The 494,797-nt window shown below is 40.2% G+C and overlaps 15 protein-coding genes and 6 long non-coding RNA genes across 66 annotated transcripts; 9 read left to right on the top strand and 12 right to left on the bottom strand.

The window, feature by feature from the left end:
• Positions 1-12,316: 12,316 nt before the first annotated feature.
• LOC110119538 lies at positions 12,317-17,615 on the bottom strand. The gene has a single exon (XM_020864373.2). The coding sequence runs from the start codon at positions 16,556-16,558 to the stop codon at positions 13,505-13,507; it is 3,054 nt and encodes a 1,017-aa protein (XP_020720032.2). The 5' UTR covers positions 16,559-17,615; the 3' UTR covers positions 12,317-13,504.
• A 27,429-nt stretch (positions 17,616-45,044) lies between these two features.
• LOC100651474 (neuroligin-1) lies at positions 45,045-195,012 on the top strand. 3 transcript variants are annotated; one of them, XM_048406213.1, is made up of 11 exons: positions 45,045-45,855; positions 68,333-68,479; positions 79,092-79,280; positions 81,035-81,291; positions 82,139-82,285; positions 83,704-84,128; positions 137,652-138,026; positions 159,765-160,029; positions 165,965-166,165; positions 180,225-180,389; positions 192,345-195,012. In XM_048406213.1, the coding sequence occupies exons 1-11, from the start codon at positions 45,045-45,047 to the stop codon at positions 192,870-192,872; spliced, it is 3,510 nt and encodes a 1,169-aa protein (XP_048262170.1). In that variant the 3' UTR covers positions 192,873-195,012. The 3 variants fall into 3 exon arrangements, with proteins under 3 accessions (XP_048262170.1, XP_048262172.1, XP_020720014.1); XM_048406215.1 differs by lacking the exon at positions 192,345-195,012 and adding an exon at positions 187,415-188,362; XM_020864355.2 differs by lacking the exons at positions 137,652-138,026; positions 159,765-160,029; positions 165,965-166,165; positions 180,225-180,389; positions 192,345-195,012 and adding an exon at positions 86,685-91,733.
• Positions 140,827-151,197, bottom strand: LOC105667172. The gene is made up of 5 exons (XR_001099793.3): positions 150,750-151,197; positions 148,136-148,269; positions 147,915-148,076; positions 144,895-145,085; positions 140,827-144,810 (listed from the first exon to the last, which is right to left on the bottom strand). It is a non-coding gene; the product is annotated as an uncharacterized LOC105667172 (long non-coding RNA).
• A 2,928-nt stretch (positions 195,013-197,940) lies between the features above and the next one.
• Positions 197,941-217,788, bottom strand: LOC100651235 (G-protein coupled receptor Mth2). 4 transcript variants are annotated; one of them, XM_020864378.2, is made up of 10 exons: positions 214,494-217,788; positions 213,891-214,268; positions 205,810-206,089; positions 204,628-204,838; positions 202,289-202,497; positions 201,518-201,596; positions 199,838-200,010; positions 199,139-199,313; positions 198,607-198,871; positions 197,941-198,416 (listed from the first exon to the last, which is right to left on the bottom strand). In XM_020864378.2, exons 1-10 carry the CDS (start codon positions 214,824-214,826, stop codon positions 198,219-198,221), a joined length of 2,301 nt encoding a protein of 766 aa, XP_020720037.1. In that variant the 5' UTR covers positions 214,827-217,788; the 3' UTR covers positions 197,941-198,218. The 4 variants fall into 4 exon arrangements, with proteins under 4 accessions (XP_020720037.1, XP_020720039.1, XP_048262157.1 ...); XM_020864380.2 differs by lacking the exon at positions 213,891-214,268; XM_048406200.1 differs by lacking the exons at positions 213,891-214,268; positions 214,494-217,788 and adding an exon at positions 207,455-207,854.
• An 8,771-nt stretch (positions 217,789-226,559) lies between these two features.
• Positions 226,560-229,469, bottom strand: LOC125385192. Of its 3 annotated transcripts, XR_007224205.1 has the most exons (4): positions 229,018-229,469; positions 228,746-228,908; positions 228,579-228,636; positions 226,560-228,263 (listed from the first exon to the last, which is right to left on the bottom strand). It is a non-coding gene; the product is annotated as an uncharacterized LOC125385192 (long non-coding RNA). The 3 variants fall into 3 exon arrangements; XR_007224203.1 differs by having other exon boundaries at positions 228,579-228,908; XR_007224204.1 differs by having other exon boundaries at positions 228,579-228,872.
• Positions 229,470-232,925: 3,456 nt separating this feature from the next.
• LOC125384793 lies at positions 232,926-234,686 on the bottom strand. The gene is made up of 4 exons (XR_007223564.1): positions 234,418-234,686; positions 233,972-234,043; positions 233,599-233,666; positions 232,926-233,405 (listed from the first exon to the last, which is right to left on the bottom strand). It is a non-coding gene; the product is annotated as an uncharacterized LOC125384793 (long non-coding RNA).
• A 2,087-nt stretch (positions 234,687-236,773) lies between these two features.
• Positions 236,774-247,606, top strand: LOC100648385 (TBC1 domain family member 25). Its single transcript, XM_048404288.1, has 9 exons — positions 236,774-237,553; positions 240,359-240,468; positions 242,351-242,446; positions 242,534-242,696; positions 243,473-244,130; positions 244,540-244,927; positions 244,999-245,310; positions 245,464-245,880; positions 245,968-247,606. The coding sequence occupies exons 1-9, from the start codon at positions 237,512-237,514 to the stop codon at positions 246,386-246,388; spliced, it is 2,607 nt and encodes an 868-aa protein (XP_048260245.1). The 5' UTR covers positions 236,774-237,511; the 3' UTR covers positions 246,389-247,606.
• Positions 247,607-247,661: 55 nt separating this feature from the next.
• Positions 247,662-249,838, bottom strand: LOC100651113 (growth hormone-inducible transmembrane protein). Of its 2 annotated transcripts, none has more exons than XM_003392880.4 (5): positions 249,679-249,838; positions 249,268-249,485; positions 248,746-248,857; positions 248,032-248,649; positions 247,662-247,959 (listed from the first exon to the last, which is right to left on the bottom strand). In XM_003392880.4, the coding sequence occupies exons 2-5, from the start codon at positions 249,467-249,469 to the stop codon at positions 247,872-247,874; spliced, it is 1,020 nt and encodes a 339-aa protein (XP_003392928.1). In that variant the 5' UTR covers positions 249,470-249,485; positions 249,679-249,838; the 3' UTR covers positions 247,662-247,871. The 2 variants fall into 2 exon arrangements, with proteins under 2 accessions (XP_003392928.1, XP_012176282.1); XM_012320892.3 differs by having other exon boundaries at positions 249,567-249,727.
• Positions 249,839-250,449: 611 nt separating this feature from the next.
• On the top strand, positions 250,450-266,882 carry LOC100650872 (hrp65 protein). 5 transcript variants are annotated; one of them, XR_007223417.1, is made up of 13 exons: positions 250,450-250,776; positions 252,527-252,715; positions 253,117-253,188; positions 253,419-253,637; positions 253,845-254,158; positions 254,410-254,705; positions 254,841-255,031; positions 255,641-255,737; positions 255,991-256,010; positions 259,087-259,315; positions 266,145-266,201; positions 266,433-266,538; positions 266,756-266,882. XR_007223417.1 is itself a non-coding variant. In XM_048404316.1 (11 exons), the coding sequence occupies exons 1-10, from the start codon at positions 250,582-250,584 to the stop codon at positions 259,303-259,305; spliced, it is 1,812 nt and encodes a 603-aa protein (XP_048260273.1). In that variant the 5' UTR covers positions 250,450-250,581; the 3' UTR covers positions 259,306-259,315; positions 259,399-262,967. The 5 variants fall into 5 exon arrangements, 3 of the variants coding, with proteins under 3 accessions (XP_048260273.1, XP_048260271.1, XP_020721018.1); XR_007223418.1 differs by lacking the exon at positions 259,087-259,315; XM_048404316.1 differs by lacking the exons at positions 266,145-266,201; positions 266,433-266,538; positions 266,756-266,882 and adding an exon at positions 259,399-262,967.
• A 140-nt stretch (positions 266,883-267,022) lies between these two features.
• Positions 267,023-269,561, top strand: LOC125384641. The gene is made up of 2 exons (XR_007223425.1): positions 267,023-267,333; positions 267,692-269,561. It is a non-coding gene; the product is annotated as an uncharacterized LOC125384641 (long non-coding RNA).
• A 239-nt stretch (positions 269,562-269,800) lies between these two features.
• LOC100650754 (WD repeat-containing protein 7) lies at positions 269,801-287,105 on the bottom strand. Of its 17 annotated transcripts, none has more exons than XM_012311348.3 (26): positions 286,979-287,105; positions 285,632-285,810; positions 285,308-285,540; positions 285,076-285,218; positions 282,949-283,139; positions 282,730-282,875; positions 282,511-282,531; positions 281,310-281,336; positions 280,060-280,150; positions 279,557-279,968; positions 279,194-279,414; positions 278,847-279,066; positions 278,559-278,673; positions 278,252-278,457; positions 278,014-278,151; positions 277,832-277,900; positions 277,076-277,177; positions 275,934-276,146; positions 275,596-275,860; positions 275,283-275,502; positions 274,985-275,210; positions 274,568-274,908; positions 274,162-274,485; positions 273,984-274,076; positions 273,709-273,906; positions 269,801-273,611 (listed from the first exon to the last, which is right to left on the bottom strand). In XM_012311348.3, exons 2-26 carry the CDS (start codon positions 285,794-285,796, stop codon positions 273,426-273,428), a joined length of 4,566 nt encoding a protein of 1,521 aa, XP_012166738.1. In that variant the 5' UTR covers positions 285,797-285,810; positions 286,979-287,105; the 3' UTR covers positions 269,801-273,425. The 17 variants fall into 17 exon arrangements, with proteins under 17 accessions (XP_012166738.1, XP_012167885.1, XP_048260194.1 ...); XM_012312495.3 differs by having other exon boundaries at positions 274,568-274,905; XM_048404237.1 differs by having other exon boundaries at positions 274,568-274,893.
• Positions 287,106-287,497: 392 nt separating this feature from the next.
• Positions 287,498-291,725, top strand: LOC105666912 (methyltransferase-like 26). Of its 3 annotated transcripts, none has more exons than XM_048404368.1 (3): positions 287,498-287,615; positions 290,386-290,452; positions 290,672-291,725. In XM_048404368.1, the coding sequence occupies exons 2-3, from the start codon at positions 290,418-290,420 to the stop codon at positions 291,303-291,305; spliced, it is 669 nt and encodes a 222-aa protein (XP_048260325.1). In that variant the 5' UTR covers positions 287,498-287,615; positions 290,386-290,417; the 3' UTR covers positions 291,306-291,725. The 3 variants fall into 3 exon arrangements, with proteins under 3 accessions (XP_048260325.1, XP_020721038.2, XP_048260327.1); XM_020865379.2 differs by lacking the exon at positions 287,498-287,615 and adding an exon at positions 287,669-287,798; XM_048404370.1 differs by lacking the exon at positions 287,498-287,615 and adding an exon at positions 290,069-290,195.
• Positions 287,664-290,084, top strand: LOC100650629 (dnaJ homolog subfamily C member 21). Its single transcript, XM_012318962.3, has 2 exons — positions 287,664-287,798; positions 287,962-290,084. The coding sequence occupies exon 2, from the start codon at positions 288,041-288,043 to the stop codon at positions 289,976-289,978; it is 1,938 nt and encodes a 645-aa protein (XP_012174352.1). The 5' UTR covers positions 287,664-287,798; positions 287,962-288,040; the 3' UTR covers positions 289,979-290,084.
• Positions 291,517-294,372, bottom strand: LOC100650511 (ATPase WRNIP1). 3 transcript variants are annotated; one of them, XM_012320415.3, is made up of 6 exons: positions 294,234-294,372; positions 293,534-293,817; positions 293,270-293,458; positions 292,279-293,089; positions 291,970-292,191; positions 291,517-291,857 (listed from the first exon to the last, which is right to left on the bottom strand). In XM_012320415.3, exons 2-6 carry the CDS (start codon positions 293,807-293,809, stop codon positions 291,745-291,747), a joined length of 1,611 nt encoding a protein of 536 aa, XP_012175805.1. In that variant the 5' UTR covers positions 293,810-293,817; positions 294,234-294,372; the 3' UTR covers positions 291,517-291,744. The 3 variants fall into 3 exon arrangements, with proteins under 3 accessions (XP_012175805.1, XP_012175704.1, XP_012175582.1); XM_012320314.3 differs by having other exon boundaries at positions 294,134-294,276; XM_012320192.3 differs by lacking the exon at positions 294,234-294,372 and adding an exon at positions 293,979-294,120.
• Positions 294,373-294,409: 37 nt separating this feature from the next.
• On the top strand, positions 294,410-298,238 carry LOC100650388 (protein O-mannosyltransferase 1). 2 transcript variants are annotated; one of them, XM_012320538.3, is made up of 7 exons: positions 294,410-294,552; positions 294,824-294,987; positions 295,261-295,562; positions 295,656-295,830; positions 295,908-296,994; positions 297,143-297,444; positions 297,814-298,238. In XM_012320538.3, exons 1-7 carry the CDS (start codon positions 294,433-294,435, stop codon positions 297,998-298,000), a joined length of 2,337 nt encoding a protein of 778 aa, XP_012175928.1. In that variant the 5' UTR covers positions 294,410-294,432; the 3' UTR covers positions 298,001-298,238. The 2 variants fall into 2 exon arrangements, with proteins under 2 accessions (XP_012175928.1, XP_048260253.1); XM_048404296.1 differs by lacking the exon at positions 294,824-294,987 and having other exon boundaries at positions 294,420-294,552.
• A 134-nt stretch (positions 298,239-298,372) lies between these two features.
• LOC100650265 (BTB/POZ domain-containing protein 1) lies at positions 298,373-301,962 on the bottom strand. The gene is made up of 5 exons (XM_012309634.2): positions 301,705-301,962; positions 300,635-301,588; positions 300,221-300,565; positions 299,972-300,145; positions 298,373-299,884 (listed from the first exon to the last, which is right to left on the bottom strand). Exons 2-5 carry the CDS (start codon positions 301,526-301,528, stop codon positions 299,711-299,713), a joined length of 1,587 nt encoding a protein of 528 aa, XP_012165024.1. The 5' UTR covers positions 301,529-301,588; positions 301,705-301,962; the 3' UTR covers positions 298,373-299,710.
• Positions 301,963-302,382: 420 nt separating this feature from the next.
• On the top strand, positions 302,383-312,613 carry LOC100650139 (rho-associated protein kinase 2). Of its 5 annotated transcripts, XR_007223406.1 has the most exons (13): positions 302,383-302,519; positions 303,395-303,720; positions 304,049-304,209; positions 304,282-304,620; positions 304,709-305,842; positions 305,931-306,231; positions 306,672-307,087; positions 307,176-307,817; positions 307,894-308,304; positions 308,382-308,598; positions 308,907-309,129; positions 310,670-310,988; positions 311,074-312,613. XR_007223406.1 is itself a non-coding variant. In XM_048404271.1 (12 exons), exons 2-12 carry the CDS (start codon positions 303,540-303,542, stop codon positions 310,755-310,757), a joined length of 4,104 nt encoding a protein of 1,367 aa, XP_048260228.1. In that variant the 5' UTR covers positions 302,383-302,519; positions 303,395-303,539; the 3' UTR covers positions 310,758-312,613. The 5 variants fall into 5 exon arrangements, 2 of the variants coding, with proteins under 2 accessions (XP_048260228.1, XP_048260225.1); XR_007223408.1 differs by having other exon boundaries at positions 308,907-309,211; positions 310,670-312,613; XR_007223409.1 differs by having other exon boundaries at positions 308,907-309,311; positions 310,670-311,620.
• LOC125384718 lies at positions 308,863-310,670 on the bottom strand. Its single transcript, XR_007223430.1, has 2 exons — positions 310,076-310,670; positions 308,863-309,246 (listed from the first exon to the last, which is right to left on the bottom strand). It is a non-coding gene; the product is annotated as an uncharacterized LOC125384718 (long non-coding RNA).
• A 4,973-nt stretch (positions 312,614-317,586) lies between the features above and the next one.
• LOC100650023 lies at positions 317,587-352,668 on the bottom strand. 8 transcript variants are annotated; one of them, XM_048404167.1, is made up of 13 exons: positions 352,366-352,668; positions 352,119-352,283; positions 346,478-346,549; positions 342,996-343,297; positions 341,149-341,486; positions 338,595-338,951; positions 336,096-336,639; positions 335,469-335,566; positions 328,589-328,741; positions 327,350-327,461; positions 325,869-326,227; positions 324,882-325,093; positions 317,587-323,601 (listed from the first exon to the last, which is right to left on the bottom strand). In XM_048404167.1, exons 2-13 carry the CDS (start codon positions 352,136-352,138, stop codon positions 323,424-323,426), a joined length of 2,745 nt encoding a protein of 914 aa, XP_048260124.1. In that variant the 5' UTR covers positions 352,139-352,283; positions 352,366-352,668; the 3' UTR covers positions 317,587-323,423. The 8 variants fall into 8 exon arrangements, with proteins under 8 accessions (XP_048260124.1, XP_048260128.1, XP_048260144.1 ...); XM_048404171.1 differs by having other exon boundaries at positions 317,587-323,577; positions 352,366-352,666; XM_048404187.1 differs by lacking the exon at positions 352,119-352,283 and having other exon boundaries at positions 346,478-346,563; positions 352,366-352,667.
• Positions 344,265-345,512, bottom strand: LOC125384698. Its single transcript, XR_007223373.1, has 2 exons — positions 344,440-345,512; positions 344,265-344,367 (listed from the first exon to the last, which is right to left on the bottom strand). It is a non-coding gene; the product is annotated as an uncharacterized LOC125384698 (long non-coding RNA).
• A 142-nt stretch (positions 352,669-352,810) lies between the features above and the next one.
• Positions 352,811-359,768, top strand: LOC100648268. Of its 2 annotated transcripts, none has more exons than XM_048404212.1 (5): positions 352,811-353,048; positions 356,985-357,107; positions 357,174-357,291; positions 357,365-357,626; positions 357,689-359,768. In XM_048404212.1, the coding sequence occupies exons 1-5, from the start codon at positions 353,043-353,045 to the stop codon at positions 357,936-357,938; spliced, it is 759 nt and encodes a 252-aa protein (XP_048260169.1). In that variant the 5' UTR covers positions 352,811-353,042; the 3' UTR covers positions 357,939-359,768. The 2 variants fall into 2 exon arrangements, with proteins under 2 accessions (XP_048260169.1, XP_048260178.1); XM_048404221.1 differs by having other exon boundaries at positions 352,821-352,885.
• Positions 359,769-494,797: the final 135,029 nt, after the last annotated feature.

Here is a 494,797-nt window from a genome sequence, read left to right as displayed (position 1 = left end):
TTCCAAACGAAACGAAGCGAGTCTTTCAACCGTTGGAAATCGAGCATCGTGGAAGATACGAGATCGCTGGCGACAATAACGCGCGGATGAAACCGTCGTTGAATAATTCGTGCCGGTCGGTAGGAACCCGCGCCGTTGTCGGCGGTGGTGCAGTCGCTGCCGCTGTTGCTACCGGTGCTATCAAGTTATCGTTCGTCTTCGCCTCTTACGTCGTCGTCGTCGTCGTCGTCGTCGTCGTCCTCGTCGTCTCCTTCCAGACACATAGCTGTTTCTCGAGCTTCTCGTCGTCGAGGAAAATCGCATTCCTCGTGTCGCGTGGTATTAACCGTATCAGCGAGCTCTATCGTATAAGGCTCCCTCCAACTCCCACGCTTTCTGTCTCGATTTTGCTCGGAATATTACGCTTCGTCGTGCGCTCGTCACCCCATTTACCGAGAAACATCGCCTTTGTTCCGAGACACGTTCCACGTAGAGAGAAGAGCCACTCCACCTTGACGAGCCGCTCGCCTCGTGCTCCGTGGCTGTTCCATATCTACGGAATGCTCGATAACCATATTATTTTCCGCCATTCTTCATCGATGCCCGAGAGAAAGAGAGAGAGAGGAGGATTCTCATATCCGCCGCTGCCGCTTTTGATCTTCTCACTCCGTTTCCATCATCGCGTCGCACGGACCACGTCGGTATTAAATTCCGCAAGCTCCGGCCGGTTAATCGAGATACGCGAGTCGAACGGGAACCGAACTTTTCAATTTATCTCGCGTCCATGCGGACGGATTTAACGATAGGCTTCTTCGCTCGGAGGTGATTTGATCCGGTCAGCCGATAACTCGATTCCTGTTCCTCGTCGCTTTTCTACGCTGCGGCTGCTTAATAAGACGTACATCGTCGTTTTCTCGTTATAACGTAGAATACGCGACGAAAAGAACACGGCCTAATTTTCTTTCGTCGTAGCGATGCGAATCTCGCCGGTTTTTTGGCGCGGAAACGGAATTACGCGTCGAAAAAGGTAGTATCGAAAGGTTACATCGTCGACAAAGAGTCGTTGGTTTATGCAAAGCACGAGTATATAATGCAAGTTCCGAGCGCAAATTGGAAATTTAAGAATATAGAATTTCAGATCCAACGGAACATTACATATTCATAGGACATTAAAAGTAGAATGTGAAATTTTCTGGTTAAGATTGCGCTATTTCACTAAGTTTAATAGGCTTTATTCGATCTGAATATGTATAGGCTATGAAACTATCCAAACTATATAAGGTATACTACCGCGCGAAACGATCTAGGTAAAAGTTGGCATACACAAACAGCCGACGATATCGGCGGAATTAACGAAAACCAACCGTAATAATTAAAATAAAACTTTTCGCTATGGGACTACGTTTTCTGTTTCGTTATTACATCACTTTTGGCCGACAGACGTATCGTATCTACAAGCGATGATACAGCGACGCGTATATTGATAATAAAGTTCGAGGCAGACTTTTTGTCAACCGTTCTACGCGCAATACGAATGCAGGGAATACAATGGGAAGAATTTCCATACGTTCGTGGCTGCAAATGGTACGCCTTTAAATTACTGCCGATTTTTCATTTTCCGAATATGCATAAAAATAAAGCGCACGAATAAAAATCTGCTGCTAGCAAGCACGTTTTCGTATTCGGGTTGCTGGGAATTATTTCGTTTTTAAAACGCGCGTAAATCGATGGTTCCTCCGTGTTGTTTTTAAAACTTCCTTTGTATCATGGCGAGTAAATAACATTTGCCTTAAAGAATCTTCGCTTTAGCCGAATCGTTATCGTTGTTTCCGGCGAAATCCAAATTCCACTAGCCAAACCTAGTTCCAATGAAATCGAGTTTTACGATCGAGAGTTACGTACCTTCTATCGTGAAAGCTAAACTACGCGCTGTCTATACTATGTCGAGGTTTGCTATATGTACGCGTATACCGCTGCTTACCTACGACGCAATTTTTCCATTTGAAACTTAATAGAAAATTGATCAACGAGAAGCGGCGAATCTCCTGCTTTTATCCCCTGCTTTTGGTCGTATATCGATACGACCAGCCATTGCCGAGCTACTCTCGTTTAAAGCTTTAGCGCGAAGCGTAATTTCATTGCACCGGCATTGTCTTATTCGCACGCGTGCACCACGATCTACCGCATGCTCGACATCTGTGCGCTGGCCAGCGACGAGAGCCGAGTCAGGGTCTTTTTATTGTTGCTAAATAGCGCCGACGTATTTCCGTACGTATTTCCAGGAAGCAAACTGGGTCACGTCGTTTCCAGCAATTCGGCCGCGCCATTCAGAATCTCGTGCATTTTAGTCCGTGTTTTGCGGTCTTCTATCTTGGGACGCGGACGTACGTAGGTGTCAAGGTAGGATAAAACGAGAATCCGATAGCCTGACTTTTTCGATCTTCCCGGAAAGTTTCCAAGAAAACGCGTACATTCCTTGTGGCTTCTATTTTCTATCAAATTCGTTCGGAATTTACTTTGGAATACGTTAAGCAAAAGTTTGAATAGTTTCGACGATATCAAAGTGATACTGGACGATCGTAGAAAAGAATTTCTGTAGCTTTACAAGTAACGAATGTAACTGATAATTTCAGATTTACAAGAAACACGTGGTATTTTTCCTAGAAAAGCGACACAACTCCATCGACATATTTCTGCGAGAGAAAAAAGAAAAAAAGAAAAAAAGAAGAAGAAAATGTCGTTCGACCTTGTTTCACGAGTTACACCTGTTACCTCGTTTTTGCTGATAAGTTCAATTACCAAAATGATACGTTATCGCATAAGCGATGGAGCTTTTTACATTTTTAACTAATACTTAATGTTGTCTTAGATTGAACTTTGAAGGTAAAGATGCGATTGATCGAAAGAAGGTATCGAGTGCCTTTGACGGTATGTACATAGAAATAATCGATAATAATTTGTAATCGACGAATCAACGTTATCTGTAGTTTGGCCTTTTTTTACATTTTCATTTGATTTTTTTTTTTAATTTCGTTTAATCTTCTGGAGGCCGTTTGCCCAGAAAACTTCGTATCTTTCTGGAAATTTGTTAGAAGAGGAAATTTCAGGGTAGTCAACGTCATCTTCGTCATATTCGTTCAAGAAAGTTTTATCGGCTTTCGCATCGTCGAGCAGTTTGCCGTTTAGACGATTAAATCGGATAATGCGTATCGAATTAATCGAATCGATCGTTTCAACGAAATATGCGACTGCAACGGTGTATAAGTAGAGAAAATTCCACTTTTTTCCCTTATCTTTTCGCGGCAAGAGTAAAATGTACGAACGAATTAATGCAATTTAATTAAATCTTTTGAAAGAGCTTTTTAAAGTTTCTCATAAAGATAAAAGAGTAATACGTATCGCGCGTAAAATTTGTATTTCATACAATTTCCTACGTTCGATTAAATGGATCGTTCTCTAATATTCATGAACTTTTATCGAATTAACTATTAAATCGAATTATCGAAGGTACATCCGTTTGAACGGGAACGCGTATTTTTTATATTTTAAGAAAAATTTCCTTAATGGGATCTTTTTTGTACGGCGTCCAAAAAATTAAACTACGATGGCAAATCTAATTATTATTTAATATTTTGCTGGCGATAATTACATCACGTACAGGATTACCGGATAAGTATCGAGTTACGCTCGTTCCGTTAACAACCACGCAAATGTGAAACGTAATAACGTAAGCTGTACTTGTTACACCTGTGCAAAGTACGATATAAATTTGCGTGAATTTTAGCTAGCTTTGATACGACTTTCAACGAAAGAAGAATTATACGCGAACGAATCGAAATAAAAAATTTTTCATCAAGAAAAATCTTCCCATTCTTATTTACACGTACACGAAGGAGATATCGAATATACTTTCTTGCTCTAACAAACAAATTCATTCTTATTACGCCGTGCCATAAGAAAAAATCTATATTTCCAATCTACACGGTTACTTTGTATTCGTTTGATAATTTATCACGTAGAATATCTCAAGTAATTCTTGTTAGCGATAATAATAATAATGTTTATTATAAAATGTATCTTTACGAGTAAAATGGACACGTCGTCGGCATCTCAACGTCAAACAGCAGGAACGTTTAATAATTTCCACGTAAACGTAACAATTTCCTCGACCATCCAAAATCATAGGTAAGAAATAATTAGTGAAATTTTACCGAATAATTTTTATATAAATAGCTAGATAGCTGTTAGAACGGGAGAAATAAAGTCAAGTACCAGCTAGCCCTTCTTCTCAGCTTTCAAGAGTTATTTTATCGCGCAAAATACAGCGGCGAAATTTTCATCGAGTTTTCGGTATAATCTACCACCAGTCTCGCCTCCTTTAAACATCGAACAAAGAGTTTGATATTCAAACAATGATACATTTGGCGGCAAAGCCGAACAAACTCTCTACCGCGGATGATAAATCGCGTGTCATAATCTATACGTTCCTATACGTAAGCAACGAAACTTTTGCCACACATCCATCTTTCGGACGCTCGTCCGACCAAACGAACTCGTAATTATTCCTACAAACACCGTTATTCGCGAAATAACGAATTCCTCCGAGATACGAGACATTGCGGTTCTTTGAAAATTACATCAATAGCAAGCCTAATTTTGCGCGCGACGACAAGAGTCGGAGACAGCGAGCGAACAATATGGTTAATATAACGCGCAAATATTACGCGAAAACGAACAGATCTTCGACTCTGCGAAACTATCAATTGGAACGCGATATCGGTAACGTGGACTACCGCGAATCGAGTGACGCTTCTCCGAATCGATACCGAGGAATACACGCGGTACCAATTAAGCGAATTTAAAGTACGCGTACCGAGAGTACCAATGCCCTTTCCAACAAAGTTCCGACACTCCGTTTCGATTACCAGATCAAATCGCGAAACGATAGACGGAGTACGCAAACGATAGGTATACGTCATAACGAACAGACATAGGACGTTAAATATCGGATAGGAAGAATCGGCGAATTTATTTCACCCCCGAGGGAGTAATTCTCTTGATTATTTGATTCCAGCGTCGTAATTTTGGGTCAAAGTCGCGGAGGAGAGAGTGGAACGAGGGAAAGAAATCTTGATTCTTTACTAGAAAAATTAAGAGACTTCAACGTTAAATCTTTATTGGTCGGAATCATCGCAGACATTACAGTTGCAAACATCCGGTGATTTAAGCAATCGGCTTAAAATTCGACCGCGTTTTCCCTTTGATTTCGCGTATTCACGTTGCTCCTCGCGAAATTTCTCAATTGGCTAGCGCGTGCAACAGCTTACGATTGCAACGCGAATCGTGCGAGTAATTATTCGAATTTTAATTGCCTCGCTTTAGCTACCGGAAAAATTGCTTTAGCTCCTACGTTCGGTACCTTTAACGACCATGTGAATTGGAATTATAAAGTTTTCTCTACTAATAATATTCTCTATCTAACGTTCTCTATTTAAACAGCCATTAAAAGCTTGTAACTGGACCGTTGGACTGTTCGGTTGAATAGCTACGTGTATCGCGAAAGATCGTACAAATTTTGTTACATCAAATCGTTAGCGATATAGATAAATTTTTACATTTTTTTTATAGATAAATGCTTTACGGTATTCGTCGGACACCCGATAGCGATATAAAGAGATGCTAAAAATATTTGTACGCGCTAAACGTATTTTACGAGGTGTTTAAAACGACGATCATGCCATTCTTGACTATAAGTGAATATTTCATGGCGCACGTAATCTCGATTTACACAAGAATCCTATTTCCTAGGCATAGGCGTTTAATCTTCGCTCGTGTTACCGAATGTTCGAAGAATAGTTGACGAAAGAATGACCAAATGTTTAGAGAAGTTTTACCAGAAATTTTACGTTCTCTTCTTTCTTGTTCCTTAATGTTGTTGCTTTTGTTCCAAGCACGAACGATCCTATGACGTTTTATATCTGAAAAGCATTTTATATCTACTTGCGAAATACCGCAGGTTACCGTTAGGTTAGATGAAAATTCCAGTCTGTTTGCACAGATCGGTTAACGCATTAACGCGTATGCCTTTAGAGAGATTTTTTATTTAAACTCGTTTTCCGCACTTTGTCATTGAAAGCACGCGTTTCCATCGATTAAAAATCGTGCGAGTTCGCGACGAATTTATTCGTTTCGTGCTTTTTTGCACGCGTTTCAAAGCATTCGATCGCGCGAAAAGCGAACCAGCGAATCACACAACAAGAATTTCAGGGGAAATGCGAGAGGTGAGACAAAGGTGGTCGATTTTTTAGAATCGACGTATCGATGTTGCGCTTTGAATACCTATATTCTATAAAATTTCAACGATTTTAATTTCGTGATTTTTAATTTTTATCGAGTTCTATCAAGGTACAAAAGACGAGGCTTTATAAAAATTTTTATCTAATTTTTTGAAAATGGATTGAAAATACCATGTAAGTAAAGTTGTCGAACCATCCGGAGGATTACATCTCTCGAATATGTAAAGTACGTCTTGAGACCTGACGTCTTGTATTCGAATCGCGTATGTTTTTTTTTTTTTTTTGATAATTCTTTTATAAATGGGACGTTTATAAATGGAACGAGAGTTAGAAATTTTCGGCTAATAATATATATATGTATGTATATGCGTGTGTATATAATAGCAAGGTTAACTGGTTCCGTGCGTTCTATCGAAACCGTGTTACAGGGATATCGCGTTATAGGAGGGCTGTCGCATTTCTTGTACCGTTGTATATCGAAACCATGTTCTCGGAATTACCGTGTTATAAAAGGGTCGAGCGTATATATCTTTAATACGATACGTCTTTTTAATATTTGAAAGCGTTAATACATTATCGTAGATAAATTTGTTTAGAAAATAGCTTCTGACAATTTGAACGCGATAAAACTAGTTACATAATTATAAAGCTATTAACAGAAGTGACTAAAATTGACCGACTTCGGTATCTACTAGAAATAGCTTCTTATACCCAGCGACCTATGTCTGACCTAACTCAAATCTATACTACTTGCGCCTGTTTCAACAGTCCCTTAAAATAGATTTCAAGCGAACTACGATATACAGGGATAATGGCATTTCTCTTTCTCTTATCGTAACTGTTCAAATAAATTATTTTCCAATGTTACTACCACTTTTCAACAATATTATTCGTATTACTTTCCATATATTTCGATACGACAGTCTTTCGCAGATTCCTTTACATATTTTAAGCAGTTTCGAATAGAACGAAATGATACGAAATACCAGATATGAAACGAAATAAGAGTTTTGTCGTTCCCTAATTTTGTCGAATCAATGAATATCGTACATACGAATAGCGTCGATAGTAATTTCAAAGGTGCAGGAAACTAGTCGTTGAAAAAGCGAGTTTAACTCAGGATTTAATATATATACATCATATATATACACACATATATATATATATATATATCAACAAAACGCAAACAATCCGCTCGCAATTCTTTCAATGCCATTCGTCGGGACACGATTTTCTAGCTGCGTCGCAGAGCTGGCAGGATCAAAAGAGATATAGGCTAGGGTAGGATTAATTACCCCGTGGTTCAAAAGAATCCCGGAGGCTGTCGCGTCGGTTAGTCAAGAAGACCATTCAACCGACGTGAGTTGGCTGTACATAATACACGAAAGGAGACAAATGGAGATAGCGAGGGTTCTATAAAGTTGGGAAAAGAGGCCTGGAATAATCGTGGCAACGTGCATGGCATACCGGACAAGAACGAACAGGAAACCGCGAACCCTATTCCGTTTTTCCATTCGACGTCGTTCGACGATGTCTGTGTACACGGGTCGCGTGATTAAGAATTAAATATTTACGAGTCCGACGATGGTAGGAATTCGAGTCGGTCTGATGACGTTGCGACAGGTTGAATAGGGGCATCTGTGAAAAACAGAGAATTGAAAGGGGCCGGAAATAGGCGCGCGCTTCCTCGAGGAGACACGAAAGAGTCGGTATCCCTTTCGTCTTTCTTTCTATAGATCGCCACGGGGGTCGCACGAGTCCGCCTTTCGTAAGACGATCCCTAACAGCCCCTTAATAACGAATTCCCCTCTGAATGCTGGCCCATGGTGGCATCCTCTCTTCCGTTCACCAACCCTTTCTCCTCTGTATTTACGCGGCCCTTTTTCTTTAGCGGCTCGGTCTACCGAATGTGTGTCGGTGACTGCGAATACGAGCGTGGATGATTACCGGTGAATGATGGACTTCCGGGGCCGCGAGCTAACTTCTGCTTTCTGGCTTCTGCAGTTTCGTCTTCCTTTCTTCTTCTTCTTCTTTCCTTTCTTTTCTTCTTTTTTTTTTTTTTTGCTAGTTTGCTAGAGAAGGAAAATGAGATGGACGGTTAGTTTATACGTAGATGCGGTTGTTGTTTGAGTTTCTTTTTCTTCCTTCTTTTTTTTTCAAATAGCTATAAATGATTTAAGCGGAGAAGGTACTTGCCTCGTAACGATCAAAGTAAGATTTATCAATACGTTCGCCGATTGTTCGTTCCGATTGGACACCTTTTCATCTCTATAAAAACTTTGTTACATCGCTTGTACATACGCGTTAATAAAACTATAGATAAATTTATACCGGATGAAATATAAAGCTAGGCTTTCTTTTCTAATCCAAGATGCGTTTATTTTTTGTAATTATAGACACGCGTAAGAAGCGTCGCTGATTTTACCAAGGATCCGCGAAACATCTCCGATTCCTTCTCTAGCCTGCGACGCGTTCACCACCCAGAAAGACCCAATTTATAGCTTCGTACATAATTTATAAAGCTTGTTTTAAGCTTCTCCTAAGTTTACTACGATAGACTATATGCACAGCGTATTTCTGTATCAACGCGCGTAAAAACTCGAGTTATCTTTACGCGTTTTATCTTTAGCCGTGCTCTTCCATAGAGGGAAAGATATTCGGCCGATCGGGTTTTGCTGGACCAAGATTCGAAATTCCTCCGCTCGTCGGCCGAGTACTTTCCCAATTAAGCTAAAGCCGTCTACATTTCGTACATGATAATACACGTATCTGGAATTACTTAGAATCAGTCGGAGAGGTAAACGACGTATCCCTCGTTCTTGTTATATCCAATTCGTTCGTACACATCCACGTACGATCTCCCCTGAAGAATATCCTCCCCCTTTCCGAGCTACTCGTCGGTCGGTGTGACAGCCGGATATACATATAAATGCGAACGTGTAAACGAAAATCTTTAAGACGAAGAATGAACGAGAAGGCGGATGAGCGAAATAAACGCGTTCCTTGTGTATCATGGTCGTTCATACAGGGCATAGTTTTCGCCGCGTTTAATCAACATCCTGCTCGTGCTATACGCGAGACAATGTCAACAAGTCGTTTGAGGGAAAGTAGAGAGAGAGAGAGAGAGGGAAAACAAGAAGGTTTCCGTTCCACGCGAGTTCCAAGCATACTACATAAATGATCGCTCCTATCTCTCTGTCGCTTATCATTTTGCCTTTCATCGTCCTTCTTGTCTCTTTGACGGGTCTTGGATCCTCTCTCCCTCCCTCTCTGTTTGATCTTCATCGTACTCTTCGTTCACGAGCCCATTCAGGACTTTCAATCCTTTCACGAACACCCGACCATTTTCTTGTTCGCGGGTTATTCAAGCCTTGGTAAGGAGGGCGTCGACGTCGGATCGTCGAGTTTAACGAATCAAAGGAATACGATTAATATCGAATAGGTGTTTATTTGTCGCTCGAGTGATATACTCAAATTAAAGTATATCTTTATATCAGTTACTACGATTGGAAATTATATCGTTTAATGGATCTACGGGCTCGTTATTTAGAAATAGAAACGCCATAGCGAATAAAAAAGAAACTTTTAACATTGTCCTTTATTTTTGTAGTTTTTATCATCAGTGACACCCTACGATGATCTCCTACCGCGAACCTGTTGTCCTATTTGAATAAATTTTCACGCTCGCCGTATCATCCCCATGCATGGTTACATTTCGAACGTAAATATCGCCGAGATCTATTTTATTAGCATAATGCGAAGATAGCGACGCAACTTTCAACGGCTTAAATGTCTGCATTATACGAACGGCATAAACGTACCTGATATCTTTCGCAGATATTCAAATTCTTCTTTTTCAACTTTATGAATAAAGAGCGTTGCAACAGACTTGTCGATAATCCGTTAAATTTCGATCTTCGATTCTGGCGTAAGCAGCGATTCTTAAATTTCATTCTTCTTTTATTCTTACGAATCCTCTACGAAAAATGCGTAAATAAAATTGATTTTCAGAGTCTCAGATATTTACTTGAAAACAGTTTCATCGGCTATATGAAAACGTTAAAGATACTTGTATCGTCTCTCTTGGCAATAGGTTCTATCGTAATCTTTAAATCGTAACGCAACTATGCTTATAATTTCACAGGATTAGCTTTAGACGCTAATACCGTTATGAAATCCATCGCGTCAAGTAAATTAAAAGTTAAAAACGAATTACGGAAAATAACGTTTACGTGTCCTATCACGGTGTACCAGATTCGTACCAGGTTCCACCGGAAATAACGCGTTATCGCGAGGATTTGATGGCCACAGTCTGCGACGTCGAAGCTTACGTGCATCGCGGTAGAAAACGAAGAAAACGGTCGATCGATATCCATTAAACATTGGAGGACGGAGAATCGTTTCCGGAATTTCCTACCGAATGCACGTTCGTCGAATCGTGCTTCCCTATATCGTGCATTGTAAATAAATCGCGATTATCGCGAATAAACAATTATTACGCAGGGAAACGACCAGCGACCGCGCAACCACGTCTATAGTCGAATGCGATACAATCGCGTCGTGCTCCACTCTCACCGTCGTTCGTCTGTGTTTTCGCGAAAAATATATTAAAATATTCGTCGCGCAACCAACGCAAATGCAAGTTAGCTATACCTTTCGACACAGGGGTGTACTTACCGTTAGAAAGAAGCATCGATAGAGTCACAGGGAAATGTATGGCGATTCGCAATTATACTTTCAATACGTTGAAACGTAATTTCATGTCAGCGCGAGAACATCCAGCGTCGAATACAACAAAAATTCTACGAGATCGAAAATACTCGTCGTACGATCTGATATTGGGAAATAGCTTGGGCCGTTGTTCGCAAGCGAGCGATCGTAGTCTTAGTTGGTGGTTAATCGACACTTTGATCTATACGATCTACCTTCGATTCTAGCGGAATTGTTGGAATAGCTGAATGCTCAGCTCGAAACCATCGCGTCCTTACCTCAAACTCTCGGACTATGCATCGACAACGTCTACTTAACTATCAACTATCAACGAAGACCTAGTTACGGCCTATATAACAAGAAAAAAACGATCGTAGAAACGTGGCTATGTTGGCGAACTTCGATACCTGGCTGATTTCGCGAGATATCTACGGAATTCGTCAAAGAATGCGAACAATGTCGTCAAAGTCGATCCACTCGTGAACCACAGCGCACATCCACGTTGCTTCGCTGTGTCGATACTGCGAGGAGAGGAGAGATCAAGGCGCGACGTAACAAAGAAAGGAAAGAGACAAGGAGAAACAGAGGGAAAGAGGAAGCTCGTAGCAGCAACAGGTGGCATCAAAAATTCATTCGCGATGCCCGTTATCGACTACGACGGACAGCTGTTTCTGGGGATCGATCGCCGCTCTTAATTGTAACACCGAACGGTCCACGGCACTCGCGTTATCGTCCACCTGTTAATCGAGCCCTGTCTCGCAGAACGGGCTTCTCCTTCGATCGTGTCTGATATCTCGGCCGATCGATAACGCCCGACCATGGTCGCGTTGGATCGCTGAAAACGAACAGCAGGGATTAACGATTACGATCGACGAGACGCATTTACCACTCTTTTATAACATTATCGACGCGGTTTGCCTATAAAACGCAATCGTACAACGAACGTTGGAACGCGAGCATCTTCCATTTCATACGGACGCTATAGTTTGAATTTAGGACTAGGACGAGGAGAAAATGTCGCGCAAAAGCAAATTGTTGGTTAAGCGTTTGGCAACGGTTCTCTGCTACGTGGAGTTTTATCCTTGTCACGTGCAAAATGGTCTATCCAAGCTACGATCGAGCAGAATTACGATTAGGGGTAAAAATAAAAGTGGGCCAAGTCTCGTTCGTCATGTCGTTAAAGTCATCTTCTTCTTTGTATATCGATTTCTTTTTTTTCATAGGATAAGTACAGCCATCGGATTCTTTTACAGGGACTTTTACGATCGATCTCGGACCCTCTGTATTTTCAGATTTCAGGAGCTGGTTGATGCGACTACCGAGTCTTATCGCCGGATAAGAAGACCGAAGGTGGTCCCTCTAGCGAGGCTAGCAGGCGTGGTTTTTGCGTTTGCAGGTAACGACCGCTCTAGGGGTAGCATTTCGACGGTAATCGCAAAGTCTTTGATGGCGTCCCTTCGAGAAAGTTTGTCCGTCAAATCGCGCGTTCGTTCGCGCCTGGTTTTATCGAATAATCTTGTCTCGTGATATTACCAAGTACAACGAAGATATATGAATCGAACTTATTTGAAATATAAGTGTAAGAGTAAGATATACGTAGATAAAACGATATATATGTAAAGAAATATAGAAATATTTAATAAATATAGAAATCTTAGTCTCCTATGTTACAAGTTATCTTTCGATTACACACTTATTGGTTAAATCAAAGAAATATGTCTAACATTGCGTAACAAATAACACGTTTGATGACGACACGTTTGAAAGATAAAGACGCTTGGCTACTAATAAGTAGACGTAGAAACGAGCAGCAAAGAGTTCGATATCTAATTATTTTAGCCTTCCAACGAGCTATCTTCTTTAGATTATCGATGATCCGTACTAAGAATCAAGAGCTTGATCGAATAATCGTCAAAGTTTCCAACGATAAGCGGAGAGAAATAATTCGGCCAATTTTCAAATAAATACAACCCATCCCAGTAACAGGTTATTTTACGAAGCTATATTTGTACGAGTCGGTACATTTTCGTCGCATATACGAAATACGAAATCTAAACAAACGCTAAATATAATCGAGAAACGCAACGATCACACGCAGCAATCGTACGTGCTACGATAAAAGCTACTACATCCGTTGTTTTAACCTTTATAAAGAAGCACCTGGTAAATAAAACGCCGTAACTAAGATGAGTCATAAAATGTATGCGCAAAGTACTCGGGTATTTCGTTCTTCGAAGGAAAATCTATCGAATTCGGTATGCTCGTTCCATCTTGCCGCGAGTACGACGAAGCTTGATTCGCGCGAATAACATTACCCAAGTAAGACGGTCGATCTATAAAATACAATTCAAATTAAGCGAACAATCGTGACTCACCTTAGTAAATCCATTTACCGACCTCGTATCTAACGTCTAAAGCCGTATTCGCTTGGCCATTTGCACCCGTTCTACTTTCCAGTAGTCCGGCGAAAGAAACGATCTCTCTTTCTCTCTTTCGCTTCGAATCGCTATTCTCGCGATTCACGAATCTATCCAATGAACAGCCTTGCCCAGTAAATAGTCCTTGGTGCAAGCAAGCACGCTGTTCGAGTCCACGTAATCCATCAGCTGTCTACCCACGTTCAAGAAGAATCCCAAGGTCCTTAAAAAACCCATAAACACTTGGCGAAAATAGAAAAGCGTGTCGCGAGCTCTATTCGTTTCACGTGTCTCGACTTTTGCCATCGAGAATCGTCGACCTTGATCCTTAGTCCTCGACGATCGACTGCCGTAATCCCCCATAAATCGTTGGTAGGTGACGGGAAGTAACGAGGGACCTCCCTCGGGACGTCGAGTAGCTGACTTTTTTCCCGTTCGTTCGGTAACCGACGTCTCAACGATGTAACCGTGATCGTTCCTTCGATACCGATTATCATCGTTCGTGGTCGACGATCGTTTCGAGGCGTTCCATTCCTTTCGACTTTGCAGCCATTTCCGAATTTTCCTCTCCGATTTTAGGCGAAAGAGACCGCTTTCGGCTTCTTCGACGACAATGGGTGGTGATTCGCGGCTCGTCGCTAGACCGCTATCTTGGTATCGCTTCGAACGATATACCGTTTCCTTCGGATCGTCGAATCTAGTTCCCTCCGACGATCCTTCCTCGCTTCTCGATAGATTTTTGATGCCGTTCGTCCAAATATCGTAGTCGGACGTGGCGTACCTCGCGCCGAATCTCGCAATTTCACGCAGAGTCATCGCGTTGTAGAAAGTGACGGGTTTGCTCTTCGACGGAGACCGAACGAACCGGCTTCTTGTACGATCGTTTGCGTCACGTTTACGACGTAAATTTTGCCGGTAATTGTCCCACCAAGTCGCCGGACGTTGTTCCGTATTTTGAAACGCGAGCATCGACGGGCCGAACTTTCTCAGGTGGAAAACATCGCTCGGTTTCCTACTATTATCGACTCGATTGCTCGTCTCGGTGTTCTTAAATCTCCGATTCAACGAGGCGATCTCTCCGAGAGGCAACGAACGAGATCGTTTCGATGGCTCTAGTCGCGAGACCGTACCGGAAGTAACGCGATTCGTCTTCGAGAATAGAAGTTTACGACGCCTATCCACTCGGAGATTCTCCGACTTTCCGCTAAGATCGCCTTCTGCTCGAGTTCTTTTAAATTCCGCGTCCATCCGCGCCATCTTCTCCGTTTTCTCCCTCGGGGACGAGCGATCCTGCCGATTCTCCGGTTGTTCTTTCGTCGACGAAGATGGAACGAGCAACGAGACTCCTTCGACGTCGTCGACGATCGCGAGCCAAATACCTTTCTGACAGACACAGTTTATCGATCTCGAATCAGAGCCAACAGCGTTTCTCCGCTCGTTCGACCAAACTTTCACTTTGCTGGTTTTTGAGCGTACGTCGGAAGTTGCCTCTTCGACGGCCACTTTTCTACCCTTTCTTCTTTCAAAAATACTACTCTTCGAAGTATTTGAAAATTTGTCCACGTTCGAGTTTCGAGGCAGGTACGACGGTTCGATGAAACGTTTGTCGGCGAGGGCAGAGTAATCGTGCCGCGTATCTTTGGGAAATGCCCGTTCGATCCGATCGGTTACAGGATCGATATCCTTCCATCTGGAACTCGAGCATAACTCGTTCGATTTAAACTTCGTCTTGCTAGTTTTCGAGCGTGTGCTCCAACTTGCGAGTTCTCGAGCAAAGGCATCGCTAGCGATCTTCGACGTTTCCTCGATATTCGCGTCTACGGAGTTCGATATTTCAGAGGAACGTCTACTACGACGCGGTGCATTCCTAGGAAATCTTTCGTACTTTACGGGATCGTCGTTCCCCGGATTCCGAGTTTTCACGTTTGCTTCTAGTTTTGCTTCGTCGGTTCCCGAATGCGTATCGAAAGTCGCGGGCTTTTTAACGGAAGCGTTCCATTCGGTAGTCTTTGAATTCTTCGGTGAAACCTTGGAAATTAGTTTCGAAGCTACCGATTTCATAAAGTTGGCAGGATCGTTGATCGCGTTAGATCTAGAAATCGAATTTTTTCTATTCCACTCGAACTCTGTCACGCTAGATCCTAGACTCGCGTTCGAAGCTATGTGCACAGATTTCTCGATAGGAGTCGCGTCCCTCCCACCGATATTCTCCGAAATCTCCTTTTCCTTCGTTGAATTCAGCGTTCCGCGAGAACTCTCGCTATAGCTGTATTCTCGCGTATCGATAGGAAATTCGATCGAAGATCGAAAATTCACATTCGTTGGCGTCCAATTTTTTGACGATGCACGAACATGCTTGTTTAAGATTTTCGAAATTTCATCTTTCTTCTTAAAATTGTGCGCTCTATAGGATCGTTTATTACGATTTGCCAAATTACTCGACACCTCGGCGAATCTCCAATTCGATCTCAATTCCGATAAGTTACTCGATTCGGACGCTACGTTTTCTATGTTTTTCGAGCACGGGCTAAAATTCTTCTCCCGAGTCTTTGAAATTTCTCTTTCCTTCGTAGATTTTAGCGTTTCTTTGCCGCTGTCCGCCGTTAAAACGGCAAGTTTCCTTTCCGTATTCCTGGGAAAGTTCGCGCAACTCGTAGAACGATTGTTCTTATTACGCGTGAAATTCGACTCGAGTCCGTTCCCTCTCCACTTATACCTTTGCTTTGTGCGCCAGTACATTGTCTTAGAATTTCTCGATGCGTCAAACATTTCTTCTTTCCTCGTCGAACTCTGTATCGCATAAGATCGTTTGCCGCGATAACGCGTCCCGCGGTTTTCTATCGCAATAATCCCCCAATGGTTCCAGTGGTGTTTTCCAAAACCGTCGTTTTCCACTGGCAGAAAATTCGATGGGTCGATCGACTGGGACGACGGGATCGTGGCGTTCGTCGCGTCTTCCTCGTGATGCAGAAAGTACTCCGCCCAACAATAGCCGAGAGCCACTTCCTCCTCGTACATCTGGTAGATTCTACGCCAATATTTAAGCGTTCCCCGTATCAGAGCAAAGAGATCCATCATTTCGCCGGCTTGCGCCGGCGGCAGCGGCAGCGACACCAGCAGAAGCCACAGCATCAGAACCGGAGGAATAGGCGACATTGATCCTTATGTAAATCCACCGACGGGTAGATATAGAAATAAACGGTCGGAACGAGCCTTGTCAGCGTCTCTTTTTTCGCCACTCGAATCACGGATCGCTCGACTTTCAACCAGCCTGTCCTCTCCCCCTTTCGTGTCCCCTCTCGTGTCCCCTTTTCCTCTGCCTCTCATCGTGCTTTCGTCCGGTTCCCCGATGACTCATCATTCCAACCTTCTTCGACGTGGCGCTCTCAACGTAACTTTAGGCGCTCTCTTTCCAGTCTTTCCAGTTTTTCCGGTCTTTCTGTGCCAACGTTCGTCCTTTAATTGCCCGTCGATTATTTACGTTAATCGTTTATTTTTTGCAGATCGTTGCCTAATCGATATCATTTGCGTTCGTCGATTTCGAGAAGCAGTTCGAGGATGAATTTTTCTCATGTTCGCACGTCATCGTCGTTTTAGCCTCGAAAAGAACGTTTCTCATCTAATATACTCTGGTCGTTCGTATTGTACCTTGTTATATCGAAATTATGATCGTTAACGTTACAAATATAGTTTCCAAATGGATATCTGTGTCGGTGGTAAATTAATATTTTATGGTTCTTGACTTTGACGAGAAATTTTTCAGCTCACTTGACAGTAGCGATCGTTTCGTAGAAATAATTGAACGAATACGTTCTCCTTCGTGATTTCTCCGTTGTATCGTGCGAAAGAGAGTAGACCAGTATACGATGTGTAACAACCAGAGAATTTCGAATGTTAGATAAATTGGCTCGAGCGTTGCATCCTATTGTTTCTAATTTGAAGTTTATCGGGTTTTAAACGTCTCGAATAAAAGTTCCGATCGATGGAGAGAGAATCACGTCGAGAGGTGGAATCTCGCTGCTTTTTTTTACGGGTCAATCGTTATACTTTATCTCCGAGGATATCGACTCACCGTTTGCGGCTTCCATATTTCTACGTTTCTTCGTTCGTTCGTCTCTACGGTTCACGTTGCTCGTTGCTGTAAAGTATCAAACAACGATGAAACTCATTAGCCAGTAGTTTGACGAAGAGAATCTCTAAATCCACACGCCGCAATATCTTTTTCAAAAAAAAAAAAAAAAAAAAAAAAAAAGGTAATGGATGCAGAAATTAAATTAATAACGTTCAAATTCGATTGATAAATATAAAATGGAAAAACTATCGGATAGATAATTTCTGTTCCACTTTCGTGGAAATACCGTTGTTATTTCCTTTCTGTTTATTCGATGCGAAAGATTTGCGATACGGTAGGAATTTTCAACGAAACATCTTTCGTTGCACGATGATATATCGCTCTGTTTCCAAACAAGTTCATTTAGAAAATTCCAATCTAAAAATTTATACTAAAATATATCGACATACTTCCCACTGCACTGCATCTGCGAATCGATACGCACGAATTTATCTGTAGGAATTTATCTTAGCGAACAAGCATCCTAAATTAATCGACACTTTTCACTAGAAATTTCAGCACACTTCTCATCACGATCCTTTCCATGTCCGTTTCGGTACGATCACACCGAATCGTTGATCCACCGCTAAATTCACCGGTAAACGATACTCGCGAAGATTTGTCGAAAATCGAGCGATTCGTTGATACGCTGTACGGTAAAGAAACACCAACTAGCGGCTTACACGAAATTTAAAGTATCTATCTTTAGGATTCGAAGATAATCGGACGGTATCGAGCTCGTCGAAGCGTCGATTTTTCCGAGCATTCGGGCGAGAAGAGGGTGCGTTTCCAGCGGAGTTTACTCTCCCAAGGCCGAACGACCGACTGACTAGCTTTTACTATACGACCAGCCTCGTACGCACCTTGATAATTAACGTCCGCGCCAAAAGTGTGGAAAGTGCGTAACCTGCCCCGTAGGATTCCACCGGTCTTTCCGCTGTCTTTTCAGCATCTGTTGGTTTAAACACGTGCACAGGTTGGGCGCAGAGGCACAGATAACGGGACACGTTCGGCAGAAGGACAACGCGTAACCTGCATTCCTCTCGAACGGCGCGGCGCTCCATTCGATTTCGGGATCGATGAAACGAAGGTAACTCGTTTTACGACGATTCCCTTGCTTCTAAAGCCACGATCTTTGTCTTACTTTTCAATTTCTGATAAAAAGAGAGAAATTCGTGCCAAGGAGAGGAAACGGAAGAGGCGTGTCCGCCGCTACGTTTCTAAATTGATATATTTAACGCTCGAATTAATCAATTACGCCGATTTTAAATTCACGCACGTTTGTCAATGGCAACGATCGTTTGTAATCCGTTTGGTTGCGAAATTTCACGCGTGAATTAATTAACCGGATATCTTCGCATTTACATGGAGGCGTGTCAGCAGTGGACCTATAAATCGAATAATTGATATTAATTTTTATGCATGAAATACGAGATATGTAAATTAATTAATTAAATCTCCCTAGAGTCACACAGAGGCGTACGTCGGCGATAGATAGCTGCGTAGTATCGCGTAAATCGAAAAATTGATTGGCTACGCGAATTTATTACCTGTTTTCAAACTATCGCGCAAGTATGCCGATGGAACTAATCTCTACTATTATTTTAACGACCGACTTTACATTATCCGATTCGTTCGATCAACATATTTAGTGGCCGAAGATAGGGCTAGTTTTAAATTTAGAAACAACAAGCGATTAGCTCTGTATTAGCTCTGGATTAATTTTAATGCTAACTTTGTCATTAACTGGTCTTCTACGATCATTTTGCTTTAACCTGATCCGGATTTGAATTTGCTCGACAAAAATCCTCCTTCGATACATAAAAATCCACGTAAATATCTATATTTTTAGTTTGTCTATTTGCAAATGTTTTTTCTTCTTAACTCGGTCTTAGTATTTTTTATACAGCCGTTTTTAACAAGCGCGCGGCGTTGCGACTCTCCGTAGTTTAATCATTTCGTATCTAGCGCTTTTAATCGTCAAGGAACAAAATTAGGAAAAGTTCGAACTTACCTTTGACGCTCAACATTTCTCTTCCGAATCGTTTAAGAAACGATACGAGACCTAAGAAGCGATCGAGAACGCGTTAAACGTTACCATATGTAAATTAAACGTTCGATGAGCGCGCACTACCGCCTATTATACACCGAATATTTCATTCCTACCACCTAACATCGTCCTCATTTACATCTAATACTCCATTAGAGAAATTAAAAATCACGAAACGCTACGAAATTCGAAACGCGTTATGCTAATTCTACGTTTATCGGGAAATATTGCCTCTTCAAACGCGATGTATCTTCTTCGATATTCTTTCGCGTGTTTCATCAAGAATGCTTGCTTACTACGCTAATCATCGATTTGTACGATCATCTCGTTGCATTCTAACTTCGTACGCCGACTCTTCTTTCCTCTATTACGAAAAAAGTACTGCTACGTTCATCAGAGTTGAAGCTATCCTACACGTCCTTTCCTTTTCTTATTTTATCGTGTACCATATAATGCTAGACAATCGAACGTAACCTGGCAAATAAAATTTTATTATTTAATGACAGTAAATTGTACGCAATCTGGCAAATAGAAAACACCAGGTGTGATAAGCGAGTAGAGGACGTGGTAAAAAACGCACGAATATGTCGAGTAAGGAGAAAGATTGCATGTTTGCGGGAGGAAAAAGAAAAGCGGAAACAAGTACATTGACGGAATGCATGTAAAAATTATATAGCATCGTTACGAGGAAGTTGTGTACTACCGACTGGCAATACCGAGTTCTATTAGTCGGAATACATTTATTATTCCATTAAGATTCCTTTCGTCGTTCGAGGTCGTTTGCCGATTACTTTGCTTATCCTCCATTCCTGCGTAATAATAATTTTCCTCCAGTTGGCTGTAAACGTTCGTATCTGTTTTTATTATTTTTCTCGTTTCAATAATAATGCATCGTAATATTTTTAGCGTCGATAACCTTCGTATCTCTTATTGCTATATAATAATATATAATAATTCGCATGCACGTGTATTTTTTTTCTATCTACATCTTCTTTCGATCGTTTTATCGCCGAGATATTATCGTAATATTAATATTTATTAATCAAGTTAAACTCTTATCTCCTGTTAATTCGAATATCGTTGACTACGTTGCCACCAGTTGCTTCCATCCTTCGAAACTGTGCGTTCCAATTTCTCTTTTTTCTTTCAATTTATTAATTAACAGTCTCGTTAAACCCTGTTATTACGGGTCAATGGATCCACTTTTATCGTCGTCCTGGCTTTCTTATGTCCTTTACCGTCCATTTTATTCGCTTGCACTTCGTATCTCGTTAATTAATCGATAGGGAAGAACGACGATCTAGTACTCGTTTAAATTAAAGATTCTACACCTTTCATCGGTAGCTACGTACGGAGTTGTAGAATCGTAAAAAGTGGTACTTTGTTTCTTATTTTATGCATTTTTATCTCTATTTTATTTTTACGTTAACTCGTCAATTCCTGATATCTTGCATCATATATTTTCAACATATCGGTGTCGTAGCTCTTGTTCAAGTACCGTATATACATTCGAGATAACAACTACTCGACTTTCCAACCTAATAATATAATAACATATATTAATATAATAAATTAGAATAACAGAAACGAACAGTATAATCTTGCTATAGATAGTTATTATCAAAACGTCTTCCTTAGATCTGAGAATCCAATTTCTTAAATCACAAGCTACGAGTCTCGTCCTTAGATCCACGTAACAGAGAATCTACAAGTCATTGGTAAGCGTTACTACACTCGGATCAAGTAATATCTCAACGCGGAACAGTGTAGTATAAGCGTTTGTAAGGCAGATAGGTTAAACGTCGAAGACCGTTATTTTTCGATTCGCCATCTGTCTCGATTTTTTCATCGACCTTCTTTCGCGGTTCCCTCGAATTAATCCACGGGAATGTCCTTAAAGTCATCGAGCTTGGGAATCCCATTTCGCCCCTTTCCGAGAATCACAGCTGCTTCGTGATTCATCGTTCTGGACTCGATGTCAAGAGGCTGCCCGCCCTTTCCCGGCGAGTTTACGACGGCCAATCTACAGCTCGGAAAGATCTTTTTTTCCCCTTTTCTCGTCGGCGCGTCGGCAGACGGAACAGAGAGGTCGATGGAGAACGTAACCACATTTAACCCCTTATGAAATACCGGTGAAAATGATAGCTCTTCTGCCCTTTCTCTCCATTCTCTTCTTCTTTAACGACCTTTTTCTCCTATCTCTTACGCTTTTTTTTCTGGCGGAACTGCTCTTTCTTTTTACATAGTGCCTTTTTTCTTTTCCAACCTTTCCCTTCTTACTCTTATTTTCTATTAAAACGTACGTAGATGTGCACGCTGTTCCAGGTTTTTCTGACCAAATTCTACCACCACGTAGAATGCGAGTACGAGTAGGCCGTTCGAAGCTCCGTAAAAAGTCGTAACAGAAGTAAGAAACACGAAGAGAACAGTAACGTAATTACCGTTACCGCTGCCATACACGGGAATAGGTCTACGATCGATGTGATCAATAGGCGTTTCTGGTACCCCATTTTAAACCGTTTACCGTTTCTGCGAGTAGAAAATTGGCAGCGATGAAAAAATTGAATTTATCATCCCAAGAAGTTTTGTTACTTTGCTTTTACCTTGATAAATCGATCGACCCTCGGTTTAATTCGATATTTCGTAATATCTGTTTGATATATTTCTTATCCATGCAAGAGGGTCTAGTTATTCGTTTCGTATTTTCCGTTCGTCGCTATAAAAAATTTAGAAAATTGCTTTTCTCGGAAATCAATCGAAAGATACATTATTCAGCCTCGTTACTTTGCAACGCTGTTCGAGCACGCGGAATCACCAGGATCGTCGGACGATAAGAAAGAAAGTTACAAAATTGAAGATGGCGATAATATCGTTCCATTTGTTGAGAATTGTCATTCACCATCCGTATTGATCCATATTAATCCACGTTGATCTGTAGCAGCAACTTGCCTTCGATGTCTTTGCCTTTATTCCTCTTTCTTGAGAAACTCGTTCCGCTTCGTCTTCCATCAGGGCAGTTACAGCGTCGTCCACTCGTCGGGAACGGCAGGCGAATCGAGCGATAAGGGTGGTTTCCAGCAGCGATCCGGGACTTTTAAACATAGCGATACTTTGCTCGGTTTCCACGCGTCGAGTTAGCCAGTCTCGGTCGACAAAGCGATTCCAGGTTCGCGTTATTATCGCGAATAAAGTTGCAACGCGCCGGTCCAACGCGAAAAGGTGGATGCGAGATGTGCTCCAACTTCGAACACACCGGTGTCTCGTCTTCTCTCGAAATCGATCGGCCCCGAATCGACGATTACGAGTGCTATTATTGCTGGCGGGATTGGCTGCCAGGATTAGTCGCCGGGATTAGCCGCCGGCACACGTTTCACACGTACGTGATGACTTTCTTAGATAAGCGATAATAGCGTTCCAGATAGAGCACCGAACGGCAAGATTTGGCGTTTAGCTAGGAGATTTCTGGTCGATTACAACGGAGATACGTAATTGCTTAATCGTTTTGAATATTTTCTTCGGCAATTTTGCGGATAGACTGATTTCGTGAGTTGACGAGTAATCGGTAGAGCATTGGCATATGCGAATCATATTGTTTTTTTTACGGTTATTTGGAGCTTATTTCGAACGTTAAGGAATATTAAGTCGATTAAGCGTAAGTACTTGATTGCTATGGAATTGCAACTAATTACCAACTAATACAGTACGTGTAAATACGTAATACGTATTACGTATAAAGTATCGCAAGATATTACTTTCCGTTTAATAATTTTTATTTCCAAGCGTATTATTACGTTGTATTTTAATCTTATATTTAAAGGTTTAACTCGTTTATAATCGCGCAGAGAGCGTAATAGATATAAATTGTGATTTTTAAATGTTTGTTCTGATAATTTAACGCTATTAGCATCGTCAATTTTTATTTATTACGTTTCGTTTGTTTTATATGAAACTCTGGGAAGAGATAATAATCGCGCGTAAAAGGCCGTGAATAGTAGAACGGATGCGGCATAATCCTAAAATGTAATTCTTCATTTTCTCGTCAACGTTATTTTCCCTACATAATCGTCGGCATGCAGTAAAACCTGTTTCCTTCGGATCTGTTTATTTTTTTACCGATTTCTGGTTTAGTTGATAACACACGACGGTCAACTGACAACATCAAATGGCTAAATAAGTATCTTGTACTACATTTCAAGTTTGACGATATAACAGATAGATATAAAACAAAAGCATCGTGTACAATTGTTTCATCGTTCATTATGCGTGACAAATAATTAAATCATAGTTGGGATAAATAATCGAAATATGATCAAAATATTCGAATAACGCGTATCTTTTCGCGATATTAATATTTTTTTCCATTCGATTTTACATCTATTTATATATATAAATTTCACGTTCTTCCTCTCGTTCAAAGCGCGCACTTTGGATAAATCGATCGGATATTTAGGTAATGCGTTTTTGCGACAAATGGAACGAAATACATTAATTATATAACGCGAAATACGCGTTAAATTGTTTTATCGGATACTCATTCGGAACTACAACGAAAACCGAACGAGGTCAATTACTTTTTGATACAGATGATTAACGTTGTGGCTAAAAATTGCGAATGTTACGAAATATTAATCATCCGACGAGAAGACGAGGGAAGGGTACCTCTCTTCACTTTGTAATATATTAACCCTCCGTAGGTAAGCATAATTTTTCAAATTAAATTTGGTTAATTCTTGCGTGCAGGTTACTCGTGTCTAAGCAAATTTTTATACTTTTAAAAAACGAAAAAAAAGAAAAATAAGAAAGAAATGCTTATATTTACGATCGTTGGTTAAGTCGGACGTTTCGGTAAAAGTAAAAGTCCGATGTTGAGAAATTTAAACGTAAAATTTCTGTGAACGGTAATTTCTAGTTCGAGTAATTTCGAACTAGAATTCGAAAATGTGTACGAATTAAACAAATAAGACAACGAAGCATCGTTTCTCGAGAAAATAAGAAAAAGTTCCTAAAGATCTTTGTAAGATGAGCTAAAAACAGGAAATAGCGAGCTGTGTACGTTATTGTTTGTTCGCATCTCTACGTAGAATTTATCTGACCTGTTTTAATAAAATGATTACGAGTCGTTTCGACGATAACACGTATACACCGAGGGAGAAGAAGGAAATTGCGGCAGCTAGGTGGTAAAGAAGAAGAAAAAAACAAGGTAGAGAGGATAATGAGCATAGTTGCCGTTTGTATTTTACAGAGGGACGCCACAATAATGCACTTAACAGTTTCAGGACGGCTGGATGAACGTCCCGAGATTTCTTCCGCTTATTTCCTTCGTATTGTGCTTCTTGTTTCGACAGCTATATCGACGTTCGCTTATCCAGGACGAGTTTAACCGGCTTCGCGAGCCTTCGAATCCACCAAAGATAGATTCGGCTTGTTTCTCATATTTCTGCTTAGCAACTGCGCCATGGTACGGAACGTTCCCTAAGGATAGTCGTCCTGGCAGCTGTTCTAAAAAATTGAAATTTGCGTTCTCGCAGAATTGGCATGCGATCGATCTTCTCCCATCTATAGCTTCGCGAGTCCGTTTCCGACAAATTTCTTTAACGAATCTCTATATAAATTTCATACGATCGTAAGAAATCAAGATGGCATTACGACGTTGCATATACGCTAGGCGAATAGACGTTGTAATAACATTTCGGTTAAGTTTCGACGATTTTTGCCTTTTTTTTTTTTTGACGATAGATACACTGATAAAAATGTAACTCTGTCTTATTGAAAAGCGAAGCTTTTTATCGATTTTTATTCTCTTGATTCTTCGCAACGTCCAACTATAAGCAGTATTTATTCGAGCTTGGTATTTCGTTATTTGGCGGAAATGAAACGCTCTATCGAGCTCGTCGAGTCTAATACGGAATATATCGAACGATAAAGATGCTATGAATTTCCGAATTCGATTTAACACGTCGTACAACGCGTTCTTAACAGTCGTAGAACGGCTTGTTAAACGTTCCGCGTGTACGAATGAAATATTCTGTTTGTACGCATATGAAATGAACGATAAATTACCAACAACGGTTTGTAATGGTTCACTGTAACGTTGCTAAATATGTACGTAATATGTAACAAATGTAATTGTGCTGTAAATAAACTGCACTGTAGTCGTTAGGGGCGCGTAAAATAGTAACTTATTTGGGAGAAAATTCACTAGAGATTGATTTTTGCGATTGCTTTTCGTAAATCGAATCTCTCTATTCACGGATATTCCGTTCACGAATTCGTCCACCAAACTAGTACGTACGTTGATACACGTACGACCGAGAAATGGCTATAACGTTCACAACACGCGCACGCACGCGTACAAAATGAACAATAAGAAAACCAGAAACTCGCGCTATACATATCGATTATTTTTCGGGGATTTGTGCGTATTGGATGCGTTATGCGCGTAGTATAAGAACGTTGTCCAGATTATTTACAGCATCGAATGTCATAATCTTCTTGCTCTCTTCTTACGGCATTCTCACGCAATTATAGCATATTCTCTCGTCTCGTTGAAATCACGCCAGTTATCTTCCTCTCGAGATCCAAGAAACCACGCTCTACTATTTGCACGTAACCGATTGTTCGTTAAATAAATATCGAATATGTTTCTTTCTTTGAAAAATGAATCAGACCTAAAACGATGGTCCAACGTACGCGATACGGCCTATCGCCGTTGCAAGAATTACTCCAATTAGGTTTATTTAGACGAACGATTCTCTATCGCAGACGAGCAAGGCTTTTTCGAGATTGGCGCCGCGGCGAACGTGACGCTTTAGAAAAATGAAACAAAAGCCTGAATCGAGTCGAACGTTTCGAGCGATGGAAATACCAAGTATACGATCCCTTTGCCTATCGAGAAACAACGGACGCTGAGAATAAAAACAGCTTCGTTATTTACAAGCACACGATAGAATTGCTTCGAATATTCCAAAGTTGTCTCGAAATACCTGCTTTAGCCTGCTTTATTCGAACGCGCGAGTCACAAAATTGCTTACGAAAATCCTCGTGTTTTGTTTCTTTGAACGGTACGTGTACCTTTTTACGATTTATACGAAGAAAGCTGCCAGATATACTGTCTCTTCCGTCGCTTAGGCTACCTCGTATTCCTTCGTGTACGGAACTTTGCCGCGCTTCAGGGATATTTTAACTGATTTTGTGATTTAACTGATTCGACAAACAATCAAGCCGATATCTTCGTTTTCCTCTTATTTGTATTATTATTATCCGTTGTCGAATACCCTGCATACTCGTAGCTTTCGTTCGTATCCACGGTTTACACTTTCTATCAACGAAGCATCGTTCGTTTAAAGTAACGAGTAACGAGATTCTTGCATAGATGCACCTAAGGCATCTAAACCGTCCCGAGGCGTTAATCGACGTAAACTTGCACGATCACGGGAGATGTAGGAAAAGAAGTAGAAGAGGGAAAGTAAATGGAATGGACTGGTACGCAAGGACGGAGGGAATAGGTATTTCGACGAGTTAAACGGTAGGCAATTTCAAGAAATTGTGGCTTCGTTCTCGAATCGATGAGTGCTTTCCTTCTTCACCTGCAGGTGGCTTCGTAGATAAGAACAGTCAGCAATGCGTCAATAGAGAAGAGACGTTCCTTCGAGTCGTTTCTAAAGCGATCCGCATCGATCCCGCTGCTATCATTGCGCGGTTTCTCCGCTGTGCTTGCTCAACCCTTGCTCACTCGGATAAACGTTCGACCAAGAGACCTTACGATCTACTTTCGATACTAAATTCGAAAACCGCGAAAACAGTTGTCGCAGTTATTAATCGACAAGGGGACAATTCTTAGACATCGTAATTTTGTCCGGAATTTACCGCTAGTTTCAAATACTTGTGATTCCACTACCGCGCTTGCGGTACCACGTACGTTTTAGCAAAGTGGCACGTAACACGATCCCGACGACTTTCTTCCTTCCACTTATACCGTATTTCATTCCAGAACCAGCGACGGAAGGCACGTTTATCGCGCTTGGCGAACTTACCATATACCCCGTTACTAATTTTCGATCTTTTTCTTTCTATTTTGACCAAAACCAACAAGCACTCGCGCTGTACATCACATCGTAGAAAGGGAAAATTACCGCGGGGTTCAAAATATTAGACGCAACTGCTTGCGACGATCTGCTTAGAAACAGCATCCTGTGCTTCGCACATAGCTCGCGATAAGCTTATCGATCGCGACCAAGATCTTCGATCGCATCGTCTTTTTAGCGAACAGCGTTTATCGATCGCTAAAGTATTCGCACTTTTCCGGGAGCCGGTAAACGGTAAACGTAACACGCGAGCAGCTGGATTTCGAAAAAGTAGAAGCCAAAATCATCTCTGTATATCTAGTACACTTACCCATAATAATAAAATTACTTTAATACAAATAATCTTTGTTCGTCTCGAGCGAAGAAACAAATATACAAATAATCGTTCCTTTTTGTTCATTTCCAAAATGGGACCGAGCATCGACCGAGCATTTCACGTCACCGTCATTAATTTCACTTTAAGTCCCAGTTACGTTACACGTTACAAGTTACACGTTACAAGTTACACGTTACAAGTTACACGTTACACGTTACACGTTACACGATACACGATACAGATGCGGCGAAAAGGGAAGCACCTTCCTCCAGTAACCTGACCCATGCTAGCGCGACATTTAGCCACTGTCCTGATGAATATGTACCATTTCCGGTCGAAGCGACACAGTCCATTCTCCAGGGAGGGATCTTGATTCGCGCTGCTATCATGAATTTTAATACGCCACCGCAAAATCTCGCGAAATCGTGAAATCTTGTTCAGCTTGAATCGATTATCTCGCTATTGACGAGGAGATTTCACGCTAAACGATGGATAATATCGAAATCTATTCGAGCGAAAGACCGACGTGCAAGCTTTTATCAGCGAATCATCTGTCAAGCCCGTGACATGTAATTTTTATAAACATTCTATATAAAAAGCAGAATTGTTTCTTGAATATGTATCAACGTATCTCTCGTAATCCTAATGCTACACTTTACGTTTTTAATACGATAAGGAAAACACGAGGTGGTAGGAAATGAAAGAAAGCGAACGTCCTTATAAATACCAAACGGTGTTCGTATCTCGCGCGAGTACAAAACCAAATTTTCATCTTTTTACTTTGCACGGTCGTCGCGGACGATTCGCTGAAAGATACTGTTTTCATCCGCGTATCATCCAAAGTGACCGCTGAACAAAATGGAGTCAAACTCCACTTCCGATCGATCGAACCGGTACAAATACGCTCCGGATTTTATTTTTCACATTGCCCGTGGACGAATCGTTCACGATGATCGTCCAAAGTGAAAAGGCGTAAGCAAGGAAGAATTGTTCAAGTGGTTGCTTGAACTTTTGCATCCTCTTTTCTCAATACGATATAATAGAATAGATTTTGTTATTGGTATAAAATAAAATTCCCAGGTATAGGTCATCTGATAATGGAATTTGTAGATTTGATGTTATTAATCAAAGATACGACGAGATAGACATTCGCGGTATATTTATTTCATAATTATTCAATATTCAGTACGCGTCAAACGTTTGGTAGACGATGAATACGCATCGATCGTTCTTTTATGGAATGATATGTCACTTTCACGATTCAGGAGAAACATTGGTTTCATTAAATATTCCATAAGAATCGAAAGATAAAAGGATCGAATGATCGAAAGGTCGTAGTATGTTAATGGCACGCGATGCAACGATGTTGGAAACATTAGAAAATATTATCTTATTTAGAAGAAGTTATATTGTTTTACGGAAAATGAAATTAGTTGCACGCGAAGAATTAATCCACCGGTTTCAGCTTACGATAATAAGAAATAATATATTGACATTTATAATCAGTTTGTTCTACCATTCTTTACTATTAACTTCAACTATTTACTACTCACTTTTATATAAAAATTTGAAATTCTAACGTTTATAATCGACTACTAGATCTTCGAATTCGACTCGTTTCACAAGGATGACCAATTTAGCAATGATCGATAGCAATGACCGATTAAATAAAAGTTAGAGATCATAGATGGAACGAAAAATTGATTTAGTACATACCTAAGAAAGAGTTAATTTTTCGACGAATTTGTTAGTAAAATTGGCGATAAATTAAAATGCACTATCGATACGTAACTTAATTACTACGTAATCGCTAGAACAGATAATAACTTATCGCCTCATCGAAGGTAATAGAGCATGTGATTAATTAGCTATTGCGCTTTTTATGTAGCCAATGATCGTTAGATCTTTCGATAATTGGAAGTAACGTTTGCTTCCTTTACGATGTTATTTATAGCGGTAAAAGAAATACTATTATCACACAGTGTGAATTTTATTATTTTTTGTTATTTTTTATTAGTTTTTATTAGGTTACGAAAATAACTAGTGTCAGGAGGATATATTTTTATTCTTTTCCATATTCGTAACGGTGAAAATTATTTTTTCCGACGTCATTTTTCTCCATGAATGCGAAGTTACTACCATAGAAAATTATTATTCGAAAACATAAAACATTCGTCTTAGTTACGCGAAAGTAGCGAATTGGAAGTATGCGTGTAATTACATAATTAACAACCGGAACAAAAAATTGCAAAATACCAGCAAGTACTACAGATTAATTAAATTAATGGTTCTATATATATTTTATACACTCGCATCGCATTTATATCGCTACGTCCGTAATTTCCTGTGCTTGTTATATTTACTAATTGTAGGACGCGTTCTCGACTCTCTGCCACACTCTGGTTGAGTTATCCAATTCTGGATAGATCGACTGTTTCATTTCGCTTTGAGACCTTTCCATATAACGGTGAATTAACTTGCATCGCTCGTTATTCGATCGTAAATAGGGAACTTTCTGAAAATAAATTTTAATAGAAATCTCGTTGATAAGGATGTTACCGTCCCCATCTCGGGTTTGATCGCAACTCGGTTATTATTTACATTGGAATTTTAATAATTGTACTCGCACATTCTGTTTGCAAAAGAAGAAAAAAAGAAAAAAAAGAAAAAGAGATGTTTACCGATAGGAATAGCGTTAAAAGAGGAGAAAATTTGGTGGTTGGTCGAAGGAAGGACGAAACATATCGAACGAGTTGTATCGAAAAATCATTTTACAGTTGAATATTTCAATTGGGAATACTTTGAATTATTCCAGAAATAACGAAATATACGTTTGTCGAGAATAAATGTAAATTTTGGGATTTTAGTTATCATTCGGATCATTGTTGCCTCTCATTTGAATTGCATTGGATAATATGGCTGAATGAATATTATTACGGTTATATGCTATATTAAGATAAGCTTTTGAAATGCGTGCAGTTAGATTTCATTGCTGTGAACCTTAATTTAACATGGTTGTTAAAGAAATAATTAGTTCAGTTATATATGATTTAATTCGTATGCGAATACGTTTGAAGCGTCTAAGTAATAACAAGAAGCAGCAGTTGCGGTAAATGAAAGATCAGGGGTAAATGTAAATGAAAAAGGAGACGCGAGATCAAGGCTCTGGATTTACAGAAATTTTTTTCTTTCAACGAAATCACAATTAAAGAAAGAGATAACAGAAAATAAACACGAAAAGCGATAATTGTACAGCACAGATGTATGGAACATTAAGGAAAACTTCTTTTTTTACTATCGAAAAGTAGTGTCGCAAGTTAATAATTTTTAATCAATTTAGTTAAAAATGAAAATGTAACATATACAATATATAAATATAAGTTTTAACATTGCGATCCTTGCGTTTCTTTCTTCTTTTTTCTTTTTTTTTTTTTTTTTATTACTCACGTTGCATTCAACAACTTCCTTATCTGTAAATAGTATGGGAAATAAGTTTTATCATCTTTCAAGAGCGCGAAGACGAAGATGAATATTAAGATATTTATACAAGGGCTCTTTCGCAAACCTAAAATCTGCACGGTTAAGGAGCAGGAACGATTATGCATTTTGCTCTTCTCGTCACAAGAGCTCGAACTTCACGTTGCATAGGGTGATTTAAAGGAGCACTGGACCCGCTAGATATTGATTTTACGCTCACCGTGTTTTCCGTTCAAACACGGGCTTGTCGAAGAGAAAGGAGAATAGATCGCGATTTCGTTAAATCGGATCCTGCCAACTCTCGTCCACTTTCTCGAGATCTAGTCGCCATTGCCACCTTTCTATCTGATTAAATTTATCGATCTTTCTTCAAATTCTTAGCATCGTAAAAATTTCAAAGAATTCTATATTCTTAATTCTATACCCGATTTCATCGAGTTTATCGATGAATCGTTTAGAAGCCGAAAGTTTTGAAAATTTTCAATTAATACTAACTTTGCATAGTTGACATAATGTACAAAATCGTCTTTGTTTCGTTAACAACGCGCTTAACAAAATTGTAACTTTAGACGATATTGAAACGATATTAATAGATAAGGTAAACAGGGACAAGAAGATTAATCGTTTTAATTATAGCGATTTAATGATTATATAATAGTTGCAAATAGTTCCTAATGATCGATCGAGTTTGGATATTGGCGACGATTAAATATCCTTGGAAGGAACGAGCCATCTACGAAATTACAAAACCGTCAGTACTTTATTACGTATTAAGATACAAAATAATAATTTTACCAGACATTGGACAGCTTTATTCCTATCATTTCGTTCGTTCATTTATATTTTCAGCGTTGGAACACGTACCTGTCGTTATTTCGAAGAAAACGACCGATCGTTTGTCAAAATCGAATGTCAATGAGGTGATTTACTATAGATAAATAAAGGAATTCGATCAAGTGCACCATACCGATGAGAGTGCACGAGAACACCGTTAACGACGGTCAACTGAAACCATCACGATCGACAGTATATTGAAAAATAATCGAAATCGCTGGGTTGGCTCTTCCTGTTTGCGAACGCTTACCAAATATTGTATCGTATTGTAATTCGTAATCAATTGCCTTCGGCAAACTGATAAAGAACGTTCTCGTATGAACCGATAAAGAGTAATAAATTTCATAGAGCAAACTTTATGACATTAATGTCGTTACCGTGCACGGTTCGGTTTTATCACGTAAATGAATCTTCACTCTTCCAATAGCGACGAAAATATTACATTGCGCGGATACGTCGTTTTACCGTTCGTATCGCCACCTTCCTTTTGGCGCCAAATGTGCGCGCATGTTTCTCCCAGAGTTCCTCGAAAGTCTCGATTAATCACAGTATGAAACGCGACAAACGCAAACGTAAACAGTTTTTATTTTTTGGCTTCGTGCGTCATTTTTACGATTTAACGTACGACTGTAACAACATAGCGATATGCTGCGACCAGCATTAACATAACTTTGCAACATCTTTGACATTAAGAACCAAACTTTTACTTTTTTCTTCGTTATTCCGACCAATCGCGCTTTGTTCGATAAGCTTTTATTTGTTTTACTTGTTACGCTGTTTAACCTTTTAAAAAAAGTCGAATCGTTTGGGCCAATATTCAAAAAATGATTCCGTCTTTAGATTCGTATATATATTTTATTATATAATGCGCACATATATATGCATATTATATATATTGCATATTATGCGTAATACCGGCCTCTGTATTTTCTCTAGGAGAATATTCCATTACCTAGCTTACTTATAATTACTTATAACTAATTAAAAGATTATGCGACTCTCGTTGTATCGATCGATTTAAAAGCGTCGAAACAGATTAAATATTGCTCGTTTCTCAAATTGCTTGTGTCTATTCAAAGACACTGGCGATCATATGGATACTCGATCTACTCGTAGTAACGTAATTTTCCGAGACTAGTTGGCGTATCGAAATTCTCAGTTTCCCAATGCTGATGACGTATGGATGTTATCAGTTGTGTTTCGTTCGTTATTTCGAGGACACCGTTGCACGCGAGGTTAACGTATTGCGTAAAATTCGACGACAGTGAATTATCGGTCTTTTGTTTTTGTCGCGCTTTTTAGACCCTCCGAAAGAAGATCTACGCGCGGCACGATGAATTTGCCCGTATTCCTCGTCCGCATAAAATATTAACTAGCGTTATCGCGATGCATTATAAGGACGTTGATAATGCTATTAAATCTTACAACGAATGCTCAACAACATTTAGTATTTACATTTTCATCGTTTCTTCGAATTTCATAATATAATTTTGTCCTATTTTGACGTTTTATCGCTTATTTTGACTTATTTATGGCTCGGTAAAATTAGACAATATTTCTGATCGATTCATCAACGTATCGCGGAATATATTTGTATCGATTGTATTTTGTAGATATTACGTTAAACGTTGAAATGTGGTATTAAAAGTTTTTTCTCGTATGATATACGATAAAATACGCCAGAAAGCGTATAAAATATCGTAGTTTTCTCTAAATTAAATATCGATAACATAATTAACGTCAAAGTAGATGAAAGGAGGAATTATTTGAGCACAGTAAACGCATCTGGCTGAATATTTAAAAAAATAGATCATACGCGATGAGAGGTATTCAACAGGTGTTTAAAAGCCTCTAAATATTTAACAATCGTATCGTTGTATTTTATTTCGCGGTATTTTATTTCGTCGAACTATCTATCTACGTATATTTTCATGAGTTAACAAAGTATCATTTGGCAAATGATTATGATAACGGAAATAAAATTATCCATAAAAAGATATTATAAGGTTACACGCTGAATAAAATTGGCAAAAAAGGTCAGTCCGAAAATTCCGCGACCAAATCTCATTATCTCTTTATCTCTTTATCCCTTTATCTCTTTATCTCTTTATAATTTTGTTATATTCTCTTTTCAAGCACAACGCTATAAAGTATTTCGTTGATAAATACCATAAATAGAATTGGAATAGAATATTTCGATCAATAATGCGCTTTAAAAATTCCGTCTTTTTCCAACTTGAAAAAAGTAGACACGTCGGAGCGTAAAATCCTCTCGAAGAGAAATACTCAGGGCAAACACGGCATTAACGTCGAACCAATGAAATAAAAATTAAACGATATTGCCTGGCGATTTATTACAGCCTTCCTCCTACCTTTTGCGATAGTTGCGCACTCGCGGATACAACCGTTTTTAATCGAGACGATTTTCTTAGCGAGCAAACAAGGAACGGTCGATCTCCGCGTTATCCTCGTCGTTCTTCCTTTCCGTTACCGTCTTACCGATTTCTTTATACGTTAGAGTTACAGTTTTGCGTGGGGCGAAGGAAGGGCGAAGTACGATCTACTTGTCAACGAACGAAAGAATCGAAGGAATCTGATTAATCCGCGACGAGAATCGATCAAACACCTCGAAAGTCGATATTCGAAAATAATGGGAAATTTTGTTTAAATTTCCCATTTCTCGACACGGTCTCGAACGTTCCGTTCGGTCGCCTCGATAGAGACGAATCGCCTAACGAAAAAAAGATTCGACGGTCCCGGTTCCTCTTTATTTCTAGTTTAGGCGTTTTTGCTCCTATGTTTCGAAAAAGTGGTCTGTTGGCTTCGTCCCGACATCATACGAAGGATCGTTGTCGGATTCGGAATCGATTTCCGCTTGATGTATGTATATTGTTAAGTAGTTGGGTCTAGAAGAAAACGAGAGACTTTACTCTTTGTCCCTGGTGCGAGATTTAACGAAATTGGATGTTGGAGATTGAAAACAGCGTAATCTGGTTAAATTTGAAAGAATGATTTATAAATTGATAAAACTGCATGTACTGGAAAGTAGATTCTATCGTTCAGGCACACGTATTTATTATGGCGAGAAACGAAGAAATATCACGCGGCATCGAATTACTGATTTTTATTCCCTTTTCGATTACTTTATTTATCGGCTTTATTTGTAAGTAAAAATATATATATACAGGATCGCCACGATCTTTCAGGCTTTTTCGCTCATCTGACGAAAAAATGTTTCCAACGTAATCTAATCTGTGCTCGGTCAGCGACAAATTCCAAAAATAACAATTTTAAAGCTACCGTGCGTAAGTTTTTAGATACGCCTAAATTGTTGCACAACACAGGTAGCCTCGAAGCTTAACATTGGAAACTGAACAGGATTGAAATGAAGAAAGAAAGGGGGAAACGTGACGGTTTAAAGGGACAATCGGTGAAAATCGAAACTGACTTTAATGGGAAAGCTGGAAATTAAATGCAGGTAAATAGAAACGTAATTCGAATTCGGCTTTTGTTTTCGGATGCGCGTGAAATTTGAGCAAGGTTGTGAGTAAATTGGGAGCACGGTGAGTTTTTTTTCTCCTACCGTGAAAGTAAATTGCTTCTAGTTTTTCAGATAAAACGTGGATAAAAAGCGGCGTTAGTTGTAGTTAAAATGGAAGAAAAAGTATAGTTGATCGTTAGAATAGCTGTCGGAATACTCTCGTGAAAAGTTTATTCGTAGTATTGATTTTTAGTCGGATTTCGAATTTCCTGATGTTCGATAAGGTTGATTCGTTGCCGCGGTTACTATGTACGTATATTATTGATTCATTAATACCATATTAGCCAAAAGTTGACGAGTACGATAAAAATTCTTACGGCATCTTATTCCCGTCTATACTCATCAGCCAGCGGAGGCAATTCGACGTTTTATAGAGCGGAATATCTTTACGTGCTCGTTCGGCTGCATTTGCATTCCATGTTCTCGCTTATCGATCCAGAATGGCTATATAGTTTTGATCGGTTGAAAACCCGTTCTTTCTCGTTTTCTTTTTTTTTTTTTTTTTTTTTTTTTTTTTTTTTTTTTGAGGGGGCGAACTAAAAAAACCGGGGAGGAAAGAAAGAGTCGCGTCGAAAACGAAAAATGGGGTTGCTCGTAACCGAGTCCTCCCGCCTGACCTGACGCGAGGAGAAAGCGTAAGCTTTCGCTCGTTAAAATTCCTAATAACGTAAATAACGGTGACGCGATGTCGAGGATAACGAGGCAATTTCCGGCTACGTTCGACCGCGTTCGAATTCTGCAATTCTCTCTCGTCGTTCTCCACCAACGAGAGGCCGTTTGTAAGATACGAACTTGATAAAGCTTTGCTTGCCCTGAATTTTCCTACCTTATTTCACGCTGATTGGAGTTTAAGCTGTATCGTCCAACGTCGATGCGGATTTAACACGTATATCGAGCCTCGTGCTCTTACTTCGCGTTACTTAGCGGAACAGAATTCTCGCGGGAGTTTTAGTTTACGAGCGATCGGATGCATCACCGATCGGTTCAAATATTTATATTCGGTCTTGCTGCCTTGATCTCTCGTTAATCCATAGATTGTCGAACGCTTTTCTCCAATCGACCAATTACTTATATCGCGTCGATACGCGGTCGAAATAAAAAGGCAAAAGGGTTCGACAGCTTTCGGTCGATGCGGCTGAATAAATAAAGATAATTACCTACACGTATAAAATATATCTAGAAAAATCTTTGTCGATGCTATAGTAATTGGTCATCCTATCCTCTTAGAAGATATCGTGTTTCACGAGTAGACAAAGGTCAGCATCACAGAGCGGATAAAGGCGAATTAAGCTTTTATTTCCCAAAATTATCCTTGACTGTCGTTGGAAATTTATTCCATACGTGAAACATTAACAAAGTATTGCACGCAATGAAATTAATTACGCTGATATTCGATGTTAAATTTGATATTAGAATATCGAATTCCCTTTTCCAATAATCTAAACCGAAATTAATCGATATTCTATTTTTTCAACGCGTTATTTCCACTCGTATCGATACACTCGTACATACAGAAAATGCAGATTGTCGATGTAATTGCTTCTAGGAAAACTCTACATCTTTCTCTTGTATACCCGTCGCCACCTGGACACCGTCGCTACGAAGGAAATACAATTCAGTGAAGTAAAAAAAATGAAAAAGAAAAAGGGGTGATACGATACGAATGTCGTTTGGGTCACGAGGTCTAGAAACAAAGAGCTATAAGAAGATTTTCATCGCTGTCTCTTGTACAGTTTCTCGTTTCGGTCAAAGTTTACGCATCGAGCTTAATTTTTTTTGCTAATAAATAATTTTTTCGGTCCTTCGCTGTAAATGTACGCCGTCCATCACCTTCTATTCTAACGTAACACTGCCACAGTGCGAATCTGGAGCAGCATACACTCTACTTATACCTATTTCGATATATTCCTATCACACATTCATCCACGCGTTCCTCTATCAGATAACCTCGACACAGATAATATCGCGTTAAAGCAATACGATAACGTTACATCGGTACTTCATATAAATAGCGATAATTTTCTCTTAAACAATCCTGCAATCCGTAAAATACTCGAAAGACGCCGCACCGGAACGCTCCCATAAACATCCAGGGAAAATTGTTAGCCTTCCTCGGAACCATCCATTCGATGGCACGATAAGAACTATTCCCTTTTTTCTACCATCCTGCAAGTCATTTTGTCCCTTTAATAAACACGTAATTCCTCCTCGAAGATCGATGTCAGAGTTCCGACATGCTCATCCGCCTTTCCACTATTAGGAAAACCGCAAGTCAGGCTAGCTCGATTCTGTTTAACTTATCCGGACGGTTTCTGTCGTGTTTACGAATCCCAGCCGCGAATTATTTACCTCGGAGACGGAGTCGGAAAGGATCGTGGCCTGCGTGCGAAGATCGTCGTCGGTGGTGATTCTCTTCGAAAGTGCAATTGATCGCGCAGGCCAAGTATCAAAGAATGCAGCTGTACGGACTCGAGGCGTACGTGGTGGACCGTTCCACGGTTTCCAGTCGGAGAGAGGGCTGTCCGTTGCTGCCAACTTAGACAAAGAGAACATCTTTACCGTCTCTATTTTGACCCTGGTTTCTATACGCGAACCGTCTCTGTATTTCGTCTGGTTCGGCTCGCACTCGACTGGTATGCGAAAGAGGCGAAGACGCAAGGGTGGCGGCAACAACAGCCAGCAACGTCGAGGGACGGACGGACGAGGGTGGAAAACACGAGCCTCTTCTCTGGAACAGGGAGATGTCGTCGGACGAAAAGGAATCGTGGCTTAGGTAGGAGAAGGCGAAAGTAGCAGAAGAGTATGAAGGAGATGGAAGAGAATCAACGAGGACGCGAAGATGGTGTCGAGAAGAATCGAGGGAGGCAAGTGTGATGGTGCAGTTCGAAGAGGAGGAAGAGGAAGAGAGAGAAAAGAGAAGGAGGAGAATAGGGAGCAGTCGAAGAGAAGCGAACGGAGAAGATGAAAGAGGGAGAAAATTGAGCAGAAGAGCAACAGAGAAGGTGAAAGAGGGAGGAAAGTGGAAAGAGGAGGAGGAGGAGGAGGAGAACCGGAACGACCCGGGGGTTGCCGTGGCGTTATCGACCGGACTGGTGGTCGGTACGAAACCAGGCGTCGGCGCCGTGGATGCCCCGGCTTCCTCAAGTGCCGGACCATCCTCCACCTCCACCGTTACCACCACCACCATCGCCTCCACCACCACCGACTGACAGCAGCAGCAGCAGCAGCAGCAGCAGCAGCACCAGCAGCAGCAGCACCAGCACCAGCAGCCAGCAGCAGCAGCAGCACCAGCACCGCCACCTCCATGGAGGTCGCGCGGTTGGCCATCAGTAGAGCCCGGGACAGACTGCCGATCGCGCACACGGAGGGTGCGGGTCGTCCCTGGGATTGGTCGTCGGATCGGGTTTGGTCGGTCGGTTGTTCGGTTATAGCGCGGTTGTTCTCGGTGTATACGCACGCGATCGGTTCACGAGGCCAAGTTTCGATTCTTTTTTTCTTTTCTCCGTTCTCTCCCGTTGTTTCCTGTTTTCCCGATGTCGCTGCAAATTTCACCAACGTACGAAGCAATCGTCGGCGACGCGATTCGTAACGCGACGTTGTGAGCAACATCTTCCGTGAGAAATAGCAGTGACAGCCGGAGAGCAGCGATCACGGGATGAAAACACCTCGTGGGTGGTGGTGCTGAGAGAGGGTGCAGGTGGTGGAGTGGCGGACGAGTTTGTTCGCGAGCCGAGCGAACCAAATTGACCTGCACTAGTGCGGTGTGAACTAGACGTGGATTTGATACCGGATCGTCCGATCATGTTCCTTCGATCCTTCATCGCCCGCCATGTGTGCTGTTTGCCATTGTCCGATATATCAGACTGGGCCAGTTCGTGGCAAGACGACTACCGTCGTGTTATCGGATTTGCATCGCAGTTCGTTGACTGAACAAAGCTGACTCTCGTTGCATTGACTGTGTACCGACGAGAGATATCCGTGGAGCTTTGTACGAAATTCGAAAACGGTACGTCGATATAAGCGGTGTAACAGCGAAAGGCCGAGTAACAGCTGGCGAGATTGGCGTTCGTTCGGTTGTTCCTCGTTTTACGATGCCAATGAACGGATCCGTGCGCAGCCCTATCCTTGTCTAATCATACAGATTGCGAACGAGCTGCTCGCTCGGGCTTATAGTTTAATAGTAAACTACTTAGTAAATTGTTAACTTCGTTCCCCCTCTCCTACTTCGAGCCGTTTAAGTTCCAAGGTATGCAGATACACGGCGGATGAAGAACTTTTAGTTAGCTTACGGTTTAATCATGGTTGAAAAGATCTCGTAACTTTGCCGACGTTTCCTTCTCTACCTTTTTGGCACGTTGAATAACAGCCGACGATTTTCGCATTTTCCACGATGGTCTGATTTTCCTCCTTCACCGCCGTCCGTTCTCTTCTCTTCCGTCTCGTAGCCGTTTGCGAAACAATTTGCGAACTACCACGACGCTGATAAACGAACTTCTCAACTTCTTTTCTTATCACCTTCTTCTCTAACTCGACTATTTATAGAGCATCCAAGGTCAATTTTTCCATCTGATCGTACACGATGTCTAAATTCATTTTTAGCTTTCCTCGTAATCTTTTCCTCGAAATTATTCGCAAAAGTGTAATATTTCTAACCGGACGGTTAATCTAAATTTCAAACTCTAATAACTACTATTGTCAACTTCCAAGCATCGTGATTACTCGTAAAACATAGAATCGAATGGAATCGAGTCGAGGCTTACGGTTCGTAGAGACAAGGCGTCGACATCTCGATCGGAAAGTTTGCAGGTCCATCATTCCGGGTCTCTCTGTAATTCCTCGAGAATCGATTGCGCTAGCTTGGCAGTTCGAACGGACAGAGGCTGGCTCCGACGTATTATTAATCGTCTCGCTTGTCCCCTGCAATTAGCGCGAGCTAGGAATTTAATTTCAACTGCGAACAACTCTCCACGGTTTCCCGTGTTCCACCGTCTCGATAATGGACCGGGTTATCGATATCTCGGTCAGCGATGACAGCGGAGCGAAGATAAGGACGAATCGCGTCGAATTCGACGCGTAATCCGCCTATACTTTGATCCTCTTTCCAAGTTGTAAAGTATAGTCTACAGTCGCAACGATAGAAGTCTGTACTTGACACGCAATTCGATTCGACCGTGGAATTTCGCACGTCCGAGGAGTTTCAGCTAAACGCATTCGTCACGCTGGATAGAATATAAAGTAGAAAGGAAACGGAGCGTCGTTTATCGTAGTGTATAAATTTTCGACGAGGGCGGTAACTTAAACGCTTCTTAAACTTTATGTACCCCGGAGACACAGCGTCGAGTATTAGCGGTATAAATTTTTATGACAGTGGACGTCCGTAATTTTCACGATTCTGCCGCTCGTTCCAACTCTTTGCGCGCTCTTTACGAACACGGTTTATTGTTTTTTCTCGTTCTTCTGGAAACGATACGTCCTTCTTTGTTATTGAAATTTTACGATTCTTTCGTGGTTCTCCTAAGGTGATACGTTTGTTTCGTTCGAACGCTCTTAACATTAATTCCTTATTTTTTAATCGAAGCCTTTTAATTCTTTAATTCGCATTTTAACGTTTCACGTTGACGAGTCGCGATATCGCGATATCGCGATAGCGAATAAAAGTGAAACCTTCGATGAGCGAACACGTATATGTATATTTGACTTTAGTTAGTTAGTTAATTACTTCAGCGATGCGACTATAAGAAAGGAATCTAATACGTATCGTAGTCCACAAATTACACGCATTAACGGGGCTTTTGCCAGATTTGCTTCGAAATTTTCATACGATCTTTTTGGAAACTACGCTTTCTTCAAGCTGTGGCTTTTCTACTATCACCAACTCTGGCATTACGACGTATTAAAGAACGTATACCACTACTAGTACGCTACGACAAACGGACAAAAGACGAAAATATGCTAGCGTTAGTTTTATCTTGCTACTTGATTCTACCCCACCTGCTTTCTGTCTCTACCTATACGTTGTAAGATCTTTTAAAACTTTACTTTGACGTAGATCCTTCTTTATTTCGATGTATCGTGACATTTAAATTCCGAATTACAAACCTCGACACAATCTGGCCAACAGAGAGTTTCGAAAAATGTTTGTACGTTTTCTTTGATCTGGCTAGTTCGCAGTTACCTGTCCTTTCTCAGCGCTCGATATTTTTCGCAAAGATTTACGCAAAATACGAATAATCTATGATAGATACAAGTAGGTACACAGAATCTGTTTCAAACTTTTAGTCTATGTAACTAAGTAACAGGGATATGATTTTCGAATCTTTATTATATTTTTCCACCATTTCTCTATTCCATTGACCCTCCTTTTAGTATTTTTTGCTATATGATACAAGTTGAAAATCGTGTACATTCAACTATTCTTCTTTGCAAATTTCTTTAAACATCGCGCTATTTTATGATCGACATTGTTTAATAACGTTTCATTTATATTTAGCGGCAATCCTACCATTCCTCCCACCATCGTTTCGATTAAACGTGCTAATATTTTAATCGTATTTCAAGAATTTTTCAAACCGATAGCTCAGATATTAAACAACTCGAAGACAAAGCATTTTTCAGTGACAAAATAGTTTTCATTCACCAAATTTTATCATTAATCCGTAGCATATCGATTGTCGATGTCTGCTATAAGCTGTAACGAGCATAAGGGATAAAATCAGTGGGTATTGCTACAATTTTAATAAATATCGATTTCGTAACTAAGGTGCATCCTATCCGAAAAAGAAACAAACTGTGCGTACTTTTGCGTGATTCGCGAATGCCTGACTCGTCAATCCCTTAACCTACGATTTACGTTCGAGAATTTTCGAGGTCGAAAACGTAAACAAGCTCGCGCAGCCTTCGAGCCATTCGCGCGACTTGTGTAGTACGTATTACGGACTATGTCCCCTATATATTTACGTTTCGTCCGATCATCTACTACGGGATATGCCCGTAGTTGTAATTGTAGGTTAAGGGGTTAATGACTCCAAGGCCGGATCAACAATTAAACATTTGACGTCAAATCCCTTGGTAATCCACTTACTAGATCAAGTTCCGCAGCTTCGTCAAATTTAATACGTCGCTTGAAATATGTTTACGTACATACATACATATTGTAATTGGTTTCGATTCCCTATGGAGAAGCGAGTTTGTCGATGTCAACTTACTTATTAGACAGAGATGTAGAGGAGAGTGCAGAGGAGGAGGAGAAGGGGAGGAGGGGGGCGGGGGAGTGGACACAAGTTACACCGGACGAAGCAAAGGATCGTGTTTAAAGCAGGCGTACAACTTGGAAATTGGAAATTCTCGCATTGCCGCAGAACCGGTATTATTGGGTTTTCGTGTCATTTGCGGCAACTCGAAACCGGCCGTGTTACAAATTGAGTTGTCCGATGTAATTCCCGGCAGACTGAAAAAGCCCGTTGAACGTCTACAGAAACGCGAAACAAAAGCAACCCTGTTGGTTTTCGGTACCAGATTGTAACGTTATTATTCCATTAGTTTCTGACGAAGTCGCACTTCGTTTCTATGCGATGCAATTTCAGTTCGAGACTAATTTATTTAGGCGTCTTTGCGTTTCCATCGTGGATTTTCCAATTTCTCCTTAATGTAGGTACTTTAAACTCGTCGTATTAAAGTTGGTATAGCATTTCGCGAAAGATTCCAAAAACGAATCGTTACATTTTTGTATTTTGTATATTTGATAATCTCAGTGGATCCACTTTTTCTCTTCCGACGGCATTCTTCTCTTCTTTCTGACGTATATCACATTGTAAATTTATCAGATTTCATACGAATTATAACATATGAAAATTATTAGAAAGAAAAATATTTTTTTCAAGAAATATCTCGACGTGGATTTGTGACCGCACTTTGACAGAGTCACACATTCGGGTGGAACATATCTCTTCGTTCGCAGTAATTGGACACAGTGTATGTGTAATATCTCGCATTTGATATATTTCATATAGTCTGTCCTACGAAATAGCGTCCACGCATTTCGCACTGCTTACACCATGAAGATATAAAATACGTTTTGTTAGAGCGTATTAACCACAAATACTTGGTTCTTCGATCTCGTAAATTTTAAGTAAATTTGACTGATTCGATCGTAAGACACAAAGATATTCTTCTCGTCTCGTGAATTCCCTTACGATTCGACGTTATGATCTGTCGATCGAAACAATTATAGAATACAGCCATCCTTGTTATTTCTGTTACAGAAAATCACGGTTGAACCGTCTACGCGAAAAGAAGTCAGCGAAGAAACTATCAGCGTACGAATAGAATCAAGGAATTGATTAATAGAGTTACGATATACCGTAGTAAACAAGCCGAGACAAGTGTACATACTCTGAGAACTGCCAAATCGTCCCCGATATCCTGCTCTGTGTCGCCATAAAGTCTTCGAAGCTTTTGCTCGTCGAAGCTATACAGGGAACAGTCGGTAATAGTCGAGGCTAGATTTCCGGAAGCTTCTCGTGTTCCAGGGGTGGCCATAGGTATAGTCATACCCTAGCCGCCGATGCTTTCCTCAAAATCATTCGACGACGTCGACTCGAGCTCGTCGCTCATTGCACGAACGACGACGACGACGACGACGACGACGAGCGTGATACTATCGAGAACCGACGGCTTCCGGGCATCGCGGAAGTTCGTTGCCGGCCACGCACGTCCTCGAGGATGGAATTGAGAGCCTTGCAGCCGATAAGCGCGCTAGTACCGATCTTTTTCGAGTTCACGACGAATCGTTGGACAATCGAGACGAAACAACAGAGGGTGAATAGCGGGTTATACTGGGAGTTGGGTGTGGATAAAGAAGGTGGAAAGACTGAGAGCAGATATAGCAAGGAGGAGAAATCTTGGAGATCGAAGGAAAAAGAAGACAGAAGCAGCAAGGAAGACGCGCAAGAGGGCTTTCTCGACGCGAAAGAAGAAGTCGCTAGATCGACAACGACGATAAACGAAAGTCCGAAGAAGCGAGAAAATCGCAGAGAGGGTAGGGCGATAGAAGACACAGAGGAGAGGAAGGATACGAGAGACGGAGAAGAGAAGAACAAGGAAAATAAAGATATAAAGCGAGAGGGAAGGGAAGAAAAAGAAGAAGAAGAAGAAGAAGAGGGACGTCCCCTGGCAGGAGGGCCCCACAGATGCGGGGCCCGGAGGGGCCAGTCCGCGGCGGCGTGACGCGATGCGGACGTCCTCCTCCTCGTCTCCGAGGAAGAGGAAGAGGAAATACCTCTCGCCTCTCGATCCTATCGAAAAGCTGCCTCCCTTGGACAATAGTTTCGGCCTGTCGTTTATCTTCCACGATGTTTACGACGAGCGTGTCGACACTGTCTTCCACTGTGCTCCGGTGTACCAGCGGTGCCTTTGGCCGGAAGCTGTTGCCGAGAAGCGTCGGCCGTCTACCGAGCTCGCAATTCGTTCATCGGTTGATCAAATTTTCGGCAACGAGCCGGGATCTTGGCTTTATCGCTACGACGACGGCGACTCGAGGAAAAACGGTATCGTCGGCAAAGGAGGGGAGTGGAGGGAAGGATTTGTACAGACTCGTTGCGAGAATAGAGCAGACAGATCGAAAAAGTGTTTGGCAACGATCGTCGTGTTCCTCGGACTGTTGTGCGGACATTGGTGCTCTGGTGGAGCGGAGGCACTCGCTGGTAGCCAGAAATACAGCACGAGAACAGTCAGGACCAGGTACGGCACGTTGCGCGGTGTCGAGGACAGATCATCCACGTCTGTCGAGACTTATTACGGCGTGCCATACGCCACGCCGCCAATCGGAGCGTTGCGATACATGCCACCGGTTACGCCGACACCGTGGCGCGGCATCAAGCTGGCGGATACCATGCCACCCGCGTGTCCTCAGAAGCCACCGGAACCGGACTCGAGTCTGCCGCGGTCCAAACGGGCTTACCTCGAGAGGCTAGCACCGTTGCTGGCCAACCAGAGCGAAGACTGCCTATACTTAAACCTCTATGTGCCCAAATCTCCTCACGGTGAGTGCAACTCGTTACCCGTTTCTTATGTTTTTCGCGCCGGGCAGTTTCTCTCGGAATTGGTATCGACCGATTAGTTGGAAAAGAAACACCGTGATTAGGTACAAAGCGATTCGTGATTCGCCAACGGATTTGGGAAAGCAAAAAAAAAATAAAAAATAGGCATTTTCAACAAGTTTCTTCCTCTTCCTCTTCCTCTTCCCCTTCCTCTTCCTCTCTTCTTCTTAATTTAACAGTCTGCAAAGTATCACGGAAGTAATCGTCCGATCAACGTCATAATTTTAAGGGTTGAAATATCGCTTAAACAAGAGAATTCATCTCGTTATCAGCTGTGAACTTGAACGTTGAACAAACCACGCGTACTACACGATAGCCAAAGTGGCTGTTTGCACGCGAAACGTCGAGTGAAATTTTATAGCTAATACATTCGTCCTTAGAAATGTGCGGTTATGGTCGCGTCTAGTTTTATCGCTCACGCTTCTGGAACGTCATTTATCGTTTAATGACTGTAATCGTGAGTTCGTAACATGGTTACGTAACATCGAACGTGATAAGACATAGTTTCATTCGTATTTTGTCGTTGAATCCGGAAAATAATTTCGATGCAAACAAATGACAAATAGCCGAATTTGCAATTTCGTAGTTGGCAATTTCGTTGTTGGCGTTCTATTTCAACGTATCGACGAATCGCTAAGACTAAGATCATACGCCGATCAACGTAGAAATTGAAAAGAAATGGAAGACAATGGTCTTACAAATATCTATTTTGAAATTTCTCGCCTAAATTTTTTATGATCAGTCGTGACATTTTTCACGAAGAAATTTACGAAAATCGGATTAAGCAAAATTCTGATTCGAAATCTTGAAAGAGTTGTAAATAGTTTTAGAAAGATTGTCGCATCGTGACGCGACATCATCCTATAGAAGTACTTCTACTTGGAATTTTCGATCGACAAATCGTAAAGCGAATTTCGTTTCTTCTTATCGTATCTATCGTGATTCGGCTGATACGATCGAGTTGGCACGATGGAACGAGATTATTTTGAACAACGGAACAGAGTTAATCGGATCACGTTCTTTTCGGTATATCGATGATAATAAGGCGGGTGCGGTAAGCAAATGTGTACGAGTCGCCGAATCTTTGTGCATAGTGGAGGAAAAGTGCCACCGAACCAGGATGCAGTGCTTTTCGGCAACGGATCATCGCGTCGCTCGTAGATCGATGATTCCGTTCTTTCCTCCGATTTCTCTATGCCCGGGTAATATCTAGAACGAAAGAGGAGTTGTACGTGCTTTCTAGATTTATCGGACAATCTATCGTAGTAACGTGAAAATTTCTCCTCGTTTCTGCTTCGTTCGACGATACTTCTCGTAAAAGCGTATTTTCTGTCCTATCGAAGTAGCAGGATACGTTACAGGGAATTTGTTGCTTTGATCGTTCGTATTAATCCGAGGACGCTTCGATAGACGGCAAACAAACGATAACATTTTAATACAAACAACGATTACAAATATTTTCGAGCTTCGAGATATACGACGTTGTTAATGCGAGAAATAGTAAAGAAAAAGATAATCCATAATAATACCGTATAGTACGCTATTCCTAGTGTTGTAAACGTTTTTTGCGTACGAATTTTGTATTTAGTTAATAATTCTGTTGCAAATTGCAGCAAGTTTTCAGTCGACTTATCGCTTTACGTTATATTTCACTCTGCAGTATTTTACGCTATAGGCATTGGCCAATTTATAGCGATGCGCTAACGCTAAAACGGTCGTGATCCATATGAGATCACCTTTATTGTTACATTCTATAACGGTGTAATAGATAGGCAAGGATTAAACTTGCTTCTGCCTGTGTTCGCAAGTGACTAATAACTCTTTTATGATGGTAGATTAATATCATAGCTGCTATATTACGTAGGTATGACTACACGATCACGTACTCTTAATTACTCGTCCCTTGTCTCAGTTAATTCTCGTTAACGCGTAAAGAATAATTTCTGTACAACGAAGGTAGAATGAAAATTCGCTTTTATATCTTTTCAACATTTGGTTAACTTAATTATACAGCCAAGGTATCGCGTTTACTTCGTTGTAAGAAATTTCCTCTAATTTAACGTAGTTACGTAGATTCGAAATTACTGTCCGCGCAATTAAAGTTTTATCGCATTATCGGACTTTACAGCGTTGGAAACGTAGATAAAAATATTTGCGAGTTGACGATATCGATCGACAGAAAGTTTTTGCATGTTATTATACAACGGATCATCTATCATCGCTGGATAGGTACGAGAGCATTTTTCAAATATCTATGCATTATCGACTGAAAAATTTATGTTTTTTTTTTTATTTATCGTATCGTACTTACGTTTATTTGGTAATAGGGGAAGGAGAAGACGGTGACTTGATCGAAAGTTATGGGACACGTATGTAGATAAAACGTTTTGCACGCTAAAGAAAAAACGAATGGATCGTCGAATGTCGGGAGTGCGTTTTGTAACAAGGTCTGGGGAGGGGGGGGGGGTGCCGATTACCGAGCTCTCGATATCCGTGGTGTTCCCTTTTCTCTTCTCGTTTCATCCTCGTTTCTTCCTTCTTTTCGTTTTGACTTGCTCGGATTTCGGGAAGAAGCGGATAAACCGGAGTCGTATGCTGGAAAAAGAGCGGCAGAAGACGGAGGAAAGAAAGCGAAAGAAAGCGGAGGAAAGGAGAAGAGCGTCTACACAAAAGAACGTCATCGATCGGTCTCCCGCGTCGTGACGGTTTTCCGATTGCGAGCCCAGCGACGAGACGACGCGAAAATCTAGACTACCGTATCCATCGTTAGCTTCCAAGCTGTTTCTTAAGCGTCTTAAGGATAGCTGCCTCTATCCTCGAGGTAGGCATTTCCCTCATATACGTATGAAATTGTTTCGACTTTGTCTTTGATCGAACGTTACCACGCGTTGGTCGTCGTGTTTCCTGTAACGTCAGTTTTAATAGATTATTTAGGTTTCGTATATTTCCTGCGAAAGTAGATTGTCAAGTACCGTTCCTATCCGCATCTATTACCGACAATCTTCTCGCGACGGAAAGAGTAGATATTTATAATTTTGTTTTTCATTGCAATTATTGACGACATTTATTTACCCAACGATAGCATGGAAAAACGTAATAACGGAGATTGGCGTTAAAAGGCGAATATAGACGTATAAAGCGTAATTTAGTCGAAGAAAGGAAGAAAGCATATTTTTAACGGATTTGTACGTTACTCGTGCCGATGATCGTGATAGTCGATAGTCGACTAACGATAAGTCATATTTTCCTTTTCAAGTATTTCGATCTTTAAATTTCTACGTTGCAAAGTATTTTACCGCAGGAAATATTTTATTTCGTTCAAAACGTATTCCTTCCGCGGCGATACAAGGATTTCCACGGCTAACAAAAATGCATCGAACGGCCGTTCTCGTCACTGCCTTTTGCACGTTGAAACGTCGTGACATAACGCTTTTCTTCCGTCCTTAATTCGAACCGTGGAAACAAAGAGTAATAGCACGGTGTTAAATTTGGCGACTACGGTGCAACGTTGTAACTTGTTTTTGTGCAAAAAGGCAGTCACAACCGCCGCATAATGAACCGATGCATTATCGTGCAACAAAACCCAACTGTCCGGCTCACGACCCACGAACAAACGGTGCTTTGACGTTGAGTATTATAACTCGGCTTCTAACGATCCAACTGACACGAAACTTTGACATAACGTTAGCGAGGGCTGTACTTCTAAATGGTAAAAAGTTTCGTATAGATGTACCGATATTTCTTCTACTCTTGGGAATTTTCGTTATTTTTGCGACAGACCCTGTATCACATTCGTATTACGCGAAACGCATGTACGATTTTTCCGAACCTTTCGCTTATTGTCGCGTTACGTGTCTCTCAAACTCACACTTTGCGACGCAAAGCGGGCAAATATCTCTATATTTTGATCTGCGTCGATTTCAGAACTCAAGTCGAAACAATAATTTTCTATCCCCAAAAATACCGAATACGTGGAACGGAATATAGCCGCGGCAAAAGTATAAAACATCTTTGAGACGCCGATGACGGCCAACGAAAAAACAAAAGACGATGTTCGATTGGCGTTTAAGAAGATCGAGCCTGTGTCGAAATGTCCTTTGCTATAATAATGATAATTATTATTATTTTAAAATTTTCTCTGCTCGTTTCTTTCTCGCGAAATCCCGACCGTTCCCACATGTACTCGAGTACCACACACCGAATAATACAGCGTTGCATAATTTTCAGCTATTGTTTCGGTTTTTTTCCAAGAGAGAAATATAACTGTAACGTATTATAAACAGGAGTATTTTTATCATCGTCGGTGAGGAGAAAGTCGTTGGACACGATAGACGGGAGCAACTCGCTCCGAGTTAACGTCGTGTCTGATATTAATAGCTGGTGCGGTGTTAATGAAGACAGAAGCGCGTGGGTGTGTGATTAGATTCGTTTCGTAAGTAGGGAAGATAGGCAGATAAGCGTGGCAAGTTCGTAAGATTGATTTCGTTTCTGAAATTTTCATGCTCTCTAGGAGATCTATTAATCTTGCTCGTCAGCGTACAATGTGTACGGTTCACCATTGAATAAGACTTACCACCGGCATCCTATCCTATTCGTGTATACGGTACATGATATAAAGGATGAATTCAATGCTACGAAGATCAATCTCTACTTTGTCTTCGATGCAAAGAACAGCGTGCTTATTTTAGTTACGTAAAACCATATTATCGAGCAAAGAGGCTTTCGAACGAAGGAACAATGAAATATGTTTCCGATATTTTTAACGGACCCAAAAGTACGTCGTCTTCTGAACGCCATTTACATCTAATAAAGTGCGAGTAATCGAGAGCTTTTTCCTTTAGGTAACCCAGATCTAAGCCAGACCTAGTCTAAGCTCGTTTCTGATTAACGTGAAATTAGACTTCGGTTAGGCGAGGTTAGATTTTTTTCGGGGCGGAGTACTAGTGATCTTAGAATGAAATAGAAAAAGGAAAAAAGCAAACGTCGTGCCTGATCATTGCAGTACTATACTACTTGCGGTCTCGTCACAAATGCTAACATTCGAATCGAAATAAATTTTTTCACGGTATTTTTACGATAATTCCATCGACTCTAATGATAAAAAAAATGATTGTTTTCATGGCACATGCTATATCGGTAATTTAGTCAGCATGATCATGCGAGTAACACAGTACGCGAGGTTTCGACGCATTTTGCTCGCGCGACAAACTTCTCCATGTTTTAGTTTCAATCCTGTCGAAAACGGGGACACGCGTATAAATCTGTATTTTATTAGTATTCGAAAATCGAAACAGCAGATCGTTCGCGCGAGATGAAATTGGCCACGATCCAATATTCGATTCTTCCTGAACGGTAAAAAGAAGCAAGCGCGCAAGAACGAAAATAATGCATATTTCATGGCTTTTTGAAAATCGAAATAACATATTACCGGTGACCATTGAAGTAAGAATCAAGGCGACGAAGCTTGATAGAGAAAATTTATTTGTATAACGCGCGAGTGGTTAAATTCACCGTGTCATTTGCAGCGATCCGGATGATTTAACGTTTTACAACACATGGATTTTGAATGCGATGAAAAAATACATAACTTTGCTATTTAATATCCCGTTTTTGTATTTTGACAATTTTATATTATTTAACGTTTCGAATAAATTTGTAAACTATTCGATATATTTCTTCCAGATTTCTATCGGAAGAAATTAAGGGTATAGGTCAACTTTCATTTTAAGAACCATCGATAGAAAGTACGCTTCCTAAATTATCGATACCCAAGCCAAGGCATTATGTATAAGGTATCTTATATTTTCAATATTATATAGCATCTATAATTAACGGTATTTTTAGACGTTTTGTCGGGCGAAGAAGCAATCGGTGCATTAAGCGAAACTCGAAAACATCGTACGAGACTAAAGGGACGTTAAACGTTGCATCAAAGAAAAACATTCGCGGAACACGGACGCGTACAACGATTTTCCGTTACATATAACACACTGCAATTAAGGATAACGATGGCGTGTTTCTCTTTTTCTTTGCTTTCTGTCGTTGCTCTTTCGTTTTTCTATCAGACGGGCAGATCTTCTGCAAAAAATATTTATCGGCGGAGATTTTAACGTTTAAAAACACGAAATAAACTAAATCAAACGAGAGAAAGCAACATTCTCTTGTCGGACGAAGTCTCGAGTCCGACTAGTCGATGTTCGATTAGTCAATTAGTTCGCTTAAAAACCAAAAACATCACAGAATATCGAAGGAAACTGATCTTAACGAATCAAAGAAATTTCACTGATAATAAAATTGCTTCTGGTAATTAATAACGGAAGTAAAAGCGCGACGAATATTTACAGAACGACTAGTAAAATTAGTACACAAACTCTTGAAATAATCCCTGCTAACACCGAATCGCGATACAATTTGTTTACGCTTTATGCCTTAGGTGGATACCGAAGCGTACCGAGATGCGCGAATTAATTCGATATAACGTTAAGAACCGTCCAACAGCCAGCGAAAGCGTTAGCTGTGTCGCAACGAAAATAGAAGAATGGAACGAAATTTCTGGCAAAATCGTATTAACAAATTCTAAACACAGATAGAATAGAATAACAAAAACCAGAAGATTGTTCGAATTGCTTGATAAAGAATAGCTCATAAAACGAGCGTCGAGCAGCCGCAAATTTTCACGATCGACAGGATTGTCTCCCCGAACGAACGAGCTTAACCACCCTTAGGATGCCCGCGTCATCGGCATAAACAAGAATCTCCGCCGGTCGGAATTCGCTTACGCAAAGTAGATAAGCGTAGAGTACGCTTTATCCAAGGAGATTCTGCTTCGCGGAGCGAAGCGAAACTTTTTTCCACGTGATATTCCAGCCTCGTCGTCTTAGGTGCGCATGGGTGCACGTCGCGTTTCGAAACGGCCGCCGTTGTTGCAAGCTTCGGGTCGTCTGCGCGTAAGAAGCTTAGCTGAGCTTCGCGATATGGCCGCGGGAAAACCAGTCAGCCATATAGAAACGAGCAAAATAAGAGAGGGAGAGAAGGGCGAGGGGGCGAGGTAGGAGGAGGGTAGGATTCCGGACTACGCTTCCACCACCAGCGTAGTTTCCTTCTCTCGTTTTGCTAACATTCGAGCGAGCCAGACGGGGTATTTAAATGAGATTCCCCGGGCGAAACGTATTTGACTTAACGCTCAGGAAATCCTTTTTCTTGCCCGACCGAAGCGTAACGCTCTTGTAAATGAGTTTACGGGAGCGATTTAATGACGACAATTAACGTGGTTGTGGCCGGGACGCGCGCATCGGGCACCACGCCCGGAATCTGCAGCTTTTTTCCTCCGCTATATTCTAATTACGTTGTAATCGCGATTGAGGTTTCGGTTCTGAACGCGGCATAAACGCAACTGGCGATTCTTCTATCGGAAACAGATGCTCGTTTATCGAGGTTCATTGGCTGTCCAGCGTAATTCGATAATATTGGAATAAGAATTTAGATAAATATCAAGTTAATTTATGTTTTCCTTTCGATTCGCGAATTGGGGGTTATTCTTCGATAGAAAACTCCCGATATTTCTTTGCTCGCGACACGAATTTCGTACTGAATATTATTCGAAGGTTACTCATCCTCGACAATTTTTTTTTTTTAAATAAAAATCGAGCATTGGTTAAGCAATAAATAATAAAACTTTAATTACTTCTGAAATATAAATAACGTAGGACGTACGCTTGAAAGATGAATTTTTTATTATAAATGTCGGAACTGTGTTTCGCGCGAATATTTAATTGTATCGGTTTAACCGTCGATGTGAATCCGATCGGTGGAATAATTTTGCTGCCTTTAGTTCGGTAAGACCAGCTTCCCTTGGTCCGTTCAGGATGAATATTAATTGGTTAGTGTCAGAAACGTTAACTTCCAATTAACAGGTTCCTCGATATCGCCACCTCCCGTTCACGTTCCTTCGCTATGCCTTTGAAGATGGAACGATACTCGAACGCGAGCTATTTCTTCAGGTGGAAATTTTAGCAACCAATACCTTTGCAAGATATTTCTAAACAAATATCTTCGTAAATGCGTCCAGCCGAATTTATAACACGTCTACGAATACCCAGCGCGAAAGAAACTAACAATCCTAAAGAGAATATGTGAATTAATGTTCTAAAATTTCAACTTGTAAATAGCTTTTCTTCGCGATCGTATCATAAGCCTTGCCAACGAGAAATTCACTTTGGTCATTACATTAATACGCGAAAAGAAATTAATATTAATAAAGACCCATGGAAATATTTAGTCCAGTATGGTGTCTCGGTAGAATAAAATATTTGAGAAAGAGTTAACAGATACCGCGTATGAATTGTGAATCGTTTCAATATCCATTAAAATAACGTATTTCCAACGGTTATTTGACGATATTGGAATTGATTATTCGATCGGTGGTGGCGATCGATTTATATCTCGTTACGGATGAACGATTTTTCAGTCGAATCTGTGGGAATTTGTAAAGTTTACAAGTTTGACCGAAAAGCTATACTTGCATCGGTGGGACTAATTAATTTTTAAAAGATCTCGAACCTGAATCGACCGAGTTTCCTATCGTAGCATCTTTTAAAGGCAATGTTGTACGCGTTTGCTGCCGCTCCGAGGGAACAATTTGCGTTACGTAATCTTTTCTACCTTGCGAGAGAACGTATGTGGGAAGCCGTTTCAAGCCGGGCAAAACCAAGCTTGTACCTACTTGTCGATTATCGTTATCGTCTCTTTTTCTGCTCAAAAAACTGAAACCGTTTATTTCGCACATTCAGGCATATTATATATTAAATATACACGCCGTGGGTGTAAATTCAAGGTACAAGCGAAGAGGAGAGATTGTATGGGTCGAAATAGAACGAAAATCAAGAATAACAAAATTACAGTGAAAGCTCTGTGTTGGTGGAAATCAAGCTTGAAAATTTGTCGCGTATATAACAAATTCTCGGTCAGATAAGAGCGGACAATTGGCAGCAGGTTGTTCTACGTGTGAAAATAAGCCGGAAAACGCAGAATCAAATTTTTGCGCTTGAAGTCTCGTTCTCGAGCAAGCTGGGATTTAAATGCGTTTACTTGGGAATTAACCCGATACGGTATACTCGACAAATTTTCAAACTCAATTCTCTTGAAAACTCGTTTTCAAGTTTGATTCTCGCGAGAATGAAATTTCCAACGCAATTTTGTTATTCTTGATTTTCGTTTTATTCTCAGCCATAGAATTATAATTATCGAAATCGAAAAATTTGAATTCTTTAGACACTTTTATAAATGTTTACACCTAGAGGATATTTTAGTATATGAACGATAATAAATATTTCAAAGACTATAAAAAAATGAAGAAAATTTCATCATTTTCTGGATTATCGTCTACGCGAACAACAATCAGTCAACTACGATATCTTAATGCTTGAAACAAATTGTCTCAACAACGCACTGGGTGACGTATAAATCACATTAAAAAAAAAAAAAAAAAAGAAAAAATAATCTTCGAGATTGAGAAACTTCTATGAGCGAAAGTAGTTCAAGTATTCGCCAATTAGATAACGATTCGCAGAAACCGCAGTAACGAGTTGAAAAGCACGCGTGCAAGGGCGTTAATCGACACGGTCGAACACATTATCGCTAATGTCGGGGATTATGTAATTTTCCGTGTACCAGTTACAACCGCTTTAGCGAATCAGATATTCAATATTTCACGAAAATCACTGTCGCTACGCGATACGTTACGCTTCAGTTTTCGGCGCGATTGCGGATACGTATACTGTATACACACATATACACGTACATATATACAAAAAGCTACATCGGTGTATCGTTCGATATAGCTGTTCGAAATACGATCGGATAAGACTTTGTTAGTTTCTTCCGTTTCTTCCAAGCAGTTTTTCATGTCATCGGATAACACACTTATCGTTCCATTATCCCGTCCCATAATTATCAGTCGTATTATTACATCGTTTGTTCTTGATCTCTAATCGTGGTAATCCTAACAGATTTAAAATCAGCGATATAATTTTTATCCGATCGATGTCGTCACACGGTGGTTCGACGAAAAATTCAAAAGTCTCGCTATTCCATTTTGCATCATTTTCTATTTTCACGACTGTTTCGTCATTTTGTTAGCAGAATATCGGAATATGTGCAAAAAGTGTTAGCTAATCAGTTTTTTTTTAACAGAAAGCGATCTGCTATCTATCTCTATTTCTTTAAAGCGTGAATTTTTACTTCGTTATTTATGAAACAATTTCCAAGATACATACGATTATCACCGCGTAGCGCTACGATATATAGCGTTAATATTGCTATTGCTAATATTGCGCAAAATTGCAACCATTGCGAAATAACGATATTTATCGAAGTAGCTCGTGTTTCTAAAATTTTGTCAAAGGATAAGAGTGAAATTCTATTGGCGGTTCACCGAAATCTTTCATCGTTTACGAAACACACGATTGTTCGCGTTCTGTGAAACGGAAAAGCGAGACGGAAGTAAGGAAGGGTTGGTGGGCTTTGAGTGGCTTGGTAATCTCGAAGGGCAACCGCTGATGCGTTCTAATTGAACGTCCTAATTAAATCATCCTCGTGGATTGGGCTCACGGACCGTGTTTCACGGAATTAGGCAAAGAGAATTTCGACGCGTAAATCCAAGTGACGGTATTGAAGCGTCGTTAATTTATCGTGGATATTGAAAATTCGCGATCGAATATCAGGCTAGTTAAAAAGAGAGAGCTAGATGTTTGCAAAGTTTAGCTTCTTAAAGCGAAACGGGCGAACGAAACACGACAAAGGTATATTTTTATTCAAATCGAATACCAAAATATATCAAATACCATAATGTACGAAATTAAAAAGATGTCGAAAACGATACGGTATCTTTTTTCAGCGTCCACCGTCGCCAATCTGGACTATGAAAAAAGAAAAATATCGATAGAGGTTGTTGCATCGTCCGCTATGCACTGAATATTTTTATAGCCCTATTTTCCGTTGGCTGCATCGTGTAACGACCATGTAAATTCGTAAATTCCGACCCGTTTGCTCGAATGGCCACTTTAAAACGATGCACTGAAACTATAACGGTCTATCACGAATATCTTTATACGTATAATACATCATACTTGATACAGCTATCTGTAACCTCTCCATTCTTCTACCGCCATCGTCTTCTCGTCGTTTAAGTACACCCCGTTCCTCTCGGTAAGAGTTGTTGGAGATACGAGCACGAGAACGAGGAAATAGCAAAGATTTGGCGTAAATCGATCGGATAAAAGTGTTAATATTAATAAATAATCAGACCATTAGCGGAAGATGTTCCGGATCGAGATTGTCACGGTTCGCGTTTCTTCATCGAAGAAACGAGTCTTGGCCAAGTGGTTGAATTCTTGAAACGTCTATAACGACACACCGATAGATATATCGTTTTAATACACTTTTGCGAGTATTTTCGTCAAGCTAACCTACTCGAAAGTTTCCTAGCAAAATTCAGTTTCACGCTTCCTAACGAAAGTACGATCGCGCGTTTCCTATACGCTTTGACGTCGATAAAATTATATTTTCCGCAATCGTATCTTTCACGCGTCAGAAGTATTACGTCTCACGTTAAACTAAATATCGAAAAATAGCGATACGGATAACTAAAATCTTATATTCCGACCGAGGTCTATCGATATCCAACAGTTATTGAGATTTTGCCCAAACGCTGGTAATAAATAAAGAGCTAATACCTTTTAGCAATTATATCGTTGTAATTATAATCGTTGAAATATATAGACACAACGACGAGTTGAAAATAATTACGTCGATCGGTTCATCTTTACTTTTTCTCTTACTTTTTTTATGCCACAATCGTGTACCGAAACGTAAGAATTTCTTTCCGTTCTGTCTATTATCGTCTTGAATTTCCAAATTACATTCCTCACGCTCGCTGATAATAATCAACCTCGTAACAAATTAACTACAGGTACTGTTTCGTAACGATGAATTCAAAGTACTGTAAAAGGCATCAGCCGTTACAACTATCGCGAACATCGAATTTGACTTAGTACCCCTGGATCCTTCGGGTGTCATTTAGCACGAAGAAGCGCATACTAGTTTCAGTTTCAAAGTTACTGGTAAAGTTTTGGCCACCGGAGGATTAAATTTTCACGCTGTTTGGATTATTGTGCCTTCGCAGAGCGACGAATACGAATATTTGTCGTTGGAAAATGTAATTGGCGCAATTGCTGCAAAAGTGCTTGGGAAAGTCAAAGCGAAGCTGTTTCCGATCAAAAGGAGCGATTCGTCTTTTGTGCCAACTAATGCGTAGTCGCGGAGGAATAAATCGCTTTTTGATACTTTCCATTTTTAAAATATACGATATATGACACACTCTTATATCACGATATAAAAATTATGATATAACGTTCTTTCGGGTTCGTTCAAGATCGTCGTTATCGTCGTTATCGTCGTTATCGTCGTGCAAAACTTACGTTCGTTATATTAATAACGGACCTATGTTGATTAGATATATGTTAGCCTTTTCGGTGAGTGGTACGAGCCTCTCAACTATCGGGCTTATTTTTCTTAACATCTTGCACATCTGTCAAAGGTAACGATAGAGAAGATTATACAGAATGTAATTCGTACGCATATAAACTCAAGTGAATTCAAACTCTAAAATGGAACGAACATCGTACATTGTAATAACTGAAAAGATTCAATCGTAATAAAGCTAATGGGAGATGAAGATATTTTGAAAAATAAAAGGTCGAAAGAAATAAAACTCGATATACTTGATAATTAAAATTACGATTTAAGAGAAAGCCGCATTTTGTAGCGGAATGGGTTAATTGGTAGAAAAGTTGAATAACGAAACAGCACTCGCTATTCATTTAATAACGGCATTTGAGATCGACGAACGTCGACAAATTTAATTAAAAAATTCTACCGTAGACTCGTGGCAGCGAATTTTCTCGGATGAATATCGATTTCGCATGAAAGAACAAATTTTTCATGGAACAAGCAATAAAGATATTCCGCGAATCTTGATAATCTTTTTCTATCGAACTAATTCTACCGAAATATATACACGTATATATACAAGTTTCCTTATACGCATAACATTTTCGTGTTATTTTCGTATTATCTTTACACGACAAAATTTGTAGTAAGGTGGTACAGGCAATACCCTTGAAAATGACGAAAATACATTTTCCACAACTAGATTTGCACGTAAATGGTCGACTTTATAAAAGCCAGGTCAATTTCACCAGGAATTCAATCGTATAGCGAAAACCAAGGAACAAAGTGAATTACAGAAACGTTTTGTTCGAGTGCTTGTTACGATCATCCGTTGGTGTTATTTCGTCGCAACGTGTAGCGACGCGTCGCGCCGAGCTGTGTCGTCTCGTTTTAACGTTGAAGGACCACCCATCGGCAGCGGCATGTTTTAAAGCGTTTCAGCTGGTCGCGAGGAATGGACAGCGCATTTTGCGGACCGGGCGTCTGGTTAAAGGGTCGAGTTATCGCGGCGAGCTGGCTGAAAACGAGTAATTAAAAGTGATAACGCTTTGTGCAGGCCGTTCTCGAAACATAACGTTCTTTTTACTACGAGGGATTAACCCTGGGGAGACGCGAGCGTTAAAACGGACCACTGCTGAAAGCTGAGCGGTAGGGTTTACGCGTTTAACGTGACGTGGGAAAAAGTGGGGATGTCTGAAATTTGGTAAATTAAGGGAGTCGTCGTTGTGACGTTGAATGCCTGCATTAGCGAGACCGAGACAAATGAGCGGGCAAAAACGTGATAAGAATGACCCGATCCATAGTCAAGACTACGAAAATTTAGAACGTAATCGTATCAAAGTCGTAGTAACAACGATCGCGTGATTTACACGTTGAATCGTTCGAAATGTAAGAATGCACGAGATTCCATCGATTTTTCAATTCGATCGAATCTTTGTATTAGATTACATTTTTTTTTTAACGATATACGAATTTCCATTCTAATTATATTCTCTTTTTCTTTCTCTTTTCGTTTACTCGATTCGATGATAATAGCGCCATTACTATAGTACGTTGCAGAGAACGCAATTACTATGTGTAATATATAACAGAAAATAGGTAAAATTCGATGAATAGGTATATAAATAGTCGATTAACGAATTGGCTAATTGATAAAAAGAAAAGCCTGCAAACTAAAGGATTAAAGGTGATTTTTCTGTTATGAAAAAATATCTAAAAGCCAAGTAGAACGTAAAGAGAAATATATGTAAAATCTAAAGAGTATAACGTGCATCTCTGCATAGGGTATCTAGCTGGGTTGCCTAGTTTTACCTTCCGCAAATACGCGTATCAAATTCGCCAGTGTAAAATTCTCGTTTCGCGAACTTTGGCGCTTAACCACTCGCGCTATTCCACTATATTTCCTCTTTTTCCCCCCTCTGTTCCCCATACTCTCACTCCTACACATCGTGCTGCGTGTAATCTCTCCGCGACAATGCATGCATATCCTCTTGCGCACGGGAATATCGTTCCGTGACATCAAAGGGAACGAAGAAGAAGAAAAAAGAATGAAAGCGGATGAGAGGTCGTCGGGCTTATCTGAAAAACCGGTGAAAATTGCCGCCCTCCTCTCTCCATTTGTAACGGCAGAATTGAACGTCACCGAGCAAGAATGCCGGGGGTCACGGACTTGAAAAAGGCACGCTAAACAGAGTGATAAGAAGAGAAATAGGAAGAGAAGAAACGTACGAGGCACCGTTGGTTCAACGACTTTCGCGTTGCTTCTTCAATTCCGTAGTGCATTGCAGATGATTATTCGATTAACGAGAAAGAACCTGCAAGCACCGCGGGAGTGAGGTGGCCTCGCGTCTGATCGACGTTTACTTCGAAGACCGACGACGGACGAATCACACGGAAGATGACGAAGAAATGGAGAGGATCGAAGGAAGAGAAGAATCGATTGGCAAAACAGTTTAGGAGTAGTACTTGCCTCTTGAGAAGAATTCGGCACTGACTTTGCGCGAGATATTAGAGAGAAACGAATCTCTTTATATCGTACGCGTGTAACGGGTAGTGTGTCACTGTAACAAGTTTAGCGAAAAGTTGAGGCGAATATCGCGTGGTTCGAACATTCGATGTCTTCCTATCGTTTATATTTTGCGTTTAAATTTCAATAATTTGACGTGGTTTTTAAAGAAATTCTATCAACTACGTGTTACAAACTTACGCTCCTTGTACGTAATTGTTTGGAAAACTGATACAATAAACAAAAGATAATGTCCGTCTTTTAGTCTTTATCGTGTGTAACGATGTTTCTACGCGCATTACAATTGTAAATACTCGAGAAAGATGCGAATACTACGTGAAATGTTGCGACACTGATCATCGGTAAATAATAATCGCAGATTTAAACCGAAAAGGAGGCAAAATTTTTGTCCACAAAGCAATTTGTTATTTCCATTGGTTGGAAAACGTCACATTTCCTCGAGATTCACTCGCTTCTGAAAGGACGCAGTCGGATAAAATCGAGCGGACGTGCATGGAAGAGGTCAGAAGTCGGGAGAATTAATTCTTCTTGGAAAGCTCTTTTCTTCTCCCATCCCCCATTGCCCGCTCTTCTTCCTTCTTTTTCGCTTTCTATTCCCTTTTCCTGACTGGATTTCTTTTTTTACAATACCGTGAAAGGTAACGAAGAGAGCCCAAGGTGATCTACGTTTCACCCCGAATCGTCTCTCCCTTGGGATATTTTTAAATTCTAGCTGCACCTCCGCTTCTGGTAACGACTTCAAGATCTCTCGTTAAGATCTCAAGACGGTTGGAAATTCCCCGACCGCGACTTTCGTTCGGTTCATGGATGCTAATCGTACGTTCGACTTTTCTACCTTCTGGATTTCGCCTCGCAAACTTTCCAACAAATTCAATGCAAATACCGTTTAATTAGAACTTTTATATAACATAAATAAATATAGTACTATATACTTGTTTTATTGGTTTTTGCGACTTTATCGAGACTCAGGAAAAAAAGATCGTAAAGATTAGCGTAATCCGATTTATAGATAAAAAGGTTCAAGGACACGAATGCAACGAACTACATATACTTTATCAAGTACCAAACGTACTTATTATTAGTTACGCTTTTAAATTATATCTAAATTATATTTCGCTAATGTAATATACGACAGATGCATTGATACGAACGCGTAGTCAGGGTCGCAGCTAATTAGCTCATATTATTTACCATATAATTAACAATTATACCAGTTATACGGTTAATTGCTTTGTTGTATAGTGATACGATTGGTAATTATACTATATAAAATAATACCGATTGGCCGGGTCTCATTGCGAGGAGGTGCTACGAGTGGAGACCCACCCTATTCGCGACCCATCCACCCTCCTTTATGCGCAAAGAAATCTAAAATTTATTCATCGTCGAATGGTTGGTGTGCGTTTACGCATTGCTCAAAACAAACAGCAAAAGGAGCTTTAATTTAAAAAAAAAACCGACGCGAAAACTAGGAACCTGATTAGGATACGTGGAAATCTGAAATCTAAAAATTAAATTAAATCTTAATCTAATCGTAATTCTATATGCGGCATTGTTTTATATATACGTATGTACATTAAAATTTTTAACTCTTTGTATCGCGAAAAAGAAAGCTAATTAATTATAACGCGATTAAAAATTATAACGATTAATTAGAATCAAAAATTGAACTAAAAGAACAAGAGAATAAGATGAAATATGCGTCATATAGAATTAACTACTACATAATATATACGTTGTATGCATACAATGTCATGCTTGTACTGCGACGTCATGCTTTTACTACCATGCCATACTTCTTGCTACTGTGTCAACCTATTTGCTACCTACACCTTACCTACTTACTTAGATTACAAGCTCAAGGTAGCCAACCTAACCATAAATCGCACCCACGTAAAAATCTAAATATCTGTCCATTCTATCTACGTAATAATCTAAATGTGATAAAAGGAAAGGGAGGGGATATTGTATGGAGTATGAGTCCCCTTCGTTCGATGCCTCAAAAGATCTTGAAACAAATTCGATCTGCGAAAGGTTAGTAAAATCCTATAAAATATGTATAATTATCTTCCGATTGGTAAGGCGCAAACATTATTTCGTAACACTTAGCTCTTTTCTTTTGTTTACCTCCTTTATATGTAATATAAATGAATATATTCAATGAAATTTCTGTAAATTGATAAATCTGAAACAAACTCATTTATTGGATTAGCACTAAAAAAAAAAAAGAAAAAAGAAAAATGCGTCTCTGAAGCGAGAACATTTTATACATGAAAAATAAAGTACTAATTAGCAATTATATTAAATTACTATTGATTAAATTTTAGCAAAAATAGAGAATCGTTTGTATCTTTTTAATCGAAACTAGGAAAATTGAAAACGAGAATTCTAAGTAAATGAATTGTAAGTAATTGAATTTAAACTGAATTAAAACTTGAAAATTTCATTTGAAATAACTAAGATAAGAGGAAACCCGATTATCATAAAATTACTTTGTCCTTTAACTTTTAACAGTATCTGTTGTCATTTCCTACAACAACATAGTGACTTGCAACATAGTGAACCGAAAGATATGCGCATAAATCATTTTTTGCAGAATTTTTGCCACAAACGTGGCGATGATCGCGAATCAATTTTTGTTTCACGCAAACAAAGTTCGAATATTTATAGAATTCTACATTACTGTTAAAAGATGAAAAATATCGCGGTCGAAAAGATTTTAAAAAATAATTCAAGCCTTCGTAGCAACATTAAGATGTTTCATTGTAATACTTTGTTACGCATGAAATCGAACACAATTTCATACATGTATATATATATATATTACATTCGTAATAAAGTTCTGTATTTTAGCAGTCGTAGTAACGTTAGCGCTAACAATGGAATGTATCTCATACAGCAGTATTTTCAGTAATAAACGTAGTAATAAGGGGCGCTGAAAGAAAGAACGATATTATTTAAATGGTATTATTTAAAATGAATAGACGACCGAAGAACAATTAAAACAAAAATTTACCCTAATGTTTTAAATTACCCTAATTAAAAAATTACCCTAATGTTCAATGAATCGTTAAATAAATATGTATTAATTAAACGATATTAATAACGAGATATAAACGATAGTAATGATAGTAACGATAGTAACGAAGAACCGACGTCACCAATAAATTAGAATACGTTACAAACCTGACGCAACGCAATTCACGTTGTCGGTACGAATGGAGACGACTGAATGACTGACTCCTTGTATCTTAGTTTCGCTGAGCAACTTCCAAAGTGGTGGGGAGAGGGAGGCCGCACGAACCGGTGGCACGAACAGGTACACGGATTAACGATCTACACACACACACACACACAAAATGTATACATCTAAAACGTAAACAAAGCACGTATACAAGCAATATCTACACAATGATCACATCGATTTTTATAAACATGGTAAAATAATTCGTAACCTTACTGGCAGCATTCGGTATCAAAAACATCGTATTTGTCTAACTTGGAACGAAAGAAAATAAAGCTACCGAGCCTGTATACACAATTTCGTGTCTTGCGAAAGGAACGAGGGACGAGTCGATGTACTAAACTGTTTTAAACATTCTATGTTCGCGACACGAAACTTTTGAAAATATCGAAAACTCGTAAACTCCGAGATGCCTGATATCGATCGTTAGTTTCTCATGTTTTGATTAATGGGAGCACATTGTTACAAATAAATTGCGATAAATGGATGTATATTATAATATTAAGTTTCGTTAATCCGTTGAGTATCCTTGCGCTATAGAAATCTTCAAAGTTAGAAAGCTCCAAAAAAGTGTTGAAAAACAACGTTTAACATCCACACAGCATCGATTCAGATAACATAGCGCATCTGGTAAAATTTCGATTCGCAAACACAGTGGAGGGTAATGCGCGATCAGATGTCCCGAACAGCGATAAGGGTAGATCAGGCGGTGCGGATGTCAGAGGTAATGCAAAATATCGAATCACCCGTAAATTTATCCAAGATACGATCTCTGGTTTATCGGATAGAGGATACGTTGATAGTGGCTCGGTTTAGTCACCTATCTGTCCGGTCTGGCACGATAGTGCAGTGTCATGTCAGATTTTGCAACAGGTGGACGTCTCGTCTTGTTCGCCATCGCTTATAGCGCTACGGTAGGAGCGTTGTGGCTCGTTCATGGACAATTATGTGATTTCATGAATCGTGAACGTGCTGATTCGTCCTCAGGGAGTGGAGCGAGTGTAACTTGGACCGTGGAGTAACGATATAATACAAAGTTCTCCAGCCTATTCCCTCTGCCGTTTATGAAAGTAAATGGTAATCAGCCTTCGTAAAAAATTGATTTTTCTGGCAAACCTGCTTGTTTCAAACGGACCTTTCGTCTTCAAACGTGTACAATATGTTTATACGAGTTGACGATATAATAGCGTTATCCACGTTTTCGCGTTTAGATCGTTGTACAGGAAAAAAGTACGGAACGCCTGGAACGTATCGGCGAAGATCCGTTTTATTAGATTTAAATATTGTCGAGATACTGCGCGGACGACCTTTTATTTTCAAATTTGAAAACAGCCGAAGGATTTTTAATAACAATAGCGTATGTTCGCTACTCGCTTTTGATATTTTATGTACTTTTGTATCTTTGCAGATTTTTATACATTTTTATATATTTATTTATTAATTGTCACGAATGCACGAAAGCCTGCGTTGGATTTATTTTCATGATCTAAACGATAATTCCTCCGATTATGATATACTTTATGACGCAAACAGGGAAGATTCGGAAAGATCATTCGCCAAATACGATGTACATACGCCTTTGCTATGAAAGTGATACGACTGAAAAATTCTAGTTTGTCAAAAGATGGAAAGATCGTTCGAGAAACATGTTTTCCGAGTTGCCTTCTTTATGGTAAAGCGCGATATATCTGTAGTAAAAACGCGTTATTTTTACATGCGAAGATAAAGTTGTACGCACAGAAAGAGATATTACCTTAAGAAAGTGTGCGAAAGTAACGATACGATTATTTGCGTTAACGTTCGCGCGGTGTTTCAGCAGTATGTAGTATTATATTTTCTACAGTTTTCAATCGATGTACGTACAAACGACATGTTCGATAACTCGATCGTACGTAGCACTCCATAATGGTTTTCTAGCGCTATCCATTTATAAATTGGAAAGCCGGACAATATTTGGTTGCTCGTGATTCGTTACGAGAGCGAAGAAACTCTGTACGTTATTCGCAATTGCACCTGAGTGCTTGGCTTGCTTTTAACTTAATTGCTCGACTGTATTTTCGAAATTAAAGTTGTTGTTGCACCTTTACGTTAACCGTTATTAAAGACTTTACAGGAAACTACCACGCGACAAGGTACTTCTTTTCTATGATGCGCTACATGTTTAAATCTTGCTTCGCTCGTCCTCTTTCTCGTCCTTTTACCCCAGAAAGTATATGCAAATTTTGTTGGTCAACACTTATCGCGAAACGTGGAGATTATATTTTAATTTTATAGTAAAGTTTATCGTTTTAAACTGTGTTCACTTTTAAATTGTTTTAAATTATTGCGTTTGCAATTTGCGAAAGTAAATAATTCAGATGACAAACGAAACGTTTGTACGCGTTTTAATTTTTTCTATTCGAAGATGTCCGTTATCCACTTTCGATAATAATAAACAAATAATAATAATAATGATAAATGTAAAATTAAAAGCGTTGAATTTCTGTCGCGAAAATGATTAGTAATATATAGTAGGTAATTACTGCGAATGATTTTTGCTTAATTATGAAAAATCGTGAAAGATTTAGGGAAAATAAACGAAATAAGCGCAACGATGAAAAACTATTTATAAATTGTTTCATTCTTGCTTTCTGCTCTTCGAACAGTGGATTATTTCGAAACTGGGTATGGAATTTTTACATAATTAATAATCGGATGCGTGAAATATTAGTTTGTGGGATTACTAAATTATTCAAAAATCAATATTCCACAGCACCGATAAATATGGATTTCATCGATGAATATTGATTCGATAAATTACAATATTACCATTGAATATTAACGGTATCCGATGAATATCGATGATTTAAATATCCACTGAATGACGAAAATGTACGAAGCTATTTATCGAAAATATCCAATGTACAACACGAGGCTTCTAAAAACTTTTGTCGAGGTGTTTCAGTTCAGAAATCTTTCGGCGATTGTCATATTATATCATTGTTATTTTTCTGCGAAAAAATTCGAACAAATGAAAATAATAACTTTTTTATAATTAATTACACCGAAGTTATTTATATTTTCTACTATAATATTTGCATACTATTTGGGCGCATGCGTATAGAATATCTAACATCGAATATCGAATATCAAATATACGTATACATATACGAATACACGTGGCTGCATTACCACGCGAATATCAATTCTTAGCGCTATCGATGAATATCGATTCCCGCGTCTACGTTGTCCGCTCGTTGAATGCTGCTGTTTCCTAACAAGATCTTACCAGACAGCGTCTGTATGGTACTCTGGCGGCTTCGTAAATTTCATGCAAACTGTAGTGATAATAACGTTGATAATAACACTAACAATAGCGATATTCAAATACTCTATTCCATAGCATGGTATAGTTTTAGTTGTAAGCTGATTACATGGAAGTAATATAACACGGGCAACTATGATTCCGCTATATCGTTTTATTCTAACGTTGGATAATTTTGTGCGAGGTTTAACGAAACGTTTAACGAATGAAATTAAAACGCTATGATTAGGTCAATGTTGCAGATCGATTCTTTTGCCGCGCAACCGCTTGACGTTTATAAATTTTTATCGTCAACGGATGTACGCCTCTCTATCTCCATCGAATTTAACCAGGTTTTATTTCGGACCAGGAAAAGCTAGAAAAAATTTCGTCCGATCGGGCAGTTGCGTTATTTTTATTCCACGTTTAAAACACAGACTTGCCCGTGATAACAGAAAAAATTGCGAAACCAAGAGCACACGAAGAAAATGCTTCTCGTTTTCGAAAGTATTAATCATGGAAAAATTGTACAACAATGGAATTACCGATATTCGTATATACCTACGCACGAATATATATCATTATACGATGATCGCCTTCTTCGTATTTTTAACCAGTTTTAAAACTTACGGTATTTTACGTATTTATTTTATTTTCTCGTAATAATATTCTGGCATAAAGGAAAAGCAACGTGCATGTAAAAAAATTGCGACGTACGGAACAATTACCGTAAGTTTGCAGTATTTTTCATTTTAATCTTTTCTCTCCAATTTTGTTACAGCGTCCAACATTCGACGAATAACCAGAAATTCTTGTAGCCGTAGACAAAGCGATTAACGATAACGATCCAACGTTGCAGGTAGTACCCCAGACTTATTACCAGCCCTTCTTCTAATTCACGGTGATTCCTATTCATGGGGCGCTGGAAATTCCTTCGACGGCACTGCGTTGGCTGCTTATGGTCGTCTTATCGTCGTTTCTATTAATTTTCGTCTTGGTGTACTCGGTAAGTTTCTCTTCACTTTGTTAACTAAAATATTTTTTCTCATTTCATTACATTTTCATGCTCCTAATTCGTTAACCGAATAATTTTCTAATCGTATAATCTCTCAACCGCGTATGTACAAATTTTTACAAAAGTGATATAATTGGATTTAAGTCGGATGGATTTTAATTCTCGCATCTGTAAGAACGATAGAACACATTTTTGGCAACGATCTATTAAGAGACAGAAAATAAAGAGAAATTCCGCGAAAATAAAGCACTTACTGTGTAATTTCGTTTATTGAAACGAAACTGCAGTCAATGCCTGATTAAACGAACTTTTATCGATCGAATTCATTTATCCGAACGTGAACTTGTGTTATTTCAACGAAAAATCATAGGTAGTAGAGAGGAGAATCAACGAACTCCAGTTATGTATATATGTGAACTGTTCACCCTTCGACGAATTCAAATAAGCCAAGTTCTTACCGTATTGAATTGTTCGGCAAATTCGTAAGGAAATTTGAAAACTTTTATAGAATTGGCATTTTATCGAATAAAATATGCATGGTTTGTCGATAGCTTCTTACCGGGTGTATCACCATCTACTGGGTAATCCTACGACTAAGAGACAAAATTGTAAAGACAAAATTGGATCATGGTACATTTGGTCTCTCATCTTGTATCTCATCCGGGGATCCAATACTTTTTACCGGCGAATACCGTTTTCCTCGATAGACGATATTCGATACCGCTTTGTTGGAAAATATTTTCATTGAACATTTCTGAATCGTCCTACCAGAGGCAACATTTGCTATTTCGAATAGGTTCGCAATTAATAGCTCTCGAACGGTTTTCAGTCAGTCGGTGTTGTTGCGAGTATCGATAATCGTAGCGACGATATTGATAAATTCAACCCTGCCTCTTCGCTGATCAGGACACGCGTCGAACAATAAAGTAATCGTTCGCTGTACGATCGTACGCGTTTAATTTTAATTTTGCAAATTTCACGGACGACTTTAAATCATAAAGAGGTTTTCTTTTAGGACGATAATATACGAAAAATGAAAGATAGGTTTTTAATAAACATATAAAGGAACCACGTTACTATGCCTCCGTGATTTAGGCAAACAGATTTTTAATTTCGTGCTTCGCCAAGCATTCTCCCCTATTTTTATTTTTATTACTTTTATGCTTGAATTATTAATGGTAAATAGGAACATGTATACGACCAGATTGATACACGGTAATATTGATATTTTTATTTTTATTTTGTTATACGATGATATTTTACGTCGTTTTAATTTTGATAGTAATATCTTTTTACTGCACGAGTTATTATTTAATCATCGCTAATTGCCAGTCACTCGAAAACAAAGCTTCATTTTTATAAATAATTTCTCGTTTTGTTTCGGTTCTGCCATCAACGATCATTTTTACATCGTGTAACGCCAGCGAACTGAATATTACTTGTCACAACATCGAGGAATTCGAAAATGCATAAAAGCGGGATTACAATCGCGCATACCGTTGCGACGCTCTTCGAATAAAGTCTTGGAAGTTCTCGCTCGTTACGGTTGATTTTGTTCCCTACCTTTTGCTGAAAGTACGGCGTTCTCGTTTGTCTTATTTCCTTCTACTTCGAGTACCAGCAACTGGACTTCTTTCCCAACTTATATTAAATCCGTAACGATGCTTTCAACTTCGAAGTCGGTCAGTGGCCAGTATATGTTTTCGGGCTGAAATTGCTAATCGATGCGAAACAACTTCTTCGTATTCTTCCTCTGGAAAAAATACCGAATAGAGTAAAGAAAAAAAAAAAAAAAAAAGAATTGCCAGTTGGAATAATAGCTTTTTCAAACTTGCTTTTCCAAGTCTCATATCGGACAATAGTAGTTTACTCCGATAGCATGTTCTTTTTTCAACCATGCCATTTTTACATCAGAAATCCACTTATTTGTACAACTGAAAATTTATCCTTAGTCTTAAAAAATCTATAATTCGGTTCGTTTAACTCTTTTGCTCTTATTGGTTATATATAAATATGTTACATATGTATATATTATGTATATATAATGTTAAAAAATGAGTCGATAGCGATGATCCAAGGCTAATTTGTAGCTTGTAGAGGTAGAAATTCTACGATCAGCGATTCTAGGTCTGTTTCAAAGATTATACGTTATTCGGATAACGCTTTAACCAAGATGAGGTAGCTCGCAGATTTTTCACCATGGTTTGAAGGGATCGAAAAGAGAAAGGCGCAATCCGAAGTTCCCTTTGGCCGTTATTCAACGGGAAAATTGCTCGGTGAAATATTCGCAAAATGATCAACCAACGGTTAAACCGACCAGCTTCGAGAACCTGGTCGTCCTGCTTGTTGTTGAGGAACTAGGTTTACACCGCGACTACGCGTCTCAAACTGAGAAATTACACAATAGAATCGCCATCGTGATACGTTGCTCCTTATGCGTGGCTTTTTAACGATCGATGAAAATTCTCTTTGAGACGAGACGAAAGAGATCAAGGCTGAATCTTAACCCGTTCTTAATCTGTACGACGTTAGATGATAATATCTTTGTTGTTCGATGTGGCATTATCTGTTCGGGACAGATTAGATCGAAGTCATTGTAACCGATCAGAATTTATTCCTATATGCTGCAACGAAAAAAAAAATGCAAGCTCGTTTCTTGCTCCGATACATACGCGTACGTCTTTTATGGGCGTTCGACGAACAGCATTTGTTAAAGCTTTCTCGAAGCTATTTATACGCTGGCAAAATGCTATAGCTGGTTGCCATCGAGGACGAAACGCTGAGATAACAGAGATGTGAAAAGAGAAAAGGAAGAAAAAACTGACCTGCTTCGAGGGAGATACTTGAACGGGCTAAACGACAACTTGAATAGTACTTATACGGCCATTCAACGCAGCAAATGAACCCTCGAATACGAAATTAAACGCGAAATGAGACAGAAGGGATGGCGGATGCTCGGTTTCAAAGGGATGACAGAGAGGGAAGGATCTGTTGAACGTTTCAACTCGATTCAATGGTGATCTTATTCGGTAGTGTTTTGGATGCGCGAGTTCGAGTAGCGCGCCAGTTTCCCTGATTGGTCGTTGTTAAGGAGTTCGATAACGAGTTCTCGCTTGTTACAAATCCACAGAAGCGCAGGAAATTGCAAATGTTGCGTGAGATGCGTGAACGTTAAATTTAAAGTTAGCAAGTACGACAGATGACGAAATATTCCAAACGTTGTCAAAAGGATCGATCGATTACCGGATCGAAGGATCCTATTTCGTTTAGAGAATTCGCGAAATAAAGAGGACCGTCGGTAGGAAAACGACGCCCTTGTTGCGAGTGCAAAACCCAAAGGCCGTGGAACAAAGGGGCAAAGAAAACAAAGGAAATATAACGACAATAAAAACACTCTCCGGCGATAAGGCGAGATTCAAACGTGAAACAGCTCCCTCTATAAGCACTCTAAAGCCCTTATCTCTCTGCCTCTCTCTCTCTCTCTCTCTCTCTCTCTCTCTCTCTCTCCTTTTCCTTTTCCCTTTTCCTCTACGATTTTAAAGACCTCTTTGAATTTCGCGGGACACGACAGCAACGATCAAGGATTTCCCAGCTAAATCGACGTCGTAACGTCGAATTGTAAAATGTTCTCTAGCAGGGCATTGGCTCGTATTCACAATTTGTCGATGGAATTTTTAATTAAGCAAGGGCCGAAGAAAAAATTGCGCTTGAAAAGAGTTTAGCACTCGCGAGGAAGGAGACTGCTCGAAAGAGCCGGTAGAATTTAGATTGTTGCGAAAACGATAAAAAAGGGAGAGAGAGAGAGAAGAAAAAAAGAAAACAGAGACAGAAAGGATAGAAAAAGAAGCGTACTTTCATTCGACAATCATAATTCTGGCCCTCCTGCTCGCCTCTTCTTTTATCCGTTGCTGGCGATCGACGTCGGCGGTTTTTGTTTTAAAATACCAAGTTTCCGGAATAAAAGAATAATCAACGAGCGGCAGTTGAATAGGAACGGTGCTGCTATCGGTATCGGATTGCCATAGGACGGAGCGACGGAACACAAGAGAATCGTCACTTCTGTCTCCATTCCGTGGAAGCATTCCGCGCGCGAAATCGCGCCCTCGTTCGATTTCATCCGTGGCTGGAAACCGTAACTTTGATTTCTTGTTTCCCCTACGCTCTTTCTAGTCGGCTGATCGTAACTCGTATCGTAATTCATCGTTCGACCTGATCGGCACGGTTAAAATTTGTTTCGACCTTTTTAAAATCTGAACGTTTAACGATATCGTTACGGATAAATCGACGATAACTTCCGATAGCACGATCAAATGTAGCAAAGATTACGTTGTAATACGAAGTTTTCAAAAGATACGTCGCTTTCTTTCGTTTCTAAGCAATGTTTTATCCGTTATTGGAGCGATCAACGAGAATATCAAAAGCAGGATTTCCAACAACGTACGGTGAATCGAAAGCCCTCGCTCATTGTTACTTTCTACTTTAACTCGTCGCTCGTCGAATGTAATTGACCGATTGCGATGGTGGGATAGCGAGCGTCGACACTTGGCAGATAGGCGTGCTATAAATTCAGGATAAATCGAGCAGAATGTCGCCCATTCGGGACAACTCGTTCCCATGGTACAATAGGTGGTTGTTCGGTGTAGCGGAGTACGGGCCGTGCACGTGCACAATTCGCTACTATCTATTCGCTGACGCGGCCGTGAACGGTCGTAGAAGGAATTTCAAATTTTTGCGTGTTTCCGAGATTTCCTATGCGATAGCGAAATCCAGCAAATCGAACGAATATCTAGAAAATATAGTACCGTCTTCGTTCGCTCTGAAATTTCTCCTACCCTTTTCCCTGGATGAAAGAACGTGGTAATTTTTCTTCGAGATATCTTCAAAATGTGAGAAACCAATCAACGGTTACATCGTCTTCTGCTAGAAATATGTATCACTGATGAAAGTACGACGTATTAATCAACGATCGAATAATAGAGATCGCTCTCATTAAACGATGCAAAGTTCGATCATAATCAAAATATAATTTCCCCGATTCTCGCACGCGATCAACCGCGACTCTCAACTCGCAGCTGTTTCGTTGCTTCCCTTTGTTAGAATTGGAACCGTCTCTCTGTATATTTCGCTTGCTGTTAAACCGAAACAATGCCGCCCACGGCGTTACCCGATATGTCGCCGTCGCGTCGATCGATTCCAACTTCTTCCTGTTTGTTTTCCGACCTGTTTTCCACTCTCGTTTCGGTTACCAAACCCGTTAAATTTCCACCTGCACGCGTATCGCAGCCTGTCTCGCGTCGTCGCGAACAGAGTTCAACCTTTATCGGGCGTTTAGCGTTGTAAGTTTGAGCACCGATAAGGACGACTACGGGGATGCGCGTGCAAGTAAAAGTCAAATAAATAAAGCGCAGGAGAACAAGATCACGGACGATCGTAATTACAAGTTCTCGTTCGATCTAGATATATCGTCCTGTTTTATCGACTAACGGTTTTATCTAAACACGAATGTTCATACATGGCGCGGTTTGATACAACGAACGATAGATAATAAGATAAAGAATCGTTCGTGCGCAAATTTTGATAAAATACGCAAGAGTATATAACGTAATTTTATAGGACATAACGTGGAACGATGTTATCGTAAGCGAGTTTCGAGTGGAGAAAATTGTTGAAAAGTGGAAGATTCTTAAAAAATTTGTTATTTATAAGGAGATATGAAGAAATTGAAACCACGAGTTAATATCGTTCTTCGTTAAAAAGTGGTTTGTACATAATCGTCGGATAAACGGCTTTCCAAACCTAAATTACCATTAAAATAGGTGACTAAAATTCGTCGTTCTTGCGCAAGTCTATCAAAGCTGAGTCAAAAGCGAAACTATTGAAATTGAAATCGACTGGTCGAATTGATCGCACGGTTAAATCGTAAATCACAGCCGGCATTAAATCTTGACGAGAACTTGTTCTCGCTGAAAGCCGAAATCGAGCAAAACCTTGGCTGGTGAAGTCTAGTTTTCTTGTCACGTCGACTCGCGCCGGTATCGAACTCTGCAACACCACTGATAAAATCGTATACAATCGCGCGTGACGCGTTGAATAGCCGCACTCCATGAATTTACTACATAAATGAATCGATAGTCCGGAATTTGGCATTTGATTTCGCTCAGAGAGCAGCTTCGGTTCAAAATGTTTGGTCTACGTAATTTTATTCCGTTTAACGCGTTTAGCATACCGTTTAAGACGTAACAGTGATTTCAATAATAAGCTTTAAAAATATGCGTTATCGTAGCACGTGTTACACGCGAGATCACAAAAGTACTCCGACCAACATAAATTCACGATATCTCGAGTAAAATGTTCGAGCGATTTTCGGGGAAATCGAAAGAGCAAATCGATACTTAGACAGCTCGACAAAATTTTATCTCCTTTCCTTTTCTCGCATATTATATCCAATTAAATAACGGTTCTATCGTCGAGTATAACGACGCAGCCTTTAATATTTTAAGCAAATCGATCAAAGACGTCAGCGACTTTATCGAGGAAACGGAGAAGCAATCGTTGGCCGAATCGCGACGAGGTGAACATTTGCATTTTAATTGGAAAGTTCCCGTACAAGCAATTCGGGATTCGACCACCAAGTACGTGGAGCAATATCCTTCGCGTAGCTTCCCGCCAGCAAGTTTCTGATTACTCTCTGAATAACCTTGAACCGGTGGTTTCGAACTCGAGTCGAACCTAATGAAACGAGCGATAAGCTTTGAGTAATTACGGAAGCGGCGGTGTAACATTGTTAGGGTAAATGCTAAAGGTAATCAGTACTCTGGATCTCCTCCGTCGTGGTCATAATTAAACCAATCGAGCTGCAGTATCGCGTATTTGCGTAAATTAGAAGTTCATCGACTTACTGAGTTTACTTTGAAAACGATTGTTTTATACTTTTATACCTTTAGAACTTTATACCTGAAACAGACGAGTAGCAAACGTTGATCGTATTACTATTTTCTGTTTGAAATTTCAATTTGCTATTTTATATTCTAATTAACCTAAATAATTCGTACGTAGGAGATATAAATTTCCAAGATACTTAAATATTTAAAAGATCACGAGATACGAATTTTTGATTAAACATAAGTACCTGAAATATTCAATTTCGGTAACATTTTTTTTTATCTTTTATGTTTTTTTACGATTTGCATGCGCGAGAATAACGCTCGATAACGACTATCGATCTTCGAGATGCTACGAGCTCGACAAATTCCGAAATATTCCGTGAAATATAGACAATTTTAGAATCGATAGTTACTTTTTCTTCTTTCTTTTTCCTATACACCGTGGTCCTAAATTCGCGGCGAATTCAGAAAAATTCTGTAATTCGAGATAAGACGAAACTCGAGAATAATAAAATTACATGGAAAAATTCATTTTTAAGAAAATCGAATTCGAAAATTTGTCGAATAGATGTTCGAATTCCATTTCCCTAAGAACGAGGCGCTTTAAAGACCGAAACGAAATTTACATTTTCGACTTATCCTTGCACGTGGAGGAACTTTCTGTCAATTTCTGTCAATCCCATCTGTTTGAGAATTGCCTGGAAAATGAAGCCTCCAACGCAATTTCGTTATTCTTTGCTTACGCTTTACTTATACCGCTAATTTTGACCCACATTGTACGCGTTAAATTATATTTACGAATAATTAACAAGCCAAAGTAGCGGATGACATAAGTAACCGAGTTGAAGATTTTGGCACTTGAATAATAAAAAATCCGTTTGTGTAATTATTTACGTTCGTTTACTAGTATCTCCTACTTGTGGTACTTTTTCGTTTGACACTTTGTTATTTAAAAGTTGAGCTCCAAATTTGCGTGATTTTATATAAAAGTATTTGTAAATTATAAAATTAAAGTATACCATTGAAAAACCAACTGTTCCAGCAATTCGCATATTTGACGATTTCGATATCCTATTTAGTCAATGCAGACAGTTAGATTACTCTTTAAGATTTAATTCGATAGGAATACGTAAATAGAAGCTCGAGATGGTTAATAAAAGGGTTTTCAGCCATTTCATAAATTTCATGTTAAATGTGTTTCGTGCGAGATTATCGCAACGTAAAGATATTATACGAGTCCTAATGTAGGCCTTAACGCGAGTGCATTTCGTAATATTAAATTCTAGTCTGGACCCGAGTGTTTTTCCAAGTTTATGACGCGTTAATTGCACTTAAGAAATACGTAGAAGACAACTCTGTGTTTCAGCTTCTAATTACAATTCGCAATTCCCATTTAAACGCGTGAAATAGCAGTAGCAGTTTATTGCCTCCCCTTTGGTGTTACAAGACTTGCTCGTTACATCTCAACTACGCTTTAACGCGGCTCCGTATAAAAGAATCGCGCTTTATAACACGCTTATATATATATTTCTATTTTTATATTATTATATTATATACTTATTATACTTCTTGTAATTTTCAATACGTATTTTTATATTATACAACGTACTTTAGCCTTAATTATAATTGTATTATAAATTAAGTTGAGCATAAACTTTTACGTAATAATAACAATATAAAGTTTAATAATAAAACAGGTGGTACCTCCAACACGTTATTTTCTGTCCAAATGTCATATCCGTCGTATTAATCGCTACGATTATTCTTTTTGAAACACACTCGGCAGATTTAACATACCTATCGGACTACGTGTCACGTAATCATGGTAATTCTGGATTTGAGCACAAAAAAGTAGGAAAAATATTGGCAAAGTGCAAGAGAAGAGAGTTCAGAATTCATTTCCATGGAGATACAGTATCGCGTATACAGTATCGAGGGTATCGTGTCGCTGTAAGTTGGTTAGATTAGTTCCAGTCTATCTATTTGCTAAAGGTTTGCACGTGTGTGGTACAGGAGTACAGAAAGTGCGAGCGAGGAACATCGTAGAATAGAACCCTTAAACCTCTTAGGTAGCGAGAATGCGATATATCTATAGACACTGTATCGTATACACGAACGATCGATCGATATACGCACTGTGTTTTGTCGAGAAGGTGAAGTACGTTTCTTAACCGAAGAACGCCGAAAAAGCTCTGTTACGGCGATAAAATTTATAGTCACGGTACTTCTGACAATTACCTATATTTTATAAAATTACGATCGACGTTTTTAATTAAATTCGATACATTCGGTTTCATGTCCGTTCTGCTCTGTTTCGACCCGATCCAAATCAAATAGTTTTCCATTTAATCATTCGTTTTAATGGAAATGCAAGTTCTTCTTCGTCTTCGCTGTTCTTCAAAATTGCAAATACGTACGCCACCGCTTTTACCGTCGATTTACTATTCGGACAAATTACGACGCTATTTAGTTAGAATTGTTGTATAACACGAACAAACGTTGACGCAGTACAGATTCATTTACCAATTTAATTAGTATTTAATATGAAAATAAGCAATATAGGTATTCGAGTAATTCTTTTAAATTCGACACGCTGGTAGAGGTACTTTCTCGGAATATCAACTTTTATATATTATGGAATTTATACTATAAATCCCATTTTCCATTATAAATTGCCATCGATGATATTACACGTGAAAACGAACCAAATATATTGGAAAAATCAGTAAATGCGGACCGGATACATTCTTTTCTCGTGGTTGTAAATCTCAGATTAATCACGTTGGTCAACAATTACTTTACGATGATTTGCTCGCGAGATTAATACCAGGCAACTGTTCTTCTAGGAGCAATAGAGCGCGGCCTAATTACTCCACTCATCTAGTATATACGTATGTCGGATGCTACGAAGATATTTGTAGTCTTTGCAAATGATTATGGAGATAGAAACACAACGATACGTAAAATCCTGAGTAAATACTCGAATAAATAAGCTACCGAACTAGAGAAAAATGGAATAACGGATTAACGAAATTTACGGACTCGCTCGTCGTGCTGAGTCAACGAAACGAGAACATCGCTACGACAGAGTTAACTATCGCCAACGTTATCGGCGACAGCTTGTCTCAGATCGTTTCGTACTTCCATATACGAAAACATGATATCCGACGAGAAGGAGGGACGACTGGACGAGTTAACGAACTTTAACGGTCGCACTTTAACGGCAATTTCTAGAGCAATGGCGTTGATAAGGAAGCACGCGAGTCTATCTTTCAAGTCTCTCGTAAAACGACGCCGGCTTCGCGACCAACAAGCATACGGAGGACCCACGGATTCATCCGTTCCTTCGGCGTGTTCCAACTCCAATCGAAACGTCAACCGCCGGGTGTTTGTGAAATTTTCAACAATGCTGCGAAGCGACAAAAATATATTGGAAATTGCGAGCAGCTTGCTAAAGTAATTTGCCGAGTAGGATCAAGCTACCTTATTACGTTACAAACGCATCTTGAATAATCCTAAAAGTCACAGTAAATCAGAAGGTTTTACGAAATTGTTACGTTTTACGTTCGACGAAGGTTCGTGTTCGTTTATCGTCCGTTTGTAGCGCGACGGTGTACACGGCGTTTCACAGGTCGAGCACGTAAATATCTGTTTCCGGTTTTAACGATATCGAAAAGCGTTTAAAGGTGTTCGATCAGAGAATTTTTCTTTTCTCGCAGGTTTCCTTAAAACAGGTCCGAAAGGGAGCGCGCAAGGAAATTACGGATTGATGGATCTAGTGGCAGGCCTTCACTGGTTACACGAGAATCTCGGCGCTTTTGGCGGCGACCCGGATCGATTGACGCTCTTTGGCCACGGCACAGGAGCCGCGCTCGCCAACTTTTTAGCCGTCTCACCCATGGCAAGAGGTAATAGTATCCTTCGATTCGTAAATTCTCTAGGAATTATTTTAATACAAATTTGCCGCGTATCTTTGATTCGACTGTTGGACCCTGTTCGGATTTATACGATCCAATTTTGCGTTTGCGTTAACGAGGGAACGACACAATGTAGGAGCGTGAAAGATTCGTATGAATTTTTTGCGAACCGAATGGATTGTTAACAACGACGAAGAGTTAATTGGAAGAATGCACACGCGTGGCAAGAATGTTCGTTGTGCGTGTGTCAAGTGTATGCAGGTACGCGATGACCGAGACGCAACGATAAGAGCAAATAGCAGACGGATGACAGTTAATCGATAGAAAGAACGTTAGTATTCTTCTTTCAGTTGAGATATTTATTTACCGCTTACTAATATTTGCTACGACCGATATTAATTTCTGGCTTGCTTCGTCTACGCGCGTGTAGTATACGCGTATAGAGAAAATTGCCATCTATTCTATAGAGATGGTACGGTACGTAGGAAGCGAGCATCGTTCCGAAATCAGATATCGCACTCGACGCAGCCATCGTTCGTTTCGCGGAAACCATTCCGATTCTAGTTCGCCGCCATTCACCTCGATCCCTCCAGCGTACCGTTTCGTGTTTGGTCGCGCGCCGGTGAAGGCAGAGGTGTCGGGATACTCGCGCGGCAACAGCATAGTCGAGGGGGATATTCCTCGGGGACGACGACAACGGCGACTGTGACACGGTCGTGTTCGTTGTCGACGACCACTAGAGACCTTAACAAGCCTCCTCGAGCGTAGACAGAGAATAAGGGTAGCAGAGTCGGCAAGGGCGGTGGCGAACCTGGACGCGTTTCTAGATTGCACCTCCATTCCGCGCTAACGAACCTATCTCGCGGCCTCCTTTTAATGCCCTTCCGCGATACGTTTTACCGTCCCTCGGTTCCATCGGGGCTTCGCGGACTCGCCCCTAATGCCTCGGCACGCGGCGCTCTTGGTCGCAACGACGAGTCGGCTCAACGGCCCAACGATCGTGCGCACAACGTCGATTCGTTCGATTCGAGGAACTTTACTTTCCGAAATATACTCATTTATTTATCCATAAACGAGAGTCGTTTCTTTGTTACGCGTTTCAGTTTTCTAGTCGGAGATCAAATAAATTCTGCTATGCGTACAACGTTTGCAAGGAGAATAAAAAGAAACACGGCGTCTATATCGATGCGCGATTATTAAACGATAGGCGATTCATTTTTGGCAACTCTGGCCAAAGCGTATATATACACTAGGTAAACGTTTGAATAACGTATCGTAAAGAAGACGCGAGATTCGTCGATCGAGTCAACTTGAAACGAATCCGGCAAACGAGCTTTCTTGGTTATCATCGGGAACGACGAACAAAATACGTACAGTCGACAGTATTATGCGAAACAAATTTAGAAATATTATCCTTCTAAGACCCGTAAAAAACAGTTTCTTCGAACGCATCCCCTTTCTAAATCCATACAAGTCCAGAGTCTATCTTTATTAAATTAGATTTATCTGCTAAACGATTCACGCTCGCGGTTACGCGCATACGCGTTGACGCGTTAACGTACGCAAAACATTGATCTTACCGAAATCAAATTCTACAATTAGGTATAATAAGAAATCTCTATTGGTAAGTAGATTCGTTACAGGCCAAATCATTCGTCACAGATCAAACAAATTTCCATTTCCCTATTTCTCGAGAAATCGCCGTAGCGTCGTATTACGCAGTTTGACGGTCTTTTATATCGCAGAGCTGGTCGAGAGAGTAGTTTTACTCGGCGGTTCTGCCTTGTCACCCTGGGCCATACAGCGTGATCCGTTAACGGCGAAACGTCACGTCGCCAATCAGACCGATTGCTCCGGTGACGTGGAGGCTGACGATATCGCACCGTGCCTTCGTTTGCGAAGTTTGGAAGAGCTTCTCGCCGTGCAGTGGGATACCCCGAGATTCACTTCCGGATTTGCTCCTTTCGTCGATGGGGCGGTCATGCCTGCACCGATCAATCAGGTATCTCTACCAGACGTTCGTAAAACCTTTCCTTCATACGGCTGCTACGTATCGTAACGAGTTTCGTTATTTCGAACAAAGCTCTCCGAGAAACCGCGTCACTTACGAAATAACCTAATACGCTTTGATTAAAATATTCCGATGCGTTCGAATATTTGCGTTCCTTAAACTTACGAATCCATATTCTTGCACGCTCGAAGCATGCTTTTGGAACGCTGGTCATCGGTCGAATCAAACTCGGTCGCGTACTGATCGAAAGCCAAATTATCTAGAATCCTGTCTGAATGGAAACGAGAAATCCTCTTAACCAAGCGTACGAACGAAGCGGGACAGACGCTCGACGATGAAAGCGCACGCTCGCAGTCGCGGCGTTAGACATTTTGGCCGCGCGAAATAACGGACGAGGCGACGTGTAAGCGATGAGTTTGCTAATTGAACCGACAACCGACTGACGGATGTCGAGCGATGAAAGAACAGGGTATTAAGTTCTAACGTCGCGTCGCGTCGCGCCCCTGCCGTTAATCGACCGCTTCCGCGTTGCTCGCTTCTTCTTTCCGTTTTCTTCGTTACTTTCCTTTCCTTTCCTTTTCGAAAATCGATAGAGAGTGTATCGCTAGGCGAGATTGCCCGTCGGCCAACTTTTAATTAAAAGCCATAAAACGTACGGTGTAACTGCAGTTACACAGCGACTGCCGGCAATCGGAAGTCGACCCGAAAATCGATAGTTGGCCGCAACTTGCCTTTCGCGGGCGTCGACTTAATTGCACGGAGAGTTCGCCTCGAGATCGACTTATCGCGACACCACGGCTACGTTCAATATGGTCTTTCTCCTGTTCCCGATGTCAAGAATTTCCAACCGACTGCCTCCTCCTCGGGACTGATGCCTCTGATACCTGGACCAGGCACCGAATTTGCTAATTTCGGCGATCGAGATCTCCTGTTGGGATTGACGTCCGAGGAAGCTTGGATAAACCTCACCGACGACGATCTACAGGTAAGTCGGAAGCGCAAGTGGGTCGATCGAACGCGTGTTTGTGAACGAAGCCTCCGAGTCTCTTCGTTACAGTTTATTCGCTTTGACGAGCTCGGTCGGAAATCGTGATCGATACGTCCTATCCTGAGGTGTTTGAGGTTTCTTGAGCTGGGATTATGATCGTCCAATGCGATTGGAACGGAGAACTCGAACGGAGGTGTTTGAATAATTTTTTTCGTGGAAATTGTCGACGATATCGTTCCATGTTACGCGTAATTTTCAAGATCGATTTAAACGATGTCGTCGTTATTACCGTCCTCGTGTTTCGTTTTGCTCTACAAATGAAAACGAAGATTCTATTTTAATAGAATTATCGTAATATCGCTCCGTACAAAAACTGCTTTTATGATCGCTTTTAGAAGATTTTAAAATGATTTTTCTAATTACCGACAAATTTCACGTTTCTTATATGCATTTTCTGATAAAAAAATGGCTATACTTTTGTTAGACTAGAACGATACTTTTTCGATATATCGTTCCACGTATTTCTTTCTTAATTTGCTCGTCGAATTTGGTCAGGCTGTGGGATCTACGTTGAATTATTTTTAATCGTAATAACGGTTTTGACGAGACGCGAACGGGTTCGCGTGCAGCCGGCACGCACCGATAATTGACACGAACTCGATAAATTACTAATTAGCGAACGCGTATTGTCGCAAAATGCGGCCACCGATTCGCGTCGAATATTATCGACAATTCGACGGTTACGGTCGATGGATACTTCGCTAAAGCGTATTTCCGCGGCTCCTTTGCAATTTGATAACGATCGAATGTTTCACGGTGGCGTTTCGACCGTTCGTTTACGCGTAAAGTCTAGCAGCACAGACTCTGCACCAGTCGGAGCGTTTGTCATTTTGAAAATTCGCTTAATACATATTTCTAATGCCCCTTTTGTATGTATGCGTGTCTGTATAAATATATATATATATCGTACCGTGTCCCTGTCTTTTCGGGTGACCGATCTGATCGTCACGAGGCTCGCGGACGCCGCGGTAACAAAAGGCACGATTAAAGCTCGATTAAAGTCGCCCAATAGCTATCGAAAGAACGATCGAGAAAGGAAAATGCGAACGATAGGAAACAGCGATCGCAGATTACCAGGCAAACTATATCGATCGGTCGATACCGTGTTAATTACAGTCTGCGTAAAGATACCTTTCCAGAAAGGATATGTAACTTGTAGGATAAATTTCGATAAAGCATTTTTCACGTACGAAAGCAGGAGTGAAACAACGAGAAAGACGCGTACTCGCGATAAACCTCGACTGCGAAAAAAGCCAAGCGTACAATAAAGTTTTACGATCGGCCGATGCGAAAGTTTTACGAGCGTCCCTGGAAAAGAGAACTCTCCGTCAACCATCCATCCGATATGATTGCAGAACGGTTTGAACGAGACCAGGAGGGATCGTATTTTGCGCACTTACGTGCGAAACACCTATCGTTACCACCTTCACGAGATCTACTCGACCCTCCGTAACGAGTACACGGACTGGGAGAGAGGCGAGCAGAGTCCGTCAGCGATCTGCGAGGGCCTTCTGTCCCTGCTCGGCGACGGTCAGGTCGCTGCTCCTCTCCTAAGGCTCGCGTTGCTACACTCGGCGTCCGGAGGACGTGGTTACTTTTTGCATTTTCAGCTCGGCGACCGACCAAGTCAAAGGGGCGAGGAGGTGCCCTATCTTTTGGGGATACCTCTTCTTCGCGGAGAGGTCGTGTCCGTTCTCTTCGCCCAAGTCAACTACACTTTGGCCGATGAGAACCTGTCCAAACTGCTGGTCCACTACTTGGCCAACTTCGTAAGACGCGGGTGAGTCTTTCCGTCTTTGTTCCCTGTTTGCCAAGTTGGTTCTCGGCTTTGCATTTTACTCGCACGGTCGTGCAGACGCGATTGTACTCTGCTCCACTCTGTTTCCTTTTGTCGACTGGATTCGTCGGAAAGGTTCGTTTTCAGCGTGATATCGAGCGATCTGTTCGACGCTCGTCGACTTGGTTTCCACGTCAAGTACGTTTTTATTTCTCTCGGTTAGATCCTTATTTTTCAATATTCCATCGCGTATTTACGAAGAATTTAATCAAGACTTGACGATAGATTAAAAATTTGCCAACACGACGCTGAGAAATTGCTTAATCGCGCGCCTTTGTACGAGATTAAAGGAAATATTTTCATTTTAAGAAATTACTTTTTAATTTTCCATTGCTACAGCACTCGAGTAAAACGGCCGAGGTATTTAATTAACTAGAATTATATTTTTTCGAGAGCTCTGAACAATTTTTTAATTAATCAAACGCACGTTCTCCCCGAAAGCTTGCCTTTCTATTTTTATTTCCTGAACGATCGACTAAAAAGTAAGATTCTTTAAGAGCAATCGTAAAATTAAAAGTGCATCCAGCACGGCGTCGAAAGTCGTGAGAAAACAGTCCCGAAAGTTTCGTGAAACGGTGCTATTATCGTTAAAGAAAATTGCTTTGATAAACCTTAGATTTTTCACTTTATTACAACGATGCTCGACGAGGAAACGACGTTCAAGTCGATCCATTTTTCTGTCTTACCGTGGAATCTAATTTTTATGCTCGCAAATCATGAATATCGCGTTTAATTGGCCCAACGGACAAGATGATCACAGTCTCGAGACCAGTGCGCAACGCAATTTTCATGCAAATACGATTTTACCTAGCTCGAGCATCAACGCGAACCGTTCCAAGTTCGATTAAAATTTCTGTTGCGTTTAAAATTTCAGAATCGCAAACTTTTTCCTTTTTCGCGTCCATGGTAGCTGAGATTTCGGTTAAAAATGCAAGTAAAATCTTACTTCTTATCTCCTTTGCAATTCTTTTCTTGTTCTCGCAACGAAATCTCGTTATCGTTTTTCTTCGTAATTTAACAGCTCGAAACTATCCACGATCACGGTCGATCCATCGGTGAATTCTATGGCAACAGATGATAGAAACTCCTTACAATTATTTCTAACTTCGGCAAAAGACAAGTAAAACCGAAGGGGAAACTTTCTGCTTGCAAACTTTTCGTTTTCACCCAAAAGAACGCTTTCTTTCCACTTGCTGCAACTTTGAAAGAAATTAGAACCGTCTCGATATCGCAACGCGCATACGCGATACTCCCATCGATGTCGTTATCGAAATATCAACGTCTTAATCGACATGATCGCAGCGGCTCCGATCGCGAAACTTTAATCAACACGTCCGGCACACTTTTCAAATTACCGACACGCTTAGTTTTCCGATCGGCTTCGAGTCGAAACGATCGAAACCGACGGACGAGAGTCGATCGTTTTTCTTAATTTCGGCGATTTAAAGCGGAAGAAGTTGCGCGTGTTGGGACGACGACTATGGGGAACCGAGGCAGCACCGCCAGCAATTCTGATAACGGAGCAAATGGCAACGTAGTCAGCTGCAAGTTCTAAACTTACAATTACGATGACGCGAGGCTAGTTTCTTGTTACGTGCTGCCGCGTTTCCCGAACCGAATACAATTAGCTAAAGTTACGCGTTTCTCGAGTTAGAGTTGGACTAATAATATAATCATTGGATTAGAGCGCGTTGTGTAATTCGATATCGATATGACATGTCCCTGACTCTCTAATCAGACGGTAGAAGATAATTACATCGAGACAGTATCAGATAATTTCTCGCGAAGATTAGTTTCGAGCAGTAGAAAAATCAATTTTCGAGAAAATCAAATTGACGCGAGAGAAGATCGAAACGCGGCCAACTTTGATTCTACGGATTTTTTGACTTTAAACGGTTAACGTATTTTCAACGATTTAACGATTTCATATAGTTTTTCCCGAATAAAATTTACATCTAAGGGAAAGATGTACATATAACGTTTAAGATTAAGTAACGTTTGAAAGAAACTCGAGAAAATGTGTTTAGATCTATCGTTGAACGCACAAAGAGTATAACACGAAAATCAAACGAGCAAAAAAGAAAAAAAAAGTATCATTATCGTTTAAGATTTGATTCAACGATTCTGCGTCACCACGCACGCATCTCCTCGAATTTCAACCCGTTTCGTTGATTCTTTTATTCTCACGTAAGCGAGAACGCGACATTTTTCTTTTCTCTTTCTTTCTTTCTTTCTTTCTTTTTTGCTCTTTGCTCGAACATATAATAGCACGCAGATCCGAAAGAAAAAAGAAACGCGGATGTGTTTGCCAAATCGTAGGAATCTGTAATCGCTTTTATCTGTGTTAAATGTGCTCTGTAACAAGACGAACGTACCCCATAGTCCCCGGATTTTGAATAGTATAGCGAGATAGCCGATCAAGGTTCAGAGCACGATCTGTATCTATAGCAGAGACCGTTTGATCGAGACGCGTGCGTTGGCGCACACGCGATGTTTCAGGGACCCGAACGGCGTCAGCCCGTTGACATCGGGATCCGACGGGCTTCCGACCAGCCCGCCGTTTTGGGATTCGTACGATTCGATAAATCAGCTGTACCTAGAGGCCGGTCGTAGCACGGAAATGCGGTCGCATTACAGGGGCCATAAGATGTCTCTGTGGTTGAATCTGTTGCCGCAACTACATCGACCCGGATACGAAATCAGCATGCGTCATCATCATCTGGTCGACAGCCCTAGCCTGTACGAAGGTGCGGTGCGCCAGCAGACCGAAGCGCTACCGTTGCCAGCGCCTCCGCTCCCGGTGCCGTCACCCACCGAGCCATCCTCGATCTCGAGCGCGATATCGACCACCGAGTGTACGCCGAACGCTACGGTCGCCACCACCGTGGCGACTACCTCGAGAACTTTCCAGCATCCGAAGCTGGGCCCAGCGCCTAACAATATTCTTAGAAAGCTGGCCTCCACTTATTATCAAAGCTACACCACAGCCCTCACAGTCACCATAGCCATTGGCGTATTTCTCTTGATACTGAACATTCTCATTTTCGCTGGCATCTATCATCAGAGGGACAAGAACGCTTCGAACGCGGCTGGAGGTTTATCTTCGGGCTTTGGAGATAAGAAGAAGGAGGAGCTATTGGAAGCAGGGTGTTCCGGTATCGAGGTGTCCTCGGGAAAGCAGAGACTATCTTCCTTGAATCTGATGGACTCGCCGTCTTCGAGTCCGCCACCGCATAAAGCGAAACTGGTGCAGGAGTTGGAATTACAGTTGCAGGAGTTCCAATGTTCTCCGCCTCCAGGCGGTGGCAAGAGAGCGTTAGAACCACCGTTGTATAGTAGAAGTCCGTGCGTCCAGAGGACGCGCACTCCATCGCCTTGCGTAGACGCGACCACTGCCAGGATGGACGACGACGACGACGACGACGACGACGACGACGGCGGCGACGACGATGGGGATAGCAACAGCGACGATAACGACGACGAGAATCTTCCAGAACCTCCACCGCCTCCGAAAGCTCCAGCGCCCAACGTCAGCCTGTCCTGTCCAGGAATCCTCAGGCAACCCGGTACACCCGGTAGCGCCAAGAAACGTGTTCAGATCCAAGAAATTTCCGTATGAGGAGAGTACCTCTTGCAATCTCCTTTTGCCGAAAACTCGTTCCGACTGGCCCATTCCGACCATTCCTAGTAAACCTGTCGAGCGATCCTCGATCGTCGCTACCGCTGGCGGTAGTCGACCAACAGCTTCGACCAAGAAGAAATTCAGCGTTTCGAGCGTTCCAAGCCAAAGTCCGTTGTTGCAACGCGCCATAACTTTCAGACGTTGCATATTCGCCTCTGTCGAGAGTTTCTTCGCGCTTAAGAATTTTAGATTCTGCATAGGCCTAGTTGCGAGAGGATCGGCAGTTTGGAAAAGTCACGGTTTACGGTTTTAACGTCGCGCTCGGGAGAATATTCGTAGCCAAAGATCGATGCCAGCTTAGTATCTGTCTTCGAAGAATCGATAAACGGATTGACGAAGACGCATAAGACGGCAAATAAAAGCACAAATCGATGGCCTTAAAAGAATTCGTTACTCGAAGCGACATAATAGACGCGACGGGAAGCAACGTCAAAGTCGAATCAGGCAAGCCACGTTCCTACGAGATTCGACGGAGATATTTTCCAATATTTCTTACGACTCGATGAAAAGCGGTGAAAAGGAAGAAGCAACGGAACGGACGGAATGATAACGACGGATAAACAACAACGGAGGAAAACGCAGCGTCTCCCACTGGAGGGAAATTTTCGCAACGATTTTATTGATTGTTGATCGCGTGAATATATTTCGTACGTTCAAATTTGTCATAGATCCATCGAATTTAAATTTAAACGGTGCTCGATTTGTTTGCCCGAGTTTGTTCGAGCACGAGCGATATCGAGAAGTCGTCAAGTTTTACGATATCCTTCCTTCAGGCAAGAAACATCTCGCACAAAAAGCATCGACTCTTTGTCTTCCTCCTTCGAAAGCTATACACACGGTGGACGGTGAAGAATCGGAGAGAAGTTGGATAGAAAAAAACGATGAACGAGAGATGGATACCGACAGCGTCGGCGTCGAGTAGATGTTGAACCGTCGCCGAGAGTCGTCGTCGCGACGCTCGACACTGTGAAACGAGGGGATTGATATAATCTCAGGAACCCAAAAGACAAGGCGCGCGCCGAGGAAGCCCAGCAGGATACCTCGGGCTTCCTTCATCCTGATTTGTCGGAGCACTAAGTGGAATTATTCGAGGAATTGGAAGGTCTGACCTCGGCTTTCCGGATCTCGTTTTGTTTTTCGGTCGAGAGCAGGAAGTCGTACGGGAGCAAATGGACCTGATCAAGCGAAACTCCGCAGGTTCGCCACTAAAGGAGCCTGCTAGCTAATGAATTGACGAATCTGAAGTTCTCGTCGGTATAATCGCGAGTGTTCTTAGTTACATACGTGAAAAAGGGAGAGAGAAAGGGAGAGAGAGAAAGGGAGAGAGAAAGTGAGAGAGAAAAGGAGAGAGATAGACAGACAGACAGACAGACAGATAGATAGATAGATAGATAGATAGATAGAGAGAGAGAGAGAGAGAGAGAGAGAGAGAGTATGTGTGTGTGTGTGTGTGTGTGAGACAGTGAGAGAGCGAGAGAGTGAGAGACAAGAGGAAAAATCGTAGTGCGAGTGTCAGAGTGACAGATGATGAGAATGAAATGGATAACAGTTGGTGAAGTAGGAAATATAAATTGTATATTATATTCGATGCCAGGGAATATGATTGGAACGTTGGAAGAAAAAAGTGGATCCATCCTGAGTGTATTTTTTCGTTTCTCCTTGGAGCGTGCCGACAGGAACGGTTCTTGTCGAATTTGGGATTGCTTGGATGAAATTTTGCTTTCTGCCTCGTTCCATATTTATTTTTTCATCTCCTAGTATGTACGTAAATGCGTATCAATTATATTCGTTTGTAACTTAATTTCGAACGTACGATCCAACTATGTATCTGATGTATTTTTCTTTATAAGAAAATTGCTGTTACAAAATGATTCTTACTACCTTCGAAGGTACGCGAATAATAGTTGCCCTGTTTTCCGACATCCGACCATTTATTTGATAAGGAAACGTATCTGGCGCCAAACCTCACTGGTTATTATCGAACGTTTAATTTTTTTATATATAAACGGTACGAATATTCCTCTCGAAATAAATTATATCGGTTGACGTTGATATAGACGCAAACCGTAAGCACTTTCATCGTCGATGAAGCTGCCGATCGGTAATTTTGAGAATGTCGCGTCCTCTTTTAAGCGTGTACCGTTGACAAATGCTGGTGTTTACGAGCGACGTTCCTCGCTGTTCCCCATTCCCTCCGACAAATTAGCCTTGATTAAGTTTCGCCGAATAGTGGAACAAGATTAGCCGTTTGTCAAGTTGATAACTAAAAACGTTCAGCACCTGACTTGCGCGAAATATATTTATTTTAAATTAAACGTTCCTTGTCGAAAGTATTTACAACGTTCGAGAATTCTAACGATTGACAGATTAAATGGTAAAGGACGATATGGCATTTACCTCTTCGAGCGGAGAAATATGTAAGTTAAAGTACCCGACGCGAAAGTTTCTATTCCATATCAAGTAGTAACAGGCAACGATAGTCAGACGCGAAAGTAGCCACACAATGAGACTTTAACATTACGAAAGGGATGAAATGCCGATTAAAATTCTCGTGTCTTTCCTAGAATATCTACAATTACGTTTAACAAATTTGAATATCCCACTTGTTATAAGCAAATTGTTTCGATTAAAGTTAAAGTTTATGATATTGAACAATTTTCAGCTAAAATTAGACTTTGATCGTCTTCGTGAAGCGAAATAGAAATATTCATTGGGCCGCTATTAAAACGACCGAGGTTAGTTTCCCTTTCGTTACGATGAACGACTTTTTAATTATTTAGTTTCCTTCTTCACGGTTGTTTGAAAGATATTCTTACTTTTTAGAACATTCCCCGAAAAACGCAAAAGGAAAATTCAAATCAAAGAACGCCACGTTCTTGCTAAAATTTCTTCCTTTTCATCGCTAAACTGAAACCACTAGCTCCTTCCTATCGATTCGTCGTTCTACCAACGCACCTACTTCCGGCAAATTTTCTATTGCACCTTTTTCCTAATATCCCTCTAAGAAACATTTTTCATTCTCCGTCTTACTGTCGTTTCTTTCTTTTTTTTTTTTTGTTTCTTTCGTATCGGTGATAGAGGCAACTGCGATCGAGAAACGCAAAGCCAACGATCGATACCGGAAATAAGAGACAGTCGGATCCCGATAACGAAGGAGAAACGAGTCGTTGCGAGTTTTCGTGCGAGTTTGGAACGTAACGAAAGAGCGAAAAAAGAAAAAAGGAAAAAGGAAAAAGAAAAAAGTAAAAAGAAAAAAACTGGAAGGAAAGGGAAAAAAGGAAACCGCGTGTGGGGCCAGCCGTAAGTAAAATCTAACTACTAATTTAGTTTAGGCGGACAACGCCCGTCACCGTGAAAAAATTCGTGTATCTTTGCGCCCGGAAGAAATTGTCGATCTCATCGGAACGACTTTTCGAGCCTCGACGTGGTTTGAATTTTGAACGAAAGAAACGAAGGGAGATTGCGAAAGAAATTTTGCGTGCCCGTGTGTATGCGTGTAAAATTACGAGAGGCAGAGAGAAAGAAGTTGGAATGTCCTGTCGTTGAAAAACTTTCGTCGATGAATCGGCGGATCCTCGATTTCGATCATTTGTTCGCGCGTTTCTTCTTCGACGATCCTTTCGAACGATGGTCGATGTTCGTTGAAACGTAGCTCTGAATTTTCAGAAAGTTTCTCGATGAATTAACGCGCGAAACACCGATGTCTTCAGCGTCATTTACATACGGAATCGAAAGAAGACATACATGTACACTTACACGTACGCGAATGCGAAGGTCACGTGCATACACTGGTACACGTACACGATTATCAATGTTTGGAATGTTGGGATTTGTTTAAATAAATACTTAAAGCATTTAAAACGTAAGCATCGTTGGTACTTTGACTAAAATTCTTGTTACGCACGATCTTTCCCTGTTGTCTTCGTTTTATAAGTCACGTTACTCGTATTTTACTTGTATTTATTTACGTTTCTGTTCCGCGTTACCATGATTCGACGTGCTATATGATACGAGCAACAATTTCAGCCATTTTCTTTTTATCGATCTTATCTTTTATTTATTTTAGATTTTTCGGATTTAGTTTATCGATTTACATAATTTTATGTCGTTTCTGTGCTCTAATTATAGACATTCGTAGATCGATCGAAACTCTTCCTAGCCAGCGAGCGTGGCCACGTCGAATCGTTTGTTCCTGATCCGAATAGGTAAGTGCTAATCTCGTTTTATATTATAATATCGTACACGATCACCGTGTTATTTCACGTGAAAATCAAGCATTTGGCTGCAACGAACATTTCAAATATCTTTGCATAAGTTAAGCAACGTTTCTTATCGATCTTGCAAATTTTTCTCGATAAATATAGGGAAAAACGCCTCGAAAGAGATCGTTGCCACGTTTAAAGAAATGTACTTACGAGTATATCTGACCACCGACAAGTTACTTCATCGAATAATTAGTTTTGTAAATAATAGAATTGTTCTTTCGTTACGTACGAAGAATATCTTCTTCTATCGCAATCGCCAAGTTCCTTCCAATTTCCTCAAGATCCATTGGTTGTGGCGTTTCTCAGAAACTTTGAACGGATTATTTTTCTCATACGCAAACGCGTATGGTAGATAATTTCTTTAATCGATTAATGTAATTACCTTCGTTAAGAGTCTATTAGCTATTACCAGTTTGGTGGGATCGAGCTAAAGCTCTCCTTCGAATCAACGGTTAACCTCTCGGAATCCACGAGTGGGTATAAATTCTGTTTGCCATTACTCGGAAACTCCTCTTACTTGCCGTACCGTCACCGTTCATTTTCGACAAGGGCTTTGAGTTATGCGTTACGCTTTCGGCTACAAGTTCGCGCAACAAACGTTCATTTCCTTTTAACATCGTAAAGCGTACTGCGCGATATTCGGATTACGAATTAAGACGTAGTTCAACGACGAAAACCTCGTAGAAAATTTGACAAAATTTACTTTACGTATCTCTAACCGGTTTATTTCCATTTGCGAGGAAATCGAACCGTTTTCTTTTTTTTTTTTTTTTTTAATTCTTCGCTAAACCATCGTTACGTATCGCTATAAAAAGCGTCACGCCACAGCGAAAATCGTAACGAACCCTAGGCTTGAAAACCATTTAGAATCTCCGTTCTTCATTTTTCTCGCGACGAATTAGCTTACCCGGTCTCGATCTACGATTCAACGAACTACTTTCAACCTGAACGAACCGAATTCCACCTTAGAGAAAGAAAGAAAGAGAGAAGGGAGGAAGGAAAGAAAGAAAGGAAAAAGACGAAACAACAGGCGGTAAAAATGAGAATAAACGATAACTGCGAAAATAAATTCCAAGAGTCCGACTGCTTTGAGCTCAAACAAGCTGCGAAAAAAAAAAAGAAAAAGAAAAACAGCTCAGAGAAGAGATAACAAACGGAATCCAAGGAGGAGACAGGTCGAAAAACGCCGTGCATCTCGCGTGAAAGGTGCGCGAAAGAAGAGGTGGCAGAGAGGACACGCGTCCTCTTTCTTCTACACCTCGTTCTCGTCTTCGTTCTTCTCTCCCGAGGCGGTGCTCCGTTTCCTCGCGAAACGCCCGGGTTCGTTTCGATCACGGTGCAAGCAGGCCGTTCCTCCTCGAGGATCCTCTCGCCACCGTCGGCGACGCCAGCTGCCGTGAAAACCACGGAGACACTCGATGTTTTAGGGTAATGGAAATTCCGGTCCCCTCGCGGCTCCTCGAGAACGAGCAATCTCGAGGATCGTTTCTGGCTCAGCTATATACCGCGCACCTCCTTGGCCTGCCAAAGTGGCACGTGTGACGAACCCGCGTATACGTGTGAGTTCGGTAACTGAAATTGTACCCGGCTACGTGCGTTTGTGTGCTGTCTTTCTTCGTATCCAGAATGTGCCTGGAATATCGAACTTTTCTAACTACGTACGTACATGCAAAACGAATAATCCTACAGAATGAAGGAACTCATTCTACTACTAAGGAAACTTGTACAACTTCTACGAGTAACTTGCTACGATTATTACGATTAAAAGAACGCACGGTATATCCGTAGTAAACACAGTAATACAGCGACAAACGAATGAAAGAAGAGATTTTTAAAATATCAGGTATACAGGACGTTTATTTCGTCCGCTTTAAGATGTACGAAGGAACAGTCCGATGACTAAAAGATGGATCTGAAACATGTAAACATGTACATTGTACTTGAAATGATTTTGAATAGAAAATTCCTGATAATTTTTAGCGACAATTCGAAATAAGAAATTGAACGTTTCATTATGTTTGCTCGAAATTTGTATTATTTTACGTGAGATGGTAAAGTATTTACAACTCCGATCGTAAATATCAAGACGATCGCTAGTCCTGTATAAAACGCGCCGATGTTCACCCACTTCGCATCGATATAAGACAAATGGAAAATTTGCGGATACAGAAATGGAATGGCCTTGTTGAAATATGGTATAAGCTAATGACAAGCGGATAAGCGGTGAACATTTCAAGACTACAAAGATCGTAATTGCGCATCGATTCTTTCCATGCCAAATGCTTCCCGTGACAGTGGCCCGACTCGTGATCGCTCGAAAGTAAATTAAGTAAATTAGATAATCTCGCAACCTCGATTCTACAAAACTATAATTCCCATATCTTTTAAACCAATTGTTTTCAAACATTTGTATCTTAATATTTTATTTACAGAGACTAGACAAATATAGTTCCGTTTTAAAAAGGACAGGGGACTGTGAAAATTCTTCGCACGTTCGGAAGAAGAAGGAAAGATCGTGCCTCGAAATATTCGACCGACCGAAGCATGGCGCCATTAGTCGAAAAGGAACGACCATCGTTCGGTTCTCGTTCGTCCCTTTCCGCCGCGTTTCCTTCGGCACGGCGCACATCCTCTCGCCCTCCCGACGACGACCGCGACGTCGATGAGGCTCGTATCGACGTCTCGCGGTGTTCCTTGCGGAGGGTGGCCGAAGCTCGAGCTTTAATGGGGTGCTTGCCGCCTCTTAAGGGCCGAGCCAACGAGATGTGCCGCGGGCTGAAGTATAATTAGTCATGCCATACAGTCGGAGGCATAGACCGATATATACCGGCCATGTTACGGCTATAACGCCGCTATGGTTCGAAAGCGAATGCGCGTCGTCGTGTGCGCGCCAACAACCTCTGTAACGAAAGGGTTCCAAGTTCCAAGTTCTAGTTAAAAAGTTGATAAATTCTAAAAATCGCGATACAAACAGAAATTTGACTACGAGAAAAATTTCGAAACGCGAATTCTCGGATAATGTTCGAGTTAGTTTTCGGCGAAAGCAGCTTGCTACCTTCTATTCTCTCCCTTGAGGCCTCTGAATGGTCGGTAGCAGTTTGGCGGATCGGATTACCCATATTGCCGCATCCTCGGATTCATCAGCGAGCCGATAATCCAGGATCCTGTAGGGCTTCGAGACGCACGTCACATTTACTCGCAAGTCGTGACTGAGAATAGCAGCACCTGCTTATTCTGATCGATTCGCGATGATTTAAGCGGTCCAGCGCCATTACCCTATGAATATAAATACTCGGCTCTTTTTCCCCTTTCTCTCTATGCTTGGCGACTCGCGGCTTTCGCGATGCGTCTAAGCCTTTCATCTGTCGAAACAAACAACTTTCAAACACGATCCACCTTTCTATGTGGATCGCGTTTTCGATAGCCCAGTGCGCCAAAAACGCCGCGTCGTCACTTTCAAAATCGTCCGAACTTTCGTATCATACGTAGTATTCGCCAATCGCGTAGAAACGCCGCAAGTTCCAGCGATCGAACGAAACAGAATCTTCTCGGGATACAGAGACGGCCTACGTCTCTCGGCATTCGGACAGAATCGTAGAATTCCTCGTTAGTCGATCGATAGTTCGCCATCGAGGCTCCGCTTCTCTTCAACGCGAACAAGTTTAATTCGCCAGGTAATAAAGTGTCTTTGTTGAATCGCGAATACGTAGAATAAGAAATCGAATCGTACGATACGAAGAAGGAAGAAAGAAAGTTATTCGGCATCCCGTAATTCGGTATTGCGTTCATTTCGATCGGTATCGGAGGATGCGGTTGACTTCTTATGATTCTTATTAATTCTTCGGACCTGTATTACAAAGGTCTCGCGATAAATACCGTAATCCGGAAATCACGTAATTTTATTGCGGCAACTACGAACGCGTTGCCGCCAAGCAACCGTACTATAAACCGTACTATAAAGATTATTCGCCGTTTTCTCCTATCAAACTTGTCTTACTTACCACGATGGTCTGTCCTTTGACGAGTCTGCCTTTTCAACAGTTATGGATGCACGACGAATGCCGGTGAATCTTGACTCGAATAGGATACGAACGTCTTACCAAGTTTTAAAATAACGGACATGCCGCAACATTTAAACTTCCTTTTATCCGTCTTTGGAATCGTTACATTGGAATTACCCGACTTCTTCTCTATTCGCTCGTTGTGTCGTATCGTCTGGATAGAGGGACGCTTTCATTTTTAGGCTTTCGATTCGATTCGTTTCGTGAGATGCGCTTCGACGAAGAACAAGGTACAGCGTTTAAGCTTTACTACAAGACTGAGCGATGACCTCGTTTGTACTAATTGATCGCTGACGTACAGCAGCTTTGCGAGATAAACGACAAATAAACGGATCGTATGTCGACTGTAAAGCGCTATCGATCAGGGACGCCTTCTTCCATTATCGACGTACGAGTAATTATGATTATCGGTGAAAAGGCGACAACAGACAGGTAAATATCGTTAAGCACCCAGTATTGAAAATCTTGGACGATATTTAATCAGATTCGTATTGTAAATATTAAAAATATCGAGCTTTGCCATAATTTTATGGATCCGGCATGTACATATTTTCGATTAACTTTACCTTTAGAGGATGTAAAATTATTAACTGCCCTTTTTTTTCGCCTAATAGTTTTCAGCGCGTAGAATCGAAAAACGCTCGACTCTATTATACGTACGCGCATCTTTTGAACCGCTAATTAAATTCTTCAGTTAAGATAGATAGAAGGCAGCGTTGAAACAAAACAAAAAAAAAAAAAAAAAAGAAAGAAAGAAAAAGAAAAAGATAGCACCGGAGGAGAGCTTTCCGACGAAAGTACGATACATAGTATTTGGCTGGCACACGAGCACATGACACGAGTTAAGGCTTAAAGCATTTGACGGTCGTTTACGAGCAACATACTGCGCGTGCAGCGATAACACCTCCGTTATGGATATCACTCCGTTTTATGATCGTATGAAAGACATTTTTGAAATAAAATCCTGACGCCCTTTACCGTCGTTAAAGAGTACATTGTGATTCCTATACTTGCTCGCTTCGTTCCACGATTCTTTGAAACTGGAATTTAGTTTATACCGTAATAAATAGAACGATCGCCTGGTATTACGAATAAAAGTCACGGCCTTCCGTCCAAATCCTCCGACGCTTTATACTATATTTACCAATTACTACAAAATTCTATGTCTTTATCTCGTTTAATTTCAGCAGCAGCTTGACAGATAAATTTCTTAAGGAAACCAAGTTACTCTGCGATATTCGAAACTCGTCGTTTCAATATTAATTCTGTGTTAAAAGTCGACTTTAGCAAGTAGCAATTAAGGTGGTTAGTTAGATGCGTACATATACTCGTATCGGATGATTCGCAGAGATAAACGTCGATGAGTTTGGTTGCTTAAAGTTCGAAAGGCTGAGCAAATATTTTCTCGAAGGTAATGTTCTCTCCTGCTTTATGAAGTGCATAGATACACACACACACACACACACACACACACACACACGCATACAGAGCCAAGGAGCTGTAACACCGGGCTAAGACTGTAAACTCTGTTTACGATGATGTAAAAAACGCTTTTGACGCGAGCTTCTTATACCTCACGAGCTGGATGTAGTATAATATGGAGCTTAGGTCGTAAGTTCGTTTTACTTAGGATTTCAAAGGAACCGGTGTCTGACTTTTCGAAACGAAAATCTTACACGTTTCAAAGAAGTTGGAAAGTTAAATCGATCTTTAACAGACTTACGCGCAATTTGTAAGATAAAGAAATAACCATCGACGAAATAAGACAACGTTAAACAATTCGGAAGGATCGTATATTAAAGTAAGTACGAAATTATTGTATTTAGGGGCTGAAATCCAAGTGAAATTTCTCATAAATATAATTTAGAAAAAATTCTCTGTAGAATGTTTGCGTTTTGTTTATTACTTTATGGTAATTCGTATTACGGTTTATTGTACGTTTAAATTTACGGCGCTTTGAATAATCGCGATATTCTCAGTTCTATTACCAGAAAGCATCGTAGCCGCCTTCTCCATCCTTTCGATACGTCATAGAGACAACGTCTCCATTCTTTGGCGGTGCTCGTCGTTTCGCTTGCCATTTCGAAACTATCTAGCAACGCATCCTCTAAAACTCTAAACGGTCGCGTCATCGACACCTCGTATCCGGCTAGCCGTCTATCGACACTCATAAATTATGCCAAGGCTAGATAGTCGTCGACTATCTACCATAAAATCGTCAAGAAAATGCGTTACATATTAGTTACATATTAGTATCATATTAGTGTCATATTAGCGTCATATTAGTGTTTATCGATGACGATAGCGTGCAGATTTTAAACGCTATCTGATACCAAAGAGAACTGTGCCGATACAATGGAGTTTGTTAATTATGTGACACCGATAACGATAACGCTACATGTATCTATCCGATATTGAGTAATATTTTCGATTCGCGCGGATCTCGTTCTTTGCTACCATTTATCGGTCCATGAAAAAAGATACGAACCATTTTTAAATGAGATCTCGTTTGAAACGTTCGATCAGTCCGTTCGTTCGATCCAATGTTTCTCACGTATCTATATACATAGTATGCGACAACGAAATATTCCAAAATAGCGTGTTGAAATCATTAGCGATAACTCGATCGCTATAAAAGTGAAATATTCCACGAATTTAAGGACAATCTGCTTTCGATTCCTTTTCACGCGCGATATCGTTGAAACCGCATCATAAAAAACCACGCTAAAGTTTCAAACGATATTTTCTACTTTTTTCTTGGAATCATGTCCGTTATCAGGGCGTTACGTGCCAAATAAAATTTCATTTAGCACGATTTCCGTTTTAGCCGTTTTCCTCGACGATTCTAATATTTCCGAAATAAATGATCTTTCTTTCGCACGATACCTTCGCGCAGACAGCCGTAGCAATCTCACGAATGAATTCCGCGTGCAGCAGGTAATTAGATAATCGCAAAGTGGCAGTGGCGAACGCGAAGGAGGCTCATTGCCGGTGCTTGGGCGATTCTATAAAAGCCAAGAGTATAAACCACGCCCGTCGTTACAGCTAACAAAGTGGATTAACGCGGCCGGTGGCGCTCTCGGCGCTCTATCCACCCTACGTTCATCCCCTACGTTCTGCCGAATAAACGAACAAACTTGTCAAGGAAATTGTTTTCAGTTCTGCGTTTTGCCGCGACTAATTCTAGAATTAGCGTGTATTTTTCAAGAAGGTGTATCGGAGAAACGATTCTTCGATCGAATACTCGATACCCGAGTTGATTTTATCGCCTTTTCCCTTCGTTTCGACGATGCAGATAGACTTGTTTCGTATTTCTTACGACGGATATAATTTTCATAATCCAATCGCAAGTGAATATAGCTTGGGGGGACATTGCTGCGATTAAGACGCCTTTCAGACCAAATTAAGATTTTCAAGCGGGATGTTTCGAAGAGGAAATAATACGGATGATAATAATAAGACACACGCGCACATTCTCCTAATCTCCTGTTCATAAAGAGCTTATCAAGATTTATACGACCTATCGAAAAACCGTCTTAGGTAATCGATAAATCGATATGGCCTGATCAAAAGGCAATGAGACCATTTTTCAGAGTTAACGTTCTAATGCAACGTAGCAGGAACAGCGTAAACGTAAAATAATAAAAACGTCGATTATACTTAATGGCAATTGGAAAGCAATGAAACCCGCCGTTGATGGAATTAGTCACTCGCGTTGTACGAGAGGTTTTTCCGTCGATAACGAGTAAAACGACCGGTGGGAAAGGAAATTAAAGAGAAAAGGAGAGAAAAAAAAGACGGTGGGGGAAAAAGCGATCGTAGAGTGAAATAACAGAAGCTTGGCGGATTTATATCGCGCAAAACTGAAAATTCTCTTTCGGTTGCGTTCTTTCGCGGCCCGCCCAACTGGATTCGACGAGGGCCATTTAAATCGTTCAACGAACATCGATTCCATCCGATCTATGGACGCGCGCCTACATACGCAGGCAAATGAGCGATTACTGGGAATATATCAGGTGGAACGCGTGTCCCCGGAATGGAACGTTTCATTCGTCAAACGGGAACAATATCGTTCCGAATCCCAATGACTCGGACGCTCTCCTTTTTTCTCTCAGTTCCTCCGCTTCAAACAATGGAATCTGAAATACGACCGACGGGAAACTCTGTTGGCCTTCTCCCTTCTGTCGCCGTTATTCTTCGAAAACGTCGATAAAGTGGTCGGTAGTGGTTACTAGCTGATATTCCAACATTGCACCGTTTCACATAATTAATAGCGAATATAAGTACTATTCGTCGTTACTATTCCAGTTTGCAAATGTCTGCTTTTTATCGAATTTTTATTCTCGTTTGACGTAAAAACATTGAAACGGTGTCACGTTCCGTTTTGAAATTTTAGCTAACCGGTCAGGTATGTAGGTTTAGAAATTTCTATACAATGATCATAGGCTATCTACGCTTACCGGTCTTGTAACGTTTAGTTTACGCAAATTACGTTACGAATAAAAGTTCAAGGCGTATCGCAACAGATGCGTTTGTCGTTTTCAACGATTTAGTTTAGTAATAGTTTACGTTTTTACCGATTTAGTTTATGAAGTAACTTGTTCGTACGAACGAACGACAGGCGAACGTACCGTGACGTTTCAAATCTTTCTTTTTCTTTTCTTCGGGTAATCTAGGTAAAAATTGAAACTCAAGAAAGGTATATTCTATGATATAAACGTTTATTGGTTAAGATCTTTTTCAAGCGAAAATTAGAATACAACCGAGTACGTTTAATATCTTTTTTCGATATCGTACTGGCAGAATATCATTTATCACACTTTTATTTGTCGGTCTTCTTTCACGGGCACTTCATATATCTATAAAGGAAAGAAAACTGATCGTTCGGTAGTTACGCTTGGCGGAACAAATTTCACACGTACGATTATATCAAACTTTATACGCTTCTTTCTATCTTTTTATCTCTTTATTATCCGCTTCTATCTCCTTGGTTTATCGTTACATGACACGAGAAAGCCAGCATTCACATCGAACTCTCTTCTTTCAGATTCCTTTTTTAAAGTTCGAGTTTAGATGAAAAAGTCTTATTAAAGAGAATGAAGTAGGCACTATCGAGGGTTTAGGCATTACGGAATACCGTTAAACCAAAAAACGTAGTTCATTCAATTTGACTTACAATAGAATCTGCCAAACCTTTATTTTAATATTCGATAAAAGCGTAGACAAAGCGAGCTTTCGGATTAATGCAGCTCTTGCATACACGTATTTTCAACAATTGGAACGATCCCGTTGGCTTTTCCCCTTTACGCTATTTTTAGAGATTTCGTTTAAATATCAATGCCCGTAATTCGAACAATGTATATCCGTTGATTCGATTTGATCAAAACGATCCTATACTTGTACTCCTATATCGGTTTATCTCTTTCGAATCGTGGAAAAAATATTTTTTAGCTCGATTTAGAAGCTTGTAAAACTTTGAGGATTTTGGTGTTCGACGAAGATCAAGGTAAAAGTGTAAGTAAAACGGACTCGCTACGTTTAGAAAATAAATTTTGTTTTCCGAGCAACTTTTAACGAATATACGTCCGGAATTTTTCTCACTGACCCAATTGTAAGAAAGGAGGAACAAATGGACACGGCCGAGTAAAAGAAAAATAAAAAATCTAAAGCTAAAGCTAAAAACGATCGTTGTTCCCTAGATCTTATTCTTGTTGTCAACATCGTGCGTTTAGTAATTAATTTCTTTAAACTTCCAAATAGTTTCCAAATAATTCCACTTGTGCGACTGTTACACGCGTCTGACGTATATTATCGGTCGTATCATCGAACGGAAAGGAGTTTCCTACTATTCCATCGTTACTTTATTACTATTTCTCTTTTAATTGCTCGTGTATTCTACTCCTTTACCGATCTCTGTGTTCAACTCGATCGTAATTCGTCGATCGAGAGAAATATCTAATCTTATCGTTGGACGAGACTTTATTCCTCTTAGAGAACTCCCTCCCTACAAGATGCTACGTGCTAGAAGATAGTTCGTACAATCGATTTTGGTTTACCACGAAATTCACGATTCATCGGTGTCGATAAAACTCCCGACAACTTATCTATTCTACGTGAAATCGCCAAACTCTATCCCGCTCGATTTCCTCTTTTTTTTTCTTTCCTTTTCTTTTCACTGTCCTTTCGTCGAACCTCGGGAAAGCTGTATTTTATTCGCTTATTTAATAGCTTTAACAATATAATACACAACTGACTAACGATGCAACGTATATCTGTAAGGTGTTAAAGACTTTTAAACAAAATATATATACTATTACGCAATAAGGCGATTAACGGAATTCTCGAATTATTACCCGTGTATTTTTTTAAGCTTTTCACCTTATTTCACTTTACTGAAATTGTTGAAACATCGAGGATCAATAAAGAGAAAAATATTCAGTGAAAAACGTAGCCTGATAATATAGGTAAATTTAATTAGCCTCTTCCCCTTTTACCAAGGAAATTGTCATTTTAATATCCCCTCCTTTTCTATTCTTTCCATTTCTTTCTCGGAGTCCTTTCCTTTTCAACGACCGTATATATCGGAACTGCGTGTCCTGGCGAACTAACGGCACCAGAAATCAAGCGAATCGAGGCTAGCGGCGGAATTTCGCGAGCATCGCCGCGAATTTTATTGACCCCGCCGCAACGGTTAACAGCGACGGTGGCATGGTGGCGCGATTTCCGGAAATTCGCTTGGTACGACCCGCATCTTCGGCGGTCCTGCACCTGTTGAATTGGGACATCGATCGAGCGTCTTTACGAGCAGACGAATGCCACAGCCAAGAAGGGAGGAGTCGTTCGTTTCTTCGACTCGAGGCCACTGAATACAGCGATAAATTCAATGGAATACGAACTTCCCGACAGTTTTATCTGCTTCTTTGGGAGTTGGTCCGCGACAGTGGAGTTAATGGTAAGACGATAGGAACTGCGCTATCTCGCGTTTGTTGGAACGATTTAGACAGCCAATTCGTAAGAGTAGCTAATCTGGCGGCCGTTTCGACGTACGATATCTCCTATCGATAGAAAGCGGAATCTAATGTTTTTAAAAAGGACAAAAGTGATTTTGTGTTTGGATGGTTCAAAGGAAAGAGCATGATTTCTATATCGTTATATAAGTTTGTTCGACAAGAAAATTCTGCGATTACATCGATTTTAGATCCGTCGTTTGAACGTACGTTCGGATTTTTATCGCTTTAACGCAAACAATCTATGCATCGCACTACGACGGTTAAAATAATTTCTATTCTTTTTAATTGGTCCGTCTCGATATGAATTTCGCGAGGTGTCTCGTACGCGTTGCTTTCCTCGTTCCTTATTTTTACATTCGACAGCTCGCGTATTCACAACATTTCTAGAAAGTGATCGTTGACAAATATCTTCGATCAACGCGTACGTTAAAAATGGAAATTACCGGATGAAACGGAGAAAGGGGTCACGATGTTTGTAAGAACGTGAATAATTTCATCGTAATTCGTTGACAACTCTGACAGTTGAATGCGATTTTAGATGAAGAACGAAAGAAAATTACATTGTAATTACACTTTATTATTGCAGGATTATCCGATATCCAGGATGATATCAGTTATTAAGAAGAAGAAAGAAAAAAAAGCGTGGCTTGGCAGCATCGTCGAAAACGGGCGAAAACTCGAGGCTCGTTCGTCGTATAAGTCAGGTATAGATTAATAATGGATTAATAACAGATTAATAACAGATTATAGAGCACAGCAATCGTTTCCTGCTTATTCCGACGTTAAATTTAAAGTGCTTCGACGACTTCGATCAAACCGTTCCGTGTTCTCGCCTAATTATGCCTCTGCTATCAGCTCATAGATAGCGCGCGACATGATAGGATTTTAGTTCGTAGTAGTAAGCGTGCATGCGCGCCACTCTCTATGCCTCGCGAGTGCGTGTTCCGAGTTAAGCGGATGACCCTGTACACACGATGACTGTTCCATAATCGGAAATTCGTAAAGATAAAATTGGACATGCAAAACGGTATTGTCGTAATTCGATATGTATGCCCGTAATGGCAACGCGATTCTCTCATCGAGACTGTGATTTTAACAGTCGCTTATGTTTAAGAAAGACACGAAAAACGGTTAATTTTACGGGATTTTAGATCGGAAGCCGTAGATTTGGCCGTAGCTACCGTTTGTTTCGCGTCCAATAGTTGTTAACGCATAGAAATATTTCATTAGACACGAGAATCGATAGACGCGATAGGTCGGAACTTTACATAGTGTGAAAACAACGTTAGTGTAAATCGAGCTAGTATGACGGACGCGTTCCGTCATTCTCTGCTTTGAAAGTCGGTTTACCGATTCGTACGAGATCGAAATAATGCGTTACGTTTCTTGGCTCTCATTTTTATCCGTACCTCTCGGTGAATTTGTCGGAAATTGCCGTAACCTTGGATCCATTGTACGCGCCTCCGAGAGTCAAACAGAAGGGAGGTTATGGTCTTCGTTTGGACGGCGGAACAGTGAGTACTAGCTGTTATTTACTTATAACGCATTTTTTATTTCTATTCGACCGTTAAGACAACCTAAAAAAATTCGAAACCTTAATTAAATTTGATGCAGCCAATATAATATATAAATATAATAAGCGACCGATAAGCGACTGAACACTAGCATTACCATCGCTATTTTGTTTCTTTGCCACTATTACCAGATTCCGAGTATCTACGTAAATTTACATTTTTATGAACACGACAAAATTAGAATAGGACCTAGATAGAAGTTTTGCTTATTAAAAATTATAGCAAACACTCTGAATATTTTACCGTATATTTTCGAACGTTGTGAGCATTCTATATGCACTTGTGCATCTTCAAATTTCGCACAAATGCATGAAAATTTGCAGGTTGCTTATTGATATCGCATTTTTAAACACATTAATCCCTGTTTCTCTCATTAGAATGAGAAGCATCGTCTGTTTTCGGTAATTCGATTTTTCGGCATGGAATAGCGAGATCGGATCGCTATTACCGATCTTGACGATCTTGAAATATCCTGAGTAACTTTTCTCTACGGATTTCGTGGTCACTCGACTTTAGTTTCCGAGATACATATCTTTTTTACGTTAGTGTTACGTTATATTCTAACGTGGACGATCACCTTGTAGTGGCCATATTTTTATATATGAATGTTTTTTGAATTATCGCGATATTACAAGAACATGTATCTGGTAATATTCTGTGATAGTCTGTTGCAACAGTCGACAAAGAACTTGACACCTTTGGATAATTTTTTGTGCGCGTATATAAGAAGCACTATTAAGAGTTGAAACAGCCTTTGCGGTGAATCGATCGTTCCCAAACAGAATACAACGGTATTTAGTAAGCGAAAATGGTAATTTTGTATATACATACATATCTTCTGTATTGCGGTGTTTCTGATTCGAGTAGCGTTTCGAACTCGTATCTCTTTGCTCTTTCATCGTACGGGAACAAACATACGGTATCCCAAACATGTTGAAACTTGGATCGTTGATATTAACATAAAGGATATTCTTATCATCGATCGTTTGCATTTCAGTTTTGTAAAAGGGCAAAAATTTGCAGACGCCGTGTACGATACATTAAACATAAATTACTCTATATCTTGAAAATTAAAGCCGAACGGCGATTACATGCATAGAAAAAAGCTATATTTCAAGCTCAAAGTCGGCGACATGTATCCTAATCGGTAATAATTAATAAGACAAAGTAGATTGTAAGGAAACAGAACGTTTATCGCATGTGCTTCGTCGAGCAAAGTGAATTTCAAGTTAAGTTGGATTCGTGGCATTGAAACTGTTAACGTTAACTTAGTTATCGATCGTATCGCTGAATCTTTAATTGTTCTTTCCGATAAAAGGCCAAGCGAATCGCATCGGATAGAAGTTGCCAATATTTAATACATTCTGTGATTTTACGTCGGGCGTGTACGTCGTCAACTTACATCGCTACGCTTGTCAACATCGATCAAAGAAATAAGGGAGAGAGAGAGTCTATGATTATACATACAGAGATAGGTGATCATATATAAATCATATTTTTAACGATTCTAATGTTTAAGGCGAAACGTAGATCCTAAGAGTAGTAGGCTCGCGGAACGGCTCTGCGTAGCCGTGAATGGCTCGTTAAACGCGCCGCAGATATATCTCGTCCGATACCGATAATCGTCATCCGTATCGAATCGAATATTAAACGACATTTACCGCGCATACAGGGAGGGAGGATTTGGGGTTGCGGGAATTACGCGCGGTTTTGTTCGCAACCGCATAGATGAACATTCGGAAAAATGAACAGCTGAAATCGATGGCCAGGATCGAACTATAATATAACGGTGTGTATACACGAAGAAACACGCAAATAATAATCTTCGTTCGTTAAAGACGATATTTATCACGATAGTATTTGATAGCAAAGCATTGAAATAGCAACGAAATAAGGTATATAATATGTATAGGTTATAACGATAAGCATAGAGCATAGGGCAGGATAAAATAAGATATATAATGAAAGGTGTATAAGTATCGTACCGCTTATTTTCGACAACTGCGTAAAACTAAAGTTCTAAAAGATGCTGAATCGGAGAAACGATGAACCTATCTTGAGTCTACTCGCGTTAGCGTTATCGTTTCAGTTTTATTAGTAAGAAACTTTCTAAGAGACTTTCTTTTCTTGCATTGCGTGTTATTATTATTATCGCAGAGAAAAGAAAGCGATAGATGTAACGCAAAGTTGCCATTTTTCGGAACAAACTTTTAATACAGTGTCAAATGCCAAAGTTGAGACGACAGCTTTCGAACAATTGCCTCCTTAACTTCGTGCAATGTTCCCTCGATAAGACGAACTAGCTGAAAGCTGGTAGAATTCGGTAAATAAATTACTCTCAGACCTAGACTATCGTAAAATCAATATTACGTCGTGCACCGTTGCGCAGTTACTACCAAGTATTTATACGTTGAAGAAAGTTGTCCGAAAATACAGGATGTATTTTCAAATTATCGTATTACCAAGAAGTATATTTCCTAATAACGTTTCATGTTATTCGTCCAACCATTCGTTCGTTCAAAGTGTACATGACAATGTTATTTTTCTATTGTTAGAAAATTTAGTTTCTAAAAAATTAATTTTTTAGGAGAACGCTTTTAATGCTAATTTCTAGAAAAATGAATTCGGAGCCGAGAAGTTTGAAATTTACATATTAAATCCTATGTCACATAGAACCTTCATAGAAATCAAATATGTAGTCGTCGGATTATTAGACTTGTTACATGAATTATTCCCACAAGGAGAACGGTGTGTTTTGTCGCCGTTTTCAAATCACAAAATCAAATCAAACATACAAAATTGCGCAGAAGTTGCCAATGTTTCGATATAAAGCGCAGTTTTTCACTGCGATGTTGCAGGTTAGCGAGAATTAAAAATTCCAAAATCTACATCTGCACGACACGGAGTCAGCGATGCGAGATATTTCGATTTTGATCGCGTTCAAATTCGCGATATCTGCGTCTCGAGCAGAAGTATTTCACCTAGTACGGATGACTGAAACGTTATTTCACGCAATAGTATTCACGCTTGTATTTTTGCTATAACCGCATTTTGCTCGTGACAGGGGCGAAAGGGAAGGGTGGTGCACACTCGTGTAACGGTAAAACGAAAAATTGCTATCTGGTTGAATAAACTTGAAAACACTCTCAACTATGTATTTGAGAATACGCGTTCTATATCGCGAAAAGTATCGCGAAAAATATTTAAACGAGAATTCCGATTCTTGAGACAAATCTTGCTTTCGCTCTCCCTTTCCTCTTCCTCTTTTCCAAATCGATCTATTTTCTGTTCCATTTTGAAGATGTAAATTCAACTCATTCGTCGAGTTGTTCGAAGCAAAGAAAGTTGACAAAATATCGTTCCCGTTTTTTTAGACGATTTATTACAAGTACATGTACAGTATCGTATGGAATAGTTATGGAATTAACGACGAATTATACATATATAAAGAAAAAATACATAGATAATTCAAAAAGATAATATGACGATTTTATTCTTCTACGACGAAGAGAAAAATATTTTATCCGCGAATAAAGTTATTCAGGCCTTGTCATGAAAATTATATAGAAATTATCAATTAAGTTTGCTTCGGGATAAATAGGTCGGTACATTGTACAGCGACAGTAGACACCGGGCCTGATTACTCCGCAAGAGATCGTCAAGATTAATTATAGGGATAATAGGTTATTCAGAGCATTTAGGTGCTTGTAACGTGCAGAAAATATCAGACGAATAAAAATCTACACAAAGTAATATTTATAGAACGAGTCTTTTTCTTGATCCACTGTTAATTTTGTATATACGCAGTTCCCAGTAATATCGTGTATAACGCATAAACCAGGTGGATTAAAAATTCTTTGAGTCGAAATCGAATGATAAATTGCTAAGAATTATGTATCGTTGCACGTGATACCTTATACCGATAATAACGAGGATTAGGGAATTATTTTTGTTCGCAAAGAGCATGGAAATTAAGATTACAAAAATTGTATTACTCCGATATCACGGTACTTGTCTGCAAACGATTAAAAGACAGTATTTTGCCTTATACGATACTTTTCCAATCGTGAACACTTTGGCGAAACTGTAACAACGTCGCGTCCTCTCCGATTTCCATGATTTTTGAATATGTCGTAAAGTTCAACAACTTTTGAACAACTTTTTCCTATACATATGGTGGCCGCGAACGTCCATAGTTGCAAGATACTCGAACGAAAAGTCTATCGATACCGTTACAGTAAATCGTGCCTATAATTGCGCGTGTATGGCGGCGTATGGGTCGGTATTGGTTTCCGATAGTCTCACGGTGACGGCAGAAAAAACGACAACTAACTCAAAAACCGTATAAACTTATATAAACTATAAACAAAAGATAAGAATTAGATTTCGGCTAAATGTTATTTTCTTCGGCCACCGTTGCGGTAGCGGCCGGCTACCGATAGCCACGCAATTTTAGCCAGAATTCATTGCAGATGCATAGGCAGAAATCATGCCACCGATAACGCGTTAAAAAAATCATTGAAATTATTTTATTCTGGTATGCTGTTTATTCTGGTATATGAAAGTAATCAGAAAAAATGTCACTCTGGTAGCGATTCTCATCCATGTGTTAACGATCGATCCAAAAAATATCCAATTCTATCTAATATTTCGTGCTTCGTTTCGAGGACTACCTGTACTATTCTGTATTAACGCGCGTATCTGTATTGATTCTACTTGCCATTTGCTTCGTGTCGAAAACAGAAATGAAACGAGAGATAGGGAGGAAAAAGTAAACAAAAACAACGAAAAAATTAATACCTTTTTTTTTATATAAAATTTCAGTTAGAAAAAGTACGAAATTGTTGGCAAATGGGCTAGAAACGAAAGAAACACGTATCTCGGAATTACGCGAGGTTGCTGCTAACGTAGTATGTATACAAGTCGGGAAACAACGAAGATTTATCGACGCTTATTTTCGTGAAACCGCAGGGAAGCTACCTCCCCTCTGATTTCGGTAGTTTTGAAATATGTTAGAAAATTTACCATCTTCAACGTGTTTTCTCTGTACGTGTAACCAGCGGTCGGCCTTGGCTTCCGAGATATGTATTCTGCGTATAGTCGCGTCTCCGCACGCGGTGTATATCGCCACCTTATCTTACGTTCGTAGCTTCTACCCTATACATATATGTATAAAGGAGGGTTGGACGAGCTTAAACCCTAAAAACAGTTAAGCTAAAAACTAAGCCGAGTAAAAACTGTCCGCGATATATTTCAAACTCGTCGAAATCGGATAACCGGTAGAGTTTCTCCGCGAGTTTATCTAAGTAGAAATTAAGAAATTGTTTAAAAGATCGGAGACAAAAAAGAATTGGTAATATAAAATTGGTCGGTCGCTAACTGGAGAGGGAATGAAAAAAAGCGTGGTTATCAGCTTTAAAACGCAATCATTTCTGTAAGTAAAAATTCGCATCCGAATCAAATAGAGCGAGCTGGTCGGCAAGTTTTAATCCACGATCGTGGTATTGGCTTTTTTCTGGCGCTTGATAAAATGTTTCCGAACCCGCAGCTGTACCATTCGCATACGCTATCAATAATTCGCACGAACTGAAAAAATCGCGATTCCGCGTGATTGATCGCCGCGCGACGATCAGCTTTCGAGCGACAATCAACGGGACGCGTATATGGAAAATAAAACGGAAATCGAATAACGATAGATAAGCACTTTTCTACTTTTGATAGTAAAATGATCATCCTTCGACGTACGACGAGAAGAACATGTACATTATTGCTCTAGCGAGAAATACAGAGCTGAATAAATAACAGCTTCCTAGTATAAGATATTTCGACATTCGGATTAACCGTTTAATTTAAGCGTTTAATTTGTCTGCTTACAAAAAGGCCATTCGTTTATATGGATTTTATTTTTTGGTCTATCTCTCTCTCTCTCTCTCTCCCTCCCTCCCTCTCTCTTTCATCGATCGAAAGTTCAATTTCATTTTCTTCTACTAACGTCATATATAAACGTCAAAGCGATACTTTTGTCGCTAATGCGCCGCGCACAGCCTAAAGCTGCGTCTACACTGTCGTACACTGTCAAATTTTACATATAACGTGTCTCTACTTATTATCACTTATCACTTATTACAGGTGCGGATTCAGTTGCGTCCGCATATAAGAAAACGAGATCGGTCTTATCGTTGTGAAACATCCAGCTTGGACCCAGCTTGACACACACACACACACACACACACACACACGCGCGCGCGCGCGCGCGCGCGCATACATTTAATTTGACGATAGCAATGTATTTTATTAGATATTTTTCAATTAAAATCGATCGTTTTAATCGTTCGTATGTCGCGGTATGCTTGTAATCGAAGAAGAAAACGAAACTTTCGTAATTAGCGAAAGAATGATTAATTTTAGTCGATCGTAATAGGAGTCGGCCTTTTCTAATAAGTAATCACTATCGATCTAAATGCTTTTTTAATTTTTATTAGCTTTATTAATTTTATCCATTGATATTGGCGATAGGCTCGTTAAAATACTTGTGCTAATCGTTATGATTTTTAATTAACTGAAAATTTAAACGAGACCGAGATAAAATTAAAATTACATTCAAATAGTTTGCGATCTTACAATTAGTTTATCGATTGATTACAAATTAAATAAAGTTCGAGCGAACTTTGGGAAAGTGCTGCAGAGCTTCGACCAGCAATTAGTGGTCTTTCGGTTTCAATCGACGATCATCGACTTCAATTATCGAGCTTCGATTTTAATAATTAGTTTTGATGAAAGCGAACTACGCGAGAACGTCGAGTTCGTAATCAACGTCTAGTTTCCGTAAATTGTGTGCGAAGTGAATTTGTTTGATAGGGACTTTCTCCATATTTCCGCATAATTTTCCTATTCGCCATCCCCTTTATTTTTCGAAGGATGAACTCGAGATAAAAGATCGTCTAATTCGTAGCATAATCTTCTTAATGAAAGCACGAGAAATCACCGTTAGTACGTCGTGTAATGGTCGCGTAAACGAAAATATACGGCGAATAAATATTCTTATATAATATATATATATATGTATAAAACGAAATATCGCGTCCAGCCATTATCGTTCGTAAATACATGCGCGTGTACAAGGCGTCAATACGTACACGCACCTATATCGGCATGCCAACCAAATCGATGATTTATCTCTGATCTATTTGAAGTTTATAATCATGCCAACCGATTTGCAAACGACGGGTGTTGCGCTTTAATTCGAAACACGTTATCAGTTGCAACGTCAGCGACGCGAACCATCTCGTACAAATCATCTCGTAATATTGGAATTGCGTACGAACGTAGCCTAGGATCATGGATAGCGAGAAATATAACGGTAGGCTTTTTTAACGCAGTTTCCTATGTTGCATCGCCGCAATCGCTGCAATTCGCCGCCAACTTTTTCTATCGTTACGTTAGAATTTCCAAGACGCAGAGTTTACGGTACTTGTTAAAAGTAATTTTTCACGAGTGTCTTGATTTCGTCGATGTTATTTATATCTTTTGTCCGTTATTCGATCAAATTTGTCGTAGAATTCCGTAAATTATGTAACAATCTATTAATATTTGCTTACGCACGAATGGTAAATGTGGCGTAAAACGATGAATTTTTTCCAGGAATTTGGTCGATCGAAATTCAGAGGCATTAGCGGTGCATTTCGCGAGATGATTATTCGTTGAAGTCTCGCCTCCGTTGCAGCGTAAATCTCAATGAAAGTGCGTAGAAGATTATTCGAAGATTAAAATTAATGGTCTGTATTTGCATTTTCATCGCAACGGCAAAGTTTAACGAACGGATGCCTAATAAAGCTGAGACGGACGCGGAGAAAGAGTTTTCGTAGATTTATCAATCTTTTACCTTCCAGACTTGCATAATTTATAGCGTTTTTTGTTTTTTCTTTTTTTTTTTTTTTTTGCAACGGCGTTCAACGGCACACACAACGCAAAACCATTGTACGCAATAGCAAGGGAAATGAGATAATCTAGCAGTTGATATATAAAAATTTGTTTTCTACGCGAGAAACGACGAACGAAATAACGCAGAAATATGACGTTCGTCGAGTGACTACGCGGCGGTCGAGCGTCGCCGCGCCGTACCACCAAATTATTGAAACTTTATCGTTCTTTTCCAAGAGAACGGTCGAGTTGCACGACTCCTTTCGGAATTTTTATTCTCGCGACAATGTAGAATAGGCGAGTAGAATACGATGGAACGGAGAAAGATTTGACCGTGAATTTCAAGCTACTGCTTTTACAAATCATCACGGATCCGAAAGCGTGTAGGTAGAATCACGTTGCGGTGGTTTTTACAGTTACTTTTTCCCACCCTGTCCACGGTATAACGCGCCTGTATAATTGGATACACGATATGCGAATATAGTTCATATTTTTCACATACTCTTGATAAAATTCGTGGAAAATCTTTATTTTTTTTTCGACGGAACAAATGCGTTAAAAATTGCTTGGGACGAACGCGTCACAGAGATTTTGTACGATTCTCGACTTGGTCCGCGAATAGCCTTCGTCGGTGTCAATTAGTGGTCATTATCGTGGTTTCGACGTAACTCACAGGAAGAAGAGAACTCGAGACGCATTGACGAAAGAAGGGAGGGATAACATTTGTGACAAATGTAACCGAGATTCTCTCCGTCACGAATCTCTTCTTTATTCGGCATTACAAGCACAGCGTCGTGCGAAATCGTCGTTGCCAATCAGCGAACGATAATTGTCCTTCGAACTTGCTAACGCAAAACGTCATCGTATGCTTTTTCTAAATGCTCTCATTGTTGACACGCATAGAAAAATGATGAAATAACTGGAATTATACTCGTACGATGGATTTATACGTATTTTGCATGGTCTGTCGAGTCTGGTAGACAGCTATTTCGAATGGCAGAGATTTATAGACATCCTGTGTAACGATAGATGCGAACAAAGAAATACCTGCACACCGTTTAACTTTCCATTTGGGTTTTAGAGGCAATCGGAAGAATCATTTGCATTTTTTAATTTAACGCCAAGATTCTCTATCTTTTCTCTTTTTCTCTTTTTCCTTTCTCGTCACAGAAAAATGAGAAGAAAGTCGGGGTCCTATAAAATGGCAAGTAGTACGTACAACTGCCAAGCATGCTCCTTCGTTCTTAGTTCGCGAGCAAAATACGAAGGAAGAAAAAAAATGAAACGGGTGTATGCGCGTACCTCTCGCTTCGCGTAATTTCTCGTTTAAACGCGTTAAACGCGTCCCCCGTTTAACGAAGAATTCGTTAATTGCTCCGCTCACTTTTATTTGTCGCTTTACGCGTGTCTTGGAGTAAAGACGTATTTAGGGAAAATTTGTGCTAGCGCATACTCTTATTTATTTCTATTCCGGAAAGGAGAAAGGAAGAGAAGGAAAGAGAAGGAGAGGACGTTAAAGCTGGTTCGTTATATTGTCGTTCGATTTAAATAATACAGGCTTCCTTGGAAAATCCTCCGGATACTGGAAAACGTATATTCTTATTACTACAGATTACGTACGTATAGATTAATCGTAGAATACGCGATTCCTATTATAATAAACAATGTAATTATATCGGTGCTTCGTTAATACGCATGTGTACAGTATACGTACACCTACGTATATGCCTAGAACGTCAGAGTAGACGCTTCGATGCGACAGTGTTCCGATATATGAAATATCGCAATATACCCCGACCTCTTGACCGCTTCGCCGCTTCATCGGATACTCTCCGTTATTCTCTAATATATCTCGTAAATATCTTTTGCAGATAACTACCATATTTTTCACAGTCGTTACTTGCTAATCGGAAAATTGAAACGAAAGTTAGCCATGTTGCTTTTTCTCCGATCTTCCCTAAACGTTTCTAATTTTTTTTTCTAATTGCGATCAAAATTTAATACGGTAAAGTTTAACGTTCCCGCGACCTTTCTTCCAAAGGACGAACGTTTTTTGTCATTTTTCTATCAAGCGGATTTAATCTCCTGGCTCGTAAGGGAAACAATCTCCACTGCAGGTTACGTGTAACGTTTACGAAGAAAATGCTACAAAGAAATTGGAACGCGCAGCAGAATTTCCCGCAAAACTCTCGTTGAAAACCTTGACCCCACGTCCGGTATACGCGTCGATAGGTTAGAAAAAAGATATACGTCGATAAAGCGAGCCCGTATTTGGACGGGCACTGTCCGAATTGCTTCGGTGATTGAATTTACCGCGTTAATCGAAGTTATTGTCACGTATCTAATCGGTGGGTCGCGATATTGACTTAAAATTACTTTTCGCTGTTTCGATCAACGTGTACGTCTAATATCTCTGACGAAACCGTGCTAACAACGTTCCGAAAAAGTAGCATTAAACTTTGTAGCTATTACGTTTAAATTAAAAAAATTTCTTTTTTTTTTTGTAGGTTTTTTTTTACAATGCAGTGCAAAATTTTCTCGAAGAAATTTCCGCCAGATAATGCTTTCGTTTTAATTGAATTTCCAGCTTTAACCTTCTTCCGTTTCCGTTATATTTTTATTCCTTTGCCGTTAAGATAGAAAATGTAAAAATTCGAACATTGAGAAAATTAATTCTTCGAACAGATATGTACAACGATCAAACGTATCGTAATAATGTAAACGTAATACACAGTGGATGTGTAGAATCGAATCGCATATGAAAAGAAAACTGTAAACTTTTAGTCCTGAAAACCGTTAAGCCTTGATCATGGTATATTATGCCAATATTAAAAGAATGCGCTGTAAATGTACTATGAAGTTTATTACGCAAACACAATTTTGTCCAACGCTACAGAGATTATCTTCATTATTGTACTTAATTATTTTGTAATATGTACTATGTAAGAAAAATATAATAGTTTTATCTTACCTTGTTCGTAAAGATGTGTTCGAATGAATACGACGATGAAACGAATACGTTAATAATATTCGAATATATGCAATTTTCATCGAAACAGCGATCGAACGACGTTATCCTTATTTCTATATGACGTTATCGACGAGTAATCGTCCGTTTACGTCGTATATCTGTAAACTGGAGCAATAAACATCTTCGATAGACACCGTACTTTTCCGTCTTTTTTTTTTTCAGCATTCGTACAATTCTATATTCCAGCCACAACTCCATTCCCGAACATTCTTACTAATTATTTAAAAATGTTCCTTTCTGCCTCACGTTGTCACCTGTGTCACGAGTGTACACGTTCGAAATTAAAAGATCAAACTATGCAGGTTTCTAACGCGATCTAAGTAGTCTCGTGACAAGGCCTTCGTAAAACTAGTTTCTTCCAGTACCTAAAACGCTTTTCTTCCTCTCAAAATCTGACGTGCAAATGACATTACGATCTCCTTCAAAACAATATCGTCGTTCCACGTGACCAACGCCAGCTGGTTAGCATAATCAGAAACGTTCCTAACTAACAACTCAAACTGCGATGTTTTCTAATTCGATTTAAAATATCGCACACACGCCATTCAACAACCACTTCTTTCCGGTATTCAAATAATAATTCCGATAATAACCGGTGCTCGAATAGCCACGTGCGACCATTCGTGACAAAGAAACGTGATCTTATTCAAAATTTGAAGCTCCAATCATCCTTCTAACGATCTGAACGATTTCGCGACATCTTCAGGCAATTGGTTGCTCCTACGATATATCATCCTTGGATAGCTTTTTTAACGCAGGATTCTTCGGTCGACCGATAATTCTATTTCTTCGCAAGCTTTTCCTATTATGCAACGTCGCTGTTTCTATTACGTTGTCGCGAACAGAGTTTTCACCTTATGGCTTTACGCGTTAATCTCAGTATGCGTTAATGGCGTTCGTTTCTTCTATTTTCTCCTATCGTTATTCGTAAATCGTTATAGTTCAGCAAATATTCATCGTTCCCGTAGTCTCGTTTCCGGCTGCAGAAAAAGCTTGATCAACGCAACGATTACCGATAAATCTCAAAGTTTCGAGTAGCTCCGTTTCAAACATCTTTTCACGCCGTTTATCACGTACATGGTAATTATACATTTCTCGCGTATATATAATTACGAATGAATCTCCGAAGTACGTAATATTTCCTCGTATACTTTATTCCATCCTTGTTCCTCTCCTCCCCCTTCCCCTTCATCTTCTTTGTCCATTTTTTCTCGTACCCTTATATTTGCCCGCCACTTGGCGCTCGCGCTTCGACAAATAAATTGCAAGCATATTTTTCCGTCGCGTTATCGCCGGAAAAAAATATAGGTTATTAAAGGCAAGGGAAGGAAGAAAAAAATCGGATCCGACCGAGTAAAAAATAATTCTTGCCGGGAAAATTTTCGTGGTCGCGATAATGAGAACTAATAATAATTGGTGGTAGACGTTAGCGGAAGTCCGCGACAAAACGATCGCGAGAGAAGGAATAATTCCCGGGCATGATTATTGGTGGAACGCGTGCGCGACTGTGCCATGTGTATAACGACGTGGCTGGTTAAATCGCTCGCCTCGTCACGAGAACCACGGACGGTCGATTAACGGGATAATACGTTGCATTGGCCTTTCTGTTCTTTCCTCTCTGTCTTCGTCCTTTTCTTCCTTTCCTCTTTTAACGTATCCTGCCGATTTTCATTTTTCATTCGTTCGCGCGTTCATAGAAATTTGAACAGATGGAGGGACTGGCTGGCTCTCTCCGAGCATTTGCTAAGTTAGATATCAGAGGTTTAAACCCGTGGCAGCAAAAATTTCTAATATCCGAATTCTTCGCTTTACTTATTAAGTAAAGGTACCCTAAAGTTGTATACGCGTTAAACGATTGGCCAGCGTAAATCGCTATGACGCTTTGCCTACGAGAAGCGATATACGTATACGTTTGGGATTTAAGTCGCGGTAACGTTTTCCTTTTCAAACTTTTCAAGTTGAAACGTCTAAAACGCATTTATAAATCATATATATATGACGCGCCATGGCGAGAAGAGGTTAACGCGCGAAAACTACTTTTCGAGATAAACGCGTTTAAAGTTATGCACCCAATACCGTAGTCCACAACGTGTTCAAAAGTGACGAAGATTGTACGAACGATCAAAGATGTTTTGTCATTTTTATCGATGTGAAAAGCAATTGTCCGCTTCAATTACCAATACATGATTTCGATCGTGTATCGCGAATTGGGTTTGGTCTAATTGCAAAGAGCGTACTTTGCCGACAGAAGAAGCACGAAGAGTATCAGAATCAACGTTTCCGCAGCTAAATTCGAAATCGTAAGAAATATAATTTTATAAATAAAGGCGTTGATAAGCCGAAACAGTTGTCGTACAGCTGAAATAAAACAGAGACGCGGTAATTTTCGAGTCCGATGGCCGTTAAACTGTTCGAAGTGAAAGAGCAAGAGAATTACGTACGCTCGAACAAAAAGACAAAGCCGAGCCATTTTTCATCGACAAATGTAAAAACAAAATTATCTGCCGTAGGTAAAATATTATAATTGTTTTATTCTCAACGCGAAGAAATAAGAAGCGAAAGAAAGAAAATCCTTTTTTTTTTTTTTTCTTGCAACAAGATACCGCTTTCTCTCCGGACAATTATTTCAAACTTTACTAATTGCGAATGTTCCTCTCTGGCCCGCAACGAAACGGAGGAGAAATTGCAGCTCCATTTTCCACGATCCGTCTTACTGTACTTTCTCCTTTACCGATTCTCCTATCTGCAGAATAATTACAAAGCGCAACAGCTGCAACAGTGAAATATCCAACAGCCACCCTGGTTTAGCACGAACTTACAAAACTACGACGTTTCGAATCAGCGGCCGAACGAATATCGAGAAATTAATTAACGCCAGTGGCTAACAGATTACATAAAATAATATCGACTGTATTTGTTGGAAACTTACTAACCCGAGGCACGAGACGAATCGTGGAAATAGCAAATTGGCCGAGAAGAAATATAAAATTTTGAAGGAAAACTTAATTAACACGGCCGGCTGTGTCGAACCTTCTATCTCTGAAATTCTGGCAAACGACCATGAAACGGTTGCCTGTGTCCACGATGAACACACGTCTGAACAAGTAATTTAAAAATAAATACTTGCAGAATTGCTTTTTCTTTATTTCATACCTACCCGCCTACCTATGTACGAACGAGACTCTGAATTCTTTCTATATTTCACTGTACGATACGTAAATTATCACATGAATTTCTTGTCTCTTGTTCGAAGCAATGATTTATTTAAGTTACGACGTAGATAGAAGCGCGATGGTCGTTACGCCAAGTTTCTATAAAAGTACACTTTTCCTAACTTTCATAATTTCATATCCGTTTAGGATTTTTGTGAAAACGATGTTGTAACGCTACAACGATAATGTGACTTTAATTTATCACATACTAAAGCGTCTCGTCGGTTATCTCACGGATTTCGATCTTTTTTATTTCGCTCTAATTTATTGGGTGTTTTGTGTAAACCTATGTTTATGAAAACGCCTAGTTCACCTGCACCTTGAAATTCAGTGTAAAATTATTTTTATCGCGTCGTATTCTACTCGTGGAACGTCCGAAATGAGCGACCGTGTGTCGCCATTCGACCGCTCTCTCGAAGACAGATATTAAACCGCGGTACTTATTTTCGAACTTATATTTATTTACGCCGTTGGTGGTTATACGTTTCGGTCGGATACGGTACCGTATCGAGTATACTACCAGACTCGATAGGTATAAAGAAACCCGAGAACAATTCCACTCGTTCTGATTCCATTTGTATCGCGATTCGAAAACGTGAAACTTTTTATCGAATCGAAGTTTCTTAATTCGATTATCTAGATATTTTTCGATCCTCGTAATTCACGAGCATTTCCTGAAAAACAAATTACACGCGTTTCTACTCTAAATCCGTCCAAATCTACGAGAGTCATTTCGCTGACAACTCGTTCTCACCGTACGACCCTTTACCGGATCGTACCCGTGGCATAAAGAGGGTCAGCACGAGTACGCGGGCGAGTGTTCCACCGACATCCGTAATATTTCTCCGTTGTCCGTCTTGCGAACGGACCGAACGATACCGTGGTGCGCGGCAGCTGCACACACGAGCTGGTCCGAAGTTCGTCGCCGAAACCGCTATACTTTCCGTCGCTGTCTGGCCAGCCCTTTATCTCTCGGTGATATACGAGGCCGGGCTGTGCTCCCCGCGGGTGTTATCGCGTGCCCGTTGCCCCGGGGCTTTTAGGCTAATTCGAGGCGAACCAGCTGCAACTGCGCTCTGCGCTGACCACCTTCGCCTCTCGTCGCGCTTTTTCCTTCCAATTCGATACTAGGCGTCTTCTGTATTTTCATCTGTAGTTTCAATCTGGATGCTCGAACGGCTGATAACTCGCGTCACGATGTCTCGCAATAAATCGCGAAGCGATATCGAATTTCGAAGACGCGTGAGAGAATCGCGATCGCGTCAAGATCATGGTTATTTCGACGCGAGTTTGTGTACCAATTTTGTCGTGGTTAGAGCACGAGTCCGAGTACAAAATGTTCCTATGACCTGTTCGAGAGAGACGTCGATCTATGTGCTTGGTAGGTCGGTATATCTTCTTGAAAGACAATGCCTCGTGGCATTAGGACTATGACGTTAAGAAAAAGGAAAGCAGAAGCACATACGTACACGTATACGTAGATGATTACAAGATACGCGGTATACTTATCTTTCAAACGCATGTTTGAAAGATCGCGATTATTTCCAATTAACGCTATCGGAACAAGTTTTAGCGCATTGTTCGGTATTCGGATAAACAGCGTTTAAATTTTTGTTTGCGCGCTGGTGTTTGTCAAATAACGCAAACATTCGCACAGTGTAAAGGGCATTGCTGTCTAATTTCGGAAATGTATAAGTACTTGTACGACGGAAAGTAAAAATAGCGACAGCGGATAAAATTTTAGTAGTTTCGATCGTTTTCATTTCTACGGAAACGCGACGAGATACGACATAACGTTTGTAAAATTTGTTAAAAAATTGACAAAAATCTATATTAGTAGACGATTAAATATCAAGATACTCGTGTCTTAATTTTCTTCTCCGTTGACATAAAAGATAAATACACGCGTACATATATACGTATACATTCGTATCGAAGAGTATTTAATTCGGACATTTTTTTAATAGCGGAATATCTAGTCTCGTCGGAATATCGATTATTATGGAAGAGCGAACGAGAGCCAGTTAGTAGACGATTTTGTTGGAAAAAATCTTCGATTGACCGGTACAGCTCTCTCTGTTCCTCGGCTACAGTCTCGCTGCAATTTCAATCTCACAGATGAGTTGCTCGGTGTTAAAACTCGTTAGCAACAACTAGGATGTCGAGGTGCTCACCTCTTAACGAAGTTACCGACCTCGGCAGTATAGTCGTCACTTTTCCAACTCTGTTGCCGAACCTGTTATAAAAGCAATAATTGTACAGTATTTCGTACAACTAATCGCATTGTCTGTCGCTTATCGCGCAAAATCTCCCCTCTTCCGTTTCCTTAGATCGCGCTGTAACTTGCGTCTGTTTGATTTCGTAGAATTGAAATTGAAGATCGTAGTTCGTGAACGTTGGAAGATTAAATTTTAACGCTATTATTAAGAACATTCTTTGCTTTACGAATAAATTGGACAGATGCAGGATTCTACGCTGGAAAAGACACAGTTTCAAAAGTCTTAATGCGCGTAAATAGGTCCAGATGTCTCTTTAAATATCTTTAAATAGCTTTATAGAACTAGCGTATTCGTTCCGAACTCTTGACAATTTAAAAACGCAACGAAGCGAGAACTGAAATTTCGTAGAGAAAAAAATATCGCGTGTCTCGTCCGTAGACGCTAAGAGTTTATACGTCGATATTACTACATGCTCGAGGAAAAGGTCGATACTCAAACTGTAAGAAACGTACCGCATTGTGCAGAAATTTACGATAAAACGGTGCTAGCTCGAAATATAGAGAAATCGATAAGGATCAAGCAGGCATCGATAAAGTTTACAGTAACGAAATAAGATTCAACTACGAGCTTGCTTCCATTTAGAGTGGCACATTTCTCACGTGCCAAGGAATGTTCGTTGCTACGCGCTACATTCCCAACCCTCTTTTACTTTAAAAGTATTTTCAAAAGTAAAAATCGTTCCATTTTCTGTGGTTTTTGATTAGAGCATCGGACCTTTCACGACTATTTCGCAAACATGGAAATTTTCTTTCCGTGTTCGAAGCTATTTGAAATTCCGGAAGAATATTTTGAAAAATAAATCCACGTCTTCGCGCAGTACTAGCAAGAAAGATACGTTTCACCTAAAAGTATTACGAGAGTTTCGTAGTTTCGAAGCCAAAGTTTCCCGACGTTTGATCGCGTTTGTCAAACTAAAGTAAGCATACTTCCTGCGAGGAAATTCGGAAATTTCGATAATTCCCGTCGAACGATACCGAATCGTTTCGATTTGCATCTGCGTTCAATCGTTGCTGACGACTTTCGTGATTCTGCTCGAGACGGGCGCAAGAGAGACGGATAATCCGCTAAAGATATTCATTAAAGGAGATTTTCACCGTTTTCCTTAAGATAAGAACGGATAATCGTCGTATACGCGATTAAAGTACCATCGACGAATGATCGAATGAAAAGAAATTTTCCTTATAAACGGTTTCGTAGCGCGTGTTGGAAAACTACGTACAAGGTCCGAAGGAATAACGGATAGAAGCAGCGGCCACGAGGCGATTATTCGGGAAAACGTAAGAAGGAAACGTAGAATAAGATTTTTTCATCCGAGGCTTCGTTTTCAAGATCAACGCAAGCAACATCGTGAAACTTTGTCAACTCGTATCGGTAATTGTTTCGACCGCGATCATTCGCGATACGAGTCGCATGTGCGTTGAAGGGTCAGTCCGAGCGACCGGACGAGGAGCAAAAAGATAGATCACAGAGATGAGAGAAACGTGGGAGAGGGATATTTGCAATTCCAATGCCATCTTCGACCTCGTCCCTCTCTTTCTCTCTCCTACCCTCGTCTCATCTTCCGTCCACGTTCATCCGTTCATCCGTTCATCCGTTCATCCGTTTGGCCGTGTGTACGACGAACGACGAGCGATTCTCGCGTGACTGCTATCGTCGCGTCGGCTATCGGCGTCGTGACTGTGGACCGATGCCCGACGAAGAACGAAAATTCGCGTGCTCGCGAGCCGAAGCTCAAACGCGGAAGATGACGGACGGCCTGCCAGGAAGCCAGGTTGTACCTCCGAGTGCTTCGAGACGACATCTCGAGTCAACGAAAGCAGCAATATCACTTGACGGAAGTTCTCCCTTTATTCGCGTATGTTGTTTCCAAATTGCAACGATGGAGCGAATTGTATGGAAACAATGTGTTGCCACTTTAGAGACGATCTGCTTTTGAAATTACCGATTTAAAATATTATATGCCGGTTTCGTTTTTTCCAAACGTTCTTGTTTCGAAAGTGACGCAACTTGAGAATAGGATTTTCCAACGAGCACGAAGAATTCTCTCTTTGAGCATAGCGCAACGGATTACTTTGCTATATTATTGATACTCGTGAAACAGAATCCGGTGTTGTTTTTGTCACTTTGTCTTTGTAACCCAAAATAAAAAATATTTCCTTGCACAATCTCATTACGGAACATCCCAATTTTTTATTTTCCTTTCGTCCAAACATCGTGCAAAAAAGTACAGCGACGTAAATTCACGAATATGGCGACTCGTAAATCGAATTCATTTTCTCGAGCATCTTACCATTTTTTTAATAATGCGATAAATGTAATAATGTAAATAAATACCGGCCTCTCGGATAAGTCTCGATAAGTCTTTCTGCAATCAGGTTGCAATCTCAGGAACGATAAAAATATTAGTTGTTCGCGGTGAGTTATCCACTTAAAAAGTTACGTTTCGATCGAACGAACTCTCGAATCGTTAAAATCGTTAAAATATGTTTACCGTTCATATCGCAGCGTAATCCGACCTATAGTTTAATTATTATTAGAAAATACGGTAAAACCGACTCAGGTAAAAGCGATCTATCGTACCTCTAGTCGAATCCGATATAGAGCGACGTATTATATTTTTAAATAAATTAAATATTTATTACTTTATATTTGTACTGTACTCAACTGTACATGGTAAAGCCGAAAATGGAAAAACATCGCGTTGACAGGTAGGAAGCGATCCCTTGTAAAAAAAACTACATCGTAGTAGAATAGAGAATAAAGTACGTGTTTCGTACGTGTACATACACGACTGGCAGCTTTCTCGAGTATATAATAACTTGTAAAAATGTCGCGAACGAAGAGGCAGACCGTCTTAACCGCGTGAAAAAATCACCTCCTCCACGCCGTGTAGCGTTCCCAATTATCATTCAATTGCGCGTATGTCAAGTGGCGGTTCGTTAATTAAAAATCGCTGCTTAACCTCGTGCAGAAAATTCGATTCGCCTTCTGTGAATATCCACGTCAGGATGCACGTAAAATATTCGATCGGCGGATGATACGCGTCAGCGATCGCATGTGTTCATGGCTAATGAAGAATGAAAATTCGAGACTTCCGCGAGCTGCAGTCGCGCGGGTATGCGAAATCATGATTAGGAGAACGACGATTCGCGACGCGTGCACTCGTTGCCCGATGAAATACGTTCGTTCCGTCCGACAGCGATGGAGAAATACGCGTTTGAAAGTGGGATGCGTTTGTCTCGGTCAGGAAATATGGATCGCGGAAAGAACTGGAAAAATGAGAAAGCATAGTTTCGGGAAAATTGGCAAAATTGTTCTTCCGCTTTTCGAACCGGTTATAGGAAACGTCTTTAGTATTTTTTAAGGATGTGTCGATGTTGGTATATGCGCAGAAGCGTTTCTCAGTTTCGTTATCGAATCGAGAAATTGCTCGGATCTCTTTTACACCGTCGTGGAAAAACGACGAGCAGTCGTACGAGTGTCTATTGAGCTTTCGCTACTGTTATTAGTAATCTACGAATATATCAAATTTTTTGCGAAAACAATTTCTATAGAGTCATAGATTTGTTAAATTTCCCGATATCGATAGCACTTGATTGTTTGCACATTGTCAGCTATCGATTCGATGAAAAATGTGTAATTAAGATTTCAATCGTAGTAAGACGTACACCTCCGAATGAACTTTTCCGATCCGATAAAGAAATGATTATTGCGGTCATATGATTCGACTTATCGCGTTTTTATATCGATCCATATCCACCGTTCGATGCAATAAGTTTTTAAATAGAAGCAATACGACCATGATCGTAATTCTCCATTATACATAGTGCTACGACATACATAATGCTCTATTAATTTCTATCTGTATAGAAGTTATCGAACGAATGAAATTGACGCTTTGAAATTAGAAATTCGCCGAAAATAACGAATCAATCGCATATTACGCGTACGCTGTTAATTTTATCGTCCCAACAATAGTTTGTATATTTAGTTTAGTTTGTAAATTTATTTATACTATATTATTATAACCGTTAATTTACGACGCAAGATATTTCATTCGACTCGACGAAATCGTTGGTTCGGTCTTTTTGTCAACGGTTATTTCGTCAGTTATACGTATAAAATTCGTACGAATCGAACAGAGCGATAAAGTTGAAAAATGAAAAAAAGAAAAACGATATTTTGGATAATACAAAAATTCTGCCACTTGAAAATATTGAAAAAAGTTTATTTCCCTGCATATCTATAGTTATAGCAGCTACCCACCTATTTAACGACGTAAAAGAGATATGTACCTGCTCCGTAACGCGACAACGACGAAACGCGTATTATAACGAGCTCCTACAACGTCTGAGCCGCATTTCGGTCGTTTTATCGCCGCCGTAACGTCGATATCGGTAACTATAGGATCAAAAGAAAAATGGAACCAGCCAATTTAACGTGGTCATCGAAAAATTGTTCCGCTATGATAGCTTGGGTTTAACGAAGCAATAAAGCTCGTGATCGTTAATCCGTGAAATCTCGAATCGTATTGCATCCTTCGATCACGTAATCGTAAATACTCTAAACCAGCGATTCCCAAAAATCACGCCCCCTGATAAAACTAGTTGCTTCCAACGGTCGTATCTGTTGTTGTAAATTTTACGCTCTACTCTATTCCAAAGATCGCTGTGATTGAAAAAAAGTTTGAGAACCACTGTTCTCAACGCCTCTAATCCACTACGCCAAGTAAGTAGGTACATTTACTGCTTCGAATCTCGACTCTTTGTTCGATCGACGCGATCCTATCGCGCAGAAGTTGGTATACGTCATATTTGAACCTTCCGTATCAAGACGATTCTATGCGTAACGTGATTATCATCGGATAAGAGACGTATATCGTGTTACGTATTATATAGTATAAACGGTGACTCCAGAAGTCGATGCGACGTTGGAAACGTTATAAAGAAAGAGAAAAAAAAAACAAAAGAAAAAGAAAAGCGATGCTGCGCGCGGGAAAATGAAACTTTGTTAACGAACGACAAGTTTTCGAATCGCGAGCGTTCGCGAATACTTTCGTGACTCGTTGTACGACAGATACGCAGCAAGCGTAAAAGACGAGTAATTAATTTTCAACGCTGACCGTAATATCGTGCGATCGAGCCGTGAACACGCATCGCGTTCCAGTTCGGCGGGAAGATGAATCGCGTCACCGGATTAGGTCGGTCGCGACCGTTTGCCAACACAAACATCGTCGTTTTCCACGCTTCCATTTTTTGTCCCTGGTCTACGGCCTGGTCTGTCGACTAGGTGTCTCCTGCTATCGACCGGAAGCAATTGGACACGGAATTTAGGCAACGACAGCCACTTTAGTCGCGTTAGGATCGCACCGCGAAACGGGCGCGTTTAGCAAGATGATCGACCACGGCCAAACACGCGACGCCTCCGTACTTCCGATTTGCGTTATTCCAAGCAACCGAATTAACGTTTATGAACCACTCACCGATCGGCGCGTCGTACGATCGTTCCAATTTCTCGGTGCTGCTCGCTGCTCGCTGCTCGCTGCTCGCTGCCGAACAAACGAACAAATTCAAGTGGAAGATCGGATCGATCCTTCTCCAGGCTGTTTCGAGTAGTATTCGGTTGTTGAGACTGAAATTTACAAACAAAAAAAAATAGCGCGAATCGATCGGTTAAAAGAGAGGAAACAGAACGAGGAAAGAGAGAGAGAGAGAGAGAGAATCGATACACTTTGATCTAAAACTTAAAGACTATGGAATTTGTTTGTTGTGTGGTAACATGTTCTATAGTTGATAGGAATTCCAAAGGAAGATAAGAGAAAATACATTACCGATTACATACTCTGATAGATAATTGTTTATTTTCGACCGAAGTAACTATACATACGTACTGTTTATACGATGATTTAATAAGAGAAGAAGACGCGAGTCGCTGAACATATCCAAAATGGTTTATTGCGTGATAGGGATAAGAAACGCAGAGAAAGATAAGAAAAGCCAATGGCAGGTAAAAGAAAACGGAAGACATACGGAGAGGATATCGTAACGCTCGTTTTCATACGATCGACGAATCGTTCGAAGAAAGGTTTACGATTTTTTATGTAGATTATATTCCCAGTCGGATTATACGTACATATATTTAGTCTAAAATTAATAAATAACGGATAACTTTGAACGATGTACAAGCTACGAAAAGAGCCTTCCTCGCTGTAATGATATTTTTTCCAACGTTATACGGAACATGCAACGATGCAACTATTTATTTATATTTCCTTGAAACACCATCATCTTGACGATACATACTTGTTGTTGACGATATTCCTGACGCCGATTCTTTAAAATCGTATTCCCTTTTACGCCTTTAGGCTTTTACCGATAGGGACAACAGCTACGAAGAACATAATGGTACTAATACCTAACTCTTCGAATACACGTGTAGTACGCATTACAACCGGATACGACAAAAATCGCACAACTTTTCAAGATGGCCCGATTACAAACTCGAATAATTTAATTCTTATCGTAATATATTAGCGGCACTCGACTATCCGATTCCGAATTTTATCTCTCGAACGATATTGTACGCTTTCTACGTACGCATTCCGATAACGCAATAAACCATAAGCACATGACCGTTTGTCGATCGTGCGAATGAAAACGATTTCGTACTTTAACCTTATTTCGAGCAAAGGCAGTGAAATCAAGATAAAGAAATTCCCCGCTTCGATGTATGCGCTAATCCCGGATAATCGAGACTGAAATTCTTTCATAGATTATCTAGAAAATCCATTCTATCGAAGCGAATAAGAGTAGAAAAGATGAAAAATGAGTGCTAATTATATCTCCATAAGGAATCATTCGTTCATTCGTTGGTCGTTAATTATTTAAAAAATTTCAAACAAAACGGAGAAACAGAGTCGTCTGTTGGATAAATTTTATTTAAATTTGTTCGAGTATTACTCCGTTTCCTGTCAGTCGTGGAATGATAAAACAAAGTCAATGGTAAAATAAAATTCTTGTTAAAATAAAACGGAAATAACAGTTGCCGATACCGATATAAGATAATAATGATGAACAAATTTCTTTTTTGAACAGAATCGAGCGGATGGGAAAGGAAAAATTACAATAACTCCGTTTAACAAAGAATAACGTATAACAAAGAGACGAATAAAAAATTGAAATGAAATTGACGAACGAACGAGTAAAGGATCGGACCAATGGAATGGTACAAATCGATCAGTTTCGTTTTAGATGCTTTAATTTCGATGCTAGCCAGGATACGCGTATCGTTATATTTTCGTAATATATGCGTCGATTTTGCCCGATTTAACACTTTTACGGCCACGGTTTCTCCTGTGGCGCCACGGTGGTAGTTGGTGCACCCAACGGTGCACCGTGTTAAAACACAGCGTGTGGCGTTCCTGAGCGAAACGTGTGATTTCAGCGTGGCCGTCAAAGTGTCGATCGGACGATCGGTTAGTACCGAAGCACACGACGACGTGACGAGCGAATCAGGCATCGTGACTAATTCACACGCGACAGCACGCGTAACATTCCGCTGCTCAATAATTATCCCCCGTAATCGACGCAATTAATCGGAACGACGTGGGAAATACTCGCCTCTGGAGAGACCTAGGTTATCGTTGGCTCGTTACGATACCGATAGAAATCGAGTCGCTGATCATCGATACGATCGAAACGGACTAGAGCGAAACGCGGTTCGAGCTTTCTTCCAGTTCGGTCGAGTTCGAAACGATCGAGCCGTTTATCGCTGGAGAGACAAAGGGTCGAGAGTCGAGTCGGCTCATTACCGATTTCGCATTTACGTTTCCGCATGCTGATTCTCGTCGTCGAATCGTTTCTTCTTAGAGATTCGATTTTACAAACCGTTACAATTCCACGAGTTTGCCAACTTTCTTCTCTCTTCGTTTGCTTCTCTTTTCCATCGACGAAGAACAAACGACGGGACGAATAGCAACGATATTACGAACGCGTCCGTCGAATGATTCTCGTTTGAATCAACGATCGACACGAAATATCTCAATCGGTATCGTCGTTGGCCAGTATGTTATCGATAACGGTGTACGTTCGAATTTCTATTCTATGCGTTTCGTTTATTAATTAAATAAGTGGAAATTAAAATGTTATACGTTAAATTGGTTGGAACCGACTATTACATCGAGTACCTGGGTATCTGGCCTTTAGGTAGCTGTGTTCCTCGATCAGAACCGAGCGACATGTAAACAAATATAAAAGTAACGACACAACCGTATCGTCGACGATGAATTTGAACTTTTGTTCGACGCAAAGTTTTAGTATGCGAACGAGCAGTGGCACGGAGTAGATCGAACCGTTGTCGAAACGACGCGTTTCGCAATATACATACATATCGTGAGTGTGAAACGATACTCGTGTGGTATTTGTGCCGAAGTCCTTGAAAAGGCGTGTGTCCACTACGGTCAGGAAACTGTGAAATTTCAATCGATTTATACAGTTCGTATCGATTTGGAATTGCCGGCTCATTCGCGTTACAATCGTGCTTTTAATCGTCTTAAGATAGAACGCTTAATTACACAGTTTTCTCTCAGTTATTACGTTTCGAGCGTCATTTTCGTCGACGAAGAAAACAGTTGTTGCCGTTCCTTTGCCGTTACAAAATTTCTATACGACCGACTGGCGAAAACCTTATGGCGAAACATTTTAACGAAAAGCAACGACTAACTTACCTCTGAAAGCTGGTACAGCAAACAATTTTCATATTACCAATACCACCGTAACGGCACTAGCGAACTCACGCTGCTCTACCAACGTGCAAACGACTTGTTCTCTCGAAACACGAATTTTCGAATAAATGGATAAGACGTATTATATATCGAAGATAAGTTGACGATAAACTCGACGAAACGATTCTTTCATCCAGCGGAATTTTGAATCGTTCGAAAAGTTCGTTGCGTATATAAAAAATTCTACCGTGTATTTAACGCGATTAAGAAAAATTATGCTGTCCAAAGGTGAAATGCCAGATCCGTATAGAGATCGGATCGAGTTTCGAAATAATTTTCACTTTCAACTAATCTATTAATTTTATCTCAAGATTAACTTAATTTTATATCAAGCCCTGATAGATTACTTTCAAATGATTTTTTATTTTAATTACCAATTAGATTAAACGCGTTTGATCGGTGAACAGAAGTTGCCGATGGATTATCTTGGAACGTTATAACGATAGTTGCCGGAAAATTGTCAAAAATTGTCTCTATCTCGATTACCTTTCTATAACACGTGTACGAAGTGTGGACCGTAAATGAATCGCCCTGAGCAAGCCTGTATTATTTCTAACGCGATTTATTTAAATAAAAAATGAAATAAGGAATTATCTTGTTCGATAGTTAGATAACGAAATATACTTTACAGCACGTCAAACTGCATCGTTATCGGAAAACGAACGTATTTCGTGGATAAACGAATTAACGAAACGAAAGCGACACGCTTAAATGAAAAATAATTTTATAAATCGATTGTAAATCGAACGAATAAAAAAAGAACAAATTTCATTAATATATATATATATATATATATATATATATATATATATATATATATATATATATATATATATATATCTATATATATATATATATAAAATATAGCTTTAGATTCAAATTACGGGAACATGGCATTTGCGATAGTATTTTTCTTTTTTTTCTTTTTTTTCTTACACAGAAAAATCTTTCCTTTTGGATGTATACTATCGGACAAGCGATAACGTATCGGGACGCTTTACGCTTGAGAAAGTATTCCATTGTCTAGTTATAAACTATCTAATAACATCGGATTGCGTTATAATTGATATCTAATAAAAAAAAAAAAAGAAAAAAAAAGAAGAAGAAGAAGAAACCAGAACGAGAAATTACAATTGGAAGGTTTGTCGTTGCAAGGGGGAAAAAAAGAAAGAATATGTATCAGAAACAGTGGTGTACGAGATATTTTAAATAGGACTCGTCTGGATAACCATGTTCCGTTTGAAATATTCCTAGCCGTTCGAAGTGTTAAACGCACGACACCTTTAAACCTTCGAAGAGGAAAACGGATATTATATAGCGCAACCGAAATGAAAATATTCGTATATTTAAATAAATAATTTGTATCGCATCGTAACGACGTTTAACGAGTAAACGAGAATGATATTTGTAAAAGAAAAGAGTACGTATCGCTGTGTTAGAGCGTTACCGAGAGAGACAGTAGCGAGTTGCGTTAACGCGACATTAGTGGTTAAAAGGGACGTTTAAGATGTTCGCCCTTGTACAAGGAAGAGCGTAAAACGCCAAACTATGGCAAAGCCGAATGACTCTGACAATGAACAATTTTATGAAGCTTCCAACGGAGCAGCTCCAGAAGCTCGGTAAATTTATAATCACCGGTCTGCTCTCGTATTCCGAGGCCGTTCGTTCCTCCGTTCCTCCGTTCCTTCGCGATTCTCGCGGATCTTGCTAAATGAACGAGTGGCGCGGCGTGACGCGGCGCGACGCGGCATGGCGTGGCGTAGCGTAGCGTGGAGTAAAGTGGTGTGGCGCGGAGCGGAGCGGAGCGGAGTGGAGTGAAGTGGAGTGGCGTGGCGTCGCGTGGCGTCGCGTGGCGTCGTGTCGCGTCGCGTCGCGTCGCGTCGAGACATCGGTTGCGATCAGGGGCACGATAGGTCGGCTGGGTTAGGCTCGAATAGACTGTCAATGAGGTGTCCAGCTGTGCCCATCCTGTGCAACGCGGTAACAATTATTCCGTCAGCCGTAACGTTGTCCCTCCTTAGCCGTGTTCCAGCACTTTTTACCAGCCCCACCATTCGTATAAACATAGCGTAGCGGTGCACACTTTGCGGCGTTTAGTCGCTAGTTAACCGTGCTCGTTTCACAGTACATATTCGTTTCCACGCTTCGCGTTTCGTACGACGATCGACGTAGATTTTCAACCAAGCTGCCGCGATTCTAACATCAACGAGGCCGATTAGAGTATCCTGTGATATTCGACGATTATCGGTAATGGTCGATTCCATTCTTTGCGGACGAGATTAATCGAAACGCGTGTTCGAAGAGTGTTCAAAGTTTCGTGGAAACGGAAGAATTTGTGCGGTGACACGAGATGAACAAGGCGAGTCCTCTTCGTTCGAGTTTCACCTTTTATCGCGTGTATTTGATATATCGTGTGTTTTGTCGTGTCGACGATCTTTGGTAACAAGCGAGAGAATTATCGGTGAAGTTGAAAGATAATAGTTGGAAAGAGTAGCTGTTGGACACGGTGGAGCAAAAGGCAGAGCGATCGACGAGGAAAGAACAGAGGAAATAGGGAAGCGAGTTAGAACCGGCATCGCGAACCTCGAATCTCGGTCTAACGAGGTGAACGAAGGAAGCTCTCTCGCGTTGTTGAACGTCGTCGGTGGAGAGGATCGTGGCGGTAAAAGCGGGTCAAGGTGTCGAAGACGACAAGCGGTCGTCGAGATATCGGCGCGAGGTGTTGGCGAGTCTCCCTGGAAAAACAAAGCGTCACGCGACTCTGTTAACGATCTGCTGGCTCCCCTATCAGGCGCGTGATCGTTAATCAACGATCGGGGATCATCGTGTTTGGACTTTCTCGGAGTCATCGTCACGCGACTCCGTGAACACTGTCAACGGTCGACAGGGGAACGTCGAGCTGTGATCGCAGACCGCTGTCGTCTCCATCGGCAGTCGATCGAGGAAAGCCGCTTCTTCTACACGATCCTCCGACGATCGTCCGTCGGTTTTTTCCTCGAGTTGACAAACTTTGTTCTATTCTCGATCGCGAATCGAACCAACGCAATTCTAACGTTCGCCTAACGTTCGCTATAACACGGTGCGTTTCGTTCGTTTCTCCTTGCTTGCGATCCAAACTGTGATCCAAGTCGCTCGGCGACTCAAGCCGGTCGAACAATTTCGGTCGCGTTCGGCCAAATAGCAAGGATTTTTTCTTAAACGAAAGCTTTCTCGACGAATCTTAATCGAACTCTACGTTGGGTACATGGATTCGCGTTGCTCCTGTCGAATTCAAGACTTCGTGTATCAAGAATACCCCTGTGTTCCAACGAGAAACGTGAAAGTCAGTTGGATTCCTACGGCCAAACTAGACATTTTCGCCTCTGTCCTACGAAACATAGAGAAGCTCGCATAGCCGCTGTCTATCCTATCGAGAAACAAGGAGAAAGCTTGCCAACGGCGAGTCGATCTTTCGGCCGATGACAACCGATGACAGCCGATACAACCAACTGTCGTTCGATTCGTCTGCATACGATTTAAATCTCCGTTGATAGAGATTGTTCGAAATCGATCGAGCGAAACATCGTGAATCGATAACGACACGACTCCACGTATCGGATAGCTTTTACCGATTTCACCGAATACGTATACACGCACACGCGCGCGCGCGCGCGCGCTCCGATATACATACATATATATATATATATATATAGAAATTGGTTTCTTAAAGGGCACGTTCTCGTTAGTTCTCGAGGGCACCGAGACACGATATGGAAACCGACACGAGTAACAGAACGAACAGGTCGACCGAGGAGTTGGCCAAGCGACGCGTCTCCATTAGCGATCAGATCCTCGGCATGGATAATCCCAACTTTGATCATCATCGGCGCATAAGCGCCAGCTCCGAGTATAATTCCGATCAGGGTCGCGGCAAATCGATACTGCAGCATGGCAGTAGTAACTATGGTAGCGCGGAGAATATTCCGCAGCACAAGTTCGATCTCGAGAACGGCAGGATCAATGGAAACAGGAAGAAGTCGGCGCATAGCTTGACCAGCTCCATTAGGGACAAGCTCGAGTACTCGGAGGAGTTGGAACGGTAAGAATCTTCAGAATCATTCTATCGGAATCAAATCTGCGTCGATTCGCCGTCGTTAGCCGCTCTAAAGCGTTAAACTTCGACTTCCGAAACGAGCAACGGTGGAAGAATTCCTTGTCCTTCATTCCCTCCACCTTTCCTTCGATATTTTTGGTAATAATTTTGGAAAAGTTCATTTTGACACGGCTTCGAAACGCCGACAATGTCGTAGTTTGGTCTGTTTGGGCAAACGCGTGCCATTTCAATGTCGATCTTCGATCGGTTTCTGGCAGAGACGATTTCAGTCGGATTTCTAGCTGTTTTTAACGCGTTTTCACCGCCAATTTCACCGCAACGGTGTTCCCGTTCGATTAGACCAGGTTGAATCGTCGGACACTTTGAACCGAAGCGTTATAGATCGCTCGACCAAATAAATTTTATTCGTGCGAAAGAATCGCGTAGACCGGATTCCCTTGTCTTGCGAAATGTATCGAAATTAGTTAAATACACGTAGATATACAAACAATGAAATTAATGCGAAACGCAGGAAACTCGTTTGCGTCGAGTTTCGTAGCAGGCTTATTAATAAACGTCGATCGATCGTATTTGGTAAAATCGGTATTTTATTATTACATGAAACGCGATAGCATAACTCGCAAGAATCTCGCAAGTATCTCCGAATCTTGATAGCGTATACACAAGTACGATCGATGCTAATTTTTCTAAAACATTTTAAAAACATGTTAAAAACAACAACCCGATGCGATATATATAACGATAGCGTACATATAGAGTAGGCGGGAATCTAGAAAAAATAGATGGCGTTCAGCTTTTAAAAGCAAAGTTCGCGGTAGCGTAATATTTTAATCCGTGCTTTCCAAGGCTCGAGTTATATAAGACTTTTAGTGACATTTTATTAAAATAGGCACTGTCCGATATTGCACGTTGATAACAAGACAGCGTCGTATAGTGCTATCTTTCTCAATAAGATTAGAAGAAATATTTATGATAAATACAAGTATTTCTTTTATTTTTCATATCGCGAAATCGGTTCGAGAGACCGATAAAAGGAGGACGTATGCGCATAAATCTATCTATTTATCTATGAGAAAAATATGTTTAAACGAGAGACGTTTTCCCGAAGAAAACAAACTTGGAATCTTTTTTTCTTTTTTTTTTCTTTTTTTATTATTACTAAACTTTTCTTGCCAAATATCGGACAAAACGTTTTATAGTCTTAATACAACGATAATTTCAACGAACGTAATACCTGAACACTGTTACGCGCGCGTAATGGTAAATGGAGGATAAAAAATATCGTCCCTTTCATGGCACCTCGTGCCTCGCATCCAAGCTTTAAACGCTCTTCGCGCGACTGTTTAAGCTGTCGATTCCTTAACCGCCGTACTTAACACCGTACTCGTTTCTTAACTTTGTAACGTATTGTATTAAAGTCGATGACGTAATTTCGTAGTTACAGCAAAAAATGTACATAATTTTTCACTACCGATACTAAATCACACGATATCGCGTAATATTATATATCAAACGATATCAACAGTAAGAGATACGTATTAACGTAGTAAAAACTCATACCGCAGAGTTATAAGTAAGCGAAAGAAAATAAAAACAGAGTTGGGAACTTGGAAATGCCGATACATCTATCGGCATTCAGTCTATCGGTTTAACGCGCGTACCTGTACATCGTTCGCGCCATCGTCGCGATTCTACTGGTCAATCTTTTTCCCCGAGCGAGATCCGCGTACTATCGATACGAAGACAACGAATGAAAACTATTCGTAGCAGACAATCCTAATCGGGGGGAATTGTAACGGATCGAGGAAGCGTAGTTCGTGATGTAACGGTCGGTTACAAAGCGTGTCATTTCCAATCGCCTTGATAAGATCATAAAGATCATAAAGTCTAATGAGATTGAACGAAGCTCTACGCCAAGTTTCCTATATCGTCTGTTCGCCTGCACTCTACAAGCTATACGCTTCTGTTAACGCTTTCTGAATTCTCGACGAGCTTTTTGCTCCATTTATTTTAGGAGAGTCAGAGTCGGACAGAGTCAAAGTTAATACGAAGAATCGATTGGATCAGCGAAAAGCCGGATTCATCGCGTATAACTTCACGAGCGACCGTATCTTGCAACAGAAAGAGTTAACAGTAAGAGTTCTTGAAATCAACTGCGAAGCAAATTTGTTCGTTTACTTCGGAAATCGATCGTTCGGTGATAAAACTTCAAACTGCACGTACAAATATTTAAGGCCTCGTAACGAAATTCCAATCTCGAGCGAATTAAAATCCTAAAAATGAATGCTGTTTCGATCAAACAAGCGCAGATAATTCTTTAAAGAGGCCTGACTTACAGATGGTGGTATTTTAAGATACCGAATCTCACAGTAAAATATCGACATGGACGTTGACTGTTGACGGTTGACGGTTGAGATACGGTGCACATTTCGCTCTCAAACTTCTCCTACATTGGCCTTATTTCGCTTTCTTCCCTTGCTTCTTCTTCCGTCTCTTTCGATGGCGCGTTTTACTTCCAACTTATAAATCAGCACGAAATACCGAGATCCGTTTGTCCCCTGCTTTGTTTCAATTTTCGCTCTTGTCGCGAAAATGCAATTACCAGATTTTTTCGATAAATACGTAAATATATCGTTCTATAGGCGTACACAGCTCGATATCTGTAATTTTTCGGCGCTCAGCGGCGCTGCTTTAAATAAAACTTACGTTCGAATAAAATTATTGTAAAAGCTGACGTTATTTTAATTGATACAGAGGGCAGATAGATGATCGAGGTAAGGGACACGGTTCGTAGAAACGGCGACGATGAACCGATTAACGCGAGGGATCGTGACTGTGGTATCGTGTATGACAGCTGTACGCATCATCGGATATAAAGGATAAAGGATAAGGGAGTAAGAAAGTCGAGCAAGTTATTAATTTTTTATAATATACGAATATAATATACGGAGGTTCGGTACAGTACGTTGCAAGGATATATATAAGAACAGATTTGGCGTCGGTGTATCGATATTAGTTAGTTAGCGGTTTCATTAGTTGCGGATTAGTATAACGTCTTAATCGGTCAGTAACAACAACGATGTAGGTTTGAACGCGTAGACCGTAACAACGACGCGGATGCTGCATGATATGCAGACGTTCTTAAAAATATGTCAACATCCGATCATAGATTACCAAGTTTTGTCAAACATACTTAGGAATTGCAACGCGTTTCGCAAGCAGAATTCACTCGAAAAATCTATCTGTTGCATCGATAGCAAATCTATCTATATTTTGATAAAAATATGCTCCGATTAGATAAATATATATATTAATTTCGAATTTGAAGCTACTCGATAAAAGTGCGAGTAAAGCTTTTACTTAAAACGAAAACGCTTATCAGATGGTCGTTTCCTTTCTATCAAGATATTCGCCTGCGCTATCTTAAAACAAACGAATAAGAAGGCAAAGAGGAGAAATACGAATTTCTCGTAATTCTCGGTCATAAGCAAACATAACCAAAAGCATAGAAAAAGCAATTCTATTGTAACTTTGTTCGGGCTCGATGCTTCTTTCAGATCATGGTTGTACCTGTTTTGCGCGCGATGTCACGGTCGCGACGATACGCCATCGTGGGAGCCGACGGGTTGGAGGAAAGCCTGTCCACAACCGTTTTGTCCAAGCTACCGAAAATTCGCTCGGCTATTGTGCCTGTTCCTGTTAGGGCTGCTGCTCTGGGGCATCGTGTATACGATGCTGAAAGATGACGCCGCCCCCGGTGGTCAGCTTTTCGGCCTCGCCACCCTTTGCCTAGCGGCGCATTTTGGCGGATGGTTGTTCTCCTTGACCACCCTTCCTGCTCTAATCGGCATGTTGATCACCGGCATTATACTGCAGAATGTCGGCCTTGTCTCCATCGAAGGCAACTACGTCACCGTTGTCTCCAATTTGCGGTGAGTCTTTCTTTGCTTTCTACTTTTATCCGCTTTCTTAGTTTCGAACTAGACCGTACGGATGATTACGTATTTACGGAAATTTCAACGTACGAAAACGTACAATTCGTAAAAGTACGAATTTGCGTAAACACGATTACGATCGTCGCCTCTTGAACCAACTATGCGACGCTAGCACCCCCGATGTAATCTCGACTCTCCTCGTTATTTTCGCTATTAGTCATCGTCACTTTTCGTATTTCTATTAAAATAACGGATATATCTTAAGTATCTTAATCGCGTATCTCCAGTTCTTTCGAGAACTTTCTAAATTTAGGCGACGGAAAGACAAATTATATAAACGTGTAATTGAATAAGATACATTGCCCTTGAAATTATTTCAAATCATTAATTTACCATTTATGCATTTTCTGATAAAACGCGTTAATTATCTCGGGCTTTCGTGGTCGTATATAAAATAATCTCGATTGTTCGCGTCCATCGCATTTACGATTCACGAAGAACGAAAGTTCTTAAACTGTAATTCTCTTGGGTCAGGCTGTTTGCAACCTACCTTCTTACCTACATATACGTCAGATACGCGTATACAAATGCCGATTATAAGATCGAGAAAAGATTGAGAGAGAACGTCTTCGTTTTCTACCTTATTTATCACTGTCTAATCTACCATTTTACGACCAAATGAAAATAGAAACTGAGAAATAAGTAAAATTTGTCTATCCGGAGATATTGGTGAAATATCCGATAGAAAAGGTTTAACGCGATCTGTGACGCCGCACTGTGATAACGCAGGGATAATGGATGATAAGAGAATCGATGCGTGCCATGAAACGTTGCAATTTACAAGTGTGAGCCACCGAGACGGAATGTTTGTACTTGGTTGAACGACATCGTTGACCCATCCGAGCTAAGGGGTTAATTATTACGCTGTTGCGCGTGACTACAGTTAGACTTAACTGAGCACGTGATTAAAATCATGTGCTGTTACGCACACATTACTTCTTTGGCTGAATTTGTAAATGGAACTTCATCATTTCGTAATTGAAATTTATTCCACCGCATCATGTGACAATATTTGTTCCTTCTGCTCGTGTGTGCCTCTCCGGAATCGATTATTAGCACGACTGCCGTGGCGGAAATATATTATCGTATCGGGCTGACGAATGTGCTTATGTCTGTATAAACATACGCGACCGGTAACTTTCAATCATTTTACCCTGGAAGATAAAGAAACCAAGAGATTTAAAAAATATATCGAAAGGAGCGTAAACAAGATTAGAACGTTAAACGTATCGCAATTCGAAATTTTTATTTTCTACGTTAAGGAGTTGAAAAGTTTCGACTCTTTGAAAAATACGGGACAAAATTACATATTTGCTTTATTTATTTTCTAAATTCGTTTTCTTTTCGAATCTCGCGGCTTTCGATTCGCCAGTCGCGTCCGAATCGACATTGGAGTAAAGCAATCTGCCGACTTGGATCCAAAGCCTACATAGTAAGCAACTCTATTAACGATAGGTTACATCGTATCTCAAAGCGGGAAATGTCGTATTTGTCGACAGCGATTCAACGATGAAACTGTCATAAGGAACGATCAATCGTATTACATCGTACGATATTTTATATAGCCATACAGCTATTGGGTTGGCAACTAAGTGATTGCGGATTTTGTCGATAAAATCCACCTAATAGCAAAAGAATAGCAATAGACGTGGAATTGTATCTTTAGATCGATTAAAAATAAGTATAAATTTCCGACTACATAATCTTATACATGTTATACAAGCTACGTTTCTGCGTTATTTATCGTATCGTCGTACGTTGTTATATGGTAAGCTACTTTAACTTTTGTGGCAAAACCACCGTCGATACGTGTTTCGTGTCAAACGATGAGAAGCGTCTCTCTTCTTTTCTTTTCCTGCCAACAGATAAGTATCTTCGATTCGTCGATAACCAATGTAAAGCGTCCATTTGGCGCGATTTTGAGTAATAAAACAAAAAAAAAACTTCCACCTTCTCGATAATCACCGTTCGCGAATAAATATTTCTAATCTAAATTCTGAAGGAACATTTCTAGAAACAAAATACTTCGTTAATCTGTACCGATTAATTTCTTATCACGAGGTATCGTTCGACGCAAAATTCAGTTCCAAAATCGCGGAGAGCGGGCGAAAACTGCTTTCAATTTTGGGCCACTCTTTATCCGATTCACGGCATTTCAAACATCGTGACACTTGACGCGATAACATCTGACAATATTGTCTGAAACTTCCGAGTTTCTCTTTCTCCGTTGATTTTTATTGCTATTTAGACTGGGAACGAGAGGGAACGAGAGGGAACGAGAGGAGTTTGTTCCGATCGAGTTAACGAGTGCGTTTTATAAAGGACAATATGGAATTACGTAGAAAGGCCGTCGAAGCGTACGATCGTACGATCGAACGGATTGATAGACGAGAGACGAGAGACGAGACACGAGACACGAGACACGAGGGACGAGGGACGAGCGAAAAACACGAAGGAAACTGGATGAAATTCTGGCCAGCGCACAACATTTCGCGATAAGATGTAACAGAGAGATTTTCAGTTCGTCGGCTATTTCGTGCGAGAGTGATGATGGATCGATCATCCGAGAACGATATCCAAGTTTTAAATCACAGTTTTCCTGTAAAGAAAAATTGTTACGTTTTATTTTCTTTTTCGTTTTACTCCTTCCTTTTGCCTTGGAAATTTTACAAAATAAGCGTGAAAATATCTGCTAAACTAATTCGAACTAAACTTTCGATTTTAAACTTTTTTTTTATTATTATTATACAGCAGATAGTTTGCCAGTAATTCGCATTTATGCATTGAAATCGAGCGCTCTGCGTAAATAAAAAACAATTTCGCGTCTCCTTATACTCTCGCTATTGTAATTAATAAATTAGCCACTAAAGTGCTTTAACAATTGTAAACTATCAATTTGCTTATGACGTAGAGCAAGCAAAAGATGACACTTGTAGGTGAAAAGTTGCAAGTGGATAGTTAGGATCGCGTAATTTCCTTTCGTCGTGATGTTTGTATGAAAGTTTAGAGCGCGTAACAAAATTTAACAGACAGACAGTAAAAAGATAGACAGGTAACTCTAACTCGAAAGATTTTGCGACGATATATCCTGTCCTCGATAAATCGAAGCAACTATCGTACTCCGCTTTAACTTTGTTCCATGAACGATCAGATTACGATATTTTCTTCGACGATTGCGCGACCGATCGTTATTTTCACTGGCGCGTGTGTCGCATAGAGAGCAGAAAGACAGGAGACTCGACGAAGCAACCATCGACTCATCGCGATCATAAGGTGGCCCCTTTTTAACGTCGAGGCCGACCAATGGCGATTGGTTGCGGTCATACGCGACAATGTCACGCGCGGCATAGTAATCACGGTCTTCGAAGGAGTTCACGGCGGATTCAAGGTGTATTCCCAATTGAAATCGCTTTTAATTCCCAGCTGTTTATCGGACAAATACGTTTTTGTCGCAATTCGCCAGAATCCTCGATACTCTCCTAAGTCCTAAAATCTGCTTTACTTTAGATTTGTGGCTCTCGGAACGTTTGTCGTTGACAAGAAATTTGCATTCAGCCGTTTTCTTCGCTTTTAAACTGACTACAGAGAGAGAGAGAGAGAGAGCCAGTTTTTTACATCAAGAAAACAGTTGCTTTACGCGATAAAAGACAGATTACGTTACTCGATCTATAGTTTCATTATGAATTTAACGGTATGGTTTAAATTATTTTATCTTCGTCTCTCTACTTTTTATCATTGCTTTACCAACGATATGTAAAGCGCATGCTATTATACGGAATGACATAGAGTAACCAGGGATCAGGGGAGCGGATACTCGCACAGGCCGATAAATGTCTAGAAACGAAGATAACGTCTTACGAACATACACCGTTCTACGTATACTTTAGTTTTCGAATCATGGATGTTTAAAGAAAATTACGCTCAACGCAAGCTGTTGCACGCCTTAATAACATCGAGTTTCGTACCGTTCGCTCGAAGGCTATCGTTCGAATCCACTTTATATCCTTTATCGCCGATCGTGCACGTTCGTGTTCGCTAGCGTCGAATCCACGAATAGAATCACTAGATAAAACAGTTTGTCAAATCGCCTAAAGTACTTACTGGCCTCGGTCCTATGTAACGAGCATATCATAGGCGGGTATACGCGAGTATACGCGAGTATACGCGTATATACAAAGTTCCGCACCATTTATGAAAGCGAATGTCATAGTCTTTTTGTCTACAATTTGTACGAGCTAAACTGCCGGACATGCTTCTTTAAGTCTGACAATTACCGTGTCCTACATCGCCTAAGTTGCAAGTATGTTTGTTTGCACAGGGAAAATTTTGCCTAATAAACGAAATCTCCCACGCAATTTATATATTTTTCATTTTTCTCTTACTTTGGCTTGGCAAAAATATCCTTGAAATTCTTGTCCTTGTTGCTTCTGCTAAAAGTATCGAGTAGCGAAACCAAAAGGAAAATACCGTGCTAAAGATCTGTCGGATTTACAAATATCTGCATCTATGCAAAAATTTCTTCGACCATCTCCTATGCTCGTTCGTTTACGCTGCCGCGCGCAGCAATGTTTCGCTATCGATCGAACGTGTCGCGAAATTATCCTCGAAAGAGATCAAACTCCAAGAACGTCCATATCTTTGAACTCGAGCGATTATTACACGGTTTACGGTGTAATACAAATGGTTCGACAAATACCTCGATTGTCCATTACGGCGAAAAATTTTCCAGCGAACGTGCAACCCGACGATAATTCGCGTATCCCCCGGATTCCGGTTTCACAACGATACATCACTGACCAAAATGTCGGCTAGTTCGGTCCGACGATATAATAACAGCGCGTGGAAGCGTGGCGTCATTAAAGGTTCGTCTAATAACGTAGGATATCTTGTCTGACACGCACACACGCGTTCTACGATACGTATTACGTGAACCGAATGTTACGAAATTCGCACGAAATGAGTAGCACGCTACGTCGTTGCCTGTTTCGTCGATGAAAGAAATATATGTACAGCGATATCCCGAATCAACACTAAGAAGACACTTTCGTTGTTGTTGTTGTTCGAATTTTCATCGTTTACTTTACTTTAATTACTTTTTAACGTTTTTCTCACGAGCGAATGGTCTGTGAGACGAACAAAGGAGAAGAAACTTTCGCTATTTTTCGTACGCGATAGGATAGTCTGAATCGGCGTTTAGTCGGTGCTTGTCATTCGCTATTCGTCTCACGTAATAACAAAATCATGAACGTTTTGCATCGTCGCATTGAACACACATTTTAACTAATTGCAAGATACGTAACGCTTTGTCCACACCGACTACAACTATTCGCGAGCTGCTCACGAGCAGAAACAGCGGATCAGCGTCGTGTCCACACCGCGGTTCTCCAACAACTCGCAAACAGCTTCTAAACGGTTATAAACTTATTGCTCGTACACATGGCCAACCCTTTGATACGCCGCCTCTCGAACGAATAGCTACTATTCGCTACTCGCTAAAGTACCCACGCTGATCGCGATGCAACGTAACCAGACTACGAACAACTTATTTCGACAAATACCTCGATAAAATTGTTCGTCGAATTTGCCGATATCGTATACCAGGTTTATCGTATCAATCAAGTTTTCTAAAACGTAATACGTCACAAAACACGATCTCTATGTCTTTCTTCGCGTAATTTTATATTCGTAATCATAAATCATAAATCAATCACAAATCATAAATCATCGTTTACGCACTTCCGGATATTGAATCATATTTGTACGCGTTGTATGTACGCGCGTACAGCTATACTCTGTCCAATCCCACACAGATGCCGCAACATAATCGAGATATCGTAGAACATGCGATTGACAAATTCAGTGGCGGAAAGTCATTGGGCGATCTTTACAATCGATTAAATACATTTGTTAATATGATATATTATCGTGCCCACGGCAAACACGAGAATGAGAAAAAAAGAACGCGGAAACGAGAGAAAATAAAGAAGTAATAGACGTAGCGACGATATATAATCAAGGAGGAAAGAAGAAAAAATATGCGATGTTACGTGTCGTAAGTGATGCCGGTTGTAACTTTAGCAATCGGCTACGCGTCGACCTTAATAGACGAGTTTGTGCGCTAATCGGTCTTCCGTAGAAAAACCGATATCTTCGACGGATGCTCGATTGTAACACTATCGGACGTTCGACGAAAAAGATTAAGAAAAGCTAAACCGCGATTGGGTTTGATCGACAAATTCTCATCGCAAATGCGTCATTTGGCGATAAAACAATTTCAAGCAACGAAATATACATTTTTAGAGAGGAAAGAGCGCAAATAACGGACGTTTTCAAGTACGTATACGACGAGGCTGTTCTAGGTTTTACGATTCGTAAAATATTAACGGTGGAAAACGGGGGCGGCGAGGATTTATACGTTTGACGCATGGCTGATATTCGTATATCGCTTCCCATTGCTGTATCACCGTGTGGCAGAGCTTGGATATGGAAACGCGTTGCATTACGCGTTTCTGTGTACGTACATACCGCAACCTAGCTGCGTATATCCGATTGCATCGCGATGATATTCGCATCGATATTCGAGCCGTGATTCTCAAGCCCCTCTGCCCAAACTTACCACCATTTCAGAACGCAACAAGAATTCGCGAGTGCTGATAATAGCGGTGGGTGTGGTCCGCGAGAGTGGAAAAATCGAAATGGCCCCTGTTGTCCAGTAATATCGCTGCAACAGGATCAACGATGGAAATTCGAACGATCGAGGGTATTCGTAAAAAGAATAATTTTTAAGCGTTTAAAGATTCGATACTTTTAAGTTTCAGCGTGTAGCATACGCGTATAGCGGATGTAACGATGTAACAGAGCGTGTTAAGCGGGGTAAACGATTTTCTCCTTTTCTTCTTCTCTTCCTTTCTTCTTCGAAAGAAACGCGTCCGCCGCACCTGAGTTTCGTCTAGCTTGTTTCAACCTTCTCGTCCGATTCGTTCGTTCGTTTGATATCTGAAGAATACGAAAAGACAATGGTTATATATACATTTTTCTTAAGTGATTTGAAATATTTTTCAACGACATTTGTTCGATTTAATATTGCCGAGTACATATATTTCAAGCGAATGTACGATAGCCGAAGAATAGAAACTAATCGCTTCCGATCTCGATAAATTTCAGCCGGAAGGTAGCAAAAACGTAACTGAATGAAAGATAGGAAATGTAACGGCTCGATGAGCGAATATAAATTTCAAGTAAAGTAGATCTGAAAGATCCTATTAAAGGATAAATAAAAAGACAAAATTTTTACGCGTTTACGATCATAGGAATGTTACGGGCCTTCGTTTCGCTAACATTAGCTACGCGTTTCCATTTTTTTCGTCACGGTAACAATGTTGGCCTTAATGGTAGCAATAATATTTTTATCTTACTTTTAAGAAACAGTCGTTCTCCTTTCTTGTTCCTTTCGTTATTTACAAGCTTAGAAGCTTACGACACGAGTAAGAGATACCTAATATGCGAACGATTGTTAAAAGTGAGAAATAAAATACACTGCAGATTATAAATAATCGGCGGACCTTGTTTTCATCGTTTACGGTGGACGTTTACGATAATGGTCAGGCTACACCTGTGCCACAAGCGACGATATAATATGTAGTTTTATAACGGTCGTTTGCTTTGACGCTACGTTTCCTAAAAAAAAAAAAAAAAAAAAAAAAAAAAAAAAAAAAAATACCAGACTTTTCAGTGTCCAGCAATTTCTTTCGATTTGCTTTCGACATTCTACGTTTTCTTGCAAACAAAGTTACAACTTTGTATCCAAACTTAATTTCTTATCGAGTTTCAAATACGTGATAAAAGTGTATAGGTTAAATAACCTCTTATCTAAAGAACGATATGACACGAAGAAAAACGACGATATCCTTCTTACTTTGAATTAAACTATCAAGAGGTTGCATAATCGCCTTCCGCGTTATTCTAATCCAGCTTTATTATTTAGCGATATAATTAACGATCTAGCGGTCTTAGATTTATATCTGGTCATAAATCCACGATTGGTCGCATTTTCGGTAGTTTAATGAAACGTCGTAACAGCAAAGTGAAACAAAGCAAACGTATAAGCCAAGCACGTGATATGATTCATACGGAAAGAAATTAATAACAGGCCAGACCGGAACACATTATCCAAGGCATAGACGAGGCAAACAGCGCAGGCCGAGACGTTTTCACGAGCTGCAATCTCAGCGAACGACACGGCGTCGCGTCCTCTTGCCAGGAGTTACGAGAAAATTCCGGCCGGTCGTTGCGCTGCACCGCGTCCTCCTGCTTTCCCTTTTTCTTTCGTTCCAATCGCGTTTCGTCTATCTTTCCTCTCTTAATCTCTACGCGAGTATCGAAGAATTCGCGAACGCGAACTAGAAAAGATATTTAACAACGGCATAAACTTGTTCGCATCGCCGTACAGAAAATTGCTGCGTCTTCGATGAGACGGCCACGTTTTATTTACAACAGGACTTTTATCTTATCTATACATTTTTTAAGACGAAGCACGAGTTTCAAACTCAACCACTTTCTCACTGTACGTCAAATTCATCGTAACAATTTCCATCAGAGCGATAATAAACTACGTATCTCTGTATGTATAATTTTCAACCTCGCACCATTCTACAATTTCGTTGATACGAAAAATAGACTCGACTAGAAAACGATATCTCTCCGTATATTTTATCGACGATTTAATGCAAAGTACGTTTATTGGTTTGAACGTTTATCGAAATAGCGCAGCGCCCCACGATTCGCAATATTAATTTTCGAAATTTTCTAAAAACCGAGAGTTTCGATGTATTTCTCCGTATGGTACACGGAACACACCGGTTGGCTCGAAAGGGAAGCCGTGTCGCGCACACGCTCGGAAAACTGTCAGGACGCTCGAGACCCACCGGGAATTTCCGTATGGAACACCCCGGAAAGATGGGACGTGAATTTAAAATATCGCCGTCAGATTGCTTTGAGACGATAAAACGTCACTTTCTTTAAGCGATACATCTTTTCGTGAACAGGTTACGAGCAAATAATGCACTAACTCGTCCTTCGAGCGAGCCATCTTGCGTGAAATTCTCCTACTTTGAGATAGAAAATTGTACGTTTTGTATATAACATGCAGCGGATACTATTGCGAGTGCTATGTACGCGTGTGCGCATTGGTAGCTACAGTTAGTTTCTCCACGTTCTTGGACAAACCGTATCGTAGGCCGATTTTTTCCTACGCAACGTTACGGCCGAGATATTCGACGATCGAACGACCCTTTGCACGGGATATCGCATATCTCACGACCCGCTTTCGTTCGTGTTGCTTGGAGCGCAAGACCTCTCTAGCCACCCGATTGTTAATATTTTATCGCTTCGCTTAAGGAATAAGGGAATAGGAGAATACAGGAATAAGGACATTGGTAGAATATGTAATCGTGGTATACGGATTAATTAATCGTAAAATTAGAATTATATTCAAATATTTGAATTGAAAGAGAAGACAGTATAGAAGCATTTGAAAACTTGTACGAGTCTAAAAGCTCGATCGATGCTTTTGCGTTAAATATCTGAATCGCTGATAAATCGTTGCTTGAAATTAATTTCTTCTTCTTCGAAAAATTATTTTTCATATTTTTGAAATACGCGCAAATTTGAAAACCGATATTATGGTTATTCGGCAACCGTTGACCGGAATTCGTTCTCGCGTAAGGAGTTTGCGAGATCCGTGACGCATAGAGGTTACCGGTAGGTAGCAGAGCGGATAGAACGCGACATCCGGGAGCAGTCTATAAAATTCCTTCGGGAACGTACCCGGCAGACAGCCATCCGCTTCGTTCTATCTCGTGGACTTTTTACAGGAACGTGGTCTGCGAGGACAAGATGTCGCGGCCGACGAAGACATAGAGCCGTCAACCTACGGCTTCCGGTTTGGCTTCTCGCGATTTTATTCCTCCACCGACCAGCCACGTGTCACTGAAACATTTACACCGTGTCGTAGAGCTTGTAGCCTCGTGATTTATGATATTTCTTACCCTTCTTTTTCCTTCGATAGTTGTAAAATTGATCTTTAATTTTTTAACGCGATTGCTTCCGTTCCGTCCTTTCTTTCTCTCGCTTTTTATTCTTAAAACGGCATCTTTCGACACTCGAATAACTTTTAACGTATCTAGAAAGATAGCCGATTAATAAAATCGATTAATAACGTCGAAAGGGAACACCGATAGCAATACCGAATAAAAGGTAAATGCCTTCAAATCGATTTAGATGAACCACATCTTTTTGCAAATACGATAAATTACGGATAGGTTACACGAATTTAAATTAAAGATTACGTTCTTATTATTATTGGCACGAGTTTCCTGGAATTTATTTTAAAAAATTGTACACTGTTGTTTTGTAGAATTCTCGCTTGGAATTATATCGCTTGATAGATCATGTACTGGCAATCTTTTATTTATTTATTTACGCAAAGTTCTTACATTACAAATCTAGCGTTTATCGTAAAGATTAGGAAAACGATATACGCGACGATATGATAATTTTTCTAATCAGATGCGTAAACGAATTACTTCGATATAGTCTTTTGCTCCGTGTTCCGTGTTCGAACGTTTAACCGCGTGTCTTGCAAATTGGCGCAAACATCGGCCTGTATTTGACGTTTAATCGTCGGTAGACGTCTAAACATCGACAAGCGTTCAACTTCGAATCGACAACGACGCTAGGATTGATTTGCACGGACCTGTCAAATTCGACGAGTATATACAGTTGTTTAAGAAGAAAAAACCACCAATCTATCCGATTCGATAAATATCAACTTTTATTTTCGTAAATCACGGAAACTTAATTTTACGTGTAAAAGGTGATCGATACGCGCGTAATTTCTATGGAAAAATTTCTAAAAGAAAACACAGAGATTACTAGACGATCGCTACGACAAAAATGTTTTTCTGCTTAGATAGCTATCGATGCATAGAACGCAGGTACTTTATTTGGAACAATGCCAAATCGAAATTTCAGCTTGCCGCCTAATTTGTTCGTTGCATTCGAATCGTACAAATCCAAAATTTCGTTCGCCCGAAAGGTTCGTCCGAAACTCTATACGGAAGACAAAACTCATCATCGAGATATTCGTCTATCCTTTGCGATACACCCTTTGAAATTCTGTGCTGCCGAAACGAAACATCGACAAAGCGATCCAGTTGATTAGTCGGCGACACAGAGGCTTTCGCGTTCTCATCGAAGAATCCAACTCTATGCATACTTTCACGGTCGTCGCAACAAAGTCGATAAGCGTTCGACTATGGTTCCGACCGCTTTGCCAGATCGACCGATGGATGTTTGCACATTGCACAGGTATAGAACGCGGCTTGGTCTATCTAAGCGAGCGTGCCGGTGAATCGCTTACGTGTTTGGTCAGCTTTACCCGCGTTACCTATCGTCCTCTATCCGGCGTAAACATCCGATCAGAGGGTTTATTATGGCAAAAGAGGAAGCCCAAATGCTTCGATTGCGCGCGATTGATCGGGCGCGGCCCATTTTTCCTAGTCGCCGTACCTTTGCCTCCAAACTGGAAGGAAACGAATTCGTTCGTCACCGTCGTCGTTGACGACGTTTCTGATTCAGCGACGTTTCTCAACTTTCTCTCTACAACTTCAACTTCAACTCAACTTTCGAACAATAACGGCCTAGTATACGCGCGTGATAAATTTTCTTTTCGACAAATTTTATTCTACATTTTCGACTTATTCTCGCACGCAAGAGAACCTGTCGTCGATTATTTACTCCTATTCGATCCGAGCGAAACTGTACAACGACTGGCTACCGTTCGTAAAAGCGTGTCGTAGAAATCGATATTTTGAACAACTTTTAACCGATTATTGGTCAGCACGAATTACGAACGTTATCCTTCTTGCTCGTACGTTTTATGTAATTAGAACTGTGCGATACGTAGATCCGAGCGAATTCCTCGAAATACGAACAAACGATCAACGTTGAAACGATAGAACGTTGAATAGCGCGTCGTATCGAAGCAAGTATTCCGGAAAGATGGCTGAATAACGTATTTCGTAAAATGGCGATATTGCGATCACGCGTATTCCGAATACGTACAGTGTGCGTCTATTTTCAAATTTGTGCGATCGATCAAGCTATCAAGCTATCGCCGTATGAACTGAAGTAAAACGACAGTTAGCATCGATCGAAATATCGAAATTTTACTTGTTTACACTTCTGACACTAGACTCGCGACGCTTATTACGTTGTATAAAATTATTGTTACGTTTACGTCAGCCCTTAATCGCGTATATCTAAGATAAGAAGCAAGAAACTAGAAAAATATCTACGACAGTTCCTTTATCAAAATAAAAGCGTCTAATACACCTGCATACGTATCGGTGTACTTCTTCTTTTATCATTAGGGATTAGCAACGGATAATCTTTTTATTACGCTTGTTAGTTCTTCGGTTTTCTATGAAAATAATAATTTCTAGGTAATTGTAATTTCTTTCTAACGAGCAACGGTAACAAAATCCTTTTATACCCACCTCGTACCTGTTTTCTAACTTTTATTCTGTATACTCGCATTTCTTATTCTACCAATGCGTTACTGTGCAACGTTTTAATCAGGCAATCTCAAAGTATACGTACATATATTAATGTTTCCTTTATAATTCCTATCCTCCTCAAATTCGCCTATGATTTTATCAACGGTTCGATCGAACACCGTTATTTAAAAGCCGTACGAAGAATACCGATAACTTTGTATACACAGGTAGCAACGAATGCTACTTGTATACGTAGCACGATCGAAATTTTGTTCAATCGCTATAGAAGCGCGTAATTGCCTAATTATCGCGCACTCTGATCTTAGGATATTTCCGTGAGGAAATGTTGTCGAGTCGATGATACAAGTAACAGGGTCGAGCAGCCACTAGAACATTGTCGCAATTTTCGTATGAAAAGTTGGTGTCTATCTACCGAACCAGGTTGCACGTATTAGTTGGTTCAACGTGCCGCGAAACACTTGTCCCCGTTTAACTGGCGCGTATTAATCCATTTTAAAATTCAGCTACTTTATCCGTACGTAGCATGTGGAACGTGTATACACACTGACGAGCGATGCACGTACACTCGAGGCTCTCTTTATCTCTTTATCTCTTTATCTCTTGGTCGGCTTCGTCACAAGTCGCTACTCGAAATCATTTCTTTTCGAAAGCTTCGAGCCAGTTAAGTTTAAGGGAGAACATTGGCTACGTTAATGCACATATTACGTCGATGGTCCCGTATGGATGAATTAAACGGTCGAGGATGAGAATTCACGTAATTCGTTCAACGCGTTACTTGGACGCTTAGTGCGCACAAACGTCGCTCGCGGCAAAAGTGCAAATCTTTTTAGCATTCGAGCGCAAATTTTATATTCTCAAAGCTTCCGATGAAAAAGCCATTGGCTGTAATTTGATATTCTTATAGAAAAGGATAACAACGCTATCCTTACCAAATGCCGTACAAGTCGCAAGCCATAGAAAATTGGGTATCGAGAACTCTGTCTCGTTCTTTCGTTAATCCGCTTCGTAATCGTTCATTTATTCCTCTTACAAAAATTTCTCTTCCGATATTCGCAAGTCTTCCGTTATCGCAGCTACTTTGTTATATCAAGCGTATATAACGTCTAGTTACTCGTCGTCCACGAGTTCTTTTAATTAACAACGTTTAAGCTACATCGCCCGGGGCAAAAGGTAGAAAAAACTATACGTACGTACCTTGTACGTAGGTACACCTTGACAGGTAGACGAATAGACAAAGTCGAAAAAGATCGTTGTCTCTATGTTTGTCCAAGCGCGTTAAAAAATAGTTCGTTTTTCAGCGTTGGTTACGCGACGCTAGATTCACGCCTAATAACTACATACTCGTAGAACCTCGAGTAGTCGTCGAAAGAACGACGAAAGAAGGACGAAAGGACGCGTATCGTAAGAATAGCTGTCTCGGTGTTACTCTCGAATATTATTTAGTATAATATGACAAATTTACGTTAAAATCGCACGTGTATGCTATCGGCAGAAAAATGTCTTAGAAAAAGCAACTTTTACATATTTATGACATTTATGATATTTATGATATTACGTACGTAGCGGCGCGCGTCTCGGGTTTGTTTCGTCCAAGCACGGCGACACAGCGTCACAGCTTCTAAGGTGTATTCGACGTGCCGTAAGATCGACCGACCGTGATGAAATCCACGAAAACACCCGATCGCGTGGAAACCGAGCGGCAATTTTCCCTTCCTTCCAGTCGAATTAAACGACAAACGCTTTGGCCAGTTCGTTCGACACGAGTCACGTTTCGTAAATATAGTTTCGTGAACATCCGACGTTTCGCAACTACGGTTCTATATAATAAACGTAATTCTTTCGAAGATCCGAATACGACTTTTACAACGACTTACAACGACATTTCGTTGGACATCGGCGCCGGAGAATTAGAAAGCTTTTGTTTCATCTCGATGGTGCTTTCGTATTGCCAAGCGTGATAGAAATCACGCGTAAAAGTCATTGAAAATAGAAAGACGAGGAAATACGAAGAAAGGAAAAAAGATTCGGTCGTACAAACGCATAGTCGAAAATTATTTTAATCGTTATGTTTTCAACAATGTTAGAAGATACGTGTATAAACGAGGAAAAAGTTTAAGCGAAAGATAACGATAATTGCCACTAGATATTACGTAATACTTTTAAGCCGTTGTTTCTTTACTAATTTGTTCGCTAATTTCGCGAAAATATAATCGATCTGATACTTTCAAAGCCATTTCGATACAGAGGGCAATGCTGTTACGTTAAATAGACGAAACAGTAAAGGTTTAGTTCTTTAAGTACGCTTTCCTGCGCGTAATTAATTCACCATCTACGTGCGTTTCTAAACGCGTTGTCTAAAGCAAAACAGCCAAAAACAACTATCTCGTACAGACTATACGATCTTCTACGGTCCATTGTTAAATTACCATGCAACTGTCAGAATTGAAACTCGTATATCACGACGTTCAACGTGAATCTAGCAGTCCCAAGAGAAGCCGAAAGACAATCGTTCGTGGTTCGATTCGCAACGTGGAGCAATACAGAAGCCGAATCGCGTTGCGCTTCGATATTGCATCGAGGTATCCGCACCGCGTCCGACCCAAGCTATTACGTCTACGCAAATGTTCCCGTGATGTAAATCTGTCGGGGAATGGCCGACCTCGAAATTGCACGGCCTAACCGATACCGCGGCAGCTCATTAGCTGGTCGCTCGTTTCACAAGCCGCATTTTCTATCTCGAGCAAACGATTTCCAATCTTCTTCGTCTTTCTCTCTTTTCTCGACGCGATGCTGAGCCAACCATCTATATTAAAAAATATAAACAACTCGTACAAACTCACCTAAACGAAATATATTATACCTATCGTTAGAGACGTTAGGATCCGAGCGATGCGATGAAAATAAACGAGTGCCCTTTAAAGTGGACGAATTTGAACAAACGCGAGCGTTAATTTTGTTAAACGCGTTTGCGCGATTCAATGACTCGTGGCTGTGCTCCATCGTGTATTATTTCATGGATTCGGTATTCGTGAATGGTCTCGCCGTGTTCCTCTTTTACGAGTCCTCTCTCCTCTCGCAAACGAACAAGATGGATTGGTCGTAGTGGGTGGTAGGCAATCGGCAGGCTTCGTCGATCAGCGATCGGTTATTTTATCGAGATTCGTTTACTATACGCGCGACGAGAAGAGAGAAAAGGGAATCTCACCTGTCCGATGGAGTGTCGCGGTGGAACGATGTTTTCAAATAGCCTCTCGGGGGAATATTAATAAAGGGTGCTCTGAAACACGTGGTAGAACGCGCATGGAGGGTCGGTTGGTGTGAAAAAAGGGAGGGAAATAAATCGAAACGGTGGAATAAAACATCGTGTACGAAGTTTCCGTTGTCGGAAACGTTGATTCACGGAGAGCCAACTCTTTCCCTCGGATGGTTATTTGCAAAGGTATTCTAGTTGTCCTGGCATGTTTACGCCCAGGGTGGAGGGTAGTTGACGTGGTCCGAGCTATTTTTTTTTTTTTTTTTTTTTTTTTATTAAGGGATTGTCGAGAATCTCGTGGAATCAAGAGTGCCGAACTGTCGAACAGCAAAGCTCGATTTTTCGGATATAAACCCGCGTTCTCTCTCGAACGTACCCGTATTTACTCGTTCGTTTCTGATACGATATAATTCAGTTTGTTTAATTTTTCAGCTACCACACCGATGACCAAAGCTCGTACGAAACGATTAAAAGAGATATATGTATGGGTGTGCGTAGATCTGGTAACGCTTAAATATTTTCAGCAATTTGTGTCAGATCGGTAGGCGTTTCGAATCGTCGTGGACGCGTCGCGCTAGTCGATAAATCGAAACGCTGGATTCGCTCGTGCCGTTGCGTTTGCTTGTACACCTTCCCTCGCGACTTTTTTTTACAGTTTACAGGTTCCCAGGGTTCCCGTAACTGGAGACACCGCGTCAAGACTTAATCTCTTGCGTCTTAAAATTCGCTAAAATAACGGCAAAAATACGATATAACGGAGAATACAGAAATTGTGACAAGTTTCTACGAACGGAAGAATCGCCGATCTCGTTTGCACGTTCGTAGCGAGACGATCGAAGCAAGTCGAACTACCAAATCCTAGATCACGTCCTTCCAGATTGCCTTCGATCCCGGCGGCATTCTTTTCAACCTGCGAGACCTAACGACGCGTCGAAAATGCTCGTTAAACGAACTTCTTGGCTCCTCCGCGATGGCCGATTCCGCGAGTCTGCGGTGGTCCAGAGGGGCCGTAAATCGGTAACTATCGATTTTTGTCTCTCCTAAGACAAAAGCGACACAAAAGCGACGTTCGACTTTGAGATTAAAAGTTTCCTCATAAGCTTACTTTTACCGTAAAACACATAGCGGTGTAATTTTATTCCACGTATATTCTATAGTTTTCGAGATTCTCTTTCCCTTTAAAGTCATCTTCTCGCAAATCGATACGTTGGCCGAAGAAAGAAATTTTCGCGTAAACTATCTATTCGTATTTTACCGTAAAAAAATGTTATCTTATCGTAATGACATAACGTTGTGTTGTTATTACAACTCGGTTTGTAAACGTATCGCTGTATATCGACGATAAATTGGCGAAAAATGGCGATGCCTTTCTTTTTTATTAGATCGGTTGCGTACGAACAAAGGTTACAAAAGTTGGTAATCTGGAAGATTATGTTATCGAAGTGATTATTATTATACTAGGAGATGCGAAACATCGTCGTATGCCATGCGCTTCGATCGCATTGTCTATGACACTCGTAGATTTCCCGTATTTTCATCTGCTAACGGATTACGTACTAGATTCGTGTGCTGTAGCAAAAGACTTGAATACACGTAAATAGATATTTTTCCGCGCTCGACCACGCGAATCGTACATTATCATTTACAGGTTCGGTATAGGAAACGTAGCGTGAATTATACAGGGGGTAACTTATCTCGATATACGGTAGATGCGATGTCAGTTGCAAAAATTGTTGAATTACGAGCGCACCGAATACCGAATACCGAACACGAACTTGTCATTTTCTAGCTTTATATTATGGAATAGAGGTGTATTATCGCGTTTGAACGTTCGAAAGTTTTAGAGTTTTAGCGAAGGCAGGAGATGAACGGTGTTCGCGGCCATTGTATAAACGGTAATAAGCTTGTAACGTTACGTAATGGTGGATGGCTTCGTCGTTGGCACGCGTGTATACGCGCATTACAGACACACACCGACTGGTTGCACGTACCGCGTAGCGATTGTTTCCTCTTTAAGTCAAATCTTTAAGTCGATCAAAATATCAACGTTTAGAGAATGTCCTATATTTTTATTACCATTTCAACTCGGCCAGTTTTAATATTAATCGTCTATAAAAAGCCGAAGCAAGTAATTCCGCGTACGCGACTTGGAAAGAAAATGCCGGGCCGTTCGATCCTCCAACGAACGCGAATTAATAACCCGCAGAGAAAAATAGATATAAAGCTAAAAAGAGTCGCCACTATTGCGGACACACGCGGTTTTCGCGTGTAATCGATTCATCGTAATCGTCGATCAAGTGGCACGATCGGGGTCCAAGTCCGCAAGCTCGTTGACGAACAAATCGCAGACGCGGGAAACGTGGGTGGCATCGATCGCGCGGATCGAGATTATCGAGGGCCACGCTGGCATGCCAGGATTCCTGGCGTTTCTGGGTTAGAGGCGTTAAGGCCAATTCGTACGAATGCATGCAGGGTACGCGACCCGTACTTGCTTCGATCGATAACGCCTGCCACGCTCTCCGTACACCTTATCCAAAGCGAATTTAGAGTCCATTGCGGCCGCCGTTGTGGCTTCGATTATTCCATTATCGATTACTATTCGTTGGGGCGTTCGCCGGGAACGACGAACGGACGAACAGCCTATGCTTGTCGGAATCAGATCGTTGCTTCGGTCTAAAAAATACTTTTCAACGTAAAACTGTTTAAACGCGGACTAATTAACTAACTAATTAATTCACGGAGGCTCGTAAATAGAACGCTCGCGATTTAAGAAAAAAGCTCTTTCGTCCAATCGATCCGAAATTCGCTTTCTTCGCGTTTCAACGTTCTAAGCACCATATTTCTAACGAGACTTTCACGCAGCCGCTACAATTATTTTTAATCGCAATCGTACGTAACGTCGCGTTATTTATTTCGTAACGAGTACCGTACGATACGATAAAATGAATTTAAGCTTCGGTAATTTCGGTTATCGAGGTCGATTTAGCGGCAACCTCTTTAAACAGATCTCCACCGATATAGAGGTATATAGAGTGGGAAAAGAAGTCGAAAGACAGAAAGAGAAAGAGGAGCAGAATCGGAAGGAAATGGAAAATACGTTAAATTCGCGTTAATTGATTGATATTGACGCGTCGTACTTAATACATCGTACCTAGCGTACACAGGCGAGCGAAAAGTCGCACCGGTACACGCGCAAAGTCGAAATAACACATATAGGATACGTGGGCCTCTTAGGTGCAGCGTGCGTTCTGTAAGGTTGATGAAATTTTCGGCAAAATGCAGCCGATGGTTGGAATTCGATAAGACCGATGCGACGAGTAGCGAGAACAGATTCGTAAGTCTAGTGTCGGAAAAAGGAGGTCGGGGCCAACCACTGTCGAACAACGAACGATCGGATCTACTGGGGCGTAAAGCTTGGCTGGTGGGTGTTGTTGTTTTCTGCGCATTACAGCCAACCATTAATTCAAATTAGAGCACGTTTCACTGGTTCACCGGTAGCCCGGCATAGATGTAGGTCGAGTGTTCTTCGCGCGACACATTTTGGCCGCGGAACAGCCAACTGGCCAACGAATGCCCGCCAAATAATAGTCGCTGCCAAGCAACGTTTTCTCCACGTGCTATTGTACTCTCGCAACAACTGCTCTTCCTCTTATTCCTCCTCTTTTTCTTCTTTGCTTTTATATACCGCGGTTATCTTCTTTTCTTTCGAGAAAACAGGGACAGGTGGAGAAGAGGCAAGCCAGTAAAGAGCACGAGAGAGAGGCTAAAGTTTTCATCAAGCTTTTGTCGAGCCGATGTTTTCGATTAACTGCACCGGTGATAATAAAAAATATAAATAATATAGCAAAGTATAAATTTTCTCGGAAGCTCCTCCTTTACGCGATGGAAATTTTTCTTTCGCAGCTTCTCTCCTACGCCCTGTTTAACATCTAATCCGTATCGAAGAATGAAATTGTCAAACGACGGTACTCGTTATACTCGGTATTTCAAAGTCGCACGATGCCGCTATAGATGCTATAGAGGATTAATCATAATCATCGTTTACGTAAAACATGGCTACAGGCTTTCCCCAAGGAGTCGGAATTTTGAAATATTTAGATAACCGCGTGGCCGAAGACCGGCAATGGACGTTTTCCAGCGGGGCTCGATATTCGGAGTAAAATAATCGTGAAAAATACGATACATGTACATTACGTGCTACATACGTAGCAAGGCAACAACCGTCTAACGAGCTTTTTGCTGCAAGTAGAAACATCGAAACGTCAAAGCGTTTGCTTCTCATATCGACGTACCATTGGTGTGTACATCCTTGTTCGAGCGAGAAAATATCTTTTTAAATGGAAGATACACACGGAGGAAATCTTTGCTCGCGATAGAAACAACGAGATGCGATATTTATTCGAAGAGTTTATTTAACATCGCCTCTCAAGGGCGACATACGATGCTAAAATCAAAGTTTTAACTATTATCGGACGTTCGACACACCTGCGAATCCATGGTTGACGAATTAAATGACCGATTTTACGATTTTTACATTCTACTCCTCCATTACTAAAAATGTCGAAGCACCGAAGATAACCAGGTTATCCAATACCAAGTACGAAAACCTATTCAACTACTTGAAAACTACTTCTTTTAGCGATAACGTACGGTAACGATCGGTAGACGATTCAATTTCAGTTTGATCTTAATTAATCGTCGTACGATTAACATTTCGCGTTACACGACTATCAAATGTCAAACGTTTACGTACGCGTCACGATAAAACTTAATCCGTAGCTTCTTTTATCGAACTGACGCTGTTGAAAGCCTACTTCGTGATACAAACGTATCTACAAAGAGTCCGTTACGACGGATAATTGCGACTCTATCGAAAAGAGAATGTAACCACGTTAAAAATATCAAAGCCTTATGTCCGCGAATTGCCAACGAAATCGGAAATCCAATCGGAACTGGTCGTCTCGTCGTTATGTAAATGAAAATGCACGAGGCCCAGGGAACGCAAAGTTGTTGGAATTTCGAAAAGCCGGAGAAGGTACTCGACGAGAAGTCGAGTCTCGCGGATAGTTAAAGATGCCACCGACGCTAAAGATGCAAGTTTGCGAAACCGGTTCGCGGAATCGGACCGTCCAAAACTTATCCTATTACGAGTTTCTTCGGCGAAAGAGGAACGGGGACGAGAAAGCTGCGTTTCGCTCTGTGCCTGAACCAGTGCCTCTGCGAGGCATCGGCAATCTCGAGAAAACGCGTCGAATTTTCGACGCGCTATGCAAACGGAGGCGCAAACTCCAACTATAAGCTGCCCCCTCTGCTTCGAGACAGATTCACGAGGGATACGTTGTCAAAGTTGAAACACGAGTGACCTGGCTGAAAAGCGCAACAGCTCCTCTAACTTAGTTGGTTCGCGAGCAAACGATTAGAAAGTAGTTAAGAGGATACGCTTTTAAAGCGCGAAATCCGTTTAACTCGCGTCATCGGTCGAGTTTTCTCAAAAGTTTCGCGACATTCTTTTACCTAAAGTTACCGCTCTGAATTTAGATAACGTTAACAACGAGTGGCCATAATTATCTCGAACGTTTGGAAGTATTATTCGATAAGTTTGTTAAACGAGACTAAGTTTGAGGTCAGGTTGCTTTACTTTAGACGAGATCGAAGATCTGGTTGAATTTAATTAGCAAATTAACAAACCGATAGGTAACGTCGTAAAGACTAACCGTGCTAATTAAACGAGAGACTTTTTCGAAAACTTAAGGACATCGTCGAGACTCTTTTGGAAAAGAATTCGTCGTATTTCACGGTAAATATCTAAAGATCAGTCGCTAATCCTCGTGTTTTCTGTTACAGAAAGGTCGCTCTAGTTATTATCCTTACCAGAGCCGGTTTGGACTTGGATCCAAACGCCTTGAAAAGGTTGAGAGTTACGGTGCCGAAGCTCGGTCTAATACCATGGGTGGTCGAGGCAGTCGTCGTAGCTGTACTAACGAAATATCTTCTTAATTTGCCCTGGATATGGGGTTTCTTGCTTGGAAGCGTAGTAGCTGCTGTTTCGCCAGCCGTCGTAGTACCTTGCCTCTTCAGGTTACGTGCCAAAGGTTACGGAGTTGCCAAGGTGAGATTAAATCATTTTTTTTTGCTTTTTTGTTAACATCTCTATCAGCTCTATCAAGCGAAAATTCTCGCTGCATTATCCATTTTAAAGAGCGACAAAAATCCGCAACGTTCTTTCCGTATTCTTCGAAGCAGCTTCGTTCGAACAAGAGCGAAAATTGCGCGAATTAATCGCGTCGCGATGCGTCGGCCAGACGTATGTGTTCAGAGATAATGCCCGCCAAGTTGCATCCGTTAGTCGGTAGCGCGATACGGTGGGAACACTCGTGCGCCGTAAACTTACCGAATGCACGTCGACGCTAATTAAATTTCTTTAGGACGCCGGTACTGCACCACCGCTGCAATTTCGCGTTTCCTCGCGGTGCAATTGCGCACGACGAGACGCGGGAAAAATTCGCAACCAGCTCGCGGTGGTGATGGGGCTCGATCGAGCGAACGAGTCTTTTCGCGAATCGACGCTACCAACTCTACTTTGTTTCAAAGTAACCGAGAAAGTTTCTTTCGAATCTTTCATTTCAAATGTACGTAGCTAGCTTTCCCATACGATTCCGTGCGACTTACAGTGCCAGCGACATTTTCTTTGGTAGATTGAATTTTCCCGAATCGAGGAATAAAAACGCGTTTTATACGGTTAGCAGGACCTTGTAGTTGCATCCGTGCTATTCAAGAGATTATAAAACCACGTTAATTCAAATTCGTGCAAAATATCGTTGAATATAGGCGACGAATGTAAGAGAGAACGAAAAAGAGACTATACTAAAGAGACTATACTATATTTAACGCAAATTCTTTTTCCAACTATTTAACATTATGATTTCTTTGTAATTTCATAATTGCATTCTAACGTTCTAACAAACAATTGTCTCCCGAGTAACGACATTTTTCTCGTATTCTGTACGTTTCAGCCTGTTTAATCTCAGATATCGTTTACAATATTCTTGTAGCGGACAATGTTTGATAAATACATTTCGTTATCGTCTCTGGAGAGCCCTCGTGCGCAACCAATTAATAGTTAAACGATCAACGCAAACGGCAAACGCGCGTATCTGTTCAACGCCAAGGCGAAAAGCAAGTCGAAGAATAGTCGGCTGCGATCAAGCTACATCTATTTAGTATCGTGATCTGTTCGCGTCGTTGGATTACTTAAACCTTGAAAACCGCGGAGAGTCGGCTTTCCAGGAACAGAAACGTTTCCTGGGAAATTTAATACGCCTATAATCGCCGATTACGATATATTTTCGGGGAAAACCGGCATACCATCGAATTAGACGGAATCATAGATTAAACAGCACCGGCCTGTAATCGTACGGTGATCGTTAGATCCGGTGAAATCTCCATGGTCGAGATCCTCTTCGATGCGTCATTGGAGGAGGACCCAACACACCAGAATAGAATAAAATACGAAATTACAGGTTATTCGCGTTACTTCTTCCCTTCTCCTTTTTCGACCTTTTCGACCTTTTCGACTTTTTCCATCGAAACGTCAAAAATGATGATCATTCTTCTTGTTTATTGTTCGAAAAGGACGATCGAACGATCAAAATCTACAATGTTATACAATTATATGATATGATAAAATGATAAAATCAGTGTTATACAATTAATAAAATTGGCGTAAAATCTGCTCCTATAATGCTTCTGATGCGGGATTAAAGACGTTATTAAATTAATTAGATCAAAACGATGCGGCGGTACTTTTGCACAGATTGAAGCAGGATGGTCTCAAATTCGAAGGATCTCTATTTACCTCGTATCAGATAGGATTACAGGTTCAACAGCGTTCCGTAATTGCGGCAGATTAAACTAGCGGCTGGATTTAGCCGGATCTTTACCGATGCGATTTACCACATAGGTTACGTTTTCCTATCAGTTGTACTTCTGTAACGATCGTTACGTTTTACTGTTGAAGAAAAATATGCGAAATAAAGTTGTTTAATATCGCTAACGTAACAATGAAAATTGAAAATTTAATACCGTGGTATAAAATCCTTATTGCGCGATACGTAACAAACAAAATTACAAGAAACTAATTGCTTTTGTAAAAACTTGGATCAACAATTATTCCATGTTTGTCCATTTACACGCGTTATCTCGTAAACGAATCGAATCAAAATGAAAATTATTCGTTCGAGCAATCTTACAGGCTAGCCCAAATATCTTAAAACAGAGATATATAAAATGCACATCGATGCAGAGACTAATTTTATATCCGATTATTTATTTCCGATTGGATTGGAAAAGGAGGCTGACGATTGAATTATAATAATTTCCTAGTAACATTTTTTCAAAGTAGTAAAAATTTGTCAAAGAATTTATACGAAACGAGTTTCAACTAACCGTAACTACGTACAACATGCTCGTTACTCGACTGAAATAACTATTTCAGACATTACCAATACGTTTTATCGCGTTTCTGTCGGCTAAATTTCATTGTTTCTCTTAATTTATACAGCAATATAAAACCGCCGAAGAAACGCGCCTGAATAATCACGAAAGACAATTTCTGTCGCGGATCGTGCATCCTTGGAACGATGCTACAAAGGTTGTCGAAAATATCGTTTGTGGATGGCCGAGTGATCGATATTCAGACGGTAGTCTTTATTCACAGGGCGTATTCTTGCCTTCGGAACGGCCTGTCAGTAACAGTTCTTATCGACAAATCGACGTATTCGTCAAATCGCCAAGGGGCGCGAGGCAATTTCCATGAATGGCTAATTCCGTACCACAGGCGTCTGACCATAACGCCCCGTCGCTACTTGTCCCACGTTCCAACCTCGCTTTGACAAATTTCGCTTCAGTATGCTTTATCATTGAAAATAATCGAGATGACCGTTGCCCAGACCATCGTACGCGTTCGAAAGACTTTGTACACGAAATCGGACATTTCGAATATCAGGAATCTATAGTAAAGCTCTAATTTACCATTGGAAAATTACGGGGAGCACAAGACTTTTTCTATCCTATCGATATACATATATACTCGAACTGTTTGAATTATAAGCGAAAGTAAATTATTAGATCTCGACAGAGATTGGAAACAGAAGAATACATTTAACGAGAAACGTGCAATTAACGCGGTGAATGAAACGATAAATTATTAAATTTTCACTAAATGCGAATAGCGTATGCAGAACTGATTGAAAGGTTTATCATTGCAAGGCGATTTGTTATGTCAACAAAATTCCATTTATAACGATGTAATATTTCATGGAAGAGAAACGATTTCTTGCGTGTTTAGACATTATACGCTATTACATTTTCTAAAAATATAGATCCATCATTTACAAATATACAAGTCATCGAATTATTTTTCCCCAAGATTGTACATATTACGAGGAAAAATTCAACGAAACGCCATCGCCGTCACCGAACAGCAAACAAACAGAATCATTAAAGACAGCTCGGATGCGAAGTTTACAGTCCAGGGACAAAAGTTGGCACGTCCAGAAGATTTGACGCGTCGCAACGATACGGTCGTGTTTAAAATGATAATGTGAAAAACATTAGCAAGAACGAACTGAACGATGAAGAAGAGCGCAAACGGGGAGAGAAGAAGAGAAAGAGAGAAAGAGATAGGAGAAACAGTGGGAGGACTTAAATAATTCAGTTTAGAAAATGGAGTGGAAGCTGTTTGAAGAGTGCAAAGGCCATTCCTGGCAATGTGATATTCATGAGTCGAAAAATCTAGACGAGACTTTTTGTTTATTCGTCGCTCTTGTGGTGGAAGCAGCCGCGCAAGCGAGAAGAAATTAAACGCTTTGTCAAGAGTGTGCCGAGTAATTCGCATTAACCGCGAGATCAAAAAGGTTCCCGAGGAATCAAAAAGAGGAGGTCGAGACAAAGAAAGGAGAGGGAACCTTTTCTTCGTTCTCTCGTCCCTTTGCCGCGTGCTACGTACATGTTCCTTGTACCGTTAAGTAATCGTGTTTCTGAACGTAATTTCCGTATTAGACTCTGGAAATAAATTTCAAACTTTTTGATCGAAGATGTGGTGTAGATAGAGGTAACTTGGAATTGCGAAGACGTGACGACACGCGTGTTGGATATTTGATAGTCGGTGTACGCGATCGTGTAAATGCTATTTTAGTATCGTTTAGAATATTAGAGGCCGTTGAGTTTTTATTTAAGTCGAAGGTTTATCGTAGATTGGGTTAGTGGGATTTCTTGTTAACCGGTACTCGACCGGTACCGGTGATTTTATACTTTACGCGATACGCGCCACTGACAGCGTATCGTACTACGTGCAAAATATAAAGTATACGTGTACATATAAAATTAAATAATTTAATCAAAATTATGGCCGACCGGTTGCCACACCGACGAAGCCGTCCATCGTTTTAGCCACGTTTCGTGCTATTTTTATTCACGGATTCGGAAATTCGCAATCATCAACGTCTTGAAATAGGATTTGGAACCGAGCCTGGCCATTCGAAAATGTGCCCATTTGCCATCCACGTTTAAACAAACAGCTTTTCAAAGTACCAACTGAAATTTAAAAAGCGGACAACTAATTTTTAAGTATAATTTATCGCTTGCCCTGTTTTTTCACAAAGTGGATCTCCGCTGGGTCAATGGTCCACGCAGGATAGGGCTGCGAAAAAGTCTCGCACCGAGATACCGTTCGATCGGTAATTCGTGAACGCGATAAACGTTTATATACAGACCGTCGAACAAGAAAAAAAGCAACGCGACGAAAGATTTTTCAAATCTAACCAAACTTTCGAAACGATCGCGCAAAAGGAGAACGTACAACGAAACAAATGTTCGCGGAAATGGCTGACGAATCGAAATCCCTTTGTCGACGGAGCAACTCAACGCGATTTAAGAAGTCGTTGGAACGATCGTCGAACTTAAATCCCATACGAGATATGGCTTTTCGAAAGAATCGCGAGAGCGTGATCTCGTTAGATTCTTCTTCCTCCTCTTAATTCTCTTTCGTTTCGTTTTCCCCGATTCCTCCAACTCCGTTTCCTTTCTATCTATCAAACGGCGGATTATTTTCATTGACCTCGAACGTTCCGGCTTAAAGTTCCTTAATGGTTTTCGAAGTTACCGCGATGGAATGTGATTGCAGCCGATAACGAGGTTTCCGCGAGTCGCGGATGTTGTAGTCGTCGTTGGAAAATAAGGAAAGTTACGGCGGTAGGAGATGAAAAATACGGAAACCGTCGATTTCTGTCGGGATGCTGTTCATCTCGTGCCATCAAACTCGGTAAGAAAATTGACCCTCGAGGATGGCTAATAATCCTTTTCTTCGTTATTTCGCCATCTCCTGGCGTGGATATAATTTAAATTTTACTTCTGTAATTTTAATATTTACGATTGGATATCCTTTACCCTGATGTCGATGATGTCGCTGATTGGTGCGGCCGTGTCTATTCAAACGGGCATAAGAGAGCCGAAAAACAAGCGTGACTCTTGAACAATACATCAAGGATGTCATCAATACACGGGCGTCCAGGAATAATTCTAAAGGAACATCCGCTTGAAACGACGCGTTATCGAATGCCGCGTACAGTCTTTTATATTTATTAGACGATAGTCGCTTAAATTCTCTCTCTCTCTCCCCCCCTCTCTCTCTCTCTCTCTCTCGATTGTATATTCGTTCCAGCATATGACAGAGCAAAGGTACCGATTACCGCGATAACGAGATTTAATCGCACTTTGTTTCGCTATTTTTCTTGATTTCTTATGAAACAACGATTCGCTGTTTTGCACTTGAGAATTATTGTTATATACATATATATATTTCTTTTTCTTTTACAACGTAATTATTATTACGTATTAGGTATTAATCGTTGTTTCTGCGTTTCATCAAATCGCTAAAAGCGTTTACAGATTTAAATTTAATCGTTGCTTGATTTATTTTTCGATCAATAGTCTATAATCGCTGCATCGAGGTACTTATTCGATCTTCGTTATTGGTTTCACTTCAGGGCATTCCAACTTTGATCATCGCTGTGTCTGGAATCGATGACGCGGCATCAGTGGCGATCCATGGGATAATAAAGAGCATCATGTTCTCCCACGATGCGCTCTGGTATCAGATCCTCCAGGGTCCTATTGCCATTCTCGGAGGTCTTGGATTTGGAGTCCTATGGGGTTGGCTGGCTAAATATGTTCCGGAAAAGGGAGATGTAAGTACGCTAAATTTTACTCGCTTTTATTACATCGATAATACTACTCGATCGATGATCAGTCGGATCGATCGTCTTTCGCGTTTACCGTATCTTCGAGATCGCTATTCGCGCTCTATATCGACTCTTCTCTGAATCTACGTTCGCGACAAATATGCCGTAACTTCGACACAGGTACTGGTACGTTGCCGGTTTTATACGACACCTACAACGTATGCATAAAAGTTTGGATCTGCGCCTTCGATTTTCATGAAATTTAAACACGTCGTAAACCCATCATTCGGCCACACTCTAGTTTTCTAGAGTTTTGCAAGAAATTCGAGCACGTCGCACGACAGCGCGCGACCGCTTGTCTCTGCCGTATCCGCAAACGTATCACGGTGATCGGTAAAAGTTACGGCGAACGATCCGTTATAACGCGTAATACACGGGTCAAAACGAAGAAACGCGAAACAGCGAGATGGTAAATTAACAGGTTCGACACACGAGGCCATGGTACCGAAGGCCTGACAAACGAACATCGATCCCGCTGTATACGTAAACGATATATCGAACGAAATGTCTGATCGTACGGCCCCCACACCGAAACTGACCTTTACCGAAACGCCTGATTTCGATTTCGCTAGATCGCTGGACCGCTAGATCGCGACGCAGACTGTACGACAATTTCGTTAGGCGCATCCTCGCGTCGCTTTTCCATTCGTACGACAAATTCTACGAATCGTGGACTATTCGCGATGATTCACGATGCCGTAACGCTTGACCCGATCCCTGTGCAATAAAAGATGATGCTTTGGCACGCGGCCCTCGATTCCGCTGTTTAACGGCGACGCCGTGCTCGAAACAAGCTTCGCGAACGATCTCGATAGGATACGGCTGGCGATAGACCGTTGCAAACTGGTTGCGCGGAAACGGGATCAACGAGCCGAGCCGCTTTTCTTTCCAAACGAAAGCGGGTCTAGAGATACGGGGCTCGAGGAAAATTGGGCCGATTCTTTATTTCCCGACTCTTTGATCTCGCGTGGTTTTGACAGTACCGAAAGTGGATGACGATGCGACCGATCTATATAAAGCTTACTCGTAACGCGCGTACCATCTATCCATCGATTAGAAAGTTATCGATGACTAAGATCATCGTGTAACGGCGGTTTCGGCTGTGCCGTTAACGCGTTAAGGTTGAAAGACGCGCATTGATTTCTCAAGCCTGTTTCATTTGTCTAGGCGATAGGCTACGAAAGATACAATTTTCATTCGTATTCTTCGATATAGAAAACAGTGATTTATCGGATAAAATAAGATCGCTTCTGTCCATCTCGTCGGACACGCCTCCTCTCTTTTAATAATAATTTATTATTTATTCTACGGTTCGATTTAGACGAGCGTACGAAACGACGTTACGACAAAGCAAACTGTGGAACGTCGATTGCTTCTACTCGCGTTCGACGATTCAAACGATTCCGGCTGGCCGACGATGGAAGACCGATAGGAAGAACGATAGGAAGAACGGTAGGAAGAACGATAGGACCGATCGGTACGAAGACGACTCGCGCAACTCGACGTGCTTGTTCGACGATTCCAAGGATTCTTCGGGCATTGCTACGTTCGATCGAGTTTCAACGCTTAAAGCGTGGCTGCTGGCGCGAAAAATATGTGTGCCGATCGATTTCCACCGAACGCGACAACGTTCGATCGGCACGCTCGTTAGGTGTATCGTATCGCCGCGACGATTCGCGCGAAATTCTCGTTCGCGCGGTACGATATCGGACGATCGTCGACCTTGCCACAAAGCATTCTCGCGTTTACGCTCGTTAATGCCAGTTCTGGCTCGGTGGTGCCGTTTTTCATCGGATACGTGGCACATTCGCGATTGTTGACGATTCCCTGCAGACCAGCCGCGCTTATATCGCGAGATACCGGGCCGAGCCGGCGAGAAGCAGCCGACAGAATTTATTATTCGCCTCGCGTCCCGACGTAATATACGCTGGTTGTTCGCGCGAACGTACGATCCGACGCGATGTGCACGTTATCCGTCTTGGCCCGCCACGGCGCGGCTGAGTCATCAATTCCGCTTATTACCTTTCCCCTACCGATAATTATTACCGTTTGCCGTTTGGCTAGTAATATCTTCCGCTCTGTTGGTCGTTGCTGTTCAGCGAGATCGTTAGATCTTTGAGGTGAAAGATCGAAACAGATCGTTCAGAAATAACGAGTATCGTCCACAAGCCTGAGATATCAGCGATGTAATTTTGAAGTATTTAATTTAACTTTGAGTCCGAAGCCTAAACGATTCTGTGCCGTTTCTTCCACTGATTTCGACCGCTTTAGTCGTTCGTTTCGCTTTTCTATCATAAACATGCTTTTGATGATCTTTTATTTGCTTGCGAAGCGAATCTTTAGCTTAGATTAGTTTAACAGCCAACAACCGCATCGCTGCTGTGTCTACCAACAGCGATATCGCTAAAATTATCGAACCAAGCGATCTGTCTCTCCTAGGAGTTGAACAAACGGTAACAAACTTTTTCCGCAGCCACGAGCCAAAACGAGAAATAAAGGAAAGAACGAACCGGTGGAAAGAGAAGCAGACAAGGAACAGATCGATTTCCTACGAGTCGTTGAAATTTGCTTCCGGCCTCGTCAAAGTGGTTCGTTCGCCGCGAATTTGAGAGAACCGTGGTGGAGATGATTTAGCAACGCGAGAGGAGAAACGTAAAAGCGGGCCGCCCCGCGGTTGGATGAATCGACCAACAGGCGGCGTTTCACCGACGTTGCCCGTTCTTGCCCCTTTCGCAACCTTGCCAACGTTTCGCCAAGAAATACTCTTCCCACGCGATCTCTATACGGCAAAAGAACCTGCAGAGAGATTTTTCTCCTTTCTTGTTCCTATTTCCAACTTTTGCCAACAAGAACCCAGTCCTTTCGACGTATGATAACCGGAGAGCTGAATCGTCTCGAGAGCTTGATTCCCATTGAAATTTTTGTGCGGATGGAAGATTCGTTAACGGTGGAAAGAGCGCGGTTCGGAGGCTTTTTTTCATCGCGTTTGGATACTTTGTCGAGGGAGGTGGACAGAGCTGGATTCTCGACCAGTTGCTTGAACAACGCTGCCGTTTTCGTGCCGATCGTACGATCGAACAACTTCGTCAAGAGATATATATATATATATATGGTAGCCTGACTTTGGAATTCAGGATGTTTCGCTTTCAGAAATTCGCTGTCTGTTCGGAAATTCGTCTACCACATCCGAATTATCATAGTATTTGATCTCGGTTGAGTTTCAGTATCTTTACCAAAGGAAAGAAGAAGGAACAATTTCACGGAATCTTCGATCTTCTTTTCGTTGCTTCTGTATTTGAAAAACGTAACACGGTTTGTTCTATGTTGGCAAGAAAAATAAATAAAATTTACACATATTGATACGTATAGAGCCGAGAGCATAAGACGAGATATTTTCGATATTAATTCTTTGAAGAAGTAATCAAGGTAAAGTAACGAATGGCCAAAAGGTGCCGATTAACTCGCTCCGAGAACCCTTACCTTAGCCAAATAGCAGCGAATGGCAATTAACGTATCGTAAAGCCAAGTGGGTACAAGACACCGACGAGCGTACTCGAAGATTTATGGGTCAGTTTCTCAGGATTAGGAAGCCGTGTAACCTCCTGTACCATCCTCCGTATAACCTACCTGGCATACCACCTACAACCATTTTGCGATCGTACATCAAATCTGCTTATTCGTCTCAGCCTCCGTGAGACGATACGGCTTAAATCTGAAAAATCGGCTTATCGTTGTATCTCTTACGTATTTATTTTTATAATTAAGTTTATAATTAAACCATCGAGCACGCAAGACCAAGTAATTTCGCACTCGGATCGTCTTTATCCAAGGACCAATGATTCTCTCTCTTACGTATCGTTTCGTTTCTGTTAGCTAACGCGACTAACAACGGATTACGTTTTGTTCTTCTCTTGCCTCTGACAGACTATAATTCAGAGCATGGAATATTGGTTAAAATTCACATGGACTGATGGATCCTTTGAAACGGACAATAATTGGGTAATAATCGGTAATAATTTTCAACGACAAAGCGAAAGCTCGTTTCTATTTTTACGAGTCGAAACAGTTTCGCATATCTGTACTTGTGACAACGTTTTAAACGCATATTGCCGCTGTACTCGATTTATTTTATCGACTAGAGACAAAGATAGAGAAAGACGATCCTTTCAGCATACAGCGTAAATGCTATACAGAAAGAAACGACGTCTTACAGTATCCGCAAATTATACAATTTTTATAATTATACATAACTATTTTACAATTATAATTACAGTAGCGATTCGTAGCGAACGAATTTTGTCGATAATAATTAATTACGCTCGTTAATCGCAAATAGGCACGCTTTAATTCAAAACTGCTGTCAGACATATTTGAAATTGCCACTAATTAAACACTGCCAATTACTATGTCGCAAATTCGTGACATTCGACTTGGTAACGTTGTTGCAAACAGCTGACAGGGTCAGCTTGAAAATAATTAGAGTAACGGAATAATTTTCGTAACGAAAATTCGACTCAACGTTCGATGAACGTCGATACTCTACGATATTTGATCCAACCAAAAGGAAGAAAAAGCGTTTCGATAAATAATGATTTGGACACGACCATAACCACCAAGTTGTTGGAATCGATGAAATGGAAAAAGCGGTTATACGTATACGACCTTGACAACGTATTTCAAGGCCATCGAGGAGGTAGTTGAACGTTACGGATATTAGCAATTACGAATAAATCGACTTTCTCTCGTAGTTTCAAGCGTCGTACTCGCAACTACTTGATATTCGAAATTACGATCGAAGAATTCGTTCGACGATGATGTTGAAAAATGGCAAACTGCTGGTCCCCTTGCCCGGTACGATAAAAGTTCCGTAGCAAAAACCGTTTTAACGAAATCAAAGTGCAACGAGATAAAATTGGCTCGATGGTACAGAACGTAAATTTATAATGACAAAATAGTGGACGCGTGTATCGTAATTCTCACGAGGGTCGAAGCACGCGATACGAGAATTCGCGACAAACGATAAATACGGACGAAGATTCGAATAGATCGAGTGCTGCTATAAATTTCATCTCGGCAAGGCAGGACAAATAGTCTGGTAAGAAATGCGATTTCCAACGGTGTTTTGAGGCAAAGCCAAGAGAAAGCAGTGGAAAATGCGAGAAACGGACCAATAGGTCGATCGGCAGAATCGCACACGATCGTCTCTGTTCGAGTACGTTTCTGCACAGGGAATAGTGGACCTAGTAGTCGTTATCCTTATCGATATCGATATCGATACGATTGTCTATGGAGCTACCGATATATCAGATACGAGCGCGGTACTCGTACAGATTTTCCCTCGAAGTCATTTGGCTTAAATTAACGAATAGAAACGTTCGACTTAAAAATTTAACATCTATAAATATAAAAATCTTCCAAACGATACGAATCGCAAACTCCTTCCAAGAACAAACAGCTACTGCTTAAAATTCGCTAAAATTAAACGCTAAAATAGCGTACGAATAGCGTAACAGGAAGAAAGAAACACGCTTGCATTCGCCATAAAATTAAAATAAACTTTTAATGGAAACTCTTTTAATGCCGCAAACCGGAACGATCGTAACAAAACTCTAGTTGACGGGTATGCTGGCTGCAGCGTGAAATGGATCGTACGTCCAAGGGGTTGGAAGAGGACGAGCTCGCCATCTTGCCGCGTGGCAAGAATCTCAAGCGGCGAGTGTACGTCTTTCGGTGGCGCGTAGGAAGGTGTCGAGGGGCTGGATCGCCGGTCTATCGCGCAACGCGCGACGTCCGTAACAACTCGAGCAACGATCGTACGATTCTCCGATACTCGAAAACGACTCTGTTTGCTACCGCGTTGAATTTTACTCAACGTCGTAGCGGTGAATAACGATTCGATAGGTTTGGCTTTCGTCTATATACATACGTGTGTACAGATAATACGTATGTATCGTAGATAGGAAGAAAGAAAGAAAGAAAGAAAGAAAGAAAGAAAGAAAGAAAGAAAAGCGTGAAAGCGACAGGTGAAATGATTAATGAAAAAATTAATTGGAGGAAATGCGTTGATTTGCGTAACGGTAGCGCGCCAACTTCCGCGTCGTTGAATATCGTTGGATATCGTTGGATATCGTTGGATATCGGATTGGGGCAGAGTTTGTTGCTCTTGTAATCGAAACTTCTCCGAGGACGAAGGCTAGAGCTGCTTATATAACTTTCGGTTTCAGGGGTACCTAGACGTAGCTGGCATTTATCGCGATAGCGGGGAAATAACGAATCGGTACTTTGGCCTGCCATGTCCTACACGTTTAAAACGTGGTAGGAAAAAGCTGTCGAGATTGCTAATTCCTGCGGCATACTTAGACATCGTCGAAATCGGGAACGCGTCAAGATCGAAGGAAGCAAGCGAAAAGCGTCGCTTAAGATGGTTGCCCGACGAGAAACGCGTAGCTTTAACGAAAATCGACACGGTGACGAGGATATTTATCAGGCAAAATTTTCAAGAGTAACATTTGGAGAAAGAAAGAATTTGGCGTCGATAACGCGATTGGTGACAAAGTTTATGAAAACCCGCGTCACCGCCACCTGTCACCGACGAGATTTGATACGAGGCTACGGGATTGCAATCTGTCGCGGCGAATTCCAGATCCGACGACACCTTGAGAAGAAATTAAAAGACCGATACGACGGCGAGACGATTGAAATTTTAACGCGACAGACGCAGCGATTATTTCGATTAGCTGTCCGGATAGATGAATTATACGCGTCTTGCCAACTTGGAAATTTTAATTATATAGGGTAATTATTGGGTAGGGAATTATATTACGACCTTGAAATATGTTTTTCCCATGCACGTAACCGCCCCGTTTCGCCTTCGTTTCCGAGATATTCGCGAAACCTCCAATTAAATTTACGTTACGGTTACACTTGGTTCTGGCATATAGATGAGCGCATTTTTATATAGTCCAGACTTAAGCCCTAGTTATTACTTAAACTCATACCGATACCGATCTATACTACTTTCATATATAAATAAAAAATAGATAAATATAGATATAGATAAGTTGATTGGGTTAAACGACCCATCGGATATTATACGTCTGTTATTAACGCACCACTCGAAGGGCTGCCGTTTATTGCCATCGTTAGCAACTAACATTGCTAACGTTAATTGCCATGCACCGATGTACCAGTGTATCGATACGATCGAATAAAAACAGAAATTGTTGGTCGAAACTTCGCTCATCGAAATTTCAATTGCCTTGGCAAAAGATCGATTGCTCTTCGCGAAGAAAACAATGTTTCCACAATGTCCGATTCGCGATGCTCTCGCTTAGCTTTCATCCGGCCTTAACCACGAACGAAGCTGAATCCGCTCGTAGAAAGCACGTAGAAAAGTACGTAGAAACCAAGCTCGTAGAAAAAGCACACCGTTTCTGCTTGCTATTTCTTTCGCGATCGTATCGCGGAACCATGTCGATCGTATCTCGTCTTTGCACGTGAGTCACGTTGCTTTACGTCTATTTAACCGGCTGGATTCCTCTTCCAACACGACCGATTGTGTCCAGCAGGCTCAACGAACGTCCCAACTACCGTTAGAATCGTAAGCCTGCTTTCGATCGTTACCCCGACTGACTTTCTTCCCTATCTTCGCAGATTTTTCCCACGCTTTTTTCCTTCTTAGAATACGACTCGTTCAACGACGGGAAGAACGAATGCGAATGTCACCTATCGATCGAATTCTCTCTATCGGGCATAAAATAATACAAAATACGTACGCGTACGTTCATCGTGCTGCGCGAACGCGATAGCGCGATAGCTCGTATTATCCGCGAATACCTATTTTCCAACCGTTTTTATCGTTATATAATAATCAGGAAACCGAGTTACGTTTGATCGCACGTTCGAAGAAACTTTGTCGGTCGCGCGAACTAATCGAAAAATTTGCCACGAGTTTAAGAAGATATCTACCCTCTGGAACTTTTAATCGTCATCCCAACTAAAATCACGAACCGAGCAAAAGTAAACGATCCAAGACCCAATTTTAAGTAGGACTTGGCAAAAGTTCGTTTCTCGATGTTGACGAAGGATCCGCTAGCTGTCGCTAGACAAACGTGGCTGGATAAGTCCTTTATTTTGCTCGAATAATTGGAAAACAGGTTCGTTTATCTATGTTTCGTTCTCTTCTCTTCTCCGTTCCTCCCATTGATTTTCATCGTATAAGGTTTTTACAATCGTGAAATAGTTTTAATTTCTTTCCTTGCCTTGTATGTTTATAATAGACAAGCTATCTACCAAACTTGTAACGACCATTTTAAATGGTATGTAACTATATGTATATATATCTACGATAAAGCAACGATACGATTAAGAAAAATGGGAAGAAAAGAAGCAACGATTAAGAAAAGTATTGCACGTCTTCTTGTGTCGATCGAAAACTGCTTACGCATATACACGCGACATTACGTTACACGATCGATTTTTACAAACAGTCATCCTTCGAATATTAAACATCAGCTCGTTAAGGATGCGTACCGCTACCTACGACGTAATTAATCGTTCCAGATTTACGTATCTCTGTCCTGCTAGCTAGACGAATCAATCTGTTTGTACGACGAGGACAACTTGCCTATTGTACAGTTGCGTACATATTATGCCATCTAGAATGTCCATGAACGCGCAGTGTCGCCATTAGAGCGGAAGTAATTTCTGCTCCATTTTTCAAATCTCAATTTCAATCGCATCGTTGCTACTCGCAAGAATGGGATGCAGTTTACGTAGGCGGACAGTTACGCGATTCATACTTAATACGCGCGGTGAATATGGTTTAGATCCCTAAGAGGCTACTCGCCGCAAAGTCCTCGGTCACGACGATCCGGTAGAACGTGCCTATCATAAACCTAAGCAAACTTTCATCCTTCGTTAAATTTCTACGTATTCCGTTCACCGGAATAAATAATTATATTTGCCCCTGCAACCAATGCCGTGCCGTGATTTACGTTTCAGTGGCGAATAAAACGTCTCCCCTTTTCATTTATTATCCAACTAACGGAACAATTTTATTGTCTGCTCGTATCCAACGCTCGTTTCTACTTTTGGTCATTTTCAGATTATACCAGTTAATCGTTAATTACGAGTAGCAACTAATCGACTAGAGATAGAGAAAAGCGTTGGTTCAGTGGGTAGCTTCTAAAGTTCACGAGACATCCTACATTCTACGAATTAGAATCTATCTGAATTAGGATCAAAATTTGACGTGCCGTTTAGTCTTAAATATCCATTTAGTCTTATCGAATCTCAATTGTTTTCTAAAATCGGTGTTACATCGACTCTGCGTGCCCCAAGTTGCGTTTCACATCGAAACACCGACTTGGACAACATCTCGTTGATGTTCCAGAGGAGATACCATCGTTGATGTCGCCACTCGCGGCAAATCGTATTAACGTTTATTACGGTGAGAATCGCTGGGTCTTCCAAAACGAATCGTATCGCGTTCAGATCGGAGCAAGACCGATATTTACTACTTGCTACTGGAACCGTTTCGATCGGCTGAAAGAACAATTATTAACGCTTGCGCGCGAAACGATCAACGTACCAAATATCGAATTCTACGCAGACGTTAAACAAAAATACAACAAGCCAGACATACGTCGAATAAATGGTCATTCGACTAGTAGCGACTAACGAACTGCATGGTGTAAATAGGACGTGCGCGCAAAAAGAAGGAAACGGCGGAGTGCGCAAGAGGCGCGAAACCATACCGTAACCGTACCGACCATTGCGTAGTTACGGATTAAAAGCTACCTTTAAATCCCATTCTTCCCCCGGAAAAAAAAAAAAAGAATAATCAAGGCGAGAGAGAAATTTCCCGCGATACGCGAACGTTGATCCCGTGACAAATCATTTCCGCGACGAGAAGTCGGGTTAGAACGCGACAGGTGCGAACGAACGCGTGCAACGAACCTTTTCCCGTCCACGAATACGATCGTACGCAACAAGATATCCGACCGAGGGTTCGACTCCGGGACAATATTCAATTTGCACGCGTGACGCGTACGCGCCGCTGTCCGCGAGATATCGATCGCAAAAGGTTCGAAATTGAATCGAAGCCGGAGGGTTAGCTAGCGACGCTGCCAACGGCGTTTTATCGATTCGCGCGAATTAAACGTTTGTGTACGGATTCGGTCGGAAAGCCGGCCAGCGCTTGCTTGCCGCATCGCCACCTGCATTGCCTCCCGTGCTCTTCCGCCACCCGTGCGATCAACCTCTTTCTTCCTGCAATTCGCTTTGAATCGCCTACTTGACCGATTCTAGACTCGAAAAAAATCGCTCTCCGATGGCCAATCGTGAAACTGACGGGATCGGCCCTGACGGTAGACGATGGGAAACGCTGCAAGAGGAAAGCAGAACTTCGTAACGAGGCGTTCTCGATAATCGCGAATGACGATCGAATGATAATCGCATCAAAGAGTTGGATTTACATGTATATGTTCGAAATTTCTCTGGATAGATTTGTTTTGCCTCGAGATTCCGAGGTAAGCGCTCTTGCGTGCAAAAAGGACTGTGGTCACCTCGTAATCCGTTTGTCAATCGGCACCGTTACCTTTCCCGCTGCGTGTTTCCTCTTCTTTTTCTTCTCTTTTTCTTTTTCTTTTTCTTCTCCTTTTTTTCTCTTTTCTTTTAAACCGTTTCACTTATCGTCTAAACCGTATAGTTTACGATTACTTGGTCATATCGACACGCTGTTGGCTATACGAGACACTGAGAGCAACTCGAAGAATTACCGCAAATACGCTATGGAAAATGGACTTTCGCGGTAGAGGAAGATCAAACGTTTATCGTACGCAAAGGGAAAACGTAACGGTACTTTCCGGGTGTTACCTCCCAACGGATAAGGTATCCTGGCAGATACCTGCAACGGCTGAGACTCGTTGCTTAGATTTCAGAGAAACGTCTTAAAACAATGACGGTGCTATTTCCGTTCGAAAGAATCGGAAAAGTACGGGCAAAGGCTGCATATAATATACTCCATCCGTAACACGAAGTACATACGTATTTCGCAATGAGCAACCTTGTTGTATACAAAGACGGTTATTCGATTATTCGAAGAGCAGAGGCATGCGAGAACTTGAAATTGGTAGCATTTCGAGGCTGGAGAATATCGCAAGATCCGACAATTTCGTACCGCTGTTGGCGTTGGCGGAAAATATTTTCGCCAGTCGACTAGTCGGCGAAAAAAGTTTTTCGCCTTCTCGTCCGAATCTCTGTCGAACGGCCGTGTCGTATTTTGGTTCGGATAATCAAGGTTTTACCATATCGATAAAAAATGTAATTCCACTCGAATAATCGTTCGATTTAGCGAACACGCTTTTACCGTACTTGAACGTATTCTCAAAGACGTTCGTTACATTCGCGTTTTAAAGGATCTCTCCTTTCTTCTCTTTGTCTGGCGTTCCTATTTGTTCTCGGTTTCTCATCCGTACTTTCGTGGAGTTTCGAAAGCTCTCGATAGATTTGGCCGAGGAGAAATAAAGCGGCACGACGTTGGTTCGCTTTTCTATCCGTTCGGCGTCTCGGAACGCGGCAGCACGGAAACGAAATATCGTTGCGAAGAAACGTAACTCGGCGTACATAGCATCGAAAGCTTACCGAAACACGCAAGAATTAGAATATTTTGCCACAATAGCGTTGAGTATCGAACGAGTACGAAATCCTCGTCCCGTATTTCTCTAGAAAAATAACCTTTTACGTCGCGTCAATATAAATATCGATCCTTAATCGCTCTCTCGGAGAACCAATAAATTCTTTCGGTACTCGCGAAACGAGGTTGGTTAAAATAAAGATAAAAAAACAGAGACAGACAGAAGAATCGTATGCATAGAAAATAGCAGCGAGAAAAATCGTGACGATAGTTGGTAGATATTGGAATCGAATCCTTTTGACTACGTTTCTTGTCAGAGATCGATCGCGAATGGGAAAAACGGAAGGAAAAGGAACAAAAAGAGAGAGAGAGAGTGAGAAAAGAAGGAAGACGACGCGTCGCATCGTATCGTGAAACTCATTCGCACGGTGGCAACGGTAGTAGGACTCTTGGTTCCATCGAATACCAGATACCGAGCTTCCCCGTGGATGCTGGGTGCTTCTAAAAATTTCAGATTGCTTTCGAGCGTTTAAAAGTTCGCCTCGTTTCCTATATATTCTTAAATTTCAGCGCTTCAAATGGGAAGCGAGTTTCGTGCAATTTCTGCGAATTTATTTCAGACTAAGAACGATTACGATTTTACGATTCAAGATTTTTAAACTTAATATAATTTAATATAATTAGGAAAAAGCCACTTGGATAAACATTAACTTTAACGGGAAAAATTGAGATTATAATAAATTATAATACGAAATCGACTTGAACGATTTAAAGAGAGAGATTTTATTAAATACTTGTTAAGCGTCGAGCACTGCGTCGTATTTGAAATATCGTAAAATACCGTTATTCGCGTCGTACAGCGTATAATTGAAAATAATTGGAACCGACAAAAGCGAATCTAACAATATTTTACAGCCATGTAAAAAGTCGATAAGACATCGGTACGTAGCACGAATCGTTCGGGTTTGTTAAATGAAAGAATGTAAAATATCCGTATAAATGGATATTTTAAAACCGTATATATCTGTGTACGTGCGTATACATGTATATCCGTATAGGGTGCTCCAAGCTTCGACGATCAAACTTTGCCAGTAATGTTCCTTGGGTAGAAATAAAAAAAAAAAAAAACGATGCTACAGAAGCATAAATATGCTTTATCATCGCGCCACCAAAATGCCGTCCCCCCTTTTCAATACCGTCGTAGTTCGCCATCGTAGGCAGATGCAGTTTATCACTCTGTGCTCCGATACTCTTTTCAAAATTACGTATCATCGCGCATTTACTCTATGTCTAATATTTCTCTCTATATTTCCATAAATAATCGATGTTTCAAAGGACAACATACGAACAAATCGTATCAACATATCGAGAGTAACGATATTTCATTTTTTCTGACGATAGCTTTATAACGTCTAGCTTCCACAAGGTAAATTAAAAGTGGCATCCCCTAACGCGCGACAAAAATAATATTCGTCGTTCGAAACTCTTAACTTAATTTCGCTTTCTACGTGGAAAAAGAAACGACCTTGGTGAAAGTTTACAACGACGCGAACGGTAGGCAGACAAATCCTTGGCGTTATTGAATTAAATTCCAAACGAAAGTGGATCTTCGATCCGCTCGACGGTTCGTGAAAAAAAAAAAGAAAAACGAACAAAACGAATAAAGGGGGTCGGGAGGTTAGCGTCTTATTCCGTGCAGCTTCACAAACTGTGGCTTACCCTTAACGACTCGCTCGTTAAAAACGGACGGATTTACCGTCGCCGACGAAATTGCCCGGAGATGAAGCGAGAGTGTAACTGGAAAGAATTCAGCAGAGAAAAGAAGCCTGGGTAAGAAGCAGAGTGGAGCACTTTCGAGGAGGTCAAGGTGAATAATCTAATTGTCGACACGAACGGAATCGCGACTCGATCTGTTTGGTAGACGAGATTAATCGGGTTCTGGTTCCAGTAAAACTAATTTTGTACATTCTCTACAAGTTAGTTACGTAGAAGTAATTAACTTGAAAGTTCGTTTATTCGATGAAAATTTACATGATAAATTTCTTAGAAGTCTCCGAAACAATGGCCGTTTCGTTCTGTACGTACCTATGAATCTCTGAATAATCTTACTGGAGCAAAATAATTCCCGAACAAAAGGAACAATATAAATCAGGCAAAAATCTATCGGTCGAGTAAAAAGTACTTACAACATAGAGTATACGGTATACACGGTTACATTTATTCCGATACTTTCTGTAGATTTTTTTTGCGAGCATCGAATTTGCTAGTACGGAAACTTTAGAAATGAATTCTGATTAAGTTAGACAACGTCGAAACGATTATCTTCGAAGGCCGTCCTAATCGATCTGCTCGTTGGGCATGTTTCAGCCTTTCATGGTGCCTATGAGAGTACTGATGTTATTAGGAGGTGGGTTACTGGCGGTATTCGGAAGCGAGGCGATCGAGCTAGGAGGTGCTGGACCTTTAGCGGTAGTCGCAGCGGCCTTCGTCAGTTGCTACTTTTGGCAGACACAAGGCTGGGAAGTCGACGACGTAAGTACATTTACATATTTACAAGGAAAATTCGGTAAATGTTGCGTTCCTTCTAATTGCGCCCTCTTATTTAAATATACGCACAATGTTCTAAAACGCGTCGATCAAAACTTCTTAGTACATTTCGCATATTTAGAGAAACGCAACGAAATTTTATACATATATCGATCGGTTCAACTTGTTTTTATACATGCGTGTATATATGTATATATTATCCATTAATATCATATTGAAAAGTGTTCAGAAATCAACCTCGTAATTAAATACACAGACAGATTTCCATGTCATTTCTGTTCTATCTTCTTATTCTATTCTTCTGTTCTATCCGCCCCCCCCCCCCGCTCCTTGTTTATTCGTGAATTTTAATTATTTTATCTACAACTTGGAAAAGTTTACGAAAATAATTTCCGTATAATTACACATTTATTACGATTTAAAACATAGGATCTTGCTAGGTTTAAACGCAAGTATAGATTTATACGCTACAGATGTTGATGGAAGTGACGCGTAAAATTTATCCCAAATCTTTCTTTTATTTTTTTCGCGTCTCGATACAATACGTGTACGATACGATACGATACGGTACGATATAGTATTTCTCGTTCTATCACATTCCCAATTTATTTTTAGCGTAGAATATTCTCTTACCATAAAAACAGACTATTTTATTTAAAATATGGTTTCTTCCGTATAGCGAACTTTTTACCGTACGTATCCTATACATTAACTTTCGATGTTAGAAAATCAATGTTTCACGCGTGACTGTTATATCGAAATCAGCATTCGAAACCAACTCCTATTTTATAGCTTAATACGTTCGCAAAATATGTTTATTGGTTCTATCAATATTCCGACAAACCTACAAAAATATAAAAATATGTTCTTGTATGGAAGTCTATCGGATGAACTAGTTTCAGTTCCGAAATACATATATACCCAAAGTCTTCATAAATAAAACAATTTCAGTTTGCGCGTGCTATTTGCTTTCAATTTAATCGAATCGTAACGAAACTACAATAGTAAACTCGAATATCACCAATCGCTTCGTTGAATGTCATAGATGTCCCTCTCCTCCTTTAAACGAAAATGAAGCATCGATAGCCCCGATATAGCCATCGTTAAATCAATTACCTTCGACCCAATAATTGCAATAATTAAAACTAAACTACCCACTTTTTCATTACTACTACGGACATTAACCCATTTCGTCGTTTTTCCTAAGAATATCTATTCTTTCCTTTTTTCTTGTTATTTTCTATTCAATTGAATTTCACCACGTATAGAGAGAAAATAGATTCTCTAAAACAATTAAATAAATATGTTGCACAATTGGATCGTTCTAAATGGCCGAAAGTAAAAATGCTAACGATCGATTTCTGTTAAAAATTAGGAAAGAAAAAATCTTTCGTGACGGCGGATCCCAATGCTGTTGCAAACTCGTCAAACTTTTCGATTCATAGCCAGATTCTAAACTAATTTGTTCCAGACAGATTCCAGACAAAGAGAACGATATTTATTTTAAAAGATATATAAAATATCTTGAAGAACATGTTTCTATATCGTATCGTAAATCTTGGTTGCTATTGCTTAAAAATATTGGTTGCTACATTATACGATATACTATATACGATATACGATATACGATATACGATATACGATACGTTTAAAGAGAGTGGAGGCTTTCCAATCTACTCGATTATATTTGTCCTTTCTCATCGACGGGAAAAATTCGTTAGGATGAAAGAACTTTGACGAAAGATGTACCTTTAAATTCTGCTAAACTTCGATTATTACTTTATCGTAACGTTATATTTTCTCCTGACGCGGTCTTGGAATAGAAGAAACGTTTTTTACCGATCCAATGGAAACTCATCAAAATTGAAAGCAACCATTCGACTCTTAGCAAAGGCCAAGCAACCGGCCAGACCTAAAAACGAAAAGAAACGAAAAACCGTCGTAAAATCGCTAAACGATTGGAAAGTCGAGAAGTCGGCGGTCGCGATAATCCCTGGCGTTCGTGAAATATTCAAGTCGGCGTGGCGCGGCGTTCGTTTCGAACGTTGGGGTTGCTGGACACGTAGCCATCGGTATGTCGCGCTCACCAGCTGGCACGTATTCTTCGTGACGCGACTGTGGCCAGATATTGCCAGCGCATTATGACCGATGCTGTCCTCGTCGTTTATTTCGAACGATTAGCGCGACTAAAAATCGACGATGCCAATAACAATTGATCGACCCGATGCGATGCGGAGCGACCGATGCCAGCTGGATAAAAACTGTCGTTCGAACATCGTAATACACGATTTTTCACCGCCATCGACCAGATTAACAACTGTGTAAACAACTGACGATTATTTCTAAACAATTGGAACAATTTCCATTCCTGTCTTCGCAAATTTTTCAATGTAATTACCAAATGTTTACGCACGTTACGAATATTCTGCAATTATATATTACATTTACCTTCATTTTGCCGAAATTTGCTCAAATCGATGATATGTTCGGGGAAGAGATCGTCAATTACATAAACAAGATATTATTATTTTATTTATCTGAGGCAAAATGATTTCAGCACAATTGACAACCTGTAGAGTAGAAAGCTTTCGTTCGATCGTTAAATTGCGTGGAAATGGTTAAAGCATGGAAACTGACTAACATGGGAACAATACCGTGTTAATAACTGCGGATGGAGCAAAAGCTTTTCGAGATCGCCGGTTCGGCTAAATACGTGTAATGGAACGTCGATAATTAGTAGACAAAACAACGACATCCATGTTTTACGTTATTTCAAAATTATGATTCTCGATGCTCGCATCATTTTCGATACATTTTTCGTAAGATATACGACCAACCTATCGGACTCTCGGTATTGCTGATTACTCGTGAAATGTGCAAGAAAATTATATTTTATTTCGTGCAAATAAAACCACCACAATTTCGGAATCCAGACCAAATTCCTTACTAGCTATCCAAATAAGACATTTGACATTAATAAAATAAAGAATCGATAAAGCCCAGGGAAAGCGTTATACGTATATTTATATTTGCGCGAAAAGACTGTGACTCGAAGAAAAACTAAACGTACAGAACGCGAAACAACTTTAAGTTTAAATGTTAATTCTTCTTATAATTCGGATAGCCGAGAGAAAAAGCCAGACTAGAGTAAAAATAACGAAAGGGAATACATCTGTACGGTAAGTATTTAGGTGAGTACTCGACGGTTGTTATTACGTATACTCGAGAAAAATGCAATCGAAAAGGCAAACGAGCTAAGAGTCTAAATAACGTGCGTGAATAAACGGCCTTGAACAAAATGGCAGTATAAATTAAGGAGCGCGAGCGATACGTTTCTTTAAAAATTCTAGAAATTTCAGCAGATTCCGACTGACTTACCTTTGCCAGACGGGTTGGAAAGTTTGAAAGGGGCTGCTACTTAAAAAGGCGAAGAAAACGATTTTGCCGGACTCGGCTTGATTTCGAACAAACCAAACGAGGAAACGCGACAACGATAATTTTGTCAACATAAAATAACAAATATAAATAAAGAAATACATACGTTCGAAATGGTTTACTTGCTAGCGAGTATTACAATTGGCAACTGGCAAACGCGATGAAACGTAATTTGCTCGAAAGTAAAGTGTAGCCATCGCGATTCAAATTCAAAGCGGAAACTCTCAAAACTCTTTCTTAAATATGTATATCGTCCGCTGTATGGGGGATCGGCCATGGTGAATCTTGAAAATCCAAGTCGAAGTTCGTTGTTAGCGGACACCGTTGCTAACCGGTGCGACGATCTTCCACGTCTATCGTCGTTAAGGCAAGATCATTCGGCAGAAAATTCAAAGAACCGCAACGATCAATAAGGAAATATTTCCGATGCGCTTAGCAATCGACACAGTGGTAAAACCTTTATTCCCTCGACGGCACTGAAACAATTATTCTTAACGACAGACAATAACGCGCTAACGATAATTCTCCTTTTTACTTAGTTTTATCGTTACACGGATCGTTTTATTTTCGATAGTACCAACAGTTCAGCACCACGGTTGGACGGTGATGAAAGTACGCTGTCGCTTATCGCCACGTCCCATAACTCGAAGGAAAAATCCGTTTCCGTTGACCGGCGATTCCGTAACGGCGAACCTGTTAATATTTTTCACACTTTGCTCGTAAATGCTTCGACTCGGAGGCTCGGCACGTAGCCAGTGTCGCGGTCCCACGGTCAATATCGAAATACGATTTCGCTTTATGCACAGGTTACGTCTCCGTTCTGTCAACGTTGATCCTCCGATCGCGAAATTGATCAGCCCGAAATGCGATTTCGACTCGACGAATATACCACGATTTCGCTTGCTGCGGACTGTCACGTTTCTTCTGGCACGACGATGACCCGTTCGTCTACATTGTAAAATTCGATGCCGAATCCATCGGTGTTCTCGCGTGGTTCCACTTTTTCCATCTGCTTTCGCGTTTCCATCTACAACCGCGTCTATTCTTTCGTAAAATAAAGCAAATTTACCTCTTTTATATTTACCACGATTCACCTCGTACATTCTCCCGTTTGTTTACAACGTTTTCACGAAAATCGTCAGCCGTTAACTGCGACCGTCGCCTTTATCGCCAAACATCGCTTCTGTTTTATTCCAGTCACACGAATTTTACAATGGTACGAGTGGAAATTGAAATCCATCCAAGTTTCCAACTCGCGGATGCGCGATCCTCGTTCGATCGATACTACTATAGTTATAGTTTCGTGATCCGTTTTACCATTACGCGTAACCGATTCCTCCCGTACTCCTCCCGTACTCCTCCCGTTCTACTCCCGTACTCCTCTCGTACTCCTCCCGTACTCCTCCCGTACTCCTCTCGTACTCCTCTCGTTCCATATCCAAATAATATGGAAATATGTCGATGCACATTCGCAAACGTCACGTGGAATTCGCACGTCGCGCCACCAGTCTCGATATTTACCGTCGCTGTTTACCTGCAATCTAGATTACCTAACGGTAACACAGCCGCATATTGATTTATTTAATTTAATTCCGCACAATCTCGGTATTACGAGCGACGTGATGCTTTTACGACGTTCCGGTAATCACAGTTTTCCCAGATATTCCATGGACATTTCGCGATCGTTAAAGACGCTCCAGTGATTCGTAGAGGCAACGAAGCAACGAGATCGATGAATCTTCTGTCTGAATTAGATAGACGAGCGGTGAAGTAACAACGGTGCTCGACAGTTTTTTTCGACCTGATTTTCGGAAAAATTGAGCAAAGCTTTAAACGACATGTACAGAATCGAGTATCAGATGAAAATGATTCACTCTCTCTCTCTCTCTCGGACAAAATAATTGAATTTTTAGTACTAATGAAATATTTTTGAAAATACGAGATAAATTCATAGTCTTTCGTTGGCAAAGCTTGTAACATGATTACGAATAAGCATCGAGCCCTATCAGGATGAAAATATCGTAATATAAAATATTCTATAATTATGGCGATTCGAAGCGATACGTCGAGAATGACAGGTTGCAAGATGAATATTAATATATGCAGTTGTTCCCTTCTCTAGTTATTAGTTGTGTAAAATACTTTGAAGCCACACCGCTTCTCCTCGGTGTGTGACGGCAAAGTCTCCCTATTTCCAAAAACCGCAGATTCCGACTTTTAACTAAAAAAAGACACGACCGCTAAAATATTTTAACTTTCTTTCGCTAATCTTTCGATAAACGCTCTCGCGTTTCGCGTCTGTTTAATTTTGTACGAGAGACACCGGATGCATTACCATCTTTATCCCATTTCGATACTATCTATCAAGATCTATCGATCGAAACGATCCGATTCGAATAAAAACCTGGACCAATCTAAAATTCTCGTTTCGTTAAGCTACTTCTGACTTTGACCAACTCGATCAAAAAGATTCCAACGTTCGGATCTCGTTCGACGTCCGACGAACATTTTAATAATATTTCCTCGCGTTGATCGCGACAACAAACGCGTGGAAGAGTCCGGTTGAGAACCGCGAAACGCTCTCAGCTTGCGTCGATTCGCTCGCGACAGCTTAAATCCTAATGAAAGGACAAAAACGGTACTGGACGGTTTCGAATCTCTCGATGAAAAGCGACGAGAAAATATTTCTCTTCCCTCGATCGGTGGTACCTCTTTCCGTCGAACGATTCAACGCGTCGATCTCTAAAAGAGTTTCTAAGAGAAACAAAGACACGGATCGCTAACGGACAAATCACCTGTCCGCGTAGGAAAAATATCGCGACCAAACTTACGGAATGACCAACCGGAAGCTCGCGACAAGAAGGAACGTCAGGCGTCGTACAGTTGCCCGTGTACCGCGACCTTTAGCCCTTTCTCCTTCCGTTAGCTCAAACTCAGCGGCAGCTGGCAGCTGGCAGTAACAAAGTTTGTTTCCGTTTAAGGTAAAAGGGGGAGAAACGCACGGGTTTGTGGCGTATCTGTCGTCGAGGAGATGAAATTGCGGATGGGTTTGCTGGTTTCCAAGGTAGTTTACAGAAGGATGGTTTGTCTTTAGAGTTTGACGAAGCCTTTGGATTTAGTTACGTTCTCGGCTCTCGATTTCGCTCCATGTTGGATGGTGGATGGATATTGGAACGGTTCGGTACAAGTGTGTCAAGGTTGTACGCGAAAGCAGTTTCTCGTTCGAGCAACGCGTATATAATACACGGAGAGACATTTTCTCGACAAACCTTGCCATTTTGAAACGATAAATTGAAACGGAGTGTCTTTGAAGCAAAGATAAGAAAGATAAGAAAGATCGCGCAACTAATTTCTCACTACGTTCTAATGCCCGTGTGTATCGGTTTTACGAATACAGAAAGCTATCTCTCCCACGAAGCTGAAGTAAACGAACGACTTTGCGTGTACGAAGAAAAAAGGAACGAAACGGCAAAGCGACGCTGAATCGGCGATGAAAAGAATGCGACGGGTTCGATACAACGACGATCGATTATTTCGTTAATTATGCGAAATACCGAGGGTTGCTCTGGTTACAGGTCGCGCCAAAAGCCTCTCGCCAAAGCGCTGCTAGCCGCTGGTAAGACGACGGAAGCGAGAGAAGAAGGGGAGCAGTGAGGAAGCAGCAACGGGGGAGAAAGTAGAAAAAGAAATACAGTGGGCGAGAAGGGAACAGAGGAGAAAGGCGAAGGGGTAGAAAGAGGGAGTTGGTCGTTTCGGTGGGAAATGAAAAGAATTGGCAACGCACACCCGCTGATTAACTTATTCGATCGGACCGCGTTAATTAACGCATATCGGGCGTACAAGCGATACGATTCAATTACACGAAATCGACTACGGTCGCGACGCGTCGCGTCGGCTTCTGTCGATGACGTACGACAAAATTGATCCTTGGCTGCGGTCGCGTCGTGTCACATCGGTGCATCCAAATTCTCGCCGTTTCTTTTTTTTTTTTTCTTTTCTTTTTTTATTCATTTTCACCGATCGAGAAAAGAAAGGTCAAACGAGTTAACAACGTTTCTCCTAAACTTTGCAATTTTATTATTCGAATACGCGATTAATACGCAACCCTTCAACGGTATCGTTCTCCTCCATTTTACGATAGCTGAATTGAATCGAATACGTTAATACGATATACTTACTTCGATTATATAATACGATAGAAATATTTGTAACCTTACCATCAGCCACGACACGATTGTGCCATGATTGTACTCAAAGTAGCGATCTTTTCTTTCGATCGAAACTTACGCTAAATATTTGCAAGATTACTAGAAACATAAATATAACGTTTAGAAAAGATTGTACAAATTTAAGGACGGTTCGATGTTAGTTGGCGAGCTTTAAGACTGGTTATCTTTGCTTGGAAAACGAATATTACGCGAAATAATTCACGATAAACACTAAGAAAATGATTCGACACTCGACACCAGTGAAAAATTATTTAATTAATATAAAATAATTATTTGAAAATGCCGAATCGCGGATTGCCAATTGTTGTTCTTGTTATTTATTATATCGTACGAATAGGAAGTGAAATGCGAATGTCGCTTACTTCGGGACTTTCGTTAAAACTTGAAACCAGTTATCCCCTCTTACTTTTGCCTTTAGTTAATAAACTACAGAAATAACGACTCACTCCGGTTGTACAAAAGCAATTTCGCTCGAGAAATAAGTAAAACAAAGTATCGATATCTGGTAATATTCATCTGTTTATGCTCGGAGAAGCGATAAATAAACAAATTTCGATATCGCGGTGAAAATCACAAATATCGATACGTACTTGAACGGGGAAACAACCTACGATCGTATGACACGTCGTGCGGCTATTCTACCGGAGCTATTCGATGCAGAGAAATTATTTAGTCGTTCTAATGACTGAAGGTGAGACGATAAAGCCAACAGCGCGTTGGCTGCTGTATTAATGATGTTGATTTACAGCGAGAAAGAGCGAAGCCGTTAAGTCGACGTTATTAAGAGCCGCAATATCCAAGGCGAAATATTAATGATATTGACGATCTATCATGACAGAGAATGGAAGAATTACGACGCCAGCCAGAGCGAGCTAATTGTATCGTGGCGATGCCACGTACCGAGAAGCCGTGATTCATGAGAGATTCGAAGCCTATTTTAGCCGGAGATTTCTCGATGAAAATGCCTGTAACGTGAAACTTTAATTATCAACGGGATCAGCTTTCCAGCGATATATACTTGTCCTTTCCTTTTATCGTGAAAATTTCAAACTCCTGTTAACGATCCATATATAAGACGCGATAAAGAATTTGATCACGATACCGCGTGCTAATTGGTGAAAGTAACAAAATGACTATGAGAAAGACGAGCGAGGAAAGTGAGTTATCATTATGTTTGTTAAAATTGAATTTACGACCATAATAACCAAAGATTTTACTTCGATTAAAGTCTACAACCAAGGAGATATCGGTACTACAACGTGGTAAATTATTCCAACTGTGTCGACTGACTCTAATATTTTAATATTTACAAATTAAATGTACATTTAATATTTAATATTATCCTCTCCACTTGGCTTTACAATGCTTTACGATGCTTTACATTACGGTTGTCACGATTATTTAGCAAATCACGGTCGTATTTGTCGAATGATATAGCTCGACTATAGGATATTAGAAGGTTTCTCTTAGTTCAAGTTAGATGCAACCTCAACGATTTAAACTTGGATAATTAAAATGAGCCAATATTTATACGTGTTATGTGTGTAAAATATGCATAGTAAAATTAGCGTATAAAGATTAGAGAAGAGTAAAGTAGAGAGAGTGAGAGAGAGAGAGAGAAAGATATATATATGTCGGAGATGAAAGAACGCCGGAGCTCCTCCTTGGATTCGCGGGAATACCGCAACTCTGTAACTTGGATTAAACAAATGCCGCTCCGATTGTTCGAGATTTATGATCATGAGCTTGGGCTCGAGGCGACAATCAGTCGCCGAACGTAGCCGCGGTCAAAGGGATGAACGTTTTATCTAACAAAGGCACAGAGTAACTCTATACCTCTCCTTAAAAGAAATAGTCGTAGCGACACGTGGCAGTAAATACTTCAATAGTTTCTATCCCGCGGCCCGCCACACGCAGATTTTGTCCTCCGGGTAAGATGATCGCCGGGTGTCGGCATGCCTTTGTGGCGTATGTTTAGCTAACGTGAGGACCCGCTATAGATCTTAAGATTTAGTCAAGCGAAGTCCGTCAAATAGACTTTGTTGCAACTACGGGAAGATAGGAGAAACCTATCCTCCACGAGCGTTGCCCCCCGTCAACAACCTCCCTTCAAGGGCGGCCAGCATCTCTTTCAAAACGCCGTTATGGAGATCGACCAATTAGCAATAGCGCTAATTTCCCTCACCTTTGGAACGAAAGCTTTCTTTGACGAATCCGAGGATCTCATGTCCTTAGACCCACCCATTATAGTTTTCCTCGACGGCATCGTCGAGACGGAGAGTTACTCTCCGGTACGATCTCGACGACGATTCAAGTAACTCTCGGATACGTAGTGATTGCCCCACGCATTAACATTGAGTACAACTTAGACGCTAAAGAAGCGTAGAGTTCGTCATCCCGTTGACCGTGGATTCGTTATTGAGCCTAGGATCATTGTCATTAGCTTCTCGAGTATCAATTTATCGCGATTACTTGTCCAATTCCAACATGGTCATGTTTGCACTAGTAAATATCTCCTCTATTGCATAGTGATCACGTCTAGTGTCAATAGGAATTCGTTTACGCCCTTAACCCTAACTCTAATCGTAACGCCAACCCGACATATATATATATAAATAAAAAATAAAAGATAAACTAGACTGATAAGTTTCCTCTTTATGCTAATATATATGGACTATTATATCAGTTCTGGCTCGCATAGGTATATATTTCACGTTTATTACGTTCCAAGTTGCATTCACGCGTTACTACTACTCTATCTGTCGTATTAAATTACAGGAAGTAGTATATCGTTTCTTGTAAAAGTTTAATTATCGCGCAAGATCGAAAAGCTGTTCAGCCGGTTGTTGGTTTTATGAAATATTCGTCTCTCGTGACAACGATAATCCAGCTTGAGGGCTGGATCTGGGCTAATGCAAGTTTTAAAGGCGTTGCGAACAAAATTAATGTCCATACGATATAATATAGAAACTGGCGACACACCAAGATCCCGGGGGTCGTTACCAGGTACATAAATCAAATGGTCCGATTACGCCCGAATCACTGCCGTGCTAGTTCATTTTTTCATCAAGGGACTCTCTCGTTGATCGCAGAAAGGGAAATTACCTTTAACGTTAATTTTATCGATTTCGGTAATACGTTATAAGCGTCCACTACATATAAATATAGAAGACCCCCGAACAAACAAACTGTGGCGGATTTTGATAAAAAAAAAGAAAAAATCTGTCCCACGAATATACGCCGAGTTGAAAATGGTTGTTCGGAACAATGGTAGAAAAGTGCAAGGGCCTGACTCGTAAGGACCAACGCAATTCCGTAAAAGGATACTCTCCTATACAAGCTCTTGGCGTTTTCGACACACTTTTGTTTCTCCCATTCGCATTTTCACGATACGATCGGTGAACGCCTAACGAACGTGTCACGGGTTACATAGCGATACCCACCCGTAAGAGGATTAGTTGCTGGCCAACTGTTCGTGTATCGCGTTTGTCTGGAAACAAATGACAGCAAACTATCGCTGATATCGTTTCGAGTAACGAAAAATTCAACAGCGGATATCACGAGTACTTGGACAAACTCGAAACCGTCTAGTCGTTCCCTGAAATTTCCCTCTTCAAAATGATCTACGTTATTTTATTAAAAGGTTTCTCCGACGAGTGTGCTTTTAAACGATTAACGATTGAAAAATTGTTGATTTAATATACGTATATCGCGTATATCGCCTATATCACGTATATCACGTATATCGCGTATATCACGTACGTCATGTATATCACGTACGTCACGTATATCGCGGATATATCACGTATCACGCAATACGTATATTGGTTGAAACGACAACCTACGATATGCGTAGTACGATAACTATACAACTTACGATATATTTTTAAAACCAGGCGTACGGTGGTTGTTACGGTCGGTCGCATCGATATTCGCAGACCGGCCGAAACGTGTCCGGTTTTACGCTGTATCTCTGTCTCTTTGTGCTTCTCTCCTTCCGCGCTCGTCTTTACGCCAACGTCTTTAGCGCAACGTCATAAAGCGCCAAAAACAACTATTTCGTTCGAAACGTTACACAGCCATCGAAATATATCTCAGAAATATCGTGACTCGCCCTACGCGTGCCACTTCGAGAATTATGCTTTACTATAATCAACTTGTTGTTCTTCGCTATAATCTGATCGTAGAAATGCAATTAACAGAATATGATACCGTTAGCTACCGTCGCAGAACCTCGCGTGAACCTCGCTCTAATCGTCGCGCATTCTCTTTGCAGAACCCAGTGGCAACAGCCTTTGAGATCTTCTGGATGATCTGCGAGCCGATTCTGTTCGGTGTAACGGGTGCTCAAATCAAGATCGACGAACTGGAGGGGAAAACGGTGTACTTGGGCGTAAGCTGCCTGCTAGCAGGTATAGTAATTCGCATCGTGGTGACTATTCTTGTCGGAATCGGCTCGAAACTGAACCTCAAGGAGAAAGTATTCATCGCTTTATCCTGGATGGCGAAGGCGACCGTGCAAGCCGCGCTTGCACCCACTACTCTCGATAAGGTGGACCCGAATGACCCGGAACAGGTGTATTATGCCGAGACTATGGTGACCATGTGCGTTCTGTCGATTCTGCTCACCGCTCCAGCCGGTGCGATCATTATCTCGCTGACAGGGCCGAAACTTCTAAAGAAAACCACGGTTCCTACGGCATCCCCCGAGGGCTGGAAAGCACGCAGACCCTCGATTCGAGACATTTCCATCATCAACGAAGACCCAGACCTCGAGGAGACCGCAACCGAGAGGAAGGCTTGAGGCGTTCCCCTTGAACGGGCACGGACGTGACCCCTTTCTCCCTATTCCACTTCTCTCCGTAGATCTTCTAGCAGTCATTTCGCATTTCGTTTGTATTTTACTCGGTTACTTTGTACGTCTTTCCTTGTATATCAAGTTCCAGACTCGGACAAGGAAATAGAAAAAGGTGATTGGGCTCCCTTGACGAGATCATGGAAAACGTACGTGCAGGTATGCGTTCGTGCGCGTAGATCGAAATGAAACGAATCTGCGAAATTGCAACGGTCAAGGTTAGCTCGACGATATACCGTCTCTTATTCGTAGATACACGGTCATCGTTGATACTTTTATTTCCGATATTTTCTGCTCATCCGCGGTATATTCGCCAACTATGTCTATTTAGAGCACGACGCGTTGTTTTTCAGATTAGATCTTTAGTTTGTACATTCACGGTCGGTTGTTTGAAATCCTACATAGGTCGTTTAGCAGAAACAGTGGGCTGTTTCGAATCTTACGTAGATAAATAGATAGACGGGGTTGGATGAAATGTTTTCGACTGGCCACCTTCGACGATTGTTATTATCTTCTGACGAACAAGTCCTTTGTCTTATTATTTTCACTCCCATATCCGAATAAGGTAAACTCGTTAGGCAATAATTTGGATAAAATGGTTGGCGCAACGTCAATCAGAATCGAATATCAATCGTACCAGCTACATTCATAGAGATTAAAAAGCGTATTAATATCACTTTTAGATCATTTTCCCAAACATGCTGATCGTTGTTGCTACAAAATGAACGGAGAAAATGTACAGAGAAAGACTTAGGATAATGCAGAAAATGCTTTATTCCGACAAAATCTGTCCTCGATACAGTAACAATAATAATAAGAATGATAATAATAATAATAATAATAATAATAATAATAATAATAATAATAATAATAATAATAATAATAATAATAATAATAATAATAATAATAATAATAATAATAATAATAATAATAATAATAATAATAATAATAATAATAATGATGATGATGATGATGATGATGATGATGATGATGATATAAGCAGAGAAAGAACGTTCGTTAAATTGAATTCGATCGTTAAAGATAATAACCCTATGGGTCAGGGGTAACAAAAAATTAAGCAAGGAGGAAAGAAACTTTTCTATATTATCTTAATTTTTGTCTTTTCCCGAATCCAACGGTCTAGAATACCGACACAGAATTAAAAAATTTCGTTATCATGAAAACAAAAAGAGAATAACACCGAGATACATTCTCACTCGTCCCCGCTGGTCGCAAATAACGGAATGCAGCGAGAAAGAGTGGAGAGTATCCTCTTTTTTCAAACCAATACATCAAATTAATATTATCTGATATTACTTAACGATCCTTTTTGATTCTTGATCATTCTCTATGCCCAGTCACCGCAAAAAGTTAAATCAACGTTCCCTATTTCTTCTCTTTACCGTCCAACATCACCACAGAAACCGTAACATAACGTATAGATTAAGAAACTTTGAAACGTATCTGAGCATCGATATGTCTTCTGCTTCGAACCGTCAGCTGACATCTTGATTCTAGTTCGAGAAAGATAACTTTGCGTAGTAAAAGCTCCGATAGCAGGTTGGATGGAGCAATTTATCAACGAGCTTCGTTTTCAGCAAGTGAAATCTTGTCACGACCTTACAACACTTGCCGATGCGCTTATACGAAATCATACGAAATCATACGAAATCATACGGAATCATACGGAATCATACGGAATCATACGAAATCATACGAAATCGCACGATATCGCACGATATCGCACGAAATCGCACGAAATCGCACGAAATAGTTGAGAAACGTGGCATCGTTTCTGAAATTCAAGTCTAGATCTGTTTAAACGAAAAGTACCAACTTTCGTTCTTTTTAGCGTTTAATGTGACCAAGGGATTATAATACTTGGATAATTAGCGATAAAAATAAATAATTATAAGATAAATACGATAAAATGATTCGGTTTGATGAAAAGAAATGTTACTGTTGGCAAAAATAATCGACAAACAGTTTCTTACGCGTATGTAATCGACGAATGTTGACATTTATTGCAACACAATCTAAATATGTAAAGGAATGTAAGAGAAAATAAATAAAGACTGTTGTGATTTAATAGGTTTTATCATCGATGAAATTTATCGACGATCTACAGTTTTCTTTCTTTTTCTTTTATTCGATAATCCTGCGATAAAAATCGACGATCGTTCGCGACATTTTTTAGGAGAAATATCAAATTATACGCGTGTCTTTTGCTTTGTTTTCATAAAGTATACTTTACAACGAAATCTACGATCAAAGTGTTTCCTTTTTCTTCTTCTTCTTCTTCTTCTTTTTCTTTTCCTTTTTTTTTTCTCTCTCTCTCTTTCTTCAGGGATCTCCTCGTAAAACGTCTGCCTTCTCACGATAATAAGTATCTTTCGACATACATACGTATATTTTACAAGCGTATGTATAAACATTATTATTGTTATTTTTCATTCGATACAACGATGTTCAATCTTATAAAGTGGGATTTATAAAGAACCAAAATATCAAGGTATCTTCGTTCGGAACAAGTTGTCTCAGATCATATACACGTATTGGACAATTATTTTAGTACTAATTTTGTTTCATATATCAAATTAGACGAAATCTAAGAATTATCGCCAAGAGAAATATCCGTTCGAAGCAAAATATTATTTCTTGTTATTTTACGTACAAGTTAAGATCAAAATAAACTAAAAACTGTTTTGTTTGTTATCTATATGTTAAATATAAATTTAAAAATATTTGACTATATCCCGATTAAATTGCTTAAATCGATCGAAAATTGCTTAAATCGAAACACATCTATAGAGAAATAAATAATGCAAAATTGGACTTCCCATAAGAATGCCGAATGAAAGCTCTTATTTCTCCCACTAAACGAATAACGTTCGTTTAGATCCGAATTCCAATTTCAGTTCAAATTCAATCGAATTAAATTTAATCGTTCGACGGTGTTACGGGTTGCAAAGAAAATGAAGAAATTCGTGCGATCAACGAGAACAGGAAGCATTTGTTAAACTAGTACGTAATATTACTGTAAAACTGTTCGTTATAATTTACAGACGTTTGAGAAACCTATACGTCTCCTTGTGCGCACGTATTTAAGCGTGTAAATATCTGCGAATATTAACCGCCTGTACAATTAACCTTGAATACGAGAGCGAAAGAGGAACGTAGTGGAGAGAGGGGAAATTGATTAATCGATCGACTGAAACTTGAAGTAAACTGTATTTGCGCGTAAATTACTCGATTAATTAATTAGCTCAAGAGCACCTCGGTATTAATCTGCCAGAGGGAAGAGAATAAAACTTTGATTGTGCAGGAGAATAAAATTTTACTATTAAACGCTAAATTCTGAATCCTATTATATCGTTACGTTAATATTAAAGGCAATAATTATAATGTCAATTTTTTCGTGGTTCTCGCATTGCTTCGTGGTCGTTTCTTCGAAATTGTTTCAATCTTTAGGAATTGTTAGGGATTTACCTGCTTCAGTTCTCTTGAAGCAATTTCTTATTGAAATTTTTTTCGAATATATATTCTTTAATCTGCTTATTTTACGGAAACAACGTAAAAATACGTTGCTACGAAGACATCGAACTGTAGATCGTTGTTTCCGTTCGCTTCGTTCTTATTACGCGAATATGTTTAACGCGATAAATGCAAAAAGACAACGTGACTGGGCATCGATGCGATGGACGGGAAAAGAAGCAGGAAAATTAGAGAGGAAAAATCGGCTTTTCGAGACTGGAAATCTTCGAGCCGGAAAGCGAGACGGAAGTGGATAGCGGCGCGAAAGAACGAAGGTAATAAAGAACGATCGATACCTCGTAACGTAAATAAATCCACCATGTTGTTTACTTTTTTTATAGAGCAAATATAGGAAAACAAGAGTACTTTTCGCTTGAATGTTTCGACTAATAAACGACTGTTTTTATCCCGTTTGAAAATGCCGAACCAATTCCCCAAAAAACTCGGAGATATGGTATAAAATATACATGGAACACGCCGACCACTCGCCAAGTACCTTTGTTGGCATAATTTTCTGTCTCGAAGTAAGCTATCTTGTCTCGTATCTAAAGAGCGTCGAAAAATATTTTTCACAGCTATGTCAGGTGATTGTACTTCCGAAGCACAGGCCTCGGATCGGTGGGGAGATCCGTTTTAAAAACATCTAGCGCGAAAGTGAAAGCGTACCGCCTCATCTTTGATTGTTAAACCTATATTTAATAGCTAATATATTAATAAACACTCTTACGCGCGCGATACGTTACAAGAGATACCATAAACCGATATTCGTAGAAAACGTACGAATGCAACACGGAATGTTGCAAAGGTTCGGGCAAGTCGTGTAAGATTCACAGTAATTTCCTGCGGCTGTTTCCAGTTTGTAAAATCTCGAATATAGTCTGGCGCGATTATCTTCCTTCCATGTGCATCGAATAATCGTCGCAACGTTCCCTCGACTCACTTGTCAACAGACAAATTTCGAAAAGAGCCGTGTACGAGCCGTTCGTCCGCGTGATTCAAGGCCGGTTTTAAAACTGCGACCATTTTCCCCAACGGTGCATTTCCCCTTTTCTTCGACGATTATAAAACAAAGTACCATCGCCGTTCTCTATCGTTGAATCATCGGCGCCAATTCCTAAACTTTCTCCTCACCTATGTCGATTTTATACAATATAATAGAAATATAAAGCCGAGAATATAACGTAACGTTGCAAACATGTACATAGTATAACCTATACGTATATAGAAATAATACAGTTACAGTTACAATAGTTATAGTTACAGTTACAGTTACAATAGTTATAGTTACAGTTACAGTTACAGTTACAGTTACAGTTACAGTTACAGTTACAGTTACACACACGGAGAAACATGAACAACGAATAACGAATATCATTACGACGTATTTAAAAATTTCGCTTCGTTAGAATTTTGGCTCCTATTTATTATTCGCTACTATTACGTATTATCTGCCGTACTATCTTGCTTACGTACTATCTTGCTAAGATAGACAAGATGGATCAGACTCTAATAAAGGTTGTGTTATTTTATGTGATTCGTTGAAATTAAAATTAGTTGAAAATCAATTTTATACGGTAGAAAAGCTACTAAAGCCAGAAAAAGGTAGTAAAAGCTTGTTCTGTCAGATTTATGTAAACAGCTCCGCAAACAACGAGTGATATTAATTTTTACCATAAATAAAACGCGATAAATTATTATTCTTACAAAAAGTTGAAACGAGCTTGTTTCCGTTTAAATTTTACCGAAACTCGACGTAACGATTTACAAACGCTTTGCTGCAAAATTTTTCGTTCCCTTTTTCGACGGCAACGAATTTCTTTGAGTGGTTTCGCACGCCCCTACGACATTCCATTTCTCGTCGTTGGAGAAACGTTTGCTAATTACCAAAATGACAACGATAGTAAACGATAGTAAACGATAATAAACGAGACGATTGGGAGAAAGGCGGAGCGACACAACCTGAAACCAAGTACATACGAACCATGAAAACAAGAAACGCAAGGAAGTAAGCTTTGGATCGAGCTTGAAACACGTAGTAACGCGTGATTCTCTGTGGCGGAGAATTTTATATTCTTTGGTCAAGGTGTCAAGGTGTCAAGCTAACTCCAAAGCTGGACGTTAGCGTGCTGTTACTCGCGCTATTTCTTACTCTGTACGGATCTTGTAGCGTCGAACTGGCTTCGCGTTTCTTCTTCGAACCGTAGCCCAGTCGTTTCTTCAATGCTTTATGAACTCGTCGCTTCACCACGAATAAAACGAATATCAAAACACCTTGAAGACTGTTGACCACGTCCATCACATAGAATAATTCATCCTGATACTGGACTCCGGTGTATGTTTTCAGCAACCTAGAGACCACCTCAGCGCCCCAGGATATACCCATGACGACAAATAGCTTCACGTTCATGATGAACCTGAATTGGTAACAATATATAGCGTTACGATCGCAACCTATTGGTGGTTAAGCCAATTATTAAATTAATCTCGTAACAACATCTCGATTAGATGATATTTTCTATAATTACTCGCTATCGTTACAAAATAGAATTCCATTAAATTTTTCGTCGTCTTACTACTAACTTTACTAAACAGAATTTCCACGTACAATTACACGTTTAATCGATGCTTGAAAACCGACATAATACTAGGACGAAAGGCGTTTAAGGGACAAGTAAACTTACTTAGTTTTGTCACTGTGAAATCGTTTGCTCCTAACGTCTAAACACGAAACCCTGCTTATCTCAGCCTTCACCTTGTTGCATTCCTTCGCCGTGAGAATAAAGAACACCATATTCGTTATCAATTGGATGGCGACTGGTGCCGTGAAGAAAACTATTTCCGCGTGTCCCAAAAGCGCTGCAACAACAACGATATTTCCAGTAGTAAGTTGCCAACGTTTCGTTCGAAATGGCAATATAACTATATCTGCGGCTCTACTGGTATCGTACGTTGGCGGCCGAGCCGCGGCAACTCGAAATTCCAGTTGAACCGGATAATTGGTAAATTCGATGGTATTGCATTTTATATATGGTATATCATTTTGTTAATCACGAGCTTTCGTAGACAGATGTGAATGTTCGTGGTTGAAAAGATGCCTATACGAAACGTTTTCGTTTGAATTTGAATTTTCTAAACGCACAGAAAGATAGTAACCTGAAATTATTATAAACAGCGAGCTATTCGAAGCTTTTTTATTTTAATTTATCTCAGCACTGGTCCAAGCACGACGTTATTTTTCCATCCAATTCCATTCGATCCGATAGAATATAACAAGCCCGATAAAAATGACGTTCGTAATTGTCACATCTTGATCCAACCTCGTCTTAAGCGTTTAAAAAGAAACGAGCAGCTTATCGTTTCTACGATAATTGATAACTCACGGTTGAACCAACAGCGTTCTAAACCAAATTCAGGCCTCAAATTCTCTGGCAGAATATGCGTCTGGTCACTCAGGATACAGATGAACATGATGAATATCGACATGCCCCACGCATATAGACCGTATAACAGGAATCTTTTGTTGTGATTTTGACTCCTGATACTGTGTACTTTCCTGGCAAAAGAGATTTTCGAATGTTTGAAATTTCCATCCGTTTTGGTTAAATATCGCGAAATTGCAAACAATATCGCTAAGTTTATATATATATATATATATATATGCTTATATAGGATAGAACGTATAATGTTATTTTATCTGTGCTATTTCGCGTGCCTATAATATTATATCATATATTATAGGGTTATATTAATCCTGGGCTGTGATCGCGCCAAAATAATCTTTAAAATATCAGGCTGAAGTATTTAGAACGTTTGCGGAATTGCGGAAACACCGTTATGTAGAAAAATCGTTATACAATGAATTATAAATGTTCGTTAATCGAAAGAAGAAAAGAAGAACGGAGGAAAGAGAAAATGACAAGCAAGGCGACGAGGGGTAAAACGAGTTAAACGAGTTAAACAGATAATGACAAAGCGGCAGAAAATAAGCATAGAGTACGCGCGTCACACGTTACCGTGTACGTGCGAATTCAAATGAAAAATCAAGTAAAAAGAAAGGCGATTTGGAAATAGAAAGACGAGACTGCATAGAGGCATTTCTTTCTATTTCTACATCGCTTGTTCGGCACGCGTCTCTATCTTTGCGTCTCCGTGAAAAATAAATGAAAGTGATAGATTTATACATGAAATAGGCCATAGTGCGGCAGTAACTAATAATTTAATAGTCGAGGAGCAGCGTAGGCCCATTTTACAACGACACGATCATAAACATCACGGAAATAAATCTATGAGGAATAAAATATAGGAAGAAGTGGCAAGTAGCGGTATGATTTAGCCGGCGCAAATGCGTCTGTATCGCGATCGATATAATTACGGTTTAAGCTTACCGGCAAATATCACGCTTAGCGGAAAATATCGGCCCGATGATTATATTTATATATTTATATACGTGTATATGTATGTAACCAGGCAAAATAACAACTGGAAAACACAAACTTTTACAACGACTTAACGTCGAATGGGAAACTACATGCTAAAATCTTCGATAAACCAACATCGTACGCGAAACAATTTCAAATATTTTACACCTCTATACGTTTTTTAAATGCTGAAACGCATCATCGGTTTCGTAATACGTCAAAGAGTATGAAATACAAATGCCTGATATTTTTCTTGTTCAAATACTTTAGTTTTCAACGAACAAATGTAACAAAATTCTGTATAACCTGCAAATTCGTGATCGCGATAAAGCTTATCATAGCGATCTATTACGCGAAAGATGCTCGAATCTAACGCGTAAAGTATTTTTCGCAATAGTCTCGACAATTTTTGCAGATAAAGATTCCCCTTGATCGAGGGCGCTTCATATTTTCCAACTAATTTTCTTTCTACCATTTCAATTTTGATTTATAATTGACATTTATTCGATTCAGATCGAAAACCTACACGAAAATTCTAACCAAGCAAGAAGGAAGAAAGATGGAAAAGACAGGAGAGAATGTAGAAAGCTTGAGCAACGGGTCCGAAGGAAATAACTTAAACGACTAGTAGTAATGTCTTACCCGAATGTCTGCCATATATCGAAGCACATGACGTTCAACCAGGAAAACGCCGACATCATGGAGAAGAACGTGATGTACCCTAAATACGAAGACAAACGCTGATAAATAAAGCATACGCTCCTGTTACGTCGATCAACGATGTAATTTCTTGACAATCTTTATGCCATAGTTTTCAACATCTTTTTGCATAATTTTAATATGTACAGAGTATGAAAAAAAGAGAATGTAAAAACCACTATAGCGCGAGGCTGTACCCTCCGCCCCCCTCGGATCGGTGAAGATTTGTAAAAAAAAAAGTCCGCAACCTTGAAATTCAAGACGAAATCCTTTTTTATCGTATCGTCGTACGCTACTCGTCGTGAGAATCGAAAGCCAATCGAAAGGGGGAACCACGGGATGCGACTCTACCCTTTTCCGTCGAAAAGAATGTTCAACTTTCGATAATTCTTGAACGATTTTATTCGCAATGTGTTTACATCTGTATAAATAGGTGCGCAAAAGCGCGATACGTTCATGATAGCGCGAAATGCGTTAACCATAATTTTTGGTCGAGATACGAAATTATTTATCCTATTGCGTAAATTTATGGCTCGAAGTCCTTTTGTTTGGACAATTTTACGTGAAAAAATTGGAATTTTATTTATTTTTATTTGCTAAAACTTTGCACGTGCAGTTCTAGACCTTAAACAATTTATATCCGATAACTTGGATATTTCGTACGTGTTGTTTTACTTTTATTTCGAAAACTATACAAAAAATAAACAGCATTACCTACTATACCGCACGGTGTAATATTGTCATTTTCCGCTGTTATCCAAGGTATTATGGTTAGGCAAAGGTAACCTACCAAAAGGCTCGCGATATGGCACATCAGAGTTTTACCATGCAGATTCTGAAGCACCGGTAGAGAAAGGTAGACGATCAGTGTCAAAAATAAAAAGATACAGCTGATTCCCATAAGAATAGAGGAAATTATCAATCTGAAAAGAAAGAACAGAAACGATTATTACGATACTAAGCGATCAGAACGGATATAACTTTATATTTTTATTTCACTTTCATCCAATTCTATCTAATTCTATCTAATTCTATCTAATTCTATCCAATTCTATCTAATTCTATCTATCTCTATCATAGGCGTGGTATATCACATTTTAACGTATTTATTTAAGGATAGTTCCAGTATGAATCTCGTTTATATATATATATATATATGTGTGTGTGTGTGTTTATGGAAAAATACTTACGTCTGTAAAAACGAATGCAAACTGATATTTTTTACTTTGTCGACGTTTATACTATACTCGTAGGTGAAAATGTCGTTTCGTTGCAAGAGTAAAAAAAAAAAAAAAGGAAAAAAAGGAAAAAGATCACGACTTTTGCTATAACGCGCTTCATAGGGAAAATTAACACGCTCTGAATAATTGTGTGCAAAAAGCGCAAAAAGCGCAAAAAGTCGAAAAAGTTGCCTTCCAAAACGGTATCGCTCGTCTATCGAGCGCTTGCGAATCACGGCTGATAGAGGGACGGTCACTCAACATATGTATGTGCATATTTGTATAACACCCGGTGCTTTTTCCACCTTTTCTAACGACACAAAGAGTCGCGTTAAAATTATACGGTGCATAGTAAAACGAAAGGATCGAGCCTACAAAGCGGACCGACGATATTAAACGACGATATTAAATGTGAAATATAATACAATGGAAACGCATCGTAAATAAATAGTCGACGATTTCAAACGTTCGCATAACGAAATGAAAACTTACGCCACTCAAAACGTAAGCTGGGTATACGTACGTATATACATGCGATGAATTTATTTAAAAACCGAATTTACGTCGATAATTTACGTACTTACGTACACAAAGCGAAATACGATCGTAGACGTCAAGTGGCTACATACCTTTAAACGGCAATGTGTTACTTCTATACATACGTACTACGTATATCGTGTATGTTGATATTATATATATCGTATAATATATGTATAAAAATATAACGCAACAAGTATATAGAATTCTATTTCTATTTGAATAATAATGAAAATTAATTCTTCCAGAAACGTGTGTATGGTTTCACCGCGCGCAACGACCAATAATACCGTCCTAATACCGTTCTTTCGACAGATTTAACGGATAGTTCTGTTATTAAACGATCTCTAATGATTAAGCCAGCAAGCTTTACTGGAACATCATCGATCGATGATCGAGACAGCGCTCCAACAAACGATGGTAAACAGCGGAAGAATACAAGAAACAGATATGTACAGGCATATGTACAGGCATATGTATATCATATGTATATCATATGTATATTATAGCGGAAGAAGCGAATGAACAAACACGAATGTATAGCCACTTCGTTGCGACTCGTATGACGACCGGTGAATGGCCGCCGTTCTTCTATTCATCAGGCAAATGGACTTGTAGCATTGTTATTTATTCTTCTGCATCAAGATATATGTACGAGCGTATACATTGTCACAGCATCACTGGCAAACAACCTGGCTATCTGGCATTGATGCAGCGCAGACACAATACGCGCTGCCGCGAAAGATGTGGAATTCCGGTTTCAACGGCTGACCAGCATCCCTCTCGAGAGCAGTCCAATCTTTTATATCGTCAGTTTCTCGAATAATACACGACGACGACGACGACGACGACGACAAGACTTTGAACATTGCGCGCGTATATGTACAGTCATTCGCCTAACACTCGCCAAACACCCCCTTTTAAAACGGATCAACTTTTTTCAAATTCGACCAACCGACTCGACTTTTTCGAAAGAAACTGCAAACACTTGGTTTAGGCGAATGAAACGAAATAAGATCAGACGGACCACGTGTAAAAGGGACTTTGAAGAAATTCCAATCGGTCGGGATGGCGAAGAAGAGAATGGAAATTTAAACAACATACTTCGTATGATTTATATCGGTCGTACGTATCGGTCGTAGATGCGCAATTTGATCGAAATCGGTTGATGCGGAAATAGACGAGCGACAGGCATCGAAATCAGGCATCGATATCGGAAATACTAATAAAGCAAAGCCATAAAACGGAAAATATTTTCTTTATTATTCAAGTCTAGTAGAAAGTAAAAGCCCTCACCTGGCTGCATCGTCGCCATCGTTCAAGAAGCAGATAAAAGCTAATAAACCGTCGGTATTGTCGGTAACCAGACTGTCCACGCAGTACATGTCCGGTGGTAACCAGATTGACGGACTGAGTTTGAGGAATCCGTTTGATGTTACACCGTATGTACCGTTCATGTTTTCTTCGTAAAAGTTAGCACAATCGAGTCCAACCCGCACACCGTATTCTGAGGGATAAAAAATGCAGGTTTAAATAATGCAAGAGAATAACAGAGGAAACAGAGAATTAGTTTTTTTACACAGATCGTTACGTTTAGTATTAATTTACGTTAGTACCAATTCGTTAATACGTTGGTTATTCTTTCCGACGATATACATAAGTAAGATTAGTTGGTTCGGGACAAGCTACTTTCGTCACCTTTCTCTCGCAAGACTCTATTTCTTAGATGAGATATTTTCCTCGATTTCGTCCAACTTGTTCCATAAAAGAGACAAAAAAGACACAAGCGCAACGATACTATTTTACGTCTTTTCTCGTCTTTCCTCCTCTTCCCCCCCCCCTTTCCACCGACAAGTTTTACAAAATTAACATTCAAATATTATTCAAAATGATATCATTTCTATGCAGTACAAGCGTGTAAAACATTTTTTTTATACGTAGAGAAGAATAATTCGCATCGATAGGTGTATAAGAAAATATATACACGGTCTTATTGAAATAAGAAAATATATACAGAGTCTTTTCTTGAAAAAAGAAAAAAAATGCCAATAAGCTAGAAAAGAGAAAAAGATTATCTCAAGGAGAGAAGATCACGATAGAATGGCAATATTCGTCGTTTCGAACCAATCGATTTTATTCCGACAGAATCTTTTGTACCGATGTGTAAGTAACTAATTGCGAAATAATAACAACTTCATATATATACAACTTGGTGTGTTTCGGACGCTGCATCCTCTATGATTTCGGTGCAACACAATTCGTTCGAAAAAAAAATAACCACGTTCACGTTATATACATACATCCATATTACTATTATACATGGATGTATATTAATTATTACGTATCACCATACTATATTGCGTTCTTTTAAAAATGTTACGACCTTTTTGCAACCGACGCTACGCAAACGACGTTAAAGTTCTCTCCAAACGTAACTTAACTTAACAGCCATCGATCGTGCAACATCGCGATACAGACCTGTCATATCCCAAGTTCCTCCGGTAATATTCAAGATTTCCTCGTAGAAATTTTTCTCCGACTTGGCAATGTGCGAGCAAGTGTAACTGCCGCCATCGTCCGCATCCGTCGGACAACATTTTTGTATACATCGGTGGTCCCGACAGTATTCTACCTCCTTGCACACACGAACTACGAGCCGGCGTTTCGATCGCAAGTACGGCATCAATTCCAGACAGGAGTTTCGTTCGGTGATGGAGAAACTCTCCGCGGATTCGTTTTTTCCTGTCGCCAGTGTCACCTAGAAAATTACACGGCAGCACTTTACGTAATCCTAAACGAGAAGCGACTGATTCGTACGAGATTCAAAGATTCGATATCCGCTGTGAGAAAAATGTCCACTGTTTTCACGTTCACGCGAAGAAAGCCGGATACTGTGAATCGCTCGAAAGTCTTGGCAAGTTCCGCCCGGCACAAGCGGACGCGTTTTCAAGGTATCGGCGAGAAAACGCGTAAAAATTCGTCCCTGGTACGCGACAGATCAAATATCACGGCTAGATTAAAGCGGAAGAACGTGAACGTAAGTCGCGATAAGACGCGACGTAAGTCGTAAGCGAAAGCAGCAGACGAGAATCGACCAGAACTTTAGCGATTCTTGTAACGTTCTTGTAACAATTGAAAAATTTAATTTGATCGTCTCGTGTGCGGAGCCTCTCCGTCTAAGATATCGCTGATATCCGCTATATCGAATTAACAGTGTGCCACGACGATATAACATATTCATTCCTATCGATATAACGATATCATCGAATCGACAATGTTATATTTGATATTCATTTACGCAACAAAACGTTGTCTTCGTTTACTCTTTTATTTACTCCTGATCCTGTTTCAGCATTTCAGATCGTTCGAAGAAAATACGATACGCGTCGTTTGCTTTCAACAGAGGTGTTTGTATGTTTCAATGTTCAATGAAATAATTTCGCAACAACGTAAAACAGTTACAGTAACTGGTGCCAATCTGATGCACGTTTAGGTAACACGGACAAGCAGAAAGAATTTCCCCAGCAAAATTTTTACCGCTCTTCTTCACTTTTTCACGTTTCATAAAATAACAGATGATGATCTGTCCGTATAAAGTTTCTCTTAATTTAACTTTTCTTACAATACAACGAACGATATTACGCCAATATAATATGGTATAACCATACTATATTCTGTTCTTTTAAAGATGTTACGACCTTTCTGCAATCGACGCCACGCAAACGACGTTAAAGTAACTTAACTTAACATGCATAACAAGTATTTGTCGCATAATACGTTTCAGTAAAGTAAGATCCGGCTTGTCTATATAAATTTCTAGAAACGCTTAAACTCCAATGCGTTTATGAAAATTATCATTACGTAATTGGAATTTGTTAATTATTGCCAAGATATTAGTAGATTAATTACTATAATAAAACTTGCGATTCTCTACAGGCAACAACAGTGTTTTCCACATTTCAGATTCATCGCAATCTCTCGTTTCTATCATTCCGAATAACGGTTCAGACGCGTTAACGAAAATTTCTACAACAAGTTGCATTCCACTTTTATCTACGAATCGATACATATTCAAATCGTTTCATTTCTAATCGATACAATACGAACCGATACATTATCGTACCATTGTACTATACATCAGCATAGTATAATTAGTGTATTTCAAGAGAAATGTATGGTGTATTTCAAGAGAAAGCAACACTGTTTATTCAACCAGACATATTTACTAGTGTTGTTCATCCGTGCAGTTACCGTAATTCTGTGAATCTTTATCGTAAACAACTGATCGCGTTAAATTAAATGCAAAATTAGAAAAAACATCTAACAACAGCATTCTATGAGAAACGAGTCTTGTTCTCTCACGGTAATGCCGCGTTACGATCTTTTATGCTAAAAAAAAAAAAAGTGTATTATCGTCGTAATCCATCATCGATGTTTCCGATGCCTCTTTAATTTTCTTAAACGGAAAAAAGCATTTAGAGGTAAAAGCAAAATTGAAACTATCGAGCAGCGGCTACAACGGCCGGGCGCACTGTGCATGCAAGGACATGCTCGATTGCAACTAGACAGTTTCGTTCTATCTGATACCGTCCGCAATGCGGTCCTTGGTTTCATCGGCGGCGCATCGCTGCTACGCCACTGCACATCGGCGTGCCGCCGCCGCCGCCGCCGCCGCCGCCGCCGCCGCCACTACAGCTGCTATGTCGCTACCGCTACCGCCACCACGCCCCGTAGATTTATTTACAGCGTTCGTATCCTTTCACCGGTCGGGATAAAGGCTCTGACCATCTGAAACTACATTTGCTACGTCGTGTTGCGCCACGCTACACTATGATAAACAATATTTATCGCCGGACGACTAGAAAAAAATCGTAGCACGAAACGTCGCTATGGATGTCGCTGCTATCGTCGGTGAGTATCGTCCAGGAATTGATCGTAAGGGTACGGATCGTCAAGTACGGATGTTGTATTTGCATTCATACGAACGATGCGATTACAGGCGAAGTGACGGACGAGAAGAATGTTTGGAAACATGGTCGTTGAAAAATCTTAGGAACCATCTTTCTAACAACGATGATTATGCCGTAGAGGCGAACATCCTAAATAACAGAGTTACAATTTGTGATAAAAAGAAAATTCTACTTGTTACGTTACATTTACTCCGACATAAGTCCGACATAAATAAAATTGCATACGCATATATATGTGCATTAGCATAGGATTGCCATCCTAATAGCGACAAGATAGTAATGGGAAAGATTTGTTTAACGGATGTGTTAACTTTAATTTCGTATAACTTTAGTTTCGGTTATCATATAAAAAGAATGAAAACAGAAACGCACATGTTACAGATAGAAAACATCCTAAATCCATCTGCAGCGTACAAATTCCTTGAAAAACACGTAGGAAACAAAAACACCTTTATTCTAAACATTTATAGAGAGAAAGAGGGAGAGAGCCGCGATTGTTGGTGATACGAGGTCCGACAGAAAAAGACGAGAATGACCTTACACAGCTTGGAAACCGAGAGTGGTAGGGTAGAGATAAAAAAAACAAACAGCTATAAAAGATGTTTCGACTACCGATAATGTGAGAAAATTCAGCTCGATCGTGTCAGTCGGTACAACTTGACGCATCTTCAAATATAAGCGTGTTTTTACGCTCGGTTAAAAAATGTCGGATTGCAAAAGTTAACAACCAAGCCGTTGCTCACCCACGACGTATTGTCCGCCAAACAAATTATTCACTTTTAACAAAAACAACGCCTTACGCGCGAGATCTCGCCTCTTGCGATTTCTACCTATTCTCCAAGATCAGAAAGCGATGCTTAAAGAAAGCCGTCTTTCTGTCGGTAGACAGCGTAAAAATAAAAATGAAAACAGCGGCGTTTGTAAATTTGAGTCTAGTTACTTGAGACCTAACGATCAAATCAATGATCCTTCGCAACTTGGTTGAACGTGCCTACTCGCGCGATACGACTTTATCTCTCGAATCGTGTCGACTTTTGTCGATCAAAATTACGAAGCTGGTAAATTACGAGGAAAAAGGAAAGCCTCGATAGAACAGAAAATCTTGCCGATCCAATGGCTGCCCGATTTCACGCGCGTCAGATTCGTCTATATTTTCTCCACCCTCCTAACACCTTCCACCAGGCTTGAAAATCTCCCAGTGACTCCTCGATTTCGCATGGAATTCGTTTGCGCGTCACCTTTCTCCCAGAAACTCGCCGCCAATTTCGCATCGCATTTCTATCTCCCGCGGCTCGGCCATCTCGCGCCAGATTCGCCCGCAAGTGACTCCACCCTACAGGCTCGCGGATTACGCATCAGGTTGGTCCTCGAAAACGATAATTCTCTCGTATAGTAAGTTTCGTTACAAGATTAACGCGATTAAACTAATCGTATCGTTCGTCAACCAAAGTATCGCAATAGCTTCCCCATGCGGAATAAAAGGAAAGTAGAATTTACATCCGCGAAAACTATGACTCGGATTTTCAAATTCAAAAACATCGAAACGCGAAACACTTTTATCCGTACAAATATTTTTCTATAGGTTTTTTTACCGCGATTGAACCGGGTGGGAAAAAGTGCTAGCTAAATAAAAAATTTCATAATACAAACTTCTCCAGCCATCGTTTATCCGTCGTTTATCCGTCGTTTATACAGTGTACGCGACATAAGCGTCTCGTGACAAACGCAAAATGTAAAAATCACGGTGGGCCACTGAAAATATTCTTTTAAAAAGTCGGACAGTCAAATATTCTTTCAAATATTCTTTTAAAAACAGGGGTCGTAAATATTGGCCGTGTATCTGTAAATCTGGCTCGATGTCGCAGTCTATTTTCGACGACACAAAGGGTAAAAGATGCCTAAGGGTATCGTGCCCTCAGAGGTGGAAATATCGGAAGGGAAAATGTAACTTGATTTTGTCGTTTCATTTCGTTTCGTTTCGTTTCGTTTCGTTTCATTTCGTTTCGTTTCGTTTCGTTTTGTCACGGTCGACGTACGAATTAAAGGGGACCGACAGAATGTCTTCTTATCAAATTCGTTACCCGTCGTGGAAGTTTAAAGTTATAGGACACGAACCATAAAGTTCAAATATCAAATCCTGCACCTAGTCGCTTCCGCTTCTGGATATCGAGCAAAGGTTATCGAAGCATATACTGCAAAATAGCTGAGCAAGCGTCGCGTCCTATAGTTAGGAATGAAAAATAAAATTTACTCGTATAAAATGTCGTACAAAATCCGTTGGAACAAGTTTCCGACCTTCTCGATAAAATAACATGGTCATTGGAGGAATTCCAAAAAATTGCTTCAACATTGTATTTCGATCCGATAATCTATTTTAAAGAAAACCTCAAAAAAGTTATCTTATACTATAAAAGTTATCATGTTAAACGACGATTCGTAGTTTGTTTATATATACATAATTATATATACGTAATTTACCCAAAAGTACATATGCAGGGAAAGTATGTGTTAAAAATAAAATTCGATTGTGTAATATACATTAACCGACGTACCTATGTATATAACATAAAAAAGGTAAACGCGTTAAACGTTAAAGAATACATAAAATATTATTATACGTTTACATGTTGCTTTGGCAGGTAATTCTTTAGGAATACGTTTCTCGTTTCGATAGAAAAGGAAATGAAACGTATACCTGAGTGAGAAAAGCGGGTGTAGCAGGAATACATACACATCTGTAGTTTTAAAGTACCTACGAGACAACATAAAGATGCTATTCAAAGTTGAATAGTTAATCTTTTTAATATCTATAAAAGATCATAAACAACACGAGATATACGAACGTAATATCCGTGTCGCGATGTTTTTCGCTTTAAGAGGAAACCAATTAAACGAAAACAGCCATTAAAAGTCCATTACACTCTAAGGACAAAGCAAATTAAAAATCCATTACGATCTAATACCACGCAATTATTAAGTAGAATCTCCAATTCACAAAAGAGAAGACTCGTGAACCATCTATCGCGCGATCCATTAAAATTCAATTTAAAATAAAAGACGCGTCAAATACGTAGGATATGGACTACTTGATAATTTCGTAACATTGCGTATTACACTTTTCGTTTCTATACGACGGATAACGTAATTACGGCAAGTATACGATAGGCAATCTGCTACGGCACGGAATAAAAGGCTCAAACATGAAAGATAAGAGGATCGAATTGGAAAGCACAGCAATGGATAATCGACAAAAGGCCGTTCCCCGTACGAAAATATACTATATTTAATATATGAATATAGTAGCCTTCTTAATGTGTTGTTTTCATGCTCGTTGTCAACAACGAGCCGACGTTAGATACGCGTTAGGTATTAGACAAATTTTAAAATTCAATTTTCCTCCTGACAAGACTTGAGACGAAAAAATGGTAATGGAAAAATGGTTTCAACGTTCAGGCGTTCAGAACGACCTGTCGATTGTCTCGCCCGTCTAACTGGCAATTTGGTAAATTAACGCGTATTGAACAAATTTTCAAATCGAATTTTGTCAAAAACTAGCCTTACGATTTGATTTTCGTATTATCTATTTCGAAGTGAATCTCCCCGACTTTGCTTGTACCATGAATTTAGATGCAACAGTATATAATACGGTATATAGCATATTACTGCGAAATCTCTAATAAACTAGAATAATCTACATACTTTTACACATGGCTCTTTCCAAAGTTTCACCGATATTTTACTTTATTATAGTACTACAACCTACTTTTTATACTTTATAACACGAACAAACGGTGCTGATGGATATGTTGATGAATATAGGCCAAAAGAAAAAAAAATACAGAAGAATAATACAACTTACGCTATCCTATTTAACAGAAAAATGTATACATTTCCATTCGCGTTAGAATGTTTCTTTTCTCTTTTCCTTCTTTCCTTTTTTTTTTTTTTTTTTTTTTTTTGATTAGAAATATTTGTTTCCCCTGTTATTGTAAACAATTTACTATACTAATTATAATATTATATAGTAAAATATGTAATATCTTAATTTTAATAATATTTTGCCATTACCGCACCACGTGTAATACTCTCGGATAGCTTATTAATTTTATTCCGTAAGTCATTACGTTAGAAAAATTAACCTAATTTGTTTGTCTAAATCTATTTTGTTTAATCGTGTATATAGATATTTCCTTTTCTTTTTTCCCGGATCTCTCAAACCCTCGATCAGATCGTCGTAAGGAAATAAAAATCCGTACTCTCTGTGACAAGGAGAAATCTTTCATCGAACAGCTAATAACACGTTCGCGTTTCAAGATATATTTGAAATATTCGATAATTAGAGAATAGAAAATTCATCGAAAAAGAAACAATCTATTGAGGAAAAAAGGAAAATACACGAAATACAGATTGTAACTATATATAAGTGCTGAATACGATGAGAAAAAATCCGACGAAACAACGAGCCTAGAGAAAGGGACAATGACGAAACCGTTGATGCTTGGCCGCTGCTGCAACCTGGAACGAATTAACGCTGGCGTCGCGTCCCAATTTTGTTTATTATAATTTAAGGCGTAGCTTCTGCATGCGTGACTTCATCGTTCGCGTAACTAAAGCCGGAAATTTCCTACCTTTTTGTTAGATAAACGCATCGATAAATTCAAATCGTGTGGGTGTCTTGATACAGTGAAATTAACGACTACTTTTATTCACGCTCTATCATACTATTTCGAATAATATTCACTTCTAATCTATGTATCAAGAGGTAAAACAACAATTTCCTCTACTTCTCCACTATTTTCCTAATACTACGTATATGTATCTCTTTTATGAATATCGAATAGTTTCAAGTATATACAAATCTATTATATTCGACTGAATATTATATTTATATATATATATATATATATAGTACACACACGCGCGCGCGCGCGCTCGCGCACGCACGCACGCATGCAAAAGTATACAGAAGCGCTGAAACGTTTGTGAAAAAATATTATCTCAAGCAGAGAACAAGCAGGAACATCGAGATTGGCGTGCCCCTAACGATATGCTGATAACGATATCTTTGTAAATGTTATAGAATTCAAATAAATGCAACAAAGAGAGTACAGTTGAGCAAGAAGATGCGTCACGTAAGTAAATGAACGGTTGGAAAAATATACATATAAGTTGGCTATCCTTGAAATTTGTTTCTCCTCGTGTAACAGGAGGTGGTTTTTCCCCCAAATTCCAAGATCCTTCGACCAACTCATTTATCTTCTGACCTTCGTTGTTACAGATATTGTGGCTCCGAAAAAAAAAAAAAATGGTTTCAATTTAACGATCCGGATGGTATAAATTACATTATCACATTATTATATTTTATAGTATAATTTCGAAAAATTGGGGCAAGGTGGGCAAGTTTTCTTTTCTTTTCTTTTCTTTTCTTCTCTTTCCTTTTCTTGTATTTTATTCGTTCGTTCTAGAAACTCGATTGAAAACTAAATGATTAGGAAATAATTAGTTATATATAACGAATTATTCGTAGATTGGAGATTGAAAAATGGAGAATGTGGCGTGGCGCGAATTCACGTTCGAGTATCCACTCACCTGTAAAGTTCCATTGATGATGTCTACTGAATCGATCTCGTGCGTGAAGATCGCGCCTGAAGAACATTTGGGCATGCCTGTATGAAGCAGAAATAACTCCAGGTTCGGAAAATGCTCGTCTTCTCGTAAGTAATCAGCGAGTAACGGCAAGAAATGGTTCGTTTTCGAGTAATAACGATCGAATTCACAGCCTCCCGTTACTACGCTAAAAACTGTATTATTCGAGCAACATTTTCTGACGTTTAAAAATTCCGATAAGGATGGTGCTTTTGGGAATGGACGTGTTCGATCCTTGTCTTCGTTCGATTTACAATGCACGAGTGTCGGAACAACGACCCGAGTGATATCGTTGTACAGAATATCGATACAGTACGGACTCTGTAAATACGAAAAAGTTTAAACTTTCATTGGCAACTTGATTGCTGCGTCATCCTGCGGTCACTTTTCATGCTTATTATCGTAGTATTTTGCTTTATCGTTGTTGTATCGTAAATGTTTCATCTAAGAAAAGTGGTAGCAAGATCTGCATCGATTCTTTATATAGCACGATTTGCAACATGTATCGACAAACATAAAGTCAAACGAGCAACCGATATCGCGTACCTGTAAAATATCAGCAGAGTTGATTTCATCAAGAGACAGAGTGGTAATATATTCAGGCTTCTGGCAAATAGGAAGTTGGCCGTAAGTTACGTTCTTGTTAGTAGGATCACTGGCAACGATTTGCGGAGCACGTGGAGACGCAACGCAATCCACTTTCGACATCCCTGAGAAAACTTCTCCAAATGGGCAACATTTGTTGAAGGAAGAAGCGACACCGGCTGACAGAGACAGCAACCACAAGAGAAGAAAATTTCTCGTTAGCGTCGAACACGAACAGTACTTTGAATATGTCGAAACTGATCGCTGCATAATTCCACCGATTTCACCCGACATCGTTCCGCTGAAAATCGCACTCAACTGCTGCTTTTTACGATTAAAGATGAGAGATGTCGGTGTCCTACTAAACTAGATATTCGATATTCGACTTGAACGTTGCACCGACCGTTACAACAGCTGAGATATTAACAACAGTTGAAGTATTAAATATTAAGCTTGTACGAAGCTTGGTAACGAATATTTGCCGTTATTTGCCGTTATTTGCCGTTATTTGCCGTTATTTGCCGTTATTTGCTGTTAAGCCAATCAAACTCGTTGGTCAACGAAAAAGGAAAGGATCTAAATCGCGAACCCAAGTATCGACAAGCATCAAAATGACCGTTGCTCGTTCACACAACTTCCAACAAACTCTGAAAAGCACGAAGCTCGACGATTCTGCTGCTATGTATACTTGGAGACCTTGACTCGAGTAAGTCTCATCTTCGGTCGGATTTTCCAAGAACCCACACGACTTCTGGCCGTTATACGTGGAATTATTTGACCAAATACACTCTGCTTTCTCAACCGTTATTCCTTTGTTCCTCTATTTATTTGCTTTTCTTCTTTTACTATTTTATTTATTTCTCTATTTTTATTATATTATTCTCTGTACGTGTATCGCCTTATCGCGTAAATTCCCGATCCGATGCTAACGTTAAACGACACGAAGAAAACAAACAGTAATGTACAAGTGGAAATGATAAACGTACAAACGAGAACCGCCTTTTCACGAGAATCGTTTGTCGAATCGGCAATCTTCGTCCGTTAATGAGACGTCGTTGCGTTATAAACTTTTAATGCGTGTGTTGGAATTTGCGTGGTCGGCAGACATCGTTACTCGTCGTTACTCGTCGTTACTCGTCGTTACTCGTCGTTACTCGGCGTCGATCTTCGTAAAATTCAATTCGTACAATTCGTGTAAGCCGTCTCCGATCGATTATGTGTTGCACGCATCCAACTGCATTCGGATAATCCTCAATTACAAGGTAGCTCTATTGTTTCGAATCAGATGGAGCAGCAGCGTCAGTTTAAGGGCAACTTTAATCTCAATTTCTTCTCGGTTCGTTGATCAAAATCTTCTCGTGGTTCCGTTGATCAAAATCTTCCCGTCGTTCCGTCACATGCAGCGGATAACCTATCGGCGCAGGTGCAGCAAATTGCTAATCTCTCACCTTCCAAATTATCGCGATTGATTTCACGGCTCCATTTCTACTGCGTGTTTTACATATTTCCTTTCAATTCGAAGCTTCGAGTTTCTTCCTTGTTGTTCCTCCCTCTTCCTCGTTCTTACTTGTTCCGAGATGTTTCCAATTTATCTTTTATTCGCAGTGTTAGGAAAGCAAGTTTCGTTTATTTTTCATTGATATTTTTATACCAGAGCTTTCTATAAAACGCGTATATTTTCTATCTTTTCATCTTTTTGTCTTCCTTTATATCACATTATCAATTACGAATTATTTTTACATACCTGTTTGTTTCTCGAATTTGCATAAAAGAAAGCCCATCTATTTAATTCGCGGTTCCTCCCCTTTCTCAACGATAAATATCAACGATAAATCCATTCATTCACACCCAAGCACGCACGCACGCGCGCACACGCGCACAAAATTGCGATATCATCATATACGATATTAGCGAAAGATCAGAGATTCGTACCTAACTTAACTCACAAACGCATCTAGATCCTTCAAATTTCGTTCGTTTTATCTTTTTCGGTCGTGTTACTATTCCGCTGCTTCTTCTTTTCCCATTTTTCTCTATTACACGACGATTACGCGACGATTACCGCCAACTTTTGCTCCAATTTTTTACAACTTCTCACTCTTCACACGCGTCGCACTTTCTTTTTCCTGAATTTGAATTATTCCAGCAGCCTTTTTAATTCTCGGACATCAACCTATCGTGCCCCTTTGCCTGACGGCTCGTAATTATTTCAACGACGCTTTGCTTCCTTCTTTCTTCCGCCATTTCGATATTCCGAAGTACGGTAGAGAGCACCTTCCTTGCACAAGACACCTTTTCTCGAATCTCACTTTTCGGTCTTTTTTTTTTTTTTTCACGCGACTAATCGATCCACAAATAGATCACCGCCGTCTCCTCGTTACCTCCTTCTTCCTGTCTTTTCGTCCACCCAATTCACAAAGCTCGTCGAATTGCAACAAAGAAATTACTCCGTCTAACCTAATCCTTTTATATTCTAGTTTCGCCTTCTGTTGAGAATTGACAATTTCCACCTCTCAACGTTCGAAACGATTTACCGAGATTTATCGCGCGAGTTATCAGCCCCTCCGTAATTCACATCATACCGCTACAAATAGTTGGAAATTCTTTTTCGTTTCTAAAATTACATAGAGAGAATCATACGTGTCACGCCGAATAAGCAAATCTTTGTACCGACAAAGCTATTCGATAAACGATTCTTCGAGCATTTATTTTTGATAGATGAATCCTACAATCGTCACTGCCGATTTCCTTGCCCCCTTATCGTTTATCCGCGGCCAGGCTGGCTCAGATTCCCGCCAACGTACCGCCGCGTATTCGACAACGGCGCGATGCGTCCATATGACACGACACGGTGAATACGCACGTAGAAACGCGACTGTACGCTCGCACCAACCGACAGCGCAGATGAGGGAGAAATTCGACTAGGCTTGCCGCTGGATACAACAACAACAAGACCATACACGACGCGCCTCTTTTCGCCCAGTCTCCCGCCCCTCCCTTCCCACGAATCCCCTCCTCAACGTTCGTCTTTTTTCTTCCTTCTTCTTGGTCTTCGATGTTCGTGACGTAATCCGTTCGTTTAATTCGATCGCGATAGATCGACCGGATCAAAGTAATTAGTCTCGACTCGCCTTCTCTACTCTGGTTTTTTTGAAAGACGAGGTGTAATACGTCGGTCGTTAAACTCTTTCACGATCGAGAAAATGATATTCGTAATTAAGTTATCCAGCTAAATTTTACAAAATTACAATCGAAATATCTTTTAAACTAACTAACCGCACGTCGTCGTTTTCACGCGGAAATACCCCTATCTTTCGAATGTGCGAACAACTCTACTTTCGAGACAGCCTAATGTAATGTACCGTTCGAATCCGTTTAATTTTCCTTTATGTAAGATTTGCTTTATACGAGAAACACTTTGTACGTCAGTTCGTTATATCGTCCATACGTAATGGACGTATTTTTCGCTCATTAGTATCGATACTGCAGCAGCAGCAGCAGCAGCAGCAGCAGTGATTTACGATCAGACTGCAAGGTAAAATGTACACGCATACGTATATATCAGCTGTGGTCAATTTTTCAATTGAAATAATTATTATCAGATTCCGTTCGGTTCGAACAAGTAATCACGCCATTCCACCGATAAGGTGAACCTGTCGGTAAGCTAGGCTCTCGTTAATTTCCACCATTTCCGAATACGTGTGGTCGACGGCATGATTTTGAATAACATTTTCCATCGGTCTGTGCCAAATTGCGAAAAATCTAGTTTCCGAGATACTGGCAAAGGATAGCAGTATCACGGGTGCGTAACGTACCTACCGAACCACGGGACCCACGCGACAAGCAATTTTAATACCTAGAAACCTCCGCTGTAAGAACGACACTCGCATATATGAAAAGTACGGGCCAAACAATACGGATATTACGGAAAATTCGTGACTCGAGAGAATCGATTGAGATAGAATCCGTGACAGCGACAAAGTGGAGCGACAGTACGCGACGAACGAGCACGAGAAGAGGTTGACAAAAAATCTTCCGTATCGTTATCGCTTTTCGATATTCAAATTTACGCCAGACGACCTACACACTCTTTGCACGTCTTTGTACCTAGCTAAATGGAAGTGAAAAATTTCCAAGTTGAAAAATAAACCAACCTATCGTCGAGAATGTTATATTTATAATTTGTTTACAGTTGCGTATGACGTAAGATTACATTTTGCGGAACTACTCGAATCTTTTACGTATAATAGTAGACGCATCCTCTATTTCTTCCTTGTCCTTCTATTCGTAACAAAGATAAATTTATTAATTAATAATTGATAACGATAAATTAACCAGTAACATTACTATTGCCAATATGAATTAATAATTAGTAAATTAATCCTTATTAAAAGGATATTAATTAAATTGGTTTTTTTAGAAACATACTTGAATAACGTTAAAACATACTTGTATAACGATAAATAGTAAGAAGATAATCATCGGCTATGTTTTTACCAACAAACACAGATGATATTCGATAGCACTTAAAATTTGTTCGCTATGTATTCATCGTCGTTTAGTTTCTTGCCGAAAGCGGCTTAACCAACAATTTTGTTCGATAAAAGCAAATCTAGTCTGCCTGTTTTTTTCCCCATTTTTCTAAACTGTTTATAAGACGCTGTAATTTGCGCGTCATCGATAGAAAAAGAGGTATCGTGTTTCGTCGTCTAGGCGAAACACGCCTTAGTATAGTATTCGACCACGAAACACGATTGAAATAAACTATTCAGCGTGAAACTGGTTTCTGGTATCTGGATCTTCCCTTTTATAAAGAATGACTCATTGCCGGAAACGATATCGACAGTGAACGATTCGAGGATGAAGCGATTTCGTTAACCTAAAACCTGTTTAGTCGGCAAACGTTTTTCTTCTTTCATTGTGTCTTACACACCGTTACTATACTATACTATACTCTTCTCTCTTTGTTTATAATTTTCCCTTTGACGTTTCTATTGCCGCGAGATATTTCCAACGTAGCGTCTCTCTCTCAGTTCTTGCCATTTACTTTGAAATCATTCGAATCAACTTTCTAGTTTCTACAACTTACGAAACCAATTATAAAAGAATTTAGCATTTGAAAGATTTACGTAAATAGGTATGGCAAAGGATAAACTAATCCCAATTTTCCAACAACTAGAGATCCTATCGTTATACGTAGGTGGACGAACAAAATTTGACCATCGTTAAATTATCGTATTTAAATATTGCAAGTAACCAACGAATTTTTCTTCGTAATTTATTTTCTATCGATCTATTGCCATTCCGTTTACCTAATCTATCCTTTTATCATACTTGCTATATCTTTATCAGTGATAGTTATTTATCGTTGGTCGTTATCCTCGCCTCTCCGTGGCAGACGTATATAAAAAGGGAATAGAAATTAATTTTCGCCACGGACCTTGCGTTTAACGCTCTCCGATTAATCGCCTTCGTTGCGAACCATCCTGTCGTTTACCAAGCTTCATCCACCCCCTTTTGTAATTCCTTCTTCCTGCATTCTCGTCTCCACCTCCATCGATTTACCGCGTTTGCGCATCTCGCGCCAAACGATTTTTTAAACTCACCGACTCGTTCGTTAGCCGCGGCAGTAAAGGTATAACCGTAGAAACGAGGATAAAACTTAATTCATAGCCGGTACATAACCTCTTAGTCAGGATGAGCGCGCCACTTGCAATTAATTTCCAAAAGATGTTCGTCCGGGATCAAGGCCGTAAAATATAACACGAACGTTTCATTTCAAGGCACGAGCCGTACCTATAAGCTACAGCCTCTTCCTCTTCCTCTTCCTCTTCCTCTTCCTCTTCCTCTTCTTCCGCCTCTCTTCCGCCTCTCTTCCACTCCCGCGTCTTCTTTCTCTCTGCGTGTCCTTCTATTTAACCAAGTTGCCATTTAGCCATATTGTTCCCTCGTTCCTCCCGTTCCTTCGCTCCCTACTCGTCTCTCCAAGCTGTTACACATACACCTCCCTTCCGTCTTCTTTTTCCCCCTTCGTATCGCATCTTCTTCCTGTTACTTTAACCTCGTCCTTCCGTTCGTAAACTCTGTTTTTTTCTTTCCACGGACACCGCTCTATTTTTCTCGCTCTACGAAAATTACGAATCTTTTCAAACACCATTCGCAGTCACCGCCTCTTTACGCCTTACACTTTACACACACTCGCTTTTATTCGCTCGCCTTTCTGTACTTTCGTCTCTTTGCCACTCTATTTAGCACAGACCGTTGGTCGTTTCACCGAATTTCTCTTCTTTCATCTTCTTTCGTCTTCTTTCGTCGCTTTGTCAGTCATTCCATCACTCTGCTCTATCGCTGCTTTATATTTATAATACTATTTATAATATTTTATTTCGTTTAAATCTTCTCTTTAAATATCGATATGGTTGAACGCCTAACCTAACTAACTAAAAACTAACACGCAGCGTTAATAGATAAAAAACTATTCACCAATTTTTAATTTTCCTTACGTTTCGTTGGTAATCTTACATTCTACGTAAAAGACAACACAGAAACGAGATTACGTTTTCTTATAGTTTTATTTTAATCGCATCGTAATGATTTTATTATAGCAATATTTATCGTCGTAATCACCTTGGAGAAAATTCGCTGGTACGTTGGTCAGAGATCCTTTGAAATTTATTCCACTCTGGTTGTTGGTGCATTAATTTGCGATAGAGGAGAACTGTATGGATACTCGATGGCTGGCCGGCTTTAGTGAAAAAAAACAACGTCTCTGCGAAAAGAAATAAAGATAGACGGATGCAAAACGGGAGAATCGGTCGGTAGACCGAAGCAACTACCGAAAGCAACGAAAGAACAAGTCGAAGAAAAGGCAGATATGCATTAAGCGAAGAAAGGTTTATCTTTGCAATTTTCCTTTATCGATCTGTTCCGATATTAAAACAAGATGAAAATATGGATGAATCGCGTTCCCGTCTTTTCAGAGAATTCAATGATATCGTGGAAAGTAATATATGTAATGTACGAATATACACGTTTATTAATAAATAGAACACGATATACCGAAATATGTAGGAAACGTTTCATGTTATTTGTATTCTTGATCCTTGTTTTTACTTGTTTCTTATTACAACTAACGATCCCTCTCTAAGGGTATAAAAGATCATCTTTTAACATATATAACAAATATCTTTCTCCTCTTATTGCCTGTCAAGTTTCTTTCGTCCGTCACCTTCTTCGTCCATTCTTAAATTTCTTTTTCTCCTCGTTCGTCCAGTATTTACCAGCCACCCACTTAAATTACTCCGAATACTCCGAATACTCTGAATTTAGCTAGCATCTTTGTCTTCTTTGCTTCTCATTTTTCTTGTTGGTATTTTACTTATCTAAGGGTATCTTTCCCTGCCTTCGCCTCACGTATTCTCCGTCATACTTTGAGTTCTCCAGCTGCCATTCTTTTCTCTCCTTTTCTTTCCCCCTTTTCTGCTTCTCTCCTCCATCTTTCCGCTATATCCTCTATCGTCTCTGTTTTCCATTTTCCAGCCGCCCGTTCCTGCTTTCTTACAGATCTTCCCCTATCATTATCATACATCTATTTCCTATATATCAATTTCTCTTCTGAGCGCATTAAGGCTTAAGCAGTCACAGCTTTTATATATATTTTCCCCGTTTTCGTTTCTTCTCTACGACCTTCTATCTTCTATTTCCTATATTTCTACCGCGTACATCATTATGCTCCTCGCCGTAACGTTAAACATCATCCTCCTTCTTCCGTAATCTCCTCCAAACTTGCTCTTTCTCCCAGTCCCCAGAGATGAGTACGTGCCATATCACCGCTCTCTGCACATCTACATCCTTTATGCGCGTCTATCTCTATCTCTATCTCCATCTCTGTTGTTGCTCTCAAATGTCTATCCGATAATCATCCTCCATAAAATAAGAAAATATATAAAGTGTAAACGAATGTAAAATAGAATAAAGCGATCAAAGTATTATACAATAACGTATACTACGATAAACTATCGTTCTTTGAATACTCGCTACAGAATTTATATATACATTTATCGTCTATAAAGTTTTAAATGCCACGATAAGTAATATCTGTTGCATTATCTCCAACTAATTAGCAACTAGCGATATTAGCGTACTACGCATACCGAAATGCGTCGCTCTGCCAATAAATAAGTACGTACAATACGTATAAATAAGTTATTTTATTAGTTATTAGCATGCGTATAATATAACGTATAGTAGTAACGTATGTAATATTTGTCTAGCTGTAGCATATAATAGTATTTACAAAGATATAACCTGCTCTCAAATTAGAAACTCAGCCCTATTTGGGACAAACGAATAAATCGCCGTTTCATTGATAGAAAAAAGAATAAAAGTGAATTTTATTGGTTATACTTATACTTATACTTGGTTAGTTACGCGGAACAGCCTACGAGGCTCGACAAGCCTCAATGTCAAAACAATAACGAAAGACGTCATCGAACAATTACGATTACTATGGCGATTATTACTTGTGTTGTGCTCTCGCAGGCTGAATTATCGAGGGGATCTACGATAATCATAAAATCAACGTTTAATTTACTCGTTAGTTTAATTCTCTTCTGAGCGAAATGTTCGCAAGTACCTACCCATTTACTCGCAGTGGGGCGGTAATGCGTTTGATAGAAGTGAACATCATTTAGTATGACATAGAATGTCTCGTCTCTATTAGCTTTATTTACTCGTCAATTTTCCAAAGCGCTGCGTGCTTGTTAGTTCTATTTTCGAATATTTTACTGCAAGTTAAAACCATCGGTATTGAAACGCGGCCGTTGTCCGATAAGTTTAGCAGAGGAGAGGAAACGCGCCATTATCGCCACGAAATCTGCCAACTATCGCAGTGCAACGAATTTCTGGCAGCGTGCCCTGAGCATGGCACATGCTTCTGAGATTCGTTCGTTTCATGACTCGTTTCACACGTGAAACGTCGTGACCACGAGGTTGACAACGGACAATCACGCGAACGCAACGATCGGCGTTCACCTTTGTGTGGGAATCATCAACTCCCTATCCATCCCGATCTATCTTTCGTTCTTCCGGCCACAAATAATACGTAACAACCATGTACGTATTTTAGAAATTAAATTTCAAAATTAAAATACTCGAATACATTCTTCATAGATGGCCAGATGATTCACGCTGTTTTCATTTCTCTAATAATATTTTTAACCGAAGCAACAACATCTTTCGTTGCTTTCAAAAATTTTCATTACGATATCATTATGTTCGGTACCATCCTTTATGACATATTATCCGTGCTTATTAATTCGTGAGTATATTATTCCGAGTTTAAACATCGTCTTTCTTTGTCTCTTTTTTTTCTAAATAATATCTACATTGATCTAATTTGTTAAAATCTATTAAAATACCTTTATAGCTTACATACAAGTTTTGTAGCTTACAGAACACAATACGCAAATACGAATAAACTATCGTTATGCACGTCGACCGTTGGGTGGTGTGTGTGTGTGTCAACGTACAAGTGGTCGACCGTTATCGTCTTCGCGAGGGTGCCTGGATTTTTCGGCCGGCTTTTTGCTCCGATCCTCGTCTCGATCCACGTCCCTGCGCAAAAGTCACGCGGTACAGACGAAGCTGTAATACATAGTATTTAGATAGTAATAATTTACTCGTTTCGCTAGACCCGAGGGTCATCTCGATATTTTTGGATCGCTCGCCATACTTTTCTATCCCTGGTAGAATAAAGAACGTTTGGACGATTTAAACACAGGTCTCCGATACACAGGATCATTGGGCGATATATAACGAAGCAAGCGATTAATCTTACGTTAGAAAAGGCGTTCGAAGCGGTGGCCGTTTGCATCGATTCAACGTTGGAATCGTCAAATTGCCGAAGGCCGTGCACTTCTTATCGTTTGCGAATCGTGCGACACTACATTGTAATATTCTGCCTGTGCGTTGTATATAGAGTATAAGAGTACATAAGTTAATGTCGATACTTGAATGCTTCGGTGCTTGGCGTGTAAATTTGCGCGCTAATATAAGCAAAAAATATACCTCCGCTTTCGAGTGTACGTAGGATCGATGATGGACAGCGAAAAGCAAATCCTTGATAAAATGTTGTTTTGTCCAGAAAATACGCAACACGTTCAACATGAACATATCGAACATGAAGCATGATTTTTAAGTGACAGCTAGTAAAAATGTTTTTTGCGAGATACGAATACACGTAACGAACGATACAGCTCGTTACAGAATTAAAGTTACAAAAAATATTTGCAACGTCAATCGCTGTTTCTGCTCTTTCTGCTCTTTCTCTGTCGAGAAAATCGACAACTTTGTAAGTAATTCCAATCGTTATTAATCATCAAATATTAAACGTTAATAATCATAGTAAGCGAAAAAAGTAAAAAATATAAACATCAAATAAAATACATCGTAATTTAGCAATTTCCATAGCTCGTTACTCTAAACGCAAAGCCGACAATATTCGTAACACGTAATGGATCAGATGTAAACGCGTTATCACCGTGGATGATGCTAGGAAATTTTGTCGATGCTAGAAAATTTTCTCGGGCAAACCGACCCTGTAAATGTGCATGCGCACACGCACGATCCCGAGCAGATGGAGCCAAGTTATGGGGAAAGTGTAACGAGATTCCAGGAAATCCACTCTCCCTTCTGTCACGTCCCTATCGTCCATTTCGTGTGTCGGTTTACGCTCGGTGTAGGAGGAAAGCGGGCGAGTCGACGATGCGAGAAGAAACGAGGCGGCGCGGCATGCCAATTTGCCGTCAGACCGGTCGCCTCGTCGGTTATAATCCAACGATGAAAATTCGATTCGCTGTATGATTCGCGTTATAACGCGAAAGAGACACGATCGTCCACTCATTGGTAGACGGTTATCCGAAGGAAAATGAAATTATCGCGTCGATACCATCTGTGAAATAGAAACTTTTAGTTCTGCGTCTCTATCAAGATGATCAGAAAGGTCCGAAGAGGCTCTTCTTTGATACTAAGAGGAAAGGATCGCTTGGAAACTGTGATTACCAGGCGGTTCCACGAATAATCGAGTAGCAATTTTTTTTTAATTTTTTAGCACTGCAAATAACTACTTATATTATGACTTTCGAAGAATAGAAAAGATTAGTTACCGGGTAAAAAACGTGCCGACCAAAAGTCGAACAAAGTTCAACGATGTAGAAGTCAGAAGGATCGAGCCAGGATCTCAGCCATCTGAGAAGCTATTGGAAACAACGTTTCGAAAGTAGAGAAGGAGAGACCAAGTGCTTTAAACTCCGAGTCAAAAGACACTATTTTACGCGAGTGAACAACTATTGGCTGAATAATTTTCGACGACAAGTTTTATCGACACACCATCATCTAGTTTTTCCTCTTGGTCAAAAATCACCATCGTTGTGTGTAGAGGCAAAGATTATGAGCATGATCTAAAAACTACCGGATCTACGCAGCTTGACCTTTACTCTTCTCTTTATAAAAAAGGGTCGAGCGAGCTTAAACGCTCCGTGTATAACGTGCATATCCAAGAAATGTCCGTTATTACCTATTACTCGTTTAAGACTGAACGTCATACACGTTATTGGGTTTCGGTTTCAGTTCGATTTTTCGATAAAAAAAGTGCCTGCTATTATACTTATACTTACAGTAGAAATTAAAGATATCGCGCTTTTTATATTTTCTTATACTCTTTCGTTCCTCCTTGCACGCACATCGCCGAGTTAATTTTTGTTAAAAGGGACATTTAAAAAGAAAGAAATTGTCACATTAGGTTAATTTTAAAGGCAAGCCATACTACGAGTAGACCCCGGCAGTTTCTAACCTTTTGTTTGCCACGACCCCCCCTCCCCCCCCCCCGCCCCCTTTAAATAACTTTTTCCTGTCCTAGATCCCCAGGATCTGCGTAAAATTTCAAATAATATGTATCTATGCAAAACACTCATCGATATCCTGCAAATTTCGTGAGACGGGATTCCGTTACATATGAATAAATAAATAGAGAGGGATACATGTGTATTTATTTGTACAAACTATATATTTTTTATTCGTATACGAATACGGGGGCTTCGAGGCCGTCCGAGGTTCCACGGAATACAGAACCGTCAAGGACCGCTGGAGTAGATCATTCCTTCGAGAGAGGTTCAACTATCCGTAATGGACGGAACAACACTGATAGAAATGTGGTGACCATAGGCGACAAATGTACCACTCTCCTAGACACTGTCGTATAAACGGATCTCACACCACTCGCGATCAAACGAGTCTCGACGCTCATATACCGAAGCACGAAGAAGAGAAACCGTGCGAAAATTGAGTCGTAAGAAAATCAACATGTAAGCTAACAAAGTTCGCGTTGTGCGCACACGCGGAAAATTACCATTTATTTCGAACGTTTTAAAAGTTGGTTACTAGATAGTTACCTTTTTATCCTTTTAGTTAGCTTCTTTTATCGTTAAAACTATTATAATAAATCCAGACAATAAAAGCTATAAAACCGAACGTTACATCTTTTTTAAATTAGAAATGATAAAAAGTTATACATTTAATAATACACTCTACCGCTAATAGACTCTGTATGTATACATATAGTGTTTATTATTTATACGTTTATTGTATCGGGCAATTGTCCATTACGTTTCACTTTTTTAAATAATCATTCTTATTCTATATCATAGCAATTATTATTATTTACTTTTAGTTTGTACTTATTTCTGTCTTGCTATTGTTGATTTGGTAGTATTTGTCATACAGATAGTATACATAGTATTTATTCGATTTATATTATAAATAAACTGAAATTCTATTTAACTCTGCTTCTGAGATTCGTCGGTAATCTTCGTTTACTTTTCTTTGGCATGCTATTCAACTAAACGAATCTCAACATCTGTCCTTACAGTCTTTACTAAAAACTCTTTGTTACATTCTCTCTTTCTTAACGTGTATATCACTGATATTATAGTTCTTATCTTTTTTACTATTTCGGCCGCGAAACCATGTTTCACTTTCTCTTATTGTTTCAGTTTCTTTCACCTTCTCTTTCTTTTTAATTTCCTTAATATTATAAATAATGCACATTCTACCACTAAACCTCCTCCTTTTAAATGATCTCTCGAGATAACGAGTACCCTGTTAATTTTTATCGGCTGGTTTCTCAAAAAATAACCCTCTCTTACTAAGATCAAACGCCTTTCTCTCTCTATATATATATATATATTTGTTTCTATTTCTAAATAACTTTTTATATCTGATTTCCATTAACTTTTACCTTCCCTATTGCTTACTGCTCTCTGTATTACACACTCTATCGTTGTTAGACTGTCATCTATATATAGATTATCATTTATGTCTTCTATTTCAGCCAATCTTACTCTTGTCGTACTAATATTCCTTTTCCAGTTTCCACGTTCTTCGTTATAAACCCTCCAACCTCCTGTTCTAATTACCTATTTATTCGGACATCTTTAATCATTACGTTATTCTCTTTTTTCCCCTGTTATTTCTGCGTTCCTCTGCCTTCTCCAGCTCCCGTACCCTCCTATCCAGACTTAGCTTCCCTTCCTTCCATTTTCGTTAACTTGGTTCAAGCTTCTCTTTCATACTTATTACCACTTCTTTTATCAACCCTCTTTTATTCACCTCTGTGTCTCCTCCTCTTTTCTTCTTATTTCTTGTTTCGTTCAGCAAAAAGAATCATTGTAACGTCTAGAAAATTACGAAAAATTACCAAAACATAAAACTATTTAAGAGCAGAGATATATCTACGAAAGAAAATAATGAAAATTGATTCTAATTTTTTAAATAATGCATAAACATCGTAAAACATAATAATATATATGATGGACAATGCATGCGTATAATAAATAATAACGTCCTATTAAGTTAAATAAATAAACCATTTTTCTACGGTATTGATAAAATATTATATTATTGTAAAGTAAATAATTAAAAATTATTACTATTATTATTATTATTATTATTATTATTATTATTATTATTATTATTATACATTATACGTACTTTAAAACCTTGACCGCCAGACGAAACAAAAATATTTTTACTGCTGCTACAATATCACCTAATACCACATAATTTGATTGTTTACATATTTCAAATGCAACTATACACACTGATCTACTAAACAGCTATACAAATAAAATAAATATGAACTTCCGACAAGTACTAACATTTTTTTGCACGAATAAAAGCCATAACATAGTTGCGTAGCTAATCGGACTCACATTTTAGCGAAATTGCTCAGATTCATATGCTTCGCGCATAAATCTAGCGCTTTTGCCTCGAATAATTTCATATCTGTGTTATACAAAGTTTTAAAACGTTTCCATATTTCTAAACGGACATTTAATTGACAATGATTGAATTTGTTATTTATTGTAATTAATTAGGATAGCTAAAATTCAATATAGCTTAATACAAAGCTAATTTAAAAAATACTCACATTATCATTTATTAATCTAGTAGTATCTATGTATATGTGCGTATTATGCACGAGCAGAATAAGAAGAACTTTATTGTCTTCCGTGTTAATTTTTGACGACTCAATTTTCGAACGGTTTCCCCTAGCGAGTGTCGAAACCTATTTAATACGATCGTACTTTGATTATATGTGATTTATCTTATGCATATACTCGTCTGTGGTTAAACCACTGCAACACTTGGCTGTTTGGTACAGCGCTTGTATAGGGGACAAACACAAGGACGCGCGCCAGCACTCTAATTCCCTCTTTGCTAGTATACAGCAGCCTAGCAGCCTATTATAGTTAGTATAACGATAGTATAAAGCACACGCGTACATAAATCGTGCGTCATTTGAAGAGAGTGTCGATCCAGCGGGAATTCCATAACGAAACATCGAATAACGAAGGATCTGTGATTCTGCCCGTACTGGCCGATACTAGAAGGGAGGAAATGGGTGTGCGCACGCTTATGAACCTGGTTGTTCCTGGACTAGTGCTGCACCATGCGGCCAACCGCTGAGTTTAATTGGCGTTAGCATATACAAAAACCTATAAAAAATTAGGGATCTGTCTACACACTAGTACCTATCTAGACAAAAACATATCGAGTTTCACGCTGCAAGACACTATCTATTTAACTTGTTTCTAGAAGCAAGCAACAAGCAAAAAGATAACCATTATTGTCAACGCTATCAGTCAAATTCATGGAAAATTACATTCACACAACGTTTTCTATGCAAGATTCTTGAAAATAAACGATGACTTATGCACAGCACATTGAAACATTTATAAGATTACTTTGTGGCTAATTAATCGAAAATACAATGCACGAGAAAATTATAACTCTAATAACCAACGATCGCTGTTTATATTTTAAAATAAGCAAATAAAGTCTTAATGATCTAACGATATATTTCAAATTATTTATATCATATTAAATTTAAGTAATTCAAACATATTGATATGTCAATTGTCATTTTTCCTCGAATGCAATATGCATATAATTACGAAATAAAGCCATTTATAATAACTTTAAGTACTATAACGACGAATTAAAGATATTCATCAGCATCGAACGGATATACCGTTCAACGGTATTTCCATCGACAAACGCTCAAGGGAATGCTGAAAAAGAAATAGATCCGATAGCCAGAAAGGCGACCCACTCGATAGAATCCCGAACAAACCGTGAGTGGGATATTTTTCTATTTCGCAACGCTAATTTTTCAAGTCCGTAACTTCAAGGTACAAAATTTTTCGAAATAAATCGCGAGGAGTGCTTTATCGCGTTTTCGATGTTACTTAAATTTGCTACTGACAAAAAAAAGGGGGAGAGAGAGAGAGAAATGAAAGAAAAGATGAAAAATTCGCAAAAGTATAGACGGTAGTGGAGTGTTATTATTATTAATAATAAATACTAATAATAAATGAATACTAATAAATACTAATCTGTGCACTCGTGTTTCGATATACGAAATGTCGAGATGTCAACAAAGCTGTATCGGTTGATCGGGGAACAGCAACAGATTTCCACAATCCCAGTGGAAGAAATTTGGCCATTTCATAGAAATGAAGCGACAATACGTATAAGAACGCGATTATTAATTAACGCAATTGGTTTTACATCTTAAAACGAATTTAATGTAAAATTACTATCTATAGATGAGAAAAAAAACATGATTTCAATCATACGCGTCATATACAGTCAGAAATCGCAACGCTACGAAATTAATTCAATACTAACGTGATTTTAATTCACCTTTAAATAACACAAAATGCGACAAATTCAAATTCTACTTTTTGAAAGAAATTCTAATTATAATAATAATTATTATTCGCGATAGAAAATACCAAGAACAATCTCGATATCTTATAATTCGCAACAAACTAAAGCAAACGCGGTCGTCTCTCCATCGTAAAGCTAATCCAAACCAAAGTCAGTACTTTTTCGCAACTCTAATTGATAACGCGAAATTTAGACTCGCAACGCTAATTGCAAAGATCGGGATTAGCCCAACATAACAATAGGCCGACATACACGTCGGCTAACAAACAAATCACAACTAATATTACTACAAATAATTTAGGCGAGCACAGTGACAAAGTAGTAACGAGAATGACTTTCCATTCTCTGGATGATCCAGAAGATGCAAAGCCATTAGTAGTTGCCCTCTTCTGTGGCAATTTGCCGGGCCTCTTCGGCTCGTAGCCTCTTCTTTTCTTCGGACGTGATACTTACATCCGAAACTTACATTCGAGTAAGCTCGAGACTTTCTAAATCGCAAACCAAAAAATAACTTACAAAGGTGAAATAAAAATGTAAATCGCCAACCGTAAAGCTGATTGCTCGAGCAATACGTAAACGTACACGTTCGTGTCGAAACCCAGCCGCGACCACGACCGCGGAATTCGAAAAATCGATGGCCAAAGCCAGGGAGACAATGGTATGTTCCATTCGTGACCAGCTTCACCGTCGATTTTTCAAATGAAATTCCCTGAAACAGATCGAACACGCGAAAACGCGCCTACCCGACCAGAGTCTGAGACTGTGTCAATTTGCCCGGCCCTATCTACTTACAGTTAACAAACCACGCTCTACCCATCCCACCTAGCGCTATATTCCAAAAATGACAAAACAGGCACACCAACACAATCATTCCACGATTGAGACAATCACTCGTGACACGCACGACACACAAGCACCTACACTAGAGAAAACGTCCCGGGACGTCTCCGACAGCCGAGTTTGCCAACTTGCACAATCTAATTATTACCTACCCATTTTTCTGAAATCGACCGACGAAGGCTAACGACCATTGCGTACAACGCGATAAAAGTAAATCTCACGTTTAATTGTCAAAGACAAAGACGTTATAGATTTCCATCTATTACATTTTACATCCATCTATTACAATTTAACAACAAGATCAACAATACGTATTCGACAGTGATTTACCGTATTTAGGTTGCGATTGAAATGACGATTCGCTTGTGTGAATTTATTTTTTATAATTTAAATTTATAGCAAGTGGAATAAGTACTGAAACGACGCAATTCCACAGCCTAACCACACGCACACGCGCACACGCAATATGTGGAAGGTACATCGTGCACGATACGCTAACGCATCGTCAGTCGCTTAGAAATTGTTATAAAATCAATGGTCATCGTATCCATTGCCTTCCTCTCTCCCAAGTAGCACCTGGGCACGTGAGCGAGATCCTGGCAATGGGTTAAACCTGAAAATCCTAACTAAATAAAAAGGTATTAGCGCATCTATTTTGTCTTTAACGAGCTAATCTTTCTTCATTTTGCATCTTCGAATTTTATCTCGATTAGTAATATCTCTATACATTACTTCGTTAATTTAATAAATTACCACAATACTAATAATACTGAATTTATTTATACTCTTTATTTAGACTCTATGAATTATTGAAATTCTATTACAAAAGAGACAAATTGACGATAAATAAGAAATTTATTTAATAATTAACTCATAGTTAAATATTAATGCAAACAACCTCAGGCAATCCCTTCGTCAAAGCACATTATCGAAAATGCGAAAAAGCAACGTTCAAAACTTGTTGCTTTGATTCCAAAATTTGCCTGTCGCGAAATTTCTTTTTGCACATAAAATTTCATACATTTTGTGTACGGCAGAATTGAATTTTAATATCTCTATATAAATATTTTAAGCTAATTATTTCAAATTCAAAAATGAATGGCAAACGATTCAATCCATTGAAACAATGCTATCAGAGAACAGAAAGTGAAAATAGAAGATTACTTATCATCGTTATCAATAGGTAATTAAAATAATTGCAATTTTTAACGCAACGAAGTCGAAGGGTATCCGACTTTGTCACTACGAAATATTTCATTAAGTAATTTCCTTCTCTAAATGTATATTTTTAATACATTTAATAGATACATTTAAAGGTAATTATAACGAACGCACCTTCAATCACAAATATTCAAATTAACTGTTAATATAATATCTCTTGTACCAGTTAATGCCAATATTGTAACATTGTTAATACAACATTTGTCAGTATCATGCAAATTAATATAAAAGAAAAAAACAAAACGCGATGCGCAAAAAGACCTATCCTGAACTAATAAATAATACACAGAAAAAGAAAATGTTACTACTCGCTGTGCTCGCAAAAAATTCTACGTAATACAACCAGTCACCCGTGTCGATTCGGACCTTTCGTCCTACGACATGATCGAGCGACCGAAGGAACAAAAATCCATGCGACTCACGATAAGATGCGAAGAACGTAGTCATCGATGCTGTGGTAGCTCAGAGGAAGTGAAGACCGTCGGCTCAAGGAGGAGCCATGCAATTCCATCATGGAAAAATCTGTAGTAATGCATGGAATATCGTGTAACTTACTCTTAAATATAACGTTAATTAATTGGAAAATTCAAAGTAGCGGAAGATCGGGGTTAGGTTAAAATTTTAATGACGCTATGTAAATCGGCAATACGAATAATCGGCAAATCGAAATACAAAGACTAGAATTAAATGAAATACAGATTACATAATTACTTACATTCTTGGCTTTTCAAGGCCCACTAGCTCCTTTTTAAGAAATAGGAGCAAGAGAAAGGAGTGATAACCCTTTAACAAAATATGACTTGTTTACATATCATATATGAATAATATATCCGTGAATAATATATTTTGAGAACTAAGCGATAATTCAGCAAAATATTTGAGATAATGTAACATGGAACTCTATGAAAACTTTAAACTTTAATGATAATTGAAATATTAAATTGCTAGTAAACTCTAATTACTCCAACAATTGAAACACTGATATGTCAAACTTGTTTTTTTATTATGAATAATTAAAGTATAATCAAATTAAAGAATAAAATCAAAGGAATAAAATTAATTGGAATACTATATGCAAAGATTCTTACACGCTTAGTTTCGTAGCATCACTGCGTCCTTTTCGAAGCTTCCAAGAAAAAGCTAGGAAAAGTTATGAAAAACTGAAACAAAACATGCGAAATATTATAATTTGTTCTTAAAAACATATCCTTCGTTATTTAAGGAGTCCCAAACTAATGAAAAATAAAACTCTATTCAAAATTTCTAAACTCTAATCCCTGTTTGAAATTTTAATAACGATAAAAATTGAAATCCGGTTAAAATCTAATTATTATAAAAATCTGAACGCTAAAGTAACAATTTTTAACCTAGGAATGAAGATAGTCTAATCGTTTGCCAAGCATGCTATAATTTTTATAATTATATAATTGATATAATTATAATTTTTAGATTTTATGTCGATGGAAATTAATAATTGTTCGATCAAAATACGAGTAATAAAATAAATTAGAGTACAATATACAGAAATACTTACATTGAGTATCGGAGTTCCTGTATCCTCTTGGGGAGCTATTGCGCTCCAGAAAAAATATACGAGATGTTATTACGCAGCAAACACTGACTCTATGGATCGCATTGCGCGCGATCACAAACATTCTCTGAAAAAAAGTTATATTAGCGGGGAAGATGGGTTAGAAGAGTTTTTGTTTAGGAAATACTGTTGTTCTTCGAAACCTACATACTATACTGACTAACCTGATACTATAAACCGATTATTATTCGTTTCTTTTTTTCTTTTTTTCTTTTTTTTTTTTTCTTTTTCTTTTTTTTACATATGCATATTATTAAGGAGATGCAATATACGCGTAATATTTCAAATACGGCTTATGCATTGACCGGATAGGATATCTCCTAATATGTTTTCAAATATTTATTAACATTCTAAAATATAAAATCAATTCTTTCCTCAGAAAGAATTCAATTGTGAATGTTCGTTATCAGAGTTTGAAACGTGGTTTTTACTGACATACTATGTTCCACTTTATAAAGATTCGACAATGCTTATAATAAATTAACTAAACATGCCTCAAGTGATTACCGAAACGTGTCTGAACATGTCTTATGCAGATTCCTTCCAGACAATGATAAACTGATTTTCTCGTACAAATATATTAAAATATAATAACTTCGTAATAGATTATTTTCTAATAACAATTAAATGATTCATATAATTTGCTATATATTGACATAAAAACATTAATCAATTAATTGTGACGAAGTGACTTTTTAAATCTCCTTTTTTTTTTCATTTTAATATTTTCAACAAATTATGCAATTAAAAAAGCGAAAATAATCGTATACATACGTCTACTTTGTTACAATACCTCGATCATTACCAAATCTGCATGAGAAACCAACGACTCGATCATTAATAATCTGCGGCGTCCATTTCGTATCAGTTCGAATTATCGATTATTAATCGCCTACGACGTTTGTGATGTGAACCCCTATTCTTTCAATCCCTTGATCGGCCAATGATCTGTACTAAAGAAAACCAAAGCAATCTCAGATAAACGTATAACAAAACCAATAATTTACAATACCGGAACATATTATAGTTGGATAAAGCAATAATAAAATCCAAAGTCTACCTCGAAGGCAGGTAATGTGAATTATCGATAATTTTATCTATCGGAAATACAGTCAAGAATAAATACATAATAAACCAATAATTTACAATATTGAAACCAGTTATAGCGAAATAAAGTAACAAATTCTGGCTCAAAGACCGATAATATAAGCTATCGTTGACTGTAACCCCAATCAACGATGAAAGTAAAAAAGAAGACATCGGATACTACTTAATTTTACTAAAATTATGATCAATACGAACGTACTATTTGTATGAAGCAGATAAAAGTGTAGAAATGTTGATAAAGTCGAAACGAAAGTACTAATAAGGACAGGGTAACGCTCGATGAGACGAATTTTCGCTCCACTTTCAAGAGTATAACGTCACTCAACGAAACTACGACTTTCCAATATATCGCACCAATAGGAATGCTCGATTCAACGTGACAATATATTCCGCCAATAGGAACGCGCAATTTCATTTGACAATATTCTGCACCAATAGGCACGCCAGATTTGACTTTGACAATATTCTGCGCCAATAGACACGCTCGATTTGACTTTGCGACACATTGCGCAAATAGGAGCGCACAATTTTCGTATCTACAAACTGCGCGCAAACTTAGTGCATTCAAACAGTGAAATTGATGAAATTGGGGAATAGGAAACATATTTAAGACAATGTTGAGCAACGATTACGAATAAGATTATCTTCTTAATGAAAAGCTTTTATGCGTTACACGAGTAAATGAAAATCGGGAAAATTGTTCTATCCTGCATTATAAGTATCTTTATTAAAGACAAATGTAATCCTTAATTTTTTTTTTCTTTTTATTTTATTTATTTAATTTCTATTTTATAATACCAAAGAGGAATTTCCACTATTGCCTTATGCGTGTCATCCTTCAAAGATATAGTAAACAATTAATCTCTCCTTTTCAGGCAACTTACAACTAGTATTATTGTTGCGCGATTTTGTCATTCTTATATTTCTCTATCTCGGATAGAATAGTAGATATAAATTTTTCCGTAGAAACGTACAATTAAATAGGTTCTTGTCTATGCTAGTGCATAACCAAACAGGGCAGATCCCTAACTTTAAGCTTAAATACATAGGTTCTTGTATATACTAAATTCCAACCAAACAGAGCAGATCCCTAATTTTATAGGTTCTTGTACGTGCTAATGTCGATTAAATTCAGCACCTGGCCGCATGGTGCAGCAGCTGTACCGTGGAACAACTAGAACTACGGGCGTGAGCGCTCGTTTCCTCTCTGGTTAAACTAAATTTGGCGTCAAACGCGGCTCGCTTCAGTTCGCTCGCTTCTTTCTTTCTCGCTCTTTTTCTCTTTCCTCGCGAGAACGTAACGCCAATTTCCATCGGCATTTCTATTCGTCTGCGTTCCGCTTGTCACGTTTCGAAATACCATCCCTCCGTTCGTTCCAACATCAGTGATTTTAACGAAGAAAGGGACATACAATTTCGGCCGATTAAACACGAGACACGAATCACGAGAGCAGACGGTATCGTCAGTCAACGATCACGGTGACGACGACCGATCTTTGTGTAGTCGAAACTCGAGTAACGCGCGAAACGATTTCGAAACCTAATATTCTGAAACGTGTCATCATCGACAGCTGTTGGGGTTTCGGGATACACCTCGTCATCGCGAACGATCATGAACTCTTATGCCAAATGTCAATCGGTGGTTGTCCAAAAACTTGGATTTTGTTAGAGAAACGTGGTGGTGCTGTGCTCTGACAAGACGCTACTATGCTTTTCTTGGGAAAAAGTGAAAGCTTTAAGGTGGCTCGTTACGCGTCGCGTGAAACGAATTAACCTATCAGGACTGGATTACCCATAAAAATGTGGAGCTTCGTTCGGTATCATAAGAACGTCCTCAAGGAGATGCGCATTTTGATAGATCTGGAGCTGTCCTGAATTATTGAACGTCCTTTTTCGCGTGCACGAAATAGCCTGAATATCAACGTCAAACATGTTCGGTTGTCCTAGAGAAGCTGTGCGCGTCAAAGTAAAGGTACAGTTCATGTTATACAACATAATATTGCACGCTTCACCATTACATCGACATAAAGTTACACGCGACTCGCATAAAATTACAATGAAACTTTCTCGAAAATAATGTTTCATTATTACACGCTGAAAGACATTTAAAAACCAAATCTATTCTGATCGTCGAATGGTCAAATTCTCATTGTTGAATTTGATAAAAAAAAAGAGAAATATTCTTTCTATATTGATAACGATATTTCCCTGCGTTTACTATCCACTCTTTATATATATATGTATATATATATATATATATATATATATATATATATATATATATATATATTAGTGACATTGTTTACAAAATACTTGAAATAATAAATTTTCAGTAGGAGTATAGGGATTTAAAGCTCCAATGTAACATCATTGAAAACGCAGTCTCAATATCGTATAAGCTCAATATCACTCCAACTCGAAATCGAAGCGTGAATTCGTTCCAGATAATAAAGACGAATTCCATTTCTATCTTGCTAGATAGTTGTAAATTGTTACTACCCGTAGAAAGTTTTTGATATGCTCGCATATGTACGTGTACATCTTTTAAATAGATTCGGATAAAGAAAGCGAGGCGTCGCGCGGCAACGGCAACACGTCGCATTTCATAATTGGAATAACCAACGTTCTGTAAAAATAATTAGAACGCGTCGCTATTTCACCGGGTATTCGACAAAATGTTCCTATGGCATTGCGGCAGAAATTTCGAATCATGAACAGCCGTAACATCTCCCCTATTTTCCTATGCAAACCCTGCAAATACCTACGTGTGACACTTGGCAAAAAATTAAACAAATGTCGGAGAGTTGTCTGTACCGAGACAACGTATAACATCCTGTTATATATATTTATTTATATATCTTATATATTGTCTTGTTATATATATATATATTTATTAGTACACAGTTTGAGAATCAAAGTTTCATCCCATTTCCCGGCAATTATTTTCACCTTCAAAAGATTAACAATCAAAATTTAAAAGCACAAGACATCTGTTTTTACAGGGATACAAACATGGATCTCTTTTGTGTCTGTTATCAAACATATTCTTCATGTGCAAAAATTGGAAAAATGTTGGTTGACTAAAATATTTCTAATAATTCATAATATATTGCTAATGTAAAGCGAATTTTATTATTTTGAAACTCTCTCGTGTTATGGTTCATTTATTTGTACTCGTTATTGATGATAGCTTATTAAAATACTAAGAAAAAAAAAATGTCTGTTCGTGTGTCCTATATGGAAACATTACTGAAAATATTACAACCAATCATTTTGTTTCATATATGTATATATGTATTTCATATTTCATATTAAATCGAAAATATTAATAGTTTCGTTGCAAATTCGTTGCAAAACCTTAACCTCAAAATCCTGCAATTCTGCACGTGTTAATATTATCTGACAATGGCATAATTGATCCAATATATTCGATCGAAGTTAGAACAAGTATAATTAAAAGAGCATTTATATAATAGGTGTGACAGTGTAACTGCCAACCGAAATCGACTTCTAATTTCTATATATAGAAATCCTTTTAATATTATTCTAGTCTCGTCCTGTTTTTTTTCCTTTATCTCCCCCTCTCTCTCTCTCTCTCTCTCTCTCTCTCTCTCTCTCTCTCTTTTTCTTACTAATTATATGTACTTTCGTTAGGTACTTTGGTGTACATATTGCTTTATTATTATTAATTTTATACATGTATATCCTATTATATCATTATTATTATTTAAATACACTTAAATAATATAATTGCGAACTGTAATAGATTTTATGGAATTTTTGTACGTCTATTACTTTTACAAACTTTTCTTAAGCTTCAATGCATTGGCTCGTATGTACGTGTAACACCAATTCGATACGCTATCTTTATTTAAAAGAATCATAATATTACTTATTTATCATCATCGCGTTATCATTACGCTTCATCATAATTATCTTTTTCTAGGAACGTTAACAAATATTTTGCCGTACAATATAAATATCAAGTTTTAGCCGCAAAATAGGATTCGAATGTTTAAATTTCATCCATTTGTTACAAAGCTACGATCATTTGAAGTTAACGATTACCAATCTTTCGTTTCGTTTCGTTTCGTTTCGTTTCGTTTGCTTCATTATTTGAACTTTGTCTACGACTCTCTCATTATCTTAATGAATGACCGGTAAAGGAGTATGCTTTTATAATTTCTTGGAACCTATAGGATGATGTACAAATATTTCTCTTGTTTGAGCTACAGAAAGATTGGTCATTTTTGTACCTTGGAAAGGTACCTCTTTCCAAATTCTTGCGTTTAACGGTCAAACGATTCAAGGCTAATATTATGCACAGTGAAAATAACACTGAAACTTAGTTTTCGATTCATGAAAAATCAAACGAGATTTATCAACTATGACTGGTAGACTTTAATCCTCCCTGTACTATATATATGTAAATTATACCTACCATTTAAAGTATTTATACATACGATATATACGTTGTGTGTAGAAAAAATAGGTTTACTTTGATAAGACTTAACAAATTTCTCGTATATATATAGCAATTAATTTACATGTTGAAATTAATAACAACCGTATAAGATATATTTTTTGCTTTCTGTATAAAAACAATTTTTCGAGATTTTACCGTCATACAATATAGTGAATTGTTTAATTCTGTCGAAGACAAGTATTTCAATTCTATAAACGAAACGAAACGAAACGAAAAGAAACGGGACGCACGTTTTATAACAGAGGTAAATAGAAGGAAAATTGATCGAACGTTCGGTATATTTATGTTTAGAAATGCGAGACCAGACATCAGCCAGAGTATCGGAAGTTCAGCGTGGATCCGCAGATAACATCCATCGAAGTGCTTCAAAGTATACTCATCAAAGCGTTCGATATCAAAGGGTGAGATTTTACTGTTATTAATGCCGAGCAATGGTCGTGGGTGAAACTCAGGAATAAGAAAAAGTTTCAAGCCGGACAAAAGTTTATAGAAAAAAGTTAAGTCTTGCATCTACAAATAATCACAACTATTTTGACGAACCGGGCTTATCTTGTGGGCTAGGTAGATTATTGACTCTACTCATGTTCTTCGCTTCAATTTAATAATTGCTATTACAAATTTAATATATTATTTTAAATAGTCTCGCTATTTTGACCTATTAATTCAAAGCACCGCTGTATTTGAATATTCGTCTTAAATTAATATTCGCAGCAAATACAGCACCGAATCGTTTTATATTTGTTGTGTCAAGCATTGTCCACGTTTCAATGAACTCTCTTGCTGGTTCGTAGATAGAGTGTGAGTGCGCGCGCGCGCCTGATTGTAAGGACAATCGCGAACTGTTGATTATATAATTTTAATATCTGTAATATAGTGCGATAATCTGTCAAAAATATGTAGTCGTGTAAAACTTTTGACCGCTACTCTACCTTCGGCTAATGTTCATTTGTTTTGGACGCGTAGCGATTACCATTTATCTATAAAACCGAGCACGCCGTTTCACAACGCGTTAGGTCGGAGAAGCAAAATTTTCCACGAGTTTTTTCTCATTACCAACTATGAGAGCTAAACATAAAACATTAAGTAGTAATAATAGAAAAAGAATAATAAGAAGACGTAAAGAAACGTTATAAAATAAATAAAAACATTTTCGAAAAGAACATGGAAGTCTTATAAATTAAACATAAAATTTTTAATTTGAATTTTATCTAGAAATTAATGTTTTGTTAAGCTTTTTCTGAATTATTTAAACTCGAATTACCAAGAACGAGATCGGTGTTTAATTATGACAGAATCGTAATAAATACTTTCGCCAATAATTAAATTAGATTAGTATTCTCACGTTACTATCACAAAAGAAACAAGTAGTATTTAATTACATGTATCGAAAGTACAAAAGAAATGAACGTAACGGCAGATGGCGAGACATTCCGATTTGACTTTGAATTACAATAATCTTGGAATATATTTTTTCACTTTATCGTTGCGTCGATTAATGGTAGATAGCTCGATCGGTTTGCAATTGTCTGCTACTTTCTATCAATCATTCATTTACGATGCAAATGTTTCGAAATAATACAAACAGATTTAGTCAGCAGAGGGAAATGTTAATAATTTAAAAATTACCCACGCTATATATAGCAGTTTAATCCTAATTTATTGATATCACACCTATCGGATTGCAAGACTTTCAAATCTACAAATTCTTACAATATTTAATTCACCGTTCCCGCTAAACTAACACACACACACACACACACACACTCCTTCTCTCTATCTCATCCTAACATATCATAAATATACCACGAATTCTTTTACTAATTTCACCTCCCTCTACACACACACACACACACACACACACACACACACACACACACACACACACACACACACACACACACACACACACACACACACACACACACACACACACACACACACACACACACACAAAACATAATGTGTAATAATTGTAATATAAATTAGAAACTTAAAATTGATGAATATATAGATTAAAGAACGTAGATTTAAAAGCATTCTTAATACATCTACACCTAATACATCTTTTATTCATCGATTAAGCTTGTAGAATGAACGCAAAATTAAATGGTAAAAAATAGAATGTTTTTCTATTTGATGATTATTTTAAACTTAATGTAAGAGTTTAACACTTGAATATCGAGACAAAATATCGAGAATATCAGAAAATTATTAGATAATTGAAGAAGAAATTGTAAAAAGTTAACTTGCGATAAAAGAAATAAATTTCTGAAATATTTCCAGAGAATTCACAGTTTCTTATCGAGCAATAGATGACTATGGATCGGAAACATATTTATTCCTACTTTCTGACTGGGACTTGGATGCAGCATTTATTAGGTAAATATTTTATATAATACCACTGGTACCTAGGTGATTAAAGATACCGAACTCCGTTGTTTCAACCGATAACGTATTTTATTATAGCGCTTCTGAACCGTATCTATATCTGCAAGTCAACCTAAAGCCGTTCGGAGAGACAGGCGACTGCGAATGTTATTGGGAACAAAATGCACAGGAAGTGTCGACTCGACAAGAAACCGGCTTTCCATATAAGACGCCCAAGTTACCGGGTCTAATAATGAACAAGGCGAGTACTTCACTCGTTGTCCTTCCATCATCTGTCATTCTGTTTCCAGTTATTCGTTTTATTTTCCACTTCCTTCTTAACTGATTACAAGGATATCATATACAATATGTTTGTATGTATCTTTGAGGTGATTACAAGATATCTGAATGGTTAACCTTGGAATGTTATTTATGATTGAATTGAAATGTATATTAAATTTTTTAATTACTTTATTTAATTTCGTTACTTGTAGCAACACACTTGTGACACAGGAAATTTCTCTTTTACCTATTTTATATTCCCCGTTTACACGTTACATTATTTTTTATGGTCATCGATCAGTCTAACAAAAAGTCCTTTTGATAAATCAAATTTTCTCCTTTTGGTCATTTTAATATCGTATAAACAAAAATGGTTTATCAAAATTTAAACTTTTGAAAAATTTACGCAAATTTATTAGTGAAAAACGTTATTTTACAATTTCTCTCGCGTTTCTCTCGATTTTTTTACTATATTTTTTCAACCGTCCGTCACAAAATCTCCAAAATTATACATGCAATTTTCTCCTAATTTTGAGCATGGCTTACAATTTTTTCGACATCTCCATTATATTTCACTTCTTCGGAAGCATTTGAAGCAAAGATAAGATTGATCAGAATTAATATGTTCATAAAAAGGTATTTCGCAATTCATAAAATTTAAAAAGATCAATTACCATAGAATAGATGTATACGTTATAAATCAGACCGGTCTTTCCTCTTTTTTTTTTTTTTTTTTTTCTTTCTTTCTTTTTACAGATGGAAAGAACACTGAACATGGTTCAACGTGCTTTGGGTAATTTGAGCGAAGAATCTTCGCACCAGCAAGGTGCTCAACCACCACGACCACCATTGACAGACGCAGAGTTCCGACGATTTTTGGATCCCATCGGACAAGTAATACACCCTAAAGAATTAAGAGCCGTCATATACTTCGGTGGAATTGAACCTAGCCTGCGGAAGGTAGTTTGGAAACACATTCTAAACGTATATCCCGAAGGAATGTCCGGTCGCGAGAGGATGGATTACATGAAGAAGAAATCGCAAGAGTATCAAAATCTTCGAGAAAGATGGAAAATCCTGGTACAAAAGGGACAAAACGTCGGAGATTTGGCATATGTAACGAGTATGGTACGAAAAGATGTTCTAAGAACGGATAGACATCACAAGTTTTACGGTGGTTCTGACGATAATCAGAATACGGCTAGTCTCTTTAATATCTTAACTACGTATGCCTTAAATCATCCGAGTGTCAGTTACTGTCAAGGTATGAGCGATCTGGCTTCACCTTTATTGGTTATTATGAGGGACGAAGCACAAGCATACATATGCCTGTGCGCTCTTATGAGGAGATTGAAAGACAACTTTATGCTTGATGGAATTGCTATGACTACAAAATTTGCACATTTGGCTGAAGGTATGTAAAATTGAATATGTTGTTTAAATAATTAGGAGATTGTGATTTCTTCGGTATAAAAAAATGTCATATGCGTAAAAGTTACAACGTAATATTATAGTTATAATAGTTACAGCTATAACTGAAATATAAAATATAATGTAACTTATATATTCCCAGTTATTAAAAAATATATATTATTATATATTATTAAAAAATTATGATATGGAACCATTTTTTACATTAAAATGAACGGTAAACGAGAAAGGAAAAGATTATCTTCCAAAAAGCAACTGATTGATTGCTTATTGTTAGAATAGAAAGAAAACAATCTTCTAATCGATGTATGTAATCCTTTCAAATTAGGAAATTCATTTAATAAATATTACGTCTGTCTATCAATTGTTATAAAATATCTACATTTTTTAAGGTTTACAACATTATGACCCAGACTTCTATGCTTATTTAAAGTCCCATCAAGCGGACGACCTATTGTTCTGTTATCGATGGCTTTTATTAGAAATGAAACGTGAATTTGCTTTGGACGATGCTCTGAGAATGCTCGAAGTATTGTGGGCTGCTTTGCCAGCGTCACCGCCAAACGGAGAACTTAGTCTGGCCGAAGTACCTTTTCCTCCACCTTCGCCACCGCCAAGCCCAAATGTAAAACATATTCGTGAGAACGCATACACGAAAGTTTGTGCTATCAGACGACAAAGCTCTTCCGCTAGTATCGCCACTACTGGTAAAAGAAAGACTCTTAACGCGGAGGATCCATCTTTGCAAAGCTCTACAGAAACTAACGGTGACTCAAAAAGGTACTTCTATGCAAATCGATGAAAGCAGTGAAATAGAAATAATAATATAAAGTGAAACCCGCTGTCTACAGATCGAGCTCTCCTTACGAGACGTTTTCTGAGCCAGAAAATGATTTGACGACAGCGAAAAATCGAAGAAACACAGAATCTACGGAAAAGTGCCTAAGTACAGATTCTCTGTCTGGTAAATCTAAACGCGTAAACTTGCTGGAATTGAAAGAAAGACTGTCGTTACCTAGTAAAGAACATCAACAAACAAAAAATAATGAAAATGATGGTGAAAAGAAATGCGCCCGAGTAGTAAAGAATTTGAACGAATTTTTGAACTTTACGAGCCTCAACCGTAGCAAAATAACACCAAGCGATGCTGAGCCAGAGTTGAGGTGAAACAATATATTTTCGATATAAATACAATTCAATTCGATTCAATATAGATAAACATAATTTATCAGAAATACCAGCATGTTATTCTTATCCGTTTTATATAAATAATGAGTAAAAATAATGTTATAACCGGTAAATATATTATTTTCTAGACGTGTTTCGAGCGAGAGCGGAGTAATTAGAGTTTTAAGAGATGAACCAAGTTCGCCGGATGACCCAACAGATTTTTTTCCAATGACTACATCAATGACTAGAGAATTAAGACTGGAACTAGAATCACTCGATCGACAAGTCTTCGGACCATCACCGCCAAGTGATCAACAATGTGATTGTGTTCTATCTAAACGAGAAAGCGAATTAGCCGACAGCGAAACAGACACAGAGTTAGCAAGGTGTAGTCCAGCTGCGGATGTATTTGTATGGGAGAATCCTCTGCACACGTTACAACAAAAGAATCATCCAGCTACTCCAGATGAGCAAGCAGAACTCGAGTATGATGGCGAAATATTAGAAGATCAGAATGGTGTTAAATCTGTTACCCCAATTAGATTACTTAAACGGACTACAAGGTATAGACCAACTTTTTATAATTCCACAAGAATTATATATTTCCAAGTGTACACAGCGTTAAATATAAAAATTATAAAATTTCATAGGTCCGAATCTGCTTCGGACAGCGAGGAGGCAGAAAGTTGGCACCAAAATGCAACGGTACAAGAAAGTCCAATAAAACAATCGGTACAAGAACACTGTGAAGAAGCCACAGAGCTTACAAATCTTATTCCAGCAGGAACTTGCGAAGATCAGTTGGGAGAAACTTCTCTACCTCCACCTCACGAATTTGGTGGTGGTAATCCGTTCCTTATGTTCCTTTGTATTACTCTGTTATTGCAACACAGAGACTTTGTTATGCGTAATCAAATGGATTATAACGAAATGGCAATGCATTTCGATAAAATGGTTCGTCGACATAACGTTATTCGAGTGCTCAATCAAGCGAGGCAACTATTCGCTGGTTATCTTAGAAGGCATTCTTCATCGTCATTAGGTGCGAAGTCAGATTCTGTTAATGTGTAGCCTGATAATGCTTGAATATTCATTGTACTTATCGACACCTACCATATAACATACGAAATACGAAATGGACGATTTTAAAATATATTGTGTACCGTTCAAGACAAATCACAAAAAAAGATAAGTTTAAAATATGTTTTTTAAATCTAAAAGGTGAATCAAAACACTTCTGTAAATGAAGAAAGATATCAGGTAAAATGCGTATCAGTGATAAACTAGGCAATAAGAAATTTAAATAATCTCCTCGAGGTGCTCCTTTAATCGTGCTTTCGTAAAAAAATCATTAATTCTTCGTGTATTCCTTTAATCTTCCTAAGCATATTATATGCGATACATATTATGTATATCCAATCCAAATCTTATTATTGTTTGATGAACATATGTCTCAAGATATGATAATTTTTATATTATTTATTTGCATTTATCTTTACATTTACTGTCTATTGATGAGTTTCTTATTAATAAAAGTTTATTTTCTTAGGAAAAACTAATTTTAGTTTGGAAGGGTTAACCTTCTTGGCGGTCATGTATTATTAAATACAAATACACATATAAACCAATGTAATTATCTGCAGTGTGATAGCACTTGTTACCACCAGTTGAAAATAATTCTTATATTTCGCATAATTCATGGAACTAAGTGAAGTAAACGTTTCTTCGATACTTGTTGATGTAAAAACATTACGACAGACTTTAAAACGTAATCATGTTGAGAATGACACGACATTAAACCCTCCGTCTGCAACTATTTATTTTTACTAACGTTGTCTGCATACTGGTTCACTTAAGTCCATCCACATCCTTTTACGTCTTTTGCATTTTAAAAAATACCCAAAAAATTTTTTAATACTCTTCCAGATTTCTAGAATATTATTTCATAGTTTTCATTGATACATCTTACCATCATTTCTTTAAGAGAAGCTAAATTTAAACGAAAATATTATAGGTAAACTAAGAAATTACCTAATTACTAGTTATAATTGCTAGTCGTCAACGACCTGGTATGCAGATGAAATGTTAAATCTACTTTATCTCCGGCACTATCCGTCGACACTTTGCACAATATCAATTGCACCGCATCATCTTTCTCACTGTACCTCGATTTAAAATTAAGTGACCGGCTTAAATTTGTAAAATACCTATAATTAATTTAGTAGCTGTATCTTACTTTGTTCTCGAACAATATGTTTGAGGAACGACAATAAACTGCATTTAATTTTATCGCTAGTGATTAAGTATAAATACGTCCTCTGCATGTTTTCCAAAAGAAATTTACTTTTTCTGTTTTATACTTTATTTTAAATAAGCTAATAATTTACATATCATCTTATAATATAACATGAAGTAGATTGTACATATAAAGTTGATTTATTGCAAAATAATTTTAAGTTTATTCTAAGTTTAATACTAAATCACGGCGTTTTTCAAACATGGTATGAGACTCCATAATTCTTTTATTGACCTACTCAAAAAGACATCCACTCTTTTACTTTTGTCTTTTACTTCCTCCACTTGCTAACATTGTGAGGATTCTTACAAAGATATTCACTGCATCCATATAAACAGAAATCGCGCTGAAATAAGAAGTATAAAATGTATATGTCGTAAGTGTTTGTCAAATTTCACATGTTTATTAAATTACTTACTTATTAATTGGATCGTATGGCCTTGCTAGGTATTCATGGATTGGATATGTTTCTGCTTGTTTGATGATACGTTGTGTATCATACAGAAGAAGCATAGAGAAGAGCACCAGACCACCATACAAAGATATTGAATACAAACCAGATCCAAGAGCTGTTGTAGGTGGTAAAAACATTGATCCAACACTACTTGCAAATACAAAACCCAAACCAACCGCTAATGGACCTCCCATGTTCAGAAACTTTTCATTTGGTGCACAAACTGCAACTACTGATAAACCACCAACTACACCAGCAGTATACCATGCAGCTCTAAGAACCAAAGGTCCCCCAAGTAAGTACAAAGGTGCAAGGAATGCACCAACAGTACCAGTATGTATCAACCATGCTATTTGTTTTGCGCCAAAACCTTCTTTGTATGGGATAGTCTGTAACAATATTCCACTACCCCAAACAGATGCTAATGTTACTAACATGGCAACCCATCCTTGACGCATTACCAAGTTCATCATAGTTGGTGAACGTAAACATACTGCTGCAGCTACAGTGCTGCTTACTATAGAAGCACCGAGGTACATGTATGTAGTCTTAATTCTATCTTTCACATATTGGGGCCATAACCTATAAAGAATTATATATATATCGTATTATATTCTATTTTGCTATTCTACAACTGATAATATTCTCGTAACTGTAACTCTGATTAAAAGAAAATACTTTGCATAATCTATAGCTCCCATAGATGGTGACAAACCCAAACCATAATAGCACAGTGAACCTATTCCTATTACAGCACCACCAGCAACAACTCCTTTCCCAATAGTGAATGCTATGAATACAAAAGTATTTTCAGTAGTAAGTTTAATACATATATCACAGAATTAACTTTACTGCTATTAACGCAGAAGAATTAAGACTCAAGAATTAACAAAGTAAATGAAGTTTAGAAATAAAAGAAACATATTAGGATTATTTATTTCGCACGTATAACATTATACCAATAAATTGGTTATAATGTATATTACATGATAAATCTTAAAAATGTTAAAAAATACTTATAAAATAGGATCACCCCTCTCCTCTTCTTATTACCACATTCAATGAATACACGAAAATGTGGAACAGCTCATATGAAATAACCCATAATCCATATTCATAATTGCGATTGCATCATATTGCATATGTGTTCTCTGTTATTACGTTTGTTCTACATACTTCGTGTATGAATTGAAATCTTACCTGTTTCTCCTGCAGGAGCCATTGCCTGCTCTGAAATAGTGGCTGATCTACGAGCCGATCTTGCAAATGCACTTCGTCCATCGTTAGCAAATAATCTGGTAGATTGAATTCTCGGAATAAACGGTTTCGAATTAATTGGAGCCTTTAGTAGACTGACCAAATTTGATGAGACGGTACTTCGACATACCCTAGCAAGCATCATTTTTGCATGCTAATGTCTGAAAAATAATATATTTGTTAATAAAAACATCGATGATATCCGCATATTAGCCTAGGTATTTTAAACAAAAAGTACACACGATTTTGAACGAATTATCTTTTAAAAGTTTGAAAAATATTCACATATCTAGCAAGATTTATTTAAAACTTCAGATCAATAGTTTTTCGCAAAAATTTCTTGTGATTACTCACAGACGCGGTAAGCTGCAATTGTTCACGACAAATCAATATCTCGAATCGCTAATGCTGACAATTTCCGTGATATATGCGTCTGAAACTTTGAAATAGATATCATACAGATAGTAGAAACGTTGTAAAGAAATCATGATGTACGCGATGAAAGTGCCATCTTTGGTACATAGTTGCATTGAATTTGTTAAATTTTCGATCGAACATATCAGATCCTAATTTATATATTTCATATACGTATACATAGATTGAATTTTACTTTATATTACTTTGCGTCATAAAAATAAAAAATCATTTGTTTTTATAACAGAACAAAAGGTTGTACATAATATCTATTTCTAATTGTTAAAAAATATATACGTGGTTCGGAATGATTTCTTTGTTTAGTAGTGTACAGATACCCGAAATTATGCACACGGATAGGCTTGGAAAAGTTGGAAAATACGTACTATTTTTAAAATATATAGTTGTAATTAATATCACAAAACATATAATCATACGAAGCATGAGTTATATACAATAATGTCTATAATATACAAGTATAATATACAAGTTATGTATATTAGTGTAGATTCACAAAATTTAGAATTAAAATGGTACTTCCGGTTAATTTTATTCATTAACAGTGGCGACGTTGCATCTGTTTGAATTGACCAATTAAATGCAATCTCTATTAATAAAACAACCAATCATGCTCTCAGAGAAATATACCCATAATGCACCGGAGATGGAGGTACGTAGTGGGACAGTTCCTTTAGTGGCTCTACAATTTTGCTTCTTCGTTCATTTCGTTGTTGGACGCCATAGTCGACGTTTCGTTTCGCAGGGAAGTGGACAGTAAATCGCGAACTTTTTCGTGAAAAACCTTGTCTTTAATAATTACTGCTTGAAACATTTGAACGGACGATGGCAGGAGCCGAATCACCTAAATTAAAACAGGAATCGCAGAATGCATCTGCGGAGAATAGTAATGAAAATCCACGAGAACGGAATCCTCCTGGTGGCGGCAACCGCGGCCCTCGCGGACGAAAAGGAGGAACACGTTTTTCTGGCGGACGTGGTGGCGGAATGGGCGGAGGGAACAGAAATAATGATGGACCGGTAACAATTTCATACAATTCTAATAGTAATATAAATATAATAATATAAATTTTTGGGACTATATTCGTTGTTCCTACCGCCATATTTGCTATAAATTGATGCGTAATATTTCCACCGGTTTTAAACTTCTGCCCTTTCGATTCATTAAATGCCATTATTTATAAATATAATTTTTATTTATGTTATATACACACCAATTTATTATAGTGTTGCAACTGAAATAATAGTCTTTTTTGTGATGCAGTATAAATGCCATTTAATTAACTGTATTTTAATTACATTAACATATATGTATACCGTTGCTGTAGGCAAATACTTAAATAAAATTTACAAGTACTCGAGAAGTTATATTAATATTTCTCAAATTGGAATATTAGATACATCGAAAAAGAAGCGCATCGATAAAGTAAACTGAAATTTTTAGTTCTATTATTCTGTAAGGCCGGTATAAAATACATTATATTTATCAATAATTTTATTGCTGCGAGTACAATCAGTAAACGCTGTTGTTTAGCAGAGTTTCTGTATGTAAGAAATGATTATAATATATTGATTCTTCGTCAGAGTAGTTACAAAATGGCGTGTACGAAAATTGAAATGGCAGATACGTGTATCCTCGCCTTCCCAACACGTGGTTAAAAAATTTTTGTTCTCTTGTAAATAGTATAATATATTTTATTAATGTATTTGTAGCGATCTAAATGTAAATTTCTTAGATTTCAAATGGGAATTTGGAATTTCAAAATTATTTAAAATTTGAATTAATTTAGTTGTAGGTAATAATAATAACAATTTGTAAAATTCATAATGTCAGGTATCATTTTAGTATTTATTAGCATTTATGAGATTTAAATAAATATTTCGAAAAGTTGCTACGCAAAATGGCCGATTTCTAAGACCTCCAATGTCCATAATTTTAGCGAAGATAATGTTAATCTACCAAATTTCGGATTTCCGCATACTCCGATCGTATGTTACGAGAGAAGATTGTGTCGTATTATATAGAAATTTCTCATGTTTGTGGAACATCCAAGACCAAATCCTAAACGATTCTGTATTTATGGCAATCAGCCAACATTCTTCCCTCTTCTATACACCACATATTTGCCGCTATATACCTAAGCAATTGTAACTTTTCGTATGGAAATGATGTTTCATTGCTTGGAAGCTGTCCATACTGTCAATCATAAGTCGAGGCATGTCTCATCGTGTAGAGCCTGCTTCACGCTTAATTCAAATATCTATATCTAACGAATGTCGATTATAATTAACTAGTAACAAAAGAGTTCAAGTGGATCTTATATTAACCCTTCGCGGATGGGACGATTTGAAGTCGACCGTACCGTAGGGCCAAGTTGCTGCCGCGATAGTCATTTAAAATTGCCAGCGCATATTTCTGCTTAGACGCTTATAGATGTTAAATTCTAGACATATGTACATGCACAGATTCTCCACAGGATAAATAAAATGACACACATATGAGTCCTTTGATTCTATCAGTTGTTTTCGCCAAACGCATATATCAGTTCTTCTGTCAAATTGATGGCTTACGCAGAACGCATATATGCGGCGATGGTCCGCAAAGGGTTAATCGTGAGACCACTTTTATATAGGTATCTCCTTGTCCGTCTATGATATAACTTGTTATTGAAAATGTTAGTTGTAAAAGAATAATAATAATAATAATAATAAACATATCAGAAATTATAAATATGTATATAAACGTGCTTGAATTTCATAAATGTTACAGATGAAGATGAATGATCCTATGGATGGTGGTATGGACAATACTATAAACGAAGGAATAGGCGGAGGTATGGGAGGAGGTATGGGAGGAGGTATGGGAGGAGGTATGGGTATTGGACGTGGCGGTGGAATGCGTGGTGGTAGAGGTGGCCGTGGAGGGGGTGATAGAAACATGGGAAATCGATCACAAGATGTAAGTATAAATTAAAGGAATTATATGTATGCGCTAGTTTTTCAATTAACGCGGAGTATGTGTTCTATATGTGGATTCTTTACGTAGATAAAAATTACTACAAAAGAATTATTTATAGAGAAAATCAATATGTTATAAAATTAGTTATTTCATATTTTTATAAAGAAGGATAATAATGAAAGTTTACAGAACCAAAAGAAATTTTAATCCTCGTTGTTGTCAGTATTGTAGCTCAAAATAGTTTCTCTCATTTCTCTTTTAATTAACACGAAATCAATATCCTTGCTACTTGTAAAAACGGGTTTAACGCATTCAATGCAGAAGACGCGAACATATGCACTTCCGGATTTCCTATTTCCTTGCTTCGGATGACGCCTGAATAAGCGAGATACATGTTATAGAAAAATCGATATCCGCCATCAGAGGCCCTCTTCGATTTTGTGTGCCACGTTGAATGTGTTAATATAATATGCGTAAGTTAAGCAGAAAAGATTGAAATGATGTAATAATTAGCTAATCAAGCGAGAATTTATGTATTATGTATACTAATATACAATAAGAAAATGTTTTCTGGTGTAAAATGAAATTGCAACCATAAACTAACATTAAAAAGATCAGTATGAATCGAGAAATCAATGTGTACATATTAATACACAATACCTTTTGATAATCTTATTAATACTGCTTTTATTTTCGTGATCAGGATCGTTTAATGGAACGGATTATGGCTATTAGTGGTCCTACACATGATCTATCACCCCCAGAAACCACGGAAAAGAAATTCAGTGGTCGTAATCGTCTGTATATTGGAAACTTGTCAAATGATGTTACAGAAGAGGAAATTCAACAGATCTTCCAACAATATGGTGAAATATCCGAACTTTTTGTAAATAAAGAGAAAAACTTTGCATTTCTTAGGATGGTAAGTTCAATAATTTTTTTTCCTTTCTTTTTTTCTCTCGTAATGTTTACATAAAAAAATGATTAAAATAATTACCGTCTGAAAAAAAAATGATAAGATTTTGGCTGCTATCTTATACTATATGATGCATTGTTATATACATATATATGTATATATGCATTTGTACGTATGGCATTAAACTATAGCTTAATCTTTTTTATCTTATAGGATTATAGGGTAAATGCCGAAAAGGCAAAACATGAGTTAGATGGAAAAAATGTATTTACAAATAGTAAAGGACGTGCACTTAAGGTTCGTTTTGCTCCACATTCTTCGACAGTCAAAGTTAAAAATCTTACACCTTGGATTACGAATGAATTGCTTGAGAGGGCATTCAGTGTCTTTGGTGAAATTGAACGGGCGATAGTTATAGCGGATGACAAGGGAAAATCTACTGGAGAGGGAATTGTAGAATTCTGCAGAAAACCGTCAGCCCAACTTGCTTTACGAAAGTGCACAGAAGGATGCTACTTTTTAACCGCGTACGTTTTTACTATAAATAAAAATCTTGTTCACCCCAAAGCCACGCTTGTTTGACGTATTTAATTTATCTACAAGTGCCTAAAAATTGATCACAATGGGGGAAAGAAAAATAGTTCCTATAGGAAGCATGGTACAATAGATGTTTGTATTGTGTGCCACAAATTGGAACACAGAACGTTATTTTAAATATAATTTTATTGAAACAAAGAGGGAGAACTTCGAAAATTTACATTAAGTACTTATATTATAGGTCTCTACGTCCTGTAGTTGTTAAACCATTTGAATTACTAGATGACATTGATGGTTATTCAGACAAAAATCTACCTCGGAAAAATCAGGAATTTTTTACAGCTCGCGATATTGGCCCAAGATTTGCAAAGATAGGAAGTTTTGAATATGAATATGGCACGAGGTGGAAACAACTGCACGAATTATATGAACAGAAAGAAGAAGCACTAAAAAGAGAAATGGCAATGGAGGAAGAAAAATTGGAAGCTCAAATGGAATTTGCACGATATGAACACGAAACTGAATTGTTGAGAGAACGTAAGTATTTTAACGTCATTAAAAGATATTGCTTTAATATATACATATACATCGACAAGTAATGTAAGTGTAAGTAAGTAATGTAAGTGTAATCAGTAAGTTGAAATCAATAATTTGATTTTCCTTGATTGATAGAACTGCGTATGCGCGAGGCCGATCGTGAGAGACAAAAGCGAGAATGGGAAATGAAAGAAAGACAGGCTGAAGAACAAAGAACGCGTGAAGAAGAACTACGAAGGAGACAACAAGAAGAAATGGCAATGCGTATTAGAAGACAAGAAGAGGAGTTACATCGTCGTCAGCAAGAAAATAATTTATTCATGCAGGTAATTACTTGGCAACGTTAACAGAAAACTAAATTCATTCAGAAAGTTTCTATGGTAATAGGTTGAAAATTTTAACATCTTTATACTACAAGGATGACAATAGAGATCAGTAACATGTATTTAAAAAACTACATGCGGAGGTTACATAAAAGATCTTTATTTTTTATACGTTTGCGAAAACGTATCTTTTATTTATTATTAACACTTTACCGACCGCTAGCGATTCAACAGCATACGCACGTCCGACCGGCATCTCAAGCGCTGGCTCTGTTTCGGTTTAGACTCGGTAATACCATTGTTTTCGTACATCGCGAACGGTAAGTTTTTCAAATTGGTATAAAACTGTGGGAGCTTACAAAGCAATGCAACTGAGCAAGGTGCCTTAGTACTAAATAACAAATTATTGTTCAAATAATGGGAAAGATTGTCTGTGACAAAAAGCCGATTAACAGGCTATCGGTTGGTAAAGTGTTAACATTTATTATCATTATCATAGTAATAGGAATAGGATAGTAGCACTACTTACAACGTTTATGTGTCAGAATATTTGTATTTTTTTGTTTTGTTGTTTTTACTAACTCTTGCGCTTATGTTCCTCTTATATTTAAGGAGCAAACAATGAGAGGAGGTGGAGGAGGCGGGATGGGAGGAAAAAATTATGATTCCGTTGGTAATAATGACCGCGATGGATATGGACAGCCAGATGGTAAGTTTCTTAAGATGTTGAAATGTTATTCTTCATAAACTTCAATATTTTTCTAGCATATAATGCGTATTTATTTACTAGTATATTTGAATTCAATTAGTTCTCCTTGAAATAGAAATTTATATTTTATACTGATTGTTATTATTATATATAAAATTATATATAAATAATTATTATATATAAATTTTTACATGAAACATTCATTCAAAATTCTCCAAAATTATTTTTAATGGAAAAATTTACTTCATTACAGGTGGAAGCAGCATGCCAGTGGTAATGTATCCCCCATTAAAGTATCATTCTATATATATAAATATAAAAAAATATATATATGTATATTTATGTATATGTACATATATATGCATATGCACACACACGCGCATATATATATATATATATATATATTTTTTTTTTTTCCATAAAGTATTTATTTTTTCTGAAACTATTTCTTTGATATTTCATTTATGTATATTTCCATTTGGTGATATTACTAAACAAATTATTCTACCTATATATGAGAATCTTTTGTTAGAAATAATTGAACTGCCTTGCATGGTAAAATCGCGAGTATTATTAGTGAACACTTGCGAAAAACATAAGTGAAAGAACTTTACGAATATTCCTATAAAGCATGCTTTCCAATATAGCAGGGTTCTAATGTCTGCAACAATGGCAATAGTATTAAAGTCAATCTAATATCGAATATATATATATATCGTACGATAATAACTTTTAATTAGTTTATTATAAAATGTGGAGGTGTCAATGGGCTTTAACATTAAATTTTCTACTTAACAGGAGATCATTTGTTGTAGCGTGAATAGATACAGAAGTTTAAATTAATTTATTCGGTCTTCGTAGAACCGAAGTATTGTTTCGTGAGGTAATAAGGACAATACTTATCATATCTTATATTTGAAACGTTTTATCTACGTTCACATAACACACCGCTGCAATCTTTGTTAAATATTCTTCACTTGTATTACAAACGCATGTGATATGGTTTCTATTATTGTCTACTACAAACGATTATTGAAACATGTGACATTTTTTTTTTTTTTTTTTTTTTTTCTTTAAATGTAGTTTTACTTCTTGTAAAAATGTATGATTCTATGCCGATAAAAATATTTTAAAGCATTTATTGCTGGTTGGAAGGTTTTATCATGCTGACATTTATAGATATTCAAAGTTATGAAATTAACAGAGGATATTTAAAGGTAATGTGCGAAATTTTGGAGAAATGTTAGGAAATTTTTATTAACCTATTATAAATAATGCGAGATATTAAGGTTGTATAGGTAGGTAAAGGTTTTACTGGACGGAATCTTCTCGCCATACCTAAATTTTTAATTTTTTAACTGCACTGTGAGATCAGTACATTTAAGCCAGCAATCGCTTATTTTTACCTATACCATACATGACTAATTCTTGAACATCTTCGCTTTTATCTATAGGACGTGAATATTATTGTTAACGATAATACTTTTATAAGCATTTGAGGGAATACGTTTTTTTTTTCAGTTTATACTGATAATAAGCTTTGGGTTATTGTTCCACGTATTCAATTCGAATATATTCTTTATAAACAGGGCTTTCATAAGGGATTCATAAATACTGATTCTAGGAATATTTTTTAGACATTCATCAATAAAATTGAAGTTAAAACTGAATTAATATTTCGTGCCTCATTGGCTTCTCCATATGCTTGCAGACAGGAGGCTCTGTTCTTCTATTTTCTCTAGTTACATTAAGAATTAGGTATATTAGGTATGCTTACATACTATGGAACTAGCATCGTTCAACGTATAAATCTGGACATTAGAACTAAATTGAATATTTCCTCATTTAAATAGTTCCATAGTAATAATTTGATATTTATTAACCAACAAATGCCCAACTACATTGAGTGTTAATTAAACATAATTAGCTGTATTCAGAAATTATTTTAATTAAAATATAGTATATATTTAAATATACACACATATACATTTATTTAGAGATATTTACTTGAAGATTAAGTGTAATTTAAATATAGTTTCTGAGTACAGCAATATCAATTTTGATTTACAATAAGTAAAGGAGCTTAAAATAATATTTATGCTTTATTTATCTAAAGGAATATAATTTTGAGTTTTTATTGTTATATTAATCTTTATGAATTTTTTTTTCATATTCCAAACTATATATTTTGTGAACTATTTATTATATACCTACATGCACGATTCTGTAGTATAGATATTGTATAAAGTTTGCTTAGAGATCTTGATCACATCTCTTTGTCATTTATACCAATATTTAAGCTTCAGAGTTGTGTAAAATTAATTCAATATTAATTGTTACAACATTATCGCTAAAAATACACACTATTGATGTAACTAATATGACGAGATACTTCTTGTTCGTACGCTAGAAGTGTTATATTTTTGAAAGTCGTATAACTACATGTTGGGTACTTAAATTAAGAATGTCGTATGCGTTTCTATACTTTAAAACCCCTAATGTTCTATATATGAATGTTTATTGTGCGTTTAACATTATTTAATGAGGACTTGGTACCGAATTTGAAATATCTATTGCGTAAAGTAAAATTTTTAACAATTTCAGAGAAATTTCTCTAGTGGTATGGAATAATATAATAGCGTATATTCTTTCAGTTAAATTACATCCGTAGGAATCTAGTGGAATCTAGTGATACATCGATACTTCTACTTTAATCCCGAAAGTTCTAAACCTTTAATTTTATGACTCGAATTCAATCTTAAAATATGACTTATAAAGTTAAGGATGCATTTAAATGAACAGAAGACCTATGCAAAATATTGTAGACGAAGAAATATATTCTAAGGATATTCATTCTAACGTATTTCACCAGACTACTTGTGTGCACTGACTTAGACGGTAACCATTGTCGATCGTATGTTGGGCATTTGCTTGGTTTAATAAGGCTAATCGATGTTGAGAAAACGGCATACTCTGAAAGCAGTGTAACTATTCGTATCTATGATTTGTTCTAGCGCGTGTATTGTTCACGCATTCCATTCTACTAATGTTGTACGTACAAACAACATCTAACATTGTGTTTTCCCCTTTCTTTTCTATGTGATTTGACGAAAATTGACGATGACCTGTGCTGCTGTCAAACATGGATGGTCGCCCTGAACCGTGAAATGTATTTATGGTACATCCAAAATCTACAAAACACCGTTATTCACCGTATTAAACAAAAATCGTTGGCATTCATTTCGGTGATATCGGCTCATAACTTTCGACTACTTCGTCCTTAAAATATCATTTTGTTTTTACTTTACGCGTAACAATTAAATTCACCTTTCTCTGTAATGATGATTAGGATCCAAAGTCTTTTATGGATGCTTATAATAGTATGGATCGTGGTAGCCGTGGGGGTTACAACGACGATCGTAGTCAAATAATGGATTTGATGGATATGAGGGTCGATATGGGCAATATGGGTGGTGGTCGTGGAGGTAGTGGTGGTAGTGGACGTTGGCAAGGTGGAAGTGATCGTAATCGTCAGGATGACTATCCTAATAAAAGAAGACGCTATTAAAAATGTTGCGGTATTAACATAACTTCCCTTTTCTAATCGATTGAGAAGAATCGACAGTTCGCATTGTAGTCATTTTTTTTTTTTTTTTTTTAGCAAAATTTGTTATCGATCATCTTTCACGTTTTATATCATGGCACAGTGTTTCGAGTATATGGGCGTTCAGGGCAAAAATCATAACATTGTATCTGTAGACAATTTTTCCTTCAATTCACTCTTTGGTTTTAAATTCGACTTTCGTTCTTTGTTAAAATGTAAATACTACGATTATATTCATTCAGGGCCAAATTCAGAACATACGCGTGTTTGCATCATGACACATGAATCATTTGTTGCTATTAAATATTGCCTTGTATGTCTAGTTCGATATTTCCTTAATTTTATTATATCATTTTCTGTGTTTTGATACACTTGTATCATAGTTTATGATAAGTAAATTGTACAAATTTTTATTACAGTTTTCCCTAGAACTGTTGCGGCTATGACATTTCCTCCGTATATATCTTATTTCATTATGATGTCTAACTACTATAGCTTCTTTAGACAACGTTTTGATAAATATTGTCGCGCGTGTAATAATATCTATTCTGTAAATTAATAATTTATACAAAGACATATTATACCATTCATAAACAGAGAAATATATCGTTATTGTTTTTTGTAACAGTCTTCAAATACCATTTCGTGTTCTTATCTGAATTTGTTTTTCAAGAAAATAGAAATTACAAGATGTATAATACTATCAAATTTGTAATACGACTATATTGATAATACTGTACAAAAGTAATACGATAACTATAGCAAACAAAAGAAAATTTAACGAAAAATAAACAGTATCTATATAATGAAGGATTACGAATGTGTTTAGTGGGTCATATAGCATTTTGCGTAACGCTCGAACGTGCCATTTCGACCATCTTTTCTATTTTGAGCAAACTTTAGACAATTGAAAATTTGATTTTAATATAAAATTTATTACTATTCTTTGCATTAAAAAAGTCAAGATCATTTGTTATTATTGAAATTGAATTAACTCTCACCAGTTTCAAAGGTGATAGGATACTGAATTTTTAAGAAAAATCAGATTAAATATGCAAATGCTCTGATTTTTGTGATAAGCTTTATGCCTCAATTTTAGTAACAAATTAATATATTGAAAAGTCATATTAATATTATAAACTACATTTCATTATTAATATTTCAAGATGGAACAATCTGTAGATCCTAATTCTTTTTTTCATTAGCTCTCTTTATTTTCTTTTTCTCTTTTTTTCTTTCTTATTTCTCTCTTTTCTTTTTCTCTTTTTCTCTTTTTTTGTCCATTGATCGAAATACTGTGCATAAAGGCGAAACAATATTAATAAGAATGAATAGGAAACAATGAAAGGGTGATATGTGATGATTGAGAGAGTGTGCTTTTATATTTTTCAACGTGGATCTGATTTCGTGATATCGCGAATTATTTTTTATTCACGAGGCATTACTTCAAAAAATTTCAAGGGAGTACCCTATCTTGTGAGCCTAGAAAACAGATAAATTAAGACTTTCCGTCTTAGGGTAATTATCGTGTGAAATATCGGGATTTTCTTTCAAAGGATGTTGAACAACGTTTTATATTCAGTTTTATTGTTATTGTCTAAAATTACAAAACGGCGGAGTTATGCAACATTATTATCTATTGTCATGTTTAACAAAGCCTTGGAATCTAGTATCGAAAGTGACTGGAACGTAAAACAAAAAAAAATTCCATATCAACCTAAGGAAAAATAAAGTATCTATAACGTGTAGTTCACTATCCTTAGGTAACTTTCAGTAATATATAAATGATGGTATTTGAAAGGAAATGGGTTTTCATCCTACAAAGTTAACTTTTGTAAAAGTTGAACAAATTTAAATATCAGACAAGATCGTACGCTATGCATTTTTTACGTAATCTTATAAGAAATAATACGTAAAAATTTAAAGTTAGTCGAATATAGTTAGTACTTGACATCTACTTTGGGTCTCACGTGAGAACGATGTTTTCATAGCCGTTTAAGCCAATATTTTAACGAAATAAAACAAACTTTTTAAGAATTTATCCTTAGCTCGCAGTTCTAACACTATAACACAGGATGCTTCTGGCTGGGAAACTTTCATCAGCTTGTTTTAAAGCTACTCTCAGTAATTATGGAATTTCTTTGGACCTCTATCGTGTTCCTGAATTATCGCGCGTTTAGGCGTCGTTCGTTTACTTCTTCAGAAAAATTGCTTGTACTACTTCCAATAACCGATATCATAAATTGCTTCATTAATGATATTGTTTTATATCAACTGTTGAGAAGAATAATGGCAGCAACGAAATCTGCAATTTTTCTCATCACCATTCTCCATTTTGTTATTACAGATTATTATCTTCGGGACAATTGTCCAAATTACAGAATTTACACTCACTCTTATTGTTTTGCGTGAATCACCCCATACCGTTTTTCCGGATTATTTCAGCCGAGACGGTTTCCTAACATTACTTCAATAAACAAACAATTAAAAGGTTTTATCGATATTGAAAAATTAACCGAAATTTCTGTTTCACAAACGTTATATCAGATCTTCCTGCTTGACGCAATATACAGTGATTTTTGGTGCCGTAACTTCGCCAATTTTCGAATTTCGAAAAATCCAATTACGCTATTCTACGAAATATTGAAAATAACTTCGGTTTTTCGAAACCGACAAGGTTAGGGGTACTCCCTTCCCAAATATAAATTTACGAATGTGTGTTAAATACATGGGAAGCCCTTTTAAAAGGATTTAATAGTACTTTTCAATTTGATGTATTAACAAATTGTAAATATTTTAACAGGCATACTTTTGAGCCATCAAAAAAGCAAAATATCATGGTACTGTTAAAACATGGACTATTAACATAATCATATCATTTTCAAGGATAAGGAAACGATTTGAACTGTACGCCTCTTAATCCCCCATAAGACTGTTCTAAAGATGATAAAGATATGAGAATCGCATATAATGGTAAAACTGAATTTAAATTTGCGGTGTCACTATAACATACAGTAATGTAGACAAACGTATATTCACTGTCAATTAGTACTTTCAATAAAATAATCATCTCATAGGAGTTTCTATTTATGAAACAATATGTAAATATTACAAATAATATAGTATATTACTTTTCATTACTATTGTATTGTCATACTATATACTATTCGTAGTTCATTATTTCATTTGATTCGGTAGTTTTTCAGAGTGAAAGTTATATACACTGTCCGTACTTTTAGCTTTGTTCTTTACGATTAAAAAGTTAGTTCGTAAGTAAAAAGTGCGATTTTAGTAAATCGATATCGGTCATTTGGTAGCTTATCTTTCTAATAACGAGTAAAATTTCTTATATACGTGTCTGTGTCAAAGTTAGTTTTACCCTGTGCATTATGCATATTCATACGTTATGTGTCTTTATGTTAACGATGGTGTGAGTGTCGCCACGAGAAGAAGTATATGCAATATCTGCATTACTTGAAGCTTTATAAAATTAATTAATTATATTAGAATAAGACGTATATCTCAGCAGCAGTTAATCAATCTGCGCTTGTGCTATTCAAATCTTGTGAAGGAACATAATTGACAGAAAGTAATTTTATGAATAAAGGTTTACATATATATCCATACATAGGAATATATAATACACTAACGTTTATTTAATTACTAATCTTCTTCGTTAAAATTTCGCGAATATCCCGTTTATTTGAAAGATATTGCGAAAATACGGTACATCTTTGTTTCCAATACCGAGTTATACTCGGTGGACGCTTATTATGAAATTGAATCTTAAATATGTCATACAAACTTATATCATAGGGATATACAATTTATCTCTATAAGTTACAAGAGGAAATTAAATATGAACACTCCATATAGATTATTATAATTCGTATGTCTGCAACTTTGAATAACACCACTGCAATAATGATTTTATATTACATTGTTAACACATTTATATTTTATAACATATTTTTCTATAATTTAAAAAAAGTTTCAACCATGATGGGTTGATGGAATTTATGGAGAACTACGGATTGAAACGAGTACTAGAATACTTGACAAATAGATTTTTATAAGAATCCGAAGAGTAATTATACGACAGATATTATTCTTCTTATAGAAATATACGAAGGCAGTGTGTTCGCAGGTTAAGCTTATTTTACTATTATCACTAATCATCACCGCTTATAGGTGAATATTAAGCGGAGATATTTCGATAATGGTGTATATTTGTTAAACTGTTCTAACTTGAATGTGAGTTATGAATTTTCTAAGAAGAGATAGGGATATTATAGTTAAAACAGAAAATGATAATAACAACAGTATTATTTTCTATCTTAAATGCTGATATATAATGCTATTAAAATTATTATATTTCTTTTTATAAATTTTTAAGGATTCATCTGAGATAAATTTCAACCATTAAAAAGTAGTAAACTTCCTTTTTCAAAAGTGTTTGTAGTACATTTCCTTCATTTTGGGAGTAAATTAAAATTTTCATATTAACGTTCCAAATAAACATAAGCATAATATAATGTAATTAAGTATAATTAGAAGAGTATTTGCTTGGAGAAAACTAAAAAGGTGAAAAATAATACCATCTGGTCTACTTTTATTACAAGTTTATTATTTCCAAATATATCATCGCATTTCTTTCAGGAAACCTTCGACATAATGGGCATCACACATTTTATTTCTATAAAGTTTTCGATAATGTGACAATTTTTAACAATGAACAAATTCTTGGAGGAATGTATATTTTCATGAAATTCATTCTAAATTATTCTTCATTATTCTATATCCACATCTTGTGTCTCTCTGTAAAATCTCTTACCCCTAGACTGTCATTATTACATGGTTCGTCATTGAAGAATTTCCAAACATGACTTCATTTAATATTATTGTATTCTCGTATTACAATAATAACTGCTTTATAAACGGTGCATTAAGAAATGTAATACAACAAATTCATCTATTAGATATCCTTGAATAAAATACCACTTTGTATTTTCTGAATGAAAGTGAACATTTACAATGAGATTTGGCAAAATATAGCTATTTAATGAACATGTTCTTAACATGTCTGCATTACATATTTTATACATTATATAAACACACGAGATGTGAATACATGAGAGGCCTTAATGAACGAGAATCTTTACTACTTTAAACACACCATTAAAAACTGATTATGAAAAAAAGATATGGTCTGATTACTATAATTTTATTTGAGAATTTTCTGGCAATGCCTATACACATTACATGACAAATATTGTCATTATTGATTAAGTGTCTAGATAATAATATGAATTATACGAAAATAAGTATTTCTTGCGATCAAAGTTATCCAATTTCTTTATCGAAGGGAACTGTTATGTGCAAGTAATACGCATTTGTTTGAAATTCCTAATAATGCGCGATATAAACTGACTGTTGTTAATCAAGAATCTCTTAACGGAGGAGAGTCTGCAATCACAAGATAGGCTTACATACTTGAAACTACTAGTCAGTGAAACTACTGGTACGAGGTGAGTAGACTTTGTAAAACTGTTATTATGCGTACTTCTATTTTAATCTTCGGGTGGGACATTTATATGAGTATATGGTAAAGATTATGAAATGGCATAAATAGCACATAACATAAATGTTACATATATTTCATCATTTTAATTTTTATTTACTTAATATTGAATACATAAATTATATTTCAGCAATTATAAGGAGCTCCATATTTTTGAACGAGTCTAATAATTTGTAATCTTTACCAGCGAAATTGAACTTACTTATAACGTTATCCAAAATTAGCAAACAAATAGGAGATTACGATATAGAATGGTTTATTTTGTTAATTGTATGTATTCAATATACCATTGACTTCATATTCAACCAAGCTAACTCTTATGAAAATCTAACCGTTTTATTATATGATTTTATAAAAGGCTAATAATACTTGTGTACAAATTTACCAGCCTAGCCCGTGTTTTTACCTATGACAACCAAAATATTCTTGTATACCAACTTTAGCAAAGGTTGTCTGGGTTCATTATTGAAATCTAGGCTGATATATATCTAATTGTTACTTGAACAACAAAACTGCAATATCGTATTGGCTATACTTATACCTTGAGTGGTAAATATATATATATATATATATAGGCCGCTTTATCAAATAATACTATACATATAATTTATGCATTTAATGCTATCAAATATTATTTAAAAAGGTTAGATATTTTAATGTTTAAAATCTGAAACTATATATAGTTATACCCATAAATAATTTTCGTTTGTAAGACCTATGCAGTCTATACTATTTCTATGTTTTAAAAATTGTTAATTTTAATTTATTTACAAATTTACATGTCTTACACTGTATAAAACTGCATATAAAACGATATTATATTTTTAATGTATTTTCTCGAAATAATTAACAAATACAAGTTGAATTATAAGTAATTACTTTTTTATACAATTATACATTTATCATACATATACGTAACATGAATTTTTACTTACACAATTTTAATTATCGAAGGGATGAAAAATGTTTCATGTCGTATAACAGAGTTTTCATATTTGTATGGAAGGTATTATTATACTTCGCAAGATATACTCTTGAAGTTTAAGATGTGGAAGTAATCTCTGTGAACAATTGCTTCATTGATTGTAACTATTTGTAATCGTTAACATCAAATGTAATTTGTATACAAAAAGTATTAATTCGTTACTGTATTCATATTGTATTAAAACTTTTAATATATTGTTTTTATGTAAAACATTTATATTAGTATTTATGTTTACAGATACTAATAGCAGTTGCTAGCTGAGGGAATGAATAAAACGTATTGAAAAGTGAAAAGGTAAATTTACATAAAAACTATTATATACCTTTAAGAATCAAACGAATAATTATATTAGATTGTATTGTGATATGGAATTATGAGATTATATATGATATAATTATATCTAATCTTCACTTATTTCAAATTTTTTAGAATTTTTTTTTTTAATGCACTAATTACACAGAATTTAAGACAATTATACAAAGTACCACGTATCACTTTGTCTGATAATAGAATTTTCATTTACAGATTTGCACACTTCACATTTAATTGCATGTACTTCACCATCGCGTATAGTATATATTCAACATACAAACGCAAAGTGTGTACAAAAGAATGCGTGCGAAATTATAAGGTTTGTTTCAATGTTCTCCTACTTTTTTTTGTCTATTGAGTTAAGATTAAATATCTTTTTGCAACATTCCTTTCTACGATGACAAATATGTGATTAATGACATGATTCAATGATTATCTCAACGTGTCCTGGGTGTATTGCTTCAAATTTTCCACTTGAATTAACATGTATATGCTCGTATAATATCAGTACTAATAAAATACTTTTTGTTTTGCAGGAGGACAAATATACAGACGTGTCGAAATTTACATGTCAGAATTAATAACGCTAATCATATTATAAAAGTTTAGAAGGATTATAATTATATCAAATGTTAAATTAAAATAAGCCATATGTGATCATCATACAGTTCTGATTTAACTAATTATCCCTTTAAATATTTCTTCGTACTTAATGGACTAGATGAAACAAAAAATTAATTTTGTATGTTATGCGCACAAGTTATGCAAGTCATCGTTTTGGGATAGGAGTGTTTAAGGTAATATACATTTTTTAAAGTAATTATTTCGACGGTATATTAAACCTACAGATATTTGATTCTACATATTTCTTTTTCATTTTATATAATTTATTTTATGCAAAAATTTCTAAAATATAATGATGATTTTCTTTCGGGGCTGAGCATAATGACGAAGCTTCAAAAATCCAACGTGTACACTTTCACTGAGAAAAACAAAGATTCATATTTATTCAAGTTTAGTACGTTCAAATGGTAATTGCACTTTTTTTTTAGGACGTTAGAAGCTGCTATGTTAGGAGGTGGAATTGTTTTGGTGACATATCGTACTTTAAAAGGTGATTATTTATTCAGGCAATAACAACTATCGTGATTTTACTATCAATTATACGAATGACAAAAAGAAATACTCGTATATTTTAATCACATCATACCTGTTTCGCTCAGTTAAGTTCTCAAAATGATTAACTGCCTAGATGCATCCCCAATATGTTCGTGGACCGTGGATGCTTAAGTAGACGATACTTGTGTATATTTTTATGTAAACCTATTATGATGAAATTTTGGCTAGAGTTCTGAATAAAAGATGACAATTATTGTTCGTATAGTATACTGAAACTTTATATATAAATAATAAAAGAAAATCATCTAAATACAATTTTCTAAATAGTTTTCTTTTTTTTTTTTTTATTGCAGTGTTTGGCTCAAAATACTAAAATTATCAATATTGTTGGGTCCTAAAATACAATTTGAAATTCCCCGAGCTTTTTCCGTTCATGTGACCGGCTACTCGAAAGATGGGACTTGACAGTGTCGTCAGGAAAAGCAGCCTTTTTTGTTGAGAGCATTCGGATTGTAAAAGGTGAAAAGAAAGAATTAAATTACCGGCAATAAAAAAAAATTATTTAACAAAACGTGTAAGCAATGAACAACTTAAACTTGATGGACGGAATCAAACAATTTTTGCATATATTGTTTGAGCCTGAGGATCTTCTTTCGATATCCTGCCTACATCCGAGTAACTCGGTCTACTGAATGCGATTTCAGTCAGTCTAACGATCGGAGTGGATTCACGTTATTATCCCGGAAATTCATTATAAATCTTTGTCTTTGTCTACTAATTTGAACCTTTAAACTCGCAGATTTGGTTTGTTTCATCTAACGAAAATGGCGGTTATACCTTCAAAGAGGTAAAAATGTAAGAGAAAGAAAGAAAAATAAAGTTGTTAAAGAGTAGAAAAATTTACTTTCGAACCGCTAAACGACCCCCTGGTTTACTTATGAATAAACGTATGGGTGGAGGTAGATCTGAGGAAAGGGTGTGTTGTGAACGTCCGTGCTAGCTACTTCTCCCTGCGCTGACCTCCTACAGTGAAGGTGAAAGTTTGAGACGCGTGTCTAGAGAACGTCCTTCGAGTTTCCAAAAAATGTTAAACGTCAACCTGGTTTGTGATCTCTGCACTGATCTTCCTTCAGGTTGGTTGTTTTATGTATATGTTTAGAGTTGAGGGGCCAGGTTAGTTCTTTCGGTTGCGAGAAAGGTGGTGTGATCGTGGGTGGTCGAGCTTGTCCACCTGACGAACGGTATCGAACTAATCTAGGCTTCCGGGCGTTGCCGGACCCGCGCTCCCTCACTGCTAGCGGCAATAGACTGCTTCAGTTACAGTGATGCACCCTAGAGACGTTAGAGTCACTCACTATTGGTGGTAGAGTGATAGTGGATAGTGTCGAATCTTGGCTGGCCGCGCTCAGTATCAGGCAGGAGAAGAAACGCCACGTGCGCGCTCACAAACGTGACAATATAATAATTGAACTATTTTCAATCTTACAAAACTTATGTCATAATATATACTTCGAGTAATTTTACTATGTTTTGCGTAGAATTATTGTATTATATATTTCCATATCATAAAACATTTAAAAAATATTAAACATTTTTTTATACGTTTGATATATAAAATTTTTTGATTTACATTATGACTAAGCGTGAATACGTTTGCAATTCAACGTGCTTTGCTTTGATACCATTCTAGGAAAGTGATACTCCTCATCAATTAAAATATTTTTGTAACTACGTATGCTAAACAATATTCACAAAAAGTATATTGTATGTATTTTCTGAAGCTTGTCGAAAAATTAATAAATAAAGAGTATTTGTGTTATTCATGTAAAAAAGTTAGGATTTTTGATTTCAGGTGTGTGTGTGTGTGTGTGTGTGTGTGTGTGTGACCCACAATCAGTGGACGTCCGTTACTTATAATATGGATCAAGAGACTTTGAACGTGTTCAGAAGCTTTATTTTAAATTTAACCTTAAACGAAGCTTAATTCATTCTCCATTTTTTATACGATATTAATTATTGTATGCTCAGAATAAGTAATGGCTAAAATTTTTATGTTACTTTAATAAAATATATATACATGTAATTTATTGTTAAAACTTTAATTTTGTTTGTAACATCCATTTGTGCAGTATCACATCACTCATAAATATAATGCACCCTCGCTTACGGTGGAAGTATTAAATAAACATGAAATTAAAATTTTATACACAATACTACAGAATATTCATTAAATCTTCTATTTTTACTCCTGACCCCTCTTCACACGATAAAAATGTATTAAAATGCGATTTAATCAACTTAGAGACTAATGTAAACAATAATAAATAAGTAATATTATAAAGATTAGGTATTGTATTCAATGTAAATTCATTTAGAATTGAAAGGACGTGATCGATAGATATTCTACGACGGAAAAAAGTAGTTCTAATTAACAAATATGACTATAAATAAAAATAACGAAATAAGCTCTAACAATTTATTTTACGGGGAATTAATTTTATAGAATTATATATAAACTAATATCTCATTTAGTTTGTGAACAGATAGTGCTTTTTTACAAATACAACATTGAACGTTTATTTAAATATCACGTATCACCTTCTCTGTAAAAATTGCTATTATTAAAGCTTTCAATTATAGTCTTCTAATCCCAATTAGAGACGTCTGTTGTATCATCTGCAACTTAAGAAATGGATATTTTGGTATTTCCTCAAATGTAAATTTTTTTTCTTTTTCTTTTTTTTTAGTAATTAACGCGACAGCATAAGATTCATCAAGATCAAGATCTTCGTCTTCATGGTGTGTATATATATATATATATATATATATATATATATATATATATCGGATCTTTAACGCAACGCGTTTCACATTGGATACATTTAAATACATTTAATTATTGCATAACGATTAACAACACGTGCGTCACATTCCTTTTACATTTTAAACATTACCGTTAGAGTTCTTTCACACGGAAATACATGCATCACAATTCGTGATAGATAGGAAATATTACATGCGCTTACATAAATAGAATCATATCTCCGTGTAAAACAGCTCTTAGTGATGGAATCGAAAATCACATATAGCATTTAAAATAAACGATAGAATGCATTGAAATAATAACAAATCCAAATATTTGAAAATAAAAATGCGAGACTTTTAGAGACTAATATGTTTAAATGTTGTTCCACACACTTCATACAAATACTACATGAACAATCCAACTTTTCCACAAGATTAATACATCGCGTTTAATATTTCGTAGAAATAATGGAATTTGGAAAAGTTGTTTTATAAAAATTGTAAGAATTTATCGAAAGTTTCTATATAGAAATCTATTTATGTTAAAATCTGGAAATATCGAATATCCATCACTGACAATTATAATTAACTACAAGAGAATGATCGATAAGAATAATAGTTATCGATCATTTTCATTATTGATCCAATTTCATCCGGTCATACGCAGCGCACGATAAAATATAATATACACATAAATAATTACATAGTTACAATTAGGCATAGTTTGATTTTATATATATATACAAGATACATGTATGCGTATGTGTAACGCATTCAAATTGTTTAATTTATCGCGATAGGATATTATGATTGAGAAATGAATCTCGTCATTTTCGTACATGTTTCTAAAACCAACACTTCCTTTCGGCCTCTGCTTACGAGTATTTTGTTTTGGTACCGATTCTAGACACGCCTGCGTGACAAATGCTTGCGGTACAAATGTCTCTTAGCCTTTGCAATAATTACGAATCTAATACCTTTTAAGTTTTGTTATCGATAAATATGTTAGTTTCATCTTTCTATTCACTTTTCTGCTGATATTTCAAATAAAAGAAAAGATCGAAATTATTAAAAGTATTCTATAATATCTTTCTTCATATTCTTCATATTATCAACACTCATTGATAGAAAGCTTAAAATATCGTTAAAAAAAATAATAAAACTTTGCATATTTTTAAAATAGTAACGAATCAACTTAATAAACGCAATATATCACCGATAACAAAAATTTTAACAGATATGCATTACATTTCGCTTGATTAGCACAATCTCTTAGAAAATTTATTCATGATTTTGTGCGATTTATGATAGGTAACTAAATCGTAACATAAGGATTGTACATACGTACAACTGTATATCTCGCTGGACTTGTCACAATATCTATAATAACTTGAATAATGTTCTCAATTTTTAAAACATATACACATATGTATACACGATCATTGTCTATTTACACAGAATATTGTGCAAAATTCATAAAAGGCAATAATCATAATAAATTATACTAAACGAACTTATTATCGTCCATATTCACTATTTATCCAGTTTCTCAAGAATGGGGAAAATTTTATTTCACGAGGAAAAATAAAAAAAGGAGCAACACACTTCACATATAGATAATACCTACATATAGATTAGCTTTAATCTTTCAATTCCACTTTAAACGAAATAAATATTACTAATAATTTTCGCGTAGAATATTTATAAAAATCGTAAGGTAACTGTAAAAGATATCTTGAATTCTGAATAACTGCTTTAAAAATTACTCTCTCTTCCTTTCTCACGTGCGCGCGCGCGTGTGTGTGTCTAGACTGACTTCTAGGCTTGAATTACACGGGCGTTTTATACGGTTCGTCTTGCACATCCCGTTTTCTCCACCAAAGTTTGAAAATAAAACACGCTGGCAATGCGATACAATGATACAATGTTTAGTATCGGTTTAACTACACAGCAGTGGAAAGTAAAAACGTGATTGAAAAATGTTCGATATATATTCACTAACGACTATTGCGTTTTTTTTCTGTTTTTTAATATTACGCACAGAATTAGTAAGGCATCAAGGCTGTACAAAATTCATTTTTATGTTGAATTAATTCTTCCTGAATACGGTGTCTAACCCGTAGCGTAAAACGCTCATCCATTCAAGATCCTGCTTCGGCGGGGAAACACAATATGCAACACGTAGCGTATAAAACGCCCGTGTAGTTCTCTATTCTAGCCTTAGTCCTATGCGTGATCAATTATTAGTCTCTTTAGGAATCAGATCTCGACGTATATCATTCTAAGATACAGAAATATTTATCTTTCGTTAAGCGGTACAAATTACGCGGACAAATAACACATGTAAAATTTGTAAAACAGGAATTCATTTGAAGCGTTTAATTATACATAAACAAATTAAATATATGATGTTCATACAAGTTATTATATTGACCTATACGATTCGCCATTGCGTTATGTATATACAAATCTTCAGCGAGAATTCTTTTCTTTTTCTTCTTTATATGTATATATACACAGGTATGTACTTTCAACGCGAGGTTCCAGTTTTTCATATGGTAACCATCTTTTTATCTATTATATCAGGATTTCAGGAATATGTAATCATGGCTTTGAATAGTATACGCAATAATGTAACATTGCGTAATGTACAGTACAGCACACGCCCACACAAATCCTCATGTAGAAATAATTAACAACATCTATGATATACAGATGTGACAGCATGAAAGCGTTTCATCGTATTATTTTACTTTGATCTAAATTCACGAAATTTCAATGAAATACTTTAGTATCATAACTACATTGTTGGCAATGAAATTGGTAATGCAGTTAAATTACTAGATAAAAGAAATACTTTTTGTTAAAACCTGATGGCATCAAACTCTTTTGTGTGCTATGAAAACACCAAAATGTAGCATATTCGTGCGCGACCAAGAAATGAAATATTTAAATTATATATATGAAATAAAAAGACAGATAAGTGTAAGAAATTGAAAAGAAAAAAACAATTTTTCATACCATGCTTGACGATAATCGCTAAACCATATCCTGCGTCGTGCAATGATAAACTTCATTTATGTATACTCCATATGATATCCAATTATTTTAGCACTAGTACTATTAAGTACCAATAAGCGCACTAATATTCACGACATCACTTTCGGCTATTTCTTTTGCCTAAAACAGTTATTCCATATTTCTGCTATAGGCTGATCCCATTTTATACTGTACTTATCTTCATTCATTCATTATTGGGATGGAAGGGAGCATCTTCACAGTTTAAACATTGAATCGCGTTTCTGATCCATCAGCAAGCATTAGTGTAACTGTTCGATTATTTATCCATATCAATCGAGCTAGTCGCATAGGGTTTAATCGTGCTACATCGTTAATGGGTGCAGTACTATATGATTTCACACAACGTGTTTGAGAATTCCCTAGGCCGAACATACCACTACTTGTTTGCTGAGAACATTGAAAATTACTTAAATTAACAATAAAATTGACTAATTGATTAATGTGAATTACAGCAATATATATAAATAAATAGAGAACATCTTACCTGCCAAAAGCATAATTTATTTTCCGTACAAGAATAACTAACCAGAAACTTGCCTTCAGGTGAAAACGCTAATGCAGTTACAGATGCAACATGCGCAGGTACTGTTTGACATTTAACATTGCCTCGTAATTCATACAAAGCGAGCTGACCATTGCGACTACCTACTGCTATTCTGCGTGTTGCCGGACAATGACTTACCTGAAATAAATAGATATTTTATTATCAGCTAAGTATTTAAAAAATTATATTAACAATATTAACATAACTCAACTTACTTGATTAAATCTACATACTGCTGGAAACACATCATTCAATGGTTTAGTCTTAAGATGACCTGGATCCAAACAATGTAAGATAATATCCATGACCTACAAATATTAATTATTATATTGAATTATATAATAATTATATTAAATTATGTTTCAATTTCATAATAATTTGAGTTATTCTCACCTCAACTAAGAGATCGCTCATTTCACTCTGCATTTTATCAATTAATTGTTCAACAATCCTAAGTATTTCTGGTTTTGCCCTAACCAAAACACTTGCACCCATATTTACATTTAATGTTTGCGCATTTTGTTGCAATGTATTGTATCTAGCTACTTCCCGTGCCATCGTAGTAATAAATGCTGCAGGTCGAGCAGTAGCTATTAAAGTTAAAGCATGTCTTGCTGTACGACAGGTATCAGCTTGAGGTGTAAGCGGAAGGCCATATGTCATATTTGGTACCAATTTATCAGCATCACAACACATTTCTAGTAATCCCAATAATACCTGTATTGGATACATTGACAAATCTTACTTACGCTTATAAATTATATTAGTTACAAGATTAATTTGTTAATACGATTCTTACTTTCGATACATCAAGATATGGTTCCCAAACAGTGAAACCTCTACCAATGAGATCAATTGCGGCTCTTCGCAATGCCGTATGTAAAGGTAATTTCGGAGAGTGAGGTGCGTGTAACAAGTGCGTGAGTGCCATGCTAGTATGCCTGGCAAGATTATTATTTCCTATTCCAAAACCTTCTACAATTGAACTCTTTCGTCTCTGTTCGTTATCTCTTTTCTGATTTGTGGTAGTAACGTCTTGCCCAAATTCTGCACCTATTACCCCTAATAATACAACTGCTGTCGTTTGCTTTCGTTTTAATTCCGCCACGCTCGATGGTTTCCTAGCTACATTTATTTCTGCTAATGTATGTAAAGAAATTAAATACTTCTTTCAATACTAAAATTATATAAGCGAAATTTTATAATTTATTCTTACCTTCTGCCAGTTCCTCCTCTTCATCTTCCTCCTCCGTATGTGATTCAGATGATGGAATTGGACTACCTGGAGCTGGTGGACTTTGATTTTGCGATTGTGGTGCAATAGGTTCTTGAGTGCTATACATTGGTAGATATTGTGACCAGCTATCTACAAGTGTTTTCCTTCCTTTTGGACCCATTCTTCCTAATTCAGCAAGCAATAAAGCTTGAGCAGCTTCGCGAATCTAAAATATTATTATTTTGTATAACATTATAAGTTTTATACAATTTTTTATATACATATAGTGCTAACAAACCTCAAGACATTGATGTTGCCATCTGCGAGCCATCATTTCAACTTGAGGCCGTTTAAAAGTCTTAACGCCACCTTGTGAAACTATTTTATCGGGCAATAGTACACAGTGTAATGTTGCTAAGAGAGACCAACCTTGCTTAATCTGTGCTTGTTGCGCTGTATAAATTTCCTCATTTTCTTCTTCTGCTTTATTCCAATTAACTGTAGATCTATTACCAGGCCTAAGTATATTAAATAAAGTGTAGATAAAATTCGTATTTAATTTTAATTAGATATTTAAAAGGGTAGAAAAACAAATAATATTAATTATTCACCTATGCATTTTACGATTTCGTTCTTGTTCAGGTACAAAAGTGGCATTGTTCATTGACATTAAAGTATTTGCTAAAGCTACTACTGCTAATAAATGATTGCTGGTCAATGTGGTAGATAACTCCCAATGTGCCCTTGCTGTGAATGCTCTTGTAAGCCTTTCTTGTCTAACTAATTCTGCTGGTAAACGTTGTTCTAATTGAGTTGTAGGTTCGCCAATTGGTTCCAATTGCATTTGCCAAGTTGGTAATAATAATGACATGTAACCTTCAAAAAATAATATTAATTGAATCATGAGAAGTCACATGCATTTAATAAACTAAATCATATTCGCTCATACCTCCTTTTGACAATACTCCAAATGAAACAGGAACCATAGGTCTTAATAAACCTAACTTTCCTTCGCAAACGCGATCTAAATCTGGATCAATACCCCAAGCATGTAATAAACTTAATATAAGCTGAGCAACTTCCATAGTGGCATTTGGTTCACTAAACGCTCCATTTCGTTTTAAATTGTTTTTCGCAATTTCATTATTATTCCAATTATCACCTGTGAAAGAATAAAATTTTGTAAATATTGATCCTAAATGTACAAAGAAACACCAAAGAAGTAAAATATAACATAAATCTATAACTTAAAGATTGTTTGTACATTCCCACATCAACATTTTAGATGTAAAAATATTTAAATGAAGAGATATTAAATGTTTGTTTTAAACATCTTGATCAATGAGATATATGAGAAATTTTACAATAATATACAACGACAAAAAGTTTATGAATAAAAACATCAACATATAAAATATAGTGTGCTATCATCAGAACATGATAAAATATTAATGAAAATGATGAAATAAATAAAATCACGTTTATAATTTAAGAAAAAAGTAAGCAAATAATTTTTTAAGCAATTTTTCTTACAGATACACAAAGTTTCATTTAGAAACTATTTATCTGATTTTAAATTCTTTACAGTCATACTATGAACTCTGATTTGCCCTATGTAAGTAAGTACTATAGCGAATTTTAAGTATATTAATTAAGGAAGAAAAAGAAGCAAATAATACAATGAAAACAGGAACGTTCGAAGTATAAAATATGATTTACAAAATATAACGCCTAACTGTGTATTTCTTACTTTTAAACAGTATTTAATTTTCAACTCATTTTTATAAAAAATATAACATTATGTATTTACTAAATGATAATTAAACATATTTATGATAAAATCCACAAATGTTTGAATTTTTATCAGTATACAAATACAACAAACCAGGGAAATTAGTAAAACTTTCAATCATTTGTATTTTGGATATTAAAAAAAAAAATACTATAAATTAATATATTTTATATGGAAAAAGAAAAAGAAAGAAAATGGAAAGCAGATGACAAATCTAAACTAACAACAAAAATCCATGCCACGTAATTCAAGAGTAGAAAGTACAATAATTTTGCCATCTTCCTTAAATCATGGCTAACCTTTGCCGTCGAGAGTCGACGGCTTGAGGCCAACGCTTTCCACCTTGGCCTGAATCTTAGTATGTACGTTCTCTGCGCCCTCCTTCATTTTAGCCAATATACCTACAGAAAGAAATTGGCTTTAGATGCTATAAGTGAATATACTTTTTCAACATGAATTCTTCTAACTACAACAGTTGAAATGTTGAACATACTATGAGATTTCCTGTAAGTATTATGCATATGAAATAAATATTCGAAAAGGAAATATATTTGTGTAAATCAATATGCCTAATAGAAAAGAAATGCTACCAAGCAATAAGCAAATTGAAAATACAAACAGCTAATTCATGATAAAATACTTTCTTTAAATGTTCTTTATTTCTTTAAATTAAGGTTGTATACCTTGTTTAATTTTGTGTTACTTAATGAATCAATATAAAAAATGTCAATCGATTAAGAGTTTCAATGTAAATATTGAGAATTCAAACAAAATAATATATTGTACTTAACACAAATGTGTTTTAATAGTAGAATTTTGGCTTGAATGTTATATTACATCCAAGAATATATGTATCTGTCTGCATCGCAAAACATGTGATTAATATTTTAGTATGCATGAAGACTATATATTGTATTATTTGCATTAAACGTAATATGTGAAATAAGGCCAATATTTTTATATAAAGATCTTGTTAAATTTTTGCTCTATACAAGTATATAAAAAAATTGCATACAAACTACGATTTACAAAATGGAACTATAACAACACAATACCGTGGCGATCCTTCTCCTTTAAAATTCGTTCAACGTCGCCTGCCTTATCCTTGACGCGACCGAAAAAGTCTATAAAGTGGCATGTTTGTGCAAGTTTTTTTTTATTAATATAGATATCGATTAAATGCTCGAAGTTAGTATTTATATGTATGAACAAATAAAATTATCTCAGACATGTTTACCTGCAATTTTTTTATGAGCATCTGGACTAGCAGACTGTGTAAGTGCTGCAACTTTTTGATACTCAGAGGCTGAAATAAGACCCTGTGCTTCCAAAGAACCAGGTGACATTGCTCCATATTCATCATTAAGTAATTGTACTATGTAAAAAGGAGAACAAATAAATCTAATTTTTAAGTGTCTTTATGTAAAATATTAACATTTTATATATATTTTTTTAAAAATTAGAAAATATATTACCTATCAATGCTTCTATGTCAAAAAATAAAATATGGCTTTCTGGATCTTTAGGATTACTTCTAAAACCTTGAATCATTAAAGGTGTGCCTTTTGTCTTTATTTGATTTCCATGATCAACTCCTTGTCCACCGTGAAGTTGTTGCAATTGATGCAATCCTCTTTGGGTTGCGTGTCTTATAGCAGACAGATTTCTATGTCTTAAGCCTCTAAAGAAACAAAACATGAAAAACATAACGAAAAGAAAGAAAATCTTCTAGAGATTTGGTTCTAAAATTTACTCAGTATCCCTATCATTCATTTTGTTTACCTAAAAAAATGTACAGCAGGATTAGCTAAACCTAGTTCACCACCAGTAGCAGATCCACCAGATGCAGCGATTGTATTTTCATCGCAAGCATAGAGCACTTCTTCTGCAATAATACCTGTACAGATTTTTATTAAAATTTTACAAGAATAAATTTTGACGTATTAGATGCTAAATAATATATTAGTTGACAGAAATCATAATAGCGAAAATATGATATTTATAACTTACTATTACATTTAAAAATATAAAGATATCATTGGGATATTAAAATTGAAAATTTATATGTACCATGCAATACACGATCTAGATGGCCGGTTTCCATTTGCCATACATACACAGCTCCGTCTGAACATCCAACTATCATAAAGTCATCCAATGGTCTCCATTTTATCGTAACAACTGGGAATAAGTGCCGAGAAGCAAGAACAACACATTTTCTTTCTGCTAATGATAACAGAGTAACACTATGATCTGATGCAACACTACAAACACACTTCTGTATTCTAGGCTAAAAAGATAATAAAATTATAATTATGTATAATTTGTGAGTATATATATATATATTATTTATTATATATTATATATAATAAAATATTGCTAGTTAATAATGTACTTATAAAAAAAATTGAACGTACACTACAGTTATCAGGTGGTACCATTAATTGTGTAATTTCACCTGCATGGACGCAGAATCTATGAATGAGTGTACCAGCATAAAGATCCCATAAACATACAGCAAAATCAACAGATCCAGAAACGAGATGTGTCCGATCATAACGTGGTGCTGCTCCATGTGGATACAAAAGGCAGTTCACTCGGCCGGAGTGACCCAACAATACTTGATGAGGAGGCCAATCTATAAACCATCATAATAGAATAAAGAGAAAGAAGTATGATTGAAAGAAATTTATATGAACATCACGATTATAATTATTCAAATTGCCCAGTTAAATGAAAAGAAAAATATTGCTACTTTTGAATTAATAAATTTATTGTACCATCGTATTGTTGATGATTGCCATGAAGTAATTGAAGCATGACTGTTTGTGTTGCAGGGACAATGATAATACTGCCGTCTTCACGACCGACAACTAAACGACTTTGTTGTGGTAAATATATACTAGCTGTTAATTTTATGCCATGTCCATCTCCACTGTCTAATTGATCTAATATTCCAACTGGTGATGGTTTCATTTCCTCCCAAGCAGTTGTAATACTCGTTTTTACTGCTGGTGGTAGTGAAAGTGGAGTTGAACGGTCATTTTGACAAATTTGAGCTAATTGTTGAGTCGTTACTTCTGGAACTGTCCAGAGAACAACTCCTCCACTATCACCACGTAATAAATACTTTAACGTTTTACTTTGTTTTTGAACTGTAACTAGTCGCATTGCTGGTGGGCATGATAGAGGCTAAAATGGAAAAAGAAACATAATAATTAATTACTTTGAAGTGTATAATTTGTAGGGAATTAAAATTGTTAAACACCAATATTAAACTGACCTTGACTCCAGGTTGCGTCAAAGTACAGTAGAGATAAGGTTGATCATATTCAACACCGGCGGTATGAAAATTTTTGTTGTCTGCAACGCTACTATACAATAAAAAAAATTGCTTTCTTGGAATAACATTATTTCGAATATTAATTCATAATAGATTTTGATATACTATAATAAATTGCAAACTATAAAATTAAAAATACTTTGCAATCGATAAATAGTAAATGTTATTTATTGTTTAAGATATTGTTATAGATTGTTCTTTATTTATTTATTTTAATAACTTAATTTATATTACTTGATTTATTATGCATACCAATAATTAATAATGTCTTTTATAATTTATTTAAATTAGTATGCTACTTGTATTAGTTACATAATAACTTGTTATATGGTAAATGCAGAAATAAAGACCTTTTAAATATATGTGTGAATTTATTTATGTAAATATAACTAAATAATATAGCATGGCTTACTAAAACTACATAAGCTGGCATAGCACTATTATATTTTATTGAAATAGTTGTTTCCATTATTTACCTAACTTGTAATATGAAATATTGATACATGTAAAGCAACTTAGGACAGATAAAGATGAAAACGTAAGATGAAATGCAGAGAGATATAATACAGCTGTATAATATTTTGGTTTAATGTAAATTTCTATCATATAATCTATATAGATTTTGACAAAGGAATAATTAGTTATGAAATATTTGTGCTGGCAATTATGACATAATATAACAAATTATATTTCAATTATAACATATTTGTATAATTTGAAATTATATATTTATTCTTTATAGTATTTTTCGATCATATAATCATATTACAAAGGACATGTTAATCTAAACATAAGGTCAAAACAAACAAAATGTAAGGAAATTCATATAATTTGTTTATTAATTAATTGATTAACTTTTAATCAGTTTTAATTTGACTCTATGATTAAAAAATATCTGTAAATTACTAATAATAAAATAGAAGATGAATATTATGACTAATATAGTCATTGATTATATTTTTATGGTTTTAAAAAGCACTTCAAATTGTTTTGTATTTATGCATGTAAGAAATTTATAAATATTATACTTCATTCATCATTTTTAATGGGAATAAGAAATAGGAAAGAAGAAAAGTGAACTTGTAGAGGAATACTGTACATAGCAAAACAAATATGAAGAACATAAAGAGACAAAACTTGCAATGAAGAATACAAGAAGAAAGTGTGTAACAGAGATAACGCAGGATTACCTGCTAAGAGCCTTGCCCTTCAACTTGCTAGAAGAACACCAGATCCACCGTAGAATGCAGTAGATGTGTGTTATATGAAAAAGACACATCACCGTAAAAACAAGTTATATCATGAATTGTTTGTAACATATGTAAATTACAAATACATATGGTTACAATATACTTAATTACAGCAAAATTATCTTTTTAATATAACTTTTATTTTAATTACTTTTGGTGTTCTTTTTTTTTGCTTTTCGAGAAAACTCAATGAAAACTCTGCTATATTAAAATATAAGTAAACTTTAAAAAAAGATATTCATTCTATCTTTTCATTCTCACATATAAAGAACTCTATAGACATTTCATGAAATTTTTTAGATATAAATGTATATCTACATTTAATTATATTCTTAATAAAGATAAAGTATTATTAAGAAAAAGGGATAATAGATATTTTCCAAAGATCAACATTACTATATTTTTACATTTCCTAATTATTTGTAGGAATTATTTTACTTAATCATTAAAATGTTGTCATTAATTTTCATCGTAATATAGAAAATACATAATTTATATTTTCTATTTGTGACTGAATATGAATGTTCATGGTAAATGAAGTAAAACAATATAAGGGGAACAAATATTAAATGTGCATTGCCAGCAAGTGCGTCTATAAAATAGCATTTAGTTCCAAAAACTGTAAATTAAAGATTCTAATTAATCGAAAAAAATATGTTTGGTTATAAGATCCGTCTATGCATCTAGCAATAAATGAAGTATATTGAAGAAAAAATTATTAACTGCAAATGACATTGGCATCAAGATAGATAACTACATTTCAACCAATTTATATTACATCTTAGTTTAACTATGTTTGCAATAATATATTTTATTTCTTTAAAATATATTATTTCATATATTATAAAATAAAATAATATAATAAAACAGAATATTTTTCCAAAATATTTCTACTTTTACTACATATAGCTTTTACTTGTATACAATTTTTCTTACGTTTCTTAAATTATAATTGTTGTATTATCGTTTTTGAATTTGTTAGCCATTATATTTGTGTTAGAGTATATAAGTACAAATTAGTATCTAGTGTCATGCTATAAGATTAAGCATCTTTTTTCAATAAATATCTTTTCTTATTAACACTTGATATGTTAATTCTTATATTAAAGATAATTGGCAATATTAAATTTAGAAGAACTACCTGTCAAGATGTACCAGAACCCTATAAGCAACAAATAAATATTTTATTAAATAAATCTATATTTCAAACTTGTTTTATAATGAATCTTTTGTTTTAGAAATATTTAATGCTTATCATCGTTGATAACTTCTTTGCAACAAGTCCAAAATATGAAATATTAAATATAATAGTAAAAACATAAAATAAGAAGAAAAAAGGATATTCTACTTAAAAACGTACTTAGCTGGTAGTTTATAGAGATAACCGCAACCTTCATCACTCCACAGAATTACTCTATCTGCAGATAAGAAGTCTCCAGCCATCCAACGTTCGCCACAAGGTGCAGTGATTGAACATAGAAGGGAGAAATCACCGGCATCATATATCTAATGTGGATGATATATTAGTAAAAATCAAATTTAAGTAATTTGAGAAACTATAATAATAAATAAGATATACCTGCCAATGTTTAGAGCATACAATTAATACAGTTCTCTGATTATATGGGCAACAAGTCATTGCAAGTGCATTTAAACATCGTATTTGTTTGCTTTCATGTTCATAAAGAGGCTCACTGTTACGATTCTCATGTCCAAGAAGAGTCCACACCTTGACTGTACCAGTCGTCGTTAAGGCCAGCACAACATCATCTTTAAATGAATGGAAGCGCCTGTTGCGCGTTAACTATATCTAAGAAGGTGTCATAGCGTTTTAAGCAAAAGAATTTTTAGTAAGGGTCAATAAAATGACACCTTATAAATGTCATAAACATATGAAAAAATATTAATTTTATACAAAATTATGAAACTTTGTTGTAGTATTGATGAATAAATATGCTAAAAGTAGGAAACACAAACTATTTAAAACAGTTAATAATTTCAACCATAAATGATCAAGCCCCTGTAATATAGTGCTATAATTTCATGCAAAATAAAATGTTTCAAATTAAATTACACAGTTATCTATAAAGAGATTTTGAGTCATGCCAAATAATACACAGAGCATCTTAAAAATCTACTTCAATAATTGTTCATTCCCAGATATAGCATAATTACATAATGACAAAATACATTAGACTATTAGACATTTTCTATTAGTCAATAGACTTTTATTATTAACTTTTAGAAAGCCAGAAAGTCGCTATAGTGGTTTGTACGTTGACAAGAGATATATATAAGGCATACCTCATATATGTACATATACCAGTTTTTAGAACAAATCTATTGACTTACATTTGCTTTGCTGGCTCTCTAAAAGTTTTCAACTTCTAAGATACTGTATATTAAGGGATATAATCTTTAAGATTTATGTATATGCACTAAAAACAGATATATCCGATGTGCTAGTATTATAAAAAATATTCTTAACGAATTACAGTACATGCAAAATTACACTTTTTTTTACATTATTTACATTCTTTTTCATTCATTGTCAATTCTAGGGATGTACTTAAAAGACTTTTATTCTATAAAATTTATCATTGTAGATATAATATTTTATATAGTAAAATAGTTTTCTTACATATCTTTACTAAAAATCCTATAGAAAATATAAAAATAGAACTTTATTCTAGTAATCAATAAAATTTTAATCATATGATATTTTATTGTATAATAAAATACCAGCACTAAAATTTTCATACAAGTGCATTCATTGCATTCAAACACTAAACTTGTTCTAGAAATTATCAGTTTAAATATATACTTACGATAGATATAGTATACCATAAATGATATGAAAGTGATTAATGTAGATAAATGCAATGTATGCCATAATGATTTTGTGAAAGGAAATGCGAATGAAGGAGAGTAGCATAAAAGAAAGGTTTGTTCAAGTATAATGCCTGCTCATTTGATTTTATTATTCTAGAAAATGAGAATTAAAAATCAGAGGAAAAAAAAATATGAAAAAAATGATAGAGCCTTAACTACCAGTGTAAAAACACTGATATGTCTCCGCATTTGTTTCATTAACATGCTGCAACAATGTAATTTTCATTAATTTATAATAATATTTAGATTAACACCGCTAAATAATACAATATAAGATATATTAGATAGTACTATCAATTTGAATGATTACAAAATACTCTTTACAAAAGAAAAGATATATAAATAGTTAAATGCAAAGTTTTTGATCTACCCAAAGCTTTTTTTATTAATTGCCTGAAAAATTAGCAGAAAATTCTAAATCACAAAAAGATAAAAATATCTATGCATATAAATTTTTATCTTTGTTAATTACTTTACTAAAAAAATATTACAAAATTTATTATATATTCCAATTAAATAGTATAGTGCACAAAGAATATATATTTTCATGGACAACTTTGTTCGATATCTAAAGGAAACACCTGTTGAGCAGAAAGATAGTATATAAAAAATTAATAGGCCAGGAGATACCAAGCATATTGTACAAATAAATATTGTACTTAATATCTAATCGAAACAATTCACTTATATTATAATGAAATCGTATCTCTTTAGAGCAATAAATTTTTGCACAATACAGATTGGTAGAGAAATCAGAGAGAGATAAGGTTGCAATTTATGGTATAAAGCATAGGTGTGATGGAGTGTAACTAACTTGTATGCACGTAGAACCGACCTTTCCGTTTGGCCGGCCGCAAAACGTGCAAAGCACTGATCCAGTCTGGATTAACACGGGAGCTTAAGGTGAATAAAACTTCCAAACTAAAAGGGTCCATTACTAAAACCTCAGGATAGTATCTAAAATTATAAAATGAATATTCCTTAAATTAGAAATTTGTTAAAGAAATGTATATACTGTTTTAAAGTATAACATAATTATAATATACCCCGAACAAAACAATCTAACATCTTCTCCACCAGCAGAGACATAAGGCAACATCTGTGTATGAACACTGGTGAGCTTTACAGCTTCCCTGCATTTTCCATCAACTAAGTCCCATGTACACATTTCTCCACTTTCACTGCTACTGACAATATAATTTTGTTCCATAATAACACTCGCTCGACTCAGGCACATTATTGGAGCAGTATGACCAACAAGTAAACATCTTGGACTCATCTTAATATATAATTAATAACATAATCATTTAATGCTAATGTTAATATTTCTGAAATTAATTAAACGAATTAAAATGTAATTATACATTTACCTTCAATGTTTCAGGGTCTACTTGCCACAAACATATCTGGCCATCATAACATCCTGTTACTAATGTTTTTTGATCTCGAGACAAATAGATACAGGAAACACAATGAGTTGGAGCTATACGACCCCATAAAACTATGGGTACTACTAAGCTTGTGCCCGCTGTCATTTTAAAAATTCAACCTACAATTTATTACAAACTGGATTAAATAAAAATTAATATCGAAATATCTACATAATTAACTTATTATTTTAGCAAACATAGTCATTATAACATTGAACACAAAGTTGGAATATAACGAATACAATTAATATAAAATTGAATAAAATCACTAAACAACTTATTTATATTTTGTAAACGTAATTAAAATGAACTCTTGTCTTTTTTGTTATAATTATACATAACATTACGTGTAACAAATTATTAACATATTTTAATAAAAATAATTCTATAATGATGATATATCATCTTAATATCCTTTAGAAGTATTCTAAGTTTGATTGAAGATATAAGAAATTTTCATATCTGTGGTAATATTTAAATGCTATAAATGTAAAATATATTACAAACATAGATACAACTATTTAATTTTGAACTTCAAAACTATTACAGATTTTCATAAATTTATATTTAATAATTATTTTCATTACATGTTCTATTTTGGAATAAATTCATTTATTCATATGTTAAAAGAAAATGTGTTATATCTTTATTTAATATAATTATTGTAAACGATATAAAGGAACACAACTTAATTTTTAAATAAGTCATTGTGATATAAATGCACAATATATTAATCTTTTCAGTTAGTAAAAGAAAAAGTTTTTGTTTTGATAATATAAAAACACAATACATATAGGCTATGCATAAGTACATGTTTTATTTTGTAAAACTATAAGGATGAAAATTGCTAAATCTACAACATATGCTTCTCTGACATAGATGATATAAAATAACAGTAATTCAAAGATACAATTCAAAGGAAGTTGTTAAATGACAATGCAATCAAATAATCCCGTAATAAATGAATGACAAAACCTTATTATAAAGTACTCAAAGAATAATCAGTATTATATTAATATATTAATAACAAATATTTTCATTGATAGCATGTGAATTCTTCGTCCATAGCAAAAAGGGTTTGACAAGCATCTACCGTAAAGGCCATCGTTATAACGCGATACATTAAGTCCTCGAAGAAAACCTATTAAAAGCAATTAGAGGCGTCTGCTATATCACGTTCACGAGATGTCACTGACAATTTGTAAGGTTCTAATTTTATCGCGTTTATATGCAATTATTTTAACAAATCAACATGTATTCTATGTAAAAAAACATAGATATATTTACCGAAAATACTGAATATTAATGACAACGGCTCCAAACGTCGTAACTGGCGATATATGCCAAAAATCATACAACCCTTACTGTACTCTCACGACCGTGGCCATCTTGATGTTGGAAATAGTCAGACGAATAACGCATAGAATCAGCTGTTCCACGTCAAAAGATCCCTATCCCTAGTAAAATCCTCTCTAATTCAATATAAAACGAAGCAAGCAAGAGTTACAATATGTTGGATTATTTTTTGATATTTACATTACAGAGACAGAAAATTAAATTAAAAATTCATTTAATTTGTTAGATTAACATTATTATTAATAAAACAAGCACATGGATCACACATTAGTTTCATTAATATAAGATTTCAGAGAAATTCATGAAAAAATATATCAATCTCTAGACGAAATATATTCGTTAACAACGTGATAACGAAAAAGATATATCATTACTTAAAAATAAAATCATATTGATATTTAATTGAATTCATATTACTTAAAAAATTTTCTTCTTATCCAATTATTTAAAGTTTACTATATAAATATAAGTATTTATATATGCCTATATAATTTAAAAATGTGGATCAGTCTTGAGATAAACGTGACAAGTGTTTCGAAGTAAAGATAACTTCATATATACATATTTTGTACGTATGTAGAAATATATAATATAAGCTGAAATTGTTGAATCTTGTTATTATACAGCATAATTATATCTAAAGAGCTGTAAAAAGAACTATCTAGTATCATTTTATGATTCTTAATAAATACGGACATTATTAAAGCATAAAGCAAAAATTCAAGCATAAATAAACATTAAGAAACATTCGGTAAGATATGATAGTATTTAGATCTATTAATATAGATACTTTTTACGTCGCATACGACATAAAATATGATAATAGAGATTATCAGTAAATGAATAGAAATACACAATATGAATATCTCGTTATCAATATCAATATCATCATCAATTTAATGATCTTCTTGTAGTGTATGATACATACATAATTTTATATTGCGAACTTACAATTTGTAATATCGAAGATAAAAAATATTAGTCATTGCTACAATGAAGTGTCACTATGAGATATTAGGGGTACCACGAAATGCTTCTGATGATGACTTAAAAAAGGCTTACAGAAAACTAGCTTTAAAGTGGCACCCAGACAAAAATTTAAATAATCCAGAAGAAGCAAAGGAACAGTTTCAGCTTGTTCAACAAGCTTGGGAAGTATTAAGTGATCCTCATGAACGTACCTGGTATGACAACCATCGTGAAGCTATTTTAAAAGGTGGTATTGATGGAGATTATAAGGACGATTCTATCGATCTCTTTCAATATTTCTCAACTACTTGCTTCAAGGGTTATGGAGACGATGAAAAAGGATTTTATACTATTTATCGTAATCTATTTGAAAAATTAGCAATTGAGGACATAGAATTTGCAAAAGAAAGAGATATAGATGAAGAAATTCCAGGATTTGGAGATTCACAAAGTTCATATAAAGAAATTGTTCATAAATTTTATGCTTATTGGCAAAGTTATAACACAAAGAGATCATTTGCATGGTTAGATCCTTATGACATTAGAGATGCTCCTAATAGAAGAGTCGCGCGTCTTATTGAGAAAGAAAATAAGAAAGTTCGAGACAGAGCTAAGAAAGAAAGAAATGAACAAGTAAGAAATTTAGTTGCATTTATACGTAAACGTGATAAACGAGTACAGGCTCATATAGTTAAGCTTAGTGAACATGCAAAAGAAAATTTGAAAAAGGTAGAAGAACGAAGAAGGCAACAATTATTAGAAAGACAAAAACAATTAAAAGAACATAAAGTATCAGAGTGGTCAGCATCTCCAAACATAGAGGCCGAGCTTAAAAATATTGAAGCTAATCTTGATCAAGAATTTGGAGAAGATTTATCTTCCGAAGGAGACATGGATGATGAAAATGCAATAGATGATAATTCTCTGTATTGTGTAGCTTGCAATAAAATATTTAAAACACATAAAGCGTTTAAAAATCATGAAAACTCTAAAAGACATAAAGATAATATTGCAATGATAAAACTATCTATGATGAAAGAATGTAACAAACTTGGAAATGTTCAAGAAAGTGATGCTAATTCTGAATTAATCTCACAATGTGAGAAAAAGCTAGCAACAGATTCACAAATTCCTGATTTTTTATTAAATCCTGTTCAAAATAATATGGAGAATAAAGGTAGCGCTGAAAAAGAAATTTCAGAGGCAGAATTAATATCAGATGATGAAGAATTTAAGGATTTTGCAAAACCAGAAGGAATATTGTGCTATCCAGAAGAATCTAAATTTGCTGTGGAATCTCAGATGGACGATTTCCTTCGCGTATCACCTAAAGTACTGAAATATAATAATGAATATACAACTTCTGAAGATGAGCTTATTTCCGACCAGGAAAATAAAGAAATTGTGCGATCTAAGAAACAAAAAAAGAAAAAACAGAAAAAGAATGTTCAGAATCCAGTAGTAGAGCAAATTAGTGACGAAGATCTAAATATCAATGAAGATATTTTGTTATCAAAAAAACAACGCAAAAAACAGCAACACAAGCAGAGAATGTTAAATAAAGTTGTTGAGAATAATCAAAAATTGTCCAATGATGAAATAAGGAAATGTGAGGAAGAGATAATCAAAGTAATGGATGAAAGAGAATTATTACCTAATAATTTAGAAACAAATACTGCAATTAATGAGAAATCTAAAAGTAAGAAGGTTAAAAGCGCAAAAAGAAAATCTTTAGAAAAAGAAAATGGAGGTAAAAATAGGAATGGATTACAAAGCATTGAAGTGCCAGATTTAGCACATTGTTGTGTGATGTGTAAACTTGAATTTCCTAGTAAAAATAAATTATTTGAACATTTGAAAAAGACAGGACATTCTGTATATATACCAACTTCGATGAAAAATAAAAGAAATCAAGAAAAATTGAGTAAAAGCAAGGGGAATAATGATAAAAGAAATCATTAATGTTCTACCGATTAAACAAGTTATATGTTACTTGATTCAATTTAGTGTAATTAGTTCAAGAAATGTGAAAAATACTCAATTAATAAAACATATAAATGATCATGTATTATTGTACTTTTGATATACATTCTAGACATTGTTACTAAATAAACATAATAGAAATATATATTTGCATAAATTAGTTTTTACTTCATACGAATGCTTGTTTCATTGTATTGTAAGCATAATATAATATAAAGATCAGTACAATTATAACACACCAAAATATAATAAATGTAGATTAATTTATATGAAGCTTAAATTTAATAGACATTGCTGATATGTATTATATTTTACACCATAATTTTAAATAATATATATTATTTTTGTGGCAAAAAAATTGTAAGATTTACACTTAAATTTTTCAGGTAAAATATTAATATGAGTGCAGTAACTAGATATGAATGCAATTATTCACTGTGCTGCTAATCATAGGTAAGATTTATATTCGTTTTTTCTTTTTTTAAAGTAGTTTTTAACCAATTAGTTATGAAAATGATGTTAAAAGATAATGTACAAAAGAACAGACCATATTTAATATTTAAATACTAATAAAGGAAATAAGTAAATAATTATTGAATTCAATAAAATAAATAAATAAGTAAATAAGAATTAAATTTAGATGGCAAATAATATGTTAGATTCTAATTTAAGGTCCAGAATTATGGCTGCCAAAAAGCTAATTTATCCTGCAGCTGAACGTAACAAAAGTCCTATTTTGTCAGTTCTTCAAAAATATATTCAGCATAGTCCAGACGAAACTTTTTTGGAAATTGCATCTGGTTCTGGACAACATATAGCATATTTTGCTACTCACTTTCCTCAAATTTCATTTTATCCTTCAGAATATGAATCAAGGCTATTCGAAAGTATTGCAGCTCATACAAATGGACTTATAAATGTGAAAGACCCTTTAAAGATAGATATTACAACAGATTTTCATACTTGGGGCAATAATATCTTTAAAGAAGCCAATATTGATTATATATATAATGCAAATATGATACACATTTCACCTTATCAGTGTAGTGTTGGTTTATTTAATAATGCGGGTAAATTGTTAAAGGATGATGGTATTTTATTTACATATGGACCTTATGCTATAGACGGAAAAATAACGCCAGAAAGTAACGTTAATTTCAATAAATCATTGAAGCTTCAAGATTCGAACTGGGGCCTGAGAGATATTAATGATCTGAAGGCATTAGCAGAAAAGAATGGTATTAAGTTAATAAATGTTATTGACATGCCTGCTAACAATAAAACTATTATATGGAAAAAATGTTAAATATATAGTAACAGTGAAGTAATTGAGTCAGTAAGATGAAAAATAGTGTCAGTCCAAAAACCGTATTTTCAGGTATTTTATAAAATAGCTTCAGTTTCGACATCAACGTCATTAATTTTACAGCGTTGTTCCGATTTAAACAAATGAATGTTCATATATGTCTAACAGCTAAAATCTATCATAAATCTTAAATAATTGAAATGAAATCACATTAAGCTTGCACTGTCTTCCTGTTTTTATTGAAATTCTGCATAATTTTGCTTCGACTACAAAATGTATATTAAAACTATTAGATTTGCATTTTGATAACTAGTATAGTCTTCTTACTTAAATCTGTATCTCGATAATTAATATGTATGCAATATTATTATTCTGTACTCTTCAATATTATAAATATATTGTAACCAATTTTTCATTCAATTTTATTCAAGTTTATACCTTATGTCATATAATTCTTATGGTAATCAAAGAAGTTTACATTTTCTAATCCTTCTGGTAAATAATTCATTCCTGATTCATCTTTATGTTTCATATTGTAACCTTTGCTATATCCTAAAATAAAATTTATATAATATATTATATATTATTAAGAAAATACTTTTTAATGGTCTTAAATTTCATTGCATATGATTCTTAATGATGACAAGCAATATGTAATGATTACCTAGATTCTTCATAAGCTTTGTTGGAGCATTTCTTAAATATAAAGGTACTCCAGGCTGAGGTCCTTTATGTTCAGCTATTACTCTTTGAGCAGCTCTGAGTGCATCTTCCATTAATCTAGACTTTGGTGCTCTTGCTAAATATGTTGTACACTGTGCTAAAAGGACATCACATTCAGGCATTCCTATCATCTTGCAACCATGCATTGTATGTACAGCAATTCCTGGAAATTATTTTCCAAATAATCATATAATATAGCATAAAACTCCAGATGAAATAGATGATCAGTCTTATGAATGTTTAATGTTACCAAGTGCTTTTGGATCTTCTAAACCAATATCTTCACATGCCATTCTAACCAATCTTCGTGCAATGTAAACTGGATCTTCGCCACCTAATATCATTCTTGTTAACCAATAAAGAGAGGCATTTTCATCACTTGCTCTAACAGATTTATGTAGAGCTGAAATCATATCATAATGTTGGTCACCTCTCTTGTCATATAACATATGAGTTTTTTTAAGGCCTTCTTTAATATTAGCTAATGTTATGGTCACAGGACCATTTTGTAAAAATTCTTCATTGCTCTGTATTTTATACTGAACTGCTAATTCTAGTCCACTTAATGCTATACGCGCGTCACCATCACAAGTTTCTGCTAGCCATTCTATGGTCGGTTCATCTATAATAAATTTTGGTATTTGATTTGCACTTTCCAATTTCTTATTTGAGCTATATACCGTTCCCTCTAGTGAAGACACTGCTCGATTTAATATAGACATTAAATTAGATGTATTCAATTTTTCCAAAACAATGACTCTACAACGACTCAAAAGTGCCGAATTTAAGCTGAAAGAAGGATTTTCTGTTGTTGCACCAATTAGTGTAATGATACCAGATTCAACATGTGGTAAAAATACATCTTGCTGAGTTTTATTAAAACGATGTATTTCATCCATGAAAATCACTGTACGTCTGTTAAATTTTAACTCATTAGAAGCTATAGTGATTACTTCTTTTACTTCATTTACACCAGCCATTGCTGCAGATAACTTAACATATCTCATTTTACCATTTGACTTATTCTTACATATGTAAGCTATAACATTTGCCAAAGACGTCTGTAATTAAATAAACCTATATATATATTATATAATATATATATTATAAATATATAATATAAACCTATATATATATATATATATTTATATTTATATTTATATAAACAAAATTTTGCTACATCAATTTTATTAAAATATAAAAATTAGTAGATTATGTACAATAAAATTATTTTAGTATACCTTTCCACAACCAGGTGGACCCCATAAAATTATATTTGGTATTTCAGACTTATTTAATAATTGATATAAAACAGTAGATGGTCCAAGAACATGTAATTGACCAACATACCCTGAAAGTGTTGTAGGTCTCATACGTTCAGCAAGAGGTATATGATCGTTCCTAAATAACTTTGTAACTTCTTTATCTGTCTAGAAATTATTATTATTAACAGCTTTCTATTTTAATATTCTTCTTTTTTTTATAAAAGGAAAAAAGATAAGTACATTATTATTAATTGATGTCGTTGGACTTTGAGAATCTACATTTATTACTGATGATACCATTTTAGTTGTATTTTTTACTAATCCTACGTCGTCCTTTTTTACTTTGGTATTACTTAATTTCATATACTTCCTTGCAGGACTTCCATCCTTAAAGGATGATGAAGATTCTTTGCTTGTTGATTCATTTAGGAATAAACATTTACTGACATGATTCTCTATTATTACAGAAGAAAATTCTTTAGAACAGATGGGACAACAAATTTTATCATTGTCCATGTCTCAATCTACAATACGAATATATAAATATAAACACATTATATCTAATAATTATAAAAACGATGCAATATATTTTGGAAATGATGGAAAATTAGTATTATAATTTGTTAAATACCAGATGATATAAAATATTGAATATCGTATATTAAACAGTTTTGAAATCACTCACAATTTTTTTAAATTTCAAAGAAACTTTCGTTCCTTATAAATAAAATGACGTATATGTATATACTGTACAAAACTACTATACGGTACGGAGAAAGGATTTTCAAAAGGAATGTCGGAGATAGTACCGTTATCTTACATGTATATTACATCGTATACCTTAAGCCTGATGGTCACTTATATCAATTCTATGTCTTTAATATTTTATCGTAATGTTTAACACTTTCTCTACTTAATAATAAAGAAATCGGGATATTACTTTTCCGGAGATTGAAATTTTTATAAGCAGAAATTTACGCGTCCAATCTATTCCTCGATTAATGACGTGGGTCGACATTAAACATCAAGTAGTGGCTCAGTAACGACTCTCTTGATTTTTTCGAAATAATAGCAATTAAGAAAATAAAAATACGATATAGGTATAGTACAACGGCTGTTTCGAATAGCAAATTGATGCAATGATAGTTCGTCGAAGGCGAAGGACATTAGATAACAAGCAATCGCAGATGCAAAGCGCCAAGTTTGATTATGAACATATTTCTACTAATTGTGTCGAAAACGTTGTCGAACAGAAGGAGGTAGGTAAATAATTAAACAATTAAATAATTAAAAGATAACTTAATTTTTCTTGAAATCTTTTTTATATATCTTTAGCCCGTTTGTTTTTTATTTGATATTTTTAACTACCAACTCAAACTTATTCTTTATCGTTGAATATTTATATATATCTATCTTCTTTCTAAACTTTAGTGAATTTATACGCATATATTTACACATTTTGTATATTTAACTAACATAGCCTGTATACACATACCCACATACAGCACAATTAGTTTCCTTTTTTAATAGAAAGACGGAGAAATTGTTTCAAATGTAATTGAGAAGTTTAAGACGCTGGAAACGCTAAAAACTCGAATTAAAATCAGTCTCGAAGTTGATTTAATTTCAGTTATTTTATTAGTAAGTGGAATTGTTACTCGATTTTATCGTTTAGAAGAACCACGGAGTATAGTGTAAGTTATTTTTTATATTAATGAAAGTATAAAATAAATTTATTTTCTAACCGTTAATATACATATTATACATAGAATAAACGTAATAATACATCATGATATATATGTTTTATATATAATATAAATTTGAGATGTATTTATAAATATCACAAAATTCAATTTTCTTAAATTAAAAGTTTATATATAAACTATGGAATTTTGTATAGAAATTTAAGTATTTCCGCATATTTTTCAATTAAAATATCATAATAATTATTGATGTATTTAAAACAGGTTTGATGAATTGCATTATGGAAAATATATAGGACTTTACATGAAAAGAACATTTTTTTTTGATTCACATCCTCCTTTGGGAAAACAACTTATTTCTGCAGTAGCGTATTTAGCTGATTTCGATGGTCAATTTAAATTTGACAGGATAGGAAGCCCTTACGCAGATATTGTCCCTTTGTTTGCATTACGATTAGTACCGGCATTATGCGGCAGTCTATTAATTCCGACAGCCTATCATTTGATTTTAGAATTAGGTTTAAAACAATGGACTGCTGTTTTGGCGGGAATTTTATTACTATTCGGTAATTTATCATCTTATATTTTTATTACAGAATATACAATACATATACATATTTATATTGTATTAGTTATATATTTTTGTATTATTGTTTCAGACAATGCTTTGTTAACACAATCTAGATTTATTTTAATGGAAAGCATTCTAATGCAGTTTTCATTATTTGGACTGATATGTATTATCAAATTCAGAAAAGTAATGGATCGACTAACATGTTTATCTTGGTGGATATGGTTAATTTTGGGCATTACTAATTTAACATGTGCATTATGGTAAAACTTTAAAAATATTATGTAAATATTTCTATAACCAAGGTTATTAACATAAATTTAATATACATTTTTTTCAGTGTAAAATATGTTGGATTATATTCATTGATCCTTGCATTATTTTTAATTGCTTATGATTATTGGAATCTAATACCAAGAAAAACTTTATCTAACACAATATTATGCATTCATCTTATGATAAGAATATTGATAATATTAAGTGTTATTTGTACTGTTTATTTGACTGTATTTTACATACATTTAACAATACTCTCTAAAGCTGGGCCACACGATTCAGTAATGACAAGTGCTTTTCAAGCAAGTCTAGATGGTGGTCTTGCTAGCATTACAAAAGGCCAGCCTTTAGAAGTTACGCATGGATCACAGATTACCTTGAGACATACATATGGAAGAGCTTGTTGGCTTCATAGTCATAGTCATATGTATCCATTAAGATATCCAGATGGAAGAGGCAGTTCTCACCAACAACAAGTTACATGTTACTCATTTAAAGATGTCAACAATTGGTGGATTGTGAAAAAACCAGAGCGAAATGATTTAGTTGTTACAACACCTAGTGAACCAATAAAACATGGAGATATAATACAATTAGTACATGGAATTACAAGTCGAGCTTTAAATTCACATGATGTTGCTGCCCCAATGACACCTCAGAGTCAAGAGGTGTCTTGTTATATTGATTACAATGTATCTATGCCTGCTCAAAATTTTTGGAAAGTTGAGGTTACTAACAAAGATAATACTGGTGATGTTTGGCATGCGATTCAAAGCCAGATTCGATTAATACATGTAAATACAGATTATGCACTAAAATTTAGTGGAAGGCAATTGCCTGACTGGGGCTTCAACCAGCATGAAGTAGTGGCAGATAGATTAGTAGACCAAACAGACTCCATATGGAATGTTGAAGAACATAGATATACTAAAAGTGAAGATCAGAAGCAAAGAGAAAGAGAATTAATTAATGCTGAAATGATTCCATTACAAGCTACTACTTTGAGCTTTTGGGAAAAATTTGTAGAATTACAGATAAAAATGCTTTTCAGCGGTCAAGAAGGACAAAACAGTCACATGTATTCTAGTGATCCTTTAGATTGGCCATTAATGTCTAGAGGAATTGCATATTGGGTTTCTAATGACAGTAATGTAAATATGTATTGAAATATGTTTTTCTAAACAAATTATCTGATTTTATTACAATTCAATAATATTCATTATTACTTATTAATATTAATATAGTTATATATATATATATATATATATATATATACATATACGTATACTTTTATGACAGGCTCAAGTGCATTTATTAGGTAATATAGCAGTTTGGTATTCTGGAACGGCATGTGTAATTGTCTATTCATCTCTTTTAATATTTTATACGTTAAGACGGAAACGAATGTGCTTTGATATTACATATGAAGAGTGGAAGAAATTTGTTAATGTTGGAAGCATGTTGTTAGCTGGATATTTATTACATTTTTTGCCTTTTATATTTGTTGAAAGAACTCTATTTCTTCATCATTATTTACCAGCATTTATTTTTAAACTACTGCTTACAGCAGCAACAATAGAACATTTATATTATGTAATTAGGTATGTTAGAAGATTATAAACAAAACGGATCTTATGTAACTGGAAACTTTTTCAATAATAATTAGAAAAAAGATCGTCGTAATAATAATAATTGTCGATACAGTGGTGCCTCTGTAATTGTATATAGTGATTTCTCTTAACGTTCTTAACGTTCAAGATACTAGGGTTAGGAGATCGAAAAATTACATTATATTATACATATATGTATAATATGTCGTAAAATATTTTGAAATTAATATTTTATTAAAAAAAGAAAACGTTTCTTTCAAGAAAAAGACTACCTGTTCCAGTTGCATGATTTATCACTTATAATTTATTCATTTTTTGTAACACACTTATAAAATTTAACTCAGCTTTTTTAATTTCCAGAGTTCGGTATCAGCACAATTTTTTGATATACACATTAAAGTTTTGTACTATCGTATGGATCACCTTTATTATTTATGTATTTAAAAAATTTATTATACTTAGTTATGGCACAACTCATTTAAGTGCCAAGGAAGTTTTAAAGTTCAGATGGAAAGACACATGGGATTTTATTATACATAAAACATAATAGACAATCAAAGATGTAAAGTTTTTTTAAGTATACATTTATAAAGTTGTTATCTGCTTGTATCAAAAGTTATTTAATGTATCACTTATATATACATTGTATGTTGATATTATAGAGAACAAATTTTAATAATTGTAAGAACATTGTTCAAATGTTCAAGGTACAAGTTTAATTCACATATCTAGATGTATTATTCTTCTTATTTTTTTACATAACGAAAAGTATATGATAAATTATATAGACTGATTACATTTTATAAAATTCCATCTTATTATATGTATATAATAAGCAAATATAAATATAAACAAATAAATATAATGATATAAATTTTAATGCTTATAATTATCATATAATTGTGTTATGAAAACTATATAGAAAAATAAACAGTTATGTATTTAAGATAAATTATATTTACATTATATACAATGTGTCCGTTTTATCTGAAAATACATTTCCTTAGATTTTCAATTTTCTTATTTCGAATATTTTGAAAACTATGGATGTCAAAACATACTTAAAACAAATATTGTACGTTGTTCGATTTCGAGGGTGGCGTATCATACTGATATTCATTCCATCTTGCAATGTACTTGAAAAACTCTACAAATATCACGGTTATATTTTTAAATGGGAACCATATCCATTTGTTTCATACCTTTGTAACCGATATCCAAACCTTTTCAATAACACCATTGCTTGCATTTTTTGCACGAATCACTATTGAAATGTTAGATATCAAACTTGATATGCCGGCTACATTTTTCGTTATCCATTGTATATCACAGGGAGATTGCTAAAATTATATACAAAATAATAATTAACTAAAAAGAGCCGATTGTATGTGTGTACTAGATACTATTACTAGAAAGGCTAGTCGCTTGTCCTTTTATGTGGATATCTTTGAAAAGAATACAACTTTTTCCATCCTTCTTAAGAATTAATATCTCGATGGTGCAAAAAATACAAGTAGTATTTTGAAAATGTTTTGCTGTCGGCTATAAGAATATGGAATAAAAAAATATAGTTCCCACTTAAGAATATAATCATGACCTTCACAAGGCTTTCCAAAATCATTGTAAGGTAAATTTTTTGTATCATCCATTGTTTTCAAGATATTTATGGACACGCTGTGTATCATATAAATCAATAATACTCTAAAATATTAAAAGAAAGTTAAACAATTCAGATAAAAGGAATATAATCAGTTCTGCTATGTATACATATAAAATTAAATCAAACATAATACAAAAGAAACATGTTTTATATATTATTAGCATAATCATGTTTTTATATTCAAATTTTTTATAACATTCTTTTGTACAGTAACAATTCCTTAAAAGTTATAATTTAATACAATATTACTAATGTTAGAATAATAAACGAAAACATACATATGTTGTATTAATATGTAATCCACTGATTTAAAATTTAAATTGTAAAATTCAGACTTTTCTGTTTATAGAATAAACATTAATATTTCTATATATACAAATTAAAAGAATAGTTTTATACAAATTTGACTTTCATTATAACTAGAACCAATGTATGTGAATATATCTTTGTACAGTTTTTAATAATAGCACCGACATAATTTGAGAGATACAATAATACATCAATAGTATAAAACAGAATAAAACATACTGTTTTGTTATTAAAATTTAATATAAGTATTTAAATTTATTTTTACGCCAGCCAATTTTATTATTGGTATTACATATTATCATTGTATGTAAAAACTATAGACCGAATGAGACCATCTCGCACATTATCCGCACTATTACCGACACCGAATGAGAAGGATACAGAATCACAGGTCATATCTTGGGTACAAAGTCCAATTGGATACCACCCAAGTGTATTAAAAACTACCCCAACTCGATAAACCTATAGTTGAAAAAAGTAAAAATGATTTTCAGAAGTACTTACAGATTTCCATTCTAGTATGCTTAAAATTATTATTTGAATATATACCTTATTCTTTTGAACATAAACAGGTCGATTAAACGTAATTTCCACAAGGGTATTAATTTTTACTTTTGTCGTAAAGTGCGTGTAAGTTAATCGTGTATTATCAGAATCGAGAAGATGAGCATACAAAATTTCGGTATATGAAGTACTACTAAGAGGATAATTCAAGTCATTAGTCTGTAATAAAAATAGTATATAGCGGTTAATGTAAAGTCTGAACATTATGTTTGTCTCCGATATTATTTAACTTACTACTTCAGTCATCTGTGTAGGTACTTGTACACCTAATACATAAATATCTTTGTCTACACTAAAGGTCATGGAACAGTCCAACACATTTGCATTAAGACATTCTGTTAATCGAATAACAGATCTTAGACAATAATATTTTAATCCCTCTTGTATACCACCTTCAATTACAGATAAATTTTTAGCATCCTTTCTTACTCCACCATCAATTACTGTTGGCGGTGTATTTCGTAATGTGCTGCTAGATTCAGCATCATTAATAAAAACAGGTTCACGATATGTAGATGTTGGTAAAGACCAACAATGTGACATAAATGAGTTATAACATGGATTAGCTGGCTTAAATCTCTACAAAATGAAATCTCATGCAGAATAGTTAAAATCTAAAAACTATCATGCAATATCTATCCAACTTACAATGGAACAATTTGTACGTGTAATTGGAGGTTTATATATGTTAACTCTACTGTGTGAATTAGTTGAAAATCCTTCAGGCATAGGTGCTTTATTTCCAGTGCATAGTGTGTTCATGAGTATTGCAAAAGTTTCATCTTGAGTAAGTAACGGTGACATTCCTGGCCCTTCTGCAAATTCCTGAGCACTTAAACTTAAAAATCTAATTTTTGATAATGCATTACCAATTACTGACTTTAAAGACTTTCCATCATTAGAATCAAGAGATTTTCTTGTGCATTCAGCTTTTGCCCAACGTTCCACTGCATTAAATAATTCCACTTCGGAGTTTATTTTTAAATCTTCTTGTTCTAGCACTGTCAATAATGTTCCTAATTCAACTTCTTCCCAATTAGGTTCTTTTAAAACTTCATTTGTCTTTGTGCAAATGATTTGAAGACACTTTTCCATCAGTACATGCTCATCAAATAATCTAGCAAATTCATATGCTCTGCAAGCTGTTTTTGGAGACAGGTCAGAACATAGATACTTTGTACATTCTTTTACCAGAGGAGGAAGCATATATTTTTTGGCACAATAATATAATTCACAAGCTAGTTCAAAAGAACTTAAATCAACTCGATCTGTATATATGTATTCTAAAAGAGCTTTAAAAGCTTCTGGTTGAACATCTCGAATAGGTATCAGGTCATTTTTTTCTGCCATACCCCCAAAAAACATAGCTTCAAAGACAGGGCTAGACATAGCTAAAAATAATTTATGTCCCTTTAATGTTTGTTGATGGGGTTCTTGACCAACTACAAATTTGCAGTCAGACCATTGTCCTGTCTCTAATAAATATTGACTGCGTTCTGAAAGTCTTTGTTTGTTGGTCTGCCAATCACAAGGCAGATCCATTTCTACAGAATTCAGAATATGAGATTAAATACGACTCACGTAATTATACGTTGACTAAAACTGCAATAATAAAGGTAAGAATAAAAAAAGGATAAAAGATGAATCAATTACAAAAGAAGGATCTAAATATTGCAAGAGCAATACTTTGACGTATTAGGTTTGATGACCATACGTACCTATCTATTTGTGATATGTATTATCGCTATAAATACAAAATATGATATAAATGGTGCTAAAAAAAATCCGTTAAAGTGTTCAATGAGCATCAAAATACGCGCGGGAAAACTAAGAATTTTTCCATATTATAGAACTGCGTGATGCGTATCATACAGATTTAGATCACGCAATTTGTTCAGAACTACAATCCTGAAAACAATATTCAGGTTAACTAAAGAAATTCTAAATTATAAGCAGACAGTACAAGTGCAAAAACCTGTATCTCAGTTAGTGCGTCGAATACTACGCCATCTTGGTTATGCCTGCAATTTATTATATCGTTTTTCCGAAGTCGTTGATGTTCTGTCTCAACGACTTTTGACGTAGTTTTTATTAATTCGTGAAACTTTCGAAGTTTTATTTGATTCAAATAAATATATATGTATGAAGAAAGGGTGACTTTTATGTTGCCAATTTTGAAACAACGAACTAATTCAAATGGTGTCAAGTAGAGTGAAAATAACCAAAAATCTCATTGAAAATACTGTTATATTTTCAAATTGAATAATGTGAGATTTCACATCTGAAGTAGGTGCCAGAGTTCTCGAATAAAATTGGAAAATTCCCCTCGACCATTGTACATGGATTGAAAAGCGAATTACTCTACGTTTCCCCCAAGCTTTCATTGGCTTTGATGACCGTTGTGAATTTTCTCAATGGCGCATACACGGCTCAGCTGTGTGCAATCGCAACCAATTTACGTAGAAAAATAATGTATTTTATAGTATTTTTATTCAGTTAGACGAAGTACTGGATACGGTATTCGTGATATTAGGTACGTTAGAGTGAATTTTCTTCTGACATTAATTAATCGATAATGAAAAATACGGAATATTTAGAAAATTCTTCATGACGGATTCAGAAGTATCTGCACGGGATCCACCTTATTTCTGCAAGCTTCCTAACAGACTTCTTTGATTTGTTATTTTCTGAATTTTTTAATTTTCATTAAAATATTGAAATGCAAACATTAAATTCACATTTGTTTAACGATTTCTACAACTTGCATTTTTATTTTATAAAAGTTTCTTTGTGAAAATGACAAGACGAATTGGTAAAATTTTGTTTGCAAGTTAATGATGAATTTCAGTGCAAAATATCTAAATAAATGTTAGTCTGGGAAATCCTATTTTTCTAAATAATTAAATATATGTTTTGTTTTCACACTGTTTAGTAATCACTGTTTCTTAATGATCTTGACACATAAATCATGTTGAGTCATCATATATTATATTCTGTTGTATCTATTCCCTCACAAATTTGTATACCTTTGGATTGTGTTATTTAATTAACTTATTCTTCTAATAAAAGGTACACATGGAACTAATAATTTTATTAATCTTTCACTTTATATTAGTTTAATTCTAAATCTATTTATTTGATTTTATATAAATACAATGCACAAATTAAGCTATTTTAAACTTATCGATAATCATATCTTTATATTATTTAAAACTATATTTATATATGGTACTATTTAAATATCGATTTGGTTATTTCATTTATGGAGTAAAAAAAAGTCATCTATATTTTATGTAAGAACTTTGTACAATAATATGACAATAATGATTATATATTAACATTTATGTATATATATACATATATATTTATTTATATACATTTGTATGTATATATATAATTTTGTTTCAGGAAACATGGACTGCCCATCCAGTATTGCAACAGTGCATAAATTGTGCTTATACTATATGTAGCCTTCTGCTTTGTATTGTTTTTGATGCGTCAAAAAAGATATTACATTTTTGAAGGAAATTATTCCTAGCTTTTAATAGGAGAGATGGATGTAGTACGAGATGAAGACAGGCGCAGGCGCCTGAGGGTGCTGGAGGAACGAGTAAAGGATCCAAGAAGTATCACAAACATTGATTGCTTGTTGGATACAGTTCAGGCCCTGGTGGCAGATTGTGATCATCCCAGCGTAAAACGTATGAAAAACATAGAAGCATATATGAATAGATGTAAGTAATTAACCTTTCTGTTGTTATGGAAAATATTCTTGTTAAATAGTGCAGTTACTAAAATACAGAGTAATAGATACTTCATTAATTTAGTGTAAAGTGTATATTTTAGAAAAGTTAGGCATTTTATTATCGATAAGCAAATAGCTATGTGTTAGAATAATATGTTAATATAATAATACAACGATTCATCTTATGTAATAGATACAGAGGAGTAAATAAATCAGATATAACTAAACGAAATATGTTGATATATTTATTGATGTTGTGATGATAATATTAATTTTTCAAGGAAAAGATGTAATAAAAATTATTACTTTACTTTCAGATGACTCAGTAGCTCAAGATATTTGTAAAATGCGAATGCGTACAGATGACTTTACCCTAATAAAAGTGATAGGTCGTGGTTCATTTGGTGAAGTACAATTAGTAAGACATAAATCTACACAGAAAGTATATGCTATGAAATTACTCAGTAAATTTGAAATGGTAAGACATGTATAAATCACAAATGGATAATTTACGTGTATATTGCACACTTTATTTTTGTGTATTCTATAGATCAAACGATCAGATTCAGCCTTTTTTTGGGAAGAACGTGATATAATGGCACATGCCAATTCTCAGTGGATAGTTCAGCTTCATTTTGCATTTCAAGATCAAAAATATCTTTACATGGTGATGGATTACATGCCAGGTGGTGATTTAGTGAATTTAATGTCAAATTATGACGTGCCAGAAAAATGGGCAAAATTTTATTGTGCAGAAGTGGTGCTTGCATTAGATGCAATACATCTTATGGGATTTGTTCATAGAGATGTAAAGCCAGATAATATGTTACTTGATAAGTATGGTCATTTAAAACTTGCAGATTTTGGCACTTGTATGAGAATGGATGTTGTATGTATATTTTTTTTTTTAGCATTTTCTATCAAATTTCTAACAATGAAACATTATATAAAAATATCTTATCTTATACGTCTTTTAGGATGGTCTTGTTCGATCTGATACTGCAGTAGGTACACCTGATTATATATCACCTGAGGTGCTTCAGTCTCAAGGTGGTGAAGGTGTATATGGAAGAGAATGTGATTGGTGGTCAGTTGGTGTATTTTTATATGAAATGCTTGTTGGTGATACTCCGTTTTATGCAGATTCATTAGTTGGGACATATTCAAAAATTATGGATCATAGAAATTCATTACATTTCCCACAAGAAGTTGATATTTCTCATTCTGCCAAGAATTTGATATGTGGTTTTCTTACGGATAGAACTAAACGTTTGGGTAGAAATGGCGTGGAAGAAATAAAAAATCATCCTTTCTTTAAAAATGATCAGTGGACGTTTGAAAATTTACGAGAATGTGTGCCTCCTGTCGTGCCAGAACTTTCCGGCGACGATGATACTAGCAATTTTGAGGATGTCGATAAAGAAGATGGACCAGAGGAAAGTTTTCCAATACCGAAAGCATTTTCTGGAAACCATTTACCTTTTATTGGTTTTACATATTCAGAAGATTATCAATTAATGGCTTCTAGCGGCAAGGAATCGGTAGATGGATTAGAAAATCATATCAATAATGGTACAAGCGATGATATTAAAATTTCTCAATTAGAAAACTTATTGGATAAAGAAAAGAGACAGGTAGAATCTTTAGAATCAAGGCAGAAAGCTTTAACAACACGATTAGAAGCTATGACACGCCGGGAAACCGAATTGCGTGAAGAAATAGGTAGAGCGGACAAAGAATTGACTTTGTTGAGGCATAATTACAAAGAAGCACAACGTAGGGTGGAGCATGAAACTGAGTCACGTAGAAAAGCGGAGTCATTAATTGTAGAGTTGAAAAAGAAGTATGATGAAGAGCAGACGAAACGAGCACGTGATGCAAGTAATTCACAACAAACTTCTGAACGTGTAACAAGTTTAGAAAAACAAATTAAAGAAATGCAATCGAAATTGGAAAGAGAAACAGAAATGGTAACGAGGTTACGGAAACAAGCTACTGAGATTACTGTTGCTCGTCAAGCTGCAGAACAAATGGCAAATGAATTACAAGTGGAAAGAGCGAAATTACAAGCGCAACGAGATAATTTACAGCAAGAAGTGGCTACATTACAAGTAAGTGTTTATGTTAGGAAAAAAAAAAAATTGATTAGAAATACTCATTTTCAAACATAAACTTATATTTTTATACATAATTTCGCAGGGACAATTGTCGAAAGAGCGTAGTTCTCGATCACAAGCCTCATCGTTAACTGCTGAATTAGAAAGCCGACTCTCTGCTCTCCATGTCGAACTCGAACATAGTCGAGAGAAAGAGGAGAAAGCAATCATGGATAACAGACAACTAACTGAAAAAATCTCAGCGTTGGAAAAAGAAGCAGCAAGTTTAACTCTTGAATTAAAAGCTGCGCAAGCTAGGTATAATCAGGAAGTGGTAGCCCATCAAGAAACGGAACGTTCACGCATACTATCCAAAGAAGAAGCTAATTTAGAAGTAGTTAAAGGTAATTTTACTTACATTTGTACTTAATAATTGTAATATTAAGGTTTTTAAAAGTCCATATTTTTATGCTGATAAGCATGTCAGGGTGAAAAAAGATACTCATTTTAGGCTAATATAAATATTTTTCCGTATTTATGTTAAATGTAATAAATTATAGGATACATATATCATAATGTATTTAAACATCGTGCATGTTCTAAAAATCTTGATTTTTAAAAAGTTGCATTTCATTCATACATCTATTTATCCTATAACTGCATCTCCATGTAATTATTTTGTTTTACCCTTAACCCACTTTATCACTAATTGCAATTTTTCAAATTTCGGAATGCTCGCGCTCTATGGTATTTCTATTTACAGTATGTACGCTGCTCCTTTATACTTAAATTTGTCAATTTATTGCGAGTTATCCTTATACATGTATTAATGTAACATTAACAGCATTACAAGCAAAATTAAATGAGGAAAAAAGTGGGAGGCAACGTGCCGAATTACTTGCACAAGAAAAGGAAAGGCAAACCTCTATGCTCTCTGTGGATTATCGACAGATTCAACAGCGATTACAGAAACTGGAAGGAGAACATAGGCAAGAAGTTGAAAAGGTAAAAGTGTTACAAGGTCAGGTCGAACAAGAACAGCAGAAAAGAAACATTCTGCAGACTGACTTAGCACAACAGTCGTCCGAAGCAGGACGATTACGTGCCAGGGAACAACAATTAGCTGGCGAAGTTGCTCAGCTAAGAGAAGCGAAACGTCAAATAGAGGATGAACTACATCATTTGAAAACTCAAAGAAATGTGGATCAATTACAAACTAAGGAATTACAAGAACAATTAGAAGCAGAAGCTTACTTTTCGGTAAATTCACATCTCAACAAACTATCAGCGGAAAAGCTATTATTTTCTTTTGGTATATTTATTATAAATTTTAATGTGTTATTTCCAGACACTTTATAAAACACAGACGCAAGAACTTCGGGAAGAACTTGATGAAAAAATACGTTTACAACAAGAATTAGAAGAAGAACGTAGCTCTTTAGTGCATCAGTTACAATTATCTCTAGCGAGAGGTGATAGTGAAGCTTTGGCAAGATCAATAGCCGAAGAAACTGTCGCAGACCTCGAAAAGGAACGAACAATGAAGGAACTAGAATTTAAAGATGGAGTAGCCAAACATCACCAAGAATTGAATGCAAAAGAACAAATTATAAATCGGCTCAAGGATAGTGAAGGTGAACTTAAGAAAAATGTTGATCAATATCTTAAAGAAAAGGAAGATTTAAATAAACGGTTTAAAGAATTGCAAGATCAACTTTCTAAAGCACAGTCTAATGGTGAAGAAATAGAAAAACTGAGCAGTAAATTGAAAACGGAGCAATTATTGAAACAACAAGCAGTTAATAAGTTGGCAGAGATTATGAACAGGAAAGATTTATCTTCAAGCGGTAAATCCAAGAATAAAGCTTCTGCAGCAGATTTAAGAAAGAAGGAAAAAGATTGCAGACGTTTACAACAAGAGCTTACTCAAGAGAGAGAAAAATACGGACAGTTAACAGCTAAATGGCAAAAAGATTTGCAAGATTTACAAGTAAGTAAAATACTAAACGTCGTTTCATTTTTACAAATATTTATATATTATCTCTAGCATCATTATATTTCTGTAGGCACAATTAGTGGAAGAAAATCAAGCGAAATTGAGGTTACAAATGGAACTCGATTCGAAAGATTCCGAAATAGAAACTTTACAAATGAAAATTGCTTCGCTCAACTCAGAAACCGCTAGCGTTTCGTCCGTAGAAAATGACGGAGAAGATTCTGTTTTATCGGAACATGGAACCATGCGATTGGAAGGTTGGTTAAATGTGCCAAATAAACAGAACATTAAAAGGCATGGATGGAAAAAACAATACGTTGTCGTCTCTTCGAAGAAAATAATATTTTATAATAGTGAAAATGATAAATTAAATGCCGATCCAGTCTTGATATTGGACCTAAATAAAGTCTTCCACGTTAGATCTGTTACTCAGGGTGATGTCATCCGAGCTGATGCCAAAGATATTCCGAGAATTTTCCAGGTAAATAATATGTTGAATAATTGGTTCCCTACTTATCGAATGATATACTCAATTACATTTTTTCCTCTCTTGTTTAGTTATTATATGCTGGTGAAGGCGAAGCAAGACGTCCTGGTGATGAAGGAAACACACTGCCCGGAGTGGAACTGCCACAACTTACGGACAAACCAGGCACGCAATCGTTAAAAGGTCACGAATTTGTGTCAATATCGTATCATATGCCGACTACTTGCGAGGTATGCTCAAAACAATTGTGGCATATGTTTCGACCGCCACCAGCTCTTGAGTGCCGAAGTAAGTATGAAACAATGTTTCGTTCAACGAATTTTTACGTTTTTATAATTGCTGCCTTGCTTTAAACATATCATTTTCAAATCTTTGCTCATTCGTAGGGTGATGTGTTATTGCCCGCGATTCATCGTTTATAATTATATTTTGAAGAGATTTATAAAACTATCTTTTGTAATAAATTTTATTAAATTCATAACGATGTGACATGATTCGTTTTCTTTGGTCAACAAGCAAAATAAAAAATCTGCTCCGTAAAATAAAAAATTATTTATAATAAAATATGTAATGATATTGTTATTGCGTGTGTACAGGGTGTCGTATAAAAGTTCATAAGGAGCATTTGGACAAAAAGGAAGATGCCATAGCACCCTGCAAATTACACTACGATCCAAACAGTGCTCGTGAATTATTAATATTGGCTGGTAGTCCTGACGAACAGAAATATTGGGTCGCAAGACTGTCTAGACGTGTACAAAAATGTGGCTACAAAGCAAACTCGCACGTCGATGGCACGGGGCAACGTGTCTCGCCAAGGTAGCGTAGCGGTGCGACTCAACGTAACCGGAGACTAATTAGCTCTCTTGTATTGTGGCATCGCATGATTGGGTGTAGCGAGGTTAGAGTCGTTTGATTTTTCTTGCACTCCCATATCTATATACAGAATCGCATTTTCAACGAACATGAAAATACAAAAAAGACATCGTTGGCAGCGTTTCGTAAGTGTAGTGCGCTTAGAAGATATCATAGTTATAGAAACAAAAAATAATATAATGGAATGCCATTATTGATTATGTTTCAGATTGCTTTAATCTACCTATCTATCTATCTATCTATCTATCTGTTTCTATATATATAGATATAGATATAGATATAAATATAGATACAGATATAAAGCAGTTTTGAAATTTGAAAATGTATTATGAAGACTTTAGGTAATCTTATTAAGCGTGTTTTGTAATCATTCCAACTTTTGAAAAATTTAAAAACCGACATAATTGCTTTGTTCAAAATCGAAATTATATATAAATATTGTTCGATAGATCGAAGCAATATAAGCTTTATTTTTTCCAATTATTATTATTGCGGTTATTGATATGTTGGTTTCTGTTTGAGTTTGTTTAAAACTAGAATAGGATATTGTTAGTTGATTCGATTCAATTGTCATTTGCATGCGCTTGAACATTAGCACATTTTTTCGCCGAGAATGATTGTTCATTTTATTTCTATTGATCTCGCTGCTAGTTTAAATATACATAGCCTTCAATAAGTAAATATATGATGTCGCATTGTTTTAACTTTGTTTAGTATTAGCAGAAGTTATAAATTGATAAGATTCATAATGCATGAAAATTAATTTGAGAATATTATAAATTAAGATGGAAATATATTTTTTATGTACATATATACTCATTATAATATTTTGTTTATATTTTCTTTTTAATGGAACTTTACGATACTTTAACAAGTAGAAAATCATAACCTATAATCGGGCAGCAGCTTGAGATCTTCAGTTGCGAAATTACTTTTACGTTGTAATGAGAGAATTCGTATAATCGTATAGCTTTTTTTCTCCTCCAAAAATTGCATGGTAATAATTACGAAATACGATATGCAGAATGACAAAATATATTTGACATTATGCACGGCAAAACTATTAGACAGTAATGAATATTGACACGTTCAGAGTTTACTTTTAATAGCAAATTGTTTAATGTGATTATTGATAAAAAGTTTGTCATTTAAAGAGTACAGAAGAAAGCATTATTATAAATCGATCCTAAATAAAAAGTTTAAAAATTTTAAAAGTAAACTTTGTAATTCTAAAAAAAAAAAAAAAAAAAAACGGATCAACAAAATCACCATGAATTTCAATGCTTTTTTTTTTATTGAAATGGGGCTTTAACATTTATAACTACCAGCTCTTATAGATAAAAACTGTTATTTTGCTTCTAAAGCTTATTTCTTTTTTTTTTTTCTTTTTATATTAGTCTATACTCGTGATATTTCTTGGTAAATGCGATAGTCACGATCTTCCACAAGTCGAATTTCATCGATAACGATTTACATATTTCAGAGAGTCTACGAGATCCACCTTGAAGCCATATTTATCGGTGCAACAACGATCCGCGACTCTGCCAGCAAATGCCAGCATGGGCAAGTGACCTTAGCTAGTATCGATAATACTCGATTGGAATTCGTTGCTTCGACGTCCTTCTCAATCGATCTATTTAAAACATATAAATTCAATCAGTTGGTCAGACAAATGATTTGCAATGAGATTCAAATATGCGAAAATAATTTTCGACATTTTATGTTATCTGGAAAATATCTTGAGACATCTGGAGTTCATGTATCTTAAAAACATCCGCCGATCTGAATGCACAGAGAAACATGTCATTATCAACTTTTTGACGAATGCGAGGATTCTCCACAAAATCGTTCGTTGACATTTTTACTCGTATTGATCGTTATTTGTAGGTACATGTTTGTTAAACGAATCAAACGTGCCTTTAATATATACTGACGATGATGGAACTCGAATGATCTAAAGGAAATTGAAGAAACAAGACGCTCATCAGGAAATGTTATAAGATGAAAGTTTTCAGGAGGGGGAAACGAGGCGAGTAATAAGTGGGAGTGTGCAGCTGTTATTAACAAGACAAAGTAATGATAATAGTGTTTATATAAATGAATATAGTGATCGTAACGAATTTGAGTATGTGGGCCACGTTTCTCGGATTTATCAAACTACAGCGTTATGTTCGATATCGCATTCGACGAGCAAGTTTGTCAATGATTTGCATAGTATCTCCAAGAGACCATCATCGCGCATTGTTTTATGAATATTTTTCGTACGTGCGAATGAATTTTCATGTTGATTTATTTTTTCCGTGAATGCTTAAATTCAAAGACGATTTCCCTGTACATAAATTACGGCCGTAAGAACTGCTTCTCAGTTGTTTAAGCAGCTCGTTCATTGACTCTTGCAACGATATTGTGAAATGGGTGGACATTACAATGCTTTCGCAAAAAGAAAGAAGAAAAAAAAAATTGCTGTTTGTGCGATATATATAATATTCTCCGGTCATTAGCGATTATTTAAAGGTGAGAATATTGAGAACTCGATAATATTGTGTATTTACTACGCCGGATTGATAGTATTATTATTTTTATACGTTCTGAGATTAAAATATATCGATATTTAATTACGTTAAGAAGAGAAGGAATGGAATTGATTTTTGCGTAGAAGTACGCGTGCTATTCAGCTGGCTAGAGCGGCTGTGAAAGTTTCTTCTTTTAGTATGAGAAACGCGTTATTATGTTTAATCGAATTATTGGGAAATGCGTCGGTAGATACATATAAACGTGAGATAATGAATATTGGAAACACTTCATCACAGAATTATTAATGGGAGATATATTATTTAAATGTTGAAGTTGATAGTCTCGGAATATCTCAGATTTTTAAATTGTGTCACGAACACATTTTTAGAATCTTGGAAGAACCTTCTACATCTTTTTGTTTTCTTGCTTTCATTTTCAAAATTATTGTTGTATTTATTAGCTCAAGATTCTTGTTTTACATCTTCAATTCATATTTTCGAAGACCTTTCAAGATTCAACAGGCGCTCTGTATATTTTGTGAATTTTCGTTTCTGTTGCCATGTATTCATTAGAATATGAATGCATATTGCGACCAAGCAATAAAGTAGGGGTGAAATTGTAAGAGGGAGAGGAAAAGTTAAATTTTAGAACGAGCACAATGGTAAAATATTAAGGAATACCGCCACGAACGAGCTTCATTGTATAATAGAAATACGATATTTACAATTGTAAGATAAGAATTTTTTAATACGATGTACGATATATCCGCTACAGATTGCTGAAAGGATGGGCGATATGAAACACTGAAAAAAGCGCAAAATCGCGCATGTAGTCGAGAGAGGCTTAGGAACAATGCTATAAAAATTGGTGCCGAGTTGGAAAAGATTTGTACGAGGAGCAACAGAGGCATCAAGATGAAGAAAAAAGGAAAAAAAGTGTAATGAGCTAATGAAACTTATTGTTATCATCATCATCATCATCGTCGTCGTCGTCGTCGTCGTCATCATCATCATCATCACCACCACCACCACCACCACCACCACCACCACCACCACCACCACCACCACCACCACCACCACCACCACCACCACCACCACCACCACCACCACCACCACCACCATCATCATCATCGTCATCATCATCATCATCATCATCGTCATCATCATCATCATCATCATCATCATCATCATCATCATTATTATTATTATTATTATTATTAAAAAAATCATTGTCGCCGTTTGTGTTCTATCCACGGTGTACCTCAGTGACGTGTGCGTATATTCATCACGTTGGTCTGGGCCGAGAGAAAAATGAAATTTCTCGGTCGCTTTACAGAACTTGTCTCGATTCTTCTTAGGTAGGTCGCAACATCTTTCTTTCCATCTGAAACGTCCTTTTATATGGTACTTTTTGCGCCCCTTTTCTTCATCCTTTTTCTTAGTTGCCCGTTCCTTCTATTCTTCTTTTTTACACTCTGCTTTCATTTAGTTTTCGAGTTTCCGGGAGATAAAGGAAGCTCAGTATGTATGTGACGTCATCCGTTGATTTATTAAGAAGATGTGAAAGAGCTAGATATACGTAAACGATTATGAAAGTAGGAAGCTCACGTTTTTAATTAAATTAGCCCGTGTATTTTACTCTGTTCCGCCTGCCTGTTGGACTATTTTTTTATAGACTGGAAAAGAATTTTCGACAACGCGAGATATAAAACAGGGAGAGAGAGAGAGAGAGAGAGAAAGAGGCGGGGGGGGGGGGGGGGGAGGGAGAGAAAGCGAGCGAGAGAGAGAGAGAGAGAGAGAGAGAGAGAGAGACAGGCAGACAGACACAGATAGACACAGATAGATAGGTAGAGAAGCAAGAAGAAGTGAAAAAACTTGTTACAGCATATTTTATTATTGTTTAGTTATTAACAAGCTGTATATTATTAATTAATATTACGATTAAAGTATTTTGTAGATAAAACGCGAGTCTATGTAGACGTTTTCCACCATCACCGAACAATGAATTTAATCTCATTGTCGAATAGATTAGATATTTCTAAATATGTATTTGATCTTTTCTATCCTACGATTTGTTTTTCTTTTTTAGACTTTTTGGCTGATAATCTTATTCGATTGTAGTCATTTATAGTAATCGAAGGTAAGAAATGGCATATAAAAGAGAACGAATTATTCTTATGTTTTTTTTTCTTTCCCTTTTTTGCCTTGTTGAAATAAAAATACCTCATCTGGAGCACCGTTTGTAGATTACGGATTATTACGGATGTGCAAAAATCTTTGAGTGATAAATTTGATCAAATGTCATTATTGTTAATACAATAGCGAGTATCGAGCTTTGTGTAAAACCTTCTTCTATATCTCTTTTGTGTACTGTGTACAATTTTCTATATACATGTGTATATGTTAAATCTTTATAACTTTATTTTACCTGTAATCAAAATTTCGAGATAAACCGTTTTATAATATAATGTATCTTTGTTTTCTATGCGAACAGCCGACCAGTTAATACATGTACGTCGAGTCATTTCGAGTTCGAATATTTCCTAATGAATTTAGAAAAGATCGTTTGTGGATATTTAATTCGTAGCAAATTAATTTAATAACCATAATTTACATTAAATGAGAATTTCTTTAATATTATTTCTTCGAAAAAATGCATGCAGTTAGCTACGTAGTTGCTTCTCTCAACTCTCGTTGAATTTCGCAAATCTAATTCCTGATCATGTTTCAAGTTTCTAAGGATACTTGATCTTTGATTAGAACACGATCGATTAGTGGCCTTTACTTGTTTACAATGCACGAAGAAGGCAAAATGATGTCTCGGCTTCACTTTGCCGACCCTTCACGACGAAAGGGTTCTTCTTGCAGAGTGAATACGCGTCGACGACCCTCTAATTATTCCCCGAGATCGACAATTTGATCGTCACCGCGTTTTTTACACAAACGATTGTTACGCAATCGGGAAGAGCATTTTTACATTTTGATTGCACTTTTCGATACAAGCCTTGAAAACTGCCGTGCTCTGTGTATCGTTTTCGATACACATTGTAATCAAAGATTACATTTCCATTTGTACTTTACAATTCTCTGAAATTGTTCGGAACGCGATACGTATTAGACCGGTGCAAAATCCGAATAAAAGTTTTTGTTTGTAAAGGGCGTAAAAGCCGCTTTAAGTTAGCAAATCTTCTTCTCTTCCTCTTTAAGTAGTTGTTAGGAATTTAGAAAAATTGGAAAAATGTGATTTCTTTTAATTTAGAAAAATCATTTTAGATTCTCATATTGTCAGTTTCGAAGGGGTGAATAACATCGTGTTGTTCCTCGGAGATCAAACCTTCTGTCATTTATTTGTCGTTTACTTGTTCGCTTATAATAATTTTTCATATCTCTGTTAAGTAATTCACGCAAGGCTAGCGTAAATATGAAAGAACGTCGAAATTCGATAGGTAATGCATACGTTCTATGCTCTCTTTAATAAACTTACTGTACCTGGATACCTTTTTAAGTCCTTAATGTATGAATACATGTAAATCAGTACGTGAATAGTTTTATGCAAAACTTGGATAACCCGTTTCCAAGTACTTGCACGATTAACATACTTTTGATTACGCTTTTGCTAAAGTCTAAAGTTATATTAACGGGCGGTCGACAACAGAGTCTTTTTCTCGTATCAAACTCGGCATAGTTAGTTGTTTGCTCCTATTTGAATACGCTTTTACATTCATGAATTAATCGTTTTCTTTTGCCTATTCGATCATAGGTTTTTGATATTCAAAATATATGTGATGCATTCTTCGTTCTCTTTCGTCGCTCACGGCTTAATTAAAGAAATTTACAAAAGCTGAAGCAAGAACTGTTCTATCTGAGGTTCATTGTTCTTAAACGCAATTAGATATTTAGTAATCGAATAGTCTTAATTCACAATCGTTGATGCTGTATTACGATACAAAAGAGACATCTGTACCCTTTGGAAACAGATAGAATCAGACACCGATAGAAATGAAGGTAATTATTTAGAAAGATGCCGCCTAAATAATCTTGTATTTAGATGATCTTTCGATACGCGTAAGGCGTTTAGTTTCTGAGACGTTTGAAAGAAACTGAGACGTTCGGTACCGTTACAGCGAATTCTGCTGACAATTGTGCGTCAGTGAGCTTACAGCGGCCAGACAAAACAGCGTTTAACCTAAACCTAATTCCCATCTTTTGTTCATAGTTTATACAGTCAGCTATTTAATACAATTGTAGGCAGAATTCACCGTAGTGGTATCGACAATTTTTTGCAGATATCTCGGTAACTAAGACCGAACGGCGTTTACATGCAAAGGAAATAGTTATTCAGAATGTTGATTTCCTCGCGCATCTTAAAAAATTATCGAAATCCAAGATGGCGGCAGCTTTCTAAACGATTACCGAAGTAAGTATCGATTTTCACTAATACACGTTATTAAACACGCAACGACAAACTTACGTTCATTACAGTGCACAAATCTGAAAATATGAATCATTCCCTCGAAATTACCTGATTTCTTTAATCGTTCGGAGGTCGTTAACCTGACTTTTTTAAAATAAATATTTTCAAACAGACACGTCATAGAGTTCGCAAACAAGGATCAACTAGTAATATGTATGCATATACCAAGTAAGTATTTTCTATGAATAGACAAAGAAGCATTCTTTAAAATGCTTTTGACAAATGGCCTGAGAAAAATTATTATGCCTTTAGTGTAATAATATTACTTGTGATGAATATTATCGTCGCTTAAAAAATCTAGCGATCGAGGATTTTGATCGATCCATATCAAACATAATTATTCAGTTTTTACTTTTTTTCATATCGTATGCTTACTTTATCACTGTGTCACGAGGAAATACGACGTCGAACCTGCCGATGTGTAATACTCTCATGGTTTTTGATTTCTTTCAAAAATTGAAAATTCAAAAATTCCCAATCTTTTTTTTATATTCAATACGTTGTGTCGTATATATAACGAGAAAAACAATAAAAGGGTGATAAAATTCGTTTCCGAGCACCACTATTTCTTAAACAGTTTCTATATATTCTAATCGTACTCGATGAATAGAGACGAATGCAGAGAATATAATGGTATCGAGTTTAGGAATACGCCAGTTCAAAAATTATGATCAATGGATGAATCGATTTGACAAATATCATTTTACACAATGGTTAACAATAAAAACGATCGCTTTCCGTCGACCGGAAAAATATTTACATATGTATATAGTCCGATCAATATCGCAACCACACCACAAAAATCATACAACAGTATCAACAAAGATAAACGCCTTAAATTAATTAAATAAAGACGTTTGTCATTTAAGAGTAGATAAAATAGAGTAAACCATACGGTAGACTAATCGCAAGAGCTCCAAGCTGTTATGTCTCGGCTTTATTCGTCAACTACCATCGGAGAATACAAAGAAAAGATTAAAAAAAAGAAAGTGCTATCCCGATACGGAGTTTAATAGCTTACACGCTATTTCATCTTTCTCAAGGTCATTGGATTTCATCCACCCGTTTTTACCATTTTCCTCGTTCTATGCAACGTCACGACATACAAAGCGATTAAGAAAAGTCTGGTGAAAGTCTCCACGAGGACGTTAAACATCGATAGGTTGACCAGGAATATTTATATTTTATTTAATAATAATAAATTACATTTAATCTAATAATGATAATACCAATAATAATAATAATAATAATAATAATACTTTAATAATAACGATAATGATGATGATGACGATGACGACGACGACGACGACGCTGACGACGCTGACGACGCTGACGACGATGACGATGATGACGACAACGATGACGATGGTGATAATGATAATGATAATGATAATGATAATAATAATCTAATAATAGATTTTAAATTATTATATTTGAGATACGCCGTGACTTACGCGAGATTAAAGGTAGTTAAATCTCTGAAATACGTTTAGATAAGCATCGATAGTGCCTCGATTCAATGAACTTGTAAATACGTACGTACTCAGCTATTTCCCATGTACGCTCACGAATTTACCTTTAGATAGAGGTAAAATATTTGCATTGTAAATGCTATTTTCGATGTTTTCAGAGATTTTCTTTTTACAAAATTATCATTACGTACTTGTATATGTATGTACATATGATTGTAGCCAATTCTTTCGCACAATATATAATGTTTATGACTTGCAAATTAAATTGCGAATTAAAAGATAAGGAAATGAGAACCACTTGTTCCGATTTTGACGTAATATCAATTATCTACTATAGTTTTTATTTGTGCATGCTTTTGATTCAAAATTCATTTCAATCTAACACGAACACGAGTATAAATTATGACAAAAACGTTAGAGAATGGTAAAAAATCGAAAGAAATTATTGTTAATTTAAGTATCCTTAATTTTCACCTGATAGAATTGGTTCATAAGCGATGACAGGAATTTTAAGGTTATCTCATTTTTGTTTATAGACGGCCACGTTAATATCGAGGATGCGTTAATATGGGCACCCTGTAACTTTATTAACTTTTTCAGCCTGTTGGCGAGACACAAGCGAAAGATATCGAAACGATGTAAGAATCTTTCGATTTATTACAGTTAGAGGTGGAAAGTTGTGAAAAAAACTGTGATTTTCACCATTGTTGTTGACCGTTGTTGTAGCTCGATGTCCATGAAATTTTCAGTACTCATAAGCGACACGAATCTACGAAACGTATGCTTTTTACCTACGTGACTTCCGCTATAGGCTCAGGTAAATAAAAAAATACCGTAAAAAGTTGCCGTTACGACGAATATATTCTTCGCGATTCCGAGCAATAGCAATTTTTTTCAAAATTGTTTTTACCCGTCATCCAGTAAGCCGATTCTTCTTGCTTGTGAAAAAACTCAAGTTGTTTGACTCAATTTTGAAAAAGTTATTCCATTTTAAAGGATGCCCGATTATTAACGTGAAACACAGTTTATAAATCCGTATGAAATACTTAAGAATAAAATAACTTGATCTAACTCTCTTACGGGTCAATGTTTTAACGATTTAACGTTACATGTACCAATTAAAAGTTAAACGTTTTATGATGACATATACATACGTACATACATATGCATACCCCGTATATTCTAGCGATTCAAGAAGAAAGATATCGTTTGTAGGATTCGTGCTTTCTTCTCTGTTGCTTTTCCTTCGGTATATTATTATCGCATATTAAATTTGACCTTAAATTTCTCAAACATTGCGACCATATATACATACGTATGTATATTCGCATGTGTGACAATTAACAATGCTCGGCTAACATCATTCGCGTTTTGTCTTTTCTTACCAAGTAAGTTTACGATGTACGCTTTATCAATAATTTCGTATACAGAAGAACCGAATTTCGGGTTTAGCTGAAGTGAATGCGAATCGGTCGCCTGAATGTTCTTAGCGTTTACGATCGTGCTCCTATTTTACGCATCTTTGACGAACGGTACAGTTGAAAAACAAGAATATCTTTCTCAGGTACAACAAACTCACCGAAAGTTGTACGATATCCAATACCATCGGATGACGATTCTCCAAGTTTGTCGCGCTTCTTTCTACCAATTCCCTCGTTCATGTTCTATCCGTATTTACGTCAATAGCACAAACGAGACAACGCTTCGAATCTTCAAATAATTAAATATTATAAAACAATGATTGTTTTTCTACCGTTAGATTTCGGTGAATCGATTGTAGAGCAGCAAGAATTCAGTTCCAAACGACCACATTTATGATCATCGTTCCTATCACGATCTCCGCTGTAAACGCCAGAAAACGCTATCAATTCGTTAATGAAACAGTCGGTTGAGTCGATTTATGGGATTGGAAGACGTCGAGAGAGAAAGAAATATCCTCGACTGCGGAGAACAAAAAATCAGTGTTCCATCGTACGTGTAGCGATGACGTTAGTGACGAAAGATGTATGTAGCAAATATTCGCCTATTCGAGCCTTCGTAGCTGGCCCGTGTCCTTTATTTATAACACAGAGAAGAGATCTGCCTATCGTTTAAAACGCTATTACATGTATGTATATATAAAGGCGATACGTTCGGCAAACACGTGCATGCATGGCCGCAAGTTTTAACCAGAGTAGAAAAGGAGGTATGTACTTAACCGGCTACATAAACGATCCAATTTCATTCGTTTCGATCCAGGGCGATCAAACTCCGATGCAAACGAACGATGAAACGTCGCGCTCATTGTGATTTTGTACTTATGACGCTGTGCGACTCGGCAATTTTATACATGGATACAAATGATTATAAATTACGTAAGATTAAGCTAGTGGAATATTAATAGAAAAGCGAGGGAACGAGAGTTTTCATAAAACGGGTGTTAACAAATTTTTAAAAATCATTCTTTGTTATAATTTGATGCTATTTAACATTAAACCAATTATTCTCTATGCGTCGAATTATGCTTTCGCCGAATTGGTGAATAATACTTTTCGAATTTTATTATTTGCTACAAAAAAAAAGAAAAAAAAAAGAGAAAAAAAAAAAAGAAAAATGAGAATGAATAATTATTATAAATCATGAAAAGTGCCAAATTCTTTATACGATATAAGTACATGTGAAGTTTCCTCGTCACGTTTGCATAAAAGGATATCTTTCACCGGGCAATGTAATAAATATTCTCATGTTATCCGACATCGACAAATACCTCATCAATTGTGGACACAAGTTGTGCGAAGAAAAAATGAAAACACCGACTACGGAACTATTCTAGAAAAAACAGATTCGAAGTGAACGAGTAGAAAACTAAAATATTAGTATTAAGAAGAACAAATGGAAAAGTAGGAAGCAGAAAAACGAAATACAAAGGCCAAAACGTAGAAAAGGTAGACGTCTATACACCTACGTAAGAATATCATTCTCAAAGTCAGCCATGTTTCATACGGCAATAAAACATTTTACAACTAGGGCAATAGTCGCAGCAGGCACGACTTGGAAACCATTAGTAACGACAAAATATAATAGCTGGGACACGGTAGTAAAGCTACGTGAAACATGAAATGAATACGAAAATGGAACGAGTGCAATCGAGTCTCCTGAAAATTGTGTCAACTGTATATCTCGTAGCACATCAGGATGCACCGATGTATGTTGAGGTTAGGAACTGGAAGAATGCACTTGGAGCATCAAACTTTGAAAAGAGGCCCGAGTGGGGGAGGGGGGAGGGGGAGGGGGAGGGGGGAGAAGGGCGGCGGGCGAAACGTTAAACTACTGGACAAAATTAACGAACATGGATGAACATAGGGTATCTAAAAGTAGACACTCGAAGAATTACCGAAAAAATTGGACAGAGAAACACCGAGACTCGAAAAGAAACTGGTTCGCTGAAATAAAGAAAGGCAAACTGGATAACCGTGGATATGGAATTAATAACTCAGCAACAGCAACCGAATTAAGCCAAGTAATTAGTAACAAGTACTAGAGAAACTCTTCCGCAAAGACAATTTATCCACATATGTATCAAAAATACAACAAAAATAGTAAAAGTCAACTACCTAAATATCGAATTGCCACTAGTGATTACCACGAGATTAAATGACGCTGGCAAGAAGATTGGAACGGACAATAATAAGACCAGGGAATTGGATAACTTACAAAACAAATGCTATATGCAACAGACAGGAGCTAGAAAATAGAGAATGGCATATTGACGGATTGCCCGTAGTAGAATCAGTTCAGAACACGATTCGTGATCAACTATGATCGAGCATACCATAATAATATATGTAATAGTGACAATAATGATAATAATGATAATAATATAATAAATATCATTGTGGCGAATTGTGTGTTTCTAGAAGCAAGTTTCATAAAACTAAAAATAATCACGCTGGAAGAAGCCCTGCAAAAAACAATTTGTACTTTTGTAAGAAATCGCGATTCATGGTTTGAGAATCCAGCCACCATTGAAACCACATTGAAACCACATTGAAACCACATTGAAACCACATTGAAACCACATTGAAACCACATTGAAACCACATTGAAACCACATTGAAAAAACATTGAAAACATACGTGTATGTATGTACGAAGCTGTCGAACCGCACAGAATGCGATTGCAACTACGTGTAATAATGTATCGTTTGTCTGCATCGAACATAAGATAGGTGGATTAACTAAGGGAATCTGTTACTCGTTGCTATTTTTTCTGGCTATGTATGTTATATACACGTACATGTATCCCCGTTCATAAATATTAGAATACCTAATGACTTCGTATAAAACACGATAATTCAATTAGTCAATTAATCAAGGAAATGATTAATCGATCAGTATTGTGTATTCGTGAAAGATATGGAATCAAACTTTACATAATAAGACATTGCGCGCTATAAAACATATGAGAAAGTTATAAAATTATTTGGAAATAATATGTCACCGATTGACATTTCAATATACGACGAATTATCATATCGCTTATCGACGCAGATAGTGGCACAAAGAAAAAAAAAGAAAATTAATTTTTGCTTTTATTCGTAATAAATTCTATCGCGTGAAACGGTATACAACTCTATCTCAATTTGTCACGCGAGAATTAAGTAAATTTAGACAAAGTAAAAAGAATAGCCCGAGGAGTAAAAATTTAGTTAGTAGTCACGTTGTAACAGCATCGAACAGAAATAACAAGATCTTACAAAACTATGGTACAGAAATACTTAAATACATCGTATTACGAAAACGTAATACGTCACATATTTGCGTAACCTGTATACAACATGGTACAAACTGATGAACGTAAGTTACAAACAATTTTTATTTTCCAAGTTGTGCGATAGGTCGCTAATGTCAAGAAGCGATATGTTGGTCTCGATGAATCACCGATTGAACAAATTTGATGAGACGATCAAGTAGATAATTCAGGGAAGTTTGTCAAAGTCTAGATTCGGTTTATGGAATTACCGATAACGCGTACAACTAAATAACAACAAATAACAATGATAAAAGGAATAATAATATAAATATTGGAATCGATTAAAGTTTAGGTAACGATCGAAGAAATGCATGCGTGGCAAGCATGGATGAGAGAAAAATAGTTTTCTAATAATTCTTCGGATTTACCTTATTATCCGTAAATGTCTTAATATGTACATAGGTATATATAATTACGAACGGAGGTGTACGTATTTACATATTACTCTAGCTTTTATGCTGATAACGACAAAGCTGTAAAAACTTTGGAAAAAGATGCCCTTCTTCCCTGTCGAAAACACATTTATCAAACAGGGAAGAAGAGGATTCTTCGTTGCGATACGTACTACGGTATATCTTTGAATCTCCATTAAGGAAGAAGAAAACGATTGTATTTGTTTGCTATAACTTCTTTTCCCGCGCGATAAGAGAAAACTACTCGTTTTTCTACCGTTGCCTCGAAACATTCATTTCTCTTTCTCTCCGTAATACAATTTCTGGTTGCTCTTCCAAATGGAAGAGGGAATGAATCCGAGCATCGACTTCGGAATCGCAATCGGAATTTCGGTTGTCCGCCGAACGCGGCGCAATTCATATCGCATCTCGTCCAGATCAGTATGATTCACGAGCTAGAGCTCGAACGTCGAATCGAGCAGATCTAATCTAACGTATTCGTGTTCTCCGGATGTTGTGCTATGTACCAGATAAATAGTAATTCCTTAATTCCCGCTTAATTGCCAACGAGACTACGCAGTCTCGTGGCGAGGCATTATTTTCTTACCAACGAAACTAGACCGCGGTGCGTAAGCTTTGGCTTCATCGACGACTTGTTCTGCCCTGCGTTTACTTGTTGATGACTTCTGCTCGTTGTTTGCTGCTCCCTCGCGTTCTGCTTTTTCTTCAGTGACTCCTGCTTGGCACCTCTGTGCATGTGAACGCAGCAGAAGCTGTTTATTAACGCGACAGGCCGGAAAATATAACGTTCGTCATAGCTTGCCCGGAAAACGCTACTATCGTTAAAGAAACATCTATGGCCGTGATTATACAGAGAGCGACGAGCGATAAGCGGCAAAATCATACACGAGCGGCTACGTCCTACGTCCTACTTCAGAGACTCATTTCCGTAATCTTTACGATTATCCTGTCATAAAATCGGCCTACACTGCGGTTCAGCTGTTAAAGATTCGATATCAAGATAGCCCTTCGCATTCATCATTAGTTACTATGTATTTATTTGTCGCTCGGATATCTACTACAATAACAATTAACATAATAAAGGAATGACGACGTAGCGGCGAAAATTGGGTCGCCTCTCTGTCGCTCATTTGTTATGTGGCCTATTTCCTATACCATTTGAAAGTTAATAACGACCGCCTCAGCGATACGAATTGGCAGTGATATCGTATCATGGTAGAGTATCGCCCAAATACTCGGCGAAACTTTTCGACGAGGAACTCTAACGACGAGGAAGAATCTTTAACAGAGCTGTCTTGCGAACGAGGCTCAAAAATCGAATTCACAACGTTTCGGCCAGCTGAATTTTCACCAAAGGCAAGAAGGAGCGGTTCTCAGCAAGTTTTCATTTGCATTTTTTACCCACTTACTCGCGTGAAAGCGAATATTCTGTCATGGTAAAGAATTAATTCCGAACTAAAATAATCATCGAGCCGAATCTAAAGCTGCGAACTTCAAAACTATGTTGTGTCAAACCCTTGTCGATCTATTATATCGATCGCTTCTTTCAAACTTGCAGCGTCATTTACCTAATTCGTTTGCAGGTATTTTAAAAAATTTTTTAAAATTTTTCCAATACTTTTTCTAATACCTTTTACGCGTCATAAATCAGTTAAATTCGTAGCATGTTCCAACAATGCTACGAATGCTACGCTGAAGCGTAGCATACGCGTGCCGCGCACTATAACATTTATCTTAATTTTAATTTTAATCGATGGTACGTGGCTCTATTCATGTAGATATACGAGTGGTACGCGAAAAATAAAGTCTGAGAATTCCTGCTATAGATTTATATAGACCACACACAGCAGCTTATCGTTTACTCACTATCGTTTGCTTACCGTTTATCGCTCTTTTGTATAATCGTGGCTTGAAAGGATGAAGGAAGGAATAAGGAAGGCGTAGAAGAAGGCGTAGAAGAAGGCGTAGAACAAGGCATAGTAGAAGAAGGAGAGCGAGTTAGAATCGTATAAAGTGTAAGCGAAGAACTTACAGATATCGAGTGAGATCTTCAACGTCGACGAGCATCGAATCCTGTTCCATGTGTAAGTCGTCTCTTCTCAAAAGTCCTTCGACCAGAGCCTCGTTCAGAGCAGCGATTCTTGCATGCAAATCGTTCGCGACTACTTGAAGTTGCGCGACATTTAGCTCCGTTAAAAGTACTCGAGACAATCTGCGCCTATCCTCACCTAGCTGAACGCCAACCTAAGGATCATAACGAAAGAGTCGTTGAAGATGTCATAGAAGTTATGACACATTTAAAAATCATCGAAATCATCGAGGCAACCGCTAATCGACGAGCTCACTGTAAATCTAATTTATAATTTGGTCAGTATCCTTCGTTTGATCAAAGACTTTTCGAATTAAAGATATTTTTCTTGAAACTAGGAAACTCGCGGAAAGGAAAGGACACGATTAGATGCAAAAAGTTTGAATCATATTTAGCAATGTGAAATTATTTGATATATTGTAGTATCGTGGACAAAAGGACTAAGATATCGGTCGAACCGTAAACAATGTCGCGAGAGCCGCGGCATCGTCGGGTACATCAATATGTCGTCCGTCCTTTCAAGTGAACAGTTTCGTGGAAAAGGCCTGCGTGACCCTGGCCACGGGCGTTTTCGGGACACGTGCGCGATAGGGCGGGAAAAGGCAAAGAGATGCTAAAGACAGTGTTAGTTGAGACGTCGGCGAGAACGAATGCAAAAGACGTACAGTGTGAGCTAAGAAAACTAGAGTTTTAGAGTTGTAGAGTTGCTAGCGTTGTAGAGAGATCGAGTTGTTGCGTTATAGAGTTGCGAGAGTGATTTGAGTAGAATAAGATTTTTGCGTTTAGTTCAAGTTGAACATTTATCGTTCTCTGTCCAATTAATCTCTGTTATTTTTATTTATCTTAAATAAATAGTATTAGGAGAATTTTACAAATCTAAATTATCCTAATCCTATCCTTTTTCCGATACTACAATATGATAAAACTTACTTTTTCGAGGCTAGATCGCACCATCTCGGTAATGGGACTTTGTTTTAGCCTTTGCCTCTCCACTTCCATCTGCATATGCGCCATTTCTTTGGCCTGTGCCAGGGCCATCCGTGCCTCGGTTTGCAATCTGGCCTGTCTGGCGAAGAAGTCGGCCTCGTCGATCGGTGCTGAATTCAAACCGCTATCTAGTCTCAAAGGTGGAAGGCTCAGCACTTGAGGTCTGACTGGCATTTGTTGTTTCTGTTGTTGCTTCGAGTTCAGTAGGCTCGGCGTGGATCCAGGGGATGCATCGTTCTCTGAACACGGAGACTCCGTGTCCGAGGGTGTTTCGTTCATGAAGCAGATCTGCAGATTCATCCCTGAAGAATGCAATTGATTTTGTAAATGTAAAATATTGTAATTATAAAATGATATTGTACACGCTTATCTATCTCTGTATATAGGATAGATTATCTTCGAAGATATTAATTTGTCTTTATTTTACATAATTTTTTGTACCTTTGAGTTTTTGTTTTCCAATCAAGATGCTACACGAACCAAGTTTTACTGGAAATTGAGCTGATTTAATAATTTCTTACAGACTTGTTTTCAACCAAACAAGTATGTAACGCAAGAACATCTTACGTAGGTTGCTATTAGAATTATCTATGAAGAGATTAATTGGCTTTTATTTTATTTATCTTTTCGCAACGTTGATCTCTTATTTTATAACGAAGTAAATAATAACTCTATACCTTCTCTCGGGCTCAAGTATAGCAATCTCAATCATTCAATGAATCTATTACGTATTATTTAATTGATAAATTTTGTAAGAAGAAGCGATATTCTTGATAGAAATACAGTCGAACATATTTCAGTTGATACTAATTACTACTAATTGATTTTCTTAATTCTACTAGAACCTGCTCTCACAATTATTTCGAAACAGTAAGATATTTGTAAGATTTACCTAAAGCGTGGAATTTACCCTACCAAACTTATCTTGCGTTTCCATTATTTCCATACTAATCAATAAAATGAAAAGTGCAACAAAGATGTATATAGGTGTATATACATATAAATTCGGCGTTATTACTGCTTAAGCTCGCCTTAATTTCTCAATAAACAAAATCTCAATGTTATATTGTATAACATTTTCACAACCAATTACCGTTCGTTCGAGATGGTGTAGCGTTTTCAAACAAGCGGTCTCCATGCCTTGAAAAATTATTTACTTCCATAAATAAACATAATTTTACTCTAACTTAAATCTTTCACATATCGCCAGAGTCCGCACTCCACGCCACGCACGCGATACATATCCGTAATAAAGTTGAAAAAACCAAACATTAAACCAATAATCATATACCATTGCAGTTATTCGTCGATCAATAATAATGTTAATATAACTATAAATGATCTATGGGTATAAATCGATGCCTTTCCACGAACGATGCGACTAACGAGATACGCTTCTTGCGAAATGTTCAAGTGATACGGACCGCTTTGAAGCCGCGACTGGAGACTCGGTTTTCTTCCGCGTTCAGCGCGCAAGTCTTCAGCGTCTGGACCCATTGCCAATCTCCTTCGTATCTCTTCGCGATCATTTCGCCGCTGTGAACAAACAGAGAAATCTAAGATGCAAACACGAGGGTGGCAGAAAACCGTCTTCGTGCTTTAATTCTTCCTAATTGCTTTTTTCGAAACTGCGCCTATGCGTGAGAGTGAACTTATTATCGATATTGACTGTATTTAACTTCTCTAACGTATACTGTACATTAGACACTAGACATTATACTACGTATAATATGTCATTAATTGGAAAGGAAAAGGGATGCTGTCGATAGATTATCCGTTTATTGTACTTATCTTTATGATTTTTACACGGTGACGAGTGGGAAGGATAGGAGTAATTGGTGTTTGCCAACCGAAACAAAATGGATCAATAATAGTAGAACTATAATATCTATTAGAAGCGATGTTTATAATGATTTTACGTGATAAGGAACAGCAAACGTCTCTCAAAGCATTTAAATTCTAAATAAGTAATTGATCCTATATTTTGTAACGTAACGATGGAATGCTGTTTCGATAGAATTTTTATTTTAATATGTGGTTACGTAATTTATTATTACGTAAATTACATTACGTACATTACACGTAAATTCGAGTAAAGTGGTTCCTACACAAGAATGATCGTATTATTTGTGATTAATTAAGAATAATTTTTGAAAATAAACCATGCAGTAAGTAAAAATGTTCAAAATTAATACGAATGAATGTATTCTCGAAATTAGAATGTAGTCACAAATATTAATATCTAATTATATATAATAAATAATCGTGATTACTAATAGAAAATATAGGAATATCGAATCTTTACTATTTAAAAATATCATTTCTCTAAAAATTCTATTCTTATTATAAATGATGCAATTGGAATTCGACTATTCCCCTCTATTACTATGATTCAATTAGAATTACAAATCCACCATAATTAGATATTATTCTAATGAATTATCTAATATGCCGTAATATGTTTACACTCGATATAAATATGTATATTAAACCGAACTATAAAATCTTACTTTTACGAAAAGTTGAAAGTAAACCGTGATGATTCTGCGCCGTAACGGAATTTATGAACCAACCGTTTCCCTTTAATAAAATTTCGCAACTAGTAGGAAAAACTATTTAGAAAGGAAGCATTCTTTAGAATGGAAGGTCACCGGAAGTCACACCTGAAAAGTTTCGTCCGGTTCTCCTCGCGCTACTCTATCGAATCGCATAACGAGATCTTCCCTTTCAACATCTTTTGTTTCGTCGGGCTTCTGTAGCAATAAAGTCGTTCCTTCCGACTTTGGCTGTTCCTTCTCGGTCACTTTATCGTCATCCTGATGTTCCAGAAATGAAAGTCAATTCAATTTAACGATCGATACGTTTGATTATCACCGATAAAAATGATCAGAATGATATTCAGCCGTGCGAATGGCGACAGAGATTCGCGCGCAAAGCAAAAGGACAGTGACGAGTAATAGGTGATAATGCAATGCTCGATGTATTCAGCAACACTACAGTCTTTCTTTCCCCTTTTTCCTTTAGCGCTTTGAACTTTTGTATTTGCGTGAAATTAGACGGCGAATAATAACTCGTATGTAATAACATCTCGGTGTCGTTTTTAACTACTTTCCAAATGCTTCAATTTGAAGGAAGGCGCATATATATATATATATATATATATATGTAGTAACTTAAATGTGTCTTTAGAGGAAGGACAAGTAATGATGTTTTGGTTTAATAAATAATATTCAAAACAACGAACTGATTACAATATTGTCGCACGTCTTATTACTCGGCTCTCGACTTCCCGATTCACACTCTCCGGCTTCTGCACTCGCTCACTCTCGCTTCTCAACTAACACTGTGTCCAACTTCTCAACTGACTAACACTGTCTTTAGCATCCCTTTGTCTTTTTCCGCCCTATCGCGCACGTGTTCCGTAAACGCCCGTGGCTAGGGTCACGCAGGCCTTTTTCACGAAACTATTCACTTGAAAGGACCGACGAAACATTGATGAACGCGACGATGCCGCGGCTCTCGCGACATTGTTTATAGTTCGGCCAACATCTTAGGCCTTTTTGCCTACGATATCACATATATATATCGGTAGATAAAAAATGTCTTATCCGTTGCTCTTAATTTTATCGCAAATATTTAGATTTGAAAACAAGAAATCTACCAACCCTATACTTATTTTCACAATTTCTTAACGAACAATTATATTCTTAGTTATATTTAATACTTAATAATTAAGACGTGGTCGGCCCATTTCTTCAATAATTACCAACAAATGCGACCACCAAAATCTTTACGTGTCGTATTTACAGGATATGCGGATGTATTCTTATGTTTATAAAAATATACTCATCATCGTGCGTTTGCATAAATGTCCGCAGCTTATCGACTACCTACTTATTCGTTACTTATCGGTATTCGTATTTTTACCTTCTACCTAGTTGTTATATCGCTATTATACATTTACTATTCTACGATCCTAACATTATTATTATAATATTATTTTATAAAACATTATTTTAAAGCGCATTAAGCGGCAAAACAGAGATATGTACGTGTATATATATACGTGCTTAATCTATCGCCATTCTTTCGGCTGATAATTGATAATGTATTGCAGGCTATGTATGTATATCTTACGAGATCGAAGTCATCGTATGTAAATGTGTATAGATCCGTGACGAATCGGGAGTCCTTTTTATAATGTTTTCTTGTCTTGTTGCTACTACCCATGTTTTCAAGATTTTGCTCTAGTTGTTCTTTCACGTTTTAAGCTTTTCCTTGTCAACTGTTTATCTCCACAAGAACACCACACGCATTTTTCCTTCACTCTGTTTACACAGTCTCATCTCCGCATACCATTACGAAAGGAGTTCAACAGGCGAATTGGAAAACCATTAACATTAATGGAAGGAGATGAAGCCGACAGATTTGACAGACCCGTTGATATTTCTTCGTTCATCATGCCTATAATAGGTGCTACGTCTACATGCTATCGCGCGCAACAATAAATTCTTCCTCTTGCTCGTATGCCGAGAAGAAAGTTATTCGGACAGCTCGAGAGTAATAGATAAATGGTTTCATCGAATGATCTCTTATTCGTTATATGCGCAAGGCACGAGAATGGAAATCCAATTTTCTTATATTATCTATTGGTTACTTTCTTTTCATTCATTCGCCGTGTGATGTAGCGCGAAAGCTTTCTTCTATCGTTCGTTTTTCTATTGCGTCGAGGGAATTATTATGTCGGAGACTACTTTTTCGTCGACATTGTTCTCAAATTAATCATCGTCATTCTCATTTCTAGCAAGAATTGGCTTCGTCTTGGTTCTACTTAAAAAATGAAAGTCTAGCAATAAGGTAACGTTATAGAGTTAATGAAAAGTAGTAATTATGGACATTGAAAGCGGATGAAGAATGCTTAATCGACAATGAATTTAAAATCAATTTTCTCGGAGTACGATGTTTATGGTGTATATAATTGCTGTGGTATAATTTCCTTTGAATATGATTTGCAAGTGATTGGAGTAGGTGTCTGGTGAAATACATTGAATGTAGAAGAAGAAACGGATCTAAAAGTCTTTCTATTGTCCTCTCTGTATTCAAACATGTTGAAAAAGATATTGAAATACCGTACAAGAATACTATTTACGAGTAGTAACAATATCAACAAGAAATCTTTCTAATCTTCTAATATTCTAATGTACATATATAATGTAGGATTCATCGTAATCAAGTTACTGTACGAAGAGATGTAAATATTTTTAAGATATCAATTTTAAAATCTAAAATCTTAAAACTACACGCCACCTACTAAAAAAGTAAACAGAAAAGGTCTTTTCTTTTTTCTTTAAGAAGAATTTGATGCTATTTTGCGAATCAATTTCCAATTCAATCGATATCCTCGCTTGTTCCCAACAGTTGGACCTTCTTTCTACCGATGTCACAAACGATATTTTAACGCGTTTGTTCACCTCAGTTCGAAGGCACTGAGGCGCGTGCCTTCGATTATATATAATAAAAGGCAGACGAACAACGTCACAAGACGCTATTAGATACGAGACCGTGTTTTGTGATGCAAATGAAACGTAAGTATAATTTAATTACACGCGCCTTTCGATTTATGACGATTCGATCTATATTGTAGTATCTAGAGATGACGTGAATCAAGAGTGATTCGATCACGTTCGTTACCGATCACGCTGGTTCTTCACAGTGATTTGCGATTTTTCGTAATCGCTTCTGATTGATGAACAGCATAACCGTTCTTTGCAAGCATCACAACCCGTATATTTTGTATCAACAATTTTGAAACTGAAAGGACAAATTCAGAATTTTAAGATACTGACGTAGGATGGAAAAAAAGCAAAGAAAAAAATGGATAATTCCTCGTTTCGAAAATTAAGTAAAGTGAATCTATGATAGACGAAGGAAACGTAACGTAATTTTAAATTAACGTTATACGTAGATATTTTTGTGCAAGCTATATCGAAGTATTTTATAAGAAATGATCACAGACAATCAAGATGAAGAATTACGATCACAGTGAGCAAATTCACTCGAGATAACAGAATCACGTTTATAGTCATGAATAAAGCTAGAATCAGACCATAACCGTGATTCTGCAATCACCGTAATAAATCATAAATCATCAAATGTCAGTGATTTTGCACGCCATCTCTAGTAACATCGCCAAGCTATTTTCCTCGCCAAGCTTATACCAATATTCAACATAACCTTCAAAAAGTATACGATCTATATGATATTCGGGATTCTTTGATCAGAATGTACAACGAATCATGATGAAATAAATTTTTCGCTAATCGTTACACAGCACTACTAAAGTAAACCAAATTGTCGAAGAAGATCACGAGGGCACTGTTATTCAAACTTCGTCGCATTTATCACGCCAAGAATATCAATTTCTCCTTTGACCCTCATAAAGTAAGCCGCAGCGCCAACGAAACATCGTTCCGCAAGTAACGGATGCGAAAGAAGATCGAACTGCCGACGATTCGAGTGAAAATAAACTTTATACACTGTTTGTCGATGTTAGATGCATTTAAAGTTTAGTAAATTTCACGTAGCTTGGCAAATAGCTGTTCGATCAACCAACTAAACTTTTATCTCGAGTCACACGATTCACTGTCTTTCATTGTCGTTCATAGAGACAAGATATTTTTTCTAGCTTTCTACTCGTGATAAAACAGATCGAAAACATGGAAAGATACTGGAGAGTTCTTACGACGTGACTGGACTCGCGCCAGACGAGAACAACACGGGACTGGCATAAAATGAGTCAAGTGAGCGGCGAACCGATCTTCCGGTAAGGTTTACTCGAAGGAGGTGGTAAAGCCGATGGTGCCATTAACCGTCTACGGAGGCTGAACTAGCTTTTCACAATGTTCGGTGAAAGTGGTTTGCTTATTCAACGCGCCAGTGTTCGTGTTTATTCGCGTTTACAACAAGGAAACATTTAGTCTTTATTCTTGATCAATTATACGGTTTAAAGTTCGGCAAGTAGTTTCGACTTTTCACGGGAAACAGAAGAGAGAGAGAGAGAGAGAGAGAGAGAGAGAGAGAGAGAAAGAGAGAACTACGTTCAGAAGCACAGACGGTTGATTCAGTAGCGCAAGTCAGCTGTACGTCGTAAGGCAAAACAGTTCGAACTAAGCAATTTCAGATTCTGATACGACGAATGGTTAATTAATTAATACAAATGGTTGGCCGTTTGAATATTATTCGAAAAAATCAGCTATTCGGTATAATAATTAAAATTTAATTTAACCGCTGATGTATAGTATTCGAATAAAATTTGATTTTACCGCTGATCTATAGTATTTTCTATTAGCTACTGTATTACTTATTGGATATTATTATTTGATTATTCCCCGATATAATTCTTTTGAATAATATTGATCGATTTAAAAAATTATAAACGACAATAGTAATTTAGGAAGTGAATTACTGCTTATTCTATTCTGTTATTCTATTAATATTTAACGTAATAAATATACATAGAGTATTAATCAAGCAAAGAGTTTATTTACTAACGATTTCAATTACTTTAGAGAATAATGATTCAACATTTCTCTCGAATGCCTTAAATTATGCTTTTATAAGTATTTCATAGGTATTGCTTGTCCTTGTTAGTTCTATAATCGCACTTGCTTTTCTAAAAAAGTCGTACTTCTATTTGTAAAACGTTTGGTATTTCGAAACAAATCTTTTGATTATCACTGCTAAAGATGGTATATGTACCTTCACAAATTGTACGCAAAATGATTCGCTTGACTGCTCACGCTCGAGTACTCTTTTCACCTACGGCCACTTGAGATTTTGATTCGCAATGATACGTGAACCGAAGATGTTAGAGAGTTAGTTGCACCTCATCAAAACTGGTTTATGGGTAAAACGAAATCTCCTTCTATGCATTAGTTTATGATAAATCAGTCGTAATTATTTTTTTACGCATAAATTTGTAATATCTATACGAATGTGATGGTGAAATATTCTTTCTAACGTCAATAAACGTATGATGCTTCATTTCTTTGAAAACATTTACCGACACATATTGGAATTCAAGTACTGGTTTAAACGAAATTTTGAAGTAGACGGTAGATACACGATGTTTCGCAATACGATACCGTGCAATCCTGAATCGAAACAATGAAAATTAAGTTACTTTGACACGCAATTATGTAAAAATACTATTTCTCAAATTGGTCCGTGTACATAAATTTGTAATTTCACTAAAGGAACATTTTAATGATTTTGTCCGGTTTTCTATATTTTCATTCTCATTTTCAAGCTAACGCAAGTATTCTCTGCCACTAACACGTCGATTTGTTTGATTTTCTACGCAAAAGAAAAATAAAATATCGAAAAGTAATATGTGCATTTATACATGCACATAACGAGCGATAAATTCTTTTCAAAAACGTGTTTATCGTCTCCATTATTTATTTTCTCTCATAATTTATTACGCATCGTTAAAGCTACTCGAAGGTTTTACGTGCTAAATAGTGTCACACTCTATCTGACATGACGGTTGCATTGATCCTCTTCGTGGCGACATCCGTTTCCTGCTCCCCCCATTTCCATACAATGGACATTGCGCCACGCCGGCGAATATAGATCGTCTGTGCATTTAACGAGACTCGCTATCGGGACCCTGAAACCGAGGTCCCAAGCCTCATCGACCTCATTTTCCGCGTCAATGGTCAAAAAATTACTCGCGCGAAACACCTCGTCCGGAATTACACGGATTTTCTTTTCTCTCTTGCAAGCAGCCGATCGAGCCTACGCGCAAGTGAAACATTCTCTTTCACGGATTCGTTTTCTTCGCTAACTGTTTCACCGATAAAGTAGGTTAAACGGGATTTCCCAATTGTCATTTAAACTCGACAGAATTCTTCTTGTTTCCCAACAAAAAGAAAAGTTAAGGAGAAAACCTGTATTTCTTTTCCATTTTTGAGAAATAATTAGGTTAATTAATGTTCAAAGAAAGTTTCTCGACTAGTTAAACAAACTTTTGCGTTTTCTATTTCTTTGATTTTCAAGTGGAAACATTATGGTTTCAATTAACGAAGATATTCCACAATGGGAAATACACCGGAGACTTTCCAGTTTTTCGCTAAACCAGTAGTTGCAACAATTTTTATATCGCATATCGCACCTAAACTGAGATCGATATCTATCATTGTGTACGCCTACCGCATCATTTACAGTTTTATTTACATAAAACGGCCGACATTTATGATTACGAGTATATCTCGGCCTTTGACGATTCAATATCGTCGCGTGGACGTTCATTGAATTTTACCAAATTTACCTTCCCATACAAAAATTACGGGATCGTAATTAACAGTTGCACGCTTACGTTCGACGTTTCGTTACTTTCTACCATTACCCTTTCTACTACAATTTATTATTCGAGAAATACAACATTAACATACCTCGTTTCTCTTGAATCGGCCTTGTAACAAAAACGTTGCTACGCACGACACCGTACAATTAGACATATGTAAAAAGGTGTTTACTCACTCGTCGTTCTTCTTCGCGTGCAGCTCTCAGGTGAGATTCGATCGCATCCAGATCGATCTTTGGCATCGCTGTCTCGATATTGTAGACGTCGAAGCCACCTTCCATGGAGAGAAGATCGCATGAGATATCGTTACAATCTTAATTATGTAATGTTAAGTTATTGCATGTCGAGTCAAATAGAAAATGAAGATATTTACTTTATTATTTTCTTCGTCACCCATCATAATTATTTCATTTCTAGTTTTACTATTATGGTCGTATGACCTTTTTATCACCGAAGGCTATTTGTCACCGAAATATTATGTGTATAATATGATATATAGTATACGTATACATAAAACATAAAACATAAAACATATACATATAATGCATTACAGATAAGCGATCGTTTGAACGAAAATGAGCAAGTGTACACAAGTTGAATTAAGAAAAAAACAAATTAACATTTTTATTTATCTTTTTTTCCTAATAATTTTTGTTTTATAAATCTTATTTTATTACTATGAGATGGGAAGAAGCACGGCAAGTGTACGCGATACTTGGATAACACGATACTTGGATAAAAGGTTAAAATATTCAATCTTCATCTGACTTAATGTCGTTATAATAACGTTATAATAAGTATACCTGGTCCATTGTCTGCATCAGCTCTTCTCTTGTCCGGACGTTTCTGTGGGTTCGCCGCTCTTAACTGTTGCAACTGTTGCTGTTGCTGTTGTTGCTGTTGTCTGCGTTTCGCTTGATTCCTGACCATTTTTTCTTTCTTCTTGGTATCCGCGCCCGATGCTTCCGGAAGATCACGGTCCAATAGCTTATTCGTATCTTGCATGTCGTCTTTCGTCATATTGCTCGTGGGAACAGAGGATCGCGTGGACGAGTGAATAGGATCCAGTGCCTCCATAGCGACCACGTCTGGTACCGGTTGCACGTACTTCTCGAGATCGACCCCGATATCACGGCCGATGCTCGAGAGCAGATCAATCTCCTCGAGCTTCGTGTAGGTGGGCTGCTCCTCCGGATAACTGTCAGTGTCGGTATTGCTCTCCGAGTCGTCGTCGGCGGAGCCGCTCGACGTGGCCGTCTGACGGTTGCCTATTTTGGAACGGGCCTGGTGAGGCAACTCCTTTGCCTCGCGTATCAGGTCGATGTGCTCCACCACGATATCCTCTGTCTGAAAAGACAATGCTCGTTAGCCGCTTCCTTTTGCTTCACGGACAATGGGATCGGATGTATCGGACGTTTTTCATTCGATTTTTACCGAGTTCCTTTAGTATTTATCGTAAACGTGATTCGAGTTAAATTTTCATTTTCTCTTTTATTCAACGCTATGCATCGTATGGAGAATATTATATACATATAGCATGTGCGCTAGTAGTACACTAGTAATGTGTACACTGTTATACACGTATCGTGTTATACTTGAAAAGCGTACTCTTATAATGCGCGTGTATGTGTGCGACGCAGAAACAGATGCGGGACACGATTCTTTGGTTTCCGAAAAATTGAGTATCGCATAACGCAATACGATATAATGCAGCACGATCAACAGCGAATATATTAAATTATTGGAAAACCTAAATATTAATTTAATTCGTGAATATCAATTGGTTGAATATTTGTTGGTAAGTGGTATTGAATAGCATTCTAGTATTCTATGCAACAGATATTTGCCGCAATATTCTATCTGTAATATAACGAATCAGTTTGATTAATTGTCATTGGTGCATAATGGTTAAATAGTCATGATTTCGCTACATCTATGATATTTATCATGATATTTTATATTCTAATATCGCAACATCTTTCATTTAGATAGTTTCCATATCGCTTAGAATCTATCGTTTAGAATAGAATATATGTTCATGTTACGATGGAGTGGTTTGTCAATGTGTGAAACAACGCGATTGAAATGGCTTCAGAAAATCACAGCAAACCGTCGCAAAGAACTATATAACACGAAGATAATATCACGATAGAGATATGGATGACATAAAATAATATACCTGTACGTAATAGACAATATAAAGGCATTAACAAGGATATTTTTTACGAATAATACGATATTGAAATATGCCCATGATAAAACGAGTTTTATCAATTTTTCAAATTTTCCTATCATACGAATAATTTTTCCTTCTTCAAATAACAATCTGTATAACAGTGGATTTCCATTTCGAGTTTATTTTACAACTTGTTCTACGTTCTACAGCACGATATAGTCGTGAAATTCATCACCTCTTAGAATATTACTAACTTTAAATAGCTTTAACATGGTTTCGTGAAATTAGCCTGATTAGTCCTAAAGTTTGCGGAAATTTCTGATTAACGTAGTGGTGTAACGTAACTATAATACATACATGTCGTCAGTCGATGCCGACTGACGCTGTTTTAAAACCAGGAATGTAGTGTGAACTCTGTTGAATACATTGATGTGTTCTGCACGCGTGTGTGTTCAGTGCGCAGTGCTGCGCAGTTATTAGTCTTCCACATACACGGACAGAAGCGTGACACAGATGGTATAAAGCGAATTCTCGTTAATCTTGATTGTTCGTGCTTCATCGCAACAGAAATCATTCGTACTACAGTGATCGCTCTGTAGTATCACTGCCGCTTTGGAAAATTGCGACAATTAAGCAATTTCTTCTTAATCTCTATCGTTGTGAGATTCAATGTGAACTTGTAATGTAAACATCGTAACGTAATGTCCAAAATGACATACGATTTACAAGAAGCTGGCAGATGTTAAACGATCGAAATTAAAATTTTTTGCTAGGAGATATGGCTCCATTACGCGGTGTGTTATCGAATTATAAATTAATTTTAGCTTATAGAGATGAGCGTTTATGATACGTTTAATATAGAAACAATGTTAGTTTATTAGAATTTAAATTATAATCACAATGTCGAAATAACAATATTACATGTGTTACAACGCACATGTATTTACTAGATGTATATCTGTATTTACGGGTCACATAAATTCTTCAAAAAAGTTACTTCGAACTTGCTTCAATTGAAAACAATTCGACAATTTCACTTCGATTGGTTCTAATACGCGTATGATAAATCAATAAACTTATTCGATATCAAAGTTTGTACATGGATGATAGAAAGCTGGAAACCCACCTCACCGACCTCGCTAGTCTTCCCCGAGTCTGGTATTTCCTCGATCTCCGGAAATTGGAGGATCTCCTTGACGCTAGTCGTCAGTTCGACGATCTCGACCTCGACCGGAATCTCCCGTTCCTGGTTCTTCTCCAACACTGCCTCCGACAATTCCGTAATGTCCTCTGCGACTGTGTTAGCAAGCGCCTCCTCCGGTTCTAGCACCGTCAAATGCGTCTCCGCCTCAACCACGCTGTTCACGATATCCGATTTCGGCGTGAGGATCTTTTCTTCCGTTCTAGAGTCTTCAACGCTTTTCACGTAGTTTATACATTTCTCCGATGGCGGCACCACCGACTCGTACAAAGATGTTACAGTCTGGAAACAGAGTCGATTCGTGTTTAACCCTTCAGTAACAAGTCGACCAACTACTTGCATATAGTCATTATATAATCGGATCGTATATCGTACAGACCACAGACGGTTAGTATAATACATTCGAACGGATCCTAATGCATCCCATATGATTACGATGATACATGGAAAGGAAATAAAATACGATGTATATTGATAAGATAATATACATACGTATTAACCGAATTGGCGAAGGAAAACTGATAAAATTGCAACAATGTTATTTCTCAGGAAATGAAGCGAAGCAATTTCATTTATGCATATCTATGATTAAATAACGAGGAAAGTGTTTGGCATTGCTGGAAGGAAAGCAATCGTTGGTATATTTCAGTCACTGTTAAGTCTCAGTCAAGTATTAGTCGCAAAGGAATGTCGTTGAACGTGATTGACACATTCACATCGTTACTGACTTAATGTTATAGCTTTTCACAGCTATGCAGTTAAACTTACAGTTAACCTTTGAGAAAGAAAAATTTAATCTGAAACTATGAACTAACAGAGAAACTATGAACAAGCTCGGAATTGGAAACGAATGGGAATTGGAATATAATTAAGAATTCCTCTGTTGAACGTATTTTAGACCAGTCTGAAACAAAGGCGGCGTTTAAATGAAAGCTGTAGCTAAATTTGAAACGCGTGAATTTGCTTCGATATCGATATTAGCTGTGACTCTGGTTTTCAACTTTCAGTTTCTTATTCCGTTTAACTAAACTTACTTGGTTGTTTCTCGATACATTATTCGTAACTTTGTCTGGTCTCTATTTCAAAAATGTTCATTCTATTAACTATCTATCCAAAGAAATATTTTTATAAAATATACCTTTCTGATTAAATAAGCTCGTTCCTAATTTAGAATACAATTAAGCAACAAAACTTCTCCAACTATTCTCTAATTGCAAAGATCAAGTTTACAATCCTTTCAGCATTTCATTTTTTCCATTGAGAACATCTTTAATCCTACATTTTCAAATTATTTATAATTTTCGCTTCTGTCTATCACAAACACGAATAACAGTATCGTTTAATAATCGAAACATTTCCACATGTTAGAATTGTTTATAAGTGATATATATATATATATATATATATATATATATATATATATATATGTATGTATGTATGTATATTTATTTATTTATTTATCTCTTTTGAAAAGCTTGTTGTTTGGAAATTTCGTTGTTTTCAGGTCTAAATTATAAATGGAACAACAAGATTCTAATTTCGAGTAATAGTATGTGAAACCGATGGATACATCGACAAACCGAGTATTTAATTTTAATATAACGCCGTCAGAAAATATTTTGATAAATAATATAATAAGGATACAATATATACTGTTCCCATTCGTGAATTTGCCATTCATTCGTATATTTTACAATTTATATATTATCAACACCATATGCGGATACTTGTATGCGTATTATAGCTTCGTTAGCATTTTTCAAAAGGGTACAACTTATATTCGAAACTTAAATACGATTTTGATAATCGTACTTTTAAGTACAAGAATAGCCCAACAGACTTTGATTCTTTTCTTTTATAAAACACAGAAACAAGTTTTCAATTCTTTTCTATGTACGTGTATGTAATAGTTACTACAAAAGATTGTTGCACGTACCCTTATCTTCCAACGAGACGTTTTTTATATGAACGCTTTTAGTATATGCCAAGTTGTACGAATTTTAATACACTTGAAACTATCTAGTTAGCATGTATGTAAATGTTACGATAAATAAGATGATGTGCAAATATTTTTTGTAGTCGCTGTATATTATATATCTTTTTCAAATTTCACTTTGGAATTTTTGAAAAACAACCAAGTTATGGTAAATTTTATAAATCGATGTTGACTAGATCGACCGACCGAATCTAATCCATGTCTACAGTATTCGATCATTGTCTTTATTTTGAAAATTACATTTTGCCAAGTATTGTATAAATATCAAATAATGATAAAAATAAAGATAATAATTATAAGTAATTTCACGATGTGCACCACAAAAAAGAAAAGAAAAAAAAAAGGAAAAATATCGCTCGCTACATTTCACCCTCCTTTGTTCACCTTTATCTACAGTCCTTTATGCCCCTTTAATCAGCTTCTTAGTATGATTATTCATTTCCTAAACAACGTACAATCAAAATCCGTAAGCATGTTATTTACCTGTATATTGAACTTAGGTTTCTCATAAAAAATCTTCCTCTCATTCCTTTGACCGCACAAATGATTGATGCTGTCTTCAACGTTGTTGTTGTACTCGTTGTCGTTCTCAGTTGGTCTGGTGTCGATGTCGTTCAACCTTGTATAATCGGGACAGCTCTCATGTTCATCCTCTGTCAGATCTGTGTCCGATAGAAGAGAAGGCGCCAGGTGTTGAAAGCCAGGATAGTTAGGGTTGACGATACCGCGGCAACCTGAAGGCAAATTTCCCTCCTCGGACCAGTCAGACCACTCGGACGGTGTCAACTCGTGGGACGAGTCTTCGTGAGAGGAGTTACGCCCTGCGGAATTTCATGCTCGTCGCACATTGCCGGAATACTGAATAATCGTAGCGTGCCACTGACTGACTCATCATAGCTGCACCAGACGCCCGTCACCGGGGATTTCATTGAATCGTTTCATTAAATCACACGTGTTGATCTTAAACATTCTCACATGGTTCGAATCGCTGCTCTGGCAATTGCAGATATACATGTAATGGCTGTTTGTAATGTCTGTCTCTTAAACTATTACTAGAATTCCCTATTATTGCACTATAGTAATTAATTAATAATAATTAATTAGTAAATTAGCCGAAAGTGCTGGAAATGCGATTAGTGAATTGGCAATGTAAATGTATGGAAGATGTAGATGTCAAGATGTTAAAAAGCCTCTTCCTCTTCATTCCTTTCTTGTTTGTGTTAGCTAATTACATACATGTGTGCGCGCGTGTGTGCATGTATGTATGTACAGTGAGAAGATAAACGTCAGACGATAAATGTCAGAATATGGTTAGAATAAAAGTTCTACTTGAATATCGAATATTTTATATGGATGTTACATGATCTTAAGGTATTAAGATAAAAAATTTAAAGACTTGGAGGAATATTAAGAAATACGATAATTTGCTGAATTTAAGATATAAAAGATTACTATTAAACTAAAATAGTCCTAAATATTTAACACGTATATCGTCGCCGTAGCTCTTAACTGGCTTCCAACTTCATTCCATTTCTAATTCTATTTTCAAAAAAATGTAATTAGTCAATCCACATACGTCTGTCATGTCTCGCTGGTATAGACAATAAAGAATACAAGTTGATGATAATACGATGAGAATTCCACTTTATCAATATCATGTAACAGTTATGCATTAATTAACATAATTCCAAATTATTTGAACATTTCTATTTTGAAAAGACTGGTCTCGACTCATATCAAATTACAAGATTCTCGGTAAAAAAAAAAAAAAAAAACACACACAATTTTCTAGCGCAACGTTTTTCCGTGTATTAAATCATTGTTCTTTGGATGATTCTCGAGATTCGACGATGAATTGTTCCTCGTATTTTATAAAAACATTTCATTATTAATCTCTTCCCATAAATTTCTACCATAACCAGCATTTTCAACAGAAACCTAGCCTTCAGTCACAAAGCATTCGGCCAGGATAACGATCGCAGAAAATGAATGAAATTCATCGCAATCTCTTTTTTCGGAATCATAAAAATATCTGCATTTTCACAGCGCTCATAGTCATCTTCCAATAGAATCTTTTACCTAAATCGTCTTTGCTACTCAAATTTCGTCCATTAAATCAAGTCCATCGTGTATCTGTAGAATAATACGACATTAAAGTTTTGCGAGAAAGAAGACAGAACGCAATGAATCAACGAGTTATGTACTTGTCATTCTGCAAGGTACATCGCCCGCGTGTCAAAAACATTCCGTTCGTCTTCTACTTTGATCGAACTATCTAAACTACACAAATCATTTATAAAATTTTTCTTATTTCAAAAAACAATGATTACCTTCGTAGTCGGCCAAACTCTCCACGGAACTGTTCCTACAGATTCTCGGAACTGTCAGGTTGTTGTTCAAGTTGCTGGTCTCGTTGTTCGAGCTATTGGTTTGCACGTTTTCGCGGGTGATGGCGAACGAGGACCACGTGGTCGTGTCTTCGGCGACGCGAAAATCCTGTGCAACTTCCACAACGAATTCGGTGTTGATTTGGTGGCTCCTGGCGACCGTATCTACGGTCGTCGACGAAGTTCCGTTACGATTTCCGATCTCCTCGACGATCGGCTGGCTCTGGTCGCTCCTACGTAACTGACTGCGAGTGAGACAGAGAAATAAGTCCAAATGGATCGATACGTTCCGTTAGCCGTGGCCCGTACAATCTATAACGATGCAAATATAGAGGCAGCACACCCATGTAAGACGTCTGCAAGGTGGCACGAGCTACACTCTGCTCTTTCATATCGCTCTAATTTTGCGAATAATTAAATTTGCGATTACGAGCAACTAATTCAGCTTTATCGCGCTATATACTTTATTTACTGACTTTCTTGGACCTCGACGCGCGATTATCGTTGCTTTTTCTTCGAACGCGTTTTGTATTTTAATGTTCATTATAATTAGAATAATTAAAATATTCTTGGTAAAACTTGATAAAAGCTTACATATCATTTGATCAATGGATATTATTTTACGAAACAACAGAATAATTGTTATCGCTTGACGTAAGCGGTGGCCGGCTTAAAGAAACTAACGTGCGCGCTCGCGCGTGTGTATATGTATTGTAAAATAAATGAAAGATAAGTGCTAGATTTGGGTTGGATTTAGTGTTAGGATACATAGGTAGTGGTATTGACAGATTTATGCGAATATCGTGAAAACAAAGCCGGTTCAAACAAAGGGATCGCCGGTTATACGTTTAACAGGAAGAAATTGTTCAAGATGTCAACGTGTTTTATTAACGTGTCCAAAAATCATTGAAATCAGAGATGAAGTAACTTTTTTGCAGTTTCATTTATATATGTGAATATTGTACATATATATAGCGTCCCGTTTGGAAGTACGCGTGCAATTATTTGCCAAACTGTAGCTCGTTTCAAAAATGGTTTAAAATAAAACTTACTGTTAACTAACTGTTGATTTCTATAATTAAATATTATATATACCTTAAACAGATATTGATCAAAACTTACTGAATTTTTATTTTCTCACTTCGTTTAAAAAATTGTGCGAATTACTTATTCCCAAAGCATATGAAAAAAACTGTTTATACTTCCTGTAAACGACATATGTTGTGTATTTTCACTTCCTGTTGGTATTTAATTTTCTTTTTCCCACTACTTTTTCTTTCTTTCTTCTATTTTATCGACATCGTTGTCAATTTCCCTATATAGACAAGTCAACAAATTTTGTTCAAATATCAATCAAATATTAATTCTCAATTCTATTTCAACTTACTTTCTTAATAATGTCAGAAATTAACCAACAACATTCATCTTTCTTCCCTCTTTTATTAAGAGGAACAGATTTCTATGAAAGAGATGAATTCATTGGTTGGAGAAACTATGTACAAATATGTATCTGTAATAGTATGAAGTATAGTATACCAATGCCAGTGCAAAAGGACGAATTTTTTCGATGAGATCAAATAGTAGGTGGTGGTTAAATTGAGTTTCGAACGTTAGCCAACGCAAAAGGGCATCGTTCAAGCTAGCTTTCGTCAAATCTTTGAATCAACCGAGGAAAGTGATTAGTGCGTTAATGTGCAATTTCATTGCCATGGGATCATAAAAAGAAAGATAGATGTAAGCGATGGTTCGAACATTCGTCGTTAGAACACGGAAAGACTATTTTCTGTCTGGTCGTGTCGCCTGTGTTATAGAAAATAAGGTCTCGCATAATCTCGTGCATACGGCGGCAACGTTTTCGAATATTAAAAAGGATAACGTAATTTTATGTAATAAAGGCAACACACAATACTAAAGAAAAGAAAATTACTATTAATTTCGCGTAACCGCTTGCTAAGGATATGTACGATCCTTACGTCTAAGGATATTTACAGGAGAGAATTATAAAAATCACTGAACGACCAAAAGAAACTTTGTATTCGCTAACAAGACACGTGTAACTGTAAAACTGTTTTCTCAAAAAACTCGTGTCTTGGGGCGGGAGGTGGGAGGAGGGGGCGAGAGTTTACAAAACACATGCGGCACAATCATTTATTGTGGTCTGTATGTATAGTATATGCGTGTGAGTGCGCGTGCGCGTGCGTGTATGTGTATGTGTGTTTGATGCATTTGGAAAAGTTTGAAATATTTATAAATGACAACATCGATAAATTAGAATCTAAACGAGGTACATAATTACTTTAATCTCGTTCTACTTTCTCATCGACATCGTAAGAAGCACGAATATTTGGAATGCGTGAATAAAATGGAGATAACAAGAGAGAAATAATAAGAATGAATACAAATGAGTATATGTATAATATATGTATACGGTAAAGTCTATGAAAAGGGAACCGTTTAGAGTCAACACTAACCTTATGGTTTTTCCTTTTCAGTTAAATGCCTTGGCATTGCTAATAATAAGGCACGGAATAAATATTCTACGATTTAGACTAGTTAAGTTAACATTTAAAGCTACTCGTTGCTAGATCAGTGAAAGCTACGCCGTTAAGCTGTGAGCTAATTACTAATTCTACAAAGAATTATCAGCTACTCTACTTAACGATAATAAAGAAAAGGGATGCAGTATTAAGTGAAACGTGATTAATCGATATTGAAATAAATATTGCACTCAAGTTCATGACGATGCTATTCATGTCAATCTCTTAATGTTTCACTTCACTCTCGTAATAATATTCATCGAAGAACAAAAATGTAAAATAATTAATTTCATGGGAATTATCACATCGATGATTAAACGATGCTAAATGACCAATTCAAATTAAGCGCAACAACATTAAAAATGTTGACGCAACAAAATTAAAACCAGCCCGAAACGTAATATCGAACATCCCCTAAATTTTTCACTTACAACAAAGTTCGTACCTTTGATCGAACGAATAAAAATGTGGTCAACCTAAAAAACCCGATAAGAAAGATAACAAAACACAAATTTCGATCTAGTTAGCGGGGAAAAGATGGCAAGGAAGTCTTATTATTCGTTTAGAAATTTTCAATTAGAACGACTGAAAGAAAACTTTTTGTCATACGAAATACTGTTTCTGTTCACGGAAACCTTTAAATCACTGTTTAACCTTTTTCGCGAAAAAGCTTGTTTCGAACGAAAGCAACAAGAGCGCGACAATGATCACGATCACGATCACGATCACGATCACGATCACGATCACGATCACGATCACGATCACGATTACAATGAGGATCAGCGATGACGACCACGGTGACGAAACGAAATTGTGCGATTACGGAACGGTGAAAACGGATCACGAACTAACCCGGTTTTGACTCAACGAATTTGCAGTTGCACTTACTTGTTGTTCAATCCTCCAGAATGCAGCGGTATCGAGATGACAGCCTCCTTGAGCCGCATATCGAATCCTCGTCTGAAAACACAGTTCTAAGAGAGACTGGTTGGTTAATCAGGTGGATTGAAAGGATTCTTTCTGCTTTTGCACGATAAAACACGATAAAACACGATAAAGCACACACACACACGCACGCACGCACATGGCCGCGATATCCATCAATCCCACGGAATCATTTCATTTCACTGTCGGAGCGAAAGAAGAAAAACGCTGGATCGAACCTATTGTAAAATGGCCAATAACTCTTCTCTTTCCTCTCTACCAACCCGAGGGTTCTAAGGAAAAGAGGAATGGCACTTACCGACCGCCATGTTGAAGTCGTGCGCAAGGGTGCTCGCGTTTCCCGTGGTTTATCGACTCGCAACCAACACCCTCGTTTGCTCTCCTTTCACTCTCCTACCACTCTCGTCACTATTCTACCTTGTCTCTTTTTCTCCCTCTCTATCCCTACCTTCTTCCTCCTGCTCCGTCTTTCTCTCCCTCTTCCTATCTCTCTCTCTCCCTCCCTCTCACCCTCATCCCTCTCCGTCGCTCTCTCTCTCTCTCTCTCTCTCTCTCTCTTCCTCACTCTCTGTCTCTTTCTCTTTCTCTTTCGGCGCTTTCTCTTCCTATGCAACATGTATTTTAAACGATTCTTTATCATTTTCATCGTCATTTTTCTTCACCATTCTGATTTCTCGACTAGTTAAAAGTTGCTGTTTTTTTCCGAAATTTTACTAGTATTGCAGACATTTGGATTACACGAGGATATCCTTTATATTTGGTTAGGTTGTACTTTCGAAAGAAATATTTTTAAAAGGTTTGACAGGTATAGTGGTAAACGTTTAATCGATCGCTGCTTCCATCACGCTTTCGGCTCGAGAGATGCATTTGCGCGGGTTTCTCTGAGAACCTGATTTCAATCGCATGGTTTTAAAATATGGCGTTTAAAAGCGAACGATTTTGGTATAATTAAAATGTTCGTTTTAGTACAGATAGCGAACATTACATTGTCTGTTTGAGTGAAAATATTTGTTATATGTTAATTTCTTTGATATTTCGATAAGTACGAATTTTTAAATGTCACTGAAATTGTTCTTTTAGCAAATAAACGTTGTTTCTAACAAAGTATTATTTTCCTGACTTTTCGGTTTTGCACAAGTCCCCAATCTTTAGTTACATAGAAAGTTATTTGATTTAAGCGTTACATATTTCATTTAGTATTCTATAATTAAAATCTTTTTGTTGGAATTTTATCTTGAAACACTTTATGTATACGAAATGCTTGCAATGTACACTATTTCATTAATTCTATAATATATTCTGTAATATATTCTGTAACATATTTTTATTGTATCACTTCAATGTTAAACTTGCCTACAAGACACAGTAAGATATTTTAATTCTTCATCTGTTGTCTTTTTTTTTATATTTTCAACAAGTTAATGAATGAAACGTAAGAAAATCTGATATTCTTGAGTTTACAGACTATATACATGTATACATATGTATTTCTAAATATCGCAATAAAAACAATTTTCATAATTTTTCTAAAACGTCTTCTCCTTACTAGCAATAAATATCGGATATTTCGGTTGAAGCAGCAGTAAAATAAACAGAAAGTGCAGAATTATATCATAAATTTTTATTTAAATTATTTTCTATTCCTTCTTTTTTAATCCTAAACACCTTCAATATTTTTACATTGATAGAACATTTGAAAAGGCTTACATACGAATGAATACATATAAACAACATAAATAAATAAAAGATTTACATATTTTGTTCGCTTATTTTAAATAAATCTTGCTTTTCTACGATATCCCATCGATTTCGTCAATGTATAGGAAGCAATTTTGCTTCTGCAGTGTTTATCGTTTGTAAAAGGTTTTACTAGCCTTGTATTTTATTTCTGTTATTCCACGCCTACTTATTTCTTATGGTTTCTGTTTTCTCATCCATTTACCTCAATTCTCAAAGTATTTCAAAGAGGTAATTAACGGAACAATTCACAGAGAATTTCTTGACCTGCCCTTACTCGAATCTCGTGCAAAGTAGCCTATCCTATAATTAAAGCGATTCATATCTATTTCAGCTATGTCTATATATTTTTCTTTATGATAACGACGTATTTTCTCAAGGGAGAAAACGCAAGGTACTAGATACAAAATAGGAATCTCATCTCATAATACTAATTATAGTACCAGTAATTTTACTAATTTTCCATTAATAATAATTGAAAGATAACTAACAGACATCTAGCAATTATTTACTAAGACTTAAATTTTTGGAAATGTCGACGAACTTAATTCAGGGAGAAAGTAAAAATAAAAATCACTCAGAGTACTAATAATAGTATGTAATTCTGCTGGTTTGATAATAATAATAGTAAAATACGCCAATTAAATATTAAGGAAAAGATTTTTGAAAATCATTGAGAGTTTCGTTACAATATCTATTACGATAATTACTATCATTTTTTAGAAGATTAGTATACAATCAGTACAAGATAGAATGAACATGCGTCGTCTGGTCGAATAAAATCTATTATTAATAGGTTAGTTAACTTTTAAGCGAAAATAAAAAGAGATATTGCCTCCGGTTTTCTTAATTTGAACGAAATTAACAAACTGAGCTTCATAAAACTTTGCCTTAGAACTAGTGCAAATTTGCGAAAAACCATTTTTTTACATTTTCTCTAGCATACTGTATTTTATAATTCAAATAATCTTTATTACATAGTGTAATAGTGTAACAATTATTTGTTTCACGTAAGGCTCGGATATTTGTTGGATAATGAGAAGAAAAGAGAGTCTACGATGAAAGAGAATGAGAGCTGCATATTGCATATGTGAATTATGAACCACCGGACTATTTTTCCGAGCAAAAGAAGATTCATATACCTTCCTCTCCCCTCTCTACTATCCCTATCTCGTTTTCTCCTGCAAGCCCTTTAACTTTTAACTGTCTCCGCTTCGGTTGCGTGCTATACATTATGTATACTATACATCGTAGATACAGGAACGCATCGATCGACCGTGTCCTTTCTACCCTTCCTGGTAGTGAGTTTCGCTTAAGGCCACGTGCTGCAATCGTGGCATGGATATTAGAAAAGTGTTCGCCCAACAGCTGGAATGATTGGATAAGCACGTGAAAAAGGCGGCGCAAGATAAACCGCAAGTTTTTTTAATAAGAATGAAACAATTTGTCTATCTATAATATAATAAGCTTTCTTCGTTTGAGTAATTGACAAGGATTTTGAATATAATGCAATCCCTTCTTATACTATAGAACCATTTAGACGTTGTTCCACTGATAGCAGAAGGAGGGAGGCTGATAAAGGAGTTGGATCGAGGGTGAAATATACAGGGATGATAAAAATTGTTATTTCATTCCTTTAATGCGCGTTAGATTATTTGTAGCTTAATGAACCTAATTGTGTGTAAAGTTAGTTGGTTAAACAAGGATTGTAAAAATTGTCGTTCCTTCTATTTATTTTAACATCGTTTGTGAGAAGCTAAATTAGTGTTTGGAAATGGATTTGAAGCAAGCACCAAAAATAATAATTGTCTATTTTCTACATTTTTATGAAAACAGTTGTTGGGAAAAAGGTTGATTTTTGTTTAAATGGAAATTGTTGATCATTAAATCTTGAAGAGATTTATCAAAAAATTGATCGATTAAAATATATCAATTTTTAAACGTTTCAATTACGAATACTGTACTAAATGAACAAAACCTTTTTGAACAAATGTACGAAAAAAATTCTTCTTCTATCATTTATTTCCGATTAATTTATTCACATACGTAGAAACGCCACCTTACCGACTAAGCCATAATTATCGAGATAATTCAAAAAATAAAAGAATATATAGCTACTCTTTTAATATTGCAAAGTATAAAAAATTTAACATATTCTATATAGATATATTTTCATAACATTGAGTAACGTTATATTTTTTTTTGGTATTGTAAATCAAAAAATACCTGATGCAGTAATATAATGTTTATAATATGTTTTTTTTTCAATATTTTTCTCAAAAATCAAACACTTTAACGTGGTAAGGATGATGTTACTCGTTCCAAGTTTCATACTATAATACATATACGATACCAGACTTCGCGGTACCATCGTATCATATAACACACGACACACTTCTGGCTATAGCCAGAGGTCACAGATTCTATTCTTTTGTTGAATCACCGCGGAGATTGATAACGATTTCATTTAAATATCAATACTTGCATCTATACTATATCGTTGTAGGAGCAGTTGTGATGTGGCAAAGCGAGGAGGGGAGGCCTTACGAAATCGGAATTTACGTAATCGGACGTTCGACCAAAGAGACGAGAACACTCATCGCCAACATACCATCTTGACTTCCCATTGTTATCGTTCCTATTTATTGGGCTTGGAGAATTCTACACCTACTTTACAACATTCAGCTATCATACATTGACATTGGCCATTGAATGATTAAACTTACAAGTACATCTTTTGTTTCTTTCCACGATATTTTCATTATCCGATTAATAATTTCCCACTAACGGTTTGCAATGTAGTGCAAACTCTTTTTCTCAACTTCTTTTCTAGATGACTCGTCTATCCTCATTTGTCTTCTTCGTTAGTCAATTTCTTTTTTTCTCGTCACTACCTCGTGTACTCGTAGATGTCTTTAACCCGGACGAGCCCGTATATAATATGTAGAATGGGGTTTTGGAAGAGGAACCACAGATACTGTCTTTCAAGCTTAGATAGAATAATTTATAAATTAAAAAAGAAAGAAAGAAAAAAAGAAAACAATTATTAGACCGAAAGTAGGGCAATACAAGTATTGTCCTCGCGTGTCATAACTATATGTATAACCGTCTTCGCTTCTTTTCATCAATTGTGCGCCGTTTTTTCTTTGCTTCTCACATATCCAGGCATGCACATATATACACACATCGTTCTGGTTCACATGCATTCATATTCATATATTGCACCATATTCTTATACGTATGTAAACTGTACGTACGTCAAGCAATTTCTAAAAACATATTCGAATATTTAGAATTCAATTTTTCCAAATTACATACTATGTACATTATCTTGCTGAGAAGTCAAACGAGCAAAATTGTAATGCTCCTTTTGTAGAAATCTTTGCTTTTATGGCTGTATTCACAAAAGTAACTAATAATTATCAGAATTATCTGTAACTTTAACAAAATTATAGAAGTCCCTTAAATTATCAATGCAATAAGTAAATTGTTAAACCAAGATAAAAATTTTATACGGGCAGTAATTATAAATATCCACGAGAGAAAGACATTAGTACTTACTTTCTGTAACCGTGAATATTATTCAATTAATTACTGATACGATAAATATTCTCTATATAGTAGAATAAACTACAAGCAAATTCAATATTTTCCGCGTAAGTGTGAGTTCATTTAATCATTTTAACTTAAAAACATAAACATTAGCTACCCATCTCGCAATCCAACAATTCCTAAACACTTGTAATCTAAAATTATCTCACATAATCTAAATTATCTCTTGTTACCGCTTCTACATATCATACGTATCTTGCATTTCGTTAAATCGGACATGCAACGAACGACTCACTCGTCTCTCGTACGTTGCATAGTTCCCAACCGACAAAATCCTTTCGTAAAATCCACTTTTCAGAAATTCCACCAAGCTCCTTTCCCAAACAGTAGCACGAGAACGCGTCTTTCAGCGTCCTTGCGTCACGCGACTCGCCTTTCCTCCATATTGTCACGTACGACTCTGTGTGGACTCCACCACGGTTATCCAGTTCACATGTATACGAGCACCCTGAACGCGTCATATTAAACTTTTTTTTACTTACATGCCTTTTCACTACAGTAATCAGCAGTTATTCCTTAGCGTTTCCTAGCTATGATCAAACCGAGTCCTTAGCTTTCACGATGCCCTCGATGATAATGTCGCTGCCCTCGCATTCCACGATCGAGTCCACCAGAATCACGATAGAAGAGACGCGGGTGTTATCATAAAATTATTATTTTCTCTCGGATAATTCTGAAGCGAAAATGCCGAATTCAAGTCCTGTTCTTCGTCGTTTCCACGTCCACTGAAAGCCACGCAGCGATTACGCAAAATATTTTTGATGCACGCGCGAACAACGAGAGAAAACTGTGAGAAACAGTGTTGGCGTTCGATTTCTCTCTCCCTCTCTGCTGCTCATCGCCTCATTCTCAACCCCCGATCAGGGTAGTGCATGCGCGTAGGCGACGTCGGGGTTGCTGACGCCACCGTTCGAGGTGAACGAGAGTTTGTTTTCAAGTAGCTCGATATCGAACAAGACAAACTTCTTCGTTCACGCATTTTACTGTTAGTAGTACTAAAAGGTAGGACAAACTGTCGTACATACAATTAGAAACCTCCTAACTCGTGAACAAGAGAACCTTTATGTTAACCACATTTCTGATTGGGGGAATAGGAACTAATAATTCTTACAAACAGGTTGCTTACAAATAAAATAATACTGTGGTAACAATAATAATAATGTGGGTACGTATTTATATTCGTGCGAATCGTGTTTGAAATCGTATAGCATTATAGAGTTTTCGTATTAAATCTTACAGAAACGCACGAGATTATAAATATATAACGTATGTATGTATGTATGTATATATGTAGTGGCGAAATGTTGAGTGCTGTGAGAGTTATGGGGAGTACAGCAGAGCGAAGTACACCGGACAACCTATAGTGGTGCTTCGTACTAAAGCTGGCATATGACCGCGATCAAGTTGTCTCATGCGGTTTCACAAAGTCTCGTATTCATAATATCTATACATATCAGTGGTCGAATATCGTGTATGACCGCGATAACTCGTAGCTGCAATCTGCAACACGGCCTCTCGTCTTCAACCAGAGAGGAAATAAGAGTGCTCGTTATATATTGCTCATACTCATTGTTCTGGTTGTTTCCCGACTAGTACTGACCCCCCCCCCTCCCCCACCCTCATTTGCCAAATGTTGGAAGCAACTTTACGCTCACATATCCAAGAACCTATTTAATTTCATCGTTGATTAATGAATACTCGTCTGTGGTTTCACGCTGCAAGAACTTATATGTAATTGTACGGTCCTACAGAAAAGTTCATACGTGCTTTTCTATCCGAGATAGGCAAGTATAAAAGTAACGAAATCGCGCAATAATCAAACTACGTTGCCTTAAAAGGAGAAATTAATTGTATACTATATTTACTTTTAGAGAAGAAACGAAAACCTCTCCTTCGAACGGTAATGAATCAAGAGAGTGATGCAATAATTTTAATATATTCTCAATGCACAAAAGTTTTTCTTAGGTTTAATATGAAACTTAATTTCTTCGCGATTGTGTTTTAGTTATAATAAAACTTAGATTTCATTTTAATAGTAGTTTTACTAGTTGACGGACATTAAATAATATTTCTGACGCGACGTATCTGTATTACATGCCCGTTCGTTTACAGTAATGATAAAAGCAGAAGAACAAATTGACCGTAGATAAGAATCGACGTAACGATAGATTTTTGATCCACAACATTTATCCATCTTACTTTTATCACTGACGTAAAATTGACGTAAAATTTATTAATTCTATGAATTTTGATCCAAAATTTAAAATTGGTAAGATTATACATGTCAAGATTGGTAGCCTATCATAGAGGTGCTTAATTGATTGTCCACGAGCAACACTTGTCCTTTTTGTTTATATATTGAACATTAAAGCAACGGGACGGGACAAAAAAAAAAAAAAAAAGAAAATATCCTATCCGTCTATATCGCCTTTGTTACGTAAACGCCTAATGTTACGTTCTAGCAGCTAGGATCCGCTTACAATAGTGCGCTTGCATTGTTAAATGACTCCTGGTGGTGTAAATTTTAAGAATGTTATATATCGTCGCAGCTCCTTTCATATTACTTAGAATTATTGGGAACCACGTTATTGGCCTCATTTTGTTGCTTGGATACAAGTTAACAGGTGCAACATATTTACGATAACTCCTGCCCATAGGTTGTTGGTGAATCATACCTGATTAAATCTTTCAACCATTTTTGGGAATTTCCGTGAGCCTAAATCTTGACATTTCGTTGATCGAGGATGGTTGCTTTCGTCTGTAACAAAACAAACGTTGCCAAAAGCGTGGTTAGCGTTGCAATATAATTAGCATTCAGTGGGAAACAGCATAGTCATCTGGTTGGAGTGCTTGAACGTGGCAAATTTTATCATTATTTTTTGCATTGTCATACGATTGATTGGCACTTGACAAGCTATTCTGCATAACCCCATTAGTGGAAAAACACGAGCAGTGCGATAACTTACCATTAATGGATGCGACATCCGCCTGTTCGGTGATGTGATCGGACGCGTCACAATATTAATTCTTGATTATCAAATTGTTGATGTAATCGTTGAGACGTTACCTAGGAATCATCTCTGCACGTAGTGGTCTTCCATTATTCCCCACTGGATTCCGACATATTTCACGAGCTAATTCGTAGTTCCCTGCTGTTTCGTCATTAACGCGCCATTTATAATACTTTCTCATTGTAAACTTAAACACAGTCATGTGAACAGTCAGTTTAATAATTACTGAAACTTTGACATCACTTTTCAGGAGAACGGTTGAGTTGCAGACCGTGGTTCATGTTACAAAGTTGGTTTTCACGACGAGTAGTATATGAGGCAAGCAAAAGGTCTGACCTTTTGACCTTGACTTTCAAGGACAATTTTGACAAGACCTTTTTTTTTAGTCAAACATTCACCGAATCGAAAATATAGAATCGCGCTGTGATGATCATTACCAACAATATTTATATACCCTGTACAAATAAGCTAATAAATTTCGCGTTGACCTTACCAAGTTGACAATATTGATTCCGACAAATATTTTAATCCTGTAACGATGCACTGTTACGTGACAATTCATTGTGATCCTCGCATATGGTATTGTTGTTACATCTTAACTGTTTTGTTTGCAGTCACAACATAGTGTATTACACTTATCGATATATTTCAGATTGTATAATAGCTAAATCCTGTTACAAAATTTTGACAATTTTTTCGTACTTATCTAATTTAATTGGAAATATTGCATCGTTTAAACAGTGGATTTCCTTTTCATTATCACAAACACGCAGTGCAAATTTATAGTCAAACAGTTGTGCTTTAAGATGATTTGGCATGGAATATATCAAATTTATCAAACCATAGACGAAACTATAATAAAATTTTATCGTGTATTTTTGTAATTTCATCTTATATCATTACAGACTTTTGTTTTAATAGAATCAATCTAGTTATACGTAATTATAAAAATTAATTCGTTTCTTTCCTATTTAATTACCTCGGCCGTAAGGAGAACGAAAATCGGGATTAAAACAACACTTTGCCTTGATAGTTTCGGCAGAGTACTCTGAAATGGCCATACTCCTACGAATGACAAAAGACGCTTGTTCAATCGAAAGGCAGGCTGCTCGAAGAAATCCATGCCGATTATCATCGCATTTCATTCATTGCTCCGACTTACATTCAGCGTATATCGTAGACTAGTGTAAAAACGAATCAATAAAACTTGCACGAAGGCAATTGACGATAATTTGCTTGTTTAATCATTAACAGGCCAGTTAATTATTTAAATAGACGAAACAGTTCATCGTTCCGTATTCATTAAATGCGAGAGACAAGATTTTCACGTCTACCTATCTCACAAGGTCCCCTCCAGTTTCTATTCCTTTCATGTCAGATATATTCGTAAAATGATAGCTAATCAAAGAAGATTGTTGTTTCATCATCCCTTCTTTCTTTCTTTTCGTCATTATACGGAGAACATTGTACTTAATAAGCGAAACGACCGACTGCTATCATATTAAATGAGTCGCTGAAAGCAACCTATAGGAAAATGATTGCCTGCAGTAAAACGATTTTCATTTTAGAATGAAATAAACCCTTCGTGCGGACGGTGTCTTTAATCTTCTTGATGTGTAAAGCTAACAGCGTGACGTGTGAATTAATTTTATTTTTATACGATTTTTTGATTGGAATATATAGCATTTGTTTCATATAATATAGTTTCTTCTTCTTTCTTTACATCACAATAAACGTTGTGCAATTGTAATTATAAACAAGCGGCGAGGTTATCGCAGGTCATCTAATTGAGATTGTTCTTTTTTAAGTACAGTAATTCCCGAATAAATGAACGTAAAACGAGTTTGCTAATGATCATTTAACTAGGTTAAGATACATGGATCTTGTACGATCGGTGAATGACAGTTCAAAGAGATAATTTCAAGCGTTTAGTGAATTATTTATACTCGTATCTTAATGAAAATTTACATATTTTATAGAAGAATGTAATAATTTGGCATGGAATAGAATTTTGTAACCCTTCTCAAATAATCAAACACTTTTATTTACATATTTTTGTAATTTTATATCGTATATATGGATCTTTCCAGATTAGAGGATTGTCCAATGCATGGAGTGTCAACTACAGTTTAGCCATCGAATGCATGCCACCGATCATAGCACTCTTCCTTTCTATGTCGATGTATCTCAACGCAATTTTTAACACAAAAAAGGTACTACATGCATCTATTTCGTTTAGCAAAGAAATATTTATTAAGGATTGAGCGCGATTTCAACAGATGAGGGATGTACTCTTATTCATTAAAAATAACCATCATTATTATGCGAATCGTCCAGAAAAGCTGATTCTTCGATATTATGACGTACAAGGAAGAAAAATTACACTTTATTACGCCTGTAAGTGTCTGAGATCTCGAACTTTTTTCAGAGTTATTTAAAAGGGTAAAAAGTTTTCTTATTCCCATCTTAGTATACGTTTACACAACAGTGGTGGCTTACATAACGATACCAGCAATATCGCTGCTAATTGATTTCATTATACCCTCGAATCATTCAGAAGAGAAAAGCTTTCCAATTGAACTCGATTATGGCGTGGACACACAACAATATTTTTATTATCTGTTCATACATTCATACATGACAATAGCCATGATTGCCAATTTAATTGCTTCTTGTGATACTACGTACATGCTATACGCCCAACATGGCTGTGCTTTGTTCGCAATTGTGAGGTAAAGTTTACATATATCTCTATTATGTTTAAAATTCTGATGTGAAAAAGAAATTTTTCTAGTTACGAATTGAGAACTGTGCACATTTTGGATGCGAGTAGTTTGATAAATTTAAAGGATCATCGTTTATTCGAAAACTACAAAAATACCGAATTATTGCCGGAAGAAGAGAAGAAAATTTCTACAAAACTGTTCCTTTGTATAAAAGAATATCAAAATGCAATAAGGTCGGTAGACTTAGTGTACGGTAGGATGGACTTGGATTCTCCCGTTACCAAAGTTTCTCGAGACACCCCTTATGCTATTGGATGAAAAAGCGATTTGTATAAAATTTTAAATCGCCCAGGCGACGGGAGATGGTACCATATCGAGTATGCAAAAAATTTTTTTATTTTCGTGATTAGCTTTTCTACGTCGTAGTATATACAATAAGTATACATGTTCATCTTATCGTTGAATTTGTCTTCTTACGTTCTTTAACAATATTTATTATCGTCATTTGTTTGTACTTTAGGCTCAAAGCCTAATACAACGAGGGATTGTTGCATTCTTATTCCTAGTTTCCTACACTGTATCAGATTTCTACATCGAGTTCTTAATTTCTATATTATATTGCTATTTTATTATACTACTTTAGCTCTCTCTCTCTCTCTCTCTCTCTCTCTCTCTCTCTCTCTTTTAATAATTAATATGTAATATCTAGTATAGCGTATACGATACAATGATATATACATATAGCACGTACATACAGCCATATTCAGATTTATGTCTGTATATAAAAGTATCTCTTCTCATATATTAAGCTTTATTACAGATCCAAGTGCGGTCTTCTTATCTTTATCGTTGCACGTAAAGTTAAAAGTTAATTAAAAATGATTTCTGCCTCTGTTACGGTTTGCCAATCGTTTCTCTAATCAAGTGTTCAAGGAAACTTTAATTTGTGGCGGCATCGACCACGGAACTTTCCAACAGCTTCGCGGTACAAAGAGCTATGCCGTCAAAGCACAATACCGACATGCCCAATGTACCATCGATATCTCTACGTTTCTTTCGCCGAATTCTCGGAAGAACACATACGCAGCGACCGCCGCGGTACATCTGATAAACGCATGTGTAGTAGAGATATCGAAGGACAACAAAGGAAAGAATCCTTGATTTCGAATAAAAGAATCAGTCAGTCTATCTCAAGCTGCGAAGTACGAAAGATCTCGTTATAAGCAAACCACTAACAAAACCTTAATTGTTATATTTTCGTCTTACTTGTTATCAAACCTTTTGTTAACAAATCAAGTGTAGTTTTCCGCATGCACTCATTTCAACCACCTCTATTCTCATAATAGAAACAGGGGATCAATCAGTTCGTGGCGTCGATTGTTTAATCGTAACGAGAATTTACGACTCTCGTTGACGCGTTATCTCGCGATCGCGTCTCTCCGCGAACAGTTGAAACAGCCTCTTCTCCGTTCTCGATGCTTAGTACCTGTTAGAAGTCTTTTCTCTCTTCTCTCTGTATATCATATCGTTGATATTGGGGACATATCGAGATACGTTATATCGCTGCCATACCGTGGAACTCGGCTATTTGACAGTAATTGACAGCCGCAGTGTAGAATGCCAGAGCCAACGGACGAGCCCGGGGCGAATAGGAAAAGGACGATCTCGGCGATATCGATCAGATATTCGAAGACAGGGGGTCACTTCTGATTTCGAGACCTGATAGAAAAATGGTCGCGTTCCGTTTTTGTACTACAAAATAGTCGTGTAAATGATAATTCATTGTAGAAGCGAATTCGTCAAGTGTTAAACCAAGCGTAAATAAAATGAGTCGTGCCACGAACGCGCACAGCGATGTTTCAAATTGTTCCATGTTTCAAATTTCAAGGTTTCTTCCCTTCTCATGTTACACAGCTGGCATACTTGCGCGTCATTTATTTTTATTTTCTTCCCTTTCCCTTCTAATACTATACTACATTCATAGATCCCAGCTAAGCATATTTGGACAATTGTCCTAATCCTGTAAATTATTGGTAATACAAGGCTTAAGTATTTTTTCCCGTTTGAATTTGTTAAATTCTTTATAAATATATATTTATATGTCGAAGATGAAAGAACACCGGAACCTTCCCTTTGGAACTTTGGGAAGATCCCTTAATACTGTAATCTAGATTCCACCATAGTCGTATTAAGAAATTGTTGTCATTCGATCTGACTGTATTTATTTGAGATTTATGATAGCGAGCTCGGGCTCGAGGCGACAACCGGTCGCCGAACGTAGCCGCGGTCAAGGGATGAACGTTTTGTCTAACAAAGGCACGAAATAACTCTATAGTTCTCCTTAAAAGAAATAGTTGGGACGGTGCACGACAGTAAACATTTCAACGATTTCTGTCCCGTGGCTCGCCATACGCAACTTTGTCCTACGGGTAAGATCGTATTAGTTACCGACCGCCAGCCGCTTATCTTCTGTTTATACACGAAGATCGGGCGAGCTTAACGACTTCGCGCAGAACGTGCACATGCAAGACTGTAAGAAACGGCTATTATAATTCATTTAAAAATGAATATCATCAATGTATTCGGTTTCAGGCTAGTTGTTTCCTTAATCTGGCCGCCGCGAGACTGCCGGCAACCCTTGCGTAAAAAGATAAAAAAAGAAAGATAAATTCAACGATATATCTGAGACACGTGAGACATATCATACGGTGTACCGTAACGCGTAGAAACGAGTCACAAAAACAAACAAATTTTCAAAATCAACGTGACACGATTTGCCGTTCGATTCTAAATTTTTCGTAGATTACGTATTTATCCAGTGGTACTCTTCTAAGGGGAGACTTGAAAAAAAAAAACTCAAAATTAATTTTTGACAAATAAGTTGAGTAAGGTCCATCCTAGTATACATTCATACCGTTTATTTCTTTCACGTCACACCGACAGATGGATTTTATTTTTCTTAGATACTGTAATCTTGTCGAATCATTGTTCGCCAAATCCATATTCGTTCAATTGTTCTTTAACGTTGTCTGCCTTAGCATTGCAGGAGTCGAAGCGAGTATTTGTACAACATTATATAATTAATACTATTCTTTGATTCAAATCTATAAACGCTTCACTATTTTTAGACTGTAATGAAACTAGGCAATGCAGCTGATACGATACGATTTGGATCATTTACATTCGCGCAAGCTGCTCACATATTCGTCCTCTGCCTTCCTGGGCAAAGATTATTGAATCACAGCGAAGAGGTGTACAACGCGGCGTAAGAATATCCCCTTTACTTTTCTGAAACGTTTGCACTCTTATATTTCAAGAGTTAATCGACGATTAATTCATCTAGATGCGAGGCTATGTGGTATATATTTCCTAAAAAGTGTCATAATTTATATAAATTTTTACTCGCAAGGACTTTAGTATTTAGCAAAATCACAGCTTTCAAAGTAGCGACCATGTCAATGGAAACTTTTCTCGCGGTAAATACTTTCTATCGCGACTCATTTTATACGATGTTAAGATTATACATAATTTTATTGTAACACATACTTTCAGATTATTCAAACAGCAATGAGTTATTTTACCGTGTTGCTTTCAACCACATGAATTTTTAATGGAATTAAAAAGCAATACATTTTAGTCGCATATTTAATAAAGATCGTAGGGGTTTGATAGATAAAGAGATTGCTTTCATTTTATTTCTGCGATAAATATAAGGATACGTTTTAAAAAACTCAGGGTAACAACTGACATGTTTAGCAACACTAGTATTAGAAATAGAAAGTAATACGCAAAACAATTAAGTATTAAAGTAAAGACAATACACGATGCACGCACATTGAAACTCGCACTTTATCTTGACTTTGATCTCTTTCTTGGTTTTTCCTTTTTCCTCGTTGCGTTACGGTGATTGAATTTTTGAATGCAAAGATTCGATAAGTACAGGTAAGAAGTGTATATGCGCGTTGTTCCTCTCGAGGTACATACATATATGTAGCGACGGTCAATGGATTTTACAGCATACTGCACGCCACGTGTACATTATCCAATCATAAACAATCTCGAATTATTAAATCGGCTTGACGATTTTTTCTCGTTTTTGAACCAATATACCAATAACCCTAGGCATTGCGTATGGGACAGCTTTGCTTCCCTAGTTTGCCCGAGCTATAATCAAATCAGGAGTAGTTGATCCCAGTATTTTAATTCGAATCTTTTCTCCAAAAGTTTACATAGAAAATGGTTGTTTCGACGAAAAATCCACGGAATCCATTTTAAGAATCCATTTTAAGATCGTTTTAAAAAGAAGATTCGGGCGAAACTGCAGAAAGACTGACTAGACTTCGATTTCGATGATAAAAATCAATATTTCAATAAACTTTTTCCTATACACATAAGGGGCGAACTCGCATAAATTTTGTCGAGAAATATTCGCTTAAAGTTACCAGTATCACTGCAGTGAATTCTACTCACAGTTGGGTAATATCTGTTGGGCATTAGTTTAGTCTAACTAAACTGAGTAAGACGACATTAAAATTATATGCAAGACAGAGAAGTAAGACGACATCGACGCAATAGCGACGTAACAAAGGCAATACGTCTATTGGATCTTTTATACGATATTAAATTTTTTCGAAAGTATTAGAATAGTTTATTGGAAAAAGTGATCGATCCGAACTCTACGTAGTTCATGACGGTGACTCGGCCGTCTGACGAGCGCATGTTCCACCGATGCAGAATTTTTCGTTGGTCGGAACTATGTAAGATATCTTGTGTATATGGAAATTTAAAGGTACGTTGATCGCAAATTGTGGTAAATACAACGCGAAGGGCAATTCTAATTATCTCATGTCTAGTTATAGGTTATCGTTATCGTTATCGGTTTGTTTTCCTTTGTATATATTGCCCTGCGAGCATGGATGGACGATGCATCCGGAGAAACAGACTGTGACGAATAACAACGAGCAGCAAGAGGATTAACAAGAGGAAGAACGAAAAAAGCATTTAATCGCTGATAATGAAAAAATGTATCATCATCTCGTTGATTGCGTGCGAGCGCGGGAGGAAAAGCGTGAAACGAGGAAAAGGCAGAAGGAAGTAGCTCGTAAATATGTAAATACGATGTGTAAATAAAAGCGTTTAGAAATGTGAAACATTTTGCGTAAAGGAGGTAATGATAAGAGCGTAAAAGTATAGGGTGAAAAGACGAGGTGTGTAATAAAGATGCGTAAATAAAATAAACGCGTTCTTAACTTGGGTGTGTGAAAGGTAGAGCGATGTTGATTCAGCATGGGAATTTCTCAAAAAATGCGTTAGTTTTGTTAGAAAATTGTAAAATATGTAAAAAGATTGTAGACGTTAGATGCGTGAAAGAAAAAAAAAAGATAGGAATGATGGACGGACGGGCGCCGGGAATCGAACCCGGGTCCCGAACGTTCGAAACCTAAAGCGCTAACCACTTCGCTACCGTATTTTTTTTTGTTTATTATTATTTCAGTAGTTCAGGCTAAAGTACCGATACGCGACGGTACGACATAGCCATGCATTATTACATTTTTTTTTTTTTTTTTTTTTTAAGATTATTATTGTAACTTAAATTTAAGCCGCTGTTGCGCTGCGCTTATGTACGATATTTTAATTTATGTCCTGAAAGTCTGGTCGCAAAAACAGGACAGTTCGTTAGTCTATTTGAGAAGGGATGGGAGAGGGTGGACTGGGAGGGGAGGGGAGGGGTGTTCTGTGGAATTATTATAATATTTATTTATATGTTTACAATATTTACATATTTATAATTTTATACGGTGAGCGTTGCCGTTCTGTGGCACTTTATGTCGTTGTTATTATGATGGGTTACGGAACCACGATGGATACGGTCCACCAATATTTTTTTATGTTTTTTCTGTGCTTGTCCTCTGTGTCCTTTTGGGGACATGTATTTGTTGTCTCCCTTTGGGGAGATGTATCTCCACCTAGTGTCTGCAGTACGACCATCTAAGTTTTCCTCGTATTGTATTGATTTCATCCCTATTTTTCTTTGTATATGATAAATTATAGGGATGTTAATTTGGTCTTGCTTCGCTACCGTGTCCGTTGCTTAGTTAGCGTCGAGTAGCGGCATTTGATGTCGAGTGCCGCTACAGCAACAATTTTCTGAATGGCAAAAGACCTGAATTTTAAGCGAGCATTAAGTAAGACCTTTAAATATCGCAAACAGTGATGTAGGTGTTATTCAAGAAAAAAGAACATTTTATTTTTTAATTAGCACGAGTAAATGAACGAATATCGATAATATAATATAAATTTTATCGGTCTGATTATTTAATACTTTAACTAATTTCACAGTAACGTCATCGACCGCCGTTAGGCTTTTTCCCCTCTTTGTTCAAACTAATTGATAGTCGAAAACTAGTATCAAAGAAGAGTGAATTTAGTCTTAGTTTGTAGAAACTATAAAAATGGGAAAAATGGATATCGTATTAAATCGTTAAAGACGTCAATTTACGATAAAAATTCAGAAATTGTTCAATTTGATTTTGTTATAATGAAAAAACCACCTCCAGCTGTGTCAAAAAATTGTTACCGTTTGATTAACGTCCCGACACGTTGTTAAGTTATATAAGGAACACGCAAGTCGCGCACGAGCTTTATCGTGCTTGAACTCCCAGAGAGTAAACATCGGAAAGGAACTTAACATAAGGTAAATAAAAAAAATATCAAATAATAACATTGAAACCAGTAATTTACAACGTCTAACCCATTAATTTACAACACTTGAGTAATTAATTTATAACATTTAAGCCATTAATTTATAACATTTAAGCCATTAATTTATAACACTTAAGCTATTAATTTATAACATTTAAGGAATTAATTTCTAACATTTATGCCATGAATTTACAACATCTAAGCTAATAATTTATAACATTTAAGGTATTACTTTATACATTTAAACCATTAATTTCTAACAGACAAACTATTAATTTATAACATTTAAGCTAATAATTTATAACATTTAAGCCATTAATTTATAACATCTAAGCCAATAATTTATAACATTTAAGCTATTAATTTATACATTTAAACCATTAATTTCTAACAGTCAAACTATTAATTTATAACATTTAAGCTAATAATTTATAACATTTAAGCCATTAATTTATAACATCTAAGCCGATAATTTATAACATTTAAGCTATTAATTTATACACTTAAACCATTAATTTCTAACAGTCAAACTATTAATTTATAACATTTTAGCCATTAATTTATAACACTTAAGCTATTAATTTATAACATTTAAGCTATTAATTTATAACGTCCAAGCCATTAATTTACAACATATAAGTCACTAATTTATACTTCTAGACCATTAATTTATAACATTTAAGCTATTATTTTGCAACATCTAAGCCACTAATGTATAACATTTAAGCTATTACTTTATACATTTAAACCATTAATTTCTAACATTTGAGCTATTAATTTATAACGTCTAAGACATTAATTTATAACATTTAAGCAAATAATTAACAACGATTAAGCTATTAATTTATAACAATTGAAACATTAATGGACAACATGTAAAACATTAATTTATAAGAATCAAACCATTCTTTAAGGCATCAATAAGTTTCTCGCTAATAGCCTAATAGATCGATAGTTTTAACAAAGAAATATCTAACCGCGATTACAGTCAATTAATTGATGTTATTCGCTACAAAATTAATAACTGTATCACGTACAGCGACGCGGGCGGTACTGAAGAAAAAATGCCATTTTACGTTACAACTATGACGAGTAAATTTACTTGTTTCACTTGAGAGGGATTAAAGAGGAACCTGAATTTTAAGTAAGCATTAAGTAAGAATTTTAAACATCGCAGACAGTGATGTAGGTGTTATTCAAGAAAAAAGAACATTTTATTTTTTAATTAGCACGAGTAAATGAACGAATATCGATAATATAATATAAATTTTATCGGTCTGATTATTTAATACTTTAACTAATTTCACAGTAACGTCATCGACCGCCGTTAGGCTTTTTCCACTCTTTGTTCAAACTAATTGATAGTCGAAAACTAGTATCAAAGAAGAGTGAATTTAGTCTTAGTTTGTAGAAACTATAAAAATGGGAAAAATGGATATCGTATTAAATCGTTAAAGACGTCAATTTACGATAAAAATTCAGAAATTGTGCAATTTGACTTTGTTATAATGAAAAAACCACCTCCAGCTGTGTCAAAAAATTGTTACCGTTTGATTAACGTCCCGACACGTTGTTAAGTTATATAAGGAACACGCAAGTCGCGCGCGAGCTTTATCGTGCTTGAACTCCCAGAGAGTAAACATCGGAAAGGAACTTAACATAAGGTAAATAAAAAAAATATCAAATAATAACATTGAAACCAGTAATTTATAACGTCTAACCCATTAATTTACAACACTTGAGTAATTAATTTATAACATTTATGCTATTAATTTATAACATTTAAGCCATTAATTTATACTTTTAAAACATTAATTTCTTACATTTAAGACATTAATTTATAACACTTAAGCTATTAATTTATAACATCTAAGGAATTAATTTCTAACATTTATGCCATGAATTTACAACATCTAATCTAATAATTTATAACATTTAAGGTATTACTTTATACATTTAAACCATTAATTTCTAACACTCAAACTATTAGTTTATAACATCTAAACTATTAATTTTTAACCTTTAAGCTATTAATTTATAACGTCTAAGCCATTAATTTATAACATTTAAGCAAATAATTAACAACGATTAAACTATTAATTTATAACAATCGAAACATTAGTTGACAACATTTAAAACATTAATTTATAAGAATCAAACCATTTTTCAAGGAATCGATAAGTCTGTCGGTAATAGCCTAATAGATCGATAGATTTAACGAAGAAATATTTAACCGCGATTACAGCCAATTAGTTCATACTATTAGCTACATAATTAATAACTGTATCACGTACAGCAATGGAGGCGGTATTGAAGAAAAAAAAACATTTTATGTTACAACTATAACGAGTAGATTTATTCGTTTAACTTGAGAGGAATTAAAAAAGAACCTGAATTTTAAGTAAACATTAGGTAAGAATTTTAAATATCGCAAACAGAGATGTGGATGTCATTCAAGAAAAAAGAACATTTTATTTTTTAATTAGCACGAGTAAATGAACGAATATCGATAATATAATATAACGCTTAATATGAATTTTATCTGTCTAATTATTTAATACCTTAACTTAATTCACAGTAACGTCATCGACTGCCGTTAGGCCTTTTTCCCTTTTTGTTCAAACTAATTGATAGTCGAAAACTAGTATCAAAGAAGTGTGGATTTAGTCTTAGTTTATAGAAACTATTAAAATGATAAAAATGGATATCGTATTAAATAGTTAAAGACGCCAATTTACGTTAAAAATTAAGAAATTGTTCAATTTGACTTTGTTATAATGGAAAAACCGCCTGCTGCTACGTCAAAACATCGTTACCGTTTGATTAACATCCCGACACCTTGACAAGTCATATAAGGAACACGCAAGTCACGCGCGAGCTTTTTCGTGCCTGAACTCCCGGAGAGTGAACATCGAAAGGAAACTTAAACATAAGGTAAATAAAAAAAAATATCAAATAATAACATTGAAACTTGTAATTTATAACGTTTATGCCATTAATTAACAACACTTAAGCAATTAATTTATAACATTTAAGCAATTAATTTATAACATTTAAGCTATTAATTTATAACATTTAAGCTATTAATTTATAACATTTAAGCTATTAATTTGTAACATTTAGGCTATTAATTTACAACACTTCAGCAATTAATTTATAACCTTTAAGCTATTAATTTATAACATTTAAGCTATTAATTTATAACATTTAAGCTATTAATTTATAACATTTAAGCTATTAATTTATAACATTTAAGCTATTAATTTGTAACATTTAGGCCATTAATTTATAACATTTAAGCTATTAATTTATAACATTACAGCAATTAATTTATAACATTTAAACTGTTAATTTATAACACTTATGCTATTCATTTATAACGTCTAAGCCATTAATTTACAACATTTAAACTATTACTTCACACATTTAAACCATTAATTTCTAACATTCGAACTATTAATTTATAACATTTAACCTATTAATTTGTAACATATAATCTATTAATTTACAACAATTCGACCATTAAGTAACAACATTCAAAACATTTATTTTAACATTTAAACTATTAATTAACAACATTCGAAATATTTATTTACTACATTTAAACCATTAATTTATAACATTTAAACTATTACTTTATAGCATTTGCCCTATTAATTAATAACAATTAAACTATTAATTTATTAGAATCAGTACATTAATTAACGACATTTTAACCATTACTTAAGAATAATTGAAGCATTAATTTATTATATTTAAGCCATTACTTAATAACAATTATATCATTAATTTATAACAATCAAACCATTAATTAACAACTTTTAAACCATTACTTAATAGCAATTAAAGCATCAATTTATAATATTTAAACCACTAATTTATAACATTTGAACAACGAGATCATGGTGAAAACTGTTCCAACACAATCTAGTTTAGATCATTCAAAACTGCCTCGATGATCTAGACCGGACTAATACCTCCCGATGGGTGGGACGTCGTGGGCAACCGCGGGGTATGGGCGCTTTGGCCTTAATTATTCATAAGGTAAATACAGATGTAAAGTGTATTGTGATTCTATTCGGTACAATGATCCATCTTGGAACGAAAAATAAAAATCTCTTTTCTCTTCATCCTCTTGCTTACTACACAGAAAAAATTGTCCTCGTTATTTTTCGCTTTGCGATCGCTTAATTCTTTCACACTGTCGCGTGGTATACTCCCATATCTCTTTACGCAGGCCCATGGTTAAGTAGAGACGGTACCCGATATTCTGCCAATAGGTTGAATATCGAGATCGATGTATAAAGTTAAATAACCCATGGGCGGGTCTCTTGCGTAGTCACCTCCTCGTGGTGAGACCTGGTAATTGGCATCGTTTTCCAAAAAATTAATCAGTTGATTAATCTTTGGAAAACGATACCAAGCTAAGAACTACGCAGCAGTCCGGTTTGTATCTCCAAATGCCGCGAACAGAATTTTGGATGATACAGACTGGGCTGCACCGTAGGTCACCGTGGGACAACGTTGGACAACGTGGGACAACGTGGGACACCGTGGGACACCGTGGGACACCGTGGGACACCGTGGGACACCGTGGGACACCGTTGGACATCGTGGGACACCGTTGGACATCGTGGGACACCGTGGGACAACGTGGGACAACGTGGGACAACGTGGGACAACGTGGGACAACGTGGGACAACGTGGGACAACGTGGGACAACGTGGGACAACGTGGGACAACGTGGGACAACGTGGGACAACGTGGGACAGCGTGGGACAACGTGGGACAACGTGGGACAACGTGGGACAACGTGGGACAACGTGGGACAACGTGGGACACCGTTGGACACCGTGGGATATGTCTTGTCTCTCAAATCCATTCTGAGCCCATTCTGTATAATGGTACTTATCTGACTTGGAATCTAGTATAAAAATCGATTCTTTTTTTGCATTGAATCTTGTGGTTATTTTGTGCACGGGAGTGCGTTGCGTAAGTCCATTGATTCTTTGGAAAGATCGCGAACGAACGAGTTCGCGCCGCGATTTTTCTTTCATTGTCTGTTTGTTCGGGCTTCTTCTTAGTTTCCCATTTTTAAGAGAAAATTATTGCGGTCCTGTTAGAGTTTATAACTTTTCGATATATTCAAAAGTTTTGAGCCGCGAAAATAGAACGTTAAACAGTTTAGAACAATGACTCGAATGTCCCTTTTTCAGAACACGAAATTGTGTATGCAGTGTCAATAGGTTGGGTTAAATAAATTATTGTTTTATTTCCGATATATTCGATCATTCTCTTATTTCAAACGAATTTTTAATAAGTTATTTTATTGTTTCAAATTGAGTTATATCTCAATAATTCACTCATGGAATTCAATTTTTTTTTTGTTGTATTATGTGCATTTGCTTCAGTTAACGTCATAAACTTGCAACATAGTAACAGTTAGATTCAAATACCTCGAAACAAGTATTCTTTAAACATATTTAGTGGCGAACTTTTGAATTCTTGCAAATATTTTCCAATATTTATAACAGGCGACTATAGTGTATTAGTGCAATGTATATTTCGTATTCTAATAACGAAAATTTACAGTATATATTCTAATTGCGAACAGTATAATTCTTGAAATCGATTGCATTGCATTCACGGTATTCGTAAGCATTTGTTTGCTATCGAGAAATATCTCACAATTTTCAACTTATAGTTTCATACTTGTTCCAGTTTCTTAATAATAATTTTTAAGTGTAAAGAAATAGCAGTATTTTCTAAATAAACGTTCAATAGGAAAAAGAGGAAAAATTGTCGAAACAACGTTTCGCTTCTTTTCCACCCCCCCCCACCCCACCCTGCCGCTAAACTGCTTTATTTTCAGGAAATATTTGTGACCGCGCGCAATGCGGTTGTAGAGTCAGTGTTTGCTACGCAATAGTTTCTTTTCAATTTTTTAAAATCACGATATTTTTGATTAAATTCGATCAAATAATCACACGCGAAAGTAATAAAATTTTATCAATTAAATTTGTACGCGATATTAGAGTCCTTGTTCGTCGATCATAATTTAAGCGGTCGTGGTAACGTAGTCTTTTATTTTTTTTTTTATATTTATTGTTTCGAATATTCGTTTTCGGTATTAGAGTCAGTGCCTTCCTCAAGAGGATAAAGCCTCTCCTGGAACTCAAGAATGTAAGTAGTTTTATATATTGTATTTCAACTTGTCCTATTTATTATATTTTGTTTGAAATATTGTTAATTATAAAATAAGAATGGTTGATAACTTATAAAGCTGTAAATGTTCTCTTTAATTGAAATAAAGTCATAAAGTCTTAACGTTAAAATGCAATAAAACTGTCCGATACGTATCAAAAATCACTGAATTGCTAAAGTTCCATGTTTTTTATTGTGCATTAACGATATTAATGATATTTTATGTTTTGTTATAGACATATCACAGCTTCAACTTCCTTGTCTTCTTTGGGAATGCACCAATGGTGGCTCAAAAGCCAAAAATGTAAGTAACTTTGCATATCGTACTTCAATTATGCCTATTCTGTATATTTTTCTTTAACGACTAACAATTAATAGACACAATCCAATTGAAAATTTGTGAGTTTAGCATTTTCTGAGGTTATTCTTTCATTGAAATAAAATAATTATTAAAATCTTAATACCGAATTATGTAACAAATGACTAACATATTTCAGAAATCTTTAGATTCTTGATTTTTAGATTTTAAACTTTCATATTAGAGTTTCAGTTTTTACACTTATCAAAGTTTATTAGAATTTCAATCTTTATTATTACCAAAGTTACTAAAGTTAATAAACTTTCATTTTTCATTATCTCCAACTTTTTAAATAATCAGCAATCACTCATCGTGTTTTGTTCTGTAACAGATTTTTCGCAATCTCCATTTCCACCACTGGACCCTACACAGTTCCTGATGATATTCGCTGGGGTGGCGCAGCATCCACGATACGTCCTTTGTTTCTCCGCTTCGAACGGTGAGTCGCATGCATTTCTGTTCCTCCGGTCACTCAATCATGTCGTAGGATGAAAGGTCCGAATCGGCACGGGTGATCGGTTGTATTACGTAGAATTTTTTTGCGAGCATAGTGACCGCGGGTATTTCTTATACCCGTGAGTAGTAACACTCATTTTTTGAAATTTATTAGTTTAGGATAGGTCTTCTCGCACATCGCGATTATAATAATTAGTTTTTTAATAATTAGGTTAAACATATACACTCGAGAATATATTCGTGTTATTTATAAATGTGCATGTTAATATTTTGTATGAATATTTGCAAATGGCAAATATCTACACGAATATACCTGTATGACATACATATACTTGATCTTAAGTAATGAATTAATCGTGACAATATTAAGTCACGATCGTTTATTTCATTTCGGTTAGAATTTAAAATATGAGTCAAAATTCATTTTTTTCCGTACAAAAATGTGCAAAATTTTACGTGCAAGAAGACACTTCGCGACAGGCAGATTTTTTAATCAAAGCAATAATTTTGAACACTGCTTCTGCACTTTCGAGTATATGCTTTGATAAAGAGATCGCCTGAGATTATTTCTTTCTTAGTAATATATTTAGAGTCAATAATTCTATTTGCATGAGTCTCAGTCTTTTTCTACTAACGCTACTTTTTTCGAAATATTAAAATTTTGTTCTAATTTATTAAATTAATAAAGTAGAGTTACTTAGTTACTATTAAATTAATAAAGTAAATTTAATCAGATGCAAAGTAGTAAAATATAAACTCAAAGAACGTTAGTCCGTTAAATAAAAATTACACAAACTAATCATCTTTTTAGATCAGGATTTTCAGGTTTAACCCTTTCCGTGCCCATTGTCAGGATCTCATTCACGTGCCCAGGTGCTACTTGAATGGGAGAAAGACATTGGGCACGATGACCTAGAATTAAGTAATGTAATAATTTCTCAGCGACTGACCATGCGTTAGTGTATCGTGCACGACGTATTTTCCACATTATGTGTGTGTGTGTTGTTAGGTCGTGGAATTGCGTCGCTTTTTCTCATTCCTTAAAACTTGAAATATTAAAAATGTCGAGACATATATCGATTCAATTTACGTCTCGATACAATTAGAATTTCTGATAATATCATCCACGCGACTAAGTGTACTCATACTCTTAATATCGCTATCAATCGCAATTATAATTCCAAGTTTACTTATATCTATTTTAAAAATATAATTTTCTCAAACGTGTTTTATCACGTATTACGCAATGGTCACTAGCCTTCGTCAGTCGATTTCAGGAAAAAGGTACGTACCTTAGAGTGTGAATGTTGTATTAAGCTCGGGTGTCGGAGGCGTCCCGGGACGTCCTCTCTAGTGTAGGACCTTTGCGCCCGGGTGGTATGTGTGAGAACCGTGGAGTGAGTGTGTTGGTGTGCATGTTTTGCCATTTTTTAAATATAGCGTTAGATAGGATAGGTAGTATACTTTCTGGTATGTCTGTTAATTATAAGTAGGTAGGGCCGGGCAGGTTGGCACAGTCTCTAGTCGGGTAGGCTCGTTTTCGTGTGACCAACCTGTTTCTGGCAATCTAATTTGAAAAATCGACGGTGAAACTGGCACGAGTAGAGCATGCACTCGTCTCTGGTTTTGCCTTTCGATTTTTCGAATTTCGCGGTCGCGGTCGCGAATGGTCTCGAAACGAACGTTTATTGCTCGAGCACGCACATGCGAGTGAGCAACAATCACTGTTGTGATCGTTGGTCAGTCCATATGCACTTCCATCAGCTTCCGCGGTTTATATTTTTATTTTATAAGTTTTTTTTTTGTTTGCGATTTAGAAGTCTCGAGCTTAGATTTAAGTTTCAGCGGGCATTGCGCCCGAAGAAAGAAGAGGCTATATGCTGAAGAGGCCCGGCAAACTGCCACTCAAGAGGGCAACTACTAATGGCTCCCCATCCTCTGGGTCATCCAGAGCATGGGAAGTCATTATTGTTACTACTTTGTCACTATGCTCGATTTTAGTATTAGTAGTAGTAGTAGTAGTAGTAGTAGTAGTAGTAGTAGTCTTTGTTTTTTTGGCCGATGTATATATCGGTCCATCGTCCCATTGGGCAAATCGCGATTTTTCTTATTAGTGTTTCGACAAGTTAATTACGGGTTGTATTAGAGTTACGAAATAATATTGCTATTTTTCATTAGTGTGGCGAGAGAATGATTACGGTTTGAATTAGAGTTGCGATAAAATGATAATCGCGTTTGTTTTAGAGTTGCGAATTACGATATCGCGATTGTCTTTTGCAATTTTTAGAATTTTTTCTGTTTTTCTGTTTAAGTTGCAATACTAGGATATTTAAAGTAGCTTTTTCAAATAGTAAATAGTAATTTTCATTAAATTCACTTTAAGAATTAGCGTTGCGACATTGTTCCATCGCGAGTTCTACTTATTTTTCCTATTAGCGTTGCGATAATGAATGCTCGCGTTTTGTTAAGTAGAGTTGCGTTCACAAACTGCCCAAACCCTCCGACTGCATTTGTCGGACACTGCTCCTGGATCACATGTACAGCCTAAAGAGCTGTACAAGTGTGATCGTTCATCCTCAACCTCCTAAATGGTTGCACTGCGATCTCTCGCTATTAGTGTTGCGTATTGCTTAAATACGAGTGCGTAGATTTATACTTATTAGCGTTGCGTATCAGATATCGGGAATTTTCAGATTTTTCTTTCTTTTTCTTTTTAATAGTAGATTAATTGATATTGCAGATATAACGAAGCACTCGTCGCGTTTGATTTTGAGAATTTTCTGCTTCATAAATATTAGTAGTAAATTAGCGTTGCGAAACAAGAATATTCAGTTCCACTCTCGACGTGTTGATCGGGTTTACATAGAGTGGAAGACGATTGAATTTTAGTAGCCCTTCTGGCTACTGCTTTGTTTCTTTTTCAGCGCCCCTTATTAATGCGCCCCTTATTACTACGTTTATTACTGAAAATACTGCTATAAGACATATTCCTTTGTCAGCGTTAACGTTACCATGACTGCTAAAATACAGAACTTTATTACGAATGTATAATATATATATATATATTTACATGTATGAAATTGTGAGCGATTTCATGCGCAACAAAGTATTATAATGAAATATCTTAATGTTGCTATGAAGGCTTGAAATATTTTTTAAAATTTAATTCATTGCAATTGGAATTAGTGCCGGTGATTGTTCGTTCTTAGAACCATAACTTTTAGAATTTTTTCGACCGCGATATTTTCACTTCAATCTTTTAACAGTAATGTAGAATTTTATAAATATTCGAATTTCATTTGCACGAAACAAAAGTTTCGTCACAAAACAAAGACATCGTCACGTTTGTAGCAAAAATTCTGCAAAAAATGACTTATGCACATACCTTTCGGTTTATTATGTTGCAAATCACTATGTGGTTGTAGAAAATAACAGATACTGTTAAAAGTTAAAAGATAAAGCAAGTGATTGTATAATAACCGGGGTTTCTCTCATCTTAGTTATTCCAAATGAACTTTTCGATTTTTAATTCAGTTTAAATTCAATTACTTAAAATTCTTGTTTCCAACGTAACCCTAGTTTCGATTAAAAGATACACATGATTCTCTATATTTGCTAAAATTCAATCAATAGTAATTTGATCTATAATTGACCATTATTAATAGTTTATTTTTCATAAAATGTTTCATAAAATGTTCTCGTTTTAAAGATGTCTGTTTCTTCCATATACCAAATCCAGTAAATGAGTTTGTTTCAGATTTATCAATTTACAGAAAATACGTTTCAGTTACATATATGAAGATTTCATAGCATATTAAATATGTATGCTAGATGCCCAAATGATTTTTCTTCGATCGTCTGATTGTTCAGGCTTCTTCCCGTTTTCCCATTTTTAAAAGAAGCATATCGCGGTCACGTTGGGGTATATAACTTTTCGATATCTTCATAAGTTTAGTACAACGAGTCGTATGTCTCTTTTGCAAAACTCTAAATTGTATATACAGTGTCAGTACTTTCATTTCCTTTCTGTGGTTCCAAGTTAGACATAAGTACCATTGATACCGAATGTTGTCAGTACGGTTGCGAATTATTGTACAATGTTTGTACCGATCGATGTAATTGTTTTCGCAGATTAATCAGTTGATTAATTTTCAGAAAACGACTACATTGATAAGTACAAACATTGCACAATAATTCGATACCAAGCTCAGAATCACGCTAATACAGTCCATTTTGGATTACGAAAAGCCACGAAGAGAATTTTGGATAATCTAAACTGGACTGCAACGTGGGACGACATTGGACACCGTGGGACATCGTGGGACATCGTGGGACACCGTTGGACATCGTGGGACACCGTTGGACATCGTGGGACACCGTTGGACATCGTGGGACACCGTTGGACATCGTGGGACACCGTTGGACATCGTGGGACACCGTTGGACATCGTGGGACACCGTTGGACATCGTGGGACAACGTGGGACAACGTGGGACAACGTGGGACAACGTGGGACAACTTGGGACAACGTGGGACAGCGTGGGACAGCGTGGGACAACGTGGGACAACGTGGGACAACGTGGGACAACGTGGGACAACGTGGGACAACGTGGGACAACGTGGGACAACGTGGGACAACGTGGGACAACGTGGGACACCGTTGGACATCGTGGGACACCGTTGGACACCGTAGGACACCGTTTGACATCGTGGGACACCGCGGGACACCGCGGGACACCGTTGGTCCAGTGTAGATCACCAAAAAACGCGAAAAGAATTTTGGATAATCTACACTGGACTGCACCGTGGGACACCGTGGGACACCGTGGTACACCGTGGGACATCGTGGGACATCGTGGGACATCGTGGGACATCGTGGGACACCGTTGGACATCGTGGGACACCGTGGGACACCGTGGGACACCGTGGGACATCGTGGGACATCGTGGGACACCGTTGGACATCGTGGGACACCGTTGGTCCAGTGTACATCACCAAAAAACGCGAAAAGAATTTTGGATAATCTACACTGGACTGCACCGTGGGACACCGTTGGACATCGTGGGACACCGCGGGACACCGCGGGACACCGTTGGTCCAGTGTAGATTACCAAAAAACGCGAAAAGAATTTTGGATAATCTACACTGGACAGCACCGTGGGACACCGTGGGACACCGTGGGACATCGTGGGACATCGTGGAACACCGTTGGACATCGTGGGACACCGTCGGACACCGTGGGACATCGTGGGACACCGTGGGACACAGTTGATCCAGTGTAGATAATCAAAAAACGCGAAAAGAATTTTGGATAATCTACACTGGACTGCACCGTGGGACACCGTGGGACACCGTGGGACACCGTGGGACATCGTGGGACATCGTGGGACATCGTGGGACATCGTGGGACACCGTTGGACATCGTGGGACACCGTGGGACACCGTGGGACACCGTGGGACATCGTGGGACATCGTGGGACACCGTTGGACATCGTGGGACACCGTTGGTCCAGTGTAGATCACCAAAAAACGCGAAAAGAATTTTGGATAATCTACACTGGACTGCACCGTGGGACACCGTGGGACATCGTGGGACACCGTGGGACACCGTGGGACACCGTTGGTCCAGTGTAGATCACCAAAAAACGCGGAAAGAATTTTGGATAATCTACACTGGACTGCACTCTGGGACATCGTGGGACACCGTTGGACACCGTGGGACACCGTGGGACACCGTGGGACACCGCGGGACACCGTGGGACACCGTTGGTCCAGTGTAGATCTCCAAAAAACGCGAAAAGAATTTTGGATAATCTACACTGGACTGCACCGTGGGACACCGTTGGACATCGTGGGACACCGTGGGACACCGTGGGACACCGTGGGACACCGTGGGACACCGTGGGACACCGTTGGTCCAGTGTAGATCACCAAAAAACGCGAAAAGAATTTTGGATAATCTACACTGGACTGCACCGTGGGACACCGTGGGACACCGTTGGACACCGTGGGACACCGTGGGACACCGCGGGACACCGTGGGACACCGTTGGTCCAGTGTAGATCTCCAAAAAACGCGAAAAGAATTTTGGATAATCTACACTGGACTGCACCGTGGGATACCGTGGGATACCGTGGGACATCGTGGGACACCGTGGGACACCGTTGGTCCAGTGTAGATCACCAAAAAACGCGAAAAGAATTTTGGATAATCTACACTGGACTGCACCGTGAGACACCGTGGGACATCGTGGGACACCGTGGGACACAGTGGGACACCGTGGGACATCGTGGGACACCGTGGGACACCGTGGGACATCGTGGGACACCGATGGACATCCTGGGACACCGTGGGACACCGTGGGACATCGTGGGACACCGTGGGACACCATTGGTCCAGTGTAGATCACCAAAAAACGCGAAAAGAATTTTGGATAATCTACACTGGACTGCACCGTGGGACACCGTTGGACATCGTGGAACACCGTGGGACATCGTGGGACACCGTTGGACATCGTGGGACGCCGTGGGACATCGTGGGACATCGTGGGACACCGTGGGACACCGTTGGTCCAGTGTAGATCACCAAAAAACGCGAAAAGAATTTTGGATAATCTACACTGGACTGCACCGTGGGACACCGTGGGACACCGTGGGACATCGTGGGTCATCGTGGGACACCGTGGGACATCGTGGGACATCGTGGGACACCGTGGGACACAGTTGGTCCAGTGTAGATAACCAAAAAACGCTAAAAGAATTTTGGATAATCTACACTGGACTGCACCGTGGGACATCGTGGGACACCGTTGGTCCAGTGTAGATCACCAAAAAACGCGAAAAGAATTTTGGATAATCTACACTGGACTGCACCGTGGGACACCGTGGGACACCGTGGGACACCGTGGGACACCGTGGGACATCGTGGGACACCCTGGGACACCGTGGGACACCGTGGGACACCGTGGGACACCGCGGGACACCGTGGGACACCGTTGGTCCAGTGTAGATCTCCAAAAAACGCGAAAAGAATTTTGGATAATCTACACTGGACTGCACCGTGGGACACCGTGGGATACCGTGGGACATCGTGGGACACCGTGGGACACCGTTGGTCCAGTGTAGATCACCAAAAAACGCGAAAAGAATTTTGGATAATCTACACTGGACTGCACCGTGGGACACCGTGGGACATCGCGGGACACCGTGGGACACAGTGGGACACCGTGGGACATCGTGGGACACCGTGGGACACCGTTGGACATCGTGGGACGTCGTGGGACACCGTGGGACACCGTTGGTCTAGTGTAGATCACCAAAAAACGCGAAAAGGATTTTGGATAATCTACACTGGACTGCACCGTGGGACACCGTGGGACACCGTGGAACACCGTGAGACACCGTTGGTCCAGTGTAGATCACCAAAAAACGCGAAAAGAATTTTGGATAATCTACACTGGACTGCACCGTGGGACACCGTGGGACACCGTGGGACACCGTGGGACACCGTGGGACACCGTGGGACACCGTGGGACATCGTGGGACACCGTGGGACACCGTGGGACACCGTGGGACATCGTGGGACACCGTGGGACACCGTTGGTCCAGTGTAGATCACCAAAAAACGCGAAAAGAATTTTGGATAATCTACACTGGACTGCACCGTGGGACACCGTTGGACATCGTGCAACACCGTGGGACATCGTGGGACACCGTTGGACATCGTGGGACATCGTGGGACACCGTTGGACACCGTGGGACACCGTGGGACATCGTGAGACACCGCGGGACACCGCGGGACAACGTTGGTCCAGTGTAGATCACCAAAAAACGCGAAAAGAATTTTGGATAATCTACACTGGACTGCACCGTGGGACACCGTGGGACACCGTTGGACATCGTGGGACACCGTTGGACATCGTGGGACATCGTGGGACCCCGTGGGACACCGTTGGTCCAGTGTAGATCACCAAAAAACGCGAAAAGAATTTTGGATAATCTACACTGGACTGCACCGTGGGACACCGTTGGACATCGTGGGACACCGCGGGACACCGCGGGACACCGTTGGTCCAGTGTAGATCACCAAAAAACGCGAAAAGAATTTTGGATAATCTACACTGGACTGCACCGTGGGACACCGTGGGACACCGTGGGACATCGTGGGACATCGTGGGACACCGTTGGACATCGTGGGACACCGTTGGACATCGTGGGACACCGTTGGACATCGTGGGACATCGTGGGACACCGTGGGACACCGTTGGTCCAGTGTAGATCACCAAAAAACGCGAAAAGAATTTTGGATAATCTACACTGGACTGCACCGTGGGACACCGTGGGACACCGTTGGACACCGTGGGACACCGTGGGACACCGCGGGACACCGTGGGACACCGTTGGTCCAGTGTAGATCTCCAAAAAACGCGAAAAGAATTTTGGATAATCTACACTGGACTGCACCGTGGGATACCGTGGGATACCGTGGGACATCGTGGGACACCGTGGGACACCGTTGGTCCAGTGTAGATCACCAAAAAACGCGAAAAGAATTTTGGATAATCTACACTGGACTGCACCGTGGGACACCGTGGGACATCGTGGGACACCGTGGGACACAGTGGGACACCGTGGGACATCGTGGGACACCGTGGGACATCGTGGGACACCGATGGACATCGTGGGACACCGTGGGACACCGTGGGACATCGTGGGACACCGTGGGACACCGTGTGACACCGTTGGTCCAGTGTAGATCACCAAAAAACGCGAAAAGAATTTTGGATAATCTACACTGGACTGCACCGTGGGACACCGTGGGACACCGTGGGACATCGTGGGACATCGTGGGACACCGTTGGACATCGTGGGACATCGTGGGACACCGCGGGACACCGTGGGACACCGTGGAACACCGTGGGACAACGTGGGACAACGCGGGACAACGTGGGACACCGTGGGACACCGTTGGACAACGTGGGACAACGTGGGACACCGTGGGACACCGTGGGACACCGTGGGACACCGTGGGACACCGTGGGACACCGTGGGACACTGTGGGACAACGCGGGACAACGTGGGACAACGTGGGACAACGTGGGATATGTCTTGTCTCTCAAATCCATTCTGAGCCCATTCTGTATAATGGTACTTATCTGACTTGGAATCTAGTATAAAAATCGATTCTTTTTTTGCATTGAATCTTGTGGTTATTTTGTGCACGGGAGTTCGTTGCGTAAGTCCATTGATTCTTTGGAAAGATCGCGAACGAACGAATTCGCGCCGCGATTTTTCTTTCATTATCTGTTTGTTCGGGCTTCTTCTTAGTTTCCCATTTTTAAGAGAAAATTATTGCGGTCCTGTTAGGGTTTATAATTTTTCGATATATTCAAAAGTTTTGAGCCGCGAAAATAGAATGTGATACAGTTTAGAACAATGACTCAAATGCCCCTTTTTCAGAACACGAAATTGTGTATGCAGTGTCAATAGGTTCGGTTAAATAAATTATTGTTCTATTTCCGATATATGAGATCATTCTCTTATTTCAAACGAATTTTTAATAAGTTATTTTATTGTTTCAAATTGAGTTATATCTCAATAATTCACTTATAGAATTCAATTTTTTTTTGTTGTATTACGTGAATTTGCTACAGTTAACGTCATAAACTTGCAACATAGTAACAGTTAGATTCAAATACCTCGAAACAAGTATTCTTTAAACATATTTAGTGGTGAACTTTTGAATTCTTGCAAATATTTTCCAATATTTATAACACGCGACTATAGTGTATTAGTGCAATGTATATTTCGTATTCCAATAACGAAAATTCGCAGTATATATTCTAATTGCGAACAGTATAATTCTTGAAAACGATTGCATTGCATTCACGGTATTCGTAAGCATTTGTTCGCTATCGAGAAATATCTCACAATTTTCAACTTATAGTTTCATACTTGTTCCAATTTCTTAATAATAATTTTTAAGTGTAAAGAAATAGCAGTATTTTCTAAATAAACGTTCAATAGGAAAAAGGAGAAAATTATCGAAACAACGTTTCGCTTCTTTTCCCCCCCCCCCCCCCCCCACCCCACCCTGCCCCTAAACTGCTTTATTTTCAGGAAATATTTGTGACCGCGCGCAATGCGGTTGTAGAGTCAGTGTTTGCTACGCAATAGTTTCTTTTCAATTTTTTAAAATCACGATATTTTTGATTAAATTCGATCAAATAGTCACACGCGAAAGTAATAAAATTTTATCAATTAAATTTGTACGCGATATTAGAGTCCTTGTTCGTCGATCATAATTTAAGCGATCGTGGTAACGTAGTCTTTTATTTTTTTTTTTTTTTTATATTTATTGTTTCGAATATTCGTTTTCGGTATTAGAGTCAGTGCCTCTCTCAAGAGGATAAAGCCTCTCCTGGAACTCAAGAATGTAAGTAGTTTTATATATTGTATTTCAATTTGTTCTATTTAGTATATTTTGTTTGAAATGTCGTTAATTACAAAATAAAAATGATCGATGATTTAGAAAGCTGTAAATGTCCTTTTTAATTGAAATAAAGTCTTAAAGTCTTAACATTAAAGTACAATAAAACTGTCTGATACTCATAAAAAATCACTGAATATTTGTTCTCAAATTTTTATATTAGATTTCCAATTTACATATTTATTAGAGTTTAGTCTTTATTATTGCTAAAGTTTCAAGTTTGTTATTATATATTAACGATATTAATGATATCTTATGTTTTGTTATAGATATATCACTGCTTCAACTCCTTCGTCTTCTTTGGGAATGTTTTAACAGTGGCTAAAAAGCCAAAAATGTAATTATCTTTACACATTGTACTTCAATTATGTATATTCTGTATATTTCTCTTTGATCACTATCAATTAAGAAATACAATTTGATTGAAAATTTAGGAGATTAGCATTTTCTCAGGTTATTCTTTCATTAAAATAAAATAATTATTAAAATCTTAATACCGAATTATGTAACAAATGACTAACATATTTCAGAAATCTTTAGATTCTTAATTTTTAGATTTTAAACTTTCATATTAGAGTTTCAGTTTTTACACTTATCAAAGTTTATTAGAATTTCAATCTTTATTATTACCAAAGTTACTAAAGTTAATAAACTTTCATTTTTCATTATCTCCAACTTTTTAAATAATCAGCAATCACTCATCGTGTTTTGTTCTGTAACAGATTTTTCGCAATCTCCATTTCCACCACTGGACCCTACACAGTTCCTGATGATATTCGCTGGGGTGGCGCAGCATCCACGATACGTCCTTTGTTTCTCCGCTTCGAACGGTGAGTCGCATGCATTTCTGTTCCTCCGGTCACTCAATCATGTCGTAGGATGAAAGGTCCGAATCGGCACGGGTGATCGGTTGTATTACGTAGAATTTTTTTGCGAGCATAGTGACCGCGGGTATTTCTTATACCCGTGAGTAGTAACACTCATTTTTTGAAATTTATTAGTTTAGGATAGGTCTTCTCGCACATCGCGATTATAATAATTAGTTTTTTAATAATTAGGTTAAACATATACACTCGAGAATATATTCGTGTTATTTATAAATGTGCATGTTAATATTTTGTATGAATATTTGCAAATGGCAAATATCTACACGAATATACCTGTATGACATACATATACTTGATCTTAAGTAATGAATTAATCGTGACAATATTAAGTCACGATCGTTTATTTCATTTCGGTTAGAATTTAAAATATGAGTCAAAATTCATTTTTTTCCGTACAAAAATGTGCAAAATTTTACGTGCAAGAAGACACTTCGCGACAGGCAGATTTTTTAATCAAAGCAATAATTTTGAACACTGCTTCTGCACTTTCGAGTATATGCTTTGATAAAGAGATCGCCTGAGATTATTTCTTTCTTAGTAATATATTTAGAGTCAATAATTCTATTTGCATGAGTCTCAGTCTTTTTCTACTAACGCTACTTTTTTCGAAATATTAAAATTTTGTTCTAATTTATTAAATTAATAAAGTAGAGTTACTTAGTTACTATTAAATTAATAAAGTAAATTTAATCAGATGCAAAGTAGTAAAATATAAACTCAAAGAACGTTAGTCCGTTAAATAAAAATTACACAAACTAATCATCTTTTTAGATCAGGATTTTCAGGTTTAACCCTTTCCGTGCCCATTGTCAGGATCTCATTCACGTGCCCAGGTGCTACTTGAATGGGAGAAAGACATTGGGCACGATGACCTAGAATTAAGTAATGTAATAATTTCTCAGCGACTGACCATGCGTTAGTGTATCGTGCACGACGTATTTTCCACATTATGTGTGTGTGTGTTGTTAGGTCGTGGAATTGCGTCGCTTTTTCTCATTCCTTAAAACTTGAAATATTAAAAATGTCGAGACATATATCGATTCAATTTACGTCTCGATACAATTAGAATTTCTGATAATATCATCCACGCGACTAAGTGTACTCATACTCTTAATATCGCTATCAATCGCAATTATAATTCCAAGTATACTTATATCTATTTTAAAAATATAATTTTCTCAAACGTGTTTTATCACGTATTACGCAATGGTCACTAGCCTTCGTCAGTCGATTTCAGGAAAAAGGTACGTACCTTAGAGTGTGAATGTTGTATTAAGCTCGGGTGTCGGAGGCGTCCCGGGACGTCCTCTCTAGTGTAGGACCTTTGCGCCCGGGTGGTATGTGTGAGAACCGTGGAGTGAGTGTGTTGGTGTGCATGTTTTGCCATTTTTTAAATATAGCGTTAGGTAGGATAGGTAGTATACTTTCTGGTATGTCTGTTAATTATAAGTAGGTAGGGCCGGGCAGGTTGGCACAGTCTCTAGTCGGGTAGGCTCGTTTTCGTGTGACCAACCTGTTTCTGGCAATCTAATTTGAAAAATCGACGGTGAAACTGGCACGAGTAGAGCATGCACTCGTCTCTGGTTTTGCCTTTCGATTTTTCGAATTTCGCGGTCGCGGTCGCGAATGGTCTCGAAACGAACGTTTATTGCTCGAGCACGCACATGCGAGTGAGCAACAATCACTGTTGTGATCGTTGGTCAGTCCATATGCACTTCCATCAGCTTCCGCGGTTTATATTTTTATTTTATAAGTTTTTTTTTTGTTTGCGATTTAGAAGTCTCGAGCTTAGATTTAAGTTTCAGCGGGCATTGCGCCCGAAGAAAGAAGAGGCTATATGCTGAAGAGGCCCGGCAAACTGCCACTCAAGAGGGCAACTACTAATGGCTCCCCATCCTCTGGGTCATCCAGAGCATGGGAAGTCATTATTGTTACTACTTTGTCACTATGCTCGATTTTAGTATTAGTAGTAGTAGTAGTAGTAGTAGTAGTAGTAGTAGTCTTTGTTTTTTTGGCCGATGTATATATCGGTCCATCGTCCCATTGGGCAAATCGCGATTTTTCTTATTAGTGTTTCGACAAGTTAATTACGGGTTGTATTAGAGTTACGAAATAATATTGCTATTTTTCATTAGTGTGGCGAGAGAATGATTACGGTTTGAATTAGAGTTGCGATAAAATGATAATCGCGTTTGTTTTAGAGTTGCGAATTACGATATCGCGATTGTCTTTTGCAATTTTTAGAATTTTTTCTGTTTTTCTGTTTAAGTTGCAATACTAGGATATTTAAAGTAGCTTTTTCAAATAGTAAATAGTAATTTTCATTAAATTCACTTTAAGAATTAGCGTTGCGACATTGTTCCATCGCGAGTTCTACTTATTTTTCCTATTAGCGTTGCGATAATGAATGCTCGCGTTTTGTTAAGTAGAGTTGCGTTCACAAACTGCCCAAACCCTCCGACTGCATTTGTCGGACACTGCTCCTGGATCACATGTACAGCCTAAAGAGCTGTACAAGTGTGATCGTTCATCCTCAACCTCCTAAATGGTTGCACTGCGATCTCTCGCTATTAGTGTTGCGTATTGCTTAAATACGAGTGCGTAGATTTATACTTATTAGCGTTGCGTATCAGATATCGGGAATTTTCAGATTTTTCTTTCTTTTTCTTTTTAATAGTAGATTAATTGATATTGCAGATATAACGAAGCACTCGTCGCGTTTGATTTTGAGAATTTTCTGCTTCATAAATATTAGTAGTAAATTAGCGTTGCGAAACAAGAATATTCAGTTCCACTCTCGACGTGTTGATCGGGTTTACATAGAGTGGAAGACGATTGAATTTTAGTAGCCCTTCTGGCTACTGCTTTGTTTCTTTTTCAGCGCCCCTTATTAATGCGCCCCTTATTACTACGTTTATTACTGAAAATACTGCTATAAGACATATTCCTTTGTCAGCGTTAACGTTACCATGACTGCTAAAATACAGAACTTTATTACGAATGTATAATATATATATATATATATTTACATGTATGAAATTGTGAGCGATTTCATGCGCAACAAAGTATTATAATGAAATATCTTAATGTTGCTATGAAGGCTTGAAATATTTTTTAAAATTTAATTCATTGCAATTGGAATTAGTGCCGGTGATTGTTCGTTCTTAGAACCATAACTTTTAGAATTTTTTCGACCGCGATATTTTCACTTCAATCTTTTAACAGTAATGTAGAATTTTATAAATATTCGAATTTCATTTGCACGAAACAAAAGTTTCGTCACAAAACAAAGACATCGTCACGTTTGTAGCAAAAATTCTGCAAAAAATGACTTATGCACATACCTTTCGGTTTATTATGTTGCAAATCACTATGTGGTTGTAGAAAATAACAGATACTGTTAAAAGTTAAAAGATAAAGCAAGTGATTGTATAATAACCGGGGTTTCTCTCATCTTAGTTATTCCAAATGAACTTTTCGATTTTTAATTCAGTTTAAATTCAATTACTTAAAATTCTTGTTTCCAACGTAACCCTAGTTTCGATTAAAAGATACACATGATTCTCTATATTTGCTAAAATTCAATCAATAGTAATTTGATCTATAATTGACCATTATTAATAGTTTATTTTTCATAAAATGTTTCATAAAATGTTCTCGTTTTAAAGATGTCTGTTTCTTCCATATACCAAATCCAGTAAATGAGTTTGTTTCAGATTTATCAATTTACAGAAAATACGTTTCAGTTACATATATGAAGATTTCATAGCATATTAAATATGTATGCTAGATGCCCAAATGATTTTTCTTCGATCGTCTGATTGTTCAGGCTTCTTCCCGTTTTCCCATTTTTAAAAGAAGCATATCGCGGTCACGTTGGGGTATATAACTTTTCGATATCTTCATAAGTTTAGTACAACGAGTCGTATGTCTCTTTTGCAAAACTCTAAATTGTATATACAGTGTCAGTACTTTCATTTCCTTTCTGTGGTTCCAAGTTAGACATAAGTACCATTGATACCGAATGTTGTCAGTACGGTTGCGAATTATTGTACAATGTTTGTACCGATCGATGTAATTGTTTTCGCAGATTAATCAGTTGATTAATTTTCAGAAAACGACTACATTGATAAGTACAAACATTGCACAATAATTCGATACCAAGCTCAGAATCACGCTAATACAGTCCATTTTGGATTACGAAAAGCCACGAAGAGAATTTTGGATAATCTAAACTGGACTGCAACGTGGGACGACATTGGACACCGTGGGACATCGTGGGACATCGTGGGACACCGTTGGACATCGTGGGACACCGTTGGACATCGTGGGACACCGTTGGACATCGTGGGACACCGTTGGACATCGTGGGACACCGTGGGACATCGTGGGACATCGTGGGACACCGTGGGACACCGTTGGTCCAGTGTAGATCACCAAAAAACGCGAAAAGAATTTTGGATAATCTACACTGGACTGCACCGTGGGACACCGTGGGACACCGTGGGACATCGTGGGTCATCGTGGGACACCGTGGGACATCGTGGGACATCGTGGGACACCGTGGGACACAGTTGGTCCAGTGTAGATAACCAAAAAACGCTAAAAGAATTTTGGATAATCTACACTGGACTGCACCGTGGGACATCGTGGGACACCGTTGGTCCAGTGTAGATCACCAAAAAACGCGAAAAGAATTTTGGATAATCTACACTGGACTGCACCGTGGGACACCGTGGGACACCGTGGGACACCGTGGGACACCGTGGGACATCGTGGGACACCGTGGGACACCGTGGGACACCGCGGGACACCGTGGGACACCGTTGGTCCAGTGTAGATCTCCAAAAAACGCGAAAAGAATTTTGGATAATCTACACTGGACTGCACCGTGGGACACCGTGGGATACCGTGGGACATCGTGGGACACCGTGGGACACCGTTGGTCCAGTGTAGATCACCAAAAAACGCGAAAAGAATTTTGGATAATCTACACTGGACTGCACCGTGGGACACCGTGGGACATCGCGGGACACCGTGGGACACAGTGGGACACCGTGGGACATCGTGGGACACCGTGGGACACCGTTGGACATCGTGGGACGTCGTGGGACACCGTGGGACACCGTTGGTCTAGTGTAGATCACCAAAAAACGCGAAAAGGATTTTGGATAATCTACACTGGACTGCACCGTGGGACACCGTGGGACACCGTGGAACACCGTGAGACACCGTTGGTCCAGTGTAGATCACCAAAAAACGCGAAAAGAATTTTGGATAATCTACACTGGACTGCACCGTGGGACACCGTGGAACACCGTGGGACACCGTGGGACACCGTGGGACACCGTGGGACACCGTGGGACATCGTGGGACACCGTGGGACACCGTGGGACACCGTGGGACATCGTGGGACACCGTGGGACACCGTTGGTCCAGTGTAGATCACCAAAAAACGCGAAAAGAATTTTGGATAATCTACACTGGACTGCACCGTGGGACACCGTTGGACATCGTGCAACACCGTGGGACATCGTGGGACACCGTTGGACATCGTGGGACATCGTGGGACACCGTTGGACACCGTGGGACACCGTGGGACATCGTGAGACACCGCGGGACACCGCGGGACACCGTTGGACATCGTGGGACATCGTGGGACCCCGTGGGACACCGTTGGTCCAGTGTAGATCACCAAAAAACGCGAAAAGAATTTTGGATAATCTACACTGGACTGCACCGTGGGACACCGTTGGACATCGTGGGACACCGCGGGACACCGCGGGACACCGTTGGTCCAGTGTAGATCACCAAAAAACGCGAAAAGAATTTTGGATAATCTACACTGGACTGCACCGTGGGACACCGTGGGACACCGTGGGACATCGTGGGACATCGTGGGACACCGTTGGACATCGTGGGACACCGTTGGACATCGTGGGACACCGTTGGACATCGTGGGACATCGTGGGACACCGTGGGACACCGTTGGTCCAGTGTAGATCACCAAAAAACGCGAAAAGAATTTTGGATAATCTACACTGGACTGCACCGTGGGACACCGTGGGACACCGTTGGACACCGTGGGACACCGTGGGACACCGCGGGACACCGTGGGACACCGTTGGTCCAGTGTAGATCTCCAAAAAACGCGAAAAGAATTTTGGATAATCTACACTGGACTGCACCGTGGGATACCGTGGGATACCGTGGGACATCGTGGGACACCGTGGGACACCGTTGGTCCAGTGTAGATCACCAAAAAACGCGAAAAGAATTTTGGATAATCTACACTGGACTGCACCGTGGGACACCGTGGGACATCGTGGGACACCGTGGGACACAGTGGGACACCGTGGGACATCGTGGGACACCGTGGGACACCGTGGGACATCGTGGGACACCGATGGACATCGTGGGACACCGTGGGACACCGTGGGACATCGTGGGACACCGTGGGACACCATTGGTCCAGTGTAGATCACCAAAAAACGCGAAAAGAATTTTGGATAATCTACACTGGACTGCACCGTGGGACACCGTTTGACATCGTGGAACACCGTGGGACATCGTGGGACACCGTTGGACATCGTGGGACACCGTGGGACATCGTGGGACATCGTGGGACACCGTGGGACACCGTTGGTCCAGTGTAGATCACCAAAAAACGCGAAAAGAATTTTGGATAATCTACACTGGACTGCACCGTGGGACACCGTGGGACACCGTGGGACACCGTTGGTCCAGTGTAGATCACCAAAAAACGCGACAAGAATTTTGGATAATCTACACTGGACTGCACCGTGGGACACCGTGGGACATCGTGGGACACCGATGGACATCGTGGGACACCGTGGGACATCGTGGGACTTCGTGGGACACCGTGGGACACAGTTGGTCCAGTGTAGATAACCAAAAAACGCTAAAAGAATTTTGGATAATCTACACTGGACTGCACCGTGGGACATCGTGGGACACCGTTGGACACCGTGGGACACCGTGGGACATCGTGAGACACCGCGGGACACCGCGGGACAACGTTGGTCCAGTGTAGATCACCAAAAAACGCGAAAAGAATTTTGGATAATCTACACTGGACTGCACCGTGGGACACCGTGGGACACCGTGGGACACCGTGGGACACCGTGGGACATCGTGGGACACCGTGGGACACCGTGGGACACCGTGGGACACCGTGGGACACCGTGGGACACCGCGGGACACCGTGGGACACCGTTGGTCCAGTGTAGATCTCCAAAAAACGCGAAAAGAATTTTGGATAATCTACACTGGACTGCACCGTGGGACACCGTGGGATACCGTGGGACATCGTGGGACACCGTGGGACACCGTTGGTCCAGTGTAGATCACCAAAAAACGCGAAAAGAATTTTGGATAATCTACACTGGACTGCACCGTGGGACACCGTGGGACATCGCGGGACACCGTGGGACACAGTGGGACACCGTGGGACATCGTGGAACACCGTGGGACACCGTTGGACATCGTGGGACGTCGTGGGACACCGTGGGACACCGTTGGTCTAGTGTAGATCACCAAAAGCGCGAAAAGGATTTTGGATAATCTACACTGGACTGCACCGTGGGACACCGTGGGACACCGTGGAACACCGTGATACACCGTTGGTCCAGTGTAGATCACCAAAAAACGCGAAAAGAATTTTGGATAATCTACACTGGACTGCACCGTGGGACACCGTGGGACACCGTGGGACACCGTGGGACACCGTGGGACACCGTGGGACATCGTGGGACACCGTGGGACACCGTGGGACACCGTGTGACATCGTGGGACACCGTGGGACACCGTTGGTCCAGTGTAGATCACCAAAAAACGCGAAAAGAATTTTGGATAATCTACACTGGACTGCACCGTGGGACACCGTTGGACATCGTGGAACACCGTGGGACATCGTGGGACACCGTTGGACATCATGGGACATCGTGGGACACCGTTGGACACCGTGGGACACCGTGGGACATCGTGGGACACCGTGGGACACCGTTGGTCCAGTGTAGATCACCAAAAAACGCGAAAAGAATTTTGGATAATCTACACTGGACTGCACCGTGGGACACCGTTGGACATCGTGGAACACCGTGGGACATCGTGGGACACCGTTGGACATCATGGGACATCGTGGGACACCGTTGGACACCGTTGGACACCGTGGGACACCGTGGGACATCGTGAGACACCGCGGGACACCGCGGGACAACGTTGGTCCAGTGTAGATCACCAAAAAACGCGAAAAGAATTTTGGATAATCTACACTGGACTGCACCGTGGGACACCGTGGGACACCGTTGGACATCGTGGGACACCGTTGGACATCGTGGGACATCGTGGGACCCCGTGGGACACCGTTGGTCCAGTGTAGATCACCAAAAAACGCGAAAAGAATTTTGGATAATCTACACTGGACTGCACAGTGGGACACCGTGGGACACGGTTGGACATCGTGGGACACCGTGGGACACCGTGGGACACCGTGTGACACCGTTGGTCCAGTGTAGATCACCAAAAAACGCGAAAAGAATTTTGGATAATCTACACTGGACTGCACCGTGGGACACCGTGGGACACCGTGGGACATCGTGGGACATCGTGGGACACCGTTGGACATCGTGCGACATCGTGGGGCACCGCGGGACACCGTGGGACACCGTGGAACACCGTGGGACAACGTGGGACAACGCGGGACAACGTGGGACACCGTGGGACACCGTTGGACAACGTGGGACAACGTGGGACACCGTGGGACACCGTGGGACACCGTGGGACACCGTGGGACACCGTGGGACACCGTTGGTCTAGTGTAGATCACCAAAAAACGCGAAAAGGATTTTGGATAATCTACACTGGACTGCACCGTGGGACACCGTGGGACACCGTGGAACACCGTGAGACACCGTTGGTCCAGTGTAGATCACCAAAAAACGCGAAAAGAATTTTGGATAATCTACACTGGACTGCACCGTGGGACACCGTGGAACACCGTGGGACACCGTGGGACACCGTGGGACACCGTGGGACACCGTGGGACATCGTGGGACACCGTGGGACACCGTGGGACACCGTGGGACATCGTGGGACACCGTGGGACACCGTTGGTCCAGTGTAGATCACCAAAAAACGCGAAAAGAATTTTGGATAATCTACACTGGACTGCACCGTGGGACACCGTTGGACATCGTGCAACACCGTGGGACATCGTGGGACACCGTTGGACATCGTGGGACATCGTGGGACACCGTTGGACACCGTGGGACACCGTGGGACATCGTGAGACACCGCGGGACACCGCGGGACAACGTTGGTCCAGTGTAGATCACCAAAAAACGCGAAAAGAATTTTGGATAATCTACACTGGACTGCACCGTGGGACACCGTGGGACACCGTTGGACATCGTGGGACACCGTTGGACATCGTGGGACATCGTGGGACCCCGTGGGACACCGTTGGTCCAGTGTAGATCACCAAAAAACGCGAAAAGAATTTTGGATAATCTACACTGGACTGCACCGTGGGACACCGTTGGACATCGTGGGACACCGCGGGACACCGCGGGACACCGTTGGTCCAGTGTAGATCACCAAAAAACGCGAAAAGAATTTTGGATAATCTACACTGGACTGCACCGTGGGACACCGTGGGACACCGTGGGACATCGTGGGACATCGTGGGACACCGTTGGACATCGTGGGACACCGTTGGACATCGTGGGACACCGTTGGACATCGTGGGACATCGTGGGACACCGTGGGACACCGTTGGTCCAGTGTAGATCACCAAAAAACGCGAAAAGAATTTTGGATAATCTACACTGGACTGCACCGTGGGACACCGTGGGACACCGTTGGACACCGTGGGACACCGTGGGACACCGCGGGACACCGTGGGACACCGTTGGTCCAGTGTAGATCTCCAAAAAACGCGAAAAGAATTTTGGATAATCTACACTGGACTGCACCGTGGGATACCGTGGGATACCGTGGGACATCGTGGGACACCGTGGGACACCGTTGGTCCAGTGTAGATCACCAAAAAACGCGAAAAGAATTTTGGATAATCTACACTGGACTGCACCGTGGGACACCGTGGGACATCGTGGGACACCGTGGGACACAGTGGGACACCGTGGGACATCGTGGGACACCGTGGGACACCGTGGGACATCGTGGGACACCGATGGACATCGTGGGACACCGTGGGACACCGTGGGACATCGTGGGACACCGTGGGACACCATTGGTCCAGTGTAGATCACCAAAAAACGCGAAAGGAATTTTGGATAATCTACACTGGACTGCACCGTGGGACACCGTTTGACATCGTGGAACACCGTGGGACATCGTGGGACACCGTTGGACATCGTGGGACACCGTGGGACATCGTGGGACATCGTGGGACACCGTGGGACACCGTTGGTCCAGTGTAGATCACCAAAAAACGCGAAAAGAATTTTGGATAATCTACACTGGACTGCACCGTGGGACACCGTGGGACACCGTGGGACACCGTTGGTCCAGTGTAGATCACCAAAAAACGCGACAAGAATTTTGGATAATCTACACTGGACTGCACCGTGGGACACCGTGGGACATCGTGGGACACCGATGGACATCGTGGGACACCGTGGGACATCGTGGGACTTCGTGGGACACCGTGGGACACAGTTGGTCCAGTGTAGATAACCAAAAAACGCTAAAAGAATTTTGGATAATCTACACTGGACTGCACCGTGGGACATCGTGGGACACCGTTGGACACCGTGGGACACCGTGGGACATCGTGAGACACCGCGGGACACCGCGGGACAACGTTGGTCCAGTGTAGATCACCAAAAAACGCGAAAAGAATTTTGGATAATCTACACTGGACTGCACCGTGGGACACCGTGGGACACCGTGGGACACCGTGGGACACCGTGGGACATCGTGGGACACCGTGGGACACCGTGGGACACCGTGGGACACCGTGGGACACCGTGGGACACCGCGGGACACCGTGGGACACCGTTGGTCCAGTGTAGATCTCCAAAAAACGCGAAAAGAATTTTGGATAATCTACACTGGACTGCACCGTGGGACACCGTGGGATACCGTGGGACATCGTGGGACACCGTGGGACACCGTTGGTCCAGTGTAGATCACCAAAAAACGCGAAAAGAATTTTGGATAATCTACACTGGACTGCACCGTGGGACACCGTGGGACATCGCGGGACACCGTGGGACACAGTGGGACACCGTGGGACATCGTGGAACACCGTGGGACACCGTTGGACATCGTGGGACGTCGTGGGACACCGTGGGACACCGTTGGTCTAGTGTAGATCACCAAAAGCGCGAAAAGGATTTTGGATAATCTACACTGGACTGCACCGTGGGACACCGTGGGACACCGTGGAACACCGTGATACACCGTTGGTCCAGTGTAGATCACCAAAAAACGCGAAAAGAATTTTGGATAATCTACACTGGACTGCACCGTGGGACACCGTGGGACACCGTGGGACACCGTGGGACACCGTGGGACACCGTGGGACATCGTGGGACACCGTGGGACACCGTGGGACACCGTGTGACATCGTGGGACACCGTGGGACACCGTTGGTCCAGTGTAGATCACCAAAAAACGCGAAAAGAATTTTGGATAATCTACACTGGACTGCACCGTGGGACACCGTTGGACATCGTGGAACACCGTGGGACATCGTGGGACACCGTTGGACATCATGGGACATCGTGGGACACCGTTGGACACCGTGGGACACCGTGGGACATCGTGGGACACCGTGGGACACCGTTGGTCCAGTGTAGATCACCAAAAAACGCGAAAAGAATTTTGGATAATCTACACTGGACTGCACCGTGGGACACCGTTGGACATCGTGGAACACCGTGGGACATCGTGGGACACCGTTGGACATCATGGGACATCGTGGGACACCGTTGGACACCGTTGGACACCGTGGGACACCGTGGGACATCGTGAGACACCGCGGGACACCGCGGGACAACGTTGGTCCAGTGTAGATCACCAAAAAACGCGAAAAGAATTTTGGATAATCTACACTGGACTGCACCGTGGGACACCGTGGGACACCGTTGGACATCGTGGGACACCGTTGGACATCGTGGGACATCGTGGGACCCCGTGGGACACCGTTGGTCCAGTGTAGATCACCAAAAAACGCGAAAAGAATTTTGGATAATCTACACTGGACTGCACAGTGGGACACCGTGGGACACGGTTGGACATCGTGGGACACCGTGGGACACCGTGGGACACCGTGTGACACCGTTGGTCCAGTGTAGATCACCAAAAAACGCGAAAAGAATTTTGGATAATCTACACTGGACTGCACCGTGGGACACCGTGGGACACCGTGGGACATCGTGGGACATCGTGGGACACCGTTGGACATCGTGCGACATCGTGGGGCACCGCGGGACACCGTGGGACACCGTGGAACACCGTGGGACAACGTGGGACAACGTGGGACAACGTGGGACACCGTGGGACACCGTTGGACAACGTGGGACAACGTGGGACACCGTGGGACACCGTGGGACACCGTGGGACACCGTGGGACACCGTGGGACACCGTGGGACACTGTGGGACAACGCGGGACAACGTGGGACAACGTGGGACAACGTGGGATATGTCTTGTCTCTCAAATCCATTCTGAGCCCATTCTGTATAATGGTACTTATCTGACTTGGAATCTAGTATAAAAATCGATTCTTTTTTTGCATTGAATCTTGTGGTTATTTTGTGCACGGGAGTTCGTTGCGTAAGTCCATTGATTCTTTGGAAAGATCGCGAACGAACGAATTCGCGCCGCGATTTTTCTTTCATTATCTGTTTGTTCGGGCTTCTTCTTAGTTTCCCATTTTTAAGAGAAAATTATTGCGGTCCTGTTAGGGTTTATAATTTTTCGATATATTCAAAAGTTTTGAGCCGCGAAAATAGAATGTGATACAGTTTAGAACAATGACTCAAATGCCCCTTTTTCAGAACACGAAATTGTGTATGCAGTGTCAATAGGTTCGGTTAAATAAATTATTGTTCTATTTCCGATATATGAGATCATTCTCTTATTTCAAACGAATTTTTAATAAGTTATTTTATTGTTTCAAATTGAGTTATATCTCAATAATTCACTTATAGAATTCAATTTTTTTTTGTTGTATTACGTGAATTTGCTACAGTTAACGTCATAAACTTGCAACATAGTAACAGTTAGATTCAAATACCTCGAAACAAGTATTCTTTAAACATATTTAGTGGTGAACTTTTGAATTCTTGCAAATATTTTCCAATATTTATAACACGCGACTATAGTGTATTAGTGCAATGTATATTTCGTATTCCAATAACGAAAATTCGCAGTATATATTCTAATTGCGAACAGTATAATTCTTGAAAACGATTGCATTGCATTCACGGTATTCGTAAGCATTTGTTCGCTATCGAGAAATATCTCACAATTTTCAACTTATAGTTTCATACTTGTTCCAATTTCTTAATAATAATTTTTAAGTGTAAAGAAATAGCAGTATTTTCTAAATAAACGTTCAATAGGAAAAAGGAGAAAATTATCGAAACAACGTTTCGCTTCTTTTCCCCCCCCCCCCCCACCCCACCCTGCCCCTAAACTGCTTTATTTTCAGGAAATATTTGTGACCGCGCGCAATGCGGTTGTAGAGTCAGTGTTTGCTACGCAATAGTTTCTTTTCAATTTTTTAAAATCACGATATTTTTGATTAAATTCGATCAAATAGTCACACGCGAAAGTAATAAAATTTTATCAATTAAATTTGTACGCGATATTAGAGTCCTTGTTCGTCGATCATAATTTAAGCGATCGTGGTAACGTAGTCTTTTATTTTTTTTTTTTTTTTATATTTATTGTTTCGAATATTCGTTTTCGGTATTAGAGTCAGTGCCTCTCTCAAGAGGATAAAGCCTCTCCTGGAACTCAAGAATGTAAGTAGTTTTATATATTGTATTTCAATTTGTTCTATTTAGTATATTTTGTTTGAAATGTCGTTAATTACAAAATAAAAATGATCGATGATTTAGAAAGCTGTAAATGTCCTTTTTAATTGAAATAAAGTCTTAAAGTCTTAACATTAAAGTACAATAAAACTGTCTGATACTCATAAAAAATCACTGAATATTTGTTCTCAAATTTTTATATTAGATTTCCAATTTACATATTTATTAGAGTTTAGTCTTTATTATTGCTAAAGTTTCAAGTTTGTTATTATATATTAACGATATTAATGATATCTTATGTTTTGTTATAGATATATCACTGCTTCAACTCCTTCGTCTTCTTTGGGAATGTTTTAACAGTGGCTAAAAAGCCAAAAATGTAATTATCTTTACACATTGTACTTCAATTATGTATATTCTGTATATTTCTCTTTGATCACTATCAATTAAGAAATACAATTTGATTGAAAATTTAGGAGATTAGCATTTTCTCAGGTTATTCTTTCATTAAAATAAAATAATTATTAAAATCTTAATACCGAATTATGTAACAAATGACTAACATATTTCAGAAATCTTTAGATTCTTAATTTTTAGATTTTAAACTTTCATATTAGAGTTTCAGTTTTTACACTTATCAAAGTTTATTAGAATTTCAATCTTTATTATTACCAAAGTTACTAAAGTTAATAAACTTTCATTTTTCATTATCTCCAACTTTTTAAATAATCAGCAATCACTCATCGTGTTTTGTTCTGTAACAGATTTTTCGCAATCTCCATTTCCACCACTGGACCCTACACAGTTCCTGATGATATTCGCTGGGGTGGCGCAGCATCCACGATACGTCCTTTGTTTCTCCGCTTCGAACGGTGAGTCGCATGCATTTCTGTTCCTCCGGTCACTCAATCATGTCGTAGGATGAAAGGTCCGAATCGGCACGGGTGATCGGTTGTATTACGTAGAATTTTTTTGCGAGCATAGTGACCGCGGGTATTTCTTATACCCGTGAGTAGTAACACTCATTTTTTGAAATTTATTAGTTTAGGATAGGTCTTCTCGCACATCGCGATTATAATAATTAGTTTTTTAATAATTAGGTTAAACATATACACTCGAGAATATATTCGTGTTATTTATAAATGTGCATGTTAATATTTTGTATGAATATTTGCAAATGGCAAATATCTACACGAATATACCTGTATGACATACATATACTTGATCTTAAGTAATGAATTAATCGTGACAATATTAAGTCACGATCGTTTATTTCATTTCGGTTAGAATTTAAAATATGAGTCAAAATTCATTTTTTTCCGTACAAAAATGTGCAAAATTTTACGTGCAAGAAGACACTTCGCGACAGGCAGATTTTTTAATCAAAGCAATAATTTTGAACACTGCTTCTGCACTTTCGAGTATATGCTTTGATAAAGAGATCGCCTGAGATTATTTCTTTCTTAGTAATATATTTAGAGTCAATAATTCTATTTGCATGAGTCTCAGTCTTTTTCTACTAACGCTACTTTTTTCGAAATATTAAAATTTTGTTCTAATTTATTAAATTAATAAAGTAGAGTTACTTAGTTACTATTAAATTAATAAAGTAAATTTAATCAGATGCAAAGTAGTAAAATATAAACTCAAAGAACGTTAGTCCGTTAAATAAAAATTACACAAACTAATCATCTTTTTAGATCAGGATTTTCAGGTTTAACCCTTTCCGTGCCCATTGTCAGGATCTCATTCACGTGCCCAGGTGCTACTTGAATGGGAGAAAGACATTGGGCACGATGACCTAGAATTAAGTAATGTAATAATTTCTCAGCGACTGACCATGCGTTAGTGTATCGTGCACGACGTATTTTCCACATTATGTGTGTGTGTGTTGTTAGGTCGTGGAATTGCGTCGCTTTTTCTCATTCCTTAAAACTTGAAATATTAAAAATGTCGAGACATATATCGATTCAATTTACGTCTCGATACAATTAGAATTTCTGATAATATCATCCACGCGACTAAGTGTACTCATACTCTTAATATCGCTATCAATCGCAATTATAATTCCAAGTATACTTATATCTATTTTAAAAATATAATTTTCTCAAACGTGTTTTATCACGTATTACGCAATGGTCACTAGCCTTCGTCAGTCGATTTCAGGAAAAAGGTACGTACCTTAGAGTGTGAATGTTGTATTAAGCTCGGGTGTCGGAGGCGTCCCGGGACGTCCTCTCTAGTGTAGGACCTTTGCGCCCGGGTGGTATGTGTGAGAACCGTGGAGTGAGTGTGTTGGTGTGCATGTTTTGCCATTTTTTAAATATAGCGTTAGGTAGGATAGGTAGTATACTTTCTGGTATGTCTGTTAATTATAAGTAGGTAGGGCCGGGCAGGTTGGCACAGTCTCTAGTCGGGTAGGCTCGTTTTCGTGTGACCAACCTGTTTCTGGCAATCTAATTTGAAAAATCGACGGTGAAACTGGCACGAGTAGAGCATGCACTCGTCTCTGGTTTTGCCTTTCGATTTTTCGAATTTCGCGGTCGCGGTCGCGAATGGTCTCGAAACGAACGTTTATTGCTCGAGCACGCACATGCGAGTGAGCAACAATCACTGTTGTGATCGTTGGTCAGTCCATATGCACTTCCATCAGCTTCCGCGGTTTATATTTTTATTTTATAAGTTTTTTTTTTGTTTGCGATTTAGAAGTCTCGAGCTTAGATTTAAGTTTCAGCGGGCATTGCGCCCGAAGAAAGAAGAGGCTATATGCTGAAGAGGCCCGGCAAACTGCCACTCAAGAGGGCAACTACTAATGGCTCCCCATCCTCTGGGTCATCCAGAGCATGGGAAGTCATTATTGTTACTACTTTGTCACTATGCTCGATTTTAGTATTAGTAGTAGTAGTAGTAGTAGTAGTAGTAGTAGTAGTCTTTGTTTTTTTGGCCGATGTATATATCGGTCCATCGTCCCATTGGGCAAATCGCGATTTTTCTTATTAGTGTTTCGACAAGTTAATTACGGGTTGTATTAGAGTTACGAAATAATATTGCTATTTTTCATTAGTGTGGCGAGAGAATGATTACGGTTTGAATTAGAGTTGCGATAAAATGATAATCGCGTTTGTTTTAGAGTTGCGAATTACGATATCGCGATTGTCTTTTGCAATTTTTAGAATTTTTTCTGTTTTTCTGTTTAAGTTGCAATACTAGGATATTTAAAGTAGCTTTTTCAAATAGTAAATAGTAATTTTCATTAAATTCACTTTAAGAATTAGCGTTGCGACATTGTTCCATCGCGAGTTCTACTTATTTTTCCTATTAGCGTTGCGATAATGAATGCTCGCGTTTTGTTAAGTAGAGTTGCGTTCACAAACTGCCCAAACCCTCCGACTGCATTTGTCGGACACTGCTCCTGGATCACATGTACAGCCTAAAGAGCTGTACAAGTGTGATCGTTCATCCTCAACCTCCTAAATGGTTGCACTGCGATCTCTCGCTATTAGTGTTGCGTATTGCTTAAATACGAGTGCGTAGATTTATACTTATTAGCGTTGCGTATCAGATATCGGGAATTTTCAGATTTTTCTTTCTTTTTCTTTTTAATAGTAGATTAATTGATATTGCAGATATAACGAAGCACTCGTCGCGTTTGATTTTGAGAATTTTCTGCTTCATAAATATTAGTAGTAAATTAGCGTTGCGAAACAAGAATATTCAGTTCCACTCTCGACGTGTTGATCGGGTTTACATAGAGTGGAAGACGATTGAATTTTAGTAGCCCTTCTGGCTACTGCTTTGTTTCTTTTTCAGCGCCCCTTATTAATGCGCCCCTTATTACTACGTTTATTACTGAAAATACTGCTATAAGACATATTCCTTTGTCAGCGTTAACGTTACCATGACTGCTAAAATACAGAACTTTATTACGAATGTATAATATATATATATATATTTACATGTATGAAATTGTGAGCGATTTCATGCGCAACAAAGTATTATAATGAAATATCTTAATGTTGCTATGAAGGCTTGAAATATTTTTTAAAATTTAATTCATTGCAATTGGAATTAGTGCCGGTGATTGTTCGTTCTTAGAACCATAACTTTTAGAATTTTTTCGACCGCGATATTTTCACTTCAATCTTTTAACAGTAATGTAGAATTTTATAAATATTCGAATTTCATTTGCACGAAACAAAAGTTTCGTCACAAAACAAAGACATCGTCACGTTTGTAGCAAAAATTCTGCAAAAAATGACTTATGCACATACCTTTCGGTTTATTATGTTGCAAATCACTATGTGGTTGTAGAAAATAACAGATACTGTTAAAAGTTAAAAGATAAAGCAAGTGATTGTATAATAACCGGGGTTTCTCTCATCTTAGTTATTCCAAATGAACTTTTCGATTTTTAATTCAGTTTAAATTCAATTACTTAAAATTCTTGTTTCCAACGTAACCCTAGTTTCGATTAAAAGATACACATGATTCTCTATATTTGCTAAAATTCAATCAATAGTAATTTGATCTATAATTGACCATTATTAATAGTTTATTTTTCATAAAATGTTTCATAAAATGTTCTCGTTTTAAAGATGTCTGTTTCTTCCATATACCAAATCCAGTAAATGAGTTTGTTTCAGATTTATCAATTTACAGAAAATACGTTTCAGTTACATATATGAAGATTTCATAGCATATTAAATATGTATGCTAGATGCCCAAATGATTTTTCTTCGATCGTCTGATTGTTCAGGCTTCTTCCCGTTTTCCCATTTTTAAAAGAAGCATATCGCGGTCACGTTGGGGTATATAACTTTTCGATATCTTCATAAGTTTAGTACAACGAGTCGTATGTCTCTTTTGCAAAACTCTAAATTGTATATACAGTGTCAGTACTTTCATTTCCTTTCTGTGGTTCCAAGTTAGACATAAGTACCATTGATACCGAATGTTGTCAGTACGGTTGCGAATTATTGTACAATGTTTGTACCGATCGATGTAATTGTTTTCGCAGATTAATCAGTTGATTAATTTTCAGAAAACGACTACATTGATAAGTACAAACATTGCACAATAATTCGATACCAAGCTCATAATCACGCTAATACAGTCCATTTTGGATTACGAAAAGCCACGAAGAGAATTTTGGATAATCTAAACTGGACTGCAACGTGGGACGACATTGGACACCGTGGGACATCGTGGGACATCGTGGGACACCGTTGGACATCGTGGGACACCGTTGGACATCGTGGGACACCGTTGGACATCGTGGGACACCGTTGGACATCGTGGGACACCGTTGGACATCGTGGGACACCGTTGGACATCGTGGGACACCGTTGGACATCGTGGGACATCGTGGGACCCCGTGGGACACCGTTGGTCCAGTGTAGATCACCAAAAAACGCGAAAAGAATTTTGGATAATCTACACTGGACTGCACCGTGGGACACCGTTGGACATCGTGGGACACCGCGGGACACCGCGGGACACCGTTGGTCCAGTGTAGATCACCAAAAAACGCGAAAAGAATTTTGGATAATCTACACTGGACTGCACCGTGGGACACCGTGGGACACCGTGGGACATCGTGGGACATCGTGGGACACCGTTGGACATCGTGGGACACCGTTGGACATCGTGGGACACCGTTGGACATCGTGGGACATCGTGGGACATCGTGGGACACCGTGGGACACCGTTGGTCCAGTGTAGATCACCAAAAAACGCGGAAAGAATTTTGGATAATCTACACTGGACTGCACCGTGGGACATCGTGGGACACCGTTGGACACCGTGGGACACCGTGGGACACCGTGGGACACTGCGGGACACCGTGGGACACCGTTGGTCCAGTGTAGATCTCCAAAAAACGCGAAAAGAATTTTGGATAATCTACACTGGACTGCACCGTGGGACACCGTTGGACATCGTGGGACACCGCGGGACACCGCGGGACACCGTTGGTCCAGTGTAGATCACCAAAAAACGCGAAAAGAATTTTGGATAATCTACAATGGACTGCACCGTGGGACACCGTGGGACACCGTGGGACACCGTGGGACATCGTGGGACATCGTGGGACACCGTTGGACATCGTGGGACACCGTTGGACATCGTGGGACACCGTTGGACATCGTGGGACATCGTGGGACACCGTGGGACACCGTTGGTCCAGTGTAGATCACCAAAAAACGCGGAAAGAATTTTGGATAATCTACACTGGACTGCACCGTGGGACATCGTGGGACACCGTTGGTCCAGTGTAGATCTCCAAAAAACGCGAAAAGAATTTTGGATAATCTACACTGGACTGCACCGTGGGACACCGTTGGACATCGTGGGACACCGCGGGACACCGCGGGACACCGTTGGTCCAGTGTAGATCACCAAAAAACGCGAAAAGAATTTTGGATAATCTACACTGGACTGCACCGTGGGACACCGTGGGACACCGTGGGACATCGTGGGACATCGTGGGACACCGTTGGACATCGTGGGACACCGTTGGACATCGTGGGACACCGTTGGACATCGTGGGACATCGTGGGACACCGTGGGACACCGTTGGTCCAGTGTAGATCACCAAAAAACGCGGAAAGAATTTTGGATAATCTACACTGGACTGCACCGTGGGACATCGTGGGACACCGTTGGACACCGTGGGACACCGTGGGACACCGTGGGACACCGCGGGACACCGTGGGACACCGTTGGTCCAGTGTAGATCTCCAAAAAACGCGAAAAGAATTTTGGATAATCTACACTGGACTGCACCGTGGGACACCGTTGGACACCGTGGGACACCGTGGGACACCGTGGGACACCGTGGGACACCGTGGGACACCGTGGGACACCGTTGGTCCAGTGTAGATCACCAAAAAACGCGAAAAGAATTTTGGATAATCTACACTGGACTGCACCGTGGGACACCGTGGGACACCGTGGGACATCGTGGGACATCGTGGAACACCGTGGGACATCGTGGGACACCGTTGGACATCGTGGGACACGGTGGGACACCGTGGGACACCGCGGGACACCGTGGGACACCGTTGGTCCAGTGTAGATCTCCAAAAAACGCGAAAAGAATTTTGGATAATCTACACTGGACTGCACCGTGGGACACCGTTGGACATCGTGGGACACCGTGGGACACCGTGCGACACCGTGGGACACCGTGGGACACCGTGGGACACCGTGGGACACCGTGGGACACCGTTGGTCCAGTGTAGATCACCAAAAAACGCGAAAAGAATTTTGGATAATCTACACTGGACTGCACCGTGGGACACCGTTGGACATCGTGGGACACCGTGGGACACCGTGGGACACCGTGGGACACCGTGGGACACCGTGGGATACCGTGGGACATCGTGGGACACCGTGGGACACCGTTGGTCCAGTGTAGATCACCAAAAAACGCGAAAAGAATTTTGGATAATCTACACTGGACTGCACCGTGGGACACCGTGGGACATCGCGGGACACCGTGGGACACAGTGGGACACCGTGGGACATCGTGGGACACCGTGGGACACCGTTGGACATCGTGGGACGTCGTGGGACACCGTGGGACACCGTTGGTCTAGTGTAGATCACCAAAAAACGCGAAAAGGATTTTGGATAATCTACACTGGACTACACCGTGGGACACCGTGGGACACCGTGGAACACCGTGAGACACCGTTGGTCCAGTGTAGATCACCAAAAAACGCGAAAAGAATTTTGGATAATCTACACTGGACTGCACCGTGGGACACCGTGGGACACCGTGGGACACCGTGGGACACCGTGGGACACCGTGGGACACCGTGGGACATCGTGGGACACCGTGGGACACCGTGGGACACCGTGGGACATCGTGGGACACCGTGGGACACCGTTGGTCCAGTGTAGATCACCAAAAAACGCGAAAAGAATTTTGGATAATCTACACTGGACTGCACCGTGGGACACCGTTGGACATCGTGGAACACCGTGGGACATCGTGGGACACCGTTGGACATCGTGGGACATCGTGGGACACCGTTGGACACCGTGGGACACCGTGGGACATCGTGAGACACCGCGGGACACCGCGGGACAACGTTGGTCCAGTGTAGATCACCAAAAAACGCGAAAAGAATTTTGGATAATCTACACTGGACTGCACCGTGGGACACCGTGGGACACCGTTGGACATCGTGGGACACCGTTGGACATCGTGGGACATCGTGGGACCCCGTGGGACACCGTTGGTCCAGTGTAGATCACCAAAAAACGCGAAAAGAATTTTGGATAATCTACACTGGACTGCACCGTGGGACACCGTTGGACATCGTGGGACACCGCGGGACACCGCGGGACACCGTTGGTCCAGTGTAGATCACCAAAAAACGCGAAAAGAATTTTGGATAATCTACACTGGACTGCACCGTGGGACACCGTGGGACACCGTGGGACATCGTGGGACATCGTGGGACACCGTTGGACATCGTGGGACACCGTTGGACATCGTGGGACACCGTTGGACATCGTGGGACATCGTGGGACACCGTGGGACACCGTTGGTCCAGTGTAGATCACCAAAAAACGCGGAAAGAATTTTGGATAATCTACACTGGACTGCACCGTGGGACATCGTGGGACACCGTTGGACACCGTGGGACACCGCGGGACACCGTGGGACACCGCGGGACACCGTGGGACACCGTTGGTCCAGTGTAGATCTCCAAAAAACGCGAAAAGAATTTTGGATAATCTACACTGGACTGCACCGTGGGACACCGTTGGACATCGTGGGACACCGTGGGACACCGTGGGACACCGTGGGACACCGTGGGACACCGTGGGACACCGTTGGTCCAGTGTAGATCACCAAAAAACGCGAAAAGAATTTTGGATAATCTACACTGGACTGCACCGTGGGACACCGTGGGACACCGTGGGACATCGTGGGACATCGTGGAACACCGTGGGACATCGTGGGACACCGTTGGACATCGTGGGACACGGTGGGACACCGTGGGACACCGCGGGACACCGTGGGACACCGTTGGTCCAGTGTAGATCTCCAAAAAACGCGAAAAGAATTTTGGATAATCTACACTGGACTGCACCGTGGGACACCGTTGGACATCGTGGGACACCGTGGGACACCGTGCGACACCGTGGGACACCGTGGGACACCGTGGGACACCGTGGGACACCGTGGGACACCGTTGGTCCAGTGTAGATCACCAAAAAACGCGAAAAGAATTTTGGATAATCTACACTGGACTGCACCGTGGGACACCGTTGGACATCGTGGGACACCGTGGGACACCGTGGGACACCGTGGGACACCGTGGGACACCGTGGGACACCGTGGGACACCGTGGGACACCGTGGGACACCGTTGGTCCAGTGTAGATCACCAAAAAACGCGAAAAGAATTTTGGATAATCTACACTGGACTGCACCGTGGGACACCGTGGGACATCGCGGGACACCGTGGGACACAGTGGGACACCGTGGGACATCGTGGGACACCGTGGGACACCGTTGGACATCGTGGGACGTCGTGGGACACCGTGGGACACCGTTGGTCTAGTGTAGATCACCAAAAAACGCGAAAAGGATTTTGGATAATCTACACTGGACTACACCGTGGGACACAGTGGGACACCGTGGAACACCGTGATACACCGTTGGTCCAGTGTAGATCACCAAAAAACGCGAAAAGAATTTTGGATAATCTACACTGGACTGCACCGTGGGACACCGTGGGACACCGTGGGACACCGTGGGACACCGTGGGACACCGTGGGACACCGTGGGACATCGTGGGACACCGTGGGACACCGTGGGACACCGTGGGACATCGTGGGACACCGTGGGACACCGTTGGTCCAGTGTAGATCACCAAAAAACGCGAAAAGAATTTTGGATAATCTACACTGGACTGCACCGTGGGACACCGTTGGACATCGTGGAACACCGTGGGACATCGTGGGACACCGTTGGACATCGTGGGACATCGTGGGACACCGTTGGACACCGTGGGACACCGTGGGACATCGTGAGACTCCGCGGGACACCGCGGGACAACGTTGGTCCAGTGTAGATCACCAAAAAACGCGAAAAGAATTTTGGATAATCTACACTGGACTGCACCGTGGGACACCATGGGACACCGTTGGACATCGTGGGACACCGTTGGACATCGTGGGACATCGTGGGACCCCGTGGGACACCGTTGGTCCAGTGTAGATCACCAAAAAACGCGAAAAGAATTTTGGATAATCTACACTGGACTGCACCGTGGGACACCGTGGGACACCGTGGGACATCGTGGGACATCGTGGGACACCGTTGGACATCGTGGGACACCGTTGGACATCGTGGGACACCGTTGGACATCGTGGGACATCGTGGGACACCGTGGGACACCGTTGGTCCAGTGTAGATCACCAAAAAACGCGGAAAGAATTTTGGATAATCTACACTGGACTGCACCGTGGGACATCGTGGGACACCGTTGGACACCGTGGGACACCGCGGGACACCGTGGGACACCGCGGGACACCGTGGGACACCGTTGGTCCAGTGTAGATCTCCAAAAAACGCGAAAAGAATTTTGGATAATCTACACTGGACTGCACCGTGGGACACCGTTGGACATCGTGGGACACCGTGGGACACCGTGGGACACCGTGGGACACCGTGGGACACCGTGGGACACCGTTGGTCCAGTGTAGATCACCAAAAAACGCGAAAAGAATTTTGGATAATCTACACTGGACTGCACCGTGGGACACCGTGGGACACCGTGGGACATCGTGGGACATCGTGGAACACCGTGGGACATCGTGGGACACCGTTGGACATCGTGGGACACGGTGGGACACCGTGGGACACCGCGGGACACCGTGGGACACCGTTGGTCCAGTGTAGATCTCCAAAAAACGCGAAAAGAATTTTGGATAATCTACACTGGACTGCACCGTGGGACACCGTGGGACACCGTTGGACATCGTGGGACACCGTTGGACATCGTGGGACATCGTGGGACCCCGTGGGACACCGTTGGTCCAGTGTAGATCACCAAAAAACGCGAAAAGAATTTTGGATAATCTACACTGGACTGCACCGTGGGACACCGTGGGACACCGTGGGACATCGTGGGACATCGTGGGACACCGTTGGACATCGTGGGACACCGTTGGACATCGTGGGACACCGTTGGACATCGTGGGACATCGTGGGACACCGTGGGACACCGTTGGTCCAGTGTAGATCACCAAAAAACGCGGAAAGAATTTTGGATAATCTACACTGGACTGCACCGTGGGACATCGTGGGACACCGTTGGACACCGTGGGACACCGTGGGACACCGTGGGACACCGCGGGACACCGTGGGACACCGTTGGTCCAGTGTAGATCTCCAAAAAACGCGAAAAGAATTTTGGATAATCTACACTGGACTGCACCGTGGGACACCGTTGGACATCGTGGGACACCGTGGGACACCGTGGGACACCGTGGGACACCGTGGGACACCGTGGGACACCGTTGGTCCAGTGTAGATCACCAAAAAACGCGAAAAGAATTTTGGATAATCTACACTGGACTGCACCGTGGGACACCGTGGGACACCGTGGGACATCGTGGGACATCGTGGAACACCGTGGGACATCGTGGGACACCGTTGGACATCGTGGGACACGGTGGGACACCGTGGGACACCGCGGGACACCGTGGGACACCGTTGGTCCAGTGTAGATCTCCAAAAAACGCGAAAAGAATTTTGGATAATCTACACTGGACTGCACCGTGGGACACCGTTGGACATCGTGGGACACCGTGGGACACCGTGCGACACCGTGGGACACCGTGGGACACCGTGGGACACCGTGGGACACCGTGGGACACCGTTGGTCCAGTGTAGATCACCAAAAAACGCGAAAAGAATTTTGGATAATCTACACTGGACTGCACCGTGGGACACCGTTGGACATCGTGGGACACCGTGGGACACCGTGGGACACCGTGGGACACCGTGGGACACCGTGGGACACCGTGGGACACCATGGGACACCGTTGGTCCAGTGTAGATTTCCAAAAACGCGAAAAGAATTTTGGATATTCTACACTGGACTACACCGTGGGACACCGTGGGACACCGTGGGACATCGTGGGACACCTTGGGACACCGTTGGTCCAGTGTAGATCACCAAAAAACGCGAAAAGAATTTTGGATAATCTACACTGGACTGCACAGTGGGACACCGTGGGACACGGTTGGACATCGTGGGACACCGTGGGACACCGTGGGACACCGTGGGACACCGTGGGACACCGTGGGACACCGTGGGACACCGTGTGACACCGTTGGTCCAGTGTAGATCACCAAAAAACGCGAAAAGAATTTTGGATAATCTACACTGGACTGCACAGTGGGACACCGTGGGACACGGTTGGACAGCGTGGGACAACGTGGGACAACGTGGGACAACGTGGGACAACGTGGGACAACGTGGGACAACGTGGGACACCGTTGGACACCGTGGGATATGTCTTGTCTCTCAAATTCATTCTGAGCCCATTCTGTATAATGGTACTTATCTGACTTGGAATCTAGTATAAAAATCGATTCTTTTTTTGCATTGAATCTTGTGGTTATTTTGTGCACGGGAGTTCGTTGCGTAAGTCCATTGATTCTTTGGAAAGATCGCGAACGAACGAATTCGCGCCGCGATTTTTCTTTCATTATCTGTTTGTTCGGGCTTCTTCTTAGTTTCCCATTTTTAAGAGAAAATTATTGCGGTCCTGTTAGGGTTTATAATTTTTCGATATATTCAAAAGTTTTGAGCCGCGAAAATAGAATGTGATACAGTTTAGAACAATGACTCAAATGCCCCTTTTTCAGAACACGAAATTGTGTATGCAGTGTCAATAGGTTCGGTTAAATAAATTATTGTTCTATTTCCGATATATGAGATCATTCTCTTATTTCAAACGAATTTTTAATAAGTTATTTTATTGTTTCAAATTGAGTTATATCTCAATAATTCACTTATAGAATTCAATTTTTTTTTGTTGTATTACGTGAATTTGCTACAGTTAACGTCATAAACTTGCAACATAGTAACAGTTAGATTCAAATACCTCGAAACAAGTATTCTTTAAACATATTTAGTGGTGAACTTTTGAATTCTTGCAAATATTTTCCAATATTTATAACACGCGACTATAGTGTATTAGTGCAATGTATATTTCGTATTCTAATAACGAAAATTCGCAGTATATATTCTAATTGCGAACAGTATAATTCTTGAAAACGATTGCATTGCATTCACGGTATTCGTAAGCATTTGTTCGCTATCGAGAAATATCTCACAATTTTCAACTTATAGTTTCATACTTGTTCCAATTTCTTAATAATAATTTTTAAGTGTAAAGAAATAGCAGTATTTTCTAAATAAACGTTCAATAGGAAAAAGGAGAAAATTATCGAAACAACGTTTCGCTTCTTTTCCCCCCCCCCCCCCCACCCCACCCTGCCCCTAAACTGCTTTATTTTCAGGAAATATTTGTGACCGCGCGCAATGCGGTTGTAGAGTCAGTGTTTGCTACGCAATAGTTTCTTTTCAATTTTTTAAAATCACGATATTTTTGATTAAATTCGATCAAATAGTCACACGCGAAAGTAATAAAATTTTATCAATTAAATTTGTACGCGATATTAGAGTCCTTGTTCGTCGATCATAATTTAAGCGATCGTGGTAACGTAGTCTTTTATTTTTTTTTTTTTTTTATATTTATTGTTTCGAATATTCGTTTTCGGTATTAGAGTCAGTGCCTCCCTCAAGAGGATAAAGCCTCTCCTGGAACTCAAGAATGTAAGTAGTTTTATATATTGTATTTCAATTTGTTCTATTTAGTATATTTTGTTTGAAATGTCGTTAATTACAAAATAAAAATGATCGATGATTTAGAAAGCTGTAAATGTCCTTTTTAATTGAAATAAAGTCTTAAAGTCTTAACATTAAAGTACAATAAAACTGTCTGATACTCATAAAAAATCACTGAATATTTGTTCTCAAATTTTTATATTAGATTTCCAATTTACATATTTATTAGAGTTTAGTCTTTATTATTGCTAAAGTTTCAAGTTTGTTATTATATATTAACGATATTAATGATATCTTATGTTTTGTTATAGATATATCACTGCTTCAACTCCTTCGTCTTCTTTGGGAATGTTTTAACAGTGGCTAAAAAGCCAAAAATGTAATTATCTTTACACATTGTACTTCAATTATGTATATTCTGTATATTTTTCTTTGATCACTATCAATTAAGAAATACAATTTGATTGAAAATTTAGGAGATTAGCATTTTCTCAGGATATTCTTTCATTAAAATAAAATAATTATTAAAATCTTAATACCGAATTATGTAACAAATGACTAACATATTTCAGAAATCTTTAGATTCTTAATTTTTAGATTTTAAACTTTCATATTAGAGTTTCAGTTTTTACACTTATCAAAGTTTATTAGAATTTCAATCTTTATTATTACCAAAGTTACTAAAGTTAATAAACTTTCATTTTTCATTATCTCCAACTTTTTAAATAATCAGCAATCACTCATCGTGTTTTGTTCTGTAACAGATTTTTCGCAATCTCCATTTCCACCACTGGACCCTACACAGTTCCTGATGATATTCGCTGGGGTGGCGCAGCATCCACGATACGTCCTTTGTTTCTCCGCTTCGAACGGTGAGTCGCATGCATTTCTGTTCCTCCGGTCACTCAATCATGTCGTAGGATGAAAGGTCCGAATCGGCACGGGTGATCGGTTGTATTACGTAGAATTTTTTTGCGAGCATAGTGACCGCGGGTATTTCTTATACCCGTGAGTAGTAACACTCATTTTTTGAAATTTATTAGTTTAGGATAGGTCTTCTCGCACATCGCGATTATAATAATTAGTTTTTTAATAATTAGGTTAAACATATACACTCGAGAATATATTCGTGTTATTTATAAATGTGCATGTTAATATTTTGTATGAATATTTGCAAATGGCAAATATCTACACGAATATACCTGTATGACATACATATACTTGATCTTAAGTAATGAATTAATCGTGACAATATTAAGTCACGATCGTTTATTTCATTTCGGTTAGAATTTAAAATATGAGTCAAAATTCATTTTTTTCCGTACAAAAATGTGCAAAATTTTACGTGCAAGAAGACACTTCGCGACAGGCAGATTTTTTAATCAAAGCAATAATTTTGAACACTGCTTCTGCACTTTCGAGTATATGCTTTGATAAAGAGATCGCCTGAGATTATTTCTTTCTTAGTAATATATTTAGAGTCAATAATTCTATTTGCATGAGTCTCAGTCTTTTTCTACTAACGCTACTTTTTTCGAAATATTAAAATTTTGTTCTAATTTATTAAATTAATAAAGTAGAGTTACTTAGTTACTATTAAATTAATAAAGTAAATTTAATCAGATGCAAAGTAGTAAAATATAAACTCAAAGAACGTTAGTCCGTTAAATAAAAATTACACAAACTAATCATCTTTTTAGATCAGGATTTTCAGGTTTAACCCTTTCCGTGCCCATTGTCAGGATCTCATTCACGTGCCCAGGTGCTACTTGAATGGGAGAAAGACATTGGGCACGATGACCTAGAATTAAGTAATGTAATAATTTCTCAGCGACTGACCATGCGTTAGTGTATCGTGCACGACGTATTTTCCACATTATGTGTGTGTGTGTTGTTAGGTCGTGGAATTGCGTCGCTTTTTCTCATTCCTTAAAACTTGAAATATTAAAAATGTCGAGACATATATCGATTCAATTTACGTCTCGATACAATTAGAATTTCTGATAATATCATCCACGCGACTAAGTGTACTCATACTCTTAATATCGCTATCAATCGCAATTATAATTCCAAGTTTACTTATATCTATTTTAAAAATATAATTTTCTCAAACGTGTTTTATCACGTATTACGCAATGGTCACTAGCCTTCGTCAGTCGATTTCAGGAAAAAGGTACGTACCTTAGAGTGTGAATGTTGTATTAAGCTCGGGTGTCGGAGGCGTCCCGGGACGTCCTCTCTAGTGTAGGACCTTTGCGCCCGGGTGGTATGTGTGAGAACCGTGGAGTGAGTGTGTTGGTGTGCATGTTTTGCCATTTTTTAAATATAGCGTTAGGTAGGATAGGTAGTATACTTTCTGGTATGTCTGTTAATTATAAGTAGGTAGGGCCGGGCAGGTTGGCACAGTCTCTAGTCGGGTAGGCTCGTTTTCGTGTGACCAACCTGTTTCTGGCAATCTAATTTGAAAAATCGACGGTGAAACTGGCACGAGTAGAGCATGCACTCGTCTCTGGTTTTGCCTTTCGATTTTTCGAATTTCGCGGTCGCGGTCGCGAATGGTCTCGAAACGAACGTTTATTGCTCGAGCACGCACATGCGAGTGAGCAACGATCACTGTTGTGATCGTTGGTCAGTCCATATGCACTTCCATCAGCTTCCGCGGTTTATATTTTTATTTTATAAGTTTTTTTTTTGTTTGCGATTTAGAAGTCTCGAGCTTAGATTTAAGTTTCAGCGGGCATTGCGCCCGAAGAAAGAAGAGGCTATATGCTGAAGAGGCCCGGCAAACTGCCACTCAAGAGGGCAACTACTAATGGCTCCCCATCCTCTGGGTCATCCAGAGCATGGGAAGTCATTATTGTTACTACTTTGTCACTATGCTCGATTTTAGTATTAGTAGTAGTAGTAGTAGTAGTAGTAGTAGTAGTAGTAGTCTTTGTTTTTTTGGCCGATGTATATATCGGTCCATCGTCCCATTGGGCAAATCGCGATTTTTCTTATTAGTGTTTCGACAAGTTAATTACGGGTTGTATTAGAGTTACGAAATAATATTGCTATTTTTCATTAGTGTGGCGAGAGAATGATTACGGTTTGAATTAGAGTTGCGATAAAATGATAATCGCGTTTGTTTTAGAGTTGCGAATTACGATATCGCGATTGTCTTTTGCAATTTTTAGAATTTTTTCTGTTTTTCTGTTTAAGTTGCAATACTAGGATATTTAAAGTAGCTTTTTCAAATAGTAAATAGTAATTTTCATTAAATTCACTTTAAGAATTAGCGTTGCGACATTGTTCCATCGCGAGTTCTACTTATTTTTCCTATTAGCGTTGCGATAATGAATGCTCGCGTTTTGTTAAGTAGAGTTGCGTTCACAAACTGCCCAAACCCTCCGACTGCATTTGTCGGACACTGCTCCTGGATCACATGTACAGCCTAAAGAGCTGTACAAGTGTTATCGTTCATCCTCAACCTCCTAAATGGTTGCACTGCGATCTCTCGCTATTAGTGTTGCGTATTGCTTAAATACGAGTGCGTAGATTTATACTTATTAGCGTTGCGTATCAGATATCGGGAATTTTCAGATTTTTCTTTCTTTTTCTTTTTAATAGTAGATTAATTGATATTGCAGATATAACGAAGCACTCGTCGCGTTTGATTTTGAGAATTTTCTGCTTCATAAATATTAGTAGTAAATTAGCGTTGCGAAACAAGAATATTCAGTTCCACTCTCGACGTGTTGATCGGGTTTACATAGAGTGGAAGACGATTGAATTTTAGTAGCCCTTCTGGCTACTGCTTTGTTTCTTTTTCAGCGCCCCTTATTAATGCGCCCCTTATTACTACGTTTATTACTGAAAATACTGCTATAAGACATATTCCTTTGTCAGCGTTAACGTTACCATGACTGCTAAAATACAGAACTTTATTACGAATGTATAATATATATATATATATTTACATGTATGAAATTGTGAGCGATTTCATGCGCAACAAAGTATTATAATGAAATATCTTAATGTTGCTATGAAGGCTTGAAATATTTTTTAAAATTTAATTCATTGCAATTGGAATTAGTGCCGGTGATTGTTCGTTCTTAGAACCATAACTTTTAGAATTTTTTCGACCGCGATATTTTCACTTCAATCTTTTAACAGTAATGTAGAATTTTATAAATATTCGAATTTCATTTGCACGAAACAAAAGTTTCGTCACAAAACAAAGACATCGTCACGTTTGTAGCAAAAATTCTGCAAAAAATGACTTATGCACATACCTTTCGGTTTATTATGTTGCAAATCACTATGTGGTTGTAGAAAATAACAGATACTGTTAAAAGTTAAAAGATAAAGCAAGTGATTGTATAATAACCGGGGTTTCTCTCATCTTAGTTATTCCAAATGAACTTTTCGATTTTTAATTCAGTTTAAATTCAATTACTTAAAATTCTTGTTTCCAACGTAACCCTAGTTTCGATTAAAAGATACACATGATTCTCTATATTTGCTAAAATTCAATCAATAGTAATTTGATCTATAATTGACCATTATTAATAGTTTATTTTTCATAAAATGTTTCATAAAATGTTCTCGTTTTAAAGATGTCTGTTTCTTCCATATACCAAATCCAGTAAATGAGTTTGTTTCAGATTTATCAATTTACAGAAAATACGTTTCAGTTACATATATGAAGATTTCATAGCATATTAAATATGTATGCTAGATGCCCAAATGATTTTTCTTCGATCGTCTGATTGTTCAGGCTTCTTCCCGTTTTCCCATTTTTAAAAGAAGCATATCGCGGTCACGTTGGGGTATATAACTTTTCGATATCTTCATAAGTTTAGTACAACGAGTCGTATGTCTCTTTTGCAAAACTCTAAATTGTATATACAGTGTCAGTACTTTCATTTCCTTTCTGTGGTTCCAAGTTAGACATAAGTACCATTGATACCGAATGTTGTCAGTACGGTTGCGAATTATTGTACAATGTTTGTACCGATCGATGTAATTGTTTTCGCAGATTAATCAGTTGATTAATTTTCAGAAAACGACTACATTGATAAGTACAAACATTGCACAATAATTCGATACCAAGCTCAGAATCACGCTAATACAGTCCATTTTGGATTACGAAAAGCCACGAAGAGAATTTTGGATAATCTAAACTGGACTGCAACGTGGGACGACATTGGACACCGTGGGACATCGTGGGACATCGTGGGACACCGTTGGACATCGTGGGACACCGTTGGACATCGTGGGACACCGTTGGACATCGTGGGACACCGTTGGACATCGTGGGACACCGTTGGACATCGTGGGACATCGTGGGACCCCGTGGGACACCGTTGGTCCAGTGTAGATCACCAAAAAACGCGAAAAGAATTTTGGATAATCTACACTGGACTGCACCGTGGGACACCGTTGGACATCGTGGGAAACCGCGGGACACCGCGGGACACCGTTGGTCCAGTGTAGATCACCAAAAAACGCGAAAAGAATTTTGGATAATCTACACTGGACTGCACCGTGGGACACCGTGGGACACCGTGGGACATCGTGGGACATCGTGGGACACCGTTGGACATCGTGGGACACCGTTGGACATCGTGGGACACCGTTGGACATCGTGGGACATCGTGGGACACCGTGGGACACCGTTGGTCCAGTGTAGATCACCAAAAAACGCGGAAAGAATTTTGGATAATCTACACTGGACTGCACCGTGGGACATCGCGGGACACCATTGGACACCGTGGGACACCGTGGGACACCGTGGGACACTGCGGGACACCGTGGGACACCGTTGGTCCAGTGTAGATTTCCAAAAAACGCGAAAAGAATTTTGGATAATCTACACTGGACTGCACCGTGGGACACCGTTGGACATCGTGGGACACCGCGGGACACCGCGGGACACCGTTGGTCCAGTGTAGATCACCAAAAAACGCGAAAAGAATTTTGGATAATCTACAATGGACTGCACCGTGGGACACCGTGGGACACCGTGGGACATCGTGGTACATCGTGGGACACCGTTGGACATCGTGGGACACCGTTGGACATCGTGGGACACCGTTGGACATCGTGGGACATCGTGGGACACCGTGGGACACCGTTGGTCCAGTGTAGATCACCAAAAAACGCGGAAAGAATTTTGGATAATCTACACTGGACTGCACCGTGGGACATCGTGGGACACCGTTGGACACCGTGGGACACCGTGGGACACCGTGGGACACCGTGGGACACCGTGGGACACCGTGGGACACCGTGGGACATCGTGGGACACCGTGGGACACCGTGGGACACCGTGGGACATCGTGGGACACCGTGGGACACCGTTGGTCCAGTGTAGATCACCAAAAAACGCGAAAAGAATTTTGGATAATCTACACTGGACTGCACCGTGGGACACCGTTGGACATCGTGGAACACCGTGGGACATCGTGGGACACCGTTGGACATCGTGGGACATCGTGGGACACCGTTGGACACCGTGGGACACCGTGGGACATCGTGAGACACCGCGGGACACCGCGGGACAACGTTGGTCCAGTGTAGATCACCAAAAAACGCGGAAAGAATTTTGGATAATCTACACTGGACTGCACCGTGGGACATCGTGGGACACCGTTGGACACCGTGGGACACCGTGGGACACCGTGGGACACCGCGGGACACCGTGGGACACCGTTGGTCCAGTGTAGATCTCCAAAAAACGCGAAAAGAATTTTGGATAATCTACACTGGACTGCACCGTGGGACACCGTTGGACATCGTGGGACACCGTGGGACACCGTGGGACACCGTGGGACACCGTGGGACACCGTGGGACACCGTTGGTCCAGTGTAGATCACCAAAAAACGCGAAAAGAATTTTGGATAATCTACACTGGACTGCACCGTGGGACACCGTGGGACACCGTGGGACATCGTGGGACATCGTGGAACACCGTGGGACATCGTGGGACACCGTTGGACATCGTGGGACACGGTGGGACACCGTGGGACACCGCGGGACACCGTGGGACACCGTTGGTCCAGTGTAGATCTCCAAAAAACGCGAAAAGAATTTTGGATAATCTACACTGGACTGCACCGTGGGACACCGTTGGACATCGTGGGACACCGTGGGACACCGTGCGACACCGTGGGACACCGTGGGACACCGTGGGACACCGTTGGTCCAGTGTAGATCACCAAAAAACGCGAAAAGAATTTTGGATAATCTACACTGGACTGCACCGTGGGACACCGTTGGACATCGTGGGACACCGTGGGACACCGTGGGACACCGTGGGATACCGTGGGACATCGTGGGACACCGTGGGACACCGTTGGTCCAGTGTAGATCACCAAAAAACGCGAAAAGAATTTTGGATAATCTACACTGGACTGCACCGTGGGACACCGTGGGACATCGCGGGACACCGTGGGACACAGTGGGACACCGTGGGACATCGTGGGACACCGTGGGACACCGTTGGACATCGTGGGACGTCGTGGGACACCGTGGGACACCGTTGGTCTAGTGTAGATCACCAAAAAACGCGAAAAGGATTTTGGATAATCTACACTGGACTACACCGTGGGACACCGTGGGACACCGTGGAACACCGTGAGACACCGTTGGTCCAGTGTAGATCACCAAAAAACGCGAAAAGAATTTTGGATAATCTACACTGGACTGCACCGTGGGACACCGTGGGACACCGTGGGACACCGTGGGACACCGTGGGACACCGTGGGACACCGTGGGACATCGTGGGACACCGTGGGACACCGTGGGACACCGTGGGACATCGTGGGACACCGTGGGACACCGTTGGTCCAGTGTAGATCACCAAAAAACGCGAAAAGAATTTTGGATAATCTACACTGGACTGCACCGTGGGACACCGTTGGACATCGTGGAACACCGTGGGACATCGTGGGACACCGTTGGACATCGTGGGACATCGTGGGACACCGTTGGACACCGTGGGACACCGTGGGACATCGTGAGACACCGCGGGACACCGCGGGACAACGTTGGTCCAGTGTAGATCACCAAAAAACGCGAAAAGAATTTTGGATAATCTACACTGGACTGCACCGTGGGACACCGTGGGACACCGTTGGACATCGTGGGACACCGTTGGACATCGTGGGACATCGTGGGACCCCGTGGGACACCGTTGGTCCAGTGTAGATCACCAAAAAACGCGAAAAGAATTTTGGATAATCTACACTGGACTGCACCGTGGGACACCGTTGGACATCGTGGGACACCGCGGGACACCGCGGGACACCGTTGATCCAGTGTAGATCACCAAAAAACGCGAAAAGAATTTTGGATAATCTACACTGGACTGCACCGTGGGACACCGTGGGACACCGTGGGACATCGTGGGACATCGTGGGACACCGTTTGGACATCGTGGGACACCGTTGGACATCGTGGGACACCGTTGGACATCGTGGGACATCGTGGGACACCGTGGGACACCGTTGGTCCAGTGTAGATCACCAAAAAACGCGGAAAGAATTTTGGATAATCTACACTGGACTGCACCGTGGGACATCGTGGGACACCGTTGGACACCGTGGGACACCGTGGGACACCGTGGGACACCGCGGGACACCGTGGGACACCGTTGGTCCAGTGTAGATCTCCAAAAAACGCGAAAAGAATTTTGGATAATCTACACTGGACTGCACCGTGGGACACCGTTGGACATCGTGGGACACCGTGGGACACCGTGGGACACCGTGGGACACCGTGGGACACCGTGGGACACCGTTGGTCCAGTGTAGATCACCAAAAAACGCGAAAAGAATTTTGGATAATCTACACTGGACTGCACCGTGGGACACCGTGGGACACCGTGGGACATCGTGGGACATCGTGGAACACCGTGGGACATCGTGGGACATCGTGGGACACCGTTGGACATCGTGGGACACGGTGGGACACCGTGGGACACCGCGGGACACCGTGGGACACCGTTGGTCCAGTGTAGATCTCCAAAAAACGCGAAAAGAATTTTGGATAATCTACACTGGACTGCACCGCGGGACACCGTTGGACATCGTGGGACACCGTGGGACACCGTGCGACACCGTGGGACACCGTGGGACACCGTGGGACACCGTGGGACACCGTGGGACACCGTTGGTCCAGTGTAGATCACCAAAAAACGCGAAAAGAATTTTGGATAATCTACACTGGACTGCACCGTGGGACACCGTTGGACATCGTGGGACACCGTGGGACACCGTGGGACACCGTGGGACACCGTGGGACACCGTGGGATACCGTGGGACATCGTGGGACACCGTGGGACACCGTTGGTCCAGTGTAGATCACCAAAAAACGCGAAAAGAATTTTGGATAATCTACACTGGACTGCACCGTGGGACACCGTGGGACATCGCGGGACACCGTGGGACACCGTGGGACACCGTGGGACACCGTGGGACATCGTGGGACACCGTGGGACACCGTGGGACACCGTGGGACATCGTGGGACACCGTGGGACACCGTTGGTCCAGTGTAGATCACCAAAAAACGCGAAAAGAATTTTGGATAATCTACACTGGACTGCACCGTGGGACACCGTTGGACATCGTGGAACACCGTGGGACATCGTGGGACACCGTTGGACATCGTGGGACATCGTGGGACACCGTTGGACACCGTGGGACACCGTGGGACATCGTGAGACACCGCGGGACACCGCGGGACAACGTTGGTCCAGTGTAGATCACCAAAAAACGCGAAAAGAATTTTGGATAATCTACACTGGACTGCACCGTGGGACACCGTGGGACACCGTTGGACATCGTGGGACACCGTTGGACATCGTGGGACATCGTGGGACCCCGCGGGACACCGTTGGTCCAGTGTAGATCACCAAAAAACGCGAAAAGAATTTTGGATAATCTACACTGGACTGCACCGTGGGACACCGTTGGACATCGTGGGACACCGCGGGACACCGCGGGACACCGTTGGTCCAGTGTAGATCACCAAAAAACGCGAAAAGAATTTTGGATAATCTACACTGGACTGCACCGTGGGACACCGTGGGACACCGTGGGACATCGTGGGACATCGTGGGACACCGTTGGACATCGTGGGACACCGTTGGACATCGTGGGACATCGTGGGACACCGTGGGACACCGTTGGTCCAGTGTAGATCACCAAAAAACGCGGAAAGAATTTTGGATAATCTACACTGGACTGCACCGTGGGACATCGTGGGACACCGTTGGACACCGTGGGACACCGTGGGACACCGTGGGACACCGCGGGACACCGTGGGACACCGTTGGTCCAGTGTAGATCTCCAAAAAACGCGAAAAGAATTTTGGATAATCTACACTGGACTGCACCGTGGGACACCGTTGGACATCGTGGGACACCGTGGGACACCGTGGGACACCGTGGGACACCGTGGGACACCGTGGGACACCGTGGGACACCGTGGGACACCGTGGGACACCGTTGGTCCAGTGTAGATCACCAAAAAACGCGAAAAGAATTTTGGATAATCTACACTGGACTGCACCGTGGGACACCGTGGGACACCGTGGGACATCGTGGGACATCGTGGAACACCGTGGGACATCGTGGGACACCGTTGGACATCGTGGGACACGGTGGGACACCGTGGGACACCGCGGGACACCGTGGGACACCGTTGGTCCAGTGTAGATCTCCAAAAAACGCGAAAAGAATTTTGGATAATCTACACTGGACTGCACCGTGGGACACCGTTGGACATCGTGGGACACCGTGGGACACCGTGCGACACCGTGGGACACCGTGCGACACCGTGGGACACCGTGGGACACCGTGGGACACCGTGGGACACCGTGGGACACCGTTGGTCCAGTGTAGATCACCAAAAAACGCGAAAAGAATTTTGGATAATCTACACTGGACTGCACCGTGGGACACCGTTGGACATCGTGGGACACCGTGGGACACCGTGGGACACCGTGGGACACCGTGGGACACCGTGGGACACCGTGGGACACCGTGGGACACCGTGGGACACCATGGGACACCGTTGGTCCAGTGTAGATTTCCAAAAACGCGAAAAGAATTTTGGATATTCTACACTGGACTACACCGTGGGACACCGTGGGACACCGTGGGACATCGTGGGACACCGTGGGACACCGTTGGTCCAGTGTAGATCACCAATAAACGCGAAAAGAATTTTGGATAATCTACACTGGACTGCACAGTGGGACACCGTGGGACACGGTTGGACATCGTGGGACACCGTGGGACACCGTGGGACACCGTGGGACACCGTGGGACACCGTGGGACACCGTGGGACACCGTGTGACACCGTTGGTCCAGTGTAGATCACCAAAAAACGCGAAAAGAATTTTGGATAATCTACACTGGACTGCACCGTGGGACACCGTGGGACACCGTGGGACATCGTGGGACATCGTGGGACACCGTTGGACATCGTGCGACATCGTGGGGCACCGCGGGACACCGTGGGACACCGTGGAACACCGTGGGACAACGTGGGACAACGCGGGACAACGTGGGACACCGTGGGACACCGTTGGACAACGTGGGACAACGTGGGACACCGTGGGACACCGTGGGACACCGTGGGACACCGTGGGACACCGTGGGACACCGTGGGACACTGTGGGACAACGCGGGACAACGTGGGACAACGTGGGACAACGTGGGATATGTCTTGTCTCTCAAATCCATTCTGAGCCCATTCTGTATAATGGTACTTATCTGACTTGGAATCTAGTATAAAAATCGATTCTTTTTTTGCATTGAATCTTGTGGTTATTTTGTGCACGGGAGTTCGTTGCGTAAGTCCATTGATTCTTTGGAAAGATCGCGAACGAACGAATTCGCGCCGCGATTTTTCTTTCATTATCTGTTTGTTCGGGCTTCTTCTTAGTTTCCCATTTTTAAGAGAAAATTATTGCGGTCCTGTTAGGGTTTATAATTTTTCGATATATTCAAAAGTTTTGAGCCGCGAAAATAGAATGTGATACAGTTTAGAACAATGACTCAAATGCCCCTTTTTCAGAACACGAAATTGTGTATGCAGTGTCAATAGGTTCGGTTAAATAAATTATTGTTCTATTTCCGATATATGAGATCATTCTCTTATTTCAAACGAATTTTTAATAAGTTATTTTATTGTTTCAAATTGAGTTATATCTCAATAATTCACTTATAGAATTCAATTTTTTTTTGTTGTATTACGTGAATTTGCTACAGTTAACGTCATAAACTTGCAACATAGTAACAGTTAGATTCAAATACCTCGAAACAAGTATTCTTTAAACATATTTAGTGGTGAACTTTTGAATTCTTGCAAATATTTTCCAATATTTATAACACGCGACTATAGTGTATTAGTGCAATGTATATTTCGTATTCCAATAACGAAAATTCGCAGTATATATTCTAATTGCGAACAGTATAATTCTTGAAAACGATTGCATTGCATTCACGGTATTCGTAAGCATTTGTTCGCTATCGAGAAATATCTCACAATTTTCAACTTATAGTTTCATACTTGTTCCAATTTCTTAATAATAATTTTTAAGTGTAAAGAAATAGCAGTATTTTCTAAATAAACGTTCAATAGGAAAAAGGAGAAAATTATCGAAACAACGTTTCGCTTCTTTTCCACCCCCCCCCCCCACCCCACCCTGCCCCTAAACTGCTTTATTTTCAGGAAATATTTGTGACCGCGCGCAATGCGGTTGTAGAGTCAGTGTTTGCTACGCAATAGTTTCTTTTCAATTTTTTAAAATCACGATATTTTTGATTAAATTCGATCAAATAGTCACACGCGAAAGTAATAAAATTTTATCAATTAAATTTGTACGCGATATTAGAGTCCTTGTTCGTCGATCATAATTTAAGCGATCGTGGTAACGTAGTCTTTTATTTTTTTTTTTTTTTTATATTTATTGTTTCGAATATTCGTTTTCGGTATTAGAGTCAGTGCCTCCCTCAAGAGGATAAAGCCTCTCCTGGAACTCAAGAATGTAAGTAGTTTTATATATTGTATTTCAATTTGTTCTATTTAGTATATTTTGTTTGAAATGTCGTTAATTACAAAATAAAAATGATCGATGATTTAGAAAGCTGTAAATGTCCTTTTTAATTGAAATAAAGTCTTAAAGTCTTAACATTAAAGTACAATAAAACTGTCTGATACTCATAAAAAATCACTGAATATTTGTTCTCAAATTTTTATATTAGATTTCCAATTTACATATTTATTAGAGTTTAGTCTTTATTATTGCTAAAGTTTCAAGTTTGTTATTATATATTAACGATATTAATGATATCTTATGTTTTGTTATAGATATATCACTGCTTCAACTCCTTCGTCTTCTTTGGGAATGTTTTAACAGTGGCTAAAAAGCCAAAAATGTAATTATCTTTACACATTGTACTTCAATTATGTATATTCTGTATATTTTTCTTTGATCACTATCAATTAAGAAATACAATTTGATTGAAAATTTAGGAGATTAGCATTTTCTCAGGATATTCTTTCATTAAAATAAAATAATTATTAAAATCTTAATACCGAATTATGTAACAAATGACTAACATATTTCAGAAATCTTTAGATTCTTAATTTTTAGATTTTAAACTTTCATATTAGAGTTTCAGTTTTTACACTTATCAAAGTTTATTAGAATTTCAATCTTTATTATTACCAAAGTTACTAAAGTTAATAAACTTTCATTTTTCATTATCTCCAACTTTTTAAATAATCAGCAATCACTCATCGTGTTTTGTTCTGTAACAGATTTTTCGCAATCTCCATTTCCACCACTGGACCCTACACAGTTCCTGATGATATTCGCTGGGGTGGCGCAGCATCCACGATACGTCCTTTGTTTCTCCGCTTCGAACGGTGAGTCGCATGCATTTCTGTTCCTCCGGTCACTCAATCATGTCGTAGGATGAAAGGTCCGAATCGGCACGGGTGATCGGTTGTATTACGTAGAATTTTTTTGCGAGCATAGTGACCGCGGGTATTTCTTATACCCGTGAGTAGTAACACTCATTTTTTGAAATTTATTAGTTTAGGATAGGTCTTCTCGCACATCGCGATTATAATAATTAGTTTTTTAATAATTAGGTTAAACATATACACTCGAGAATATATTCGTGTTATTTATAAATGTGCATGTTAATATTTTGTATGAATATTTGCAAATGGCAAATATCTACACGAATATACCTGTATGACATACATATACTTGATCTTAAGTAATGAATTAATCGTGACAATATTAAGTCACGATCGTTTATTTCATTTCGGTTAGAATTTAAAATATGAGTCAAAATTCATTTTTTTCCGTACAAAAATGTGCAAAATTTTACGTGCAAGAAGACACTTCGCGACAGGCAGATTTTTTAATCAAAGCAATAATTTTGAACACTGCTTCTGCACTTTCGAGTATATGCTTTGATAAAGAGATCGCCTGAGATTATTTCTTTCTTAGTAATATATTTAGAGTCAATAATTCTATTTGCATGAGTCTCAGTCTTTTTCTACTAACGCTACTTTTTTCGAAATATTAAAATTTTGTTCTAATTTATTAAATTAATAAAGTAGAGTTACTTAGTTACTATTAAATTAATAAAGTAAATTTAATCAGATGCAAAGTAGTAAAATATAAACTCAAAGAACGTTAGTCCGTTAAATAAAAATTACACAAACTAATCATCTTTTTAGATCAGGATTTTCAGGTTTAACCCTTTCCGTGCCCATTGTCAGGATCTCATTCACGTGCCCAGGTGCTACTTGAATGGGAGAAAGACATTGGGCACGATGACCTAGAATTAAGTAATGTAATAATTTCTCAGCGACTGACCATGCGTTAGTGTATCGTGCACGACGTATTTTCCACATTATGTGTGTGTGTGTTGTTAGGTCGTGGAATTGCGTCGCTTTTTCTCATTCCTTAAAACTTGAAATATTAAAAATGTCGAGACATATATCGATTCAATTTACGTCTCGATACAATTAGAATTTCTGATAATATCATCCACGCGACTAAGTGTACTCATACTCTTAATATCGCTATCAATCGCAATTATAATTCCAAGTTTACTTATATCTATTTTAAAAATATAATTTTCTCAAACGTGTTTTATCACGTATTACGCAATGGTCACTAGCCTTCGTCAGTCGATTTCAGGAAAAAGGTACGTACCTTAGAGTGTGAATGTTGTATTAAGCTCGGGTGTCGGAGGCGTCCCGGGACGTCCTCTCTAGTGTAGGACCTTTGCGCCCGGGTGGTATGTGTGAGAACCGTGGAGTGAGTGTGTTGGTGTGCATGTTTTGCCATTTTTTAAATATAGCGTTAGGTAGGATAGGTAGTATACTTTCTGGTATGTCTGTTAATTATAAGTAGGTAGGGCCGGGCAGGTTGGCACAGTCTCTAGTCGGGTAGGCTCGTTTTCGTGTGACCAACCTGTTTCTGGCAATCTAATTTGAAAAATCGACGGTGAAACTGGCACGAGTAGAGCATGCACTCGTCTCTGGTTTTGCCTTTCGATTTTTCGAATTTCGCGGTCGCGGTCGCGAATGGTCTCGAAACGAACGTTTATTGCTCGAGCACGCACATGCGAGTGAGCAACGATCACTGTTGTGATCGTTGGTCAGTCCATATGCACTTCCATCAGCTTCCGCGGTTTATATTTTTATTTTATAAGTTTTTTTTTTGTTTGCGATTTAGAAGTCTCGAGCTTAGATTTAAGTTTCAGCGGGCATTGCGCCCGAAGAAAGAAGAGGCTATATGCTGAAGAGGCCCGGCAAACTGCCACTCAAGAGGGCAACTACTAATGGCTCCCCATCCTCTGGGTCATCCAGAGCATGGGAAGTCATTATTGTTACTACTTTGTCACTATGCTCGATTTTAGTATTAGTAGTAGTAGTAGTAGTAGTAGTAGTAGTAGTAGTAGTCTTTGTTTTTTTGGCCGATGTATATATCGGTCCATCGTCCCATTGGGCAAATCGCGATTTTTCTTATTAGTGTTTCGACAAGTTAATTACGGGTTGTATTAGAGTTACGAAATAATATTGCTATTTTTCATTAGTGTGGCGAGAGAATGATTACGGTTTGAATTAGAGTTGCGATAAAATGATAATCGCGTTTGTTTTAGAGTTGCGAATTACGATATCGCGATTGTCTTTTGCAATTTTTAGAATTTTTTCTGTTTTTCTGTTTAAGTTGCAATACTAGGATATTTAAAGTAGCTTTTTCAAATAGTAAATAGTAATTTTCATTAAATTCACTTTAAGAATTAGCGTTGCGACATTGTTCCATCGCGAGTTCTACTTATTTTTCCTATTAGCGTTGCGATAATGAATGCTCGCGTTTTGTTAAGTAGAGTTGCGTTCACAAACTGCCCAAACCCTCCGACTGCATTTGTCGGACACTGCTCCTGGATCACATGTACAGCCTAAAGAGCTGTACAAGTGTTATCGTTCATCCTCAACCTCCTAAATGGTTGCACTGCGATCTCTCGCTATTAGTGTTGCGTATTGCTTAAATACGAGTGCGTAGATTTATACTTATTAGCGTTGCGTATCAGATATCGGGAATTTTCAGATTTTTCTTTCTTTTTCTTTTTAATAGTAGATTAATTGATATTGCAGATATAACGAAGCACTCGTCGCGTTTGATTTTGAGAATTTTCTGCTTCATAAATATTAGTAGTAAATTAGCGTTGCGAAACAAGAATATTCAGTTCCACTCTCGACGTGTTGATCGGGTTTACATAGAGTGGAAGACGATTGAATTTTAGTAGCCCTTCTGGCTACTGCTTTGTTTCTTTTTCAGCGCCCCTTATTAATGCGCCCCTTATTACTACGTTTATTACTGAAAATACTGCTATAAGACATATTCCTTTGTCAGCGTTAACGTTACCATGACTGCTAAAATACAGAACTTTATTACGAATGTATAATATATATATATATATTTACATGTATGAAATTGTGAGCGATTTCATGCGCAACAAAGTATTATAATGAAATATCTTAATGTTGCTATGAAGGCTTGAAATATTTTTTAAAATTTAATTCATTGCAATTGGAATTAGTGCCGGTGATTGTTCGTTCTTAGAACCATAACTTTTAGAATTTTTTCGACCGCGATATTTTCACTTCAATCTTTTAACAGTAATGTAGAATTTTATAAATATTCGAATTTCATTTGCACGAAACAAAAGTTTCGTCACAAAACAAAGACATCGTCACGTTTGTAGCAAAAATTCTGCAAAAAATGACTTATGCACATACCTTTCGGTTTATTATGTTGCAAATCACTATGTGGTTGTAGAAAATAACAGATACTGTTAAAAGTTAAAAGATAAAGCAAGTGATTGTATAATAACCGGGGTTTCTCTCATCTTAGTTATTCCAAATGAACTTTTCGATTTTTAATTCAGTTTAAATTCAATTACTTAAAATTCTTGTTTCCAACGTAACCCTAGTTTCGATTAAAAGATACACATGATTCTCTATATTTGCTAAAATTCAATCAATAGTAATTTGATCTATAATTGACCATTATTAATAGTTTATTTTTCATAAAATGTTTCATAAAATGTTCTCGTTTTAAAGATGTCTGTTTCTTCCATATACCAAATCCAGTAAATGAGTTTGTTTCAGATTTATCAATTTACAGAAAATACGTTTCAGTTACATATATGAAGATTTCATAGCATATTAAATATGTATGCTAGATGCCCAAATGATTTTTCTTCGATCGTCTGATTGTTCAGGCTTCTTCCCGTTTTCCCATTTTTAAAAGAAGCATATCGCGGTCACGTTGGGGTATATAACTTTTCGATATCTTCATAAGTTTAGTACAACGAGTCGTATGTCTCTTTTGCAAAACTCTAAATTGTATATACAGTGTCAGTACTTTCATTTCCTTTCTGTGGTTCCAAGTTAGACATAAGTACCATTGATACCGAATGTTGTCAGTACGGTTGCGAATTATTGTACAATGTTTGTACCGATCGATGTAATTGTTTTCGCAGATTAATCAGTTGATTAATTTTCAGAAAACGACTACATTGATAAGTACAAACATTGCACAATAATTCGATACCAAGCTCAGAATCACGCTAATACAGTCCATTTTGGATTACGAAAAGCCACGAAGAGAATTTTGGATAATCTAAACTGGACTGCAACGTGGGACGACATTGGACACCGTGGGACATCGTGGGACATCGTGGGACACCGTTGGACATCGTGGGACACCGTTGGACACCGTGGGACACCGTGGACACCGTTGGTCCAGTGTAGATCACCAAAAAACGCGAAAAGAATTTTGGATAATCTACACTGGACTGCACCGTGGGACACCGTTGGACATCGTGGGACACCGTGGGACACCGTGGGACACCGTGGGACACCGTGGGACACCGTGGGATACCGTGGGACATCGTGGGACACCGTGGGACACCGTTGGTCCAGTGTAGATCACCAAAAAACGCGAAAAGAATTTTGGATAATCTACACTGGACTGCACCGTGGGACACCGTGGGACATCGCGGGACACCGTGGGACACAGTGGGACACCGTGGGACATCGTGGGACACCGTGGGACACCGTTGGACATCGTGGGACGTCGTGGGACACCGTGGGACACCGTTGGTCTAGTGTAGATCACCAAAAAACGCGAAAAGGATTTTGGATAATCTACACTGGACTGCACCGTGGGACACCGTGGGACACCGTGGAACACCGTGAGACACCGTTGGTCCAGTGTAGATCACCAAAAAACGCGAAAAGAATTTTGGATAATCTACACTGGACTGCACCGTGGGACACCGTGGGACACCGTGGGACACCGTGGGACACCGTGGGACACCGTGGGACACCGTGGGACATCGTGGGACACCGTGGGACACCGTGGGACACCGTGGGACATCGTGGGACACCGTGGGACACCGTTGGTCCAGTGTAGATCACCAAAAAACGCGAAAAGAATTTTGGATAATCTACACTGGACTGCACCGTGGGACACCGTTGGACATCGTGGAACACCGTGGGACATCGTGGGACACCGTTGGACATCGTGGGACATCGTGGGACACCGTTGGACACCGTGGGACACCGTGGGACATCGTGAGACACCGCGGGACACCGCGGGACAACGTTGGTCCAGTGTAGATCACCAAAAAACGCGAAAAGAATTTTGGATAATCTACACTGGACTGCACCGTGGGACACCGTGGGACACCGTTGGACATCGTGGGACATCGTGGGACCCCGTGGGACACCGTTGGTCCAGTGTAGATCACCAAAAAACGCGAAAAGAATTTTGGATAATCTACACTGGACTGCACCGTGGGACACCGTTGGACATCGTGGGACACCGCGGGACACCGCGGGACACCGCGGGACACCGTTGGTCCAGTGCAGATCACCAAAAAACGCGAAAAGAATTTTGGATAATCTACACTGGACTGCACCGTGGGACACCGTGGGACACCGTGGGACATCGTGGGACATCGTGGGACACCGTTGGACATCGTGGGACACCGTTGGACATCGTGGGACACCGTTGGACATCGTGGGACATCGTGGGACACCGTGGGACACCGTTGGTCCAGTGTAGATCACCAAAAAACGCGGAAAGAATTTTGGATAATCTACACTGGACTGCACCGTGGGACACCGTTGGACATCGTGGGACACCGTTGGACATCGTGGGACACCGTGGGACACCGTGCGACACCATGGGACACCGTGGGACACCGTGGGACACCGTGGGACACCGTGGGACACCGTTGGTCCAGTGTAGATCACCAAAAAACGCGAAAAGAATTTTGGATAATCTACACTGGACTGCACCGTGGGACACCGTTGGACATCGTGGGACACCGTGGGACACCGTGGGACACCGTGGGACACCGTGGGACACCGTGGGACACCGTGGGACACCGTGGGACACCATGGGACACCGTTGGTCCAGTGTAGATTTCCAAAAACGCCAAAAGAATTTTGGATATTCTATACTGGACTACACCGTGGGACACCGTGGGACACCGTGGGACATCGTGGGACACCGTGGGACACCGTTGGTCCAGTGTAGATCACCAAAAAACGCGAAAAGAATTTTGGATAATCTACACTGGACTGCACAGTGGGACACCGTGGGACACCGTGGGACACCGTTGGTCCAGTGTAGATCACCAAAAAACGCGAAAAGAATTTTGGATAATCTACACTGGACTGCACCGTGGGACACCGTTGGACATCGTGGGACACCGTGGGACACCGTGGGACACCGTGGGACACCGTGGGACACCGTGGGACACCGTGGGACACCGTGGGACACCGTGGGACACCGTGGGACACCATGGGACACCGTTGGTCCAGTGTAGATTTCCAAAAACGCGAAAAGAATTTTGGATATTCTACACTGGACTACACCGTGGGACACCGTGGGACACCGTGGGACATCGTGGGACACCGTGGGACACCGTTGGACATCGTGGGACACCGTTGGACATCGTGGGACACCGTTGGACATCGTGGGACATCGTGGGACACCGTGGGACACCGTTGGTCCAGTGTAGATCACCAAAAAACGCGGAAAGAATTTTGGATAATCTACACTGGACTGCACCGTGGGACATCGTGGGACACCGTTGGACACCGTGGGACACCGTGGGACATCGTGAGACACCGCGGGACACCGCGGGACAACGTTGGTCCAGTGTAGATCACCAAAAAACGCGAAAAGAATTTTGGATAATCTACACTGGACTGCACCGTGGGACACCGTTGGACATCGTGGGACACCGTGGGACACCGTGGGACACCGTGGGACACCGTGGGACACCGTGGGACACCGTTGGTCCAGTGTAGATCACCAAAAAACGCGAAAAGAATTTTGGATAATCTACACTGGACTGCACCGTTGGACACCGTGGGACACCGTGGGACATCGTGGGACATCGTGGAACACCGTGGGACATCGTGGGACACCGTTGGACATCGTGGGACACGGTGGGACACCGTGGGACACCGCGGGACACCGTGGGACACCGTTGGTCCAGTGTAGATCTCCAAAAAACGCGAAAAGAATTTTGGATAATCTACACTGGACTGCACCGTGGGACACCGTTGGACATCGTGGGACACCGTGGGACACCGTGCGACACCGTGGGACACCGTGGGACACCGTGGGACACCGTGGGACACCGTGGACACCGTTGGTCCAGTGTAGATCACCAAAAAACGCGAAAAGAATTTTGGATAATCTACACTGGACTGCACCGTGGGACACCGTTGGACATCGTGGGACACCGTGGGACACCGTGGGACACCGTGGGACACCGTGGGACACCGTGGGATACCGTGGGACATCGTGGGACACCGTGGGACACCGTTGGTCCAGTGTAGATCACCAAAAAACGCGAAAAGAATTTTGGATAATCTACACTGGACTGCACCGTGGGACACCGTGGGACATCGCGGGACACCGTGGGACACAGTGGGACACCGTGGGACATCGTGGGACACCGTGGGACACCGTTGGACATCGTGGGACGTCGTGGGACACCGTGGGACACCGTTGGTCTAGTGTAGATCACCAAAAAACGCGAAAAGGATTTTGGATAATCTACACTGGACTGCACCGTGGGACACCGTGGGACACCGTGGAACACCGTGAGACACCGTTGGTCCAGTGTAGATCACCAAAAAACGCGAAAAGAATTTTGGATAATCTACACTGGACTGCACCGTGGGACACCGTGGGACACCGTGGGACACCGTGGGACACCGTGGGACACCGTGGGACACCGTGGGACATCGTGGGACACCGTGGGACACCGTGGGACACCGTGGGACACCGTGGGACACCGTGGGACACCGTTGGTCCAGTGTAGATCACCAAAAAACGCGAAAAGAATTTTGGATAATCTACACTGGACTGCACCGTGGGACACCGTTGGACATCGTGGAACACCGTGGGACATCGTGGGACACCGTTGGACATCGTGGGACATCGTGGGACACCGTTGGACACCGTGGGACACCGTGGGACATCGTGAGACACCGCGGGACACCGCGGGACAACGTTGGTCCAGTGTAGATCACCAAAAAACGCGAAAAGAATTTTGGATAATCTACACTGGACTGCACCGTGGGACACCGTGGGACACCGTTGGACATCGTGGGACATCGTGGGACCCCGTGGGACACCGTTGGTCCAGTGTAGATCACCAAAAAACGCGAAAAGAATTTTGGATAATCTACACTGGACTGCACCGTGGGACACCGTTGGACATCGTGGGACCCCGTGGGACACCGTTGGTCCAGTGTAGATCACCAAAAAACGCGAAAAGAATTTTGGATAATCTACACTGGACTGCACCGTGGGACACCGTTGGACATCGTGGGACACCGCGGGACACCGCGGGACACCGCGGGACACCGTTGGTCCAGTGCAGATCACCAAAAAACGCGAAAAGAATTTTGGATAATCTACACTGGACTGCACCGTGGGACACCGTGGGACACCGTGGGACATCGTGGGACATCGTGGGACACCGTTGGACATCGTGGGACACCGTTGGACATCGTGGGACACCGTTGGACATCGTGGGACATCGTGGGACACCGTGGGACACCGTTGGTCCAGTGTAGATCACCAAAAAACGCGGAAAGAATTTTGGATTATCTACACTGGACTGCACCGTGGGACACCGTTGGACATCGTGGGACACCGTGGGACACCGTGCGACACCGTGGGACACCGTGGGACACCGTGGGACACCGTGGGACACCGTGGACACCGTTGGTCCAGTGTAGATCACCAAAAAACGCGAAAAGAATTTTGGATAATCTACACTGGACTGCACCGTGGGACACCGTTGGACATCGTGGGACACCGTGGGACACCGTGGGACACCGTGGGACACCGTGGGACACCGTGGGATACCGTGGGACATCGTGGGACACCGTGGGACACCGTTGGTCCAGTGTAGATCACCAAAAAACGCGAAAAGAATTTTGGATAATCTACACTGGACTGCACCGTGGGACACCGTGGGACATCGCGGGACACCGTGGGACACAGTGGGACACCGTGGGACATCGTGGGACACCGTGGGACACCGTTGGACATCGTGGGACGTCGTGGGACACCGTGGGACACCGTTGGTCTAGTGTAGATCACCAAAAAACGCGAAAAGGATTTTGGATAATCTACACTGGACTGCACCGTGGGACACCGTGGGACACCGTGGAACACCGTGAGACACCGTTGGTCCAGTGTAGATCACCAAAAAACGCGAAAAGAATTTTGGATAATCTACACTGGACTGCACCGTGGGACACCGTGGGACACCGTGGGACACCGTGGGACACCGTGGGACACCGTGGGACACCGTGGGACATCGTGGGACACCGTGGGACACCGTGGGACACCGTGGGACATCGTGGGACACCGTGGGACACCGTTGGTCCAGTGTAGATCACCAAAAAACGCGAAAAGAATTTTGGATAATCTACACTGGACCGCACCGTGGGACACCGTTGGACATCGTGGAACACCGTGGGACATCGTGGGACACCGTTGGACATCGTGGGACATCGTGGGACACCGTTGGACACCGTGGGACACCGTGGGACATCGTGAGACACCGCGGGACACCGCGGGACAACGTTGGTCCAGTGTAGATCACCAAAAAACGCGAAAAGAATTTTGGATAATCTACACTGGACTGCACCGTGGGACACCGTGGGACACCGTTGGACATCGTGGGACATCGTGGGACCCCGTGGGACACCGTTGGTCCAGTGTAGATCACCAAAAAACGCGAAAAGAATTTTGGATAATCTACACTGGACTGCACCGTGGGACACCGTTGGACATCGTGGGACACCGCGGGACACCGCGGGACACCGCGGGACACCGTTGGTCCAGTGCAGATCACCAAAAAACGCGAAAAGAATTTTGGATAATCTACACTGGACTGCACCGTGGGACACCGTGGGACACCGTGGGACATCGTGGGACATCGTGGGACACCGTTGGACATCGTGGGACACCGTTGGACATCGTGGGACACCGTTGGACATCGTGGGACATCGTGGGACACCGTGGGACACCGTTGGTCCAGTGTAGATCACCAAAAAACGCGGAAAGAATTTTGGATAATCTACACTGGACTGCACCGTGGGACACCGTTGGACATCGTGGGACACCGTTGGACATCGTGGGACACCGTGGGACACCGTGCGACACCATGGGACACCGTGGGACACCGTGGGACACCGTGGGACACCGTGGGACACCGTTGGTCCAGTGTAGATCACCAAAAAACGCGAAAAGAATTTTGGATAATCTACACTGGACTGCACCGTGGGACACCGTTGGACATCGTGGGACACCGTGGGACACCGTGGGACACCGTGGGACACCGTGGGACACCGTGGGACACCGTGGGACACCGTGGGACACCATGGGACACCGTTGGTCCAGTGTAGATTTCCAAAAACGCCAAAAGAATTTTGGATATTCTATACTGGACTACACCGTGGGACACCGTGGGACACCGTGGGACACCGTGGGACATCGTGGGACACCGTGGGACACCGTTGGTCCAGTGTAGATCACCAAAAAACGCGAAAAGAATTTTGGATAATCTACACTGGACTGCACAGTGGGACACCGTGGGACACCGTGGGACACCGTTGGTCCAGTGTAGATCACCAAAAAACGCGAAAAGAATTTTGGATAATCTACACTGGACTGCACCGTGGGACACCGTTGGACATCGTGGGACACCGTGGGACACCGTGGGACACCGTGGGACACCGTGGGACACCGTGGGACACCGTGGGACACCGTGGGACACCGTGGGACACCGTGGGACACCATGGGACACCGTTGGTCCAGTGTAGATTTCCAAAAACGCGAAAAGAATTTTGGATATTCTACACTGGACTACACCGTGGGACACCGTGGGACACCGTGGGACATCGTGGGACACCGTGGGACACCGTTGGTCCAGTGTAGATCACCAAAAAACGCGAAAAGAATTTTGGATAATCTACACTGGACTGCACCGTGGGACACCGTGGGACACCGTGGGACATCGTGGGACATCGTGGAACACCGTGGGACATCGTGGGACACCGTTGGACATCGTGGGACACGGTGGGACTCCGTGGGACACCGCGGGACACCGTGGGACACCGTTGGTCCAGTGTAGATCTCCAAAAAACGCGAAAAGAATTTTGGATAATCTACACTGGACTGCACCGTGGGACACCGTTGGACATCGTGGGACACCGTGGGACACCGTGCGACACCATGGGACACCGTGGGACACCGTGGGACACCGTGGGACACCGTGGGACACCGTTGGTCCAGTGTAGATCACCAAAAAACGCGAAAAGAATTTTGGATAATCTACACTGGACTGCACCGTGGGACACCGTTGGACATCGTGGGACACCGTGGGACACCGTGGGACACCGTGGGACACCGTGGGACACCGTGGGACACCGTGGGACACCGTGGGACACCGTGGGACACCGTGGGACACCGTGGGACACCATGGGACACCGTTGGTCCAGTGTAGATTTCCAAAAACGCGAAAAGAATTTTGGATATTCTATACTGGACTACACCGTGGGACACCGTGGGACACCGTGGGACATCGTGGGACACCGTTGGTCCAGTGTAGATCACCAAAAAACGCGAAAAGAATTTTGGATAATCTACACTGGACTGCACAGTGGGACACCGTGGGACACCGTGGGACACCGTGGGACACCGTGGGACACCGTTGGTCCAGTGTAGATCACCAAAAAACGCGTAAAGAATTTTGGATAATCTACACTGGACTGCACCGTGGGACACCGTTGGACATCGTGGGACACCGTGGGACACCGTGGGACACCGTGGGACACCGTGGGACACCGTGGGACACCGTGGGACACCGTGGGACACCGTGGGACACCGTGGGACACCATGGGACACCGTTGGTCCAGTGTAGATTTCCAAAAACGCGAAAAGAATTTTGGATATTCTACACTGGACTACACCGTGGGACACCGTGGGACACCGTGGGACACCGTGGGACATCGTGGGACACCGTGGGACACCGTTGGTCCAGTGTAGATCACCAAAAAACGCGAAAAGAATTTTGGATAATCTACACTGGACTGCACAGTGGGACACCGTGGGACACGGTTGGACATCGTGGGACACCGTGGGACACCGTGGGACACCGTGGGACACCGTGGGACACCGTGTGACACCGTTGGTCCAGTGTAGATCACCAAAAAACGCGAAAAGAATTTTGGATAATCTACACTGGACTGCACCGTGGGACACCGTGGGACACCGTGGGACATCGTGGGACATCGTGGGACACCGTTGGACATCGTGGGACATCGTGGGGCACCGCGGGACACCGTGGGACACCGTGGAACACCGTGGGACAACGTGGGACAACGCGGGACAACGTGGGACACCGTGGGACACCGTTGGACAACGTGGGACAACGTGGGACACCGTGGGACACCGTGGGACACCGTGGGACACCGTGGGACACCGTGGGACACCGTGGGACACTGTGGGACAACGCGGGACAACGTGGGACAACGTGGGACAACGTGGGATATGTCTTGTCTCTCAAATCCATTCTGAGCCCATTCTGTATAATGGTACTTATCTGACTTGGAATCTAGTATAAAAATCGATTCTTTTTTTGCATTGAATCTTGTGGTTATTTTGTGCACGGGAGTTCGTTGCGTAAGTCCATTGATTCTTTGGAAAGATCGCGAACGAACGAATTCGCGCCGCGATTTTTCTTTCATTATCTGTTTGTTCGGGCTTCTTCTTAGTTTCCCATTTTTAAGAGAAAATTATTGCGGTCCTGTTAGGGTTTATAATTTTTCGATATATTCAAAAGTTTTGAGCCGCGAAAATAGAATGTGATACAGTTTAGAACAATGACTCAAATGCCCCTTTTTCAGAACACGAAATTGTGTATGCAGTGTCAATAGGTTCGGTTAAATAAATTATTGTTCTATTTCCGATATATGAGATCATTCTCTTATTTCAAACGAATTTTTAATAAGTTATTTTATTGTTTCAAATTGAGTTATATCTCAATAATTCACTTATAGAATTCAATTTTTTTTTGTTGTATTACGTGAATTTGCTACAGTTAACGTCATAAACTTGCAACATAGTAACAGTTAGATTCAAATACCTCGAAACAAGTATTCTTTAAACATATTTAGTGGTGAACTTTTGAATTCTTGCAAATATTTTCCAATATTTATAACACGCGACTATAGTGTATTAGTGCAATGTATATTTCGTATTCCAATAACGAAAATTCGCAGTATATATTCTAATTGCGAACAGTATAATTCTTGAAAACGATTGCATTGCATTCACGGTATTCGTAAGCATTTGTTCGCTATCGAGAAATATCTCACAATTTTCAACTTATAGTTTCATACTTGTTCCAATTTCTTAATAATAATTTTTAAGTGTAAAGAAATAGCAGTATTTTCTAAATAAACGTTCAATAGGAAAAAGGAGAAAATTATCGAAACAACGTTTCGCTTCTTTTCCACCCCCCCCCCCACCCCACCCTGCCCCTAAACTGCTTTATTTTCAGGAAATATTTGTGACCGCGCGCAATGCGGTTGTAGAGTCAGTGTTTGCTACGCAATAGTTTCTTTTCAATTTTTTAAAATCACGATATTTTTGATTAAATTCGATCAAATAGTCACACGCGAAAGTAATAAAATTTTATCAATTAAATTTGTACGCGATATTAGAGTCCTTGTTCGTCGATCATAATTTAAGCGATCGTGGTAACGTAGTCTTTTATTTTTTTTTTTTTTTTATATTTATTGTTTCGAATATTCGTTTTCGGTATTAGAGTCAGTGCCTCCCTCAAGAGGATAAAGCCTCTCCTGGAACTCAAGAATGTAAGTAGTTTTATATATTGTATTTCAATTTGTTCTATTTAGTATATTTTGTTTGAAATGTCGTTAATTACAAAATAAAAATGATCGATGATTTAGAAAGCTGTAAATGTCCTTTTTAATTGAAATAAAGTCTTAAAGTCTTAACATTAAAGTACAATAAAACTGTCTGATACTCATAAAAAATCACTGAATATTTGTTCTCAAATTTTTATATTAGATTTCCAATTTACATATTTATTAGAGTTTAGTCTTTATTATTGCTAAAGTTTCAAGTTTGTTATTATATATTAACGATATTAATGATATCTTATGTTTTGTTATAGATATATCACTGCTTCAACTCCTTCGTCTTCTTTGGGAATGTTTTAACAGTGGCTAAAAAGCCAAAAATGTAATTATCTTTACACATTGTACTTCAATTATGTATATTCTGTATATTTTTCTTTGATCACTATCAATTAAGAAATACAATTTGATTGAAAATTTAGGAGATTAGCATTTTCTCAGGATATTCTTTCATTAAAATAAAATAATTATTAAAATCTTAATACCGAATTATGTAACAAATGACTAACATATTTCAGAAATCTTTAGATTCTTAATTTTTAGATTTTAAACTTTCATATTAGAGTTTCAGTTTTTACACTTATCAAAGTTTATTAGAATTTCAATCTTTATTATTACCAAAGTTACTAAAGTTAATAAACTTTCATTTTTCATTATCTCCAACTTTTTAAATAATCAGCAATCACTCATCGTGTTTTGTTCTGTAACAGATTTTTCGCAATCTCCATTTCCACCACTGGACCCTACACAGTTCCTGATGATATTCGCTGGGGTGGCGCAGCATCCACGATACGTCCTTTGTTTCTCCGCTTCGAACGGTGAGTCGCATGCATTTCTGTTCCTCCGGTCACTCAATCATGTCGTAGGATGAAAGGTCCGAATCGGCACGGGTGATCGGTTGTATTACGTAGAATTTTTTTGCGAGCATAGTGACCGCGGGTATTTCTTATACCCGTGAGTAGTAACACTCATTTTTTGAAATTTATTAGTTTAGGATAGGTCTTCTCGCACATCGCGATTATAATAATTAGTTTTTTAATAATTAGGTTAAACATATACACTCGAGAATATATTCGTGTTATTTATAAATGTGCATGTTAATATTTTGTATGAATATTTGCAAATGGCAAATATCTACACGAATATACCTGTATGACATACATATACTTGATCTTAAGTAATGAATTAATCGTGACAATATTAAGTCACGATCGTTTATTTCATTTCGGTTAGAATTTAAAATATGAGTCAAAATTCATTTTTTTCCGTACAAAAATGTGCAAAATTTTACGTGCAAGAAGACACTTCGCGACAGGCAGATTTTTTAATCAAAGCAATAATTTTGAACACTGCTTCTGCACTTTCGAGTATATGCTTTGATAAAGAGATCGCCTGAGATTATTTCTTTCTTAGTAATATATTTAGAGTCAATAATTCTATTTGCATGAGTCTCAGTCTTTTTCTACTAACGCTACTTTTTTCGAAATATTAAAATTTTGTTCTAATTTATTAAATTAATAAAGTAGAGTTACTTAGTTACTATTAAATTAATAAAGTAAATTTAATCAGATGCAAAGTAGTAAAATATAAACTCAAAGAACGTTAGTCCGTTAAATAAAAATTACACAAACTAATCATCTTTTTAGATCAGGATTTTCAGGTTTAACCCTTTCCGTGCCCATTGTCAGGATCTCATTCACGTGCCCAGGTGCTACTTGAATGGGAGAAAGACATTGGGCACGATGACCTAGAATTAAGTAATGTAATAATTTCTCAGCGACTGACCATGCGTTAGTGTATCGTGCACGACGTATTTTCCACATTATGTGTGTGTGTGTTGTTAGGTCGTGGAATTGCGTCGCTTTTTCTCATTCCTTAAAACTTGAAATATTAAAAATGTCGAGACATATATCGATTCAATTTACGTCTCGATACAATTAGAATTTCTGATAATATCATCCACGCGACTAAGTGTACTCATACTCTTAATATCGCTATCAATCGCAATTATAATTCCAAGTTTACTTATATCTATTTTAAAAATATAATTTTCTCAAACGTGTTTTATCACGTATTACGCAATGGTCACTAGCCTTCGTCAGTCGATTTCAGGAAAAAGGTACGTACCTTAGAGTGTGAATGTTGTATTAAGCTCGGGTGTCGGAGGCGTCCCGGGACGTCCTCTCTAGTGTAGGACCTTTGCGCCCGGGTGGTATGTGTGAGAACCGTGGAGTGAGTGTGTTGGTGTGCATGTTTTGCCATTTTTTAAATATAGCGTTAGGTAGGATAGGTAGTATACTTTCTGGTATGTCTGTTAATTATAAGTAGGTAGGGCCGGGCAGGTTGGCACAGTCTCTAGTCGGGTAGGCTCGTTTTCGTGTGACCAACCTGTTTCTGGCAATCTAATTTGAAAAATCGACGGTGAAACTGGCACGAGTAGAGCATGCACTCGTCTCTGGTTTTGCCTTTCGATTTTTCGAATTTCGCGGTCGCGGTCGCGAATGGTCTCGAAACGAACGTTTATTGCTCGAGCACGCACATGCGAGTGAGCAACGATCACTGTTGTGATCGTTGGTCAGTCCATATGCACTTCCATCAGCTTCCGCGGTTTATATTTTTATTTTATAAGTTTTTTTTTTTGTTTGCGATTTAGAAGTCTCGAGCTTAGATTTAAGTTTCAGCGGGCATTGCGCCCGAAGAAAGAAGAGGCTATATGCTGAAGAGGCCCGGCAAACTGCCACTCAAGAGGGCAACTACTAATGGCTCCCCATCCTCTGGGTCATCCAGAGCATGGGAAGTCATTATTGTTACTACTTTGTCACTATGCTCGATTTTAGTATTAGTAGTAGTAGTAGTAGTAGTAGTAGTAGTAGTAGTCTTTGTTTTTTTGGCCGATGTATATATCGGTCCATCGTCCCATTGGGCAAATCGCGATTTTTCTTATTAGTGTTTCGACAAGTTAATTACGGGTTGTATTAGAGTTACGAAATAATATTGCTATTTTTCATTAGTGTGGCGAGAGAATGATTACGGTTTGAATTAGAGTTGCGATAAAATGATAATCGCGTTTGTTTTAGAGTTGCGAATTACGATATCGCGATTGTCTTTTGCAATTTTTAGAATTTTTTCTGTTTTTCTGTTTAAGTTGCAATACTAGGATATTTAAAGTAGCTTTTTCAAATAGTAAATAGTAATTTTCATTAAATTCACTTTAAGAATTAGCGTTGCGACATTGTTCCATCGCGAGTTCTACTTATTTTTCCTATTAGCGTTGCGATAATGAATGCTCGCGTTTTGTTAAGTAGAGTTGCGTTCACAAACTGCCCAAACCCTCCGACTGCATTTGTCGGACACTGCTCCTGGATCACATGTACAGCCTAAAGAGCTGTACAAGTGTGATCGTTCATCCTCAACCTCCTAAATGGTTGCACTGCGATCTCTCGCTATTAGTGTTGCGTATTGCTTAAATACGAGTGCGTAGATTTATACTTATTAGCGTTGCGTATCAGATATCGGGAATTTTCAGATTTTTCTTTCTTTTTCTTTTTAATAGTAGATTAATTGATATTGCAGATATAACGAAGCACTCGTCGCGTTTGATTTTGAGAATTTTCTGCTTCATAAATATTAGTAGTAAATTAGCGTTGCGAAACAAGAATATTCAGTTCCACTCTCGACGTGTTGATCGGGTTTACATAGAGTGGAAGACGATTGAATTTTAGTAGCCCTTCTGGCTACTGCTTTGTTTCTTTTTCAGCGCCCCTTATTAATGCGCCCCTTATTACTACGTTTATTACTGAAAATACTGCTATAAGACATATTCCTTTGTCAGCGTTAACGTTACCATGACTGCTAAAATACAGAACTTTATTACGAATGTATAATATATATATATATATTTACATGTATGAAATTGTGAGCGATTTCATGCGCAACAAAGTATTATAATGAAATATCTTAATGTTGCTATGAAGGCTTGAAATATTTTTTAAAATTTAATTCATTGCAATTGGAATTAGTGCCGGTGATTGTTCGTTCTTAGAACCATAACTTTTAGAATTTTTTCGACCGCGATATTTTCACTTCAATCTTTTAACAGTAATGTAGAATTTTATAAATATTCGAATTTCATTTGCACGAAACAAAAGTTTCGTCACAAAACAAAGACATCGTCACGTTTGTAGCAAAAATTCTGCAAAAAATGACTTATGCACATACCTTTCGGTTTATTATGTTGCAAATCACTATGTGGTTGTAGAAAATAACAGATACTGTTAAAAGTTAAAAGATAAAGCAAGTGATTGTATAATAACCGGGCTTTCTCTCATCTTAGTTATTCCAAATGAACTTTTCGATTTTTAATTCAGTTTAAATTCAATTACTTAAAATTCTTGTTTCCAACGTAACCCTAGTTTCGATTAAAAGATACACATGATTCTCTATATTTGCTAAAATTCAATCAATAGTAATTTGATCTATAATTGACCATTATTAATAGTTTATTTTTCATAAAATGTTTCATAAAATGTTCTCGTTTTAAAGATGTCTGTTTCTTCCATATACCAAATCCAGTAAATGAGTTTGTTTCAGATTTATCAATTTACAGAAAATACGTTTCAGTTACATATATGAAGATTTCATAGCATATTAAATATGTATGCTAGATGCCCAAATGATTTTTCTTCGATCGTCTGATTGTTCAGGCTTCTTCCCGTTTTCCCATTTTTAAAAGAAGCATATCGCGGTCACGTTGGAGTATATAACTATTCGATATCTTCATAAGTTTAGTACAACGAGTCGTATGTCTCTTTTGCAAAACTCTAAATTGTATATACAGTGTCAGTACTTTCATTTCCTTTCTGTGGTTCCAAGTTAGACATAAGTACCATTGATACCGAATGTTGTCAGTACGGTTGCGAATTATTGTACAATGTTTGTACCGATCGATGTAATTGTTTTCGCAGATTAATCAGTTGATTAATTTTCAGAAAACGACTACATTGATAAGTACAAACATTGCACAATAATTCGATACCAAGCTCATAATCACGCTAATACAGTCCATTTTGGATTACGAAAAGCCACGAAGAGAATTTTGGATAATCTAAACTGGACTGCAACGTGGGACGACATTGGACACCGTGGGACATCGTGGGACATCGTGGGACATCGTGGGACACCGTTGGACATCGTGGGACACCGTTGGACATCGTGGGACACCGTTGGACATTGTGGGACACCGTTGGACATCGTGGGACACCGTTGGACATCGTGGGACACCGTTGGACATCGTGGGACACCGTTGGACACCGTGGGACGCCGTGGGACACCGTTGGACATCGTGGGACACCGTGGGACACCGTGGGACACCGTTGGTCCAGTGTAGATCACCAAAAAACGCGAAAAGAATTTTGGATAATCTACACTGGACTGCACCGTGGGACATCGTGGGACTCCGTTGGACACCGTGGGACACCGTGGGACACCGTGGGACACCGTGGGACACCGCGGGACACCGTGGGACACCGTTGGTCCAGTGTAGATCTCCAAAAAACGCGAAAAGAATTTTGGATAATCTACACTGGACTGCACCGTGGGACGCCGTGGGACACCGTTGGACATCGTGGGACACCGTGGGACACCGTGGGACACCGTGGGACACCGTGGGACACCGTTGGTCCAGTGTAGATCACCAAAAAACGCGAAAAGAATTTTGGATAATCTACACTGGACTGCACCGTAGGACATCGTGGGACACCGTGGGACACCGTGGGACACCGTGGGACACCGTGGGACACCGTGGGACACCGTTGGTCCAGTGTAGATCACCAAAAAACGCGAAAAGAATTTTGGATAATCTACACTGGACTGCACCGTGGGACACCGTGGGACACCGTTGGTCCAGTGTAGATCACCAAAAAACGCGAAAAGAATTTTGGATAATCTACACTGGACTGCACCGTGGGACACCGTGGGACACCGTGGGACATCGTGGGACACCGTGGGACATCGTGGGACACCGTGGGACACCGTTGGTCCAGTGTAGATCACCAAAAAACGCGAAAAGAATTTTGGATAATCTACACTGGACTGCACCGTGGGACAACGTTGGACATCGTGGAACACCGTGGGACATCGTGGGACACCGTTGGACATCGTGGGACATCGTGGGACACCGTGGGACACCGTTGGACATCGTGGGACACCGTTGGACATCGTGGGACATCGTGGGACACCGTGGGACACCGTTGGTCCAGTGTAGATCACCAAAAAACGCGAAAAGAATTTTGGATGATCTACACTGGACTGCACCGTGGGACATCGTGGGACACCGTTGGACACCGTGGGACACCGTTGGACACCGTGGGACACCGTGGGACACCGCGGGACACCGTGGGACACCGTTGGTCCAGTGTAGATCTCCAAAAAACGCGAAAAGAATTTTGGATAATCTACACTGGACTGCACCGTGGGACGCCGTGGGACACCGTTGGACATCGTGGGACACCGTGGGACACCGTGGGACACCGTTGGTCCAGTGTAGATCACCAAAAAACGCGAAAACAATTTTGGATAATCTACACTGGACTGCACCGTGGGACATCGTGGGACTCCGTTGGACACCGTGGGACACCGTGGGACACCGTGGGACACCGTGGGACACCGCGGGACACCGTGGGACTCCGTTGGTCCAGTGTAGATCTCCAAAAAACGCGAAAAGAATTTTGGATAATCTACACTGGACTGCACCGTGGGTCGCCGTGGGACACCGTTGGACATCGTGGGACACCGTGGGACACCGTGGGACACCGTGGGACACCGTGGGACACCGTTGGTCCAGTGTAGATCACCAAAAAACGCGAAAAGAATTATGGATAATCTACACTGGACTGCACCGTAGGACATCGTGGGACACCGTGGGACACCGTGGGACACCGTGGGACACCGTGGGACACCGTGGGACACCGTTGGTCCAGTGTAGATCACCAAAAAACGCGAAAAGAATTTTGGATAATCTACACTGGACTGCACCGTGGGACACCGTGGGACACCGTTGGTCCAGTGTAGATCACCAAAAAACGCGAAAAGAATTTTGGATAATCTACACTGGACTGCACCGTGGGACACCGTGGGACACCGTGGGACATCGTGGGACACCGTGGGACATCGTGGGACACCGTGGGACACCGTTGGTCCAGTGTAGATCACCAAAAAACGCGAAAAGAATTTTGGATAATCTACACTGGACTGCACCGTGGGACACCGTTGGACATCGTGGAACACCGTGGGACACCGTGGGACACCGCGGGACACCGTGGGACGCCGTTGGTCCAGTGTAGATCTCCAAAAACGCGAAAAGAATTTTGGATAATCTACACTGGACTGCACCGTGGGACGCCGTGGGACACCGTTGGACATCGTGGGACACCGTGGGACATCGTGGGACACCGTTGGACATCGTGGGACATCGTGGGACACCGTGGGACACCGTTGGTCCAGTGTAGATCACCAAAAAACGCGAAAAGAATTTTGGATGATCTACACTGGACTGCACCGTGGGACATCGTGGGACACCGTTGGACACCGTGGGACACCGTTGGACACCGTGGGACACCGTGGGACACCGTGGGACACCGCGGGACACCGTGGGACACCGTTGGTCCAGTGTAGATCTCCAAAAGACGCGAAAAGAATTTTGGATAATCTACACTGGACTGCACCGTGGGACGCCGTGGGACACCGTTGGACATCGTGGGACACCGTGGGACACCGTGGGACACCGTTGGTCCAGTGTAGATCACCAAAAAACGCGAAAACAATTTTGGATAATCTACACTGGACTGCACCGTGGGACATCGTGGGACTCCGTTGGACACCGTGGGACACCGTGGGACACCGTGGGACACCGTGGGACACCGCGGGACACCGTGGGACTCCGTTGGTCCAGTGTAGATCTCCAAAAAACGCGAAAAGAATTTTGGATAATCTACACTGGACTGCACCGTGGGTCGCCGTGGGACACCGTTGGACATCGTGGGACACCGTGGGACACCGTGGGACACCGTGGGACACCGTGGGACTCCGTTGGTCCAGTGTAGATCTCCAAAAAACGCGAAAAGAATTTTGGATAATCTACACTGGACTGCACCGTGGGTCGCCGTGGGACACCGTTGGACATCGTGGGACACCGTGGGACACCGTGGGACACCGTGGGACACCGTGGGACACCGTTGGTCCAGTGTAGATCACCAAAAAACGCGAAAAGAATTTTGGATAATCTACACTGGACTGCACCGTAGGACATCGTGGGACACCGTGGGACACCGTGGGACACCGTGGGACACCGTGGGACACCGTGGGACACCGTTGGTCCAGTGTAGATCACCAAAAAACGCGAAAAGAATTTTGGATAATCTACACTGGACTGCACCGTGGGACACCGTGGGACACCGTTGGTCCAGTGTAGATCACCAAAAAACGCGAAAAGAATTTTGGATAATCTACACTGGACTGCACCGTGGGACACCGTGGGACACCGTGGGACATCGTGGGACACCGTGGGACATCGTGGGACACCGTGGGACACCGTTGGTCCAGTGTAGATCACCAAAAAACGCGAAAAGAATTTTGGATAATCTACACTGGACTGCACCGTGGGACACCGTTGGACATCGTGGAACACCGTGGGACACCGTGGGACACCGCGGGACACCGTGGGACGCCGTTGGTCCAGTGTAGATCTCCAAAAACGCGAAAAGAATTTTGGATAATCTACACTGGACTGCACCGTGGGACGCCGTGGGACACCGTTGGACATCGTGGGACACCGTGGGACACCGTGGGACACCGTTGGTCCAGTGTAGATCACCAAGAAACGCGAAAAGAATTTTGGATAATCTACACTGGACTGCAACGTAGGACATCGTGGGACACCGTGGGACACCGTGGGACACCGTGGGACACCGTGGGACACCGTTGGTCCAGTGTAGATCACCAAAAAACGCGAAAAGAATTTTGGATAATCTACACTGGACTGCACCGTGGGACACCGTGGGACACCGTTGGTCCAGTGTAGATCACCAAAAAACGCGAAAAGAATTTTGGATAATCTACACTGGACTGCACCGTGGGACACCGTGGGACATCGTGGGACACCGTGGGACACCGTTGGTCCAGTGTAGATCACCAAAAAACGCGAAAAGAATTTTGGATAATCTACACTGGACTGCACCGTGGGACACCGTTGGACATCGTGGAACACCGTGGGACATCGTGGGACACCGTTGGACATCGTGGGACATCGTGGGACACCGTGGGACACCGTTGGACATCGTGGGACACCGTTGGACATCGTGGGACATCGTGGGACACCGTGGGACACCGTTGGTCCAGTGTAGATCACCAAAAAACGCGAAAAGAATTTTGGATAATCTACACTGGACTGCACCGTGGGACACCGTTGGACATCGTGGGACACCGCGGGACACCGCGGGACACCGTTGGTCCAGTGTAGATCACCAAAAAACGCGAAAAGTATTTTGGATAATCTACACTGGACTGCACCGTGGGACACCGTGGGACACCGTGGGACACCGTGGGACACCGTGGGACATCGTGGGACATCGTGGGACACCGTTGGACATCGTGGGACACCGTTGGACATCGTGGGACACCGTGGGACACCGTTGGTCCAGTGTAGATCACCAAAAAACGCGAAAAGAATTTTGGATAATCTACACTGGACTGCACCGTGGGACATCGTGGGACACCGTGGGACACCGTGGGACACCGTGGGACACCGTGGGACACCGTTGGTCCAGTGTAGATTTCCAAAAACGCGAAAAGAATTTTGGACATTCTACACTGGACTACACCGTGGGACACCGTGGGACACCGTGGGACATTGTGGGACACCGTGGGACACCGTTGGTCCAGTGTAGATCACCAAAAAACGCGAAAAGAATTTTGGATAATCTACACTGGACTGCACTGTGGGACACCGTGGGACACCGTTGGTCCAGTGTAGATCACCAAAAAACGCGAAAAGAATTTTGGATAATCTACACTGGACTGCACCGTGGGACACCGTGGGACACCGTTGGTCCAGTGTAGATCACCAAAAAACGCGAAAAGAATTTTGGATAATCTACACTGGACTGCACCGTGGGACACCGTGGGACATCGTGGGACACCGCGGGACACCGTGGGACACCGTTGGTCCAGTGTAGATCTCCAAAAAACGCGAAAAGAATTTTGGATAATCTACACTGGACTGCACCGTGGGACGCCGTGGGACACCGTTGGACATCGTGGGACACCGTGGGACACCGTGGGACACCGTGGGACACCGTGGGACACCGTTGGTCCAGTGTAGATCACCAAAAAACGCGAAAAGAATTTTGGATAATCTACACTGGACTGCACCGGGGGACATCGTGGGACACCGTGGGACACCGTGGGACACCGTGGGACACCGTGGGACACCGTGGGACACCGTGGGACACCGTGGGACACCGTGGGACACCGTTGGTCCAGTGTAGATCACCAAAAAACGCGAAAAGAATTTTGGATAATCTACACTGGACTGCACCGTGGGACACCGTGGGACACCGTTGGTCCAGTGTAGATCACCAAAAAACGCGAAAAGAATTTTGGATAATCTACACTGGACTGCACCGTGGGACACCGTGGGACACCGTGGGACATCGTGGGACACCGTGGGACATCGTGGGACACCGTGGGACACCGTTGGTCCAGTGTAGATCACCAAAAAACGCGAAAAGAATTTTGGATAATCTACACTGGACTGCACCGTGGGACACCGTTGGACATCGTGGAACACCGTGGGACATCGTGGGACACCGTTGGACATCGTGGGACACCGTGGGACACCGTTGGTCCAGTGTAGATCACCAAAAAACGCGAAAATAATTTTGGATAATCTACACTGGACTGCACCGTGGGACACCGTGGGACACCGTTGGTCCAGTGTAGATCACCAAAAAACGCGAAAAGAATTTTGGATAATCTACACTGGACTGCACCGTGGGACACCGTGGGACACCGTTGGTCCAGTGTAGATCACCAAAAAACGCGAAAAGAATTTTGGATAATCTACACTGGACTGCACCGTGGGACACCGTGGGACATCGTGGGACACCGTGGGACACCGTGGGACATCGTGGGACACCGTGGGACACCGTGGGACACCGTGGGACACCGCGGGACACCGTGGGACACCGTTGGTCCAGTGTAGATCTCCAAAAAACGCGAAAAGAATTTTGGATAATCTACACTGGACTGCACCGTGGGACACCGTGGGATACCGTGGGACATCGTGGGACACCGTGGGACACAGTTGGTCCAGTGTAGATCACCAAAAAACGCGAAAAGAATTTTGGATAATCTACACTGGACTGCACCGTGGGACACCGTGGGACATCGTGGGACATCGTGGGACACCGTGGGACACCGTGGGACACCGTTGGTCCAGTGTAGATCACCAAAAAACGCGAAAAGAATTTTGGATAATCTACACTGGACTGCACCGTGGGACACCGTGGGACATCGTGGGACACCGTGGGACACCGTGGGACACCGTGGGACATCGTGGGACACCGTGGGAAACCGTTGGTCCAGTGTAGATCACCAAAAAACGCGAAAAGAATTTTGGATAATCTACACTGGACTGCACCGTGGGACACCGTGGGACACCGTGGGACATCGTGGGACACCGTTGGACATCGTGGGACACCGTTGGACATCGTGGGACACCGTTGGACATCGTGGGACGTCGTGGGACACCGTGGGACACCGTTGGTCCAGTGTAGATCACCAAAAAACGCGAAAAGAATTTTGGATGATCTACACTGGACTGCACCGTGGGACGCCGTGGGACATCGTGGGACATCGTGGGACATCGTGGGACACCGTGGGACACCGTTGGACATCGTGGGACACCGTGGGACACCGTGCGACACCGTTGGTCCAGTGTAGATCACCAAAAAACGCGAAAAGAATTTTGGATAATCTACACTGGACTGCACCGTGGGACACCGTGGGACATCGTGGGACACCGTGGGACACCGTGGGACACCGTTGGACACCGTGGGACACCGTTGGTCCAGTGTAGATTTCCAAAAACGCGAAAAGAATTTTGGATATTCTACACTGGACTACACCGTGGGACACCGTGGGACACCGTGGGACATCGTGGGACACCGTGGGACACCGTTGGTCCAGTGTAGATCACCAAAAAACGCGAAAAGAATTTTGGATAATCTACACTGGACTGCACCGTGGGACACCGTGGGACACCGTGGGACACCGCGGGACACCGCGGGACACCGTTGGTCCAGTGTAGATCACCAAAAAACGCGAAAAGAATTTTGGATAATCTACACTGGACTGCACCGTGGGACACCGTTGGACATCGTGGGACGTCGTGGGACACCGTGGGACACCGTTGGTCCAGTGTAGATCACCAAAAAACGCGAAAAGAATTTTGGATGATCTACACTGGACTGCACCGTGGGACGCCGTGGGACATCGTGGGACATCGTGGGACATCGTGGGACACCGTGGGACACCGTTGGACATCGTGGGACACCGTGGGACACCGTTGGTCCAGTGTAGATCACCAAAAAACGCGAAAAGAATTTTGGATAATCTACACTGGACTGCACCGTGGGACACCGTGGGACACCGTGGGACATCGTGGGGCACCGTTGGACATCGTGGGACACCGTTGGACATCGTGGGACATCGTGGGACACCGTGGGACACCGTTGGACATCGTGGGACGTCGTGGGACACCGTGGGACACCGTTGGTCCAGTGTAGATCACCAAAAAACGCGAAAAGAATTTTGGATGATCTACACTGGACTGCACCGTGGGACGCCGTGGGACATCGTGGGACATCGTGGGACATCGTGGGACACCGTGGGACACCGTGGGACATCGTGGGACACCGTGGGAAACCGTTGGTCCAGTGTAGATCACCAAAAAACGCGAAAAGAATTTTGGATAATCTACACTGGACTGCACCGTGGGACACCGTGGGACACCGTGGGACATCGTGGGACACCGTTGGACATCGTGGGACACCGTTGGACATCGTGGGACACCGTTGGACATCGCGGGACGTCGTGGGACACCGTGGGACACCGTTGGTCCAGTGTAGATCACCAAAAAACGCGAAAAGAATTTTGGATGATCTACACTGGACTGCACCGTGGGACGCCGTGGGACATCGTGGGACATCGTGGGACATCGTGGGACACCGTGCGACACCGTTGGACATCGTGGGACACCGTGGGACACCGTGCGACACCGTTGGTCCAGTGTAGATCACCAAAAAACGCGAAAAGAATTTTGGATAATCTACACTGGACTGCACCGTGGGACACCGTGGGACATCGTGGGACACCGTGGGACACCGTGGGACACCGTTGGACACCGTGGGACACCGTTGGTCCAGTGTAGATTTCCAAAAACGCGAAAAGAATTTTGGATATTCTACACTGGACTACACCGTGGGACACCGTGGGACACCGTGGGCCATCGTGGGACACCGTGGGACACCGTTGGTCCAGTGTAGATCACCAAAAAACGCGAAAAGAATTTTGGATAATCTACACTGGACTGCACCGTGGGACACCGTGGGACACCGTGGGACACCGCGGGACACCGCGGGACACCGTTGGTCCAGTGTAGATCACCAAAAAACGCGAAAAGAATTTTGGATAATCTACACTGGACTGCACCGTGGGACACCGTTGGACATCGTGGGACGTCGTGTGACACCGTGGGACACCGTTGGTCCAGTGTAGATCACCAAAAAACGCGAAAAGAATTTTGGATGATCTACACTGGACTGCACCGTGGGACGCCGTGGGACATCGTGGGACATCGTGGGACATCGTGGGACACCGTGGGACACCGTGGGACACCGTGGGACACCGTGGGACACCGTTGGTCCAGTGTAGATCACCAAAAAACGCGAAAAGAATTTTGGATGATCTACACTGGACTGCACCGTGGGACGCCGTGGGACATCGTGGGACACCGTGGGACACCGTGGGACATCGTGGGACACCGTGGGAAACCGTTGGTCCAGTGTAGATCACCAAAAAACGCGAAAAGAATTTTGGATAATCTACACTGGACTGCACCGTGGGACACCGTGGGACACCGTGGGACATCGTGGGACACCGTTGGACATCGTGGGACACCGTTGGACATCGTGGGACACCGTTGGACATCGCGGGACGTCGTGGGACACCGTGGGACACCGTTGGTCCAGTGTAGATCACCAAAAAACGCGAAAAGAATTTTGGATGATCTACACTGGACTGCACCGTGGGACGCCGTGGGACATCGTGGGACATCGTGGGACATCGTGGGACACCGTGCGACACCGTTGGACATCGTGGGACACCGTGGGACACCGTGGGACACCGTTGGTCCAGTGTAGATCACCAAAAAACGCGAAAAGAATTTTGGATAATCTACACTGGACTGCACCGTGGGACACCGTGGGACATCGTGGGACACCGTGGGACACCGTGGGACACCGTTGGACACCGTGGGACACCGTTGGTCCAGTGTAGATTTCCAAAAACGCGAAAAGAATTTTGGATATTCTACACTGGACTACACCGTGGGACACCGTGGGACACCGTGGGCCATCGTGGGACACCGTGGGACACCGTTGGTCCAGTGTAGATCACCAAAAAACGCGAAAAGAATTTTGGATAATCTACACTGGACTGCACCGTGGGACACCGTGGGACACCGTGGGACACCGCGGGACACCGCGGGACACCGTTGGTCCAGTGTAGATCACCAAAAAACGCGAAAAGAATTTTGGATAATCTACACTGGACTGCACCGTGGGACACCGTTGGACATCGTGGGACGTCGTGGGACACCGTGGGACACCGTTGGTCCAGTGTAGATCACCAAAAAACGCGAAAAGAATTTTGGATGATCTACACTGGACTGCACCGTGGGACGCCGTGGGACATCGTGGGACATCGTGGGACATCGTGGGACACCGTGGGACAGCGTGGGACACCGTGGGACACCGTGGGACACCGTTGGTCCAGTGTAGATCACCAAAAAACGCGAAAAGAATTTTGGATAATCTACACTGGACTGCACCGTGGGACACCGTGGGACACCGTTGGTCCAGTGTAGATCACCAAAAAACGCGAAAAGAATTTTGGATAATCTACACTGGCCTGCACCGTGGGACACCGTGGGACACCGTGGGACATCGTGGGACACCGTGGGACATCGTGGGACACCGTGGGACACCGTTGGTCCAGTGTAGATCACCAAAAAACGCGAAAAGAATTTTGGATAATCTACACTGGACTGCACCGTGGGACACCGTTGGACATCGTGGAACACCGTGGGACATCGTGGGACACCGTTGGACATCGTGGGACATCGTGGGACACCGTGGGACACCGTTGGACATCGTGGGACACCGTTGGACATCGTGGGACACCGTTGGACATCGTGGGACATCGTGGGACACCGTGGGACACCGTTGGTCCAGTGTAGATCACCAAAAAACGCGAAAAGAATTTTGGATAATCTACACTGGACTGCACCGTGGGACACCGTTGGACATCGTGGGACACCGCGGGACACCGCGGGACACCGTTGGTCCAGTGTAGATCACCAAAAAACGCGAAAAGAATTTTGGATAATCTACACTGGACTGCACCGTGGGACACCGTGGGACACCGTGGGACACCGTGGGACATCGTGGGACATCGTGGGACACCGTTGGACATCGTGGGACACCGTTGGACATCGTGGGACACCGTGGGACACCGTTGGTCCAGTGTAGATCACCAAAAAACGCGAAAAGAATTTTGGATAATCTACACTGGACTGCACCGTGGGACATCGTGGGACACCGTGGGACACCGTGGGACACCGTGGGACACCGTGGGACACCGTGGGACACCGTTGGTCCAGAGTAGATTTCCAAAAACGCGAAAAGAATTTTGGATATTCTACACTGGACTACACCGTGGGACACCGTGGGACACCGTGGGACATCGTGGGACACCGTGGGACACCGTTGGTCCAGTGTAGATCACCAAAAAACGCGAAAAGAATTTTGGATAATCTACACTGGACTGCACCGTGGGACACCGTGGGACACCGTTGGTCCAGTGTAGATCACCAAAAAACGCGAAAAGAATTTTGGATAATCTACACTGGACTGCACCGTGGGACACCGTGGGACACCGTTGGTCCAGTGTAGATCACCAAAAAACGCGAAAAGAATTTTGGATAATCTACACTGGACTGCACCGTGGGACACCGTGGGACATCGTGGGACACCGTGGGACACCGTGGGACATCGTGGGACACCGTGGGACACCGTGGGACACCGTGGGACACCGCGGGACACCGTGGGACACCGTTGGTCCAGTGTAGATCTCCAAAAAACGCGAAAAGAATTTTGGATAATCTACACTGGACTGCACCGTGGGACACCGTGGGATACCGTGGGACATCGTGGGACACCGTGGGACACCGTTGGTCCAGTGTAGCTCACCAAAAAACGCGAAAAGAATTTTGGATAATCTACACTGGACTGCACCGTGGGACACCGTGGGACATCGTGGGACACCGTGGGACACCGTGGGACACCGTGGGACACCGTGGGACACCGTGGGACATCGTGGGACACCGTGGGAAACCGTTGGTCCAGTGTAGATCACCAAAAAACGCGAAAAGAATTTTGGATGATCTACACTGGACTGCACCGTGGGACGCCGTGGGACATCGTGGGACATCGTGGGACATCGTGGGACACCGTGCGACACCGTTGGACATCGTGGGACACCGTGGGACACCGTGCGACACCGTTGGTCCAGTGTAGATCACCAAAAAACGCGAAAAGAATTTTGGATAATCTACACTGGACTGCACCGTGGGACACCGTGGGACATCGTGGGACACCGTGGGACACCGTGGGACACCGTTGGACACCGTGGGACACCGTTGGTCCAGTGTAGATTTCCAAAAACGCGAAAAGAATTTTGGATATTCTACACTGGACTACACCGTGGGACACCGTGGGACACCGTGGGACATCGTGGGACACCGTGGGACACCGTTGGTCCAGTGTAGATCACCAAAAAACGCGAAAAGAATTTTGGATAATCTACACTGGACTGCACCGTGGGACACCGTGGGACACCGTGGGACACCGCGGGACACCGCGGGACACCGTTGGTCCAGTGTAGATCACCAAAAAACGCGAAAAGAATTTTGGATAATCTACACTGGACTGCACCGTGGGACACCGTTGGACATCGTGGGACGTCGTGGGACACCGTGGGACACCGTTGGTCCAGTGTAGATCACCAAAAAACGCGAAAAGAATTTTGGATGATCTACACTGGACTGCACCGTGGGACGCCGTGGGACATCGTGGGACATCGTGGGACATCGTGGGACACCGTGGGACACCGTTGGACATCGTGGGACACCGTGGGACACCGTTGGTCCAGTGTAGATCACCAAAAAACGCGAAAAGAATTTTGGATAATCTACACTGGACTGCACCGTGGGACACCGTGGGACATCGTGGGGCACCGTTGGACATCGTGGGACACCATTGGACATCGTGGGACATCGTGGGACACCGTGGGACACCGTTGGACATCGTGGGACGTCGTGGGACACCGTGGGACACCGTTGGTCCAGTGTAGATCACCAAAAAACGCGAAAAGAATTTTGGATGATCTACACTGGACTGCACCGTGGGACGCCGTGGGACATCGTGGGACATCGTGGGACATCGTGGGACACCGTGGGACACCGTGGGACATCGTGGGACACCGTGGGAAACCGTTGGTCCAGTGTAGATCACCAAAAAACGCGAAAAGAATTTTGGATAATCTACACTGGACTGCACCGTGGGACACCGTGGGACACCGTGGGACATCGTGGGACACCGTTGGACATCGTGGGACACCGTTGGACATCGTGGGACACCGTTGGACATCGTGGGACGTCGTGGGACACCGTGGGACACCGTTGGTCCAGTGTAGATCACCAAAAAACGCGAAAAGAATTTTGGATGATCTACACTGGACTGCACCGTGGGACGCCGTGGGACATCGTGGGACATCGTGGGACATCGTGGGACACCGTGCGACACCGTTGGACATCGTGGGACACCGTGGGACACCGTGCGACACCGTTGGTCCAGTGTAGATCACCAAAAAACGCGAAAAGAATTTTGGATAATCTACACTGGACTGCACCGTGGGACACCGTGGGACATCGTGGGACACCGTGGGACACCGTGGGACACCGTTGGACACCGTGGGACACCGTTGGTCCAGTGTAGATTTCCAAAAACGCGAAAAGAATTTTGGATATTCTACACTGGACTACACCGTGGGACACCGTGGGACACCGTGGGCCATCGTGGGACACCGTGGGACACCGTTGGTCCAGTGTAGATCACCAAAAAACGCGAAAAGAATTTTGGATAATCTACACTGGACTGCACCGTGGGACACCGTGGGACACCGTGGGACATCGTGGGGCACCGTTGGACATCGTGGGACACCGTTGGACATCGTGGGACATCGTGGGACACCGTGGGACACCGTTGGACATCGTGGGACGTCGTGGGACACCGTGGGACACCGTTGGTCCAGTGTAGATCACCAAAAAACGCGAAAAGAATTTTGGATGATCTACACTGGACTGCACCGTGGGACGCCGTGGGACATCGTGGGACATCGTGGGACATCGTGGGACACCGTGGGACACAGTGGGACATCGTGGGACACCGTGGGAAACCGTTGGTCCAGTGTAGATCACCAAAAAACGCGAAAAGAATTTTGGATAATCTACACTGGACTGCACCGTGGGACACCGTGGGACACCGTGGGACATCGTGGGACACCGTTGGACATCGTGGGACACCGTTGGACATCGTGGGACACCGTTGGACATCGCGGGACGTCGTGGGACACCGTGGGACACCGTTGGTCCAGTGTAGATCACCAAAAAACGCGAAAAGAATTTTGGATGATCTACACTGGACTGCACCGTGGGACGCCGTGGGACATCGTGGGACATCGTGGGACATCGTGGGACACCGTGCGACACCGTTGGACATCGTGGGACACCGTGGGACACCGTGCGACACCGTTGGTCCAGTGTAGATCACCAAAAAACGCGAAAAGAATTTTGGATAATCTACACTGGACTGCACCGTGGGACACCGTGGGACATCGTGGGACACCGTGGGACACCGTGGGACACCGTTGGACACCGTGGGACACCGTTGGTCCAGTGTAGATTTCCAAAAACGCGAAAAGAATTTTGGATATTCTACACTGGACTACACCGTGGGACACCGTGGGACACCGTGGGCCATCGTGGGACACCGTGGGACACCGTTGGTCCAGTGTAGATCACCAAAAAACGCGAAAAGAATTTTGGATAATCTACACTGGACTGCACCGTGGGACACCGTGGGACACCGTGGGACACCGCGGGACACCGCGGGACACCGTTGGTCCAGTGTAGATCACCAAAAAACGCGAAAAGAATTTTGGATAATCTACACTGGACTGCACCGTGGGACACCGTTGGACATCGTGGGACGTCGTGGGACACCGTGGGACACCGTTGGTCCAGTGTAGATCACCAAAAAACGCGAAAAGAATTTTGGATGATCTACACTGGACTGCACCGTGGGACGCCGTGGGACATCGTGGGACATCGTGGGACATCGTGGGACACCGTGGGACACCGTGGGACACCGTGGGACACCGTGGGACACCGTTGGTCCAGTGTAGATCACCAAAAAACGCGAAAAGAATTTTGGATAATCTACACTGGACTGCACCGTGGGACACCGTGGGACACCGTTGGTCCAGTGTAGATCACCAAAAAACGCGAAAAGAATTTTGGATAATCTACACTGGACTGCACCGTGGGACACCGTGGGACACCGTGGGACATCGTGGGACACCGTTGGACATCGTGGGACACCGTTGGACATCGTGGGACACCGTTGGACATCGCGGGACGTCGTGGGACACCGTGGGACACCGTTGGTCCAGTGTAGATCACCAAAAAACGCGAAAAGAATTTTGGATGATCTACACTGGACTGCACCGTGGGACGCCGTGGGACATCGTGGGACATCGTGGGACATCGTGGGACACCGTGCGACACCGTTGGACATCGTGGGACACCGTGGGACACCGTGCGACACCGTTGGTCCAGTGTAGATCACCAAAAAACGCGAAAAGAATTTTGGATAATCTACACTGGACTGCACCGTGGGACACCGTGGGACATCGTGGGACACCGTGGGACACCGTGGGACACCGTTGGACACCGTGGGACACCGTTGGTCCAGTGTAGATTTCCAAAAACGCGAAAAGAATTTTGGATATTCTACACTGGACTACACCGTGGGACACCGTGGGACACCGTGGGCCATCGTGGGACACCGTGGGACACCGTTGGTCCAGTGTAGATCACCAAAAAACGCGAAAAGAATTTTGGATAATCTACACTGGACTGCACCGTGGGACACCGTGGGACACCGTGGGACACCGCGGGACACCGCGGGACACCGTTGGTCCAGTGTAGATCACCAAAAAACGCGAAAAGAATTTTGGATAATCTACACTGGACTGCACCGTGGGACACCGTTGGACATCGTGGGACGTCGTGGGACACCGTGGGACACCGTTGGTCCAGTGTAGATCACCAAAAAACGCGAAAAGAATTTTGGATGATCTACACTGGACTGCACCGTGGGACGCCGTGGGACATCGTGGGACATCGTGGGACATCGTGGGACACCGTGGGACACCGTGGGACACCGTGGGACACCGTGGGACACCGTTGGTCCAGTGTAGATCACCAAAAAACGCGAAAAGAATTTTGGATAATCTACACTGGACTGCACCGTGGGACACCGTGGGACACCGTTGGTCCAGTGTAGATCACCAAAAAACGCGAAAAGAATTTTGGATAATCTACACTGGACTGCACCGTGGGACACCGTGGGACACCGTGGGACATCGTGGGACACCGTGGGACATCGTGGGACACCGTGGGACACCGTTGGTCCAGTGTAGATCACCAAAAAACGCGAAAAGAATTTTGGATAATCTACACTGGACTGCACCGTGGGACACCGTTGGACATCGTGGAACACCGTGGGACATCGTGGGACACCGTTGGACATCGTGGGACATCGTGGGACACCGTGGGACACCGTTGGACATCGTGGGACACCGTTGGACATCGTGGGACACCGTTGGACATCGTGGGACATCGTGGGACACCGTGGGACACCGTTGGTCCAGTGTAGATCACCAAAAAACGCGAAAAGAATTTTTGGATAATCTACACTGGACTGCACCGTGGGACACCGTTGGACATCGTGGGACACCGCGGGACACCGCGGGACACCGTTGGTCCAGTGTAGATCACCAAAAAACGCGAAAAGAATTTTGGATAATCTACACTGGACTGCACCGTGGGACACCGTGGGACACCGTGGGACACCGTGGGACATCGTGGGACATCGTGGGACACCGTTGGACATCGTGGGACACCGTTGGACATCGTGGGACACCGTGGGACACCGTTGGTCCAGTGTAGATCACCAAAAAACGCGAAAAGAATTTTGGATAATCTACACTGGACTGCACCGTGGGACATCGTGGGACACCGTGGGACACCGTGGGACACCGTGGGACACCGTGGGACACCGTGGGACACCGTTGGTCCAGTGTAGATTTCCAAAAACGCGAAAAGAATTTTGGATATTCTACACTGGACTACACCGTGGGACACCGTGGGACACCGTGGGACATCGTGGGACACCGTGGGACACCGTTGGTCCAGTGTAGATCACCAAAAAACGCGAAAAGAATTTTGGATAATCTATACTGGACTGCACCGTGGGACACCGTGGGACACCGTTGGTCCAGTGTAGATCACCAAAAAACGCGAAAAGAATTTTGGATAATCTACACTGGACTGCACCGTGGGACACCGTGGGACACCGTTGGTCCAGTGTAGATCACCAAAAAACGCGAAAAGAATTTTGGATAATCTACACTGGACTGCACCGTGGGACACCGTGGGACATCGTGGGACACCGTGGGACACCGTGGGACATCGTGGGACACCGTGGGACACCGTGGGACACCGTGGGACACCGTGGGACACCGTGGGACACCGCGGGACACCGTGGGACACCGTTGGTCCAGTGTAGATCTCCAAAAAACGCGAAAAGAATTTTGGATAATCTACACTGGACTGCACCGTGGGACACCGTGGGATACCGTGGGACATCGTGGGACACCGTGGGACACCGTTGGTCCAGTGTAGCTCACCAAAAAACGCGAAAAGAATTTTGGATAATCTACACTGGACTGCACCGTGGGACACCGTGGGACATCGTGGGACACCGTGGGACACCGTGGGACACCGTGGGACACCGTGGGACACCGTGGGACATCGTGGGACACCGTGGGAAACCGTTGGTCCAGTGTAGATCACCAAAAAACGCGAAAAGAATTTTGGATAATCTACACTGGACTGCACCGTGGGACACCGTGGGACACCGTGGGACACCGTGGGACATCGTGGGACACCGTTGGACATCGTGGGACACCGTTGGACATCGTGGGACACCGTTGGACATCGTGGGACGTCGTGGGACACCGTGGGACACCGTTGGTCCAGTGTAGATCACCAAAAAACGCGAAAAGAATTTTGGATGATCTACACTGGACTGCACCGTGGGACGCCGTGGGACATCGTGGGACATCGTGGGACATCGTGGGACACCGTGGGACACCGTTGGACATCGTGGGACACCGTGGGACACCGTGCGACACCGTTGGTCCAGTGTAGATCACCAAAAAACGCGAAAAGAATTTTGGATAATCTACACTGGACTGCACCGTGGGACACCGTGGGACATCGTGGGACACCGTGGGACACCGTGGGACACCGTTGGACACCGTGGGACACCGTTGGTCCAGTGTAGATTTCCAAAAACGCGAAAAGAATTTTGGATATTCTACACTGGACTACACCGTGGGACACCGTGGGACACCGTGGGACATCGTGGGACACCGTGGGACACCGTTGGTCCAGTGTAGATCACCAAAAAACGCGAAAAGAATTTTGGATAATCTACACTGGACTGCACCGTGGGACACCGTGGGACACCGTGGGACACCGCGGGACACCGCGGGACACCGTGGGACACCGCGGGACACCGCGGGACACCGTTGGTCCAGTGTAGATCACCAAAAAACGCGAAAAGAATTTTGGATAATCTACACTGGACTGCACCGTGGGACACCGTTGGACATCGTGGGACGTCGTGGGACACCGTGGGACACCGTTGGTCCAGTGTAGATCACCAAAAAACGCGAAAAGAATTTTGGATGATCTACACTGGACTGCACCGTGGGACGCCGTGGGACATCGTGGGACATCGTGGGACATCGTGGGACACCGTGGGACACCGTTGGACATCGTGGGACACCGTGGGACACCGTTGGTCCAGTGTAGATCACCAAAAAACGCGAAAAGAATTTTGGATAATCTACACTGGACTGCACCGTGGGACACCGTGGGACATCGTGGGGCACCGTTGGACATCGTGGGACACCGTTGGACATCGTGGGACATCGTGGGACACCGTGGGACACCGTTGGACATCGTGGGACGTCGTGGGACACCGTGGGACACCGTTGGTCCAGTGTAGATCACCAAAAAACGCGAAAAGAATTTTGGATGATCTACACTGGACTGCACCGTGGGACGCCGTGGGACATCGTGGGACATCGTGGGACATCGTGGGACACCGTGGGACACCGTGGGACATCGTGGGACACCGTGGGAAACCGTTGGTCCAGTGTAGATCACCAAAAAACGCGAAAAGAATTTTGGATAATCTACACTGGACTGCACCGTGGGACACCGTGGGACACCGTGGGACATCGTGGGACACCGTTGGACATCGTGGGACACCGTTGGACATCGTGGGACACCGTTGGACATCGTGGGACGTCGTGGGACACCGTGGGACACCGTTGGTCCAGTGTAGATCACCAAAAAACGCGAAAAGAATTTTGGATGATCTACACTGGACTGCACCGTGGGACGCCGTGGGACATCGTGGGACATCGTGGGACATCGTGGGACACCGTGCGACACCGTTGGACATCGTGGGACACCGTGGGACACCGTGCGACACCGTTGGTCCAGTGTAGATCACCAAAAAACGCGAAAAGAATTTTGGATAATCTACACTGGACTGCACCGTGGGACACCGTGGGACATCGTGGGACACCGTGGGACACCGTGGGACACCGTTGGACACCGTGGGACACCGTTGGTCCAGTGTAGATTTCCAAAAACGCGAAAAGAATTTTGGATATTCTACACTGGACTACACCGTGGGACACCGTGGGACACCGTGGGCCATCGTGGGACACCGTGGGACACCGTTGGTCCAGTGTAGATCACCAAAAAACGCGAAAAGAATTTTGGATAATCTACACTGGACTGCACCGTGGGACACCGTGGGACACCGTGGGACACCGCGGGACACCGCGGGACACCGTTGGTCCAGTGTAGATCACCAAAAAACGCGAAAAGAATTTTGGATAATCTACACTGGACTGCACCGTGGGACACCGTTGGACATCGTGGGACGTCGTGGGACACCGTGGGACACCGTTGGTCCAGTGTAGATCACCAAAAAACGCGAAAAGAATTTTGGATGATCTACACTGGACTGCACCGTGGGACGCCGTGGGACATCGTGGGACATCGTGGGACATCGTGGGACACCGTGGGACACCGTTGGACATCGTGGGACACCGTGGGACACCGTTGGTCCAGTGTAGATCACCAAAAAACGCGAAAAGAATTTTGGATAATCTACACTGGACTGCACCGTGGGACACCGTGGGACACCGTGGGACATCGTGGGGCATCGTTGGACATCGTGGGACACCGTTGGACATCGTGGGACATCGTGGGACACCGTGGGACACCGTGGGACATCGTGGGACACCGTTGGACATCGTGGGACACCGTGGGACATCGTGGGACACCGTTGGACATCGTGGGACATCGTGGGACACCGTGGGACACCGTGGGACACCGTGGGACACCGTTGGACATCGTGGGACATCGTGGGACACCGTGGGACACCGTTGGTCCAGTGTAGATCACCAAAAAACGCGGAAAGAATTTTGGATGATCTACACTGGACTGCACCGTGGGACATCGTGGGACACCGTTGGACACCGTGGGACACCGTTGGACACCGTGGGACACCGCGGGACACCGTGGGACACCGCGGGACACCGTGGGACACCGTTGGTCCAGTGTAGATCTCCAAAAAACGCGAAAAGAATTTTGGATAATCTACACTGGACTGCACCGTGGGACGCCGTGGGACACCGTTGGACATCGTGGGACACCGTGGGACACCGTGGGACACCGTTGGTCCAGTGTAGATCACCAAAAAACGCGAAAAGAATTTTGGATAATCTACACTGGACTGCACCGTGGGACATCGTGGGACTCCGTTGGACACCGTGGGACACCGTGGGACACCGTGGGACACCGTGGGACACCGCGGGACACCGTGGGACACCGCGGGACACCGTGGGACACCGTTGGTCCAGTGTAGATCTCCAAAAAACGCGAAAAGAATTTTGGATAATCTACACTGGACTGCACCGTGGGACGCCGTGGGACACCGTTGGACATCGTGGGACACCGTGGGACACCGTGGGACACCGTTGGTCCAGTGTAGATCACCAAAAAACGCGAAAAGAATTTTGGATAATCTACACTGGACTGCACCGTGGGACATCGTGGGACTCCGTGGGACACCGTTGGACATCGTGGGACACCGTTGGACATCGTGGGACATCGTGGGACACCGTGGGACACCGTTGGTCCAGTGTAGATCACCAAAAAACGCGAAAAGAATTTTGGATAATCTACACTGGACTGCACCGTGGGACACCGTTGGACATCGTGGGACACCGCGGGACACCGCGGGACACCGTTGGTCCAGTGTAGATCACCAAAAAACGCGAAAAGAATTTTGGATAATCTACACTGGACTGCACCGTGGGACACCGTGGGACACCGTGGGACATCGTGGGACATCGTGGGACACCGTTGGACATCGTGGGACACCGTTGGACATCGTGGGACACCGTGGGACACCGTTGGTCCAGTGTAGATCACCAAAAAACGCGAAAAGAATTTTGGATAATCTACACTGGACTGCACCGTGGGACATCGTGGGACACCGTGGGACACCGTGGGACACCGTGGGACACCGTGGGACACCGTTGGTCCAGTGTAGATTTCCAAAAACGCGAAAAGAATTTTGGATATTCTACACTGGACTACACCGTGGGACACCGTGGGACACCGTGGGACATCGTGGGACACCGTGGGACACCGTTGGTCCAGTGTAGATCACCAAAAAACGCGAAAAGAATTTTGGATAATCTACACTGGACTGCACCGTGGGACACCGTGGGACACCGTTGGTCCAGTGTAGATCACCAAAAAACGCGAAAAGAATTTTGGATAATCTACACTGGACTGCACCGTGGGACACCGTGGGACACCGTTGGTCCAGTGTAGATCACCAAAAAACGCGAAAAGAATTTTGGATAATCTACACTGGACTGCACCGTGGGACAACGTGGGACATCGTGGGACACCGTGGGACACCGTGGGACATCGTGGGACACCGTGGGACAACGTGGGACACCGTGGGACACCGCGGGACACCGTGGGACACCGTTGGTCCAGTGTAGATCTCCAAAAAACGCGAAAAGAATTTTGGATAATCTACACTGGACTGCACCGTGGGACACCGTGGGATACCGTGGGACATCGTGGGACACCGTGGGACACCGTTGGTCCAGTGTAGATCACCAAAAAACGCGAAAAGAATTTTGGATAATCTACACTGGACTGCACCGTGGGACACCGTGGGACATCGTGGGACATCGTGGGACACCGTGGGACACCGTGGGACACCGTGGGACACCGTGGGACACCGTTGGTCCAGTGTAGATCACCAAAAAACGCGAAAAGAATTTTGGATAATCTACACTGGACTGCACCGTGGGACACCGTGGGACATCGTGGGACACCGTGGGACACCGTGGGACACCGTGGGACATCGTGGGACACCGTGGGAAACCGTTGGTCCAGTGTAGATCACCAAAAAACGCGAAAAGAATTTTGGATAATCTACACTGGACTGCACCGTGGGACACCGTGGGACACCGTGGGACATCGTGGGACACCGCGGGACACCGTTGGTCCAGTGTAGATCACCAAAAAACGCGAAAAGAATTTTGGATAATCTACACTGGACTGCACCGTGGGACACCGTGGGACACCGTGGGACATCGTGGGACATCGTGGGACACCGTTGGACATCGTGGGACACCGTTGGACATCGTGGGACACCGTGGGACACCGTTGGTCCAGTGTAGATCACCAAAAAACGCGAAAAGAATTTTGGATAATCTACACTGGACTGCACCGTGGGACATCGTGGGACACCGTGGGACACCGTGGGACACCGTGGGACACCGTGGGACACCGTTGGTCCAGTGTAGATTTCCAAAAACGCGAAAAGAATTTTGGATATTCTACACTGGACTGCACCGTGGGACACCGTGGGACACCGTGGGACATCGTGGGACATCGTGGGACACCGTTGGACATCGTGGGACACCGTTGGACATCGTGGGACACCGTGGGACACCGTTGGTCCAGTGTAGATCACCAAAAAACGCGAAAAGAATTTTGGATAATCTACACTGGACTGCACCGTGGGACATCGTGGGACACCGTGGGACACCGTGGGACACCGTGGGACACCGTGGGACACCGTTGGTCCAGTGTAGATTTCCAAAAACGCGAAAAGAATTTTGGATATTCTACACTGGACTACACCGTGGGACACCGTGGGACACCGTGGGACATCGTGGGACACCGTGGGACACCGTTGGTCCAGTGTAGATCACCAAAAAACGCGAAAAGAATTTTGGATAATCTACACTGGACTGCACCGTGGGACACCGTGGGACACCGTTGGTCCAGTGTAGATCACCAAAAAACGCGAAAAGAATTTTGGATAATCTACACTGGACTGCACCGTGGGACACCGTGGGACACCGTTGGTCCAGTGTAGATCACCAAAAAACGCGAAAAGAATTTTGGATAATCTACACTGGACTGCACCGTGGGACAACGTGGGACATCGTGGGACACCGTGGGACACCGTGGGACATCGTGGGACACCGTGGGACACCGTGGGACACCGTGGGACACCGCGGGACACCGTGGGACACCGTTGGTCCAGTGTAGATCTCCAAAAAACGCGAAAAGAATTTTGGATAATCTACACTGGACTGCACCGTGGGACACCGTGGGATACCGTGGGACATCGTGGGACACCGTGGGACACCGTTGGTCCAGTGTAGATCACCAAAAAACGCGAAAAGAATTTTGGATAATCTACACTGGACTGCACCGTGGGACACCGTGGGACATCGTGGGACATCGTGGGACACCGTGGGACACCGTGGGACACCGTGGGACACCGTGGGACACCGTTGGTCCAGTGTAGATCACCAAAAAACGCGAAAAGAATTTTGGATAATCTACACTGGACTGCACCGTGGGACACCGTGGGACATCGTGGGACACCGTGGGACACCGTGGGACACCGTGGGACACCGTGGGACACCGTGGGACATCGTGGGACACCGTGGGAAACCGTTGGTCCAGTGTAGATCACCAAAAAACGCGAAAAGAATTTTGGATAATCTACACTGGACTGCACCGTGGGACACCGTGGGACACCGTGGGACATCGTGGGACACCGTTGGACATCGTGGGACACCGTTGGACATCGTGGGACGTCGTGGGACACCGTGGGACACCGTTGGTCCAGTGTAGATCACCAAAAAACGCGAAAAGAATTTTGGATGATCTACACTGGACTGCACCGTGGGACGCCGTGGGACATCGTGGGACATCGTGGGACACCGTGGGACACCGTTGGACATCGTGGGACACCGTGGGACACCGTGCGACACCGTTGGTCCAGTGTAGATCACCAAAAAACGCGAAAAGAATTTTGGATAATCTACACTGGACTGCACCGTGGGACACCGTGGGACACCGTGGGACATCGTGGGACATCGTGGGACACCGTTGGACATCGTGGGACACCGTGGGACACCGTTGGACATCGTGGGACATCGTGGGACACCGTGGGACACCGTTGGTCCAGTGTAGATCACCAAAAAACGCGGAAAGAATTTTGGATGATCTACACTGGACTGCACCGTGGGACATCGTGGGACACCGTTGGACATCGTGGGACACCGTTGGACACCGTGGGACACCGTGGGACACCGTGGGACACCGCGGGACACCGTGGGACACCGTTGGTCCAGTGTAGATCTCCAAAAAACGCGAAAAGAATTTTGGATAATCTACACTGGACTGCACCGTGGGACGCCGTGGGACACCGTTGGACATCGTGGGACACCGTGGGACACCGTGGGACACCGTGGGACACCGTGGGACACCGTTGGTCCAGTGTAGATCACCAAAAAACGCGAAAAGAATTTTGGATAATCTACACTGGACTGCACCGTGGGACACCGTGGGACATCGTGGGACACCGTGGGACATCGTGGGACACCGTGGGACACCGTGGGACACCGTGGGACATCGTGGGACACCGTGGGAAACCGTTGGTCCAGTGTAGATCTCCAAAAAACGCGAAAAGAATTTTGGATAATCTACACTGGACTGCACCGTGGGACACCGTGGGATACCGTGGGACATCGTGGGACACCGTGGGACACCGTTGGTCCAGTGTAGATCACCAAAAAACGCGAAAAGAATTTTGGATAATCTACACTGGACTGCACCGTGGGACACCGTGGGACATCGTGGGACATCGTGGGACACCGTGGGACACCGTGGGACACCGTGGGACACCGTGGGACACCGTTGGTCCAGTGTAGATCACCAAAAAACGCGAAAAGAATTTTGAATAATCTACACTGGACTGCACCGTGGGACACCGTGGGACATCGTGGGACACCGTGGGACACCGTGGGACACCGTGGGACATCGTGGGACACCGTGGGAAACCGTTGGTCCAGTGTAGATCACCAAAAAACGCGAAAAGAATTTTGGATAATCTACACTGGACTGCACCGTGGGACACCGTGGGACACCGTGGGACATCGTGGGACACCGTTGGACATCGTGGGACACCGTTGGACATCGTGGGACACCGTTGGACATCGTGGGACGTCGTGGGACACCGTGGGACACCGTTGGTCCAGTGTAGATCACCAAAAAACGCGAAAAGAATTTTGGATGATCTACACTGGACTGCACCGTGGGACGCCGTGGGACATCGTGGGACATCGTGGGACATCGTGGGACACCGTGGGACACCGTTGGACATCGTGGGACACCGTGGGACACCGTGCGACACCGTTGGTCCAGTGTAGATCACCAAAAAACGCGAAAAGAATTTTGGATAATCTACACTGGACTGCACCGTGGGACACCGTGGGACATCGTGGGACACCGTGGGACACCGTGGGACACCGTTGGACACCGTGGGACACCGTTGGTCCAGTGTAGATTTCCAAAAACGCGAAAAGAATTTTGGATATTCTACACTGGACTACACCGTGGGACACCGTGGGACACCGTGGGACATCGTGGGACACCGTGGGACACCGTTGGTCCAGTGTAGATCACCAAAAAACGCGAAAAGAATTTTGGATAATCTACACTGGACTGCACCGTGGGACACCGTGGGACACCGTGGGACACCGCGGGACACCGCGGGACACCGTTGGTCCAGTGTAGATCACCAAAAAACGCGAAAAGAATTTTGGATAATCTACACTGGACTGCACCGTGGGACACCGTTGGACATCGTGGGACGTCGTGGGACACCGTGGGACACCGTTGGTCCAGTGTAGATCACCAAAAAACGCGAAAAGAATTTTGGATGATCTACACTGGACTGCACCGTGGGACGCCGTGGGACATCGTGGGACATCGTGGGACATCGTGGGACACCGTGGGACACCGTTGGACATCGTGGGACACCGTGGGACACCGTTGGTCCAGTGTAGATCACCAAAAAACGCGAAAAGAATTTTGGATAATCTACACTGGACTGCACCGTGGGACACCGTGGGACGCCGTGGGACATCGTGGGGCACCGTTGGACATCGTGGGACACCGTTGGACATCGTGGGACATCGTGGGACACCGTGGGACACCGTGGGACATCGTGGGACACCGTTGGACATCGTGGGACACCGTGGGACATCGTGGGACACCGTTGGACATCGTGGGACATCGTGGGACACCGTGGGACACCGTGGGACACCGTGGGACACCGTTGGACATCGTGGGACATCGTGGGACACCGTGGGACACCGTTGGTCCAGTGTAGATCACCAAAAAACGCGAAAAGAATTTTGGATGATCTACACTGGACTGCACCGTGGGACGCCGTGGGACATCGTGGGACATCGTGGGACATCGTGGGACACCGTGGGACACCGTTGGACATCGTGGGACACCGTGGGACACCGTGCGACACCGTAGGTCCAGTGTAGATCACCAAAAAACGCGAAAAGAATTTTGGATAATCTACACTGGACTGCACCGTGGGACACCGTGGGACATCGTGGGACACCGTGGGACACCGTGGGACACCGTTGGACACCGTGGGACACCGTTGGTCCAGTGTAGATTTCCAAAAACGCGAAAAGAATTTTGGATATTCTACACTGGACTACACCGTGGGACACCGTGGGACACCGTGGGACATCGTGGGACACCGTGGGACACCGTTGGTCCAGTGTAGATCACCAAAAAACGCGAAAAGAATTTTGGATATTCTACACTGGACTGCACCGTGGGACACCGTGGGACACCGTGGGACACCGCGGGACACCGCGGGACACCGTTGGTCCAGTGTAGATCACCAAAAAACGCGAAAAGAATTTTGGATAATCTACACTGGACTGCACCGTGGGACACCGTTGGACATCGTGGGACGTCGTGGGACACCGTGGGACACCGTTGGTCCAGTGTAGATCACCAAAAAACGCGAAAAGAATTTTGGATGATCTACACTGGACTGCACCGTGGGACGCCGTGGGACATCGTGGGACATCGTGGGACATCGTGGGACACCGTGGGACACCGTTGGACATCGTGGGACACCGTGGGACACCGTTGGTCCAGTGTAGATCACCAAAAAACGCGAAAAGAATTTTGGATAATCTACACTGGACTGCACCGTGGGACACCGTGGGACGCCGTGGGACATCGTGGGGCACCGTTGGACATCGTGGGACACCGTTGGACATCGTGGGACATCGTGGGACACCGTGGGACACCGTGGGACATCGTGGGACACCGTTGGACATCGTGGGACACCGTGGGACATCGTGGGACACCGTTGGACATCGTGGGACATCGTGGGACACCGTGGGACACCGTGGGACACCGTGGGACACCGTTGGACATCGTGGGACATCGTGGGACACCGTGGGACACCGTTGGTCCAGTGTAGATCACCAAAAAACGCGGAAAGAATTTTGGATGATCTACACTGGACTGCACCGTGGGACATCGTGGGACATCGTGGGACATCGTGGGACACCGTGGGACACCGTGGGACACCGTGGGCCACCGTGGGACACCGTTGGTCCAGTGTAGATCACCAAAAAACGCGAAAAGAATTTTGGATAATCTACACTGGACTGCACCGTGGGACACCGTGGCACATCGTGGGACACCGTGGGACATCGTGGGACACCGTGGGACACCGTGGGACACCGTGGGACATCGTGGGACACCGTGGGAAACCGTTGGTCCAGTGTAGATCACCAAAAAACGCGAAAAGAATTTTGGATAATCTACACTGGACTGCACCGTGGGACACCGTGGGACACCGTGGGACATCGTGGGACACCGTTGGACATCGTGGGACACCGTTGGACATCGTGGGACACCGTTGGACATCGTGGGACGTCGTGGGACACCGTGGGACACCGTTGGTCCAGTGTAGATCACCAAAAAACGCGAAAAGAATTTTGGATGATCTACACTGGACTGCACCGTGGGACGCCGTGGGACATCGTGGGACATCGTGGGACATCGTGGGACACCGTGCGACACCGTTGGACATCGTGGGACACCGTGGGACACCGTGCGACACCGTTGGTCCAGTGTAGATCACCAAAAAACGCGAAAAGAATTTTGGATAATCTACACTGGACTGCACCGTGGGACACCGTGGGACATCGTGGGACACCGTGGGACACCGTGGGACACCGTTGGACACCGTGGGACACCGTTGGTCCAGTGTAGATTTCCAAAAACGCGAAAAGAATTTTGGATATTCTACACTGGACTACACCGTGGGACACCGCGGGACACCGTGGGCCATCGTGGGACACCGTGGGACACCGTTGGTCCAGTGTAGATCACCAAAAAACGCGAAAAGAATTTTGGATAATCTACACTGGACTGCACCGTGGGACACCGTGGGACACCGTGGGACACCGTGGGACACCGCGGGACACCGCGGGACACCGTTGGTCCAGTGTAGATCACCAAAAAACGCGAAAAGAATTTTGGATGATCTACACTGGACTGCACCGTGGGACACCGTTGGACATCGTGGGACGTCGTGGGACACCGTGGGACACCGTTGGTCCAGTGTAGATCACCAAAAAACGCGAAAAGAATTTTGGATGATCTACACTGGACTGCACCGTGGGACGCCGTGGGACATCGTGGGACATCGTGGCACATCGTGGGACACCGTGGGACACCGTTGGACATCGTGGGACACCGTGGGACACCGTTGGTCCAGTGTAGATCACCAAAAAACGCGAAAAGAATTTTGGATAATCTACACTGGACTGCACCGTGGGACATCGTGGGACACCGTGGGACACCGTGGGACACCGTGGGACACCGTTGGACATCGTGGGACATCGTGGGACACCGTGGGACACCGTTGGTCCAGTGTAGATCACCAAAAAACGCGGAAAGAATTTTGGATGATCTACACTGGACTGCACCGTGGGACATCGTGGGACACCGTTGGACACCGTGGGACACCGTTGGACACCGTGGGACACCGCGGGACACCGTGGGACACCGCGGGACACCGTGGGACACCGTTGGTCCAGTGTAGATCTCCAAAAAACGCGGAAAGAATTTTGGATGATCTACACTGGACTGCACCGTGGGACATCGTGGGACACCGTTGGACACCGTGGGACACCGTTGGACACCGTGGGACACCGTGGGACACCGTGGGACACCGCGGGACACCGTGGGACACCGTTGGTCCAGTGTAAATCTCCAAAAAACGCGAAAAGAATTTTGGATAATCTACACTGGACTGCGCCGTGGGACACCGTGGGACACCGCGGGACACCGTGGGACACCGCGGGACACCGTGGGACACCGTTGGTCCAGTGTAGATCACCAAAAAACGCGAAAAGAATTTTGGATAATCTACACTGGACTGCACCGTGGGACACCGTGGGACACCGTTGGTCCAGTGTAGATCACCAAAAAACGCGAAAAGAATTTTGGATAATCTACACTGGACTGCACCGTGGGACAACGTGGGACATCGTGGGACACCGTGGGACACCGTGGGACATCGTGGGACACCGTGGGACACCGTGGGACACCGTGGGACACCGCGGGACACCGTGGGACACCGTTGGTCCAGTGTAGATCTCCAAAAAACGCGAAAAGAATTTTGGATAATCTACACTGGACTGCACCGTGGGACACCGTGGGATACCGTGGGACATCGTGGGACACCGTGGGACACCGTTGGTCCAGTGTAGATCACCAAAAAACGCGAAAAGAATTTTGGATAATCTACACTGGACTGCACCGTGGGACACCGTGGGACATCGTGGGACATCGTGGGACACCGTGGGACACCGTGGGACACCGTGGGACACCGTGGGACACCGTGGGACACCGTTGGTCCAGTGTAGATCACCAAAAAACGCGAAAAGAATTTTGGATAATCTACACTGGACTGCACCGTGGGACACCGTGGGACATCGCGGGACACCGTGGGACACCGTGGGACACCGTGGGACATCGTGGGACACCGTGGGAAACCGTTGGTCCAGTGTAGATCACCAAAAAACGCGAAAAGAATTTTGGATAATCTACACTGGACTGCACCGTGGGACACCGTGGGACACCGTGGGACATCGTGGGACACCGCGGGACACCGTTGGTCCAGTGTAGATCACCAAAAAACGCGAAAAGAATTTTGGATAATCTACACTGGACTGCACCGTGGGACACCGTGGGACACCGTGGGACATCGTGGGACATCGTGGGACACCGTTGGACATCGTGGGACACCGTTGGACATCGTGGGACACCGTGGGACACCGTTGGTCCAGTGTAGATCACCAAAAAACGCGAAAAGAATTTTGGATAATCTACACTGGACTGCACCGTGGGACATCGTGGGACACCGTGGGACACCGTGGGACACCGTGGGACACCGTGGGACACCGTTGGTCCAGTGTAGATTTCCAAAAACGCGAAAAGAATTTTGGATATTCTACACTGGACTACACCGTGGGACACCGTGGGACACCGTGGGACATCGTGGGACACCGTGGGACACCGTTGGTCCAGTGTAGATCACCAAAAAACGCGAAAAGAATTTTGGATAATCTACACTGGACTGCACCGTGGGACACCGTGGGACACCGTTGGTCCAGTGTAGATCACCAAAAAACGCGAAAAGAATTTTGGATAATCTACACTGGACTGCACCGTGGGACACCGTGGGACACCGTTGGTCCAGTGTAGATCACCAAAAAACGCGAAAAGAATTTTGGATAATCTACACTGGACTGCACCGTGGGACAACGTGGGACATCGTGGGACACCGTGGGACACCGTGGGACATCGTGGGACACCGTGGGACACCGTGGGACACCGTGGGACATCGTGGGACACCGTGGGACACCGTGGGACACCGTGGGACACCGCGGGACACCGTGGGACACCGTTGGTCCAGTGTAGATCTCCAAAAAACGCGAAAAGAATTTTGGATAATCTACACTGGACTGCACCGTGGGACACCGTGGGATACCGTGGGACATCGTGGGACACCGTGGGACACCGTTGGTCCAGTGTAGATCACCAAAAAACGCGAAAAGAATTTTGGATAATCTACACTGGACTGCACCGTGGGACACCGTGGGACATCGTGGGACATCGTGGGACACCGTGGGACACCGTGGGACACCGTGGGACACCGTGGGACACCGTGGGACACCGTTGGTCCAGTGTAGATCACCAAAAAACGCGAAAAGAATTTTGGATAATCTACACTGGACTGCACCGTGGGACACCGTGGGACATCGTGGGACACCGTGGGACACCGTGGGACACCGTGGGACATCGTGGGACACCGTGGGAAACCGTTGGTCCAGTGTAGATCACCAAAAAACGCGAAAAGAATTTTGGATAATCTACACTGGACTGCACCGTGGGACACCGTGGGACACCGTGGGACATCGTGGGACACCGCGGGACACCGTTGGTCCAGTGTAGATCACCAAAAAACGCGAAAAGAATTTTGGATAATCTACACTGGACTGCACCGTGGGACACCGTGGGACACCGTGGGACATCGTGGGACATCGTGGGACACCGTTGGACATCGTGGGACACCGTTGGACATCGTGGGACACCGTGGGACACCGTTGGTCCAGTGTAGATCACCAAAAAACGCGAAAAGAATTTTGGATAATCTACACTGGACTGCACCGTGGGACATCGTGGGACACCGTGGGACACCGTGGGACACCGTGGGACACCGTGGGACACCGTTGGTCCAGTGTAGATTTCCAAAAACGCGAAAAGAATTTTGGATATTCTACACTGGACTACACCGTGGGACACCGTGGGACACCGTGGGACATCGTGGGACACCGTGGGACACCGTTGGTCCAGTGTAGATCACCAAAAAACGCGAAAAGAATTTTGGATAATCTACACTGGACTGCACCGTGGGACACCGTGGGACACCGTTGGTCCAGTGTAGATCACCAAAAAACGCGAAAAGAATTTTGGATAATCTACACTGGACTGCACCGTGGGACACCGTGGGACACCGTTGGTCCAGTGTAGATCACCAAAAAACGCGAAAAGAATTTTGGATAATCTACACTGGACTGCACCGTGGGACAACGTGGGACATCGTGGGACACCGTGGGACACCGTGGGACATCGTGGGACACCGTGGGACACCGTGGGACACCGTGGGACACCGCGGGACACCGTGGGACACCGTTGGTCCAGTGTAGATCTCCAAAAAACGCGAAAAGAATTTTGGATAATCTACACTGGACTGCACCGTGGGACACCGTGGGATACCGTGGGACATCGTGGGACACCGTGGGACACCGTTGGTCCAGTGTAGATCACCAAAAAACGCGAAAAGAATTTTGGATAATCTACACTGGACTGCACCGTGGGACACCGTGGGACATCGTGGGACATCGTGGGACACCGTGGGACACCGTGGGACACCGTGGGACACCGTGGGACACCGTTGGTCCAGTGTAGATCACCAAAAAACGCGAAAAGAATTTTGGATAATCTACACTGGACTGCACCGTGGGACACCGTGGGACATCGTGGGACACCGTGGGACACCGTGGGACATCGTGGGACACCGTGGGAAACCGTTGGTCCAGTGTAGATCACCAAAAAACGCGAAAAGAATTTTGGATAATCTACACTGGACTGCACCGTGGGACACCGTGGGACACCGTGGGACATCGTGGGACACCGTTGGACATCGTGGGACACCGTTGGACATCGTGGGACGTCGTGGGACACCGTGGGACACCGTTGGTCCAGTGTAGATCACCAAAAAACGCGAAAAGAATTTTGGATGATCTACACTGGACTGCACCGTGGGACGCCGTGGGACATCGTGGGACATCGTGGGACACCGTGGGACACCGTTGGACATCGTGGGACACCGTGGGACACCGTGCGACACCGTTGGTCCAGTGTAGATCACCAAAAAACGCGAAAAGAATTTTGGATAATCTACACTGGACTGCACCGTGGGACACCGTGGGACACCGTGGGACATCGTGGGACATCGTGGGACACCGTTGGACATCGTGGGACACCGTGGGACACCGTTGGACATCGTGGGACATCGTGGGACACCGTGGGACACCGTTGGTCCAGTGTAGATCACCAAAAAACGCGGAAAGAATTTTGGATGATCTACACTGGACTGCACCGTGGGACATCGTGGGACACCGTTGGACACCGTGGGACACCGTTGGACACCGTGGGACACCGTGGGACACCGTGGGACACCGCGGGACACCGTGGGACACCGTTGGTCCAGTGTAGATCTCCAAAAAACGCGAAAAGAATTTTGGATAATCTACACTGGACTGCACCGTGGGACGCCGTGGGACACCGTTGGACATCGTGGGACACCGTGGGACACCGTGGGACACCGTGGGACACCGTGGGACACCGTTGGTCCAGTGTAGATCACCAAAAAACGCGAAAAGAATTTTGGATAATCTACACTGGACTGCACCGTGGGACACCGTGGGACATCGTGGGACACCGTGGGACATCGTGGGACACCGTGGGACACCGTGGGACACCGTGGGACATCGTGGGACACCGTGGGAAACCGTTGGTCCAGTGTAGATCTCCAAAAAACGCGAAAAGAATTTTGGATAATCTACACTGGACTGCACCGTGGGACACCGTGGGATACCGTGGGACATCGTGGGACACCGTGGGACACAGTTGGTCCAGTGTAGATCACCAAAAAACGCGAAAAGAATTTTGGATAATCTACACTGGACTGCACCGTGGGACACCGTGGGACATCGTGGGACATCGTGGGACACCGTGGGACACCGTGGGACACCGTGGGACACCGTGGGACACCGTTGGTCCAGTGTAGATCACCAAAAAACGCGAAAAGAATTTTGAATAATCTACACTGGACTGCACCGTGGGACACCGTGGGACATCGTGGGACACCGTGGGACACCGTGGGACACCGTGGGACATCGTGGGACACCGTGGGAAACCGTTGGTCCAGTGTAGATCACCAAAAAACGCGAAAAGAATTTTGGATAATCTACACTGGACTGCACCGTGGGACACCGTGGGACACCGTGGGACATCGTGGGACACCGTTGGACATCGTGGGACACCGTTGGACATCGTGGGACACCGTTGGACATCGTGGGACGTCGTGGGACACCGTGGGACACCGTTGGTCCAGTGTAGATCACCAAAAAACGCGAAAAGAATTTTGGATGATCTACACTGGACTGCACCGTGGGACGCCGTGGGACATCGTGGGACATCGTGGGACATCGTGGGACACCGTGGGACACCGTTGGACATCGTGGGACACCGTGGGACACCGTGCGACACCGTTGGTCCAGTGTAGATCACCAAAAAACGCGAAAAGAATTTTGGATAATCTACACTGGACTGCACCGTGGGACACCGTGGGACATCGTGGGACACCGTGGGACACCGTGGGACACCGTTGGACACCGTGGGACACCGTTGGTCCAGTGTAGATTTCCAAAAACGCGAAAAGAATTTTGGATATTCTACACTGGACTACACCGTGGGACACCGTGGGACACCGTGGGACATCGTGGGACACCGTGGGACACCGTTGGTCCAGTGTAGATCACCAAAAAACGCGAAAAGAATTTTGGATAATCTACACTGGACTGCACCGTGGGACACCGTGGGACACCGTGGGACACCGCGGGACACCGCGGGACACCGTTGGTCCAGTGTAGATCACCAAAAAACGCGAAAAGAATTTTGGATAATCTACACTGGACTGCACCGTGGGACACCGTTGGACATCGTGGGACGTCGTGGGACACCGTGGGACACCGTTGGTCCAGTGTAGATCACCAAAAAACGCGAAAAGAATTTTGGATGATCTACACTGGACTGCACCGTGGGACGCCGTGGGACATCGTGGGACATCGTGGGACATCGTGGGACACCGTGGGACACCGTTGGACATCGTGGGACACCGTGGGACACCGTTGGTCCAGTGTAGATCACCAAAAAACGCGAAAAGAATTTTGGATAATCTACACTGGACTGCACCGTGGGACACCGTGGGACGCCGTGGGACATCGTGGGGCACCGTTGGACATCGTGGGACACCGTTGGACATCGTGGGACATCGTGGGACACCGTGGGACACCGTGGGACATCGTGGGACACCGTTGGACATCGTGGGACACCGTGGGACATCGTGGGACACCGTTGGACATCGTGGGACATCGTGGGACACCGTGGGACACCGTGGGACACCGTGGGACACCGTTGGACATCGTGGGACATCGTGGGACACCGTGGGACACCGTTGGTCCAGTGTAGATCACCAAAAAACGCGGAAAGAATTTTGGATGATCTACACTGGACTGCACCGTGGGACATCGTGGGACATCGTGGGACATCGTGGGACACCGTGGGACACCGTGGGACATCGTGGGACACCGTGGGAAACCGTTGGTCCAGTGTAGATCTCCAAAAAACGCGAAAAGAATTTTGGATAATCTACACTGGACTGCACCGTGGGACACCGTGGGATACCGTGGGACATCGTGGGACACCGTGGGACACCGTTGGTCCAGTGTAGATCACCAAAAAACGCGAAAAGAATTTTGGATAATCTACACTGGACTGCACCGTGGGACACCGTGGGACATCGTGGGACATCGTGGGACACCGTGGGACACCGTGGGACACCGTGGGACACCGTGGGACACCGTTGGTCCAGTGTAGATCACCAAAAAACGCGAAAAGAATTTTGGATAATCTACACTGGACTGCACCGTGGGACACCGTGGGACATCGTGGGACACCGTGGGACACCGTGGGACACCGTGGGACATCGTGGGACACCGTGGGAAACCGTTGGTCCAGTGTAGATCACCAAAAAACGCGAAAAGAATTTTGGATAATCTACACTGGACTGCACCGTGGGACACCGTGGGACACCGTGGGACATCGTGGGACACCGTTGGACATCGTGGGACACCGTTGGACATCGTGGGACACCGTTGGACATCGTGGGACGTCGTGGGACACCGTGGGACACCGTTGGTCCAGTGTAGATCACCAAAAAACGCGAAAAGAATTTTGGATGATCTACACTGGACTGCACCGTGGGACGCCGTGGGACATCGTGGGACATCGTGGGACACCGTGGGACACCGTGGGACACCGTTGGACATCGTGGGACACCGTGGGACACCGTGCGACACCGTTGGTCCAGTGTAGATCACCAAAAAACGCGAAAAGAATTTTGGATAATCTACACTGGACTGCACCGTGGGACACCGTGGGACATCGTGGGACACCGTGGGACACCGTGGGACACCGTTGGACACCGTGGGACACCGTTGGTCCAGTGTAGATTTCCAAAAACGCGAAAAGAATTTTGGATATTCTACACTGGACTACACCGTGGGACACCGTGGGACACCGTGGGACATCGTGGGACACCGTGGGACACCGTTGGTCCAGTGTAGATCACCAAAAAACGCGAAAAGAATTTTGGATATTCTACACTGGACTGCACCGTGGGACACCGTGGGACACCGTGGGACACCGCGGGACACCGCGGGACACCGTTGGTCCAGTGTAGATCACCAAAAAACGCGAAAAGAATTTTGGATAATCTACACTGGACTGCACCGTGGGACACCGTTGGACATCGTGGGACGTCGTGGGACACCGTGGGACACCGTTGGTCCAGTGTAGATCACCAAAAAACGCGAAAAGAATTTTGGATGATCTACACTGGACTGCACCGTGGGACGCCGTGGGACATCGTGGGACATCGTGGGACATCGTGGGACACCGTGGGACACCGTTGGACATCGTGGGTCACCGTGGGACACCGTTGGTCCAGTGTAGATCACCAAAAAACGCGAAAAGAATTTTGGATAATCTACACTGGACTGCACCGTGGGACACCGTGGGACGCCGTGGGACATCGTGGGGCACCGTTGGACATCGTGGGACACCGTTGGACATCGTGGGACATCGTGGGACACCGTGGGACACCGTGGGACATCGTGGGACACCGTTGGACATCGTGGGACACCGTGGGACATCGTGGGACACCGTTGGACATCGTGGGACATCGTGGGACACCGTGGGACACCGTGGGACACCGTGGGACACCGTTGGACATCGTGGGACATCGTGGGACACCGTGGGACACCGTTGGTCCAGTGTAGATCACCAAAAAACGCGGAAAGAATTTTGGATGATCTACACTGGACTGCACCGTGGGACATCGTGGGACATCGTGGGACATCGTGGGACACCGTGGGACACCGTGGGACACCGTGGGACACCGTGGGACACCGTTGGTCCAGTGTAGATCACCAAAAAACGCGAAAAGAATTTTGGATAATCTACACTGGACTGCACCGTGGGACACCGTGGGACATCGTGGGACACCGTGGGACATCGTGGGACACCGTGGGACACCGTGGGACACCGTGGGACATCGTGGGACACCGTGGGAAACCGTTGGTCCAGTGTAGATCACCAAAAAACGCGAAAAGAATTTTGGATAATCTACACTGGACTGCACCGTGGGACACCGTGGGACACCGTTGGACATCGTGGGACACCGTTGGACATCGTGGGACACCGTTGGACATCGTGGGACACCGTTGGACATCGTGGGACGTCGTGGGACACCGTGGGACACCGTTGGTCCAGTGTAGATCACCAAAAAACGCGAAAAGAATTTTGGATGATCTACACTGGACTGCACCGTGGGACGCCGTGGGACATCGTGGGACATCGTGGGACATCGTGGGACACCGTGCGACACCGTTGGACATCGTGGGACACCGTGGGACACCGTGCGACACCGTTGGTCCAGTGTAGATCACCAAAAAACGCGAAAAGAATTTTGGATAATCTACACTGGACTGCACCGTGGGACACCGTGGGACATCGTGGGACACCGTGGGACACCGTGGGACACCGTTGGACACCGTGTCACACCGTTGGTCCAGTGTAGATTTCCAAAAACGCGAAAAGAATTTTGGATATTCTACACTGGACTACACCGTGGGACACCGCGGGACACCGTGGGCCATCGTGGGACACCGTGGGACACCGTTGGTCCAGTGTAGATCACCAAAAAACGCGAAAAGAATTTTGGATAATCTACACTGGACTGCACCGTGGGACACCGTGGGACACCGTGGGACACCGTGGGACACCGCGGGACACCGCGGGACACCGTTGGTCCAGTGTAGATCACCAAAAAACGCGAAAAGAATTTTGGATAATCTACACTGGACTGCACCGTGGGACACCGTTGGACATCGTGGGACGTCGTGGGACACCGTGGGACACCGTTGGTCCAGTGTAGATCACCAAAAAACGCGAAAAGAATTTTGGATGATCTACACTGGACTGCACCGTGGGACGCCGTGGGACATCGTGGGACATCGTGGCACATCGTGGGACACCGTGGGACACCGTTGGACATCGTGGGACACCGTGGGACACCGTTGGTCCAGTGTAGATCACCAAAAAACGCGAAAAGAATTTTGGATAATCTACACTGGACTGCACCGTGGGACACCGTGGGACACCGTGGGACATCGTGGGGCACCGTTGGACATCGTGGGACACCGTTGGACATCGTGGGACATCGTGGGACACCGTGGGGCACCGTGGGACATCGTGGGACACCGTTGGACATCGTGGGACACCGTGGGACATCGTGGGACACCGTTGGACATCGTGGGACATCGTGGGACACCGTGGGACACCGTGGGACACCGTGGGACACCGTGGGACACCGTTGGACATCGTGGGACATCGTGGGACACCGTGGGACACCGTTGGTCCAGTGTAGATCACCAAAAAACGCGGAAAGAATTTTGGATGATCTACACTGGACTGCACCGTGGGACATCGTGGGACACCGTTGGACACCGTGGGACACCGTTGGACACCGTGGGACACCGTGGGACACCGTGGGACACCGCGGGACACCGTGGGACACCGTTGGTCCAGTGTAGATCTCCAAAAAACGCGAAAAGAATTTTGGATAATCTACACTGGACTGCGCCGTGGGACGCCGTGGGACACCGTTGGACATCGTGGGACACCGTGGGACACCGTGGGACACCGTTGGTCCAGTGTAGATCACCAAAAAACGCGAAAAGAATTTTGGATAATCTACACTGGACTGCACCGTGGGACATCGTGGGACTCCGTTGGACACCGTGGGACACCGTGGGACACCGTGGGACACCGTGGGACACCGCGGGACACCGTGGGACACCGCGGGACACCGTGGGACACCGTTGGTCCAGTGTAGATCTCCAAAAAGCGCGAAAAGAATTTTGGATAATCTACACTGGACTGCACCGTGGGACGCCGTGGGACACCGTTGGACATCGTGGGACACCGTGGGACACCGTGGGACACCGTGGGACACCGTGGGACACCGTTGGTCCAGTGTAGATCACCAAAAAACGCGAAAAGAATTTTGGATAATCTACACTGGACTGCACCGTGGGACATCGTGGGACTCCGTGGGACACCGTTGGACATCGTGGGACACCGTTGGACATCGTGGGACATCGTGGGACACCGTGGGACACCGTTGGTCCAGTGTAGATCACCAAAAAACGCGAAAAGAATTTTGGATAATCTACACTGGACTGCACCGTGGGACACCGTTGGACATCGTGGGACACCGCGGGACACCGCGGGACACCGTTGGTCCAGTGTAGATCACCAAAAAACGCGAAAAGAATTTTGGATAATCTACACTGGACTGCACCGTGGGACACCGTGGGACACCGTGGGACATCGTGGGACATCGTGGGACACCGTTGGACATCGTGGGACACCGTTGGACATCGTGGGACACCGTGGGACACCGTTGGTCCAGTGTAGATCACCAAAAAACGCGAAAAGAATTTTGGATAATCTACACTGGACTGCACCGTGGGACATCGTGGGACACCGTGGGACACCGTGGGACACCGTGGGACACCGTGGGACACCGTTGGTCCAGTGTAGATTTCCAAAAACGCGAAAAGAATTTTGGATATTCTACACTGGACTACACCGTGGGACACCGTGGGACACCGTGGGACATCGTGGGACACCGTGGGACACCGTTGGTCCAGTGTAGATCACCAAAAAACGCGAAAAGAATTTTGGATAATCTACACTGGACTGCACCGTGGGACACCGTGGGACACCGTTGGTCCAGTGTAGATCACCAAAAAACGCGAAAAGAATTTGGGATAATCTGCACTGGACTGCACCGTTGGACACCGTGGGACACCGTTGGTCCAGTGTAGATCACCAAAAAACGCGAAAAGAATTTTGGATAATCTACACTGGACTGCACCGTGGGACAACGTGGGACATCGTGGGACACCGTGGGACACCGTGGGACATCGTGGGACACCGTGGGACACCGTGGGACACCGTGGGACACCGTGGGACACCGCGGGACACCGTGGGACACCGTTGGTCCAGTGTAGATCTCCAAAAAACGCGAAAAGAATTTTGGATAATCTACACTGGACTGCACCGTGGGACACCGTGGGATACCGTGGGACATCGTGGGACACCGTGGGACACCGTTGGTCCAGTGTAGATCACCAAAAAACGCGAAAAGAATTTTGGATAATCTACACTGGACTGCACCGTGGGACACCGTGGGACATCGTGGGACATCGTGGGACACCGTGGGACACCGTGGGACATCGTGGGACACCGTGGGACACCGTTGGTCCAGTGTAGATCACCAAAAAACGCGAAAAGAATTTTGGATAATCTACACTGGACTGCACCGTGGGACACCGTGGGACATCGTGGGACACCGTGGGACACCGTGGGACACCGTGGGACATCGTGGGACACCGTGGGAAACCGTTGGTCCAGTGTAGATCACCAAAAAACGCGAAAAGAATTTTGGATAATCTACACTGGACTGCACCGTGGGACACCGTGGGACACCGTGGGACATCGTGGGACACCGTTGGACATCGTGGGACACCGTTGGACATCGTGGGACACCGTTGGACATCGTGGGACACCGTTGGACATCGTGGGACGTCGTGGGACACCGTGGGACACCGTTGGTCCAGTGTAGATCACCAAAAAACGCGAAAAGAATTTTGGATGATCTACACTGGACTGCACCGTGGGACGCCGTGGGACATCGTGGGACATCGTGGGACACCGTGGGACACCGTTGGACATCGTGGGACACCGTGGGACACCGTGCGACACCGTTGGTCCAGTGTAGATCACCAAAAAACGCGAAAAGAATTTTGGATAATCTACACTGGACTGCACCGTGGGACACCGTGGGACACCGTGGGACATCGTGGGGCACCGTTGGACATCGTGGGACACCGTTGGACATCGTGGGACATCGTGGGACACCGTGGGACACCGTGGGACATCGTGGGACATCGTGGGACACCGTTGGACATCGTGGGACACCGTGGGACATCGTGGGACACCGTTGGACATCGTGGGACATCGTGGTACATCGTGGGACACCGTGGGACACCGTGGGACACCGTGGGACACCGTTGGACATCGTGGGACATCGTGGGACACCGTGGGACACCGTTGGTCCAGTGTAGATCACCAAAAAACGCGGAAAGAATTTTGGATGATCTACACTGGACTGCACCGTGGGACATCGTGGGACACCGTTGGACACCGTGGGACACCGTTGGACACCGTGGGACACCGTGGGACACCGTGGGACACCGCGGGACACCGTGGGACACCGTTGGTCCAGTGTAGATCTCCAAAAAACGCGAAAAGAATTTTGGATAATCTACACTGGACTGCACCGTGGGACGCCGTGGGACACCGTTGGACATCGTGGGACACCGTGGGACACCGTGGGACACCGTGGGACACCGTGGGACACCGTGGGACACCGTGGGACACCGTTGGTCCAGTGTAGATCACCAAAAAACGCGAAAAGAATTTTGGATAATCTACACTGGACTGCACCGTGGGACACCCTGGGACACCGTGGGACACCGCGGGACACCGCGGGACACCGTTGGTCCAGTGTAGATCACCAAAAAACGCGAAAAGAATTTTGGATAATCTACACTGGACTGCACCGTGGGACACCGTGGGACACCGTGGGACATCGTGGGACATCGTGGGACACCGTTGGACATCGTGGGACACCGTTGGACATCGTGGGACACCGTTGGACATCGTGGGACACCGTGGGACACCGTTGGTCCAGTGTAGATCACCAAAAAACGCGAAAAGAATTTTGGATAATCTACACTGGACTGCACCGTGGGACATCGTGGGACACCGTGGGACACCGTGGGACACCGTGGGACACCGTGGGACACCGTGGGACACCGTTGGTCCAGTGTAGATTTCCAAAAACGCGAAAAGAATTTTGGATATTCTACACTGGACTACACCGTGGGACACCGTGGGACACCGTGGGAAATCGCGGGACACCGTGGGACACCGTGGGACACCGTTGGTCCAGTGTAGATCTCCAAAAAACGCGAAAAGAATTTTGGATAATCTACACTGGACTGCACCGTGGGACATCGTGGGACACCGTGGGACACCGTGGGACACCGTGGGACACCGTGGGACACCGTGGGACACCGTTGGTCCAGTGTAGATCACCAAAAAACGCGGAAAGAATTTTGGATAATCCACACTGGACTGCACCGTGGGACATCGTGGGACATCGTTGGACACCGTGGGACACCGTGGGACACCGTGGGACACCGCGGGACACCGTGGGACACCGTTGGTCCAGTGTAGATCTCCAAAAAACGCGAAAAGAATTTTGGATAATCTACACTGGACTGCACCGTGGGACACCGTTGGACACCGTGGAACACCGTGAGACACCGTTGGTCCAGTGTAGATCACCAAAAAACGCGAAAAGAGTTTTGGATAATCTACACTGGACTGCACCGTGGGACACCGTGGGACACCGTGGAACACCGTGAGACACCGTTGGTCCAGTGTAGATCACCAAAAAACGCGAAAAGAGTTTTGGATAATCTACACTGGACTGCACCGTGGGACATCGTGGGACACCGTTGGACACCGTGGGACACCGTGGGACACCGCGGGACACCGTGGGACACCGTTGGTCCAGTGTAGATCTCCAAAAAACGCGAAAAGAATTTTGGATAATCTACACTGGACTGCACCGTGGGACACCGTGGGATACCGTGGGATATCGTGGGACACCGTGGGACACCGTTGGTCCAGTGTAGATCACCAAAAGCGCGAAAAGAATTTTGGATAATCTACACTGGACTGCACCGTGGGACACCGTGGGACATCGTGGGACATCGTGGGACACCGTGGGACACCGTGGGACACCGTGGGACACCGTGGGACACCGTGGGACACCGTGGGACATCGTGGGACACCGTGGGAAACCGTTGGTCCAGTGTAGATCACCAAAAAACGCGAAAAGAATTTTGGATAATCTACACTGGACTGCACCGTGGGACACCGTGGGACACCGTGGGACACCGTGGGACACCGTGGGACATCGTGGGACATCGTGGGACACCGTTGGACATCGTGGGACACCGTTGGACATCGTGGGACACCGTTGGACATCGTGGGACACCGTTGGACATCGTGGGACACCGATGGACATCGTGGGACACCGTTGGACATCGTGGGACGTCGTGGGACACCGTGGGACACCGTTGGTCCAGTGTAGATCACCAAAAAACGCGAAAAGAATTTTGGATAATCTACACTGGACTGCACCGTGGGACACCGTGGGACACCGTGGGACATCGTGGGACATCGTGGAACACCGTTGGACATCGTGGGACACCGTCGGACACCGTGGGACATCGTGGGACACCGTGGGACACAGTTGGTCCAGTGTAGATAACCAAAAAACGCGAAAAGAATTTTGGGTAATCTACACTGGACTGCACCGTGGGACACCGTGGGACACCGTTGGACACCGTGGGACACCGTGGGACACCGCGGGACACCGTGGGACACCGTTGGTCCAGTGTAGATCTCCAAAAAACGCGAAAAGAATTTTGGATAATCTACACTGGACTGCACCGTGGGACACCGTGGGATACCGTGGGACATCGTGGGACACCGTGGGACACCGTTGGTCCAGTGTAGATCACCAAAAAACGCGAAAAGAATTTTGGATAATCTACACTGGACTGCACCGAGGGACACCGTGGGACACCGTTGGACATCGTGGGACACCGTGGGACACCGTTGGTCCAGTGTAGATCACCAAAAAACGCGAAAAGAATTTTGGATAGTCTACACTGGACTGCACCGTGGGACACCGTGGGACATCGTGGGACACCGTGGGACTCCGTGGGACACCGTGGGACATCGTGGGACACCGTGGGACACCGTTGGTCCAGTGTAGATCACCAAAAAACGCGAAAAGAATTTTGGATAATCTACACTGGACTGCACCGTGGGACACCGTTGGACATCGTGGAACACCGTGGGACATCGTGGGACACCGTTGGACATCGTGGGACACCGTGGGACACCGTGGGACATCGTGGGACACCGTGGGACACCATTGGTCCAGTGTAGATCACCAAAAAACGCGACAAGAATTTTGGATAATCTACACTGGACTGCACCGTGGGACACCGTGGGACATCGTGGGACATCGTGGGACATCGTGGGACACCGTGGGACACCGTGGGACTCCGTGGGACACCGTGGGACACCGTGGGACACCGTTGGTCCAGTGTAGATCACCAAAAAACGCGAAAAGAATTTTGGATAATCTACACTGGACTGCACCGTGGGACACCGTTGGACATCGTGGGACACCGCGGGACACCACGGGACACAGTTGGTCCAGTGTAGATCACCAAAAAACGCGAAAAGTATTTTGGATAATCTACACTGGACTGCACCGTGGGACACCGTGGGACATCGTGGGACATCGTGGGACACCGTTGGACATCGTGGGACACCGTTGGACATCGTGGGACATCGTGGGACATCGTGGGACATCGTGGGACACCGTGGGACACCGTTGGTCCAGTGTAGATCACCAAAAAACGCGAAAAGAATTTTGGATAATCTACACTGGACTGCACCGTGGGACACCGTTGGACATCGTGGGACACCGCGGGACACCGCGGGACACCGTTGGTCCAGTGTAGATCACCAAAAAACGCGAAAAGAATTTTGGATAATCTACACTGGACTGCACCGTGGGACACCGTGGGACACCGTGGGACATCGTGGGACATCGTGGGACACCGTTGGACATCGTGGGACACCGTTGGACATCGTGGGACACCGTGGGACACCGTTGGTCCAGTGTAGATCACCAAAAAACGCGAAAAGAATTTTGGATAATCTACACTGGACTGCACCGTGGGACATCGTGGGACACCGTGGGACACCGTGGGACACCGTTGGACACCGTGGGACACCGTTGGTCCAGTGTAGATTTCCAGAAACGCGAAAAGAATTTTGGATATTCTACACTGGACTACACCGTGGGACACCGTGGGACACCGTGGGACACCGTTGGTCCAGTGTAGATCACCAAAAAACGCGAAAAGAATTTTGGATAATCTACACTGGGCTGCACCGTGGGACACCGTGGGACACCGTGGGACACCGCGGGACACCGCGGGACACCGTTGGTCCAGTGTAGATCACCAAAAAACGCGAAAAGAATTTTGGATAATCTACACTGGACTGCACCGTGGGACACCGTGGGACACCGTGGGACATCGTGGGACATCGTGGGACACCGTTGGACATCGTGGGACACCGTTGGACATCGTGGGACACCGTTGGACATCGTGGGACACCGTTGGACATCGTGGGACACCGTGGGACACCGTTGGTCCAGTGTAGATCACCAAAAAACGCGAAAAGAATTTTGGATAATCTACACTGGACTGCACCGTGGGACATCGTGGGACACCGTGGGACACCGTGGGACACCGTGGGACACCGTGGGACACCGTGGGACACCGTGGGACACCGTTGGTCCAGTGTAGATTTCCAAAAACGCGAAAAGAATTTTGGATATTCTACACTGGACTGCACCGTGGGACACCGTTGGACATCGTGGGACACCGTGGGACACCGTGGGACACCGTGGGACACCGTTGGACATCGTGAGACACCGCGGGACACCGCGGGACACCGTGGGACACCGTTGGTCCAGTGTAGATCACCAAAAAACGCGGAAAGAATTTTGGATAATCTACACTGGACTGCACCGTGGGACATCGTGGGACATCGTTGGACACCGTGGGACACCGTGGGACACCGTGGGACACCGCGGGACACCGTGGGACACCGTTGGTCCAGTGTAGATCTCCAAAAAACGCGAAAAGAATTTTGGATAATCTACACTGGACTGCACCGTGGGACACCGTTGGACATCGTGGGACACCGTGGGACACCGTGGGACACCGTGGGACACCGTTGGACATCGTGAGACACCGCGGGACACCGCGGGACAACGTTGGTCCAGTGTAGATCACCAAAAAACGCGAAAAGAATTTTGGATAATCTACACTGGACTGCACCGTGGGACACCGTGGGACACCGTGGAACACCGTGAGACACCGTTGGTCCAGTGTAGATCACCAAAAAGCGCGAAAAGAGTTTTGGATAATCTACACTGGACTGCACCGTGGGACATCGTGGGACACCGTTGGACACCGTGGGACACCGTGGGACACCGCGGGACACCGTGGGACACCGTTGGTCCAGTGTAGATCTCCAAAAAACGCGAAAAGAATTTTGGATAATCTACACTGGACTGCACCGTGGGACACCGTGGGATACCGTGGGATATCGTGGGACACCGTGGGACACCGTTGGTCCAGTGTAGATCACCAAAAGCGCGAAAAGAATTTTGGATAATCTACACTGGACTGCACCGTGGGACACCGTGGGACATCGTGGGACATCGTGGGACACCGTGGGACACCGTGGGACACCGTGGGACACCGTGGGACATCGTGGGACACCGTGGGAAACCGTTGGTCCAGTGTAGATCACCAAAAAACGCGAAAAGAATTTTGGATAATCTACACTGGACTGCACCGTGGGACACCGTGGGACACCGTGGGACACCGTTGGACATCGTGGGACACCGTCGGACACCGTGGGACATCGTGGGACACCGTTGGACATCGTGGGACACCGTTGGACATCGTGGGACACCGTTGGACATCGTGGGACACCGATGGACATCGTGGGACACCGTTGGACATCGTGGGACGTCGTGGGACACCGTGGGACACCGTTGGTCCAGTGTAGATCACCAAAAAACGCGAAAAGAATTTTGGATGATCTACACTGGACTGCACGGTGGGACACCGTGGGACACCGTGGGACATCGTGGGACATCGTGGAACACCGTTGGACATCGTGGGACACCGTCGGACACCGTGGGACATCGTGGGACACCGTGGGACACAGTTGGTCCAGTGTAGATAACCAAAAAACGCGAAAAGAATTTTGGATAATCTACACTGGACTGCACCGTGGGACACCGTGGGACACCGTTGGTCCAGTGTAGATCACCAAAAAACGCGAAAAGTATTTTGGATAATCTACACTGGACTGCACCGTGGGACACCGTGGGACATCGTGGGACACCGTGCGACATCGTGTGACACCGTGGGACACCGTGGGACATCGTGGGACACCGTGGGACACCGTTGGTCCAGTGTAGATCACCAAAAAACGCGAAAAGAATTTTGGATAATCTACACTGGACTGCACCGTGGGACACCGTGGGACACCGTGGGACATCGTGGGACATCGTGGAACACCGTTGGACATCGTGGGACACCGTCGGACACCGTGGGACATCGTGGGACACCGTGGGACACCGTTGGTCCAGTGTAGATCACCAAAAAACGCGAAAAGAGTTTTGGATAATCTACACTGGACTGCACCGTGGGACATCGTGGGACACCGTTGGACACCGTGGGACACCGTGGGACACCGCGGGACACCGTGGGACACCGTTGGTCCAGTGTAGATCTCCAAAAAACGCGAAAAGAATTTTGGATAATCTACACTGGACTGCACCGTGGGACACCGTGGGATACCGTGGGACATCGTGGGACACCGTGGGACACCGTTGGTGCAGTGTAGATCACCAAAAAACGCGAAAAGAATTTTGGATAATCTACACTGGACTGCACCGTGGGACACCGTGGGACACCGTTGGACATCGTGGGACACCGTGGGACACCGTTGGTCCAGTGTAGATCACCAAAAAACGCGAAAAGAATTTTGGATAATCTACACTGGACTGCACCGTGGGACACCGTGGGACATCGTGGGACACCGTGGGACTCCGTGGGACACCGTGGGACATCGTGGGACACCGTGGGACACCGTTGGTCCAGTGTAGATCACCAAAAAACGCGAAAAGAATTTTGGATAATCTACACTGGACTGCACCGTGGGACACCGTTGGACATCGTGGAACACCGTGGGACATCGTGGGACACCGTTGGACATCGTGGGACACCGTGGGACACCGTGGGACATCGTGGGACACCGTGGGACACCATTGGTCCAGTGTAGATCACCAAAAAACGCGACAAGAATTTTGGATAATCTACACTGGACTGCACCGTGGGACACCGTGGGACATCGTGGGACATCGTGGGACATCGTGGGACACCGTGGGACACCGTGGGACTCCGTGGGACACCGTGGGACTCCGTGGGACACCGTGGGACACCGTTGGACATCGTGGGACACCGTTGGACATCGTGGGACACCGTTGGACATCGTCAGACATCGTGGGACACCGTGGGACACCGTTGGTCCAGTGTAGATCACCAAAAAACGCGAAAAGAATTTTGGATAATCTACACTGGACTGCACCGTGGGACACCGTGGGACACCATGGGACACCGTTGGTCCAGTGTAGATCACCAAAAAACGCGAAAAGAATTTTGGATAATCTACACTGGATTGCACCGTGGGACACCGTTGGACATCGTGGGACACCGTGGGACACCGTGGGACACCGTGGGACACCGTGGGACACCGTGGGACACCGTTGGTCCAGTGTAGATTTCCAAAAACGCGAAAAGAATTTTGGATATTCTACACTGGACTACACCGTGGGACACCGTGGGACATCTTTGGACACCGTTGGACACCGTTGGACACCGTTGGACACCGTTGGACATCGTTGGACACCGTTGGACGACGTTGGACATCGTTGGACATCGTTGGACACCGTTGGACACCGTTGGACACCGTTGGACACCGTTGGACATCGTTGGACACCGTTGGACACCGTTGGACGACGTTGGACACCGTTGGACATCGTTGGACATCGTTGGACACCGGGGGACACCGGGGGACACCGTAGAATGCGAGCGTTTTAGGCTTAATTAATAGTAAGATAGATACCTATGTTAAGTTCATTGTGAGCTCATTCTGTACAACGATACTTATCCATCTTGGGACGAAAAATGAAAAATCTCGTCTCTCTCCCGTCGCTTATCACACTGGAGAAATTGTACTCGCGATTTGTCGGTTCGCGATCACTCAGTTCTTTCAAACTGTCGCGTGGCGTACTCGCTCGCGCGTATCCCGGGTGCGTGCGGGTCAACGTGCACTAGATAACTCTTTGGATTCGTAAGACGGCACAAGGACATCTCACTCTTGGTGACTGCTCGACGTTTGCATCGCGTCACGGGTGTCACGTAAAAATAAAGAGAAATTTTATAAGGAAGAAGAAAACTTTATTTTTACTTCGTTTATACACTTATAAGACACTTCCGAGCTCTAGCTCTCATCGAGATAGACGAAACAATGATTATTAATTAAACCTCTTAACGCGGTGTCCATCGTTCTTTGAAAGGTAGCGGGTGCGTTCTTGAGCCCGAATGGCATTCTGGTATAGTGAAAGTGCCCTTGTGGTGTGCTAAATGCGGTGTACTTCCTCGAATTCTCATCCATGGGTATTTGGTGGAATCCCGAGGATAAGTCTAAAGCGGAGAAATATTTTGCGTTCCCTAGTTGCGATAGTATATCGTCAATGTCGGGTAATGGATATGCGTCTTGGTCCGTTAATTCGTTTAACTTCCGAAAGTCAATCACTATTCGCCACTTTTGTTTCCCCGACGCGTCGATTTTCTTTGGGACGACCCAGACGGGGGAGTTATAGGGAGAGTCGGAGGGTTCTATAATCTTTTTGTCTAACATTTCCGTCATTTGTTTGTTTATTTCGATTTTATGGTGTTCGGGAGGACGGTAGGATTTTACGTTGATGATTTTATCTTCTTTCAATATAATGGAACGTTTAGCAAGAGATGTACACGGTAATGTTTCGCTGTCTAAATTAAATACATCCATGTAATAGAGAAGAATCTTTTCTATAGGTTCTCTGAAAGGTTTTTCTATGTGCGATAGTCGAATCGAAGATTTGAATTTTTGGATTTGATCTATGGTATTTGTATTTTCGATAATGTTAGAAACTTGAATTGAGGACTTACCACCATTGATAAAGCACACTGGCGTTGGCTTCCCTTCGAGGTATACAATTTTTTGAATGGTTTCTCCTGGTGCAAGGGTTGGTTCTTGTTGCAGCAGAAGGGCGTTGTTATCTAATTTCAATGTTTCGTTGGAGAGTTCGAATCGATATTGATTCAAACCGGGTAAGCCTAATACGCCATCTTCTATAATTGGGAAATCGTCACCTATTAAAGAGAAGTCTAT

Source organism: Bombus terrestris, chromosome 1 (assembly GCF_910591885.1).
Source record: "Bombus terrestris chromosome 1, iyBomTerr1.2, whole genome shotgun sequence".
In the NCBI taxonomy this organism is placed as follows: Eukaryota; Metazoa; Arthropoda; class Insecta; order Hymenoptera; family Apidae; genus Bombus; species Bombus terrestris.
Note: the sequence above shows the minus strand (reverse complement) of the source record. Positions and strands in the feature narration are given on the sequence as shown.

What these genes read in the sequence shown, in the direction of transcription:
- LOC110119538 (XM_020864373.2), bottom strand. Translation starts at nt 16,558, where the DNA reads ATGTCGCCTATTCCTCCGGTTCTGATGCTGTGGCTTCTGCTGGTGTCG.
- LOC100651474 (XM_048406213.1), top strand. Translation starts at nt 45,045, where the DNA reads ATGCGGACGTCCTCCTCCTCGTCTCCGAGGAAGAGGAAGAGGAAATAC. An exon ending in ATGTTCCGGAAAAGGGAGAT is followed by an intron (nt 166,166 to 180,224) that starts GTAAGTACGCTA and finishes GGCATGTTTCAG; the next exon opens with CCTTTCATGGTGCCTATGAG. An exon ending in AAGGCTGGGAAGTCGACGAC is followed by an intron (nt 180,390 to 192,344) that starts GTAAGTACATTT and finishes TTCTCTTTGCAG; the next exon opens with AACCCAGTGGCAACAGCCTT.
- LOC100651235 (XM_020864378.2), bottom strand. Translation starts at nt 214,826, where the DNA reads ATGTCGGGTGAAATCGGTGGAATTATGCAGCGATCAGTTTCGACATAT. An exon ending in AGGAACTTGGGATATGACAG is followed by an intron (nt 204,839 to 205,809) that starts GTCTGTATCGCG and finishes TTTATCCCTCAG; the next exon opens with AATACGGTGTGCGGGTTGGA. An exon ending in GATATATGGCAGACATTCGG is followed by an intron (nt 200,011 to 201,517) that starts GTAAGACATTAC and finishes CTCTTTTGCCAG; the next exon opens with GAAAGTACACAGTATCAGGA.
- LOC100648385 (XM_048404288.1), top strand. Translation starts at nt 237,512, where the DNA reads ATGTTCGGTTGTCCTAGAGAAGCTGTGCGCGTCAAAGTAAAG. An exon ending in CTGTGCGCGTCAAAGTAAAG is followed by an intron (nt 237,554 to 240,358) that starts GTACAGTTCATG and finishes ATTTATGTTTAG; the next exon opens with AAATGCGAGACCAGACATCA. An exon ending in GATGCTGAGCCAGAGTTGAG is followed by an intron (nt 245,311 to 245,463) that starts GTGAAACAATAT and finishes ATTATTTTCTAG; the next exon opens with ACGTGTTTCGAGCGAGAGCG.
- LOC100651113 (XM_003392880.4), bottom strand. Translation starts at nt 249,469, where the DNA reads ATGATGCTTGCTAGGGTATGTCGAAGTACCGTCTCATCAAATTTGGTC. An exon ending in GGCTCCTGCAGGAGAAACAG is followed by an intron (nt 248,858 to 249,267) that starts GTAAGATTTCAA and finishes TTGTATTCATAG; the next exon opens with CATTCACTATTGGGAAAGGA. An exon ending in CCATACGATCCAATTAATAA is followed by an intron (nt 247,960 to 248,031) that starts GTAAGTAATTTA and finishes TTCTTATTTCAG; the next exon opens with CGCGATTTCTGTTTATATGG.
- LOC100650872 (XM_048404316.1), top strand. Translation starts at nt 250,582, where the DNA reads ATGGCAGGAGCCGAATCACCTAAATTAAAACAGGAATCGCAGAATGCA. An exon ending in TGGGAAATCGATCACAAGAT is followed by an intron (nt 252,716 to 253,116) that starts GTAAGTATAAAT and finishes TACATGTTATAG; the next exon opens with AAAAATCGATATCCGCCATC. An exon ending in AAAATAATTTATTCATGCAG is followed by an intron (nt 255,032 to 255,640) that starts GTAATTACTTGG and finishes CTTATATTTAAG; the next exon opens with GAGCAAACAATGAGAGGAGG.
- LOC100650754 (XM_012311348.3), bottom strand. Translation starts at nt 285,796, where the DNA reads ATGACAGCGGGCACAAGCTTAGTAGTACCCATAGTTTTATGGGGTCGT. An exon ending in GTTCTGGTACATCTTGACAG is followed by an intron (nt 281,337 to 282,510) that starts GTAGTTCTTCTA and finishes GTGTTCTTCTAG; the next exon opens with CAAGTTGAAGGGCAAGGCTC. An exon ending in CATATCTTGATGTATCGAAA is followed by an intron (nt 274,486 to 274,567) that starts GTAAGAATCGTA and finishes TATCCAATACAG; the next exon opens with GTATTATTGGGATTACTAGA.
- LOC100650629 (XM_012318962.3), top strand. Translation starts at nt 288,041, where the DNA reads ATGAAGTGTCACTATGAGATATTAGGGGTACCACGAAATGCTTCTGAT.
- LOC105666912 (XM_048404368.1), top strand. Translation starts at nt 290,418, where the DNA reads ATGAATGCAATTATTCACTGTGCTGCTAATCATAG. An exon ending in CACTGTGCTGCTAATCATAG is followed by an intron (nt 290,453 to 290,671) that starts GTAAGATTTATA and finishes TTCTAATTTAAG; the next exon opens with GTCCAGAATTATGGCTGCCA.
- LOC100650511 (XM_012320415.3), bottom strand. Translation starts at nt 293,809, where the DNA reads ATGGACAATGATAAAATTTGTTGTCCCATCTGTTCTAAAGAATTTTCT. An exon ending in GTCCACCTGGTTGTGGAAAG is followed by an intron (nt 293,090 to 293,269) that starts GTATACTAAAAT and finishes ATTTAATTACAG; the next exon opens with ACGTCTTTGGCAAATGTTAT. An exon ending in AAAGCTTATGAAGAATCTAG is followed by an intron (nt 291,858 to 291,969) that starts GTAATCATTACA and finishes ATTTTATTTTAG; the next exon opens with GATATAGCAAAGGTTACAAT.
- LOC100650388 (XM_012320538.3), top strand. Translation starts at nt 294,433, where the DNA reads ATGATAGTTCGTCGAAGGCGAAGGACATTAGATAACAAGCAATCGCAG. An exon ending in ACGTTGTCGAACAGAAGGAG is followed by an intron (nt 294,553 to 294,823) that starts GTAGGTAAATAA and finishes CTTTTTTAATAG; the next exon opens with AAAGACGGAGAAATTGTTTC. An exon ending in GGGTTTCTAATGACAGTAAT is followed by an intron (nt 296,995 to 297,142) that starts GTAAATATGTAT and finishes CTTTTATGACAG; the next exon opens with GCTCAAGTGCATTTATTAGG.
- LOC100650265 (XM_012309634.2), bottom strand. Translation starts at nt 301,528, where the DNA reads ATGGATCTGCCTTGTGATTGGCAGACCAACAAACAAAGACTTTCAGAA. An exon ending in CACGTACAAATTGTTCCATT is followed by an intron (nt 300,566 to 300,634) that starts GTAAGTTGGATA and finishes TTCATTTTGTAG; the next exon opens with AGATTTAAGCCAGCTAATCC. An exon ending in TTTATGTTCAAAAGAATAAG is followed by an intron (nt 299,885 to 299,971) that starts GTATATATTCAA and finishes TTTCAACTATAG; the next exon opens with GTTTATCGAGTTGGGGTAGT.
- LOC100650139 (XM_048404268.1), top strand. Translation starts at nt 303,540, where the DNA reads ATGGATGTAGTACGAGATGAAGACAGGCGCAGGCGCCTGAGGGTGCTG. An exon ending in TAATTTAGAAGTAGTTAAAG is followed by an intron (nt 306,232 to 306,671) that starts GTAATTTTACTT and finishes TAACATTAACAG; the next exon opens with CATTACAAGCAAAATTAAAT. An exon ending in AAGCAGAAGCTTACTTTTCG is followed by an intron (nt 307,088 to 307,175) that starts GTAAATTCACAT and finishes TGTTATTTCCAG; the next exon opens with ACACTTTATAAAACACAGAC.
- LOC100650023 (XM_048404167.1), bottom strand. Translation starts at nt 352,138, where the DNA reads ATGCAACGTACGAGAGACGA. An exon ending in GAGTTTGGCCGACTACGAAG is followed by an intron (nt 341,487 to 342,995) that starts GTAATCATTGTT and finishes GAAATTCCGCAG; the next exon opens with GGCGTAACTCCTCTCACGAA. An exon ending in CACGCGAAGAAGAACGACGA is followed by an intron (nt 328,742 to 335,468) that starts GTGAGTAAACAC and finishes CTGGAACATCAG; the next exon opens with GATGACGATAAAGTGACCGA.
- LOC100648268 (XM_048404212.1), top strand. An exon ending in CAATTTTTAACACAAAAAAG is followed by an intron (nt 357,108 to 357,173) that starts GTACTACATGCA and finishes CGATTTCAACAG; the next exon opens with ATGAGGGATGTACTCTTATT. An exon ending in AATTACACTTTATTACGCCT is followed by an intron (nt 357,292 to 357,364) that starts GTAAGTGTCTGA and finishes TTCCCATCTTAG; the next exon opens with TATACGTTTACACAACAGTG.